Raw genomic sequence first — 576716 nt, 5'->3', positions numbered from 1 at the left:
AGGACATGTGGTCACCCTAGTTGTTTTTATGGATACAGACTAACATGGCTACCCGGATACTTATCCCTACAATTATACGTTTGCCTCCTAGCTGAGATTACAAATGCTGATCTTTTCAAATGCAGATTACAGAGCTGCATTTTAAAGCAGCTCTTAATAGTTGTTTAGGATTTATGGTGCCCCCTTAGATTTATATTTTTGTAAAAGGCTTCTACAGAAATGCATACATATCACACCATTTCCTGCCCGATGCTCATTGTCAAATATGGATTGATTACAGCAGTTTTCTTTTGCAGCGATCTGACACACACTACTAGCTGCCCCTCAGGGGCCAGATTCACACCTGTGGCTTCCCCCAGGTGTGCCCTAGAGGGAGGTTGGGCAGCTTCAGGGAGTGCTGAAGGGGGCTCATCATCTCACCAGACAGTCTGTGGGGCGGGGGGCGGTTCCCGAGCCTAGCAACGGGCTGAAAGGACAACTGTGCCTCAGCCCTGCTTCTGAGGCTGGCTGCTGTGGGGGATGCGCGCTGCTATGCCGCCAGGGGGCTCTGGCAGCAGGGTCTGTGCTGCTGGCAGGGTCCCCGCCGCGCAGGGTCCCCCAGTAGCGCGAGGGCTGCTAAGAGCAAGACAAGCGCGGCGAAACCGGCCCTTAGGGAAAGAGAGCGGCCTCGGACACGTCCTAATGGCGCGAGACTCACGAGCAAACCGCCGTATCCCTAAAGGCTACGCAGGGGCAGCACTGTGGTACCCACAGCCCCGCCCCTAAATGTGACCCTGTCTCCCATTGGCCAATCCACTTTCTCCCTGCGGCCAATCAGCTTAGAGCACTGGCTCCAGCAGCCGGGGTTGGGATTTGAATCGTCTCGGCTAACTGATTAGGACCCTTAGGGGGCGAGCGACCGAGGGGCCTGCCAGGGGCAAATGAGGCGCGCGCCGCGGGAGAGGCAGCTGGCGATGGCTGCGCGCTCTCTCTCTCTCTGGGGAGCAGGCCGGCCAGGAGAAAGGGAGGGTGGCGCTGAGTCGAGCCTCCGTTCTGTGCAGGGTCTGCGCTTTGGGGACGGGAGCTTGGGTGGCCCGACCCCGACCCGCTCCTCAGACACCACGGGGGATGGGGCAGTAGAAGTTCCTCAGCACCAGCAGGCTCTGCGCCCGTCCTGGGGAGGGAAACCAGTGAGGGCCTCCTCCCTCCCTCAGCCTCTCAGAGAGCTGGGTGGCGGGAAGCCGGATACCGGCGAGCCCTTCCCCCCCCTTCCGCTGCGCCTTGGAGAGCCCAGTGGGGGAAGCCGGCGAGCTCCCCTCCCCCCTGCTTCTCCTTGGAGAGCCCAGTGGGGGAAGCTGGTGAACCTCACCCTCAGTTCCTCAGCGAGTCCGGGGGTGGGGAAGGCAGTGAGCCCCCTTCATCAGCTCCTCGGAGAGCCGGGATGGGGGTGAGCCGGCGAGGGCCCCCCCCCGCCTCTTGGAGAGCCCAGTGGGGGAAGCTGGCGAGCCCCCCTTCCCCCTCGCTGCCCCTTGGCGAGACCAGTGGGGGAAGCCGGTGAACTTCACCCTCAGCGAGTCTGGGGGTGGGGAAGGCAGTGAGCCCCCTTCATCAGCTCCTCGGAGAGCCGGGATGGGGGTAAGCCAGCGAGCCCCCCCCCTCGCTGCCCCTTGGAGAGCCGGGAAGGGTGGGAAGCCAGTGAGTGCCCCCCCTTCAGACTCCCTGAAAGCCCAGGGCCCCCTCGGAAGGCCCGGCGGGTGGGCCGGGAAGCCGTTGGGGGCCCACTCTTGGAAAACGGGGCGGGTGGTTATGTGCCCTCTTCAGAAAGCAGGGACGGGTCCAGGGCTTAGACCTTATCCTGGCTTTTGTGGGGGCTGTTTGGACTTGTACATCAGCTGAGGATGGTGTGGTGACCCCAGAGGAACTGTATATAAGCAGGCCACCACAGTGCTGTGAGAAAGTCTCAGCAGCACGAAAAACTGCTCAGAGCAAGGCTAATTGTTTGCCTTGGTTTGGTCCGGTCTGCACTTGCAAGCAAGCCGTTTTCAGCACCATTTCAGCTGCACGTTAACACCTGCTGTCTGCAATATGGGAATTTTCCTAGTTTGGGCCAGGCGCAGGATTGTGTGGAATGAGGATAAAGCTGGATCCATGAAGTGGGACTGTAGAGTAACAGGATTTGTGTGAACCTAAGTATGGGTCAATATGTCAGTCTCCCCCGGCAGGAAGGGTGTTAATGCTGAACGCCAAGGGTCAACATATAAAGATGTGTAACAGAACAGTTGTAAAATAGGACTTAGAGTAACAACAGTTTTCTGTGCCATAGTTGGCAGAAGGATTTATAGTCCTCCTTAGCCTTCCCAGAAGTATCTTCATAATTTACTGCAGATGGAAAAATGGACAGTAAGTTTAGGAATTCCTTAGTATTTATTATTTATTGTACCACTGTTCCAAATTCACCCCCTTTCTCCCCACCCCCCATGCTGGGTTCAGCTAAAAATAATTTGAAGGATCTACCAGTGGTTAGCACCACTAAAAAACTGACCAGGAAAGATAGGGGATTCAGCACATCAACTGCATCTGCTGGCAGGGTTCCTATGAGGCCCCTAAAGACCTCATTGTTTTGTATCATTCCCTTGTACTCTATTTTGTCTCTGTTTTAATCTGTTTTCTCTTGTTTTTTATATTTAGATTGTAAGTTCAGAAGCAGGAATTGTCTTTTTGTTCTGTTTGTGTAGTGCCTAACAAAATGAGGTCCTGGTCTGTGACTCCGGCTCTTAGACTCTATTACAAACAGAAACCCGAAGGGAAATGCTGCTGTTCGCTGTGCCATTTTGGGTGAATGTAGCCCACTTTCACTCTTATCCAAAGAATATGTGAGCCATGAAAGACTTCCCTATCTGGAATACTTTCAATTTGTGTTAATGCTAACAGTATTATTACTGATGACCTTTGAAAACCAAAGACATATTATGAAGAGTGAGGGCCTGGTTCTCATTTACAGTAAGAACCTTATTTTCAAAGGAACACCTAAAGATACAGATAGGCATCTAATAGGATTTCCAAAAGCACTTAATCAGGTTAGGTGATTAGCACCTAACCTGTAGAGGAGTGTTTGAAAATCTCAGTAGGTGCCTATCTGTATCTTATAGGTGCCTGAATACCTTTAAAAATCTGGCCCAAAGGCTGCTTTACATCACTTTACTTACAGGTCCCTTCATGCTGCCAGAACAGTATAAATATTGTATAAATAAGAATTTGGCCCTTGTTTTAATGTTCATAAAATGCTTTAAAAATGAAAAGTGCTAAATGAGTACTTAGTATTATGAAGCTATCTACTATGGGGTTTCTGGCTTAATTTCCATCAGCAAAGCTTGCTGTTTGAAAAGACCTGTAACTGGACTTTGCTAAAATAAGTCCAGGTTCTTTATTTTCCTTTCATGGTTAAAAGCATGTACTGCAATATTGTCTAATGAGGTTTTTCAGGTATATGGATTACCAGAAAGGTGTGAGGTGATTAAAAAAGCAAGGTCAAACTAAAGATTAGTTATGTCGGGCTTGTTTCCATTCATTTAAACAAAAGCAGCTAATATTAGCTTTTAAAGTTTAATTTGTACATCAGTGTCAAGATTTATGCTGCTAGATTATTGATAATTCAAATTACATTGGTATATATGAGAATATTTGGTTTATGCAGTCTGGGAGTTCTAATTACAGTGAACAGCAAGCCTTTGAATTTGTCATGTCAGAAGGGAGGAGGAGGAACTTATTTTGAAGTCTTGCCTTCAGTGGAAAAGGAAACATTGAGAGTATCTGTGTAATCCTGTACTGATGAGCTGGCATCATATTGCTTTGTAAGGATTGGTATTTGAGTCCTCTGCTCTGTGGTCTAAGACAAGTGGTGATGGGCATTGCTGCTAAAGATTCTCTGAAATAAGGAAGGAAAACAAATCCAAAAATGCTGTATGAAAACCCTAGTTACATTTATTGCTATCTGATGCACAACAGGTTTTCTACTCCTTAAAAGTGTATATCAGGTAGGTGCTGAATTAGCTCAAATGTGTGTTTTTTTTTTTTTAATGTTGTAAAAGCTCTGTGATAACCACTAGGTATGTGAACAGTAAAATATCTTTAAATTTTTGTGCTGTGATATCATTTCCTTTTGGGTTTGTTTTAACAGGTTTAATTCCATTACAAGACTATGCTATTAAAAATATCATCAGTTTGTGCAGATAAATGATCCTTTAACGCATTATCTCTTCAGAAATTCTTTGAGGATTTCATGGAACATTTGCAATAGTTTTCTATACATATTCCTTAAGATTTATTTTTTTTAAACAAAATTTTTTTACAATGGCACTACTGCAGTGAAACTAAGGTGAATGTTTTCACACAAATTATGGGAAAACAGACATTTCTGATTTGAGAAACAAATTTCAGTTGGCTTTGGATCAGGCCCTTACTGAATTGTGTGGAAATCAAATTCCAGAAGATGTACTGAACCTTCTTTTCAAGCTTTGTTCCTACAAACCTGTGTTTATATACCTGATTACCTCATACTTCAATATGATTAAGATTTCGCCATCAAATATTGAATTTATTTTTGTAATATAAAGAATTTTGTAGTTTGCAAATATTTCCCAATTAGATAAGAGGGAAATTTTATTTATTAAGGATGCTTTTTAAAATATAAGGAGTTGGTATTGTAATGGGAAATACACTAAAGCTAGGAGAGTATATTATCATAGGGCTATATCAAGCCATCATTCTTAAACAGGGCCTCATTCAAATCAAATAATGGTTCTACCTTTAAAAAAAAAAAAGGGGCAGTGGAATCATCTGGTCTCTCATTCCTAGACACATTTAATAAAATCCCAAGTTTCTGAGGGGGATAAAGCAACTTTATAATAATTTAACTTTGGACTTTTAAAAGTCTTGTAGATACAGTACTGGGGCTTGGGGAAAAAAGTTGCATAAATACTAGACAATAGCCTAAAGAGCACATAGTTGTTCATATTATTAAGGAAAATGTTAAGCATGGTTGTGAATACACTTAGAAGTAAGTTATATTTGAATATGAAATTATACAGAATCAGATCTGGAATTGTTGAGTATGCTTATCATTCTTCTCCTTCTTCAAATCACTGAGGTTGTAACCATATAGTTTCTCAGGAAAAAATGGATAAAGTAGAAGTATGGCATTTTTTACTGGACCAACAAATACATTTCTGAATGTCCAATACACAGATTTCAAACCCACAATATTTAGTCACTGTTTTAGGGGCTTTCACAAAAGTTCCTCTAAACTGCATTTCATCTATATTATTTATATATATTACCTGTGCATGTAACCTCCATCTTTTCTATCCCCTCTCCAATTTGAAGAAAAAATGTAATTTATAGTTACTCTGTCTATGCAAGATTGACATACTTTTTGCTTTAATTTTTAGAATAGGGCATGGATCTGTTCTTGATGACTGTATTGTCAGCATCATTAAACCTCTAATAACATTACTTGTACTTGGACCCTTAAAAACTTCCTTAGAGATCTTCAAAGGAGAAATAAAAAAATTGGTAATCAGTATGGGATTTAAAAATCCCTGACTTTTGTTTACAATTTTGTTATAGAAACAGGTTGGCTTGCCCTGGGCTGGAGAGCCTAGGGGCTAAACTAGACCTGATTACAAGAGGAGCCTCACCTTAGGGGAATTAGGTGATTTAATATAAGACAGCAGGAAGTTGCAGGGATGTGTTCGGTTGAGTAAGAGTAAGTAAGTAGGATGGGAGGGCTGGTGGCTTCAGGTAGAGTTTATGATTGTGGACTTTGTTTGATTATTTTGTGATTAAGGACTCTGACTGCATTTAGTGTTACCTCATCCCCTGAAAAGGGTCCTGTAAGCCCTAACAAAGACTCTGTAATGCTTAAGGGGCCCATAAGACGGGTGGCTAGAGGCAGGGCACTGCAAAAGCACTTCTGGCCACAAGGAGGCATTCAGGTGGCAGCTACTGCTAACAAGCAGTCTCTCTTAACCAGTTCAAGATCAATGTTAATGCTTGAAATTCCAAGCAGTTATGGAAATGGATTTAAAATTGTTGCCATGAGTACCTTAATTCATTTGTTCACCAGTAATTTCATAGTTTTGAAGATGAAAATTGATTTTCAGTTTTCCTGAGGAAATAACTGACGTCTTCAGCAGAGCAGCCCTAAAAATTTTTACTTATCTGGGTGGCATTATTCCCATCTACAAATGTGAGCTTCTGTATGCATTTTAAGTGATAATATTCTTATAATAAGTTAAATATATATTTTCAAATACTATTAAACTATTGAAAAGCAATTTTACGGTGGGTGGTTTAAAAGAAATAATGTTCACCTCTACACCACATAAGTTTAAATTTCAGCTCTGTTTTGTTTTTAACTCTAGCTTTGGAATACTCTTATTCTCTCTTCCCAAGTATGTACAAGTAAGAGGGGCTTACCACAGAGAGGGATGAGGATCCCCGAGCATGCAGAGTTTTTATATTACCTCAGTTTCCCTGTGTTCTTCTTCCATGTTACACATCTGTGTCTGCAGCACGCTTCTGTTACCGGCAGGAAGTGTCCACAGAGAAAAGTCTGCTGATCTGTTCCTACAGAGAGAGAAATCATCAGGCCCAAAAAACAGAAATCCCAAAGTAACTCTTTCGATCATGGTGACAGGTTTCAGAGTGGTAGCCCTGCTAGTCTGTATCAGCAAAAACAACGAGGAGACCTTGTGGCACCTTAGAGACTAACAAATTTATTTGGACATAAGCTTTCGTGGGCTAGAACCCACTTCATCATATGCACAGAGTGGAAAATACAGTAGTAGGGGTGTGTGTGTGTGTGTATGTGTGTATATATATATATACACACACACACACACACACATACACACATTGTACATGAAAAGATGGGAGTTGTATGTGTGTATATATATATATATATATATATATACACATACAACTCCCATCTTTTCATGTACAATGTGTGTGTGTGTGTGTGTATATATATATATACACACACACACACACACACACATTGTACATGAAAAGATGGGAGTTGCCTTACCACGCGGGGGTCAGTCTAACAAGACAATTCAATTAACAGTAGAATACCATACTATTTCCCCCTACTGTTACTCACAACTTCTTGTCAACTGTTTGAAATGAGCCACCCACATTACCCCTATGAAAGTGATTTTTCCTCCCTTGGTATTCTACTGTTCATTGAATTGTCTCATTAGAATTGAATTGGCCCCCCACTTGGTAAGGCAACTCCCATCTTTTCATGTAGTGTGTGTGTGTGTGTGTCTATCTATCTACTGCAGTATTTTCTACTCTATGCATCTGATGAAGTGGGTTCTAGCCCATGACAGCTTATGCCCAAATACATTTGCTAGTCTCTAAGGTGCCACAAGAACTACTTGTTTTTTCTTTAGTTCATGTTGTGTTAAGATTGAACCATTGTTCTAGTCCAGAGATGGGCAAACTGTGGCCCGTGGGAATGTCCTGCCTGGCCCCTGAGCTGGCCCAGGAGGCTAGCCCCCAACCTCTCCCCTGCTATCACCCCTCCCTCGCAGTCTCAGCTCGCCCCAGTGATATGCTCTAGGCTGCGGGGCTGCTAGCTCTTGCCAGACAGCACAGCTGCAGAGCCAGGGCCTGACCCAGTGCTCTGTGCTGCACGGTGGCCTGGCTGGCTCCAGCCGGGCAGTGCAACTGCCTGTCCTGGTGCCCTGGGAGGTGCGACTGTAGTGCCGCCAGCCATCGGTGCTCCAGGCAGCGCGGTAAGGTGGCAGGGAGCGGGGGAGTTGGATAAAAGGTAGGGGAGTTCAGGGTGCTGGTCATGGGGTGGGGGTGGGTATAGGGGGCAGGGTGGTCAGAGGGTGGGGAACGGGCAGGTTGAATGGGGGCAGGGGTCTGTGGGGGCAGTCAGGAAGGAGGAGGGGAGTTGGATGGGGTGGTGGAGGGGCAGTCAAAGGCAGGGGCTGTCAGGGGACAGGGAGAAGGGGAGGTTGGATAGGGCAGGGGGGCCCATGAGGCAGTCAGGAATGAGAGGATGGAGTGGTGGGGAGTCTGGGGGGGTGGGCTGTCAGGGAACGGGGAGATTGGATGTGGCAGTCAAGGAGCAAGAAGCAGGTAGGGTCGGATGGGGCAGGGTCTGGGCCACGCCTGGCTTTTTGGGGAGGCACTCCCTACAATTTCGGAAACCTGATGTGGCCCTCAGGCCAAAAAGTTTGCCCGCTCTTGTTCTAGTCTGTAGTTTAACTTCTTGGCAAATTGGCTAATCTATTAAGTGAAATCCCACTGATCCAGTATCTCCCATACGATCCACGCTGGAGCTCTTTTTGGATTTGGGGCTGCATCGCCACCCGTGCTGATCAGAGTTCCACGCTGGGCAAACAGGAAATGAAATTCAAAAGTTCACGGGGCTTTTCCTGTCAACCTGGCCAGTGCATCTGAGTTCAGATTGCTTTCCAGAGCGGTCACAATGGTGCACTGTGGGATACCGCCCGGAGGCCAATACCGTCGAATTGCAGCCACACTGACCCTAATCTGACATGGCAATACTGATTTCAGCGTTACTCCCCTTGTCGGGGAGGAGTTCAGAAATTGGTTTAAAGAGCCCTTTATATTGATATAAAGGGCTTCGTTTTGTGGACAGGTGCAGGGTTAATTCGGTTTGACGCTGCTAAATTCGGTTTAAATGTGTAGTATAGTCCAGACTTCAATGACACAATTCCCACTGACTTCAATCTGGTCAGGATTTTACCCATTATTTTGTTAGATTTGTTTTCCTGGTAGGGTTTGTTAGTGCTGTAGATTTGTTACAGCACACGGCTTTCCAATAACTGCTTAAAAGTCTACCAAGTTTTTATTCTATCCATTAAATATGGACGATATTAGACACTATATTTAATTTAAAATTATATATGATACTATGTGTTACATATATATAAAACATAGTTGCTTAGTAATTTCTTTGTGTAGTCAAGAGTGAGCAATACTTAGATTTTTCATGTAACTGATTCTGAAAAAGATGATTCAAGGTTTCAAAAATATGTATTAAAATGATAGTTTTTTTGTCTTGTTGAGAACAGTGATGTAAATAAATCAAGATAATTGCAAAATGGATGTATTTTAAGTTACAAGTCTTGTATAGCAAATACCATTACATAGCTTTACTTTAAAAGTAATTTGAGTGAAATTAAAACAAAAAGTTGGCAAAGTTTATTAAGTCTTGAATTTTAGTGCTTGAGTTGTATATATTTTGCTATGAAAGTGTTACAGTATTTGCAGTAGACTAGTACATTGAAATAAATTACATTACATTTGAAATATGAAATAAAACTACACAAATTTTTCCAATTGACATGAAATGTAAATGTTTTATGTTTTTATTATAACACCTTGATATTGTTTGCTTTTTGCAGTTAGGGCTAAAGCAACCCTTTGTATTTTAAAAGCCCCATTTTGCCAACATCTTAGATAAAACCTAAAGTGCGTTGTGTACTTCTAGTATGTAATTTACACACACTGGGTATGCTTCCTTCCAGAAGGACGGAGCACCTTGAAAAGCTTGGCAGTCACATGAAAAGGCGTGAGGTTGGTGCACAGCTTCCAAAAGGTGCAGCAGTATTGCAGAAAGACTGGTAGTGATGCATCAGGGCATCTTGCCTTTAATATTTTTGTCTCGCATAGACAGATGATTTGAACTAGTCTAATATAACAATGTTAAATATATTTTAAGAGGCCAAGGCTCTAGGTTTTAATTGCTTAATAAAATAAGTACAGTAATAAAATTAGTAGAAATGTTTTAAGATTATTCACAGCATAATCTGAAATGGTTTGTTATTTTTATTTGTAGCAGTGAAGACAGACAATAATACAAACCCTTCTCAAAGTGTGTGTGTGTGAGTGTGGGGTTGTGGTTTTTGTTTTGTTTTTTTTAGGAGGAGGGTATTTCCTTGATGGTCTGGAGAGATAAAGAGGTACAGTGCTATTCTTAATTCCCCATCCTGAAACAAGGAAATATAAATCTAGTATAGAAGCCAGTTCATCCTGTAACTAGAGAAGACTGCTACAACTTTAGGATCATAAGGGCATGTTTTAAATTAACTAACTTTTAAAAAATGCCTCAAACAGCTCAGTTAATCTGAGTCTGAATGGTGATAGACATCCAAAGATCTTTAAGGCAGTATCTGGGGGGAAAGATAGAATCTGGACATATTCACACTATTCCAATTTTAAATTGGAAAAATATTCATTTGAAAGGATAAGGCTTTTTTTCCTAAAATTAAAAGAAATTTTATACTAGGATTCCTGGATGAGCATGAAACAGAGGGAAGAGAAGAATGATTCCTGGGTTTAAGGTCAGTATGATCAAAGCCCATGATAAAAAGTTTCTGTATACTCCTGATGTCTAAGAGTGTCCCACGTCTAGTTAGCCATTCGGGGAGCAATTCTGGGCCCATCAAAGTCAATGGAAAATTTCCCATTGACTTCAGTGGGGCTAGAATTTAATCTTAGGACATTTTGGAGCTATTGGGCCAGATCTTGAGCTGCTATAAATTGGCATATCTCTATTGAAGTTAATAGAATTACAGAAACTTAGGTTAGCTGAGAATGAGTCCCGTGGTATCTAACCAGTCAAGTTGTTTATAGGCTGTTAGTCACCAAAGTATGTAGGTTTTCACCTGTGTTTAGGGTCTGGTTCATTGTCCTTTGAAATCAGTGGAGGATCTTTCCATTGGCTTCAATAGGTTTTGAACTAGATCTTAACTCTGCTTGCTGATGGCACCTGGTCAGAAGCAGAGGACAGGGGAGTCTCTCTCTGGTCTTGCCAGGTCGCCCAGGCTCTGGTGGTCTTAAACTTTGAGAGAGGGGACAGCAGAGGCTACAGTGCCATATCTTTTCCCTCCCTGGGATTTTATGTTTTTTCTTCATGTGTTTGAAATATATTTTTCCTCTACAGCACTTTAATAATGTCTGTCTGGTTTGACTAACAACATTGCTAATGTTGGTTTTGTGTGAATACAATTTTGTACACTTGATTTACTAGATAGCTTTGTACATGGGGAATGATTCTCTGTTCCTGATCTGTTTTTTCCTCATGTTACAAATATTGTATTGCTTACAACTATACTAATACTATACAACTTTATATTTTTATATGGCTAAACAAAGAAAATGGATATAATCAACAAAATCCAGCCCCTGTGCCAGTTTGTGGCTACCTACTGCCAGTCTTGCTTCAACTGATCCCAGCCGGGAGTGAAGTTGGTTTTGCTACAACTGTTCATCCACTGGACGTTTACATACTGTTAACAATCTTGTAGAGAGATCTCCCTGAAGTTGCCAGTGCCTCCTGTAACTCCAAGGCCAGACATATTTACATCAAAATGCTTTTATTCCCTTATATCAAATTGCAAACTAGCTTTTCCATTTGGCTAAATATTTTCTTCATTATGGTCCTGACCCTTTCAGATATTAGGGTGCTCAGCCACTTACAGGATTGGATCTGAAATCTGAAAAGGTTATCTTCATTCTTGCTTTTCACTTTCTGAAAAAAAAGATAATCCTTGACAATTAGTTTTGTCATTAGATACCCAAGGAAGAGTAGGTGTAACAAACCAAGAGAATGAGGCATGTAATGTTGCTTCCTTAATGAGTGATATATGTTATAAAACAACCAGTGAGTAGGGGTTCCATTCTATGCATAAAGAGTGACTTTCATAAGAACTGCTGCACTGTCTCAGATCAATGGAGTGCTGGGGAGTGTACACAACAAGACATCCACCCTGTCTTCCCATCCTGGCTTCTGGTAGTCAAAGATTTAGGGTCGCCTTGGCCATGGTGTTGCATCCCTGACCATCTTGGCTAATACCCATTGATGGACCCATCTTTCATAAACTTATCTAGTTCATTTTTAAGCCCAGGTATGCTCTTGGCCTTCACAATATCCCTTGCCAATGAGTTCCACAAGTTAATTGTGCATTATGTGAAAAAGTACTTTGTCTTGTTTGTATTAAACCTGTTTCCTATTCATTTCATCAGGTGACCCAGGGTTTTTGTATTGTGGGAAAGGATAAATCACATTTCTCCCCCCCCCCCAGTCATAATTTTATAAACCTCTATCATATCCCCCATTAGTCTTCTCTTTTCTAAGATGTACAGTCCTAATCTTTGTTGTCTCCTCATGTGGAAGACATTCCATACCCTTGATCATCTTTGTTGCCCTTCTCTGAACCTTTTCCAGTTCCACTATATCCTTTTTGAGATGGGGAGATCAGAACTGGACACAGTATTCAAGGTGTGGCCACACCTTGAGTTTACATAGTGGCATTAAGATATTTGCTGATTTATATTCTATCCCTTTCCAGATAGTTCCGATCATTCTGTTAGCCTTTGTGACCACTGCTGCACAGTGATCTGAAATTTTCAGAGAACTACGCACAGTGACTCCAAGATCTCTCTTATGAGTGGCAATAGCTAAATTAAAACTCATCATTTTATATGTGTAGCTGGGATTATTTTTTCCAATATGCATTACTTTGCATTTGTCAGGGTTGAATTTCATCTACCATTTTGTTGCCCAGTCACTCAGTTTTGTGAGATCCCTTTGTAACTCTTCTCAGTCAGCTTTGAACATAACTATCTTGAGTAATTTTGTATCATCTGCAAACGTCTGTCATTTCACTGTTCACTCCCTTTTCTAGATCATTAATGAATATGTTGAACAGTACAAGTTCAAGATGCGTTATTTACCCATCTCCATTGTGGAAACTGAACATCTATTCCTACCATGTTCTATTCTTGACTCTGATTTCTACCAATTTGCCCATTACTGGGTTAGGCTCACCGGCCTGTAATTGCCAGATCACCTCTGGAGTCCTTTTTAAAAATTAACATTACAGTACTGTCTTCCAGTCATTTGGTACAGAGGCTTGTTTCAGCAATGAGTTACTTTACCACAGTTAGTTCTGCAATTTCATATTTGAGTTCCTTCAGAACTCTTGGATGAATTACTATCTGGTTCTGGTGACTTACTACTGTATAATTATCAATTTGTTCTAAAACCTCTTTTGTTGACAAGTCAATGTGGGAGAATACTTTTAGATTTGTTACCCGAAAAGGATAGGTCTGATGTTCCTCTACTGATGATCACCTTTTCGGAGGATTGTTTATCTTATTATCACTGCATGATACAGCACATTTTAATTCAGCAAAATAATACATGTAGGATTTATTGCGAGATAATTTTTTGAATGGCTTAAGCTGTGTGATAGTGGAATATACATTTACTGAATCAGCAAGCAAAAAAGTGACTATTTTACTATAGTTGGAAGGGAGGTCATCTTAGTCCTATGTGGCTGACAAATTCTTCATTCAAAGTGTCTGACTTCTTAAGAAAATTATGAGCATCTTGTGACTTAACCTTAATGGCTGACACTCCACTGTTTGGTTACAAAGTTGTTGCATATTCTAGGAAAAGTTGTATAGTCATTGTTTCTGTTTCAGGCTCCAGGTAATAAAGAAAACATGTTTTTTCTCTGATAATTCCAAAATTGCAAAAGTTCACTGTTCAAATTAGTTGCCTAGTACAAAACATTTTTAAAAACTCTTGAGACAGGTAATTTGCAATAAGCAGCAATTTTCAGTTGCATGTAGTTTGTTTAGTTAGTTTAATTATTTACTTGTGTACCTATTTGACCATGACATTTGAATCAGTTCTCTGCTTGCTCTGCAGTGTATTGGACAGTGAATATCCAAGATACATACGATTGAAAATATAGAGCTATTTAATTGGTCTCAGTGGATAGAAGCATTCCTTAGCAGTCTCCCAAGCAACAACTCCTGTTTGTTTTTCTATGTGTCTGATACAGTCCAGTACTCTGAATTAGGTATGTCAAGTGATTAAAAAAATTGTATGATTAATCACACTGTTAAACCATAATAGAATACCATTTATTTAAATATTTTTGGATGTTTTCCACACTTTCAAATATTTTTATTTCAGTTATAACACAGAATATGAAGTGTACAGTGCTCACTTTATTTTTGATTACAAATATTTGGACTGTAAAAAACAAAAGAAATGGTATTTTTCAATTAGCTTAATACAAATATTGTAGTGCAATCTCTTTATCATGAAAGTTGAACTTACCAATGTAGAATTATGTACAAAAAATAACTGCATTCAAAAATAAAACAATGAAACACTTAGAGCCTACAAGTCCACTCAGTCCTACTTCTTGTTCAGCCAATTGTTCAGACAAACAAGTTTGTTTACATTTGCAGGAGATAATGCTGCCTGCTTCTTGTTCACAATGTCACCTGAAAGTGAGAGCAGGTGTTTGCATGGCCATGGCACTGTTGTAGCCGGTGTTGCCAGCTGCGCTAAAGATTCATATGCCCCTTGATGCTTCAAACGCCATTCCAGACATGCGTCCATGCTGATGATGATGGATTCTGCTCGATAACAATCCAAAGCAGTGCAGACCAACGCATGTTCATTTTCATCATCTGAGTCAAATGCCACCAGCGTTGATTTTCTTTTTTGGTGGTTCGGGTTCTGTAGTTTCCGCATCGGAGTGTTGCTTTTTTAAGACTTCTGAAAGTATGCTCCAAACCTCGTCCCTCTCAGATTTTGGAAAGCACTTCAGATTCTTAAACCTTGGGTTGAGTGCTGTAGCTATCTTTAGAAATCACATATTGGTACCTTCTTTGCATTTTGTCAAATCTACTGAGAAAGTGTTCTTAAAATGAACAACATGATGAGACTATTAAACATGAAATATATGGCAGAATGTCAGTAAAATAGAGCAGGAGACATACAATTCTCCAAGGATTTCAGTCACAATTTTTTTTTTAACAAGCGTCATCAGCATGGAACCATGTCCTCTGGAATGGTGGCTGAAGCATGAAGGGGCATACAAATATTTAGCCTATCTTGCAATGCTGGCTACCAAAGTCCAGTGCGAATACCTGTTCTCACTTTCTGGTGATATTGTAAATAAGAAATGGGCAGCATTATCTCCTGCAATGTAAACAAACTTGTTTGTCTTAGCAATTGACTGAACAAGAGGTAGCACTTAGTGGACTTGTAGGCTCTAAAGTTTTGCATTGTTCTGCTTTTGAGTGCAGTTATGTAACACAAAAAATCTACATTTTTAAGTTGCATTTTACGATAAAGAGATTGCACTACAGTACTTGTATGAGGTGAATTGAAAAATACTGTTTCTTTTGTTATTTTTACGGTGCAAATATTTGTAATAAAAAATGTGAGCAGTGTGCACTTCGTATTCTGTGTTGTAATTGAAATCAATATATCTGAAAATATAGAAAAACATCCAGAATTATTTAATAAATTCCAATTGGTATTCTATTGTTTAACAGTAGGATTAAAACTGTGATTAATCACAATTTTTTAAAATCATGGTTAATTTTTTTGGGTTAATCGTGTGAGTTAACTGCAACTAATCAACAGCCTTACTGTGAATTTAAATTGGATTTAAACTATCCACATGCAAGTTGAATCTCTGTAGAATTTTTGGGGCTATTTATTAATTTTTATAATCCGTTTCTCTGGAGAGGAAAAAGGTTGGTCAGGAGTTAAGGAATGCGTCTTATGCATCATTAATGTGATTAGTGCTGATATATAAAAAATAAAGTGAGACAGCCATAGTCTCTGCGGAACTATATCAAGACAGAATCAGTTTGTTTTCATTACAACCTGTGAGTGGACCCAGCCACTGGGTCCCATGAGCTTCCAAGTCCAATTGAGTTTGGGCAGAGGATCTCTAGTCCATTAGTTTCTAGTTTTGGAGCCCTATGGTTCGCTCCCATGCTCAGATCTCTGGCCTGACTCTCTCTCCTGTGGGATGTGGGGCTTGGCAGTCCAGCTTCCCTAAACCCTGAAACCCATTCTTCTGACCTCCCAAGTCCCTCCTCCCCCACTCCTTATACACACTCCCGCAGAGTTATACCAAGGCTGTGGGCACTCTGGCTTCTAGTTTAAGCCTTTTGGGGACAATACAGTAGGAAAACAAGGAACACAGGTTTTTATCAACCACAGTAACATTACTCTTTAAAAAAAAAAAAAAAAAGGTTCTTTTAAAATAACAGAAGTCCAGAGATGCAACTACATCTATTCTGAAGGGGTGGGACCAATGTCTGTTAGTGTTCCAGGCTGGGCGGAGTCTCTCCTGCAAGTCCTTCTTACATATGGTGATGGTTGGCTGCCCTGCACAGAGCAGCATCTCATTCTTAAGTAGAGTCTGTGTCTCCTTGCCATGTACTCCACTGGGATGCTTCGGCACTACCCTAGTCATGTCTGTGCCACCTCAGGTAGTTCTGAAAGCCCTGCCGGGGAGGAAGGGGGTGAACAGTAGGGTAGTAGTTGGGAGGCACTCAAAGTTGATGGCAGAGCACATCGAAGTGTTACACTCTAACTGCCTAGTGTGGATGCTACTGGCATGAACCGAAAGGTACCTAGCTCATGTGAATGTAGTCCTGTCTGAAGCAGAACTACATTAATGTGAAATAGGTAGGACAAACTAGGAACAGCTGCGTCTACATGGGCCACAGAGTGCAGCATGTTGGTGCACTCTGCAGTTCACTCTCATTCCGCGCTGCAGTGCAGCATAGTCCTTCAATGAGGTTTCATACAGTTTTCCTGGGTAGGGCTGCAGTACATATGCCTGCCATTGGGCATCTCTATGCTTGTGCAATCACAGAGCTAATTTTCCCCCACACAGTAGAACACAGAGGTCATAATTTGATACAGACCTATCCCCACTCTCTCACAGTCTTAAAATCAGTATTAATTTAGTTTATTTAGTTTATGGCTTCCCAAATTATTTGAGTTGTGGATGCCCTTCCAGACTAAGAGATGCTTTACAGCCCCATCCTTCAAGACCTCTAATCCTGGCTATGAGCAGACAAAATTGTGTAACTGTAACCTTATCAGAAATAACTAATTATGAAGTTTCAAATAAATGAAATTTTAATTCTAAAGCAAGTACAACTTTTTTAATCCACTTCCCATTCAATGTGATACTCATCCATCTTGTTGATGAAAGACAAAGGAGGAATTAGTGAAAACACATTCTTAAGTCATTTTTGAGTGACAGGTAATGGAAAGAAAAATGAAGTATTACAACCACAGATGAGAAATGTGCCTTGTGGAGAGAGAGAGTGAAAATGGGTTTGGAAGTTTCATTGCTTCTGCAGCTAAAGCTGAGTACTTTCCTCTTTCAAAGTCAGCTAAAATCTGCTAAATTTGTGGACAAGGAAAGTCAAGTGCAGGCTCTTGTCATAGGATATGTCTGTTTCTCTTGCGGTGGCCCAAATCAACACCTTGGATGATGTTGCAGGTGATCCATCTCTTTCCCTTTGTGGGTCATCCAAAAAAAAAAAAATCCTGCAGCTGTCTGAAGTTCCCTGAAATGATAAATTATGACTCTTTGATGGTTTCTGCTTGTCTTTCCAGTTTCTTTAATGGAATCGTGAACAACTGCCCTCTCGTGAGGTCCCAGAGCCTGGGCTCCAGCTTGAGCCTGTATGTCTGCACTGCAGTTTTAGAACCCTGCAGCTTGAGCCCCATGAGCCCAAGTCATCTGACAGGGTCCAGGTGTGAGTGTTTTATGGCAGTATAAACATAAGTTCATTAGAATAATTGCTCAGAAGCAGTAGCAAGGTAGACTGTGCGTGACACCCAATTGAACGGTTGAAGGATTTGGCAAGGAAATATTGCTAATCCTTCTAGAAACATGCACTTCTGCTCTTAATTGAGAGTCAATTTAACACTTGAATCACCTCACTTCATTGTAAAAGAATTTGCTGGTGAAGGGAATCCATGTCATCACAGAGCAATGCGAAAAACTGAGTATATACAGGACAAGCTTTAAGGGAGCTCATTAATAGCTTCCTGATATACATGGTATAGATTTTCAGACATTTTCTTAGCATCAAGAGCTTGACAGTGCATTAAATAGTGAAGTCATAGGTCTTTAGGGGCATGTGACAAGGCAGCAGGTCTTACCTGTCTGGCCTTGGTACCGTCCATGCAGATTGTAATACAATGTTCTTACTGGGAGTCACAGCTCACAATTTTGGAAACACTGATCTAGTGGGTCACAGTTTCAGGGTTAACTGCACCTTTGACCACCCCTCCCCCTACCTGGCCTTTCTCAGTGGCACCCACTTAAATTTTCAGGCTTCTTCATTGTCACCTCTCTTGGGTGGAGAGTTGTCTCTCCCCTTCCAGATCAGGAATTTAGGCTTGCAGTCCCTCTGCATCTCACTGTGATTTTCCCAACAGGTCTGATTGAGATCCACCACCTGTGGTTAATCTTTCTTCCCAGGGGCTACAACAGTGTAGACCAATTACCATCCAGCCTTCACAAAGCAAAATACATTTATGCATTACAGATCAAACACTTTTTTTTTTTAAAAATTCTTATGTGCATGCTAAAAGCTTACCAGAGGTCCATCAGTCTTACAGTCCCCTAGTAAGCCAAAGTTTTTCCAACTCTTCCACAAGGCTTGCCATCTCCCTGCCTCTCATTGAAGTCAGCCTTTTAAGACCAAAAGCCCTTTATTTTACTCCTGGGGGAATTCTGTGCCAAAAAAGAAATAATTCTGCACACATGATTTTAAAATTCTGCATATTTTTTGTCAAAATAATGCAATATAATCTAGCTAGATTCTATTATTTTGGTAATTGATTTAAACTACAATAAAATGGATGGAGAATGGGAGTATTGTAGGAAATCACCAAACCCCATCTGTCTAATAGTAATGTAGCTAGCATTTACCCTTTACTTTTAATTATTAGTCAACAAATATATGCAGCCATATGCTCAGTGTTACGTCATAGATAACTGAAGAGCAAGTGAGCACTGGGGACTCAAATCACAGTTTATTCTGGCTACCGACCATCTCCAAAAAGGTCAGTCGCAAACAGTTAATGGAGTACGTTTTGATAGAAATTTTTGTCAGTCCAAAAATTTAGACCGCTTCTAATCACTGAAGCACCATAAGCCTTTATAAGGCCATACTGTCCTTTACAATAAGGCTCCTTTAACCCACTCTGGCAATGTAAAGGAGCCTTAACATTTTTACACCTGTTTTATACTCCTGGGAGAATTTACTAAGAACAATGGGAACAAATCACTAAGCAGGCAGGCTGCTATATTGTCCTCTGCCTGAGGTAACAGAGCCTGCCCTATGCCTACCTCTTCAGAAATACCCCAAAGCCCTGCACCTCCAGGCTGAGCATGCTGCAGTAGTGAGTGAGAGGGACAGAGTCTCTCACACACCCACACACATCCATGCGCGTGACTACCAAGCCCTCACTCCCCCAAGTGATGATTTACGTCTCTACTGACTGCTTTGAGTGCCCAGACTGACCAATCTGCACTGCCAGGGAGTGGGCACAAGACCGCTCTTGCTGCTTCCTTTTGCTTCCCTGTCAGAAGTCATTTTTCTGTGGATCAGCAAAGAGATCTGCTAGGGCCATGTGTTCTGCACACGTGCAGTGACATAGAATTTCCTCAGGAGTTTTCTTTGGTTGTCTCTGAAAACCCAGTTTGAAGTAGTATATGCAAGCCTCTTCAGAAGGGTGGTATCTCCCTAGAGGTATTTATAGTCTGAGGCCATGTCTACATCTAAAATTTTGCAGCGCTGGTTGTTACAGCTGTATTAGTACAGCTGTATAGGGCCAGCGCTGCAGAGTGGCCACACTTACAGCAACCAGCGCTGCAAGTGGTGTTAGATGTGGCCACAATGCAGCGCTGTTGGGTGGCTTCAAGGGGGGTTCGGGGAACGCGAGAGCAAACCGGGAAAGGAGACCAGCTTCTCCGCGGTTTGCTCTCGCGTTCCCGGAGCCACCCAGCAAACCGCAGGGAAGGAGACCTGCTTGCTCGGGGGTTCGGGGAACGAGAGAGCAAACCGGGAAAGGAGACCAGCTTCGCCGCGGTTTGCTCTCGTGTTCCCCAAACCACCCTGCAAACCGCAGGGAAGGAGACCTGCTTGCTCGGCGGTTCGGGGAACGAGAGAGCAAACCGGGAAAGACCAGCTTCGCTGCGGTTTGCTCTCGCATTCCCCGAACCACCCTGCAAACCGCAGGGAAGGAGACCTGCTTGCTCGAGGGTTCGGGGAACGAGAGAGCAAACCGGGAAAGGAGACCAGCTTCGCTGCGGTTTGCTCTCGCGTTCCCCGAACCACCCTGCAAACCGCAGGGAAGGAGACCTGCTTGCTCGGGGGTTCGGGGAACGAGAGAGCAAACCGGGAAAGGAGACCAGCTTCGCTGCGGTTTGCTCTCGCGTTCCCCGAACCACCCTGCAAACCGCAGGGAAGGAGACCTGCTTGCTCGCGGGTTCGGGGAACGAGAGAGCAAACCGGGAAAGGAGACCAGCTTTGCCGCGGTTTGCTCTCGCGTTCCCCGAACCACCCTGCAAACCGCAGGGAAGGAGACCTGCTTGCTCGGGGTTCGGGGAACGCGAGAGCAAGCCGGGGAAGGAGACCAGCTTGATTACCAGAGGCTTCCTCAGGTATGCTGGGATACCTGCTTATTCCACGGAGGTCAAGAAAAGCGCTGGTAAGTGTCTATACTTGATTACCAGCGCTGGATCACCAGCGCTGGATCCTCTACACCCGAGACAAAACGGGAGTACGGCCAGCGCTGCAAACAGGGAGTTGCAGCGCTGGTGGTGCCCTGCAGATGTGTACACCTCCTAAGTTGCAGCGCTGCAACTCCCTCACCAGCGCTGCAACTTTCTGATGTAGACAAGCCCTGAGTGACTTGTCTTAATTACTCCTTACTGTCTTTAATACCTGGAGGATCTATGGTAACCCTTCTCCTCCCATCCCCAGAATTGCATACAATCCCTGGCCCACAATGACATATAAACTTAAAAAATATGGTCCCCAAAGATACTGCATCCAGTTGCAATATGTGTCATATTTTAATGTCTTGGATTGCCAGATATGAGATTTTGTTAAATATTTAAGACTTTACTAATATGTAAGACAGGGATCAGCAACCTTTCAGAAGTGGTGTGCCGAGTCTTCATTTATTCACTCTAATTTAAGGTTTTGCGTGCCAGTAATACATTTTAACTTTTTTAGAAGGTCTCTTTCTATAAGTCTATAATATACCATAACTAAACTATTGTATGTAAAAGAAATAAAGTTTTTAAAATGTTTAAGAAGCTTCATTTAAAAATAAATTAAAATGCAGACCCGCTGGACCGGTGACCAGGACCAGGGCAGTGTGAGTGCCACTGAAAATCAGTTCACATGCTGCCTTTGGCACGCGTGCCATAGGTTGCCTACCCTGAGGTAAAAGTTGGGATGAAGTTCAGGTTTTGGGGTCATATTTTGCATGCCAATACAGGGTAATTCCTCCAGGTCAGGGAAAGAGCTTTAGGAGGGTAGTTTAGTTGTTTTTACTGGACTAAATTGAACTAGGGCTGAATTTGGTTCAATGTGTCTATTGTGGGTAGATAGAGGGATTGTTTCCTGTTGCCAGTCTAGGTCACAGAAAAAAGTCTATTGGGGAAATGGAGGGGAGAAATTCACCAATAACTGTAAAAGCTTGCAGACTTATGGGATTTCTTTTTTTAATTTGAAGCATTTAAATGTTTAAGTAGATTTTCTGAGATCAAAGTTCTGAATAGCACACTTCAGAAACTTGTGTTAAGATTTACACACACAATTTAAACACTTTAGAAAGCAAATTTGAAGCTTAAATGCAATGTGTGAATTATTTTTCACTGTCATTTTTATTTTTAATTTTGACTGCATCTTTACCACTATATAAAAAGCCTCAAGACATGCAGTTATTATTATTATTATTATTATTATTATCTGTATTCTCTTTAGTTTAGAAAATTAAGCAACTTTTAACATTTTTATTTTTCTAGCTTAAATATCTTAGGATGAATATTTGAACAACAGATACTCTGCTTCAGTCTTGCTTCAGAATGTCCGTTTGTGCATCTTCTCACAAGGAGTTTTCTCAGTTACTGCCAATTCAGGATACTGGACGTAGTAAAATAGAAATTAAAAGCTCACCTTCTGGCATCAGCTCTCCTGTTTATAGCTGCAGTCAGTCTCCTCTGACAATGCAACAGAGTCCAATTTATATTCCTTCATCTTATGTGGAAAACAGACACGAATATTCTGCAATGGCTTTCTATAGTCCTGCCATGATGAATTACAACATTCCTAGCAATTTCAGTGATTCAGAAAGTGCATCTGTAAGGCAGACATCAAGCCCAAATGTTTTATGGTCTGCTCCTGGCCATATTTCACCTTTGACATTACATTGCCAGTCATCACTTTTATATGCAGAGCAACCAAAGAGCCCATGGTGTGACGCAAGACCAGCGGACCATGCACTGCCTATGAACAGGTAAATATTTTATTCTTTCAGCATTTTTGCAAGTTATTACTTGAAATTTTATCACTCATTTTAAGATTGTATTTTTTTTACATATGATTTTTATGCACTGGTCCATGAGAAAATGAACTCCATAAGTGCTATTGTGTTTATATCTAAATTTCAGAAGTTTATTACTTTTTAAGATGGCTGTATCTGGAAATATTATCTACAGCTGCTGGGGTGGGTTACTTATTACTATACGCTTCATAAAGCCAGCACTGTGTAAAAACTTGGTGTCTTGAAGAACTTCAGTGCTGTGGCATACTTTAAAAATTCTCTTTGGGTTTTACATTGATGCAATAGGTTAAACTGTGTCCAAGAGAACCATATTATTGTATGGCTCGCTAACAGCACTTTGTGGTTGCTATTCATTAACAGGACTGTCTCACTCTACAAGATAGTGTTAAAAAGCTTCTTTGGAGGCTATAGCCAGTCAAAGATCAGTACAGACAGTTGAGATTTGCACAGCAAATTCTTTGGTCAAAATTTTCAGTCGTGAGCAACTGAGTGTGTCTGTGAAAATATAGCCAACCTTTTTCTACACATACTGCACACTTGAATGCATAGGTGGGAGTCAATGTAAGCATCAATTAGAGGATGCAGTTACTCAGTTTGTGCATAAAATCTATTTACAAATGTGGTCATTGCAAACACAGTTGTTCCTTCAGCAACTAGATGTTCAGTCACAAGGTTCTTCACTTATTACAGGCATTACTGCTTGTATTCAGTATTGTGTAAAGAATCCAGATTTGATCTATTAATGTTAAATATCAGAAAAGTTAGCTTATTTCTCCTATTACCTACATCAGCGGTTCTCAAACTGTTTTAATGGAGTCACCAGGGCTGGCTTCAGCATGAGGCAGTGTGGCTCAGATTACAAGCCTCCTGCCTGAGGCTGAAGCCCTGGTGCTTCAGCTTTGAGCCCCCCACCCAGAGTGGTGGGGGTCAAGCTCTGGCTTTGCCCCCCACACCTGGGGCAGCGGGACTTGGGCAGGCTCAGGCTTTGGTCCCCCCCCCCTCCTGGGGTTGTGTAGTAATTGTTGTGGTCAGAAGGGGGTCACATTGCAATGAAGTTTGAGAACACTTGGCCTACATTATTCCCCTGGCCCCCATCTCAGGCCTTGTATTTGTGTAAGTGCCATACACAGCCTGCAGAGGGCCAAGAGAGAATTCTAGCACAGCTCTGCATTGGGAAGTCATAGCATGGCATGCCAAGAATAGGACTGCAGTGGATACCACCCACTATGGCCATGCTGGCTTATGTTGCAAGCCAGAGGCAGCTGTGTGGAGGCTGTTGTAACTTCGGGTATTAACAAAAAAAATGAGGAGTAATTGTGGCATCTAACAAATTGTGGAGACTAACAAATTTATTTGAGTATAAGCTTTCATGAGCTAAAACCCACTTCATCGGATACAGGACACTGGCGTGTTCTCTGGGACAGTCCTGCCTCCTCTGGGCAGTGCCTTCTGCACTATGCCTCTGGGAGGCACAGTATAGTATCTCAGCCTGTATTTTAGTTCCTTTTTGTATGCATGGTGGTATCTTGTACTTGTTTGCTAAGCATAGCAGTTATAATAGAGTCCACACATATCCAATATTTCTTTTCTACTAGTTGGCTGATTATTTTTTCATACTAATGTGTCATAAGTAGCTGAAATTTGAAGAAGTGGGTAACCATTGTTTTTCATCAGTAGGTAGCTGCTATACTGCTTACTAGTGAGACAGTTGATTTTTTTTAAATGTTATGCTATAGCATATTTTCATCCCATTCATGGGGGGAGCACAGTTCTAAGAATGGTGATTCATTATAAATTTAGACCACAAAGATAAAACAGAAGCAATTTTCCTTATTGTAGATATCTAGACTTGAATAAGAACATTTTCCTACACAGTCCTGCTTCTCCTTTTTGCTTCATCCTGTGGTGAAGTCTTAATACAGTGTTCATTATATTAATTTATTGCCATTTATTGATTATGATGCTGAACACTTACAAATAATAACTGAAATGCAATGAGGAGAAGAGTATGAACTCTGAGGAACCAGCCCCCTGTTCCATTGATCATAAGCAGAAGTTCTAAGTAATTTTTAAAACCCATAATGAAGTAAGGTATTTGTTTAAATATGAGATACAAAACTTTCCTTGAGTTGAAAATGCATAAAATCATAGAGATGTAGGGTTGAAAGGGACCTTGAGAAGTCATCAAATCCAGCCCTCTGTGCTATGGCATGACTAAGTAAACCTAGACCACCCCCAACAGGTGTTTGTCCCACCTGTTTTTAAAAATCTCACATGATGGGGATTCCACAACCTCCTTTGGAAGCCTATTCCATAGCTGAACTAACCTCATAGTTAGAAAGTTTTTCTCTTGCTGCAGATTAAGCCCATTAGTTCTTGTTCTAACTTTATTGGACATGAAGAACAATTGATCACCACCCTCTTTATAATGGCTGTTAACATATTTGAAGATTATCAGGTTACTCCTCCCCGCCCCCAGTCTTCTTTTCCCAAGACTAAACATGCCTACTTCTTTAACCTTTCCTCATATGACAGGTTTTCTAAACCTTTCATCCTTTTTGTTGCTCTTCTCTGGATTCTTTCTCCAATTTGCTCACGTTTCCTAAAGTGTGGCACAGTATTCCAGCTTGAAGTTGCACTAGTGCCAAGTAGAGTGGGACAATTACCTCCCATGTTTTACGTATGACGCTCCTGTTGATGCATCCCAGAATGATATTGGCCTTTTTTTTTTTTTTTTTTTTTTTTTTTTTTTGAAACTGTATCACATTGTTGGCTCATATTCAATTTGTGATCCACATAACCCCCAGATTCTTTTCAGCAGTACTACCAACTAGCCAATTATTCCCCATTTTTTTGATTTTTCCTTCCTAAGAGAAATTATTTGCACTTGTGTTTATTGAATTTCATCAGAATCAGATCCTATGCTCAATAATAGTTCACACAGCCTTAGTCACACGAACCTTATACAGAAAAAAAATGAATTTAGTAACAGAATTCCAATATCTTAAAGTACAAAAAGGAGTACCGGTCAAGATATTCAAAAATAGGAACCTAAAATTGTTCCCTGCTTACTTCCCTCTCCCTTAACTAAAAGTTATTTTTTTAAATTAAAAAGTTGCAGTACTGTGAACAGAGGAATTATGGCATAAAATGAGGATATATTACACACGCGCGTACATACAAATTATGTTAAAAGAACATTATTAAGGTTGGAAAGTGAAAAATTAGAGAGTGCCAAAATTAAGGTTGACTGTGTAACCTCAAATTGGCCCCGTTGAGCGCCTTATGATGATGATACAGTCTTTAATTACATGATCACATATTACTTTTTTCACAAGACCCCTGCTTCATTCATGGCACAAAATGGAGTATACTCTTTTAATGAGCAGCCATTCATTATCTTGTTTTTTGCCTCATTGTTCTATGTGTGGCCTCAGGCCTGCCTTGCTGCACACTATTTATACCCTGTTACAAAGACAGAATTATTAATTCTCATGGGCATTTTTATGATGCTGTTTGAGAGACCCAGGAGTCTCCTTTCACAACCAGTTCTAGTTTTTCCCCCTCCAATAGTTTTTAACAATATATAGTGTTTGCTTTCTGCCTTGTAACATTTTTTAGTTATGCATTATAGTGTGTAATTTTCTTTTTCTTCCAGTTTTAATATTTCTAAAGTTTAATAATAGAGATTTCAATATTCTGAAACATAAGTTTTTACAGTTTATCCATGAATAGAATTAAGGTATTCTTAATTGATCTTAACCCTCATTATAAATCTAAAATTAGGCTAATGAACATTTGTTCTCATTTACAACATAAAAATACAGCTATACTTCTAACGCTAAACCCCAAATGACTTGCTTTCCTACAGAAACAGTGAAATAGATGACAGGAAGGAATATGTCCACCAGTTTTCATTCCTTGAAATAGCAGGAAATTGATCATGTGGGATACACCAACTTGATTCTAATTAATTATCTCCACTCAATCCCCCTCCCACCCCAGCAAGATTGGTCCTTGCCAATTGTCTTGAGAGAGTATAAATTTCCGACTTGGGATTTGGCAATCAGTTAAACCATGTGTGAGCCAGAATCATGCTAGTTAATCATCTAATCTTGTTTATACTCTGCAGTCTATTCATACCCAATAATTATTCATTTTTCTTAAATCCTAGTAAACTGAATTTAGCCAGTAAAGATTTTCAGCTGCCACAGTCCCTTTTCATATTTTTGTGTCAAAATCTATTCAGAATAATCTCTTATATGTGCTAGATAACCACTTCTTCCTCTCTCTAGCTTTTCCAGTTTTTGTAAGCGCCTTTTCTGCTGTAATACTTGCAGTCTCTAAAGTAGGCTAATTATTTTTGTCCCTTTGTCCTTTCTTTAAAACTAGGATAAATCTGCTTTAGTGATAGTTAAAACAATATTGACTATGTTAAAGCATGCTTCTACATTTTCCTTTACAATCAGTGTTCTTATTCATCCTTTCAGTATGACTGGAGTTTATTTAAGTGCTTTTCTAAACTTCCACATAGTGTTTGGTGAACAGGTTTTTCCTGCCCCAGAAATATATGCTACCTCCCTAAGAGCTTAAAACCCTACTGCCTACACTGATTGATATACCTGATCTCCCGTCTATTCTTACTAGAATGTAGCAAGAGTAGAATCAGAGAGTAAGTCTGAAGGCCCTGCCACTTTGCTTATATCTAAGCACATAAATGATTATGTAGTTTCTGGGTTTTTTTGCATACTGTTGTTGCCTACATGCACACAGAACACTATATTCTCTCCAGTTCTAGCTACAAATTCTATTTGCCAAGGACTTAAGATCTGCTACAGTCATCCAAAAGGCAAGATGCTGTGTTTTTTTCTCAGTTTGCTTACAACACACTTTGTTCTCTGCGTATACATTATGAAATAATTCCCTAGCACCACTACCTCCTTTCTAAATCCCTCTAATTTCTTATTGCTTCCTTATAGCATCCAGTGACATGAATCAACTGATTCCGTATTCTTATCACAATTCCCATTTACATTACTCTATCCTTCATCAGATCAATATTTGGAACTGGTTGTTATACCTCAGAAACAAGAAATGTTTTGCTCTTAGTGACCTTGCCCCTCTCTCTTTCCCCTTCCTACTTGTATCCAGGCATCCTTTTGTCCAAGAATCTTGCCATTAGGACATTTCAGCATGGTAACCTCAGTAAAGGACTTATTGATAAGTCTCACTGTCTCCAGTCTACTGAGCTGGCCCTTGAGATTTCAAATTCAGTTGTATCAGTCATTTGAGATTCAGCCAGCTGGAATGAATGAATGAAGCTCCTCATTAGGGAATGAATACATCTGAAGCAAGGTGTGTAGCACAACCTGCATTCTGTTGTCACTAAAATGAAACCAAGACCACTTTCTCACCAGCAATTAAAACACTAGCCAACCCCCCCCAAAACAAACAAACAAACAAAAACGGTGTGATTAAAACTCTGTCTCTTGATATTAGTACTCTCAGACAATTTAGAAATGGGTTCTTTTGGTGAACCTCCGGACGCTCTTATGCTGCTTATGAGACTTATTTTTGGAATAATGAAGGAGGGGAAGTTTTCTGACTTAAAATGGACTCAAAATAGAAATTTACCAGGAAATTGCTCCAGTTAGAATTGTCCATTGCCTGTGACTGCCAGTATGTAGCAGATTAAAATTTATTGGCTATTTTATTTAGTTTTTATACTGCATCAGTCATAGTGGTATCTGAGAGCTCCAGTTCCCATGGCAAGTTTTCTAAATACAACATCCAATCATTTGCTGCTCACTTACTATCCACTAGGTCCTGTGTATTTAAATTTCTGTGAGTTTGTATAATTATCACTTCAACAGTACAATATATTCTCCTGGGTGCTCCAAATCTTTCCAGACCATCTGTATCAACAACATTAGAGTTACAGCATTTGTTTTAATTACATTGTGAGACAAACATTTACCATAGTGTTTCAGATTGCAACATGCTCAGTAATAATGAGCCTTTAAAAAGGCTGAAGTGAAAACAACAAAAAATGAGAATTTGAAATATATCCTAATTTTTTATTCTTTTATAACTGATTGTTTACTTTTTCCTTCAGAGAGACATTAAAAAGAAAATCTAATGGCAGTGATTGTACAAGTCCTGCTGTGAATAGTCCTGGTTCAAAAAGAGATGCACACTTCTGTGCAGTCTGCAGTGATTATGCTTCAGGATATCACTATGGCGTTTGGTCTTGTGAAGGATGTAAAGCATTCTTTAAAAGAAGTATCCAAGGTAGGAAAAGTAGTTTTGGAAGCCTTTGCTTAAAAAGGTGGTGTCTTATATGATCATATACATAAGTTGCAATTAGTGTACAGTAGTATAACATGATTTGAATACTTTATCTTATGGTCCTTTGTTTGTTGGCGTTGGGAAGGGAATAGACACTTGATCTCTTTAGGGAAGGATACAAAATATATTGCCATTTAAAACCCTGGAGCAGACATATCAGAGAAATGGCACCTCAGACTCTTACAGATTACTTTGCCTTCAGAAATGCCAAGTTGGTGTAATAATTGTGGCTGATAAAAGATAGAGATAGTGGGAATAGGGCGGGGAGGATAAAAATAACTAAAAGTTTCACTGATATAAATAATTTAACTCTGAAGAACCTCACTCATACTAGGTAAAATCCATAAGTTATTTTAATGGAGTCACATTGCAGCTCTTCTTAAGTAGGATCAAGATAAACCTCACCTTCTAATCTTTGAAAGCCTTACTGCAAAGTTTTAGTTCTCAAATACTGGAACTCAGTGCAAACCCACTGATGGCTGTAGGTACATAATGTAGTCTCTTCTTGCCTACTGTTACAATCTGTGGGGTGAAATAGTGGCTTCTGCATCCTTTGGTTGGGGCTTTGGCCTACTGGATATCAGTAAGTTTCAATAACCTCTCCCTTGGCCTCCTCCCAGTCTTCTCTGTGCTCTTTTAATTAGATCTAGGCTAGACTCTCACTCTGTAATATCTGAGGTATGAAAAGGCAGGCCTCCGTAGTTTCTCTGCTCATACATCTCTTCCCCTTTTGCAATGGTATTTAGTGATGTCGAAGTACTTGCATGAGTCCTGTGTAACAGGGTAAATTTCACCCACTGAATAGCAGTTTGTACAAAAGTGGTTTGTCTTTTCAAGATAGCATATGTACTGTGCATGCAACATAACAATGACTGTCAAATCTGCATGTAGTGTGAAATCAGTAAAATCAAACCTAAAATAATAAATGAGACTTTTGTGTACATATTCAGTAAATTGGTCTTGTAGTATTATATCCAGGAAAAATGTTAACCTGATTATATGCTTTGCTCACCTATACTTTAGCACTGAAAAGGATACATGTTTTAGTTCATTGAACATTTTAATTCAGCTTGGCAGATAACATTTGGTCTTAATCCAGAGGTTCTATAAATAAAAAAAATGGCCTTCACTACACAAAACATATTTTACACTCTGCATCCAAGCTAGTTCAGGTTGTTGCTTAACTCCCCCACCCCAAAATCCTAAAGTTTCCTTTAGGCTACCTACTTGGCTTTGTGGGAGCTGTATTAAATAATAAGTTATCCCTTTTGACAATCACCATAGTACTTTGCAATAGCCAATGTCAATTAAATTATCTGTAGTACTTTTTTTTAGTATTTAAATGCCTGTACCTACTGCATAAAATACTGTGGGATTACAGTTATTTTCCGAAGTACAGTTACACACTAATTTATTGTAACTACCTCAAACTTGAAGTAAAAGCACTGTATTCAAAAATTAAAACTATGATTTCTTCATGAGAACCTTTTATGATTTGAGTAATTGTCAAGTTTTTACAAAGCAAATAGCGAAAACATAATTTTACTAGACACGGAGAAAGAAGGTGGTTTTGTTACTTACCTGGATACCAATGCTTACTCGAAGAAAAATTTTTATTGGGGTCAATGGGATCTGAACACAGCAAGTTCCTTACAGTTCATTCAATCTGAGGATGGCTTAACGCGCACTGTAGAACTTCCCCCTTAGGGGATTCTAGGGACATCAGCAGTTAGGTAGTGCCAGGCAAGGTGGATTGATTTGAACTCTGCTGCCAGTAAGCCAGAGATGGCAGGCAGAACATGCCTTAGCAGGATGGATCCCCCAGTATTTAGAGGCTTTGAGGAAAAATTTTAACTTGTTACCATGGCAGTTGGTACAAAGTATGAACCCCTCTTATACGAGAGAAGAATCATGGGGAAAACCCTGATCACCACGCTAAGAGTATGTTTAAACTTTGGAGATTTTATGTAGATAGCTATGCTGGCATCGCCCCCTAAAGGAGTTCCTACCCTGTTGGTGTAGGAACACTATCTCCTCAAACAACATTAGCTTTGCCAACAGAAGCACTCTTCCATCACGGTTGCTGCATCTACACTGGGAGGTTTTGTAGGCATAACTATGACAGTCAGGGATGTGGTTTCTTCACACCCTGATTGATGCATATATGATATAGCTGTTCAATGTGGACCAAGCCTGAGTTTTCCTTCCCTCAGATCAGTGGAAGCTGATTTGGCCCTAAGCAATTTGAGAAATCCCTTGCTTGCTATCAGATATTTGTAGTATCTTATGGTCCAGTTCTGCTTCCACTGAAGTCAGTGAGAGTTTTGCCACATAATTTTGTTTTTCTTTGGGAGCATATGTTAGTATTGTGGCTTTGGCTTGAGGCCTTTCACTTTTCTTCATAATATGCCTTCTGTTCCGGTGTTCGCAGATCTTTACAATTGTACAATTTTGTATTGTTAGTTGGCACAGCAGCATGCCAGATAGGAGAATTATGTTCTTTATGGGCAAGTAAACAAAAACAAAACTTCTGGTACTTCCCTGTTGAACTCTGTCTATATGGAGTTTATAGTTGTAATAGATTGGGGTGGATGCCACAAAAGGCAAATCATTTTAAGGTTTTAGCTTGCACAGAAAATGTGGAGGAAGTTTTTTAAAGGTAAATTTCAACATTATTTGGCACCTATGACCCTTAATTAGAAAAGTGGTGCTCAGGAATATCTACAGTTCAGCTAAATATCTCTTTAGCTGATCAGTTTTAGGGCTAAATTCTGTCTGCATTGCAGTCAATGGCAGTTATGTATGCATGCAACTGAGGGTAGAAGTTGTTCCATTAAAGAATATGGGGCCTATGTTTTCCTTCCTTCACAATACAAAGGGGAGAAAAACAGTAGGAATTAAGGCAAAAAATGCTCTAAATCTGCAGAATGGATGGAGTGAATTTATCACAGTGTCAGTAGACTTGCCCCCCATCCCACCCAACCCCCTGACTCCCAAGCCTGCAGATAGTCCTCCATACCTATTCAGTATGTGGGTGATTCATTAAAGATTTTTTTTTTTTAGTGGAGCAGTGATATGAATGGTTAAAACTACAAACTAGTCACTCTTTATGGCATGCTTTCTCCATCCTGATGCAAATTTCTAAATAGAAATACGAGTGGGAATTAATGTTACTAAAAGAAGCCATAACCCCTCTGAGTCCTCTATGTGACTCCTAACACACACTTGCTGTGTGAGCCTCAAGTGGCAGCATGACTCCTGAAGGAGGGAGAGATTTTTTTTTTCCTCTCTAGTTTCAGATTGTTTATTTTGCATTTGAAAGGACTTGGTATGCAATCAATTTCACTGTTTCCTCTGCATAGTCAGATTCATATAAATAACAGGGGAAGCTCTCTATCATACCTTAACAGGAAAAAGGAAATAATTTAAAACAGAAAATGTGATTTGTAAAACCACAAAAATTGAACAGTACAGAAACTACTTTAAAATAATTTTTAAACAGACAATATTTCAGGTTGACTTTATCTCTTTAAATACTACTGGTGAGGTTTATGCCTCTGCTTCAGGCCCTTTGTGCCAGGTAAAGTGGTTCTAAAAGCTCTGATTCTGACCAAGAAAGAATTGTTCTGGTGCAGGCACTGCAGAAGACAGCCATATGCTGTCCATGTACCCCTTTTTCAAGACATTTAGCAAAGCAGGTATGAATAGCATGCTGGGGTAGAGCTGGGGTGTCAGGTGTCCCCTCTCCCCTGTTCTGTGGAGATGTGTGGGGGCAGGAGAAGGGGGACAGCCTGGCTCAGGACTCAGAGCAGGAGAGAGCTGCCTTCCAGATGAATGAGTGAGTGCCTTAAAGAGACAGTGCACAGTCTCTGAGACTTCCCCAGCAGCCAGCTTTCTCTCTCCTCTCCCCTCCCCCTGCCCATGTACCCCATCTCTGCGCGAGGGGGAGCAGGGAGAGGGAGAGATGGGGCTCAGGAGAGCCTTCAGTGAGTGCCTTAAAGAGAGAGTGCGTGGGGTCTCTCAGAAACTTCCCCAGCAGACAGCACACATACTATTTCTATGTCTCACACACATGCTCTCTCACTTTCACACTCACCTCTCAACACATACAAGTATGATTTTTGTTGTTACTTCTTGGTATTTCCTGCTGGAATGCACATATATTTTTTGTAATTTTATTCTTGCAAAGTGCTGTTAGTTTAGTTTTTTTGACTGGTCTATGCATTTCATAATTTTTATTTCTCTTATACACTTAAATTAAATTATTTGAGTAGTGAGTTCGAAAATGCCTAACCTGTCCTGGATGGAGTAATTATCCAGGCAACTTTTAAAAAATATATATCTAGGTTTTTTGTTTCTGTTGATGGTGCATATCTGCACATACCTTGGTGCACATAACAGAATTTATTCCACACATTGATGGAAAAAATTAGAGGGAACATTGCACTGGATCCTGGTGCAGCCTAAAATCAGGAGGCAACAAACGTGGCGTAAAGCCACCTTATACCACCTTATACCAGGTTGAACTGCTTTTTTGTCAGACACACCTGCTACTAAGATATTAGACAAACTGTAACCTGATGGTTTTTTAAGCACTGTAGGCTGAAAAATTCAAGGTTGGAAAATATTTTAATTTTACAAGGAAATGTTCACAGTAGCTCAGTTAAAATAGTTACCCTTGGGAAAAGAACTCCTGAATTGCTTGTTCATGAACCAAGAACATAAAACCTTCTGTTATTTTTTTTGATAGCTCTGTTAATTTTACAGCAATTAAAAATATAATTCCTCCCCCCCCCCAAAAAAAAATGAGAGAAGACTGATAAACTGTAACTGATAGAGAATATTTTGCATCTATGGCTAATTTCTGCAAGGGAAATGCACAGTATTTTATGGGGAGTGACTTGGTTGTGGTTAATTAATAAAATAATAGTCTATTCCAGTACACTAGTGAAGCCTCTTAGGCAAAATTCTCTGCTGCTGAAACTCCACTGAAACGAGTGGCATTGTGCCAGCAGAACATGCACTGATAATGAAAATCTGCTTTATAGAATACCTAGAATCAGAATGTTTGAGGTTTCATACAGCATGGAAATTAGGCACTTCGGGTAAAATTTCCAAAAGCACTTGCATCCAGCTTTCAAAAGTGACTTAGACACTTAGGAGCCTACGTCCCATTGATTTTTCTAAGACTTAAGAGCTGAAGTGACTTAGGCACTTTTGAAAAAATTACTCTTTGGTCCTGATTCAGGTAAGTACTTAATACATTAAGTAGAAACATATGCTTAATTTTCATTGATGTAAAAGCTTAAGTGCTTTCCAGAATCAGTGGCCATATTTATTGCATTCTGCTATTGAATTGAATACCTTTGCTTTGTATATCTTTTGCTCTAACAATAGTATTCAGCATTATATCAGCTACAAAATGTTTTTCAAGTTACCTAGCAGAAGAAATTTAACATATTGCTTGAGATTTAATTTTTTTTTCTTTATATCCTGTTGCAGGACACAATGATTACATCTGTCCAGCTACCAATCAATGTACAATAGATAAAAATAGGCGTAAAAGCTGTCAGGCATGTAGACTACGGAAATGCTGTGAAGTAGGAATGATGAAATGTGGTGAGTTTTTATCCCCTTGTCTTTTCTATACTACTTCTAAGTTATGCTTAAGTCTAAAAAAAGGCATGGCAGGTAACTAAAGTAAGACTTAAATTTACATGTAAGAAGGAAATCTCTGATTTTCAGGAGAAAGTCACTCCAGTTAGTATTCATTTTGAGAAGAAAAATAATAGGAAGCATTAAGGCTCCAGTCGTGCAACATGTAGCATGCAGGAAGACTGCTTTACTTTTGCAGACACAACCTGAAGGCAGTTCACCTGGACGTTACACATTGCAGGATTAGGTCCTAAGGCAATGTCTATGTGACAGGTTGGATCACAGAACCCCCTTTGGGAGCTGCCACCTGATATGCCAAAACTACTTCTGCCCCTGCTTTCCTGCCCTGTCAGCTTAGGTCTTCAGTGCCCTGCCTGGCTTGAGCCAGACTTGCTAGCCTGCTGCAAACGCAGACCCAGGTCTGAATCACATCCCCTAACAGCTGTAGGCTTACCTGAGAGCAGCTTACAGAAGTGTCTTGTCTTTGACAGTCAGATGCCCAACTCCCAGTGGGGTCTATACCCAAATAAATCCGTTTTGCCCTGTATAATGCTTATACAGGGTAAACTCATAAATTGTTCGCCCTCTATAACACTGACAGAGAGATATGCACAGCTGTTTGCCCACCCAGGAATTAACACATACTCTGAGTTTAATAAAATCACTTTTTACTTATTAATTAATACAGAAAGTAGAATTTAAGTGGTTCCCAGTAGTATCAGACGGAACAAAGTGAATTACCAAGTAAAATAAAACAAAATGTGCAAATCTATGTCTAATCAAACTGCATACAGATAATCTCACCCTTAGAGATGCTTCAGGAACTTTTTCCCTCAGACTGGACATCTTCCAGGCCTGGGCGCAATTCTTTCCCCTGGTACCGCTCTTGTTCCAGCTCAGGTAGTAGCTAGGGGATTCTTCATGATGGCTCTCCCTCTTTGTTCTGTTCCATCCCTTTATATATCTTTTGCATAAGGCGGGAATCCTTTGTCCCTCTGGGTTCCACACCTCCTCACTGGAAAAGCACCAGGTTAAAGATGGATTCCAGTTCAGGTGACATGATCACATATTACTGTAAGACCACAAGCCTTCATTCCTCCCAGCCTGACTCACAGGAAGGCTTGCCTGCGAACAGAGCCATCCACAATCAATTGTCCTGGTTGATGGGAGCCATCAAGATTCCAACCCACCATTAATTGCTAACACTTTGCATAATTACAATAGGCCCTCAGAGCTATATTGGTAGTTTTAGGCCATGGCTACACTGGCATTTTACAGCGCTGCAACTTTCGCGCTCAGGGATGTGAAAAAACACCCCCCTGAGCGCTGCAAGATACAGCGCTGTAAAGCCTCAGTGTAATAAGTGCTGCAGCGCTGGGAGCGCGGCGCCCAGCTCTGCAAGCTACACCCGTAAGGGATGTGGTTTACTCTCCCAGCACTGGTGCTCCGACTACACTCACACTTCAAAGCACTGCCGCGGCAGCGCTTTGAAATTTCAAGTGTAGCCATACCCTTAGATAAGAGTGGTACACTTAGAGAAATAGGATGAACACACTTAGTAGATTATAAGCTTTGTAATGAAACCTTACAAGAGACCTTTTGCATGAAGCATATTCCAGTTATATTAGCATATTTTCATAAGATCATATGGAGTGCAATGTTAAAGTCTACACTTAAAAGCTTATAGAGACACAGCTGTGGCAATAGAACTGTGCTGCTGTAAGAGTGCTCATGTAGCCGTGTTATGCCGATGGGAGAGAGCTGTCTCATCAACATAATAAAACCAGCTCAATGAGCGATAGTATCTATGTTGTCAGGAGAGCGTCTCCCTCTGACACAGCGCTGTGCGCACAAGCAGTTATGTCAGCAAAGTAATGCACATTGGAAAAAATAATCTGAGCTATACATACAAAATAATGGGATCTAAATTAGTTACTAGTTAAGAAAGATATTGGAGTCATTGTGGATAGTTCTCTGAAAACGTCTGCTCAGTGTGCAGCGACCGTCAAAAAAGCGAACAATATTAGGAACCATTAGGAAGGGAGAGGTAATAAAACAGGTTCAGAGAAGGGCAATGTAAATGAGTAGGGGGGTATGGAACCGCATGAAGAGAGATTAAAAGACATACTGTTCATCTTAGAAAAGAGATGACTAAGGGAGGGGTATGATAGAGATCTATAAAATCATAAATGGCCTGGAGAAGGTGAATAGTGAAGTGTTGCTGCCTTTTTGAAGGGGTAAATAAGTTTAGAACAAACATAAGGAAATACTTCTTCGCACAGCACATAATCAACCTGTGGAACTAATTGGCCAGGGGATGTTGCAAAGTCCAAAAGTATAACTGGTCTCGGAAAAGAATTAAGTAAGTTTAAGTAGGATATGTTCATCAATGGCTGTTAGCCAAGATGATGCCCCAGGTGTCCCTGACCCTCCAACTGCCAGAAGCAGGGACTGGATGACGGGAGATGGATCGCTCAAAATTACCCTGGTCTGTTTGTTTCCTCTGAATTCCCTCTGAAGGATCTGGCAATGGCCACTGTCAGAGACAGGATACTGGCCTAGATCAACCATTGATCTGGCCAAGTATAGCTGCTCTTACGTTCTTATATGGTTTTGTTGTAAAAAAAGATAGTATTTAAAGGGTCATTGTTAGGTTAAAAATTTAACTGAGAGAATTGTAAATATCTAATTTATTTTTCTATGGAATGGGGATAATGATGCTGACCTTTGTAAAGTGCATTGAGCTCTACTGATGAAAAGTGCTATATAAGAGTTAGGTATATTTTATTACTATTTATTATTATTTATTACTTTCATAGTTAATGCTGATTGTTTAAGCTGAGGGAAATGTAAAAAGTAAATAGTGATAATAGTATAGCTGCTTTAATCTGGTTCTTGTGAAGTAAACCCCCAATCCTGCAAATGTGTGTGCGTCTTAACTTTATGTCCTGGGTAACATTTTCAGATGTCTGCCCCATTTTCAGAATTGATTTAGACGCTTAGGGTGGGATTCATAAAGAGGAGTTAGGTGTCCAGTTGCCAAATGTCAATATTTAGCTGCCACTGACATTCACAAACCCCTGCTCAGTTGCTGCCTAACTCTGTAGGCACTTAAAATCCCTAGGCACCTAAGTTTCTACCATTAAAGTCCCCAGACACCTAAATTTCATCAGCTGGACATGTGCACAGCCACTAAAGTCCTGTCACTGACCAGTGCTTGGCGCTTATGGATGGGTATGTCTGCACTTTGAACTGGGAGTGTGATTCCCAACTCGAGGAGGCGTATGAGCAGTGCAAGTGGCAGGAGGGGCTAACTGCCTCAAGTGTAAGCCCATCAAAGATGCTAAGTACGTACTTGGGGCAGTTAGGCCCTCCCACCACCCACACTGCTGGGCTGCAATCTCCGTTGAGAGTGCTAGCCCAATGACAGCTAGCATTAGTGTGGCTCCTCAAGCTAGCAGTCAAACCCCCAATTTGAAGTGTAGACATACTCTAATTTAAACCTAAGTCCCACTGGGATTCATAAAACTAGACCTTTCCCAGCCTATCTTGCCCTTGGGGGAGGAGGATGAGTGGTGGTCCTTTTTATGAACTTTTGCCCAATGGATAGAGCACTCACTCAGGATATGGGAGACTTGGATTCAGTTCCCACCTTGATGTGGGACTACAACCTTGCATATCCCATTGGATATAGAGTCACTCGCTTGTGGAACCAGTGAATATTTAATTATTTATACAGTACAAGAACTCCAACAGTAACGATGGAGACAGACCTGACCCACAATACCCTGTAGACTGGATACTCTCTTGGGAGGTGGGAGACCCAAGTTCAAATCCTTACTCCACATCTGGTAAAGGGGGGGAATTGACCCCTTGTCTCCCACAACCTGGCTAAGTATTCTAACCGCTAGGCTAAAGAGTCACAAGGTGTCTCCTATTCAGAGGATTAGTCGTGTTAGTCTGTTCAGTTCAGTCAAGGTGGAAGTGGCCTATTCCCAATAGTTGACAAGAAGGAGTGAATATCAATAGAGGGAAAATTTAGTTTTTGTAGTGGCCCAGCCATGCCCAGTCTTTATTCAGGCCTAATTTGATGGTGTCAAGTTGCAAATTAATTCCAGTTCTGCAGTTTCTCGTTGAAGTCTGTTTTTGAAGTTTTTTTGTTGAAGAATGGCTGACTGAAAAGTAATTTTCCCTTTGTCGATAGTCACACCTTCTTGTCAACTGTTGGGAATGGGCGGCATCCACACTGATTGAATTGGCCTTGTTAGCACTGACCCCCCCCACTTGATAAGGCATCTTTTCATTTGCTATAATATATAAACTGCCTACTGTATTTTTCACTCTGTGCATCTGATGAAGTGAGGAAGTGGGTTTTAGCCCACGAAAGCTTATGCCCAATAAAGTTGTTAGTCTCTAACGTGCCACAAGCTCTCTCATGAATCTCACTCTTAGATCCAGATCATTAGGTGACTTAAATAACTTTAAAATTCTGGTCTTTAGGAGCCTAATTCCCGTTGACATTCACTGAGTCTTAGGTGCCTAAATGCCTAATTTCAGTTTGAAAATGGGAATTTAGGATCCTAAGCAGAGCTGAAAGTAAGCCGGTCAGGTCCGGTCTGGGGTACTGACAAGAGCCAGTACACCGTGCTGGACTGCATCGACTTCCATGGCGCGGATTGAAAGGGCTCTGGGCTATCCGCGGCTGCGGGCAGCCCTGAGCCCTTTAAATCCCAGCTATGGCTGAGATTTAAAAAGCTCAGAACTCCCTGCGGCTACGGGCAGCCCAGACCCCTTTGAATCCCAGCTGCGGCTGAGATTTAAAGGGCTCAGAGCTCCCCATGGCTGCGGGCAGCCCAGAGACCTTTAAATCCCGGCCGAGGCTCCGGCGGCAGGGCTGGGGCCAGGATTTAAAGGGCTCAGAGCTCCCCACCGCTGCGGGCAGCCCAGAGCCCTTTGAATCCCGGCCACGGCTGGGATTTAAGGGGCTCAGAGCTCCCCACCGCTGCGGGCAGCCCAGAGCCCTTTAAATCCCAGCCGTGGCTCTGGCGGCTGGGCTGGGGCTGGGATTTAAAGGGCTCCGGGCTTCCCTCAGCGGCAGGAGCTCTGGGCCCTTTAAATCCCTGCCCCAGCCCCGCAAAGCTCAGGGTTCCCCCTGGTGGCCAGAGCCCCAGGCCCTTTAATTTGCCCCTGAGTCCCAGGGGGCTCCCAGCCACCTCTGCAGCTGGGGACCCCTGGTTGATTTAAAGGCTCTGGGTCTCCCAGCCACAGCTGGTTCCCCAGGGCCTTTAAATCTTTCGGATGAGGCCACGCCCCCTCAGAACTCCAGCAGTACCGGTAAGTCCTTTAAGTTATTTTCATCTCTGGTCCTAAGTTACTTAGCCACTTCTGCAGATTTTACTCACTGAGTAGTCAGTGACTTTGATGGGGCTAGTCACAATCCATAAAGTTAAGCAAGTGTAAGTCTTTGCAGGAATGGGACCTAAATGAGCTGTAGTATCTGAGTTTCAAAAATTGCAGGAGAATGGTTTTTAAAAGTGACCAAAAATTGTTCTAATTGTGCTGAAAAAAGAAATCTCTAAAACACTTTTTTACGTTTTCTGGGCAGAGACTGTCTATTTTGTTTTGTGTTTGTACAGTGCCTAGCACAATGGGGTGCTGATACATGACTGGGCATGATAGTAATTACTACTACTGCTGATCTAAAACTTGGATTGACACTGCCCATTTATCTTCCTAAATTTATAGAACTGGAATTTTTACTGTTTTCTCCCAAATATACTTGTGTTCTAATAACATTCAATGTAGACTAAAACTGCTCCTTAAAAATGCTTAAATATGAGAATTTTAAAGACAAATAAATAACATCAGTGTTTTTTTAAATAATTACATTGAAATCAGGTAAGTTTCCTCAAATGAAATTCATGAGAACTCTGTCTAGTTCAGTTTTTTGGAAGATGAAAACAGAAATTACATACCTTGCAATCAAAACTGAATTGTCTCAAAGCATCTCATCAGGTCACTTACAAGACATCTGTGAGAAAAGGTGATGTCTATCAAATTTAGATTTGGGGTTGATGTGAGCAACAGAAGCTTACTTTAGTAATATGGATTGTAGGCTCAATCCCACAGTTCATTAGGTAAAGGTCTCATTGACTTTCATATGCCCATGCATTTAAAACAAACTGACATAATTAAAGATGTATTTTTTCATAGATAATAAAATACTATTTTCCATGTAGCAAAACGATAAATTTTCCACGTTTTTTTTCTCGTTAGAGATTTGTTTTAATAGGACTGTTTACTCTAGGGACTAGGAAGGTTTGTTCCACTTTCTCCTAAATTGAGGTTTCTTCCCCCTCTTCTACTGAATGGTTTGGTTTGGTCCACTTCTGGTTCTGAAACACAGGATGGGAGGGGATACTTGGGTAAGTGGACTTTGGGCAAGCTGGGGCTGGTATGGAGCTCTGCTTCCCAGTAGAGGGACAGCATAGTCCATTAAGCACCAGCCACCACAGCATGGAAAGCTTCCATAAAGCAAAACCCAAACTGAGTTTGCAAAATCTGGCATGAATATAATTTCAGATTTTAAAGACAACCAATCCTCATTGGGGATTTCATCGACAGAAGTTTTCAATAATTTAAGAACATGATTGGTTTGTACATAAACCCTTTGAAACAGTGGAAGACATTAGGAAAACATTGCTGTGCAGTCTCCTGGTCTGATTTTTCTTCTCATCATTTAAGAAGGCAGTAATGTCTAAGAAGTCCAAGCAGCAGACTACAGGTGGTGAAGGTTATTTTTTTAGAACTTTGTATCAAGGTGATAATGGAGATTAATATGGGAAATACCACCACTGCCAAAAGAAAAATGAGAACCTCAGACACTGCATCTGCAAGTTTCTCCTTAGGAATCCTTGTGGCTCACTCTTCAGATTAAGAAGGCTAGTATACTGGTAGATTTCACATCAGAGAAAACACATTGCAATATCAACAACATGAGAAAAAAATTGCAAAATGACCAGCTGTGGAAATGTAACTGTTTAATACCTCACCAGGCACAAGGGGAAACAGAATTCATGCAAAAAAATAAAAAAATAAACCCAGTCCAGCAGGCTCAGGCAAAGTGTATCAGAAAAGTTGGATAATTTGGGGTGATGTGTGTGCATCACCATGCTGATTACCCTTTCTACCTGAACCTGTCCTTCAAGTATGGGTATCTTTGCCCTCAACTTGTCTTACTTTTTCAGTGTGGACTGGGAGCTCCTTTTGCAGCGTTGGAGGAGCTGAGACGATTTGGAGTTCCACTGCCTCAGCTGAATATCTTTTGGAGCTTTCTGATATTGGCCTTGGTGAGCCTGACATGGATTGAGCCATTTATCCAGGGCAATCAAGAAGAGGGGAGGTACTCATCTTTTTGCTATCCTATCCACTCTGGGAGTGGCTAGGTTGGTATATTTTGTTTGTTTGTTACTTGCTGGGACTGGAGTAGACCTCTTCCTTAATGACTGTTCAGGTTTCCTATTGACTGGGTTTATTTTTTGTTTCACTGTTTCTTTTTTTGCATGAATTTTGTATTTCTCCATGTACTGCCAATAAATGGTATTAAAGGAGTGTAGAAAATACAGACCCTGATTTTTCAAATATGTGGGTCATTAATGGAATGTCCAAATCTTGTCTTTCAGTACTTTCATCAGTCAATAGGCTTGTCAGACTTTTTACAAATTCATGTGCCAGTTTGAGTTGCCAAGCACAGGATTTAGATGTCCTTTCCCCTATGGTAGAAAATTGAACTCACTTTTTTAGGTGGAATTTTCAAATATTCCAAATTTACTTATGTTGTTAGAAATGAAAGAAAACAAATTTCACAGCACTGGCTTTCATTGTTGCCATTGTAGAAATTATAGTAATTTAATCCATTCTTCTGCAGTGTCTGGCAGACAGCAACTTCTTTGTGATCAGTATAGCTGAATGAATCTGTGGGTCAAAAATACATATAAAAATTAAGCTCAAATATCAAACAAAAGTGAATTTTGAATTGTATATTCATTTGTAAAATTCACAGTTCATGCTGATTTTGTTAATTGCATAAGCCATCATTTAGGGAGCAAAAGCAATGCTCCTGACTTCTGTAACTATTTAACACAGCAGAAATTGGCAATATTTGCAACTTGCAAATAAAAAGCAAACAAATGATCTGTAAAGCAAAAATAATGTATTGAAGGAATTTTTCATTTTAAATAATGAAAGAATTAGAAAATTTTGTAATTTTTTTTGGTTCACTAATTGACCATGAACAAAAAAAGAATAATTTTAGTACCTTATTTAATATGATGTATCTGTTCTGCTCTGGTGACGAGTTTTTCTGCTATTCCAGGCAATATGTGAAAATAGTGCTCTTATTGTGGAGTCCCATATAAATGACAGGGTACGTTGTTAATTACAGCTTTATTCTGCAAAATGAAAGTATCTGGTAAAATGACTGACTTCTGCATCCTTTACCAAAACACCTTCTCTGGTATTACCTGCATTTTCTAGATTACGTAAATGAAGAATGGCATTTAAGTGACTTGCCAAAGGTTACACAGGAAGTTTGTGGCAGGGAGAGTAACAAACCATGATCTCTGTATGTCAATGTGTTATTTGCTAGACTGCAAGCTTTTCATACAGATTGCTTCAAATTGCTATACTTAGGCCAAATATAATGTTGGGCTAATATGTCTGCACATTTTTTGTCAAGTACTTAAAGAGCTATAGATGAAAAGATAGGATAAAATATTAAGAGTGCACTATGTTTCAAAAGAAATCATGGAAGCTTTATTAATAATTTAAAACAACATTTGATCAACTTAAAAGGTGCTGTATCATGATTTGTTAATTGTTAGCAGATCTAAATGTTATGTTGTTAGTCATGTTTTGCTATAATTCTTTTTTCAAATCCAAACAAAATAAATTTTAATACTGAATTAAACTGCATCCTGTTATTTACTGAAGAACTGCATTCCAGATGTGCTGATATGTAAATCATTGTTTGTCTATTATGACAATTTCAGATTAATTAAACAAAATGCAAATTATAATTCAGTATCCTATTTCTTTTTTTGTTTTGTTTTATTATCACAAAGTATATTTGTGGAGCAAAAGAGGTCTTTTAAGGAAAAATGTCATAACTTTTTTCTATTGAATTTTGATATTGTCGTGCACTGGATACAGATTAGTTTTCATTGAAATTAAACATAAGTTTTACATAAGAACATAAGAATCGCCCTTCTGGGTCAGACCAAAGGTCCATCTAGTCCAGTTTCCTGTCTTCTGATGGTGGCTGGTACCAGGTGCCCCAGAGGGAATGAACTGAACAGGTAGTCATCAAGTGATCCATCCCCTGTCACTCATTCCCAGCTTCTGGCAAACAGAGACTAGAGACACCATTCCTGCCTATCCTGGCTAATAGCCATTGATGGACCAAGTTTTGCTGTTATGTTTGAAATAGAGCACAAATGCTAACATTATTATATTTTTAAAATACAAGAAATGATGAGATGAAATTTAAATTAGTTGAATATTTCATTCTAAAGTAATTTAAAAGATCTTGCCACTTTGTAGGAAAAACTAACAATTGTATACTCTTAATACAGCCTGTGAATATCAATATTTGTGCGACAGTATAGGAGTAAGGTGTAGAATGAAAAAAACACACACACACATGAAAACATACCAAATAGCAACTAACTGAAAAGAAATATTTGGCTTAACCCCAAACTACACTGTTATGTACTTTACATGGAATAAAGACTTAGTAGTGTACCTGGATGAAAGTTCAGTGGTGGATTCTCTGTGGTGACTAATTGTAGAACAGACATAGCAGAGCCTCTCAAATAGTACTTAGTAAAAAGGCAATTTGGAAGCTTACCTCAACTCTAAATTCAGGAAGCCAAATTCTGTTCTCACTCACTGTGACTACATTGGGTCAAAAATTGACCTTGTTTTTTTAAAACAGCACTAACATGTTTTAACATAGGTTATACAATTCTGTAGAGAGTAAGAGGGTTTAGGAGATTAGAGTCATCAGTGTGTTATGCCCCAAAAATGAAGGGACTACAAAATCACTATATCCTGACAAATGGGGAGATGTTATTGGGTGCATAACTGACCCTATTCCACTCTACAGGAACTTTGGCACAGGAGATATAGTTTGTGTGGTGTTACATACAGCTGTTCCTGGCTGGTGTAAATGCTTACAGGAATTATTGCAGCTGGGGAACAAATTAGGGCAATCCCTCTGTCTGCTCTAACTTGTTTTGGGGCACCTGAGTGGCCCACAGAAGCCCCAGCATATGCAAAGTGTGTGTAACTTTAAGTGTGTGAGTAGTCCTGTTGACTTCTGCATGATCAAGTGTTTAACTTGATCAGAATGTTAACTCATGGGAATACAGAGCTGTATATTTAGTTGTATTTCATTGTTCTAACTCTTCAATAAATACAGGCTTTCCAAGACTTGCAAGTCACACCAGAGTAGTTAATCTTTTCCTTTTGCATTTATTATACTTAAATGGTGACCTAGGGTTTATATGGTTGTTAAATCCTGTTGCCAACTCTTTTGACAGTGCTAAAGGTTAATTATTAAAGAAACCACCACTACTACCACCAACAACCCACTACTGCCCCCTAAAAATTATCCTTATAAGCCCAAGATTACATGAAAAATTGAAATTTGCACTGGGTTCTGCAACAGCCTCTTGGAATATAAAAGGAGCTGAGAAAATTGTAACAGAAACATCTGAAGTATTGTCCCACAGTTTTAAACGAATGTATATAGCAGATCTATTTTATTTGTTCATGTTTGTCCAGTGACTGCTCAATTATATTTGTATTGATTCTATGGTCAAGCAATATTTTTACTGTGATTATGTTTCCAGTACTTTGGGAGATTTATTTAGTTGACTCTTTGATGCTTAATTTTATATGTATTTGAAGTGAAGGTCCAGTCAAGGTCCTTGACTTTACTCTAAATTAAACAAAGATCTGTTGATAATGTTAGTTTGCATTTAATGTCCTGTTGAAAGTGGGATCACTAATAGCTATGGGTGGAGAGAGTGAAGTGGGGCAAGAGCTTTCTGTTCCAACTTGTAATTTAAAGGAATCTTATTACTCCTGACAAGGAGAAAAGTGTGGAACACATTAGTATGAAATTTATCTTGTAGTGGTTAGAGAGTCCTGCAGATTTTGAGAGAGGGTATTTGAAGAAAATTCTGCTAGAAAAAACAAAGCTAAACACTGCTGCCATGTGTTGTGATCTTGATAAAGTGTATTGCACAGTTAATTGACCATTAATGGCCCAAAATACATCTGATACTAGCACTGGCTTATTCTTACATATCAGTAGTTTGATAGATACTGAGACTGAGAAAACATTTTGATAGCTCTAAAACAAAAATTTGACTTCTAAACTATTTATTTAGTTATTCGTTTATTTACTTCAGATATACTTATTTTAGGAAAATAAGTGTTATGGTACCAGAGAATTTCAGTTTAAGAACATCTTCTGATAAATTATTTAAATACGCCTCTGATTTTTAAATAGCAAAATCCTAGATTTTACAAATAACCATTTAGCAGTAACTAGAATGACAACAATAACAAAACCTTTTTGTTATATAATATATTCAGCAACAAAGTGGGATGAAAGTTAGGCCAAGGCTGACTGCTTTCAAAAATCCCTTAGCTAAATTGTGGGAGAAGTGAGAGTATCCTCTTTTAAACAGACTTTTTTCTTAGCATTTTTTTAAAGTACAATTAATGATGTTCTCAAGTATAGTAGTATTCACAGCCAGAGCAAATCAGCTTGCTCTGTGACATAGTGAACAATAAACAAACAACTTCTGGCCTTTAATAAGGCCAAGCTTGTATTTCCATGTGAGACATCTATTTTGGATCAATTGACATGCTTTCAGAACTCATTCTTACTATTTATTTCTGTTGTATATGTATATATCCGTTCTGTTTGCAATCAAAGACCTGATCTATCTCTCACTAAAGTCAATGGGAACTTTCCACTGAGTTTAAAACAGATTTTTTATCTGATCCAGCTCACTTTGTTACATTCTTTTGGATTAAAAGAGAGCCTCCACTAAGGTCAATGGAAGCATAGTTAAACCAGTGCTGAGTGCTTTTGAAAATCCTAACTTCAGTGTGGAATGTACTTGTTGTCTTTCCTCATTTTTGGATTCAGGTAAAACAGTGGTAGAAAAAAAATGTAATTATGGAACTTTATTTGTCTCAGGTTCAAGAAGAGAACGTTGTGGGTATCGTATTATACGCCGTCATCGTAATTCAGAAAATCAAGTGCATTGCACTGGCAAAGCTAAAAAGAATAGTGAAAATATAACCCGAGTGAAAGAAATCCTTCTTAGTGCACCCAGTCCTGAGCAGTTTGTTTTAATGTTACTTGAAGCTGAACCTCCTAATGTGTTGCTGGTGAGTCGCCCCAACAAGCCATTTACAGAAGTCTCCATGATGATGTCATTGACAAAACTTGCAGACAAAGAATTGGTTCACATGATTGGTTGGGCCAAGAAAATTCCTGGTAAGAATTTCAAAAACTATTTTTTTCCATAGAAATATTTTAGTAAGTACAAATACCTCTACCATAAATATTAATCCATTGTTTAGATTCTGAGGTAGAAGCAGCATGGCAATAAATGTGTAGGTTCAAGGCCTTAAGATTACACTTTTAAAATGGCAGTGGAAAACTTATAAATTCTGAAACAAAAGAAGTGAATATTCTGTGCACAATATTTTAAAATACTGCAGAATTCTGTATATTTGATTTGTCAAAATCACACAATATAATCACACCAGTTTCAATTATTTTTGGTCATTTATTTCAAAGTACCTGTCAGCAAGTATGTCTGTAACAATACAGACAACAAAAAAGATTCAGGAAATGTTTTTTTGACAAATAGATTCCTTACTAGGCATATTAATACAGAACTCTGAGTAATAATTCATTTAAACTACAGTACAGAACTGTGTTTCCTGCACACTTCAGAAGCAGTGCAAAGGCTTGCGTGAGTCAGGGGTAATGGAGGAGCTGAGGAGGGGAAAGTAATTGCTGGGAAGGAGCCTGGGTGTGAACTTGGAGAGTTGTTGAGTATGTGTAGGAAAAGTATGGAACAGGGTTTTTTTTGGAGGGGGGAGGGGAGGCAGGGAGAGATTGTTAGGGAGCTTCTCCCTTGCAGGCCCTAACTGACCCCTAGCCTCTTGCATTCAGTCAGGCACATCTGCCACTGTCCCTATGTGTCCTTGCATCCCCTGTCCACATGTCCCTTCATCCCCACTCAGCTACCCCCCATCCTTATATGGCCCCACACATTGTCCCCTGTCCCCATGTGGCCCTGCATCTCCCTCCTCTCTGTGTCCCTGCACCTCCATTCCCATTCAGCCCCTGCCCCAGTCTGTCCTACTTGACTAGCCCTTATAACACCCTTTCTGTGACTTCCCAGCAGCCCCATGCTGTCTGTCTCCTGACCTGGCCCACAGGTGCTGTGAAGAAGGTAGCCTATTTCTTCTTCAAGTGCTTGCTCATATCAATTCCAATTAGGTGTGCGAGTGCTGCGTGCACGATCATTGGAAGATTTTACTCTAGCAACACTCGGTGAGTCGGGTGAAGCGCCCCCTGGAGTGATGCCTTTACGGTGCCGGATATATACCCCAGCCAACCCAGCGCCCCCTCAGTTCCTTTTAATGCCCATAACTGTCATTGGAACTGTGGAGCGCAGCTTAGCAGAACTCCACTTCCTTAGCTTCTAGTGGAGCACTCGTTTATAGTTGTAAATAGTTTTAAAAGTAGTTGGTATTAGTTCTCTAGCAGTAGTTAATAGTTATTGTTCTTAGTGTAAATAGTAGTTGGGGGGTAGTTGCGAGTAGTAGCAGCTTCTCCCCTTCCCTCTCTCCCGGTACCCGGGCTCATGCCTAGGTCTCTGGGTTTCAAACCATGCTCGGCTTGCCTTAAGCCAATGCCTACAGGAGACCCCCACGACTCCTGCTTGAAGTGCCTGTGGGAATCTCGTCAATCCGATAAAGGCCGCATTTGTAAGGCATTCAAGCCTCAGACTAAAAAGGAGCGGGACTTTCGCTTGAAGCAGCTCCTTATGGAAGTGGCAGTTAGCCTGATGTCCTCGGCTCTACGCCGACACCCGGCGCCGTCTTCATCGGTTCACAGCACCCCTGCGGCACTGGAAGGGTCAGCACCATGTCCGGTCACCAACAAAGACTCCCGGCAACAGACATCTCTGGCACCTCTACGAGCGCGGAGCCACTCGCTGTCTCCGGGACCAAAGAAGCAGCTCAAACAACCTGCTGTTCCCTTGCAGTTGCCGGCACCGCCTGTGCCTCCCTCGGAGCTGCGTCCTGTGTTGGACCGTTCCGCAAAGGCACCAACCCCAGTACCATTGACTCTAGCGCCACAAGGGGCGTTGAGTCTGGTGCATGTAAGCTCCCTGGTGCTTACCATAGTCGAGCTCCGTCTGCCATCCACTCCAGAGACTTTCTCCACGGCACACAACCTGATTGCGCTCACCGAGCTGAGACTGTCGCAATCTTTGGTACCGCTGGTATGGACTGGTCCCTCAAAAGGAAAGCCCTCCATGCTGCATCCTCTATCGCAGAGACAGGAGGGCACCGATCCTGGTCTCCGTCCTGGTCATGGTCCTGATCCAGATGCTGGTCTTGTTCACGGCACCGCTCGCCGTCTCGGAGCCGGTCACACTCGTGGCGCCGCTCCGCCACACAAAGATTGTCTTCCCGGTACGGTTGGTACCGGTCCAGCTCCCAGCACCGATCCAGACGCCGGTCCGAGCGCCGATCTACTTGGAGTCGCTCCCGGCACTGTTCCTCCCATAGATGTTCATCGAGGTCCAGATCTGCCTTTCGGCACCAGTATGACTGCCGGTCCCGATCAGGATCGCGGTACCGCTCAAGACCACGGCTCTGATCTCCATCTCCGCGGTGCGGTACCACATGACAAGGTGACCCAGCATACACACTTGGCTCCACCTTGGCCGTCCTGTCCCAACTCAAGGTTGTCCCAGGCAGAAAGTGGCTATCACGTCCAGGACCAAGATGCAGACGGTGCTAGCCAATGACACGATGAGGGACAGGATCCTGGTCAGGAACATCCACAATGGTCCTTTTCGACCCCTGGGGCATACCATCAGGCCCAAGGGGTCCCCTCAGGGGCTTCTCGCTCTGCCCACTCAGAGCCCTTGATACCGGAGGCCACTCGCTCTCCCCTGGGTGGTTCGTAGGCGATGGCCCTGCCCTTAGTTCAGGCCCTTGCCCCTAGCCTGGACTTAGGGCAGCTGGACCCTCCCCAGCAAGACCTTCTCCAGGACCCATTAGTCCTAGGAGTATCCTTCTCATCTTCATCCAATGAGGTGGTGGTGGGTACATCTTCCTCTGGCCCCCCATCTATAGAGCTCCATGCCCACCAGGAGTTGCTTCGCAGGAAGGCAAAAACATGAGCCTCCAGGTGGAGGTCGAGGATCCTGTAGTGGACATTCTATCTGCCGACACCCTGACCAGAATAGCCTTGACCTTTATCCAGATTATCCAGGCTAATGCCACTATGATCCGGCAATCTCTGGCCTCTATTCCCCCTCTGCCAAAGAGGTAGAAAGGAAGTATTTGGTCCCCTCCAAGGACTACTAATATATATTGTATATTCATCCCCAGCCATGCTCCCTCGTTGTACAGTCTGTTAATGAGAGGGAAAGATGCGCCTAACAAGCTCCTGCTCCTAAATCTAAGGACGCTAGATGCCTAGATTTATTTGGGTGCAAAATTTACTTTACTGGCAGCTTGCAGCTCAGAGTGACTAACCAGCAGGCCCTCTTGAGCAGCTACAATTATAATACCTGGAACTTAGTGTAAAAGTTCAAAGAGCTTATTCCTCAGGAGTCCAGGGAGGAGTTCGGGGCCCTATTAGAGGAGGGCAAGAAGGTCGCCAGAACATCTTTGCAAGCTTCAATAGAAGCGGCAAAGTCGGCAGCTAGGTCTCTAGCCTCAGGTGTAGCTATGCACCGCATCTCATGGCTACAGGTCTCCGGTCTCCCACCAGAACTCCAGCAGACTATTCAGGACCTACCCTTTGATGGCCATGGTCTCTTTTCAGACAAGATGGACTTCAGAGTCTGAAGGACAACTGGGCCATCATGCGTTCACTGGGCATGCACCCCAGTGACACAGCGTCGGCTCTTCCGACCCCAACCACATCGCACCTACCCTAATCCCTGGCTGAGACAGGACTTCTCTAGAAGTTGCGGCTGGGATGGTAGGTGGAAACAGCCTGGTCCTCAGACAGGCCAGAACCAGGCCCCCCACAAACCATCGGCAGGGTCCAAACAACATTTTTGAAGGGTGTGCCTGAGGGCGGAGCACCAGTCTTCTTCCAGGATCCTTCCTCGCCTTTCAACAACCACCTCTCCTATTTCCTCCCTGTGTGGTCCCATGTAACATCAGACCGCTGGGTCCTACATACGGTGGAAAGGAAATACCGCTTTCAATTTGTTTTCCCTCCCTTCCTGTCCCTCTTCAGGGACCCCTCTCAGGAGCAACTCCTTCTACAGGAGATGCAGACGCTCCTAGCTATTGGAGCTATAGAGGAGATTCCAAGGGAACTGAGGGATAGGGGATTTTACTCACATTATTTCCTAGTTCCCAAGGCAAAGGGCGGGCTATGGCCCATCCTGGACCTGCGTGGACTCAACAAATTCATGGTAAGTTTGAAGTCCTGCATGGTTTCCCTGGGGACCATTATTCCTTCCCTGGATCCTGGAGACTGGTATGCTACCCTCGACATGAAGGACTCATACTTCCACATAGCAATTTACCCGCCGCACAGGCATTTCCTTCGCTTTGTGGTCAACCAACAGCACTTCTAATTTACCGTCCTTCCCTTCAGCCTATCCATGGCACCAATGGTCTTTACAAAGTGTCTCGCTGTCATAGCTGCCTCCCTCCATTGACACTGGATTCAAGTGTTTCCGTGCTTTGATGACTGGCTTATTTGGGGTCACTCCAAGGACCAGGTGCAATCTCCTGTTCTGTTCATCATGAGCTTGTTCAGACAGCTGGGCCTGCTGCTCAATGTCAAAAAGTCCACTTTGGAGCTGACCCAAAGAATAGACTTCATCAGAGCAGTCCTGGATTCAAGGACTCATCTGTGCATGCCTACTGCGCACCCGCTTTCAGTTGATGGCGAGCATTATCCATGGCCTCCAAAGCTTCCCGACCTCGACAGCATGGACATACCTCAGTCTCCTGGGACACATGGCATCTTGTACCTTCATGACCAGACATGCCAGACTGCGCTTCTGTCCACTTCAGGCCTGGCTCTCAACCGTATACTGCCCGTTCTCGGACAACATGGGTATAGTGGTCATAGTACCGCCAGAAGTCTTAATCTCCCTGGTCTAGTGGCTGAACCCCAACTCGGTATGCGAAGGGGTACCATTCCATGCCCCGCAGCCCTTCCTGGTCCTAACCATGGACACATCATCTTTGGATTGGGGTGCTCACCGTGCAGACTTTTGTACACTGGGCCTTTGGTCCACACGAGATTTTCCTGCACATCAATGTACGGGAGCTGAGAGCAGTGCGCCTGGCATGTCAAGTGTTCCGCAAGCACCTTCAGGGCTGTTGTGTTGTCTGTGAAAACTGCAATACAACAGCCATGTTTTATATCAACAAACAAGGGGGAGCGTGATCGTCCCCCCTCTGTCAGGAAGGCATTCACCTGTGGGAATTCTGCATAGCTCACTCGATCGACCTGATGGAGTCGTTTCTCCCAGGAGTCCAGAACACCTTGGTGGACCGCCTCAGCAGATCCTTCCAGGCTCACGAGAGGTCGATTCGCCTGGACATCATCCACTCTGTTTTCCAGAAGTGGGGACCTGATTGCTCAGGAACACGGACGACTCCCGCTTGGTGCAGCAGATACTTCTGGGCAGCAGAAAGCCCTCTACCAGATCCATGTATTTGGCCAAGTGGGAGTGCTTCTCCTGCTGGTGTGCTCTGAGAAATATTGCCCCACTGGAGATGCCAGTACCTACCATCTTAGACCATCTCTTGTCCTTGAAACAGCAGGGTCTAGCAGTTTCATCCATCAGAGTACACCTAGCAGCGATTTCGACCTTCCACCTGGGCGAAAATGGGCACTCGATCTTCTCCAATCCCATGGTCAGGAGGTTCCTCAAGGGATTAGAATGCCTGTAGACGCAAATTCGGCATCTGGCCCCTACGTGAGACGTCAACCTTGTCCGGTCCAGACTCATGAGTGCCCTGTTAGAGCCGATGGCCACCTGCTCGCTCCTGTACCTTTCCTGGAAGACGGCCTTCCCCGTAGCTATCACTTTGGCGAGACGTGTGTCGGAGCTTAGAGCCCTCAGGTTGAACCCACCGTATACGGTGTTTCATAAGGACAAGGTACAGCTGCGACCACACCCTGCCTTCTTTCCTAAGGTGGTGTCTTCCTTCCATATCAACCAAGACATCTTCCTCCTGGTCTTTTATCCAAAGCCGCACACTTCTCAACGAGAACAACAGCTGCACTCCCTAAATGTTGCAGGGCCCTTGCCTTTTACATTGAACGAACAAAAGAAACCTTTTAGAAGGATGACCCAGCTGTTCGTAGTGGTGGCAGACCAGATGAAGGGCCTTCCAGTCTCCACTCAGCGCATCTCGTCCTGGATCACATCATGCATCTGTGTGTGCTATGACTTAGCTGATGTCCCAACTATGCACCTTACTGCCCACTCCACTCGGGCTCAAGCTTCGTCCTCTGCCTTCCTGGCTCATGTACCCATACAGGAGATATGTAGGGCAGCAACTTGGTCATCGGTGCATACCTTTGCTTCCCACTATGCGATCATCCAGCAGTCAAGGGGTGAAGCGGAATTTGGCTCAGCTGTTCTGCACTCTGCAACATCTCACTCTGACCCCATTGCCCAGGTAATGCATCTGACAAAGTGGGTATTCACCCACGAAAGCTCATGCTCCAAAACGTCTGTTAGTCTATAAGATGCCACAAGACTCTTTGCTGCTAGGTAAGGCTTGGGAGTCACCTAACTGGAAGCGATATGAGCAAGCTCTCGAAGAAGAAAAGATGGTTACTCACCTATGTAACTGTTGTTCTTTGAGATGTGTTGCTCATATCCTTTCCAAACCTGCCCTCTTTCCCCTCTGTTGGAGTAGCCGGCAAGAAGGAACTGAGAGGGCTCTGGGCCGGCTGGAGTATATATCTGGTGCCGTAAAGGTGCCACTCCAGGGGGCGCCTCACCCAACCCACCGAGTGTTGCTAGGGTAAAATCTTCCGACGATCGTGCACATGGCACACGCACACCTAATTGGAATGGATATGAGCAACACGTCTCGAAGAACAACAGTTACAAAGGTGAGTAACCTCTTTTCTCTTCCCTAGCTGGCTGGGAGCTGCTGCTCTGTTCTATCACCATAGTGCTCTCTCGTGGGCAAAAGGTGGAATTGCAGCAACTTTCCAGCAGAAGCTTTTTCTGTGGGGAAAAAACTTAAAATATGTGATGATTATTAATTATGCATGTGCACAGTAGCACAGAATTCCCTTAGAAATAAAAGCTCTTTGACCTCCATGATTCACCAAAAATGTTTTGATTTAGAGAGCAACCATATCATTTTAAAATTAATGAACCCTTGTTTATTAGACAAGATCAGCAATCACATGTAATGTTAATTATGTCATTTTTGAGAAGTGGACTAAAGAGCAGTTTTGTTAGGAATCATAAATTAGCATTTTAATATGTCAACAGTGATTAATCGATTGAATAGTGATGAATATATCTTTCTCCACTTAAGTATTTAATTTAATTTAAAATAGCGCTATAATTTTAAAACAGTTAAGACCAAATTCATCCCTGGAATTCTGATGAACAGCTCCCATTATAGTAATTGAAAACAACATGTACTTACTTTGTTGTTGCTATACAAGAGCATCAGCTTGCTAAGTAGTATGTAATACTGTGCTCAGATTGATTACATGTTCTGTTTAGAAGCAAAAATATTTAGGAATATTCAGGGAATTATTTTATTTTTCAGTTATTGGTAATGCAAAGAACAAGTATTAAATCATAACCTTATTTGTTCTGGCCTAGAAAATCTACAGTTTTATGCCAACTCTGTCATTATGACCTACTGCTTTTCTTTCTTTTCTTTTTTTTTTCTTCTTACAAAATCAGAATGTAACTGATCACAAATCTCTGTTCAAGAAGGGACCAGGAGAAAAACAGGAACAGTTTTGCCAGTAAAGCTGTGAAACAACAGATTTTTCACTTCTGAAAAATTGAAGAAAAATTTTTCAAGTTGAACTGAAAACAAAATATTTCAAAACTTCTAGCAAACTGAAAAATCAAAAAATTAATTTCAAGTTGAATTAAACGCTTTGTCTTTTGACACAATCAAAACATTTTGTTTTGGTTCTTACTATTTAAAATTTTTTTGAATTTTTTAAAAAACATTTAATTATTTAGAACTAAAAAATTTGAAACCTTTTGTTTAAAAAATGTTGAAACAGAATTTTTCATTTTTTGGGAATATATTTTAGGTTTTTTGTTTTTTTTTAAACTGAAACAGTTAAGTAGAACTGACACAAATTTATGAAACATTTCAGTGTCACTTCCTGTTGAAAAATAATTTTGGTTGAAAAATTTCAGCCATATCTACTTGTCAGTCTAAGTGGCAGATCATTGACAAAGTTGTAAGAAGAGGCTTGCCTTCTCTTTGGCCACATTATTTAGCATATACGAAGCCAAGGACTGTAGTCCCTCAGTTTTCTGAGAACCAAATTCACCAGCAGAATAGTAGCTAAATAAAAGAAACATTTAAACAATAAAGGAACACTGAGATACAGCATCATAGGACTCAACCAGGCAAACACTTATCTTCAAGCATAGTGCTTACTACTAAGGCCTGGTCTACACTATGCGTTTAAACTGATTTTAGCAGCGTTAAACCGATTTAACGCTGTACCCGTCCACACTACGAGGCCCTTTATATCGATATAAAGGGCTCTTTATATCAGTTTCTGTACTCCTCCCCAACGAGAGGAGTAGCGCTAAAATCGGTATTACCATATCTGATTAGGGTTAGTGTGGCCGCAAATCGACGGTATTGTCCGGGCGGTATCCCACAGTGCACCACTGTGACCACTCTGGACAGCAATCTCAGCTCGGATGCAGTGGCCAGGTAAACAGGAAAAGCCCCGCGAAGTTTTGATTTTCATTTCCTGTTTGCCCAGCGTGGAGCTCTGATCAGCACGGGTGGCAATGCAGTCCCAAATCCAAAAAGAGCTCCAGCATGGACCGTACGGGAGATAGTGAATCTGATGCTGTATGGGGAGTTCTATCAGAGCTCCATTACAGAAGACGAAATGCCAAAGTGTTTGAAAAAAAATCTACAGGCTACACAGTGCTGCGTGACAAGCGTAACGGGAAGCCAGAGACTCAAACTGACGCTCGTGGAGGGAGGGAGGGGGTACTGAGGACTCCAGCTATCCCACAGTCCACAGCAGTCTCTGAAAAGTATTTGCATTCTTGGCTGAGTTCCCAATGCCTGTAGGGTCAAACACATTATCCGGTGTGGTTCAGGGAATAGCTCGTCAATTTACTCCCTCCCCCCCACGTGAAAGAAAAGGGAAAGAAATCGTTTCTTGACTTTTTTCAATGTCACTCCATGTCTACTGAATGCTACTGATAGATGTGATGCTGCAGCAGTGAAGAGCAGTATCCGCTCCTCTCCCCTCCTTGGTGGCAGACAGTACATGCTTGATAATTGCTGAATACCCCTGGCTGGCCTCAGGGGTGCCTGGGTAAAAATAAGAATGATTCCTGGTCATTCCCAGTAGATGGTACAGAATGGCTGGTAACCGTCTTCATCATAGCCACGGGGGGCTGAGCTCCATCAGCCCGCTCCCTTTCTGGTGTAAAGAAAAGATTCTGTACTGCCTGGACTATCATAGCAGCGGGATGCTGGACTCCTCTCCCCCACACCGCTTAATGTCCTGCCAGGACTGTCATAGCATGGGGAGGCTGCCTCCCCCTCATTTTATTTCACTGACAAGTCACTGTTTCTTATTCCTGCATTCTTTATAACGTCATGACACAAATGGGGGGGACACTGCCACGGTAGCCCAGGAAGGTTGGGGGAGGAGGGAAGCAATGGGTGGGGTAGCTGCAGGGGCACCCCCAGTGAATGGCATGTAGCTCATCATTTCTGCGGGATCTGACACAGAGCAGCTGTACTCTCTGATACACTGCTTCTCTAGTACACTTGCCCCAAATTCTAGGCAGGACTGACTATTTTTAGAAACCATAAAGGAGGGATTGACTCAGGGAGTCATTCCCAGTTTTGCTTTTGTGCCCCCGGCCGACCTCAGGCAGAGGCACCCATGATAGCAGCAGACAGCACAGAAGGACAGATAACCGTCATCTCATTGCCAAATTATCCTGGCAGCAGACGGTACAGAACGACTGGTAACCATCTCTGCTATCATGCAAAAGCAAATGAATGCTGCTGTGTAGCGCTGGAGTATCGCCTCTGTCCGTGGCATCCAGTACACATACGGTGACTGTAAAAAAAAAAAAAAAAAAAAAAATGCTGAACGGGCTGCCAGGACAATCCATGGAAAAAGGGCGCGAAATGATTGTCTGCCGTTGCTTTCCTGGAGGAAGGAATGACTGACAACATTTACCCAGAACCACCCGCGACAATGATTTTTGCCCCATCAGCCACTGGGCTCTCAACCCAGAATTCTAAGGAGCAGGGGAGACTGCGGGAACTATGGGATAACTACGGAATAGCTACCCACAGTGCAATGCTCCGGAAATCGACGCTAGCCTCGGACTGTGGACGCACACTGCTGAATTAATGTGCTTAGTGTGGCCACGTGCACTCGACTTTATACAATCTGTTTTATAAAACCGGTTTATGTAAAATCGGAATTATCCCGTAGTGTAGACGTACCCTAAGAGTAGTCCCAGTAAGACTATCGTAGGACTACTAATGATAGTGAGTGTGACATCTGGTGGTAAGTGTTTGCAGGATTGAGTTTTTGCTTGAGAGATGAACTAGATGGTGAGAACTCATGGCAAGCTGAAGAAGGAAGAATCGACTGCGAACTGAGGCTTGTATGTCCTGAAGCTGAATGTCTAAACCAGGGATCAGCAAATTTTGGCACACAGTTCGCCAGGGTAAGCACCCTGGCAGGCCGGGCCGGTTTGTTTACCTGCCATGTCTGCAGGTTTGGCCAATCGCAGCTCCCACTGGCCATAGTTCGCTGTTCCAGGCCAATAGGGGCGGTGGGAAGCGGCGGCCAGAACATCCTTCGGCCTGCACTGCTTCCCACATCCCCCATTGGCCTGGCGAGCCGCGTGCCAAAGGTTGCTGATCCCTAGTCTAAACCATTCACCCTTATTCCTAGTGGTGTAAAATATGTGTAAATTTAAGGAAGAGGACGCTAAACAGTGATTCCTATTGTGCATCAGAATGTTTTGTTACTGTTCAGGTTGATTGGAGAAACTGCAGAACTGTATTCCATTGGAATATGTGGTTCTGTCGAAATTATACATTTTGCAAAATTAGATTAATTTTATTTTGGGGACATGTTCCAATGTGTTCAGAAAGAAATGTATGTTTTGTTTAATGCATTTTCTTTGTAACTATTGTACTTAAAGCATTTAAAATAATCTGAAACAAAAAATAATTTATTTCACAGAGAATTATTAAATTTTCAGTTTTCAATCCAGTTTGAATAGAGCCAAGTTTTAAAATTTCAAGTCCTTCGTGAAACAGAACTTTAATTGCAGCTCTGATTACTATATTTTGTTGCTGAGTTTTTGTTTGGTTTGTTTTTTGCATACTTATAGTGTCTTTATTTTCAGAGTACTGCAAATCTTGGTGATATTCCAACTACCGGAAAAAAGTTAAGGCAATTAGAAATCATCATACAGATCCTAGAAGCATTATAAGAGTATTGTGTGTGTTTATTTTTACTAATTAGCTTGTGTCTTATAGAATAAAAATAGACAATTAGTTTGAGGACAATGCAGAAAATAGAAGTGACATTAAATTGAATGCATTCCCAATTCTGAGTGCCCAACAATACCTCTTGTGATAGCTAACACAGCTTTTACTTGTTGTCTTATTTTATCATTCAAAGCAGAAGTGACAGTAATGGGTAGCTGCATTATATTAGTTACTTTCCTAGATGGCAAGCTATAGCTGCTTTTCATAAGTATTTTTTAAATTAATATTTTCTTTAATTTGAATGCATTTTTCTATTTTTTAGGGTATTATTTTTGGTCATATTGTTCTATTGTGACTTCAATTTGCCACATTGGCTTTTCTCTATTGCAGAATATATTTTTGGTGTTAGTGGGTATGATCAGGCTGAAATATTTTTCTCAGTTTAGCGGCATAGAAATCTTCAAAATGATTTTTGCTTTTAAAGTTTAAATTCTTCTTAGGTTACCTAGTTTAATGTAGTAGTGATCCGGAACTGCACTGTTCACTGTTGTCTACTTTTGCTGTATTCTTTTTCATATAGATTCAAAGGCCAGAAGGTACTATTGCTCATATCTTGAACACTGCGTGCAGATGTGGTCACCCCATCTCAAAAAAGATATTGGACCTGGAAAAGGTTCAGAAAAGGGCAACAAAAATGATTAGGGGTACAGAATTGTTGTGGTATGAGGAGAGATTAATAAGACTGGAACTTTTCAGCTTGGAAAAGAGATGACTAAGGGAGGATATGATAGAGATCTATAAAATCATGACTGGTGTGGTGAAGGTAAATAAGGAAGTGTTATTTACTCCTTCTCAGAACACAAGAACTAGGGGCCACCAAATGAAAGTAATGGGCAGCAGGCTTAAAAGAATCAAAAGGAAGTTTTTTTTTACGCAATGCCCAGTCAACCTGTGGAATTCCTTGCCAGAGAATGTTGTGACGGCCAAGGCTATAACAGGGCTCAAAAAAGAACTAGATAAATTCATGGAGGATAGGTCCATCAGTTAGCCAGGATTGGCAGGGATTGTGTCCGTAGTCTCTGTTTGCCAGAAGCTGGGAATGGGCGACAGGAGATGGATCACTTGATGATTACTTGTTCTGTTCATTCCATTTGGGGCACCTGGCATTGGCCTCTGTCGGATGGCAGGATACTGGGCTAGATGGACTCATAGACTCATAGGTCAGAAGGGACCAATCTGATCATCTAGTCTGACCTCCTGCACAAGGCAGGCCACAGAACCCCACCCATCCAATTTTATAACAACCCCTAACCCAGGACAGAGTTATTGAAATCCTCAAAATTGGTTTGAAGACCTCAAGCTGCAGAGAAACCACCAGCAAGCGACCCGTGCCCCACGCTGCAGGGGAAGGCGAAAAACCTCCAGGGCCCCTGCCAATCCGCACTGGAGGAAAATTCCTTCCCGACCCCAAATATGGCGATCAGCTAAACCCTGAGCATGTGGGCAAGAGTCACCAGCCAGCACCCAAGAAGGAATTCTCTGCAGTAACTCAGTTCCCATTCCATCCAACATCTCCCCGCAGACCATTGAGCAGACCTATCTGGTGGTAATCCAAGATCAATTGCCCAAATTAACAATCCTATCATAACATCCCCTCCATATACTTATCAAGCTTTGTCTTAAAGCCAGGAAAGTCTTTTGCCCCCACTACTTCCCTCGGAAGGCTGTTCCAGAACTTCACTCCCCTAATGGTTAGAAACCTTCGTCTAATTTCAAGTCTAAACTTCCTAATATCCAGTTTATACCCATTCGTCCTCGTGCCTACATTAGTACTAAACTTAAATAATTCCTCTCCCTCCCTAACGTTAACCCCCCTGATATATTTATATAGAGCAAGCATATCCCCCCGCAGCCTTCTTTTGGCCAGGCTAAACAAGCCAAGCTCTTTGAGTCTCCTTTCATAAGGCAGTTTTTCCATTCCTCGGATCATCCTTGTAGCCCGTCTCTGAACCTGTTCCAGTTTGAATTCATCCTTCTTGAACATGGGACACCAGAACTGCACACAGTATTCCAGATGGGGTCTCACCAACGCCTTGTATAACGGTACTAACACTTCCTTATCCTTGCAGGAAATGGACCTTTGATCTGACCCAGTATCTCTGTTCTTATGTTCTTATTGTGATCATCTAATCTGACCTCCTGTATTACACTGGCAATAGAAATAGGGTGACTAGAACTCATTCCCACTATATACCATTGAGTTCCATATCTTAGCAGGACTTTTGAAATAGGGTGATCAGAACCAAAAACAATATTTCAGGTGAGAGTGTACCATTTCATTTATATAGTGGCATTAGAACATTTTAATTTTTATAATGGCATCTTATTTATTATACTGCCAATTTTGTTTTTGTGTATTTGTTTTGTTTGTTTTTTTGTTTTTGGTATGCTTTTTTGACTGCCACTGTACATTGATCAAAAGTTTTCCATTCACCATCTAAAGTGACAGGTCCTATTCCTGCATGGTTACAGTTAATTTACAACTCAGCAAAGTGATGCACATTTGCTTAACTTTGATGTGTGTCCCTATGATTTTTCTTAGCCTTGTCTGGCTTTGACTGACCTAAATCTTCGTTTAGAGAAGACACATACAAGAGGCACATAATAGAGGTATACAAAATACCAAATTATATAGATAAGACTCAGTGCGATAATTGGATCCAGATTCTGTGACACTGGCAGTAATTCTAGTAATTCTGTATCAGCTGAAAATTAAAAATCGATGTTTTTATTAAATTAAATATGAAAAAGAATGATATAATCTATACAGTAGCCAGTGTTGTTTATTTTGATATTAAGTTTGATTTGTGGTTGCCACAACCCAAGTTTTCATTATTTAAAATCTATATTTCTAGACCTCGTGACATAATTGTCTCCCTGAATCTGCAGACTGCATGAAACAATAGCTCTGAAAAGCATGAGCTTCTCCGTGTTAACACTGAAGTCTGCAGATGACAATGTAAATGCTAGCTCTGTCAACTATTTCTCTGCCGATCACTTTAACAAAAACAGACAGCTACTGTGCTTTATGCACAATCCCATACTGCCTCCCATACCAGAACAGATTCCAAAAGCCCCAACTGCCCATTTCATAGCTTACCAAAACCTCCAGCTTCACCCTGACAACTTCTACAAAGCAGGCATTTTCAATTAAAAAATATATCTCACTTATTGAAAACAAATGTTCTAGAGCACAACCTGCAGCAATCCGTGAATTTCCCAGCATATTCCATGGCAGAAGAATCATAGAGAACATGGGACCCTGGGCTTAGAGAAGGTAAATTGGAAGCTCCTATTTTTCCCTTTCTCTTACTATAAGAAGGGGCTATTGAATGAAATATATTTAAAACTTACACAAAGGGAATACTTTTTACAAAATGTATAGGAACATGTGGAACTCATTACTAATATACATCTGTGATGCAGTAGCAACTGTCTGTGTGGGGAGTGGGAGAGCAGGGGAGGACTTTAGGGGATGGACGATGCCAGGGCCTGTAACCTGAGCTATGTAAGGGAGGGGAAAGGTCAACACCTTTGCCCGGGAAGGGGGACAAAGGAAGGGAGTGGCAAGAGGGAAGCAGTTTGAGTTTGGGCTTGGGGCTGGATGGGCGGAATTCCTGGTATCCTAGCTAGGATCCAAGCACCCTGAAAGCCCAGAAGGACTCGGTGGAGGGGTCCTGACTGTGCCTGCAAGCTCTGCTGTAACCTGTGTTCCTGTTGTCCAATAAACCTTCTGTTTTACTGGCTGGCTAAGAGTCACTGTGGGTCCCCGGAAGAGGGGTGCAGGGCCGGACTCCCCCACACTCCGTGACAACTGGTGGCAGCGGCGGGAGATACTGCACCCCGTGGACGGCGCTTCCTGCAGTAAGTGACTGGGGAGCAGTAAAACGAAGGGGTGGTTAACCCCTGGGAGTGTGTGCCCAGTGAGAAGGACTTTGCAGTAACAGGGTCCCCCAGGGGATTGCAGCGAGCGGTCCCAAGGGCAAAGGAGTCTGCAGCTTGACCCTGGCAGAGAGGTGGTGACCTCACGAAGGGCTGGTGCACTAGGGGTCCCCCGGGAAACCGTGGGGAGCGGCGAGCACCCCGACCTGTGAGTGGCCAGCAGGAAGATGTATGCCAAGCGGCGCAAGTGCGACCTGCTGGAGCTGTGCAAGCAGAGGGGGCTGCGCCCGGGGAGACTCACCAATGACCAGCTGATTGCCCAGCTGGAGCAGGGAGACCGCATGAATGAACGGAGCCCTGTCTCTGAGGGAAGCAGCCGGGCAGATGCAGCGCAGGCACCAGTGTCTGTCCCCGCTGGGAGTGGTCAGCCGGCGGACGAGGGCTTCCCGAGACCCCCCCCTTCCTAGGCCTAGGGGAAGGGCGGGGAGGAGCCCAGTGTATACCAAGGGCACCGTGACACACCCGGCCAGCAGGGGATCCTCCCGGCGAAGCTCACCCCCCAGCAGGGGATCCTCCCGGCAACGCTCGGCATCCGTGGAGCAGATGCGGCTGGAATATGAAAGGGAGCTGAAATGGGAGGAGCTCGAGTTAGAGAGGCAAGAGCTGGAGGAGAAGGCGAAACAGCGTAAACATGAGGAGAACCAGCATAAACATGAGGAGAACCAGCACCAGCGTGAGTGGGAGGAGAAGGAGAAACAGCGTAAACATGAGCTGGACCTGGCCCAGCTGAGGAGAAGTGAGGCCCTGGCTGCGGTGAGTGAGGGGGGACCCAAGCCTACAAAGAGTTTTTGATAAGCACTTGCTGCCCCGGCGTAAGGAGGGGGAGGACATAGATACCTTCCTGATGGCCTTTGAGAATGCCTGCGAGCTGCACAGGGTTGACCCTGCAGACAGGATCGCAGTTCTCACCCCCTTACTGGACTCCACGGCCGTGGAGGTGTACAGCCGACTGAAAGGGGCGGAGGCAGGGGACTACGAACTGTTCAAACAGGCCCTGCTCCGCGAGTTTGGGCTGACTCCTGAGATGTACCGGAAAAAGTTCCAGAGCCAGCGTAAAACCCATGAGGTCACATACCTACAACTGGTCAACCGGGCGCAGGGGTATGCCCGCAAGTGGACAGCTGGGTCCCAAACTAAAGAGGACCTGCTTGACATATTCATACTGGAGCAGCACCTGTACAAGCAGTGCCCGTCCGACTTGAGGCTGTGGTTGATGGACCAGAAGCCGGAGAACCCACAGCACGCAGGCCAGCTGGCCGACCAATTTGTGGACAGTCGGGCAGGGGATGGCAGGGAAGAGTCTCGAAGGAGCAGGCCTGCCTCAACGCAGAGAGAGAGTCATCATGGGACCTCCCAAAGGGGGCCTATGGAGAACCCCCCCAAAAGGGGAACATCCAGCGTCAGGTCCCTCCGACCCACTCAAGGGGACCCACGAGACATGGGCTGCTATCGCTGTGGCCAATGAGGTCACATACGGGCCCAGTGCCCCAAGCTCAGGGACAGACCAAGCAGACCCAACCTGCAGAGGGTGGACTGGGTAAAAACCCAATTGGAGGAGGGGCTACATTCCCAGGAAAGGGGGGCTGGCAACATACCACCTGTGGATGCTCCAGGCTCCGGGTTTTTGGTTTACCGGGTGGGCGCGGGGCTGCCCCTCCGGAAAGAGTGCATTGTTTCCCTGGAGGTAGATGGGAGGAAGGTCACTGGGTACTGGGACACAGGCGCAGAGGTGACGCTGGCCTGGCCCGAGGTGGTGGCCTCAGATCGGATGGTGCCCAACACCTACCTGACCTTGATGGGCGTGGGCGGGGCCCCATTCAAGGTGCCCATGGCAAGGGTACTCCTGAAATGGGGGGCCAAGGAGGGCCCCAAGGATGTGGGGGTACACTGATATTTTCCCACTGACCTCTTAATGGGAGGGGACCTCAAGGACTGGCCTAGTAACACCCAGAGTGCCCTGGTCATGACTCGTAGTCAGAGTCGGCAAAGGGCACTGCACCCCGACAACGGGGAAGGTACTCGACCCGAGGTGCAGGACCCTAACCCAGGGAGCGGGGAACGCCCAGGGGCACGGTTCAGAGAGGCTGTGGCCTCAGACCCAGCCAGCAAGAGAGAGCTGGTCCCCATCCCTGTCCCAGCTGCTGAGTTCCAGGCCGAGTTGCAGAAAGATCCCTCCTTGCGGAAGCACAGGGACTGGGCTGACCTTAGTCCGGTACAGACCATGAGGAGTGGTTGCAAGGAGAGGTTCCTGTGGGAGAAGGGGTTCCTGTACCGAGAATGGGCTCCCCCAGGGGAAGTAGAGTCATGGGGGATCAGGAGGCAGCTGGTGGTTCCCCAGAAGTTTCGTCACAAGCTGTTGTACCTGGCCCATGACATCCCTCTCGCAGGGCACCAGGGAATCCGGCGCACCAGGCAGAGGCTGCTACAGAACTTTTACTGGCCTGGGCTCTTTACCCATGTCCGACAGTACTGCCAATCCTGTGACCCCTGCCAGAGGGTGGGGAAGGCCCGGGACAAGGGGAAAGAGGCTTTGAGGCCTTTACCCATCACAGAAGAACCTTTCCAGAAGGTGGCCATGGACATAGTGGGACCTCTCAGCAAGACGACCCGGTCAGGGAAGAAATACATCCTGGTGGTGGTGGATTTTGCCACTCGTTACCCCGAGGCGGTGGCCTTGTCCTCTATCGAAGCAGACACAGTGGCAGATGCGCTGCTGACAATTTTCAGCCGAGTGGGGTTCCCCAAGGAGGTCTTAATGGACCAGGGGTCCAACTTCATGTCGGCCCTGCTCCGGTCCTTATGGCAGAAATGTGGGGTCCAGCACAACTGGGCCTCAGCGTATCACCCCCAGTCCAACGGGCTGGTAGAAAGGTTCAACGGGACGCTGAAGATGATGCTAAAAACATTTATGAACCAGCACCCGCAGGATTGGGACAAGTACTTACCTCACCTGCTGTTCGCGTACAGGGAGGTACCCCAGGAATCTACCGGGTTTTCACCTTTCGAACTGTTGTATGGAAGGCGGGTAAGGGGGCCCCTAGACCTGATGAGGGATGAATGGGAGGGGAAGGCCGCTCCCGAGGGAGAGTCAGTGGTGGAGTATGTCCTGACCTTCCGGGAAAGACTGGCTGAGCTCATGGGCCTGGCCAGGGAGAATCTGGCCCGAGCCCAGAGGAGGCAGAAGGTCTGGTATGACCACACGGCACGGGCCCGTGCCTTCGCCACCGAGGATCAGGTGATGGTTCTCATCCCCGTGAAGAGAAAAAAACTCCAGGCCGCCTGGGAAGGGCCCTTCAAGGTTATCAAGCAACTGAATGAGGTAAACTATATGGTGGAGCTGTCAAACCGGGCACATCACCGTCGGGTGTACCATGTGAACATGATGAAACCATACTGTGACGGGGAATGTGGTGTTGGCCGTGTGTGGACATTGGGAGGGGCAGGGAGATGACCCCTTAGTAGATCTATTCCCTGGGACAAAAGCTGGTTCCCCCCTGGAGGCAATTCCCCTCTCTGATCAACTGACCGCGGGCCAGCACGCTGAGATCAGGGGGGTGCTGCATCTATACCGACAGCTGTTTTCCAACCAGCCTGGACGCACTAATTTGACTGTCCACCGGGTGGAGGCCGGGTCACATCCCCCTATAAGATGCTCCCCTTTTCGGGTCACTGGTAAAACTGCCCAGGATCTTGAAAGAGAGTTCAGGGACATGCTGGCTTTGGGGGTGATCCAGCCGTCTTCCAGCCCTTGGGCCTCGCCAGTGGTGCTGGTCCCCAAGAAGGATGGGTCAATCCGGTTCTGTGTGGACTATCGAAAGCTCAATGCCATCACCGTACCTGATGCCTACCGTATGCCCAGGCCTGACGAGCTCCTAGACAAGCTGGGAGGTGCTCGGTACCTCACCACTATGGATCTTACCAAAGGCTATTGGCAAGTGCCGCTGGACGCAGATGCCAGGCTGAAATCGGCCTTTATCACCCCTCTGGGGCTCTATGAGTTTCTGACCCTGCCCTTCGGCCTCAAGGGAGCACCGGCCGCCTTCCAGCGCCTGGCGGATCAGCTACTGAGGGGGATGGAGAGTTTTGCCGTGGCGTATATTGACTACATCTGCATCTTTAGCCAGACCTGGGAGGACCACATGTCCCAGGTTAAACAAGTCCTGGACCGACTCCGAAAGGCTGGGTTAACAGTAAAGGCTGAGAAGTGCAAGGTGGGGATGGCTGAAGTATCTTACCAGGGCCATTGGGTGGGGAGCGGCTGCCTGAAGCTGGAACCAGCCAAGGTGGAGGTGATCAGAGACTGGCCTGCTCCCCAAACCAAAAAGCAGGTCCAGGCCTTTATTGGGATGGCGGGGTACTATCGAAGGTTCGTGCCCCACTTTAGTGCCATAGCCGGCCCCATCACTGAACTGTGCAAAAAGGGGAAGCCAGACAAGGTGATCTGGACTGAGCAGTGCCAGGAGGCTTTCCGGGCGCTGAAGGAGGCTCTGGTTAGTGGCCCAGTTCTGGCAAACCCAGATTTTGACAAACCCTTTATGGTGTTCACCGATGCCTCAGACACGGGACTGGGGGCGGTGTTAATGCAGGAGGATGAAAAGGGGGAGACACACCCCTTCGTGTACCTGAGTAAGAAGCTGCTACCCCGGGAACAAAGCTATGCGGCCATTGAGAAGGAATGCCTGGCCATGGTGTGGGCTCTTAAGAAGCTAGAGCCATATCTCTTTGGGCGACACTTCACCGTGTACACCGACCACTCTCCCCTGACCTGGCTGCACCAGATGAAAGGAGCCAACGCCAAGATCCTGAGGTGGAGCCTGCTCCTGCAGGACTATGACATGGACGTGGTCCATGTGAAGGGAAGTGCCAACCTGACAGCAGATGCGTTGTCCCGGAGAGGGGGCCCTGAACTTCCCCAGGTCACTGGGCAGAGTGACCCTGCTCAGTTCAGTCTCGAAGGGGGGAGAGATGTGATGCAGTAGGGACTGTCTGTGTGGGGAGTGGGAGAGCAGGGGAGGACTTTAGGGGATGGACGATGCCAGGGCCTGTAACCTGAGCTAGGTAAGGGAGGGGAAAGGTCAACACCTTTGCCCGGGAAGGGGGACAAAGGAAGGGAGTGGCAAGAGGGAAGCAGTTTGAGTTTGGGCTTGGGGCTGGATGGGCGGAATTCATGGTATCCTAGCTAGGATCCAAGCACCCTGAAAGCCCAGAAGGACTCGGTGGAGGGGTCCTGACTGTGCCTGCAAGCTCTGCTGTAACCTGTGTTCCTGTTGTCCAATAAACCTTCTGTTTTACTGGCTGGCTAAGAGTCACTGTGGGTCCCCGGAAGAGGGGTGCAGGGCCGGACTCCCCCACACTCCGTGACAACATCAAGTCCAGTAGTTGAGTGGATTAAAAAAGGGAATTGGGCATTTTTAAGAATAATGAGAACATCCACAGATATATTGGGCAGGATAACAAGAACCTGAGTGGCTATAAAAATCTCACAATATAAAGATCTAATACAACTGATTGAAAAGGGTTAGGAATAAACTGCATCTGTGGTCAGGTTACTTCATGATTTTCCACTATGGGGTTTTAGAGGAATTATAGGTGTTTGTTTGGAAGTCATGCACCTTGTTTAGTTGCCCAACTATAGATACCCAGGTTTGACAAGGCTTAAGCTTGGTTGTGAACACAGGTTCACTGAAATTAGACCACTGGTCTGGCCCCTTGTTCCGTTTGTCCCTCCTTGATTTTTGAGCCTCATTATATTTGACCATCCTTTTGTTTCTTTCATTTTTAATTATCTTTGTGCATTCTCTCTCACTCTGCTTATCTCTGTTGTTCTGTCTCTTAATCATCCTCTGTACCGGAGCGGTGTCCTACTAGGAGCAGCAGCGGAGGATCAGTTCTCCAGTAGGAGCAGTAGAATGGAATGGAATGAGTTACACTCTGCTACTGCTTCTTCTGTTCCTTTGTTGCTGCTAATAGAAATTTACCTTGCGCAGAGAGGTGTGTAAACCTAGAGCTGGCTCTGTGCATACGGAAGAATTTCACCCTATATGCAAAAGCAGTAGCACAGGTATGATTCGTCATGATTTTAAAACTGTTTTGTGGTAAGTTTTCTCCACAACATATAACTTGTGACTATTTTCTTCTAGTATCTGAGATATTTTCTGTGCTTTTTTTTTTATACAAAATAATGAAACAGGTGAACATGTCTGATGTTGTTATTATTTCATTGTTTTAGGCTTCATAGAGCTCAGTCTGTATGACCAAGTGAGGCTCTTGGAGAGTTGTTGGATGGAAGTTTTAATGGTAGGTCTGATGTGGAGGTCGATTGATTATCCTGGCAAGCTAATTTTTGCACCAGATCTTGTATTAGACAGGTAAGGAAAAATATAAATTAGTCTCTTCTGATGTATGTTTAATTTCAGCATATGGTAAAAGGGAGCATATGGCCATTAGGGATACTATTAACATTTCACATTTGAAAGTGAAAGTAAATGATGCTGTAAAAATAATGTCATGAGGTTCCTAATCTCTCCAGTAGATCAAGAACTCTTGACAAAAATAATATTGTCAGGTGGATCAAACTTGTGAGTTCCTTAATTCCTGTCATAAATAACTATGTTCAGCATACCAGTATTTGTTGATTTCTCTAGTGTCTGTCCAGTACTCTAGACACTTACCAAATTTTTAAAAAACACAGTTTAAAAATAGTTTTTGTAGCTACTATATTCCCCCAAGAAAGACTAGACATTTTATCAGAACATATCTCATGAGCCCACCTAAATATATTTCTGTAGCATTTTCTCTATTTGCAGTATCATTATAGCACACTAATTTTTCTAAATATGGCAAAAATAACAGGCTTTGCAATGTTAGTGAAGTAGGAAATAGCTGTGTGTCTGTGTGCTATGTAAATAAAATAAACACTGAAAACTTGTCTTTGGTTGAGTTAATTTCATATGTTACAAGTGACCATATTGCCATTTTCAGGCATCTGCATAACAGTGTGTACCATTTGGGTGGGATGTAATATGAACAATTCTCTGCAAGACCTAATCAGAATTTGAGCAGGTTCCCAAAGGTGAAAAGTCAATGAGATAATCTACTCTCCTACCTGGCCCTAAAATATTGTTTCTTAAGCACTTTGCACCTATGAGGGAAAAAATCAAAAATTCAGATCTGTAACAGTAATATGCCTGAGTGAGATACAAAGCATCATCTTATAGGCCTGGTCTACACTGGCAGGGGGAATCAATCTAAAATACGCAACTTCAGCTATGAGAATAGCGTAGCTGAAGTCGACGTATCTTAGATCGACTTACCTCCCGTCCTCACTATGGGGGATCGACGACTGCGGCTTCCCCGTCAACTCCGCTTCCGCCTCTCTCCCTGGTGGAGTTCCAGAGTCGACGGTAGAGCATTCGGGGATCGATTTATTGTGTCTGGATGAGACACGATAAATCGATCCCCGATAGATCGATCGCTACCTGCCGATCCGGCGGGTAGTGTGGATGTACCCTTAAGCTGCAGATAGTTAAAAGGCAATATTGGTTCTGTAGCAAAGGAAACAAGTTCTGTTTCCAAATGATATGGCATAAATATTGATTTACTTACATAAAAATCATTTCAAGGATATGCTTTGTTCAAGACGATGCTAAAGAAATTACTAAGAAAAATGTGTTATTCACTGGATTTTTATAAAAGCAGGTATGTTCTGAATATGGATTGCCTGTTGTATACATTCCTGCATCTTTGCAAGATAGATCAGTCTGGGTCAGCAGACATTAAGGGTATTCTGTAAATAAAAAAAAAAGTTTTCAAGAAGTTATATTTGGTCTGTGATCCGATTTTTATGGAGATCTTCAGCTACTACAGGGAATGTACCTTCTCAAACAAATAGTTATTTGTAAAGTTCACTTTTCTCTTTTAGATCAATGATAGCTTGTCCTTCAAATCCTTCCTTAACATTTTCCTTTGCCATGATGCCTACAAAAAAAACTTGACCACAGGTAGCTAGTGAGCTGAGATCACTGTCTATCATGCTGACCAATATTGTCTAATTATTTCCTTGTACTCCACTGTCTCTATTTCCATCTGTTGTCTCTTTTCTTATACTTAAATTGTAAGCTCTTTTGTGCAGGGGGATCATCTCTTTGATCTATGTTTATGTAGGGATGAGGGGAAATGTGTAGAAGGAATTCTGGAAATCTTTGACATGCTCCTGGCCACAACATCAAGATTTCGAGAGCTGAAATTACAGCACAAGGAGTATCTGTGTGTCAAGGCTATGATTCTTCTCAATTCCAGTGAGTACAAATTTGCCCTTGAGGTATGTCAAGTCGTGCTGACTATTTAGGGGAAAACTCTGTGTCTAAAATTGGCAAAAATATCAAAGGACACATGAACCATTGAAAAAAAATGAAAGAAAAAACAGAAAGTGCTTTTTGTTGCTAACATTTTCATGGCTTTTTGTTTGGTATATTCAGTCAAGTCCTAGGTCATATTATTATTATTAGATATTTTTGGGCTGCATTCCAGGGTAAAACCTGGTAAAGGGACTCAAAAGTCTGCACACACTCTTCAGGGAGTGGAGTTTATGGCCCACAGAAAGGTCAGGAGCTTGTCCTTTTAAATTGCTGGAGCCTGCTGATCAGTGGGAAATTCTGCTCTTATTCCTCTGGATCAGGGGCATTTGTGATGTGGGTAAGCCCCTCTGGGCTGCTGTCTGCGGCCTCTTTGCTCCCTTTATACCACAGGTTTTTTTATTATTATAATTCACCAGCAGAAATAATTTAAAGCATTCAGCTGATCTGCAGAATGTTTTTGGGAACTACATCCCTAGTTTACATTCTCTTACACCAGTGGTTCATTTTATGTATTGGCCTTGTTCTTGGTAGACTTCGCTGTAATCATTTCATCCCACAGTCCATTGTGTAGTGATGTGACCCAAAACAACATCCGTATAAACAAAATATTAAATTGTTTACATGTACTATTTTCAATATGTAGCCTAAGGATAATTCTGAAGGGGAATCAGAGATACTTATGTCCAGTTGTTGTCTATCCATAAATAAGTAAAGTACCAGTATTTTAACAGAAAACAGAATTTTATCCTTTTACTTAGCAAGTTTGTCAACACATTTTCTTAAGAATCTTGCTCATCTAATAATCTAAATATGTGATCAAAACCATTTCACAAGTACAAAAAAGTCAAGCTTGTTAAAAAAATTATTCAGACAAACAAAAATGTGATGGTTGTAAAACAGCCATGTTGGAAAAAAGCTAGCCATTTAAAGGGCAAAATTAAATGAGATACCATTGAAGAGAACTCAGTTCTGCCTCCTAAATCTCTATGTGGGCTTAAAAACCATAGGTATTCACAAGTGCTCATGTTATTGGTATAAGGCTCCTTCCATTTCATCTGAGGGCAAAACAGAAGGGGGACATAATCTCTTGTCAACATGCATAGGGTGATGGGCTGGCATGATCTTTTTTACACGTGGAAGCATTTAAGATAGAGTTTTTAAAAGCATCTACTTGTTTTAGAAGCACAAGTATATGGTACTTAGATTCCTAAATCACTTATGTGCCTTTGAAAATCCCACCCTTACAGAGAGATCATTTCTCTCTGGAAACTGGGATCTCTGATACCAGCCAGAGTACTTTTTGGGAACAGGGTTGTGGGGCTATTATTTTTCTTTTTTTCTTTTCCTTTCCTTTGGGACTCACTGCCTTAAATAATTTTCTTCTTATAGAGTCCTTACATGGTCAGGGTATTTTAGGTATCTTGTGTAAGCGCCTCAGTTTAAACTCAGTAATCATATCCCATGCCTGTATGAATTTCTTTTCTTTTTTACAAGGCCAGCCTAGATAAGGACAAGAAGAAAGACATAAATACAGTGCTGAGAATTTTGGGAAAGGACGAGTTTAGTAAACCTTGAAATTAGATGTATGTTTAATTTTACAAATGTTGAATGTGTGATAACTATGCTGTGGGTACTCTGTTAATCCTTGAAGGCACCAGCTCTATGGCAGTCTGTTAGACAAATCTCTCATTCAAGTCTGTGGAAGATTTTCCAGCATACAGGCTGCATAACTGGCCTGAAAGTGGTTGCTATCATAATGTTGAAATGCCCATTTAGAAATTGGGATTTTTAAATTTGTTTCAGTGGATTAAGAAAATTATAGTTTAAAAAAAAAAACCAAATCAAAATCCTGCAGTCCTTACTTTTGAGGATGCTCGCATTTAAATTACAGTAGTGAGGACTGCAGGATTTAGCCCATAGTTTGATACTGTGTGCTTCCATATAACTTCTTGGGTGAAATGGTGTACTGGTGTAGCTTTGGGCATTAAAATACTTCATGTCAATGCATGACAAATTGCAGGCAGGAATATGGATGCTGTGGATAGACATGACAGATTTTAAGTTTAGATTTCTTTTCTATGCTCTGAAAGCTTTTTTATTTAAAAATGGCTGGCCATTGTTTTCTGATTTTTATTTATCCAATTGAAAGCATTTGACTTAGGCTACAGTGTCCCTTTATGCTGTAGGACAAAGTATTTTGTAAATTTTTCTGCATATAGTTGGTAAACACTGAATGCTAGATTTAAACTTCTCTAATGATCAGAGAGGACCATATTATAGGTTTAAAGCTTGCAAAACAAGCACAGACACTGAGCTACAAAAGCATCTACTTTTACAAGAGCATCTACACTCTTTGGACCTTATTTGAGGGTCTGGCCCTTTGTCTATGGGCTTGTCTACACTGGCACTTCACAGCGCTGCAACTTTCTTGCTCAGGGGTGTGAAAAAACACCCCCATGAGTGCAGCAAGTTTCAGCACTGTAAAGCGCCAGTATAGACCGTGCACCAGCGCTCTAAAAAAGCTATCTCTACAAGGGGCATAGTGACTACACAAGCCATGTCAAAGCGTTGCCGTGGCAGCACTTTAACGTTGCCAGTGTAGACTAGCCCTATGTCTCCTCTCATATGCTGAAGAATCTATGCTTTTGAGTGAGCAGTGTGATAACAGTACATGAGATAACCTAATAAAAATAACTTGTCCAGATTTTCACAGCAAGTCACCTGTCTGCTCTCTGAAGTACTGAAGACAAAAGCTAAAAGGGTTCTTAGACTTAGGCTTATACAAGGATCTGATATATTTTCTTATTGCAGGGTATGTAAAACACCATGAGCTCTTAAACAACTACTATATTGTTTTATATTCTTCTTCGAGTGCTTGCTCATATCCATTCCAGTTAGGTGCGTGCGCGCCTCGTGCACGTTCGTCGGAAGATTTTTAACCCTAGCAACGCTCAGTGAATCGGCTGGGCGCCCCCTGGAGAGGCGCCGCTATGGTGCCGGATATATACCCCTGCCGACCCAACCGCCCCTCAGTTCCTTCTTACCGCCCATGTCGGTCGTTGGAACAGTGGAGTGCGGTTGTACTAACCTCCACCTCCCTAGCTACTCGCAGTTCTCTAGTTATTTTTTTGTGTATATAGTTCAAAGTTATATAGTTTTAGTTAATTTTTATCGTTCATAGTTAGTGTATAGTTAAGAGGGGTTCGGGGATTAGCCCCTTCCCCGCACCCGGTGCCGGGGCCCATGCCCGGTTCACCGGGTTTCAAACCGTGCTCGGCCTGTCATAAGCCGATGCTGACAGGAGATCCACACGACTCCTGCCTTAAGTGCCTCGGGGAATCTCACCTGACAAATAAGGTTCGCATTTGCAAGGCTTTTAAGCCGAGAACAAAAAAGGAGCGGGACTTTTGGCTAAAGCAGCTCCTCATGGAGGCGGCTCTTACCCCTCAGCCTTCGGCACTGAGCGCTGGTCAATCGGCGGGCAGAAGCGCCTCCTCGGCACTGGACCGCGCCGGTACTGCCAAGGCCTCTTGGCACCGGCCGTTGCCAGCACTGAAGTCAACTTGGCACCGCTCCCTCTCCCCGAGGTCGAGAAAACCTAAGACTCCTGCTGCTTCCGTGTCATCTGCACCGCAGCCAGAGAGCTCGTCTAAGTCAGATTGCCTGGCACTGACACCTGCCGCAGCACCGACGACATCGGCACCGTCGATTCCGATCCCACAAGGGCCGTTGAGTCTGGTGCCTGTCAGCTCCCCGGCGCGAGCCGTGGTTGAGCTTACTATTCCATCCATGCTGGAGACGTTCTCAACAGCGAGGGCTCTGATTGCCATGACAGAGTCGACGCTGCCTCAACCCCCGGCACCGCCGGTGCGGGTAATACAGTCTGTCGGCAAGCCTACCTTGATAAGACCATCCTCTGTCGGCACAGCAGAGCGGCACCGTTCACAATCACAGTCCCGCAGACGTTCCAGGTCCCGTCGGCACTCCCGGTCCCGACACTGCTCACCGTCCTGGTATGGTTCTCCTCCTCGGTACCGGTCGCACTCGCGGCACCGGTCGGTATCCCGTTCGCTGGCCCGCTACTCTTGGCACCGTTCCAGCTCCCGGCACCGCTCCAGGGACTGTGACTCCTGTAGCCGCTCCTAACATGAGCCTCGAGATCTCGGTCGACCTCCCAGCACTGCTCCAGTCGCAGGTCCTGATCTCGTTCCCTGTACCGGTATGCCTCCTGGTACCGGTCCCTGGTGCCAAGTAGAGCAAGGTCTGCTTGAGACAGAGACTCTGCCCAGGGCTTTTCAGCACCTCCATGGCCATCCAGACACGCATCAGTGTCATCCCACGCGGACAGCTCTTATGCTCAGGACTGCGATTCTGATGTGCCCATGAGAGTCTTCCGAGAGACCCAGGCCCAGGACCAAAGACCCCATCAGTGCTCTTTCTGGACACCTTAGGCGTACCACTAGGCCCAAGGCGTACCAATAGTACCGTCCCGCTCTGTCTCATCAGAGCACCGAGTGCCAGAGGCGACGGTTAGCCATCCCCCTCTGACTGCAACGGAGGAAGGCCCAGTTCACCCAGCGGACTCCCAGGTTCCACTGGAGCAGGAGGTCGCCCAAGAGCAAGAGGCCACACAGGACCTGCTTGTCGCCGGCATCTCCTCTTCCTCTTCTCCAGATGAGGCGGTGGCAGGAACATCCTCCTCGGGCCCTCCTCCAATCGACCTGAGGGCCCATCAGGACCTCCAAAGGAGGGTAGCACTCAATATGAACTTCCAAGTGGAGGAGGTTCAGGAGGTAGAGGACCCGGTAGTGGACATTCTATTGGCGGATGCCCCCACTAGAGTGGCCCTACCGTTTATTCGGACCATCCAGGCGAATGCTGATACTATATGGCAGTCCCCAGCCTCTATCCCTCCTGCGGCCAGGGGAGTCGAGCATAAATATATGGTGCCTTCTAAAGGGTACGAGTACTTGTACGTCCATCCTCCTCCCTGCTCACTAGTCATCCAGTCCGTTAATGAGAGGAAATGCCATGGTCAGCAGGCGCCAGCCCCGAAATCGAAGAGGCTAGGTGAATGGACCTACTCGGCTGCAAAGTGTACTCGGCAGGGGCCCTACAGCTCCAGGTGGCAAATCAACAAGCCTTGCTTAGCCGCTATAATTATAACACCTGGGTGGCGGTGGGTTAGTTTACGGAGCTTCTCCTTCAAGACTCCCGCCAAGAGTTCGCTGCCCTCTTGGAGGAAGGGAAGAAGGTGACCAGAACTTCCCTCCAGGCCTTGTTGGATGCAGCAGACTCAGCAGCCAGGACTCTGGCCTCGGGTGTTGCCATGAGGCGCATCTCATGGCTTCAGGTTTCAAGCCTCCCACCGGAGCTGCAGTATACCATTCAGGACTTACCATTTGATGGTAAAGGCCTCTTCTCGGAAAAGACTGACCCCAGGCTGCAAAGCCTGAAGGACAACAGGGTCATAATGCGCTCTCTCGGCATGCATATGCCGGTGACCCGACGCAGGCCTTTCTGTCCCCAGCCTCACCGCCCATGCACTGGGCCTAGACAAAGACAGGAGTTTGGCAGGCGGCATGGCCGAGGTGATCGCAGACGACTGTCAGGACCCCAAGGGGGCCAAAATCAAGGTCCCTCGAAACCACCACTGGGACCAAAGACGAACTTTTGAAGGTGTGCCCGAGGGTGGCATACCAGTTACAGGCCAGGTTCCCTGTCCTCCCTTCTCCAGCCGTCTCTCCTACTTCCTCCTGGCGTTGTCCCAGTTAACTTCAGGTCGCTGGGTCCTATGCACAGTGGAGTATGGGTACCACCTCCAGTTTATTTCAACCCCGCCCTCCCACCCTCCAACCCTGTCCATCTTCAGGGACCCCTCTCATGAGCAATTCCTCTTACAAGAGGTGCGGACGCTCCTTGCCATAGGAGCTATAGAGGAGGTATCGATAGACGAAAGGGACAAGGAGTTTTACTCCCATTATTTCCTAATCCCCAAGTCAAAGGGAGGTCTCAGACCTATCCTAGACCTGCGAGGACTCAACCAGTTTATGATAAAGTTGAAGTTCCACATGGTATCCCTGGGGACCATTATCCTGTCCTTGGATCCTGGAGACTGGTATGCTGCCCTCGATATGAAGGACGCATACTTTCACGTCGCCATCTTTCCTCCACACAGGAGATACCTCCGCTTTGTAGCCAACTGTCAGCACTTCCAGTTTACGGTCCTGCCGTTTGGCCTTTCTACAGCCCCAAGGGTATTTACAAAGTGTATGGCCATAGTCGCAGCAGCCTACCTCTGCCGATGTCGGATACACGTTTTTCCGTATCTGGATGATTGGCTCATCTGAGGGACCTCCGAGACACAAGTCACTCAGCATGTGGGCATCATCAAGGACCTATTCACACGTCTAGGCCTGATGATCAATATAGAAAAATCCATTCTGGTTCCCATGCAGAGGTTAGACTTCATAGGAGCTATCCTGGACTCCAATGTAGCCAGAGCCTGCTTACCACAGCCGCAGTTTCAGGTGATGGCAACAATCATCTGAGGTCTACAGAATTTCCCGATGACCTCGGCTCGCACTTGTCTCGGTCTCCTGGGTCACATGACTGCCTGCATGTTTGTAACCAAACACGCCAGGCTTTGCCTCTGTCCTCTCCAAGTTTGGCTCAACTCGGTATACCGCCCGGGCAGGGACCCAATAGACACGATAGTCACCATTCCACCTAGCACCCTAGGCTCCCTAGAATGGTGGCTAACTCCCTCCCTGGTGTGTGCAGGGATGCCGTTCCATCCGCCCCAACCCTCAATGTCCCTGACGACGGACGCATCATCTCTCGGCTGGGGTGCTCACCACGGTCACCTTCGTACTCAAGGCCTTTGGTCATCTCAGGAGCTGGCATTACGCGTAAATGTCCGAGAACTGAGAGCAGTCCGCCTGGTATGCCAGGCGTTCCAGCAACAGTTGCGAGGCCGTTGTATCTCAGTGTTTACAGACAACACAATGGCCATGTGCTACATAAACAAACAGGGAGGGACACGATCCTCCCCCCTTTGTCAGAAGGCCATCTAACTCTGGGACTTTTGCATAGCCCACTCGATAGATCTGGTAGCGTCCTTTCTCCCAGGTGTTTGGAACACTCTGGCGGATCAACGCAGCAAGTCTTTCCTGTCTCACGAGTGGTCGATCCGCCCAGACATTATTCATTCTGTTTTCCAGAAGTGGGGATTTCCCCACATAGACCTGTTCGCTTCCCGCGAGAACAGGAAATGCCAGATGTTCTGCTCCTTCCAAGGTCTCTCCCCGGGATCGATCTCGGACGCTTTCCTGATGCCCTGGAAGAGCCAGCTCCTTTATACCTTCCCACTGTTCCCGCTGGTTCACAAGGTCCTGCTGAAGCTCTGCAGGGACAAAGCGCGCATCATTGTGATCGCTCCAGCGTGGCCCAGGCAGCACTGGTACACCACATTGCACGACCTGTCGATAGCCAACCCAATTACCCTGCCACTCCACCCAGACCTCATAACTCAGGACCACGGCAGACTTCGCCACCCGGACCTGCAGGCTCTTCACCTCATGGCGTGGCTGCTGCGTGGCTAAACCAGTCAGAGTTACGTTGCTCTGAATCAGTACGACAAGTTCTCCTGGGTGGCAGGAAACCTTCCACTCGGTCAACGTATCTGGCCAAGTGGAAGCGTTTCTCCTGCTGGTGCGAAACGCTTAATCTTACTCCCACTGAGGTCTTGATCCCCGCTATTTTGGACTACCTCTGGTCTCTCAAATGGCAGAGCCTAGCAGTATCATCACTGAGGGTGCACTTGGCAGCCAGCTCTACCTTCCACCCAGGCGAAGGTGGCCGTTCCGTGTTCTCACACCCTATGGTTTCGAGGTTCCTCAAGGGCTTGGAGCGCTTATACCCTCAAGTACACCACCCAGCCCCGACCTGGGACCTCAACCTGGTTTTAACCAGACTTATGTCTTCCCCATTCGAGCCGTTAGCAACCTGCTCGCTACTATACCTGTCTTGGAAGACAGCTTTCCTTGTAGCCATTACATCGGCCAGACGAGTCTCCGAGCTTAGGGCTTTTATGATGGATCCGTCGTACACTGTGTTCCACAAGGGCAAAGTGCAGTTGCGACCACACCCGGCATTCCTCCCTGAGGTGGTTTCAGCCTTTCATGTTAACCAGGACATCTTTCTCCTGGTCTTCTTTCCGAAGCCACACTCAACGCGATGGGAGCAACAGTTGCACTCCCTGGACGTCCGTAGAGCGCTCGCATTTTATATTGAGCGGACAAAACCCTTTCATAAAACACCCCAACTCTTTGTCGCGGTAGCAGACCGAATGAAAGGCCTATCTGTTTCCTCTCAGAGGATCTCATCTTGGGTGACGGCGTGCATCCGCACTTGTTATGATTTGGCTCATATTTCCCCAAGCCACATCACCGCGCATTCTACCAGACCTCAGGCTTCATCTGCCGCCTTCCTGGCTCGTGTACCTATCCAGGAGATATGTCGTGCAGCTACCTGGTCTTCGGTCCACACCTTTGCTTCGCATTATGCTCTGGTTCAACAGTCCAGAGATGATGCAGCCTTTGGCTCAGCAGTTTTGCATTCTGCAACATCTCACTCCGACCCCACCACCTAGGTAAGGCTTGGGAATCACCTAACTGGAATGGATATGAGCAAGCACTCGAAGAAGAAAAGACTGTTACTCACCTTTGTAACTGTTGTTCTTCGAGATGTGTTGCTCATATCCATTCCAAACCGGCCCTCCTTCCCCACTGTCGGAGTAGCCGGCAAGAAGGAACTGAGGGGCAATTGGGTTGGCAGGGGTATATATCCAGCGCCATAATGGCGCCGCTCCAGGGGGCGCCCAGCCGACCCACTGAGTGTTGCTAGGGTAAAAATCTTCCAACGAAAGTGCATGCGGCGCGCGCACATCTAACTGGAATGGATATGAGCAACACATCTCGAAGAACAATGGTTACAAAGGTGAGTAACTGTCTTTTTTTACTATGGTGCCTTTAATTATGGTTCTGAAATTCCTGTTCTTTTTTTCCTTTCTGTGAGTAAGAATGGGATCTTAGTGTTCTATCTATTGATATAGAATCTAACAATCTATTGACTTTCCAGTGTGAATTGTAGTTTACAGAAAGCTCTTTCCTCAGTCTTCTCTAGTTCCCGACAAAGGCAAGTTACCTGCAGCTGTTCTGTAATCTGCAGCAGTACAATATGTAGTACAATATGTGGCGAATCAAGTTGTGTAGAGGCTACATTTTGGTGGTTTCTTCTTCATGGATAATTCAGCATTATTAAATTAAAAGAAGCATAATTAATTAAACATTTTTCAATTGTCACAGTCTTCATATTATTCCCACTGCAGCAACCCAGGACACAACATTGGATAGCTTAAGTTGTTCTGCAAGCACTGTTGTGTTTTCAGTCTTGTCCATTTTAGTATTTGGAGATGGCATCAGGTGCCAATAGTAGAAGGCTTGTAATATTTTGATTATCTCCACAATAAACTTTTTAGGAATATTACAAATGGGAAACTGTCTGTCTGATATGCAATTTTAGGATTTAAGTATGAAGGATTGCTTGTTGTTTCACAGCACTCCCATTGAGAAGTAGGTTTTCTTCATTAAGTGCTTGCTCATATTGATTCCAATTACGTGTGCATGCACCATGGGCACAGTCCTTGTAAAGTTTTTTTCACCTAGCAGCACCTGTCGGGTCAGCTGTGAAGCTCCCTGGAGTGGCGGTGAATATAGGATCCTGCCGACCCAGCACCACCTCAGTTCCTTCTTACTGCCAGTGATGGTCTTTGGAAGTGCGGTTGCTTGCTTGTTCTTGCAAGTGCTCCCCTAGTTCTATTAGCTAGCTGTGTGTACATAGTTTTAATAGTTTGCATAGTGTTTTAAAGTGAGTTAGTGAGCTGAGTTGTGTAGGAGTGGGGGCCCTTCCCCTACCCCAGCTTTCCTTTTCCCCCTTGGGGTTTGGGTCATGCCTCAATCCCAAGGATTTAAACCTTGCAGAACCTGCCACAAGCCCATGGGAACAGGCAACTCCCACAACTCTTTCCTCAAGTGTCTGGGAGAAGCGCACCCAGCAGACCGATGCAGTATCTGCAAGAGGTTTTTCTTTGAGTGCTTGCTCATGTCGGTTCCATTTTAGCAGTGCGCGCACCAACGTGCACAGTTGTTGAAGATTTCTGCCTTAGCAGTGTCTGTAGGGCCGGCAGTGGAGCTCCCATGCGGCGGTATATCAGGCAGTGGCGGCCCTGCACCCTCTCAGTTCCTTTTTACCACCTGTGACGGTTGGTTGGAGCGCCTTGTCTTGCTTTGCAAGAGCAGTAGCGGTTTATCCATTGACTTATTAGTTGTGGTTGTGCATAGTTTCATAGTTAGCTGATAGTCTGTGTTAGTTAAGAGAGTCCCCTGTTGGGACTTTGCTCTGAGGGGGCTATGCCCCGTTCCCCTGGCTTTAAGCCATGTGTGTAGTGCAGCAGGCTGATGCCGATCAGCAATCTGCACAATAGCTGCCTTAAGTGTCTGGGAGAAGGTCATTGCAATGACAGGTGCTACATCTGTATGAACTTTTGCTTGCGGACTCAAAGAGTGGAGTATCCACTTGAGGACATTATTGATGCAGGCTGCTCTTCATCCAGCATCGGAACCTTCTACTGCGGCACTTACACCCAGCACTTTGGCCTCAGTGCACAGCATGGCACTACACTCGGCCCGGCACAGCTCCATCTTGCCAGTGCCGAAGAAGAAGCTGAAGAAATGAAGCCCCTTGGCACCAAAGGACAGAGGAGCATCAGGCAAAGGATCTCTCTCAGGCCATGCGCCCACTACAAGGAGTCATGGGATTACAGGGGAGGTTGGACCTACCAACTCTGCCAACGTACCCCCATCCCAGGTAGTGGCAAGAGTTCCCAGCCTGTGATGGGGCCTGCAGTGCCTGAAGCAGTCTCAGTGGCCCAGAAGCAAGGCTGACCGACTCTGGAGGTGCCATGCCAGGTGACTGATATGGCTCTGTTTGAGGCACCAAAGGGGAAGGCCACTGGGATGCAGCATAGACTGGTGGAACACTCCAGGTCGCTGGATCGCAGACGCAAGTCCACTCGCTGAGACCTTGGGACCCAGTGCCACACCCTAGCTTGCTAGCCAAACAGCTAAGATCTCTGACGAGATCCACTCGTACTAGGCGGGGGACTCTGGACTTGTGATGTCACTCCCTGTACTGCCAGTATCGACTATTGTCTGGCCATAGGTAGCCTAGACACCAAACACTCTCTCCCAGAAGGTCTCCTCGTCGTTGGTCCCCATCCTGGAGGCCTCGCTTGAGGTCTCAACATTAGTCATGCTCACCGCGGTACTGTTCCTCCAGAGGGCGGCGCAACTCCTTGTCGCTGTGCCATTCGCCTACCAGGGTCAGTAGGAGGACTTGGGCCTTGAGTTCAAAGGTTCAGACCGTGACTTATGTCATATGAAAGGAGACTCAAAGAGCTTGGCTTGTTTAGTCTAGCCAAAAGAAGGCTGAGGGGGGATATGCTTGCTCTTTATAAATATACCAGAGGGATTAATATTAGGGAGGGAGAGGAATTATTTAAGCTTAGTACCAATGTAGATACAAGAACGAATGGGTGTAAACTGGACACTAGGAAGTTTAGACTTGAAATTAGATAAAGGTTTCTAACCATTAGAGGAGTGATGTTCTGGAACAGCCTTCCAAGGGGAGTAGTGGGGGCAAAAGACATATCTGGCTTTAAGATTAAGCTTGATAAGTTTATGGAAGGGATGGTATGATGGGAGAGCCTAATTTTGGCAATTGATCTTTGATTATCGCCAGATAAGTATGCCCAGTGGTTGGTGATGGGATGTTGGATGGGATGGGATCTGAGTTACTGCAGAGAATTTTTTCCTGAGTGCTGGCTGGTGAGTCTTGCCCACATGCTCAGGGTTTAGCTGATCACCATATTTGGGGTTGGGAAGTAATTTTCCTCCAGGGCAGATTGGCAGAGGCCCTGGAGGTTTTTCGCCTTCCCCTGCAGTGTGAGGCATGGGTTACTTGCTGGTGGATTCTCTGCAGCTTGAGGTCTTCAGACCACAATTTGAAGACTTCAATAACTCAGGCATAGGTTAGGGGTTTGTTATAGAAGTGGATGGGTAGGGTTCTGTGGCCTGCTTTGTGCAGGGGGTCGGACTAGATGATCACATTGGTCCCTTCTGACCCTAGAATCTATGAATCTATGACTTCAGCCTGTTGCTGAGGCAGGGTGATTCCTCTCTGATGCAGGAGACTGAGGTGGCACCTGCCACGGTGCCAACTCAGCAGGGGCCGTGGCAGTACTGGAATCCGTGTGGGGTGCCGGTAATGCCAGTCCAGTACTCCCAGCCCTACCTGTCCGCATCAGACAAGCTGGCCGAGGTGCTGCCAGTGCTGCAATCGGAGTGCTGCACCAGGGCAGAGGCAGAACCCATGGCCTGTACTCCGGTGCTGAGTGAGCCCTCCCTCAACAAAGAAGTGGGTGACGCCATCCCTCAGACCACTCAGTCGTTGTTGTCCCCAGATGAGATGGTGGCCAGACCCTCCCACACCAGCAGTCCCCCAGACAATTTTAAAGAACATCAGACCCTCCTTAAATGGGTGGCAGAGAATCTAGGCTTCGAAATTGAAGAGGTTGCTGAAGAGATAGACATGCATCCATCGAAGTGTGTATTCACCCACGAAAGCTCATGCTCCAATACATCTGTTAGTCTATAAGGTGCCACAGGACTCTTTGCTGCTTTTGAAGAGATAGAGGACCTCTTCAATGTCATCTCTGCCACACACCTGCAAAAATTGCATTGCCCGTCCACACAGGGATGCTCAAAATATCCAAGTCTGTGTGGCAAATCCCCTCATCTATTCCATCAACATCCAAGAAAGTGAAAAAGAAATACTATGTCCCTGCAAAGGGCTTTGAGTATCTGTATACTCATCCCCCTGTGGCATCACTAGTCGTGTCCGCGGTCAATGAAAGGGACAGACAGGGCCACCCCACTGGAACGCTCAAAAATAGAGGCCAAGAGACTCGGCTTATTTGAGTGAAAAGTTTATTCGACAGCCAGCCTACAATTTAGGGTTTCTAACCAGCAGTTCTTGCTGGGATGTTATAACTTTAACCTGTGGGATTCCCTTAATAAGTTCATGGAGGCTCTCTCACAGGATCATGCCCAAGAGTTCACCACGTTGGTGAACAAAGGCATGGTGGTGGCCGGCAGAGTCCTCCAAATCGCCTGGGAAGTGATGGACTCGGCTGTCAGGGCACTCATGTCGGCGATAGCCATGCGACGCAGCTCCTAGTTGCAGGCTTCTGGGCTGTCTCAAGAGATGCAGACCACAATACAGGATCTGCCATTTGAGGGTTCGGGGCTCTTTTCTGAGCTAACTGACTCTAGGCTCCACGGGCTCAAGGACTCTCGAACCACCCTTCGTTCCCTGGGCCTGCACGCTTCTCAGCAGTCTAGGGGCCCTCCACCTCCTCTGAGGCAATCTAAGTCCTGGGGGGCTCCCCGTTCTGGCTTCTACAGGAGAGAGGACCAGGACAAAGGGTCTAAGAGATGCTACCCGTCCTCTTGCTGTCCGGCTGCTTAACCTGACCATCCCAGAAGTCAGGGAGGCCAGAAGCAGTCATTTTGAGGGTTTGCTCGAGGACGGCTCCCCAGCCAATGTACTGGATCCAACCCTGCCTTTCCTCAACTGCTTCTACCCTTTCTGGTTGGCCTGGTCCCGTGTCACTTCAGACCACTTGGTGCTAGATACAGTTTCTTCAGGCTACACCCGGCAGTTTACAGCTGACCACCCCTCCCACACCCCTTCCTTGTCCCTCTTCAGTGAATTTCTTGATTGCTTCACTTTGTGATAATGGCCTTCTAATAGGAAAATTCTTCACATTTTCAGATTCAAACTATTCTTATGGAGCTTCATTGAGATAATTATTGGATTTTTTAAAAAGCAGGATGCACCATCAAGGTTTGCCTTTTGCTTACAGCAAACTGCAGCTGTTTTTTGTTTTGTTAAGTTCCACATGTGACCAAATCTGCCATTCTTGTGCCCCACATATCCAGGCTGTCTCGAAACTTGTTACTACTTTCTCCATAATATTTCTAAAAGCCAATGTTTTCTTTTCTCATCCATGCAGCTAACTTTCTTCGAAGCCCTCTTCATCTCTCATCTTGATTACTGCAGCCTCCTCTCTGGCAAGGGCTAGAGAGTCTTTGAGGGTGTCTTGCAGGTTGGTTACAAAGTCCAAAATGTTAGTTCCTGGGGAAGATGTAACCCCCTCCCATTGCTGCTTCACCAACTGTAATGGCCCCTTAACTTCGTGGCCAGAAACGAGTTCAAAGGGTGAAAACCCCAAACTGGGATATAATACAGCCTTGTAAATAAAGAGCAACTGCTGCAACACTAGGTCCCAATCATTTGAGTGCTTGTTCACGAATTTACGTTTCATGGCCCCCAAAGTGCCATTAAACCTTTCCAATAGACCATTTGTTTGATGGTGGCAAGGGGTGGCAACCAACTGGTTCACCCCATGAGCTTCCCAAAGATGTTTCATGGCCCCTGCCATGAAGTTAATGCCTGAATTTGTAAGGATGTTGGAGGATCAACCTTCCCTGGCAAAAATGTCTGCCAATGCTTGGCTCACGCTATTAGCCCTGGTATTACTTAGATCTACTGCTTCTGGCCATCGGGTGGCAAAATCCATGAAATTCAGTATGTACAGCTTTCCTCTGGGTGTCTTCTTAGGGAAAGGACCTAGAATATCCGCAGCTATATGCTGAACTGGAACCTCAATGATGGAGAGTGGCTGGAGAGGGGCTTGACCTGGTCTTGGGGCTTTCCCACCCTCTGGCACACCTGACAAGACCGGACATAGATAGAAATGTCATTGCCAATTCCCTCCCAGTGGAATGACTTCCCCAAGAGGTCTTTGGTCCTGTTCACCCCAGTATGGCCACTAGGGTGATCATGGGCTAAGCTCAAGAGCTTTTCCTTATACTTAGTTGGAACTACCAACTGACTCTGAGGATGCCAGTCCTTCTTGTGCCCACCAGAAAGAGTCTCCTTGTATAGCAGTCCTCCTTCAACAACAAACCTAGAACCATTAGAAGAGCTGAGAGGCAGTGGGTCACTCCGTGCCACCGTCCAATGTCCCTTAAGGCTCTCATCTGCTTCCTGCTCTGCCTGGAACTACTCTCTCAGTGCTGGAGACATTAGTTCCTCACTGGGTTGTGCACTTGGGTTTGGTCCCACTGGAAGCGATGCAGGTGATGGGGGTGTCTCCGTTGATTGTGAACTGCTCTCCACTGGTGCACAAGGTTTTATTTCAGGTTCTGGTTGAGCCTCTTGCACAGGTTTAGCTGCTGCTGCAGGCGCAGGCTCTGTGGCGCCCTCAGTTGCTGGCTCCTCTGACTCTGGTGGGGTTGCAAGCATGGGATCTGGTGCTGACTGCTCCACCAGTTCCGATTCTTGGGCTGGTTTTGGCTGGGTCCCAGGAACTGGATCTACAATTGCTGTCGTAGACTTTGGTCTGGGGTCTGGTTCTGGGTCCCTGGGCCTGTGATATCTGGGGACACAGGCTGGGCCCTTGTAGGAGGCTCAGGAATGGAGTTAGATGTGGAGGCCTGTTTAGCTTGGCTGCAGGTGACCATCCCCACCATTTTGGTTAGCCTCACATGATAGGCTAAGACTTCTCCCAGCAGCATGGGAATTGGGTAATCATCATAGACCTCAAAAGTCCATATTCCTGACCAGCCCTCATACTGGACAGGCAACTTGGCTGTAGGCAAGTTAAGAGTTGCACTATCACTTGGGCCTCTGGGTCGATGAATTTGGAGTCCACTAGGGATTGGTGGATAGCTGACACCTGTCTCCAGTGTCTCTCCACGCAGTAATCTTCCTCTGGCCCACATTCACAATTTCCCTTCACTCTGGGGGTACTTGCGAGGCATCTGGGCCTGAAGGCTCTTGGTGGGACCTTGGGGTGATGAGTTGCAGTCGGTTGGTGCTCTTGGGGCAGTTGGTCTTCACATGCCCCAGCTCATTACATTTAAAGCATCGCCTACCTGACTGCTGGCTGTGGTGCAGAGAGTGGTTGGAGAGTAGAGCGGTAGGACGAGAAGGCATCTACGGTTTCCCTGACTGTATTGAGGGCTCCTCCTTGCGAAGTAGGGCCTTGGGCTGACTCTGATGGTGGGCTGTCGTCTCAGGTTGCCCCTTCTAGTATCTGATCCAGCGTAGCCTTTTCCAGCTCCATTTCTAAGCACATCTTCTCCTCCGCTGCTAAGCACTTCTCCTCCCTTCTCTCCTCTGCTGCTATTTCTCAGCGTCTCATCTCTAGGAAGAACTTCCTGTCTTCCACAGTTAAAGCTCAGTCTAGATTAAGGGCCTTCTTCCATCTTGGCACCTGGATCTTGGGTTGGGGAGGGTTGACCATCCCTGCTGGGGAAATCTCTGGTCCCAAAGCCTCTCCGAGCAGTTCTGCCATGGTATTGGATTTCTGGGCCTGATCTTCTCCTAGGCGTACTGCTTTGGGAAGACTGATTGCTCTAGGGTTTTGGTGACCGACTTCAATTTCATGCACTGGGCTGTTTCTTACCCTAATAACTACCTTGTTGCCACAAGAGCTAGGGGAAAAAGATAAACTGCCTGCTTGCTGGACTTTCTGGCTGTGCAGGCTGAACCCTTTGCCTGCCTGTTCTCCCACAGGCATCAGAAGAAAAGAAACAAAAACCTCCCTGGCTTTCAAGTAGCCAAAAGGAAAAATGTGTCCTTTTAAAATTTTGTGTCTGTGCTTCTGATTCAAAATGATCCCATCGCTGTGCCACCATGTCAGGGTATACCTCCCCAAATCTGAACTCTGGGGTACGGATGTGAAGACCCGCATGAAAGACCCCCGAAGCTTATCTTCTACTAGCTTAGGTTAAAACTCTTCCAAGGCACAGTCTTCTGCCTTGGACAGATATTGCTGCCACCACCAAGTGATTTTCACAAATATTCAGCGAAGGGTCACTTGGAATCCCTATCTCCCCAAGCCTCTTCACCCCCTTTCCTGGGGAGGCTTGAGAATAAAATACCAATCAGTTGCCTTAGCAATGTGAGCACAGACCAACACCTTGTCTAAGGAGTTTGGAATCAAAGGATTCTTTAAAAAAAAGGTAAATTTTATTTACAAAGAAAGAAACATCTGAAAACGCAGGTTTTAAGGATTAAACACCAAAAATAACTTTCTTGGGGTTTAGCTTAAAGGTTAAAAGCAAAACAAAAGCACCTGGGGTTAGCACCTAGGAATCCACAAACCAAAACAACCAAAAAGATTCCTAATCGCATCTGTCTTAACTTTTCCTGTGCTGCTTACATATCTGGGGTTCCAAATGAGGAGTTTCTACATATGATGCTAATGATTTCCCATACCTGGCTTAAAGATTACAGCTTGTTGCTGCCTTCCCCTCTCTCCAGCCCAAGTGACAAAGAAAAAACCCACCACACCCAGTAGTTTTTTTTCCAATTTAAAAGGGTACAGCCTCCCTCTTGGTTCGCTGGTCAGGTGCCAACTCAGGTTAAGCTTCTCTTAACCCTTTACAGTTAAGGCAATTAGGGTACAGCTGCTAAGGAGGATTCTATAGCTACTGACTGGCTGTGTGTCCATAAAAGGGAGCTACCTTCCCTCATTTATCACAGCATCCTTTAAGACTATTTTCCTTTGTGAATCCCTCCATTGCTCTTCCACCATATTAAACTCAAGATTCATGTCATAACCTTCAAGGCCCTTCACAACTCTGCCCCTCCCTAATTATCAAGCTCTGTTTTGTCACATTGGTCTCTTCTGCTCCATCAATAATGCTAGTTTCAACTACTTCCTTGCCTGCTCCTCCCACAGTCTTCCCTGATTAATTTTTTATTTCTATCTTTAATGCCTCTTTTAACATTTCACAGTTTATGCTAGTGTTATGACAAATTTCTGACTTGTAAGGAGGTTTGAGCAGGTAGAGCCAAGGAGTTGGCTGTACATCACGCACAGTGCCTTCCTCACTCACTTGATAAGGAATAAAGCCTTGATCCAGTAAAGTGTTTAAGCAAGTTATGTACCATTTTGCTCCTGGCCCCATCCCTATGTAGGAGCAGTTTCAGAGTGAGGCGGGAGCTGTTAGAGAAGCCGTGAAACTGCTCTTACTTAAACAAAGGGCTGGAGTAACCCCTGGGGACATCCAAAATTGGAGAATGCAAAGGTAAGTGAAGCTCAGCCAGACCCAAGAATCTGGCCCTGTATCTTTAGTAGATACTAGAAGTCAATTGTTAATGTAGTTGTAAGATTGGGGGATACTTAAGTAGGCAAATGGCATGACAGAATTGATGAGTAAAAAAGTTTCTATCAGGGATCGAGATCTAACATGAAGAATCATAACATAATTTTAGTAGGACTTGGAATTATTTTATTTGATTCTATTGAAAAATTACATCCAAAGGCAATCCATGATCATGGTTTTTTTTCTGGTAAATTGTAATGCTGTTCTGTCTTCTCTTTGTTTAGATATGTTTCCATTATCAGCTGCTGCAGAAGAATCTGAAAGCAACAGGAAGCTACATCACTTGCTTAATGCAGTAACTGATGCTTTGGTGTGGGTTATTGGAAAAAGTGGAATCCCATCTCAGCAACAGACAACTCGTTTGGCTAACTTGTTGATGTTACTTTCTCATGTCAGGCATGCAAGGTATATTTTACAGAATTATGTAACTCTTTAAGGTTTTAATATTTGTTGTTACAGCAACAAAGCTTGACCAAGCTCTTGAAATCCCCATAGAAAAATCTGGTATCATCATTTTAGGGTATTCATTGAAAGATTATTCTAAATTGACAGGATTAACTAAATAATATACTCAAATCACTTTGTCATACAGCACATTGAATCCACCTTAAAGTGCACACCTTATGTAACCCTTCTGCCAGGTGGAGCCAGCAGAAACCAAGGCTGGGTTCAATATCTAGGGGTTCCTTTCCATCGATACAACACAGAACTGGCTTGAGCCCCCACCCAGTAACCTGAGAAATTTACACACCACCCCTGGGTGCCTCTGAGAGGCAATACTTCCCCACTTGCAAGCAGGGTCTAAGTGCAGAAAAGAAACTTTTAATAGAAGGAGGGAAGTAACTCGACTTTAATTTGGTAAAACACCACAAACAGGGCTCATAAACATAAACCATGAGTAAAAGACCCACCCCCAAGTAAGTTGGACAGCGTCCTTTTCCCCTCAGGTTCTTAAATCCAGCAACCCAAACATCCCTTTCATGTGCCTGACCTGTCTCTGCACCCCACTCACAGTTGCTGTCCTTGGTCAGTGCAGACCTAGAGTTCAGAGGTGCAGCTGCAGATTTTACCTCCCCCCCCCGGGTGGGGTAAAGAGGTACCTTACTTGCTCTGCTGCTCGGGCAGTCTCTTGCTGCCCCTCTCCGCCAGCCACCCTGCTGGCTGTTCACCTACTGCTCCTGCCAGCTGCTTCTGTCAGCCACCTGCTCTCCGTTCTTGCCACACCTCTCCATCAGCTGTCCTGCTGGCTGCTTGTCGTGCCTCTCTGCCATCGCCCTGCTGGCTGCCTGTTCACCACTCTTGCCATGCCTCTCTGCCACACCAGCCACTCGTTTAGCTTAAAGGTTACAAGCAAACAAAAGCATCTAGGGTTAGCACAGAGGTGTCCACGGGACAAGAAGAAATAAAAGAAATAACCCTAATTACGTCTAGTTAAACATTCTGATCTACTTACATGTTCGGAGTACAGATAAGTAGTTCTAGGCATGATCTGATGATTTATGATCACACCTGGCTTAAGCTGCTTATAGCATGGCTGCTTGTCCTTCCAGCCCAGAGAACAACAAACAAAGGCAAAGTTTATTTCCCAATTTTAAAAAGTTCTACCTTCCCATTGACTCTTTTGGTCAGGTGCCCACTTTTTTTTCTTTATCTGGAGGACTTTTTAACCCTTTACAGGTAAAACAAGTAAAGAACAGCTACCAAGATGGATTTTACAGCTAACTGGCTGCTGGGTGTCCATCAAAGCGAGCTATCCCCCCACTTTATTTATCACAAATGTCCTCCCACTCCAACCCTCAGGTTCCTGTAAGGTCTGCTTCTCCTCCTGTAAGGAGAGTATTCCTACTCTTCTTCTGCCTCTGATATTCATGGACGTAGCTCACCTTCCTATTCTCCAAGAGTGCGACTCTATGATCTTTACTTCTGATACTGGGATAGAAATTTCAGGGCTGGAAGTCATAGCAAGCATAGGGAATATAGGGGACCTTCTAGAGAATACTTGGTACACACTCCCTGGCTATTTACATATTGCTCATATGGTCCTTCTCCTTGGTCTTACTGGACACTTTGGAGTGTTCATTAAGCAAGGAGACCTAAGTCTCCCTTGTCACAGAAGTTGGTCAGGACACAACAAAAACAGCCCTCTCAGCTCAACTTCCAGAAGAGGAACAATCTTAGCAGAAGTCCTCTGATGCAATTCTAACTCATATATCATCTTCATTGCCAGAAGAAGCTGTTGTGCAATCTATTTCCTCTCCACCTAATGACTGTAAGGTATTTCAAGGCCTTCTTTGCAGGATGGCAAAAGTGCTGGAGATTCCTGTAGACAGTCCAGTAAAAGGCTCACAAATTATTGGCTATTTTGTCTTTGCATGAAAGACTCAATGCCTATCAGTGAAAGCCTTTTAGAACTTCCCCAGCTACTCTGTCAAAAGCCAGCATCCATACTCATGACCTCAGAAAAGGCAGATAGAAGATACCAAGACCCCTCTGGTATCTCTTCCTCAAACTTCGTGCCTCAGGGCCTTTGTACATAGTTTGCATATAGTAGTGTTTGTTAGTAGTTAGAGTCCCAGCTGGCACTTTGTCCCAGGTGGGGCATGCCCTGGTCTCCCGGTTTAAGCCCTGCTCATACTGCAGCAGGTCTATGCCTGTAAGTGACCCACACAGCAGCTGCCTTAAGTGCTTAGTGGAGTCATACATTAAGAATCGGTGCCAGATCTGTAAACTTTCTGCCCCATCCAAAAGGAGCAGGATATCCGCCTCCAGTCTCTTCTGATGGAGTCCGCCCTCCACCCAGCTTCTGAGCTGACCAGACAGGTCGCACCGAGCGGCTCGGCTTCCATGCACAGTGCACTGCCGGCACCTGGCTCCTCCTGGCACCATTCTCCATCGCCGGTGCCAAAGAAAAAGGCCAAGAAGCGCTCCTCAGCACTGAGCAAAAGGCCCAAGGGTCAGCTACCAAGGAACCCCCCGGGCCTGGCCGCCAGACTATTCTGGCGCCACGCGATCGTGCCTCCGTGGTTGGAATTCTTAGCCCCCTTAAAAGGTCCGCCACCAACTCCCAGGAGCGGTATCAGACTGACACCCTTGCCTGTGCCGTTGTCATCGCAGGCTCCCCAGGTGCAGAGAGAACACAGGTCTCCACCTGCTCCAATGATGACCTCGGTGTCGCAGGACCCGACTAAGGCTCCTCAAGAGGGCAAGTCTGTCATTAAGACCCCTCAGGGACAGAGGAACACCGCTGGTCGCCGGACAGACTATCTTCTCCACTGTGTCGAGGATCCTGGGCAGGTCCGAGATGCATTGTCAATCCCCCAGATACCCTCAGCACTACTCACTGTCATGGGGTCAACAGTCCTCATGCTAATCCTGGCGCTGCTCATCCTCTCACTGGTTGTCCTCCAGGCATTAGTACCGAGTGCTGGCACAGTGGGAACGTTCACTATCTTGGTACTGGTCTCCCCAGTACCATCAGTGATCTGTTACACCTGGTCAATGGATGGCAGTAACCACGACCAGTAAGCAAATGCAGGTGTCAATGGCTCCTCCCTGATTGCTGGAAGGTGGTTCCTTCGGTATGGAGGGCCAGTTCATACCATCACCCAGGTCCTATAGGCAAGATTGGGCACTGGATCTCGCTCCTTCCACTGTGGTGCTACAGTGGCAGCATGGCTAGTGGCCAATACAGTGGCCTTATTGGAGCACGTGGGGCGTACCGTTCATGACAATGCCCGCTTCGCAACACTTGGTGGCCGTGTCACAGCATTGGTTGGTGGCACCAGGCCCGGTACTGGATGCCAGTTCTGAGGTTGGGGTGGAGGAACCTGTGCCCACCCCTAAGCCTCCTTCTCTGGCGGTGGTCGAGACTCCGGCACCTCCCCCAGCAGTCCAGTCTTCCTCGTCATCCATGGACGAGGCAGTTGTGGGACCTTTGAGAGCTAGCCCACGGGATGAATTCAGGAAGCGTCAAGCCCTTCTCCAGCACATGGCCAAGAGCTCGAGGTGCAGGTGATGGCAGAGCAGGAGGACACCCTCTTCAATGTCCTCTCAGCCTCTACACCCACCTGGGTTGTCCTGCCTATGCATGACAGGGTTCTCAAGGTAGCCAAGGCCCTGTTTCATATCCCTCCCACCTCAAAATGGGCCGAGAAAAAGTATTTCATTCCAGCCAAAGGTTTTGAATACCTTTATGCTCACCCAACCTCAGGCTTGCTGGTTGTGTCTGCGGCTGAGGACAAACAGATTCACACCTCTTCGCCTCCCAAAAACAAAGAGGTCCAGAAACTCGATTTCTTTGGGAGGAAAATGTATTCAACCTCCAGCCTGCAATTCCAGGGGGCAAATCATCAGGCCCTGTTTGGCTGGTACAATTTCAATCTCTGGGATAGTCTCAAAAAGTTCCAGGAATCCCTCTCTCAGGGTTCGGCCCAAACATTTGGCACCTTGGTAGAGGAGGGTACTGTGGTGGCCAGATGCTCCCTGCAGATTGTATGGGACACAGTGGACTTGGCAGCAGAGTGTTCACATAGGTGGTGGTTATATGTTCATGATGCAGCTCCTGGCTCCAAACAGCGGGCCTCCAGACCATGATTCAAGACCTCCCCTTTGATAGAGTTGGTCTCTTCTCTGATCAGATGGACACCAGGCTGCATGGGTTGAAGGACACTAGAATTACCCTTCGCTTGTTGAGCATGCACATGCCACAATCAGCCAGAAAGCCCTTCCGACTGCCACTACCGCCAAGGCTTTACTAGGAGACAGGATGCTAGCTTTAGTCACCAATGCCCATCTTCCTCTCACTCACCCACCCAGCCTAGGCCTGCCAAACACTAGGGGGCCAGAAGCAATCATTTTGGGGGTGTGCCTGAGAGTGGCGCCCCAGTCAGCCAATTGGATCTTACCTACCTTTTCCTCAACTGCCTCTCTCTCTACCGCTTGGCCTGGTTGCAGGTTATGTCAAACCACTGGGTCCTGGATTTGGTAGCTTGGGGCTATACTCAGCAATTCTTATCTGCTCCTTCCTCCCACCTACCCCCCACTTCCCCATCCTTCTTCAGGAGAAGCTCCTAGGCTTGGGGGCTGTGGAGGAGGTTCCCCAGGACATGGAAGGAAGAGAATTCTATTCCTGAATCCTTCCTAAACCCAAAGGCCAAAGGGGGCCTCAGGCCCATCCTGGACCTTAACAAGTCTCTCAAGAAGTTGAAGTTCCACATGGTCTCCCTGACCTCCATTATACCTTCCCTGGATCCAGGGAACTGCTATGCCACTCTTGATTTTAAAAAACGCTTACTTTTATGTCTTCATATTCCCAGGACACAGGCGATTCCTGCATTTCATAGTGGCTGGGCACCACTCCCAGTTCACAGAGCTACCCTTTGGCCTATCCTCAGCCCCCAGGGTGTTCACAAAATGCATGTCACTAGTAGCGGCTTACCTGAAACGTTGAGGGGTCCAGATTGTCCCTTTTCTTGATGACTGGCTCATCAAGGGCAAGTCTCTGGTGCAGGTGCAGAGGAGCCTTGATGTGGTGTGGTCCACCTGCAGTGACCTGGGCCTGTTAATAAACACAGAAAAGTCCATGTTAATGCCAGTCCAACGTATAGAGTTTATCAGAGCGGTTCTTGACTTAAACACAGGCCAAGACCTTCCTTCCAGATGCGCGTTTTCAGGCCTTGTTGGACCTGATCTACCACATAAAGAGCCATCCAAGACAATGCCTGCGACTGATGGGCTGCGTGCATGTACGTGGTCAGCCATGCCCGACTTTATCTATGATCTCTGCTGGCGTGGCTGGCCTCAGTCTATGTCCCCAGCGGCACGACTTGGACTGCGTGGTCATGGTGCCAAGCCACATCCACTTGTCCCTGGACTGGTGGCTGGATCCCGAGGCAGTGCTGAAGGAGTTCCTTTTGTGACCCCATCTTGGACATGTCATATCTGGGATGGAGCCCACCTGAGCGGGCTCAATACCCGAGGCTGCTGGCTACAAAATGATTTAGCCCTTTATATCAATGTCAGGGAGCTCAAAGTGGTTCCCATGATGACATGGTTCCCGAAAGATCGGGAGCGCCTTTACCCACATGTCTGGGACCTGGTCTCCTGCCTTGGGACCTGAATTTTGTGCTGTCAAGGCTCATGGGTCCCCCCTTCGAACGCTTGGCTTCCTGCTCACTCCTGCTTCTCTCCTGGAAGGTCTCCTTCCTAGTTGCTATAACTTCAGCCCATAGGATCAGGGCACACACGTTGGAGCCACTGTATACGATCTTCTATAAGGATAAGGTCCAGCTGCATCCTCACCTGTCTTTTCTGCCTAAGGTTGTCTCCCAGTTTCATATTGGTCAAGACATATACTTACTTACCAGTCCTTTGTCCAACGCCTCATGCGCATACCCTGGATGTCAGATGGATGCTGGCCTTCTACATAGGTAGAACAAAGCCATTCCGTAAGTCAGCACAGTTGTTCGTTGCAGTCGCAGACAGGATGAAAGGTTGTCCAGTGTCTGCCCAGAGAATCTCATCTTGGATCACGGCCCACACCTGCTACTGTTATGAGCTGGCAAAGGTACCTCTGCCGGTGATCGTGAAGGCCAGGGCCGTCTCTTGCTTTTTTGCCACCCCAAGCACCGAAGGGCGGGGGAGAGAAAGATAAAGCCGTGATTGGCAGCACTTCGGCCACAGCTCTACCGTGCCGCTTCATTTTTTGGCGGCAATTTGGGGGCCAGTCTTTCTCTGAGCGGGACTGAGGGACTTGCCGTTGAAGACCCAGACGTGCCGCCTTTTTCTGTTGGCTGCCCCAAGTACCTGCTTCCTGTGCTGGTGCCTGGAGCTGGCCCTGGTGAAGGCTCATTCAGTTAGGGCACAGGCATCTCCAGCAGCCTTCCTGGCGCAGGTGCCAATCCAGGAAATCTGTTGGGCTGCCACCTGGTCATCTGTCCACATGTTCGCGTTGCACTCCATGCTGACCAAGCAAGCTTGAGACAACGCTGGCTTGGCAGAGCAGTGCTGCAAGACTGTGAACTCCAAGCCCACTTCGGTGGATACTGCTTGTGAGTCACCTAGAATGGAATCGATATGAGCAAGCACTCGAACAATAAGAAACGGTTACCTACCTTTTGTAACTGTTGTTCGTAGAGATGTTGCTCATGTCCATTACATTACCTGCCCCTCTGTCAGACTTGTTGGCAAGACAGAACTGAGAGGGTATAGAGCTGGCGGCCCGTGATATACTGTGGCATGAGCGCAGCACTCCAGAGTGCACCACAGCGACCTTAGGGTACTGCTAAGGCAAAAATCTCTGACGATTGCGCACGTGGGCAAACACTCTCCTAGAATGGAATGGATGTGAGCAACACATCTCAAAGAACAACAGTCACAAAAGGTAGGTAACCGTTTTTATCATGTTCTCCTTTCAGAATATGATTATCTTAATTGTCACATGGTATCACTTACTGGATAGTTCCAGTAGAGTAAAAAGAGGCAGTGAGATCTTTGATGATAGGTCAACTTGCAGCATGGACCTCTCTGCATACTACTATTGATGCGTCTATTTACACCGCTCACCAGGTTCTCCCAGAGTCACAGCAGTTCAGGAGAGAGCAAGAGGGTTATCAGATCCTGTAGACTAGACTGATGGCATCTTGGATTCTAACTGCCCTCCTCTGGAATTCTCAGAGAAGTCCAGAATACAGTCGAGGAATTCCCCTTCAAAGGGAACGAACTTTGTAGTGCTATACTGATTATACACTTCTCTAAAAGATTCTCGAGTTACATTGAGGTATTTGGGAGTTGAACACTCCTTAGCTTAGAAGAAGAAAACCTCTTGACATCAAATGTATTCCAGATAACCTTCTGCGTTTTCATACTACCAGTCTTATCAAAGACCAGAAAGAGGTAGTAAGAGACCTTCATCCATTATGACTGCAACCACTATAAGGCTGTTTCTGTCTTCCAAATAGTTTGACAGTCACTTTGAGAGCTGTCAGAAACCACTCATGCCTGTTCTCTACCCCATTTGGGAATTCTTGCAGACTTCTTGAAAATAAAATAAACAAAATTACCACAAACCAATGGATTCCATAGATGATATAAAAAGATTACTTCTTCAAGTGCTTGCGCATTCGATTCCAATTAGCTGTGCACGCGCTGTGTGCACGGCCGTTGGAAAGTTTTCCCCTAACAGCATCCATTGGGTTGGCTGTGGAGCCCCCTGGAGTGGTGCCTTCATGGCGCTTAATATACACCCCAGCTGACCTGGTGCCTCCCCAGTTCCTTCTTACCTCCTGTGATGGTCTTTGGAACTGTGCTATCTTGCTCTACTTGATCTCCACGCTTCCCTAGCCTTCTAGATAGTTGTTAGTTTGGTTTATAGCTCTTGTTTTTTGTTTTTAGTTAGTGTTAGCTGGGGTGGGGGGTTTCTCCTCCACCTCGATTCTTCTTCTTGACCCCAAGCCCAAGTCCCTGGGATTCAAGGCCTGCAGGTCCTGCTCTAAGCCATGCCAGTGGGTGATCCCCATGACTCTTGTCTGAAGTGTCTAGGGGAGGCTCATCAAGCCAAAAAGTGCAGGATCTGCAAAGGCTTTTGTCCTCGAACTAAAAAGGAGTAGGACTTTCACTTGAAGCAGCTCCTTATGGAGGCGGCTCTTAGTCCTCAGCCTCCTTCGGTGCAGCAAGACCCAGCACTGATGTTTTGGTGTGCAGCACTCTGGCGGTGGTAGTGGAGGTGGCATTGCGGTTGGACTCGGACCGAGACCCATGGCACCGACACTCCCCGACACCATAACCAGTGACATCGGCTTGGCACGGCTCCCACTCTCTTGGTCAGAAGCGGCACCAGGAGGAGTGGTAGATACGCTAGAGGGTAGGGATAGCATACAAAGGGACCTAGACAATTTAGAGGATTGGGCCAAAAGAAATCTGATGAGGTTCAACAAGGACAAGCGCAGAGTCCTGCACTTAGGATGGAAGAATCCCATGCACTGCTACAGACTAGGGACCAAATGACTAGGCAGCAGTTTTGCAGAAAAGGACTAGGGGTTACAGTGGATGAGAAGCTGGATATGAGTTGACAGTATGGGGTCTTGTTGCCAAGAAGGCTAACAGCATTTTGGGCTGTATAAGTAGGGGCATTGCCAGCGGATCGAGGGACGTGATCATTCCCTTCTATTAGACATTGGTGATGCCTCATCTGGAGTACTGTGTCCAGTTTTGGGCCCCACACTACAAGAAGGATGTGGAAAAATTGGAAAGAGTCCAGCGGAGAGCAACAAAAATGATTAGGGGCTGGAGCACATGACTTATGAGGAGATGCTGAGGGAACTGGGATTGTTTAGTCTGCAAAAGAGAAGAATGAGGGGAGATTTGATAGCTGTTTTCAGCTACCTGAAAGGGGGTTCCTAAGAGGATGAATCTAGACTGTTCTCAGTGGTAGCAGATGACAGAACAAGGAGTAATGGTTTCAAGTTGCAGTGGGGGAGGTTTAGGTCGGATATTAGGAAAAGCTTTCACTCGGAGGGTGGTGAAGCACTGGAATGGGAGGTGGTGGAATCTCTTTCCTTAAAAGGTTTTAAGGTCAGGCTTGACAAAGCCCTGGCTGGGATGATTTTAGTTGGGAATTGGTCCTGCTTTGAGCAGGGGGTTGGACTAGATGACCTCCTGAGGTCCCTTCCAACCCTGATATTCTATGATTCTATGGAAGTCAGAAAAGAGTGCCTCTCCTACTCTGAGACCAGCTTCCCTGGAGCCAGTCACTGGGGTGCGTCCTGGAGGGGAGCACCCAGGAGCAAAGGCCACAGCACCGGCACCGTTGACTCCGGCCCTGAGGGGGATCCATTGAGTCCAGTACCACTGGACTCCCCGACCCGCAGAGTGATGGAAGTCCAGCTATCTTCTACCCTGGACACCTTTGCAGCGGCAAGGGACCTTATTGCCATGACGGCATCGGGGTCTCCTCAGCTCCACGACAAGACCCCAGTGCCTTTGAGGTCGGCACCGTCTCAGGGCAAGCCAGTGTTGATCCACCTATTGGCACCAGAGGTCAAGACGCAGTACCATTCCCACTCCCTGCATCGTTCCCAACACCGCTCGGAGTTCCAGCACCGCTCTCCATCACGGCGCTGGTCTTACTTGTGGCACCGCTCCGGATCGCATCGCTCTTCCAGGTCGTGGCACTGCTCTCCCTTCCAGGCACGGTCATGAAGCAGACCCTGGACCTGGCACTGTTCGTCATCTCGGCCCCACTCCATGTCAAGGTGCTGATCCAGCTTCACGGCACTACTCCACGCCTCCCTGTTGGCGCTCACTGATGCAGATTTGCTCAGCGTCGCCCTGGCCTTCATGCTACGGCTCTCGCTCCTTGGGATCAGAAACGGGTTTGAGGTTTTTGGACTGTCACCAGTCAGACTGTGACCTCCCTGATGTGGGGGAAGGGTCATGGCAGGCACGTGGACAGGGACCCACCCAGTGGCCGTTTTGGACTCAGTGGGTGTACCATCAGGCCCAGGGTGCACCATCTGGAGCATTCTGGTTAGCTGCCTCCAAGCCACAAGTGCCAGAAGCCACTGCCAGTCAGCCTGTTCCTCGGGTTATGGAAGAAGTGGCATGTACTCTTCCTGATTTGGGTCCCTCTCCGACTCCAGTCCCTGAGCCGGATCTTGCAGTTGGTGATGCAGGACATCAGGTCCCCACACCGCAGGGGAGTCAAGACAACCCTCTGTCCCCCGTGGCCCCCTCTTCCTTCTCTCCCAACAAGGCACTGGCAGGCACCTCTATCTCTGGGCCACAACCGATTGACATCCATGCCCACCAGGCCCTCCTGCGCCAGGTTGTGCGCAGTATGAACCTACAAGTCAAGGAGGTGGTGGAATTGGAGAATCCTGTGGTGGACATTTTTGCCCCAGAAGGCCTGTCAAGGGTGGCCCTGCCTCTCATCAGGACCATCCAAACTAATGCCAGAACCATCTAGCAGACCCCGGCCTCCATTCCCCCTATGGCCAAAGGAGTGGAACGCAAGTACTTTGTCCCCTCGAAGGGGTATAACTACTTATTCATTCACCCGCAGCCCTGCTTTCTTGTGGTTGCAGCTGTGAACAAGGAGCAACACGGTCAGCTGGCCCCTGTGCCCAAGTCGAAGGATGCCAAGCGCTTTGACTAGTTTGGACATAAAGTTTACTCTACATGGGGGCTTCAGCTCCGGATCGCCAATCAGCAGGTGCTCTTGAGCCATTACAATTTTAACTCCTGGAACTCCATGCTGAAGTTCAAGGAGCTTGTGCTTTTTGAATCCAGAGAGGAGTTTGGGAACCTGGTTGACGAGGGCAAAACAGTGGCACAGACCTCTTTGCAGGCCTCGCTAGATGCTGCAGACTCGACTGCGCGCACGTTGTCCTTTGAGATTGCCATGAGGTGCACCTGGCTGCAAGCCTCTGTTCAGCAGATGCTGCAGGACCTACCCTTTGATGGGGAGGGTCTGTTCGTGGAACAGACCGACTCTAGGCTGCACAGCCTTAAAGTCTTGAGGGCAACAATTAAGTCACCCCGGCAACCCAGCGGAAACACTTCAAGCCTCAGCAACCACAGCAGCGCTCCTACCCTCCTCGGCCAAGGCAGGATTTTTATGGATGGTGGGGGCATAATGGCAGGAGGAAACCCTCTAATTCCCCATCTGGACAGGCCCAGGGCCCGACCAAGCCATTGTCGGACTCCACGCAGGCCTTTTAAAGGGATGCCCGAGGACGGCATACCAGACTTAACCCCAAATGTTACCCTCCCTTTTTGAATCGTTTATCCCATTTCCACCATGCTTGGTCGCAAATAATCATGGATCGCTCGGTCCTTCGCAAGGTGGAAGTGGGATGCTCTCTCTCATTTTGTTCCTCCCCGCTCTCCCATCCTCCTTCCCTGTCCTTCTTCAGGGACCCTTCTCACAAGCAACTCCTTATTCAGGAGGTTCAGGTGCTCCTCGCGATGGGGGCCATCGAGGAGGTTCCGAGGGAACTAAGGGGCAGGGGGTTTTACTCCTGATATTTCCTAATCCCCAAGGCCAAAGGGAGCCTTCGTCCCAGCCTGGACCTGCGTGGGCTCAACAAATTCATGGTCAAGTTGAAGTTCCGCATATTCTCCCTGGGCACTATTTATACCTTCCCTGGATCCTGGAGACTGGTATGCCACCCTCAACATGGAGGATGCATACTTCCACATAGTGATTCATCTGGTACACAGATGCTTCCTCTACTTTGTGGTCAATCACGAACATTACCAGTTCACAGTCCTTCACAGCCCCCTGTGTGTTCACCAAATGTATGTCGGTCATGGCTGCCTTCCTCCTTCGATGGCAGGTGCAAATATACCCTTACCTCGATGACTGGCTGATCTGGGGCCACACCAGAGAGCAGATGCAGTCCCACCTCCGCCTGGTCAGGGATATGTTTTGTTGGCTGGGTCTCCTCCTCAACGTAGCAAAGTCAACCCTAGAACTGACCCAGAGAATAGAGTTCATCGGAGCGATTCTGGACTCCGTTCAGGTGCAGGCCCTCCTGCTGGACTCTTGTTTCCAAACTATCGTGGGTATCATTTGGGGCCTTTGGAGCTTCCCAACCTCGATGGCAGGATGCTGCCTGGGTCTCCTCAGCCACGTGGCTTTGTGTACATATGTGACCTGGCACACCAGGCTCTGGCTCCAGCCGCTGCAGGCCTGGCTTGCTTTGGTCTATTGCCTGGGGCACGACAGCCTGAACTTGGTGGTCACCATTCTGGAGCAGGTCCTCACTTCACTCCGCTGGTGGCTAGATCCCCGGGTGGTGTGCGAAGGGGTCACCTTTCACAGCCCACAGCCTTCCTTGTCCCTGGTCATGGCTATGTCAGCCCTGGGGTGGGGTGCTCATCTCAGAAACTTTTGGGCTCAGAGTCTGTGGTCCCTGTCTGCCCTCGCCCTGCATATTAACGTCCCGGAGCTGATGGTGGTGCATCTTGCTTGTCAGGCCTTTCGGGAGAACCTGCGAGGTGGTTGTGTGACGGCTCTCACAGATAACACCATGGCCATGTTCTACATCAACAAGCAAGGGGGGGCCCTCTCCTCTCCCCTCTGTCAGGAAGCCATTAGACTGTGGGAGTTCTGTATAGCCCGCTCCATTCACCTGGTGGCATCCTTCCTTCCTGGGATCCGGAACACGCTGGTGGATCACCTCAGCAGGTCCTTCCACTCTCATGAGTGGTCTCTGCGGCTGGATGTCATCCACCCCATTTTCCAAAAGTGGAGGTTTCCCCAGGTGGCTCTGTTTGCCTCCCGCAGCAACTGGAAGTGCCCAGCATTCTGCTCCTTCCAGCGTCACTGCCCGGGCTCCCTCATAAACGCGTTTCTGCTCCCCTGGACGGGTTGCCTGCTTTACGCCTTCTCAAGATCCACAGAGATGGGGCAAGGGTGGCTCTGGCATGGCCCTGGCAGTATTGGTACACCACGCTGTTGGAACTGTCCATGGATGTTCCACTTCCGTTGTCTCTTCTTCCCGACCTGCTCACTCAGGATCATGGTCGCCTCTGTCATCCTGACCTGTGGTCTCTCCACCTCACAGCATGGCTGAACCCTGTGGAGTTTCTGTGTTCGGACTCCATACAACAAGTGCTGCTGGGCAGCAGGAAGCCCTCCACTCAAGCCATGTATCTGGCGAAGTGGTAGCGGTTTTCGTGTTGGTGTGACCAGCACCACACCCTCCCCATGTAGGCGCCAGTGCCCCTCATTTTGGAGTACTTTCTGCACCGGAGACAGCAAGGCCTGGCGACGTCTTTCGTGAAGGTTCACCTCACAGCCATCTCAGCTTTCCACCTGGGCATGTCTGGCTGCTCTATCTTCGCCAACCCAATGGTTGCTCATTTTCTCAAGGGCTTGGACTGCCTCTACCCTCAGATCTGGCAGCCTCTCCCTGCATAGGACCTTAACCTGGTCCTTTCAAGGCTCATGGAGGCCCCATTCGAAATGCTGACCACATACTCTCTCCTGTATCACTCCTGGAAGACAGCTTTCCTTGTCACCATCACATCGGCGAGGTGCATCTCCAAGCTGAAGGCCCTTACCTTAGAACCGTCTTACACGGTCTTCCATAAGGATAAGGTACAGCTCAGACCTCACCTGGCCTTTCTTCCCAAGGTAGTGTCAGCCTTTCATACTAGCCAGGATATTTTCTTGCCTGTTTTTTACCCTAAACCTCACGCTGGTCCCCGGGAGCAGTGGCTGCATTCCCTCGATGTCCACAGGGCCCTTGTCTTCTGCATCGAGTGCACTAAGCTGGTCAGGAAATTGACCCAGCTTTTTGTTGCAGTGGCGGACGGGATGAAGGGTTTCCCAGTCTCCTCTCGGAGGACCCTCCTCATGGATTACATCCTGAATCCACGCTTGCTATGAGCTGGCCAGAGTACCGACCCCAGCTCTCATGGCTCACTCCACTAGGGTCCAGGCCTCAGCGGCAGCATTTCCGGCCCAGGTACTGATCCGAGAAATCTGCAGGGCAGCTACTTGGTCCTCGGTGCATACCTTCGCCTTGCACTACACCATTGTCTGGCACGCCAGGGACGACGTGGCTTTTGGTAGAGTGGTACTGCAGTCTACATTGCTTAACTTCAACCCCACCACCTAGGTAAGGCTTGGGAGTCACCTAATTGGAATCAATATGAGCAAGCACTCAAAGAAGAAAAAACGGTTAGTCACCTTTGTAATTGTTCTTTGAGATGTGTTGCTTATATCCATTCCAAACCCGCCCCCTTCCCCTCTGTCAGAGTAGCCAGCAAGAAGGAACTGGGGAGGCACTGGGTTGGCTGGGGTATATGCTGAGCACCATGAAGGTGCCATGAAGGCACCACTCCAGGGGGCTCCACAGCTGACCCATCGGATGCTGCTAGGGGAAAACTTTCCAACGGCCATGCACGCAGCATGCATGCGCCTAATTGGAATAGATATGAGCAACACATCTCAAAGAACAACATTTACAAAGGTGAGTAACCATTTTTTCATGCAGGAGCTTCCTACCCCACAGCCACCTTCCCTGTCCCTTTTCAGAGACTCCTCCCAAGAGAGACTCTTACATGAAGAGGTGCAGTTCCTTGTATCTCTTCTATTTCTCTGAAACATTCCTCTTCAATTAACGGGAGGAGTTTTTGTTCCTGTTGCTGTCTAATTCCCAAGACTGACATGTCATTCTGGACTTGAGAGATCTGAATACCGTTGTTTGCTCGTTCACACTGAGAGTGGTGACCCTGGCTTCAATAATCCCTAAATTGGATCCTCTAGGCTGGTTTGCCATTCTGTATCTGGAAGATGCATATTTCCATCCATTCAGTGCACAGGAAATACCTGTGGTTCATAGGTGGGAAGACAAATACACTGCCAGTACATATGGTTGCCTTTCAGCTTGTCAACAGCCCCAAGAATATTTATAAAATGTCTGGCTGTAGTAGCAGCACACCTAAGAAGGCAGGGCATTTTAGAATACTTGTACCTTGACAACTAGCTGATTCAGGGAAGTTTTCCTCAGGAAATCACAAACAGCATACATCACATTCTACAGCAGTTCTCTATTTTGGGGCTCGATATCAGCAAAGACAAATCCTCTTTAAATTCCATTTTTTGAGTCAGTTATAGACTCCACCACAATGAGGGCGTATCTGCTATGAAGCAGATTTCACAATATATTTCTTCTCATAAATCAACTACAGACAAGCCCTCAGATACCAGTAAAACGTGTGCAATTGCTAGGGCATATGGCTTTGTGCACATTTATGACTCAATTTGTTGGAATTTGCTTTTGTTGTTTGTTAGGATGGTACTTACCACCCAATAAACATCATCTAGACGTGGTGGTTCAGATTCCTCCAAACACCCTATTTTCCTTAAATGGTAGAAGAACTCAGATCAAGTCTGCAAGGGTGTTCCTTTTTCTCCACTGCTCCATATCAAGGTTCTAGTGATGGATGCTTCCACTTTGGGATGGAAAGGATCATCTGGACACACATGGAGCTCAGGCACGTAGTTGCAAGAAGAGTCTCACTTACACATCAACATATTGGAGCTCAGAGTGATCCAAATAGCATGTGCTACATTTGTTCCTTACATCCAGGCAAAGAGCATCTGATTAATGACTAACAATTCCACAGCTATATTTTAGGTAAACAGGGAGGAGCCAGATCTACTCCTCTGTCATCCTGTGGACTTGGTGCATAAGCAATCAGGTAACGTTTTCAGCCTTTCATCTGCCATGGTGTGATGCTTTGGGGTTCACCTAGGCCAGGAAAGGGGTTCAGTCAACACTTGCCTTGCAACTATGGATGCTTCAGATGCTGTGCTTCTGTGGCTTACAGCCCTGGCACCAACGGCCAGCAGACAAGCATGAAGATCTCATCTTGGCTTCCACCACTGAGTTACTCTTTGCAAGGGGACCTCAACAACCCTTCCAGCCCCGAGTTCTCCACAAAAGCGTTTCTCTGCTGTGCTCAGCCACTCTCACTATAACCCTCACAAAACATTATTAAGTTGGCTGCTCCTTTAAAGAGACAGTACACAGCAGCCTGTTAACTGGGGTTAAAATGATATCTTGTTGTTATGTTAAGAGATCGTGAGGATGAAGATGGTTAAGCCCTTAGCAATTTTGAAACTATGAATAGAAAAGAAGGGTGGTGTTGACTTCTGATCTTATGTCACTGCCTCCCAGCCCTAAAACCCCACTCAAATTAAATGAATTTAAACCACTTCAGAATGTTGACCTATTGTTTTTATTCACAGTAACAAAGGTATGGAGCACCTTCTGAGCATGAAATGTAAAAATGTGGTCCCAGTCTATGACTTGCTGCTGGAAATGCTGAATGCACACACGCTTCGAGGTCAAAAAAAGTCTGCAGTCACAGATTCTGAATTTGGCCCATCAGAACAAACTGATACTAGAGACGATATGCGGAATATGGCAGAACAGTAACTTTATAATTACCTGGAAGATCAGGTTTGTAGGAAAGTGTGAAGCAAAACAACATTATTTAGAGCTGTCGAAAACTTGATATGTCTTATGAATCTTAGACTGCCTTTTTGAGGCCCTATTCTAATCTTTCAGATTTGCACGTTTATCTTGGATAAAGCTGTATATCACCTCCTGTATTGTGCAAAGTACATCATGTCCATGTTTCTGACATAATACTTTGCACTTACACTAATGCTTTCTGTCTGAGACTTATGAACACAATACCCCTGTGAGATTGGAAATTATTACCCCTTTTTAAAAAATGGGTAGACTGAGGCAGAGAGAAGCTAAGTGACTGGCGTAAGAATCCACAGCAAGTCAGTGGAGAGCTGGAAATAGTGTCCTGACTCCCAGTTCTTGCTTTAATCACTGGACTCTGTTTTCTGTCAATATATCAACATATGAAATGTACAGCTGTTACATCATGTGGGAGGGATTTGATTATGTGTATATGATGACGATCACTGGGGAAATGCCTATATTTCAGTTAACAGGGTTAAAGTGCTAAGACACATGCAAAATTTAAATGAGTTTATTCCTTGTATGATTATGCAGTGGATGCAGATGGAACACAGAAACGCTTCCTCAGGCTTCATTTGAGCCACTCAGAATTGTTTCTGGGACCACTTTAAAGACCAGCTCCATAAACATAATAACAAGTTTGTTTTGTGAGCCTACTCTTTGTATTTGAACTGTTTCTTTGTGCATGGTTCTCAACTGCTTAAAGGTTGACTTGACTGCTTAGTCATTTTCATTTAATACTACATTTTAAAATTTATTGTCACTGAGATTGATGTGCTGTTTTGTATATTTATAATGACTTAATGTGTGATAACTGTATGTGTAGGTATGAAGGATCAAGAAATTAATGTTTGTTATGTGCATTGGTAAAAATGGTGTGATACAGTCCATTGAACTATTTTTTTGTAATGGTTTCCTAGGCAATTTCACAATCTTCCCTTCATTTCCATCTTGAGTACAGAGGTGTCTAGCAATATTGGCAGGTTCGTGGGGTTCTGGTAATGCAGTGTACATAACTGTAGGGAGTGGTGGCATGAGTAGAGATGAGGCTCAGCTGGGATTTGCTTTTACTTACATGACTCAGTTTTGCTCTCTTAATTTTAAGAGGAAGCTGCATGTAACTTGCTTTGCTAGGGAAGCTCTACCCTAAGTTATGCTTTTTCAACCCTCCTAAAAGAATGCTAAATGAGAGAGGGGAAAAATGCCTGTGGGATAAATTCATGAAGGATAGGTCCATCAGTGATTATTAGCCAGGATGGGCAGGGATGGTGTCCCTAGCCTCTGTTTGCCAGAAGCTGGGAATGGGTGACAAGGGATGGATCATTTATGAAGTGCACTGCTTCATGTGTGGCAATTCGTTATTGGCATATCACTAAATATGCAGTCATATGAAATGTCTGTCTTGTTGATTTCTGCAGCTGTCCAAGGTGCACTGAGTCTGAGAGGAGATATAATATGGCCCATAACCTCAGCTGGAAAATAAGAAAATACTTTTTCTGTCATTTGCTTATGTAATATTCTGTTTCATGCTGGAATCAAACTCATTAGCCTTTGATAATAACACTGGAGATTAATGGACTTTACTAGATACCATAGTGTTTAGTTGTATATTGTGGTCATTTTAGATATGTGACTAAACTAAATTAGAGATTGATTTGATGTCCATATAAGTCAGTGGGGGAGGCTTTCTGGTGATTTCTATGGAATTTGGATCAGGCCCTTAATAGGGAAATTTTGTTCGTTCAGTGGCATATTGTAAATATTACTCAAGCTTTTGATCTTGACATTTTGAAGCCAAGGACATTGTATTTTACAAGAAAGGTAAACACAAGTGTTTTCAGTGAATCAGGTTCTGATCTGTAGACTTGTTTTGATCTCATACTGTAACAAATGTTGAGGACACTCTTCATACTTGCTAACTTTAAAAAAACCACAAGGATATTGGTGTATTTTAATTTTCTTATATTGCAGCGGTTCTCAAACTGTGGGTCGGGACCCCAAAGTGGATTGTGACCCCCTTTAAATGGGGTCATCAAGGCTGGCATTAGATTTCCGGGGTCCCAGGGCTGAAGCCAGAGCTCCACTGCCTGGGGCTGAAGCCAAAGGCCGAGGGCTTCCACCCTGGGTGGTGGGACTCACGTTGCAGGCCCCCTGCTTGGAGCTGAAGCCCTTGAGATTCAACTTTGGCCCCCCTGCCCGAAGCGATGGCGCTCAGGCTTTGGCCCCCCCACCTGGGGCAGTGAGGCTCAGGCTTCAGTCCCCCTTCTGGGTGTCGTGAAATAATTTTTATTGTCAGAAGGGGGTCGTGGTGCAATGAAGTTTGAGACCCCCAGCACTAGTGTAATAGCTACTGTAACAAATGGACAGAAAAAATATAGATATAATTTTGAATTCACTGGTGCCTGTTTTGATTGAAACTGTACTGAGCAGTCCATATAGTTGTCTAAAACTTGTTAAAAGATGTAGTTACATGTTGGCCAAACCACTTGTCCCATTGGTCTTTTTTCTTTGGAAACTCTATGTAACTCTTTATAATTTTTTTTAAAAAATGTTTACATGATCACTGTGTGTGTGTGTTTAAAAAAAAAGTCCTGCATTCATGTGCAGTCCTACAACAAACACATGCAAAAGAAAATGAAGAAAACTATTTGCTCTAAAAACTATTTTAAAATATCCTTCAAAGTTATTTTTATTTGATTTTTGAGCAGATATCATATTAAGGAAGTGTTCCAGTCGCAACTTTGTCATTTTTAGCTTATTTTTGCTGAACCAATATAGAGAGGTCACTTATTTAATTTTTTTTCTCTTTTTAAGTCTCGCTTTTTTTCACTTGTATACATTCTTCAGTGCAACAGCTGACAGCTAGTCTCACTGTGTTAATGTAGGTACACCTCAACCCCAATATATCGTGACCCGATGTAACACTAATTCGGATATAACATGGTAAAGCAGTGCTCCAGGGGGGTGGGGCTGCGCACTCCGGTGGATCAAAGCAAGTTTGATATAACGCACTTCCACTTACAACGCAGTAAGATTTTTTGGCTCCCAAGGACAGCGTTATATTGGGGTAGAGGTGTATATTCATTCTATGTTCTTTGGTTAGATAATGTACAAAATAAAGGATCAGTTGTTTAAAAACAAAGGCACTGCTGTAAAAACAAGGAGTTGCATAACAAGAAGGTTATTGTATAATCAAGGACATATTTTCTGTCTGAGTGAAGAGCTGAATTTATCATGGCCTATAACCCTCCCTTTTTTCCCTCAGAAGGATAAAAACAGATTCCAGTCTCAGCGTGTCACTGTGTCATCTTCGCTGCTGTGTATTTGAGTTAGAATTTTGCTTTTTCTCTTACTCTCCATTTTTAAAACGTGACTGAATTTATGAAAGTGAAGGACTAATGAGCAAGCAATGAGGCATACAGGAGCTTTGCAGGTTTCCCACACAACACTATCAGTGCATCTCAGTCCTCTCCTACTTCATCCCTTGCTCCTGGTTCTGGGCCTTTCGAGCAGAAACTGTCAACTGTACCTCTTTGTAAAGAATTGTGTGATGGTTTTGTGATCTAGAGTGATGTGAGCAAATTAACTTCCACTTGTGAGCTCATCATGGATTGAGTTCAGGTCTTTATAGGTAAAAGATTAACATATCTGTCCACTGTGCCTTTCCCTAGGTACACCCCTGGAATCAGATAACATTCCTGTAAGTTGTAGCATGAAATAATTCCTTGATTTGAGAGATGAGGCGGGCAGTCTCTCAGCATTTGAGATATGTGCTTTAAATATGATTTTGTTTGCAGTAACATGCACTAGCTATTTTCCATTTAGCCAGCATTTAGTAAGACATTTTTCTTGACTGAAGCCTGCCATGGTACCACTAAGTCCAGTGGTGTCAGACTGCTGTTTCTGCATTATGTTGGTCTGACACCACCAACTCCACTCTGTTCCTTTTGACTGGTACTCTGCCTACAGGTTATAGACGAGGGAGGAAAGAATAGTGGTGGTATTCTTCAACTGCTTGCTGATGTCCATTCCATGCTAGGTGTGCGCACGCCATGAGCACTGTTGCTGGAAATTTTTCCCATAGTGGTGTCTGTTAGGCCTACTCTAGCACCCTCTGCAGCTGTATGCATATGCACTGGTATAAAGGGGTGCCACCAACCCCACACCATCTGTGGCTTCTTGCCACCTGTGACAGTTGCTGGTATAACCCTTTCTTGCTCTGATAAGGTTTCTTCCCAGTGGTTCTGGACTCTTCCTTCATTTATAGTGTTAATAGTTTAGTGTATATAGTTTTTGCAAGTTTTGGTAGTGTATACAGTTCCTGTCCTCAAAGGACTTTTCAGTACCGGGCTTCAACCCTTGTGCCTATTGTGAGTGACCCGCACTTGAGTTGCTTAACATGGTTGGGGCCCTGGTACTAGGGAAAAACCCCAGGGATTCCATACAGTGCTGGGATTTCAAGGACTGGTGGTTTGCCAGGGAGTGAGATGCCAGGAGCAGGTGGGGGTTTGCCCCTGCATGATACCAGGGGAGCTGGTGTCAGGAAGATGCCTGAGGCACCCTGTTCCCTCCTGTGGCCCTACTGGAATCCTTGGGGTTTTCCCCTAGTACTGGGACCTTCTTCCCACTGCCCCTACTTGATGGTCTCCAAGAGACAGGCTGCCGTTCCCTCCAGCTTGGCACTGGATTGATTCCAGTACCTGCTCTGGTATTGAAGTCCAGGAGATGTCCCTAGTGGACATAGTCAAGGCAGAGGAAGGATCTCCTCCTCCAGTGCAAACCTTCTTGTCTTCCCCAGGATGATTTCAGGGCCTATTAGGAGCTTCTGAAGGAGGTTGCTTCAAACCTAGGATTTGGAGATAGAGGAGCTCAAATAGACATCACACAGCCTTATTGATAGCCTGGCTGAAGCAGCTCCTTCCAGAGTGGTCCTGCCCATCAGTAAGGCGGTGATGGGACCAGTCAAGGCCCTATGGCAAACTCCTTCTCTGGCCCCCACTTCAAAGAAGGCAGAGAAAAAGTACTATGTGCCAGCAAGCAGGTTCGATTACCTGTACTCGCACCCTCCCTCAGGATACCTAGTGGTATCTGAAGCTAACTAAAGGGACAGACAGGGTTAGTTAAGTGCTATCCCAAAACAAAAAGATGCTAAGAAACTGGACCTTTTTGGAAGAAAGGTTTATTCCATGGGTAGTTTCCAACTGCATATCGCCAATCAGCAAGCTTTGCTGGGGAGATACAGTTTTAATTTCCCTGAATAAGTTCAGACTCCCTGCCCTCAAGAGTTGACGCTTTGTAGACTCCTTAGAAGAGGGTAAGAATGTGGCCAGGACCTCTCTCCAGGTGGTTCCAGATGCTGCCAACTCGGGGGTCTGTCTGGACACTGGCCTCCATGGACACCATGAGGCGCTGTTCCTGGCTCCAGTCTTTTGGTCTTCCCCATGAGGTTCATCAGTTAATCCAGGACCTCCCATTTGAAGGCTCATAGACTCATAGACTCATAGACTAATAGGTCAGAAGGGACCAATCTGATCATCTAGTCTGACCTCCTGCACAAGGCAGGCCACAGAACCCCACCCATCCAATTTTATAACAACCCCTATCCCAGGATCGAGTTATTGAAATCTTCAAAACTGGTTTGAAGACCTCAAGCTGCAGAGAAACCACCAGCAAGCGACCCGTGCCCCATGCTGCAGGGGAAGGCGAAAAACCTCCAGGGCCCCTGCCAATCCACCCTGGAGGAAAATTCCTTCCCGACCCCAAATATGGCGATCAGCTAAACCCTGAGCATGTGGGCAAGACTCACCAGCCAGCACCCAAGAAGGAATTCTCTGCAGTAACTCAGTTCCCATGTCATCCAACATCTCCCCGCAGATCATTGAGCAGACCTATCTGGTGGTAATCCAAGATCAATTGCCCAAATTGACAATCCTATCATAACATCCCCTCCATATACTTATCGAGCTTTGTCTTAAAGCCAGGAAAGTCTTTTGCCCCGACTACTTCCCTCGGAAGGCTGTTCCAGAACTTCACTCCCCTAATGGTTAGAAACCTTCGTCTAATTTCAAGTCTAAACTTCCTAATATCCAGTTTATACCCATTCGTCCTCGTGCCTACATTAGTACTAAACTTAAATAATTCCTCTCCCTCCCTAACGTTAACCCCCCTGATATATTTATATAGAGCAAGCATATCCCCCCGCAGCCTTCTTTTGGCCAGGCTAAACAAGCCAAGCTCTTTGAGTCTCCTTTCATAAGGCAGTTTTTCCATTCCTCGGATCATCCTTGTAGCCCGTCTCTGAACCTGTTCCAGTTTGAATTCATCCTTCTTGAACATGGGACACCAGAACTGCACACAGTATTCCAGATGGGGTCTCACCAACGCCTTGTATAACGGTACTAACACCTCCTTATCCTTGCAGGAAATACCCCGCTTGATGCATCCCAAAATCGCATTTGCTTTTTTAACAGCCGTATCACATTGGCGACTCATAGTCATCCTGCTATCAACCAGCACCCCAAGGTCCTTCTCCTCCTCCGTCGCTTCCAACTGATGCGCCCCCAACGTATATCCAAAATTCTTATTATTAGTTCCTAAATGCATAACCTTGCACTTTTCACTATTGTATTTCATCCTGTTCCTATTACTCCAGTTAACAAGGTGGTTCAGATCTTCCTGAATAGTATCCCTGTCCTTCTCCGTGTTAGCAATACCCCCCAGCTTCGTGTCATCCGCAAACTTTATTAGCACATTCCCGCTCTTTGTGCCAAGGTCCGTAATAAAAAGGTTAAATAAGATCGGTCCCAAAACCGATCCTTGAGGGACTCCACTAGTGACCTCCTTCCAGCCTGACAATTCACCTTTCAATACGACCCTCTGGAGTCTCCCCTTTAACCAGTTCCTTATCCAACTAACAACTTTCATATTCATTCCCATCTTTTGCAATTTGACTAACAGTTCCCCGTGCGGAACCGTGTCGAACGCCTTACTGAAATCTAGGTAAATTATATCTACCGCATTTCCTTTATCTAAGTAATCCGTCACCTTCTCAAAGAAGGAGATCAGATTGGTTTGGCACGATCTACCTTTAGTAAATCCGTGTTGCAAATCGTCCCAATTACCATTGACCTCTATGTCCTTGACTACTTTCTCCCTTAAAATTTTTTCCAAGACCTTGCATACTACAGACGTCAAGCTAACAGGCCTATAATTACCCGGATCACTTTTATTCCCTTTCTTAAAAATAGGAACTACATTAGCAATCCTCCAATCATACGGCACAACCCCCGAGTTTACCGATTGCTTAAAAATTTTCGCTAACGGGCTCGCAATTTCACGCGCCAGTTCCTTTAATATCCTCGGATGGAGATTGTCCGGGCCCTCCGACTTCGTCCCATCGAGCTGTTCAAGTACGGCCTCTACCTCAGTTGCGGTAATATCCACTTCCATATCCACATTCCCGTTTATCATCCCTCCATCATCCCAAGGTTCACTAGTCTTATTAAAAACTGAAGCAAAGTACTTGTTTAGATGTTGGGCCATGCCTAGGTTATCCTTGATCTCCATTCCATCCTCAGTGTATAGCGGGCCCACTTCTTCTTTCTTTGTTTTCTTCTTATTTATGTGGCTGTAGAACCTTTTACTATTGGTTTTGATTCCCTTTGCAAGGTCCAGTTCAATGCGGCTTTTAGCCTTCCTTACTTTATCCCTACACGTTCTGACCTCGCCAAGGTAGCTTTCCTTGCTGATCCTGCCTTTCTTCCACTCCCTGTAAGCTGTCTGCTTTTGTCTAATCCCCTCTCTGAGTTGTTTGCTCATCCAGTTTGGCCTATGACTCCTGCCCATGGTTTTTTTTCCCCTTTCTCGGGATGCAGGCTTCCGACAGTCTCCGCAGCTGCGACTTAAAGTAATTCCAGGCCTCCTCCGCATTCAAATCCACTAATTCCTCCGTCCAATCCACTTCCCTAACTAATTTCCTTAACTCTTTAAAATTAGCTCTCGAGAAGTCAAAAACCCTAATCTCAGATCTACATTTGTTTATCCTTCCATCTAGTTTGAACTGAATCAGCTCATGATCACTCGAACCAAGGTTGTCCCCTACCACCATTTCTTCTACGAGGTCCTCACTGCTCACCAACACCAAATCTAAAATGGCATCTCCTCTCGTAGGTACTTCAACTACTTGATGAAGAAATCCATCCGCTATCACATCCAGAAAAATCTGACCCCTATTATTCTTGCAAGTACTCGTCCTCCAGTCTATATCCGGGAAGTTGAAGTCCCCCATAATCACACATTTCCCCTTTGTGTTTACTTCATTAAAGACATTAAAGAGGTCTCTATCCATATCCCAATCAGATCCCGGCGGTCTGTAGCACACGCCAAGCACTATCTCAGGGGAAGCTCTAGTTGCTTTTTTACCCAATGTGATTTTCGCCCAGACAGACTCCGTCTTATCCATTCCATCGCTTCTTATTTCGCTACAGTTAATGTCATCATTGATGTACAAGGCTACTCCACCACCTTTGCCTTTCTTTCTGTCTTTCCTAAACAGCACATAGCCTTCAATACCCGTGCTCCAGTCATGAGTACTATTCCACCAGGTTTCAGTTATCCCTATAATATCCGGTTTCACTTCCTGCACCAGTAACTCCAGTTCCTCCATCTTGTTACCTAGACTCCTCGCATTAGTGTACAGGCCTTTTAATTTTTGGCGTTTGGCATCAGTGACATTCTTTCCCCCGTCGTGCTTGGCGTTTGGCATCAGTGACATTCTTTCCCCCGTCGTGCAGAGACCTTTTACCACCAGCATCACCCGCTACTCTGGTTTCTCCACTATTCCTCCTTGGATCAAATCTTGGGACCACAAGGGTGTCCCCTCTCACTTTGTTTACTTTCCTCTCCAGGTTACATTCCGGCGTGGAGATCTCCCGAACATCTCCCAACCATCTCCCCCAACTTCCTAGTTTAAAGCTCTCTTGATGAGGTCGGCGAGCCTCCATCCTAGAATTCTATTTCCCTCCTTGCTTAGATGAAGTCCATCCTGAGCGAACAGTCGTCTATCCATAAACGCTTCCCAGTGACCGTACATTCCAAAGCCCTCCTTATAACACCACTCCCTAAGCCATCTGTTGATCGCCATAATCTTGTCACTCCTTCGTCGCCCCGCTCTAGGAACCGGCAGAATCCCACTGAAGATCACCTGAGCCTCGATGTCTTTGAGTCTCTTCCCCAGTCTGGCATAGTCCTCCTTGATACAGTCCAGCGAGTAACTAGCCGTATCATTCGTTCCCACATGAAGGATAATCAACGGATTCTTTCCCGCTCCCGCTAAGATCGTATTCAGCCTCAGGTCCACATCCTGTATCTTAGCCCCTGGCAGACAGCACACCCTTCTGTTCTCCCGATCAGGTCTAGTTACAGGTCTATCCACTCTTCTCAGTAAAGAGTCTCCAATCACATAAACTTGCCTTTTCCTGGCGACAGTGCGATTCTGCGGTCTATCCCCCACAGCAGGTGGTCGCAATTCCTTATGATTTGTATTCGCCCTTACAGTCCTCCTAGGGCTCCCACTTGGTGTCGCCTCCATCGACTCCTCCCCTCTTTCTGCAGGACTAGCTGCTCGCCTCTTCTTCCTCGCCCTTTGTCCTTCAGCAGCCTGCTGTGCTCCATCTTCATTTCCCAACTCAGCAAACCTGTTCCTGAGTTCTATGTCTCCATCACTGGCCCGTCTTTTCCTCTGCCTGGTTCTCCTAGTCACATGCTGCCACCGTCCACTTTCCTCACCCAGCAGCCCCTCCTCAGAGTCCTTTGGTCTTGCTTCTATCCGCTCGTCTGAGCTTGTCCCCTGCGCCTCATCATGTCTGTGTTCCATCATCTGCTCAAATCCCCTTCTAAACTCAGCCAGAGTTTCCACTTGCATCTCCAGTCCTCTGACCTTTTCCTCCAGCAGCTCTATCAGGCGGCACTTCATGCAGGTGAAACTCCTTTCAGGTGCTCCCTCTAGGACCATGTACATGCCGCAGCTACCGCATCCAGTCATCCTCAGTGTGTCTGCTCCTGCTACCTCTGCCTCCATCGTAGTGCTCCAACTGTGTGCCTGGCAATCCACGCCTCACACCACTCTGCAGGCCACCAACGAGGGTTGGGCTGCTCGCAGACCCCTGCCTCTTCCCTAGTCTGCCTTCCTGGTTCCTCTGCCTTGGTCTCCCCTGTAACCTCCCCCTGGAAACTCCCACTGAAACTCCCCTGTTAGCCGCTCTGTTCGCCGCCTCCTGTGCCGCTGCAGCTGACTGTGCCTGGCTCCTTATATAGGACCCCTAATCAGGTAAGCCCCGCCCCCAACTCAGGGCTCAGCCTCGCTCCCAGCACACAGCCCCTAGCAGCCTGCACACACACTCACTCACACACAAACACCACAAACTACAAAAACCACAAAAACCTGCTCCTCCAACAGCACTTCCACTGAAACTCCCCTGTTAGCCGCTCTGTTCGCCGCCTCCTGTGCCGCTCCTCCCTTTTCTCAGAGCAGACAGACACAAGACTCAAGGTCCACCCTATGATCTATAGGGCTATATATTCCATCTGCCTCTAGAAAACACTACAGGCCCCAGCAGCTCCCTCGGTTCTTGAGAGCTGCAAGACAGGCACCCTACAAAAGAAAAGGCAGAGATTATAAACAGTGCCAATCATTCGCCTCCACCTCAGCCTACCAGTCAAGAGTCTCAGAGTTACTGTGGCAGTCTCAAGCAGGCCTTCTGAAGGTGAGCATGAGAGTGCTGTACAAGTCACCATTTCAGGTCTGCTCCCTCCCCCTCCCATTTCATTTTTGGACCATCTGTTGCTCTTCAGCCCAGCTTGGGCATCCATAACATTGGACCAATGGGTCCTGAGTACAGTGACAGTTGGATATACTCTTCAGTTTTTATCCACCCCTCCCTCCCACCCTCCACTCCCATCCCTCTTCAGGGATCCTTCTCACAAGGAACTCTTTATCCAGGCGATGCAATCCCTTTTACATATGGGGGCGGTAGAGGGAAGTTCCTTAAGACTTGAGAGGGAAGGGGTTTTACTCCTGATATTTCCTAATCCCAAAGGCAAAAGGGGCCTTTCTTGGACCTGTGTCACCTCAACAGAAATCTCTCAAGAAACTGAGCTTCCTCATGGTCTTCCTAGCCTCCATCATTCTCTCCCTGGATTCTGGAGACTGGTATGCCACCCTTAACTTAAAGGACACATACTTTCACATTTCTGTCTTCTGTGACCACAGAAGATTTCTCAGGTTTGTAGTGGGTCATTGCCACTGCCAATTCACCACCCATCTGCCTATCGGCAGCCCTGAAGGTTTTTACAAAGTGTATGGGGTTGTAGCAGCCTTCCTCACGTGTTGAAGCATTCAGGTCTACTTGTTCCTTGATGATTGGCTGATCAAAGGTCAGTCACAGGCTCTAGTGCAAGACAGCATCAGCACAGTCCAAACCATGTTCAGGGTGCTGGGCCTGCTGATAAATGAGCAGAAATCAACTCTTGTTCAGAGAATAGAATGTATTGGTACAGTGCTGAACTCGACCCAAGCCAGGGCCCTCCTGCCAGCAGCTCACTTCTAGACCATGACAAATCTGGTATCTAAGGTCATGGCCCACCCAATCACAACAGCTTGAGTGTAGTGAATCTACTGGGTCACCTGGCGGCTTGTACTTACGTGGTTCAATATGCAAGGCTGCGCCTCAGGCACCTCCAGATGTGGCTAGCGTCAGTATAGTCCCTGAGCAGCCACCACTTGGACTTAGTACTTACAGTCCCTCCCTGGGCTGGTGGAAGGAACCAAGGTGGGTAATGACGGAGGTGCCCTTCGTTGCCCCACTACCATCTGTGTCAGACCTAAGGTGTAGAGCCCATCTCAACAACCTCAGGACTCAGGGCCTCTGGTCCCAGGAAGAGCTCTTCTTGCACATAAATGTCAGGGAACTCAGAGCAGTGTGCCTGGCTTGCCAAATATTCCTTCCCCAGGTCTCAGGCAAGGTGGTTCAAGTCCTGGCAGACAATACAGCAGCCATGTTCTATATCAACAAGCAAGACAGGGCTCTGTCAGAAGGCAGTCGATCTATGGGACTTCTGTGTAAGACACTCCATTCATCTTGAGGTGTCTCACCTCTCACTCCACCTGATTCTGATTTCACAAGACAATGGCTGGTTGCTTCACCCGAACCTCACCTCCCTGAACCTAACTGAATGGATGCTGCATGGGTGAACCCTGAAGAACAGGCCTGCTCAGAACAGGTTCAATGAGTCTTGCTAGGCGGTAGAAAGCCTTCCACTGTTTGGTCAAGTGGAAACATTTCACTTGTTGGGCCACTTGATGGGATCTCTCTCCATCTCAATCTTTTCTTCAGTCTATTTTGGGCTATTTGCTCCACTTAAAGCAGCAGGGTCTGGCACTCTCATCTATTAAAGTTCATTTGACGGCCCTCTCAGCCTTCCATCCCCCAGTGAATGGCAGATCAGTGTTCTCCATCCGAAATGATGGTCTGGTTTCTCAAAGGGTTGGAAAGACTCTATCCTCAGGTTTATGAACTGACCTTTCATCCATTCCCCGATGGGACTTAGCCTCGACAGGACAAGGTTTTACTGGCTCCCATATCGAACCATTAGCATCATGCTCCCTACTACTTATCTCCTGAAAGATTGCCTGCATGGTGGTGATCACCTTGGCCAGAAGGGTCTCTGAGATCAAGGCCCTTATGTCAAGGGCAAGGTCCGACTGCGCCCTCATCTGGCCTTCCTGCCAAAGGTGATATCACAATTCCACAACAACCACCTCATTTTTCTACCTGTCGTCTTCCCAAAATCTCACAAGAATGACGGCTTCATACACTGGATGTTAGGCGGGCCCTCACCTTTTATATTGAGAGAACTAAGCCCTTCCGCAAATCCACGCAACTCTTTGTGGCAATAGTGGAAAGGAAGAGAGGGCTACCTGTGTCAACTCAAAGAATCTCATTCTGGATAACCACTGCTATGAATGGGCAAACATCCCACCTCCAGCCATCATTACTGCTCATTCCACAAGAGCTCAGGCTTCATCAGCAGCATTACGTGCACCAGTACCAATCCAGGACATCTGCAGAGCCCCAACCTGGTTGTCGGTTTATACCTTTGAGTCCCACTATGCCATCATCCAAAACGCCCAATGCCAGTTTCAGGAGAGCAGTGTGGCAGTCAGCACATCCATGAATTCCGAGCCCACCTATTGGGGTACTGCTTGTGAATTACCTAGCATGGAAGGGATATGAGCAAGCACTTGAAGAAGAAAAAACGGTTACTAACCTTTTGTAACTACTGTTCTTTGAGATGTGTTGTTTATGTCCATTCCATGACCCACTCTTCTACCCTCTGTTGGAGTTACCGGCAAGAAGGAACTGAGAGGGTGCAGGGCTGGCAGCACTCCTTATAGCAGCTCATGTGCACATGGCTCCAGAGTGCGCTAGAGCTGGCCCAGCTGATACCGCTGAGGGAAAAATCTCTGGCAACAGTGCATGCAGCGCGCACACACCTAGCATGGAATGGACATGAGCAACACATCTAAAAGAACAATAGTTACAAAAGGTTAGTAACCATTTCTTCACAGAATACAAGCAACATGAAGTGTTCCGATATTGTGAGAAGAAAAGGGAGTCACAAATGGGAAGTATCCTGGAGAGAGCCAGGCAAGGGGAAAACAGTATATAGAAAATGAGGAAGAGAACAGAAGGGGGAAGGGGAGGTAAAATGGTGTCTCACATATCAGGGATAGAGGTTCCGCAGTGTCCCCCATGTTTTAAGAGTCTTGGTCCCACATTGCAGCAGTAATAGGTTAAGATGTGTGGATTTGAATGATTTGTTGACGAATCATTTTCTCTGTACAGGTACTTGTTCCCATGATTTGTATCAGCCATATGGTTATTTTAAAGGTTGAAAGGTAGAAACCTGTGGAAAACATTACATTTTGTTAACTGAAAACTTTCCCAGTGATGGCATGTTAAATATTGATGATGTTATGTTTTTCTGCTAGAATTGTTTGCTATTTTAATATCTTTATTGTGGTTATATTAAAGAGAACTTATTTTGATGGCTGAAGTCCTTCATGATCTCCTAATGTTTTCCTTTATTCCTGGCCTCCTCACTTCACTAAAGCCCCTACCAATGATCTTTGACTTCTGAGGGTATGGCCATTCCTGGAAGTATAGAAAGAGATACACACTATTTAGAGCAGCTTATAGGTGATTCAGCTTAGAATATGAAACTGACAGAAAGAGAGTTGCATATCTAGGGCTGATCCTGCCAGATGCTGAGCCCCTCTCAACTTCCACTCACATCATTGGGATTTGAAGACAACATCCTTCGAAGTCAGGCCCTTTATTTCCAGGGCCTATTTCTGCAAATGTACCTCTATCATCTAATTGTGCACTGCAGTATCCAAAAAGTTTGGCTCTACGCATTATAACATTTTTGAATCTTGAATTATGAATTTTTGAAAGGCATGGCCCAAAATGTATGCTCTGAATCTCTGAGGTTGTCCAAATGATACCATGTAGCCATCTATTGAAGTAGCTGTTTGTAGCAGAGTGGATCTCTGCTCCGGCCCTGAAGGGGTTAAAAACAGCCCAGGGAAAGGGGCTGGGACTGGAGAAAGCAGCCTTTTAGGCTGGGCTGATTGGGGAAGTGGCTGCAGCTGGGGGCCACGCCCCAAACTGAGCGACAGGGCCTAATAAGAAGGCCAGGGAAGCCAAGGGCAGATACTCTTCCTCTGCCTGTAAGGGAGAAGGGCCTGGCTGCTGAGAACCAGAGCAGGTACCTAGGGTAAAGCAGGGCTGGGGAAAGGTAGTGTAGCTGGGGAGCTCCTGCCTGGAAAGGCCCAGGCTGTGGCCTAGAATTGGGCCAGGAGGTACTGGGGTTGTAGGGTGCAACCCAGGGGTAGGCTAAGGCAGCAGGTCCAAACCCCTTTGCTGATGATGAGTGGCTGATACTGCAGTCTGCCCCAGGGCATGGGGCTAGACAATGACTGGCAGTAGCCTACACTGAGGCAAAGTGGGGATAGAAGGTGGGGGGTTCCCAGGGAGGGGAAACCCCTAAGGAAAAGGGATTGCTGCCAGGGGGCAGAACCCCACGTAAAAGGGGCACCGGGGTCCAGGGAGGGACAGGGGGCCTGTAGCAGGAAACAAGGCGGATCACCGGCCTTCAGAGGGTGCTCTGAGATGAAAGAGCTAATTCCTGAGGACGACCAGCAGGAGGCGCCGCCAGTGGTGAGTCCCGGCCTGGTTATGCTGTTCCACACAGAATACACTTTGGCACAGGTGTACTAAAAATGTGGTTGTAATTACAACATGAGATTTTAGTGCCCAATGGTACTGCCAAAATATATATATTTTGTTTGAGGAGCCTACATATGAATGAATGTTTGTTTGTAAATTTCTTTCATACTTTTATGGCCAAGATTTTCAAGTGACTAGTGATTTTTTTGGTGCCTCCACTTTTGAGTAGCTATTTTTAGATACCTTAAAGGGGTATAGTTGGCTTTATCCAAGCCTTTCCTGATGGCCTCAACACTCTCCCTGTAAGAGACCAGCTGATGGGAAGAGAGAAGACATTATCATTTGAGGAGGTGGTGGAGCTGGAGAGTGGGGCGTTCTGCCATTCCTTGGTCGGCAGAATAGTCTGTAGGAGCCTGTTCTAGCTGGTGTACACCTTGTGGCTGCTTTACCTTGTATGGGGAGAGGTTGGCAGGAGGCAAAAAGATATTCTCCTTTACACTCAGCATAGTTTAGGATTGTGTCCTTATTGTAAATAGAGTGGATGCTTGGATTGCTGCATAGGTGAGGGGTTGAGAATAATGAGAACATATCTACTTTTTCTTACTACTTTGAGAAACAGGCATGTTACATTAGTGTGTCTATTTATATCCCACTAAGGTGTTGATTCAGCAAGGCAATTAAGCATGGGCTTGAGGCTGACTCGATGCCTAAAATGATATTTAAGAAATATATATAAGCATATACAAGACAAGTAGATGGATTGTTGACGTGTATACTGAACATTACATATACTGTCTATATAAGACCACAATTCATCTGAGATAAATGATAAATTATAGCGCTGTTGTATATTGTTTCCATTATGATTTAGATAATGTATGTATATTCTTTGAGTAACAAAAAATAGCTAATATTAGAAACTTATCTTTAATGCTTAGATATACTGACAAATCTTGAAAAAAAAAATCTTTTTACTCATTTAACATTTTTAGCCATGTAAATAAAGGTGAATTTGTGGGCAATGTAAAAACGCATTCATTTTTATAGAGTTTTGCTACTAATAAATTGTAGTGATTCAAAAGGGATGCTGTAGTTCATCTCTATGCCTTTACTTCTATCTACGCACCTTAAAAAAAGTTTTGCAATCTTTGTTACCAAGAATTACCTGAATGCCTAGTATGCTGTGGTCAGAATCAGGTCTTGTTTTTCTCAAGACTTTTAAAGACTGCCACTTTAGCAAGATGCTAGGTTTTAGTGGTACTGGTTAAATAATGGATTGATTTTCATATTTTTTGTGGTTTGCTTTCATAAAAAGCAGTTAGCATCTCGATGAATTAATACTGTACAGTGATTGTGTATTGTTCCCATAGTTTTATATTCTAAATCCTGCTTCACATGTGTACCTTCACTGAAAAAGTTAAAGTTAAAACTGAAATGTTTTCAGAATTTGGTGCCTTTTTTCAAATATTTTGTGAATGCCAAATCAAGTGGAAAAAATTACATTATCTCAGCTGCTTTTTACTTCTGTAAACTTGTGGTATTTTTCAAGTAATTTGTATTTCTTTGGATTGTAGGTTTTTGTGGTGGAATAAACAAGTATCATACAAAGCATAATTTATTTATTTTTTGCTAGTAGTAGCTTTTTAATAATTTGCTGGAGGTGACTCATTTTAAGTCACAGACTTGATTTTTCCCTTATATTGTTTGGCAGCAAGGATGAAGGGTGAACTGGAACTTTTGGGTTAAACTGATCCTGATGCAGCCTACCTCCCAACATCTAGAAACTCTTTCTTTCCAATCACTAGTAAAAGTAGACTGAGTGAACTATAGAAAATTATTAGAAATAAGCCATCTGTAACTTGTGATCTACATGAGAAATAGCTAATTTCCTAAGGAGTAAAATAGTTAAATGAGAGTCTACCAACTTCAGGAATGTTTTGCTTTTCCTCATGTATCACATCTATTTGCAAAACTTAATTCTTTATATTAAAAAATTCTTCTTTCAACAGCCCAGCCCAACCCTAGGAAGTAACCCTACAGTGAAAAATCAGAGGCCAGACTTCAATGTCAAGCTACGAAAGGGTTATTGTAATCAACTGAGAGTAAAAATAATTTTGAAGAAGTCTGAAATATAGCTTGGTAAGGTTCTTTTACAACTTCTTTTTTGGGACATTTTGAGATATGGTAAAAGCTCCTTGTATATTCTATATCACATCACCTTGGAAATTTGATAAATTGAACGTAATGAAGGTAAATTGTAGACTATGAAATTTTCCGTTGACCTTTAATTTTCCTCTTACAAAAGTTGCTTAATAGCATACATACTGAATATTGTCTGTCAGCAATTTAAAATCAGTACTTAGCAGAAAGCTTTACATGGGCATTTATGACAAACTGGGAAAGACCTAAAAATACAGAAGCTCTAGACAAGATAAAAGTAATCCGTTTCAAAATGAAATAAGTATAGTATAATGCAGGGAAGGGAGGGATGGGGAAAGAGGTGATAAAATTACTCTTCCCTTCTTTCTTACCCACTGATAAAATATTGCTGAAAAATTGGTTTGAATCATGTAGACTACCCTCAAGCCTGGATTAGCGAAAACGTTAAATGTAAAGAAACACAAAAATGCAACATATATGCAAAAGTCAGAAAAGCTAATTGATTGTTCTCAAAGACACTAGGCTTAGGGCACTGCTTAATGCACTAATGTGCTACATCTTGGGGACTAAGAATTTGGGGTCGCTAATAGGAGACCCCTGTGCCAGGGAGGACTTCCGGTTGGTGAGAAGCAGGACAGCTTGGATTCTGCTTCTTTATACTTGGAATCTCTCCTCCTCATTCTGTTGTTCACTATGGTGGCGCCACTCCCTGCTAGCAGTTCCTGAGAACAAGCTAGAGTGGGGGCTCTAGTGCACACTGGGTGTACAGGCCTGGGGCATAATCTATTTACATTCACTGCAGGGAGACTTTAAAGGACTCTCCTCTTTCCAAAGATGCAAACATACAAGAAGCTGTTTTTACAAAGCTGTCTGAAGGGGGATGGGGAGTGTAGCTGTGGATCTCGTAACTAACTCTCCTGCTACTCATAAGTATGCCAAAGCAAGCAAATGTGGGTGGGGGTAGGAAAGATACAAAGTCTGGTATTTTGTGCATTTTTGTAAAACTGGTTTTAAAATCTCTTCTTCCCCCACCTCCAAAAGGTACATGGTGTTAGACCCCAGCTTTGTTTCTTGTTCATGTGTCCTACAGCGCAGCCAGGAATGAAGATTATTAGCACTGCAGCAAGGGCTCTTTTTGCCACCTAGAGTGAGTTCCCTCGCTGTACACGTTCCCCTTTTCTTTAAGAGTGAGGTATAACGGGGAAGTTCATAGACATTGCTTTGAGGTTGTGAAGGTATTTCAAGACAATGGTCTCGAAAGGGGGGCCACTAAATTGTTGAATTTACTCCTCTTGTAGGGATGAGTGGGGATTGGGGGAAGACTGAGCTATGCAGTTGCAAGTAACCTATTGCTGAGTTTTCTTGCAAGGAAAAAAGTGGACCAGTTATGGAGTGTTCTTATTTGCAAATTGCTGCACCCCATTTAATTGCTAAAGCATTTTGCTTCACATGTTCATTTATAAGCATCAAGTCCAGTAGGTAAAGGATTCAGTCACTGCAACCATCGGCAGAATTTTAATGAGAAAAATGTTTACTGGGCCTCCACCAAATATCATTCTACTAAAACTTTTTCTCACATCACCTGAAGTTTTAGCTTCACTTTAAATATGAAGACTCTTAAAGTTAACTTATAAAAATCTCCTGGCATACTGTACATTATTGAGATTATTAAACCAAAAATCTTTGATTAAAAAGTCAGTTTACATATGTATACATATAGTGTATAATCCACATCATAATTATTTTCATTTAGAAAATATGCACAATATTAACCACTTCCATGCAATATAATCAATTATTATTTAAAACATAGTATAAAAAAGACACATCCAACTACAACACAGCAGTCCTAACTCTTCGCACATAAAATATGTAGCGTTTTCACTGAAAGTGTTGTATGAATAAAGTATAGTATAACAAAAATATCAGATTTAAATCTGTCTGTTTACTACAGTACCCAAAGATGCAAATTGTTGCCATGGTTTAATATGACAATAGCAAGCTTAACATTGCATTACCATAGTGTCTGTAACTAATGTCCCATTATTAGTCTGTCAGCCTGTGTTCTGTGGACCTTCCAAGTTATGAGGACTGTATTTATAAAATGCTTGTATTTAGGGCATCAAAGTATGTTGTTTAGAGTTTAAAAAAAATCTATAGAAAAAGTTCATTTTCTGTACAAACAATTAATGCTGTATTACCCACAAAAAACCCTGAAATTCTGAAAAGATCTTGTGAGGTTTAAAATGTTCCCTTCCTTGCTATGCATTGGAAGGAGGCCATTTAAATAATGCCTCACTTATATTTCAGTGGTAGTACACAAACTCTTGCCGTGGCACCCAGGAAACAGGTGCGTCAGAAAAGCACAGCAGCGAGGGTCAAAATGTGAAACAATATGGAACTTTCTATATTTAAGTACATGAATGTACTGTTTGATAGAAGCAGCATGAAAATAAGCACCCATGAGAGAACTTATTTTGTGATGGGACACTTTCTAGGTTGGTGGAGGTCCATTGATATATCTCAGCATGGGATAGAAAGAGCGGGCAAAATTGTTCACTTGTGTGCAGCTGTAATCTTCCTCTGAGGATGGGATCATGCAGGCCAGAAGCAGAAGCAAAAGGAAGAGGAACTGCAGGGGTAAAGCTGCTCTTAATACACGATAAAAGAAGGATTGGGGGCTGGAAACTGCTTGAGTGGTTTCAGGCTGATTTTCCATTCTGTAAATAAAGGATATCAGATATTTGGTAGGGGGAAATGTTAAAAACAAGGTAATTAGAATGTTGCGCGCACACACACTGTCATGCATGCCTTCTGTTTTTGCACCATTACATTAACCCTCTCCTCCCCCCTTTAAGAAAGGCAGCCTTCACTTAGTGAAACAGAGACTGCTTTAGATGTGAAATGCACTTAAACTTTTTTAAAAAAGAGGGGAAGAATGTCTATTAGGCATTAAAACTAATAACAGAGTCTAATATGTAAAGAAAAGCCTCCCAAAATTTTAATGTAATTATTTAGCCTTTAAGACAGGGGTGGGCAAACTGCAGCCTGCAGCCCACATGCCAGCTGATTTAATCCTGCCCTCAAGCTCCTGCAGGGGAGCAGGGTCTGGGGTTGCTCCATGTCCCCCTCCGGTTTCAACATTTAGGGTCAGCTCCTGTTGGCAGGTAACTGTGGCCTATGGGAGCTGCGGGGGCAACATCTATGGACGGGGCAGCGTGCAGAGCCGTCTGGCTGCAACTCTGACGAGGAGCAACATGTCGCTGCTTCCAGGAGCTGCACGAGGTAAGCCCCAACCGCCTGCCCCTGCCCTGATCCTGCACCCCAAACCCCTCATCCCCAGCTGGAGCCCTCAGCCTCCTGCCACAGCCTAGAGCCCCCTCCCGAACCCTGAACTCCTCATTTCTGGCCCGACCCCAGAGCCCTCACTCCCTCCTGAACCCCAATTTTGTGAGCATTCATGGCCTGCCATACAATTTCTATACCTAAATGTGGCCCTCAGGCCAAAAAGTTTGCCCACCCCTGCTTTAGGAACAAGCTGTTACCTTAACCTATTAAGGTAACAGCTGCATTTTGCATAGGGTCATTGGAGTCAGTTTTTTTTAAATGATATCTTCGTTTTCAAGAGCCTAATGTATCTGCATGGGTTTTCTCTCTGATAGAAGGCTAGGCCTCACATTGTGAAATTTCCTCACTCTGTAATGCATCTTTAACCCATTTACCCTTATCCTACCACCCACACTAGGCTGCAGGGGTGGAGCTGTAATCCCTGTAGGTGGATGGAGTGTGAGAATATGCCATCGCCTCAGGAATAAGAGAAGAAAAATTAAGGCTGCAGCTCCTTGCCTCTGCCAGTTGTAAAGGGGCCAACCTCCAAAAGGGCACACTGGGGAAAAGTACCCATAAAAGTGCAACACTACAATGAAACAGGGTTTGCAGGGGCTAAGCAGACACACTGCGTACCACCACTGTATCCTCACATTGGTATCTGGGGCAAATAGTGAAGTCAGCCATGAATCCAGATACATTGCCTCCATAATGGGTACAGACCCATTAGGAGCAGAAGCTCCCCCCATTTGTTTGCCATTGGGTAGTACAGTACACTGACACCAAGCCATCAGCCTTGCCTAACTCTCTATTTTAAAACATACTCTTACATTTCTACCAAATATAATGTGCTACCTGACACTGTTGCTCTTGCCTTCTGAAGTTCTCCTCACACCAACCTGTTAAGATAAACATTTATTATTACCCAGCTCTAGGACATTAAATATATAAACTGTCTCATAACTAAAATGAGCATGTTTCAAGAGGTTTTAGGCTAAAGAACACATTCAATTCAAGGGGAGGTAGGGTGAAAAGACAGCAAAAATCTTAGAAAAATAGGCATTTAATTAAAAAAAGTTCTTGCCGTTTCCTGTAGGCTGGATTTCACTACTACTGGATGATAATCTCCAGAATCCAAGTCATCTGCTGCTGTCAGAAATGCACTAATGTCCTAAAAAACAAACCACACACCCCTAAATGTGTATACATAAAGCATCAATATAAAAACTGCAAAATGTTGGATAATTTTTTTAAGATGTCCCTATACATGTGTATATATGGATGGCAGCCAGCTTATGAACAACAAACAGTTCCAGTGCTAAGCACCCATGGCTTAGGATACTTGTTTTACCCTGTGCAGTTGTGAGAAACAGCTTTGGAAGGAACAGAAAGCATGAGAGGCAGATATATGCTGATATATTAGCTTGAAAACATGTCAACATGGTCTAATGGAAGCTCCCACTGAGGCATAAGACAGGGTATATCTAATACTGATTGATGAACGTACAACATGTAGGGTTTATGTACACATACATGTATACACACACACGGATGTATTTTTTTATCCCAATAATTGCTCATATTTGATAAGGCAATAGGGAGCTCTAGATACATACAAGTTTTAAATCAACCTGATTTTCTTTTAGAATTTCTACTCTTGACTATTTTATATTTTGGGCTGGTTTTGCAGCCCTGGTTCTTGTATCCTTTATTATCTTAGCACTTGTTAATAATCGAGTTTAAAAATCATACCCCTGACTCACCACATTTCCTTGTGAAGTTTTTAAGTCCTGTGAAACCTGTTCAAGAAGCTGTTTCAGTTTCTTTCCAATTACATGTATTTTCTCATTAGCTTCAATATAATCTTCTCCATCTGATTCTACCAGAAGGTAAGTGGAGATTTCCTGTAGAGCGTTTACTTGAAGCTGTTGTTCCAACAGCTCTTTCTCCAGTTGCTTAAAAAGGAAATTGTTATATTTCAAACTATCAGTATAACTAATTTCTCTAAAAGTATGGGAGGATTATAATTTCATAACAAGCTGAATTAATTTTATTTCTACAACAGTTCCAATGAACAATGCAGCATGACTAATGATCCAAAAGGAACAATTCACAGAGGGTGATGCAGACTAGGCTTTAGGTGTAATTGGAGGGTTTTGTGGGAAAGATTATTCATAACCTGATCATACTTCAACACAAACTGGTGCACATAATCCTGGATCTTAGAGGTACTGTTTGTAAATGGACTATGTACTCAAGAACATATTTAGCTTCAGCTAGATTTATTAGTCAACCAATTCATAAAGCCACAAATCCATTTATGTATAAATGAAATATCCCCAAACTGTACCTGCTTCCTTTCAAACAACCATTTTTTAGAAATAACTATATTACTTTTTATTTTTGTGGAAATAACTTGCATGTTATTCTCATACCTTGACTCAGTAACCAACACATTACATACCATTAATTCTTTTTGGCACTCCAGTATTGCATGGGGGTCAGCATTTTGATCAGTGAATTGTGCATTATGTCTTCGACTTTCAGCACTTGCTAGTCCCAAGAGTAGTTTCTGACTCAGTTCATGGAAATCCTGAAGAAACAAGTAAAGGCTTACAAGAATGTGTCCCTGGAGTATTGTAATAAAATCAACCAACCACTCTTGCTCTGTTATGCACAGTTGACCAAGTATTTTTACTTAGGTTTGTTGTAAATTGCAGGGCTACTCAAAATGATGACTAGTCATCCTGTGCTAAAACTACAGTTAACAGCTCAGACTAGTGATCCCAACTCTATCAGCTCCTTCTGTGGCTTTAAGCAAGTGATTTAACTTCTCTTCTTCAATTGTGCCATGTCATCTATAAAACAAGGGAAATAAGCTAGAGCTACTTCTCAGGCCAGTTGTGTGGATTGCTTGTAAATTGCTTTAAACATGATAAGTCTTCAAATATGTTAAGGGCTGTTATAGGAAGGATGGTGATCAATTGTTCTCCACTGAAGGTAGGACAAGTAACCTGATTAATCTGCTGCAAGGGAGAATTAGGTTAAATATTAAAAAAAACCTGTCTAACTATAAGAACAGTTCAGTTCAGGGATAGGCTTCCAAAGGAGGTTGTGGAATCTCTCTCAGTGACTAAGACTCTAGGTTTACTTGGTTCTGCCTCACTGTGCGGAAGGGTGGAGGAGGAAAGGGAAGAGATTAGATGACCTCTCCAGTCCCTTCCAGCTCTACATTTCTAAGTTTCTATGAAAAACAGTGTAAGTGCTAATTACTATTAGTGTGGCTATGCTGTGCATAAAAAAGGGCACACATTCAAGAAATCTATAATCTGAGAAAAAATTCCAAGGAACTCCTGATATTCCTGCAACTGCCATACTGTATCCTCTGATCTACTTATCATTGATGCTCATTACAAATAAATAAACTCTCATTCGAAGTGTTACAAGACAAATGTTTGCGCTATTTACCTGGCACTGCATTAGGGTTTGTTGTAAACTCCTTCTCCAGTTGTCCATTGAATGAGATACTTTCTCCCAGCGCAAATTCACTTGTCGAACTCTGTTTTGAAGCTCTTTGGATTCAGTGCTATCTGTTTGCTGGAAGTCTTTGCTGCTCTGATTAACAGAGAACACTAAAGCCTTGTAGTTATCGAAGTCTTTAAGCATTTCCTGAAGAAAGAAGCAGATTAGAATCCTCAGTGAATTATCAATACCTTTTATTGTCCATTTAAAATAATCCTCCACAAACTAAGAAATCACAAGTATTCCAGAGAGTGACTCGATCTGAAAAAGCATTTTCCAGATATTTCTAGGGAAGACTTTTAAGGCAGAATTTCCTAATTTCTTGAAGTTGAACACCCATTGGCAATTGCAGGAACAATAAAGTAATTGCATAAGGTAGAATTCTGTAAGGACCTGGATGTTAAAAATTCTACATTCTATTAGAAGCTCAATAGTATTTACAAGTTTTCAGGACCTTGATTTTACAGTTATTAAATGATTGGCACTGCCTGGACAGAACAGAGGTGATGGCAATGCATCCTGTCCCAAGAAGCTTATAGTCTAAATTATATATCCAAAAAAAACCCAAACCCACCTTCAGCGATATAGTGCCCCCTAACAGCAGGCTGAAATCAAGGGTCCAGCACTGCCTTACAGAGAGGAGTGGCAGCTAGAAATTGGAAGAATCTAGTAATTTCTTGCATCTCACCCATCCAAGTACAGACCTGGCTCAGCCCAGTTTAACTTTTAGATTTAAGAGGATCCTCACAAATAGTGTAGCAACCTGCACTTCATGTTCTGGTGAATGCCAATTTTTATTGCATCTCAAATTAAATAATATTCTCTTTCCTAACCTAATATTAACTGAGATAATGAATTTATTCTGCATATTTGATTAATAAATCTTGATGTTCACTGCAACAGAAGTCAATATCTGATAACTGAGGTATGATTCCACCTTTTGAAATAATCCATTAGAAGAACTACACAAAGTGTCCAGTTTCTGGGGCTAGCTGATCCCCTCAGTTTGCTGAGAGATGCATAATACCCAGTGCAATTATCAGAGAAACAAGTCTTTTAAATAGTAATGACATTTTTAAAACCTCACTTCTCAGTGTGATAACTTACTTTCAGTTTCTTTATTCTTTGTTCCATTGTATGCATAGTGGTTGCAGGCTTTGCTTTCTGTAATTCTTCCAGCTCTTCTTCAGTTTTATCCAGCCAAGCAGTAATATCACTGAGATCAGAGTTCAGTTGTTGCCATTGCTGCAAATTCTGTTTCATTCTAAGTTTATTTCTCAGGTCCTGAGCTTGTATGAGCTCCCATCTCTCAATAACACCTACAATGATATACCAAGAAATGTTTTAACACACCAATAATGTGAATATTATTTAAAACAGAACAGAATATTATTTACAAACTATCAAGTTTAGCATTTCTAAAGAACCCATTCTGCAATCAGTTTCTGACCAGATATTCTCTTTCCTTGTGCGATGGGGCATATCAGTCCTGCATTGGGCTGGAGGAGGTTAATCCCATGCTTTGGTCCAAGGAAGCCAAGCCCCCTCACCTATCCTGGGCATGCCCCATAGTATAAGAGGGAGCAGCTCAGCTCAGTCTAGGCTGACCATTTGTTAATTGTGCTTCAGGCTCCTGCTGGGAGAGTGCTGGAATCACTTGATGCCAACCCCAGCCAGGCTGGTGCCTCTACCAAACCCCAGCTGACTGCCAAGGCAACGATTGCTGAGGGATCCCCTGCATTGGAAGAAGGGGTAGGAAATGACCCAGGGAAGGAGCGGTAGTGATAAGTGACTAAGACTGAGCAGCGAGGTATCAGTTCCCTCAGGTCCTGGGTTGGGAACTGCGTGAAGGGTAGGCCCGGGTCCCCTTACTCCATCTGACCTACCATGGACACCGCCGACATGCAGGGAGGTGAATTGGGCCATACAGCCCTGGGAAGAAAGGCGACTACTTAGACTTCAGCCAATAGGCCTTACTGTCCTGAACCCCAGGCCTGCCTTAGTGACTTGGGCTGCGGAGCAATATGTGCCCCATGACACCTTGTATAGAAATACCATAATAGTAAAATTATTATAATGTACTACTTGTACTCTGAAAGGTCAACTTGACAACCAGGTATACAACCTATACAGGTTACATGACAATTATTTGGAAAATACTAACACTACACAGGAATTTTTTCTACAGTAAAGGAGGAATACTTTATCGAGACAAAAATAAAGAAGAAATATAGAGAGTGAATTTGGGAAAAACAACAGGATTAACAACCAAAGTAAATACAAGTGGCCACGTTTTATGTATCATTTGAAAGAGGCATTTCTGGCAGTATAGTGCTACATAAAAACATGTTGGGGTATTGCTTTTGTGCTGACTAAGAAGAAAAAGTGCCAACCCACTCAATCACCAACATCACTTCCCATAGCACGTAGGCCGGCCTGCCTTGGAGATCTACCATCCGCACAGTGACCTGGCTTGATGCTGCTCAGAGTGTGAGAACTGGTGCAGTCGCAGCATAAAATAGTTGGTACAGCTGCAATTTATCACTGTCACTCTATTGGAGGTTTATAATTACGGTACACACCTGATCTTATGAAGGTCTCAGAAAACACCTAAGACCAGAAAACAGGGCCTTGTAAGGTTAAGGGAGCCCACTCAACTGTCTCTGTTCTTAGTATGAACCTGCTCTACAGTGAAAAATGTAGCAAACATTACCAAGCCTTGGTTAATCAAGAGCTTATGTAAATGGCAGCTGTAATATACCATTATTGCCATAATGGTTGGAGTATGTTACTGAGAAAACAAGTTATAACAATCTTGTTTTAGTCAAAATAACATACTTCTTGGCTTCAGTGAAGAATTTTCACAGTCTGATTATTCCCATTCATTTCAGTTTCTAGCGAATTCAAGGGATTTTTGAATTCACTTTTATCAGTAAGGAGACAAAAGTCAAGGACATGATGAGTCTGAAACTCTTGAGTAATAGATAAAATATTAGGGCTGAGAATTCAGCAATAAACACAGGTCAGACAATGTCAAGTGAGAAGAAGGCTTAGCAAAAAGCAAATGTTAGCAAAATCCATCCTTTCAAGGACCAGTGGTTACATCTGTTCTCAATGTAAGTGCATTGTCATGTCTTTGCTTTGTTAACTTGAGAGTCACATAATAAACCATTTCATAATAGCCATTATTCATTTCTTTACTTTGTTTATCTTTACCTGTACCTGATAGCTCCTCTGCAGCTGCAATGCTTACAAGCCCCTGTTCATTTTGGGGCTCTTCATCACTCAATATAGCGGATACTTCTTTCACACTGTCCGTGCTCCCACTGCTTACAGACACTAGCGGTTTAACCTAGAATTATTTCACAGGTTTATTAAACTCACAGGCTGTGTATGCCCGTGAACCTTCAAGTTGCATACACATTCGTATAAAAGGTGGTAGGATGTAGTTTTTTAAAGTTACACTTAATAAAGGTGCAGCAGGCAAACGCCATCTCTATGCAACAGCATTTTATGTATACCAGGTAAATATGCAAACAGTTACTGGTAGAAATACAGTAATGACACTTAATCTGGTGAGAGCTTCAGATCCTCAAAGGTGTTTAGGCTCGTAACTTCCAGTGATTTCAGTGGAAGTTTAGGAGCTTATATACCTTTGAAGATCTGGGCCCTAGTAATTTATTGATAGAAATTAGCTGATTCTGAACCACTGTATAAAATCTAGTATCAATGGCATTTCCATTCACTCCATTAGATACTGAGACTTGGCAAGAGCTACTATAAGAAAGAATATGGAGCTGGACTAACAACAAGCAACTCTAACAATAACCATTTTAGCCTGGCCCCAGTGCTACCTCATTCCCACGAGAACTCGAGTATTGATGGCTATGGCCCAATCCCCCGAGACAGTTTGCTGGCAGACGGGGACAATAAGCAATCCAAAGGGCGATGAAGGTAAAGCTGCTGCTAGTTTCACTACTGCTGGAAACCAACCACTAAGAATGAGCTCTCTTCTGGCTTCCCTACTGCCTTAGGCACAGTCACCCTGGCAATTCCCTCTTTGCCATCAGGGCAGCTCTTTGAATGACCAGAAATGGGAGGAGTAACAGGCTGTGTCTAGGCAGACCCCTTCTCCTCTTCCAGCCTGCATGCTGGGAAAGGATACTTTGAACCTAGAGTTTCTAGGATTCTCCTGGAATCTCCAGGAATTAATTAATCTTTAATTGCTTAGAACTAGTGTTTACAGATCTGGAACTCACATAGCCTGGCTTATATGGGGTACTTGTCTCTGGGCTGCCAGACCGCACATTTCTCACCATCTTTGCCTGGTGGTACTGATGTTTTCTGCAGGCTGGGCTATCCGGGGAATGCCATGTAAGAGCTTCTGAAATGGATTTTCCTGCCACATAAAAAATTAAATTAGAAAACCCTGAATCTGAGCCCCTCAACTCTGTAGTGAAGCATTTACTTTTTAAATAAATTAAGAAGTGTTCCGAAGAAAATGGCACCAAGTGATGGCATCAAAATGACAGTTCTGCAGCTTTCCTTGCAAAGCATGCACATTTGCAAAATGTCAACAGTAATCCAGAAGGTAATGAAATGACAGCCATGCAGTTACGGGACACTTTATTTTCTTCTGAAAATGCTTGGCTGCAGTATGATTTCAAACAAAAGAAAAGTTTGCACCATAGTTTTGGGAAGATCCTATTCCCATGATACTATCATTTTGCTGCAATGCATAACAAGTGAGTTAAGAATAGACCTGTCCTGACTGGAAGAGAATAGTGAATGCTCATTTGAGATTTAACGGATGGCATGCCCAAGGCTCTGTCACACACAATGCAAAATGATAAGCGATAGTTAAAGTGCTGCTTTTACTTGCAAAACTAAACTACTGTCTCAGTAAATAGGTGATTACAATCAACGAAGGAAAAAAATAATACCCAGACCAAACCACCATGAAGAGCTGAAAGATTTTGGATCAATATAATGAAATGCACATTAACCATCTCTGCATCTGACAGGAAAATTCTAAATGACATGTTCTTGACTGTTTTGTAATGTACATGTGTTTCTACTGCAGCGTAAAAACACCATGACACAATGGCACATGGTGTCCACACAAGGCAGGAAATCAGACATTACATATGAAACAGGTTTAGGAGTATAGCGTGCGCCACAGGGAGATTGCCATGTTCAGACACATGCATTAGCAGGTGCCTACCAGAAGATGCTTTCAAAGTTTTTGTGGTCATTTTAAGATATGCCTCAGGATTTTCAGTGATTTCTACATCTGAAAGAGAATAACGTCATTTTCCTCACTGGACAAATATTCAATATTTACTGAATATTAAATAGAAACATCTGAAATATTGACTGACTGAAAGGAAAAACTTCATTACTATTTTCATCAGATATTTTTAGAAAACAAAGAATTGGGGGGGCATTCAAAACTTTGTTTGGTTTAGACAAAACTATCCTTTTTGTCCAGACAATATGATGAAGAGTTAAATAACTCTCACATTTTTGTACCATTACAAATTAAAAGACCCCAGAACAAACAAACAGGTGCCACTTTAGGGGTTCTGGAGGTGGCTATACTGAAACAAAAATGTCTGGAATCATTGGCTCTTACCTGAGAGAGCACTGTAGTATGTTCCTTCTTCTTCATCCTCATGAGAGGAATTGCCCCCTACATCACCTGTGTGATCCCATTCAAGTGGGATGGAGTCAACGCTGACAGGGGTCTCACAGCCTGACCTTTCATGAGCTGGTGCAGGGGACACAAGATGGCAAAGGGACTGCTGAGATGAAGGCACCTCATTTATTGCCTTCTTATGCCAAGGATCATTTTGCATTTCTCTTGAGTCTTCTGCATCTGTCTCATTTTCAGATGTATCTTTGTCATCTTCTATCCCCTAAAAATAATTGTTTTATATAGTGATGAATGAAGATAGACCTAGGTCACTTAACAAATGACACAGTAAGAGGTGGAGAAATACAGAAGGTTATTTTTTGTGGCAGGCAGACATCAGCCTGTGATGGTCTGTCCCCACCGTATGTTCTGAAACTGATGGAAAGCCCAGAGAAGATCCTCACTTCTCTCCCCTTGCTTTTCTTTGGCAGCCACAACTTCTACCCTAGCACAGTACTTAGCCCTCCTCCCCATAGCACCAATGAGATGCCTCCCTTCTGCAAACAAGAATGGGTAGCCAGTTGCAGTGTGGCACCATCAGGTGGGCAATGGGGAGCATTACTCCGCTAATTAAGTTCTTTTTACTACATGGTATTTCTTTTTGAGCCAAAACACACCGAGCATTGGCTAATAGCTCACAGTGACAAGTAAAGACTGGCATTAGTCCCCCAAGTGAAAGTAAAGAACAAACCAGGGACACAAATAAATCTATTGTGATTATCCAAAAGAAAATGTTGATGGAATGTTATGGAAGCTAATAAAGGGAATAAAAACTGGTACAAAAATCTGCATGGAACATTTTCAAGCCGTTTATCATTACTGACTAATTAAGCCCCACAACATCCCTGTGAGTGGTCTTGTCTCTTGGCAAATGGTCGGGGTGCAGGCTCTGGGGTGCTCTTATCTCAAGCACCTCCCAAAAGCAGTGAGATGTCCCCTCCTCCAGCTCCTATGCGGAGGTGCAGCCAGGTGGCTCTGCACGCTGCCCCGTCCACAGGCACCACCCCTGCAGCTCCCATTGGCTGTAGTTCCTGGCCAATGGGAGCTGTGGGGGTGGCACTTTGGGGGGCAGCATGCGGAGCCCTTTGGCTGCCCCTATGCATAGGAGCTGGAAGGGGGACATACTGCTGCTTCTGGGGGCCGCGCAGAGCGAGGCAAGTCCCCAACCCCACTCCCCGGCTGAAGCGGGGCAAACTCCAGAATCTGCTCCCCAGCGGGAGCTCGAGGGCCAGATTAAAACATCTGGAGGGCTGAATATGGCCCCGGGCTGTAGCTTACCCACCCCTGCATTAAGACCATGCTGCTACTCAGCTACTGCTACACGAGTATTTCATTTTCATACCAACACTCTGCTAAAGCATCAAGACCATACTTATCCCTTACAGGATGCTTGGAAGTCAGTCTTTGGTGGAATCGAGAGACTCGCCCAAACACTTCCTGACAGTATCTATGCAGTTCCTCCAACTCATCTTCAATCAGGATAGCATCCAAAGGCTCACTCTTCTGAATCAGCTGCTCTCCAAAAACTATTAGCTGATCGATCTTATTGGTGTTTAGAGTTATTTCCTGTTGGAAACCCTATATTGAACATACATAAGAAATGGTTACTTAAGCAATGTTTCTTTCTTGCCTGTGCTTGAGGCTGTCCTTCTGTTCTAGCATTGTAAGGTGAAAGGAATCCGAACACTGGCATAATCATCTATCTTCTTTTGGCAGATAGCTTTCTATCCACCATCTGTAAAGGTCTGGTTTTTGTTTTTCTAGTAAAAGTTGTGTGAGTGAATTTAATGTGTGAATTTAGGTGCTGATTGAAATTAGCACAAAGTGAAGTGCTCCATCCATACAACAGGAATAGCACAGGCAATAGCAATTCAAACTTGCCCACACTATCCAGTTGATGTACCTCAAACATGTGAAAAGATAGGCTATTCCTCATGCCTATGCAAAGTCTTCCAGTAAGCACCCCAGTACCAATGACTGTATTTCTGATGTAGGGACCGAGCCACTAAAACCTTTGCTATTGAAATAGATGGCAAAAACTTCTGCTCATCGTTAGCTTAAACAAGTGACCTATAGGTAAATTGAACCATCAAGTCCCCCTTACCACTAAGTCACCTTTTGAACTTTGCACAGAATAAAACTGAATCCGTGCGGTGGAACAAGAATGTGTTCTGGGGGAAAGGGCAGAAGAGAACTGCTGAAAGGAATATCAATTTAATTATTCATGTAGCAAAGAATTAATATCTTCCTGAAGGAATGTCACAAAAGCTAGTATACATGTGCATGATTGAAATTTTCAAAGAATACACCTCCCAAATATGCTACGTTATATTAAAAATCCTCATGGGAGATGATAATAATATTACAGAACTGGACCTATCTTCAAGTTGGCTAACATTCTAAATTTTGATTTTAAGTATATTGCTGTTTAGCGATTGCTGTTTATGTTTACCCAGATTTAAGCTATCTTTCATGTTTAATATAACTGTCATTGACACTATGTTGTAAGGGGAATGGAAAGATACAATTGAAGACTCTGAATACTGAACTTACATTTTAGAGCAAGTATTTTTTATGTTGAATTGTACAATTATTTTTTTAAAGTTTACTGATCCTATAACAAATATGATCTGATGGACATAATGTATGTTGTCATGAAATTAACCCATAGATAACTGGCAGGCATTGTCAAGAGACTACAGACTGACATTATCATCTTTGTTCTGTAAAACAACTATTCTGAATGATACATACGTTTAATTGCCGCATTTTGTCATCAAAGTTACTCTCTGAGAAGTGTTCCACATTTGTCAGCTGAAGGTCCATTTCTGTGAGCCACACAAGAATGCTTTCCCTTGTTCCCTCAAACTCATCTCTCTGGTTGGTGAAATACTGAATAAGAAAAGGGCAGCTGTACTTTATTAGTTTAGTTACTGAATAAAGATGGTCATAGGAGCATTTTAAAACTGGCATTTTCTTTCAGAATTGCTGTTCATTTTAAACAGACATGTGTAAGGCCTTGTCTACACACCAGAGATAGTCTAAGCTGGGTATACTTATAGCAGTACGACCCTCGCTAGCATGGAAACTCTTATCCTGATATAAAGGTGTTTATGCCACATAGGAAGGGGAACAAGGTATATGAGTATAAAGCACCTTTATACCAGTATAACTACACCCACACTAGGGGGGGTGTCCTGATATAACTATACTGGGAAGAAAAAAAAAAAAAAAGAAATCCACACCCCTAACCCACATAGTTCTACCACTACAAAAAACGTGTTCAGACCAAGCCTTAGTTGTTTTTGCTGCTCTAACTTTAGCAGCTAGTTTAGATCAAGGAAAAAAGTCCCATCTCTAATTAAAATTAGATCATCAAAATTAGCAAAATGATTAATTAGCTGGACTGTGGAAATACTCTCAAGTGTAATTATCATGCCATTTGGCGTTAAAGCCATTTGTATAAATTTGTTCTACTTCCTGCTGTTTCCCACCCGGGTGGATATCAGAAGAGGAGCTTTCTCCATCACAGCTTGCTAAATAGCTCCCAAACAATAAATATACTGAAAAGAGATTAGGTAAAAGAGTACAAATGACACCTAACTGCAGGTTTGCTCCCTTTGCTTGGTTACAGTCAGGTCTGCTGATTTGGGGGGATTTATTTTTCTTCCTACTGCTTGCTGGGAACTTACTATATCATAAACTGGGCTGTGACTAGCTTTTCCAGGCCACAGCACAGGTATTTGAGCCCTGAAGTCAGTTTAACCAGCCCAGAGGGGATTACCTAAGTATTACAACGAGCCCCTTGGAGTCCTGATACTCTTTTGCTGCTCCCCTCCACTGAGGTCTGGCCGAAGAAAGGGGTGTGGCCAGTATGCCCCTTCACCATACCTTGCACATTTTCAACCCTTTGGGCCTGTCACAAACCAGCATAAATTACAACGGCTTTGTACAACACTACACCAGGATCTAGGGAGAGAACTTTTAGCTTTTGCATCCCAGCCCCACTCTGTGCAATTCAGTTGAACTTCAGGACGTTGCCCTCTAAATTCAGAAAGGCACAGAGTTATATTCAGTCTTGGAACGGATAGGTGCAATTCCAATTAAGTTAGCACTGAAGTAAGTAGGTGCATCTCTCCTGAAATTATCCCAATATTAGGTGTGAGGGAGTTCAAAGCAAAAAGGGATGTGGTTAAGATAGGGAGGTGTATTCTGTGTAAAATGTGCTTATGCTTTAGCCCATGAAAAGTCCTATTTATGATACAGCAGACCCCCAGCAAGCCTATATTTTGTGTAGCAGCCCCCAGAGCCTTGTTTAGCATCAGGATTGCCACTCAGCATAGGTCACCTGAGGACTGGTTCATAGGGCAAATGAAGAAGTCAAAGTAAAGTCTGTCAAACTCTGGCAGAAGTTAAGCAGAGTGCATCATGTACGATGAACACAGCCACAGAAGGGTGCTGGGTCAGAGGAGAGGCAGAACAGGAGCAGTACTACCTGGGGGAGGGGTGAAAGACGTGCTCTCCAAAACATTGCCTATTACTCCCCTAGTCTTCACCTTCCAGCAGCGCTGGTTAATGCCAATCTATTTGTTAAGGACAAATGCCACCAAATGGTCTCCCTATGAGGTGCCCTCATACACTGATTGGTAACTTACACACCTTGCTGCATTCACTGCTGGTTGCACTTTATTGAAACAAACAAAAGGAAGCATTCCTTCAGACAACGCACAGTCAACCTGTGGCACTCTTTGCCAGAGGATGTTGTGAAGGCCAAGACTAGGGTTCAAAAAAGAACTAGATAAGTTCATGGAGGACAGGTCCATCAATGGCTATTAGCCAAGATGGGCAGGGATGGTGTCCCTAGTCTCTCTTTGCCAGAAGCTGGGAATGGGCAACAGGGGATGGATCACTTGATGATTACCTGTTCTGTTCATTCCCTCTGGGGCACCTGGTATTGGTCATTGTCAGAAGACAGAATACTGGGCTAAATGGATCTTGGGTCTGACCCAGTATGGCCATTCTTATGTTCTTATGACTGCAGCATCCCAGTTTGAATTGACAGACTTTCTTGGGATAACTTTATCCACGTCTCCATATTTAGTTCTAGTTAAGAACAAAGGCCAGTTTCTTGTATCTGACTCCTGTGCCAAGCCCTTTCCCCCTGGCCCTGGTTGCAGGAGTGTCAGAAGTGGGGTAGGGTGTGCCAGGAGCACAGCTGTCCCTCGGGAACCTCTGCCACCTTGGGTAGATTAGAACAGCCCCCAGGCTGCCCTAACCCTGTGCTGGAACAAGAACACATCCACCCTGAAAATCAGGGAGCTATAACAGGCTGTCTGATGGCATCCCCTATCTTTGGTTGCACTAAGTGGAAATCCCGCACAGCAGAGAACCTGGGGCAAATGTTCAAACTTAGATTGAGCTGTCTTTGATTTTGCTGGTTTGTGTTCCAGCCTTATTGTTCCTTACATAAACTTTGGGTTTTGCATTTATAAATGCAAAATCTAACTGTGTAGATGATGAGCATTCTCATAACAACTTTGCACTTAGGTAGTGTGATTTCTATATGGGCCTCACAGTGCTTTTACACTAACCCTCACAACACCCTGCAATTACCTTCAGTCGTCTTAGAATGGCAGCAACCCGTTTCTGGAGATTGTCCCAGCGCTGGTTGCCTTCATGTACCATCTGTTTCAGCTTGCTGGCTGAATCTGTACGATTCTCCCGGGCAAGCCGCCTATATTGTTTATTGATTAGCTCCAGCTGAGTGAGTCGCTCATGAATTTGTCGTTGAAATGCCTGTAATGCAAATTTAGTAATCTTATTCCTTTGCGCTTTGTAGAAAGGATCGATAAAATACTGCAATCATGGAACAGAAAAATCAGATCCTCAAAATCAATCAAAACCCTGATGATGTTTTATCACCACAACCTGCCCTCATATGTGTGTTTACAGCTCCCACTGAAGTCACAGGACGTGAGAGGACATAAGCAATTTGTCCTACTTACAGAATTTAGTCTATTACAGTTTCTTGTCCAACTGGAAATAAATGATCACATCCAAAACACATGTAGTATATAATAGCTTGCAATCTCTTAGACTTTTATAAGCAAAACAAACAGCTGAGTTACACGATCAAATAAAATGTAGCTTTTAATAATCTACTATTAAGGACTATTTAGAGAATTACCAACTGCTTGGAGAAAGTGTGTCTAAAAGCAGTTCAAACACTGGCCCCAGGAACTAATACAAGGGCACAGTCTATTTGTTAGAGCCAGAGCCAATGCTAGGCATAAGTAGAGTAAGCAATTGCTTAGAGCCCCAAGCTGCTCAAGGGAGCCCCTATTAATTATTAGCGTGTGTTGGGCCCCCTCAAAATATTCCTGCTTAGGTCCCCCCAATGGGCTAGTACCACTTCTGGCTGGAGCAAATAAGTATCAGGAATGTTGGGTTCTGTTCCCAGCTCTGTCACTGCCTAATGCTGGGGAAGTTATTTAACCTCTCTGTCCCTCCGTTTGCCAATCTGAAAGATGGGTTTAAGCATATTCCCATATCTCAGAAAGGAGCTGTGAAGTCTGTAAAGAGCTTTCAGATGCTCAGATGAAAGGTGCTTTTTATGTGCAAGCCTTAGTATTCTCAATAAGCAGACATGGTGTTTGTGAAACATCAATAGCTGAAATGAAAAGTGTTCACCTCAAACTTCTTCAGCTCCTCTTTGGCATTTGTGTATAAAACTTCGGAAGAGTTGGGATAAGCTGCTGTCCTTTCGGCCGATTTCAACCAGTCTTCAAAGCGAGAATAGTCATCCAAAAATTTCTGCCACAGACGCCAGGTTTCCTCAATTCTGAGTTGGGGAGTGAGAGGGAAGAAAGGCTTTGCTTTATCACAAGCTTGCCAATCATTTCTCAACAATTTTTGCTTTTCTCTTCAAAATTTGGTTCATGTAGAATGCAACAAAATTACCTGAAATATTACACAGTTACATACACATCTTAGAAGTGTCAGAAAAGGACTCACTTCATTCGCCTCTCCATAGACATAGAACAAATGTTTCTCCACCGTCTGTCCAGACTCCTGGTAGTCTGCTGGATGGAGTCACATTCCGTCTCATTAGCGCAAGCATCTGAATCGCTCAGCAACTTTTCACAGATATTAAACACAGATTCTACCCCTTCACTGTGCTGCTCAATGTCGCGTTGCAGATCCTGTGATTAGGAAATAAAAAGAGTTTAATTAACAAGCAATTAAACAAATACATTCCCTTGTAATAGACTGTAACAGACAGAGAAGGGTGATCGCCAGCTCAGTAAATGCAATTTTAGTTTTAATGAAAGGACTTCCAGAATGTGTTGAACAAATGACAAACTGAAAGAAGAGATGAGAGTGTTGTCATGAGAAAGTGCATTCTTCCCCATTTTATTTCTCAATGAAAGTCCAGTATCTTCATTAATAATTTGGACAAGTATAATACACATTCAAAATCTAAACCACAGAGTCTACATTGTAAAAATGTAAAGACAAATGTATTTGTTTTTATAATATCAGCATCTCCTTCTTGGTTTATTCCACTATAAACTATAGCGGTGAATACACAGGATAATTCATAACCTCAGAGAATGCAAAAGTACAATTCATATGACTCTGGTAATATCATAAATTGCAGAAGAGTGGCACACACCAAAGAGTCACATCTGCAATTTTTCAGTTTCTCCCTCTGGGATCATCTACTCCATGGTATCATTTAAAAATGCAAAGCAAAGTTCTCTTGTTCAAGCTGCACTATGTATTTCTTCTCCAGAGTCTGTACTTCCATTGTATATGTGGAACTTATCTCATATGTGCAACTCCTATTGAGACCAATACAATAAATGCAGAATGTGCAATAGAAATCCAAAGTGCAGGGTCAGATAAGAAAACATCATCTGAAATGCTACTAAAAAGCCACCCATGCAACCTCAGGGACTTGGGAAATACCATTTAATATTAATCACGTTTACATTTTTATGACCTCTTTCTGGCTTCACTACTGAAGATTCAATGCCTCTGCTGGAACTTTATTGCCACACAAGCAAACAATGTCAATGGGAAATCTCATTAAATGGTAATGCCAATTCCACCAGCACTCCTGAATGAGAAATCCAGGGCTGGTTTTGTTCTTGATTTTACAGCCCAGGGAGAACCCACAGGAAGAGAGAAGAACACAAGGACTTAAAGGAAGATGCTCTCAGGAATTAATAGAAGACGAGCAGTTTAACGTTAAAATGTTAGCGCAAAAGGACCAAAACCCCACTGGCTGATCTAAGCGAGCGTAGCTTGTGTACCTGAAAGCAGAACTAGGCCATAAATGACCAAAGTTAAAGTATATAGAGTATTTTACATAAAAAGAAATATCCTTGGAGTTAATGAAAAGCTGCTGCTATTGATAATGATTTATGACATCATCCGTACTACTCACAGAGTTTTCTTTCTGAGGCTCCTAGAACACCAACTAATGCCAGAGTTTTGTATGTATCTTGCTAAAATTCAAATCTGTCTAGTTTGTTATCTAACCACATAGAGAAGAATGTCAAATGTGACTTGAACCTCTTGGGCCAGACTCTGCCACCCTTAATTCATACTGCCCGTGAGTTACTCCTTGAGAAGCACCACTGATTTCAATGGGACTATTCACAGAGGGCTAGACTGTGACTTTAGGCAAGGGGGGGGGGGTGATACACAAGCTGGGCTATCCCAGTAGTAGCTTTGTGCTGAATCACCACTTTGAGTAACAATTCTACCCTGGGGGTGTAATAATCTGTTGTTGCCCTATACCAGCAGTTTATTACTATCCTCCCATTCCCCCAGTGGCTCAGCTTCTGTGCATGGAGGGTGGGGAAGTGGAGGCAAGGCTCTGTTCTGTCCCTAATCTCCCATTTCATGCAGGGAGGAAGCAGACAATTAGCTTTACTTACTCCTATCCACCTGGACCAAGAGCAAGGTAGAGGTATAAGGAGTGGTGGCGGGTGTCTTACTCCTCTGTGGGGGTATGCAGTGTGAATCACCATCTAGCCCAGAGTAACATACTGCTCAGCCCGAGTGTCAAAATCTAATCAAGTTTTTCTAATTGACTGCAATGTGTATTGTTACAGATTTCCTGTTCGCAGACAGCTCAGCTGTTCTTTGGTTCTCTGCTACTTTTGCCTGGTAGTTCTGGAGCTTCAGGAAAGCAAGAGCAGTAATCCTTATACAGATGCTGAAAGAAGATCCAGCACAGGATTTTAAATAGGTTACTATGGATTCTAGGCTGTTCTCTCTACTCAAGAAGAGGCTTCTCTTTTGAATCTGCGGCCTGTACAAATGGACAGATTCCACTCTCTGTTACGCTACTGTAAATCTATGACTGACTTGAGTGATGTTACTCTGGACTTACTTACATTGGTGTAACCATGATCAGAATCTTGCCCACAGAGTACAAAAACTATTCTATTAATGCAAAAGTGTCTTGCTGATACTACCAAAGTATTGTTGTTATCCGTTGTGTGTTTTGGTTCATATAATAACTTCAGTCAGAATCCTTGCTGCTGCCTAATGCTGGGGAAGTTATTTAACCTCTCTGTCCCTCTGTTTGCCGATCTGAAAGATCTGACAGACAGATTTGAATTTTAGCAAGATACATACAAAACTCTGGCATTCGTTGGTGTTCTAGGAGCCTCAGAAAGAAACCTCTGTGAGTAGTACGGATGATGTCATAAATCATTATCAATAGCAGTAGCTTTTCATTAACTTCAGGAATATAGTTTTATGTAAAATACTCTATATACTTTAACTTTGGTCATTTATGGCTTAGTTCTGCTTTCAGGCACACATGCTACTCTCACTTAGATCAGCCAGTGGGGTTCGTTTTGCCACCTTAATGAGAGTTAACATCATTTTAATTAAGCAATGGCAAAACAAACAAACTAAAACACACTAAATGATGAGGCAGAAAACATGCATACAGAACAAAAAACTCCTCACTTCACTGCTCAAAGTTTATTAGACTTAATTATTTAACTGGCCCTACAATGCTGGACTCCTCCTGCAATACTGAGTCATCTTTAATTTGTATTTTAAATCTTAAACAGAATGCCTTATGTTGCAATCTTCAACCTGTAGATGAATGAAACATGTTATAAAAGCACCTTCGCCTGCAAACAATTACCCAGAGTTTTAGAATTAACAGTTATTCAAGACAGCATACATAGCACCTTTGTAATCATGGATGTCCAACATAAAAGAATCCATTAAGACATATTCCTCACCATTATCCATCAAAATATTTTTTGAAATAAAATCAAGGAAGATCTTTTCAAACCCCTATGTGAATGCAACAAGCAAAGCTTAGTAAAAGGCTTTCTGCTTTGAGTTCTTTAGAGTGAGCACTACCTTGCCATACCCAGTGTGTTTAAATGTTACAGCAGAAGGGGGCTAGGGGTCTCAGACTTCTTTGTTTAATATGAAATCCAAGCAACCAAACAGTAGCTTATTCTATAGGACTCTGAGGAGTAAATAATGCATCTTTGCAGCTGAAGTCTGAATGGCCATAGTAAAAATAAATTAATTTGGACACAATTCTTTTGTGTCCTAAGTCTCTGTTTTCTGCTCCCAAGAGGAGCTATTTAGGGTGTCAGTTGGGCATAATTTATCACAGCCTATGGAAGCTAAAAGGTTTGAGTGAGGGGGAAAATAATTACTTGTTATTTACAGAACCATTACTATTGCAGATTAAACCATTAAACACTGGGAACCAAAGGCCACCCTTGCCCCTGCCTGCATGTGAAGCTCCTCCCACTGAAGTCAATGGGAGCCGTGCCCACTACCTCTGCGAAGGGTGAGTCTGACCCTGACTGTAACTGCTCCTGAAGTGCTGTGGTGTGCTTTGTGGAAAGGAAGCTCAAATAATTCCAAAGGGAACGGAGCTCTCATATCTGGATTAGTCACTGTCGTTTTTCTCAGATAAAGTGACAGACAATGTGGTGGGGAGGAAGTGCTTAAGCAGCCATGCATGTTGTTTGCAGGCAGACCTGTAAGCCTCCATTTTCAGAAAGTTTAGCCCTAAAAGTTTTAGGGTAAACTATAAATGCCCCTATTATGGCGATGGGCAGAGTTAAGTCATAGGACCTGTTGGCCCCCAGTGGCAGGTATTTTTAATCTGTTTGTGCAGATACTTCAGCCTAGATTATGCCTTTAGGCACAGCCGCAAGCAAGGGGTGATGATGCATAAATTGCACTGCTCCAGCAGTACCTCGGGAGGTGTTGGGACTCAGTGACACTCCTCTGAGCCACAGTCCCCTCCTTGCTTCTCCCATGCAAGAGTGGATAAGTGCAGTAATGCCACACCTGCCCTGACTCCCAAAATTAACTTAGCTGTACTAGCTGCTTTAAGGCCCTGCCTGCTCCTGTGAGGAATTCCTGCCTATCTGCCTTGGGGGAAGCAAGCATGTATGGGTCAGGGTACTCTGTGCAGAGAGGTTCACTCTATCCCTCGCTCCTGTGCGTGGGCATAGTCTAAGGGCTAGTCTCCATTGGCAATGGTAAAAGTGCTGCAGTGCTTTAACATGGCTTGTGTGGTCGCGGCAGCGCGCTGGGAGGGAGCTCTCCCAAGGCTCTAAAAAAACCCACCTCCACAAGGGGCGCAGCTCCCACCACTGGTGCACTGTCTACACTGGCACTGTACAGCGCTGAAACTTGCTGTGCTCAAGGGGGTGTTTTTTCACACCCTTGAGCGAGAAAGTTGCAGTGCTCTAAATTGCCAGGGTAGACAAGCCCTACGTCACTGTCTAGCCCTGAAGCATCTGCTGTCTTTAACCAAACAAAGCTTCATCCAAAGGGGAAGAAGATAAGAGAACAAACAACAAGACAGAGGTGTGCTCACATTGCTTAATGCACTACTGGAAGACGGGAAAGAATTTTATGAGTTTTTTTGTTTGTTTCTACAATATTTAAGTATCAAAAACGTAAGTGTTAAATCCCTATAAAGCGTCTCAAAAACACTTTGTTACATGCAGTGTATTGAGACAGGCTGGTCTCAGGATATTAGAGACACAAAGTGGGTGAGGACCAACTTCTGTTGATGAGAGAGAAAAGCTTTCAAGCCATAAAGGGCTCTTTTTCAGGTCTGAGAAAGGTACTCGCAGTGTCACAGCAAAATGCAAGGTGGAACAAATTGCTTAGCATAAATAGTTGGCACATACTCTAAGAGACCATTAATAACTCTGCAGTCACAGGACAAAAAGAGGGGGTTAGAGAGTTATAGATTGTTGTAATAAGCCATAAATCCAGTGTGTCTGTTCAATCCATGATTTTTAGTGACTAGAAGAGTAATGAATTTAAACTCCCAGGCTGATCTTTTGAAAGTGTTGTCGTTTTCTTTTGAGGATGAGGACTGGTAGGTCAGATATAGAGTGATCACTTTGTGAAAAGTGTTCACCCACAGGTGACAGAGTGCTTTTGACTTTTTCTCAGTAAAATGATAAGACAAAAAAATCACCTGCACAACAATTTCAAAAGATGAGCCTGAGAGCTTAAATTCATTACATGCTAGACACTAAAAATCATGGACTGAATGGACACTGTTCAGACAAGACATAACTTGACTGGTCCCTCACAATATGTGCTATTCATGCTAAACAATTTGTTCCACCTTGCATTTTCCTGTAACACTGGGAATACCATTCCCAGACCTGAAGAAGAGCTCTGCGTGGCTCAAAAGCTTGCCTCTCTCTCACCAATAGAAGATGGTCTAATAAAAGATATTACCTCACCTACCTTGTCTCACTTTGGCAGGAAACACAATGGCTCAAAATGTGAACAACAGAAAAGTCTGTCAAGGAAAGGAAATGGGTGATTTTACAAATAGGACTGATCACAATCAGCATCACTTTAAGCCCATTTATTTCAGATGCTATGATTTCCCCACCTGCTGCTCAGCAAGTCTTTTCTGGATCTCTTGATCATCACAGATGTCATACACAACAGGCTTGGAAAGCTCGGCCTCAATGCGAGCCAACCAGGTGCGAAGGGTACTCATATTTTTGTCTAATGTCTGTGAGACAGCAAAGGTCCCTTCCAATTTCTTCAGCCTGGGGATATTGGAAAGAAAACAGGTTGTTATAAACACATTTAACATGGAAGCAGTACTAGCAGAGCCTCTGGAAATGAAGGAAGTATGACTTACAGAGTATTCTTATCTCCAAACTGACCTGCCTTCTGCAGGTTAAAGTCACATTTTAATTATAACCTACCCAAATTGGCACAAGCGGATGCCTCCACAGCTGCAGAAGGTCCTAAGTGAGTCATTTAAGGAGATGCTGTGAACAGGGAGTGGCCCTCCTAGGCTCATTCAAGAGCTAGTGGGTTCCTTGGTCACTTCCCTGAGGACATGCATACAGAAGACTTGCCCCAGTGTACGTTTTGTGTATTTGAGACAATCTAGACACCCCCATCTTCCCGGGGTGCAGTGAGACTCCACATTGCCCCAAAATGCAGGGCTGTGTATCCCAGGTAGGAGCTGCTCCTTAATCTTTGAGCTGCATGCTCCACTGCTTGCATAAGTGAAGGCATTTACAAAATGGGTCTAAAACACTACTGGGTCAATTCGGATCTCTCCGCTCACTTACACTGGCAGTATTTTACAACTACTTGGTATAAGTATACATGAGGCAAGGCAGTAGAAAAATCATTATTTTCCCTAGTTTTCTAGGATGGACTGTTTCTCAAGCTACTCTCCCATGGGAATTACAGTTCAGTCTGGAAGGACGAGCACCCTGCCAGCAGAATTTGATCCTGCTGGGAATATGTTAAGTGGGTTGTGCAGCCCCACTGAGGGAGACAGTTTGCTACATCAGCTCTATACCTGGGGTATAGGAGTTGTTCTCTAGAGAGAAAGATGGAAGTTGCAGGGCATGGGTTGAGCAGTCTGAAGAGAGGAATCTCAGGACAGCCATGCCTTGGGAAAAGGTTTGAACTGCATATATATATGTTGTTTTAGTGTTAGTTTCTGTGTTAATAAACCCAAACCCCAGGAAAAGGGGTGAGTTTGGACACTGTACTCTGTGTGGACTACACCTCTGCCTCTTCTGTTTTCAGCAGATCTGAGGGTTAGGGCACACATCTCTATGGCTTCCGAAACAGGCCATCTATACTTTTGTCTCCACAGCAATGGGATATTTTGGCCACATGGACTATGTCCATGCTGGTTTATGCAGAAGAGTGCAACAGAGCCCCCTAACATACATGAAGCAGAGAGGTGAAGCTAGAATAATAAATCCAAAATGAGAAATTTAAATAAGCCACTGTGAAAAGAGAGAGAGAGGTTTCAGAAAAGATCCCGCTCTGATTTGCAAGGACAGCAGAGACTGTGGGCCAGATCCATCCTTGGTATACTTCCTCTGTAGTCAATGAAGTTACATCAGGAAGGAACCTGGTTCTGGCTCTCTCTTGTCCAGATGGGTTAACTTTATTTTCCTCCACTCCCATCTTAGCATCTCAAATAGGTCAAAGTCACAGGTAGTATATCCATTCATCTACTCCAGGATGGTGATTTCTGTGTATCTGTTTTGTACAGATAAATTAACAATTCCTGATTGATGATTTCCATGGGAAAGGTAGATTGCTACTCTGCCGTGGCAGCTATTGCCCTGCTTCAACAATGTTTTTGAAATACTTTTTCAGATACGACAAGGGAGCCTGATACTATAGTGCAGCAAATAGCTCTAGTCCAACTGGATATAAAAATGGTCATACTGAGTCATCTAGCCCAGTATCCTGTCTTCTGACAGTGGCCAATGCTAGGTGCTTCAGAGGGAATGAAAAGAACCAGTAATCATAAGTGACCCATCTTGTGTCGTTCACTCCCAGCTTCTGGCAAACAGAGGCTAGAGAGACTCAGAACATGGTGTTGCATCCCTGCTCGTGCTGGCTAATAGCCATTGATGGACCTATCCTCCAGGAACTTGGATCTAGTTCTTTTTTGAACCCTGTAATAGTTTTGGCCTTCACAACATCCTCTGGCAAAGAATTCCACTGGTTGACTCTGTGTTGTGTAAAGATGTGGCTCCTTTTGTTTGTTTTAAACCTGCTGCCTATGCTTTCATTGGGTGACCCATAGTTCTTGTGTTACGTGAAGGAGTGAATAATATTTTCCTATTCACTTTCTCCACACTAGTCAAGATTTTATAGATATCTATCATATCCCCTCTTAGTTGTCTCTTTTCCAAGCTGAAATGCCCCAGTCTTTTTAATCTCTCCTCATATGGAAGCTGTTCCATACCCCTAATCATTTTTGCTGCCCTTTTCTGAACCTTTTCCAATTCCAATATATCTTTTTTGAGATGGGGTGACCAGAGCTGCACTCAGTATTCAAGGTGTGGGCGTACCATGGATTTATATAGAGGCAATATGATATTTTCTGTCTTATTATCAATCCCTTTCCTAATGGTTCCTAACATTCTGTTAGCTTTTTAGACTGCCGCTGTACATTGAGTGGATACAAGTGATCCATCCCCTGTCATCCACTCCCTGCTGGCTATGTTTTCAGGCAACTACCCACAACGACCCCAAGATCTCTTTCTTAAGTGACAGATAATATAGATCCCATCATTTTATATGTACACTTGGGATTATGTTTTCCAATATGCATTACTTTGCATTTATCAACATTGAGTTTCGTCTGCCATTTTGCCTAGTCACCCAGTTTAGGGAAATCCTTTTGCAGTTCTTTGCAGTCTGCTTTGGACTTAACTACCCTGAGTAATTTTGTATCATCTGCAAATTTTGCCACCTCAAAGTTTACCCCTTTTTCCAGCTCATGTGTGAATATGTTGAACAGCATTGGCCCCAGTACAGACCCCTGGAGGGCACCACAATTTTCTACTCTTTGCTTTTCAAATCATGTTGCCTATCTACAAAATCATGGTGTATTGCACATACAGAATACTATAAAGTGCTCAGGTCTTTGCATTTGGACAATATATGAGGGCTGGTTGGTGGTATCCAGGCCTCAGACTGGCACTGTTCATTCACACCACATTCATGCAATCCTGAAAACACTATCTGGGTTAGCGCTTGCTACCATGACTTCGATGGACATCAATATCAGTAGTACACCTAGTATTATTACTATTTGTGTTCCCTTAGCACCAAGGGTCTCCCATCATGGACCACAACCCTATGATGCTAGATGCTGTGTAAACAGAACAAAGATATTCAGTCCCTGCCCCCAAAAGCTCACAATCTAAGTATAACATCAGCAACAACAGGGGAATACATAGACACAGATTGGGGAGCACAAGGAAACAATGCGACAGTAAGTAATAATTAAGGCTGCAACTTTCCGGGACCTCTGCGACTTCCGCAGATGCTGGTGCGACTGCCCCTGAGGCCACCTGCTCAGGCAGTTGCTGGGATGGACCCCGGGACCAGCCACTCGGGCAGCTGCTGGGGTGGTCCCGGGGCCAGCCGCACTGGCCACTGCAGAAGCAGCCCTGGCAGCTGGCTCTGAAGGCCGTCAGAGCAGCAGTCCCCAGGGCCTCAGAGCAGCTGGGGGCAGTCAGCCCCCACTGCCAGCGCAGGGGCTAGCTGTCAAGTGCCCGGGGCATTCCAGAGTGGTGGTGTCTCAGAGCCACCCAGGAGCTGTTAAGTTTTAGTCAGGGGTATTTATAGTAAAAGACATGGACAAGTCACAGGCCATGAATTTTTGATTATTGCCTGTGACCTGTCCATGACTTTTACTAAAAACACCCATGACTAAAGCTTAGCCTTAGTCACAGTAAGTGTTTGCATGGCTGCACCTTTGACAAATAAACAAAGATCAGGAAAAACAGGAAGGAAGAAATTTTACAATGAAATGATTTTTTAAAGGAAAAGATCTTACAATGATGAAAGCAAATACAGGTGTTTGGCTTAGAAACCTCCCTTATTCAGGATATAAATATTGTTCTCAATATGTTTGTTGTAATAGAAAATGTTTGTTAGGATTGCCAGCAACTATAGCACAATGGAAACCACCATTGTGGCACTATTAGCATGTGTTTACTTTATAACACAATTATCATCAGAGACATGCCAATCTAATTAACTAATTTGTTACATATGCCAGCTAGAATATGTCTTTCATCCCAGCCTTAATGCTCTGGGTCACTAATCTTGATCTTGAGAACTACAACCTAAGATAAACGGACAGGTGATAATAAACACCTTTCAGAAATCAGTGCTGGTACATCACCACAATAGGTGAACTAACTACTGCCTTGAATAAACACACAGACAGGTAAATTCTTAGTGAAGTCAACAAACACTGTGCGTGTGGCTCAAGGTTAGTACATTCTAATTCTGTTCTCAATTGGTTTGTATTCCATGCTCGACACCGTAACATGTGAGTGCTTTCCAGTAGCGCATTAAGTGACTAACATCTGTCACGTGTTGTTTGTTCTCTCATTCTCTCCCTAGAGGAAGAAGCATGCACAGTGGAGAGTTTTGTTTTGGAAGGGAGAGATTTTTTTGGGAGGGGTAGAGGAGGGGAGTTAATGTAAATATTGCTATGTGTTTGTTGGAGCAGGCAGGTCAAAGAAACACACCTTGCACTTGGAGGAGATGGTGGTGAGGTTTGTAATGGTCCTTAGTTCCTGGGGGAGTTCATTCCACAGTCTCAGAACCAGCCCCTGAAAAAGTTCCGTCTCCCACATAGACAAGCTGTAACTTGGTTGTAGAGAGTTTCATTGTGACAGAGGAACGAAGTTGCCTGGTAGCCATAAAAAAATCCTGAAAGGTGCTGAAAACCTCCTGAGAAATGCCGGGTGCCCTCAACTCCCACTGATGTCAAAGAGAACTGGAAGCATTCCCTCAGGAATGGACCTGGAAGAATACTGGACCAAAGAATCCAAGACCCTTTGACTGAATAAAAACCACATGTGTGTCTCTCTGCTATCATAGCCTCATATTTGCTTTCTGCAAGTGTTTGCGTGAATTAACTTCTGTTTGCAGAAAATGTCATGACTGCTCCTCAAATATGAACCACAGGAGTATTTTTGCTGCGAGTGTTCGTATCATATGGCTGTCTCGAAAGCTCTTTATGGGTATGAGAGTCATTTAATCAGGGAGCAGAAGCTGTACCATGTGAGCTAGGTGACAAATCACACAGCATGAATAGTGAGTTAAGACAAGCAAATGGTCAAAGTAATAGATGTGGTGAACAATTCTGATCACCCACAGGCCAAAATAGGGTCACATAAACCATTGGTCAAATAACTATGAATAACAAACATATCTGTAACAATCAAAGTGTGTGGGTAGCTCACAAACAGACATAGCTCACTAATTTATTAGATAACAGAATCAGCTGCAAACAATTTGCTCAGATCCACTCAAGAGACTATTGGTTCCTAGCAGCACTGGGTCATAACATTCCCCAGCTGCAACTTGCTTCTCTGGGACTATGAAAAGGAAAAGGCTGAAAAGTCTCCTATACTTTGCAATGAACATGACTTAAATATGGCCCTTATTCATTCAGTAGAGCACTTAAGTGCATGCTTTAAGACATGCTTGGAAAACAATTACTAAATGTTTTCATCTTAAAGCCTAAATTCAAGTAGAGGCAAGGGACTGTATCGTGCAAGTGGGTTATAACTAAGGACCTGATCCTGAGGCACTGAAGTGAATTGAAAGACTCCCATTGATCTGAATGGGCTTTGGATCAGGTCCTAACATTCCACCAGTGGAGCCTGAATTGAAATGCATCAGATGGCCTGAAACAAATCCCTTTTGGATGTTAGTGTCATAAACCCACATGAAAGGATGGCATGTTTGGCAGTCCTTGCTCAGGAGGTGTCCAGGGGTAGAAGGGTTCTTTTGCTGCAGGCCAGGACTAAAGTGTGTTGGCAGGAACATGATGTGATAAAGAATTGCATAGTGCCTGCCTGTACTATGCTGGTTTATAATCAGTGCTGTCAGAAAATGTAGCAGAAAGAACAAACTAAATAAAACTCATTTCTTTAATGGGATGAAGAGATTCCGATGTATATTTTTAAATCTTGTTTATCAATGTAAATATCATTCTGGTCAGGCAGCAGATACTATTCATATTTGCTAAAGAAAATATGGTGAAATTAAATTGCACTGTCAATTGACATTACTGTCTGATAACAGGAAATCTTTGTTCAGTAGATTTTAGTACAAACTGACTATATAAAGCACACAAGCTTAAGAAATGATGCCTTCATTTGGGCCCAACCTTTAAATATGCGCAAGTTCATTTCTCTGTGCAGTTTCTGGCTCTTGGAAATAACCCAGAAACCTTTACATTGGTTGGTACTATTATTTGAATGAAGATAATTAATATCACATAATCACTGAATAAGAAGGGGCAAGCTAAATTTCATATTAAACCTTCCATTTATCCATAATATTGTAGTCCCAAATCTCCACTGACATTGACAGGAGACACCAAAGAGACCAGTACAAATCTTAACTGAGAAGGCCCCTGAATGCTATTTATCCAGTCTAATGAACTGCATCTCCCACACAGCATAATCCATTTTCTCATCCACTTGTCACAGGCAAATTGCACACATGCACATGCTGACATAGCAGTGCCCATCCCCCCAGGCTGCTGAACCACCCAGACAGATATTACTGAATTAGTGATTTCTATTCTTACATGCACTATAACCAAATGCAGAGCTGATTATTGAAACAGCACTTACCGTTTATAACGAAAAATCATTCCTTAGCTTGCAAATCCCAAACTGCAAGGATTCTGTCTGTGTAACCACAGCACTCATGGAAGAGGAAACCCCTCCTCTATGGATGCCCTATTTATTCATTGCTTTAGTATCTCCCCTGGGGCGGGGGGGGGAAAGCCTTTTTCATCCTCCTCCTCCTCTGCAAAGCCCCTAGCTGGGGAGTCACAGCGTGCATGCGCAGGCACACCGGGCCCTGCCCCCACCCACCCCCCCACTGGTTTCCTTCTGTTAACCTGCATTTTTACCTGGCAAATTGCTGAGAACCCAACCACAAACACAAAGTAGCTTTATTTTGACACAACAGAATTAGCTCATGAAGAAAAAGACCCTGAGTGATTGCCTGGGGGTGGTAATGAAAAGATGACGCTCCAGAGGCTTCAGAACCAAAAGATAAAGTCTTCTGAGTACAATCAGATACCTTCAGCCTCAGATTCTGATGATTTATAGAGAGATTTTCCTATTGAAGCAATCCCCAAAATGAAAACACAAACACATGCACAAAATGCTTACTTGGATTATGTTCTCTGTTGCCTTGTTTGCTATCATATTACAGCTTTTTATGTACAAATTAAAGCTTACTCCAATTCAATTTACCCTGTCCTGTGCTCAGCCCTCCAGTGAAGGAGTAGGGCCAATGAAGTGCAAGGAGTTACACTGACGATCAAACTGCCCCCTAATCTTTACTTATTATATCGTTTGTCAAAAAACTGATCATCACAAATTCCTTGTTCTGACATCACTGCCAGAGAAGGGTGAGAAGGGAGAGACACTAGCTTTAACACAGATGTATCTGAAAATCACCAACACAGCACTAAAACTTTGAAAATCACACCAAAAATCCAAGGAATTATTTGGAAGTCTAATGCATTTGACCATTTTCTCTGGCATTACGGGAATATATGTTCCCATCCCAATTTCTACCAGGGTTTACATTTGTATTCCTTTTTTCTGCAGGGAGTGGGTTCAAAATATATGAGTGCACAGTAGTTTATTCAAAACAGAGACACCAGCAATAGCGAGCTGCCCCCCCTTTGTCCTCCCCCTTTGCAGGCTGGCTCACACTGGTGCTGACCCATGGCGACCTTCAAACCAGGCCAATGGGGCCTAGCTGCAGGAGCTAAATTCTGCACCTGCCTTGGTGTTAGTTTGGGTCTCACACAGGGACCTGGGGGGATTTAACCAGGGCCATGGGGTGGCTAATGTGCAGGAGCCCCTAGCTGGGGGGCCTTGAAAGCCACAGCTGGAAACCTCCCAGCCTCTGTGGGCTCGGGGTTAGGAGGGGCGCACCCCATTCCTAGGTGTGGGTTTCCCTATTGACTCAGAGTCAGCCCTGCTTAGTCATATGGTGCCATCAGGCCCCACCCCTGTGCGGCAGCTGGCAGAGTCAAGCCAGTCAAGTGACCTCAAAGGCCGGGCGAGCTGTGAGCTGCACCCCAAAGGGAAAGGCAGGAGCAACAGCTGGATGCTGCAGGGATAGGCTGCTGCTTTCTGGGAGGGGAGACTGAGGGTAAGTGGGGGGAGGCTGGCCTGGGGGAGGTGCTGTGACTTGAGCTGTTCAGGGGGCAACCGAACTTTTAAATTGCACCCTCCTTTCCTCCCCCTCCCCCCACTATCAACAGTTATGTGTTGCCTCTGTATAGGACACAGCAGGCAGATAGATCCATTGGGATATTTTTCTCATTGAGATCCAATCTTGTGAGTAAACAATGCCAGCGTCCCTTCACTCTATCAAAGGCACATCAACTGTCATTCTGCACCTGCTGAGGAGGAGTTGAATCTTTCCTTGCCGCTGTTGAGGTGGTAGGGTAAGGCTTCATGAGCCAGGGAAGCAGAGGGTAGGCCGTGTCCCCCAGGAACACTATTGCCGATGGTAATCTGCCGGTCAGCAGGGAAAAGTCCTTGCTTGTAGCTTTCTGAAAAATCCTGTGTTGTTAAAGATGCGAGCATCATGCATCTTCTCTGACCAGCCCACAATGGCATCAGTGACGTGTCTGTGGTGAGCCACCGATGCTTTCATAACCAGAGAAAAGTAGCCCTTTCTATTGATGTACTCCATGGCAAAGTGCTCCGATGCCAACATAGAGATCTGAGTTCCATCTATTGCTGCATCGCAGCTCGGGAACCGCAGTGCTGCAAATCCACCCACTACGTCAGAGCCCTGTGTAGCAGGAGGCAATAAATGGCCCTTGCAGTGGATTCTGCAACTCCTAACTGATTTTCCATTGACCGGTAGCAATCTGGCTTTGCAAGTTTCCATAGCGTGATCATCATTCTCTTCTCCACAGTCAGTGCAGCTCTCAATGTTGGTGTCCCTGAGCTGGAGGACTGGGGCAAGCTCAACACACAGATCCAGAAATGCAGCCTTGCACATCGAAAAGCTCTGCAGCCACTGCTTGTCATCCCAAGCCTGCATTACAATGCAATCTCAGCAGTCAGTGCTAGTTTCTTGGGTTCAGAAGTTGTACTCCACCATCTGCAGCTGTTCTGTGAATGCCAACCACAACCTTGAATTGGTTCTCATTATGTCCCACAGCAATCTGTCCTCCAAAAGAATCATCAACTGATTCAGTTACTCTTGTGGCTCTGCAAATACTGGAGAATCATGAATCCTGTGCTTGCCACACTTATGACTTATGGGTTCATGAGATTTTTGAAAAAAAGTTGCAAAAATTATGGGATAGAGATGACAATATGGGATGGAGACAGTTGCATGTTGGGAAGTTAACCCCTTGCTCCCACCTCTGCCCAACTCGTTTTGGCCCTACCATGCACTGCCAAAACTTCCCAAAAAATGGTGCACTGGATGGTGGCGCATTGCACACTGGCATATCTACCCATGGTGCGCTGCAAACACTCTTGGTAAGCATGTGCAGCGCTGACGCAAGGAGACAAGTATCTACGTGCATATGTGATATACTAAGTGCGGCGGCTGAATGACGGTGTAACTTGTGTCAACCAAAGTTTGTAGTGTAGACATGGCCAGAGCCTAAGGGTTTGTTTGTACAGCGAGCTACTGTGGCATAATTGAAGGTGTGAATCTACAGCAGACCAGCTTTCTGCAAGATAGCTTGCCATGTGGATACTGTTACCACAGACAATGGGAAATTTACTGCACTGTAGATTCCCACACTGGCTCCTGTGCACCAATCTGCCATGTAGACAAGCCCAGAGCATTCCCTGTAACGACACAGATTGGACCTACTGTATGTAGACTACCTGTTGCAGGCTGCAAAGCTACCTGTGTTATGCAGACGATAAGTGATAACTGTTAAGTGAGGATAAGAAAAGATTGCGGATGATGTTCTGGAATCTTAAGGTACATGTTTCCACAATTAGTAGAATTGCAGAACACTCAGAAAGTGGCCAAAATCTCAAATTAGACTTTAAACTTTTTTTGTCTAGTACCCTGCTTTTTCCTTTCCTGTCAGCCAACAAAGAAAAGCACAGAAGAGCATGGTTGGCTAACAGTCTCTCCAAAGCTGTACACAAATTCATCTGCATAACTAAAAAAAGGAACAGATGTCTGCATGTTATTTTTTCCATGGGAATTATGTTTTCAGATACTTTCTAGTTTACACCAAACCATGCTTCGGCTGTGACACACGACAATGCCTTTGTGAACCGCACAAGCCAAGCAGATACATACAATAAAAGTGCTAAGTCCATTCTGTGTAGCTGCTGCCATATGGCAAATCTGAGCTTCTCACCATGATCTAAGAGAATCACTCCAAGGTCTAAACTGAGAACTCACCTAATTTGCCCATCTGTCCCAGGTTGTTTATTGGTTTAAGGTGAAGTAAGTTGTTTATTGAAAATGTTCTGTATTGATTAGATTGGCTTTTGACTGTGATTTGCTGTCATTTCAATATTGTATAGACATATATATATTATATTACATGCAAAAAACTATGTGAAAAGCATTTAGGTTGCCAAGTCAAGCACTCAAAAGTTAGGAAATGACAGAAATAAGGATCCCTGTGCAACATTAATGTGACCTCTTTGTGCATATATAGTTCACGATATAGTCTTTAATTATAGGATCACATACTATTTTTTCCACAGGATCTGTGTCTCATTCAGGGCACAGGATGAATCTTTTAACAAAGTTTTGTGTGGGTAATTTCCTAAGTTTAAAAAAAATAATGAAAAAACAGAAATTCCACCATTTGACATCATCAGAGTTAGAACCTTCAGATCACTGCACAGACCTCTGCTACTTGAGATAAGTGAGATATTTGGTGACAGCAGGGGAATGATGAGGCTCCCCGGCTCGGGAGGGGAGTGTATTCTAGGGGGCATTCCCCACAAGGGTGACCCATTCGGTTCCCTACAAACTGTCCCTGTGCTGTCTCTTCCCCACCCAACTCTTTGTCCCAGTCCCATTCTCCTCACTTAGCTAGTCCCAGTACTCAATCTTCTCATCCCAGTCCCAGTCCCTTTGCCCAGTAAATCCTAGTCTCACCAGTCCAGACTCCCACACTCTCATTCCTCCCCCAGCTCCTTGGTCTATCTGGTTCAATATCCATAACCCCAATGCAGTGGCCATTGTCCTGATGCTTCAGAGGTAAGTGCAAAAAACCCTGCCACAATGGACAGTTATGCAATAGTATGTGCAAAGGGGAAGTTATTCCTAGCCGCAGCCAGGCAGAGGTTGGTTTATGGCAAAGATTACTTGAGTACTTTGTGGGGTACAGTGTTGTGAAGAAAATAATCTTTCCTTTGCGTTTAATTTCTAATACTTTCTCAAATATTATCAGTAAAAACACACTATGTGTAATTCAGTTTTTAAACTAAAAAATGTATGAAGTGGCACCACGCTGCTTGCAAAGATCAGAGATTTTTTTTAAAAATATGGTAGCTTGTATTTGAAAACATTATTTCACAACAACAGTTAACGTACAAAACTGAAAGCAAGTGTGCAGCATACAACACAACTAAGTGGTCTCAGAAGTAAAAACCCCAGCACCTTACGACAAACCTATAACAGGCAGAGAAAAAGTGCAGTTATAACACTTCTGTTGATGGATCTCCATTGTATTTATGGTACTGGAGTGAACTGCAAGTAGGAAACCTCTTGCATGAAGAACTGGATGCCTTCCTCTTATATAGCACTTTTCATCAGCAGATCCCAAAGCGCTTTACAAAGGAGGTCAGTATCTATCCCCATTTGACAGATGGTGAAACAAGCACAGACTTGCCCAAGATCACCATGAAGGCCAGTGGCGGAGCCAGGAATAGAACCCATGTCCACTGAGTCCCAATCCAGTGACCTATCCATTAAGAGCAGACCGGAGTGGCAGACTCTAAAGAAGGGCTCTTCTGTTGAGTCACCTTAGGCTCAAGTGCTAAAACCCTTCATTACAATTCAGGGTAATTACAGCTGAGCCATGATGATGGTTGGGCCCATTTAGCTCCAACCAGAATATTAAGGGAACGGGAATCTTCTTTAAGGCCCACAGAAAACAAGGACAGGGAGAAACTCTAGAAAGAGTTTATCTTGGGCAGAAGGCTTAGGTTGATGCCAATGTTGTATTCATTTTATTGTTTCTGAGTTACCAATAAACCCAAATCTCAGGAAGGGGGTGAGTCTGGACACTACCTTGGGGTCTGTGTACTATGCTGGGGGTGGGATAAAGACTCAATCTGTTCACAAATTATAATGAAATTGGATTATCTCAATCAGTGCGCAGGGTCACAGTTTTCTTAGATCTTTCAGTAAAATAAAATGTTTAATCCAATCAGAAGAGGTCATAGATGGGGCTATCCAGATTTTGTTGATTTGCCATGGCAAAGTTTTTCCTAATTTATTGGTCTGTGGTGAATGCTGCATTTTAAAAACAATGTGCAGGCCTTACAGATGTGGTCATGTAAGAGCAGCCTACAATATTGGGATTAAATTCCTATTTGTTAGACATTCCAGAAATTTTAAGAGCAGACTGGACCATTTTGACCATCTAGTCTGACCACTTGCATAACACAAGCCATAGGATTTGACCCAATGATGCCCACATATTCCAACAACTTGCACATGGACTAGAGCCTATCTTTTAGAAAGGCATCCACTGTTAATTTAAAGATTCCCAAGTGATGGAGAATCTACCGCATCACTGCACAGCCAATATGGTATTTTTTAAATGAAGTTCAGTACAATGATAGCAAGGTAAAATCACTTTGATTCCACCTTAAATCCTCAGATTTAGAAAGAAAAATCCCCCACCCCTCAATGCTGTGTACATGGAGTAGTGTGGTTTCAAAATAGACCAGAAAACCCTAACAATCAAACTGAATAAGAAAATATAGATTTAATCTTATTTTTAAGCCAATTTTGAAATCCCAATTAATCTACTTTAAAATCAGGTCACTATGTTTCTGAGTTTAGTTGGGAACCCCATGTAGACACTATACAAATTGTCAAAATAAGCATTTTACTTAAAAATTTAAGGCCACTTCCTAGTTTCAATCACTTTCCATCAAATGCAAGTATTGAAATTTAAGTTCCTACCGTCCTCCAAAGACATCAAAGAGATGCTGCCACCGATTGTTAATTTTATTGAGTTTGTCGTCTATTTCTGCGACTTTGCTCTTGTTGCTAGTCTTGATCAGCTGATCACCCATTTGCTTCAGATGAAGTTTATTTTCACCTAACAGGTTTATTTCTTCCATACAGTCCTGAAAAAATACATCCCAAAATTACTCACAACAAATACTGAAAATCAAGTTCTTGTTGAAATAACGTTTCTAGGTTTCTTCATTGTGTGGGGTAGGGATGGGCTTGAACTGGGATGACCAAGACTACTACAGAAACACCGGAGGAGTAGATCTTCAGCTGGTGTAAACTGGCAGAGCTCCACTGGGGAAAATGGAACTACATCAGTTTACACTAGCCGAGGACCCAACCTATTTTTTATCATACAACCAGAAAATAAATAAAATAGAGAAGGGTAGGGAAAACAAACCACAAAGGACTATATTAGATCTGGTGTTTTAATACATTGAAGTACTAAGTTGAAAACTTATTCTTAATGGAATAAAGTACCCATAATTAAGACACTATAAACCAGGGGTCCCCGCCATGTTGCTGCCGAAATTCGGCAGCATTTCACCAGATGCTCAACCGCCGCCACGGTCCTTCGTCTGGCACCCACCAGACGAAAAGGTTGGGGACCACTTCTATAAACAGTAAGTGGCTTAAAAACTTGAAAGCTTTCAGGTACCTAACCCTAAGAATAGCAATTTAAATTTCTAATATTTTCTTGTTTTTTTTTCTTTTAACTTGAATTTTCAATGAGTTACCTTGAAAGAACCTGAATTCAACTTCAAAGGGCTCTTCCTTTATTGGTATTCTTATACTCGGAGATCTGGGATTAGTTACTGAGCCCCTTAAACCATTAGGAAAGGACACTGGCAGTGGACTACTGTCCTGTGTCTTTAAGACAGTGCTTTTTATATATTACTTAATCAAGTCCAGTACCACAGAAGGAAATCAGGTTTGTTTCCCGACCTGATCTGTGGGTTTGGAGGTATTTTTTGGTTGTGGTGACCTCCTATGTACTTAGTACCAAAAATACTGCACACCTCTGTATTCTGGGATCATCCCCCATTTACCTTCCAACTGCCCCTTTCACAACAGCTAGCACGGGTGAGAAGCGGGGGAGCAACGAAGCACTACCAGGGCTCCACAGATTACCTACAAAGGATACTCCAAGATGAGGGGTCTCTAGCTTCACACACTACGAATATCAAGCACCGGACCCATATGTTACATCCTTCCCCAGTGTAAGAAGCAGGAGTCCCAAGTGTAAATGCATATGTTGCTGCAGCGCAATCAGGGGGTGTTCTGTTTTGGTTTTGACTCTGAGATTGATCAGCAGTAGATATAAAGACAAAGGACTTGGTATCAATGGAAGTAAGGCACTAAATACCTTTGTCAGTTAGGGTCTAAATGTTTAAATTTCTAATCTTTAGCCTGTAAATCCTGTTCACATTCCTATTTTAGTGTGGGCTTGTCTACAACAAATTCTTAGAATACATGAAAAGCTGCTTTCCTGTTTACCTTTTTTAATTTGTCTATCGCATCTTCAATGCTAACATCCGCAGTCTGTAACACTTTGCTTTCCATCTCTACCAGCCATGTACATAACTCCTTATTCTTTTCATCGAACACAATCCACGCATTGAGTCTCTCCTCTATCTCCTGCTTATGTAGAGACACCTATGGATAACAATTCATGACAGCTGTCAACATCCCTGAAATCTCTCAGCAGGAAGCCAACGATTACAAATATAATCAAAAGCATGCATGACTAAGATATATATTCATGTTTATTTTTAACATTAGATTAGTGCAGCAGACTTTATTATAAATGCAAAATTCTAAATTAATTAGCGGTTCCAATTTAGAGGACCATTTATTAGAGTTCTCCAGTTTTCCTTTTAAAGATGGTAACCAGAATGTTATAACATGAGGTTGGAACACCAGGAGTAAACACTGTCTAACAAACAGCAGATTCTCTCCTTTAGAAAAGCTACTAAACTAGATGACGGCTTTATAAATTATGACATTTGTAACAATTCATATGTCATGCAGTGGATATCCGACAATGCCAAGCAAACTAGGAAAACAAAATATTCATTTCTACACACTAACATATAGAAAATAGCTATATCTTACAGACACACACATGTACGTACACACAACATGTACTGAGATACATCCCTGTAATAAGTTCCCGTATTTCTGCAATAATGATAAATTATGCAAATACAGATCCCATTTATTGTCCACCTTTGATCATCTCATTGGCATTCTTCTCATTTACCTCTCCTATTATTAGTGCCTGGATTCTACGCCTGATATAATTTTATACACTGGTTGAAATTTGGGAGTAGCAATGAGGGAAAAAAAACATAAAAAGATCATTCAAATCACATGATACATTAGATAACCTCACACTATTCTCCTTTTGCCCTTTCAGTTCTGAGAATTTGGGTTCCCTATGTTTCTCATGCACAACAAATTACAAGGGTAGGGAAATGTATTCCTAAATCTGCGCTGCCTCTTCATTCACATTACATGGACTACATAGAAAGAGGGGGTTAGAAGTGTTATGGAAGGGGCATAGAAGAATGGCCTCCAAAACTCACAAGAACATAAGAATGGCCCTTCTGTGTCAGGCCAAAGGTCCATCTAGCCCAGTTTCCTGTCTTCTGACAGTGGCCAGTACCAGGTGCCCCAGAGGTAATAAACAGGGCAGGTAATTAACAAGTGATCCATCATCTGTCGCTCATTCCCAGCTTCTGGCAAACAGAGGCTAGGGACATCATTCCTGCCCATCCTGGCTAATAGCCATTGATGGACCTATCCTCCATGAATTTATCTAGTTCTTTTTTGAACCCTGTTATAGTCTTGGCCTTCACATCCTCTGCAAGGAGTTCCACAAGTTGACTCTGCGGTGTGTGAAGAAATACTTCCTTTTATTTGTTTTAAACCTGCTGCCTATTAATTTCATTTGGTGACCCCCTAGTCCTTGTGATATGAGAAGTAGTACAAAACACTTCCTTATCTACTTTCTCTACACCAATCATGATTTTATAGACCCCAATGATATCTCCCCTTAGCTGTCTCTTTTCCAAGCTTAAAAACCCAAGTCTTATTAAAGGTTTCAGAGTAGCAGCTGTGTTAGTCTGTATCCGCAAAAAGAACAGGAGTACTTGTGGCACCTTAGAGACTAACAAATTTATTTGAGCATAAGCTTCTGTGGGCTACAGCCCACTTCTTCATATGGAAGCTGTCCCATAATCACTTTTGTTGCCCTTTTCTGAACCTTTTCCAATTCCAATATATCTTTTTTGAGATGGGGCTACCATATCTGCACACAGTATTCAAGATGTGTGTACCATGGATTTATATAGAGGCAGCATGATATTTTCTGTCCTATTATCTATCCCTTTCTTAATTATTCCCAGCATTCTACTCATTTTTTTTGACTGCCACTGCATACTGAGTGGATGTTTTCAGAGAACTATCCACAATGACTCCAAGATCTCTTTCTTGAGTGGTAACAGCTAATTTAGACTCACATTAACTCAAATTAAGAAGAAATCAACCAAAGAATCCAGAGACCCCCCCTCAATCTGCCAGCTCTTCTGCATCCATGATATGGCTTCTCACTCTTCATGAACACCACCAGCAGAATGGGAATCGCATGATGGCACCGACTATCCTCTGCCACCGGCACAGTCTCCCTGCTGATGAGGTAAGTTAACGCCATCCCTGGGGGCAAGGAGGGGACAGCAATGCTGACTGAAGCAGCATTAACTCCTGTAAGTGTTTCTGATTTCAATTCTGCCTGTTTAAGAGGGGAACATTTTGCATAGAATGCTGTTCCCTGTTCTAGCCCCCCCATCAATCACAGAGCTCTTCCCACTAGAACTTCAGGCAGGAACTCTCCTGGGGAGTTTGCACTGAAGGGGGGCCATTATGAACTAGCTGCCTTTCCCTTCTGTGCTTCCATTCTTTTTCCCGGTCTGTGGTTTTGTCCCACTCTTTGCTCTGAGGTGGAACATGCACTATAGATTTAGATATCTGCACACACCATACCTGTGTGTGTTGTAATAGACCAGGACCCTTACTGATATTAATTGTTAAAACCTTGACCTACATATACCTTGCAATGGCAGGATACAAACACTAATCCCCTTGAATGCATCTGCTCATTAACTGTTTGTTTATTTACTTCCCTACTCTTTCCAGCATGAGCATCTGGCTGCCTCACTCTGCGATGTTCATGACAGGTGCAGGGTTTGACTTTTAAAGTCTTTCAAACCTCTCCATTTAAATATCAATTGTTTTCAAACAATACATATCTTTCACTCTCCTGCTTCGACTCCTCTCGCAAAAGACATACAAAATGGAGTATTCTATTAGTATGTTTGAATTTGAATTACAATGGCCAAAAGTTCACAGTTTGGATTAATCATGTAGCTAGGCACATTGGCTTGATTTTCATTTTCAGAGCCACTGGGCACTCACTATCTGAGCTAATGGTGCTCAGCATCACTGCATAATCAAGCCTCTTATTTAGGTGTCTAAATATGAATATACAGAAGGTCCCCAAATCAGGCATCCAACTTTGAAAATATTGTACCTACATGTTTTCAAGTCTCACATTCTCAGTGTTCAGAATCTGCTGTAGTAAGTAAAATAATGAACATTTCATTGGATTAGCCATTCAGGCCTTGTCTACGCTACATTATTAAACTGACCTATGCCAGGTCAATGTACAGCCACCACAATAATTACTGCGGTTTTTCATGTCCACCCTACCTTCCTTCTGCTGGTGGTGTGTCCCCTTACCAGGAGTGCTGGCACCAACGTAAGTGGGGCACTGATTGCCTGGGCTGTTGGCTCCGTGCGGAGCCCTGCTGCTGGGCATCGATACCCTGGGCTGTTGGCTCTGCATAGTGCCTCAGAGCTGTGAGCTCCATGCAGAGCTGACAGGTGATGTAAGTAAAGCAGTGTCTACACAGACACTATGGCGCCCTAACTACACTGACCTAAACGCTACGCCTCTTGTGAAGGTGGAGTTATTAAGCTCGATATACTGGAGGGCTTACATTGGCAGGAACAATGCTGTAGTGTAGACACAGAGTTAGGTCGAAAATGTAGACCTAACTCTGTAGTGTAGCCCTGGCTTCTGTTTAAGGCAAAATATTTCCCCACATCAAAGTTATTATGAAGGGCCTGACTGCAATCCTTATTCCACCAAAATTCCCATTGCACCCAAACTCCCTTTGCCTAGGTAAGGTTTGGGCCCTAAATACTAAGAGAACTTTGTTTCTACAGGTTTCTTTTGTAATCTACAAAAAAGAGCTGTGTAATTCTATGACTATAAAGGGTTCCATTTGTCGCTAGCTTAGAACTATCTGCTAAGCTATCTACTTAAATCAATAATCTTAAAATCTAGCATTTTGTTTCTTTATCTATTACCTTTCCCTATTAATACCCAGGGGTATTTTTTACACACCGATATATACCAATCTATAAATTCAGTGAGCCAAATTCATTCCTGGTGTAACTCCATTGGCTTCTGTGAATGAATCTGGGCCAGTACATTTAAACGCAGTACTAACTAAATGTAATAAAGCAGTAAGCCACAAAAGATGGCAAATGTTGAACAGTAAACTGTGCAAAGTTTTGGAAATACATTATATTAAAGAACGGGCAAGTCCATTTTTAATATGTTTCGGTCCTTTTTACTAAACATACCGAAAAGCTAATTTATTTCTCAATTTCATTTATTAGCTTTCTTGGAGCTGTATTTTACATAAGCCTATGCAACATGCCATCACTTGTGAATTCATAAGCCAAAGTAGGTAGCAGGAACAGCAAAACAATTCCCCCCACTTTTTCCCTCCACCTCAGGCAATTCCTCTGTTTAGCCATAGCACTCTAGTTTGTTAGTTAGAACAAAGCCATCCATTTCACCCAACAGTTGCATTTCTTTCATACACTCCATTGCTAAGAGTTTGCAAAACTGGAGCAGTGTGTGTTATGGAAACAAAGAGAGCAGAGCCCAGACTAACTTTATTCCACTATTGTTCAGCCATGCTGCTATAAAGAAACTGCATCGGCAAAGAATGCAACAAAAGAGACTCCACTAAAGCATGTTTCTTTCTGCTGGTTAGACCCGGCAAGACATTGCACCCTAAACACATCAACAAAGAATAAGGACATGAACAGTATAAGTCAACAGCTAAGTGACTTACTCGCAAGCAGAGTTCTTCCCATTTCCTGTGCAAATGCTCTACTTGCTCCTTCAGCAGCACCACATCTTCTGCAAGGATATAATGAGCCAAGTCTGCCTTCATATTATCAAGTTCTTTCACGTTTTGATTCCAGTCTGCAAGTGACTTCTCCAGTTCCTGCATTTAAACACAAGGGAAACAATCCTTTAGATTAAGCCCCTGTGTTTTTTCAAAACCTGTTGGTTTAATCCTCTGACTGGCCTGTGGGGGAGGGGAAAACAGAAAAAGAGGAGGGGAAATTTACACATAGGCAGCCAAAAGAGTAAAGCTGTGAAAGCCTTTGCTAGGATGCTTTTAGGTCAGCCTCCCTTTCCTTTTCCTTCTATCTCTGCATCCTGTTTGGGGGAGGGTGGGAAGAGAAATGGTTAGCTTAAAAGATTAATCTCTCTTTAGCTTTATTAGAGGGTTCCCTCCATTGTTAGTTATTCTGAGCCTGATCCAGAGCTCATTAAATTCAATGGCATAGCTCTTGTTGATTTCATTAGTGCAGAAACAAGCCTCCTGTTACTCTATAAAATACTAAAATAGTCTTTACTAGATATCCAACACCCAACATCTTCTGATACACTGCTGCAGGATTTGGCAGAGTGGCCAACTTTCTAATCGCACAAAACCGAACACCCTTGCTCACTTTCACTGGGCTGGGGCAGGGGGTTGGGGTGCAAGAGGTGGTATGGGCTCCGGCTAGGGGTGCAGGCTCTGGGGTTGGGTGCGGGAGGAGATGTGGGCTCTGGCTGGAGGTGTGGGCTCAGGAGCGAGAGAACTGGGGTGGAGGAGGGGGCTCAGGGATCGGGCAGGGGGTTGGGATGTGGGAGGGGGTTTTGGGTGTGGGCTCCGACCGGGTGGTGCTGACCTCAGGCAGCTCCTGGTCAGCAGCACAGCGGGGCTAAGGCAGGGTCTCTGTCTGCCCTGACTCTGCGCAGATCCCAGAAGTGGCAGCAGGCCTGGCTACTAGGCATAGGGGGCTCTGTGTGCTGCCCGCAGGCACTGCCCTCACAGCTCCCCCTGGCAGTTCCCGGCCAATGAAATCTGGGGAGCTGGCACTCAGGACAAGGCCAGCGCATGGAGCCTCCCTGGCCAGCTGCCCTTCTGCCTAGGAGCCGGACATGCTGGCAGTTTCTGAGAGCCGTGCGGCGCCAGGGAGACTGCCTTAGCGCCACTGCGCTGCCGACCGGACTTTTTAAAAAATATTAAAATTTAAAAAAACAAAGAAAAAACCCAACAACCTCTAGACCCATTTCTTTAGTTACAAGGAGATAATCTTTCCTGATGGCTTTTAAAAAGTGTTTGTGTTAACGTTGTCACTGAAGTAGAGGAGTAATTGCACAACAAACTGCAGTAGGGAAATATCTGTGTTCTAAACACGAGGGAAAGTCACATTTTACAGTAAAGAAAACTTGTCAAAAAACCTTCCTGGTTCTGCTAACAAGGAAAAATGCTCTGCCTCTAGAGAGGTAAACTGGACCAGAAAAAAAAGCACAAGAGGAGCAGACATCTCCTCCTACCCTCATAGTTCTTCTACATGGGCTGGGGGAGGCTGTCTCCCTGCAAAGAACCTGGTGTGGCCCTGCCCACGCTCCACCCCTAAGCCTCTTCCTGCAGTTCCTTCCCGGGGCCCCTCTCTTCCGTAGCCCAGGCTAGCTAGGGCTATGGGAGGTAGCTGCCGCAATGACTCCGGGTGCTGGGACCGTGCTGCCCAGCGCAGGGGTTGGGGGCCCGTCCACAGCTCTGGTGCTCTACGCTGGGCTGCTGTCGCTCCATGGCTGGGGGCGCTGTGGCCGGACTGCCCGGAGCCAGGGTAGGGAGCTCTGGGGCTGAGGGTGCTCGGGTGGCCCAGGGCTGGGAAGTGGGAGGTTGCTCCGGGCTCCTGCGGGGGGAGGGGGAGCAGAAGAGGAGGGTGAGGGGTAGGGCCTCAGGCAGCAGGGGAGGGGCTGGGGGCTAGCCTCCCCCAACGGCCAGGGGGGGTGAAGGAGCAAGGGCTGGAGAGGGTGGAAAGGGGTGGAGTGGGGGCAGGGCTAGTGGCAGAGCCAGAGGTTGAGCAGTGAGCACCCCCCGGCACATTGGAAAGTTGGCGCCTGTAGCTCCAGTCCCGGAATCGGTGCCGATACAAGGAATCGTGTATTAACTTCTGAAGAGCCGCATGTGGCTCTGGAGCGACAGGTTGGCCACCCCTGTCCTAGCTCTTATATAGCGCTTTTCATCTTTAGATCTCAAAGTGCTTTACAAAGGAGGTCATTATCCCCATTATTATTTTCTGTACAGGTGGATAAACTGAGGCATAGGGAAGGAAGTGATTTGCCCAATCTCACCCAGCAAGCCAGTGGCAGACCCAGGAATGGAACCCAGGTCTCCTGTGTGAGTCCCAGTCCAGTGCTCTATGCACGAAAAGAAAGATCAAATGAAGAAACTGGGGTCTTTATTTGGTCCTTCTATACTTTCCTTTGTACCTAAGGGCTGCTTCTATACTGACACAATTTGGCACTTGTTCTCCATTGCCAAAGCTCCACTGCTGGTATTCTCAGTGGTGGTGGCTGTACGCAGACAGGGTGCAGGCATTTTTAATAAACACTGTGTCAACACACGTGTTTGAAAGCAGACTGTTCCTGCACATGAAAGGAAGCCAGCTATCACAAAGAAGATCTCAGGGAGCTGATAGCGATGCAAAGGCATCCACAAAGAACAAGCAATTCAGTTCATAAACATGGTGATAAAGCAGAATGCCACAAAGCCAAACGCAAAATTACCAGAACGAGTCATGCACTGGAAATACTTTCCGTGCCATTTAACTTTCATGGCAGGACATTGGCAGCAAAGGCTTAAACAGCTGCTGCCCCACTCTGGCGCTCCTTTCCTTTTCTCTATTATTTTCAGCATGCCACAGGTGTGCAAGGGGAATAATAAGGTCCCTGCCTGGAGAATTTTACAGTCTATAATAGACTGATAACACAATGAATAAAGACATCCAACCGCATAGAGAGGAGGAAGGTGAGTGACAGATGGGGAGAAGGGAATTTTAGCTTCTTATTTTAATGGGTGTGAATTTTTATTTATGTATTTATTTATTTGGAGAGGCAGGGGAAGTGATAAACCTCTGTGTCCCATCGAGGACATAAGAAATGTCTTGCCAAATTAAAAAAATTCCAGCACTTGCAGAGATTAGGATGTTACCTCAGACATGGGGGGAGGGGCAGAGGCAATTTACCAGTAGCACAGAAGAACTCAGTTTCACAGAGGAGCAGGCAAGACAGAACTCCAGTCTCCTAGGGGCTCAAGTATTGTACAAGGAATATTTTTCTACAAAATGTGCTTTCAATACCTTAACATGTTCCTTGGTTTTGTAGAGCTCTTCATGTTCCTCTGGAAGTGGATCTTTTACTTTTTCCTCAAGCTCTCGCAACCTGCTTTCCAATTCCTTGATTAGCTTTTCACAGCTGTCCCAGGTCTGTTTTTTACAGAAACAAGGAAGTTATGAATGACAAATACCTCACAATATGAATGTACTGTACTGTATGGATGAATTAAAGAACAGCAATTTATAAATTAATTTGTTTTAGAGGACTGATCATCAGGATCTTCTCTCAGTGCATGCACACTGTCCCTAATAAGAATTTCATTCATGGATTAATGGGAGAATTGAGCCCTCTTGTATTTAATGTTTGCCTTGAAGTGCATTTTAGCTCAAGTGGTTCATATCTCCTCCTATTCAAACTAAGATTCTTTGGAGCATAGTTTCAAATTATAATGGGGATCAATTAAAGCGATATCAAGTTTTTATGCTTTGAAACACAAATTTACTACAGAGAGGAAATGTTCATGAATCTACCTCTTAATTTTCAGAAGGGGTATACATGCTGAGGTGCATATGGCCTCTGGCACAGTCTGCACCTATAATGGCTCTATAAGAGTAAAGAAGCGTGACTAATGCCACTGGCCCCAGTTATCACCCAGTGCTTCATGGCTGAAAAGTGTGAGCAGAGTTCCACAGCCCAGCCAGGCTCCATGCCCACAGACCATTACTGCAGTCCAAAAGAGCGGAAGCCCATTATAGCAGTATCCACCCAGCTACCCAGCCCCTCTCCACAGAGGTACAGTCCGTGACTTCAGCCTTCCCACAACCCCCAGATATAGAGTGATGGAGCTGTTGGGGAATGATCTCAAAGGGAGTCACAGAGCCTCCTCAGAGTCTAGAGTTGGGGAGTTCACACTTGATGCTTTACTGGCAAGGAACTCTGCTGGGGAAGCAAGGGGAATGGGAGACTTTTGACAACTTCAAAATGAAGCTGTTACCTGAGATTAGAGGCCACTGACTGAGACACACCCCTGCAAGGGCAAGTGGGGGACAACAGTGCCACCATGACACCCCACATCCCTAATCAAAGGCACTGGTTTAGGGGCTCTGTGTCCCCAACCTGTAAGCTTGTTTGTGGGTGTTACTGCAGCCCAGTCATGTAGTAGTCTTTGCAGGGCCTGCACATTAGGATCCACAGAAGGGAAAACAAAGAGCTGGGAAGCTGCTACTCTTTCTGGGGCTCCTTGGGCACTTGCTGCAGAGAGCCTCTCCACGCCACTAGCTGGCTTGTCCCTAGGACTGGTCAAGCTGCCCTGGAACTCCTCCACGTGGGAACCGGAATGTGCAGGCATCTCAAGGTGTCCTTCTCCCCAGAGAACACCTGTCGAGTACCTGCACAGTGCCGAGGAGCTGTTTCATGATCATCTCCACTTGAAGCTGGGCATCATTCCAATTCTCCTGTAACTGGATGAGTTCCTCTTGTATTACAGCATTGGTCTCCAGGTCTGAGTCTTTACATAACTTCTCCCCAGTATCAAGAGTGAGGGAGAATGTGGTTTGCCATCTCTGAAGAAGTATTTCCTTGTTCTAAAAAACCAACCACAACATTCTAAATCTCAGCCCCAGGATTAGAGAGCTTTACAAACCTGCGTGGCATTTCACTTTTTAAAAGGGTGAAAAAAATAGGCTTGTTCTTTGTTTTTATTATCTTTTTGTTATGTGTAAAAACAAACAAACAAACAAAACTCCTCAACCCTGCATTTTTTCCTGCTTGCTTTGAGTCTATAAGATGCTATGCTGACTTTATAATGATTTAAATGATTACACCAAGAAAGTGGAGCAATTGAGAGAGATGGGATTTTTAGTCATATAGTTAAAAAGTCAAGTGTTTAATAAAATGTTGCATTTGTTAACAACTCTTTAACTTCAATGACTAAGCAAACATATTGGAGAAAGAATGTCTTTGTTAAAGACTGAACACCTCATTTCAGTAAAGTAAGCTAAAAACATCCCTCCTCTGTGAACCCTAACAATATCTTCATCAAAAATAGGGAAGATGAAAGTTAACATTCCTGTTATTTTTAGGGTAAAGAACTAAGCAGAAAAACATCCATAAAAGCCAGACTTTTTGGCCTTCAGTATGCATCATAAAGAAGCAAAAACAGGTACTAGCATAATTTTTAAAGTCCCCCGAAGGTCACCTTTAACAACAGGAGAAAATAAACATGAAACAAATGAGGCTAGCAACAAAGGAGCAGGGCACTGAAAGTCTTAAAATTTATAATATTCCTAGGTCCTAATGTTAATGGATTGTATCTGTGCAGAAAGAGTATTGTAATAATTAATCAAAGCCAATTTTTTTGATTGCTTTATACACAGGCCAGTTAGGTACTCCTATTCAGATTGTTAAAATATAAAGGAATAATCAATTCAACTGAAAGGCAACACATTTAAAACTAATGAAAGGAAAATTTTTTTTACACATTACATAATCAATCTATGGAACTCATTGCCTCAAAGTATCACTGAGGCCAAAAGTTTAGTGCCACTCAGGAAACCTTTAGATATTTATATTGATAAGAAGATCTACAGTTACACTACATGAGATATATTTTTACTAAGGAATATAAGCTTTCATACTTCAAGTCATAAACCAGAGACTAAATGACAGAAGTTAGGAGGAAACTTCCTCTATCTGATGGTTATTCCATAACTAACTATTGTTGCCTTGTCTACACTGTAGTTTTCTCACCTCTTATTTTTAAAAAGGACAAGTGTAAACCGCAATTCTGTGCAATAATGTGAACAAAGCCATGTTTACACTAGCAAGCGCCCTTACTATTATGGGCTCGTCTCCCATAGTAAAGTACTACTGGACATGAGGAAGGTTGGCAGAATCAGGTTCTAATGAAATAAAAATAGTTCGGCTAATCTAATAGAACATATTATTGTTTAAAATATTCTATCACAGAATATTTCTCTCCAAAGCAAAAAATTATTTAGTACTCTATCAAATATATATCTGGCTTCAAATCAGACATTGTTCAACTTTAAACTCAGATTCCTATTACACTTTAAACTATTAGCTTTAAGAGCTTCTCTATCCAGAAATTCGTGACAGTGTTGCCCTATTAACCAAGCAAGAGATTCTGGTTTTGGTTCATAATTCAACCTAAAGCTACTTTTTTTGAATAGGGTCACATTTAAATTAAAAAACAATCAGCTCTGGTAACTTAAATTGTTAATGTTCAGTTCAACATTCCCATTAACATAAAACCTCCCAATTATAGTAAATACTCACGAACTATTGGGAATTTTGAAATTTACTCGCAGAGGTCACTCAAATGAAGACAAGCAAAAGGAAACAGGGCTGACTTTCTGCAATATTATGGGCAGGCATAATCTATGTGCTTTAGCGAGAGCTTGTTGAGGTTCTTTGAATCTTTTCAATCAGGACAGATTCACTAAAAACTTCATCTGCTCCCAGATCATAATTTTATTTTAGGAGTTTATTGTGGGTTTTCACAATGCATAAATCAAGACAAGTTTTAATGAAACTGTCCCTTTAAGAAAAGAAATCAACAATTTGTCTTGTGCAAAAAGTGAATGCCTTTGAAGTCCTTTCATTTTTCTGGATACATGTCATTTCAATCTGAAAAATCACTGACCACCTATTTGTTTATAAGAAATAAAAATATGACCTTGAAATCATGAATTAGATTCCTAAGATGGTAAAGGCTGTAGCTGTCCTGGCTCCTCACAGCAGCTATTAAGTTATTTGTACAAGTAAGAAAATTTGTGAGATTCTGTTGAGAAACCCTGAAGTGCTGCCACTGCTTCACAAGTCCATCGATATCTTTCTTCCTCTGCTGAACCATCCGGATAACACTCTGCCACTGCTCCTTCAGCAATGTGAGTTTGGAAATAAACTCAGTTCTGAAGAGGACAGAGATTGGAGTGTTAATACAGAATGCCATCTTCCCCTTAAAAGCACATTCAAAGACAAAATAGAGCACCATAAGCACAAGCTGCCTCTGTGCATCAAAACTTCTGTGTGACAGAAAACTATAAAATGATACAAGAACAAACACGAGAGTTTCTCCTGCTATGGCACAACAGCATATGGTACAGCTAGACCCAGAAGCAAGTTGTTCCAAATGCATTCTTGAAGTGGATGGAAGTTAATACTGGCAGCAACTGCACTGCAAAATAGAGCTGTACTTCAGCAATGCTAGAACAGCCTCCTGTCATCATTATACTCTAGTGCAGGTGGAGCATTACAGCCCGTCTGCATTACAAAAAAAATCTGTGTAGTGCTGAATCCCTTCAACCCAGTTTTTGGTTTCTACCATGCGATATAATATGCTTTTGCCTGCTCCACATTAACAAGCTGAAGTGTTTTCAGCCCATGCCAGTAAAAATGGGTTCAGCTAACATACTTTTTGAATAGTTCAGATGATGCCTTAGAGAAAAAAGAGGAAGGGGAAAGGTAAATCACTTGCAATGTTACTGCTGCTATGGAGGATGGGGTGATTCTTAGAGATGTTCCACGAGTTCATATGCTGGCCAATAAACAACTCATCTCTCCATTACCCAAATTAGGTTCATGTTGGGTTTACAAAAATTAGCAAGAAGACCATGTCCTATTGTGAATGGAGAATCAGCAGGCTCCATTGCTAGCTGCCCTTCTTGAGTGCTCTCTCACCCTGTTGTGGCATGAGTACTCATGGAGGAAAAGAGGATTGAGTCCTTTACATATGGCAACCATAGAATCATCATAGAATCATAGACTATGAGGGTTGGAAGAGACCTCAAGAGGTCATCTAGTCCAACCCCCCTGCTCAAAGCAGGACCAATCCCCAACTAAATCAATCATTCTACCTACCACCAGAGGATAGCCACCTCAGCTGTAAACATAGCAACTCTTTAACAGTGCAGAACAGTTAGGGCAGGAAGTGAAGAATATCTTATCCCAGGAGAAACTACAAGAGGATTTTTGGTAGGCAGAATGTAGTTATTACCCAAAGGGGAACTTGGCCAGGACATCAGTGGTCACACCTCTATTTTTGCAAGATGTACCACAGGCTCTAATGAACACACATGGTTTTGACTTGGGTTTTAAAAGCCTCTTTTAAGGGACAGTTGAGGGTGTTCCGGATTGACTCAGAGGGAAGCATGTCACCTCTTGAATCACCAATACTACTCTGTGTAAGACCTAGGAATATATGCAGGAATTTAAATTTGACTGCTTTTGGAGTGGCCCATTAAACACACACATATTATACACATTAAACCATATTAACACATGTACATACATCATAGGTAAGGCTACGTTTAAGTCATGGGTATTTTTAGTAAAAATCATGGACCGGTCACGGGCAGTAAACAAACATTCATGGACCGTGACCTGTTCATGACTTTTACTATATACCCTAACTAAAACTTGGGCGGGGAGCTACGGGTGCTCGGCGGGCGGGCAGTCCAGGGGCGGTGGTGGCCCAGGGCCCTTAGTGGTGCTGGGAGGGGCAGCCAGGTGGCAGCGCATGGCCCAGGACCCCCGCTGGTGCTGGGAGGGGAGGCCAGGAAGCAGCACACAGCCTGGGACACTGCAGGGGATGGTTAGCATGCTCCCTACCTGGCTCCACGTGTCTCTGCATCTCCTAGGAAGAGGGAAGGCCACAGGGGCTCTGCACGTTGCTCCCACCACAAGTGCCGGCTCCACAGCTCCCATTGGCCAGGAACTGCAGCCAATGGGAGCTGTGGGGGCAGCACCTGCAGGCACAGGCACAGGCACAGGCACAACCCCCTTGCCGCTCCACCTAGGAGCTGCAGGGACATGCCAGTGGGAGCCAGGGAGTCCCCCATCCTGAGGTAAGCGCCACCCCGCACCCCAACCCCCTGCCTCTAGCCCTGAGCCCTGTCCCACACACCCAAACTGATGCTGCTGGCCCAGGGACTGCCTGGCTCTGCCAGTCCCTGAGCCAGCACTGGTCGCTGCAGAAGTCATGGAGGTCACAGAATCCATGACATCCGTGATAGACCCGCAGCCTTAATCATAGGCATAGAAATAAATGGCCATACACTCACCATTTCAATGAAAATCTATGCACTGTGAAGCTATCTGAATTAATGTATCCACAAATACTTGGCTGTGGCGGGGTTACAGAGCTCCTGTGGTCCTGGGGCTGGGGCAGGGCTGGAGGAGTTCTGTGCCCTGGCCAACTATTGCCCCTCCCCCACTTGTGCATGCCCCTGGTAAGAACTAAGGGGAAAAAAATCTTTTTTTTTTTTTTTTTTTTTTTTTTTACCTTTTTTCTGCTTCTCCTGTTTCCAGTAAAAGTAATGCTTTGGATATGATAGAATTAAAAATCTGCTGATTTACAGAAATCTCCGCTTGCAGCATCTGCAAAGATTGCAAAAATAAGAACAATATTAATTCAGTAACTGATGGGCATTTAAAAACAAACTTTACACACAGAATTATTCTGGAATAGCTATTTTTGAACAGCTCCATATTTAGTGAATAAGAAACAGAATATGGCCCACATGCCCTGAGGAGTACAAGTTTTACACAAAGCAGTAAATGTTTAGTATAATGTTTGTGGAATTAGATGCACAACTTCTAATTATAAAAAGTTCTGGGTGACATCCTGTCTCTGTGTGTCTAACTTGCAATGCACGGTATTTAGTATTTGCAGATACAGATTTTGTGATTTATTTCAGCTGGGACAAGAAGTATCCTCTCAGCCTTGCCCCAATGTAATGTTCCCAAGGTGTAATGTATTATTGACACTTTGAGTGGATTCCATTTATATATTGCACAGACTGCTGCTGTTCTATAATACTACCCACAGTATCTCTTTGCAAAGATATGGTTTTCAAGATTTTTTTAAAAACCCAGATTAAATCTTCAGCATTATTACCTCATATATTCTCTGTTGTTCCTGAAGCTTTTCAAATCTGCCAGCAATATTCACTTTTAAACCCTCTTTCATCTTTTCTAGAAATTGTATCCAGTTTTCACATTTCTGAAGAAATTTCTTTTCATCCGATTGAATTCCCTCAAATTCACTGTTAAGAGAAATAATACAGGAACCAGTCTATTGTTGTATATTTTCCAGTTATGATTGTTTATGGTCTAACAAAGGGGGCAGATTGGTAGCACCATGGGCCCTAATCAAGATGAGGTCCCACTGTGCTAGTCTCTACACAAAACACATGCTAACACATGTGCCTTTGTGCTCCAAACAACTTAAAAATATTAAAAAACAAAACAAACAAAATCGGTGCAGTGTTTTTAAGTTAGTTTCAAATGGAGGAATTATTTTTGACAAGCCTCTTGGAAATCTGGGAACCAGCTTGTGGAAAATATTTTAATCTGCTTTTAATTGTCCTCATGCACACTGAAACAGTTGGGGGAATTATTGTGCTTTTTTGACCTGCAATGCTCCAGGGCTGTTGCTGTCTTCTGAGCCCACTGTCGATTCAGGTTCTGTAGTTTCTTCACAGTGAAATCACTGAGTGGTAGCCTAAAGCTCACTTCATTCAGATTCTCAATGTCAGGAGACATTGCAGTGAGCTCCAACATGTGGCTCTGCAAATAATGGAACAAAATAACTGATAGAAATACCACCTTTTTCCCATGTCTAGAAAATATAAGTCTTTTCTGTGATGTCTGACAACATAATGTAAACAATGCCTTATGTTCAGGTTAAAAGGGTCATGGATAAAAAAGGTGAATTTCAAGAAGCATAGTTAGTTCATATTGGGCTATGTCATCCCTCCAGTAGAGAGCACTGAAAACAAGAGAGTTTTCACTTTCAGTTTCCTTTGCACTATTCTTGGGGGGAAAAGTCAGACACACCTTCTGAATCCTCATTCATGGAAGCAGTAAAGGGTTTATGCATAGCGTATTTTGTAGTACCCGTAAGTGGCAGGGCTTAAACTTCATACCGAAGTTTGAGGAGGGGGAATTACACCAATCTCAGATCCAGCAGGTTTCCCTTTTCTCTTTTACAATTCTGCCTGCAATCCATGTTTTGATTCCTTTTTAAAAGTAACTCAGTATGTTTTATGTTGCTCTGGGGATTCAGTAATTCTGATGAAATGCTCTTCAGATAAAGTATTCCACTGCATTTCTGATTTCCTTAGAATTTTTTTAATGATGAAGAACCATCTTCTGCTAGCAATTAAAATTACCCAGGCGGCTACTGTACTTTATTCATTTCCAATACTTGTGAAGAGAGATAACATATGATGGGATTTCTGGTTTTTCAGTTTGCTTTTTAAAAAACCTAGGAAATTACACACAAACATACTATGTTAACATTATTAAGAACATTATTAAGGTGGCAAAGTCAAGCACTCAAAAGTTAGGAAATCAAAGAATTGATGTTGCCTGTGCAATCTTAATTTAGCCGCCTTGTGCACGACCAGGAGAGCGCAAGAGAGGAGGACTCCTGCCTCATACTGAGAAAGCAGGAGATCAGGGAGTTATCTTAAGTGCCTATACATAAATACAAGAAGCCTGCGAAACAAGCAGGGAGAACTGGAAGTCCTGGCACAGCCAAGAAATTATGATGTGACTGGAATAACAGAGACTTAGTGGGATAAATCACATGACTGGAGTACGGTCATGGATGGATATAAACTGTTCAGGAAGGACAGGCAGGGCAGAAAAGGTGGAGGAATTGCATTGTATGGAAGAGAGCAGTATGACTACTCAGAGCTCCAGTATGAAACTGCAGAAAAACCTGAGAGTCTCTGGATTAAGTTTGGAAGTGTGAGCCACAAAAGTGATGTCATGGTGGGAGTCTGCTATAGACCACCAGACCAGGGGGATGAGGTGGACAAGGCTTTCTTCCAGCAACTAACAGAAGTTACTAGATCACAGGCCCTGGTTCTCACGGGGGACCTCAGTCACCCCGATATCTGCTGGGAAAGCAATACAGCAGTGCACAGGCAATCCAGGAAATTTTTGGAAAGTGTAGGGGGCAATTTCCTGGTGCAAGTGTTGAAGGAACCAACTAGGGGCAGAGCTCTTCTTGATCTGCTGCTCACAAACAAGGAAGAATTAGTAGGGGAAGCAAAAGTGAATGGGAACCTGGGAGGCAGTGACCATGAGATGGTTGAGTTCAGGATCCTGAAAGGAGAGCAGCAAAATATGGACGCTGGACAGAAAATCAGACTTTGACTCCCTCAGGGAACTGATGGGCAGGATCCCTTGGGAGAATAACATGAGGGGGAAAGAAGTCCAGGACAGCAGGCTGTATTTTAAAGAATCCTTATTGAGGTTGCAGGAACAAACCATCCTGATGTGTAGAAAGAATAGTAAATATGGCAGGTGACAGCTTGGCTTAACAGTGAAATCATTGCTGATCTTAAACACAAAAAAGAAGCTTATAAGAAGTGGAAGATTGGACAAATGACCAGGGAGGAGTATAAAAATATTGCTCGGGCATACAGGAGTGAAATCAGGAAGGCCAATTTCACTTGGAGTTGCAGCTAGCAAGAGATGTTAAGACTAACAAGAAGGGTTTCTTCAGGTATGTTAGCAACAGGAAGAAAGTCAAGGAAAGTGTGGGCCCCTTATTGAATGGGGGAGGCAACCTAGTAACAGAGGATGTGGAAAGAGCTAATGTACTCAACGATTTTTTTGCCTCTGTCTTCATGAACCTCCCAGACTGCTGCACTGGGCATCACAGTATGGGGAGGAGGTGACCAGCTTGCTGTGGAGAAGGAAGTGGTTCAGGACTATTTAAAAAAGCTGGACGAGCACAAGTCCATGGGGCCGGATGCGCTGCATCCAAGGGTGCTAAAGGAGTTAGTGGATGTGATTGCAGAGCCATTGGCCATTATCTTTGAAAACTCAGGGCGATCGGGGGAGAACCTGGATGAATGGAAAATGGCTAATGTAGTGCCCATCTTTAAAAAAGGGAAGTCGGAGGATCCGGGGAACTACAGGCCAGTCAGCCTCACCTTAGTCCCTGGAAAAATCATGGAGTAGGTCCTCAAGGAATCAATTCTGAAGCACTGAGAGGAGAGGAAAGTGATCAGGAACAGTCAGCATGGATTCACCAAGGGCAAGTCATGCCTGTCTAACCTAATTGCCTTCTATGAGGAGATAACTGGCCCTGTGGATGAGAGGAAAGCAGTGGACATGTTATTCCTTGACTTTAGCAAAGATTTTGATATGGTCTCCCACAGTATTCTTGCTGGCAAGTTGAAGTATGGGCTAGATGAATGGACTATAAGGTGTATAGAAAGCTAGCCAGATCGTTGGGCTCAACAGGTAGTGATCAATGGCTCCAAGTCTAGTTGGCAGCCGGTATCAAGCGGAGTGCCCCAAGGGTCGGTCCTGGGGTGGTTTTGTTCAACATCTTCATTAATGATCTGGAGGATGGTGTGGACTGCACCCTCGGCAAATTTGCAGATGACACTAAACTGGGAGGAGTGGTAGATACGGCTTGAGGATAGGGATAGGATACAGAGGGACCTAGACAAATTAGAGAATTGGGCCAAAAGAATCTGATCAGAACTGACTATAGGCACCAGCAAACTGAGAACATGTTTGGGGTGGCAGAATTCTAGGGGTGGCATTCTGGGTTGGGTTTTTTGCTTCAGCAGTTGCGCACTAGGAGGTTTTTTTTCTCGCTTGGGGCAGCAAAAATCCTAGAGCCGGCCCTGAATCTGATGAGGTTCAACAAGGACAAGTGCAGAGTCCTGCACTTAGGATGGAAGAATCCCATTCACTGTTACAGACTAGGGACCGAATGGCTAGGAATCAGTTCTGCAGAAAAGGACCTAAAGGTTACAGTGGATGAGAAGCTGGATGAGAATCAGTGTGCCCTTGTTGCCAAGAAGGCTAACGGCATTTTGGGTTGTATAAGTAGGGGCATTGCCAGCAGATCGAGAGATGTGATCATTCCCCTCTATTCAGCATTGGTGAATGTGAATGGAATCTGTAGTACTGTGTCCAGTTTTGGGCCCCACACTACAAGAAGGATGCGGAAAAACTGGAAAAAGTCCAGCGGAGAGCAGCAAAAATGATTAGGGAGCTGAAGCACATGACTTATGAGGAGAGGCTGAGGGAACTGGGATTGTTTAATCTGCAGAAGAGAAGAATGAGGGGGGATTTGACAGCTGCTTTCAACTACCTGAAAGGAGGTTCCAAAGGGGATGGATCTAGACTGTTCTCAGTGGTACCTGATGACAGAACAAGGAGTAATGGTCTCAAGTTGCAGTGAGGGAGGTTTAGGTTGGATAATAGAAAAAACTTTTTCACTAAGAGGGTGGTGAAGCACTGGAATGGGTTACCTAGGGAGGTGGTGGAATCTCCTTCCTTAGAGATTTTTAAGGTCAGGCTTGATGAAGCCCTGGCTGGGATGATTTAGTTGGGGATTGGTCCTGCTTTGAGCAGGGGGTTGGACTAGATGACTTCCTGAGGTCCCTTCCAACCCTGATATTCTATGATAAAGACTTAAATTACTATTTTTTTCAAGACGACTCCTACCTGATTCCCTGCATAGGATGGACCTGCTCTGGGTATCCATCAGGCTAATTTCGTAAAGGAAATTGTTGTCTGTAGGACCCCTGCTTTTTTGCTGCAGAAATCAGAGGTGTGTAGTGAATAAGGCAGGGGACTGCAGGAAAAGAAAGGAGGGTCTCATTGTTAAGGCAGCTGAATAGACAACTGGATTCTATCCCTGCTTCTGCCACAGAGCTTTCCACTAAATGAGTTAGGGGCCTTGTGGAAAAAAAATAGTATGTGATCAGGAAATTCAAGACTGTATCATAATGGATATGCAGGTCGGGGCCAAATTCAGGTTTCATAGGCATTTCTGGCATTTCCTAACTTTTGAGTGCTTGACTTTGCTACCTTAATAATGTTCTTATAACATCATTTTTGTGCATGTAACATTTATGATAATTAAGCTACAGGAAATACCTATGGTGCTACATGAATAAGAATCCTACAGACTCTCTTACATATGCATAATTTATTTCTTTATGGTTATAAGAGCTGGATGTACCATGAGTAATTCTGAGTCGTCTTCTTTTCTCTGTAGATACAACTTATCCAAAACTTCTATAGGTGTCTTAATTCGAGCTTCCACTGTGCCCAGACAATTACTGAAATCCATCAATTGTAAAAGGTTGAACTAGGATGAGAGATTATTTTTATTATAATCAGCTTTAATACATATATTCAATATGAGCAAGAGAATAATAAACAGCATCCTTGGGAAAACAAACAGCTGCTAGATTAGAGTAACTGGTGTATTTGTAGTTAATATTTATGTCTATATTTAATCCAAGCTTATTTATATTCTTTTTCTAGATTTTATCATTGGAATATGTCCTTGCATTTTTAGAGTAAATATTTAGCCTTGATTTCTTGTTATTGGCTTCATAGTTCTAGAAATTAATGGCTGTTTTTCCACAGCACAATACGTTTTTTTGACTATGAGAAAACAAGGAAAGTAAAATGAAAATGAAGAAAATGCTTCATTACATATAGATGCACCACTGTCTGCTGTCATGGTGAGAAATAACTCACTGGGGAGGAGAGATGGTGTTGTTGTTAAAGCCCTATAGTGACCTTTTTTTTTTTTTTTTTTTTTTTAACTTTGGAAACCTGGGCTTGTTTATCAGCTCTGCATCATACTTATAGAAGCTGGTAAATTCTGCAAGTTTCGACATACAGTTTCCTCCCAATTTTTCAATTGAGGAGAAGTAGGATTTAACCCTGTCATAAACAGATAGTTAAGGGTTAATAGAACAGGAGTACTTCATGTCTCTTTTGCCTGTAAAGGGTTAACAAGTTCAGTGAGCCTGGCTGTCACCAGACCAGAGGACCAATCAGAGGACAGGATACTTTCAAATCTTGAGGGAGGGAAGTTTTTGTGTGTGCTGTTAGTTTTTGGTTGTTGTTCTCTCTGGGTTCTGAGAGTGACCAGACGTGCAACCAGGTTTCTCTCCAATCTCCCTGATAGAGGTTCTTATAGATTCAAAATAGTAAGTACTAGGTGATAAGGCGAGTTAGGCTTATGTTTGTTTTCTTTATTTGCAAATGTGTATTTGGCTGGGAGGAGTTCAAATGTGTATTTGGCTGGAGGAGTTCAAATTTGTATTTTGCTGAAAGGATTTTAATTTGTACTTGTACACTTAGGCTGGGAGGATATTCCCAGTGTCTATAGCTGAAAGACCCTGTAACATATTCCATCTTAAATTTACAAAGATAATTTTTACTGTTTTTTCTTTCTTTTATTAAAAGCTTTTTCTTGTTTAAGAATCTGATTGTTTTTTTATTCTGGTGAGAACCCAGGGGACTGGGTCTGGATCCACCAGGGAATTGGTGGGGAGAAAGGAGGGAAGGGGGAGAGAAAGGTTAATTTTCTCTCTGTGTTAGGATTACTTTCTCTCTCAGGGAGAGTCTGGGAGGGGGAGAGAGAAGGAGGGGGGAAGGTGAATTTTCCTCTCTGTTTTAAGATTCAAGGAGTTGGAATCACAGTGATCTTCCGGGGTAACCCAGGGAGAGGAAGTCTGGGATAGGCAATGGGGGGAAAGGGTTTACTTTCCTTGTGTTAAGAACCAGAGGGTCTGGGTCTTGGGGGTCCCCGGGCAAGGTTTTGGGGGGACCAGAGTGTACCAAGCACTGGAATTCCTGGTTGGTGGCAGCGCTACAAGTACTAAGCTGGTAATTGAGCTTAGAGGAATTCATGCTGGTACCCCATCTTTTGGGGTAAGGTTCAGAGTGGGGGTTTATACCATGACAAACCCAACATACAGACATGTGGCAAGGAGCTGAGCCTCCATATCCTGTGAACTGTGGGAGATCCACATGGATCTAGAATAGGGCAGACATGCTGTGCAGAGACTTGCTACCAAGGACTTGATGATTTAGAATGAAATTATGGAGCCACAGCACAGCTACTCAGATGGCAGAAAATTCATGAAAATGGTTCTGCTCCTTTATCAGCCACATGGAGAGTTTGGTCCCATTTGCTCTTATAGATAGGGCTGTGGGCATTACTTGGGCTCTAGTAGCTCCCAGCTGGCTCCATCTGAGGGGAAGAAATGCAGGACTAGGTCTGGGATCCCAATGTTTTCTCTACCCTCCCCATTTCCAGGGTTGAGGGACCTGTGCCAGGAAGGAGTCTAGTGTCACCCTCTGCCTGAGAGCTCTCAAATATACTTGTGTAAGGAATGAATGACAAGAATGACAAAGGAAATCACTTGTGGTAAGACCACAAAATTACATAAGAGAAAACGACTACACAACTAGAAAGGAAATAAAACTATATTACACTACAGGTAAAGCTTACACATGATATCAAGAATCAGAGACATCATCTCCAGGAAACAACCTGAGTTTCCAAGCATTGGACTGGGATGATGCATGGAGACATTAAGATCCATCCATATTACAAATTAACAGGCCTGCTTACAAGTGTGTGACAGAGCAGGGTGTGTGTGGAAGGGGAAAACAATTGAAACTGAGTGAACACAGCATAGCAAGCCCACGATAAAAGTGCAACCCACCTGTTCTCCCAGGACTTTATTTCTCTTTCATAGCTCAGCTGATGCTATCATTCAGATTTCACCGAGTTCTAATTCAAACTGAACTTCAGTTCAGGAACTACATGATTTCGTTGAAGAATAAAACTGTATTGAGAGCAAATTTACTATATAAGAAGTACCTCAAATTCATCCGATTTCATCTGCAACATCTTTTCCAAATAAGCTATCCTTTTGAGAGGATGCAACTTCTCTGAGAGAACTGCTTGTGTAGCTGCATTAACCTGTTGGGCTATCTGGTCTGTCAACTCAGAAACCTGGAGAAAGCTTCCCTTTATGGTTTGAAGGCCTTGTTGTAGTATCTAAAGTGAAAGATCAAAAAAATAAATCAGATCTGTGTTCCTGTGTCTCTTTTATTGCTATAACTAAGCTTCTTCTGTTGATCTGCATTGGAAGCCAAATTCAGCTATAGACTGAGAGTATCTTTCATTGACTTTAATGGGCGTGTCAAGCACTTACTCCAGGGCGGAATCTGATGATAAGTCTATTAACAGTGACGGGAGGGACAAAACCATAGACGTTACTGAAGGTCTGCCTCCCAGTTACCCAGAGATTTAGGCTGATTTTTTAAAGGTGATGAAGGGAGTTAGGCATCCAGCTCCCGATGAGCTCTCTTCAGCTCCTTTAAAAATTCCCAGCCTTAGTATCTGGATTCAAAGTTCAGTGGGATAACATTGCCCAGTAATAATTTCAGGCACTTGGATACTAATGTTATGAGGGAGACTAGAGAGATAAATTGGAGAGAATATCCATCTTCTCTAGAATGGCTTTATACAGTGATAATAATATCCTGCTAACCGCTATGCTGAACACCTTTGCCAGCATTTTGGAACCATTTTGATTGATTGATTGAGAGCTTTTTCCCCCCTCTAGCAACAATACTATAAATTTCAGTTCTAAATGTTATGAACAACCAAGGGAGCAGCTGGTACTTCTACAATCTACTGCTTGTAGTTCCTTTTATCTGGAAAGAGATTTACAGAATATCCTCTTGGAATGTGTAATCCTCTGCCACGTTCACTTAATTCTAAATGTGAAAATCCCTGGACTTTTATTCCACTGAAAACTATATTTCAGTGAGCAACGAGTAAAGATTAACTATAAAAGGACAGACTTCCCTGAAAGGTAAAATATGCTTTGGGGCGTATTGATCCTTTCTTTGGCATGGATCAGACTGTAAGCACTTCAATTATTTATGAAGGTCAAAATATATAATAAAGGTCAATCATTTTTGGTTCAATGATTGCTACAAAATATCCAGATTCTCAGGTTCCCTATGTTACCTTCACAGAGTATTGCCACTGCAACGGGATGGAAATCTGGCATTAAATGCCAGCCAGGGATTCCTTTTACATTTGGGGATCACTGGAGGGGATTAAGCAAGAGTACCTGGCTCTATGCCAGTTACTCCTGGCACCCCACCTCTGGCATAGGAGACATGTCCAGAGCAAACTGCACCCTAGGGGACCACTGCAGACAATATAGTTTAGAGAAGCCTTGCTGCTGCTCTAACTTATGCTGAGGCTAAACTGGTCCCGGGCTGCCCACAGAAATGGAGAATACAAAAGGTGAAGTCAGGTCACCATCTCCTTCCCTTCTTTGCATCCTGTGCTTGGCCTGACCTGAGGACTGGGCCAATGTAGTTAAAGAAAATGAAAAAAGGACGGATTACAAAAGAGAAGTCAGGCCCTGGTTTCCATTGTCAGGATTTTTAAATAGGTCCAGCCTTGCATAAATAAGGCAGCGAGAGCACTTTTATGTACCTTCACATCCTGTATCTTCTGCTTCAGGGCTTCCACCATGTTGTCTTCAGGTAAGTGAGTTCCCAAGAGCTGATGACACTGATCTTCTTGTTGTTCTAACCTCAGTGCTGCCTCAGTGTATAACCCATCATACGACTCCCAAAGCAATAACAAAGCTTGTGCTGTCTGTAGCTCATCAGTGACTTCTTCATTTGCCAGAGTCCATCTGCAATATACAAGAATATAACACAGGTTATTGATTTAGGTTTTGCCCTTACACTGGGGGATGTGCACGGACCAGCCACTGATCTCTTTTGAAGATTCTCAGTGGAATTTCTCTGGATTTACACTAGGGCATCTGAGATCAGAGTCTTGCCATCTGTAATGTCCATACTGCATTGCATGTTTACTATGTTGCTGCTTTTTCTGTTTGTTTGTTTTTTGGTCTACCACCCAGACCCACAATAAAACAATATGTTAAAGTCAACTGGCCCTAGTTCACCAAGATATTTAAGCACATGCCTGACTTTAAGCGTGTGAGTATTCACAATGAAGTCAACAGAAACATTCACATGCCTAAAGCTACGCACATGCTCAGCACCTTGCAGAATCGAGGGCCTTTATTACTAACATCAATTTTGTGTCTTTTTTCAGGCGTACCTTGTATGTGCCTCCTTGCATTTAAGATCAATAATCTCTGCAAATGAGGAACAACAGTATTTCTTGAGGTTAGCAGCAGAAGCCTGGAGCTTGGCCCAGCTTTCTTCACTCTTCTCTGCTTTGTCTTGAAGAGACTGTGAAAAATGAGTCACAATAGTTAGATGTAGAGATGAATGAGCCACAGTTCATTGAGCTAAAATGTAGTTTTCTTTAGAGACTAGCAGATGTACAGTAGTGATACTGTAGCAACATTTATGACAAAGACAAGTTTTGTGAAAGAAATTAAAAATGTAACAATAATATACTTGCTGCTACAAATTAAAGAACTGAAGAATAAATTGTGGCCAAATCGTGTAATACATAATTTCAGAAGCATCTCTTTACACAGGTATTGGTCCAGTGGGACTCCTCTTTTGAATAGGTGCTATTCAAAGCAAGAAAGTGTTGAAGAATTAGGCCTTTGACTGGCAAATATGGAAAAATAACTGGTTTGAAATTCCAGTTTATCAAATTAAATATCAATAGAAAAATATCAATTGACTTTTTTAAGAAGTTTCACTTATTTCATTCATATTATTTATTCTAAATTGGAATTAATTTTTCCTTTGGTGTTACTTGTTCCCAGTCCAACCAGAGAGCAGATGTACTTTGAAATTCTTATTTTAGATCGGAAATAATAAAGAAATGTGAAATATCAATAACTATAGTCTTCTGAATACTTGAGGCTTGATTCCCTGTTGCTCTGCACCTTGTTTATTCATTGTAAAGAGAGCACAGAGCAAGCACAAATCACTACCATTCTGGTTTGGTCATACTTTGCACTTGGTCTGCACTGGTGTGAACAACAACATGAGATGTAGGGCAATGAAGAATTAGGCCTTGTCTACACACAATCTTGCATGTGTTTAATCTGGTAGATACCTGAAAGTGCCTTATTTCAATTTAGTTTACACCAGTTCCTAACTTCAGATAAATCCAAATAAGCCTGATTTAAACTGAAATAAGAGCATCTACACAGCTTTTGGCATAGGTTTAACTAAACTGGTTTACATTCAGACCTTTAGTTAAACTGGTGCAACTCTGCTAGTAGAGCAGCCCATGGGCCCATTATCTCTGCAAGTAGAAGGAATGCCACCGACTCCCCCGGACTTTGGGTTAGCTCCAAGTTTGCACTAATACATTTACTTTGTTTTTGGTAGATTTACCTGTAGAGTCTTCACCTGGCCTTTCAAAGCTTCCAGCGATATTACAGAAGGTTTGCATTGTTCTAGGCAATACAGAGAGCTTATTATCATCAGGTTAACTTCTTCATAGGCTTCGTCATAAATTATCCATTGCTGTAATACTGACTGCATTGAGGTTTTTAACTGTGCTACCTGCAAACAAACAATCATTGCTGAGAAAAAGGATTGCTCCTTCTTAACATATACCTATGAAATGTATTAATGAAGCTATTTCTTGGGTAATTTTGAAATAAGAACTGACTTCAGTACTTCAGCTCAGCGCATGCTGGATAACAATCCATAACAATTTCACAAATGACGTATCAAGATAAATTTGAAATACAACTTTAATTGGATACCAAGGCAATGCTGGTTTGGCAGCCACCACTCCAGAACTCCAGACTAGGTGAAAATGTGTGGAAACAACGCACGGCTGTTATTCCTTGCTGCCAATATCAGGATATCTGCTAACAGATAAAGTACTGTGGTTCCTGAAGGCCTTAATCTCCTTAGGAAATAGACAATTTGAGATGGAAATTTAATTCCAGTTTAGTCAAAATTGAACAGAAATTGTTTGGGGTAGTTCAAGCTTCTAATAAAATACCTTAGTGTTCTAGAGAGCTACATTCTCTTGTATGTCATTGTGTGATAACAATGCAGATGAAACAGAACCATAGCCTTGTATTCACATTCAACAACTGCTGGAGGAACTTCAGGACTCCCTAGATACATGAGCTGTGCAATGACTGAGGTGGCAGACTTTGGCTCAATCCCATTTTCCACTGGCTAGTGTACTTGGGCAGCAAACCCAGACAGAGAGACGTGTACCTGAGCCAGTGTGCAGAGGTAGGGATAATTTACCGTTGGTACCAGTCAGCAGCAAATTATTGCCACCAGGGAGCAAAGGGGACACATGGGAGGAATTGTGCCTCTGAGCAGTGTTGGAGTCAGAGTCCTACCTGAGACTCTCCCAGCAGTGTTGCAATTAGTGCACCACCCCTTGCTGAGGACCCTGAAGTCACAATCCAGCCCCAAATTAGGCCAGCCTGCTAGAAGGAAAAAAGCAGTACATAAAGTAGAACCTCAGGGCTTGGCTACACTCACACTTTACAGCGCTGCAACTGGGGTGTGAAAAAACACCCCCCTGAGCGCTGCAAGATACAGTGCTGTAAAGCGTCAGTGTAATCAGGGCAGCAGCGCTGGGAGCGCGGCTCCCAGCGCTGCACGCTACACCCGTAAGAGATGTGGTTTACATGCAGCGCTGGGAGAGCTCTCTCCCAGCGCTGCCGCTCTAACTACACTCACACTTCAAAGCACTTCCACGGCAGCGCTTTGAAATTCCAAATGTAGCCATACCCTCAGAGTTATGAACAGCAGAGTTACGAACTGACCGGTCAACCACAAACCTCATTTGGAGCTGAAAGTGCGCAATCAGGCAGCAGCAGAGACCAAAAAAAAAAAAAAAAAAAAAGCAAATACTGTCCAGTACTGTGTTAAATGATGTAAACTACTAAAAAAATAAAGGGAAAGCAGCATTTTTCTTCTGCATAGTAAAGTTTCAAAGCTGTACTAAGTCAATGTTCAGTTGAAAACTTTTGAAAGAACAGCCAGAACGTTTGGTTCAGAGTTACGAACAACTTCCATTCCCTAAGTGTTCATAACTCTGAGGTTCTACTGTCTGTTACATACAAAAAAACACATTAAAAGAACATTAGGGTTGCAAAGTTAAGCAATTAAACGTTACGAAATGTCAAAATGAAGGTTGCCCACAGCAGCAAGGAGTAGCAATTGCACAGAAAGTCCTGCTCAGCCCCTGTAGCTCTTGGCAGGAGCATGTTCAGTACAGATGGAAATGTCAAATAATTTCACTGCTAAACTATAAGAGGTCTCTACTGAGCACATTTGAATGGAGTTTTTCAAATTCTTATAACTAGGTCAAATTAGAGCTTTTACTGGCCCTGTAGGAAAAAAAAAAGGCGCTTCTCTGGCACCGTGGCAACCTCCCATTGCTGACTTTCAAATCCCTGTTCCAAAACATTAGTGTACTAGGGTTTCTCAACAGAACAGCTAGAAGAGTGTTTTTAACATGAACAAAACAATGTATTTTCTCTAATCTCATTCTGAGAAACAGCTGAACCATTTCTGCTGAAGCTTAAAAAAATATTTTAAAAAATCAGCCTGAAGCAGACACCTGATGTGGAAGATTTCAGTCAAAAGGTTAAAATTTGGCAAAGTTACCTACTGGAAAGCATTGGGCAACCTTAATTTTATCTGCATTACTTATAGTATTATATATTATATGATAGATTGTAAACATAAAGCCGTATTTATCATACACATATCATTGACATTGCTGGGGTTAATTGGCCGAAGAATAAGTTATGGATAGCCAATGAGGAGGGAAAGGGAATCCACAGGAGCATGAGTCGAGCAACTGGGAACTACAAAGGATTTGCCTAGAATTAAAAGCAGCAATGGAAGTGGAGGAGGGAGAATCCAGCGCTGTGAACATGAAAAAGGTTTAGCTGAGAATGGAGAGTCTCTATCAGGACTCTACCAGAGAGAAGGAACAAATAGGAATAGTAAGGGACCAAGTGGATCCAGTTAGAAAGTTTGAGGTTTTCAAACAAATCCTTTAAGCTACCAGAAAAATGTAGATACTTTAAAAAAAAATCGCAAAAGGTGGTAAATTTTTCCTTATTTGACTCCAAAGCAGGTTGATCTTTTTTCCAAACTTGGCATACAGGTTCTCCTTTGGCATGAGAATAAGCATGATAGTTTTTTGGCCAAAAGGAGATTTCTTATCAAAGTTATATGGAGCAAAAAGAAGTAGAAAAAACAGTTACTTACCTTTCGTAACTGTTGTTCTTTGAGATGTGCTGCTCATGTCCATTCCGTTTTAGGTGTGTGCACACCCACATGCACAGTCGTCTGAGATTTTTGCCTTAACGGTATCTGTAGGGCCAGCTGTGGCACCCCCTTGAGTGCTGCGCCCATGTGTCGGGATATCAGGTGCCACCGGCCCTATGCCCTCTTGGTTACTTCTTTCCAGCAACTCCGATAGAGGGGTAGGAGCGCAGGTAACGGAATGGACACGAGCAACACATCTCGAAGAACAGTTACAAAAGGTAGGTAACCGTTTTTTCTTCTTCAAGTGCTTGCTCAATTCCATTCTAGGTGACTCACAAGCAGTATCAATGGAGCTGAGCTCAGAGTTCACAGTTTAGCGGCTTGCAGCACTGCTCTATCGAAGCCAGCACCATTCCAGACCAACTGGGTAAGTGCATAATAGGACGTGAACGTGTGGTCGGACAACCAAGTGGCCTCTCTACAATGTCCCAAATAGGCACTTAGGCTAGAAAAGTTGCCAAAGAGCTTGCACCCTGGTTGAGGGGACAGTGACAATTGCCGGAGGTGGCACCTGTGCCTGACTGTAGCAGCAGCAAATGCAGGCAGTGATCCAAGAAGAAATTATTTGAACAGACACTGGACGACCTTTCATTCTGTTAGCCATTGCGATGAACAATTGCGTTGACTTGCGAAATGGCTTAGTCCTTTCGATGTAGAAGGCTAGCACCCTCCTGACGTCTAGGGAATGCAGCCTATGCTCCTCCTCTGACTTATGCAATTTTGGAAAAAAGACAGGTAAGTAAATGTCAGACCACCTTGGGCAGGAAAGCCAGGTGAGGCAGCAGCTGGACTTTGTCTTTGTAAAAAAACATATAAGGCAGTTCCAAGGTAAGCACCCTAATCTCAGAGACCTGGCAGGCAGAACAGGAGAAGGAGAGAGTAGGAAGCCAGAGGCTTGAAGCAGGGCCCTGTGAGCCACAACAGCACCAGATTCAGGTCTCACAGAGGGACGGGTTTCCTGATGTGAGGGTAGAAGCACTCGAGGCCCTTAAGGAACCTGGCAGTCATGTCCTGGGTGAAAACCAACCTACCCTCGAGCGGCGGATGGAAGGGCAAGATAGCAGCCAAGTTGGCCTTGAGAGATGAAAGGGACAGGCCTTGGAGCTTGAGATGCAGAAGGTAGTCCAGGATTGATTGCAGCAAGGCCAGCTCGGGCCAAATGCCTAGGTCCAATAAGCAAATAGTTTCCATTTGGCCACGTAGGTCACTCTGGTGGAGGGTTGTCTGCTGCCCAACAGCACCTGTTGGACACCGGCCGAGCACTCCTGCTCCTCCTCATTTAACCATGCAGCGCTGGCAGGTTCAGATGCAGAAGACTGCCATGGTTTTGGGACAGCAGGTCCGGCCTGAGCAGTAGCCATAACGGAGCAGCCACCAAGAGATTCAGCAGCGTGACAAACCAGTGCTGATGTGGCCAAGCCAGTGCTATGAGGATCACTTTTACCCTGTCCTGTTTGATCTTCATGAGGACCCTGTGAATTAACAGCACTGGGGGGGAAGGCATTCAACAGAACCCCTCAACACGGGAGTATGAAAGCGTCCGACAAGGAGCCTCTGTTAATCCCCCAAATTGGGCAAAAACGTAGCATTTCCTGTTCTGCCTGGATGCGAACAGGTTCACCTGGGGAATCCCCCACCTCTGGAAGATGATGCCAACCACTTTCGGATGGAGGGACCACTCGTGGCAAGATGAGAAGGTCCTGCTGAGGCTATCTGGCAAAGCATTCCTGACCTGGAGAGATGTGTGGCTATGAGATGGATGCTGTTTTGTACACAGAAGTCTCAGAGCCTGAGAGCTTCCTGGCAAAGGGCAGATGATCTGGCTCCACGCCTTGCTTGTTGATATAGAATATAGCCATGGCAGTGTCTGTCAGGACCTGGACAACTCTGCTTTTTAGGTGAAGTAGGAAGGCTTGGCAGGCCAGGCGAACTACTCTGAGCTCCCTGACGTCAATGTGTGGGGAGCGATCATGAGTCGACCAACAACTTTGCATGCTGAGATCGCCCAGGTGGGCTCCCCACCCCAGTCCGAGGCATTGGAGACGAAGGTCACCAACGGGGATGGAGCCGTAAAGAGAACCCCCTTCAACACCGATGCAGGATTCTGCCACCAGATGAGTTATGACAGTACATGGTCCGGGATCCAGACCACATGGTCCATATTGCATCTGTTGGGGATGTAGACCGACGGCAGCCATTCCTGCAGGGGCCTGAGACAGCCACGCATGTCTGACCATGTAAGTACAGGCCGCCATGTGGCCCAACAAATGCAGGCACATGTAAGCAGTGGCAAGAGGACGGGCTTACATGCACAAGATGAGTTCCGCCATTGCTTGGAACCGAGCATTGGGGACGAAGCCTCTGGTCTGAGTAGACTCAAGACCTGCTCCAATGAACTCTATGCACTGGACTTAAGGTCAACTTTTTCTTGTTTATTAACAGCCCCAGGTTGCGACAGGTAGAAGAAACAAGATCGAGATGCTGTCGCACCCGGTCCCGGGACTGACCCTTTATTGGCCAGTTGTTGAGGTGCGGGTAAATTTGAACACATTGGCGCCTCAGATAAACGGCCACTGGTGCTATGCACTTCGTGAACATTCTCGAGGCTGATGAGAGACCAAATGGCAATGCTGTGAATTGGAAATGGTGCTGGCCCAGCGTAAAACGAAGAAAGCGCCTGTGTCCCGGGAAAATGGAAATGTGGAAATATGCATCCTTTAAGAGTGATTTGGCAATCTTAAGGACCCCAGCGTGGACGGGAATCACAACCCAGGCTGAGGTGGAGGAGGATATAATGTTAAAGAAGTTGTCGGACTCCTTCACAACCTCCTCAGTTTTTAAGTTCAAGTTGGTAGCCACCCTGGTGCTCCTTGAAGTCATCAGGGGGCGGGAGGGAGAGAAGCTGCCTGCTTGGGAGGGACGCGCCACTGCTTCGTCCAGAGAAGACGATGAGCGCACCACCGGGGGAGGGGCAGGTTCCCCTTCCTGCTCCAGGGACGACTCCTTAGGTGCTAGAGTCCAATGCACTGACCCCACATCACATTCGGTACTGTTTTCAGACTCCAGTTCTGGGGGCAGCAAGGGAGGACTGGTGGGAATATGGAACTGGCATTACAGGCATGCTCCACGGGTCCCAGTACAGCCATTGAGCAGGCCATTGTCCCAGCTGCCATGCCATTGCTGCAGGCACCGTGCCAGCTTCACAGGTTGCCAGCGAATCACCCCTCCTTGGTGAGGGGCTGAACTCCCAGTCCAAATCTGACCATTGGTCCTCCGGCGACCAGGGCAGAGCCATCGAGGCCTGAGTCTGCCAATTGACCCTAGTCGGGGACTCGTGAGACGAGGGCAAGGATCGATGCCTGCCTGATGAGCAGAACCAGGGGTATGAAGACCACTGCTGTGACCAGGAGCGATCCTACCCCGGTGAGCACTGATGTCCAGGAGACTGTCTTGACGATGGTGACTTGCGCCATGGCTATCTTTGACAGGAAACTTGCTGGTACTGCTGGTATGGAGACTGGTGTCTTGACTCCAGTGTCCCATGTCTTGTAGGGAAGAGCGTGGCATCAGGGAACCTGGGCCTTTTGACCGGAGACCTGAGACGGGGATCTATGCCTGTGGTCTGGGGAACAAGGATGTTCATTGTTCTATGGGGTGGTCCCAGGACTGGCTTGTCCTTAGGCATTGGGGCCTTAGCCGAGGCTGGCGCCTGGCACAGTGTCTGTGGTGCTGGTTGGCCTGCTTGTTCTTCAGCCACCTGGGCTGTTTCGGACAATGAGGCCCCTAGAAGCTGGGGTCCCCTGCCGCTCCCAGGAGTTGGAGGCAGATCCCTGGCCAGGCAAGGGGGTCTGACCTCGGTAGTACTCCCATGAAGTCCTGGGGTGGGCACATGGCCTGACATTGTTCCTTTGCCTGAGGCCCCTTTCCCTTATGGTGTCAGAGGGCTCTTCTTCTTTTGTCGCTTCTTCGGCACTGGTGAGGGGGAACGGTGCTGGTGGTGCGCTCCACACGGAAGCTGAGGTGCTCGGTGTGGGATTCGAGTGGGAGGGCTCCAATGCAGGATGAAATGCAGCCTCCATGAGAAGGGTCCTCAAGCGGATATCCCGCTCCTTCTGGGTTCTAGGGCAAAAGTGCTTACAGATTCTGGACTTGCCCTTTCTGTGGGACTCCCTCCTCCACTTCAGACAACTGTCATGGGGGTCCCTAATAGGCATTGGCCTGTTGCATGAGAAGCATGGTTTAAAGCCAGGAGAGTGGGGCAGGCTACCCCCTGGGCAAAGTCCCAGCCGGGACTCTAACTACCAACTAACCCAACACTTAATTTAAAGGCTAACTGAGTACCTAACTATATACAAAGAAGACAGACAATGGGTTGTTGAAGAACCGCTAATGATCTTATGATTGCGGAAAGAAGGAACTGAGAGGGCATAGGGTGGGTGGTGCCTATATACTAGTGCATGGGCGTGGCACTCAAGGGGCACCACAGCCGACCCCACCGATACCCCTAAGGCAAAAATCTCAGATAACTGTGCACACCTAGAATGGAATTGACATGAGCAAGCACTTGAAGAAGAATGGGACATCTATTGCAGCCTTAACTATGGATATGTCATTGAACAGCTCAGTAACACTGGAAATTCCCAAAGAGGTCAGGAACTGTTGCGAAGGTTAAATCCTAGGGAGAATTGTAAATGCAAAGGTCTCTACCTGACTGATGACACTATTCCTCATTTCATCCAGCTTATCCATTCTGACAGCCATATCTTCTGAGGTTTGTTTTGCACCATCTTCCAAAGCCACATAATTCTGCTTTAGCTGATCAAGAGCTTTGGATTTAATTGCAAGCTGATTTTCTAGTTCCTAAAGGGAAGAAAGATTAAAATTTTTATGTGTGTGACAATACAAAAGTAAAGACAAATTATTCTTCTTTAAAATCAACCCCATGTCATTTTTCTAACCATGGGAACTTACAGCAATTGAGTTCTGGGAGAAATGAGTTTGCCTCAGGAAACTGGAACAATTGTAATTGTCAGGCAGAACACAAGAAACCACATATGGCCGTGACATGGAATGCAACATGCTGATTTGGAACTGAGAGCCAGATCCTCCGCCAGCACTTGGGCTTCCTTGCACCATTCCAGGCAAAGAGGCTAAAAAGTTTTTCAAGCAGAGCAGGTGAAGATTCCCTATGTCAGACTCCAGCCCTCCTACCCCCTCCAGCATACGCATGCGCCAAAGGTAGGAGCACCTTACACATTGAGGATCTCTGACTTCCTAACAGTTACTAGGAAGTCATTTTCAGCTGATATGGGTTAGAGCAGTCCTGAAGCTGCTTTAACTTACACCGAGCCTGACATCAGCCCCGGCTGACCCTAGCATTGAGGAATGCATAGGTAGCTTTAAGTTTTAAGCCACCTTTCCCTTCGCCTTTCAGCATAGCTTGGCTAGACCAATGATCTGGCCTGGAATTTGGAAGCAGTCCCATTGAAGTCATTGGCACTGCTTGTGAGAAGAACTGCTCCCCAATGCAATTAAGGGGATCACAATGTGGTCCTTATGTATTCAGGAAAGCTCAGCTCAAGCCCCGCAGCAGTACCTGTGAATGTTTCAGACACCCAAATGGGCTGATTCCTTTAACTAAAATGTTGCCCTTTAAGTCAGCACATGTTTTCTGTTAATGATTCACTGTCCAATAGCTTTTTGAATTTATTTAAAATTCATTTAGTTTCTAATGAAGTAAATGAATTTTAATGAAGCATTTTACCAGCCTGAAGCATCGAATCTTATCTTGCTGTGATCAGATATGGTACTTTAGAGATACCAAAAGTATCTTATTAACTAGCTGGTACATTCTCACCCCATACACTTCAGAGAAAATGCAGATAGATGAGTAAATCTGCATTAATATAGCACTGCAGGGAATAATAGCAGCATAATTTGGGAGAGATACAAGTAACCATGGTAATAAAATAGCAAACATTTCATAGGAGGAAATAAGAGTAACACTGAACTGAATGGATGCTGAATATTCCTAGAGTAATTGGGGACCAGCTGGCAGATGACTGCCACTTGTCCTGATTTTGATGGAGCTATCCCACTGAAAAATCCCTAAAATATCCTGGGGGCTGGAGCAGTATGACTGCATTTGTGCCAGGTCACGATGTGGTGAGGCTAGCATCACAGCATCAATAATATAATGACATCTTCATGTATCAACAGGTCAACAGGCAAAGAGGACTAAGTGGGAAAGAGACAAAATGGCCCATTTGAGAAACAGAAGAAATATTATGCTAATGCAGAATTATACCAAGTTACTATAGAGTTGCTATTCTTCCTAACCAAAGTATCACCGAAGAATGTTTCACACTAATCAAATAGGTGAGTCTTTCCATCAATGTGCTGAACCAAACAAAAATGAAATATTTTCCATTAGAAGAAATCTAAAATAAGGTAGTGAAAATATTAAGAATTTTGTTAATATTGCAGGAAATTCCAAGGATAAAAGAGTACAAAAAAAAAACACCTGTGAAATTTCACATCTGTGTTGTGCCAGATCTTCGCGTGCTGTAATTTGGTGCATGTCAATTTACAACAGCTGAGGACCTGGCCCCGATCTCTTTCTTAAATTTTGCATTTCATGTTTTCATTAAAGTGACACGCTGTACTAAGCTTTTAGGAATATGGTAGGTTCCTCCAATTTAAAATAAAAATTATGTGCCTTTTGTAGCATGGACCCAGCAAAGTCTTAAGGGTAATGCTTGCAACATAAAGAACTCTTTTTACCTTACAGTCTTCCAGTGTGTTCTGTACTGAGATTAGACTCGCTGGCTTTTCCAAAGATTTCAGCCTCTCGCCTTGTGCTTCCAGCCAGCTGCTCAGAGTTTGTGCTTTGTTTTCATTTTCAGTGACAATTTCCAAAATATGTTCCAAATCTTGTATCTGCAAATTACAGGATTAAAACATTTCATTTCAATTAAATTATATCAGATTGAAAGTGTTTCGCCAATTTAAACTCCCTGTTTTGATTGGAGTCCCTTGTAGGACTCAAGCATGGCAGTCTCTCCTTTCATACCATAGCTGAAGACAGTATACAGATATACACACCACACTAACAGTTGACAATGTCTATTCTAACAATGTCATGCCTGAAGGGGTAGGATTCAGGAATTTCTCTAACTGCTCATTCACAGTAAATAGCTCTTTCCCCATTTGTTTCTATACCTCACATCATAATTTCTCCATACTTGCTATGCTGACATATTCTCTAACAGAACAGTATTATTGAGCTCTTCTATAGAGATTTTCATCAGCAGATCTCAAAGTGCTGTACAAAGGAGGTCAGTATCATTATCCCCATTTTACTAAGGGGGAAACTGAGTCACAGAGAGGGAAGTGATGTGCCCAAGGTCACCCAGCAAGTCTGGTGGTAGAACTGGGAACACAACCCAGGTCCAGTGTTCTATTCACTAGGCCACACTGCCTCCAACTCTGAGCCTGTTCCACAGATTATTTCTAGTTTCACCAGGGTGAAATAACTCTGATGCATTTATTTATATTTAATAGTAAACACATAATAAAATAAATAATAGCAATATGCACCTTGAGAGTGGTTTTCATCCACTGATCTTAAAGTTCTTCTATAAGGAGAACATATTCCATCATTCCCATTTTCCAGAGGGGGCAGAGAGAAGTTAAGTGACCTGCCCCTGATCACACAGCTGGGAACAGAAGCCAGGGCTCCTGATTCCAGGCTGGTGCCTCATCCACTAGACCACAGTTTTTCATAACAAATGAGTGTGGCTGGCGATATGCCAATCTGTCCTTTTAGTGGTTCCAAAATCATTATGTTAAATGGAAATAGGCAGGGGGAGGATATTTTAGTATCCTGCCCCTTTTCAATCATGTTCCATAATGTGCAGAGGGATTGGACTCTTTTTAAACAGTATCATTGTCCCTGTGACTTCCGAGTGGGTCTTGATCATCTACCTGCTGACGCAGGACTGTTTCTTACCATATACTGCCTACTATTTTCAATTTTAAATGTCTCAAGACGGGGGGTCCATACGGCTTTCCTTCAGCTCAACAGATCTCACCATTATGATTCCCCCGCCCCAATATTCATCTAAATTCTCCCTTTCTGAATTTACTAATTATACCTGTTCTTACACAGGTGTGAAAACACCTACCTACTGTACCTTCCAGGAGTGTTATGTGACTCAGCACATGTGAAAGTGCTTTGAGATCCTTGGGGGAAAGGTAGCGTAGAAGCACAAAGGATTATAACACTTGTAATCAACATTGGAAGAAAAAAAGATATAAAACCATGAGATAGGAGCAAACCTTTCTGTTCAGAGACCCTTGCAGCCTGTGCCACTGCAAGTTCATCTCACCAAGATGCTCTGCAAATTCTGTCCTTTCATAGCGCTTGCTTTCTACATCGCAAGTGCTGATCTGCAACAGCGACTGGTTAACAAAATCAACTGTCCACTGTTTAAAGTTCATCTCCATCATGTATTCCTGAAAAATAGTTACGATGGCAATTTTAATTTCATAAACTCCATTAACTGCTGATTTGTAGTATAATTCTGTGGTATTCAGAGAAAACTTCTTATTCTGAGCCACAGTACAGTGCATTTCCTGAGAGATCCATTCTCCATTGTCTAAATCAACGGTGGCCTTAGTCCGCAGCTAACAGACGTACAGCATGGGCTAAGATAGGTCCCTGCTTCTTTGTCCTTACCCACACAGATGGATCTTTTCAGAGATGACGATTCTGCCCAATAGTAAATACTAACTATAGCTAGGAAATGCCATTTATTTTCTTTGAAAGGAGGAAGAGTTGGGCAAATGAAAGCAGATTCTCTCTCTCTAAAATTGTAGTTGTTTATCATGAAGACACAGTCCATTCACCAAACAGTACCATCCCAACTGGGGCCACTGGATGATATGGTAATAACGATACAAATATCTTGGAGCCTATGAGACTATATGTCCCCCTCAGGAAGGAAGCTAGGAATATCCTTAAGTTTATCCTCATGGAAAATTCTGGCGATATCTACAAGACAAGGCAGTGGTCAATTCAGTCATAAAGAGGTCCTAGGATATGAATGCTAGGAACATACTTTTAACTGTTAACCAGAACCAAGAAGCTGACCCCAAAAGTTCAAAGGGCTAAAGAGCACAGGATTAATCTTCAAGAGTACACCAATGTCCTGAGCTGGAAGACTAAGTACTCAGCTGCCCTAAGGAACCAAGAAGTAAATGGATATTCTACTTGATTCTATTCTGGCTCTTAGACTGCATCCATTACTGTGGTACTTGAGCACCCTGGAGACAACTTGTTCTTCTGCTTGCATATTTACCTTATATTTCTGAAGAAGATTTTTGACTTGGGATGTGTTACTTTGCAAATTTACAGTGGCCTCATCATCTTCTTTTTGTTGTTCCACATGGCTCAGCCATGCCATTATTTCTGTGATGGCCTCACGAGACGGAAGCTTTTCCATCTGAAGCTGGAAATCAAATATATAATGATTCTTCTGTACTTAACTTGCTAGCAATATTAAATCAGACCATCAAGGAGGAGGACATCTTTATCCCAAAAAGACCTCACATAATGTAATTATGTAAGTATGAACTTGCAAGTAAACCTTGATACTCAAATGTAGGATATGATTCAAACCTAAAACAAGAAATTTGGACATCTCTGAAATCTGGAATAAGATTATTGTTGCCTGTTGAAACTAACCTTTATATAAAATATGACATTGATGGGCACAGGCAGAGTTAGGTAGAAATACAGTAATAATTAAGCCTCAATACAATACTGAGGATGCTCCAAAAGTGAGTCAGATGGGTAATTGAGCCCTAAAGAAAAAAGTGCTTTCCCTGCATTATGTAGTGCTTGACTGAATCCAATCAGTAACATTTTAAAATAATTCTGCACATAGCTTGGCTCAAATGAAGAAATGACTTGAGATTCCCTTCTTACCTGGTGAAGTTTTTCTTGGATGGTTGGGAACTGAGTGATCAATTCTGCCCATTTTTGCTCAAACTGTGCCAAAGATGATCTAAGCAGTGCAGCATCCATTTGTTTCACATGAAGAAGCTGGTTGCCAGTGCTTATGACAGATGACTTCAAGGATGATTTTTCATCTACTTCCTTAGAAAATAACTGAAATATACAGAGATTTAACAAAACATATATTTTAAAATACACAGACACGGTCTCAATCACAGGAGGGACTGACTGGATGGGTTGCAATTCTGGTTGCACTGAAACCTGGTAAAACTCATCTCATCTGATGGAAACTTGAAACCTGCTGAGGCTCAGTAAACCCCAGAGAAAGTTTGAGCCACACAGGCGTCAGCCAAGACCTTTCTTCTCTATCTTTCTGCAGGACCTTTTAACCCTAATATGCTGCCACTTACAACCCCTTTCACCCAACAGGACCCCTATATTTGGTGCTTTATTCTCAGGTTGGAACTCCAATATCTTGAAAGACCCTCTCCTTTCCTGGCCATTTTTGGGGGGTTGAGGGGAATAAACTGCTGGTCCCCTCTCACCTATCAGGATCTTCAGGATGCCCAGATCTCCTTGTCCCGTGTCTTTGAGGTGCTGGTTGGTTCATATCCACCCATCCAAAGAAATATCTTCAGCAGAGTTAAAGACCCCCAATTTCTCTCACCCACATTTAACAGCAGCAGCAGGACTGTGACATGCTGCCTCCCAGAGGAACCCTGGAGGCAGTGCAGTGCTGCCCCACTTCATACTCAGGGCTGTGCCTTGCTGGCAGATTCTGGTCATATTGCAATGTCATTTGGGTGGGGATTATTATCTGGCATCTAAACACTGCAGATTTTTTTTGACTTACAAACAAGTTGTCTATATTGTTTCTGACAGTATGTAGGTCCTGTGACACATTGAGAGACTGCTCCTTCCAAAAATTCATTCTCTGCTGAGCAGATTCCAACCATTTGTTTAACTTGTCTGAGTCTCTATTGTAGCTATAGAAACAAAACAAAGAAGGTTAACGGACTAGAAATGACTCGATCCCTTAGTAGAGTCTATAACACATTTCTTTTTTCCTCTCAGAATTGTCCTTCTATCCACCTTAAGATGTATGCTGCTACGCCTTACAAGTTTATACAGGATAGGATTCCCACCCTCCACTTCAGATAGCATCTCTGTAGTAGCACAGAACTGATATGACAACTCTGTTCTGCTGAAAGCATGCATATGTTGATTGAAGAAATAATCATCATATTTATGGCCTGTGAGAGACAGCCTCAGAGCTTCTGAGCCTCAAAAGACTCTTTTCCTGTATTGACCACACAATTGCATATGGATCTCAGGGGGCCTGTTGAAGGCTCGGATCATCTGTGAAGAGGCAATGGCTCAGACACCAGCCCCTGGTCTTTGACAGCACAGCTCCAGTGGGTACCCTCCATGTGCAGATCAAGGGAGAGCAAAGTGGGCGTTAGTTAACAATTTTGATGTGCGAGTCAGAAGAGAATCCAGCTCACTCTCCCCTAGAGATGTTGGCCTTGCAGTGCCAACAGGAGTGAAGACATTTTTGTCATAAAGGAGGCAAATATGACTGACAACACACAGGAAGAAGATCTATTCAGTAGGAAGATGAATTTTTTTATTTAAATAGTCACTTTTTTTTTTTTACCATAATTGGACTTTTGTTTTCCACAAACAGATGCACAAATTCTGTAGTTTAATTACATTGATCTCATGATTCAGGAAATATGGATGCTGAAAATTTTGTGAGAAACCCCAAATAGCAGTGGCTAACTCTAATTGCCCCTTGAGTAAAAACTTACCTGACCAAGAGTTTGAGTAATGTTTGAAGTCTGTGCAGCTCATGGCCAACTTTTTTGGTTAAGGACAACCACAGTTCTTCTAGTTTCCCAATTTGGTTTACTAATTCAGGACAGCTCACAACAGTCATCAATTTCTTCCCTTCTTTCACCATCTGGTAAAGTCTGGCATGTTTTTCATCAATGTTTCTTTTGGTTTGCTGGCAAAGTATAAATAGTTTGCACAACAACAGCGTATTTTAAAAGAGAAATATGGCTATTAAAACATGCACTTTATTCTCACAACTGGCATTTACTTTATTTTCTGTTATGAACAGTGGCAAGAATAATGGAGACACAAGTTATTTTTCAAATTACCTTGTGATGTAGCTTGACATGTCATGAAATAGCACGACATGGCTCCACCACATGAAACAGAATTATTGTGGCCCATTTGAGGCATCTCGTAATACAAATTCAAATGATAATCTATGACAACTGTGTTCATCACAGTTAGTTAAGGATTTTGATAAAGCCATTCCTTTTCAGTGCCAAATAATCTCATATCCATTTGTTTACTTTGGATTATGGACTTCTATAAAAGGCACTACACAAATATGCACAGTCAGAAAACATTCCTTGGGTTGGTAAAAGGATTTATTTGCAATTAAATAGTCATGCACAGAATCAAGCCGTAGTGGAAAAAAAACCAAAACAGAATGCAGGCAAACAGGGTAGAAGTTTATAAATTTGACTCACTATGGACATAAGGGTATGGGAGCTCCAATACTGCTAATACAACATGCTCCCTAAGGAGTGCAAAAGCCACATGCTGGCACAAAAAACAATTAACTGCCGCCACTGTTTTAGGTGGAATAATATGCAAATCCATAACGATTGTGTTTTTTCTACATGCTGTGTTCTACCCAAAATCATTCCTTCTCCTAACAGAAATAAGTCCAAGAAACAAACATGCCTCTTCAGTTAAGGTAGGTTAGTCTTCTATACTTTCAGCCTCAGCCCTCAGAAGACAATGGAAAGACTCCTCAGGAATAGGGATCAGCCCTAAGCACATATCACTCAGTCTAAGCCCACGTCCAGACTACTCCGCCATATCGGCGGATTAAAATCGATTGCTCGGGGATCGATATATCGCATCTAGTCTAGACGCGATATATTGATCCCCGAGCGCGCTTACATTGATTCCGGAACTCCATCAACCCGAACGGAGTTCCGGAATCGACACAGAGAGCCGCGGACATCGATCCCGCGCCGTCTGGACGGGTGAGTAATTCGATCTTAGATATTCGATTTCAGCTACGTTATTCACGTAGCTGAAGTTGCGTATCTAAGATCGATTTTCCTCCCCTAGTCTGGACGAGGCCTCAGGAGCATCAGCAGACAATCATATTAACAGGATACATTATGTGTTTTAAACTCATTTATATTAACTCAAGAACTGTATCGTCCTAAGTGAGGGTGCAGTTCTGCCTTCAGATACACTGCACTTCTCTGATGTTTGGAACAAATTTTCAATGTCTATCTGCCTTTCTCCAGAGAATGAACTTTATTTTCCTTGGAAAAGAGGATAATTCAAGGTGATTTAACTGTACTTCCCAGAATTTTGGAAGAGGTCGATAGAATTGATGGACTTCTCACTACAAAGAGCAGCTCAAATATTTGGAAACAGTGGCCTGATTCTCATCTCACATGGGTGAGAGTTGAATAAGGCTCATAATCTCTGTGTATCACTGGAGTATATATTTGAATGCCAGCTTTTAGAGCAGCTGCAGGGACTCTCTCTTCGTAAATGAACTAATTGAAATGTGGCTACAAATACCCCTCTCCCCAGTGCTTTTAAAAGGTATAAAAAGCTTTGTTTTCATATGGAAATGTACATTTGGGCACAGACTATAGTTGCTACCTTGGCTAAGAGGGAGATGGGAAGGACCTTGTTTGGAGGACATTAAGCATGTGCTAAGCAGGTATTTCTAAAACAGTATTTTTGCCATATACAGTGTACCATGATCCTACCAAAAAAAAGTGATTAAACAGAAATAAATAAAAATACCTGGAGAAGTGTAATCCTCTCCATTAATCTTTCTTCAGTCTCTTCTACCAAATTCACAGAAGGCACTGCAGAAGCAAGTGCCTCTAATTCTTTGTTGAAAGGTACAGAGTACTCATCAAATTCTGTCCATTCCTAAAACAAAACCCATATGTTAATGTAGTGTACCTCTTATTCTATGCTTGTGCTAAACATTGAAAATGCTGATGCTTTAACACTTACATATTGTTCTTAGTTCAACCAACAAAACAGAATGTCAAAACAAGAGTATGTAGAGACAACATATATTAAAGAGTAGCTTCTATATCATCTGAAAACTGAGGATTTCAGTTAACACACAAATGATTTCTCACTCAACATTTTTTTTTAACTTGGGTTTTTAAATTTTTTTTTCATTTTAATGTACTATTGGTATTTCTGTGCCACACAGGTCTTTAGTCTCAGTCTGGGTGTTCAGGAAGTACCACAGGCATGTTACAGGAATTCCCATTCATGTTGGAGGGAGGGAAGGCATGTAAATTCCACATTTGAGGAGAAAGAGATGAATTACTAACACTCAGAGCGTGAACAGTTGGTCACTGCCCTCAAACAGACATGGCTAGTAGACAGCTGCTGGCCAGAGTATCTCTAGCATAGAAAGGGTTCTATTTTCCATACCAGGTTTATTCTAATCCATTACCTTTAATAAACTCTCTATGCGTATGCCATATTGGGAAGCCTTTTGTTCCAGCAATCTGACATCTTCCACCAGCTCAGTCCAGAATTTCTCTTTCTTTTGTAATGTAGCAGGAGCCATCTTCTTGGAATACGATTGCATGACATGCACATGAGCGATGAGCTTGTGAAAAAAGCCCTGAAAAACCAACACTTTTACATGTTTCAAGCCTATTTTTCTGTTTTATAGCAAGTGCTCCATCGAAATCACATTCTTTGTATTACTTGAGGACATCTGTTGTGATTTTAATCATAAATAATAATGACCCTTTGCATTCATTATATACTGCTTCATCCAAGGACTTCAAACACACCTGTGAACCAGGTAAATAATATTCATTATACTATAGTGATGTTAGCTGAAGTAAGGGATGGATTGGGGCAGGACCTTATATGGGATTGCAGGGCTGGGGAGCTCAATTAGTTTGTCACAAGTGCAGTTCCTGCATCCAATGAAACAGCAAATGCTCCTTCTCCATGATCCCAGGAGCTCAGCACCCAAATGGGGCAGGGAGGAGCACACAGGAAGGAGACAAAGAAGATCCAGAGAGGGCTGGTCACATTGGCACACAGTCAGAGCTCCCTCCATACCATCACCTGCTCATCCCCGTGGCTAAAAGCCATGGTCTACCCCAGGCACTTGCCCAAGGTCACATAGAAAGTTAACAACCGGGAGTAGAACGCAGGAGCCCCTATGCCCATATCCCTGCTCACTCCACTAGGCTGCACACTCTTCCTTAATTAACTTTACCACAGATTTACAAAATATTGGATATATAATAAAACATCTTCCTGATACTATGATACATTCCGAGGTAGCTCAAACCAGGGATAAATGGATCAGCAAACCCAGACCCCGATCCAAAGAGGTCCCCAAAATTGTGCGTTTCCATCCAGGAATGACCACACTTGCCAGCTGGGGCAGAACATGTATTTTGTGTATCTTGTCTTGCTTCCTCTCTGCCCTAACCATCCCGTCCCCTCCCCCCTCATGTCCCATTCCCCGGAGGTGACCAAACAACAAAACCCTTTGCAACAAACCAATCAGCAGAGTGGGGGAAAAAAGAAAAAGCCCAGCAGCATGAAAACAGCCTCTTTACTTACTGTTTTTGAAAACATCCTATCTATCTCAAAATATTTACTGCGTTTACTTCAAGTACCTCAGACTCTCTCTTATGCTAGGAGAAATAGCTATAACTACTCAGCAATGATATTTGAGAAAAGTCAGTCACAGAAAGTCATACTCTACAATGATTCAAGCCGTGCTGTGTTGCATGTGCTGTACCTTGTGATTTTGCAGGTGAGACTGTAAGGTAGCTCTACTTTTGGCGAGCTGCTTTGGGTCCTGAGCAAGCTTCTCTCGTCCAATGTCTACCAATTCTGCCAGCCCACGAATCAAGCCTTCGTATTGGCTCTCGCTGATAAAAGGAGAGTTTAGTTCCGCATACTTGGCTCTCAGAACCCCCCAGATGTCATTCATAACATCCTAGGAATTAAACAAAATTCAATGCGCTTATTTCTTGCAAGATATAAACCAGCCTAGAGACCTGCATGCACCATTTCTAGAGTATCGTATAGTGCCAGGATGCCAGATGGCCCTAAATCTTTCACTGCTAAAGTGTCTCGTTTTGAAGAGTCAAATCTTGCAGGATAGAATGTTGATTGTTCTGTATTCTTACCTCTAATTTATCAACTTCATGGATCAGAGCAACAGGTAACTGAAATCTCTCCCCATGATCTCTCAGTTTTGCTATTTGGGCCTCATAGTTGTGTAGCTCCAACACATATGTATCAGTTTTCTGAATAAAAGATATAATAAGAATTAAGTGCAGTTTTGTTCCTTCAGGTTTTACACTATTATCATCAGTATTATGATAGCAGTTAAAGATCGGGACTTAATTGTGCTAGGCACTTACAAACACTCAGTGAAAGAGTCCTTATCTCAAAAGCTTACAATCTAAATATACAAGACCTACAGGGGAAACAGAAGGAAAGTGACTTGCCCCAGGTCATACAGTCAGCCAGTAGCAGAGCCAGGAAAATAATCCAGATCTCCCAGTTCAGTGTCCTATGAACTGGGCCATGCACAGTTATTTTTACTAAATCAGTAGTAGTCACAATAAAAACACACCATCACTTCTGAGGGTGCAGAATTTTGTTTTCCAGTTAACACTACAGATCTGGTGCAGGGAGTTCTCTGAAATAAGGGAAGTTTTAGATTTGCATGATTTTCAGATTTAGCGGGGCAGGTGTCGGGACATCTCTGAGGGGTAGGTGGCTGTTGTACGGTCTGGAAAGGGCATGCAATCTGCCCTCAGCTGAACTATCTTGTCATCTTGTCTGTCCTTCCCTAGAGTCTTTTAAGCCCTTAACTAGGAAAGGGTAGGTTAACTGATTCGTGTACCATACTACGAATGCTATGGTGTTTATTGCATTTGTTAACATCCGTTTACTAGGTATTCCTTATGTGAATACTTAAACTGAAATAAATATTAGCGTCCCCTCTCTCATAAGGGGAAGCTCAAGGGACTTTCTAATTAAGGGTGTTACATACAAAGAGCTGTATTTTGTGCTTGTGTGTATTTTGTGTATTTTGTCTTGCTTCCTCTCTGCCCTAACCTGTCTGGTTGGGGTGACTTACACCCCAAAGGAATCAAAGAGTGAGTGAGCCCTGTGTTTCAGCTAGTGCCGGGACTGCAATCCAGCCCAGTTGTTGCATGGGGGCATAGTGTGTGTGCGTATGGGGAGTGGTTCACTGGGCCTTCTCCCCCACATTTGCACACCTGACAGCATGAGCCAGCCCTTAGAAAATATGAAATTATTTATCACATTATTTTTTTCTCATATTATTTCTCAAATTATTTCTCACAAAACCTCAGACACAAACCAGGCAATATTGTCCAGTGCTAGATAATTTTGCCTTAACTTAGTATTTTGAGTTAATTACCTGAAGCTGTTCAGCAACATTATGCCCACGTATTGCATTCAAGGTTTGTTGCAGAGTAGATTTTTTCTCAATTAACTGATCATACAACAGCCTGATTTCATTCTGTGAAGAGATAATAGCAGGAGCAAACTCAGAAGTGTATTCAATAATAAATGGCAGTGATAAATCTCACAGTGAAAAGACACTTAAAAGGTGATTCAGCATGGCACTTTGATCACTCGTTTTTTACATGCTCTGGGCTCAATCCTGGAATCACTGGGTGAAATTCTACAGTCTGTATTCATCACAGAAACATGGGGCTGGAAAGGATTTTCTAAACCTTTTATCATTTGTGTTGCTCTGGACTCTCTCCAGGCTGTCCACATCTTTCTTGAAATGTGGTACCCAGAACTAGACTTGGTACTGCAGCTGAGGCCTCACCACTGCCAAGTAAAGCAAGACAATTACCTCCCATATCTTACATATGACACTCCTGTTAATATACCCTGAAATGATTTTTGTCTTTTTTTTAACCGCATCACATTGCTGACGCATATTCAATTTGTGATCCACTAAAACCCCCAGATCCTTTTCTGCAGTACTACTGCTTGAACAGCTATTCTCCATTTTGTATTAACGTTTAGATTTTTCCTCTCTCAATGAAGTACTTTGCACTTGTCTTTATTCAATTTATCTTGTTGATTTTAGACTAAATTCTACAATTTCTCAAGGTCCTTTTGAATTCTAACCCTGTCATCCAAAGTGCTTGTAACCCTTCCCAGCTCGGGATCATCTGCACATTAAATAAGCATGCGCTTCACTCCATTATCCAAATCATTAATGAAAATATTGAATAGTACCAGACCCAGGGCAGACCTTCATGGGACCCCACTAGATATAGCCTGTCAGTTTGACAGAGAATAATTGATAATTACTGTTTGAGTACAGTCTTTCAACCAGTTTTGCTCTCACCTTACAGTAATTTCATCTAGACCACAATTCCCTAGTTTGCTTATGAGAATGTCCTTTGGGACTGTGTCAAAAGCCTTTCTAAAATCAAGATACATCATGTCTACTGCTTCCCCCAATCCACAGCCCTGTCAGAGGAGGGAATTAAGTTGGTTTGGCGTGATTTGTTCTTCACAAATCCATGATGGGTATCACTAGATCCTTACAAATTGACTGTTTAATAATTTGTTCCAGTATCTTTTCATGTATCAAAGTTAGGCTGTTTGGTCTTTAATTCCCCAAGTCTTCTTAGTTCCCCGTTTTAAAGATAGATCCTGTTTGCCCTTCTTCAGTCCTCATCCATCCTCCACGAGTATGGACCTAAGATCCCCTGTATGCCAACTGGCAAAGGGCACACCCAATACACTGTTAACAGAACATATAGCCATATATATGTTCTCTAAGGTTTCATATAAAAATAGGTGACTCGCTGGTCATTAATAATATTGAATGATTTATGTCCACTTAGTGTGTAAAGAATTATGTATGTATGCTGGAAATATGTTATTAAACTATGTTCAGACCATGCAATTTGAGTAGAGAGGATAAACAAGTTTGTTGTAGCCAAAGGAATGTTGTTTCTTCTTCGAGTGCTTGCTCATATCGATTCCAGTTAGGTGTGCGCGCGCCGCGTGCACGTTCATTGGAAGATTTTTACCCTAGCAACACTCGGTGGGTCGGCTGGGTCGCCCCCTAGAGTGGCGCCGCCATGGTGCCGGATATATACCCCTGCCGACCCAATGGCCTTCCGTTCCTTCTTACCGCCTGTGTCAGTCGTTGGAACAGTGGAGCTCAGCTTAGCTGATCTCCACTTCCCTAGCTACTCGTAGTTCTCTCGTTATTCTTGTGTATATAGCTGAAATTTCTATAGTTGCAGTTAATTCTTATTCGTTTCTATAACATTATTAGTGTATATAGTTAAGAGGGGTTCAGGGATTAGCCCCTTCCCCGCACCCGGTGCCAGGGCCCATGCCCGGTTCACCAGGTTTCAAACCGTGCTCAGCCTGTCACAGATCCTTCCTGTCTCATGAGTGGTCGATTCTGTTTTCCGGAAGTGGGACTTTCCGGTATAGACCTCTTCGCTTCCTGCGAGAACAGGAAATGCCAGATGTTCTGATCCTTCCAAGGCCTCGCCCCGGGCTCGATCTCGGACGCTTCCCTGACGCCATGGAAGAGCCAACTGCTTTATGCCTTTCCACCGTTCCTGCTGGTTCACAGGGTCCTGATAAAGCTCCGCAGGGACAGAGCTCGCTTGATCATGATCGCTCCAGCGTGGCTCAGGCAGCACTGGTACACCATGCTGCTCGACCTGTTGATAGCCAATTCAATCACCCTGCCTCTTCGCCCAGACCTCATAACTCAGGACCACGGCAGACTTCACCACCCAGACCTGCAGCCCCTTCACCTCACAGCATGGCTGCTACATGGTTAAGCCAGTCAGAGTTACATTGCTCTGCATCAGTACAAGTGCTCCTCAGTAGCAGGAAACCTTCCACTCGGTCAACGCATCTGGCCAAGTGGAAGCGTTTCTCATGCTGCTGTGAAATGCATAACGTTACTCCCACCGAGGTCTCGATCCCCACCATCCTGAACTACCTCTGGTTTCTCAAACAACAGGGCCTAGCGGTATCATCATTGAGGGTGCACTTGGCGGCCATCTCTACCTTCCACCCAGGGGAGTGGCCGCTCCGTGTTCTCACACCCTATGGTTTCTAGGTTCCTCAAGGGCTTGGACCACCTATACCCCCAAGTACACTGTCCCGCCCCAACCTGGGACCTCAACCTGGTTCTAACCAGACTTATGTCTGCCCCTTTCGAGCTGTTAGCAACCTGCTCGCTACTATACCTGTCCTGGAAGACAGCTTTCCTCATAGCCATTACGAGTCTCAGAGCTTAGGGCTCTCATGGTGGACTCACCGAATACTGTGTTTCACAAGGACAAGGTGCAGTTGCGACCACACCCTGCTTTCCTCCCTAAAGTGGTATCGGCCTTTCATATCAACCAGGATATCTTCCTTCCGGTCTTCTTCCCGAAGCCACACTCGTCACGACGGGAACAACAACTGCACTCCCTAGACGTCCGTAGAGCGCTCGCATTTTATATCGAGCGGACAAAACTCTTTCGTAAAACGCCCCAACTCTTCATCACGGTGGCAGACCGAATGAAGGGCCTATCTTCTCCTCCCCGAGGATCTCATCTTGGGTGACGGCGTACATCCGTACTTGTTATGACTTGGCTCATGTCCCCTTGAGCCACCTCACCGCACATTCTACCAGGGCTCAGGCTTCATCTGCTGCCTTCCTGGCTCATGTACCCATCCAGGAGATATGTCTTGCAGCTACCTGGTCCTCCATCCACACCTTTGCCTCATATTACGCTCTGGTTCCACAGTCCAGAGATGTGGCAGCCTTTGGCTCAGCAGTTCTGCATTCTGCAACATCTCACTCCGACCCCACCGCCTAGATAAGGCTTGGGAATCACCTATTGGAATCGATATGAGCAAGCACTCGAAGAAGAAAAGACGGTTACTCACCTTTCTAACTGCTCTTCTTCGAGATGTGTTGCTCATATCCATTCCAAGCGTGCCCTCCTTCCCCTCTGTCGGAGTAGCCGGCAAGAAGGAACTGAAGGGCTGCTGGGTTGGCAGGAGTATATATCCGGCGCCATGGCGGCGCCACTCTAGGGGGCGACCCAGCCGACCCATCGATTGTTGCTAGGGTAAAAATCTTCCTACAAATGTGCACGCGGCGCACGCACACCTAATTGGAATGGATATGAGCAACACATCTCAAAGAACAACAGTTACAAAGGTGAGTAACTGTCTTTTCACCAGCTTGCCTTTATCTCCAATGTAAATTGAGCAAAGTGAGGCCAGATACAATGGAAGTACATTTACATCTAAGGGAAACAAAGTAATTAAGCCAATCAGAAAAGCAAATTGACCAGAGGATGAGGAAGACAGCATGGCATCTACACCCTAGCAGGGTCTGGGTTTACTTTGCAAAAATACATTTCAGAGGTTTACTGGACTATAAAAAGTGGAGAGAATCCCTTAGTTATCCATGAAAGGGAACAGCACCCTCTGATGTGGAAGTTGGATCCTCTGGCCTGGAGTGCTGGAAATGCTGGTACGTAACCTGATGTAAGTGAGAAAACTTATTAGGCAAAGAGTGCAACTTCCTAAAATTAAGTTTTAGTCAATAAGAAGCATGTTCTGCTTTGTTTGTAACTATTTCTGTCTGTTTTTCTCTTTTTTGTTCTTTGTTAATAAACTTCTTTTTAGTTTTACTATAAACCATCTCAGTGTCATTATATTGAAGTACAGAGTGAGTTCTCAGCTAACCTAACAGGCTAGTGCATTCACTGTCTCTTTGCAGGCAGAGAACTTAATAATTTCTGTAAGCGTCAAATGAAAGGGACTGGTCACTCCAGATAGATGTCTCTGGGGTACCTGGGAACTAGGGTTCACTGATCGCTACCTGCAAGGCAAGGCTAAGACTGGCAGAGTCTTGAGGAGTTTGCTGGTGAACTGGACAAATTCGTGTGGGAGGGAGCTGACACACAGTCTTTTTAATGAAGACTGAACCAAAATAGACATTAAACATCACATCTTTCTTGGTGTTATCCATTATAAGCTCTCCTTCCTCACTAAGTAGAAGACCTACACTTTCCTTTATCTTTCTCTTGCTCCTAATGTACTTATAGAACCTCTTCTTATAGCCTTTTATGTCCCTTGCTATGTGTAACTCATTTTGTGCTGCAGTCTCTCTCATTGCATCCCCACATGTTCACACTATTCTTTTGTACTCCTCCTTAGCAATTTGTCCATGTCTTCACTTGTTGTAGGATTCCTTTTTGATTTTCAGGTCATTAAAGAGCTCTTGATGAAGAGGTCAGATCAGAGGCTCATAATGGTTCCTCTTGGCCTTAAAATCTATGAAATACATAAGGAGGTACAAAATCTCCTGCTCTGAAGAAAATGAGCCCTGTATGGCAGCCTTGTTGAGATGAATGGTAAGTCTGCCTGAGCATGGACTGCAGGATTGGTGCCCTTTATATTCTGATACAAGATCAAATATTCTCCATAGCAATAGAAATTTAGCACTGAAGTATCTACATTATACTCAAACAGTGGGGGTTCAGGAGCTTTGTTTGAGCATAGTAAGCCAAATCCCGAGGTCCTTCCTTTGCTTTTGTTCACTTCAAAAGGAGTCTGCCTGAGAAAGGACAGATGTGGCCCATATATTTCATAACAAAAATCACAATATTTTTCCTAAGGAAACACAGTCTTTTGGTGTTAACATTCTGTAGGATCTTGGATATTGCCCAGACTAATTGTTTTCGTTTCCTTGTCTTGGGTACTTTCAGAACATTTCACATCACCCTTTCCCCTCTTTCACAGAAGAATAAAGACTGTAATATTATGACACCCAGTACTGTGGCACATGCTAAGTATAGCAAAAAAAAAAAAAACAAAACAAAAAACCACCCCAACAAAATACAGTGAGCATTATGAGCTAAACCTGTTCCCAGTGTGTAGTCCACAGTGCCTGGTGCCAGTGTAGACTGAGCTGTGGAAGGCTAGGGGAGAAGGAATCCTCCCCATAAGCCAACCTGCAGTGGCTAATGCTGCTTTCAGGACTGTAATAACTCCCACTGCTCCTGCACCCTCATCTGGCAGAAGCAAGCCTCCAGCCCCCTCCTATATGCATAGCCTACAGCACGTTAGTGTGCAACAAGCGTCTCTGCAGAGGAGTGACAACCCCCTGCATAGGGTCCCAGGTTGCTTCCCTCCTCGTTCGGCACACATACGTCTATTGTGATCATAGCCCAATGCAACTATCACTGTGGGGAGCAGGGACATGACAGGATTTACTCCTAGATATATCTGAAACCAGCAATAAGCTAGGAAAAGCTTTCTCTGGGTTGTTTTTTCTTTTTTTTTTAATGTCCATTGTATACTCTTCATTTATAATCCAAAATGCATTAACACTAACACGTCTAATAGATGCTGTGAAACAAGACATGCATTCAGCAGTACAGTACCTGATAATTACTACTCTGATCCAGACCAGCTTTCATTGATTTGCTTCTAGAAGCAGCAGCAGTTTGAGTTAGTTCCAGCCGGGCTTGCAAGTTGTTAAAGCACTCAAAGAACACATCAGCGCTCCCATCGGCACAGGTAATAGACTTTAAAAGATCGTCCTTTTTATCTCTGATATCTGTGTGAAGTTTTTGCAGCTCTAGAGACAGAGTCTAAAGGATTGAAAAGTAGAGAAGGCTAGTGAAAATGGTCCTTATTAGAGACGATTCAACTTTTAAAAACACCAGCAGGACTCAGGTTGCTACTTATACTCAAATAAAATGGGCCTGACTCGTCTTCTCCGTGTAAATCCACCAACTTCACGGATTTACTCCTGATTTACACTAGTGTAAGTGAGAGAGGAGACCTATCTATTTCGCTGTTAACAGAAACCCACTGATGCTCATCCATCTATGTTTTGGTGCGCTTACCTCATACAGTCCCTGCTGCACAGCAGCCTCTTCATTGGAGAGCACGCATGTGTTTAACATCTCTTCCATGTTGGACAAACATCGACTGATTGCCAAAAGCAGCTCAAAGAGCTTTTTGTCCAAATTTAAGGAAGCTTCCCCAGCCCCATTCTCCTGGATGAAGACAAATTATAGCATTTTTCATAGCTTCCGACCAAGTCAGAGATGATACTGAGCAAGAAGATTGACTAAAGAAATGTGTATAAAACTGTGAAATATTCAGCCAACTCAAGCTATTAGCAATAAAAAGAGTTAGTAAAATACTGAATGGCTTGATTTGGAAACAGTTCTCACGCCAACCTTCTATTTTGTACCCATGCAATATTGCAGACCTAACTGAAGTCATATACATGACCGATTATCTAGTGTTGCAATTTTGATGTGCAAATGACATCACTTGTGCCAGCAAATGTTTGCATCCAGGCAATAGCTAATGTTGAGGTTGAAAAATGAGAAGGTGCTTCTCTAAATCCAGACTTGATTCTACAGTGCATTAAGAACCTTACCAAAGCCCACCTCTATAATACACTCAGTTTGGGGGAAATGGTTACTGACTAGCTGTGCTTCATAGTGCCAAAGCTATGTCTAGCTTTCTAGAAGTCCTTGTCATTTTGGAAATTATAGAGCATGTGATTTGTACCTGTGTCTGCACAACATTTGCTTCTTGGCTTAGATCTCCAAGCTGCATGGTGTAGGTTCTCAGTTCCTTGACAGTTGGGATTCCAATACCACATACAGCACCTCTGGGCAGAATATTCTGTTTTGTTGTAATCTAACGTTTGGAAAAGCAAATTACAGATAGATTAATGGTTCATATAAAAATGGAATCATACTGCTACATAATATTATTTTTAAAAAAAAAAATTGAAATAACACCATCTGGATCCTATGGGTCACATTTTCACTAACAGCAGGAAGTTCACCTGCAAAAAGGTTTTCACACCTGCTGCATAAACAAAAACCTATTTATGTGCATTCAAAGAGGCCACTTGGGCCTTTGGCTGAAAATGTAGCCCTATGAGTTTCAGTCTTTTGAAATGACAGGCTGCAGTTCTCAGTAAGGCAACCCCTCTGTTTACTTCTGTTTGAGTTCTACCTGAGTGAGGACTGCATGATCCAGTCCTTCACCACTCATGACCCTCCTTGAGTAACTGATATTGTCCCATGTAATGGAATCATTTCCTAGAACACAAAATCTCAGCTTGTTTGTAGTTACTAATTTTTTTTAATATCAACGAACAAAACTGACAACAGTACAAATTATTCATGTTCCCACACAGTAAAAACCTGCAAGGTCATACTAATAATCTTCAATCCCTGCAGCTCAAACTTTGCGTTGACATACACCATATACATCCTCATAGAGGATAACTGAGTCCCGCAATGGTGAATGTCAGGACAGAATTTGTCTCTGCGATCAATGTTTGCATCTGCAAGAACTGGGCTTTAATCTCTCTCCAATCATTTAATTAAGGCTAGAAGTTGGGCACCTAACTCCCTTAGGCTCCTTTGAAAATCCCAGCTGAAATAAAAAAGACAGCATCAGGCCTAACCATTTAATACAAGAATTCTTCTAGAGGCCTTCATGCTACTTATTACGTTCACCACTGCAGTGATACCATCTAACAGAAACTTAAAGAAAAGTACTAATGACTACTCATAACGGCTTTCAAGGATGATAGAGAGAAATAGTAATACTAAAAATGCTGTGTAACGATACCACTGACTACTATAAATCGCGATTTCAACTGGACAGCTATTACACGGTTTTCAATTATTTAATGACATTAAGAGAGAGAATATGATGATATAGAAAGCAAAATGTACTCATTTATGCCTTTGCCGTATCTGAGGAAGGAGCATATATTAGCTGTAACTTTTTCATTTTCAAAGGTAATAATGATTTTGCATTGGAAGGAACATAAACAAACCTGAGGGTCAGCAAGCTGACACAGAGGAGACTTCATCATAGAAGACAGCTCCTGTTGTAAATATTGCCACTTATCACCAGTTTGGTCCTTTAAAAATGGACCAGCAAACTCACTCCTTGGGATAGATATGTCACTGCTGTGTTTGGGCAACATGATCATAAGAACAAGGAAAGATTAGCATATCATTAGATTGTTACAACTGTGTGTACAGAATTATCTCCCTTAGCCTACTCTCCTGTCCCCTATACCCACAGTGAAACCAACAGAACGTGATTTTAGCCTCACCCTTAATCAAATTTTTTTTGCCACTCCCTTTCCTCTCACTTTTGGTTTGCTTGTTATCCACTTAGGCTACAATCCTACGAAGATTTACATACATTCTTAACTTCATGCATTGTGAACAGTTCCATTGCCTACAATGACATTGAATTCAGTGAGATGACTCCAGCATGAAACTTTAAGCTTCTACTCATATGCTTGCACGACACGGGCCTTAAACTGTCAGCTTATTGGGGGTAGGGTCCACATCTCCACATGCCTGTATAGTACTTATCACACAGTTGGCACAACAGAATTAATAACTAATAAGAATAATCTTCCTTCAAGCTTTCCCTTTCATTCAGTACTAGCTTACCACCAAATGTTGTGTTAAAAAGGTGAAATAAAAAGATAGTGTTTTTTTTAAACATTACTATTATGATAGAGAAAAGCCTTCAGTGAATATTTATATTCCATGGCTGTCAGGTGATATATTATTTTTAATTACCATCAGCATAATAATATAGGCAGCACCACAGACATTTAAAAGCATGGGCATGATGTAGCATACAGTATTGGGGCAGAATGCAATGCAGCACAGCAGAAGGCTAAAGTTATTTCTGCGCTTACAGTGGCATGTACAGGACAGGCACTACATGTGTAGCTACAAGCTGCAGTGAAAGGCTCCAGCAGCGGGGAGGGCTCTGGCAGGAGCCTTTCCCCTCTGCCTGACCTTTTGCCTGCTGCCAGGCTTTCACTGCAGCTGGGAAAGGCTCGAGCAGGGGAGGCAGCAGGACGCTACACTGCTAAAAATAACAGGGTAGACATGAAAGGCACTGCTTGGGTGGGCAGAGAGCTGTGTAGGGTAGATACCTAGAGGACAGGCATGTAGAGCACTCTATTCTATTCACTCCAGCCATGCCTCACTCTGTGCTTCTGTTTATACCCATGCTAGCTGTGTGTGCAGTGCCTGTACTGTACACACTGCCTAAATGTAGATGTATCTTAAGGCAACAGGATACATAACTATAGGTGACAACTGCATACATTACAAAACTTTGGCACGTATCTGGAATTAATTCATTTAAAGTATCAATAACATGCCTGTAGGGCAAGTTTCTTCCAGCTCTCCTCAGTTAGAAGTTGGCTTATGCCCTGACATATGAGGGATTATATCACTTCCCAAACTCCCTTTTTAAAGATCCTTACTATGCAAACTCTGGATGACTTCATTATCCATATAAATGTCCAGTCCTTTTTTGAATATTTCTGAGCTCCTGGCCTCAGTGATAACCACAAGCTAATTGTACACTGGGGGGGACAGGGATAGCTCTGTGGTTTGAGCACTGGCCTACTCAACCCAGGATTGTGAGCTCAATCCTTGAGGGGGCCACTTAGGGATCTGGGGCAAAATCAGTACTTGGTCCTGCTAGAGAAGGCCTAGAGTCCCTTCCAGTTCTATGAGATAGGTATATCACAGATTATAAAAAAAGGGTGAAATTCACCTCCCAGCAGTGAACCCACAGAAATATATGCTCTACTTACATACCAATTTTGGGGGAGGGATAGCTCAGTGGTTTGAGCATTAGCCTGCTAAACCCAGGGTTGTGAGTTCAGTCCTTGAGGGGGTCACCTAGGGATCTGGGGCAAAATCAGTACTTGGTCCTGCTAGTGAAGGCAGGGGGCTGGACTTGATGATCTTTCAGGGTCCCTTCCAGTTCTATGAGATAGGTATATATCCATATATTTGGGGGAGGGATAGCTCAATGGTTTGAGCCTTCACCTGCTAAACTCAGGGTTGTGAACTCAATGCTTAAGAAGGCCATTTAGGGAACTGGGGTAAAAATCTGTCTGGGGATTGGTCCTGTTTTGAGCAGGTGGGTTGGACTAGAACCTCCTGAGGTCCCTTTCAACCCTGATATTCTATGAACCCTAAAACTTTTAACCTTCTACTAGTTTTAAATTTGCTGCTTTTTACTATCACTGAATGTCCCCTTGTTTTTGTATTGTGAAATACGGAGAATAGAGGTGCCTGATCTACCTCTGTATATAAGTTTTTGTGGTTATGCCTACCATAGCTTATGACACAATAATAATTATTATTATTTATATTACCATAGCATATAGGAGGCCTAGTCATGTACCAGGACCCTATTGTGGTAGGCACTGTACAAACACACTTGAGTTGTGTACCAGTTTCAGGGGATACTACAGTGTGAATTGGATCTCTACTAAACTGCACAGCTTTTGGCAGATTTTCTCCTTCCATGATTTTTTGTTTTGGTTTTGGTTTTTTTTGGCAACACACCCCTCTGTGAAAACCTTCTGTGTACAGCAATCCTGCAGACAGTATGGTGTTTTGGAAGCCATATAATGCATGCTCAGTGACTAATTTTTCTTTTTTGTACCTTGACTCTAATTTCTGAGTAGTGCTGTCATCAATGCATGGCTGCATTTTTTCTACATAAAATTCGATGAAGTCGACAAGATTATTTTGCTCAGTTGGTTTTAATGGCAGGTCCTGGAAATAAGGAACAACATGAATGATAAAGTAAAGAGTGTAAACCATGTTCTTCTCAAAGGATGGTCTTGGTTGCTCACTTAACAAAAATAAATAAAAAAAATTACAGCTACCAAAACAAAAAGCAACTGATTATATACATGTGAACTACATATAACTTTACCAAATACATAACTTTTCTTAGATGATATAACATTATGAATTGTTCTTAACCAATGTTGAGATCTAAAAGCTCATAATAAAATCATAGAAACATAGGGCAGGAAGACATCTCAAAAGGTCTTCTAGTTCAGCCCCCCATGCTAAAATGGGATTAAGTATATCTAGGCCATCCCCCACAGGTGTTTGTTGAACCTGTTCTTAAAAACCTTCAATAATGGGATTCCACAACCTCTCCAGTTGCCTTAATTGATGGGTATCACAGCAGGGCAGGAGAACAGGAATGCAGAGGCAAGATTAGAAAGGCAAAGGCACAAAATGAACTCAAACTAGCTATGGGAATAAAGGGAAACAAGAAGACTTTTTATCAATACATTAGAAGCAAGAGGAAGACCAAGGACAGGGTAGGCCCACTGCTCAGTAAGGAGGGGGAAACAGTAACGGGAGACTTGGAAATGGCAGAGATGCTTAATGACTTCTTTGTTTCGGTCTTCACTGAGAAGTCTGAAGGAATGTCTAATATAGTGAATGCTTACAGGAAGAGAGTAGGTTTAGAAGAGAAAATAAGGAAAGAGCAAGTAAAAAATCACTTAGAAAAGTTAGATGCCTGCAAGTCACCAGGGCCTGATGAAATGCATCCTAGAATACTCAAGGAGTTAATAGAAGAGGTATCTGAGCCTCTAGCTATTATCTTTGGGAAATCATGGGAGACGGGGGAGATTCCAGAAGACTGGAAGGGGGCAAATATAGTGCCCATCTATAAAAAGGGAAATAAAAACAACCCAGGAAACTACAGACCAGTTAGTTTAACTTCTGTGCCAGGGAAGATAATGGAGCAGGTAATTAAAGAAATCATCTGCAAACACTTGGAAGGTGGTAAGGTGATAGGGAATAGCCAGCATGGATTTGTAAAGAACAAATCGTGTCAAACTAATCTGATAGCGTTCTTTGATAGGATAACAAGCCTTGTGGATAAGGGAGAAGCGGTGGATGTGATATACCTAGACTTTAGTAAGGCATTTGATACGGTCTCGCATGATATTCTTATAGATAAGCTAGGAAAGTACAATTTAGATGGGGCTACTATAAGGTGGGTGCATAACTGGCTGGATAACCGTACTCAGAGAGTAGTTGTTAATGGCTCCCAATCCTGCTGGAAAGGTATAACAAGTAGGGTTCCGCAGGGGTCTGTTTTGGGGCCGGTTCTGTTCAATATCTTCATCAACGATTCAGATGTTGGCATAGAAAGTACGCTTATTAAGTTTGCGGACGATACCAAACTGGGAGGGATTGCAACTGCTTTGGAGGACAGGGTCAAAATTCAAAATGATCTGGACAAATTGGAGAAAGGGTCTGAGGTAAACAGGATGAAGTTCAATAAAGATAAATGCAAAGTGCTCCACTTAGGAAGGAACAATCAGTTTCACACATACAGAATGGGAAGAGACTGTCTAGGAAGGAGTATGGCAGAAAGAGATCTAGGGGTCATAGTGGACCACAAGCTTAATATGAGTCAACAGTGTGATACTGTTGCAAAAAAAGCAAACATGATTCTGGGATGCCTTAACAGGTGTGTTGTAAATAAGACACGAGAAGTCATTCTTCCGCAGGCCTCAGCTGGAGTATTGTGTCCAGTTCTGGGCACCGCATTTCAAGAAAGATGTGGAGAAATTGGAGAGGGTCCAGAGAAGAGCAACAAGAATGATTAAAGGTCTTGAAAACATGACCTATGAAGGAAGGCTGAAGGAATTGGGTTTGTTTAGTTTGGAAAAGAGAAGACTGAGAAGGGACATGATAGCAGTTTTCAGGTATCTAAAAGGGTGTCATCAGGAGGAGGGAGAAAACTTGTTCACCTTAGCCTCCAATGATAGAACAAGAAGCAATGGGCTTAAACTGCAGCAAGGGAGATTTAGGTTGGACATTAGGAAAAAGTTCCTAACTGTCAGGGTAGTTAAACACTGGAATAGATTGCCTAGGGTAGTTGTGGAATCTCCATCTCTGAAGATATTTAAGAGTAGGTTAGATAAATGTCTATTAGGGATGGTCTAGACAATATTTGGTCCTGCCATGAGGGCAGGGGACTGGACTCGATGACCTCTCGAGGTCCCTTCCAGTCCTGGAGTCTATGAGTCTATAACAGAGCACACTGTGAAATAATGGACCATATCTTTCCATTCTTATTCTGGGAAAATTCCCATTGACTTCAATGAGATTTTTGCTTGAGTATGAATCACTAGGTTTAACCATGTGTCTTTAATTAGAAGAGGGAGTTGAATTAGAAATTCAGCAACTCCAGTCTCCAGTGATTCAGTCTGGATTGCTTCTTTGAGTAATCTTCAAAGAGAGAAGGCACAAAAAAGGAAAAGCTGATTTTCAAACAGGAGAATCTACAGTGTTACTTACAGAACAGAGGACATGACCTCATATTTTTAATCTGCTAACAGTAACTTTAAAAGCCACCGTGGGCTAGACTGTGGGTAAAATTTTCAAAAGCACCTCAATAACACTGAAGCCTCAAGTCCCATTTTCAAAAGTGACTTAGGTATTTAGCACCAGATTTTCAAAGATATTTAAGTGCTTAAAGTGCAGAAAGGCGCCTAGCGGGATTTTCAGAAGTTCCTGATTAGGTTTATCACACGTTAAGGTGCTTTAGAAAATCTCACTACATGCCTATATGCATCTTTAGACACCTAAATAACTTTGAAAATCTGGCCCTTAGGAACCCAAGTCCCACTCACATTCAATTAGAGTTAGGCTCCTAAGTGCCCAAGACACTGTTGACAATTTTTTCTTATGCCTCTAGGCACAGCCATGATCAAGCTGTGCAGTGTAAGCTGCCCTGCTCCAGGACTACTCTTGGGAGGTACTGCACCTCAGACACACCCCTCAAGGCTTTGTCCACACACAAAAGCTGCACTGGTTCAGTTAAATCAGGGTTGCTTTGTGTGATGACTCTTTTACATCAATTTAGGCCTGTTAAATAACATTCAGTGTTCCCCCTACCCCCTAGCTCCAGGGGGTAGTAGCTTGCTGCTAGCATTTACCAGGAGCAAACTACATCACCTCCCCATCTCAAGATCAGCTGCAGTGGTCAAGGTGTTGGAGGTGGAGCCAAGACTCTGCTCTGCCTCTGCTCCTCACTCCCCTACTCCAGGCAGTGCTTGCCTACTCCCATGTGCCCAGACCTAGGGCAGGGTAACCCCCACAGAAATGCAGGGAGAGCTCTCCCTCCCTGTGGAGGTGCATAATCCAAGCCACGGTCTAACCCTCAGAGTCAAGCATATCTGAACATAGCAGATAATAGACAACTGCGTTTTGTATTTATGGGATGAGCAGTAAGATTACCCGAGGCTGCTGCAAACGGTTATGCCTGCTGGATGGTGGTGCATCAGCGGTAAGGAGGTTGGATACTTTGGAGCTGCCAGGCTGAAGATGTTCTGAAGGGATCCTTTCACTGTTGTTGAGCTATAAAGTGAGACGGTGTTTTGTGAAAGCTCTCAGAATTGAAAAAGTGGCAAAATATATGTGTGTAGTTTAGGAAAGAGATGGTATCATAAAAGGCTGTGAAAAATACACCGGAGATGAACGAGGGGTGATCTCTCAGAAGGATGGGACAAGGCTATTAATTGAGTCTTGCTGCAAAGATCTTTGTGCTGTTTCACCTGGGGAGAGCTTGAATTTATTCTCATCTCCCAGTAAAGTCCTTTCTTCCATTAGTTCACTTCCCTACACTGTTGGTAGCAGAATTATAGGAAAGCATGGTTTTGGAAGTTTCATTGACACCAACTCTGAACACTTTTGCCTGAATGAACTATAGTGAGGTGCAATTTATGCCTGTCAAACTAGCTTCCAACTTACAAATGGTTCGTATGGTCCAGAAGCTGTGTAGATTTTCTGCCTGGTGATACTTGTAGAGGTATGTTAGTATTCAACAGGAGAATTTAGCACCACCAGTCCCCTTCCCTGGCTACCATAGCTCACCTTTCAGACAGTGCTGTTCCAGGGTAGGTGAGCCTGCAGCTGTCTTTGCCAATGCACCCACCTCTAACAGACTTTCCTGAAGCCATCATAAAAAGAGTGGGTGCGGAACTAGCCCAAAAACTGTAACTGACTGCCAATTAGTGAGTAAATCTCAGCAAAGATATTCAGAGAGATACTCAGATAAGTACTGAATAAGCACAGAGAACAACCTATTATTTCATCACTGCTGGAGATCCTCCAGTGGACGACATAGATGGGGCGGTATTGGAAAGCTTGCATTGTCACTGCCCTTGCTATTCCTGTTCTCTGAAGAGAGGGCTACAGTCTCTAGAATTGTCCACTTGGAACCTTTCACCACCAGGATCTTTATTATACATAACATTTTTTTTTAAAATCTTTAAAAAACTTTTTCATTCTCTCTCATTTGTGGCTCATAAAACCTTGACCTCAGACACTGTGCTCTTTAAGCAAACAAAAATCATTCAGAGAACCACTAAAACCCATTACAAGCAGCAAGCTGAGTATGATAATACAGCACTGTGAACTAAAATGACAGTGACAGACATGCACATTCATTTGCATCCATCCCTTAATTTCACATAGTCTCTTATAACTAGCCCTCTGAAGCCCTCACAATGTCTCTCTCACAGGACTTTGCATAGTATTCAGGCTTTTTACCTGTTCTTCATTGTATTTGTCCTGAAGCATCACCTGGACTTTTTCCAAATTGCACTTCACATCCTTGAGCTTCAAGGAAAGGGCCTCTGCCTCCTTCTCAGGGCCTGCATGATCTTCTGGCTGCCTGTCTCTGCAATCCTCCAATAAAGAAGCGACCTTTTGTTCAATCTCTGATAACATAACCTAGGAAATAAAACAGTTAATTATTCACCTTTACCAGCACAAGGTGCCTAATACTCTAGTCACTGTTCACACTTCAACTGTTTAGAGAAAAATGAGGGAGAAAATCAGAAATAGCTACTAAAAAATCCTCAACCTGGCTACCAAATGATAAATTAAGCTGTATGTATGGCCATGTGTACAAAAGGAAATGCCTTTTCAACCCATAGGCTATGCATTGAGAAACATTAACTCCATTACTCATGCTAATACACAATTATTCATAGGTAAGGCATGAAAATTACAGACTAGAGTCTGAGAGATGCCCCAAAGAGGTCACAGCCCAGGAAGAGAGGGGAACAAAGGTGGCCTCTGATGCTGCCTAGATTTTGACCTGCTGTAAAGGCAATCACAGTACTTAAATGGTATTGATGTGCACAGATTTGAAGGGCAGAAGGTACCACTGTGATCATCTAGTCTGACCTCTTGTATAACATAGGCCAGAGACAGGATTGCCACGTGTCTGGTTTCTGACCAGAACACCTGTCAAAAAGGGACCCTGGAGGCTCTGGTCAGCACCACTGACGGGCTGTTGAAAGTTCCACTGGCAGTGCAGTGAAGCTGAGACATGCTCCTTACCTGCCGTGGCTCCCCGAAGCAGCGGCATGTCTCCCCTCTGGCTCTCAGGCATAGGGGCAGCCGGGGGCTCCACATGTTTCCACCACCCCAAGCACTGGCTCTGAAGCTCCCATTGGCTGGGAACCGCGGCCAATGGGAGCTGCGGGGGTGACACCTGTGGACGGACATCACGCGGAGCCACCTTGCTGCACCTCCGTGTAGGAGCCAGAGGGGGAACATGCCGTTGCTTCCGGGAGCTGCTTGAGGTAAACACTGCCCAGAGCCTGCACTCCTGACCCACTCCCATGCCCCAACCCCCTGCCCCAGCCCTGATCCCCCACCTGTCCTCTGAAACCCTCAGTCCCAGCCGAGAACATCCTCCTGCACCCTAAACCTTTCATCCCCAGACCCATGTCAGAGCCCGCCCTCCCAGCCAAAGACCTCACCACCACCCCCACACCCTAACCCCCTACCCAAAGCCCTGATCTCCTCCCATGCTCTGAACCCCTCAGTCCCAGCCCAACATCAAATTTTGTTTGCCACAAAGATACTGACAGACTAATCAGGTCACCCCTTAACCGTCTCTTTGGCAAACTAAACAGATTGAGCTCCTTGAGTCTCTCTCTATCAGGTATGTTTTTTAATCCTTTAATCATTTTGTGGCTCTTCTCTGAACACTCTAATTTTTCCATCCTCCTCTTCGAATTGTAGACATCAGAACTGGACACAGTGTTCCAGTAGCAGCCATATCAGTGTAAAAATAGAGGTAATATAGCCTCCCTATTCCTATTTGAGATTCCCGTTTATGCATCAAAGGACTTCCACTAGCCTTTTTGGCCATAGCATCGCACTAGGAGTTCATGTTCAGCTGATTATTCACCATGATCTGTGAGTCTTGTAAATGACTTGGCAGTCAGTGAGTAAGGAAAGGAAAATGCTCTGACTATATAATTACAGTACAGCCTTTTTTTTCTCTCTTTTTTTTTTTAACTTTTAATTATATCCATTTGCAAAGCAAGAAATATTCCAGGAGTTCTATTCATGTTATGAAACTAGTACTTAGAAAAATACAAAAATCTGTTTATTAACTAATATATAAAGAGGTTGGTTTTAAAAAGGAAGCCATTTCAAAATGTAGTTTTTAACTATCTACAAAAGCAGAGTAAGATACCATTAGGGCCAAAATTTGGCTCCAGGTTTTATATTGGTAGAAGTCCAAAATGTCGTGGCTAGGTAAGGAACCATACTTGTGGAGATCATGGTCCACAAATCCTCTTCCCCTTTGACCTATAGGTGCAGGCTCTCCATTCCAACTGTGATAGTAAGAGCACAATTACAATGACACAGTCATCAAGCTTGATTTGCTTTGACTGCATATCTGAGCTTGCAGCTGCTTTGTGCTACTCTCCCTTGTGCTACTAGGCCTTGTTGAGACCATGAAAAATGTTGCTTTTTGAGTTTAACCTGTCAAAATTGAGCTAAATAGCTCAGTAGTTTGAGCACTGGCCTGCTAAACTCAGGGTTATGAGTTCAATCCTTGAGGGGGCCACTTAGGGATCTGGGGCAAAAATCTGTTTGGGGATTGGTCCTGCTTTGAGCAGGGGATTGGACTAGATGACCTCCTGAGGTCCCTTCCAACCCTGATATTCTATGATTCTATATTGGTATTAAATGGGGTTTATAGTGGAGTTAAACTAGTTTTCCTAGTTGATAGAAGACCCTGGTATGAACCACGAGTGAATAGGCCTGTAGTCATTTGTAGTGGTGGAATCACTCATGGATTTAAAATGAGCGTCTTTGTATTAGGCCATTGTGTTCCCCAAAGGATCCACACTATCTCTGTGAAAAGGAATGAGCTGTAGCTACAGTAGCATGAACAAATATAAACTTGTCCAGTTGCAGTGTTGAACATCTGCCTCCCATCTAGGAAGACCAGATAGCAGGCGTGAAAAATTGGGACAGGAGGCAGGGGGTAACAGGCACCCATATAAGACAAAGCCCCAAATACTGGGATTGATCCTATAAATCGGGTCATCTGGTCACTCTAGCTCCATCTGATCCTGCAAAGACTTATGCAAGGGAATAACGTTATGTACATTGTCTTCACATGGACTTCAACTGGACTATTCTTATTGCAAGGGCAGAGCTCAGCTTAAGTCTCCAGGATTGGGCCCCAGGGCGCAAAACAAAAATTTACATTTTAGGAAGAAATTTTAGAGCACTTTTACCTGAAAAGCCTACAGTAAAATAAAATGGAAATGTCAAATGGTTAGCAAATTCCCTATTCAGTAAACAACCTTTTATCATGACTGAGGTCACTGTCTCATTAAAAAAAAAAACACCTGCCTTTTATTAGTGAATTTAAACTGGTGAACTTTTTATACACATTATACTATGCAAACCAAAATGATCTCTGCAAATTACAGTAAATCTTTACAAAACACAAATCTGGTATACTGTAAATCCTGTCTAAGATCCCAGATACTAAAATATACACACAAGGAAACTGAATGTGTACAACATAGTTTTAAAAAAGATAATTGGAAAAAAGCAGCTAAAATAAAAACCAAGTGGTTCCTCTTCACTCCAGTGTCAGTCAGAGTACGCAGGAACAGGAGCTGAAGCAGTAACTGTAGCTATTATGCAAACACACCTATTGGGGGAAGGGCGATTGGTTTAGCTGGCAGCAGTGAACTTTGACCACTTAATCTTACCTGGCAATCAGCAAGCTGCTGTTCCACCATCTGCTGCATTTCTGGGGTCTGGGTTTCTGATTCCAGAGACACTTTAGCTTTGTCTAGCCACAGCTCCAGCTCAGCAACCTGTACCTGGCAGACATGGAGGATCTTTTCAGGCTCGGGCCTTTTACTACCCACTGTTTCCTTTGAATCTCCTGGTTTGTTCTGAAAGCACTGGCCAGTATTTGTGTGAGAAGAAGGCGTGTCACCCTGAAGCAAAGGACATTCAAACACACAAAATCTATCAGAGGAAAATGTTTAACTTTGGCACACCGAGAGCTATGAACCTGCGCTGGCTGTCACCTTATTCCCAGGTTAAAACAGAAAGAAAAACCCCAACAACTACGCTGAATGATCCTATGATCGGCTGCAAAAGGTTTCCAAGCAGCCAATTTGCATTTACACAGGTATACCAAAGCACACAGGAAGAACAATGACTCACGGTTCATTAACTAGCTGTCCCAGAGGATAGGTATTTTTCTGTGAGTTCAATTGCAAAGTGCTGTATTCTAAGGCATGCACAGCTTGTAGCTGGGCAATACTTATACACTACTTTTAGGAGTTCAGTGCCAAATAAACTTTAAAAGCATTCTTTATTCAGGATGTAGGCTATGCAGGAAACATTGTAGAATCTTAACTCAAACCCACTCTTGAATAATATTTCCCATTTATTTATCGTCACCCTAGGAGCAGCCTTTAACATTCTACAATAAAACACAATTTTCTTAAGTTTTGGACAAGTAGGCAAATTTTCAAAAATGCATACACAGGTCAGCGTTGTGCATATGCAGGCACACACATGCATATGCAAATCTCTAATTTTCATATGTGAATCGACCATTTAGTGCGCAAGGCAAACGTGTGCAACAATGCCTACATACGTCTGACAATTTGGGCCCTAATGTGGTAGTGGAACAATAACTGTTTGTACAGACACACCAACAGCAATAGTATGGTATTCACTAGCTTTTGAGATGGGACATGGTGGATGACAAGACAGGAAAAGTACATTGTTTTAAATATTACACTGTGTTACTTTATTAAATAAGTAAACATAACTTTTGTTGCTTGTCTTTTAAGTGGTCTGGAACACAGCCATTATGAATTAAACACATAAATGCAAAGAAATCCTAATTTAACACTACACATCCAGGAACTGATTAAATATATACATGGGCAAGTGTGCTTGTGTGTTGTATTAGGAAGTGTCAGCTGAGATTTTCAGCTTTCAGTCTAGATATATTTGTTATTATGAGTTCACTCACTCAAATACACATGTAGAGGTGAAAGCAGATTCATTTATTTTTGGTTTGTAGAGTAGGATTTTTTTTAAATGTATCTTTAATACAGATCTTACAACTGTACTTGTTGGAAAATGGGATTGTTATCCAGTGGGAAACACTGACATTTTGAAATTTGTTTACACTCTGAATCACAACAACATTTAAAATTCAATTATCAAAATCCTGGTCTATCTGACTAAAAGTATTTCTCAAGAGAAAGCAAACTGATTTAGTGTTTACAGAAATACATTTCCTTCTGTCTCCCTCCAGTAAATTTATGATCTTAGAAAGAAATTAGTTTAAATCTCTATGTATGATATAATATGAGTGGGAAACTGGGATGGAATCACAATGCCGGCAAAATGACCATTCAAGACAATTCAAGGAAGGAAGACCTCTCCAATGGAAAATTTGTTACAGGAGCAGTAAGGGGACTTTGGCAGCAGCGGAGGCTCTGGATCCCATAATGCTTCCTCCTCTACCTATAGCAAGTACGGAAGCAACTGCCTATCTGTCACAGGCAACGGTTCTTCTTAGTTTCTGTTCCACTGGCTTTGATAGGGCAAGAAAGGGGCAGCGGAAAATGGTGAAAGCACACAGAGATGCCAGTACAACATATGGGCACATAACATCTCAATAATCATCCTGGGAATATTATGTATGGTTTCCTTTCTAGGACTGATCTTACACTAAGTCTGAAGCTGCATCTCTCTTCCTACAATACCTGGGGGTTTCCCATACAAAGAGAAACTCTTTTTATGTGCAAAGTAAATTTTCTATGGTGCATAAGAAACAGAAAATTGTTGCAGATAATAAGAAAACAGAGAAAATGGACACCTAGGTCGTGTACATGGAATGGTCATAAATATACCATCATCGAATCCCATTTCTCATAGTATCAATAAAAAACAATCCACGAAAAGTACTGTGTGATTGGTTTTTCATTTTTAATATTGTAAATGTTATTAGCTGATGCTTTCTAGCCAGTACAGAGCAAGTAGTGACATGCAGGAAACTCAGTCTAATCAGTCTCTCCTTCAACCTACAGTGACTCAAGCTCCCAGATTACTAATCTTTTCTCCAGACCTACTACTTCTGGGGGAATACTGTGCACATGCAGAATTCGTGTCCCTTGCAGATTTTTTTTTTTCCTCCACAGAATATACATTCTGCTGGAGAGGTGCTGCAATTACACCTTCATCCACCAGGGCTGTTGTGGTGCCAGAACAGAGGGCAGCCATCTCAGCCAGCCCTGGAGAGGGATGGGGAGAGGCTGCATTCCTTACAATGCCCTGCCCACAGGGCCAGGTGAGGAGGCATGGGAAAGGGGGGGAGATAGAGTGGGGCACACAGGGTAGCTGGGGGGTCAGAGACTGGGGTTCAGAAGGGCCAGTGAGTAGAAAAACTGGGGCAGGGGTTGAATGGGAGTGTGGGTGCAAGGTCACAAGGGGATGGAGAGTGGGGGTGGCTGAGTGAGGGTTCAGGGACACATGGGATTGGGGGAGTGGCTGAGTGGGGCTGCAGGTACACATGGGGACAGGGGTTGATGTGCCTGACTGAATGAGAGAGGCTAGAGGTTAGCCAGGGTCTGCATGGGGAGGCTCCCCAACTCTCTAACAATCTCTTCCCTCTCAAAAAACCTGTTCCATATTTCCCACACCAAACAACCCCCCAGGTTCACTCCCAGGCTCCTGCTTAGCAATTACTTCCCTCTCCCTCAGCTCCTCCATTACCCTGATTCCCTCAATCCTTTGCATTGCTTCTGAGGGATGCAGGAAATACATTTGTGTATTATAGTTTAAATGAATTATTACTCAAAGCTACGTATTAATATACATTTCCTGAATCTTTTTTGTTGTCTATATTATTACAGATATACTTGCTGATGGGTATTTTGAAATAAATTACCAAAATAATTAAAACAGGCATGATTATATTGTGTTATTTTGACAAATAAAATATGCACAATTTTGCAAAATTTTAAAATATTGTGTGCAGAATTTTTAATTTTTGGTGCAGAATTCCCCGAGGAGAAACCTACATATATGACAGCACATTTACTTCCTGAAACTATGCACATTGGCGTTCTGGTAAATTGCATTTTCTAAGAGTAAATATATGTATTTGCTCTGATTTAAATAATAAATAACTATAACAATAATTAATGATAATATGAAAGATGCCTATACAAGGATCTAGGTGCCCTCACACATAACCAGTACTACCGCAAGACACCATTCGAATTAAAATAATCATCTGAACAGGAACTCAGCAAACCAACCACCCCCCGAAGAGCTCCATTTTATCCTTTAATGGTTGTGGGAAGAACACCCTCAGCCTGCTCCAAAACCCCTGTCAAACAGATGTCTTTTGCAGCATGCGCAGAAGGTCACCAAATTCAGACCAACATACTTACCACTGCCCAATTACTAAGGTCTGTAGCAGAGTCTTCATCACTTCCAGCTTTCTGTGAAACTTGAAAAGATGTTTCCTTGCCATGTTTATCACATGATTCTATTAACACATCAGCATCCTGTAAAAAGAAAGGCAGTGGTGGAAAGATTTATATTGCCGTTGCCTTGTTGTGCTTTAGAAGCCTCAAAATGCAGCAGTCATTCAACCCATACATCATTCTGGGCCAATAACCAATGCAGGAAACCATATCTGAGGTAAAGGTACAGAAAGACAGATAGTTGCAGCTCTCATAACAGATTGTAGTTGATCAGATTGCTTAGATGCTGCCCACTTCTGCTTCAGAAAACTGAACATCCTCCACAAGTTACTCCACACAGAGAGTAGAGGAAACACTCATTAAAAGTCTCATTTGGTCTCTTATCAAGGGATGTCGGGAGAGGCGTGAACTCTCTATTAAACTGAGTTTGCATTTACATTCTTGTGTTACTGGCAGATAGCATCACCTACAAAAACTTTTTTCATGCTGAGAGGGCAACTTTTAAAGGATGCTCACAAAGGGAGAAATTCAGCCCTGTTTGGAGGAGCCACGCAAGACCTACGTACCCTTAAATCCCACTCAAGTGCTGATCTGAGGACTAAAGCAATGCACAAACCTTGTACCGGCTCTCTGCACACGTTATTGCCCCATGCAGAGATAAACATGAAGAATGTTACCAGGGAAATGCCATCTGACAGGATGCCTGAGGACCAGGAAGCACCGCTGTCTTCTTTAACTCTCTTATCTCCCTTTCCTGAAGGCCAAAAACTTTCAGCTGTTGGTGCTACTGCATTTTCCTTTGAAAACAGCAACAGCCCAGCATTAGCTTGAGGACATGCAGTTCAAAGGCTTCTTCAGAAAATGTTAATCACTAAAATCATTAGCCACTCTATCGTACATTTCTGCCATGCACGGTTCTCTTTCTTTACTCAGTAATCCTAACCCCACAGCAGCCCTTCTACCCCACTTCCAGTCCCCTGTCTCCCAGTGATAGACGCCGACAGCCCTTTCTACTGATCTCAAACATTCTAAATTGCTTGTGTTGTTTATAATACTTTTTCTATCTCAATGAAGTAATATTTCTTTGTCTTTTTTACTTTGATACAAATGAAATTGATCAGCAGCAAAGGTGCTCGATTGGCAGTGCTGGAAACTGAAATTCTCAGCCCACATAAACATGCACAGCATAGGCAATAGCAGTTCACATTTCCTGCATGCTGCCATGCCAATGTGCCTTAGTGTTGACCTGGTGGGAACAACTCCAGATGTGAAAGGCTACTGGAGTTTATGTCCTTTCAATTCTTGGTCTCTCTGCTGTGACGGCCAACAAAGATGCCACTTTGTACCAACTGGGATGATTTTTCAGAAGCTGATACACCTAAAAAATGACTGAGATCACAGTTTATTTCCCATTAGCTACTGAAGACCATCAGATGGTAATAACCCTTGACACTACCAAGAGCTGGGCAGGATATGAACTGTTGTCCTAGAGTGGGGGTGGGCAAACTACGGCATCAGCTTGGCCCCACTCTGGCCGGGGTGCTGGGTCAGGGGCTGCACCAAACAACTCCCAGAAGCTATGGCATGGCCCCGCTCTGGCTCCTATGAGCTCCAATGGCCCCCTCCGGTGCTCCAATGGGAGCTGCAGGGGCAGTGCCTGCAGATGAAGCAGTGTGCAGAGCCACCTGGCCTCGCCTCCGTGTAGGAGCCGGAGAAGGGACATGCCACTGCTTCCGGGAGCTGCTTGAGGTAAGTACCGCTCAGAGCCTGCACTCCTGAGCCTCTCCTCATGCCCAACCCCCTGACCTGATCCCCCTCCCGCTCTTCAGACCCCTCGATCCCAGCCCAGAGCATCCCAGAGCCCACACTCCCCTCCCACACCCCAGCCGCAATTTTGTGAGCACTCATGCCTGCCATACAATTTCTATTCCCGATGTGGCCCTCGGGCCAAAAAGTTTGCCCACCCCTGTCTAGAGGGTATTTAGGTGCTATCTCACTAGCAGTCCTGCAGAGCTGGTTAGGAATCTTCCAGTGAAATTATTTTCTGATGGAAAATTTACTTTCCATGGGAAAATTTCAATTTTACATGGGAAAATTTTTTCTAGCTCCGTGGCTCCCCTGCTCCTCAGCAGTCTAGCAAAGAAACTGGCATGGAGCTGGAGCTCCCAACTCATTGGCAGCCCAGAAACTCTGGGAATGTTAGCTCTCAAGCTCTCTAAGCTGCTCGGCTCCCAAGCCCCGGGCATCTGGGGGAGTCTTTCAAAGAGCGATTCTGGACTTGCCATTTTCTGGGAGATTTTTATTGTTTTTGTTCTTTTTCAAAATTAATTTTTTTTTAATTATGGCATTTCCCAGGGAACAGGAATTCCAACCTCTGGACAGCTCTAACGAATAGTCCCACTGACTTCATAGAGACTACCCACATGATTAGAGTCAATGGGAATATTCATATGCTTAAAGTTGAGCATGTGCATTTGCAGGAGTGAGGCCTTATGCTATAACATCTTCCAACAAAGGCCATGTTTCCTCATTTGTCTGAAGTGTCACATATGTCCGTGATGCTAATAAAAAATAAAACAATGGGGTAAGAGGCTGTATTTAGCTTAATGTAAATCCCTGGTGTTTATTTTCTTGCATTTCATGCATGATAACAATATGGCAATGAACTCTTTGTTGCCTCTTCCCAGAGCATTCTATCCAAGGGAATGGTAGTGGCATCATAGTGTCTCTAGGAAAGGGCCCATTGTACCCTGTGATTGTCAAAAGGTAACCGATAGTGCTGTTCGTACATTTAAACAGGGTTTATTGCTTGACTATTTATGATGGCCTTTGAGCAATGATACTTAGAGTAATTAGTCTATCCACATGTGACTGCTGAAATCATCATCTTTCTCTCAGGCCATGCCAATTATTTCTGTCCCATGTATCCCACTGCTTGAATCACTTCACTGGTGTGGTGCCCTATACATTACAACATCAAACCCCAGGCTCTTTGTCCTCACTTTCAAGGCCTGACATCAGTGACACTCAGACTGAGACTTGCAAGCCACAACTAGCTCTTTAATATGTCTCCTGCATCTTTTTGCAGCACATATTACAACCGTGTGATTCAATTATTAACCAATCTAAGTCATTGGCCAATCAGAATGCTTTTACTATGTTATTTACCAATTGTAGTTGATAAAATAATAATACTTGGTCAGTCATTTTGCTGTGAGAATCATATTTTGTATTTTTATAAATATTTCCTGTCATACTGTTTCACTATGAGTCTATAGTACTATAGTAAATGAAACAATGAATTCACAGTACTATGGCTCTTTTGGGTAATGCTGATTGCTAATTTGGCTCCTCAACCATTGAGGTATGAGTATCACTGCCCTCCGTAACCCAATCCCTGTCTGTATCTCTGCTCTCATTTCCTCCTACTCCCCCCCGGCATTTCATACCCAGACTTAAACCTCTCCTTACTGCCTTCTCCTCCACACCTACGCCTGTGTTGCCCTCTATGTTTGAAAGAGTTCCCCAGTTCATGCCCATTAAGTGCCCTCTCTCTCCTAAAAATCCCCCTCTACTGCCCATTTCTCCCAGGAAGCCTTTCCACCTTATTTTCACCAACAATAATCTTGCCACACTCTTCTTTATTTAATCCTATGCCTTGTATCTTGTCAATGTTTATTTTATTTCTCTTAGATTCTAAGCGCCGTAGGGAAGGGGATGCCCTACGCTGTGTTTTGTAAAAGGCCACAGGCACTGATGCTGCTACATTAGGACCACCTGCACTCCCAGTGAGTAGTCCTACTCTGTAAGCGGTTCAATCAACGACACATTCACAGAATGAAGTACTATGCAAAGTAAGGGTGATAGGATCTGACTCTAATATATGTATCAATGTTTTATTTCTGTCTGTCAAATTTTAAATGAATTTTAAATTATCCCCTACTACGGATGCTGCAATTTATTCTACAAATGTTTACATTTACATATACATTTTTCATAATTTATTCCAAGGGTAGGCAACCTGCGGCATGCAAGCTGATTTTCAGTGGCACTCACAGTGCCCGGGTCCTGGCCACTGGTCCAGGGGGCTCTGCATTTTAATTTAATTTTAAATGAAGCTTTTTAAATATTTTAAAAACCTTGTTTACTTTACATACAACAATAGTTTAGTTATATATTATAGACGTATAGAAAGATACCTTCTAAAAACATTAAAATATATTACTGGCACGCGAAACCTTAAATTAGAGTGAATAAATGAAGACTTGGCACACCACTTCTGAAAGGTTGCCGACCCCTGATTTATTCCATAATAAATCTTATTTCCACTAAGGTTTCCATTATACTTACTTCACTGTGGAATGAACTGTCTTCTGTTTCTTCAACTAAAGATGGTAGGAGCGACAATGATCCTTTCTTTTTCAACTACAATGTACACACAGAGATAGAGTCCAGTTACTCTTAGCTCCACTAATTGCCTCTTTTCTTCTGCCGTTTGCACCCAATTTTAAGAAATGCAAAGCACCTGCAGCTCCATTTAAAATAATCAAAAGCTGCAGGTTCGAAGCAACCTCAAAAATCAAGTTCTTTATTTTTCAGCTTTTAAAGTCATGTCTACAATTGAGATAACTTTCATTTTGTTTCATGCAAACAATGTACTGAAAATCTTTAAACAATTCCTTACAGTGTAAATTATAGATCCAGCATTTTGCATTTGTTTATTTCATGCAATCTCACATTGTTTTTCCACATGTTGAAAAATAACCCAAAAAGGCCCCCATATCATGCATGTAACCATTTCTCGTTAGGGCCATTCAAAGGGATAGCATGGTGTTCTACCTACCTGCCGTTCGGAGGCATCTTTCCCAACCAAGCCAGTTTCCTCGGGTGACAGAGGCACAGAAAGTTCATCCTCTGATTCAGGTTGTTCTTGCTGTAAGTGCTGGTGGAGTTCCAGCATTGAACTCTTCATACTCCTAAGGATGTCTTCTTTTTTCTGGCACAGTTTGATGATCTGCTCTTTTATGTCTTCCATTTCCCCCTGAGGAGCAACAAAGTATGTAACTTACACTTTCGTTGTTGACAAAGTGATGATATAATAAATAATAATGACATCTTACTGTGAGAGGGGATCCCAGTCCTTCGGCCTTCTTTTTTGCACAGGGGCAATTCCCCCAGCGTAACAGCAGGAGATGTTTAGGTAAGCACTAACTCAGAGGCAGCGGGCTCAGAACAAAACACACAGCCTACCAGCTGTATACAGAGCCAGCTGTAGCCTTACAGGGAACGTGAAGGCTTGGTAATTAACACTGATCTGGATTCTCACTGGCAGGGCCATGGGAGCGGAAATCCTGGAGATCCTCCTCCCCAGGATAGAGGGAATGCAGCTGGGTTGCATTTCTCACCTAGTCAGGTCAGCTGATGGTACAGTGAAACCCCGCTATAACACGATGTTTGGGGTCCAAAAAATTCAATCATGATAAATATGGGGTCACGGTGTAGCGGGGTTTCAAGTCGGTCAGTTTCAGTCAGTGGTCCCCAACGCGGTGCATTGATGTGTGCCGCCTAGTGCCAAGCAGAGGAGAGAAGCCACAGCCCCATGCCTGCTGGGGACAGAGAACTCCGAGGCTGCAGGTGCCAGTGCTCTTTGTCCTCGGCAGGCACGGGGCCGCAGTTTCTCTCTGGCTTCAAGAGGAGCCATGGCCCTGCGCCTGCCAGGGACAGAGAACTCCAGGGCTGCGGGCGCCGGTGCTCTCTGTCCCTGGCAGGCGCTGGGCCGCGGTTTCTCTTCTCTGCTGTGCACTAAGCAAGGGCACATCAATGTCCTGGGGGGTGCCATGGCGTTGGGGACCACTGGTATTAGGCTTTAAAGGGGAGCCAACTTATGATCGTGTTATATGCGATTTCGCGTTACGGCGGGACACGTTATTGCGAGGTTTGACTATAGCTCCCACAAACTTCTCTACAAAGTAACTATAAAAGAGGCCTTTTCTATCAGAAATGAGAGGAGAGGGAGACAGAAGTATTTATGAGGGAGAAATCAACTGGTGGGTAGCTCAGGGCTGCATCATCTTTATTAAAAACAGGGAAAAACAGACCCTAGTGTGATGCTGGCAGACTAGGTGCCAGCTCTTGCCACATCTGTAGGCATCAGCTGAGTGCCAACAAACTGACAGCTGGAAACCAAACCAGCTCACCTGTTTGTTAGTTTTGTTCAAAATAGGTATTAGTCTTATACGAATGTATTAATGTTTAGACTCTATGAAGTGCTTGTAAATTGTTGCACTCATTAACCTCACTTATAATGTCTGTAGTCCATGTTTTAAGGAAGTATTGCTTTATAACTTTGAAAATGTTTTCTCTGAACTTGTGAACCCACGCACAGGAATTGTCCCCTCTGCCCATTCAGGAAGCCTATCCAGATTCAATGAGCCATTAAGGAACATCACAATACAAAGGCCTTATCAGATCTTAGAAATGCTACATGCAATGGAGCTTGTTTCATGGACTGGAAGGCTAAATGTAAAAGATAAAACAGAAAATTGTCCATCTCTTTGTTGTCTGAACTCTCACGGGGCCAGACACACTAAACTAAGGCAGAAATCCCCAGGGGTTACCCTTGGGTCCACCCTGAAAGACATTTTGATATGACAGATTACTACATTTCTGTCATCTTTAGGAACCACAGATGGTAACTCATTTGTGTGTGTATGTTTGATTGCTTTAACCTGTAAATAACTCTCTCTTGTTTGTTTTTCCTAGTTAATAAACCTTTAGTTAGTTTATTACAGGACTGGCTACAAGCGTTGTGTTTGGTATGAGATCTGAGATACAAATTGAGCTGAGATATTTGATTGGTCCCTTGGGACTGGAAGTAACCTGACTATTTTGTGATCTTTGGTATAGGTAACCCATTATCACTAAGTCCAGCTTGCCTGGGTGGCAAGATAGACTGGAGAACCCAGGGGGACTGTCTGTGACTCCATGGTAAGACTATTACAGTGCTCTAGGAGTTCACAATTGTTACTGGGTTGGTGATATCTAACTGTAAAATGTAACACCAGTATGGGGTGTCTACCCTGCTTCTGACAGCCTGCGCTAAGGTTAGCACTCTTGGTCGTGAGACACTCCACACAGCGTGACACTTAGGAAGGGATTTTTATCTTCCATGTCTATTTAGTAGAGCTGCCCTGCATCTCCCACATGTGGTGTTAACAGTGGGACTGGCTGTCCCATTGACTCTTGCTTCACACCGGACATTCCCATAATTCTCTAGCTTCCACTCAATACTCTCATTATCTGATGCCCCATCCCTATCCCTCGGGTGTCTAAGCCAGCCAAAGAAGCGCAAGAGACAGGAGCAGGGATGTCCTTGGTGCTCTCTCCTCTTCACTGTTGACAATGTATGCAGCAGCACTGCAAGCTACAAAAAGCTAGTGTTCGCAGAGTTCAGCCAGGGAAAAGCAGCTGCACACCCAGTTCAAGGCCTGCAGATAGCAGTGCAAGCACAACAGCTGGCTTTGATGTAATGGCCTGAAATTCAGCATCAGTCCTGTTTCTAGAGGCTGCTCACCCAGAGCATCAATAAAGCAAAGCAAATAACTAACCCAGGTTAGATGACACATCATGGGCCCTGTCTCCACTAGAGTTTCTGCTGTTAAAAGGACCAGTGGAGCTGCACTGGTGCTGAAAGACATTTACAGATTTTCTGAACATAAGCAAGGCCTTTGCATAGAAGGCCTCAGAAGGCATCTGATAGGATTACAGCCCACCCTCATGTAGGAGACATTACTAAGGGGCAGGAAGAATTTTCTTTGGCTCTGTCGGAGAGGGATAGAGTGCTGCTGACATAAATACACCTTTCCTGACACACTGAAACACATGCAGCAAAACCCTCCACTAACTGCCTCCCCATCAGGGCAGGAGAAAGTCCTTAGCATGAAATACTGCCTGTATTTGGCAATGTGCTGCACTATCTAAGTTGTAGTTAAAAGAACGACATTGCTATATTTTTCCATTGCAAAGGTGGACTTTGCAGCGTAAGCCCGCATGCAACTTCTCTGCTAATATCTATAGCTGGGAAATTGTCTTGAGACAAGCAAGAGTAACATGAAAGTGGTGTGCTCACTCCTCCTCTACTGCAATCACTCTGGTGAGATGTAAACTCACCACTTCCCCACTCCAAAGCCTTCAGTGAGGTATGAAAGTCAAAGGTTACTTCAGCGAATGAAATACTATTACCACTAAGCAGGTGATTTTTTTCTTTTAAAAAAGGACAAGAAAATATCTATATTAAGAGGCAACACTTAGGTTCTTAATTTAACTCACACAGGAGTCAGGAAATGACACACTATCAGGATTAACATTAACTCACCATACATTCAATCTATTGAACATATCTCCAGCTATACATTTAAAAGTTTAACTAGCAATCCTATGTACTATACATGTATAGGGCCCTACCAAATTCACGGCCGTGAAAAATGCAATCACTGACTGTGAAATCTGGTCTCCCACCATAAAATCTGGTCTTGTGTGCTTTTACCCTACACTATACAGATGTCACGGGGGAGGCAAGCGTTTCTCAAATTGGAGTCCTGACCCAAAAGGGAGTTGAAGGGGGGGGGGAGTCACAAGGTTATTTTAGGGGGGGTCATGGAATTGCCACCCTTACTTCTGTGCAGATTTCAGAGCTGGGCAGCTGGAGAGCAGCAGCTGTTGGCTGGTTGTCCAGCTCTGAAGGCAGCACCCCGCCAGCAGAGCGCAGAAGTAAGACTGGCAATACCAGACCATGGCACCCTTATTTCCGCGCTGCTGCCTTCAGAGCTGGGTAGGCGGAGAGTGGCAGCTGCTGACTGAGGGCCCAACTCTGCATGCACCAGTGCAGAAGTCAGGGTGGTAATACCATCCCATGCCATCCTTCCTTCTGCACTGCTGCTGGCAGTGGCTCTGCCTTCAGAGCTGGGCTCCTGGCCAGCAGCCACCGCTCTCCAGCTGCTCAGCTCTGAAGACAATGCAGAAGTAAGGGCAGCTATATCCCAACCCACCCATACAATAACCCTACTACCCTCCAACAACTCCTTTTCGGGTCAAGATCTCTACAATTACAACTGTGTGAAAGTTCAGATTTAAATAGCTGAAATAATGAAATTTATGATTTTTAAAATCCTATGACTGTGAAATTGACCAAAATGGGCTGTGAATTTAGTAGTGGTCTATACATGTACAATGTAGACATCTTAGGCCTGGTCTACACTAGGCGTTTAAACCGAATTTAGCAGTGTTAAACCGATTTAACCCTGCACCCATCCACACAGCGAGGCCCTTTATATTGATATAAAGGGCTCTTAAAACCGGTTTCTGTACTCTCCCCGACGAGAGGAGTAGCACTGAAATTGGTATTGCAATGTCGGATTAGGGTTAGTGTGGACGCAAATCGACGGTATTGGCCTCCGGGCGGTATCCCACAGTGCACCATTATGACCACTCTGGAAAGTCATCTTAACTCGGATGCACTGGCCAGGTAGACAGGAAAAGCCCCGCGAACTTTTGAATTTCATTTCCTGGTTGGCCAGCGTGGAGAGCTCACCAGCACAGGTGACCATGCAGAGCTCATCAGCTCAGGTAACAAAGCAGTCTCCTGAGAATCGAAAAAGAGCTCCAGCGTGGACTGCATGGGAGGTACTGGATCTGATCGCTATATGGGGAGAGGATTCAGTGCTAACAGAACTCCGTTCCAAAAGATGAAATGAAAAAACATTTGAAAAAATTTCCAAGGCCATGATGCAGAGAGGCCACACCAGGGACTCAGTACAGTGCCATGTGAAAGTTAAGGAGCTCAGACAAGCCTACCAGAAAACCAAAGAAGCAAACGGAAGGTCCGGGGCAGGGCTGAAAACATGCCACTTCTACGCTAAGCTGCATGCAATTTTAGGGGGGTCCGCTACCAGTTCCCCACCCCTGTCCGTGGGGGTGATAATCTCAGCCATGACTGAGGATTCTGCGGACGGGGAAGATGAGGAGGAGGAAGAGGAGGATGAGCTTGCAGAGAGCACACAGCACTCCGTTCTCCCCAACAGCTAGGAGCTTTTTCTCCCCCAGACGGAATTATCCTCCCAGCCCTCCCAAGCCACTAGCCCAGACAATGAAGCCATGGAAGGGACCTCTGGTGAGTGCACCTTTGTAAGTATAAAACATGGTTTAAAAGCAAGCGTTTTTCAATGATTAATTTGCCCTGAGGACTTTGCATGCATTCGCAGCCAGGACAGTTGTTGGGAAAGTCTGTTAACATGTCTGGGGATGGAGCGGAAATCCTCCAAGGACATCTCCATAAAGCTCTCCTGGAGGTACTCCAAAAGCCTTTGCAGAAGGTTTCTGGGCAGGGCAGCCTTATTCCGTCCTCCATGGTAGGACACTTGACCACGCCATGCATGTGGCAAGTAATCTGGTATCATTACATGACAAAGCCTAGCTGCGTATGGTCCTGGTGATTGCTGGCATTCAAGCAACATCCGTTCTTTATCTCGCTGCGTTATCCTCAGGAGAGTGATATCCTTCATGGTAACCTAGTTGAAATTCAGGAATTTAATTAAGAGGACAGACATGGCCATTCCTACTGGGCTGTTTGCCTGCTGCTTAAAAGAAATCCTTCTTGCAGGTAGCCAAGCACGGGGTGGGGGGTGGGGATTGGCGCTGAGCTTTTTCGCATTTGGCTAGCAGGGATCTTCCCTGCTACCAGCCATGCGGTGGGTGGGGGCAAGTGGGGTGTTTAGCAGTGATCTTCCATGATACCAGCCACGCGGTGGGAGCAGGGGGCGGTAATGCGATCATCCCAGAAAACTGGATTGGGGGGGGGTGTTTCTGCTGACAGGAAAGAAGCAGCACTGAACGTGATTTGCTTGGTATTTGGGAAAGGAGGGCACTGTGTATATGAAGGCTGCAGAAGCTGAAAGACAATGGCTTACCATGGCCGCATGCAAGCTGAATTCTGCTGCCCAGACCTGCGTCTGTGAGATCTCTAAAACCAGAGCCGCAGGCACTCAATATTAAGATGCAAAATGTAACCTTGTAGTGAAATCACATGTGCTATGTAAGGTGAATAGTGTTGTTCACCGTGAAAGAGTATAACCATTGTTCTGTAAAATGTATCTTTTTAAATACTTCTCTCCGTTTTTTACCTCCCTCATGCAGCTGCAAATTTTTCAAGCCTCCCTACTCCATCCCGAAGGCTATCTCAGATAAGGTGGCGGAAAAAAAAAACGCCAGATGAAATGTTCTCGGAAATCAAGGAAGTGACCTGCAATGAAAGAGCTCATCTGAATGACTGGAAGGATGTGGTATCAAATACAGGAAAGATACCAGTGAACGTGAGGACAGGAGGGACGCTCGAGATGAGAGGTGGTGGCAGGAAGATCCGAGGAGGCATGACGCAACGTTGGGGCTGCTGCGTGATCAAACTGACGTCCTCCGACATCTGGTGGAGCTTCAGGAACAACAGCAGGATCACAGAGTGCTGCTGCAGCACCTGTGTAACCACCTTCACCCCTCACCATGTTCCATATCCTCCTCACCCAGACATGTAAGAACGTGTGGGGGAATGCTTCGTGCACCCGCCCACTCCACCCCCATGGACAGCCCAATCAAAAGGCTGTCATTACTTTGAAATTTTTTTTAGTGGCCTTTTCCTTCTCTCCTAGCCTCCTCCCAAACCACACCTGGGCTACCTTGTCAGTTCTCTCCCTCTTTTTATAATGAATTAATAAAGAATACATGATTTTTAAACGATAGTGACTTTATTTCCTTAGAAAGCAAGCTGGCATCGAAGCGGGAAGGTGGGTTACTTACAAGGAATGAGTCAATCAAAGCGGGGGGTTCATCAAGGGGAAACACACACAGCAATCACACCATACCCTGGCCCGTGATGAAACTCATTTTCAAAGCTTCTCTGATGCGCACCGCTTCCTGGTGTGCTCTTCTAATCGCCCTTGTGTCTGGCTGCGCGTAATCAGCGGCCAGGTGATTTGCCTCAGCCTCTCACCCTGCCATAAAGGTCTCCCCCTTACTCTCACAGAGATTGTGGAGCACACAGCAAGCAGCAATAACAATGGGGACTTTGATTTGGCTGAGGTCAGAGCGAGTCAGTAATGTGCACCAGCACGCCTTTAAACGGCCAAATGCACATTCTACCACCATTCTGCAGTTGCTCAGCCTGTAGTTGAACAACTCCTGACTACTGTCCAGGCTGCGCCTGTGTATGGCTTCATGAGCCATGGCATCAAGGGGTAGGCTGGGTCCCCCAGGATAACGACAGGTATTTCAACATCCTCAACTGTTATTTTCTGATCTGGGAAGTAATTCCCTTGCTGGAGCCGTTTAAACAGAGTAGTGTTCCTGAAGACGTGTCATGAACCTTTCCCGGCCATCCCACATGGATGTTGGTGAAACGTCCCTTGTGATCCACCAGTGCTTGGAGCACCATGGAAAAGTACCCTTGCAGTTTACGTACTGGGTGCCCTGGTGCTCCGGTTCCAAGATAGGGATATGGGTTCCATCTATTGTCCCCCCCCCCACAGTTAGGGAATCCCATTGCAGCAAAGCCATCCACTATGACATGCACATTTCCCAGAGTCACAACCTTTCGTAGCAGCAGCATAATGATTGCTTTGGCTACTTACATCACAGCAGCCCCCACAGTAGATTTTCCCGCTCCAAATTGATTCCCGACTGACCGATAGCTGTCTGGTGTTGCAAGCTTCCAAAGGGCTATCGCCACTTGCTTCTCAACTGTGAGGGCTTCTCTCATCTTGGTATTCTGGCGTTTCAGGGCAGTGGAAAGCAAGTCACAAAGTTCCATGAAAGTGCCCTTACGCATGCGAAAGTTTCCCAGCCACTGGGCATTGTCCCAAACCTGCAAAACTATGCAGTCCCACCAGTCTGTGCTTGTTTCCCGGGCCCAAAATCGGCGTTCAATGGCTAGAACCTGCCCCATCACCATTAGGATCTCCAAAGCGCAGGGGCCCGCAGTTTGAGAGAATTCTGTGTCCATGTCCTCATCACTCTCGTCTCCGCGCTGCCGTAGCTGCCGCCTCCTCGCCTGGTTTTGCAGGTCCTGGTTCAGCATAGATTGCACGAGAATGTGCAAGGGGTTTACAACGTCCACGATTGAGGTCTTGAGCTGAGCAGGGCCATGCTTGCTGTGCTATGGCGTTTGCACAGTTCACTCAGGAAAAAAGGCGCGAAACGGTTGTCTGCTGCTTTCACGGAGGGAGGGTTGAGGCTGCACCCAGAACCATCTGCAACAATGTTTTTTGCCCCATCAGGCACTGGGATCTCAACCCAGAATTCCAAGGGGCGGGGGAGACTGTGGGAACTACGGGATAGATATGGGATAGCTAAGCAAAGGGCAACGCTCAGGAAATCGACACTAGCCTCGGTACATGGACGCACACCACCAAATTAAAGTGCTTAGTGTGGCCACGTGCACGCGACTTTATACAATCTGTTTTACAAAACCGGTTTATGTAAAATCGGAATAATCCCGTAGTGTAGACGTACCCTTAACGTTATCATGACTATATGCAGCAGGCCAAGTACTTCAGAGGCACTTTCTAAATAATTATTATACTTATATGACTCAGTCATTTCCTAAGTTTTGCAGGTTTGTATTTGACACCTTAATGTTGCCTTCATGCTTTAAATAAAATAAAATAAAATAAAATTTGCCCATTATATAATCACTTCATCCACTACAAAAAGCCACCACCGCTGGGGTGTCTAACAGCTTATGAGGCCACAGAACAACAGTTTAGGATAGGAAGTGGAAACTAGAGACTCTAACTGCATGAGCAGAGAGAATTTACTTAAAGTAAAATATAATTAACCAACATGGAATACAGCCATGTGTGATGGGGTGTACAAACCCCACGCAGGCCAGGTAATGGTTACTGAACTGCTTTGCACCCAATCAGGCCTGTCCTGCCACAACTGCAAGGAGATTCATGCTTGAAGGAGAGGAAGAAGCCGGGATCAGCTGGTGGCAGACCTGGAAGGAACAGATTTTCGGTCATCAGCTCCTAGAGAAAGCTCTGCTGAGAGCAGGAACTGCTTGAATCACTGCTGCCTATTGGAGCCCCCCTGAGGTGAAGGTGGGCCTGATGCAGAACAGTTACTTTGGGACTATTACCAGCGACTCGCCTGTCAATGCTGAACAGGACTACAGCCTCTCAGAGGATTCCTGGAGGAAAGGAGGCCAGTTCAGGGCTTGTATTAGTTAATTTGTGCTTCTTTTCCCTTTGGTTCTTTGATAGCCCAGGAAGGGGTGGACTCCTGCATGACTGAGTTTGAGGCTGAGTCTCCCACAGCTGGTGCCATGCTAACGCTGGACCAGAGGTTGGGTGAGTCCAGGAACCAGTCATACCCCAAAGGGGCACTGTGGAGACCAATCCTGTGATATCATGACACTGGGGCAAACACCCCAATACTTGCAGAAAGTGCCACTGCATCGTCAATAAGCACAAGTGATCTGGACTTTGCTTATATGTCTCATCTACAAAACAGAGCCTACATCAGCACACATTGCTTCCTAATAACCATGTTGGGGTATTGGAGCACCACAAACCCAAGACAAGTGCTGCCTACTGACTCACCAACACCACTTCCTCCAGCCCTCTGCATGTCCTTTGGAGGTCTGCCATCCACATACTGACCGTGTTTGATAATGCTTAGCTCATGAGATCTGATAAATATATCTTAAAATACATACCTAACTGACAAACTAAAGGTACAACTGTGTAACACTAGTTGGTACATGTCATCTTATGCATGAATAGTCGTGTATACTGCGTTGAAATCTATCTGCCTACTTATTTTACCCTTCACACATCGGGAAATAATTGGGAGGGGAAAAAAAAAAAGTGTTGCTGTTTACCCCACATTAGCATACAGGAGCAGAACTAGAAGCAAGTCCTGGTCACAGAGATATACACTACAGGTCAAAGAAAAAATGAAAATAATGAAACTCGCCTCTGGACAGGAAGCAGTCTGAGGAAACAATGGTTTTTCATATGACAGTTCACCCAACTGGTTCTTTAAGAACTGCTTCAACTTTTCAATTTCTTGTTCGCATTCATCTGTCTCTTTTATGATTGACTGTAAAAGGATAATTTTCATTAGCCATTTTCAATTGATTAGTAGAATATAGAAAAAAACTAATCAGTATTGCAGTGAATTCAAACCACTGGAAAGTCAAACAACCATGTTCCTATATCTGTACCTAGGTTTAAGTTAAGAATTTGTGAGCTGATTTTATTCAGTGTTCCCGAATTCTATTGTCTTCAAGTTCTTTATTAATTTTCTCATAAACAAAAATAAACTAAAATGACATAAAAATACTGTATCATAGCTGTAACTGGCAGCAGAGTAAGTAGCTTTGGCTATAACTATTTATTACAAAATAAATCTATGCATTCAGCTCCCTCTGGCTGTAAAACGTGAAGTCGGACATATTTAATCATATTCACCAGGACAGTTGTATAAAAAAGAAATTACAGAGAAACTGGATGATTTTGCCTTTTTGTTGGTTTCATGATACCTTATGAGAAAACCTTCCTACTTTTATTTGGCATAGTTCAGTTCATTGTTGCAGGCTAAGCCTGCAACTAGCAAAAATAAATCATGCTGTGCAGCAAAGGTGAGAGGTGCAGGTCAAAGGGTAAATTCTATCTATAATATTTGAGAGACAAGGTGGGTGAGCTCTATGTAAGCTTGAAAGTTTGTCACTCTCACCAACAAAAGTTGTTCCAATAAAATATATTAACTCACCCACCTTGTCTCTCTAATATCTTGGGACCAACTTAGCTACAACAGCACCACTATCTGCAATATTTGACAGTTTGCTGAACATTCATATGCTCCTTCATGCTTCAGTCGCCATTCCAGAGGACATGCTTCCATGTTGATGATGCTCGTTAAAAAAATAATGTGTTAATTACATTTGTGACTGAACTCCTGGGGGCAGAATTGTATGTCTCCTGTTCTGTTTTACCCACATTCTGCCATGTATCAGAGGGGTAGCCGTGTTACTCTGGATCTGTAAAAGCAGCAAAGAGTCCAGTGGCACCTTATAGACTAACAGACATTTTGGTGCATGAGCTTTCATGGGTGAATACCCACTTCGTCAGATGCATGCATTCTGCCATATATTTCTTGTAATAGCAGTCTCAAATGATGAGCCAGCACATGTTTATTTTAAGAACACTTTCAAAGCAGATATGACAAAACGCAGAGAAGGTATCAACATGAGATTTCTAAGGATAGATACAACACTCGACCCAAGGTTTAAGAATCTGAAGTGCCTTCCAAAATCTGAGAGAGATGACGTGTGGAGCATGCTTTCAGATGTCTTAAAAGAGCAACCCTCTGATGCAGAAATTACAGAATCCAAACCACCAAAAAAGAAAATCAACCTTCTGCTGGTGGCATCTGACTCAGATGATTAAAATGAACATGGATTGGTCTGCTCTGCTTTGGATCATTAACGAGCAGAACCCATCATCAGCATGGATGCATGTCTTCTGGAATGGCGGCTGAAGCATGAAAGGACATATGAATCTTTAGCGCATCTGGCACGTAAATATCTTGCAATGCCGGCTACAACAGTGCCATGCGAAAGCCTGTTCTCACTTTCAGGTGACATTGTAAACAAGACGTGGGCAGCATTATCTCCTGCAAAGTCTAACCAAACTTGGTTGTCTGAGCGATTGGCTGAAGTAGGACTGAGTAGACTTGTAGGTTCTGAAGTTTTACATTGTTTTATTTTTGAATGCAGTTTTTTTGTACATAATTCTACATTTGTAAGTTCAACTTTCATTATAAAGAGACTGTACTACAGTACTTGCATTAGGTGAATTGAAATATACTATTTTTTTGTTTTTTTACAGAGCAAATAGTTGTAATAAAAAATAAAGTGAGCACTGTACACTTTGTATTGTGTTGTAATTTAAATCAATATATTTGAAAATGTAGAAAATATCCACAAATATTTAAATAAATAGTATTCTATTATTGTTTAACAATGCGATTAATCATGTGATTAATCACGATTAATTTTTTAAATCGTGATTAATTGTTTTAATTACTTGACAGTCCTAATCTTAAAACATGAGAACAGTGTCTTCCTTATATGGGAAGCCAGGACACTCCACTGTCCTCTTTATACCATCTAACCTGAATGTTATTTATATAACACTGCAGGTACGCATGGCACTCCATGGGCCAAAATACAAAGACAAAGGGTCAAATTAATCCTTGGTGTAAGTTGATTGATGACCTAACCACAAGGAATTTACAAACCAACAGCACCTAATTTCTTTTTGTTTCTGTTATATTTCACTATGCTTTGTTATGCTGGAATTTAATCATGATAAAATTATTAGGATTGTTCTATTACAATATCATGTGATTTATGTAAACTGAGAGTAATATATACATAATAAACATTCATATGCCCCTACACAGTTAAGTATTCAAAATAAATGGCCAAGTGTTTTTTAAAAAAATAAGAGCACATTATTTCCATTCTGGCTGCCTTTACAACAGAGCACTTACTATATTTCTGATGCACAGTTAATAAAATGTTCATGCTTTAATACACTTCTTCCTTTGTAATATCTTTGCCAGACAATAGACTTATATTGTACTACACTTGGTTTCAACCTATACAACAGGACTGGAGAGTCTTTGCTGCACAGTATGACACCCAAGTTGCCAAGAAATGCAATTTTTCCAAACTGTTTTCTAATGAAAAAATCTCATTTAAAGATTGAGTTAGATTTGTAGGAGATAAAGGCAAAGAAGCTGGATATGAGTCAACAGTGTGCCCTTGCCAAGAAGGCTAACTGCATATTGGGCTGCATTAGTAGGAGAAGCATTGCCAGCAGATTGAGGGAAGTGATTATTCCCCTCTATTTGGCACTGGTGGGGCCATATCTGGAGTACTGCATCCAGTTTTGGGGCCCTCAATACAGAAAGGATGTGGACAAATTGGAGAAAGTCCAGTGGAGGGCAACAAAAATTATTAGGGGGCTGGGGCACATGACTTATGAGGAGAGGCTGAGGTAACTGGGCTTATTTAGTCTGTGGAAGAGAAGAGTGGGGGGGGGATTTGATAGCAGCCTTCAACTACCTAAAGGAGGGTTCCAAAGAGGATGGAGCTAGGCTGTTCTAAGTGGTGGCAGATGACAGAACAAGAAGAAATGGTCTCAAATTGCAGTGGGGGAGATCTAGGTTGGATATTAAGAAAAACTATTTCATTTGGAGGATGGTGAAATACTGGAATGGGTTACCTAGGGAGGTGGTGGAAAGTCCATCCTTAGAGGTTTTTAAGGCCTGGCTTGACAAAGCCCAGGCTGGGATGATTTAGTTGGAGTTGGTTCTGCTTTGAGCAGGGGGTTGGACTAGATGACCTCCTGAGGTCTCTTCCAACTCTAATTTCTAGGATTCTATGGAAATGCTGAGCATAAACATTATATAGCTTCCAACAAGCAAAACATATTTCAAAGCGGAAAACTTATACCTAAGGGCCCATCTGAACCAATGGGAACCATGTAATAATAATACTTTGCATTTGAATAGCATCTTGTATCTGAGGATCTCAATGTGCTTTGCAAACTTAGCTTCATAATATACAATTACTTCCCTGTGTTAAACTAAACAGACTGAGCTCCTTGACATATTGTCTAATCCTTTAATCATTCTCATGGCTCTTCTCTGAACTCTCCAATTTTTGAACATCCTTCTTGAATCACGAGCACCCGAACTAGACAGACTATTCCAGAAGTGGTCACACCAGTGCCAAATACGGAGGTAAAATAACCTCTCTGTTCCTACTCGACATTCTCATTTACGCATTCAAGGACTGCATTAGCCCTCTGGGCCACAGCATGGCACTGGGAGCTCACATTCAACTGATTATCCATCAGGACCCCCAAATCTTTTTTAGAGTCACTGCTTCTCAGGATAGCTAACCTCTATTAGAAGTCTAGTTGCAGTACCTAATATGAAGTCAGGTCAGGAGATGTCCAGCTTCAAAATTATAAGCAGTACAAGTTATAGTGGGGGAAACTGGCCCATTGTGCTTTACTGATAAGAAGAGATTACATCCTTTAGAAATAACTCCTTTGGCAACAGATTTTGCACTATTCACATTTTAATAATGATAATGTAATTAAATTACTATTAAATGCTAGCTATATGTAACAAAAATATTGCTGTGTTCTGTATAAAGATGTAGGATCTGAATTTCAGCGGTGCTGAGCACCCACAGCTTGCTTTGACTTGGGTTGTGGGAGCATAGGTATTTAAGTAATTTGACAATTAACGAAGCCACTACTATTGTGCAATACCAAAAACTACCACAAGGCATTATCTATCTGGAAAAAGAAACTGGCACCACTTTTAGCTGAATTCCAAAGTTAAATAAACATCACAACAGTTACAGCAAGCTTTGTCCTTGTATTAAATTACCCAGCAAAAACAGAGATAAGAGGCCTGGCAAGTGTATTATGGTCTTGCCATGACAATCATGTCTTGTCCCCAAAAATATTGCCACCAATTTAAGGAATTTTGTATGAAATTTCAGAATAAATGAATCTGATGTCAGTGCAAGTACTCTACCTCCAGGAGCTCATTTTGTTCCTTGGTAATTTTTTCTAACATTTTCAGTTCTTTCAGAAGTTGGGCTGTTCTTTTGAAGACTGAGAGAGGTTGCATTCTCATTCCTCGTAACTTCAGACCTTCGTAGCCCTGTATCTCAGTAAGGGTCTTCTGCAAGGGACTGATGTGGCCAAGTATAACCTAAAAATATAAGTATAACCAGAATATGCTATGAAGAAGAAACAATGATCACTTTCGTCACGCTGTAAAAAGTTCTCTTATGTAAATTATGCAGGACTGATTTTGGACCTTCTCTCAGTTTACCTTCAGAGAATTTTTACCTCAGAATGTTTTCAAAAAATATATGATGAGACTGTACAAACCGAGAGGAGTGTGTCATGACACTTGCAGGACAGGGGCCATTGGGACTATTTCCGTCTGTCTTGTGGACCTGAGGCTTATGGTGGAAATGCTGCATGTTACTGAAAACGCATATGCAATTAGAATAGAATATTCTACCTGATAAATAAGTGCAGACAGAAAGTCATTCTAATGTACTATAGTTTTACTGAGCGGCTGGTAATTTTAACAATTCAATGATCTCCATCAATTTCAGGTGAAATCTGCATGACTCTGTGTAAAGGTTGCTGGACCTGTTTATTACCTTATCACAGAGTGACACAGACTTCATCAGAAATTGATGGAGCTCATTGAAACATTAAAGTTATCCAACCACTAGACTTGCTTTCACCAGGTTTCACTAAAATGGTGGTGAAAATGGGTCTAACTAGCAGAAGCCTATCTACATTATGGTTCATAAGTGTTCAAATAACTGGGAATGTTTTGTATATTTCTCTAATGTGGATAAAGGCTACAAATCAGGAAGGAAGAATACTGTTTTCAAGGTGAACTATTTCTTCACAATATTACTGACTTCTCCATATACTGTAGCAGCTACAAGTGCCCATTGGGTAACAGAACAGCAAACATATGACCAAACTGTCAGCTCTCCTCTTAAACTGAATCCACAAATTTTGCATGTAGGTGAACTGAAAATGTGGCTTGTAGACACAGGGAAAAAATAAATAGAAAATATCTTTATAACTTTGATTTATTGTACCCAAGGATGGAAAGCAGAACATCCTGGCCAAAATATCCGAGCAACAAAGTCTTGAATTGACAAATAATCATGGAATTATAGAAATGTAAGACTGAAAGGGACTTGGATAATAAGACTTTGCACATATATACACTCTTCCATCCAAAGATCTCCAAGTGCTTTGTAAACAACAAATGAATTTGCCCTTTTGAGGTAATATAATCACCTTCATTTCACAAAATGAGGACAATAAGGTACAGAGAAATTAATATCAACTTTTGCCTCAACTTTTGAGTGTCCAGCCTGAAACCTAGGGCCTGATTTTCCAAAGTGCCAATTGCCTGCAGTTTATGTTGGTATTCTCTAGAGTTTGTGTGGACGTGACCTCTGAAAATCAGGTCATAAAGTTTCCAGAAATGGAGACACCAAAAATTAATGTGCACTTCTGAAAATTTAAGCATAGACAACTTGCACAAGATCACATAGGAAATCTGCTGCAGAGAGAGAACACAGATGTTCCAACTCATAGTCTCACACATTAACCACAAATCCGCTTAATTTAATTGTGAAAAAGTTCCTTCAGCTTTTGGGTTATGGAAATTACAGCCACAATTTCCATAACATACCTACTCAGTATTTTACAGTTATTGTCCTCAAAACCAAGTCATGCATCATAATAATTTGTTTGCTTTAATAAGCCATCTTCATATCTGTGAAATGTGCTGATTTGTTTATTCAATGTAAGAAAGAAAGGTTTAATAAGATACATACACACCTGTCCATGTCTAAGATGCTCCTTAGGAGAAAAATCTAATATATCTTCTGTTGACAAGATCGTCTTAATTTTGGCAACATCCTTCCCTATCACTTTCACTTCAGATTCAATGGCATCCACCTCCTAGATGTTTTGAAATATCCAAAATATTTGTGGACTATGAAATTTCATTTTACAGCCACATGAATTGTTATTGTGTCTATTACTGTTGTTATCTTAATAAATACCAAATAAATTAATGAATTACCAGGTCTAAATTTTATCAAAATTCTAAATACATTGTACTCCAATAATTTAATCGAAGTACATTTTCTTCTAATTCAAATTAGAATCACAAAATGTGTGATTTTCATTTAAATGTTTCATATTAATAACAAATATTTTCAAGATGCCCTTCAAACATAAATAAATAATTAATTAAATAAAACAATTTGTATTATACAGTATGTTTTGACTGGAAACATATCAGAAAGAGGTATTAAACTGAATCTTACTAAAAAATAATTATGTACAATATCAGAGATTGAATGCTGCTGCATTTACAGTACATTCAACAGGTATTGCTGATCCAGAAGCTAGTGGCTATCCATCACATGGTCTTTCGCAGGCTCCTTGTCATAACTCACATAGGGATTTAGGTATTAATGGTCAGCTAGTCAGGATATAGTTTTAATCCCTGAGCAGGGAATCAAAATAACCTTGAAGTCACACATGAACTACTCTTGGGCTTGTATGCATGCGGAAGTTTACCGGCTGAGCTATTCTGATATAATTATACCTGCACAGCACCCTGTGTGGACACTGTTATTCTAGTATAAAATTGTCTTTTTCCAATTTAGCCTATGTTGCTTTGAAACTGTATGAGCTAAATCAGAAAAAGGCACTCTTATATTGGTATAAAACCCCATATGCACAACTATTATTCTGCTGTAACTCAAGCCGAATAATTATATAACAGTATAGTTCTGCTGTCAAATTTCTCTGTGGAAACAAGCCCTTTCAATAAGCTAGTAATAAGCACTGTATTTCTCCTCCACATAGAGACAGAAGGCATACCCCCAAAATTATTTTACTATTTCTCTTGAATTTTACAGCTTAATTATCACATTGGGATTTTTTTTTAATGATGCATTTATCTATATGTTATTGCTATTATTAAAATGAGAATGCTTGCATTCTAATGGCAAATAATGTATGCGATCTAATGAAACACCAATAAAAGGCTATTTTTTCAGACTACCCAGACTTACATCAGCCATGTGCTGGATCTGTGGAAGAATTTCCACTATCTTTTGCTGTAAAGATGTTACTTGACCATTTACTTCATTTATCTGTTGCACTATATTTTCTGTTTCAAAGATTACTGATAACTCATCCAGTTGTGAATAGATGGTATGTAGAAGATGTTGCTTTTGTTCTGAATCTTCTAATGCCATCTAGAAAAAAAAATAAAAACATCACCATGTTTGAGGCACTTAGATTGCCTGATTCACTGATGCACCTCAGCTCAGATACAAACCTCTGTTGCATTCTCAAATGCTTTGGCCTTCCAGCCCAAAACATACTAATATTCCAAGACTTTGTTTAAATGCAATAATGTAATCCTTGGATTAACAGGACTCAGTGAATCTTTCATAGAATTTTGCATTCATATTCCCCCTGTGGCAGATTACACCATCTGTAATATAGAACAACCTACCATGGAAGGCTACAATACCACTAGCAAAATCCCAGGCACAGCAATGACATTCTGATGACTTTTTATACAAAAAGTCATGTCCTGAGAGCAAATGATTCTTCTGGGTTAAATTCATGCCTTCTCATGCCAAAACTCAGTCACTGGAAAAATCACGGAGCAGGTCCTCAAGGAATCAATTTTGAAGCACTTAGAGGAGAGGAAAGTGTCAGGACAGTCAGCATGGATTCACCAAGGGCAAGTCATGCCTGACTAACCTAATTGCCTTCTATGAGGAAATAACTGGCTCTGTAGATAAGGAGAAAGCAGTGGACGTGTTATTCCTTGACTCTAGCAAAGATTTTGATGCGGTCTCCCACAGTATTCTTGCTGGCAAGTTAAAGAAGTATGGGCTGGATGAAAGGACTATAAGGTGGATAGAAAGCTGGACAAATCATCGGGCTCAGCAGGTCATGATCAATGGCTCCATGTCTAGTTGGCAGCTGGTATCAAGTGGAGTGCCCCAAGGGCCGGTCCTGGGGCCGGTTTTGTTCAATATCTTCATTAATGATCTGGAGGATGGTGTGGATTGCACCCTCAGCAAGTTTGCAGATGACACTAAACTGGGAGGAGTGGTAGATATGCTGGAGGGTAAGGATGGGATACAGAGGGACCTAGACAAATTAGAGGATTCGGACAAAAGAAATCAGATGAGGTTCAACAAGGATAAGTGCAGAGTCCTGAACTTAGGATGGAAGAATCCCATGCACTGTTACAGACTAGGTACCAAATGGCTAGGCAGCAGTTCTGCAGAAAAGAACCTAGAGGTTACAGTGGACGAGAAGCTGGATATGAGTCAATTGTGTGCCCTTGTTGCCAAGAAGGCTAATGGCATTTTGGGCTGTATAAGTAGGAGCATTGCCAGCAGATCGAGGGACGTGATCATTCCCCTCTATTCGGCATTGGTGAGGCCTCATCTGGAGTACTGTGTCTAGTTTTGGGCCCCACACTACAAGAAGGATGTGGAAAAATTGAAAAGAATCCAAAAGAGGGCAACAAAAATGATTAGAGGGCAGGAGCACATGATTTATGAGGAGACGCTGAGGGAACTGGGATTGTTTAGTCTGCAGAAAAGAAGAATGAGAGGGGATTTGATAGCTGCTTTCAACTACCTGAAAGGGGGTTCCAAAGAGGAAGGATCTAGACTGTTCTCAGTGGTACCTGATGACAGAACAAGGAGTAATCGTCTCAAGTTGCAGTGGGGGAGGTCTAGGTTGGATATTAGGAAAAACTTTTTCACTAGGAGGGTGGTGAAGCACTGGAATGGGTTACCTAGGGAGGTGGTGGAATGTCCTTCCTTAGAGGTTTTTAAGGTCAGGCTTGAGAAAGCCCTGGCTGGGATGATTTAGTTGGGTATTGGTCCTGCTTTGAGCAGGGGGTTGGACTAGATGACCTCCTGAAGTCCCTTCCAACCCTGATATTCTATGATTCTATGAACTAAGATTTTACATACAGAAACCAGTCTTTCCAACATTTTGCCCATGGCATCAAATTCCCTCTGATAACGTTACAAAAACCTGACACTTGAAATAGCTTAACACAGTCCACTTTAAAGTCCATACGGAAAACTGATTTATGAATCACAATTCATCTCAAAATGCTTTAACAACTGCACAAGAACCAAAAAACTGATCTACTAATTCTAGATCAATGCACTGTTTACTAAAAACAACAGCATGACTTGTAAAATCTGATAAACTGTAAAGCAGTGCAACAAATAGACAAAGGCCAGGACACAAAGTTTATCATTTTCTGAGACACATCTATCCCCTAAGTGTCATATTGTTATATGGCTGCTGACATTTTTTATCACTATGGTCATTTTTCACTGAAGTTCAAATTTTCAGTGGACTTCCTTATTTGTACCTAAAAAATTTGTTGGTGCAAAATCCATACCTACATGACCAGGAGGTACTTAGAATAAGCCACGTAGTTTTTGTAATTTGGGTTCCCTGTACAGAAATTTTGTATATACACTTACTTGAAGGGCATTGGCATGTTTACTCAGGGCTTTTGCAGAGTCATTTTCAGCCTCCACAGTTAACAAACGATTGGTGGTTTCTATCCATAACTGCATGCTCTTCAAGAGTTCCTCATATTCCTCCATCTTACTAGTAGCCTATAAAAAAATACTCATAACTGTATGTTCGATAACACCTGAAGTTAACATCCCTTATAAATGAAAGACTAGTTGTATTTATTAGTAAGTTCTGAATTATGAGGTATTATTCTGCTCAGATCAGGGTTAGCACATTTGACTGAGAAAACAGAAAATCTGAATTCAATCCCCAGCTCTGCCACACTTTGTGTGTGACCTTGGGCAAGTCACTTAATTTACCTCAAGTCTATCTTTAAAATGAGAATAGTACTCTCCTACTTCTTAAGAGTGTTGTGAGAATAATTCCATTAAGAAGTGTGAGGACCATATCGTACTTATACAGAGAGAAATCCCTAACTGTGAGAGATGGAAGGCCTAATTCTCCACTGTCATCCACTGAACTCATAAGGATTTACATCAACAGAGTTTGGCCTGATTAGCTGAATGACTTTTTAGCTATATTCTGAACAGAAACACATTAAGGGGAAAAATTAAAGAACGCTCAATATATTTTTGTGGAGTTTGGTGAAATTAACCTTGCTATGAAATAAAGAAGCAGGATAAAATGATCAAAAACACTTGAGTGATTTAGGAGCTTAATTCCCAGTTTTATAAGTGATTTAGGCACTTAGGCCAAGATCTTCAAAAGTATTTAACTCACATTAAAAGCAGTGGGAGTTAAGCACCTAAATACCTTTGTGAACCTAGAAGCCTAAGTCCCACTGAGACCGCAATGAGACTTAGGCTCCTATGCCATGCAGGCACTTCTGAATTTGAACCATAGTGTCTACTTTAATATCTGATCCTTTATTAAGCCAAACACTTCTAGCTTTGCCTTTACCTTGTTTAAGAGTGTGGTTCTGCGCTCAGCACGTTGTGAGACCTGCTGGTATTGCTGCAAAGGAATCATTAAGCTGTCCATCCATTCCTGTGCGTGACATGGATCCTGTTCTGCTATATCCTGCACTTCTGAGTCCAGTTCATTCAGTTTGTAATGCCAAAGGTCTAGCACATCCCAAATTGTCTGCATATGGGAATATGGTAAAAAAACCATTAAGGTCAGACCTAATTCTGACAAGATACATATCTAATTTATGTTTCCTGTGTGGGGCATGTGAGTTTTGAATTTGCAAAGGTTTACGAACTCATATGGCTAGTACAGAATGTTCTGTATCTACCCTGGGTCACTCATCCCCAAGGCAAATGAGAAAAAAAATCTTTTGCTGTAAGCTGAAAGGTTTTGAAAGTATTCATCAAGTAGATGCTTCTGTGTATGCAGGCAAACACAATGGAAGGTCCCTTGACAGTCTCCTAAATCAGATTCAGTAACTGGACCCATGGTCTTCAGACTCAGAAAGGGGACTTTTGAGACATTACCTTTTGAATTTCCTTGGCATTTGCAATGTTTTCACTCTTGTGTTGTAACATCTTTTCAACAGCTTGCAGGCCATTGTTAATATTCTCTACTTTTTTATTCATCACATAATGAGGAGAGCTCTGCAAGATTTTGGTGCTAACCTGTCATTGTAAAGGGAAAAGTTACGCAGGTAACAAAGATCTGTTTCTTTATTCATAATGTCTCACAAAAAGTTTCAGAACTCTTTGTATTACTTCCTTGACAAGTCACATAAGACTGTAAGGGCACAATTAGATTTGCTGTGAGAAGCAACAGTAATATAGTGTGGAGTTCATGGGTCATTCAACAGTTTCATCCCACTAAAATGACAGGTGGAACACAGCATTAAATACAAATCAATAGAATATAGTACAATATCGGGTCATGTCTGCTGGTTTCTGTTCTGGCCAGTAATGTAAGAGATACAACCTGTACTAGGGAAAGGACACACTCCAGTGCCTCACTCGGAAAAATCAAAACTGAACTATTATCTGCCAGCTGATAGCACTGTTTTGCCAGAGAAATAAATATCAAGGTTTTACACGTTTCCACGATATTAATGCTCAGAGTCACTACAAAAATAAATAACTTTAAGGCCCAAAACCCACCAAGTGCAGAATCTCTCTCAGCAGAACTCCACAGGAACAAGAAATAGGGATATTGAGTACCATGATTTTTGGGTAAGTTGTGGTAAATTTTTCAAAATTGCCTAACTGATTTAGGAACCTAAGCCCAATTTTTTAAAGAGACTTCGGCATTTAGGACTAGTCTGCACACAAAAATTGTACTACATTAATTATAGCACTGTAGTTAAAGCAGTACACTGTCCTTACTGTGGATGCAGTTATACTGGTATAAAGATGCTTATACTAACCAGCACAGTTTACAGGAGTATAACTTATATTGGTATAACAGCATCCTCATTAGGGAGGTATATTGGTATAGCTATTACAGTAAAAAAAATCATGCTTCTATTCCAAAATACCTATACTGATACATATCAGAACCTGGGCTTCCAAATGCTTTAGTCACTTCTGAAAATGGGACTAAGACTCCTTAATCACTGTGGAGCATGAAAGCAGTGTGCACCACAGAGGATACATTTTGTTCTTTTTCACCTCTTTTATTAGAATCAGTAAAAGTGAATAAACAATATAAACAACAATAATTCTATGCTTCTAGGTTAGAATTTTACCCCAAACTTAATGGACCAATCTGATTCTCATTTTCTTCTTGTTTCACACCCTGCGGTCCCTCTTAAAACTTTGACAGCTTTGCTCTAGAAAAATAAATAATATTTCATTTATTCTGTATGTATTATACTTAGGGAATACTGAAAATACCAAGAAAATGTTAGTTATCTACATTAACTGGCAAGTTTTTTAGGGCACCACAGTGCTCCAGGGGTTGCTATAAAGAATTATGGCACTAATAATACCCTGTCATGTCTGCAGCTCTGTTTATAAAAGTATTTGTTGAACTTCTTGATGGCTTTGAAATGCCCACAAAACAAAGACATATGTTTTGAACTTCTCATCTCATCCAGCTGTGTATGATACCATGATGAGGTTTCACATTTCTTGGGAAACAGAGGAAAAAAAACACTATTGGTCAAGTTTAAGAATAAGATTGAAGGGAAAGAGAACAGTGGTGTTCTGGAAGGTATAAAGAATGTATACGCTTCTTAGCCTTACTGAATCTGCCATTTCTTCTTGTAGCTTAACTAAAATAAATTTTATACCCTAATTGGTTGATTGCTATAATATTTTAAAAGGATACAGAGGTAATGCATACAATTTATCTGTCGTTTATACATTTTTACTAAGTGTGGAATACAAGTGAAGTTAGCATTTATAATAACTAACATTTCAATTGACACTTGTGGTTATGGCAATAATACAGTGTAAAAACATTCCAAATAAATAAATATGAATTTCACAAATTATTACCTTCTCTTCTATGTCTTGTAATGTTTTCTTGCAGTCTTCCAACTGTGTTTCAATATCTGCAGGAACTATTGTATACATTTCTGAATACTTGATTCGTAGTTTCTCCATAATATCCTTAATAGTTTGATTCGCTTGGTTAATTATACTCTGAATCTCCTAAAAACATTTCAGAGAGGTTTCAGCACTTTTAATACACCAAAAATTTAAACTCAGTAGGAACTAAGTGAGTCTTCTACCATGATGTTGATTTAAATAAATTGTTTTCACATTACAAAACCTGACTTGACAACCTATGCTAGCAGATTAAACCTGAAATATATTCACTGGTTCAGACAAATGATGCTTTTCAATCTGTATGAATTAATTAAACTTGATACCACTGAATGTCAAACTATTGTTCCAGTAATACTTATTGACAAAAATAATATACGTTTAAAACGTTAAAGTGCTTCTGTAATTTAAGGTTCAGCTTTATGACATTCCTGTTTCAAATACTCGATTTTTACTTTCAAAGAAGTTTTAACAGTTTAACATTATTTTAACAGCTACATTACTATAATAACATCACAAAGACTGCTAAAAGCAACAGCCTCGAAGCTGAAGTGTCTGCTTTCATGTAATTATATAGAACTGCAGAGTACAGCTCCTTTCAAAACAGTAGGTTCCAGTTCCGTGTGAGGAATGTAGGTTTTGTGAGACAAAAGAAACCTGAACAATTGTTTACAGCCTGTGGCCCAGAAACAAAACCTGAACTAAGTCTTCTCACAGAAAGAAGGAAGAAGAAACTTGTTTGTTAGGCTTTCTAAAATTTCAGGTTGCAAAATTTCTTGTTTTTACAGTTACTTTCCCCTACTCTCTGCCATTTTTGTATGGAGTCAAATATTAAAAAAGTTATTGGGAAAAGTGATAAATTCCTACTATGCAGTGAGAAGTTTTTATTTTACTGTTAGACTATGGGGTGATGATTTTTATAAAGTTTAATCATTCCCCGTTAAATCCTAACCTCTATTTGGGAATCCTGTCCCACACCTAAGTACAATGCAGAGAAACACTGTATCAATGGATGAAATTAAAATTTCTTTCCCATTTTGCTGTGACAACTGGGTCCAACTGTAAAGAACATAAAACATCTGTAAACCTAATACACCACAAAGAAGTTTACTATAACAGTGCCACAATTAAAGCTGTGCCAGTATTTGTGGGCTCCCAAATGACCTGAATTTGAAAGGAAACAACTCTCTGACCTGCAGTAAGCAGAAAATATCCCTTTGTAAAATGGACTTCCGTATCAGTATATAAATACAAACATGCAGTTAATACTTTTTAGCTGCAAAATTGTGGTACATAAAAGCTTTTCAATTTTGTCCTAAAGAACTAGATAATAATGATGATTATTATTGTATTTCTCTAGCACCTAAGAGCACTAGTCATGGACCAGGGCTCCACAGTGTTAGTTGCTGTACAAACAGAAGAAAAAGATGGTCCCTACCCCAAGGGGCTACATAACATTACCTCACTATCTGCAGCTTTATCCTACATGGGTGCTACTTTAAAACATGGCCAACTGCCTTAGACAGATAAATAAACACTGCAGTTCATTTTTGTCGGTATTTCATAGAATAGAATCATAGAAATGTAGGTCTTGAAGTTCTTCCCCCTGCACTGAAGCAGGATTAAGAAACCTAACTGCGATAACCAATGTGTTTCTTATATTAAATATAGGAAAGAGAATATTGCACATATTATTCTTATATATATTTATTTTAAGTGAAATTGGAGGATTTTTCAGTACTCTCAGTAGAAGGAACACTGCAAATACTGAGGTTATGTTATTTAGTCAACTAAGAAAACTGACTTTTTTTTTTTTTTTTTAAAAAGGGCTATTGCTGATTCTTCTGCCAATTCCTGGCAGTGGTATTGGGAGTACTGACTACACTGCTTCATTTTGCCAGAGGCATCCCTCCCAGTCAGTTTTCCACCTCTCATTGAGCTACAGCAAGCACAATGTAAGGAATACAGCATGAATTTAGAGGCTGAAATGGTAGTCTTTTGCCCTTGGATACTATAAAAACCTCACTGAAATAACAGCATTGACCTGCAAGTACTTACAGAGTGAAAAACAATTCTTACAGACAAGTTTGAAGGACTTCACCACAGTAGAGATGTATTTGCATATTCCACATTGTGTTAACTCCCAAAGAAATCCCCAAGCACCATTATCACCGTTCTCCTATGTTCGTAGGTTATTCCCTGCCCTCAACCTTTCGTCATCTTGTCTCTTCCAGACTGTAAATTCTATGGGGCAGGGATTGTCACTCTGTGTTTGTACTGCACCCAGCACAACTGAGCCCCAGGGTTCACTGGGGCCTTCAGGGTCTACCGTAAATAAACGTATATTATAATATTAATCATCAATAACAATAATTAATCCACATAAGGGAATTTGTTAAAGAAAACTACAGTTTAAATAAGCCACTGATGCAAGGTTCACAACAAATACATTTAAATGATATAAAGGTTTTAGAAAATGTGTTAAAACCCAGGTGTAAATCTAAGGGCCTGCCATGCACTAACTCTGTATAGACAAGCTGGGGTGTAAATCTACAGCGCGGTAGCTTGCTGCACACAAAGTCACCAAGTGGACCCTGCTGCTGTGCACTAAAAGCTTTGCCATGCATTTTGATCTACTGCTGTTTTAAGTGGATTACGTTTGAAACAACAAGAGGTCAAAGTGCACTGCAGAACTTTTAGTGCACAACAGCAAGGTTCATATAGCCAGTTAATGTGTGTCACACTACAGCACTGTAGATTTGCACCCCAGCTTGCCATGCACGATCTCTCTCTGTATAGACATGCCCTAAAACTGAAGGAGGTTGTGGTCATGATAACGATCTCACTTACAAACATTTTACACCAGTAAAATTTGACATGCATCTGACGAAGTGGGTATTCATCCACGAAAGCTCATGCTCCAAAACGTCTGTTAGTCTATAAGGTGCCACAGGATTCTTTGCTGCTTTTACAGATCCAGACTAACACGGCTGCCCCTCTGATATTTTATACCAGTGTAATCCACTGACTTCAGTGGAGCTACTGCCAATATACACTGCAAGAGATCAGAATCGGCCCCTCCGAAGATATCCTTGGGCAGGATGGAAGGAATGAGAAGATGCATATAAGCTGAACAGCCATTTCTAAGTGAGACAGGATTGGCTGAGTCCCTCCTTAGGATTAGAACAGGCCTCTGTAGCTGTGGCACATGATCAGGTTACGAAGTTCTAGCTGGCTCCAAACCACATACTTTGCAGATCCAAGGATTTGGTCCACATCCCACTGTGCTTATATTTTTTGCCACTGATTTCAATGGGAGCAGGCTACAGCCCCTGGTGTGAAATTTAGTATCTAAAAGCAGAGACCTGCTACATACAATATGACAGTCTTCTACTCACCTCCAACTGTGCTGCCTTTTCAGTAGACTCTTGTGACTCTCCATCACGCAACAAATATGAGGCCTTTTGTAATGAACTCCTCACAGCATTTATCTCTTCATTAATCTTGTCTCTTTCCTGAATCTCAGCCTGCACAGATTTTTTATGTTTTTGAGCCTTTTGCGATAGCCTTAAAAAAAATTGCATTGGGAAAACATTAATTATTAGTCTCAATATTAATTAGAAAGTGAAATATTCCAAAGAGTATTCTGTAAAATTAAATGCCGATATTTAAAAATATACATTTAGAACCAAATCTGTGCCTTAAACTGCATGTCTATATTTTGGTGTGCTTACTTTCTGGTACTTAAGTCACTTTGGACTTCAGCGCTCTAAGTTTCTTTACACATGAATCTTCAGATAAAAGTAAATATAGTATGTTTAGTCAAGCAAATTGAGTAGGTCAGCCATCTAACTGTCCAATGTTGACTTGACATAGAGCTTTCACACTTACAGCTGAGGTGTCAAGACAAAGGCATTGAAAAGTAAGTGCACAAAGATTAAGACACCAAAGAGCAAGCATGAAGAAACACAAAAGTGTACAATTTTGCTCACAAATTTGGTAACCGGGTTGAGACCCCTTTGAAAATCTGGTACACGAGGGAGTAATGACGTGATAAAGATAAAAATTTGTACACAAATACACAGACGGAGGCTGATTTTCAGAGGTGCTGGCACCTGCAACATCCCTTACAGTCAATGGGAGCTGCAGGTCCTCAATACCTCTAAAATTCAAGATTTTACATCTTTCACATAATTTTAGCCCATATTTGAAGTCCATTACACTTTTTGAAACATTCTCTTAGCACGAGGAAAATGCAAGTGAGTCAAGTAAAACATTCTGCTATTAAGTAGTTCTGCATAAGATGTTTTAGCAGTGTAGTTTCTTGCACGTACATTTTACATCGCTCTTGCATTGCATGTATCTCGTATCGAATGGGAACGTCTGCTTTTCTCTCAGTGCTTTCAGGCACATTCAGGATGCTTCTTATACGATGAAGTAGTAAAAGCAATAACAATTGCTCTCTGTCCATGTTTTCCTCGTAACAGTCCACATATTCTAGCAACTCTAAAAGTGCATCTGTGGAGGCCTTCTCTTTCTCTTTAGGACTTTCCGGTAGTTCTTCCTGAAGATTATCTAGAATTATTGCTTGCCGTTCCACCTAAATAAATAATACAAGTACGAGATAAAGTGCACTTTCTTCAGCATTTCACATTATATTATGTCCTTGACATGCATATCAAACTCGCACTAACAGCAATGGGAGCTCAGTGTGTGGACTGAGAGCTCAGGGCTTGATCCTGCAGGGTACTGAGCACTTTAGTTCTGATCCAACAAAGCACATAAGCACATGCACAGTTCAAACCCAGTGAGTAGCCCAACTGAATTCAGCAGTTCAGTCTACAAATATCTCCAGTGTTTACATTAAGAAAAGGTTATAGATAATGGGACAGTCAGCTGGTGTAAACTGACATATCTCCACTGACTTCAGGGGAACTATACTGATTTTCACCAGCCAAAGATTTGGCCCTGTAATATTCTTTAAGCATCCTGTTTTGCTATGGTTGTTCCCAAAATATTCTACAATCTGTTAAGCCACTCACTTCTTCATTGACAAATTTCCATTCCTGTTTTAGCTCCTCACAGTTAATCTCCCATTCTTTTGCAGCCTCGAGCAAACCAAGCCACTTTCCCCACAGTGCTGACACAATCCTGAGAAGCGTGCAGTCACTTCCTTTGCACATCATGCTCAGGTCTCTCAAGTCCCGTCTCAACGCCATTAGATCCTCTTCAGCCGAAAGAAGGTTAGAGACCAAAACCTTGATACAAATAATAAGCAGAACAATATTGCATATCAGGATATCTAATAAAAAAATTCCTTTCATGATTAGTCTTCTGGGTTAAATATCAGATACTTTGTTGTCTGATGCCTAGATACTATACCGATGAGCCAATTTTATATCGGAAAATGTAAGAGAGACCAGGGTAAACTAGACAGACAGAGAGAATCTGGGCAAGAGTTTGGAATATATAACAATGGAAATCGTATTTGCTTATACAGTATCTGCTATAGAGCACTTGCCTGAGCACCTTTTACTTTACTCTCATAGTGGCTTGATTGGTAATAGCCACCTAGCTAAGGTTCAACATCTCTAACTTCCCCAAAAAGAAACCAATCCACCTGAGATTTCATATGCCACATCTCATTTTGAGTAAAGTTTATCTGGAAGTTTTAAAAAAGCTCAAAAAGAGAATGTTAACATTATTGGGGGAAATCTTGGCTCCATTTAAGACAATGGCAAAACTTCCACTGATCTTCCTGGGGCTAGGATTTCACCCCTGCATTTAAGAAGGTTCCTTATGTTTGACTTTTTGAACATTCTCCTTTTTTGGGATCTTTGTTTTGTTGGTCCTGCAGAGAAATGCCTTTTACCAAGGATGAAGGCTGGGTGGTTGTTTTTGTTTTCTGGGGGATTTTTTGACAGGAGGAGTAATTATTGGGGAATTACAGATATAAAATATAAAAAGCCTGCAATGGAGTGTACAATACAACAGTAGGCCAGAAAAGGAATAAACTAGGGATTCTTTAACACAGAGATGTGAACAGGAGGCAGGGGAAGGGCCTTAGGGAGGTAGGAGGGAAGAAGCAGTCATCTCTCTCCTCCTTCTGGGTCCAGACCCCAATCAAGACACATGGAGGAACTTGTGCTAAAAATAACACATTTGCATGGATACAAAAGTATCTGAAACACTACGATATACACATCATATATGGCCCGTTTAAACCTAACCTCAGGAAAACACAGGCCTACCACCTCTACTTCTACTCTTTGTGTTTCAAGACCTAATGAGTCTGTTTGGATCGTTGTTTTGTACAGGGGTTTTGTAGCTACTTCAGAGTCACACTTACCTTGCTTTGTTCCAAGTGCTCCAGAGCTTCCTTGTAAGACTTTGGAATTTGGGACAAAGATTGTCCAAGAATCTTTTCCAGTTCATTAAGATTAGCACATACCTTCTCTTTGATTTTTGTGTAGCTTTTGTATTTTTCAAAGCGCCTATGAAACACAATTAGCAAACTATTCAGACTTTACCATAGTTCCTCCTTGCCGCAGTTTTAATGCACAGTGTAACAATAAATGTAGCAAACGGATCTGAACAAATATATCTTTTAAAGCAATACTTGTAGAATATTTTAGGTTTGTTCCCAGAGTTGCTTTTCACATTATTATTGACATAATCAAAGACATTAGATCACAAGCAAAGAATTAAACAAACAAAAAAAAGCAAAAAGATAAAATGAGCTTTTGGTACATGTATCTGAGGGCCGGGAGCACAAGACACTGTGATCTGCATGTTGATTTTGCCTTGCCTATCTCCAGTTACTAGAATGGCCTGTGAAAGGGGCATGTTAAGCTAACTGCTGTACCAGAGGCGAAGCCTCGGATTATGGAGATGCTCTGTCTCCCTGTTTGATCCCTGCACCAGACCCAGTGCTGGCTGATATACTTATTTGAATATATTCAAACCAAATGCTTTATACATTAATTTAAATATGCCTAGTAATTTTCACACATTAGAATATCATCTGGGAACCGCAGATATTTGCACAGAGCCCTTTTTATTAAACTATAAGGATCCATCACAGTAAAAACAAGATTCCACTTTTACTGTCAATCATCTTCCTTGTATCATTGCCTACATAGATCACTTAAACCTACCTCTGCAGATCAGTTCTCTTTCTTTGCGCCTTCTCCCTCAGTACTGAATTCTTAGTGACTAGCTCACTTAAAGTATTTTTCAGTTGTGGTTTGGCTCTTGGTTTAATTACGTTTTCCAGTTTGGAGGTCAGATCTTCTATGTCGGCCTTTGCAGATTCAAATTCTTCTGGTTTCCAATGTAGAATTTGGCAGGACTCTTCTAGGCTACCAAGGTCAACTTTTGCTGAGAGAATTCTGGCTTCATATTCAGCGAGGAGATCCACAGCCCTTTGGACGGCTTTGGTATAAAGCTTAACATTCTCATGAGCTTCATCTATGGCATTCTGAAAGCATTTAAGAGAAAAAAAGATCAATCAAGAAAAACTGCAGGACACAATGGATTGCAAAACGGCCATTTCAGAGAAATGACATAAGTCGGCCTGGCAGGTGATGCTCTCAGAGGCCACTGGGGGTATGTCTACGTGGGGTTGGAAAACCCATAGCTGACCTGGGTCAGCTGCCTTGGACTCACAGGGTTCAGACGCCAGGACTGAAAAAATGCTGTGTAGACGTTCAGGCTTGGGATGGAGCCCAAGCTCTGGGACTCTGCGAGGATGGAGGGCCTTAGAGCTCATGCTCTAGCCTGAGCCCAAACATCCACACAGCAATTTTTAGCCCCATGAGCCCTAGTCAGCTGACCCGGATGAGCCGGGGATATGCTGCAGGGCTTTTATCTCAGTGTAGACGTACCATGGGACAGAGTCAAGAAGCATGGTAAGTACACTACACTTTCGCACCAGGAAGTCATAGCAGAGTGTTGCAATCTTAGAATGACTGATCACACTCACAGTTGCAAGGTGAGTGCTGAAATTTCAGCTATTGCCAAAGTACTGTGGGTTGGGGGTGGTAGGGAGCAGGGCTATGTTAATAGAAACTGCATTCCTGACTAAGGAGTGGATGAAAGCCCTAGAACCCTCATACAGACTTGGGCAGGTGAGGATACCTGTGCATATTACCCTTAGTAATGTCCGTAAAGCAAAGGAAAGCCCACATGTGTATACTCAGGGCTGCTCTCATCTACCCAAAGGGGCTATAATCCATTGCCAGACCTCACTTTTCTGTGACCTCTCCCAATCCCCTCCACACACTCAAATATATGTGGCTGGGGATTCCCCCAAGCCAGGGAAATGACAAGCAGGGTGGATATGGCAGCTTTCTGCTCCCTGTGTGCCACTGGAATGGTGCAAAAGAGGTGCAGCAGGCCAGCGAATCTGGCACTGTTTGATTATAATAAGTTTAACACAAATAATTTCTTTGTTCATTGGCATCATGATCTAAAAAGTAACCAGTAATCCAACCACTCCTAAGATGGCAGTGAAGGCTTCAATCTAATTCAGTTACTTGACTTAACAGAGTATCTACAAATCATGAAACTATTAACACTGTAGTAAGGAGGATACTCCTGGACAGCTAATCAAGACTTACAAAAGGATGTACAATCTTATTTACTCTTCCTAAAGATACTTACTACACGGGAAGCAATATCTGTCCTCAGCTGTATTTCAAGATCTTCCAGTTCATCTAATTTCACTTCTGTACCAGCAATAAAATAAGATTTTTCTTCTTGCTTTTCTTTCTCTTTACCCATTAGATCTTTCAGGGCACAAAATTCTGCTTGCACCCTGTCTTGCATTGCTTCACAATGCATCTTTTCATACTGAATTTTTTTCATTTCCAAGTCCACCAGAAGAGGCTGCTGAAACTCAGATTTAATCTGCTTTATGGTATGTAATGTGTGTTCCAATTTGCTCTGGAAATCTTGTTTATTTACACACTCTGCCTGAAGATCCACTATCATGTTTTGGAAAAATTGATGCAACCCATCAATATCTTCCTCCAGTCTCTTTATCTGCTGTGTCTTAGCCTCTTTGAGTGATACATCAAAGACTTCATTTATATTTAATTGATCTACTGCCTCCTGGATTAAGTGCCTGATTTGTTGAACTCTGTGGCACAAAATTTGTGCTGATATAATATTGGTTTCTATGGAAGAGCCAGGGCTATTTGTTAGTATGTCAGCTTCATTCTTTATACTGGATGTCATGGCCTGGATTTCATTTAGCAATGTTTGATGCCTGTCATATTCTATAACAAAGTTGTCAAAGCATTTAATCTTCCCTTCAAGTTTATTTTTAATTTCAAGAAATAGAGTTTGCAATTCATCATGGCGTGAAGTGTCCCAATTTAGCCTTATAAAGTCAAATATTTCCTTGTACTTTGTTATTTGTAACAAACTAGATTGAACAGCTAAGGTTCTCTCTTTAAGCACATTGAGTTTATCCTTAACTTCCTCTTTTACACTTAATACTTCCTCTCTCTCCAGTTTCAATACATCACACCATAGATCATTAAGCTCCTGATGCAATGAAGTTATTCTTTCAGAGAAATCTGTGTAGACAGCTATCTTTTTTCCCACGGTTTGGCATTTATTCTGGATTAATTTCTGTATTTTCCTAGCTCTATTCTTAAGGCATTTTAATTGGTCAGTTACAAATAATTGTTCGAATATGTTTAGCTCCCCATGCGAGTGCTCACTCTCTTGGAGATGTGATGAGATGAGACCTTCCATCTCCTGTATTTCCTTTGAAAGCTCCTTTAAAATGACATGTAAATTGCCTAGCTCAGAGCATGTGATTGTTTGATTTATGTCAGGAATGGTCAGTGTCTCAGCACTTTGAAGCTGTCTGTGAACCCTTTCTATGTCTGCAATAAGCCTCTGCCTTTTTTCCAGTTGGAACTCTAGCTGTTGTAATCTTTGAGCTGATTTTAAAACAAGTGCTTGGTATGAATTCTGTAATTCTTGTAAAAGGGCACTCAGGTCAGTAACTTCCTCTGGATTCAAATCAGGACTGATACACTTGGTCTCATCAGCCAGTGACACAATAGTAGACTCTTTGTCTACAGCTGCACTGTTCACAGCCTTGCAATTTCTGATCTGTATTTTAATATCATCTGGGAAAAGTGCTGCCTTCTCATCGAGAGAAAACAATGAATCTTTGACCCATGATATATTCTCTTTCATCCTTCTTGTGATTTCATATTTCTTGGGATCAGAACTAAGGATCTGAACATCCTCCTGAGGAGTTTGGTGCTCCAGTACTTCCAACTGATTCTGCAAATCATTTATTGAATTTTCCAAAGTTTTCTTTTCTTCCTCACTCCAAATCCTTTTCATCTGCAGCTCAGTTCTTCTTTTTAACAAAGAAACATTGTGTTTAATGGCTTGTAGCTCTGAGGTCCAAAATACTGGACAACCGGTTTTTTGTCCATCTGGGGAACTCAAGCCAGCTTGTAAATGCTGCTGGTGCTCTATCAATTTTTGAATGTCCTGTGCTTTGTTCATGAGAAAGTTAAATTCGTCAATTTCTGACACAAGTTGATAATGTTTCTTTTGCACTGATTGCTCTATGTGTTCCCACCATCGATCAAGTTGTTTCACTTGGCTTTCTGTTAATTCCTTATCTATGCATGTCAGATACCTAGATAATTTATCTTGTTCAGTTTTCAGCTTGTTTAAAATGTCTCTCTCCTTCTGTACTGAATCCATACATTTTTTAATTTTCTCCAGAACTGTGTTGCTCATAGCGCCCCTGTCAATAAAATTATCAAGATTTAAAACAATCTTCCAGAATTAGAATTATTAGACACATTTTCATATGATAATTCTGTTGTATACCCACCAACCAGAAAATTATTCACTCACAAAAGTAATCAATATACGTTTTCATTTTTTAAAATTTTCTTATCCTGATAACTCTATACTGTAAAAAGTATAAACTTATTTCCCACATAATCTCAGGAAGAGTTGACTATCGTTTCCAATTACTACAACAACAGTAACTTTCAGTGTATGAACTGCACAAGAATAATATTCACTAACATAATGTGTGCAGTTCTTTAGAAGAGTTATCTTGTAGCCCACTTTTAAAACTAAACAAAAAGTAAACTTCAATAACAACATTAAATCAGTTGTGGGTAAATTAACACTGTTGTATAGTAACTTCCAATGTAAAAATGAATGTAAAAGTTTGGAATCAATTATAAGATTCCCATTTATTGAGATTGAATCAATCTATTTGATTAAATCAATAAGACTTTTGCTCCTAAGACTGCTTTTGAAAATCCTACCTTAAATCCATTTAATAGTTTATATTTTAGTTCAATTCTGTGCAACCACTTAAATATAAACAAATAATTCCATAAGTAATTTTTAAAGTGTTTTCAAATAAACTGGCTCATTATTATGATTTATAGGTTAGTTCCATGAAGGCTAATTTGAAAAACATACTAAATATGAAAGTGTACTGGTTATCTTTAGCTTAGTACTGGCAGAGTTCATTCTGACTACAGAATATAACACTTTCCCTATCAATGAAAGTTAATTTGCAAAATATGAAAATATTTCAGTAAACAGCAAATGGGTACCTGATCTCTTAATGTGTCAGATTTTTTAAAGTAATACCTTTTGCCTCCTATTTTTGTCATTTGTTAACAAAGAAAGATGGCTATCTATTCTGTATCTACCATGAGGAGTGAAGTTCTGGAACAGCCTTCCAAGGGGAGTAGTGGGAGCAAAAGTCATATCTGGCTTTAAGATTAAGCTTGATAAGTTTATGGAAGGGATGGTATGATGGGATAGCTTAATTTTGGCAATTGATCTTTGATTACCAGCAGATAAGTATGCCCAGTGGTCGGTGATGGGATGGGATCTGAGTTACTGCAGAGAATTCTTTCCTGAGTGCTGGCTGGTGAGTCTTGCCCACATGCTCAGGGTTTAGCTGATCGCCATATTTGGGGTTGGGAAGGAATTTTCCTCCAGGGCAGATTGGCAGAGGCCCTGGAAGTTTTTCGCCTTCCTCTGCAGCGTGGGGCATGGGTCACTTGCTGGTGGATTCTCTGCAGCTTGAGGTCTTCAAACCACAATTTGAAGACTTCAATAACTCGGACATAGGTTAGGGGTTTGTTATAGAAGTGGATGGGTAGTGTTCTGTGGCCTGCTTTGTGCAGGAGGTCAAACTAGATGATCACATTGGTCCCTTCAGACCCTAAAGTCTAAAAAGTCTATGACTTTGGAAAAAAATATTGTAATAATACAGCACTTAGATTTTAAGTTTGGCAGGGTAGGACCATCTGTTTGTTATGTGTCTGTAAAGCACGTAACTCAATGAGGCTGGGATCTCTAGATGCTAGCATAGCAAAAAGTAATAAATAATAATAATAGTTTTCATCGCCATTGTTACTGAAGTGCTTTAGATGCAATGTAATGTTATTACCAATATACTAATGTACTTGGACTACACCAATTTTTGCTCTGTCCTTATATAACTTCAGTTAAATCGATACAGTGCCATATTCAGATTTCAGTTATACCAGTGCATACCTAGAGTAACTCCATTTGGATCTCTGTTACATCAGTGTAACTGATGTAAATCAACCTAAGTAAGTGTGGTCCCCATAAAGTAAACTAAAAAAGTTCCTTGTACTTACGTTTTTATGTTTTCTTTTTCTGTTGATAAACTTTTCATTGAAGACTGAACAGCAGACAGATTTTCCTGGTAATCATTAACTAGATGATAATGGTGTTGCTTAACCTTCTTAATGGCTTCCAATTCTTGAAGCAACCTGTCCCAGCAAAAAACCATATATTCTGTACTTTGCAGGTTTGATGTGTTTATTTCTGTTGTGTTGGGTGACAACTCTTGCCTCAGAGACAAAGCTGTGGCTCTCTGTTTTTCCAGTTCAGCATATAAATTCTACAAACACATCCACAAACAGTGAAAAAAGAAAGATAATTAAAGAGAATTTTCACCATTTTTACTTCCTACTGTCTTTACAAAATATGGTTAATATTGCAGATTTGTGTACACATGAACACACATGCATGCTCAGTTAAATGTGACCATACACACACATAGGCACATGCATGTACATACATACGTAATCACACATATATGTACAGTTGCACATCAGCAGACAAGCATAAAACAGGTATATTTGTATGCAAAGACAAACATTTACAGACACAGTTTATGAAGATGGGTTTACACAAACCATGTTTTCACATGGCTGATCACAGAAATATAGGGGTAGAAGGGACCTTGAGAGGTGATCAAATCCAGCCCATTGCGCTGAGGCGAGACCAAGTAGACCGAGACCATCTCTGAGAGATGTTTGTCCAATAGTTTATTAAAAACCTCCAATGGAGATTCCACAATTTCCATTGGAAGCTCATGCCAGAACTTAACTACCCTTACAGTTAGAAAATTTTTCCTAATATCTAGTTTAAATTGCCCTTGCTGCAAATTAAGCCCAATATTTTTTGTGGATATGGAGAACAATTAATCACCGTAGTCTATAAAATAGCTCTTAATATAGATGAAGACTGTTATCAGGGCTTTTCTCAAGACTCAATGTGCCCACTTTTTTCAACCTTTCCTCTTAGGTCAGGTTTTCTAAACCTTTCATCATTTTTGTTGCTCTCCACTGGACTCTCCCCCATTTGTCCACATCCTAACTAAATTGTGGTACCCAGACCTGGACACAGCACTGCAATTCAGGCCTTGCCAAGTGCCGAATAGAGCCGGACAATTACTTCCCGTGTCTTACACACGACACTCTTATTAATACACCCCAGAATTATATTACCCTTTTTCGCAACTCCATCAGGTTGTTGGCTTATAGTCAATTTGTGATCCACTACAAAACCCCAGGTCCTTTTCAGCGGTATTACTGCCTAGCAAGTTAGTCCTCATTTTGTAGTTGTGCATTTGATTTTTCCTTCCTAAGTGAAGTACTTTGAACTTGCCTTTACTGAATTGTATCTTGCTGACATCAGACCAATTCTCTAATTTGTCCAGGTTGTTTTGAATTCTAATCCTGTCCTCCAAAATGCTAGCAACACATCCCAGCTTGGTGTCACCTGCAAATTTTATAAGTATACTCTCCACTCTGTTATCTAAGTTATTAATGAAAATATTGAATAGTTCTGGACCCTTGACTGACCCCTGCGAAACCCCATTAGAGACACATGCTCAGTTTGACAGCAAACCATTGATAACTACTCTTTGAGTACAGTCTTTCACCCAGTTCTGCACTCACTTTATAGTGATTTCATCTAGATCACATTTCCCTAGTTTGCTTAAAGGATGTCATGTGGGACTGTGTCATCAGTCCAATGTAAAATGAGACTATATGCAACAGTTTAATAGTTCTGTGATTAGCTATATTATACCACATTGAATAAACTCAGCTATGTAATTAGTGAGGGAATGAGTTTTGCTGGTTCCATACCTCTATCTCTTTTAGTTGCTCATTTAGTAACACAACATCCAATTCTGCAGTTTGATTTTTCAGCTCAGCGACCTTTTGTTCCTCACCAATATATTCAGCATTTGCTTGGGCTTCAGGAAGAATCTGTTTCTGGAAAACCATTTCCACATTTGAATCCTGGAATGTAAAACAGGATTTTTCATTCTGCAATATACATAACAATGTAACATCTCTACTTTTATTTTTTCTATTTAGCCGCATGTGTTATGGATATGCCCAAATCCTGCCACTCTTCCTCCACAGCATCTCTACAACCCATTCTTTTCTTTCTGTCCCTGCTGCTAAAATTCTCATACAGACTCTTGTCCTCTCCTGCCTGGATTATCTCAGCCTGCTCTTCTATGGTCTCCCGGGGCATTCACTAATACAGTTCATACAAGTGCTAAGATGTTGCCCATCATTCTGATCATGTCATCAACACTTTGAATTCCTCCCCAGCTTACCCTCCTCCAACGCATCTTCTTCTGGCTGTTTATCACTGTCTTCAAAGTCCTGCTTAACTCTCTCCTACCCTACTCATCTGCTTGTTTCACTTTGCTCCCAAGCCCCCTTTGTTTAGCAGTGATGCCAGTCTCAGCACATCATTTGTTTCCTTTGTCATAACCATCTCCATGCTCCCTATACATGGAATGCTCTATCTTGACCATTTGCAAGGTCACTATTCTCTCCATGAGCTGACTGATAATGACAAGTATTTGTGAATAGTCTATATATTGCGATTGATAGGGAGAATGGCCTTGTTATTAAGGCACTGGACAGGGAAAGGGGTTTAATTCATGGTGCTGCCACCAACTCCTTGTATGACCTTGGGCAAACCACTTAAATCTCTCTATGCCTCAATTCCCTATCTGTAAAATGGAAATAATACTACTTCCCTTCCCCAACCCTTTATTTAGATTGTAAGCTCTTCAGGGCAGGGACTGTCTCTGACTACGAGTATGTACAGAACCTAGCACAATGAGGCCTGGTATCAATGGGAGGTTCCAGGTGGCGCCTTAATATAAATAATAATACAAATATCTTTTGTCAGCACAACACTGTATTACTAAAAGGTGTCCAAGTATCAGCGTGGCCATCTGATTTATCTGTTGTACCACCACCCACAACCCTCTGTCTGTCTCTGCTTATACTGTGAGCTCCTCAGGGGAGGGACCATGCCATCTGTTCAGTTTGGAAAGTGCCTTGCATGTAAGTTGCTATCGGAAATAAATAATAACAACAATAATTAACACTCTTCTTGTTACCTTTTTACTGTGAACCAAATATATCCAGTCAGGAAAATCAAATAACCAGGGAACTTTTCCATTTACCCTAACTACACAGCTACAGCAACTGTATCTACTAGACAAACACCAGGTTTCATCTTAAGAGGCCCTGAAGGACCATGAAATTGAAGGAAATGAAAAAAGTCAGCTGGCTGTCAGAGAGGAAGTGGGAAGACAGCATCATCAGACGGAACGTAAGTCACAAACATGAAGAAACAAGTGAAATGAAAGTGGGGAAAATGCAGAGTGGTATTATATGGTGTACATTTCTCTTCATATGTATATGGGGTTTCAGGCGCTACACATGCTGAGGCCCAGCTTAACACAGACAGACAAGGGAGTAATTCCTCTCCCTCAAATCTCCCCTGCATAGCAGAGTTAGTGCTCCCAACATTGCTGTGTTAGGAAAAGGAAAGAAACAAGTAATCAAAAAGCCTTAATCAGACAAGCTGACTAATAATTACAGTATTTCAAATGACAAGGTGGTGAACCCTACAATTACAAGTAAATGAGGCAAACGCAACTATGACTCATAAAAGATTACACCGGGCAAGGTTATGGTAAGGAAGATGATTTACATGAAGAAGCAGAACTGTAATTTTGTCATAACAAATGTTTTGAAAAATTGCAGTTAGTGATGGATTAGCTCTCTTCTTCTGACTTATGCATTTTACATTGCTTCATATGTGGGATGCACTAGCTTCCTGTCGAAGTGCTGGTTTTGAGCTATAAAGCCCTACCTGGTCTGCTTCTTGGATACATATGGTAAAAGACTACACTTCTCTTCCTATGTACCAGTCTAATGCTTGAGATTGACTGATGCCCTTCTGCACCTCGCTGAGTACAATCCTGTGGGACACACGGCAAAGTATTCTCAGAGAATGGTCCCCAGCCCTGGAATTTGCCTTGTTTTGGTCCAACAAGCCTCTGTATATAGTGAGGCATTTTCTGGAAGTGGATTCAACAGGGAGTTCTGCTCAGTTTTATTTCTGTTTGAATGAAACTTGAGCTAGATAGTGAGCTTATGACCTGGAGTAAGAAGCAGTGCATTTTTGCACAGCCTCAGGAGCAGCCAAGAGAGAAAGTCACAATCTCTCTCCCAGCTCCCCAGCTGCTCCAAGGAAGGAACAAAACTGCACTGGTCCATACACCTGCCACACATCTGTTGCAGCAAATATATTGCCTCAAGGGCAGTGGGGGGTGAGGTCAGAACCAGGACTTCACACAATCCTGCCCCATTCCATTCCCCTGCATGGTAGGAGAACGTGTAGGCTCTGCTTCCACTTCAATGCTGCTACCCAGGATACAGATAGCCAGCACAAGGGAGTATGGGGCGACTTACATACCCTTATTCCTTTGCTCCAGCACAAAGCACAAGCCACAATCTGGCCCTTGGTCATTACAGGTTTTTGTAATCATACTCTGGTTATTGTACAGTTACAGTAGTAGATATTAATTACATCTGGCCAGACACCACACAAAGAGCAAATGTTTTTATAAACAGAAACACAGATATACATATTAGCGGGGTAAAATGCTAAAAGAACATCACAGGTGTAGACTTATTTCCAGCGTCAAGTGGCTTGCAACACAGCGTTGTCAGCAAATCACTTCAAGGCCACCCACACGGATGAAATAAATCAATCCACATGTATTTCGAGTGTATAGGATAAATTCTCATTTTCATTATCATGGAGTTAGAGACGTAAATCCCCACACACCGAGGCGAGAATACGTCAGTGTAACTGAATGGGATGTTTATTGCTATCATTCCCTCTGTAACTAAATTTTAAACATGTATTTTTTATGATTCCGCTGACCCTTAGTACCTTGAGTACAATTACCTCCTCTTTTTGATTGATTGCCTTTGTCATTTCATTATCATCACACAGAGTAGTAGGAAACATTTTCAGCTGTACTCCACTTCCTCGCATGCCACCCTGTTCAGTCACCACCAGTATCCCTATATTGTGCTTCCCCTGGTTTGTTTGTTTTAAAAGTTTACTATTAGTAAAGAGCTACATGCTGACACCAATACTCACACAGAGTAGTGTCCTACTCCACTGTGGTCCCACTAAAGTCAGTGGAACTGCTTGTGGAGGAAGGTCCTTGCTCTTAACCCACAGTCAAAGCGTCAAAATTTGCTCTTAAATGATTATTTAGAGTCAAGATGTATCGTATTTATTAAACTGAGCTTTAGCCTATAATGACATGCAGCAGAGCTGCCCAAATGGGAGGGGAGCTAGTGGGACACCCAGATGATGTGAACTCAGTGTCTGCAGCAGCACCTGCCAGTCACCAGGCAGCAAAGGAGCACAGCTGTGCCATGGCAGAGACACTGGATTGGCTAAGGCAGTCAGGTGGCATGCCCTTAAACCCAACAGCTACAGAGGATCAGCAGCTGTTCACTGCACATGCCTCTGGATTTTCTACCTCGGTGTACGTGCCCAATTGCAAGTCCTGCTCCGGCCTTGCTGTAGCCTAGACCCTGCCCTGAACCCAGCCTTCCTCCAGTTCGGTCCCAGCCCTGCTCCTGTCTTCCTTGACTCCATTTAATCCGGTTCTGACCTTCAGCTTGGATTCCTGGCTCTGACTCTGTACCAACCCTTGGCTTTGGCATTCAGACTCTGACTATAGTTCTAATCTTGGTCCCTGGCTCCCGAGCCTGACTCCTGCTCTGACAGCCAGCGATTGTGGAAAATCAATAAAAAGGCCTAAAACTATGTGTAGGACAATCTAATGGTGAAAGGGGCAAGAGCTACCTATTCATAAATCAAGTTGTGCCCTGAAAGCATTTTAAACAATCTAGACACCTAGTTCTAGAAAAGTAACTCAGACCTCGATTCTGTAAGCGGATCCCACAGGCATGAGCGTCCACCCATGCAGAGCTGCTTGTCGAATCAGGACCTTAATTTCCACCAAAAAAATTACGTCATTATTCCCACAACTTCTAGTATTTGTACCACAACTTCTCCTTAAAGGTACCTGATAATCCTACAGCCATAGTTGTGATTCTTCTTCCTTCTTCTAGAGGTATCTGTATTTCTGGTTTCCACAACACTTTGATGGTCTTTTCTCTGTCTCAGTTTTACCCATGGGCTGGGAGACAGTCTTAATGGTGGTTCTTTGAGTGGTCTCTTCACATTCCACCTTTGGAGTCAAGGCACCTGTGCCTTGAGCCAACCGGCACCACTGGCACATTGTGTGCAGGTGAACAAGCAGAGGTCACATCAAAAAACTCCGGCTACAGACAGGTAACCTTTATTTCCCCAAACAATAGTGCATGTCCCACTGAGATCCACACACATTACTGTTCCTTTTTTTATTCTTGACATCATGACATTTAAAGCTATACACACCCACACTTTACCCTTTAATTAGAACTTATTTCTCTGTTACCTGAGCTCTTTGCTCTTGCGTGTTCTTGCTTTGATGTGAATCTTTTAGAGGACAGTCTGCCAATAATCTGCTTTCTTCAGAATGTAGATTATTTTGTTGTTCTTTCTCTGCTACATTTCCATTTAAACGTTGACCCTAACAGAACAAGTAAAAAAACAATATTTAAAATGAAAAATATTAACCTGTGAAACATAATCTACAGAAAGAGGTAAAAAATATCCTTGTACTGTGAGGTTGGCACAAAGGAAGTAGAAACCTGTTGGCTTTAAAAGCTGTCTCTTATTTTGTTATAAAACTACTACAAAAGAAGCTCTTTAGGATTTACTGTCAAACAACGGTCACAGCATGTTTTTTCTTTTACCACTTCCTCTCCTCACTCTCCTTGAAACTCCTGACCCAAATATTCAATCTGATTATATAAAAGACAGAAACTGAAGCAGGAATTGACGATTGATGTTGTGACGTTGCACTCTATATGATTTTATGAAAATATGCTAATGTGAATATAATGTAACTGGAATATGCTTCATGCAAAAGGTCTCTTGTAAGGTATCATTACAAAGCTTATAATCTATTGTGTGGTCATCCTATTTGTATAAATGTATCACTCTTGTATCTAAAACTAGAAATATGAAATATAACTCTGAGGTACTATTGTAGTTATGCAAAGTGTGAGCCATTAATGGTGGTTTGGAATCTTGATGGCTCCCATCAGCCAGGACAACTGACTATGGATGGCTCTTTTTGCAGGCAAGCCTTCCTGTGAGTCAGGCTGGGAGGAATCAAGGCTTGGAGTCTTACAGTGACATGTGATCATGTCACCTGAACTGGAATCCATCTTTATCCTGGTGCTTTTCCATTTAGAAGGATGGGTGGGAACCCACAGAGGGACAAAGGATTCCCGCCTTGTGAAAAAGATATATAAGAGGGTGGAACAGAACAAAGGGGGCTGCAATCATGAGAAATCCCGTAGCTACCATCTGAGCTGGAACAAGAGCTGTACCAGGGGAAAGGATTGTGCCCGGACTAGGAAGGTGTCCAGTCTGTGATAGAAGCTTATTGAAACATCTCTGAGGATGAGATTTTATCTGCATTCAGCTTTCGTACTGCATTAGGCTTAGACTTGCATGTTTTATTTCATTTTGCTTAGTAATTCACTTTGGATTGTCTTATTATTTGGAACCACTTATATCTTACTTTCTGTATTTAATAAAATCACTTTTTACTTATTAATTAACCCAGAGAATATATCGGGGGTGGGGGACAGCTGTGCATACCTCTCTATCAGAGTTATAGAGGGTGAACAATTTATGATTTTACCCTGTATAAGGTTTATACAGGGTAAAACGGATTTATTTGAGGTTTGATCCCATTGGGAGTTGGGTACCTGAGTGTTGGAGACAGGAGCACTTCTTAAGCTGTTTTCAGTGAAGCCTGCAGCGTTTGGGGGAAGTGGTTTAGACCTGGGTCTGGGTTTGTAGCAGAGCCGGCTCTAACCGTTTCGCTGCCCCAAGCACGGCGGCACGCTGCGGGGGGCGCTCTGCCGCTCGCCAGTCCCGCAGCTCCAGTGGACCTCCCGCAGGCGTCCCTGCGGATGCTCCATCAGAGCCGCGGGACCTGCGGATCCTCTGCAGGCACACCTGCGGGAGGTCCACCGGAACCGCCTGCTGCCCTCCCAGAAACCAGCAGAGCGCCCCCCGCGGCATGCCGCCCCAAGCACGCACTTGCCGCGCTGGGGCCTGGAGCCGGCCTTGGTTTGTATCAGACTAGCATGTCTGCCTCAAACCAAGCAGGGCACTGAAGTCCCAAGCTGCCAGGGAAAATGGGCTCAGAGGTGGTCTCAGCACATCATTTGGCAATTCCCAAAGGGGGTTTCTGTGATCCAACCCGTCACAGATGTTTTAAATAGAGAGTGTGTATCATGCTATTGTAATGTGCTGAACAGGTTTGGAGAATTTTTTTACATGCGTTGGTTTATAATTGGGCAATTAATGGAAAGTTTTATTAGGAAACTGAAAAGGTGCAATTAATTACATGCTTTTGAGAGACTGATGCCTCTTCGCCCAGAATTTCTCATTCTAGTTGTCATAAACACACATACTTACGTTATTTAGTTTCCAGCATTCTTCCAGCTCTTCTGTTCTGCTGTTCTCTTCAACAGCAGTGGGAATATCAGAAACGACCTGCTTCTCTCTCTTTATCATTGTATCTGCCTTATCCTGCATCTTTATTTCATCAGCAAACGCATACTTTGACTCAGGGGTGTTACTCAGAACATTCTCACCCTCTTGCTTGATATTTTTAAGTCTGTCCTTCAAATTCCTGTGTTTACACTGAAATGTTTCCATTTCATCCTTAGTAATCTTCTGTTCTGCTGAAGAGGTGTTCTGTTCAACAGATTCTGCTAAAGCCAAAATCTTCTTTAATGTGTCTTCACATTGACTAAGAGGTGCCTGTTCCTTTAAATGAGATGAAAACATTTTTTATTGAAAAGTGTCTTCATTCAATTTACCCAATGTTAAGAAGACATTTGTAATAAATAATAATAATAATAATAATAGCTGTATACAGTGAATTACTAAAATCATTAACTTCTGTCATGAAAGGCAACTTATGCTGCAAGACTCATGAAATATTCATGTAAGCCTGCCTACCTGACAGCTTCAGAAAGTCAAATACTGCAACTGTATTTTTAAAGACAGCTGGATGTTTTTGTGATCAGGAACAACATCTGCAACTATATAAATTAGTGGAACAATCACATTTTATGCCTCAGGGCATATGCTGAACTTGGCAAGGTTTAAGGAGGAAGTCTCCTTCCTCCCCACACCTCTATTATGTACTGCATTTAACAACCTCTTAGAGGGACAATGAGGGAGTTAACTTTCTTCTGAAGAAACAGGAATTCCCCGGTTTAGGAGTCAGGGTGCCTCACTTGACAGACCAATGGTCTGAGCTGGTATGTCATCCTTCAATATCTTTCTATACTCAATGACAACACTGATATTCCTTTGAAGTATATTTTCACAGAATCAAAATACCAGGTTTTTAATAACGATTTAATACTCAGACTGGCTCATGCAATTGTCCAGTCTGTCTCAAACCGAGCTACTCTATCCAGACAGTCTGCATTCAGAACACTGGCTAATTTAGACACAGCAGCCATATGTTTGAGAATTACTCTCTTCCTTGTGCCCACTGAACAGAAGTTGAGTTTTGGAAACTGTCATAACTATAAAGGGAAGGGAATAGCCTTCCTGTGTACAATACTATAAAATCCCTCATGGCCAGAGACACCAAAATCCTTTTACCTGTAAAGGGTTAAGAAGCTCAGGTTGAAGGATTTTGGTGTCTCTGGACACCTGAGCTTCTTAACCCTTTACAGGTAAAAGGATTTTGGTGTCTCTGGCCAGGAAGGATTTTATAGTATTGTTCACAGGAGGGCTGTTCCCTTCCCTTTATAGTTATGACAGAAATCTAAATGATCTAGGGCCCAAGTCTGCTTCCAGTAACGCCAACAGAAAAAGTCCCTTGATTTCATTGGGAGCAGGGTCATAAATGCAGTTACCTCAGAAAAGGTACATCACCAGAGGTGAAAGTAAGCAGGTACGGGCCGGTACGGAGGACCGGTAAGAAAAGGTGCAGTAGTATACCCGCAAGAAAATGGAGCGTTCTCTCCCTCTCGGACTCCTCCTCCTGGCTCCAGCAATATTGAAGGTCCGGGGGCCCGGCTCCACAAATGTTCAGGGCCGGGTCTCCCTCCTGGCCCCACCGGTTGCCTCCCCTGAGTGTGCCCCGGCCCCCCTCTGCTGCCCCCATACACCTCCCTGGGTCCCAGACCGTGTCTCTCTCCTGAAGATCCATGCTGCCTGCATGCATTAAGTGCTGCCGCAGGGTCCTAGTGCCCCCCCTCCACTACTGCTAGGGCAGGCTGCCCTTCCCCCTCAGATCCTTTCATTTTCCGGTGGGACCCTCCACCAGTACAGCCACCCCCCCGCCAGCAGTCACTGCTCTTGTCCCGTGCTGGGCAAGGGGAAGCCCCATCCCCCACCCCCAATGAGGCTACAGTGAGGGGCAGCAGCAGGAGAGGAGGCGCACATGTGATGGCAGCCCCCCCCCACCTGACATGGCACCTACCACAGGGGTGGTGAGGGGGATTCCTGTACCTGAGAGGGGCCCTAGGAGCACGTGCAGTAACAGTGGGGGGATGAGTGTGCTGCTGGGGGGGAGAAGGGGGTCCTTACCCCAGAACTCGCTGCTGCCGGCAGGGAGAGGGCTGGGGAGAGTCCTCCTCTCTGGCTCCAGTCCCAGGGCAGCCTGCCTGCACCCCAAAGTCATCCCCATTCCTGTCCCACCCCAGAGTCCACACCCCCAGCCACAGCCTTCATCCTCCCGCACCCCAACCCTCTGTCCTAGCCCTAAGCCTCTCCAACACCCCAAACCCCTCATCTCCAGCCCCAGCCCAAGCCCTCATCCCCATGCACTCTAACCCTCTGCCTCAGCCCTGAGTCCCCTCCCACACCCCAAACCCCTCATCCCCAGCCACACCCCAAATCCACGCCCAGCTTCACCCCACAGCCCTCACCCCTGCACCCCATCCCTCCGCACCCCTTCACATCCCCAAACTCCCTCCCAGAGCCTGCACCCTGCACCCCTCCTGCACCCCAGTCCCCTGCCCTGCCCTGGCCCACAGCCTGCACCCCAGACCTCCTCCCCCACCCAAACTCCCTCCCAGAGCCTCGGGCAGGTGGGGGTGGAGTTTGGAGGGGGCAGAGTTTGGGCAGGGGCAGGTTCTGGGTGTTAGGGGGCTTATTCCTTCACCCTCTCACCAGGGCCGGCTTTAGGAAGTGCGGGGCCCAATTCAAACATTTTCGGCAGGGCCCTGGCAGGGATGACTTAAAAAAAAAAGTGGGAAAAAAAGCCTATTATTTACTTTCCATAACTATATAAATAATAAAAAACATTGCATCATATATGCTGTTGATTGGTTATTAATGACTGCTGTTTCACATGTGTGGGTCCCAGCTGTTCCCTGCCCACCTCATTGAAGCAGGTGTGCAGGGTTACTGTCCTGGAACTGCAGGGCAGCAGTGGACATGGGGCTGGCTGGAGGCAGGGCAAGGGGTGCGGGGTTGGTTGGAGATAGGGGGTATGTGGGGCTGACTGGCTTCAGGCAGGGCCGCGGGGGGATGCAGCAGAGGTTGGCAGGGCTGGAGACAGAGGCAGAGACTGGCTGGCTTCAGGCAGGGGGGTGCAGCAGGGGTTGGCTGGAGACAGGGCAGGGTGTGCAGGGCTGGTGCGGGCAGCAGTGTGTGTGGGGCTGGCTGGCTTTGGACAGGGCCACGGGTGTGTGGCAGGGGTTGACTGGAGACACGGCAGGGGGTTTGACAGGGACTGGCTGTGGGCACGGGGTGCAGAGCTGGCTGCAGGCGGGGGAGCGGGGCTGGTGTGGGCAAGGCAGAGGGTGCAGCAGAGGCAGCTGGAGCCCCAGCCCTTTAAATAGCCTCCAAGCTCCCTGCTATCCCAGGGCTTTGGGGGCTATTCAAAGGGCCCGGGGCTCCCCAGCTTCTGCCCTGCCCTGGACCTTTTAAATAGCCGCGGGAGCCCTGGAGAATGCATGGTGGTGGTGGGGCTCTGGCGGCTATTTAAAGGACCGAGGTGGCAGAGGCAGGCAGCTGGAGCCCTGACCCTTTAAATAGCGCCCAGAGCCCCTCACTACCCCAGGGCTCTGAAGGATATTTAAAGGCCCAGAGCTCCAGCCGGGAGACCAGGGCCTCAGGGCTTGCCGCGCTCTGGCTGGAGCTCCAGCCAGGAGAGCGGGGCCTCGGGGCTTGCCGCGCTCCGGCCAGAGCTCCAGCCGGGAGAGCGGGGCTTGCCGTGCTCCGGCCAGGGCTCCAGCCGGGAGAGCGGGGCTTGCCGCGCTCCCGCCTGCGCTTCGCTCAAGGGAGTGGGACCACGGAAGACCCCTGAGCAGATCGCAGCCAGGGACCCGGGGTAAGTTTAAAAAAAAGAGATGTCTAAGGCGCGGGGCCCAATTCCTGAGAATCGGGCGAATCGGCCTAAAGCCGGCCCTGCCTCTCTCTTGCATGAACAGAGAGCAACAATACCCAAAGTCCAAAGGCGCAAACAATTCGATGTTTATCAGGGTGAACTTTCAGCAAGCATGATTCCAGTTTCCTTCCTAAGTGTCCCCCTTCCCAGCTCTGACACCACAGAGCCTTGCCTGTGTCCCTGTTCCTGTTCCCATCCCGTTCCCATTTCCCCCTTTAGCAAAACATGAACCCAATTCCCCCAGTCCCTGTTCCCATTCCCCCCACCCCTTTCTGATTGACTGCAGACTATATAGTAAAACCTGTGTTTTGCTTAGCTATTCCTTAACCAATTATTTTGCTGAAATTTAACTAACCAATCCTAACATACTGTAACATGGTTATTTAACCAATTATATTTTACCACCTTCATTGGTTTACACCCCAAAAAAATTAATTTTACAGCATACAGAAACAGTAATTTTAATTCTAATTCTTTCTTTTATACCTTTATAACTAGCTAAGCAATAAGAATACACCTAAATTCTTAAAGTATAGGCCTTTGCAAACATGCCTGAATATCTATATCCTAACACTGGGCACCACCAAAATTTCTACAAACCTGCCACCCCTGCCGGCAAGAGCTGGTGCACCATACCGGGGTGGACCAGCTTCCTGAGGCAGCAATTTAAAGGACTGGAGACCAGAGTCCTTTAAATTGCTGCCAGAGCCCTGCTGCCAGAGCCCTGGGGTAGCGGCAGTGGGGCTTGGGTGGCAATTTAAAGGGTCCAGGGCTTCTGCCGCCGCTACCGCCCCAGGCCCTTTAAATCGCCGCTGGAGCCCCATTGCCGCTACTCCAGCGCTCTGCGGACAATTTAAAGGGCCTGGGATGGCAGAGGCAGTGGGAGCCCTGGGCCCTTTAAATAGCCACCGGAGCCCTGCTGCCACTACTCCAGGGCTCTGGAGATGATTTAAAGGGCCCTGGAGGGTAGCAGCAGCCAGAGCCCCAGGGCTCCATTGGCAATTTAATGGGCCCGGGGCGCCGCTGCAGTACAGCAGCTAGAGCCCCGGGCCCTTTAAATCGCTCCCGAACCTCAGGGCTCACAGCCACCTCTGCAGCTGGGAGCTCAGGAGGTGATTTAAAGGATTGGGGCTCCCAGCTGCTGCTACCACAGCCTGAGCCCCGGGCCCTTTAGATCCTGATGTAAAGGGCCTGGAGATTTAAAGGCCTTGCCTCTTCCGGTGGAGGCCACACCCCTCCTCAGGACTCTGGAGTACTGGCAAGTCCTTTAAGTTAACTTTCACCCCTGTACATCACCCACACTTTACATTTTGAGGGGATGGGGTGGTCTAGTCAACTGGATTAATATAATTAACTCTCTTCCCTTATAAACACAGTACTGTCTTGAAGCTCTGTGATCCTGCGGCAGGGATCCATTAACAATAGTATCCAAAAACTGCATCATACCTGCAATTTCAACTGCTGCTGTTTCTCAGCTGCTGGCTTTTCCATTGAGGTATCAGTACAATGACAAAGCTCCGCTGATAGTCTCTTCAGTGTGCTACTCAAGGCTGCCAATGTATCCTGGAACCCATGGCGTTCTTGACCATGACCTTCCAGTGCCTGCACGGAGTTCTAGAAGCCAAGCAGTTTCTACAGTTAGTGCAGTGCTACCTCATTCAAAACACAGTACATATGGGTGGATGCTTACAGAAGGGTTTAAATAGCATGCTAGGGAATTAAACTGTTTAGAAATTAAAAAGGTTGCCAGTTATTTGCATCTAAAACTAATGGCAACTATACTTCACCATGATCAAACAAACAGGCAGATCCATTCCCTGGACAGTTGTATCCCTCCCATCACTGCATTGTAAAAAAACACAGTCTTAAATGTAGTTGTACGAAAATCCCTGTTTGTTATTCTCCTTCCCATAATCACTAGTCTATCTTTAGAATGTAAGCTCCTCTGGTCAGGGGTTGTCCCTTCTTGAATGTCTGGAAAGTATCTAGCCCATTGTGGGCACCACCATAAACAAACAATAAACAGGATGTGGAGAACATGCTCAGGGAGACCACACTGCACAGCTATGCTCCTCAGAGGAGCCATCTTCTGTCCGAACATGAAGGATGTTGGGGGAGAGAACATCAGGGTAGGTGCAGAGGCAAAGCCAGCAGATCAACACCTATGTGGAACCAACAGCTAACCCTCATCCTCCTGCATGAGGGAGGAGGACACAACGGCAGTGAAGGCTACAGTAACTCTGCAGGAACAGATTCGTAAAAGGCCTCTTTCTCCTCCTCTTTGCACTTTGTAACCATTTACCCCTGTACCAATATGCTAATTACCAAAATGCTAATGTTCTGATTTGTTGTTTGTCAGTATTTCACACTCACCAGCCCCCACTTTGGGTAATCGTTTACTCCTGGGCAAAGGGCAAAGCAGTAGAGGATCAAAATCTTAAGTGGTTCCCCCTTCCACTCTGTGGCCTGGGGAAGGATTCTGTACCTACCAATATGCAGAGGAACTCACCACTAACAACTATTTCAGCTTTGCCTAGTGGAGAAGATTTGGCTTTAATTATTTCACTACAGGAAACTAGTAAAGAAATTCACTTCAGAGTGTCCTCACTTTGTACCACAACATTCTGATCTGATAGCTTAATGAGATAACAAGCAAATAATGAGAACTTTAAATAATTTGGTATACTAAAACTAATAATATGATAAGGAAATATGGCATGATTCCAACCTGCAACTGGCTGAGCAGACTTTCATGCAGATATTTTAGTTCTATCCGTGATTCTTCCATGAAGCAGGAATCCTCAATGCAATCCCATAGATAATCTCCTTGGCTTTTTAATTCATTTAATAGGAACATTAAACCTTCTGCTTTCTGCAGGAGTTTTATATAACTTGTTAACTGAGTTTGTTTCTCCTGCAAACCAGCCTGAACATCAAAACCTAATTCCTGCTGCAGCTTCTTCAGTTCAGTCAGCACTAATCTCAAATCTTCTTTGCTTTGCATGTATTGTTTGCTTTGAAGTTGAATCTGTTCTTGGTGGCTTGAAGAAGGGGGGGAAATACAGTAATAGAATTCAAGGATTTTGTATTATTTGTTTAGAAATATTAAACTGCAGACATTAAATCATTAGATCCAATTATAATCATGAGGTTTATTCTTTGAGTTGTAAATTACCCATAAATAGTAAGGCAGGAATTTTCAAAGGGGCATAAGGGAGTATAGCATCCAAATATCATTACATTTCAGTGGTGATTGAGTGCTTAAATCCCTTAGGCTCCTTTTAAATCTCAGCCTATGAAAACATAGTTGTTAAAATCTGAGACCTGCTGCTCATGCTGTATATTCTTTGCTTCTCATTCCAATTCAAGTTTTATTTTTAACTGCTAAGTTAAACCTACTGTCTTTATGACCCTTTTGTTGAAGGGTTCTTAAAAAATGTAATATACTGTAGAAAATACACGTATTACCTTTTCATGATCATGAAAAGGATTTAAATACTGTGAAAAACAGGCAACTGTAATTACTCATACAAAAGGCGAGCAGCACACTCACATTTTCCTGTATGTTCATACCTTCAGTGGGTACGTAAATATATTTTGCAGATAGAACTTATGTGCCAATAATTGAAAATATGACCTATTATGAACAGATCAAAATAAATAGATGTAGCTAAATCCAGAGTAACATTATTAATTTAATGTAAAACAGTGACTAGAACCCAGAAAAGAATTCTTGAAATGTGCCCACTGCAACTTTTATGTGAGTGGGTCTGTGTCTGGCTAGGTGGAAGAAGTAGTGCATTGCCCCTTTAAGGACTCTTTGCAACAGGGGAGAGAGAAAGAAAAAAGCTTACAGGGAAGGGCACAATGCACTTGGGGTGAGGTCAAGGTCACTGCATTGCCCTTCCCGCTCACTGGAAGAGTGGAAGGGCTATTTACACCCCATAGAGCCACGGAGATGCCCTCTTTACCAGGATTGGGCTGGAAGAATCCCTTCTGGGAGCTGAGTAAGAGGGGTTGAGGGCTCCTCCATCTCATCAGCGGGGAGATGACCCCCTTTCCTTTTCCTGACCTCCTTTAAGGGAGCTGGGGTGGGGTGCTGGGGCTCCTACGTTTGGATCAGCAGGGACATGACCCCTTCCTCCCTGCACTGTACAACTTGCTGCCTGGTACTCCCAGATATTATAAGTGAATAAAGATGTAACCTAATTAAATCACATCCATGGCCTTCTGTCTTCCAGCATGGACACATACTGCACGTTTCAATTCATGTGATATAAACAAGAAGAATCTCTCGCAGAGCTAGAGCAAACTGGTTTCTAACAGGGTGACTTGCCCCATGGGTCAAAGAATCTGGGGCTAAGCTAACCCTGATTACAGGATGAGCCCCACCTGAGTGGAATCAGATAATTCCCTATAAAGGGCAGCAGGTGGCTGTAGGGGAGATGCTCAGAGAGTACAGAGACTGCTAGGGGTTTGCTGGCTTGAGCAAGGCCTGGGATTTGAGAATAAGACTTCAGGCAGAAAGGGCTGTGAGTGTCCTGCTACGGCAGGTGACCCTGGGCAAGCAAGGAAAGGGTACAAAATCTCTCTAGACAAGGAAGCCTCAGAATAGGAAAAGAAATGTTTGGCTGGGGGACGTAATTATAACTAATTGAGTTATTTTCTGTGAATAAACCCACTTTCCAAGAAGGGGTATTTTTGACCTCAGAAAAATGTGTAGAGTCTGTCTAAGGAGCTATTTGAGGGAGAAATTATTAGCCATGCACTGCAGAGGCACTCCTAGCCATGGAGGGGCCCTCAGTAAGCAGTCACATCACTACATGGTCTTTAAAAACTCTGTGCTGCTAGTGACACACAGATTTCCTTAAAAAGAACAGGAGTACTTGTGGCACCTTAGAGACTAAAATTTATTTGAGCATAAGCTTTTGGGGGCTTCAGCCCACTTCACAATGACGCCCACGAAAGCTTATGCTCAAATAAATTTGTTAGTTTCTAAGGTGCCACAAGTACTCCTGTTCTTTTTGTGGATACAGACTAACACGGCTGCTACTCTGAAACAGATTTTCTTAAATCCTAAGATTGATTCTGACAGCGTAAATCTGTTATAAGGCCAGATCATGGCTGGCCCTGGATCGGTTGCAAAGGGCACATGGAACAGTTACCATCTCAATGGGAACAAAGAAGGCACTAGGTTAGTGCTGCCAATAGCTATTCCAAAACTGGGGTTGGATGAACAACTCCTCTCTGTATTGCCAACTCCATCCAGAGCTCCCAGAGGAATTCTGGCTGAGCTGGCCAAAACCTTTCTACTAGGAGTTTCTGCTGTTCCTCCTCACACCCTATACTCATGGCCACAATATGTCCCATCATGAATAGTGCAGAAATTCAAACATTTTTCTAGTTGTTATTTTCATGTCCTGCCAAAACAAAGAGCATAGAAACTATATACTGTGCAAAGCAGGAAGAGGAATTGATAGCCATAGTAGGTCAAGCTACAGTACTGGTCACTTTGTAAGCTCCATGGTACCTTAGAGATTCGGTGGTTAAATGAACAGTGTACTCCCATTGATTCTGGAGATCAGAAATAGTCTGTTGAATGGCGGGGTCCTTCACTCCTTCAGTACTTAAGATTTTGCCCAGCGCTCTGATGTTTTGCATTTTAGCATCTCCCTTATCTTTGAGAAAAACTATTTCCTGCATTAAACAAAAGAGCAGAAGCAGAACATGTAACATACTTTATTCATTTACTTGTAGTTATTCTAACAAAGGGTATCACCTGCAAAAGGTTTTATTCTTTGTCTACTGTTGTTGAACAAAAACAATTATCACTTCTACGTCCTACATAATTGATATTAATAATTGGATGGATAATCCAGTTTAAATGTTAGCATTCCAAAATGTACCTAAGATTTTTTAACACACACATTCCCTAATACTGCTATAGACCAGTGGTTTTCAACCAACGGTTCGCATACCCCTCAGGATACGCAGAGGTCTTCCAAGGGTACATCAACTCAGGTAGATATTTGTGTAGTTTTTCAACAGGCTACATAAAAAGCATCAGCAACGTCAGTACAAATTAAAATTTTATACAGACAATTACTTGCTGATGCTGCTCTATACACTATACACTAAAATGTAAGTACAATATTTATATTCCAATTGATTTATTTTATAATTGTCTGGCAAAAATGAGAAAGTAAGCAATTTTTCAGTAATAGTGTGCTGTGACACCTTTGTATTTTGATGTCTGATTTTGTAAGCAAGTAGTTGTTAAGTGAGGTGTAACTTGGGGGATCACAAGACAAATCAGACTCCTGAAAGGCATACAGTAGTCTGGAAAGGTTGAGAACCGCTGCTATAGAAGAACAAAACATCAATATCATTCTGATAAAATAAAGCAAAAATTTGCTTCAGATACTATGAGTGAAAGCCTAAAACCCACTGCAGCCCCTTTAAGCTGTGTATAAAGGCCAAAGCACCATAAAGACCCATTTCTAGCTGGAGGAGGATTCTCCCACCCCGGGCACTGCAGAAGATAACGGTAAGGCTTACCCTATGAGGACAGAAATCTCAGCATAGGACGTTGGTGGATAGGTAGGGGGGATCAGAGGTGAGCCAACAGAACACAGTACTGCCAATATTCCAGTCAGCACTGAAGCCTACAAGGCAACCGTGGGGAGGTTGCTATAACTTACACAGGCCCTGGGCTGTCTAATTTATACTGGGGATCTTTCCAGCATCTGGAACAGTCAGGACTGGGAGGGCACAAAGCCACTGTAGCCCTCCCTTCCCCCTAGGCTGAGAGTTCTGTGCTGCCCAACTGCATTTAATTAACCACACAACCACATGCTTAGTTGTACACTGTAATCCATCAATGACATATGGTAGGTCTAATGAGATTATTACACACCATACATTTCCCATATATGACACTCAACTGGCAAAATCAGAGTAATAAGTGTGCTGCAGTACCTTTATCTGATGTATCCTTTCTTCCAGTGGCAACTCGCCTTGCCGTGAACTCAAGCCAATAACTGATTCTTTAAGTCTTTTTATCCAAGAAGACATGTTCTGTGCAAGCGCTTCAAAATTCTGCCCTTCCATGGACCGTGTCTGACTAATTCCTAGTGCTTCACTTATCTGTGTCTGTAGTTCCTGATACCGACTAATGAGATGACTGGATTCGGACACTGTTTCATCTCTTGTAAACCCAGATTCCCTCAAAGAATTTGCCAGCTGAGATAAGGAGTCAAATGATTCTCTGAAAAATACAACAAATGAATCACAGTGTATCTGCTGTAACAAAGAGGAGTCAAGAAAGATACAAACTACCCCCCTTCCCCAAGACAAGGCTACCTCTGCTTTATTAGCATTTGGTAAAAGTTTTCTAATTTTATCTTCTCATTTTTGGTCTCTGGCAATTTTTCTTCCTGAACGGTGAGCCATTCCTTCAAGCCACTGCTGTCTTCTTGAAGTCTAAAGAAACAACATACACAAAAATGTATACGTTGGTAAGTAAAAAGTATTATATCTGTAATTACTAAAAATCATTGACAATAACATTTCACTGTAACAGATATGAAATCATCTGGGCTGTGATTTAGCAAGGTATTATGCACATCTGTAACTAAGCATGTGAGTAGCCCCACTGATTTCAAATGAACCATTGACAAAAGTTTTAAGCATATGCTCAAATATGTTGCTGAATTGGGGTCCTCATGATCTCTTTATTGTTAAGAAAACTGAAGAAGTGAGACAAAACAGAAGAAAACAGCAGATTCCTCAGTAACACATGATTTACAATGAAAATCAGAGTTATTTATTCTTCATTATGATTGTTTAAGAATGGTATCACTTTATATCATCTATAAGTAAGCCGCTGGGAATAAATTTTAGCTTCCTACCTAATGAGTTGCTGCAGAGAAGCACGAAGTTTCTTTTCTTGTTTTTGACATTTGGAGGTTATGCTTTGTAATTCTGCTTCTTGATCTCTCACCCAGTTACTAAGCTGGTTAACACTTGCTTCAGGCAAATAACTCTTCACCTTACTCAAGAGAGATTTTACCTCTTGGATGTCACTCTCTTTGCCTTCAAAAGTTAGGAAACTCTTAATAAAAGCACAAACATGACAAATCAGAAATGCATTTAGCAAGTTTGCTGCTATATAATAGGTATTTATATTCTATACAAAACTTCTTAGTTTGTGTTATCACTATACGCTTTTTTAAAAAATCATTAGTGTCTCTTACAAGGTATATTTATAGTGTTCTGTTCATTTAAAACCCACCTCACCTAAGTGCAAATGGAAAAGCTTCCTTGAAATATTAGGGGAAAGTAAAGAAGAAGAGAGGACAGAGATTCTCTTCTGGAGTAAAGTACACAAAGCAGAAGAATGAACCAAGCATCCACAACTTTCATATTCAAATCTCTCATTAAGACTCACTTCTTCCATCAAGCCTTCAACTGTCGATAAACTATGATTGTCTGCTTCAGCCTGCAATTTGCATTGTATCAGTCTGACGGAAGAAAGAGCAGGAAGGAAAAGGTTGAGGGCAAACAAGAATATCAACACTGATGGACTGGAAATCATGGAGAGCCTAAGTAACAAAGAATGGGCATGTGATGGGCAATGCTGAAGGAGACCAGATGATGGTCAGAGAGGGGGAACGGAGCAACAGAGAGATCAGAGAGAGACCAGTGTGTGGTGAAGATCAAGTCAAGTGAACAGCCCGTTTGGTGAAAGGGAGAGTTGAACCAAAGCTGCAGGATGAAGGAAGACATGAAGGTGAGGAAACATACAGCGAAGGAGTCAGATGGGTCATCAGTGAGGAAGATGACATCATCGAGGATGACTGTGGGAGATTGTGAGGAGAGGAAGACAGGGAGCCAGGAATAAATCAGAGAGGAAAGGCTGATGGGAATGAGGATGCCTAGGGCTCCTAGGTGGCTACAGTAATATACAGATTAATAATAATACTAATAATAAGGGTGACATACTAGTTCCACTGAAGTCCATAGGGTTTTGCTATTGACTTCAATAGGGTCAGGATCACCTTAGTCTCTAAGGCCCTGATTCAGCATAATGCTTAAGCACTTTCTTAAGTCCCAATGACTTCAATTTAGTACGTTCTAGCATCTGAACTTTCCTAACTATAGGTTAGAAATTTATCTCAAATGTACACTTCTTAACACAATTTTATTACCCCTTCCACTGACTGCCACACTGCTTTGTGAATCTACTCCAAAGTACAGAGTCCCTTGCTAACATGGGAGGGTGCAGCCTCCTTCCAAAATATTTTGTATTTTAAAATATTCTAATATCTTACCATGAGCTTCTGCAATTTTTCTTCCAATGTCTGTTTTGTTTCTGATGGGTCAAAACAATCCTTTAAAGACAGCTGAGCGCTGCTGAACCAGTCATTAAAATCCTTACACTGATCTGCGGAAAGATAGAGTCTGACTTTTTTTTTTTTCTTATCCAGTAACAGAAAATCTCTACTCAACATGAAGATTTCAGTTAATCTCCTGATAATTATATGTATCAATGCTGTCCCTGGATACTGCCTCTGAGTACATGCAAAATGACAGAAAATGCTGCAGTCCTTACTCCTTTCTTTTGGAATTCATCCTTGTATTGACAGTGAACATGACATACTGGAGCACCCAGCTCAGAGGCCTGTTTATGACATTTTCAGAAAACGACGCCTGAGATAATCTATCATCAAACATTCTGATTTACTGTTGCTGCTCTGGCCTCTATCACAAATAAAGACTATTCAGCAATTACTATTCCCAGTGACTGTAGGCTGATATTCTCTTTGGTTGAAATTCTCTATGGGCATAACTCCAATGGAGTTACACCCGTAGGTTAAAGATACCCATCGTCCTGTGTTTGGCAACTAGAATATGTCACCTAGAACTGAAAATACACACTTATGAATAGGCCACATCAAGAAGCTACGCCCAGTTCGCATATGCATTGCGGCAGCAAAGTTCTGGTAACCTTTCCTATTGCCAAATCTCAAATGCTGATCTGAAAGGATGGAATCTTGAAGGAGTTCCTCAGACACTATGGAACACAAAGACCTGCCATGATTCTCTACACAGGGCCCAATCTACAGCCTTTATTCTAACAGAACTTCCATTTAATTCAATAGGAATTTTGTGCAAGTAAAGACTGCGGGACAGGGCCCACAGCTCAGAAAGAATGTGGAGACTGAGGGTCAGATCCTGAGCTGGTGTAAGGAGACATGGTTCCACTGCAGCAAATGGAACTATTCCATTTTATGCCAGTTAAGGATCTAGCTCTCAACTTTTGACTTGCAAGTTACAACTTTCAAGCACTTCCTCGACACAGACACGTATGTCAGTCTTTAAAAGTGAAACCCATTTTTGCTTACAGTTCAAAAGACTGATAAAATGATCCTGGAAAACGTGTTTCTTTGTATTAAATAAATCAGTGATACACTGAAGCTGCTTCTTTAATTCAGCCACTTCTGGAGTCAGACAACCTGTCTTTTTTTGGAGTAATTTCACATGGTATTTCTGTTGGAGAATTTTCTGATGTAGCTCCTAATTTAAAAAAATAAACAAATTAAAAAGGAAGAAAGTTAGTGATATATTAAAAGGCATCTAAGGTTAAGGAGAAGGTTTCGGCATGCACTGTACAAAGCTGTTTTGTGACAAATTAAATTGTTTTAAGAAGGGGTCATTTCAAAATATGTCAAAATATATTAACATTATTTATGCAACAAATGAACAGGGATAAATACTAAGCGGTGAGCAGGCGTTATTACACTTACACACACACACACACACACACACTTCTGCATCACACACAACAGACAGGTGGAGGTTATAGCAATGTCACAAACTGTAGGGCCATAAATAAATAGCATTTATTATGCACCTTTGTATCACCTGCATTATGCACACTTAACCCTCTCACAGGAACTTATTCTAATATTTCAAACCACTTAGCAGCCACAGGGTTGTTGGTTTTTTAAAATAAACATTCTTCTGCCAAATATATTTTCACTTCTCTCCTAAACATGGAATTTGTTATCTCTAGACCCTGCAAGGCTAGATGCAGGAGGCCAGATTCTTAGTCCTGCTCTGTCCCTTCTGGAGGTGCAAATGTGGTGGAAAGTTGGCTTAAAAAGCCAAGTGGGGATTCCCTTGCATAGAGGAATGCCCTCGTGGCATAAAGTCAGCATAGTTGGCTCTGCATCACCAGCTCCTGGCAAACAATACAGCTCTACAATATAGCACAACATCACGATGTGACCCAGCCCAATATATGCACTGGGAATTTAATACCTTTTGGGGTGGTGCATGATTACTAAGCCCAACACAAACTACTATTTCAGGTAGCTAAAATGTCTGATTAGCTAGCTATATAATACTCAGAGAAAGCAGGCCTTTCCTTCTTGTTTGTGGGTAACTTTGGGAAATACTGGGAGTCAAGTTAAATTCTTTACTTCATTGTTCTACTAGCTTCAGTCGTTTTAAAATACATGACAGAAACACATATGAAGAGCGGCCGGTGAAAGAAAAGGTTATCAAAATTGCAGGAGATGCATAATTAGATATACAGTACCTCTAATTTCGTAAAGATCTCTAAAGTGTCAGAGGGAAATAAAGCTTTTAAAAGTGATTCTGTCATCCCAATCTGTGTCTTGGCAAGGTCAAGGTCCCCTTTTAGCTCTGCTGAATTGCCATTGAGTTCACTGGGTCTCATCTTATTCGGTAAGTGCTTTCTTATTAGCTCCATTTTGTTCTCAACAGATGATTTGATGACCTTAAAATTGGAAAGGCACAAGCAGCATAAGTAGTTTTACTGGACTAGTTTCCTACAAAATGGGGCTCAAGAGAGTTTAATCCTTTTTATACCTAACCTTTCTACATTAATTGCATTTTCCTCCATTCTAAACTACTGTACTTTCTTTTTTTCTTATCTCTGATATTTAAGAAAAGAATCTAATCCTACACTGAGAGTGTTACTGCTGCTTTAAATGAGTAAAGTTTATTCTTCTGACTACATGAATACTCTCAGCTGAACATGGGCACTAGTCTCCTCTCCACTTCTGGGAACAACAAGGAGCCAGACATCTCTGATCCATACATTGACATTCTGCCCTGTCCCAGGCATCCTGCAGAAGCATTGCCACCAGAGTGCCACATGGCTCCACTGCAGGCTTCCAAAGACACACCAAGGAGGGGATGGAGACAGAAGGGAGCAGAACAAGTCCCCATCAGCTTACAAGGCAACAGGATCACTCCATGGCCTTCATAGCTGTTCTAGGCGCACAGAAATTGCACCCCAAGTTGGTTACAATGGTCATGTCCTCACCCCAGAACACCATCCTTGAGAGCTTAGGCACACAAGAAGTTGAAACTGAATTGCACAGGGGTTGTAAACCCCCTACATAAACTCGCCACACTGATTCTGCTCATTTTTGGAAATATGTGCCCATATGGGGGAAAGGCTTTGTCCTCAACCTAGGGAATTAATGCACCAGTGCAAAAACATTTATACTGACTTACTACAGAACCTACAAGAAAAGAACACAGTAAATACAACAGACATGTTAAAAACACATCGTAAAGTAGCTCGGTGTCTGACTGGAGTTCCCCTTGGTGCAAAGTGGCTCTTCAATGCCCTCTACTTGGAGCAGCGGCTAAGGTCTGGTCCTACTCCCCTGGAAATCAATAGGCATCCATCCATTAGCTATAAAAGAAGTTGGATCAGGCCTTAAATCAGGGGAGGTCAAAATTTTTGGTCCAAGAACCACATCTGGGTGGGGAAATTGTATGCAGGGCCATGAATGTAGGGCTGGGGCAGAGGGCTGGAGTGTGGGAGAGGGTACAGTGTGCAGGAAGGGGCTCAGGGCAAGGGGTTGAGGTGCAGGAGGGGTGCGGGGTGCAGGAGGGGCACAGGGCGCAGGAGGGGCCTCAGGGCAGAGGGTTGGGGTGCAGGAGGGGTTTGGGATGCGGACTCCGTCCCAGCGCCACTTACCTCAAGCAGCACCGGGGTGGCAGCAGCGCGTTAGTGCGACTAAGGCAGGCTCCCTGCCTGCCCTGGCCCTGCGCCGCTCCCGAAAGTGGCCAGCATGTCCAGTGGCTCCAGGGGGTGGAGTGGTGCAAACAGCTCCACTGTGTAATGCCCCTGAAGCTCCCATTGGCTGCGGTTCCCCATTCCCAGCCAAAGGGAGGTGCGGGGGCGGTGCCTCCAAGCAAGGGCAATGCACGAAGCCCTCTGCCCCACCCCCACCCCCAGGGCCACAGGGACATGGTGCTGCGGGGCCAGGGCAGGCAGGGAGCCTGCCTTAGCCCCACTGCGCCATGGGACTGGCAATCCCACGGGCTGGATTGAAAGCCCTGACAGGCCAGATCTGATCTGCGGGCTGTAGTTTGCCCTCCCCTGCCCTAAATGCCACAGTTTGATCCCAGGACAGCAGAGGACAGACTGAGCCCTTAACGTTTAAAAATACTGGTTTGGTTCAGACAATTTACTTTTAAAAAGGGGCAAATTAAATGTTAATCTTAATATCCAACAGAAATATCTCCCTTGCCCCACGGTCAAGGCAAACCAAAGTAATGATTGTGGTGAACAGGGCACTAATGGCTAGATTACAATTACCAATGCTATCATGTTAACCATATGTCACCCCTTACCTGTAATTCCAAGGGAGGCTCACTGTTATGAAGAAGATGCTCTATCTCAGCCACTTTTCGGTCAAATTCCTCTAAGCTTTGCTCTTGGACCTGTAAAGAAGACTAAAGAGAGGGGGAGGGGAGACACCAATATACCTGTAACTACATAATTTTCTGTCGAATTTAATTTCTATTTTCCTGCTAGAGTACAGTGATGATATTACTAATTTATTGAGCCTGTGTGCTAAATTCCCTTTCAAATTTCCATGGGAGTTGTGTGTGAAATGAGTTCAGGACTAAATCCTGAATATATTTTAAGGGTAATACTTTAGGGTGATTTGATGATATTTCATACTGCTGTCTGCATCTCTGCGGATTTCCAGGTATATAATAGCCCAATCCAACACCTACTGAAGTCTTGGGCATTGGATCAATCTAACAAAATTTGATTGTCCAAGTTAAAATACCCTGGGTGAGCTTCAACTTCTGAAACAGGAGCTATCAGAAACATTCTACATGTCACATTCATGAATCTATGTGCCTCGTTCACTCAGGGCAAAATATTCCTTTTTCTCCTTCTCTACCTACTCAGCAAGTGACTCATTTCTGTCCACTCACCCATTCCAGTTCACACAAAGAGGAGTTTCCAGTTTCATGCCAACAACATAAAGAACACAAGAAAATTGTGCAACTTCTTTCACATAATTTATATGGAAACCATCTTTTAGAAGGCTGTAAAATATTTCACAATCTAGCTCCTGTCATGCTAAACTTTTTGGAAACATATAGACTTAAAATGGGCTGTATTTAACTGCATTGCTATAATGGAGCTGTGATTAAGGATGATGGTTAATATTACACACTAAATATGTTGCAACAATTTTATTGCACAAACATTCACATAGATCTTTCATGGTAAAGGAAAAAATGGATAACTGTCCGAGATTTCCTGGGAACTTATACAAGTCTTACATTTAATATAACTATGCTGGATATGATTTACTGAATATGATTATCCAATCCACATGCCTGTATCATTTCTGTATCTGATGTTAGCAATATTGACTATGTATCAGTATTTCAACTATATTACTTTGGGTGACGACCACTGCCAACACTTCAGGTACAACAATGGAAAAGCCAGACAGGGCTCATGGCCCATCAGCGAGGACAATGGACTGTGAAAAGTTTGGCCTTCCTGTGGATGCTCCATACTGCCACTGACTCATGGATGCTGTAATACTACAGAGTCAGGTGGTCTTGTCACCTGATACTAAACCCTACCTGGGACTTCTTGTAATTTTCCACTGGAAGGGGAGGGGAGGGGTCAAGTCTGGCAAACAAAGGATTCCCGCCTTATGTAAATCCTATTTAAGGGTGGGGAAGAAGGTAAATGGGGCTCCTCCTCTCCATGGCAGTCTGCCCAAAGAGAAAGACTGCAATAGCTACCTGAAGGGAAAGCAAGTGGGGAGTCCAGACTGAGACAGAGGTCCAGTCTGAAAAGGAATATAACTGAAACTCTAAACCACAGAAACTCTGCAACCTGCCTGCAACAATATCTAGGTTGAAAAATACTATTTGTAATTAATTTCTTTAGTGAAACGAGCTTAGTTTGCATGTTTAATTTCATTTGGTCAATAATTTGCTTTGTTCTGTTTGTTACCCCTTTTACTACTTAAAATCTGACTTTTACAGTTAATAAAGTTTGTTTTGTTTAATATTAAACCTCTTTCTGTAATTTCTAACTGGGGGTGTGTGGGGAGGGAAGTTTTGCATACCTTCCTCCACACTGGAGGTGGATTTCATAATATATCTTTGGGTCTGCACTCCAAGGGAGGTGGACACCTGAGTACTAGAGCAAGTCCCTTAAGCTGAGCCTTCCCAGAACTGATCTCAGTGTCTGTTTCATTCTGGAGCTGGGGGTAGTGCAGCCTGTGTGTTGGAACAGGCTTGACAGACTGACTCAGCAAGACAGGTAAAAAGAGTGCCCAAACTGGCATAAAAGGCGGGCTCAGTTGGTATCTCAGCACATGAGACTGCATTTCAAGGGGTCCATCCCATCTCACATAGATTTAAACATGGCCACACACACACACACACACTCTTATCCCTGTTTCTCTGACAGGTTCTATGTTTGGAGCACATTGTGGGTGCTCTTACACTATACATACTCATGCACTCAAGGCTTGTCTACAAAAACATTTAGTTCTTGGCAAGCTGGGTTGTCTATCTACCCTGTACTAACCTGCTGCAAACTAACTGTCCCTGTGAACCCTGCTGACTTCCATTATTTGATCTAGTCCCATTTCAAAGAAGACTAAATCAAAGTGAATTAATGAATCATTAAGTTTCCAAGATCTGCATTCTAGTCAGGTACACAATTAATTCAGTGAACTTGCTCTGAAATTGTAGAGAAAATTACAAATTTCGAGACTTTCTCTGTGTATCACTGATATTTATAACCAACATGTACCTTTATATCCTACAAATCCTTAAAATGTTGGAATGAGTTTATTGTATTTAATTGACTATTATCATCTCAGTCAAATTACCTTCAACTGTGTCACCTCCTCTTCAGTCAGCTCATGTTCTTCTATGCTCCTAAGCTGTGTATTTGCCCATGTGTCAGTCTTGCTGAATAAATTAAGAAGTTTGTCCCACAAAGCCAGAGCTCTTCCCAAATTATTACAATAGTTTTCAGTTTTTTCATTGATCTACCACAAGATTTATAATAAAAAACAAATTTTAGAAAATAAAGTAAGATTCTTAGCAGAAAGGCAATATGATAAAGACTAGATGAGATGGAACCACACAAACCACAAGGGGAGTAGCTGCAAAAAAATCTCATATGTCTTCATTGTGCACTGGTCACAGAGAAGACACTGCAATCTCTTACTAAATATGGCTTTCAGCAATACCATATCAAACACAATGGCTTGTCTCCAGTTTAAAAACAGGTTTAGCAGCATGACTTGCTAATCAAATGTTATCTACTCTCAATAAGTACCATTTTATCTCAGCATCAATGCACTACTTAGACTGACACTTTCGAACATTACAATCTCTTACCAATTGCACAGGCACAGTAATCTTCCATATTGTTTCCAAAGTCTAAATCAACAGAAGTTGCCATAAAAGCTTAAAAATCCAACCAGCAAAAGCAAATATTGCCTTTTTGTATGCCCCAGAATTGTCCATTGCAGGAGTGCGCCCATGACATATATAGCCTTATATATCACAAACAATGAGGTTGAAGACATAGTCTAAGCTTTGCTTTGATAAACACTTGACTTTATCTCTTGAGAGTCTTTGACATTCTGCATTTAATTTATTCTAAATATTACGCACATGTCAGAATCAATTACTATAATGCATAACAGATAAGACCTCGCTGATAATTTACTTTTTACATACATCCAGCCATCTGTCCACAATAATGTCAGCCTCATTCTGAAAGGGAGGCTCCTCGAAGCTTCTCATTTTATTGATCTGGAAGTGGAGGTTTTTGCAGATCTGATTTATTTTGTCTACATCTTCAGAGTGATCGTTAAATTCTTCTTTAACTGCTTCAATCTGTGAAAAAGAAAGAATGTATATTTGAAAGCATGTGTCCTGCATTTGGTCAAAACTCTTGTTTATCCACCAAATCTTTTTTTTTTTGTTTAACTATCATGCTGTTCTTTTCAATTTAGAAACACAGCAGCATGATCCAAAATAATCCATTTTATCTAATACAGTGAGACTAAGAATCCATCCTCTGTCATTATATCCCAGTGTCTGTACTACTGATCTGAACATTCCACCTTTCACTCTTACTACATCATATACAGACTGTAAATTGCTAAATGAGGAATAGGAATAGTGGTTTATAAATAAATTTCTGGCTTATGCGACCCAAACATTTTGCCTCAAACAAATTAATATCCCAGACATCAAAAGTGAATTATATCCATATACTGTTTCAGATACTGAATGAAACAATATCTGTATAACAATAATCTGATTCACACCAAGCTCTGAGAAATATAATTTGTGATTCTGATTCTCAGTTTTATCACTGCATGTTCCTAAAAACAGGAACTGCCAAAATAAACTCACATTAGTTTAAACAGCATACTGCCATTCATTTTAATTTTTATTTAAATCCTAAAACAGTTTCTTAGTATACGAATATAATATCAGTGCATATTTATAAACAACATTTAAAAATGAAGAAAATGAAATACTGACCTCTAGTGTTTGGCAATTTGACATTAATGGATCTATCTTTTTTCTCCAGACAATGTTCTCTTAGGGTACGTCTACACTGCAATGTAATCCCACGGTTTGAATTCAGGCTCAAACCTAACCCCCCTTCCATTTACATACAAATTGCACTAACCCAAAGCTCGGACCCAGGACCCCATGAGATGGAGGTTCCAAGCCTTAGTCAAACTAGATCCCAGAGTTCAAGCCCTACTGCTCTGCAATGTAGGCGCAGTCTCGTGCTCTGGGAGTCTGCCAAAAGAATCCCATAGGCCAACTTTCTTTGTCCTCTGGATAGTTTAATTTGGGGGACAGTCCAGTTTTCCAACACTGCACCAGAAACAAAGAGCTAGAGTGGCCAAATTTGGGTGGATGCTAGGAAGTCTGTGATATGGGTGGTTGGACTCAGGTCCACATAATGCAGTGTACACAAGAGTCCCAGGGTTCAACAATTCCTAACCTGAGGTTACAATGAGTACAGACACTCAAGCCCTAGGCTAACAAACTCAGGATCCAACAACTCGAGTTCTACTAACCCTGGGCTTACATTGCAGTGTAGACATATTATAGATGCAGCCAGCCACTGAGAAAGAGGTGGAGGGAAGGTCTTGCGGCCCAGAATGAGAACAGACTTTCTGTCCTACTATTTGATGGGAAAGTGGTACTTGAGTGCATACACATGTCCTGATGCATCTGTTACAGGCTCCAGCCCTTTAAACCTGGAAGTTGTAGTCATAAGGCATATGATTATGAACAAGCATGTGACCTAGAGAAAACCAGATAGAAGGCTCGCCACCTAGGCCTGGTGGATGGTCTGGGAGACACTGGGAATCAGGAAAATCCCAGTGTGGGGCTGCTATGTAGTAGCAAGCCAGAGGGCTGAAAGATTATAGACCCCAGAGAGGTCTCCAAGAGGAGAGAAAGGACTAATCCCCAAGGGATACAGAGGATGGAGTGCCTGCTGCCCATGGGGAGGAACTGCTTATACTTATTGAGTGTAATATATCAGACCCCCCAAGCAAGGGGATGTTACCTGAACTACATAGGTTTGTATGCCTAACAGGGGAAACTAAAGCACTGGACATGTGACTCAGAAAAGAAAGATAATGTCCCCTTAATCCTTTATCCAGTTATGAAGTGCCTGTAGGCAAGAAGTGTGGTCCTATAGAACAAGCACTAGGCAGGGATTCAGGAGTCCTGGATTCTATTCCCAGCTCTACTACTGGCCTGCTGGGTGACTTTGAGCAAGTCACTTCACTGCACTGTGCCTCAGTTTCCCCCTTTCTAAAATGGGGATAATGATACTGACCTCCTTTGTAAAGCACTTAGAGATCTACTGGTGAAAAGTGCTGTATACGAGTTAGGCATGATTATTGCTCTATGCATGCAGTGAACATTAATGGTGCTAAAAGGCATACACTTGTACTCAAAAAATATATTTTCAGAGTCTGTTGAACACCACAAGGACCACTTGAAAGTGACCACTTACTCCCTCTAAATCAGTCATAACCTTTGCAATGGTATCAGCTGATGCATACATTACTGTGAACACTTAACAGTTAGCAGACATCATATCTAATAGATGGTGGCTCCTGAGACTGAAGTTCTCATAGATGGGGTTTATCCTCCATACTGCATGTGAGCCAGGAGGAGAAAGGGGAGAAATATGAAATCCTGGATTCTGTTAGTGCAAATGCCCTCCTCACCCCCACAATCAAATCTGGAGATGGCTGCAAGGACACCTTCCTCAGCTCCTGCCTCAGCAGCAACTTCAAAGTGCTGTCCACACAGCTATTTTTAGAGCACTAACCCAAGCTGGGAGGCTTGCTCCCGCAAGCTGTGTAGACACACCCTTAGAGGTACAGCCCAAAAACTCACCCAAAGTGTTTCAGGTATTCCTCTGAGCAAGGAAGGAAAGTGATTATCTGAGTGATATGCAACGATTGTAATTTTGATCTTCTGTTAGAGTACGGAGTCACATCAGAAACTTCTCTGAAGCAAGAAGCCTAAAATTATTACATTTAATATTATGTTAATTGTATGTTGCCTACTGTGCTAAAAAGGGTTTGTCTTTATATATCTCAGCTATTTAAAATGGCCTCATAGTAAATAACTAGACTTGCTTTGCTTGTGTATTTAAAAATTGTGCAATAAAAGCCTCTAATATGTAAAAATGGTGGAAAGTTGGGAGGATATTTTAAAATAGCTTGGCTGAAATACCACAGATGTCACTGGGAGTTTTGTCTTCAATGTGGTCAGTATTTCACCCTCTCTCTTTATTACATTTTTATTTTAAAAAAAAATCTCACAAGTTGAAAGTGAGCTTAGTTTACTGTATAAAGTTAGAGATGAGCCTAACACAAAAATCTGGTTCTGAACATACTCCAAAATATCTTGGAGCTGAAACCAGAGCCAAGTCTCAACTTTGCAGCTCAATCCTACATCTACAATGGGATGAACAACAGCCCACATCAGAACTCCCTCAAATTTTGGGAGGATCAGATCTGGATTTAAACTTTCCAGCTACATCCTTTACCTCTACAGAACTCACCTTTGCTATCATCCTCTGCAGATTGTCTTTCCCCATGTAAGAAGTCTGCTGTGAGAGGACACTCTCTTGTTTCTGGATCATGTTCGTCAGACTATTTTTGCAGCTTTGATACTGCTTCAGGAGCTCCACCACCCTCACACACTGCTCCTGGCTATTCAAAAAAAGAATTATTTACTATACATGTGTAAAGGAACAGCTTCAACCCCTCTCTTCCACATGTAAAAGTGACATAATATTAATAACTCACATTTATATTGCACCTTTCATTCTGAAGGATCATTTCACCCAACACTGGGATGAAACCCAACTGCTATTCAACCATATACAGCAAAATTTCACCACAGTTTAGGGCAAGAAATTAAAAATATTATCTCCAACAGAAACTGCAGGAGGAGCTCAGTACACAAAATGTAATTCTGCAAACTGAAATTTGAGCAGGCCATTGGGATTAATTTATAGTAACTGCCACAGGACCTTTAAGGTGGTATTTTCAAAGCTGCCTAAGGTAGTGGTCCCCAACGCTGGACCCTGGGAAAGCACCAACCAAAATGCCGCCGAATTTCTGCGGCATTTCAGCGTCGCTCTCGAATTTCCGCGGGGACACCTCTCGATGACATCGCTTGTCGACGGCAAGCGGCATCATCGAGAAGCATCGCCACCGAAATGCCGCCGAATTTCAGCAGGTGCTCCACCACCACAGTGGTCCTTTGTCTGGCGCCTGCATCTAAATGTGGCATCTAAATCCTGTAGGCAGCTTTGAAAATACCATCCTTACTGTTTAGGATCTCAGTCTGTTATCTCATCTAAATGTTCAGATCTTCTGTGGCACAATGCCCCTTTCCTCATACTGGAGCACTAGTTAAGTATAGACTTAGAGGGAAGAGAAAGTTACTCACCTTGCAGTAACTGAGGTTCTTCAAGATGTGCATCCCTGTGGGTGCTCCACTCTAGGTGACGGTGCGTCCCAGCGCCGTTGATTGGAGATTTTCAGTAGCAGTGCCTGGTCGGAATGCATGCACTCAGTTGGTATCTCCCGTCTCATTGGAATCTTCCTGAGTGCGTGCACCCCACACCCTCCTCAGTTCCTTCTCTACCGTGGAGAATCATACCAGTACTCCAAAGGAGAGGGGAGGAGGGCGGGGAGTGGAGCACCCACAGAGACACACATCTCGAAGAACCTCAGTTACTGCAAGGTGAGTAACTTTCTCTTCTTCTTCAAGTGCTATCCCTGTGGGTGCTCCACTCTAGATGAATGTGTAGCAGTACCCACTATGGTTGGAGATGTAGCAGTACCCACTATGGTTGGAGACTTTGGAGATGTAGCAGTTAGTACTGTAGATAGTACTGTATGACCTACTATGGTGTCTGCTGTGGTGTCTTGCGTGAGAGCACAGTGTTTTGTAAACTTGTGTTCAGATGACCACATAGCCACTTTGCAGATGTCAGGAATGGGAACGTTGGATGGCAACGGATGTCGACATGGCTAGAGTGGAATGAGTTCTAATGCAGTTGAAGATTTTGCGCACGGTAATAGGATCTGATGCAGTTAGAGATCCACTTGGATAGACATTGTTTAGAGATAGCCGTACCTTTCGATCTTTCGATAATGGAAACAGAGTCATGAGGACTTACGAAATGGTTTAGTCCTGCCTAAATAAAAGGTGACTGCTCGCCTGACATTGAGAGTATGCAGGGTTGCCTCTTGCGGAGTTTTGTGAGGTTTGGGATAGAAAGTAGGTAAGTATATAGGTTAGTTGAGGTGGAAGGTTGATACCACCTTAGGAAGAAATTCAGGATGTGGTCTCAAAGTGACTTTGTCTTTGGAGAAGATTGTGTAAGGAGGGTGGGCCATCAGGGTGCTCATTTCACCAACTCTCTCTGCTGATGTTACGGCAACTAAGAAAGCCACCTTCATGGATATAAGGAGATGAGAGGAGGTAGCCAAGGTCTCAAATGGAGGTTTCATGAGAGCATGAAGAACGAGGTTAAGATTCCATGCAGCCGCTGTTGGGTAAATTTCAGGGTAGAGATTTTGCAGGCTCGTGAGAAAGCGTTTTATGGTAGGGTGGGTAAAGAATGAATAACCGTCTAATAGTTCATGGAAGGTGGTAAGCGCCGCCAGGTGCATTTTGATGGAGCTGAGCGAAAGTCCATCCTGTTTTAGTTTCAGGAGGTAGTCTAGAATGTTAGGAAGGGTCACGTTATTGGGCACTAAGTGATTACGTGAGCACCAGAGGGCGAAACGCTTCCACTTCTGCAGGTAGGTTTTACGAGTGGAGTCTTTCCTACTGTGCAAGATGAAATATTGGACTTGCTCTGAACAGGCTAGTTCATGGGTTTGGAACCATGAAGGAACCAGGCTGTGAGGTGGAGCTTTTGGAGCTGGGGGTGAAGAACCCGTCCGTTGTCCTGGGAAAGGAGATCTGGCCTGTTGGGGAGAGCCTGTGGGTGACCAGAAAACCTGCAGAGTAGGTAGGGATACCACATCTGTCTTGGCCAAGCCAGGGCAATAAGGATGACCCGAGCCTTCTCATTCGCAATCTTCCGAAGAACCCTGTGTAACAGAGGGATTGGCGGAAGGCGTACAGGAGGGAGTTGTTCCATGGGACGAGGAGTGCATCTCCTAGGGATGCAGTCCTGAGTCCCCCTCTGGAGCAAAACAGGGGACATTTTCGATTCTAGGTCGTGGCAAAGAGATCTATTGACGGGGTGCCCCAGAGAGAAAAGAGCTGTTGGAGTACTGCGGGGTGCAGTTCCCATTCATGTTCTGTCGAGAAGTGCTTGCTGAGTGCATCAGCAGTAGTGCTGTGGCAGCCTAGTAGGTAGGAAGCAATAATTTGTATTCGATGTTGTATACACCAGTTCCATAGTTGGATGACTTCCATGCAAAGGGAATATGAGCGTGCTCCTCCTTGTCTGTTGATGTAGTACATACATGCTATGTTGTCTGTTAAGACCCAAATAGATTTGTTCTTTCTGAGGGGAAGAAAGTGAAGGCATGCCCGCCTCACTGCTCTGAGCTCTAAGAGATTTATGTGTAGGTGCGTCTCTGATGCGGGCCACCGGCCTTGTGCCCTGTGCTGCCCTAGGTGCACTTCCCAACCGATTAGGGAAGCGTCCGTGGTGATCATGAGCGTTGGGGAACATTGCTGGAAGGAAACCCCTGTGCAGAGGTTTTCTGGACTTGTTTACCAATGCTGGGAAGCTATAACATTGGGAGGACGAGTTAGCAGCATCCCTAAGGTGTGTCTTTTGGGTTTGAATTTGGAACTGAGCCAGTCCAGGAGACATCTCATGTGTAGCCTGGCGTAGTGAACCACGAAGGTGGTGGCTGCCATGTGACCAAGGAGCTGTAGGCAGAGTCTTGCCTGTGTCCTGGGACGAATAGAGTGTGTGCGTTTGAGCTGCATGATAGCGAGGATCTGTGATATGGGAGCGAGGCTCTGCTCTGGATTGAGTCGAGATGAGCTCCGATGAACTTGATCTGTTGTGTAGGTGTCAGGGTGAATTTTTGGATGTTTATTTGGAGGCCTAGGCTGTGAAAGAGGGAGATGGTGAAACGGGTAGCATGAAGTGTCTCGCCATAGGAGTTGCCCTTGATGAGGCAATCGTCCAGACAGGGGAACAGCGTAAGCCCATGTTTGCAGAGGTGAGCCACGACTACGGCTAGAGTCTTGGAAAAAACTCTCGGCGCTGCGGAGAGTCCAAAAGGAAGAATTCTGTATTGAAAATGGTCGTGACCGATTGTGAAGCGTAGGAAGCGTGTGTGAGCCGGATGAATTGATATATGAAAGTAAGCATCCTGTAGGTCGAGGGCTGTGAACCAGTCCCCTTGGTCCAGTGCAGGTATTATTGTGCCCAGTATGACCATCTTGAATCTTTGTATCCTCACGAATTTGTTCAGTCGGCGTAGATCTAGTATAGGCCTCCATCCTCTGGTCTTTTTCTGAGTTAGAAAGTAATGGGAGTAGAAACCTGTCCCTTGATGTTGTGTTGGCACAGGTTCCACTGCACCTAGTTGTAGAAGATGCGCCATTTCTCTGAGAAGTAAGTGGTCGTGAGAAGGGTCCCTGAAGAGGGACGGGGAAGGGTAGGAGGGGAGATCCTCCACTTTGGTCTGCAGTTCTTTGGGGATGCCAGATGCAGACAGCCATGAGGATCTGCGCATAACCACAGTTGCAGTGGTACGGGCTGTTCTGCCCACCATGTCTAGAGATGCCTGCAGGGTCGTTCTGGAAATCAGTTGGCCCTCAGTCAGGACTGATTTGAAGTCTGCTTTCCTATCCTCTGGAATGTAGGAGGCAAATTCAAAAAGTTTATTGTAATTATCAAAGTCGTAACTGGAGAGGGGAGCAGAATAGTTTGCAATTCTGAATTGTAGTGTGGAGAACGTATAAATCTTGTGGCCCAAGATGTCAAGGCGTCTAAGGTCCTTGTCTTGCGGGATGGGTCGATATTGTGACTGTTTCGTCCTCTGTGCAGCTGCATCCATGAAAAGAGTGGTAGATGAGAAAATAGGAAGTCAGCATCCTTAGCAGGGACATAGTATTTACGTTCAGCCTTTTTGCAAGTTGGTGCTAAAGAAGCTGGGGTTTGCCAGAGAGTGTCAGCTGGCTCCAGGAGTGCTTTGTTTATAGGGCGCGCTATTTTTGAGGGTGCAGACGGTTGAAGGATTCTGAGGAATCTGTGTTGCGTCTCCTGAACCTCTTCAAAGGGGATATCTTGACTGAGTGCCACCCTCCTGAAAAGTTCTTGAAATTGTTTACAGTCATCCACAGCCCGTGGAGGCAGAGGGAGGAGGGCTCCATCCAGGGATAATGGAGAGTTAGGGGTCGGTGAGTCAGGATATGGTGCGTAACTTGCATACTCAGGAGGGGGCTCAGGCACCTTAGAAGTGGACGGATTAGGAGATTGAGGCACAGGAGGATGATTGGTAGGAGGATGTTGCCGTGGGTACCACTGAGGCCAAGGCATCGGGTAGGAGAACCCAGGTGTCGCCCCTGGAGGGGGCAAAGTAGGGAAACTGAGGCTGGTGGCCTTGAGCCATGACCTGAGGTGGCAGAGGTGCCTGTGGAGGAGAAGCAGGAGGGGAGAACTCCACTTGCTGCTGTAAATCAAGTTCACCGTCAGTGGAAAGCCAGTTCAGGTGGAGAGAGCGGCGGTTCAAAAAATGAGCCCTGTGTACCTAGGAGCGGAGAGTGAGGCTCAGGTGGCACTGAAAGGTCATATTGAGTGAGAAACTGTTGCTCCTGCTCCCTGGGCTGAGCTGAGACTGCTCTCTGCTCTAGCTCATTAGCAGAAGAAAGTGAAAGTGACAGTAGTGCTGCAGACTGCGTAGAGGTGCCCTGCAGGGGGTCTGCTGCTGGTGCCCGGGTGGAAGATAAGCTCAGTGCCAACGTTCTTCTCGGTGCTGAGGAGGGGCGTACTGCCAGCACCGCGGCATTTGTGGTGCCGAGGAGCACGCTGCCGGCACTGCGGCTGTTTGCAGTGCCGAGGAGAAGTGCGCTGTCGGCACCATGGCCGTTTGCGGTGCCAAGGTGAAGCGCACTGTCGGCACCATGGCCGTTTGTGGTGCCGAGGAGGAGCATGCTGTCGGCACCGCAGCTGTTTGCGGTGCCAAGGAGGAGCGCGGTGTCAGCACCGCGGTCGTTTGCTGTGCCGGGGAGGAGCGCGCTGTCGGGACCGCAAACGGGGGAGTGCAATGTTGGCACCATGGCCATTTGCAGTGCCATGGGGACCGGAGCCACAAGGACCTTCCTGGCGCAGGAGGTCGGGTCCCTGCCTCTGCACTCTGTCAGAGCCGGAGCTGAGGCATTAGAAAAAGCTGAGGCACCTGCCTTTGGCGCTGTCAGCAAAGAGGGTAGGGGTCTCGTGGGAGACCCCCTACCCTGGTTAAAGTCTCTCCTGTGAGACTGTTCTGCTTCTTGCCTCCGCTCCAGGGAGGGTGAAGCAATGCTCCCCACTGGTTCAGATCTGGCTGGGGAGCATGTGGGAGCGGGTTTAACTTTTTCCATCTCTGAAAGCGGCTGTAAGAATTTTTCCATCATCAGTATTTTGAGCCGCAGGTCCCTGTCGCTAGGAGCTCTTGACTTGAGGCTCACGCAATGTAGGCACTTCGCAGGGATGTGAGTGTCCCCGAGGCACTTCACACAATGTGAGTGCCCATCTGTCCCTGGTATGGAGTGCTGACAGGAAATGCACCTTTTGAATCTTGAAGCTCCTGGCATTATGAATTAGAAATGGCCGGGGAGAGTGTCTCAACGGGAGACAAGCCTGAGGGATTTTTTTTTTCAACTATGTAACTATACTAAAGGAAGGAAAACAACTGAGATGTAACTAATAATTATTTCTATGTTCTTTGTTACTGTTTCCTATAGAGACCAGGGAAGAAAAGGAAGCACTGCCCCGAGTTCCGTCTTCGGCCGAGGATGGTTGAGAAGGAACTGAGGAAGGTGGGGAGTGCACGCACTCAAGAAGATTCCAACGAGATGGGAGATACCAACTGAGTGCGTGCATCCCAACCAGGCACTGCTACTGAAAACCTCTGATCAACGTGCCAGGATGCACCGTCACCTAAAGTGGAGCACCCACAGGGACAGCACTCGAAGAAGAAGTGTCATCTCTTGACTCACCATCACTTCCATCAGGAGCTAGGTGTTTTAAGTCTTAAGAGTTCCCTCATCCAAGTACTCACCATGTTCCATACTTAGCTTGATATATGATAGGGTTACAGGATTGCAATAATAATACAATATGTTTTTAAATGTGAATTTTTGCCTAGTTCTAGTACTACGACAGCAACGTTTTCTTTTTTTCTAAGTATATTATTTACTTTCAAGTGTCTCTGTTTAAGGTCCTTTTTCCGTTTTCTTTTATGAGAGATATTATTACTCATATGACCTGCTTAAAATTTTCATTCTTTCTCCTTACCATTCAGCAAGTGACAGTTTTGTATCCTCCCACAACCTTTCTGTAACTGTGCACTGTTCATCTGCTTCTTCTCCTTTTGTCTCTTCAATCTGTAGAAACTTGTTAGCAATTTCTCGTATGGATTTCATTTCTATAGCATAGCAACTCAATTCCTGTTCCAATTCAGTTAATGATTTTATCCTTTATTAGAAAAGAAATAAAATATAGCCCTATATTAAAACAGATCATAGATTTTTTTTCCAAATGTAAGTATGAGGTTTCTTTGAAAGTTTATCATGAATGGCACACATTGACTGACCTAACATTAAATGGGAAAGACCTTATTAATGCAGAGTTAAGGCTGCCCAGTGATAGCTCCTGCCCTTCCAGAATGTCAAGTTCAGCATTAACTCAAATTTCTGAAAAGCAGGAAATACACAGTTAAGATACCTATGCAACCTTAACTCTGGAGCTGGCAATAGCCACTGGGGATTATCTGCATGCTCTCTAGTTCCCTCTGTTAGGTGTAGTTGTATTGGAGGGTGTAAGAATAAGTTGGAGCAGGTTGGAGAAGCTGTGATTTGATTTGAGAACTGAGTCTGAGTCCCCCCATATTTGTTATCAAAGGAAAAAGGTGCATGTGGACCTTGATGTGCCATTCTACATCATTTCAATACAGAATCACATAGGTTGTCTCAGTAGCATGACACTGGGGCTTCTTGCTGTGGGTAATGTCAGTAGTGAGGTGGAATATGAAAGCCGTCTGTGGATTTAACCTCGGGTAAGGGAAAGTATAGGTTTAGGTATATTCTGTGTGCAAGTTTGGAGGGTTTGTAAAAGGGTATGAAGTGACTGTTAAAGTTTGTAAGTCTGTCGAGGGTGGGTATAGGCGCAGTGTTTGAGCCCAACTGATTCAATTGATCCTCATTTATCTCTACCCACCTGACGTTGCTCCAACCTCCTACTGCCCCTATTTCCCCCACCCTTCCACCCCTAAAATGCCCCTCCCCTGGCAGCAAGCATTTGCATATCTAAATTTTTTAAAAAGTTACTGGACTTCTGGGCATACAGCAGTGACAGATTCACTTTCAGCAACAGCCTCCCAACCTTTTCCATATTTCAGCCCAAGGTGGGACTCCAACTGATGCTAACTAGGCAGGTCAAGTTCAAAGGACTACTGCTCATCTCCTTGAGGTCTGCAGCTATAGTGAAACTTTGCAGGCTCTGCATTCCTCTGTCCCCGCATGCTCAATATCATCAATTTGACACGAGAATTAGTGCAGGATGCTTGTGACAAGCCAAACTGGAGAAGCAAAATCTTTTTTGAAATAACCTTTTAATTTGATTTCCCCCCAAAGGGCGGGTGGGTGGAATGCCCTCTGTTGGGGTGACCCTTGAGCACTGGACACCCTTGTGTGATGATCAGAGACCTTGTTTGAACTCTATCCGTGACCCAAAACAGCTTTGCAAGAATCTCTCAATTTTAAAAAAAGATGTTTTTTTCCAGGAGCTGTATCTCAGGACCTGCTTGGTGAAATGGCCCCAAATTTGGGTCACTAGCAGAACCTTGTGAAGTACTGGTGCTGGTCCACTCGAGACCCTAAACAGGAATATTTTGCCCTTCCCCACAACACATACTAATAATAGGGGGTCCCTTTGATCCATTCGGGGGCCTAAGTAATTGCTTTCATGTACCTTGTTGCAGTGGTACAGCTGTACTGATACAGCTGCACCACTGAAGCGCATCTGGTGAAGACACTCTATGGCGATGGAAGAGAGCTCTCCCAACTGCATTAAAAAAACCACCTCTGCAAGTGGCATAACTTATGTCGGTGTAACATATGTCACTCAGGGGAGTGGAATATTCACATCCCTGAGCGACGTAAGTTTTCCCAATGTAGGCTGTAGTGGAGACATAGACCCAGCCCTGGTCTACACTAAGGGGGGGGGGGGGGGCAACCTAAGATACGCAACTTCGCGTAGACGAAGTCGGCATATCTTAAGTTGACTTACCTGGCCGTGAGGACAGTGGTGAGTCGATTGCTGCTGCTCCCCTGTTGACTCCGCTTCCACCTTTCACGAGCTGGAGTTCCGGAGTCGACGGGGAGCGCGTTCAGAGATCGATTTATCCGCGTCTAGATGAGACGCTACAAATCAGTCCCTGATAGATCGATCTCTACCCGCCGATCCGGTGGGTAGTGAAGACCTGCCCTCAGTCTGCTTATGCCTAGCACTCCAAATTTCAAGGCAATCCAAGTAACCTTGTAGATTTCAGAACATTTAGAAAAGTCGAGCTCTAAAGAGAAAGCTGGCCTTAACTTTAATTGTAGAAGGGTCAGATCCTCAGCTGGTGTAATCTGGCACAGTTCTTCAGTGGAACTGTAACAATTTACACCATCTGAGAATCTAATCCAGGGGTCGGCAACCTTTCAGAAGCGCTGTGCCGAGTCTTCATTTATTCAACCTAATGTAAGGTTTCGCGTGCCAGTAATACATTTTAACATTTTTAGATCTCTTTCTAGAAGTCTATAATATATAACTAAACTATTGTTGTATGTAAAGTAAATAAGGTTTTTAAAATGTTTAAGAAGTTTCATTTGAAATTAAATTAAAATGCAGAGCCCCCTGGATCGGTGCAGTGTGAGTGTCACTGAAAATCAGCTCGCCTGCTGCCTACCCCTGATCTAATCCAAAATTTCACAGGCCAATTGGTTCTATATTAATGTAGCTAATTACAGTGCCTTCAACTACTGAGTATCACTCTGGCCAATTTAAAATCTCACTTAAGGTGCCCTATTCTTTGAAAAGTGTGGCAATGTATGGATTTCATGAATAAAGCAATGGATATAAATTAGTATTGATCAAAATGTATCAAATACCCGTGTGATACATGGTGAATGAATTTTCCTGAAGGGGAGCAGAGACCTCAAACATATAAATGCCGTAAGTTAACAGGAGGAGATGCGGATCATTTTAGAAAAATTCTCAGTTTGCCGTATGTGATATGCACTGACTTTTGACACACAAAGTTTCTACAATATATGTATCAGCACTTAGCAATATATTGTATAACTCTACTTGGCAGCATTTGTAAATTGCAACCTCACTGCTATCAGAGGTGGTCATTATAGCTAATGACTCAACCCTCCCAACTCCCTCAAGCAAACAAAGTGTAGCAGCATGGGGTTAAAGCAGCAATATCATAGAGAAGACTTTTTAAACAATGCGTCCCTGATCCAACATGACAATCAGTTGACTTCAATGGGACTATGCTGTAAAGTTAAACACAAGTTTATGTGCTTTGATGGATTGGAGCCATAGAGACTGGACCAACAGAGCTTCTTGAAATTATTAGGTGAGGATCTAAAAAAGCTCCAATAAACATACTCACCTTTGTTGAACAGCAGGAATTGTTGGGTCCTTCAAGCCTATTTTATTAATCTTATCGTGTAAATCTTGAATATTTTTTAAGAGTTCATTATTCCTTGTGGAAAAAATCTCCTGTAACTCATTTTCTTGGATGAGCTCCTGCTTACTGAGATGGGCAAAAGCCTTGTTTGCCTTTTCTGATAAAGCCGCAATGAGTTTTTCACAGCAAGTCTTTCCCCCACATTCAGCATCTTCCAAGTAGATATCAACCATCTGCAAGCGCTCATCCAAACATTTAGCCTTTTCCTTCATCAGAGAAACTTCTCGCTGAACAGCTGCTTTTGATGTGTTTCCTTGCACCGCAGGTTTGTCAGACATTGAAGAGTCCGTTGCATGCTCAATAGAAAGTTTAACTGTTCTCAATGAGGCCAAAAAAGCTTCTAGTTCTTTGAGGACCATTTCCCTGGCCTGCATTTTATGATTCATTTCTTCAAACTGCCTTTTATATTTAAGCATAATCTCGCGTGCTGCTTGCAAATCTATTAGGTTAAATTCATCTCCTGTTGAGCTGTGTAGGTTTTCGAGTTGTTTGCATAATTCAATCTGATCTACTATACAGCTCTGGACCTTCTGAAATTGAGAAAACCACAGCAGGTTTAGCAAAGAGAAAGAGAAATTGTATCTCATATTCCAAGAAAAACATAAAGCTGGAAAAAAAATGAGCCCCAGGCCCAGCCAATCAGCTAAATAGAAGCTGTAATGGCGATTGGCTCTCCGTTGCATTGCGTGCTCTGCAGGTGAGTCCCTCCCAACCCACACAGGGAGTGGGGGAGAGGGAAAGAGCAGCGATTGACAGGGGGAAGGGGAAAGAGGAGTGAACGGGGGTAGGCCCTCAGGAGGAAGGGGTGGGGTAGGGTAAGGACCTCGGGGAAAGAGGCAGGGCAGGAGTGGGGTCTCAAGGAACAAGGTGGGGCAGGGGTAGGGCCTCAGGGGAAATGGGCAGGGGAGGTTCTGGCACTCCTGCTGGAGTGTCCAGTTTTTATATATTACAAAGTTCGCAGCCCTACGTGAGGAGTCTTCCACTTTCTCTAAAAGTAAAATGCAGGTGTGCTGAAAAATTCCGCTGCAGAGTCTGTGACTTGGTTACAGTATCATGCACTCCCTGAAGAACAAAACAGTAAAACCGAGAGTCCACAGCTTTGGTGGCATGCAGCAGCCACCTTGAGAGCTTGAGACAACTGGAGTCAGTTTCAGAGCCCGGCAATTGGACTGTATGGTCCCCACTGCCAAGAAGGAGGTCAGACATAGGGTCTGCACCCAGAAGTCCAGTGCCAGAGAAGCAGTATCTAAACTCTGCTCATCCTTAGCAAGCAGAGGCCATGTGGGATCCAAGATACTGCAGCCTGGTGAATGTCCAGCAGGGGGAACTTCTCAGGGTTGTAATAATAGTCTACTGAAATATTCTGCAATCTGAATTACACCACATAGTAGGTTGACTCTAAGAATCTTTGGGGAGCTGGTTTTGGATGGTAAGATCCACAGAAAAGGCTACTGATCATGCTTGCAGCAGCAGGAGCTTCCTCAACTCAGAAAGCCTGATACTAAACAGCTAGATTGGGACCAATGCCATTTTGGATGAAAAAAAAGACAATTATGAGCAAGGACTATTTGTGACTCCATTTTGAATGGGTACCATTGGTGTACACTTGGGTATGACTGTTGTATAGCAATGTTATTCAGAAAGAAAAGGGCAGCATGTTGTTAAAGGTCAGAAGGGTCAAAAAAACCCTCAGGCTACTGGAAGCTATTCCCAAATCCCTGAGTGACAAGTCCCATGCAGTTATCCAGCTCTTGCATGTACAAATGCCTATTTTTGCAGAGTATCACCTTGTACTCACATTTGAAAATTGAGATATGGCCTCTGTGTTTTTCCTTACCTTCAGTTCTCCATAAATGAGATCAATATTTGTCAGAGTAAATTGCTGAATGTCCTTTCTGTGGAGTTGCTCGTTTGAGTCACATAGAAGAATGAATTCATTTTCTATCGGCGAAACAACTTCCAAAGCAATCTTTAAAGACTTCATTCTACAAGAAAGGTAAATAAACATGAACAGGAGAAGCTGGCAAGAAAAGATCCTGCACATATTTCAAGGCAAAAAGCACAGTTTTACTGTAAACCAAAAATTAACTATTAGACTTTGGGAGCAATTCACTGATGTCAACAGAAGTTTTACCACAGACTTAAATAGGAGCAGGCCCAATTCCAAACATTTTAACTCAACGGTTGAAAAAAATTGTACTAGAAAACCTGGGGATACTATAAAGTGGTCTTATAAAGTGGAAGTACTTTTTCACACAACGCACACTCAGCCTGGGAAGCTCCTTGCCAGAGGACGTTGTGAAGGCCAAGACTATAACAGGGTTCAAGAAAGAACTAGATAAGTTCATGGAGGACAGGTCCATCAGTGGCTATTAGCCAGGATGGACAGGGATGGTGTCCCTAGCCTCTGTTTGCCAGAACCTGGGAATGGGTGACAGGGAATGGATCACTTGATGATTACCTGTTCTGTTTATTCCCTCTGGGGCGCCTGGTACTGGCCACTGTCAGAAGACAGGATACTGGGCTAGATGGACCTTTGGTCTGACCCAGAATGGCCAGTCTTATGTTCTTATAAAATGGAGATTTGTTTACTAGGGTTCTTAGTGTAAGTATCTCTAATTGCCTACGGTATATTAGATGAAGCATATACAGCAGGGGTTCTCAAACTTCATTGCACTGCAACCCCCCTTCTGACAATAAAGTTACTACATGATCCTTGGGAGTGAGGATCGGAGCCTGAGCCCTGCCACCCTAGGTGAGGGAAAGGGAGCCGCAGATCAAGCCCTGCTGCTCCGGGTGGAGGGAGAGGGGTCTGCAGCCCGAGCTCCACTGCCCAAGGTGGAGGTGGAGCTTAGGCTTCAGCCCTGGGTCCCAGTAAGTCTAATGCTGGTCCTAGCGACCCCATTAAAATGGGGTTATGACCTATTTTGGGGTCCCGACCCACAGTTTGAGAACCGCTAATATATAGCATAAGATACTCCATAAAAATACATTAAGATCACGTTAAGTTTGTGTGTTTAAATTGAAAAATGCCAGGGTTCAAGCAGAACATACAATTCTAACTATGCCTTACAATGCAAAATATATACTACACAATACACTCTTTAATTGTATCATGACATACTATTTCTCAAATAACACAAAGTACAATGATATTTTATACCTGGCATTTAGAATAATCTGATGTTCACTCCACTCTCTGTTAAGTCTGTTTTGTGTTTCAGAGATAACAGGCTTCCCTGTGTCATCCATAAGATTTTCTAGTTTAGATGCAATAATTTCAAACTGTGTCCAACAAGAATTAGCTTTACTCTCTATGATCTAAAAGAAAATACATATATTTAATTAATTCAAAAGGCATCATATTGTGCAAACAGAGTGGTCAATTTTGAAAATTACCTTTAGAAGAGTTATTACAGGAATTGTGAATTTTCCATGTCAGGTGCCTCAGGCTTTTTTGTTGTTTGTTTGTTTTTTAAGTTTCAGCCATTTTTCAGAACAAGATTAGGGAAAAAATTACATAGTTCAACCTATGTTAACAAAAAATCTTACACCAATTTCACTGAGAAGCTCCAGTGCCTCCATGCTTTGTAGCAAGGATTTGAAATTTTACAGGAGGGTCAGATGTGTCTTCTACCATCCTTTTGAAAAGTCACCCAAATTTGACCAATTTATAATCCTTTGAACTAGCTTGGTTTTCACACACTCAGTAGAGACTTGAGAGTTCAGCACCTAAATTCTCCAAAGATTTTGTCTGCAGTAAGTATGCTTCACACCCTCACCGCTCCTAGATGTGATTGGACTGTGCATGTGCCGTGCTCATAGAGTGACTGAAAATGCTCCAGCCCAGGGTGCAGGGGCTGAATACGATTTTCCCTGCAACTGTTCCTCCTGGTTGCCAGGGGCAAGTGTGGCGCCAAGTGGAATTGAGAGCAAGGAAACTCTCCTGTGCTCTTAGTGCCCAGGCATCAGAGAGGAAGAGTAATATTACTCCTGGGGGAATTCTGTGCTACTGCGTGCGCACATAATTAATGAGCCATGCATATTTTTAATTTTTTTGCACAGAAAAAAGCTTCTGCTCAAATACTGCTGCAGTTCTGCCTTTTTCCCTCCAGAAGGCACTGTAGTGCTAGCACAGAGCAGCAGCTCCCAGCCAGCTAGGGAAAAGAAAGAGCCTGCCTTCTTTGCAGAGCCTGTCAGGCAAGGTCAGGAGACGGGCTATAGCGAGACAGACAGCGTGGGCTGTTGAGGAGGAGGGTCAGAGAGGGGCTCATTAGGGCTAGTGGGTGAGAACAGACTCGGGCAGGGGCTGAATGGGAGTGGAGGCACAGGGCCACAGGGGAAGGGAGGTGCAGGGCCACATGGTGATGGGGGAGAGCGTGCAGAGCTACATAGGGACAGGGGGTGGATGAATGAGAGCACAGACACACATGGGGAAAGGGGGCAGGGGTACAGGGACAGAGGAGGGGTGCAGGGCCACATGATGGCGGGGAGTGGATGTCTGAGTGGGGGTTGAAGGACACGTGGGGACAGGAGCAGATGTGCCTGACTGAATGGGAAAGGTTAGGGGTCAGCCAGGGTCTGCATGGGGGAAGCTCCCTAACAATCGCTCCCTGCCCTCCCCCCAAAAAAAAACCTGTTCCATACTTTCCATACTTTCCCCACCCATACCCAACAACCCTCAAAGTTCACACCCAAGCTCCTTCCTAGCAATTTATTTCCCTCTCCCTCAGCTCCTCCATTACCCCTGACTCCCCCAAGCCTTTGCACTGCTTCTGAGAACACAGGAAATACGGTTCTGTATTGTAGTTTAAATTAATTATTACCCAGAGTTCTGTATTAATATGCCTAGTAAAGAATCTATTTGTCAAAAAACATTTCCTGAATCTTTTTTGTTGTCTGTATTGTTACAGACATACTTTCTGATATATATTTTGAAATAAATGACCAAAAATAATTGAAGCTGATGTGATTATATTGTGTTATTTTAACAGAATTTTGCAGAGTTCTAAAATACTGTGCACAGAATTTTTAGTTTTTTGTTGCAAAGTTCCCCCAGGAGTAAAATACGGAAGAGCAATTGACTTTGCAACTTCAATGTTCTTTTAACATAGTTTTTTGTGTGTAGCAAATTTAGAGCATGACAAAATAATGTTTATAATAATTGTTTACAAACAATTCAGATCCTCTGAAACTACAATACCGCTGGAGTAATTTTGCACACAATGGTCCAAACTCTCCTCTCAGCTGCACCGGCAGAACTCCACTGCCATGTAAGGCCTCAATCTCACAAAGAGCTGAGCGTTCCTATGACTGTTGAATGTCTTCAACTCCCACTGAAGCCAGGAGCAGTTGGGGACGCGGATTACTCTTCAGCAGTATGCTCGGTACCTTGAAAAAGGGGGCCTCAACAGAGAGTAATTTAACCCCCTTTTCCTAACATATTATATAAATTGTAGACAAGAAACATATTCTTCAAAATGATTGATATTTACCTGTAGATCTAGCAGCTTATTCTGAAGGCATGAGGTGTCTTTTATTTCATCAGTAAAAGGAGACTCTACTTCATCTTTGATTCTTTGTAAATGAAGTTCGAGATTACTCCTCTGTGTATCAAAGCTAGGAAAAGATGCAATAGTTCTTAGATAGTATCAAATTTACTTTAATAGAAGATAGGAAAGGAAAAATAATTGGGGTTGTGACTTGTTGAACAATTACTTTAATTGCAATTAAAGTAAATTCAGCAATTTGCTCATGTAATTGGGTTTTTTACCTAAATTCCAAATGTTACATGAATAAGCATTTGTGTTTAAAATGGAGTAATTGCTCACCTAGTTACCTGATTTGTGTGTGCAAATTCTAATTTCAGGCTCAAACACGGGTTTTCTGTGTGTAAAAACCACTAATTTCTGGAAATTTGGCCCAGAATGTCTGGCTTCATCATATTCAGGCACATACACACACCCCAAAGCAAAGCTTCCTCTAACTAAGGAAGAGCGAAAAGCAGAAAAATCACTAAATCTGGTAGTTTCCTTGTTATAGAGATCTAATTTACATTTAGAGACTACTGTGAGTGACTGTATAGTAAGATAAATAGATAGTTAAACAAAATTTAGAAGAACAAGTAGAGAACAGAATTCAGCATAGCAAAAATAGTCCAGATATATGAAATTCCCAATTTACTTGTAACTGTTTAATATAGTATTATCTCTCAATGTACGTATTTTGCCATTTAAAAATTACCTCTCTAATAAAGTCTCTAAAGGCAAATCACTGTCTTTGTCAAACTTCTTTGGACAGCTTTCACCATTCTGTTGTTTCACGTCTGATTCCAAAATTACATCTGAAGCTGGTCCTGATGCCTAATCAAATATAAAAATCAGTTATGTTGATAACTGCATTACCTTATATCTATGCATTCAACCAAGATCAGAAGACATACATACACTGCAGAAAGAAACAATCACTTTTTCATGCGAAATACATCCAATTTCTGAAAGAAGTAGCTGTTTAGGAACATAAGATTCACTTAAACTACATTATTAAGTAAAATTATAAAATACACCTCTTTCCATGGACTATAAACATGACACTTGAACCATCAGCAAAGCAGCAGATTCCATCACTATACAATGGACAGTATTTGTAGCACAGCGTGAGAGCGCTCCCTCATCGCAGTAGTGCATACTGCAACCTCAGCTACCTTAACAGACGTTTCCTCCATATCCTCAGCCATTGGTGCTAATACAATGGAGACACAAGCTGAACTCTGTGCAGGTCACCAGCATGTTTTTGGATGTCTTGCTGATGAATACTGTGCTGCCTATGTACATCTCAAGTCACATGAATTGTAGTCCTCTTGGATCACACTCTAAACAAGACCTCTTCCTCTATGGCATTCCACTCCCGGTAAACAGTTGTACCCTTCTACATTAGCAATTGTTTAATAAAGCTATACATATTCTTTTAATATTTCCTTAGAAGTGAACCCTCCAGCATTTTTCATCTCTATATCCCTTCCTATTTTTGTTCACATCTTTTGGCTACTGAGGGCCCCAAAACTGAATGTAGTATTCTAAGTGTGTTTCCTCCAGTGCTAGAGGCTGAAATTCACCCCATCAAGAAGGGCAATACAAGGACTTGAGTGCTATTTTGAGAACTTAAGTGGGGCTTGAGCTGGCCCTTTGCACAGGAATGACTTCCACTGAGAGAGAGGAACTAGACTGTAAGTTCTCTGGGGCAGAGACTGTCTTTTCAATAAGAATTTGTACATGGTGAGCAAAATGAGGTCCTGAGCTTTGACTGGAGTGCCTGAGTCCCACTGGGATATAGACAGACATAATAATTGTTCTTCGTTTGACAGGGATCCACTCTAGATAAACTAGTATTTGCTAATGGTATGTCTTCAGTCATCTGTCTTGGATGGGTTAGACACAACAAATCCTGCATCTTTGCAGGGGGCACAGTAGATGACCCTTGCAGTCCCTTCTAACCCAATGAGTCTATGATCTGAATTCCATACCTCCTGAGTTGAAAGTATATCAACTGATTGGGAAGATGTTTCCTTTTCTCCATTCTCAGGAGCAAATATAGAGCCCCTAAGGTTTAAAAGAAATTTCAGCTTAATAATAATAGCAGCAAAAACTACTGAATACAAAGAAAAAACATTGCAATCATGCAGTATATATCAAAAGACAAAAACAAAACACTGCAACTCTGCCAAAGATTAATCTAACGTGACATAGACTAGTTCATTAAAATATTTTAAAAGAACAATTACACGAGAAAATATACTCCAGGTTACAATCCTGCAACAGCAGGAGGATGATCTAGATGTCTTAGTTTTATGAAGCTATGATACATTGTCCTGCAAAATATTCACCCTTGTTTAGATGCCTGGCCACCTCCAACGTGGGACAGCAGAGTTACGTAAACATCTGCAGCACATTTTTGAAGTTCTTCTTGCTTTTGTTCACACTCTGCAACCAGTGTCTTAGTTTCTGGGTGAGTTTCTTCTGCAGTCAATCTTTCGCACATTGCTTTAAGAACTTGTAGGCAGTTGTTTAGTTCCCTCAGGCTGCCTTCAGAAGAAAAAAAAGCCTAAATGAAGAAACAAACACATAATAAATTATAACAATGTGGTTATTTTCATATTTATTTTCATTGTTATATTTAGTGTTCTTTTGTCATGTAAATGCACTTTCAACTGAGGTTCTCAAACCACTTTGAAAACATAAATTAACTCTCACAAAATCCCTTTGATGCAGGCAAGTGTTGGCCTCAATTTTACACCTGAGTAAAGGCACAAAAGGGTTAAAGACCAGATTTTTAAAGGTATTCAGGCACTTAACTCCCACTCAAATTAATAAAAGTTAGGTGCCTAAATATTTTTTTAATTCTGGGCCTAACTGATTACCTGATCATATTCTAACCAGAGCCAAGAACAGAAATCAGGAGTCCTGACTTGCAGACCCCAGCTCTAATCAACAGACCAATACTTCCTCACTTAAGATCTTTGCAATGTGAAATTTTCCCTGTCTTACAGGGGTCTTTTCTTCTTTATTCCAATATTAGCTACCAATTCTGCTCCCACTGAAGTCAATAGCAAATGCCCCACTGACTTCAGGGACAGCTGGACTGAGACATTTTCCCATAATATTCTCCATCACTCTCTCCCAGCTGTAAGAAGCACCTACAATGAAAGAAATGACACTCTACTCTCTTGGCCAATATGAGAGGAATAGAATGCATCTGGTATACATGCTTGTTTCTCTTTATGCTTTTATATACAATGTGTGCTGTTTTTCTTCACATAAAAACATCTTGGGTGAAATCCTGACCTAGTTACGGTTAATGGCAAAACTCATATTGACTTTATTGAGGCCAGGAGTTCACACCTAGAATGCCTGTAAGAAATAAATATAGGTGGATCTTGGGGAATACAGTGACAGCCAGGTTCACCTAAGGTGAAAAGAAAATTCAAGAAGAGATGACCGAGAAAGAGACATGAGTAAAAATGTTAAATGTAAACCAAAGTTTATTACACACTGTGTGAAATTTACCCCTGGGCAGAGGACTAGCACGGGCCTATGAACCAGTAAAGCACCACTTAAGGTTACATGACTAGTTTGTGTGCAACACAAACAAGGAGTTAAACTGGCGCTTCTGTACAACCATTATGGGTAGAGTCAGCTCTATGGCTAGGACCTTAGCCATGCAACCACTGCATTGCATGGGAGCTACAGTGCACGTCAAGTTTGTTTTTTCAATTATTACATTTTGAGTAATTAAGGATTAAAAATAAAACCACCTGTAAGAGATGATTATAAAGCAAGGTATAAACTGAAAAAACTTAGCATCCTACTGGCAAGGAGGTGACTCTTTGAAAGCCTGCTTCTTGCAGTGATGGAACAGTCTGAAGTTAGAAAGAAAATTAAATGACAAATGCAGAAGGATTTACAATACAGTCACCAAGCAGAGAAGTTGAGGATAGCGTTTTTATACAGTACCTCGTGTTCTTTTATAAGTCCCTTGGTTTTACCCACGCTAAGGAGTTTCTTCTCTTTAATTATTTGCTTAGTGAGTTTTGAAAAAGTTGCATTAAATTTCCCTATTTCAATTTCCATTATGAACTGAATACATGACATGATTTCACGATGAACTGCCTGCAAAGTACAGAAAGCACTGTCTCAGTGTGATGGTGACAATGGGCTACAAAGCCAATTAAAACCTCTGTTCTGTAACAAAAATTTGTTTTTCAAGAGACCAGGTCTGATAAGAAACAGCAACTCATTCTCTTATGTATACTTTCTCACCTCCCATCTTTCACGAACATCTTTGCATCTTTCCTCCACTGCTAACTTTTCATGAGCTGGTGAAATATTTTTCAACTGTTCAGCTGCTTTCAAAAAATGTTCAAGAATTCTGGTGTCCAAAATGCTAAAAGCTTCCTGAAAAAAACAGAATTGATCTTCGCTTATGTATATCATAAAACAATTTCATTATCATATCAAAACTATACAATAACAAATGACAAGGTACTTATTATTGGGCTGCAATGGCAAAAGGCCAGATTGTCCCAGGCCCTTGTGTGGATGCATAGGCAGGCCAGAGCACAATTGCACTTCTGCACTTTCTGTGCCTGAAAAATGGTATAGGACAACTGCAACCCCTGCACTTGGGAAAGTGCAGGTACAGCTCCCACAACACTTCTCGCGGGAACATTTTGTATTAAGGGGGAGTGGACAAAGTGGATCAGTGGCTATTCTCCCTCCCTATGCCCAGAAAATGGGGCATATTTCCTATATGTTATAGGAAGCATGGAAGGGGTCTGTGTCTCTGTGAGTGCACTGGCCCTGAGGGGGTTAAAATCAGCCTAGGGAGGCTGAGCAACAGGCAGTCAAAAGAAGGGCTGCAGGGGAAACAGCCAATTAGGGTGGGGGCTGCAGACAATTAGGGTGACAGATGGACTAGCCATATAAAAGGAAGCTGCAGACCAGAGGGAGTTAGTCTTCCGCAGGGAGCCCTACGGAGAAGACTGGCTTCCTAGAGGGTTACAGCAGGACCAGCACCTGGGGAAGGGCAGGTGCTAGCAGGGTCCAGGGAGTGAAGGGGGTTGGATAGGCATGGGAGTGCCAAGCGGCCTGTCAGGGAGTGGGGGTGTGGATAGAGGTGAGGGTAGTCAGAGGACAAAGAGCACGATGGGTTGGATAGGCATAGGAGTCCCGGGTGGCCTGTCGGGGTGGGGATAGGGGTCAGGGTAGTCAGGGGACAGTGAGCAGGGGGGGGTTGGATAGGTGTGGAAGTCCTGAGGGGCCTGTCAGGGGGTGGGGATATGGATAGGGGGCGGGGGGGGCAGTCAGGGGACAGAGGGGTTGGATAGGGGGTGGGGTCCCGGGGGTCCCGGAAGTGGGCAATCAGGGAACAAGGAGCAGGGGAGGTTGGATAGGTTGGGGGTTCTGAGAGGGGCAGTCAGAGGGCAGGAAGTGGGAGGGGGCGGATAGGGGCAAGGGTACAGCCTTCCCTACCCACCCCTCTGTACAGTTTCACAACTCCGATGTGGCCCTCGGGCCAAAAAGTTAGCCCATCTCTGTAATAAAGGATGAGACCAAAGTCTTTTAACTAGCCAAGAAACACGACTGTGGTTCACAGCTGTACATTCTTGAGTGCTTATAGTTGCCTGGGTATGGGAGTGTTGGAGCCATATAAGAAGACAGATAGTATACAGAATAGCTTATATAAACAAGGAGGTTGAATTACAGTAGCTTTGAGAACTTTCAATTTCCTTTTATATAAATCTCCATGGTAAAACCCCCATATGATTATAAACATAATCTAAACTAGGTTTTACTTCCCTTTAAATCATGTCAAAAAGTTACTTGTGTGTCTGATGGCCACTTAGTTAGTCAGCTTTCAAAGTTTTGATAACGCACTTACAACTAATAGCCAGATGTTTAATAGGGCATTGTTGGAAAAGGAGAGACCTCCTAGCATTAGTAACATGAAGAAACAAAGTTTAGGATATCCTTTCAATGGAAAACATGACAGACAGCCTTATTTTAAGATCAAGATTTTATAATGTGTAGTTACCATTTTGGGGGTTTAAACAAAATACACCCAGATAATGATAACAAAAAAATCCAGGTTGTGAGTAAGATTTCTTAATATTTCCACAGAAAGTTCAGGTATGTTAGTAAAGATAAAATAAAAAGTTTTAAACAAAAGTTGTAAGAACTGCCAAGAAATATGTGCTCTTTTCCACATCAGTGTAAAACAGAGGTCCCCAGACTGTGGAGTGCATCCACCTATGGGGGCACAGAGGAATGTTTGGGGGGGTATGCTGGGGGCAAGGAGGGAGTGCCATCCAGCCCCACTGCACTTCCAGCTCCGGTCTGGCCCCACCTCCAGCCCTGGCGCCAGCTCCTGGTCTCATGCCCAGCCCCATCACCAGTCCCCGACGGTGGCTCCACACCTGGCCCCAGCCTCTGGCTGCAGCTCTATTCCCAGCCCCATCCCTGCCCCCAGCTGCGGCCCCTGGCTCAGCCCCCTTACCCATGTCTGTGTTTTCCCACCCCAGGAACTGCAGCCACACTCCCAGCCTCAGCTTGGAGTGGGAGGGGAGGCACACGGGAAAGGGGGGGGGGATGACCCTGAAAAATTTGGGGCCCACTTGTGTAAGATGATTTTTTTAGTCACAAAATCTCACTATGAAATAATGTGCTCTGACAGTCAAAAGCTTCATATGACACAGGCAGGAAGTAAATATTTGAACCTACCTCGTTTTTTGAAATGTGCTCATCAGGGCTCACTTTTTGGCTAATAAGTTGCATAGCTTTTAAAATAGATGTTTCAAGCTCCTTCTGGGATTTTTCAAAATGGATCATGACCTCCTTTTTTGACAGAGTCTCTTCAGATTTGGGTGAGACAAGGTCTAGGTTATTCATGGCAGCCTAGGAAGAAAGACAATTTTGAGAGTGTGCATGAGTATCGTTAAAACAATTAAAATATTATTTTTTAACATGACTCAAGCTTCTCAGCTTTGGATATTAATTTTGAAATCTTTTCTCCTTTTGCGCCTGACAAGAGAAGAGTAGCTCAAATATTTTAAAAATATATATATTTTACATGGACCCTAAAAGACATTTTTCTAACCATTTAATACTACAGATAAGGATATCTATGTACTGAATATGATAGTGATAGGGAACAGAGACCTGGAGTCTCTCTCTGACTTCTTTAATTCGTGTCTGTAGCCCAGCTGTCTCAAAATCCGGGAGGGACACCTGGGTTGAAACATTACGTGTCAAAACTTGCAAGATTTCTTCTGCTGCAGCAACTTGTTCTTGGCACAAGGTCCTTCTGGCAATTAGGATCTGTGCAGATGAAACACAACAGAAGTCTTCAATATTAAATATTATTATTTATATCATTTAACTTTAGGAACTGAACTGAAAGGAAAGGATTGACTGAAAAAAAGTAGGCAATATCTGGTTACATATGGACCATGCTTTGCAATTACAGGTAATTATCTTGTAGTCCAAAGTATCAACCTCTGGGTGGGGAAGAGTTTGGCACCAACCAAAAAAGAAAGCAGAGAAAACAAGTTGTCAAGCCATCTAATTCCATTGTGATGGGGTGTCCACCTCACACAAGACCTGAAGAGGTTAAGGTGGTTAGGTAGGGCAATTAACTTCCAGGCTGCACGTGAAAGAAGAGCAGGGATTAATTAGAGGAGGCTCAGGCGGATGGGAACAGGAGGCAACTGTGTAAAGCCCGGGAGCTGAGAGCAGCTGGAGGCTCAGGGAAGTAGTCTGTAGTCATTCCCTAGGGGAAGAGAGTTGTGCGGCTGGCAACCCCAGAGTGTGGGGAAAGCCAGAAAGACAGCGAAGGCTCAGGGAAAAAGCAGCAAGGCAGACCTTGGCTGCTGAAGAGAGGGCCCGTGAGCTGAAGCCTGGGGTAGAGGTCAGGTCAGGGTTCCCCTACCAACCACTGGGGAAGTGGAGATCAGACTGCCTGGGATAGTTCGTGCTGAAACACTTCGATACCGCAGAAGGTGAGGACCATAGTGACTTGCCTGGAGGGCCAAGTCACGAAGAGGAAGCTGCAGCTCCTGGAGCAAGAGGATCCACAGGGTGGAGAGAACACCAGAGGAGGGCACAGCACCCGGAAGGAACTAATCCCTAAAGTGGCCAGGAGGAGATGCCCTAGCAGTGAGTGGATCCTGTGACATCCGTAGGCATATTTGACTTGTACTTAACTTCTGTGATTGTACTTGCTAGCACTACGTTGTATGTTACTTTAAAATAGAAGGCTGGGGAAATAAATCTATCTTTAAAATATGCTTGTACACATACAACCTAGTAACTGAATATACAAAGCACAAATTTGCACATGCATTGTCTGATCATGAAAATGTGTACACACAGCTGTAACTGTATCATGTGAATAGTCCCACTGAAGTAAATACAGTTACTCGTGTGTATATTTGCTTGCAGAACAGAGCCCCAAATGTGCACTCCACTGTTTAGAAAATATGCTTGGATATTTTGAAAGCACAGTTTACACCGCTGGGTTTGGATATTTATCACTGTGTGTCTTTATGAGAGCTCTTCTAATCTATGAATATTCACCTAATTTCAAACTATCCATTATCATTCCTCTGATCTATGCTTTATTAAAAATTTCTCTCTTTTATGTACTGCAAGTGAAGAAAGGACTTGATCTTGTATACTCATGGGGGACATTATGTTACAATCTTATTGAAACACAACTCACAGAAATTTAAGAGCATTTTTTGTCACTTTCACATTTTTAAATCACATTAATTGAGAATGGGATTTAGTTTCTGCACATGCACACACATTCTGAAAATGCACGTACATTCTTTTAACATGCCCATACCTCCTAATACTGTAGACTTTACCCAGAGCAGGAGTGCACAATCTCTAAGTAAAATAATCCTGAGACTAAAAACAAAGATCTTTGAAACTACACTGAGGACTCCTTCCCTCTTTACAGAATGGATGTTTGAATCAATTTCCCACAGGGTCAGATGCACAAAGTACACAACAGGCAGCTGATTCACACTCCTGCCAGAGCTCTACAGGTCCCCTTTCCAGCCAAGGAGGACTGATGGGAAGGAGGGCTGTGATTGTAATCTGGGAGCGACGATGTTGGGGGGGAAAGCAGTTACCATAATGGGATACTCAGGACTCTGACAGGAGCCATCCTTAAAAATAATGTTAGACAACTAACCTAGTCCTAATAACACTGCAGCACCTCCTCCCCTTACTTAGCCATTTAATAATACAAAATCAATCTTCATTCCTGCTTCATTTAACACAAGCCATTGAATTCATAACTCAGGTCTAAGAATCTGATGAATGGGTAGATATTTTAAACTTAAGATTTGCATTTCTACCTGTAAAGATTGTTCTGTTGAGCTTCGCACGCATCCTTCATGTTTGATCGTCTCAAAAAGGCATTCTGTTTCTGTGGCCCAGTTTTCTACTCCTTTGAGAAGCTCTTCAATTTTCTCCACTCTGGGCAGAAGCTCAGTGGCCTGTTCAGTTACATCTGCATTCTTTTCTCTAAGCTGAGAACATGGAACACTTAGACTCTTAGCAAAGTTAGTATTTGTAAAATGCTCAAAATTTCTTCCCCCCCTCTACATTTCCGGCATTTACCCAGCTTATGGGGCACTTTCTGGCTTTCGCTATATGACTCAAGAACTTCTTAATACCAACTGACAAGGGAGTGCAATGGGGTTACAGGGCTCTCCTGATTCCGGCATATACATTCTGATTCACCAAAGAATGACATGTGAGGTCTCAAATGAAAGGTGGTGTCACTCTGGTCCTCAATATCACTGTGAAATGTATGTACAAGTGTTGTGTAAAAACTGAAAACATGTTCTTAAGGTCTGTTATCAAGGTACTAGTCACCAGAAAAGGTGAAAAACAGTTTTTCTGTCAGACAAGCTACCTGTTTACATGTAAATTGAGTATTTTCTTGTTCAGAGTGGATCCCCTCACCAGTCTGAACTGAATGCAAATACAGGATTGTAAGAAAGAACTTCAGAAAGAATCTAAAAGGGAAAAAAACAGAGCGTGAGAAGAGAATCTTATCTTGAGTGTGGGAAAGCACATTTGTTTCATGAAAGAGGGGTTTCAACCAGGCTTGGCTGAGAATTCTGGAGAGAAATTTGGTTCAGATACTCTCTTGTCTAAAGAAGAGTAACCTGTCAGCTAAGTATAGACTCTAGAAAGAATGTTATGATTTTGTTTAATATGTACCCATTTGTTTCCAGTAGTCTTACTCACTATTACTTGAAACTCTATTCTGTGATAAACTTATTCTTGTTTTCACTATAATTATACCTAAGTGCTGTGGTGATAAGCAAAGTGCTGGTCCTGACTTGAATCTTACAGGCCGGTGAGTTCTGTTCCTGTGGGACTAGCAGGCCTGTAATTCTGTAAGTCTTCTGGGGAACAGAGGTTGAACACTGCAGAGAAGTCTGAGTACTAAGAGGTTACTGTGTGCCTATCGCTACCCTGTACAGAGAGAGCGAGGCCTTTGGACACCTGGAAGGCCATGCTTCTACTGCCACATACCGTTTCAGAGAGCTGATTTATAGCAGGCAGAGACAAGACTAATTCTCACTAAGAGGAGGTAGTGGTGAGGTGCCTCACCACCCTGGGTACCCCTGGGACCATCACATACACCCAGAGGACCATAGGCGGAAGCTGAGACTGAAGTGGCGATGCAGTGCCCATAAAAGTGGAGCTGTATATTTAATAGATGAAACTACCCAAATTTAAGTGCTGATATTTGGATTAGAATATAGGAGAACTCTTTACCTCTGCATTCTGAATGTGTTTCTTACTAGCCTCCGTTGATATATCTGCTGTAACACTGAGTGCATTTGGCACTGCCTCAGCAGGACTCTGAGAATTTCCATTACTGTCAACAACTGACTTCTTTTGCTCTTCTTGCATTCTCAGTAATCTCATCTCCTGTGAAAATGTTGCATAGCATTTTATACTATAATTTATTGGCACAACAGTATCATTAATAAATACACTTTTTCTGGGCTCATCCAGAAAACTGAAACAAGGGGCGCTCATATAGTCTCAGCCATATACACCACTGCATTCAGTGCTAACAGAGTTCTAAAGGACTTTTACCCAAAGAGGCAGTGAGAGTTACAGCTGGGAACCTGTGTGTATTGCCTGCTTTACCTGCTCCAAAATGGAGAACAATTGTATGAAAGATTATTGATCTGTAAATAACAATTGATAATTATACTGTTAAAAATACAGCTGTGCTTTTGACATCTACATAACAAAATGATCACATGAAAGGAAAACGGAGCTGTGGTTACTTACAAACTGTGTTCTCTTTATAAATTTAGCCCATCTTGTGTTCAGTTTTTTCAGTTCTTTAGAAATATCTGATCCCACTTGCTCATTGCTGACTTCAATTAAGAAGTTTCCAGCTTCATTTAAGGAACCATGGACTGAGTTCCAGTCTGCCAGAATCTCAGTGGGGACCTATAGAGATGCATTGAAAGGATTAAAGACCACACCATGCAGTTCTTTAATATATTTCCCAAAACAATAATAATAATTTGCACTTATAGTGCTTTTCATCCCATAGACTTCAAAGTGCTTTAAGAAGGTGAGCAAGTATATTCATGCTTAATCACAAAGAGACAGTCAATCAAATACCTTTTTAGGATGTCCTTTTCGTGTTTCGTCCAACCATGTTTTCAGTAAATGAATGTTCTCCATGTAAGTAGCCCAAGAACATAGAACTTTTTGCAGGACAGTGTTTACATTGTAAATATATTCTCTGCACATAGAAATCTTAGAGTCTACCATCTTAAACAGTTTACAAGTGTCCGGAGGATCACCAACTAGAATATTAAATATATGATAAAACAAATGTTAGAAACAGACACTGATTCACATTAATAATTTCAAAATAATATTAAGCATATTTCTCAATTGCTTGGAAACTGCCAAAATAGAGAAGTGAATCCTTCCTCCTTTGGCTGCCGAAGGGGAATATCATTAACTGTTTGGAAAAAACATAAACCAACTAAACAAAACCGATATTCTGCAGAAAATAAAAGAGGGGCAGCCATGTTAGTCTGTATCCACAAAAACAAGGAGGAGTCTGGTGGCACCTTAAAGACTAACCGATTTATTTGGGCCTAAGCTTTCGTGGGTAAAAAACCCACTTCTTCAGATGCATGGAGGGTTTTTTATCCATGAAAGCTTAGGCCTAAATAAATCTTTACAGGTGCCACTGGACTCCTCATTGTTTTTTTTAGAAAATAAAAGCATCAGGAATTTAAAACATTAATAATGACCAGCTTAAAGCGCAACTCTTATTAAAGTATTATGTTATTTGCATGCACTTACCTAAGACATTCGTGCTTATGTTCTTGTTTTTCATGTCTTCACATATTTGAAAAGCAGTTTCTAGTTGAGCTGTGACTCCTCTTTCTTCAATAAAATCCTGCCCAAAGTTAAAGGGAATTGAGATGGGTAATACTGACTGACATAAAAAAATATAGAAAATTCAGTTTGTGATCAATTAGAAAGTGAACCGAGAAGATACAGGCCAAATGTAAACAGAGCAAATCAAGTTACTTCCACTGCATTCCATCCCGCACCCTTTGTATGAATTCTGCCTATTATAGGCCTGATCTTGCAAATTGTTACTTCTGTGAGGAATCCTACACAAAAGTGTTTGTGTCTACACAAACACTTAAGGTATGTCTACACTAGAAGCGCTGCTGTAGTGTAGACAGTTACTACAGTGATGGAGGGGGTTCTTCCATCACTGCAGTAAATCTGAGAGGCAGGAGTTAGGTCAATGGAAGAATTCTTTAATTGACCTAGCACTGTCTACACTGGGACTTAGGTTGGCTTAACTAAATATCATACGGTGTGAATTTTTCACACCCCTGAGTGATATAGCTAGGTTGACCTAACTGTCTACTGTAGGCATAGGCCAGCCCTTAATTCACAGCAAGCTGGGGCATGAATCTACCACACACCCACCTGTCATGGAATAACTGTTTGTGTGGACCCTAAAGAAGCAAATTAATAGTTCATTGATAAGCGCTGATCAAGTCCCATTTCAAAGAAGATTAGATCAAAGCGCATTAATAAACAGTTCATGCATGTCACCAGAGTCCACACAGTTAGTCCACAGCAGGCTAGTGCAGGGTATGTTCACATCCCAGTTTACTGTGAACAATTGTTCACGTAGACAGACCCTGAGGCCATTGATTCAAAGAGACCACAGTAATTGCCTGAGTCAGGATTAGTCATTTCAGAATTAAGTTCTTAGATCATAAACTCCTTGGGGAAGGAGTTTGTTTCCGATAAGCCTGTAAAGTGCCATGGGCACCTACGGCACTACAGAATTAATACACAGGACTTCTGGTTTGGGGGATTTATTAAGTTCATTTTTTAAGATTTACTTTTTGCAATTTTTGAATCGGATGTAGTTGTCCAAAAATCAAGGGGTTTCACAACTTTGTTACTATATACGATATGTTCCCTAGTGCACTTTTAACATAGGACTGTTTCAAACAGCACTACATTTATGCACACTAGGGAACCTTTAGTGTGTACCAGCAGGGTCAACATGGTCCAATTAATAAGCAACACTTAGAGTACTTTAGAAATCACACCCCCACAGTCTGCATTAATGCTCTGAATAGACAATCTCTTAAATACAAGTAACCATTTCCAGTGTTTTTCTGGTGTTCATTGGATAAACATGATTTTTTTTAATATCAGGTATGCTTTATTGCTGTTTATCAGTTAAAACCAAAAATCAAAAGCCCAATAATACATTATAATAACAAATCTGTTTTAACAATACACCAAGGGGCCAGATGAAACTGACAAAATCCAACGAATTCAGAGTAAAGGCTAAATTTCAATTTTCAATCCATGTTATGGGTTATTGTTGCTGATGTCCTCAAGAACAGTGTGATTTTACACAAGATGTTGCCCCATCCTGCAGTTCTAATGCAGGCAAAACTCTCCCTGATTCTAATTGGAGAATTGCCTGTCTAAGGACTGTAATGTTGAGCCCCATATGTGCTGTCATAACCAGTTACAAAATGGGAGGTAAGCACAAAATGTAATCAGACAGGTCAACTCATCCACAGCGAGGGCCATAAGAATATGTGCACATTGGAGAGGAGGAGAAAGAAGGGCTGCTGAGTATTACGCTCTAGGAGTAGCAGGTGGTGGCAGATGGTTTCTATATTTAGAGTCCTGCTGCTGCAGAATTGTGACAGGAGGCGCAGCAAACCACCTGCTGTCCTGCGTGAAATATTTGTGAATTTGAGGCAGGGAGTGGGCTGATATTGCTGGCCCTCGTATACTACAGGAGGAAAGGAGACTAGTCAACTGTCCCTGAAGACAATGACAGAAGAGAGGAGGTCACAGACAATCACATCATCAGAAGAGAGAGAGAAATGGGGGAGAAGGGGGAGTATTCAGGGCCTGTCATGGAGAAGATATCTTGGCTCATGGCTTTTGCTCAAAATCCTGCAAAAAAACTCATCACTTTCATAGGATTTGGACTCACAATCAAATGAAACTCAGTGGTTTGGGCTGAGTTTTGGAGTTCTTGGGTTCAAATGAAAATGAAACTTAAGAGTGAAATCACTCTCGCTGAATCCAACAAAAACAAAAAAAAAAGCCTCACTGAATCCAGGGCAGAGCCAAACCAGAGTGTTTTATGAAACTCTGGGAAACTGTAACCAGAAAAGCAGCAAAGAATCCTGTGGCATCTTATGGACTAACAGACGTTTTGGAGCATGAGCTTTCATGGGTGAATACCCACTTCGTCGGATGCATCGACGAAGTGGGTATTCACCCATGAAAGCTCATGCTCCAAAACATCTGTTAGTCTATAAGGTGCCACAAGATTCTTTGCTGCTTTTACAGATCCAGACTAACACGGCTACCCCTCTGATACCTGTAACCAGAAAAGAGATACTGAAAGAGAAATGGAGGGAGGAAAGAAATGCAGCATACAACGTATTATTGTAAACATTATCCATACTGGCAGGGTCCATTTTAGTGTAAGATGATGATCACAATCACATGATGTAAGATGACGTGTAAGATGATGATCACATGGTCACATTTAGCACAGTGTGCATGTGCTCATTTATTTTAATGAGCAAAATTAACCAGTTTCAGAAAGGGAGTTAGTCCTTCATCACTCTATATGTTTCTCCTTGCTGTACAGTGACAAACTGCTGGGTGGTCATAAATAACATTTTCATTCCATAGTTGATTGTAGTGTTGTTATAGCATATTGGTTCCAGATATGAGAGAGGCAAGAAAGGCAAGGTGATGGCTTTTATTGGACCAACTTCAGTTAGTGGAAGAAGGCACAAGCTTTAGAGCTACACAGAGCTCTGTACCTTTCCACCAGTAGAGGTTGGTTCAATAAAAGATATTACCTCACCTACCTTGTCTCACCTTTATTCCAGTCTGAAGTGTATTTTAGCTATATGAGGCATACACATATCTACAGCAAAATGAGAAGATGAACATGGTGATAGCAAGGCCTGTAATAAAGATACAGATTCAACCTGAAGCCCAACCTTCTTTGCATAAATCTCAAACTGCCTCCAGCTACGAGAGTCCATGCTGGATGGAGTTAGATCTAAGGCTGTATCCAAGAAGGCAACTACCACCAGTTTAAATTGGAGATCAGCTGCCAAAAATATAAACTATTTTTAAGCTTACATGCCAATCTCTCAGCAGTAACTCCACAGATTCCTTAGTCCCATATTTGATATCCCTGATATTTAACTTTAATGTCACTTCATCCAAGATAGCTGAGCACAGGCAGCAGTGGTATTCTAGAAGTATGCTGAAGTTTGTAGACTGGATATTGCCGAATCTGGAAAACAGTAGAGTTTTGGAATTAAACTGGACATAATGAGCCATTCATTTACAGAGAGAAACCTCTAACCTAAAAATTACCTGAATTCTAGATATATGCAAACACAGTCCCTACTGTTGAAGAGGAAATAAATTCTAAAATATTTAGAGTTAATTATTTAAGTGAATAATGATTTTGGCACCTTAATTTTTGGATGTCGAATTTAAGAAACCTTAAAAAGGGCTGATTTTCAGAAAGTGTGGCGCATTCACTGTCTGAAAATCAGGCCCTTGAAAGGTGTCTCTAGTTCAGCACACAAAATCACTGACCACTTTAAAAAATGTAGGCTTTAAGCTGCATGATGATACCCTGATCAGCATAACTGAGATGGGACAAAAACAAATTAAAAGTGTTTCAGAATTTACACAAGTTAAATATAATGGTTAATTTTTAATGAGAAGATTAAAACTAATATTCCCCTACTAACTCATATTCCGTTTTACTTGGAACAGTCGCACAAGCCTCATACACCAAACCACCTCTTCCTTCCTCCAAAACCGACATCAGAACACATTTTTTTCACAAAGGTTTTCAAAACTGACCTCTGCAAAATCCTTACTCCAGTTGAAAGTCATAGCAATCCCCATCTTACTACTAGCACGTGGCTGACCTGCTTTGCCTGTGTTTGTACTAGACAGTAACAAACCCCTTGAGGTAGGACCATGTTTCTGTATATGTTTGTAGAACACAAAGCACATTGATGGTGCTCAACAAATAATAAAACCAGAGATGGCAGAATGATGCAGTCCAGTTTTGAGCTAAGAGCTGACTTTGTCAACTGAGCCTTAAATTTCAGAATTCTTTAGCAGATTCAAAATTTTAATTATTTAACGATACTTCGTACTTATAGTGTTTTCATCCGTAGATCTGCACATGATTTTAAAAGATGGGTAAGTATCATTATCCTTATTTTACAGATGGGGAAATAGGCATAGAGAAGTGATAGAACAAGATCATGCAGCAAGTCAGTTGCAGAATTGGGAACAGACCATCTATGCTTGTGCCATCTAAGTGCACAACAACTGAACACAGAAAACAAGTAATTGGAGTCTTTTTCCATAATGGTGCTAAGCTTGCTAAAAATAATAATTTAACTTAATATGAATGTAGTCAACTCAGGTGCCCAACAGGGTAAATCTGAGAATTGCAACCTTCTTTTCATGTCATCTAGCTTCTCAGTTGGTACCAGTGGCATATCCTTCTCATCTTTATTCTCAAAGGATTGAAGGCTGACCAAGTGACAGTCAAAATAATCCATCAAGCCCTGGAAAAAATATTATAATTAAGATATTTCACTGCTACGTATTGTATTTGGGAATATGCAATCCACTTCCATATTACAGTGGGAGCTATTAAGAAAACACATTTACCACAGGATCTCACTTCAGTTTTTATTCAGTACAGTATAAATGCATTTACATTACCCTCAAATGTGAGTATTTACCACAGCATAGTAAAAACCTCACCATTCTCTCTATATATAATATTGCATTAAGTCAATACTATCAGTGTTTGTTTACTTTTAAAGACACCCTCGCCACATACTGTAGTTCAATATTACATCTTTTCAAAGTATGAGGCTCTTCCTTTGCCACATCTTAGCTTGACAGTAAGACCTTGTAAATAAATATCTTCAGTTAATTGTCTGATACTGTAAAATCACTATTTAAAAAAACATTTATCACATTGACAATATATTAACCTTTTGATGGCAAAGTTGGAATTTTTGCTGCAAATCTAATGGGAACATATCACAGGTGCCAGTTGTCAAAAGCAACAAATTGAACATACAAAGTACCCACATAGAAAACCTCAGAGTACTGCACAACATTCCCATATGAATATTAGTGATCACAATATGGAATGCAGCATTCCTGTAAACTACTATTAAATACTGATACTACCTGGGAATTGCAGGTGATAAAAAGTGTGTGTCACAGATGAAGGGCACAGTCATAATCACAATATGTTATTATTAATCATGTAATTAAAGACGATTATAATGTATATGTACAATGGGGACAAATTAAGGTTGCCTCAAGCGGATCCCGAAAGCAGCGGCATGTCCCTTCTCCAGCTCCTATGTGAAGGTACGGCCAGGCAGCTCTGAATGCTGCCCCATGTGCAGGCACCATCCCTGCAGCTCCCATTAGCCGCAGTTCCCAGCTAATGGGAGCTGTGGGTGTGGTACTTGGGCGGAAGAACCGTGCAGAGTGGAGCCCCCTGGCTGCCCCTATGCATAGGAGCCAGAGGCGAACCATGCCACTGCTTCTGGGAGCCATGTGGAACGGCCCCCGACCCTGCTCTCTGTCTGGACAGTTTGAGGGCTGGATTAAAATGGCTGGCAGGCCAGCTGTGGCTCGCAGGCTGTGGTTTGCCCACCCCTGTGTTAATATGATCAAAATACATTAATTTACTCCCTCTACCAAGGCTCTCTTACATCTCACCCCAGGAAGTCATAAAACTTTCCTACAAAACTCTGTATTTAACTGGTTACCCTCTCATTGTTCAAAATCAACAGCTGCTACCAAAGGCATCTTTAAAAGTACATATATCCCCCAGAAGAAAATCAATCAATCCAGTAACCACATTCCCTCCCAAAAACTAACATCACTTCCATAGCAAGTGCTTTAGTGGGTCAGATTTAACCAGTCTTTTTTTATTTAACAAACCTTAAATAAGATAATTTTTTCTTTGAAGAGGCCCATTGCTTTACAGTGGTCCTGCAAATCGGGTAAACCTTCTGCCAGCAGATGTTCTACCTCTTGGAGCCAGACCTCGATGCTGTCTAGAGGTGGAGGTAGTGCACGGTCCAGCTTTGTTTTCCATTCATTAATCTAAAAGACAAATACATGTCAACAGTAAAATGTCCCTCTGTTTCTCACCCTATTCTCAGAGGATTAGCAAGATTATTATATATAATACTTGTTAATCTAACATTCTAATTACCTCACAGACAAATTTTGCACTCAGTAACAAGCAGGCAGTTCCCACAACGGTCAAATGGGAGTCATTTGGGTGCATCCAAGGTCAGAATTAGCTCCCCTGCTTGCAATCTTCTTGATGGTACAAGGAATTGAGCATTTTTTGTCGCTATACGATGACTAACAAAATTTTGTCACAGGGAAATTTACTCAATGTTAGTGGCACCTTGACAGATGACTTCTATCATGAGTAACGTGCTCTGACTGTCCATCAGTGTGGATCAAAAATGTCTGATCCACACTGGCCACTTATCAAACAGAGAGATACTTGATAGTATCAACCCTAGCCATTCCAAGCCTTAGTTCAGGGACGGTTGACATGAGCAAGCTCGTTACAAAGCACTGTTCAATGGGATTAACAGTACTGCTATGGCAGAGTTGCATAGTGCAGGAAGGCCACCCAAGCCACACAAAAAAATATCTAGTCAGCTGCTGACTCTATTGCTCACTCTTTTCTCTGCTGCCTCATTATTTTAGCCCTAATTATGTCAAACCGAACATTTTAAGCAGAGATTGGCCCAAAACTGCATCTGAATGCTGCCAAGCTCAGAGGACAATCAGATCGAGATCATACTTTGCATGCCGCTAGCAGCCCTAGGATCAGATAGGCATAAAGAGAGCCACGTTTGCCATCATCCTCCTCCACCCACAAACCCCCAATTTCTCCCCCACACCTTTGGAGCACGACACACCAGGCCCAGCTCAATTGGACCTCAGGGTCACGGTCAATATCTAAGTATAGTGATTCCTCCCCCTTCCCAAAAAAGGAGAAACATAATTATACTACAGTATAAATTCCTGGGGTGAGCTTTATCCTCTTCATTGAATGTGTTCACATTAACAACATAAACAGCAGCTAGAAATATTCTGTAACCTGGGAGGTTAGGTTATTCCATGCTGCTTTCATCTGTTTCTGCTCTTCATTTAGCTCAGGCACACTTCTTTTTGAAGACAACACTGGCAGAAAGGGTCTTTTCTCTTCATTAAACAATTCCATGAATGCCAGCATTTCCTAGGGTTAAAATGGAAAGGAAACCTATAGTGGAAAACTACCACATGTAATAATTCCTAGAACCAGATATTGTTGTTGGAGGTGAATATCTGGCTCCCATTTACTTCAGTGGGTGTTCCAGATAAGGAATGATGGAATAATAAACCGCTGAGGTCAATGGGAATCAGGCATAATCATCTAACGGCAGTACCTGCGCCTTACAATATAACACTATAGCTGAATCTTTATTTAATATCATGTTAATAAATTATTCCCAAGCAAATGCACAGTAACATCTCTAACTTTTTCTAGGGCTATAACTATTCAACTGTACTGAGAAAAATATCTTGTCTGAGACTAGGCGTAGTCAACATGGGGAACTCGAAGGAGAGAAGGATATTACATGTTAGATACAAAGCCTAAGTGTGTCACACAGATGTAGCAAAACGGGGGAGGGGGGGACATTTCAAAATCAGTTTCTTTTGCATTTTGGCTGTCAATGCATAGACTGTCAAGAAGGAAGTCAGACCAGCCGCAGAACATAAGAGTAAATCCAGCCTGTCTGACTCTGCATGGAAGTTAAATAAGAGGAAGAGAAGAAAACACTCCTCCCTTCTATTATATTCAATCACTTGTTTTCAGTCAGACTTTGTATGGGTTCATGTTCTCTCAGGCAAATTGTGACTATCACCCCACTATTAGTGGGGCCCTGGACTCAGCAGAACCACTAGCAAGGGAAAGCACTGCATAGGGACTGCAAGTCCCATACTCTTTCAGAAGTACAGCTCCATGCAGTCTCCCTGATGGATGATGGGTTTGGGGGCAGGCTAGGGCCAGTGCGGTATGTGGATCCACCTGCCATTCTTCCCCGGCTCCTAAAAAGGGCAGAGTGCAACACCCAGCAGAGGTTGCTGCAGCACTGGGGTTGCTGCAGCACTGGGGTTGCTGCAGCACTCACTGTGTGGGGAAGGGGATAATTACTTCTCTAATGGCCCCATAAATCTCCCTTCTACATACCCGGTTACCTGGGCTGTACAAACGGAGGAAGCCATTCCCCATGAACAGCAGCCAACAATTCCAGCACCCCTTCAGTGACAACAAACTGGCGCAAGACCTACAATATTATCACCATAGTAACTGAGAAGTATATATGTGCATTCCTTCTGGAGAGGGAATTTTATCTTAACCCTTCCTCGGTGACTTTGCTTTATTTACCAAATCCAGTGACAGATTTGTGATTTTTAATTTTTTTTGTTACATTTAAATCCTCAGATTGGACAATAACATGAAAAGCTACTTTTGGGGGGCTTATTTTAATATTTCTCTTTGCAAAAATGTCATTTAAATGCTACTTACTTGAAATTTTCTAGAGTATGTTTCATTTTCTGTATCAACCAACAACTTTGTTAACTTCTTCTCTTGTGCAGTCAGCCAGCTCAAGGCCTCTTTTACTTTCCCCTGGTAATTGGAGCAGAAAATCCCATTTTTGCACTCTGCAAGTCTTATTTTTAGTTTGCACTGTGCCACAAAACAACACACTAGTGAAGCCTTCCCACTCACTAAAGGCCTGTTCCAAAGCCCATTGAAATCAATGAAAAGACTCCCAGTGATTTAATGAGTTTTGGATCAGACCCTACAAATAGATGAAAGCCAAAATCTTCAAACCTGGTGCCAGAAGTTAGTTTCCTGAATACAGTAAGGCAGCTTGAAACAAGTAGCCAAACTTCAGGGTGTTACAGGAACATTCTATCATATGTAAATAGTTGGTTAATAGATAAAGGTGCCAGTAGATGGCATTCAAGAACATACAGCAATTATCCTGGGTTTTGTAGACCCAATAGAATTCGTGCTGTGCCCTCCAAATGGTTTTCTCTGGCTGCTCTTTATATCAGCTTCTAACAAGAAAGATCTGAGGATTGGTCCACACTACGGGGGGGAAATCGATCTTAGATACGCAACTTCAGCTATGTGAATAACGTAGCTGAAGTCGAATATCTAAGATCGGATTACTCACCCATCCACACCGCGCGGGATCGATGTTCACGGCTCTCCCTGTCGATTCCGGAACTCCGTTGGGGTTGATGGAGTTCCGGAATCGATATAAGCGCGCTCGGGGATCGATATATTGCGTCTAGATTAGACGCGATATATCGATCCCCAAGCAATCGATTTTAACGCGCCGATACGGCGTGTAGTCTGGACGTAGCCTGAGATTGATCAGCACTTCTGAAAATCAGTCTACTTCTATCTAGGTACCTCGCTATAAATTTGGGAGCTTGCATTCAGGCAACCAGGTCTGCAAATGTTGTCTGGAATACTTATGGACATCTTAACTAACAAAAAAGTGAACTTTGCGACAAAGTTTTTGTCTACACTATTTAAAAAATCTACCATGTTGGGGCTTTTGGTTACAATAAGATAGGGGCACACAAGGTTAGAATAAGCTCAGTTGTGCCACTGTAGACAAGATCACACCATGTTTTGTAACTATGTTACTGAATCATGCTACAGGCTTTGCAAAGGGGGTGTTGAAATTCTCAGAATTATGAAAAGCAAAAAGTACACTCATTTGGCTTGGTTCAATGATAAAAGATATGACATACCTGCATGTCTTCTTCAGCCACTGGTAAACTTCTGGAATACTGCAGAAACTGAGCCACATAAGTCATGATAGATTTTTCATCTGGATTGATAACATCGACATCTGTGAGAAGTAGCACACTATTAGATCATTCTTGCATATTTCACAGTTTGATTGTACAATTATATTCTACAAAGCAATCATGAAAATTTACCAAATACAAATACATTTATTTTCAGCATTTCAGTTAAAATTTCACCGAGAAAAACAGTATTAAACTGATTTTTTCCTCAGGAATATTGTAATAGAAAACAGCAAATTAGAAAAGAAGCGGGCAATTGTTAATATCATCATAATGCAGCTTTATATTCTTTCTTCTAAAGGATGTTCCTGTAATTGTTGCCAAGTCAAAACTCCTATTAGTTCAGGTTCCCTATGAACTATTCAGCAAAGAACCTCAGGTTAGAGCATTCTTACTTTTGTCATAAAGATCAGTATTTCATTTTACACCCCAATCATCACAGTGATTAAATATTTAAAATTGTATTTAGGTACATGTACATTGCAAAAGAAACACCCAACAGCAAGTCTCAGACTCCAGCTCAGATGACTTGGGCTTGTGCTACAGGGCTAAAAATAGCAGTTCACTTAGGCTGGAGCCCTGGATCTGAGACACACTCCCATCACAGGGCTTTAGCCTGAGTGGGAATGTCTATACTGCTAGTTTTAGCCCATAGCGTGAGCCCTGAGCCCAAGTCAGTTGACCCAAGCTTTGGAACTCGCTGCCACAGGTTTTTTTCACAGTTTAGACGTATCCTTTGTTATAAACGGACCTTAGTTTGACAGTATCAGCATCAGACCTTATATCAAGTGTATGAAAAACAGATCATTTACCTTCAGGTTCAAGAAGTCTTGGAATATTTAATTCATGTTCTGCAATTTTAAAAGCCTCCTTCAAATTTTCTTTGTTGGCTCTACCCTTTGCTCTGTCCATGTCAACTAAATCTGGTCTTAAGGCATGGATGATAGCTAAAAAAGCCAGTCCATTCCTCCAGCTTGATTTGAAATCTGCCACTTTGATAGATCCATGCCTGCCCCAAAATCATAAAGAATAAAATGTCATGTTCTGTTTTCTCAAAATATTTAATATTCAGTTATCAATACAATGTAAACCATGTCAGACTAGGCCTAATCCAAATCCCACTGGAGTTACTGGGAATCTTTCCAATGAATTCTGTGGAAGCTGAGTCAGCCCCATTATGAGCGGTTAAAAACTAAAATATTTGTATCATGCTTAGTATTCTGCTTAGTATCAAGCTTTTACTTCTTGCTATGTGCTGCAAGGGAACTTTGATGACCAAATTTTCTTTTTATATTTATTATGTTTAAGGCATCTATCAATGCCTTTTACAGCACAAAAAACAACAAATAAACACTAAGCTCAGCCAAGTGCAACCAAGATATTTTTCTACAAGCCAATAGGGGTCAGGCATCTTGCTACCTGAGGCCATTTTGAAAATCCCAGCCTTAAATTTATTACATTACTTTTGGAAATATTTTTTTTTCCAAAAATGTTCAACTGAATTAGGACTAGAGAAATGAAAAAAAAAATATTTAAAGAGGGATCCCACAATTTCTACAATGCATCTGGTGTCTAGATGATAACTGGTGTGCACAGAAGATGCATGAGTCAATGAGTATTGAGAAAAAATTCTCAAAAAACAGTTTCTGTATGTGGATATGATGGTATCTGAACAGGGGTTAACGCAGGGTGTCAGTAATCTTTGATGATTAAAACGTGAGGGTCCATTGATTTAAAAACCAACGTTGGTCTTATATATATATATATATATATATATATATATATATATATATGTTATAGCAATCACTGATATGTTAAACCCACTCTAATCACAATCAAATCGATTATACCTTTGCTGGATAAAGGCGAGCAAAAGAAAAATGATGATTAGAAAAGAGAGAGCTTGCATTTACACCCAAAGCCCATAGCCTTAATAAAACAAATGAAAAATACAGAAAATGTAAGATTCAACTCCTGACAAGTGCTGTATATACATCCAGCAGAAAGCACCTGCTGTGCTGACAAACACTCTAACTAGGGTGACCAGATGTCCCGATTTTGTAGTGACAGTCCTGATTTTGGGGTCTTTTTCTTATATAGGCTCCAAGTACCTCCCACCCCCGTCCTGATTTTTCACATTTGCTGTCTGGTCCTCCTAACTCTAACTTTCCACTAATATGAATGGATCATTAGTGGGGTGACACCTGAAAAGGTAACCTGGAGAGCTAGAAAGAAAGGGATGAGGTTCTGGTAATATTTTTTAAAATGTATTTGTGCCAGGCAGTGGTTTTTCAAGGATATTCAGATGTAAAGCCCTGATCTTGCAAAACCAAATGCATATGATTAGCACTCTCATTTAAGTCAATGGAATGACTTGCAGCACGTCAAGTTAAGCAGGTGTATAAATCTCTGCTGGAGCAGACCCTGAGCCTCCTTAACTCTATAAAAAGTCCCTAGCTCATCAGACACCTTCTTTTGACTTGTGCAGTGCTCTGGGGGGGAAATGCATGAACCAGGATGCTGATTCTTTCCTAGGCATTCTGCTTTTTTTGTTCAACAAATTCTTGGACGATTAGTGTAACTTTGTTACTAAGAGAACCAGTAAATGCTAATCCAACAGGATTAAAACTGGCAAAGCATGCAAGCATTGCAGTAGGCACATTACACAGAGAATGGAGACAGCTGATAAAAAAGAAAGGCAAACAAGCCAATTTATTTATCAGTGTTTTATTTGTACAGTTAGCTCCAACTTTTTATATTTAAAGGAACCAGCTCCAACTTTTTATATTTAAAGGACCCATGTCAACATATTTAGGCCCCAAATTGAAATCCAAGCTTTGTTAGAATTGTTGTGAAATGTCAACTAGATTCTAATGTGCTACTTTTTTGTTATATCTAGTAATCAGTCACTAAGAAATTAAACAGACAAAATATAGCACCTTTATAGGGTAACACAGTGAAAATAAGCATGAGATACAGTTTATAAGCCTTTCATGATACTTACACAGAACATTGCTCCTTCACCCACAACAGGAGGGCCTTTTTTGCAGACATCTTCCACCGTTTCTTAACTTTACCTCTTTTTCTTGCCTGTGGGCTTACAGATGAGTCAACAACGCTCGAACAATCAAGAGATGGCTGATTATAACTATTACCAAGGGTCCACGCAAGTTCTTCAATCTACCAGAGACAGAGGGAAAGTTTAACAATGCTTCACTCTGAAGAATAATCACAGAGATCAGATGCAGAGAACCATTAAGAATAAGAAATTCAGTATGATTTTATTATAGCTGAAGCTGGTAGCCGAATACTTCCTCTTTTAAAGACTGTTTTCAGTAGCTCTGTCAACTTTAACTGTTGGGCTGATAAACTCCATGCTGAATATCTACCTCAACCTGAATTTGTCTGGAACATTTTAGCCAAAACAGCTGAGCGATTTCCAAAAACAAAACTACAGAAAAATACATTGTTTTGCCCATTCTGGTGACTCTTTCTTTCAAAAGCTGTGGCATACTGATACTTTGGAGCAGAGGTTTGAAATTAGGTAGACCTTTGTGTCCAGGAGGTGTCTTGTTCCATCCCTGTTAAAAGCTATTCACCCAAACTTAATTCCCCAAAGATTCTGTCTGCACTGAGCATGCTCCAGCACGGGTTGAGAAGAACCTTCCCTGTTGCAGCTCTGGGTTGTTACAGGCTGGGCTGGGCCCAGGCACCAGACCAGAGAACAGGTAGCTGTCTCTCCTGTGCACATACCTGCAGGCAGAATCTGGACCATGGTTTTAAACCAGTTATAACAAAAATTAACATGCACATCACACTGCTGTCAATCATATCCTGTTCAGCTAACAGGGACTCTAGTACCCATTTCAGAGAAGCAGCTACAATGTACAATTCGAACATATTAGATGTTTCGTCTCTGAGCCAAGAATTCAGGCATACAGCATAAGAAGCATTTTGGCTTGTGCTTATGCATAATTCATCTCATTTTATGACCATTTCATTCCACAATTTTGTTCTTTTTTTCCTCTATTAAAAATACTTTCCCACATCACTGCAATACTTACATGAAAATGTAATATAATTGTCCAAATTAGGCCAAGCACAATGGAAGGTTTTCCTTCAATAATGTCAGCAACATGAATATTTATGAGCTTGATCTGGAAAAAGAGGATCATTGTTAAAGAAAGAACATGTTCCACAAACTAAACTGGTGTGAAGAGTGAATTTTAAAGTTAACTTTAATACTCACTGATTTGTTCTTTACAAATTTCAAGGCATTTTCTATATTGCTTCTGCACTGGAAGGTGTTACATCCTTTCTCCCGTGGCTAAAAAGTAAAAAGAAAAAACATTGCACAGTCAACACTGCGCAGCTTTTAGATTGTTCACTGTCAAGGTTCCTTCCCCACTCTGAACTTTAGGGTACAGATGTGGGGACCTGCATGGACACTCCTAAACTTAAATTATTAGCTTAGATCTGGTACACTGCCACCATCCAGAATTCCAGTGTCTGGAGCACTCTCTGTCCCCCCAAAACTTTCCCCTCCCTGGGTTGCCTTGAGGGACTTCACCAATTCCCTGGTGAACACAGATCCAAATCCCTTGGATCATAAAACAAGGAGAAATTAACCATCCCCCCTCTTTTCCCCCCACCAATCCTGGTGAGTCCAGATCCAATCCCCTTGGATCTTAAAACACGGAAAAATCAATCAGGTTCTTAAAAAGAAAGCTTTTAATTAAAGAAAGAAAAGTAAAAATTTCATTTCTGTAAAATCAGGATGGAAAATACTTTACAGGGTAATCAGATTCATATAGCCCAGAGGAACCCCTCTAGCCTTAGGTTCAAAGTTACAGCAAACAGAGGTAAAATGCTCTCAGCAAAAAAGGAACATTTACAAGTTGAGAAAACAAAAATAAGACTAACACGCCTTGCCTGGCTATTACTTACAAGTTTGAAACATGAGAGACTGATTCAGAAAGATTTGGAGAGCCTGGATTGACGTCTGGTCCCTCTTAGTCCCAAGAGCGAACAACCCCCAAAACAAAGAGCACAAACAAAAGACTTCCCCCCCTCACCAAGATTTGAAAGTATCTTGTCCCCCTATTGGTCCTCTGGTCAGGTGTCAGCCAGGTTTACTGAGCTTCTTAACCCTTTACAGGTAAAAGAGACGTTAACCCTTAACTATCTGTTCACGACATTCACCAATAAAGGTCCAAATCCTGCAAAGACTGATGTCTGATATTGCATCCACTAACACCAGTAGCAAAGCTTCCATTGACTTAAACAATGCTGCATCAAGACCCTTGTGAATAGTCCTTATCTGCAGGAAGCCTGCTCCTTAGCACAGTACAGCTCAAGCGCAGGGCCAGTAAGTTCTTGCTGCGTGAGCCCTAGCGGCAGGGACAGCTGATTCTGAATGAGAGAGCCTGCAAGCCATGGGACAGTTGTTCCTGGCAGTGGAGGGTGTGACAGGATACTCTAGTGGGACTGCTAACATGCTTACAGTCAAGCACATGCATAAATCTTTACAGGATTTAGGCCAAAGTTAGGATTTAGTTCCTTTATTTTATCTTACCAGTTGTTGACCAGAAAGTACTTCCAGCAGGTCCAAGAGCACACGACCTTCTTTGACGTCTGTATATAGATCTGAGATAACGGAAGGAGGAGTATGCTGCAAAAGTAATACATTTAGGTGCAAGTTATATACTGAATTCTGAAATCATCATCAAGCAAAATATCACTGATTGTTTTGCTTCTCTTTTTTAAAAAAGGTTTCATTTCTTTGCTCTTTTTTTTTGGTTCCACTTACCATTTTTCTGCTTATTTCAATAGTACAACACAGAAAATGGATTTACTTTAACGCTGAGGGCCCAGTTCAAGAAAGCATCATTGTTCAGGAAAGCCCGTAAGTATGTGCTTAACTTTAAGTAATTAAAGCCAATTAACTTTAAGCACATGCTTAAATGCTTTCCTGAATAAGGGTGGACTTAAGCACTCGCTAAAGCGCTTTCCTGTATTGGGGCCAAAATGATCATGTTTCTAGCTATCCCTTTAAGGAGGCTAAGAAGAAGAGGGTAACTCAGTTTTAATGCAAAATTTCCAGTAATTGACTTTGAAAAATATGAAGGTCAGAAAGAGCAGTTGATTAACATTGTTGCTTTTCACCAATGAAGCCTAAGGTTTGAATATTGACTCCAGAGATAAGTGATAATGACCTTAATGTTGCTTGCTATTTGCAGACTTTGCAAAACCACGTTGTGGCTGCCCGTCTCTGCTCAAGAAGGGATCAGCACTGGAACAGCTGGCACGCCACAGGTCAGGACCAAAGTGCATTGACAGAGCAGATTTGTGAAAGCTTACAAGTACCTGCCTCCTCTGCAGCTATTTCTGTTAATCCTTGACATTCACTGAACTAAAACAATGTTTTAAATGCATTCCAGTGTAGCACAAATATACAACAATAAAACTACCAGCCTATGCCTACATAACACCACCACCAAAAAACCCCAACCAAACAAACACAAACACCACACAAATATATAACCACACACACCTGTCTCTGCCATGTGCATGTTATTCAACAGTTAAAATATATCTTTCCAGGCTAATTTTCCCTGTTGAACCATGAATATTTAAATTTGTTTGGTTTATTCATTCTTTTACATTTTGCTCTCCAAAGAACATTTCTAAATTTATTCACAAACAACAGCAACGACAACAAAAACAACAAGAATTTGTTTAATATTAGTTAAGGTTGCTCTCCTCAGTAAACAAATCATAAAAAATTAGGAAATGCAAAGCAAAGGATTAGAAGTTTGTGAAGTCAAGCATTCTTGAGTTAGGAAATGCCAGAATGAACATTGCTCATGCAATCTTAATTCAGTCCCCTTGTGCATATGCATTATGATACAGTCATTAATTACATGATCTCATATTATTATACCTCTACCCTGTTATAACGCCACCCGATATAACACGAATTCGGATATAACGCAGTAAAGCAGTGCTCGGGGGAGGAGGAGCTGCACGCTCCGGTGGCTCAAATCAAGTTCAATATAATGTGGTTTCACTTATAATGCAGTAAGATTTTTTGGCTCTTGAGGACAGCGTTATATCAAGGTAGAGGTGTATTATTTTACAAAAACCCTGGTTCGTTCAGTGCACAGGCTGGATCTGCTCTGGGGATGAATTAGGATTGTGTAGTTAAGGAGCCTGTTGTCTGTAGGACCCATGCCACATTTGCTGCAGAAGCTGGTAGATCTGTAGTGAATGAGCCAGAGGCCGGCAGGAAAACAAAGCATGGTCTTGTGGTCAGAACAGTTCAATGCCGCCCTGAAAACTAGGATTCTGTCCCCGCCTCTGCAACAGAGTTCCTACGTGATGCTTGGCAAGTCATTTATTCCAAACTGTTCACACAGTCACTTCTGCACGTAATTAAAGACTGTATAATAATCATACTCACAGGGGCACTGAATTAAGGTTCTTTGGGAGACCTTCATTCTGGCATTTCCTAATTTGATAGTGCCTTGACTTTGCAATTTTTTAATCCTTTTATATCCTTAACTTTGTACTTCTTACTTTTTATGGTTTATTTACTGAGGAAGGCAATCTTAAAGATTGTTAAACAAAAACTTTTTTGTTATTGAATTTCCTTGTTTAACAGAAAGAAAATATTTTATATACGTGCTATTTAAATAATAGAGCACTTCTATCTTTGTTGTTTTCAATGTATATTTTATTATCATTGTTACCTTTGTGAAGCCTCACATTTCACCACACAGTGTCGTGTTGACAAATATGTTCAAAGTAATTAAATTAATTTGTATTCACATAAAACACTTGGAAAACCATAAGAAGCACAGAAAACGGGCTGTCATTTTGTAGCTTTCTATTCATGTAACCCTTTTTGAGGAAAGTAACAATTAATCTTGAAATAAGACAGTACAACCCAAACAGCACAGCAGTAACTTATCCCAACACAGTATGCTTTCATTACAATTATTCCTGTGAACTATCCTAGTCTGAGGTAAATCAGTTATCAAAGGCAGCCATTGCCATGACAAGAGGGTGCAGTGTTGCAGCCGTGTTGGTCCCAAGCTATTAGAGAGACAAGGTGGGTGAAGTAACAGCTTTTATTGGGCCGACTTCAGTGAGAAACCTTTTTACCAACAGAAGTTGGTCCAATTAAAGCTATTACCTTACCCATCTTGTCTCTCTAACAAGCAGGGCTGGTGCAAGGAAGTTTTGTGCCCTAGGCAAAACTTCCACCTTGAGCCTCCCCAGCCCTGCAGCAGCTCCCCATCCCCCCTCCGCCCTGAGGCGCCTCCTCCCCTGCCCTGAGGTGCCTCCCCACACCAGCTCTCCTCCCCCTGGCCCGGGGAGCCATGTGGTACCTCCCCACCCCAGCTCACCTCTGCTCCACGTCCTCCCCGAGCACGCTGTCCCTGCTCTAATTCTCCTCCCAGGCTTGTGGCGCCAAACAACTGATTGGCGCCGCAAATCTGGGAGGCGGGAGAAGGGAAGCGGCAACTGCGCGGTGGAATCCCAGGGCTGCCGGCGGCGTGCTGACCCAAGGGAATCTCTGGGCTGCCGGTGGGGGCTCAGATTACCTCTCCCTCCCAGCGCAGCGGCAGCTGAAACAGCTTTACAAAATTTTGGGGGGGCACCGCTTTTTGGCACCCCCAAATCTTGGCGCCCTAGGCAACCACCTAGTTCACCTTAATGGTAGCACTGGCCCTGCTAACAAGGGTAACATTGACTTTCCCCAAGCGTGCAAACAAACTGAGGGAGGGTGAGTGATGAGCGGTAATCGCTGATGTCACAATGTTACAGCTCATGTGACAGCAGAGGGCATCAAATGTACAGGGGTAGGGGGAAGCAGGGGAATCTAGCTTTTTCACTGTTCCTGTTTTTCAAAATTTCCTAAATAAACAACAATATAGCAATATAAAATACACACTGGAGATCACTCCTCACATATATTAATTAGTGAGTGAAATTTGCTTCAAATTTCCCATGGCATGTTTACCAAAAAAGGGTTTTGAGATACAGAACCTGAAAAGCATTTTGGATGCAACCTTAACTATTATTGCAAGACATTAAAACAAAACTGCCTTCCAGAAACCATATTCTTACCTTTGCCAACTGTAAATTTATCCAGCTAGTGAAGGTTTTCTTCTGGATATATTCCTGCTCCACTGTGAAAAAAGAAAAATCACTTAATTAAACAATTTGACTATTTTCATTTCACTTTTTCAAAGAGAAACATGGAATCCATCTCAAATCTAAGTTCTGTCCTCAGTTATCTCAGTGGGTTTTTTATATAGATTTTAATATTATTTTCTGGAATCTAACTGGTATTATCCTCCATTCAGAAATGAAAGCATCTCCAAGGAGCTCCACAACTGGAAAATGCACTTTTAGTGGATTTGATGGGGCTTGATCTGAGGAAAACGTCCATCCACGCAGAGAATCTTAATGTTCTTTAAGATTTTTTGTAAAAGCTCAACTAATGCAAATAGTAAAATGAACAAATGAGTCTACAAAGCAATATGTCTGAAACAGCTTGGGCCTCAATTTATTTCTAAATGTGCCTCAAATGCGTTAGGCCTTTTGTCAGCATAAAGCGACTGTTGCAATTCTAAAAGTTCAGACTAGGGTAAAATTGTCAAAAGTGTCAAAAATCACTTAGGGTTTGTCTACACAGGGATAAAAAACCTGCGCAGGCCCGGGTCAGCTGACTTGGGCCCACAGGGCTCAGGCTCCAAGGCTGAAAAATCAATGTGTAGATGTCTGGGCTCGGTCCTGAGCCCCAGCTCTGGGATCTTGTGTGGGTGAAGGGTCCCAGAACTCAAGACTCCACTCCAAACCCAAATGTCTACACAGCAATTTTTTAGCCCCACAGCCTGAGCCCCCGAGTTGAGGCTGTGCTACAGGGCTTTTGTCCTTGTGAATACATACCCCGAGGGGTCTAAGTACCATTGATTCTGCAAGAAAACCAAAAAACTCTCTTTCTTTCCCTCCTCTCCCTTTTATTTAAGGCTCCCCCCAAAGATCTAATTGTGCTTAATTCTTCATTTTTATACAGTATAGCTAATAGGAATATTATGTGAATTGGCATACGACTACAATTATTATCAAACGCTCTCACGTGACTCACATTAAAGGCAGTGGGAGCTGCATGAACAAATCTAAAGGCATAATCTGGGCCACAGTAATTTTATTTATTTTGATTTCTCTGATGTCCCTCCCAGGCTTTAGGCTTATATTTCATTCAACTTAGATTGCTACCAACCTTCCTCTCCCCTGACAGCTTCCTACTACCTGAATCCCACCTCATTAAAGCCATGAAATCTGAGGTGCAAGGTAACAGGAGACCTATGGTATCCAACTAGAAAGATGATTAAACCAACCAATTAACTTGGCCACTTAATTATAACAACTTCTGATATGTGTACAGTGCTTATCCCTCTCTCTTGGTTCCAACTTGTATGCACACTCATGGGGCATTTTGAAAATAGTGCTCTTATTAGCTAAGTTGTGTAATGATGATTCTAGAACACTGGTTAAAACAGACTGAAAAGTGTAGGGGAGATCTCACTGCACCAGCCCAGCAGAGGGAATGAACTTCATCTGCAAAGCGTGATTTTCATCCAGATGGGGAGAGCCTGTAGTATTCCCTCCACATCATTGACACAATGCAGGATGCAAGGAGAGGGTGCAGGCAGAGTGATCATGCACAGAGCCCTCTGCAGCCCCAGTGCACCAGAAAGGGAGTGTCTGCTTGAGAAGTGAGCAGAGGAGGGGCTTGGGGATCTGTACTTACATAGATCTCAAGGCCCAGAACTCCTACATATAGGGTACAGAGGAGCAATGGCTATACCACCCAGAGGCTGGTATTGAGGTTTCAGAAAGGCTGTCTGTGACCTACCCCTCAGGCTGGTAACTGGTGAATTCCAAAGCCCCCCCACCTCACAATTCCCAAACATCATTCCCCAAACAGTCAGGCTTTCTGAGAGGAGGGATGCCAGCCCAATACCTGCCTGGGAAGGGATAGGGAGGACTGTGTCTTGATGGCCCTCCCCTCCCTCATGTGTGAGGGGAAAGAAGACCAAAGATGGCTTGACAGAATTGTCCAGATCCATTCTGCAGTCACTGCAGTGCCCTGTGCTCTGCTCCAATCTTGTGCCTGCTCCTACAGCCTTCAACCAGAACTCCCACTATGAGGTAGAAGGTGACTGCATCTGAGAGCGATGGGCTGCTGCTCTGTGGGCACCCAAAGCCTAGCAACCATCTAGGGGACGGAGCTGAATTAATATGCAAATTAGATACAATTAACTCAGGCCTAAACAGAGACTGGGAATGGTTAGGTCATTACACTAATTGAATCTATTTCCCTATGTTAAGTTCTCCTCACACCTTCTATGGGTCATCTTAATTATCACTTCAAAAGTTTTTCTTCTCCTGCTGATGATAGCTCATTTCAATTGATTAGACTCTTCCTGTTGGTATGCATACTTCCACCTTTTCATGGTCTCTGTAGGTATAAACATCTCCTGTCTGTGTGTTCCATTCTATGCATCCGAAGAAGTGAGCTGTAGCTCACGAAAGCTCATGCTGAAATCAATGTGTTAGTCTCTAAGGTGCCACAAGTACTCCTGTTCTTTTTGTGGATACAGACAATCACAGCTGCTACTCTGAAACCATTTCACACAGTGCGGCAAGTACTTCATTATGCTCATAGAATATACAGTGGTTCTCAAACTTTTGTACTGGTGACCTCTTTCACATAGCAAGCCTCTGAGTGCAACCCCCCCTTATAAATTAAAAACACTTTTTTATATATATTTAACACCACTATAAATGCTGGAGGCAAAGCGGAGTTTGGGGTGGAGGCTGACACCTCACAACCCCCCACGTATTAACCTCGTGACCCCCTGAAGGGTCCCAACCCCCAGTTTGAGAACCCCTGAGCTAACACAAATTCCCATTCTAAAGCCCAGTCTTGCATCAGACTTTACTTGCATCAAACTCTGCACCCATACAGAGCTCCATTACGTGAGCCTCTGTACGGACAATGGGGCAGAGCTCAATGCAGGATCTACACCTAAAGAAGTAGATAGCTAATTCTGGTTCATATTTCTAGATCATCTACCAAAGCCTTAATACTAAATCTGCCCAGAATTAAATATTCGTATTCTGCACATCAATAATACTTTGCATGATACATCTAAACAATCTTTCTCTGGTTCTCCATAACCCATCATGCTTTGTATCTATTATCTGTAATAGTACCACCCTGACTCCACCACAGCAAAGTATGTAGCACTCTATTTTCTCTTGTGATTATATTATTGTTCATTTTTTTAAAATGAACATTACAACAAAATTAAAAAGGAGAGGAGACTGTGTGCATGCAGAAATATAATATTAAAACACAGTTTGTTTTGAAAAAGGAGATAACCTTAAAAACATCTAACACAGAAATACAGCGTTAGAGGCAAATCATAATCCCTACTGCTCTAGAAATGAGGTAAACAACACCAAGATATCAGATTCAAGTTAGCACATAAGCAAACCACACCCCCTTGCTATGTTTCAAGCTGCGGAAATATCATGAAGCCTTTGCCAATTATGTAACTGAAATTCGAGTGGGTGGTGGCTACCGGCTGTAGCAAGCAAGCACAGCTGGTATTTCTACAGTTTGAAAAGGAGTGTATACCCAAGACTCAATATTTCACTGAAGCCAGTGGTTCCATCTCCTTTCTTGTCCCACCTGTAGCTCACACACAGTGTGCTGTTGCTGAGCCAAAGAACTAGCTTTTGGCCCTGATTCTGAGAGACAGTGAGGAGCACCAGGCCCTTTCACGTGTCATTTGCCCCTATCAGGCCAGTTGCTTCTGACATTCATGTTCAAAAGTGTTACACAATATGGGCCTGATCCTGCAAACATTTTCTCATGGGAATAGTCCTTACTTAGGCAACTAGTCTCACATGTTGAACTGGGGGGCAGGTAATTTACTAACCCATTTAAGGGTGTCAGATATTTTCCCCCCTATGCAGGGTGCATTGGCTCCCTCTACTCCCCTTCCCTCCCTGCTCACTCTCCTGCAGTTGCTCCTACGGGAAAAACCTATGGTGCAGCCTCTGCAGCCTACAGCTGCCACTGGGCCCAGACATCATGAAAGCAATGCAAAGGTGTGGGTAAGGAGTTCTTTCTCCTTCCCACACACTGCGGGGCTACGTAAGGATTGAGCACACATCTAGCCTACAGCTTGGTTTACTTTCCTGACCCATAAAAAGAACATAAAAAGCACTTCCTTCACCCCTAGCAAAATCAGCATCCAAACTCACCATGCCAGAAAATGGAGATGATGAGACAAACATGCATCTGACAATATGAGAACACTTGAAAACCCTCAGATTTTCTCTTGCTTTTTGAAGTCAGTTTTTAAAGAATTAATTATTATTGTCCCCCAAAAAAGTTATCTGTTACATACAGTAATTGATGATAAAGAGAAACTGTTTGATGCTTATTAGTATGTCTTGAAATGGACAATCACAGCCACTACTTAATAGGCTAATCAGTAAAGACTAGGTCATCGGCATGTGATCTAGCACATAGTATGGGGCAGTGCACCGCTGAACTGTTGCAAGAGCATCCCAAAGGAAAAAGTGAGAATCAGGGAGTTGCAATCTCCCAGCTGGTCTCCCCACTGCTCCAGGAAAGGAATACTCTGTGATACATATAGATTTGTCACAGCACACACGCTCAGGTATGTCTATACTGCATTGTAAGACCAGGGTTCGAATTCAGGCTCAAATCTAACCCCCCTTCCATTAACATACAGATCTCACACACCCTGGGCTCAGACCCAGGATACCAGGACCCCACAGGGGCGGAAGGTCCAAACCTGAGTCAAGCTGGGACCCAGGGCTCAAGACTTATTGTTTTGCAATGTAGACACAGCCTCATTGGGCTCATGCTCTAAGAGTCCATCAAAACTATCCCACAATTCTAAGGACTGATTTTCTTTGTCCTCTGGACAGTCTAGTTTGGCAGACAGTCAGGTTTTCCCATGCTGCACCATAAACAAAGGGCTGGAGTGATAACATTTTGGGTGCTAGGAAGTCTGCGGTATGGGTGGTTGGACTCAGGGCACACATAATGCACTGTAGACTCTGAAGCCCCAGATTATGACCCATGGTTCAACAATTCCTAATCTAGGGTTACAATGAGTGTAGACACTCAAGCCCTAGGTTAACAAACCCAGGGCTTGCTAAATTGATTCTACTAACCCTGGGATTACATTGCAGTGCAGTTATGCCTCTTCCCACCTCCTCCCATCCTTTCCTGCACAGCTGCATGAAGGTGGGTCATAGCAGCACTGAAGAGCCTGCTTATCCCTGCACGCAGGAAGTAGTGGTACAGTGCACCAGCACAAGATGGCCACAATTTGGCCCTGAGTGCTTGTCAAAACATTCTGATACAGGTTACTCATTAGCAGGATCTCTGGGATATCACAGCCAATGAAGTATTTGGTACTGCACAATTTTTTTTAGAGATATGGATTTTAAACCGCAGCAAATTTAAAACAGATTTTAAACAGCAATTACATTATTTTAAAATAATTGAACCAATCCTGCAACTTCATTTATTTCTATCTTATTACCATTTTCATTTGAACAGGAAAATTACCTCTAGCATAGCCTTGCCCATCCCCTCCTTTTCACAATTCCAGTTAGCTGCAAATGCTGGGCAAGTCCTTGCACTTTTAGAAAAATAATTACACATTTGCCGTATGGGCAGAAATTCAAAACAAAGCTTTCTATTTATTCCGTTCCCCTCCACCAATGAATGTAGTTTCATTCACTCGTAATAGGAAGGCAGAAAAAGAAGTCTCCAGAGCTGATGCTAATGTCCAGCCATACAGTGTTATGTTATCAATCAGTAATAAAGATACTTTCATCCAGTTTTATGAGACTGTCCAAAGCCAAATGAAGTCAACAAGAGTCTTTCCATCGACGTTAATGGGCTTTGGATCAGGCCCTATGTGTTCAAAGTGCTGCACAGATATTAATCAATTAATCACATCACCCCTCTGTGCAGGAGGTAAATGTGAGCCCCTGACCCCAAACCACCTACTTATGACTTCCCATTCCTAGAAACTGAAAGCAAATTCACCAGCCCACAGACACCTTCATCAACTCATGAAGTCTCATTTTACTGAGCTTTGTGATCATTAGGTTTCTATCTATCTAGATATCTAAGGTACTTCTATGTCCCCCATTATTGTGGTATCTGAACCCCTCCATCTTTATTTATCCTCACAGCATCCCTATGAGGTAAGACAGTGCTATTGTCGCTACTGAACTGAGGCACAGAGAGACTAAGTAACTTACTCAAGGTCACATAGGACCTCTCTTCTGGAGCAGGAAATCTCCTGCATTCCAGAGTAGCACCCTAACCACTGAACCATCCTTCCTCTTCACTGGGGTTAGGGGTGTTTATTTCACTCATTTTCAGTGTTGGGTTTTGACTCTTATTTTACCAGGTAACTGCTTAGACCAATTGTTTTTATAGGTTTAGTTGAAAACTGAAAGAAAAATACCCATAAAAACTTTTTAGCACATCTCATTTACTGTTTGCATCCTAAGACCACATACCAAAAAGCCGCATGCCACGCACTTGCTATGTGCAATCAAGAAGTCAGCTGCAGACAGGATGTTGGTATTTACAGCAGACAATGTAAACGGGATGTAAATTTCATTATAAGTCCCCTGATAGGAACTTTTCCATTTTTAAAAATGACTCCTGAAAAACCAGAGCCAGTGTTTTTAATGGACTCTTTCCTGTTCTAGCTAAAACCCAGAAACCCTAGTTGTAGTAAAACAGCTATCTGGATAGACCAGTGATTAGGTTAGACCACAGAGGATTACCATCTAGGAATTCCCAGTTTGTGTAATCTCTGGAATACCAAGTGCGCCTGACAGGTACATACTCATGCAAGAAAAAATAGAGGCGATTCAGTTAAACAGAAGACAATTTTGGAAAGACGCATGTAATCTAATATAAAATGCAAAAAAACCTATCCACTTATCACTATTTGTGAGGTTTCAAATAAACAGAAAACACAGTTATTCTTTCTTCTTAATCATTCAAGGACTATTCAACACATTTAAATTAAATTAAATCATTGCAATATGTTAAATTATTAAACACACCTGAAATAGTTTCTGCTCTCATCCTCTTATGTTATCATCCCTTTGGGTGCCATCAAATATTAATATATACACATCAATAAATAAAGACAACAACTGAGCACCTACACTGCTAATGAACTGTTGCTTGCATTTGTATTTAGCTCCAAAATCTAACAAGCTGAAAACCTGCTTTTTTTTAATCCTCCCATCCTCCCTAAACTACTTGTGTAGTGGAATTTTGAAGTCACACTGATGCTATGACACCTAACATGATGCAATCTAATAAAAATAATATATTACTCCAATTTATGCAACTTTGCCACCACCAGTCAACTCTGCAAATAAAAAAATAAATTGGAACTTATACACTCCACTGGCCGTACACCATCATTTTAATCCTTGTCTACACTCCATGAAAAAGACAGCGTATAATTGGATAACTCAATAGTATATTTCATATTCTGAGATACCCTGTTTTTACTTCTATCATCAGCACTGAATCACAGGGTTAAGTGGCCCTAAACCGGTTAAGAAGGGGAATTACGCTCCAGTGCTGGTGTTCAAATTGGCTCAGCAAGCACGGAAAGTAAATTCTGTATCCTGCCTAGGCTTGTTCAGCAGGAGCTCACACCTACCACCCGTGCATCCAGGCTTGCCTGCCAGAAAAGAAGTAAGGGAAAAGGTTAGCTGAAGAAAGGACCAGGTGTTGTCCTTTGGGACCCTTACCAACCCATCTTAGCCTGCAACAAAGAAATGAACAAAATCTCCTGCTGCAAATAGAAAAAAGCCTCTAATTGGCTCCAGATACCAGTCCAGCTGCCATATCTCACTGTTAAAACCTCCACCACCCATACACCCCTGTCCTCACACCCTTTCCTCATTTCAAGGTAATTTCTGTATTATGCCAGACCTGCTTTGTCCAGTAGCTCCCAAACCTTTTACCATTGGGCCCTGCTTGTATCAAAGGAAATGAGCCCAGGCCACCCTTCCCCATGTACTAGAGCAGGGGTCCCCAACGCGGCACCCATGGGCGCCATGGTACCCGCCGGGGCGTCTAAGTGTGCCTGTGTACTGGCCGGGGGACGAGTATCCGCCGACAAGCAGCAGCATCCAGAGGCGTCACCGCCGAAATGCCACCAAATATAGGCAGCACTTTGGCGGTGACGCCTCTGGATGACGCTGTTTGTCGGCAGTATTTCAGTGGCAACGCCTGTTGACGTTGCCGCTTGTCAATGGCATTTTGGCAGATGCTCGTCTGCCACCACGGTCTTCCGTTGCTCGTCGTCTGGCGCCCACGAGACGAAAAAGGTTGGGGACCACTGTACTAGAGACAACATTTGCATATAATTGTATACCAGCCTTTTGTGTCATACATGGTTACTAAAGGGTAATGAGCTACATGGCCTTGCCAAAGCTCAGAGAGAGGGTTTCTATGCCCACAGCATAGAGAAGAAAAAAAGTGACCCAAACTGAAACCGGAGAGCAGCCTGTAAGTTTCTCCATGGGACCAGGACTCCAACAGAACCACTACTGGAAAGGGGGCAGGCAGCAGGGCTCCCAGACTGCCCCTTGCACCACCCAGCCAACAAAGCACGAGTTTTAGGTCCCACAGAAACACTGCGCAGGAGGCCAGGCCCCACAGTTTGCGACTGTCTGATTTAGGCACCATGTATAAATACAATAATATCCCTTTAACTAATGCATCATGTATTGGGAATGATCTCCAATATACTGCCCAGGCAGAAGCTGCCCCTCCTTTATTAAACACTTCCCACATGAATGATAAATATTGCAAACATACACCCAATCAATACAATGGGTCCACTGCCAGACTTGGCTGCAGCCCCTTTAGGTGGCTATGCAGAGCCATCACATATTAGAGCAGTCTCGAAGGCTGCTCTAAGTTATGCTGCATGCCACATCAGACCCTGATTTTATTAAGAGAGTCTCAAGAGTTGGGGTCTTAAAACCCCAGTTGCTGGAGTCATGTGATTACATACAAATCTCAGCTTTCATTTAAAAATAATAAAAAGTTTTTAGCCCTCCAATGATCTGAAAACAAGACACTCTAAAGACTCAAAAAAACAGAGGAAAATATATGATTTACGAGATTTTTTTAAATCTCATGATTTTGGGGCCTGATTTGTGATTTTTGAATGCTTGGGATTGGCAATACTGGGTGTAAGGTCACCTGTGCACTCTCCTCCCCACTCTCCTCACCTCCTGCGTTGTACCTAGAATCTGACCCAATATTTTCAAGTTTTATTAAACTTAATTTATATCTTCTTAAACCATCTAACTACAAAGAGTGACTCACTATGAACCAAGTTACATTTCTTCCTTTTACCTACAGTTTTTTTTTTACCACGTCTTTTCTTCTGTAGTCAAGTATGACAATTTTAGGAGAAGCTGCCACACCTCGAACAATTTTCCTTTCTACAAGTTCAGTAGCTAATGCAGCAAATGCAGAATACTGACATTAATTAAACAGATTTAACAATGACATTAATTTAACAAACTAACATCATAATCTTGATGGCCATGGGGTGTGACTACCTGTAATTTTAATATTTCATAATCTTTTTGTAGCTCTGCATGTTGTATATCACAGAGTTCTCATTAGACATATATAAATTTTCACTCAGTGGAGCTACACTGATTTATGCCAGCTGATTATTATGTATGTGTATTGTGGTAATACCTAGGAGTCCCAGTCATGGACCAGAACCCTATTACACTAAGCACTGCACAAACACGGAATAAAAAGATGGTCACTGTCCCATTAAGTTTACACCATCTAAAATGAATTGCTCATCTAAACTAAACTGAGAATTTGGCCCTTGTAGTAAATAAAGGCCCTGATAAAGGCCCGGTTTGAGGCCTGAGGCCTGAACTAAGGTAATGGTCAAAACTTTGCTAACATAAAGCAAAATTAAACTGTGAGCCATAGGCAGGCCCTGCTCACAGAAGCTGGCAAGGAAAGGGCTGATGTTGCATAAACATATATCCACCTAGTGTGTTGAAGTATAAACACGGTACCAGAACACCTTATACTGGAACATACCACAGATAACAAGGAACAGGCTGACCCATCCCAATGACAAGGCCAAAAGGGTAATATGATGGATAGAGTTGTTTTGTTCGAACCAACATGTACAAGGTGAGAAGCGTAACCTTACTGCGTAGAGGGGTTGTACCTTGCTGCGTAGAAGGGTTGCACTTCAATACATCAGAAGTGATGTGTAACTTGTTTGTATCTGTGTATAAGAATGCATCCCTGGGGCGGTGTCTTTGTCCAGCCGAGGGGGCAGTGGAAAGTCCCACCACTGACTGAGCTGAGTCCATTGCCAAGGGGCACATATTAGTAGTACACCTTTTACTGGAGTAACAATCTAGGGGAACTATCATTGTGTCCATACGGCAATAAACCTGGCCGACGTGCCTTCATACCTTACTAGACTCTGTGGTCATTGGGGGTTCCTTTCGGGTCTGCTGTGTCACAGACAGAACACAGAGGGAACACATGCACGCAGCCGAGTGATATCAACACTGAACAGAGCAGAGCACCACACCGGTAGCATCTGACAACAGCCCTTCCATATATTAGTAGAATGGTTAAATATTCCTTCGACACTATTAGAACTATTGCTTGGCTGTGACCAAGACTGACTGAAAAAATTATAGACTATGCCCTATAGCAATCAGATTAGATCAATGTTGTGATGTCCTTGGATGCCTTCCAGGTAAAGTAATGTACTGACTTCTGAATGTATTATCAAGACTAGTCACCCAGACTACACGCCTGCTCAGTTTTTCTTTTTTCCAATACTAAAAGATATGTACTAGTTTCTTTTAACCTGTGCATTATACAAAACTGAACATAAATCATACAGTTAAGAATTATAAATAATGATAATAATAGGAGATATACCAATTTCCTAGAACTGGAAGGGACCTTGAAGGGTCATTGAGTCCAGCCCCCTGCCTTCACTAGCAGGACCAATTTTTGCCCCAGATCCCTAAGTGGCCCCCCTCAAGGATTGAACTCACAACCCTGGGTTTAGCAGGTCAATGCTCAAACCACTGAGCTATCCCTCCATCCCTCCCTGCCATTAAGAGTTTCAAAAATAACATCCTAATGATAGACTTCTCAGTCCATATTTAAGCACCTACATAAGTGATCTGATTTTCAGAAAGTACTGAGCAGTCACTCTCTGAAAATGAGCCCTCTCTAAGGTGTCTCAAGCTGAGCACCCAAAAACTGACAAACACAAAATCTCCAGACACTTCGAAAATCTTGCCTCTAGAAGCTTAACTTTAGGCTTCTATTTCTGAAAACTCTTAGCTTCAGTGTTTGCTCTTGAAGTTCCCTGTTATTCCCACTTCCCATCTATTACTGAGGATCTACTGATTTCAAGGATAGTGGTTTCTGTCTACTACCTTAAGAAATATGTCTTTACTTCTTCTAAGTATATAATTCCAGTTCTGTAATTCTGCCCCAAATGTTCTACCAGGGTCTCATTTCTTAGTTTGTTTTTGTATTTATATTTTTAATTATTTTTTGTAAAGCATCTTAAGATGTCTTAGGCTTGGTCTACACTACAGAGTTATGCTAGCATAACTACTTCGGCTAGGAGCATGAAAAATTCACATCCCCTAGGTTGCATAGTTATGTTGGCAGAACTCCCACAATACATGCAACTAAGCTGATGGAAGAGTGTTTCTGCTGGCATAACTAATATGGTTTAGGGAGATGCTGTTATTATGTCAGCAGAACTCCTTCTGTTGGCACACAAAGCATCTACACTAGGGGTCTATTCTGGGACACCTATGCCAACACAGACTCTGTAGTGCAGACACGGCCTCATGTGAGAGCCAACCACATGAAGCGTATGCCAACAGAAGGAATTCTGACAAAAACAATTAGGCCCAAGTGTGTTGCCATTTCAACAGAGCTGAAGAACTCAAATTTCTTCAGCACGAAGATAATGTATAATCTCTTGACATTTTAATAAATGGGGCTCTTACAGTATGTCTACACTACACTGCAATTACACTGCAGGCTGATTCAGGTGCATGGGTCTCTTTAACTGCAGTGCAGATGTCCGGACTTGGGCTGGAGCCTGGACTCTAGGACCTTGTGAAGTGAAAGGGTCCCAGTGCTCGGGTTCCAGCCTGAGCTGGAATGTATACATTGCAATTAAACACCCCTCAGCTCAAGCCCCGTGAGCTCGAGTCAGCTGGCACGAGACAGTCAGAGATGTCTAGCCGCAGTGTAAGCATACTCTTAATCTCTGGGCTACTGAACCTTGAATTATCCATTCCTTCAGTATGGCGGCCAGTTAACTTAAAAATTCAGTTTCAATTTGTTCAGAAATAACATGATTATTTCAGAGCAAAATCCCCATCTATGATTAGGGTCCTACCAAATTCACGGTCCATTTCACGGTCACAGGATTTTTTAAATCGTACATTTCATGATTTCAGATATTTAAATCTGAAATTTCATGGTGTTGTAATTGTAGGGTCCTGACCCAAAAAGGAATTGAGAGGTTGTGGTACTGCTGCCCTTACTTCTACGCTGCTGCTGGTGGCAACGCTGCCTTCAGAACTGGGCAACCAGAGAGCAGTACCTGCTGGCCAGGAGCCCAGCACTGAAGACAGAGCTGCTGCCATTAGCAGCACAAAAGGAAGGATGGCATGGTATGGTATTGCCACTCTGACTTCTGTGCTGCTGCCTGCACAGCTGGGTCCTCAGTCAGCAGCCACCACTCTCCAGCCACCCAGCTCTGAAGGCAGTAGCACAGAAGTAAGGTTGGCATGGTATGGTATTTCCACCCTTACTTCTGCGCTGCTGCTGACGGGGTGCTGCCTTCAGAGCTGGGCGCCTGGCCAACAGCCACCACACTCTGGCCGCTCAGCTGTAAAGGCAGCAGCACAGAAGTAAGGGTGGCAATACCTTGACTCCCCCCCCCGAAATAAACTTGTGACACTCCCCCGCCACCCACTTTGGGTCAGGACCCCAGTTTGAGAAACGCTGCTCTCCCCATGAAATCTGTATAGTATAGGTTAAAAGCACACAAAAGACCAAATTTCATGGGGGAGACCAGATTTCATGGTCCGTGATGTTTTTTCATGGCCGTGAATTCTATCTATGATCCTTTGTAAGAATAACACTATCTCCTGACTCAAAGCTAGAACTTACTTTTCTGATTCTACTTCATGCTAAACACACACCTAAGTGTTTACCTGAGGCAAAATTCTCTCTTTAGATGCTCATGAGCATTTCCCACTGACTTTGATGGGTGCTGCAAAAGTGCATCTGACAGCAAAATGGGGCTATACTTTGTGTGCCTTTTTAGAGCAGGGGCGGGCAAACTTTTTGGCCTGAGGACCACATTGGGTTTTGTAAATTGTATGGAGGGTCGGTTAGGGGAGGCAGTCATGCCCCCCCGGGACTCCTGCCCCATCCAACCCCTCCTCTCCTTCCTGACGACACCTTTGGAACTCCTACTCCCTGTTCCCTGGCACCCCTGCCCCTGCTGCCCCATCCAACCCCCACTCCTTCCTGACTGCCCCCTGGGACCGCTGCCCCCATTCAACTCCCTCTTTCCTCCCCATCCACATCCCCACCCTCTGACCACCACCCCAAACTCCTCTGCCCTCTATCCAACCTCCCCTACTCCCTGCCCCCTTACCATGCTGCCTGGAGCACGAGTGGCTGGCAGCGCTACAGCCGCACCGCCCAGCTGGAGCCAGCCACGCTGCTGCCACCACCACGCAGCTCAGGGAACCGGATCAGGCCCAGGAGCTCACAGCCCTGACACCCAGAACATTGCACTGGCAGTGGAGTGAGTGAGCTGAGGCTGTGGGTGCGGATGAGTCTCCCAGACCAGGAGCTTGGGGGCCAGGCAGGACAGTCTCGCAGGCCAGATGTGGCCCGCGGGCCGTTATTTGCCCACCCCTGTTTTAGAGTAACCTTTGGCCATTGGAAGTTTTCTGCTTGCCGGTCTGACTGTAATGAAGTCAAGTGCAAAAGGAAAAGATATGAGTTAGAAATAAGTTTAGCTTTAGATCAGCGGTCCCAACCTCTTTGTCTGGCGGGCGCCAGACGAAGGACTGTGGAGGCGGTCGAGTATTCGCCGAAATGCCGCTGAATTTTGGGAGCATTTCAGCGGCGATGCCTCTCGATGACATCGCTTGTCGACCACCGGCCAGGACGCAGGCACACTTAGATGCCACCGCGGGCGCCACCGTGTTGGGGACTTCTGCTTTAGATCATTGTAAATACTAATAAAACATAATTCATAGCTCAAGAAACATTTGTGTAGATAAGGATGACAGAAGACACCTTGCAGATTTGTTTTCTGCACCAGCTTCATCTGTCTTCAATGTTTTCCTTCAAATAAATCAGAGAGTAACTTCACCATAGGTAAGCCATTGGGAAATCCTTTTATAGAGGGTGATGCAGCCCATCTTCCCATAGAGCAGACAAAAAACTGAAAAATCAGCTTTGTAATGGATTTGATTCTGAAATCAAGATCAGTTTTTGCATGCAGAAAGACTGTATGATTGGCTATCAAAGAAACCAAACAAGGAAACATAGCATACTGTAAACATTTAAACAAAACTCCCTATTAATGTGAAACACAAGTACTGCTATTTCAAAAACACATTCCAAAACTTATCCAAAGAGACACAAGTTTAGGGAAAAATATATTCTTCTCAGCCCTGCACACTCCAACAAATGGTTGAGGAACCTTTAGCTTTATTATTTTTAGAGCCCAATTCTGCCTCCCTTGCTCAGATTGACCAGCACCTTATTACTCAAGTAGCCCCATTGAAATAAAGGGGACTGCTTGCTCTGTAGAATGTGACTCAGTGTGAGTGAGGGGCGCAGAATCTGGTCTTTAATGAGCTTGTGTGGAAGCCAGAGAGATTTTATGCTCATTCAGGCCCTGAAATATATATCCACAGGGGACAGAGACAAGAAATAAGAAGAAAATGCAACAAGACTATTATCTAAGGCAAAGACTATTTAGTGCTTTCCACTAATAGCACATAAAAATTAGGCAAGCAAAGGCATGTTTTAATTTGCAGAGATACCTAATAAATTATAGGACTTGTGTAACTCTTTAATAGTTCCCTTGACAACTGTTTATAGTAACATGTTCAGCTACAGAAAACAAACTGTGAGCAAATCTGTTCCAAAACAGGCAATGACTCGGTAAATACCATGAAGAAAAACTCAGTACTGAGTTTCACTTTACAGTTGAAAAGCCTCTGGTGAGATATTTACAGAAGTCTGTTTACAGCATAGAAATAAATGGACTATATCTGACACTATTTTTATGTTTTAATGGATTTCACAGATTTTCATTCAACTTGCACACAGCCACAGACATTTGCCAAAAACTTACATGAAAAGTTACATGAAACTTGCATAACTTACCTTGCAGTGAAATATGAAGATCATCTATTTCGGTGGAAGATTGCTCCTCAGCTAATGGAGATGATTTCTTACATGCCATATTAAACTTCAGGACGATTATATCATTTCCACATTATTTCAGCTGACAAACTGAAATGAGAAAGAAAAAGAAAAGTTAAGAGATCAGCACCTCTGTGTTCTCATTAAGAACTGGTGCTCTTAAATGCTAGTCTGATAGGAGACATGCTTTATTTTTTTTTCCTGCTAAGGTGTTTCCTTAGCTTATGTAGAAAAAAGTGACTACGCCTACTTTTTGAATCATAAAGTTATTGTCCGTTGGCTCTATTCAGGTTATTTCTAACAGCTGGCTGAACTCCAGAATTCAAATAATGGCTTCAAATGTGTCTTGTCATGAAAAGGAACGCAATGCAATTAGAAAGATTCAAAACACGGTAGGCTTTTTGTAGGAAGTCAGGTTGACAAAGGCTCGTGTACATTTGTTACTGACTAACTCAAAAGTTTTTCTTTAAATCTTTATATTTTACAGACTTCTTTTCCTGCTTGGTAATTGTTAGAGCAGACTGGAAACAATAGCAGCTGAGCCTGCAAAGATTACACAATTAAAGTGTAACAAAAAAGGTGATGGTTGACATAACAGAACAATCATTCCTGCTGTTCCTATCTGTATCTTAGCTACTCCTCTTCTCCCACAAAGTCTATTTCTCACAAAGGAGTTTTATTTTCTAGCCCCTCATTTTTTCCCTTCTGTGGATGCCACCGTAGAGAACAATATGCAGTAACCTTTTTTTTAAAAAATAGTCTTATGTATTTGACTGTGGTAACTACATTGTTTAACTTTACAGTGGGAGAAAAACTGGACTTTCAAAAACAGACTCATGTTTTTTTCAAAAAGTTAAAAAATTAAATGAAGTCAAACAGATCTGACTTTAAACAAACTCTGTTCGCAAACAACAGAACATTTTCAGCACCAAGTATAACAAGTGGCATGCCCAACTCTTATTATTTATTAATATTTAGTGTTGTGTATCTAAACTCCTGATCACCTCATAAATTTTGGGCTAGATTGCAACCTTCTTATTCACATGAAGTAGCATCTGACTCCGAAAGTAGTACCTTTGACTTCAGTGGGACTTCACTCAAAGAAAGATACTATTCAGTGCGAGTAACTGTATTATATCGAGCCTTTAATAAATCTACTGCACCCACTAGGTTAATAAGATACATGCTATTGCTTTCATGTTCCTATTAAATATTTCCTATTTTATTTTACATTTACACTGATTTTTTTATTGGATAACTATCCGACACAATTATGTGTAGCTAAGCCAGTTCCTTATAACAGACTGTATTAATGGGTAATTATGAAAAAACAATGTTTTAAAAAAATTAAAAGCTTTTGAATGGCAGTGTGCCATTTCAGTATGGATAGAAACCTCAGCTGAAGAAATTACCTTTGCCTATTCATCTCTCTTGTAAGTTCAGGAAAGCATTTAAGCTTAGGTAAACATTACCAGACCCAGGCGCTCAAAAAATCATGAGTCAAACCCAGAAAAATCATGAGACTAACTTCAAAGTCATGAGAGGCAGCAACACTGTTTTAAGTCCCATGTCCCCAATGAGATTTAAGTTCACGCTTAACTTCAAGAGAGATGACCAAATAACGATGCTTTCCTGAATAGTCTTTATGACATTCTGGACTCCAAAGAAAGGAGAGTCGAAGACAGATTTAGAGGCTTCACCAGTGGAGATTTCAGAGCTGTAAGTGTATAATTTGGATCACTGCATTTTGTGAATGTATTTTTATTTACTCCAGTCATGATATTTAATTTTATGGGGAAAAAATGAAGTTACCAATTGTAGAATCCATATGATTTATAGTGGAAATGATGCTATTCTCAGCAATATCTGTGTAATTATCGCGTTATAATTACAAATTAACTTTGTTTAATAATGTGGGTGTGCGCAGTAATTACATAGGCTACATGCGTGAACATTGTGCACATCAACTGAGTCCTCCTAGTCCTCCTATGGGACCCAATCCTGAAAAATCCTGAGCTCACACAGGTGAGCTCAGAGGTGCACCCTTCAAAACCAAAAGTGAAATAAGGACCACAAACCCATGCAGCCAAGCTACAACCTCCAGGGTCTGAGTGTGGAGTGGATGACAAGCCCTCCGAGCCACAGCTGAATTGGTTCTCTCCTTTGTGAATCCATGTCCCCAACCTGCCCCCTTCCCCCTACCCTGCAGGGCCAAGATCTACAGCAGAGTTCTTCCCACGTGGAAGTGACCGTGATACCATCCAGCACACAGGGTTTCTACTGTGTTTGGTCCTAATGTGCATGTTTTGACCTCAGGATTAGCACCATGGTTATTAAATAAATGGAGAACAATCCTGCTTCAAGTGAGCCTGTGAACTTTCTGTTGGTGCTATTATAATTTGGAAATATTGCTTGAACCTGATATCTCTATACCCAGTAGGTGTGTGTTTCACTTTGTCATACGCTACATGCATATTTCCAAATCTGGGACTGATGTGGATTTAAAATCATTGGGATAATAGAAGTAAATGACCCAGCTCCTAAAAACTTAGGCCTTATCTACACAGGGAAATTTACCAGCATAACTGTACCAATATAATTACATTGCCAGTAAATTTCCCCATCTAGACAAGTTCTAATTAGATTAGAACTCATACGCAGAAGATTATATTGCAAAGTTGTAGGCAACAGTCTTACTCTCTGCTTGTTTATTTATAAGCAACTATTTCTAGGGTGCTATCCAACTAATACGTGGCGGCTGATAAACCAGTTTGGCTCCACAAGTGATGTTGCAATGGGAATGACAGTCATTCCTACTGTGGATCCTCATATTGCTTGTTCTTTTTTTCTCTTCTCTTCAGTGCCACTGATTATTTATGACCCACTCAGGAATTCTGAAAGTATTTCCCTCTGCAGAGGCCTCTACATATTAACTAAAGCCTGATCCTAGCAACAGATTATTAACCATGAGTCCAGTTGGAGCAGATGTCATGGATAGAAACAGCTGATTTTTGTCTTCAGTGTTTTTTTAATTGTAGTGTTCTATTTACTTCCTAATAATTAACAGAGATCTTGTATATTTTATTTTTTGCATACATTAGAAGAGAATCAGTAGTATCTGTGCCTATGAAGAGTTTTGAGCTTTTCTAGTTGCTAGTAAAGTTGTTTTTAGACTATTTTTTTAGCATTCTATCATCTTCTCAGTGGGAAATGGTCAAGGTCATGGTCATGCCATTATATATGACTGAGAGAATTCCACAGACATCAAAACAGTTAAGGTTCTATAGGTATTTACATTTTCATCCAAGTTCTGATGGGTTGATACCTCTTTTGTTTTAAAGTAATTTACAGCATGCTGAGATATGACATGCAAGTTTCTGCCTCAACATTATATTTACCATTTTTAAATAGGTTTACTTACATGAAAAATCATCAGGGGGTTAGGTATTTTTACATGCACTTCTCTGAGACCCTTGCAACAAAATACCTTCAGCAGGGTGGACTCCTGCTCTAAACGGAATGTAAAGGTACTTCATTTCCAGAGAAAAATGCTTGGAATGTACCCATGGGCTTCTGGGGGGATATTGTCTAGACAAATCTTTCCAGTTCTACAGCACCCAGCTGAAACATCTTCATCATAAATCCACAACTCCCTTTCCCCAAATGATACTGAGCCAGTTCCTCAGCTGGTGCAAATCAGCTAGTTCCACTGATTTACTCCAGCTGATGCTCTGACCCATTATCTCCTTGACTGGCTTCATTTTCCATGAAAAATAAAACATGTCACATACTTTCATCATTGAACAAGCAAGAATTCAACTTGTTCCAGGAAAGTTAAGGTATGATTTAAATCCATTAAAAGCAAGTTAGTTCTGAGTAACATAGTCCCCATGTTTTCCCAAGAGAAGTAACTGGTTCCCATCAGAACTCTAGTCACCCCAAAGTCGGTAGTGAGGAAGGTCATGACCGTGTCCCTACTCTGCACAAGTCCCTGCTGCAGAAGACAGCGTATCAAGCTCTCCACTAGAGTGTGCTCCACATGTGAGCTGGGAAGCTCTGAACCATCAGGAACAACTTTACATCTTCCCTAAGAGAAGTGAACATGGAAAAGTTTAGACATCCTAAATAGCTCTGCTCAGGCACAGTAGAGAACCAGTTGGGCTCTAACTATAGATCTAATCCTGTACCCCATACTCATATGAGTAATTATTTATGAGAACAGTCCCACTGAAGGTTAGCTGTATGTGTAAAACTACTAACAGGAGTCCGGGTTATAAGACTGTCCCTTCTATGATTATTTTATATATGACGGTACATTTTTTCTTGCCCAGAGGCTTCCCAACAATCTATTTATAATCCTGGCAAAATTCCAAGCAAAACATACGGCTATACAAAGGCTATGTCCCTTTTTAAGGCCAACAAATGTTACTTCTTTGTTTTGGTTTATATACAAATAGTGCTTCCTGTTAAACCAGCACAATTGATCTTCTCATTAAATTTATCAGATAACAATGTGTACTTTTTTTTTTTAAATATCTTTCCTGATAGTCCTTTTTGTTAAACATATTATCACCAATTTTAACAGGAGAATTACATACTTCAAATTGCACTATTGCTGCACTTTTAAAGCATATTCCTGTTTTCATTAAAAACACTTAACTTTCACATAGCATCTCTCTCTTACTTAAATGACTGTAATCGTTCCGGTTATCACTAGCTGCCGAGACTTTCAGTCGTAATTTTTTAGAGAGATTGTGAAATTTAATTATTTGAGGTCAATGCACTAGACCAAATTTTGTCCTAAAAATGCATGAACACAACTCCTAAATAAATCACTCTGAATTCTGTACATGTATCCAAGGCCAGAATGCGGCGCCAGAGAAATGTGTGTTCTATTTGGCTGTGTTCTATTTTTAGAGCTAGAGTTTACCTCAGATTTATTTCCTCATAACTAGAAATCCAGAAATGGAGTCTATATAGTAGTTTGATAAACCTGAATTTTCAAAACCGGCAGTTACCCTCATTCAGTTAGTTATCTCTTCTCATTAGGAAAGACCAGAGTGACTGTAACTGTCTACGCAGTAACTCAAAAAAGAGACTGATGCCGTGAGCAGTAGAGTGCAGGAAGTCTAGGAAACTGGGGCATATTCGTGGCCCCACCAAAGTCAGTTGGGATTTTGGATGGGATTTCACCTCTGGAAACTACCATTCATAGCTACAGACCCTATGCATTGTGCTGAAGCCTCTGGATACGCGAAAAATTTCCTTGCCTGACTCATTGCTGCCCTCCAGAGCAGCACATTCAAGACCAGAATGGAGATACTTTCTCTAGCGCATAGAAAGTCCAAAGGCTCCCTTGTATAGCTGCTGTGCCGGTGACCCTTTCCCACCGCATGGCATAATGCAGCCACAATGCAGGCCATCCCATTAAATAAAACATTCATAAAGGGCTGAGGGGAATAGACATCATTAAAAAAAACAAAAAACATGGACTGACATAAAATCAGTATTGGTCAGCTGAGAAAAAATGGGAAGCTCCAGGATACCTGATTTACTCTGACTCCTTATATCATGTTCCTACCATAACAACAGAAGTGTCCTCGATGTACAGCCACATGAGCAACTCTTTATACCATTCTCCCCGGTGTCCTAACCCTGCCTCATTTGTCAACATTCAGAAGGGAAGAGGCAGGAGACCTCTAGGACCCTTATGGTGACATTAACTCTCACTTGGCAGCTTGACAAACCAAGATAAACAGGAAAATCTAGCCTATTTTGATTGAGTGTATTTCAATAAATTGTTTTTTATTTAGAAACATTTCTATTCTGCCTTTGGGATTACCATTCAGATTGCTTGTTCATTGTCTTAACAGAGACCCAGGCCTGAGTCTCATTTACACAAGGCCATTTGATACCACTGATGGTGTAAAGGGCATTTAAAGTGGAAGAAAATTATAATTACTTCCACAGTACATTATCAGAGTGCTGTATCACAGTGCATTATCAGAGAATCAGGCACACAATCAAGGCGACCTTGAAAATGGTACAGATTTTTCCTTTTCACAGTGTTCCTATTTCCTGGGTTTTTTTACGATAAAGGAAGTAGTCTAATGGTTCAAATGCAGGTTATTCTGCTGGCGTGAACCAACACTAGCCAGGGCACTGGGTTTCCCTCTGAGATAACAGGTCTGTTCTTGGAAAGAAAGATCCTTCTGAATGTCAATAACCTGTTAGCAAAATCAAAAGAAACAAGCAGTGTGAGGTGGTGCTGGAGAAACTGGTGTGGATTCATAAACCAACTCCTGGGATTGTCTCTGGGACCCTGGGCCTGTTCTTGTAGAGAGCAAGATTCTTGTATACTGCAGCACACTGTTGTCTCCCAAGAACAGAGCAGACAAAGCAATCAAGGGTGACAAGGAAAGGGATGCACAATGTCATGCTCACACACAACCCAAAACAAAGCAGAGAGGTCTCATGTTAGGCCTATCTGCCTTGACAGTATTCCTTTAAAGATCAAGGATTGTTTAGATTGCTATCTAGAACAGAAAAGAGGCATCACCCTGCAAGTGGTTCTTAACAAAAAACTCTCTTTAGTCACGTTCGCTGCTCAGTATTAGCCAGAGAGCGAGAAATCGATCACAGGAGAGAGAGATTGGGAAAGTAAAACTCAAACCAAACTTCCTGAAACTTGATAGGAAAATTAAACTTTAACTGTAGTAGCAGGTGCAGAATTGACAGCCCTGGATTCATCCCTTATGGACAGACCTTGTCCAGTTTAGGCTACAGCAATGTAAACTTCCACCCACCATACCACCAACATACATGAACTCTGACCCGGAAGGATTACCCATAGGAGTAAGAAATCACTTAGTCTTCACTAGAATGCAATTCTTTCTGGTGAGAATTACACCAAGAGTGACAGTTAGTGCCTCATTTTCAAAAGGCTTCTGCTCTGTGAACATATAGTTTGCATACAGACCATCGCTTTCAGGCATATAATCTGCATGACCAAATGTCTGCACACAAAATAAGAGTCCCTTTGACAAAGATGACCTTAGTGTTTATGATGTGAGAAAAATCTGTGTTTCTACAACTTATCTAGGTAGATTTTCTCCACCAAATCCTTCAGCACTGTGAAACAAAACACTTTTGTTTAGATAACTGATTAAGACAAAGTAAAACAATGTATCTGTTACTGCTTTCAAGGAACTTGTTGCTTTTTAATTTTTTAAAACTTTAATTCACAGAATGGTTTCAAGCCAACACAATAACTTTTTTAGTACAACGAAAGCCTAGCGAGCCACTTTTGGTAACAATATTAAGACAACTAAGAGGTGACTAGTCAGCCCAACTGCCTACAAAAAAGGAACTTTATGCTGTACTAGAGCTGTTATGACAAGTTATTATTATACACAAAACACTCCTTTAAAAGAACAATAAGGTTACAAAGACAAACACTGAAAATGTAGGAAATGCCATATTTAAGATTCCCTGTGCAATCTTAATTTGCCCCCCTTCTGTATTTGCATTCTGATAGTCTTTAATTACATAATCACACGCTATCAGCCTTAACTCTGATATTTCCTAACTTTTGAATGTTTGACTTTGCAACCTTAATGTTCTTTTACTGTAGGTTTTTGCATGTCATTTCCTAGGTTTTTAAAAAAGCAAACTGAAAAAAGCAAAAGTCTACCACATGCAACCATACTGACCACCACACGGGTCTTCAGAAAGTTTGGAACCTTTAGATCCACAGCACTGACCTCTGCCACTTGAGCTAATGGAGTAACTGACAGCAGTATTAGATTGTCATCCTCTATACAGACCAGCCATTAGAGGAGAATGAGACACACTGATTGACAGTGGGTTTCACAGCTTTTTGCTACCAGCAGAGAACTGCTGAGGCTCAGGAATTCTGGATTCATTTCCAGGTTCTGGAGGGGAGTGTTCTTTCGTGGGCACAGACCCCTTCTGCTCCTATTCCCAGTCTTTACTTGTCCCAGTCTCTTTGCTTATACAGTCCTAGCCTCAACCCCCTGGGGCTCCTCATTCCATTTCCAGCGTCTTTGCCCAGCCCGTACCAGGCTACTCATCCAAGTCCCAGTCTCCCTCCCCTGGGCTCCACATCCCAGTCTCCCTGTAGGCTCCTTGCCCATCCTGTCCTTGTCTCCTCCATCCCAACTCCCAGTCTTCTGTCCTTGCTCCTTATCCCAATCTACTCCCTCTTTCTCTGCTCTCCCCTGTCCAACTCTGTCCCCACTGCATTTCAGTCACGCTGCTTCCTCCTCCTTCTCCACACTGCCTATTCACCAGCAGGGGTAGCGTTGAGAGTACAAGAGAGACAGATTCCCTCCTCTCATTTCCTGTATCTGATCCTGCTGCCACTGGGAGCAGCAATAGCTGGAAAAATACTGTGCTCAGCCCACTGCAGGCCTGGGCTCAAGCATAGCCAGTGCAGACAGATTTCCTGGAAAATTTCAATGTCAAAATCTAAGAAGTCTCTATGGAACAACTGTGAATGGAGATTTTTCAAAGGCTGATAACTTGGCCAAATTTGGACTTTTCATGGACTGATCAAAAGGCACGTGGCTGACACCAGCTAAATTTCAAATCCCTTCTCCAAAGCACAGAGGTGCAAGAACTTCTCCATTAGTTACCAGAACTTTTTTAAAATGGCAAAACAAGATATTTCCCCCTCCTTCCAATCTCATTCTGCAAGGTCTTTGAACCATTCTTGCTGAAATGTTCCAGGAAAAAAACATCTACTTGAGGCAGTCATCTGGTATGGAAAATTTCTGCCCAACAACTTCAATTTGGCTAAGCTGTAAGCAATTGAAAACAGGACAATCTTAATTACAGGTAATGCTACTAGCACTACCTATAATTAGGTAGTACAGTAGGGCCTGGACACCCCAAACGGGATCAGAGCCATAGGCACTGACTCCGTGGGTGCTCCGAGGCTGGAGCACCCATGGGGAAATATTAGTGGGCACTCTGCACACACTGGCAGCCAAAGCTCTCTTCACCCACACACCCTACCTCCTCCTCCACCTCCTCCCCTGAGCACATCACGTCCCTGCTCCTCCACCTACCTCCCAGCGCTTTCTGCCCAGCTGCAGCCAAACAGCTGTTTGGCGGCTGTTTGGCTCCGGGAGGGGAGTGGGAGGAGCAGGAACATGGTGCATTCAGGGGAGGAGATGGGGAAAAGGCAGGGCCGGGGCAGGGATTTGCGGAAGGAGTTGGAATAGGGGCAGGGAGGGAGCAGAGTTGGGGTGGGGATTTTGGGGAAGGAGTTGGAATAGGGGCAGGGTGGGGTGGGAAGAGGCAGGGGTGGGGCAGTGTCTCATGAAAGGAGTGGAGTGGGGGCACAGCTGGGGGGTCGAACACCCATGGGAAAGCGGGAAAATCAGCATCTATGATCAGAGCCCCACTGAACTAAGCAACATACACACAAAGACTTAGGGACAGTTCTGTCCTGAAGGGAGTAAAATCTATATTAACAAGACAATTATTGTTCCCGTTTTACAGATGGAACACTGAAGCATGGAGTGATTAAATGGCTTGCTCAATATCACATAGGAAGTCTGCAGCTGAGCCTGAAACTGAATCCACATCTTCTAAGTCTCAGGTCAGTGCCTTAATCACAGATCCAGCCTTCCTTTCTGCAAGTTGCTTTATTCCTAGAGCCAGTTCAGGATTTCTTCTGATGTTGCCAAAACAGGAAAATATCTACAGATCTTGTGTGTCTCTCTCACCAAAGCAGACTTTCAAGTGGTAATGTTATAAAGCATTAAGTTATTTGTCAACAAGTTCAGTCAAGCAATACAAAAAGTGTGCTGTAGAAACAGAGCTACTGTTCCATTCTTCACTGATACTGTTTGAAAGAATGATTCTAAGACTCAGAAGGCTGAGTGAACCATGACTGAGGGCTTGTCTACATCAGAAAGTTGCAGCGCTGGTGAGGGAGTTACAGCGCTGCAACTTTGAAGGTGTACACATCTGCAGGGCACCACCAGCGCTGCAACTCCCTGTTTGCAGCGCTGGCCGTACTCCCGTTTTGTCTCGGGTGTAGAGGATCCAGCGCTGGTGATCCAGCGCTGGTAATCCAATGTAGACAGTTACCAGCGCTTTTCTTGACCTCCGTGGAAGGAGGAATCCTCTGGTAATCAAGCTGGTTTCCTTTCCCGGTTTGCTCTCTCGGTCCCGGAGCCACCCAGCAAACCGCAGGGAAGGAGACCTGCTTGCTCGGGGTTCCGGGACCGAGAGAGCAAACCGGGAACGCCGCGGTTTGCTCTCTCGGTCCCGGAGCCACCCAGCAAACCGCAGGGAAGGAGACCTGCTTGCTCGGGGTTCCGGGACCGAGAGAGCAAACCGCGGCGAAGCTGGTTTCCTTTCCCGGTTTGCTCTCTCGTTCCCGGAGCCCTGAGCAAGCAGGTCTCCTTCCCTGCGGTTTGCTGGGTGGCTCCGGGACCGAGAGAGCAAACCGCGGCGTTCCCGGTGTGCTCTCTCGGTCCCGGAACCCCGAGCAAGCAGGTCTCCTTCCCTGCGGTTTGCTGGGTGGCTCCGGGACCAAGAGAGCAAACCGCGGCGAAGCTGGTTTCCTTTCCCGGTTTGCTCGGTCCCGGAACCCCCCTTGAAGCCGCCCAACAGCGCTGCAGTGTGGCCACATCTAACACCACTTGCAGCGCTGGTTGCTGTAAGTGTGGCCACTCTGCAGCGCTGGCCCTATACAGCTGTACTAATACAGCTGTAACAACCAGCGCTGCAAAATTTTAGATGTAGACATGGCCTGACTGTGGTACTGTAGGTGGACTCCAGTGTGGGAATTTTCAAAAGTATAATGTACATTTCTGCATGTTTCCAACTCATTTGTTTTGGGAAAGCTGGGCAGAACAAAGCTCTGGCAGCAATTTATCATGACAGTGCAGTAATCTGGCATGTGAACACAGTCTCACAAATCTTTAGTAATAGGATATGCCTCCAAACTTATTTGAAATCGTGCATTGCTTTCCCATTGAATAGACATATGGACTATCTTTACTGAGAAATATTTGAAAGGAGGAACATAGAGATGAAAGTGAGGGAATTGGGAGTCAGCTAATGTCATACATTTGAAATATGAATTTTAACAACTATATGAAATGGTAGCATCAAACCACAGGTGAGTTCTGTAAAGACATTCAAAGTCAACACAAGAGATAAGAGATGTAATTGCTCCTCAAGGAACAGCACTCTCCATGCACCAGCATTCACCAGAGACATCTGTGCTGCAAAAGTTTCTGGTTTCTCCAACTCAGAAGTGCTATTCAGTGTGTATTCTGGGAAGAAAATTCAGATTTCCCACAACTTCAAAATAGGGCCAGCTGTGCTGCCTTTTCCCACTGTTAGCCACTACATCTGGACCATAGAGGCTATTTGTTTCCATTGTCTTTTCCAACAGGAAACAGAATATCCCCTGTGACTGGTGTATTTCACCCCTAACACTCCCACTCGAATTTATGCAACAAATGGTACAAGTGACCTAGCCTACATTTCTTTAAAAAAATAAATAAAACGAATAGCCACCCCAAAACCTACCAGTCTGCTGACTTCTTTGGCACTGTGAGCTCTGTCTCAAGGGGTTGATTAAAATGAAAAACAATGTCTGGAAATAACTAGGATTGAACCTTTCTAGTTTTCATGGTTAGCTTTGTAGAGTGGCTTTCTTCCAGTTCTTTCTTTAATAGTTCATTCATTTTTATTTAATCCATTCATTTAAGGACTTGACTTCAACTCGTCATTCATTTTGCCTCTTGGTGAATAACCACTGACCCTCGGCACAAAGAAACTTTAGATCAAATCTTGACTCAGACAGTATTTTCCTTCTCCTTTTTACTTTCTATTACTTCTGTCAAGTTCTCGATCCTTCCCCAGAATGAGGTGGGAGAATGCACTTGTACTTGTCTGGAATTAGAACTGAACAGGATCTATTTAATACACAGTCTTATCTCAATAATATATCCTGAGGTATTGGCAATGTGTTCTGGGATAGAGGAGAGTGAAGGGAGAAAAGACAATGAATCACTGGCGTAGATAATTTAAAAACAGAGGTTTTTCTGAGATGGAAACAAGCACTGACATTAGGTTGTCCTCCAGCAAGCATTATTTTGATAGACAGTGTCTGTTTTATGAGGGCAGTAGTAGATAGCAGTGTTGTCTAGTGGTGGGGGCACTGGCCAGGGAGTTAGGAGACGTGAGTGCTATTTCTGGCTCTACCACTAATCTGCTGCGTGACCTTGAAAAAGTCACTTTGCCTTTGTTTACCTTCCCTATCCTTTGCCTCTCATTTAAAATGTCAGATCTTCAGGACAGGGATTGTCTCACACTAGCATCTAATCCAAAGCCTGTTAAAGTCAGTGGAAAGAGTCACATTGCATTCAGTGGGCTTTGAATCAGGCACTACATGCTTGCACAGTGCCTTGCACAGGGGTCCCTGTTCTCAGTTTGTGCCTTTTAGGCACTACCATACAACATAATAAACAATATATGATTAGTGAGATGGTCATAACTTGATTGTGTTACACAAGTTGGATTGCTGACCTATAGCACAAACAATAATGTGTATGTGAGAACCCGAGAACAGATCATTTTAGAAATTGGTTCAGATTGTTTATACATAGTACTAATTTGTTTGGATATTTTATTGTTGTATTTGTTATTTTTGTTAATAGCTATATAAATTATGTAATGAGAAACATGGGAGCGGCCCCTCTAGAAACAGGATGGGGACACTTGGGAGTGGGCCCTTGAAGGGGCCATGAGTAGTGCATGCTTCTGTGGTGGGGAGCTATAACAACAATAATACCTGGCTCTGATCTAGCGCTTTTCTGGACTTAGGCTCGAGGAAGCTCCCAAGGTAGGTTAGAATTCAAAGAATAAATAACGTTCTTCAAAAACTGAGTCTTGTCATTGAAGGTGTACCGTATATGCTAGCTGCTCTGTGCACTGGGCAGGTGGAAGTAATTTCTTCTCACACCTACATCATACATTGAGCCACCAAACTGGGAGGTGCACAGCGTCCTCTCTCACAAAGCATACTTCATACTTCTGTGCTGGGCTGTCTGCCGTAACGTTACGCCCAGACCAACAAGATTAGACACATCTGAAAGTACATTCCTCTTTTTTGTCTTTCCACTTTGTTACTGGTCATCCTCCTGTCCCTGTTCTGACAGCCAGTGTGCTTTAGGAAAAAAGCCTTTTCTCATATAAAACTTTTATCTGTCCCTCGCACACCTCCATAACAATAATTGTAAGGGTCCCATCCCCCCCTTTTTAAATAGTCTTTCCTTAAATAGACTTTACAACTGGTTTTAGAGCTTCTGAGAACTGATTTTGCTCTTACCCTACCCCACTCCACAAAGCGGATGAAATTGCCCTGACCACTACAGCTAGATTGTGGAGGTATTGCAAACCTCCATGTAAGGGGCAGTGTGTATTATGCTGCCCCAGAGCACACTAGGGATCAAAGTGTGACACAGAGAATCAAAACTCTATCGTTGGTTCCCTTTTGCTGTAGGGGTGAGATGTGATCTGTATCTGCCTTTTTTCCATCACAGCTTACTTGCCCCTCCATACAGACTTAGTTGAGTTTGCCTGCACCTGGGGGCAGAAGGGAAGACAAAACTTCACCCACTCTTGACCCCTGCCCTATGGCAGCACCAGAGAGGCTATTCTCCCTCATGCTGTGAGATCCACAATGCAGATGGTCCACACAGTGGATTTAGAGGTTGTCCTCCTTACACACCAACATGGATGCATACCCTGGGTCACAGTTTAGCCCATAACACAGTAAAACTCATCCCAATTTCAAGGACAACAATCACAGTCTGTACTAATGGGTCTTCACGTGGCTCCACAGACCCATTCAGGAAGAACAACATTTACCACACTGACCACAGAGCCATCTGCCTGATTGTGTTGATTGTTTCCATACCCGGTACTGTGCTTCCAATAGCACAACACGGTTCTTCTCAAAGTCATGGACACCCACGTTTTTGGGGTGGTGCCACGCAATGTGATCAGTTGCCAGTTGTCAAAGAACAAGTCATAGATATTTGTCTTGTGCAGATGTTGTTTCAGAGTATCTTTGAAACATTTCATATGCCCTCCACCCTTATGGTTACCAGAGCTCAATTTGGAATACAGAATTTGTTTTGATAGACAGGTCTTAGGCATATGAATTATATGACCAAGCCCTACAATTACCACCTACATTTCTAATGTTTCTAAAAGTTCATAGTTAAAGATGACACTTTTTCTCCACATCAAAAAGCCCCATAAGTAGGGACAGCATCATTTGCTTTGGGGCAAGTTGGGCAGTCACCTCCCAACCCCAGACCTTGGTTTATCCTCTCCACCCAGATTTTTCATAGGTCTGTATGCTCCATTATGTCTTCCACTCTCCAGCCCACCCCCCAACTTTGCAGGATAGAATTGCATATAATGTTCAGATGCTGAAACAACTTTGCTCCACCTAGGATTTTTCTGAAATGATACCCCTGCCCTTAAGAAAGCCCGTAAAGAAGGCAAGCAAGGAAAGCAAGTTGGCAAGACTAACTTTCACCCCATTCTTTAAACAAAAAAATTACACACTCAGTTACAGCCTGATACATATTATCCAAAATTATTGGGAATCTGTTCAGTTATTGTAATCAATACTGTACACAGACAGGCATTCCACATGCACAAGCAGGCACTTCTGCATCTATACTTTTTAAAAACAATACCTGTTGTACTGCAGAGAGAAAAAGAAATTGATTTAGCCTGCTCAGAAGACACAGTCAGGATCTTCAGCAGGAAGAGGTGTCATCGCTTTATATCTTTCTAAACAAAAACAATAACTGAGAATCCAGATCTAAAACAGAGCCACAGTTGCTAAGAAAACACCATCACAAACAGATGCAATAAGACGACTCATGGAGTAAGGCCATATCTCCCCACTTCAGAAATAAATCATGAGAAAAATGACTACTGTTCTTTATGCCTGATCTTTCAAACCATGTTTCTTGGCTGTTTCTTTATTTAGATTGGGGGCTAGGTTGGAAACAGTACTTAGAACTTGTCTATACATGGAGTTATTCCGGAACAGTTATTCCAGAAAAAGTCCACATGTAGACACCCTTATTCTGGAATAAAGATCCCCTGTTCCTGTTTAACTTAACATACTTGGAAAATGAGCTAACTGCTGAGCTAAACTCTGTTTATGGAATTCATTATCAGTAAAGGGGTTTTATCATTCTTACAGTGAACTCAATGCAAAGACTAAACAAGGGCCCATTTTTCTTTGAAACAAGGGCTTCTCAACAAAAGAGAGAACTTGACCTAGAAATCATATCAAGTCTGTAAAGTTTAAAACTGTAGCGTGTGAAATATTAGTATTTTTCTTTTGTTGCTATCAATTAAAACACAAAACTGAAACCATTGTCACAGAGAGAAAGCATTTTAATCCTATTAGATCATTATCCAGCAATGTTTGCTGCTTCTTGAATTGGTTCATTGTGTCTATTCTTAAAACTTTGCTTCACAAATGAAAAAAAAATCTAGATCCCTATGGGCCTGATCTAGTTCCCACCAAAGCCAACTGAAAGACTTCTATTGATTTCAGTGGACTTTGGATCATACCCTATGGGTGGGGGGGCAAGAGGGAGGAAAAATCCTTCTTTTATTTATTTTTTCATGTTCAGTTCTTAACCAGGTATGAAGGGTATAGCACTTTTTAACACCTTGTTCCTAAAGGTGACCTGTAAATGCTTTTTTTTTTAAATCCAGGAATTGAAGTAAGATGTTCTAAGTGCCCTAAATCAGTAGCTCTCAACCCTTCCAGACTACTGCACCCCTTTCAGGAGCCTGATTTGTCTTGCATACCCCAAGTTTCACCTCACTTAAAAACTACTTGCTTACAAAATCAGACATAAAAATACAAAACTGTCACAGCACACTATTACTGAAAAACTGCTTACTTTCTCATTTTTACCATATAATTCTAAAATAAATCAATTGGAGTATAAATACTGTACTTACATTTCAGTGTACTATATAGAGAAGTATAAACAAGTCACTGTATGAGATTTTAGTTTGCACCGACTTCACCAGTGCTTTTTATGTAGCCTGTTGTAAAACTAGACAACTATCTAGATGAGTTGATGTATCCTCTGGAAGACCTCTGCGTACCCCCAGCGGTACGTGTACCCTGGGTTGAGAACCACTTCCCTAAATAACTATGGTAAGAGGCTCATCCACAACTCTACTAATGCAGGGACTGATGCTGCAAATTGTTCCACACAGGCAAACCTCTGCACCCACGCAGAGCCCCAGGGAAGGTCTTAGGGCCTAACCTTACAAGGTCATCAGCATCTCTGCCAATGTGTTACACAATCTCAACTCCTGTTGATTTCAGTGGAAAATGAGGTCACTCAGCACCCAGCAGGAGGTGCTCAGCATCTTGAAGGACTAAGCCCTTACTATTTAGCAAAGTATTTATTACTATGAGAAGCTCTATTCAATGGGACTACTCATAGTGGTAAGCACTATGCTGGGTAGTAACTGTTTGCAGGATTGGGTCTTTATAAATTATCTTTTCTCACAGCTAATTAGATCTTGATATCATATCTCACTAGCTTCCATTCAGGGGCGGCTCCAGGCACCAGCACACCAAGCGCGTGCCTGGGGCGGCAAGCCACCAGGGGGACTCTGCCAGTCGTCCGCGAGGGCAGCAGGCAGGCTGCCTTTGGCGGCATGCCTGCGGAGGGTCCCTGGTCTCGCGGCTTCAGCGGACCTCCCGCAGGCGTGCTGCTGAATCCGCAGGACCGGGGACTTCCCACAGGGAAGCCGCCGAAGGCAGCCTGCCTGCCGTGCTTGGGGCGGCAAAATACCTAGAGCCACCCCTGCTTCCATTCCATGTGATTGAAACCCCAGAATGCATTTATCAGGTGTTGTCAGACTGCTACAGAAAGAGCCAGCCTAGAGGGCTTGGGTAAATGATTTTATTTTTAACATAATGCACTGTTTTTCCTAGGGCTTTAAGAAATCTAATGTTACCACCTACTGTATATGTTAGTTTAAAAAACTAAGGGAGCTCATGTACAAATAACAAAAACAAATGTCCTTGTTCCCCAGAGGTCAGCTCCAGTTCCTTGCAAGGTTCACTGCTAGGCCTCACTCCAGCATGCGCTGTGCTGGCAATATATCCCACATATAGCAAGAACCAGCTACAGTAGAGACATGGAACCTTTCACACTGAAATCCACAGTAAGTCTCAACTCCTCCGACATAAAGCGTCAGTGCAAACCAGACCTCTCACATGTCCTCCTTTCAAGGGATATCACTCATGTTAGTCTCAAAGTTATTGCCTTTCCACACAAATTTGGTCTCCCCTCAATTTTATAGTTAAAAATTATTTACATCAGAAATAAAGATACATGAAGATGAAGTTATAGAGTCATTTACGCTAAATGAATTACTTCCACAGCATTTTAAGGTTCCTGCACAGACAACACCTGCATACCCATGACCACAATCTTTGTCACACTGTGTCTGATAGTAAGGCGTTGGCACGTTAAGATGTATGATGCAAACATACATCTCTGGAAAGACTGGGATCAACCTAGAGCTCCCCTTGCTCCATGTCACAGGCTGGCTGCTGGCCCTTTAAGGCATCCAGGCTCAGCCTTGCCTGTGGTCTACCAGCTAGCCCCCAGTTGATGATTAGTGACCCCAGCTGCAAGGAATCAGAAAGGACTACTGAAACTGAGCAGGGAAGTCAGTGTAGGAGAGATGCAGAGGAGGCAGGACTTATCTGCAAGTGGAAGCCTAGCAGTCTGGGGCTGGCTGTGACTAAAAAGCTGAGCCGTAAGAGTAGAGCTAACTCCTGTGATAAGCCCTTGGAGCAAGGGGCCAGCTGTCCAGGGAGACAGTCCTTGGGCTGATGTTCTGGAATGGAAACAGGGAATAGAAGAGACCCACAGAGAGCAGTACGTTCCTGTGGGAGAGCTCTTACATAGGGCCTACCTGGAAGCAGGGAGACCAGTAAATGGAGCTGCCAGTGTCCCCGGAGAAAGGAGGCAGTGGGGGAATCCTGTAAGAGGAATTAGAGAAGCTCCTCAGGGGCCAGGAGAAGGGGCCAAGAAGCAGAGGACTTCAGAGCAGCCCCAGAAGAACAGTAAGCTTGGGCATCTGTTTTGGACTTTTTGTTACCCCAGAAAGGGAGTGAACTTTTACGTGACATGGCCAGACAGCCATGATGCCAAAGACCGGGGGGAGGAGCTGTTGCAGAGCTGAGGAAGTGACCATCGGGAGTCCAGAAATAAGGTCCTTTGCCAACAGTGCACCAATCCACAAAGCCTGAGTCAGGTGCCTGGGCTGCTATACGAGGAGGAGAGATAGGCACCTAAGACTGCAATCCACAAAAGCCAGCATGCTAGGCGGCTCCCTGCCTAAGCTAACCAATGTGCGATGCTGACAACAGGGATGTGTGCTAAGCTCTGCCCCTCTCACTGGGGTAGGGACCTAAGTCTTATTGAAGGAATGAGTTAGGTGCCTGCTTTGCGCCACACAAAACAGGGGTGGAGGCGATTCCCACCTTCAACTTTTAATCCAGTGGTTAGAGAACTCAGCTAGGATGTGAGAGACTCAAGTTCAATCCCCTCCTCTCTGCCAGAAGGGGAGATAGGATTTGAACAGCAGTTTCCCACCTTTCAGGAGTGTTCTAAACACTGGGCTATGGGATATACTCATGTGGGGAACCCTCATTCTCTCCTGTTGAAGCTGATCCATTGTGAATAAATAATGAAAGAGTTATCTGAAGGAGGGGGACTGGATCCAGGGTCTCCCACCTACTAGGCAGGTGTCCTAACACTGGACTGAATCATTGTCACCTGCTTCCCCTGCCTTGAGGCTGTATTGCAGGGTTGTCAGGAGTGGGCTCTGTCCAGGAAAGGGCTAGTACTCACAGGGTGCACCCTTCTACTCCCTGAGGGCCTGCTGCTGCAGTGGTTGGGTGGTCTTGGATGACAGGACTCAGCTCCCTGCCCATCTCGCTTTTCCATGGCACAGAGGAAGTGGACAGGGCTGCGCTGAATTCTGGCAGGAACTGTGCAAAGGGGGAGCAAAGTTCAGAAAAGCTAAAATCTGGGTGGAAAGCGATAAAAACCATTATTGGCTTTTTTGAAACCTGGATATTTTTTAGAGACAATGGATAAACACCAAAAATGAAGGGCCCTATCTAGAGACGATTATGGAAATTGTTGAAACTGATGAGTTTGCTAACCAGATGCATGCGGCTTTGTGCATCCCCCATTTCCTGTTTCTGGTTTTCTGATTTTAACCAAAATCTGTAGGGTTTTTCTCACTGATATCTAGAACATTACCTGAATTTTTACAATTGATCAGTTGGGGCATTTCAAAAGTTTTCACATTACAGACAGAGAAATGCCACTGAATTGAGTGTAAGGCCTCATATGTTTAACCAATAATCATAATACCTGGCTGGGCGAAGCAAAGTCTTACACTCAACTCAATGACAGTCTCTGTTTGGCTTATAATGAGCCCTAGTGTTGAAGGAAAGAGAGGGGGCACAGAGGGGGGGAGAAGAATGAGGGGGAGAACATGGGGCACAGAGGGGGGGAGAAGAATGAGGGGGAGAATGGAATAGGGGGAGAACATGGTCACACAGAGTCTCTGCCATATGGACAGAGGGAGGACGGGGGGGCACACAGAGCCCCTGCTGTGTGGTGAGGAATGGGGAGTACAAAAAGCTGCCGCCACGAGGGTGGGGAGAATGGAGGAAAATGGAGGACAATGATATGGGGGGAGGAGGAGAGACAGAACCCCTGGCATAGGGGAAAGGGTATCTGAAGGGCTGCAGCAGGTTGTGCCTTTTTTTTTTTTTTTAAATACTCCCCCTGTTCCCTCCACCTGGCTATGCCACTGACACAGAGCCCCTAGCATGTAGTGGAGGGAGAATGGGGAACAGAGTCCTTGGCATGCAGGGAAGAGGGGAATATGGGGTATATAAAGCTGTGGCATGTGAGGAGGAATAGAGGACCCTAGTATTCTGGAGGGAGAAATAGAGGGCACAGAGCCCTTGGCACTTGCAGGAGTTCGGGGAGTCACAGGGAGTCCCTGAAATAGAGGGGGACAGGAAAGTAGCCCACAGGGAGCTTGTGGGGTGAAATGGAGGGATGCAAGGAGCCCTGACACGTGCAATGAGCTTGGCCTACAGAAGCTACAGTGTGCAACCTCTGCTATGTAGCATTTTGTCCATCATGGCTGTATAAGCACACACTGGTAATAAAGTTAACACCTCGAATAACTCCTATAGTCCTTATTCAGCCAAGACGCGCATGCGCTTCAGTGGAATTTTGCCTTAATAAGGATTCAGGCTCAGAATCCAAGTACCTAACCGACTATGTAACAATCTTAAAAGATAACATATGTTACATAAGCAAGAGAGCATCAAGTTAGGAAGAAATATTAGTCTTTTGGTTTGTGGACTCTTCCACCTATAAGTTTACATGTTCTCCAGCATCGTGGTGTCTCCAAAAACACATCACTCAGACTAATACTCAAGAAACTAATATTTCAAAGCTGGAAAACATGGATTTCAAAAGGGTGTTAGTTTGGCTCAATGACAGAGAAGGTGATTTCACACAAAAAAAGTGGCCTATGTTTCTTGAACTATCTTATTAGAGGGTTTGTACCTTAAGTCTCACTAGTTTTTCCCTACTCCTTCCCCCTTCCTGCAATTTGATTTATCTCACAAAGATCCTGTAAGTGGTTACGCCTGTGCACAACCGGTAGTTTTTTTCTGTCAGGAAAATGAAATAAATGGTAAACTGAAGCCATTTGAAATATATGTTAAAAATACCAACACCCGCGAACTGCATTGCTTGATTAAATAAGGCGCCTGATTATTCCTTTAAAGCGTCTGGTTACAAGTCACAGGGGGCCAGGGAAGGTGAAGCTGACACCTAAGGAACAAAGGCAGCTTCAGCCAACAAAGGCTGCCAGGTACGGTAACCAAAGCCTAGACAATGAAGGCGCAGGGGGGCTCTCCAGCATCCCACCCAGCGAGGGGCGCAGGGTCAGGGGGCTGGCCTGGCAGGCGGCCCCCGGGGGCTGCGGGAAGAAGGGGTCGCTGCGGTGCTGTCGGCAGGGGCAGGCGCTTGGTACTTTCCAGGCGTCTTGTCACCCACACAAAGGGCTTCTCTCGGCAGCGCTCGGCTCCCTTCCCGCCCGGGCGTGCGGCTCGCTCGCTGACATCCCCGCTAGCGCGCAGCCTGCCTCCCCCAGCCGGGGCGGCAGCGCCGCTAGGAGCCCCCAGGCGGCGGCGGCGGCAGCAGCAGCAGCCCCTGCCCCGCCTGGCCGCAGGGGCCACACGCCGGCCAGTCAACCCCGCAGCGCCGCCAACTCTCCTGCGCGCTCCCCCAGCAGACGCTCCGCGGGCGGCGGGCTGAGCCCCCAGGACCGCCGCACCGCGCTGCCCCTGCTGCCCGGCCGGACGCGGACACCCGCGGCTCCAGGGGGCGCTGGGAGATACTCACTTTCCGCGCGGTCCGGGGGCGGCAGGGGGCACCCGCCTGCGCTGGGGGATGGGGAGCCGGGACCCTGGCGTTGCCTCGGGAGGGGACTGGGCGCAGTGGCGCGGCCCCTTGCTCCGCTCCTCGGCTGCAAACCACGCCCCAGGCCGGTGCAAGCCCGGACTCTCCCGACTCCCGCCGCCGCTCGCGGCCCCTAGTGCAGGAAGTCGGAGCGCCCTTGACCCACACGCCCCTGAGAGGAGCCCAGCCTAGCGCCCACCTTCCAAACAAACAGCACGTGGCTGACGGCCACAGGTCGGGCGGTCCTAGCCACAGGAGGAGGAAATGCGCCTGCAACACCTGGGTTTGTCTAAGGCGGCTGGTAGCTGGAGCAGGCAATGGTAGCCTGGAGTACTGGGTCCTATTCTCACCCTGCCACTGACCAGCTCTGTGACCTTGGGCAAATCGCTCCCACTACTAGTAGGAGTATTCTCACTTAGAACCCATTCAGCCTGCTATATCCCTTCACTGCACTGGGGCCTATGGAGTAATGAGAGCAGAGAGCCAGGGCCCCTACACAGGAGTTCTCCTCCCCTCTGCCATTCTCTGGCTATGTGGTAGTGAGGAAGGGACAATCTTTGCAAGTTATTTTACCCATTCCTAAAAATGGGAGGATCGATGCCTACCTTCAGGAGTTCTTGTAACACTGAGTTATACTGAGTTAAACTTCTGATCCTTGGATGAAAGGAGCTCCGGAAGTGCTAAATATTTTTAAACCTCACAGTATCTGTCAAAAATGTAGCAATTTCCCACTCTAGCCGTGCAAAAAGCTCTTCTAATTCAGCTGGGTTGCAGTCACCAGCAGTATGGCCACCCTTAATACAGCATATATCACACTGAAGAGTAGTAGTTAATCCAATTTAATTTCTTTTGGGCAGAGCATGGTTAAACAATATTAACTCAATCTGCACATAAGGTAACTGTCTAATCTAAGAGATACATAATAGTAATCAATAGTTTTAGAGCTATGTATTACAAAGTAGTACAGTAAAATATCAGAATGGGAGATGGTTTTAACAGTCTGTGCTGGTAGTGATCACTTGGCTATACGGATTAAAAAAAAAATTCCAAAAGCCAGTTCCTATCCATGCTGATAAAGTAGGTTTATCCTTCATTTATTCTGCTAGATGGGTATTTGGTGTTAAGGATCAAAGGCCCAATCCTGGTTCCTTTAGAGCAGGGGTAGGCAACCTATGGCACGCGTGCCAAAGGCGGCACGCGAGCTGATTTTCAGTGGCACTCACACTGCAAAGGCCCTGGCCACCACTCCAGGGGGCTCTGCATTTTAATTTTAAATGAAGCTTCTTAAACATTTTAAAAGCCTTATTTACTTTACATACAACAATAGTTTAGTTATAATATATACACTTATAAAGAGACCTTCTAAAAATGTTAAAATCTGTTACTGGTATGTGAAACCTTAAATTAGAGTGAATAAATGAAGACCCGGTGCACCACTTCTGAAAGGTTGCCAACGTCTGCTTTAGAGTAACTGGTAAAAACAAATCAAGCCCTGATTGATTTAAATAAATGGAAGTAGAACAAGGCCCCATATTTGAAGCCATTTCTCAAGGCCAAATCTAGCAGCCTTTACTTCTTATTACCACTTCAAAAGTTATTTTTCCTCCCTGAGCCCACGTCCAGACTAACCCACGGCATCGGCGGGTTAAAATCGATTGCTCGGGGATCGATATATCGATATATCTAGTCTGGACGCGATGTATCGATCCCCGAGCGCACTTACATCGATTCCGGAACTCCATCAACCCGAACGGAGTTCCGGAATCGACATGGAGAGCTGCGGACATCGATGCCGCGCCGTCTGGACGGGTGAGTACCTTGATTTTAGAAATTCGACTTCAGCTACGTTATTCACGTAGCTGAAGTTGCGTATCTAAAATCGATTTTAATACCCTAGTCTGGACATGGCCTGAGTATCCTGCTGTTAATATCCTGCTGGGAAGGCAACCCCTGTCCTTTCATGTATTTATATCTGTATTTTCCACTCCGTGCATATGATGAAGTGGGTTCTAGCTCACGAAAGATTATGCCCAAATAAATGTTAGTCTCTAAAGTGCTACAGGGACTCATTGTTTTTGCTGATACAGACTAACACGGCTACCACTCTGAAACTTCTTACTCAAGGTAACCGTCATAGGTTTCCATAGTTTATCTGAGTAAGTACTGCTAGATTTAGTCTCTTGTATTTTAAGACAAGTGAATTCCAGACCTTTTTTGAGTGCCACTTTAGCTAAAGAATGTTCCAGCTTCTGGGAGTGCCAGCTACAGCCAGTTGTAACTAGACAGCCCTGCCTTTGGTAAACACAATATAATTCACTTTGCTCTTGTAACATTATCTCTATCTATGGATAACTATTTATTTATTTGTACAGTGGCACTGCTGTACTCGACATTTTTAGAGTCAGAGATGAAGACCAGGTCCCTGCCCCAAAGAGCTTTACAGTCTAAACTGATCACTCACTACATCCAGATCTTTTGACTAGGAAGATTAATATAGTGTTTGCCCAAACCAATCCTTTGTTAAAAGCTGGGTGAAATCGTGTTACGGGTTGAATTAAAACACCATTGAGATTTATAGGTATGAACTCACCCTTCAGTTAATATAACTGTAAGCCTAAACCCCCACCTAAGACAAAAAGTATGCATGCATCTGCCTGGGAAACTTTGGCTGAGTATTGTTTTGGGTTGGTGGGTGGGTGAGGGAACAGAAATCTCCCAAGCTGAGAAGAGAGTGGGAGAGGCAAGAAAGCCAAGCAGGAGCCTGCATACAATGGAAATTAGAAGCCAGTACCTTTGGGGATCTGGGCTGGTATGACCCTGGAAAAAGCCAGAGAAAGCTTTTGGGTCTGGTATTGGCTAACGAGGCTTGGAGCTGTAAGTTAAGAAACTGCTGCCCCTTATGTTCTTGGTTCCTTCTGCATGCAAAGAAATACAGGACTGTATGTATGTTCCTTGCAAATACACAAAATTGCATCAAAGAAAATAATTTCAACTTCAAACTGGAACATCTATAGTCCTGAACTTTGACTAGCCACTTAGGTGTTGCCCCTTTTTAACCCTAGAGAAGGGGTAGTCAATAAGTGGACTGGGCCCAAATCCTGACCACCAGATGCTTTTGAATGGACCCTGAAATCTTTTTATTTACTTATTTAGTATCACCATAATTGTTGTTGGGCTTTCTGAATTAATATTTTTCACTGGAGTTTGGCCCTTGACTATACCTTGACCAAGAAATTTGGACATTGACAAAAAATAATCAATTACCCTGCTTTAGAGCAATCTTGGGGTGGTGCTATGTGTCTCTCTTTCTCTCGCTCTCACACACACACACACATTCTTCAACTAGCTGCTTTTAATCATATTATTCTAGGAATCAAAATGGCATCTCCAAATATATCTAAATGGTCATTTAGCTGATTAGTAATGTTTTCTTAAAGCATTTAGGTCACTGTCTTTGCAATAAACAGAGTACTGTCCCAAACATGTTATACCAAGCTTGATCTTTCTTGTGTGGAGAGTACCAAACTGCATTACAGCCATCCTAAGGAACAACATCTATCCCAGAGTTAAACCTTGCTCCCTTAACTTGGCTATAACATGATTTGGACTGCTCTAAACCAGCAGTACCAAACTGTGTTATATGGCCTTGTCTAAACTTGTAAATGTTATATCCATAACTCATCAGTAGGACTCATCAGAGCTCAGTGAAGCTCCATCACTGGTAACCCACATCTCGAATACTGCATACAGATGTGGTCTCCTCACCTCAAAAAAAGATATACTGGCACTAGAAAAGGTTCAGAAAAGGGCAACTAAAATGATTAGGGGTTTGGAGAGGGTCCCATATGAGGAAAGATTAAAGAGGCTAGGACTCTTCAGCTTGGAAAAGAGGAGACTAAGGGGGGATATGATAGAGGTATATAAAATCATGAGTGATGTGGAGAAAGTGGATAAGGAAAAGTTATTTACTTATTCCCATAATACAAGAACTAGGGGTCACCAAATGAAATTAATAGGCAGCAGGTTTAAAACAAATAAAAGGAAGTTCTTCATGCAGCACACTGTCATCTTGTGGAACTCCTTACCTGAGGAGGTTGTGAAGGCTAGGACTATAACAGCGTTTAAAAGAGAACCACCATGAATTTATCCAGTTAAGTGCACAAATGGCTGTTAGCCAGGGGATGGGTAAGGAATGGTGTCCCTAGCCTCTGTTTGTCAGAGGATGGAGATGGATGGCAGGAGAGAGATCACTTGATCATTGCCCGTTAGCTTCACTCCCTCTGGGGCACCTGGCATTGGCCACTGTCGGTAGACAGATACTGGGCTAGATGGACCTTTGGTCTGACTTGGTACGGCTGTTCTTATGTTCTTAGTAGGAGCAGTAGTGTACACAGAGCTCAAGCATTTTTACCACTTTGCTGTCCAGCCCTTAGAGCCATCAGCTTCTTGTCTACACTAGAACTCCCACTGTTGATACCAAAATGGCAGTCCACTGACTCTACTGGCCCCAATTACTTATCTAAAATATAATTATTTCAGGCACTCTCTTACTTGCTTTGGGTCTGATCCAACTCACCCTGAAGTCAATAGGACTTTTTCCATTGACTTCTATGGGAGTGGGATCAGGTCTTTCATTATTATAAATCATACAGTTCCATAAGTATACACGGCACTTTGTAAAGCACAAAGACAGGTCCCTGCCCAGGATGTTTACAATCTAAATTAGTTAACGCACTTAATTAGTTTCTACAGTACTTAGAAGATATAAAATGCTAGGTATTATTAGACAGACACAATGCAAACAATTAAAGATGAGACATGATGGTGAAACAAATAACCACAGATAATCAGCTTTGTATCCACAGCTATGGCCATCAGCTGAATTCTAGGTATTTAATATGTCATGGACTTTCTCTTAATAGGCGGGTATCTTTCTTTCCTTATGCAGCCCTTGAGCTACAAGTACTATACTATACTAGTTAGGAGTATTTAAGATCCATGTAATCCTGGGAAGTGCTGCTTTGACAACTGCATAGCTACTGCCAAATAGGCTAACAACAAGCCATTCTCATAGGGCAATCTTCTGCAGTCTGAAAGGCGAACTATAGCTGTAAGTGGCAACTCAGTACACAGCCCAATCATGTCCAAGAAGTGTGCTGAGGGTTTCACAGGGAATGGGGAAAGAATCTTCACATGTGGACCCCAGGCTGTAAACCAGCAATGGTCCAACTCTACCACTGCTTCTGTAGCTCTGGGCCCACCTACAGGTCCTGCACAGCAGAACAGCACAAGTTTCTCTAGACACACACCCTTCCATGCCTGTGCAATTTGAGATGGTGAGATTAGAACCAGGCAGGGGTGAAAGTGAGCCAGTACGGGCCAGTACTCCGTACCAGTAAGAACCCACACTGGCCCATACCCAGCCCACATTAAAGTGTTGCCATGGCAGCGCTTTAATGTCCCCGCCCCTTTTGCCTCCCCTGTTGGGGGCCCTGCTGGTAGGCTCCGTACCAGCAGGGCTGCCGCCGAAGGTGGGGAGAGGGGCAGGGATATTAAAGTGCTGCCGTGGCAGCGGTTTAAGGATGATCCTTTGCCACGGCAGCGCTTTAATGTTGCAGCGCCCCCCATGTTGGTGGGGCTGCCAACCGGGGCAGCGGGGGCGCGCAGCAATGTTAAAGTGCTGCTGCAGCAAAGGACCCTGCAGCGCTTTAACGTCCTGCCCCTTTTGCGCCCCCCCCCAAGCTGCTGACAGGTGGGGGGGACAAAAGGAGCAGCTGCCCTGGGGCTGGTGATTTAAAAGGGCCCGGGGCTCCGTACCCTTTAAATCAACACGGGAGCCCTGGGTGGTGTGGGCCAAGGGCTGGCTGAGGGATGCTGACCCCCAGCTCCACCCCTTCTGCTGAGGCCCCAGCCCTTCCGGGGCCAGAGCCACCCCCTGTACCGATAAGTGTCCTCAGTTACTTTCACCCTTGGACCCAGGATAGTGTGGAATTGCCCCAGTCTACTCTGAAGGCTGTTGATAGCAATGTAAATGTGCAATGAGTGGTGGAGGACTTCAGTGCTGTCCTTTAATCTCAGTGGTTGGGTCTGTTCTCTAATGCAGAGGTTCTCAACTTTTTTCTTAGGCCCCTCCCCCAACATACTATAAAAACTCCATTGCCCACCTGTGCCACAACAATTGGTTTTCTGCATCTAAAAGTAGGGTGACCAGACATCCCGTAAAATTGGGACCATCCTGATATTTAGGTGTTTGTCCCATGTCCTGACCGATCTTTGTCTCAATATTTTGCTCTGCCGGCAGCAGTCGGCTTTTTTTTTTTTCTCTTTTTTGCTCCCTCCCCCCTCCCCCGCATGTCTCGATATTTTCTTCCTCTCATCTGGTCACCCTACATAAAAGCCAGAGCTGGCGTTAGGGGGTAGCAAGCAGGGCAATGTTTAATGTTGCTGCGGGCCTCCCCACACACACACCAAGGCACAGGGGCCCCCGTGAAGCTAAATTCAGCTTCAGCCTCAGGTGGGGCTTAGGACCCCAGACTTCAGCCCTATGTGATAGGGCTTCAGCTTTCTGCCCTGGGTCCCAGTGAGTCTAACACTGGCCCTGTTTGGCAAACCCCCTGAGACCTGCTTGCAATCCCCTAGGGGGCCCTGGACCCTTGATTCTCTGTCCAGGAGGAAGGATGTGGAAGGGAGGAGGAATAGGTGAGAAATTATCCACCTTTGGGCTTCTCTACCCACTCTCTGGGTGTGCAGGAACACACAGGGAATGAGGAGCATTAGAGATGACTGCTGGGGGGGGCGGGGAATTAAGTCCACTTATTTTTTTTAAAGAAAATGTCTCTTTCACCCCCAACCTCTCCTCCCAAAAATGTGTGGGCTTTTCCAACCAGCTATGTCCTCCTGTGAAATGCTGTCTTCTGGCCTTTAGAATGAGCAGCAGATGATCCACATGCCATCCCTCACCCCTTTCACTACCTCCCAACTCAGCATAGCACAGAGCCAAAGAGGAGCAAGGGAGAGGCAGAAAAAGATATGCAGACTGAGATCCCAGAGTCTTGACTATGCTCTGGGCACTGAGGTAAGGGTGGGAACTTGGGGAAGTGTTTGGGAAAGAAACCAAGAGGGCAGAAAATCAGGAAGTGCTGGGAAGTGAAAAAGATGGCTCTGCCCCTGGATTCTTCTCCTCCTCTTGTGTTTAAACAGTAGTTGGCTTCTGGAGTTAACCAAACCTTGAATAATGGAGGCATTGATGGTCCACCCTTCCCCTATACCTCCTGTATTCCAGCTGTGACACCCTGGACAATCTTCTCCATTCAGCAAGTCACCTCCAGTCATTTATTTAGACTCAATGAACATTGGTTTTAAACAAAAAAATGAGGGGTCAGATACTGTACGAAAGTGCTGCTGCTCCCTTCCTCTCAAAGAAAGGCTGTGTTAAAACAGCAGAATATGTGGTAATTTCTTAAATCTTGGGACCCTCAACTGGAAAGGAAATTGCAACATTCATGAATGTGTGATGAAAAGATTTGTATTAATCTCTCTGCAGATGATAACTCCTTTCAAAATGATTTGCATTTAGCTGTGAAATAGAATCCTATAAAACAGGTCTTTGTATCAAAAGCCAATTAAAACAGTGGTCATGAACCTGCAGGCTGATCTACATTTGTTCCAATGCACATCTCCATTCCCCACTGACTTCAGTATAACGGAGAATATAAATGTCTGTCTGTGTGGATTAGTTTGCAGGATGGGGACCTAAATCACTACAATGTCAATGGAGTCAACAGCTCTCCATATATCTAGAGGTAATAGTTCTTCTTGTTCTCAGCTCTGGATGCTGGGGGAAGCATGGTTCTGAAATTCTGGAATGCTATAACATTAAAGGAAAATGGAAATGTTCTATGACATCTAACTCTCCTGAGTCATACATGACAAATTGCTGTTATTAGGAGACGCTATTAAAAGAATGTTAGGTCAATGTAAATAAAGTCCGTTCCCCTTTTCATCATTTCTGAGGCCAGTCCCCAACTTAATGCAATCTCCCTTATCCAGAAGATTTTCTGTCGATAAATCTTGCACAACAGCCCACAATATTACAGGATAAAAGACAGCAGGTTCAGGGACTTATTCCAGAAACACTCTTTTAGGTCTCAGTCCATGAGGTCAATGAGAGTCTTTCCATTGACTTTAGCGGGCTTTGCCATAAGCCTTTATACACCAATGGACAGCCTGTTTACCAAAGTTAGGGAGCCCAAATGTAGAGAGAGAGAATTTTAATCCATATAGGTGTGTACATAATTTTACAGATTTTTTTTTTCTTCAACCATGCATGTGAGAGAGCTTGAAGCTAGTCATTTTAACAACAATCCCTTGTCCCACCACATTTAGTGGAACCATTTGTATGATTTTTAATAGGGTCTTCAGAATACAAGACATTGATCCAGCAAAACATTTTGCATAGGTGTACCTTTAAACACCCGAGTAGTCCCATTGAAGTCAGTGGAACTAATCACATGCTTGCACACATGCTGTGCTTTGCTGTATCAGGGTGTAACTGCAGAATTCTCATGCACTGCTCCAGAGGAAAAAATAAGTCAATGCCTTCATCTCTGACAGATATTCCAAAGCTCTGATTGAACAGGTTCATAAGTAGTAGCTCCAAACTCCCTAAAGTTTTTATCTTAAACTTCAATTCCTACTCTCCCCACCAAATTGAAGTCTATTGTATTCTGCAGGGTCTGATTTGTGGTTAATCTCATTAATGCTAACATATTATAGTTCAAGGCAAGGGAAAAAGGCCTAGATCCATAAAGATATTTAGCTCCTAACTTCCCACTGATATTGCGCTGTCTACACAGAGAGGTAGGTCAGTATAACTACATCACTCAAGGTATGTACACACTGCTCACCGGATCGGTGGGTAGCGATCGATCTATCGGGGATTGATTTATCACATCTTGTCTAGACGTGATAAATCAATCTGCGAACGTGCTCCCCATCGACTCCGGAACTCCACCAGGGCGAGAGACAGGGGAGCCACGGCCATCGATCCCACGCTGTGAGGACGGGAGGTAAGTCAAAATAAGATATGTTGACTTCAGCTATGCTATTCTCGCAGCTGAAGTTGCATAGCTTACATCGACAACCCCACCACCAAGTGCAGACCAGGCCTCAGAAGTGTGGCTTGCCACACCTCTGAGCAATGTAATTATACCAGTATAGATCTGTAGTGTAGACCAGACCTAAGTCACCATTGGAAATGGGACTTAGCCATCTTGGGGCAGGTCTACATTACAGAATTACTTCAGCATAACTTCATTGCTCAGAGGTGTGAAAAATCCACACCCCTGAAAGACAGTTATACTGACCTAGTGCTGTTTACACCAGCACTATGTCGGTGGGAGAGCTTCTCTCGCTGACACAGCTACCGCCTCTCGTGGAGATGGATTAATTATGCTGAGGGGTGAGCGCTCTCCCATTTGCATAGAGCGGCTTCATCAAAACAGTACAGCGGCGCAGCTGCATTGGTGAAGCTGTGCCAATGAAGCATTTTAAGTGCAGACCTGTCCTGAGTCACTTAGGTCTGACAATGCTGAGCAGAACACACCTAAATATCCATATTTTTAAAGGTCCTTGTGCCTGACTCTATCCTCATTTACATCATCATCTCCACTGAAATGAATGGAGTCACACAAATGTAAACCTGGCGTCAGAACAGAATCAGGCCCCTTATCTTTATATTGTCCGTACCGTGCCTAGCACAATGTTGGTTCTATACAACGGTAAATAGCAGAGACAAAGAAATCAAGCTGATATTGCCTCTGCTTCCTCAACTTTTTTTAAGCTGTATAAATCATAAAATATCAGGGTTGGAAGGGACCTCAGGAGGTCATCTAGTCCAACCCCCTGCTCAAAGCAGGACCAATCTCCAGACAGATTTTTGCCCCAGATCCCTAAATGGCCTGCTCAAGGATTGAACTCACAATCCTGGGTTTAGCAGGCCAATGCTCAAACCATTGACAAACTCAGAAACTACTAAGATATATGCATACAATGCACATATACAATTCATTTTTTAATCTAGAAACTCAAGTCATCCATCTTGTTAGATGTGAGTTGAAGTATATTCATTTTCTTCTGCAAAGTAAGATTAGCAACTTGTCATAGCTTCAGTTTTGAAACTTTATCCACAAAGGGATTCAAACTTAGGCAAAAGGGATATACATAGTAGTACAGAATCTAGGCATGTTGCTCCTTATGTACAAAGAAAAGTTTGGCATCAGTGAACTGTAAACTGAGATGTAAGTTGACCTAGGCGTGATGTTGCACTCCATATGTTTTATGAAAATATGCTTATAAATGTGAATATGATGTAACTAGAATATGCTTTATGCAAAAGGTCTCTTGTAAGGTATCATTACAAAGCTTATAATCTACTGAGTGTGGTCATCCTACTTGTTTGCATTTATTATATCTATATCTAGAGTTAGGAGAAGAAGATATAAACTTGTATTACTGATGTAAACATATTAAGTGGAAGCCATTAAGGGTGCTTCAGAATCAATGAACTGTAAATGACTCTGTTTACTTGCAAACCTTCCTGTGTACATGTGGGCCAGCCCAGGAAGAATAGAGGCGGGGGTCTCACAGGACATGTGACCAAGTCACCTGATGGTAAAATCCATCTTAAATCTGGTACTTTTTCCATTTAGAAGGTGAGGTGACCAGAGAGACAAAAAATTTCCACCTTGTGCCAAAGCTATAAAAGGGGGTGGAGGAGGACAAAGAGAGGCTAGTCGTGAGAAAACCCTTAGTTACCACCTGAGATGGCTGCTAACAAGGACTGTACTAGGGGAAAGGATTGGGCCCAGACTAAGAAAGAATGTAATCTATGGAAGAAGTTTATTGGAACATCTGAGGGTAAAATATTACCTGTAATCAGTTTTTTAATGTATTAGGCTTAGACTTGTGTGTTTTTGCTTTATTTTACTTGGTGACTTACTTTTGTTCTGTCTGTTATTACTTGAAACCACTTAAATCCTACTTTTTATACTTAATCAAATCACTACTGTTTATTAATAAATCCAGGGTAAGTGATTAATACCTGGGGGAGCAAACAGCCGTGCATATCTCTCTATCAGAGTTATAGAGGATGGACAATTTATGAGTTTATTCTGTATAAGCTTTATACAGAGTAAAAAGGATTTATTTGGGTTTGGATCCCATTGGGAATTGGGTGTCTGGGTGCTGGAGTCAGGTAACCTGGAGAGCTGTTTTCCCTTAAAGTCTGCAGCTTTGGGGGCATGGCCCAGACACTGGATCTGTGTTGCAGCAGGCTAGCATGTCTGGCTCAACAAGGCAGGGTTCTGGAGTCCCAAGCTGGCAGGTAAAATGGGATCATAGGTAATCTAAGCATATCAGGTAGCAGTCCCAAGGGGGTCTCTGTGATCGAACCCGTCACACTAGGAATAAAAATTTGCATGAATAAACATTCAATGTTTACAGTACATTAATTATTTTCCAGATGTTTATTTTGTTTGTTTGAAGTTTTCAAAGCTGACTAAGGGAATTATGTACGCAGCTCCCATGGAATTTCAATGGGATTTGGACAACTGACTTCTTTGAAAATCTCATCCCAAAGCTCCATATTAAATACATATCACTTCTCTTGTACTTGGATTGTAATCTTTTGTTCTGTGTTTGTAGAGTTCCTAGCACAATGGGTTCCTGGTATATGACTGAAGTGCTTAAGTGCTAGCACAATATAAATAAATACTGCTGCTACTACTTTATTATAATTATTATTATTAACACAAAGCCTCAAAGAAGAATCAGTGGGAAAATAGCTGAACTAAGCATATGTTTCAATTAGAAATGTTGGATTATGAGGATTTACATAAAAATTTGAAAAGAGGATATTTAAAATGTGCTTCTGGACAGTCAGGTATAATTAACATTTCACTAGAATTCTACTTTTCCAATTAATCATTTTCATTCAGTCCTTACTTATGCAAAATTGTCACTGTCTTTAATGTAACAATTTCAGGATTAGTCTGTGTTCCTATATAGTAATCACAGTAATTTTCATAAATGAAGTGAAGTTGGGAATGTTATGTGATTTTATTGGGAAAATGATGTGATATCTTATTGTCAAACTGAGATGTATTAAATGATATAATATCAGTAATATGAAAAAACATGACTATGGTTGACATTCAAATATGCTCTACTACTTTGCTTCATTCTTCAGGCCTTTACATTCAAAATTTCTTGTAGGCAAGAAAAGTAAGATTGGCACTCAGAAGACAGCCTGCTGGGACCTCTTGTTCTGGCATTTAGGCTGTTGTTTGTATTGGCATCATGGATATATTTAGAAAATAGTCATCTGTTATATTTTGCATAGGAACAGCTCTGATATTTTAAGAAACATCTGATGTTCTGCATCATACGGTCTCATATTTACTCATTCAAATTCTCATCATGTTACATGGCTTCCTATTTCAATAGCTATTTAGGGCCAGATTCTGCCACCCTTAATCACGTTGGGGCAGATTCTCAACTGGCATTGATTTCAATGGTATATGGTCATTTATACCAGCTGAGGATCTGCCTCATTGACCAGTATGACTCTGTGAACGACACAGTTGATTTCAGTGGAACTTTCTGCAGAGTACAGTACTATTAAACATGACTGAAGCTAACAGAATCTGGCCCTGAAGAATATAGTGCTGTACTTTAGGGAATATTATACTCTGTATAGGTTCTTCTATGGCACTTATCACTGTAGTATTTGCACCTTCCACTAGTTCATTAAGTGATATGACTAATGTGTCACACGTTTGTTTTCTCATCCTCTCCTCAGCAGGAGCAGCACGGGCAATGGAGTGTTTTGTTTTGGAATTTTTTTTAATTAGTATTATACACATGCACACACAGGTTGCTATGTTTATATTAGAGAAGGCAAGGTCATGGAAATACAGCTTGCACTTACAGCAGAAGGTGGTGAAGTTTGTTACAGTCCTTAGCTCCTGGGGGAGTTCATTCCACAGTCTTGGGGTCTGGGCCCAAAGAAAACTTTGTCCTGCACAGCTGAGTTTTATCCATAGCAAGTTTCATTACTGCCATGGACTGAAATAAAATGCAAATATATCAAAGTCAAAGTATTATCACATACTAGTTCACTACAAATAAAGTTCACCACATAGTTTGGCACTGTGCTTCTGTATTTACTCAGGTGCAGTCCAGAAATGAAATCAGAATGCTGTAGCAGGTCAGAGTTAAGATGTGTAAGAAAGCTGTGGGAAACCTAAGCATATTACATCCAGCTTCTACCAGTGCTGTTAGTCCTTCATTTTCATGAAAATGAAGAAGATCCCTTACAGTTGTGACTTAAAGCAAACACTGAACCCAGATCTACAGAAGCACACTGCACTTTGCCATTGACCCCTATGTGGACAGGAGAAGAATTTTTATTTAGCTTAGACTGTTTATTTGGCTTTAGACAGAGTTTTGTGGGTTTTTAGGCTCTCTGAAGGATGATGCAGCATTTGGATATCATAGGGAATCTATCATAGGGGCTGGGTGGATGCACAAAAGCATTGTGATGTTGTGCAGTCTATATGGTTTTATAAAAATTTAATAAGTGAATATAATGTAACTGAGATAAGCTTCATGCAAAAGGTCTCTTGTAAGGTATCATTATAAAGCTTATAATCTACTGAGTGTAATCATCCTATTTGTATAAATGTATCACTCTTGTATCTGAAACTAGAATTATGAAATATAACTCTGAGGGCCTATTGTAATTATGCAAAATGTGGGCCATTAATGGTGGTTTGGAATCTTGATGACTCCCATTAACTAGGACCATTGTCTGCAAATGGCTGTGTTTTACCTGTAAGTCTTCCTGTATAAGTGTGTGCTGCCAAGTGGGTAATGAAGTCTTGCAGTGACATGTGATCATGTCAGTCACCTGAACTGGAATCCATCTTTAACCTGGTGTCTTTCCATGGGCGGGGGGAAGGGAAAGAGACTCAGAGAGGGACAAAAGGATTCCTGCCTTATGCAAAAGATATATAAAAGGGTGGAACAGAAGAAAGAGGGGAGGAACCATCATGAAGAATCCCGTAGCTACCACCTAAGCTGAGACAAGAGCGGTACCAGGGGAAAGAATTGTGCCCAGGTCTGGAAGGTGTCTAGTCTGAGAAAAAAACTTACTGAAGCATCTGTGAGGGTAAGATTATTTGTATTCAGTTTGATTAGACATAAATTTGCTCATTTGATTTTATTTTGTTTGGTGACTTACTTTGTTCTGTCTGTTACTGCTTGGAACCACTTAAATCCTACTTTCTGTATTTAATAAAAATCACTTTTTACTTATCAATTAACTCTGAATATGTATTAATACCTGGGGGAGCAAACAAATGTGCATATCTCTCTATCAGTGTTATAGAAGGCGAACAATTTATGAGTTTACCCTGCATAAGCTTTATACAGGGTAAAACGGATTTATTTGGGTTTAGACCCCATTGGGAGTTGGGCATCTGAGTGCTAAAGACAAGCACACTTCTGTGAACTTTTTCAGGTTAACCTGCAGCTTTGGGGCAAGTAATTTAGACCCTGGATCTTTGTTGGAGCAGACAGGAGTGTCTGGCTCAGCAAGACAGAGTGCTGGAGTCCTGAGCTGGCAGAGAAAACAGGAACAGAGATAGTCTTGGCACATCAGGAGACAGCTCATAGGGTTTCTGTGATCCAACCCATCACAGACTTTACAAATCTTTGTGAAATTGAAGATTGGAAGTAGGAAAACATTTGGAACAAATGTAATGTTAAAAGTATTTTCCAGAGGGTACTGGTGGGAGGAGGTTCTCACACTCTTACTACTTTAAGGCCTATCTAATAATTGGATTGTAGCTTCATTTTTCTCAAGCTCTGCAAATGCTGTAAGCAATATTGACATCTAGTGGGAAAATGTATTATTCAAGCTCTTCAGGACATTTATAAAACTTACAAGTTTCCAAATCAACTCACAGCATTTCCTGGCAGTGAATGAGCTCCTGGGAGGAGTTATGCTTAGTAGGAAATGCCATGTGACAACATTGTAACTGTTGTTGTAAAGGGAACATAGTAAAGAACACTCTCAGAACATTTTGTCTCTTTGTGAATTTGTGTGCAACATGGATTAGCATGAGTTTCTTTGCATAGTAAGCCAGGTACTTCTAAAGTATTTCAGGGCTGGCTCCAGGGTTTTGCCGCCCCAAGCAGCAAAAAGGGGTGAGGGGAAAAGCTGTGATCGCGATCAGCTCTACGGCTGCCGCTTCAGTCTTTGGCGGCAATTCAGCGGCAGGTCCTCCGCTCCAAGAGGGAGTGAGGGACCCGCCGCCGAATTGCTGCTGAAAAGCTGGACCTGCTGCCCCTCTCTGTTGACCGCCCCAAGCACCTGCTTGCTGGGCTGGTGCCTAGAGCCAGCCCTGAATATTTACATCTGGTATATTGACCAGTCAGATTACTGGAATAGTTCTATCGGTTGTTATTGTATTTTAGACACAGGAGTCCAACTTCACGGTTGCAATATTCAAATTGAAATGCTAAACCTAAAAAGACAAGAAGATTGTCGTTTGGCTTCACTCTGTGCATTGATAGCTATGTACTATGATGGTTCTTTTATTATGTTATAGTATGTCACATTTCCTAATGTGGCATACACTATGAAACATATCCTCAGTAATTATATCTGAAAAAGTTGTATTTTTTTAGTCTTGAAATTTAATAGTTTTGCAATGATTTGTTTCAAATGGAAACATTTACCAATCATTTACCTAGGAGTAATGTAGATGAAGGTTGACTGGCATCAGAAGCTTTAATTTGCTTAATTTCTTTTCTGCCTAATCAAAGACTTTTTAAAAAATATATCAGTCAATTCCTTTTAAGAGTTTACAAAACCTAACCTACTGGAATCCGTTCAGTTTTTAACAAAGCAATAATTTACCTCCATTTATCACTTTTCTTTTTACAGAGATGAAAACAGAGATTGTTGTATTTTATTGATTCATTGGATGACAAAATCAGTTACTTTCAAGTCCAAGTTTATGAATGTATCCTTTTGGATTTACTGACTAATTCCTGATCCTAATTCAATACCAAATGATTGTTCAGGACTAACAACTATGCAAGATATAGATATAGATGTATGAGAGAAATATACACACTGTGATGTTACAGTCTATATGACTTTATAAAAATCTGCTAATGAGTGAATATAATGTAACTGGAATATGCTTCATGCAAAAGGTCTCTTGTAAGGTATCATTACAAAGTTTATAATCTACTGAGTGTGATGATCCTATTTGTATAAAGGTAACACTCTTGTATCTGAAACTAGAAATATGAAATATAACTCTGAGGGCCTATTAATGGTAGTTTGGAATCTTGATGACTCCCATTAACTAGGGCAATTGACTGGATGGCTCTGTTTGCAGGCAGGCCTTCCTTTGAGTCAGGCTGGGAGGATTGAAGGTTTGAAGTCTTGGTATGATCATGTCAGCTGAACTGGAATCCATCTTTAACCTGGTGTCTTTCCATTGAGAAGGAGGAGGTGGGAACCCAGAGAGGGACAAAAGGATTCCTGCCTTATGCAAAAGATATATATATATATATATATATATATATATAAGGGATGGAACAGAACAAAGCGAGGAGAGGAGCCATATAGACTGTAACGTCACACACGCACATGACTCATGTTTTCTAGGCTGGCAGGGACTGAGTGTTCCAACTAGGTAATACAGCCTTTACCTGTGTGAAGGAGTCTTGTATTTCGCAATGTTCTTTTCAGCTGATGAAGCAAAAGTATGGACTCTGAAAAGATTCCTAGCCAACCCTCCTCAGTTGAAAAGGCTGTGACTGTATTGCTGGGAATGAATGTGATCAACATATAGAGAGAAAGGGGAGACGTGAAGAGGATCCACAGAAATGCATAAAGCAGATTTCCACCAGGATGTCTTCTTTCAGGAGCAAATTATTTGATTATATTCATCAGCAGTTCCCCAACTGTCACAGGTTCTTGCACTGGGTACAGGAGTGATATAGTGATTTTGCTAATTATATTTTTGTCTTATTTTCACCTTCCTGTATTTGTAGACTGATATAGCTCTATCTAGACAAATAACTCGAATCACACTGCAGAAAAGCAAGGGTCGGGTGGTAGAAAAGGACAAGGAAAGACCTTTTAGAGGAACTAGTGCTATTTCCTTGTTGTGCAGTACAGAGGCAGCGCTAATAAGGGGGCAAACCTGAATGGTGTTGAAAGTAATGCCACTCTGCAGACACACCCCACCTGAGTGGTATGCATTTTCATGCCTTGTTATGTGCTCCTTTAGCTCCCTACATATCAGGTTGTCATGGATCCTCAGGATCGGTGCTATGGCCCCAGCTTTGGAATGGTCTTTAGAAGGAACTCTTACAGTGTGCCAGACCCAAAGGGTCTTGCTCTTCCTCCAGGGTAAGCCATGTAGACCTCTGGGCTTGCAGGCATCCTGCTAACAGTGCAGCATATTGAGGAAACTGAGGCACACATCAGCCTCACATAAATATTACAAAAAATTGGCACTTTGTCACACAGCTGTATCTCGCTGAAATGACATTCACTGAACTGCCTCCTTTAGGAAGGGATGCTTTGCAATAGAAATCAGCTAGTGAAATGAATAATGGGAACTCAGAAGAGTTTGCCAACTGGCTATAGGCAGTGAAGGTGATCCCAGCTGTGACACAGAACAATAGAAGATCTGACATTCCAGACACACTGTCTGCTCATCCATTCATTCCCTGTTTTCAAATAAGCTTCAATAGGCATGCTGGGACTTGTCTTACTGTTAATGTACAGCAACAAATCTATTTATAATGATATTGTACTCTTATTCACATGAAAACAAAGCTGTAAGATGCTGCCACATAATTTTTGTGTGTGCAGACCATGTCTTCATGCTCAGGGAAGCCTGCAGGCAGATAATCCACAGAAATACTGATTTTAAAAGTCTCTTTCTCTAATCTAGTCTCTCTCCTCTTTTCCAGTAATGTCATGGCTCAGTTGACATACTCAGGCATTCCCCTTGCTTCCCACATACTGTGACCTGCATACACAGATAACAGAATGCATTACTGAGATTAAAAAAATATGTCCAATTCCATATTCTGGGGTCATGTTATAGTTGCTTTCCAACACTATATTATGCGTGCCTGCTTAGGGTGGCTTCCAAGCACAGATCTCAATGAATATAATAACATGAATCACAATAAATATAATATCCAGCAAAATCTAAACTGTTAATTTGAGTGCCAGTAGTGTGCTCACTGCTATACAGATCATCATTGTACAGAACAGAGAGGGCGATCTGAGGCTTGTCTGGAGGAGCTTCCAACATAAAGGCCAGATTATGCATGCCACCTTTATTCATGACTTGTAGTAATTTACTATGAGTCAGACTCTGATACCCTTATGTTGGCTTAGTAGCATGTTACTCCATAAGTAAATGAATTGATTTTAGACAACTTGCTTTTGACTTTTTAAAAACATATACTGTACCGTAGTCCAACCAGAAATTATGGGCCCGATGCAGTGATTACTGAGTGAAATTATATGGCCTGTGTTTAGGGTTGCCAATTTTGGTTGGACATATTCCTGTAGGTTTAATCACATGACAATCTTTAATTAAAGATTAATCTTTAATTCCTGGAGACTCCAGGACAATCCTGGAGGCAGGGCCAGCTCCAGCCAACAGCTTATCAAGCAGGTGCTTGGGGTGGCAACTCTGGAGCAGGGTGGCACTTTCAGGTATTCTCGGCAATTCTGTGGAGGGTCCCTCACTCAGGCTCGGAGCGAAGGACCTCCCACTGAATTGCCGCAGATCGCGATCGTGGCTTTTTTTTTTTTTTTTTTTTTTGGCTGCTTGGGCGGCAAAACCCCCGGAGCTGGCCCTGCCAGGCGGCAATCGGGGAGTAAGCAGAGCTTAGCCCAGGAACAGGAAGGCAGGAGTAGATTTAAAAACCTGCACACCCAGCCACAAATCAGCCACTGGCCCACAGGGGACATGTGTGGGAGGTGAGGGGCAACGCGTCTGTTTGGTTCCATTCGGTTCCTCTGTGGGCAGCACCAGCAGCTTACGGGACCCCTGTAACCATCTCTTCTAGGCGATCAGCCAGTTCAACCCACTGCGTGAGCAAAGCGCCTTTACCCCCCTGGGCCTGTGGAGATGTGGCAGCCTCTGCGAAATTTGCAATGTTTTATACAAATCAAATATTATATTGGTGAATAACATTTGTTTCTTGCCATCTCAGCTCACAAGGAGGGAGCAGGCAGGGAGCGTGGGCATGTGCATGATGAGCATCCCTGTGAGCGCCCATGTTAAGTCCAGTGGGCTGGGCGCTTCAGTGTAGGTAGGAAGGTTGGCTGGGGTTTTAGATGGCTGCAGGCTGCAGCCTCTATGGAAGGGATGAGTTTCTCACTTACGGGAGGGAGGTTTGGGGAGCTGGGTTGGGTTGTTTTAATGCTATTGGGGGTCGGTGAACTATGGGCTCTGTAACTTTCCATAATGTTACTGCAGATGGCTGCAAGACAATTTTCGACTGAATAAACTCCCTCTGCAAGAAGGAAAATGCTACCATGGAGATGCACTTACATACAAAAGAAAGATGATTAATTCATTGGTCTCTGAACTATTTCCTTTTTCTTGCATGAGATTAAGTTTTTGTTAATGTTTTGTTGAGAGCATCCATTCGCACTGTGCTCCATGTCTCCTGCTCAGATTTAGCCATCAATAGTGTTTAACCATATGTACCAGCTCTGTTTCATTCTACAGAAAGCTCACGGCAAACTTTTAGTTTAAGTACAATCTGGCAGGGGCATCATTTTCTCAGTTCTGGTTAATAACGTGCCAGGTTTGGAGAAAGAAGCAGTAATGACAATAGAAATTAAATACGCACAGGAAATGATCAGTCAGGGTGCGCTAATGACAAGCTATGAAATCATACAGCTAAAACCAAAATAACCTAATGTTTTTAGTAGGATTCATCAGTACTAAGACCTGAACAAATCGCAGTTCTAAGAATAAGGGAGTCTGTTTCCCTCTTCCTCCAAACCAGAATTTAATTAAGATGGATTTTGAAATTATTGGAATGAAGCCCCTCAGAGCCATGTTTTATAATAATATTTCCTGTTAATTTCATTCCTTTGAAGCTGTATTTTGATTGATAGGTTCCCAGCAAAAAGCTTGTGCCTAGAGGTCTTAAACTTTGCTCTTTAATATGTTGTGTGCGATGCACTAAAGCAGCGGAGGTGATTATTATTAATGATTTCGCTTGTGTTATAGCATTTGTTAATAGGACGGGGTTGGGAGCAGGGCTGGCTCCAGGCCCCAGCACACCAAGCGCGTGCTTGGAGCAGCATGCCGCGGGGGGCGCTCTGCCGGTTGCCAGGAGGGTGGCAGGTGGCTCTGGTGGACCTCCCGCAGGCGTGCCTGCAGAGGGTCCGCTGGTCCCGTGGCTCTGATAGACCTCCCGCAGGTGTCCCTGCAGAGGGTCTGCTGGTCCTGCAGCTGCGGTGGAGCATCCGCAGGCACGCCTGTGGGAGGTCCACCGGAGCCATGGGACCAGCGGACCCTCCTCAGCCACATCTGCAGGAGGTCCACCGGAGTCGCAGGACTGGCGAGCAGCAGAGTGCCCCCCGCAGCGTGCCACCATGCTTGAGGCGGCAAAATGGCTAGAGCCGGCCCTGCCTGGAGGCTTGGCAACCCAGGGCCGCCCGGGGGGGCAAGTGGGGCAATTTGCCCCAGGCCCCGGGCCCTGCAGGGGCCCCCACAAGAATAAAGTATTCTATAGTATTGCAACTTTTTTTTTTATGGAAGGAGCCCCCAAAATTGCTTTGCCCCAGGCCCCCTGAATCTTCTGGGTGGCAACCCTACGCAGGAAATCAATTTAGATTAACATAATAGTCCCATGTGGCCTTAACATCTTAACATCTATTACTTCAATATGAGTATTTGTGGAATGAGGTACTACTCAGCATGAGTGAGTATATCAGAATCTTGCCCGGTATTAAACAATGAAAAGTAGACCAAATGCACAGGGTGACCAAAGAATGGATTTAACAGAGTAGTATAGGGTTTTCTGCCTTAAATAAATAGGAATATGGAAAATCTTTTCTGGGTGAATAAAAGGGAATATTTGTGGAAAAAGTGTGTTATAAGGAGGAATCTGAAAGAGGAGGATGCTTAGTGCACCATGGGAGGGGGAAAATTCAGGCATAGAGGGCTTCCTTAGACTTGTGCTGACCAAGGTTGGACATTCTATAAGAATGTTTTCTTGTGAGATTTCCAGTATGTCAGTTTACAGTCACAGAGGAAAAGAAGGAATGCAAAGCAGTGTAAAGTCATCTGAGCACTGCAAAGGTTTTGTATTCACATCTGGATTTGGCTGAAGGGTCAGGGGGCTGCTCTTATTTTCTAAACTATTTTACCCATTCCTTCTGTACAGCATAGGGCTTTGACAGATGTAAACAGGGTCTAAATGAATGCTTCCCTGACAGCTAGCTGGGAGGGGAAGAGACTATGGGTGTGTTTAAGTAAATACAGTTTGTTCCTGCTCTGTTTACATATTCATCATTTACAGCTGTGTCAAAGGATCAACTTTGGCTGGTGTTGGGTACAAATGACCTTAGTACTGAATGCAGGGGTAGTGAAATATGGTTACCAATGTTATAATTATTGTAGCAATACAAGAAAGCAGGACTGTGCGTAACCTGTTCCAAACGAGGGGGAGGGCACCCTCAGTTGCAAGAAAGTCATTAAGCAGGGGCTTAAATGTCAGCGGCCTATGAAAGGGAAGGGGGCAAGATTTGATTCCTGTTCAGGAGAATAATTACCCCCCCCCCTGTTTTCCAGGTGTTTAAAGAATAGAGCTAAATAGGCTTTACTAAGGACCTCTTTTGTTAATTTAATTGCTTAATACAGGCCTGCACAGCATGCAGCCTGTGGGGGCTCACTGTGTGGCCCGTAGGGGGTGAGTAGGTGGGCTCACTGTGTGGCCTGTGGGAGGTGAGTAGGCAAGTGGCAGGAGAGGGAGTGGGGCTGAAGGGGCAGGTGGGCAGTGGCAGGGGCTGAGGAGGTGAGCTGGGGTGTGGTGTGGTATGGGGTGGGGACTGAGGAGGTGAGTGAGGAGTCAGTGGCTGACCTGTTCTACTGATCTGGTCTGGCTCCCATCTCCTTTCCAAGGGTTGCAGGGGTGCTTGGGCAGGGAGTATTTCAGGGGGGCTGAGCGGTGCTGGGGGGAGGTGTTGTGTTTCCGGGGGGCTGCGCGGCGCTGGAGGGGTATTTGGTGGGGCTGGGGGGGTTTCAGCCCTCAGCTGTTTTCTTTGGAGTAATGTGGCTCTCGCCACTTTACAAGTTGTGCAGGCCTGGATTAATGGGAGCTGAAACCAGTTGTGGTAGGATTGTATTTCTACCCTGCCTGCTAAAAGCTAAGAACACCAAGAGACTGATGTGCATAAGTCACAGCAGAGGCAGAAGATGATGAGCAGCCAGCAGGGAGGTATGATGAATGGCCAGTAGGGTGGCTGGTGGAGGGGCACAGTGAGAGCAGTAAGTAGGTGGCTGGTGAGTGGTCAGAGGTGAACTCTGCAGATGCACCTCTGAACTCTGGGTCTGCACTGGCCAAGGACAGCAACTGTGAGTGGGGTGCAGAGAAGGGTCGGGCATGTGAAAGGGACTTTTGGTTGTTGGACTTAAGAACCTGAGAGGAAAAGGGAACTGCCCAACTTACATGGAGGTGGGTCTTTTACTCATGGGTTGTTTATGAATCCTGTTTGTGGTGTTTTCCCAAATTAACTCCGAGTTACTTCCCTCCTTTTATTAAGTTTCGTTTCTACACTCGGACTCTGTGCTTGGGAGTGAGGAAGTATTGCCCGGGGTAGTGTGTAATTTCCACAGGTTACTGTGTGGGAGCTCAAACTGGTTCTGAGTTGTATCAATGGGAAGGAATCCCCTAGATATTGAACCTGGCCCTGGTTGCTGCTGGCTCCGCCTGGCAGAAAGGTTACACATGCATTCCCCTACCCCCAAACGTGCCTCTCAAAAACTCCAATAAACATGGAGTGCCAAATAATGCCTGCTCCATGTGGGTGCACTAGGGGAGACCTGTGTATGCCTCTTCCCACCCACCGAATGGGGAGAGGTGTATAATTTGCATTCAACAGTGGGTTCCATAGGGGAAGAAGGAGTGCTAAAGCGGTTGCTGACAGCATTAGAGGGTCATGGCCATGCTTATATGTGGTTATATGATGGTCCCTACCACCTACCATGATGTAGTACCAGGGTTCTCAATCTTTTTCTTTCTGAAGCCCCACAAAGATGCTATAAAAACTGCATGGCTCACCTGTGCCACAATAACTGGTTTTCTGCATATAAAAGCCAGGGCCAGTGTTAAGGGGTAGCAAGCAAGGAAATTGCCCAGTGCCCCAAGCCACAAAGGGCACCGTGAAGCTAAGTTGTTTAGGCTTTTGTTTAAGCCTCAAGTGGCAGGGCTCAGGGCCCTAGGCTTCAACCCTATGCAGTGGGACTTAGATTTGCTGGGGCCCAGGGCAGAAAGCCAAACACTGGTCCTGCTTAGTGGACCCCCTGAAACCTGCTCATGGCCCTTGAGGGAGCCCCGGAACCCTGGTTGAGAACGACTGATGTAGTATACCTCCTCCTCCCCCCTAGCATGCCTCAGCTTCCCAAGAGGCATAATTAAGCCTTAGGGCTCACAATAAAATGTTCAAAAGCACATAACTGACTTAGAAGCCTAAGTCCTATTTTTAAAAGTGATGTAGGGAGTGGTGTAGTTGCATTGGTCCCAGTATATAGCACAGACTAGGTGGGTGAGATAGTATCTTTTATTGGACAATTTCAGTTGGTGGAAGGTAGATGCTTTCAAGCTTCACAGAGCTCTCCACAGGTGCATCAGAGCAGGTAAAAGGCAGGTCACTCTCATCTGCCAGGTGCCTATGAAGGATGGCACTCAGTCTGTGCTAAACAAGAGAATGCAAAGAAAGCGGCAGGTCCCCTGCTCCCCCTCTATGGCACATTGAGGCCAGCACATAAATGGAGTGATGGCTAGGGAGAGTCATGACAATTGGGTCGGGGTGGGCATTGCAGGAGTTACAAAAGTGCCTACAGCCCTGTTTATGGATCAGAGCAGAAGAGGTACCAGTCCAAGCTGGCTGGCTTGCCCGGGGCCTCCAGGATCCCAGGACACTGGGAAGGGGAGCAATAAACTCACCTGGAAGAAGCAGAGCACTCAGGGGTGCAACTCAGGATGGAGCTGGCCCCAGTTCCTAGCTGCCCAAAGGAGAAACCAGGCCACAGTGACCTGCCTCTCCAGCCCCACCCAATGACTGTGACTCTCTCCCCAGGCATCAACCCTTTTATGTGCTGTTCTGCTGCAGCATTTTAAATGTAAACAAACTCTTAGGCCCTTAAGTCTCTTAGGCACTTCTGAAACTGTCACTCCTACATGCTACAACTCTAGCGCTGTACCATCCCTCCATGAGCCCCCCAAACCTGCAGTTCTGAAATGCCAATTCTGAAATGTCAATTCTAACAAAACAAGTAAAAATCAGACTCTTGCACTTTCAACTAAATATCCTGGCGCATCCCTGTCATGATTTATGCACAGGGATGGGTAAGCTGCAGGTTGTGAGGAACTGTTGCTATCTCTAAACTGCTCAGTCACTGTTCTCAACATTAGCTTAAGAGGAACCAAAGTAACAGACCAGTGGTTTACAACTTATTTTCATTTGCAGGCCCCTAAAAAAATTCAAATAGAGGTTTGGACCCTTTTGGAAATTCAGCCTGTGTTCTGTGGACACCCTACCATGGAAATCTTAGACTGAAAACTGTCTGAACAGTATTCAACTATAAATGTTGCACATGCTCCGCATGGCATTTGATGCAGCATGAGAAATGGTGCTAAACTGTGGGCTTCTATGGTAACAATAACACTTCCAGGTTTTGACCTCTAGGTGGGGGTATTCACGTACTTTTGATTGATCAGAAAAATGGAATACCTTTTCTGGGATCTGAAACTATTTTCACAGTCACCTTCTGCGGACCCCTTAAACATAGTCTGCAGACCCTCAAGGGTCTGCGGAGCACAGGTTGAAAACCACTGTAATAGACAACAGAAGAAATTAATGAACTCACTGTTTCCAATAATGAATGGCCTCTTCTTTTTTTTTCACTCCTTTTCTGAAGGCCTTTGCATTAAGAGTAAAAATGGTTAAACAAAGAAATGTCTTATCTCAGAGCACATAGACTGGGGAAAGAGCTCCGCACAATCCTGTGTACAACCTTCAACTGCTGCACAATTCTGGAATCTTCTTCCCAAGTCCCTATGACATCTGTGCCAGACTTCTCACAGCCCATTCTGAGCTTCTCCTAGTAGACAATGGTGATTGTGTATCTGTCTTCTTAGGTGTTTATAAGCACCTATTACCATGGTAGCTAAGTGCTGCACAACAATGAAAAATAGCAATGAGCCCAAAGGGCAACAGTCTCGCAGCTTCCCTTTGATCACAGTGTGCATGGGCAGGGTGGTTTTTTGGGGTTGGGTTTGGTTTGGGTGGGGGCAGGTTGTTTAGCTGTTTGTTCTTTTCTTCTTGCTTTCTATTCCCTCACCCTGACTGCCAAAACTCCCCACTTCTGTGTTGGCCCTGGGGTGATGCCACTACTTCTCAAAGACGTGGATCTTGTACAGTATTCAGATGTGAATACAGCAAGTTTACTTTTACCTTCTCTGGCAAAGTTCCATAATGGAGTAGTTACACAGGTGTAAATGAAGGCAGAAATCTGGCCCAAGATTCCCATTACTTGATTTTTGCTGCAATTTAGCTGTGCCTTAGATTCACAAGGTTGTCATAAATATTTATCAGCTCAGGCATAGAGTGTGCTCACCAGCTTTGTAACACGATAATAAATTATGATGATGCAGAAACAAATAATTTACTCTCCAGTCAAAAATATGACTCACCTTAAGCACACAGGATTTTGAAAGCCTTTGGGTATACGTGCATTGTCACATCCTACTCCAGTCCCGTTCACACAATGGACCCCAATCTGTTGTGACTGGATCCAAGCACTGAATCCACCTTCCTGCCAAGCTCTTGGGTTGGGTAGCGGCTGATCATTGTACCTAGTTCTGAGTTTCTCTCATGCACTCCCCAAGTACTGTGCAGTCCCCATGTCTGCACCCTTCTTGAGCACTGGAACCCCAAGTCTGGATGCCTCCATCTTCCAGAGCCCCCCAGGTTCTTAGACACATTCTTCCTAAAGATCACCCTGCTCTGGGAGCTCTGGTTTCTATTTAATCCCTTCAGGGACAATGTGGTGGTAAAGCAAAGAAACACAGGCTTAGCAAAGGGATTTCTTACACACACACTCTACTCTTATAAAAACACAAGGGAATTACAGATCTAGGGGAAATAAACTCCTGAAGAAACCCCCCTCACTCTGCTCTCGCTCTTGGGGTTCGCCTGTGTCTTTAGATAAGGCAAAGTCCCTTCTACATCCACTACTCCCCCTGGGTCCTGTGCCAGTGATGGAATGGTCTCTGTCTGGGGGTTAGGAAGCACTACCTTTTAAAACAGACTCTATCCCTCTTTGGCCAGGGGAGAAACTGCAGCTGGCTCAGCCATGTGCTTAACCTGGGGAAGGAGGGGAATTCTAGCCACCTCCTTTCTCCCCAGACAGGTTACTGAGTACAGAATCTGTTCAAAGTCAATAGCCCTGCTGGTGGTTAACCCCATTGTTTCACCAGGGGAAAGCGATTCAGTGCAGTTGGCTCTTGGTGGCTGTATCACAGCTTTCCAGACTATGTGTCAGGTTCCTGCTACAAAACAGATGAATTAATCCATAGTGATGGTTACAATTAGAAATAGTGTTCACAAACCCAAATGAAATTCATACCTGTACACAGACATAACCTCAAACTGTCACATCTCTCCCCCATCGAAGATGAACTGATCCACTCCCCCCATACCAGGGTCCCCCAATCTCCTACCCACTGGGGGTCTTGTTTGCCCCCATTACCCTCTTGCCATTCTTTCCCCCAAGCCAGGGGTTCTCAGTGCAGCCCCTTCCCATCATGCCATGGTCTCTGTCAGCCTCTCTTCTCCTCATTTCCCCCCTCACTGAGAGTGACTAGATGTTCTAGTTTTATAGGGGCAGTCCCAATATTTGAGGCTTTTTCTTATATAGATGTCTATTTACCCCACACCCTCTGTCCTGAGTTTTCACACTTCCTCTCTGGTCCCCCTACCCTCACCCCTATGCTAGGGGCTCTGTGTAAACCCTTTCCCAGTTCCGGGATATCCCATTTCCACCCTTCCATGCCAGGGGCTATGTGTACCTCTATTTCCTCCTTTCCCCCATATTTCCCCTTCTCTCCCAAATACTATATTTTGTCTAGGAGATAAGCCATTCAGAGTGCCAATATTATACCTGCTCATCTTCTGATTGAGTTTATTGTCATGCTGCAAGATGTTAACCTATGTCATCAACCAGTAATTTGATCTGTAGACAATTGCAGAGATTCATGAATCTGTGACTGTGCTAAACAGATGCAAGGGGCTCTGTGTCTCCTTCATTTTCCCTCTTTTGGGTTTTCAATTTCTCCCTAATCAATAGGATTCTGGCCACTGTTACCTAGAACATTCCTTGAAATTTTGGAATTAATCAGATGCAACATTCAAAAATTATCATGTTTATATAGAAACTGACAGAGAAATACAATATTTGTATAGAGACTGACCACTCAATACAAGAAAAATACACCTACTTTACAGAACTGCAGACTGGGAACTTTCTACTTTATTTAACTACATCACAACAGAGTAGGGTAGAAACTCCCTTTAACTAAAACAGAAAATAAGAGAGGGGTGGAGCATACTCTGAATAACCCTATCATTACCACTTTACTACAGACATCAAATGAGTGGATGGCTTTGCAAAGGGACAATAAGTAGACAAGAAAAGCATACTCCAGATGCTCTTCAAGCATTGCCAAGTGTCAGGTACCAAAAAACAGGACTGTCCCTTTAAAAACAGGCTATCTAGTCATTCTACTAATGACTCATCTCTGTTGTGATGCCTTTCAGGAGAGACTTGAAAGCGAAGAGGGAAAGGGCCTTAAAGGGAAGCTCAGGGATTTCTGCTGATTTTCTGAATTCCATCTCTCACTTTCTTGATTTCATTTTTGCACACTTTACCCTTTCTTTTTTTTTTTCTGTTATAAAGTCAGCACATTTTCACTAGATTGAACAAGTGGAGTGCTCTCCTTTCATGCACATTTAGGGGAGCAGAGAAATTACAAATTCAATTCTTACTCCTGAAAAGCAGAATGCAGTGATATGTAGGATTTTAATTTAGGCCCCAATCCTGCAGACACTTATCATGCACCTACCTTCATGCATGTTAAGCAAGGCTTCAGATGAAGGGGAAGGTCAGTCAGCTGTGAGAAGATTGGAAGATTCCAACCCTGGCAAATAGTGAAGAGAATGTTAGCTGGTCTTGATCAGCTGTTTAATGGCTATGTATTTAAAGAGTGTACTCTCTCAGAGCCAGATCCTCAGATGATATAAATTAGCATAGTTCTATTGGACCCCAATGGACCTACGCAGATTTACACCAACTAAAGACCTGAACTTGAGTCTCTATCCTTGAGAATGTCAGTCAGCTTTTCTCGCTGGCTCATTTTTAATGGGCCAGTCTCTCAGAGTTCGTGGGATATCAGCTGAATCCAGTGTTTGTGTGTAGGTATTGTAAAATTGTGCTGTACTAACTATATTATAATAAATAGCAAAGCAATCAGTAATGGTTAAGTCATCTTAAAACCAGACTAGCTTTCTTTTACTTAAACAAGTATCTTTCAGTTTACACAAGTATCCTCCAGTTTACACACCCCAGAAAAGCTGTTCCTACTGTTATCATCATTTTAGCCAACTTTTATTGTATTTGTTGTTCTTGATTCATTTTCCAAGAGTTTAGGTCTAAACTTCCACTGAGATGCTCCTGACATAGTTATTTACATCTGCCAAACAAGTGTTAACATGCTACCACTCCATGCTAGTGGTGTTTAACACCTACTTTGCATTTCAGTAGTTCACTGCACAAGGTGCAAGGCAATGGACAATCAAGACAGTCCAGAGCAACCTCTGATCTTTTGGCTGTTACTCAAACTATACTATCTTCACAAACATGCACTTCCCTTAATCTCTGGATAATCCTCACCTAAGAGTAATTAAAAACATGTTCCATGCCATTTCATTGGTATCATTTAGCTAAACATTTTCTAATCTGCCTTCTCATTCCACTCTCAAGGTCTGTAAATCTTTTGCGTGTTGATTTCTTTTTAAATCAACCTTTGTACTTTTCTTTTGACTCTGCACATTATGTGGAATGTTTTCTTTTTCAGACAGACTACCACCTTTCTCTCCCTCTCCATCACCCTCAGCCTTAGGCCATGTCTACACTAGCGTGTTTACAGTGAAACAGCTGTCCCGATGCAGCTATGCCACTGTAAGATCACTTGTGTAGCTGCTCTATGCCGACAGAAGAGAGTTCTCCCGTTGATATAATAAAACAACCTAAATGAGCAGCAGTAGCTATGTCAGCGGGAGAAGCTCTCTCACCGACATAGCGCTGTGCACACTACCACTTATACCGGTAAAACTTATGTCTGTCAAGAGGGTGTTTTTTCACAGCCCTGAGTGACACAAGTTTTGCCAGCTTAAGTGGTACTATAGAGATAGCCTTACTCACCTGCCCACAATGCCCTATTGAAAGCAACTCTGCCCACATCTACACTACAGACCTATATAGGTATAACTACATCACTGAGGGTATATCTTCACTACTGGCCGGATTGGTGGGCAGCGATCGATCCAGCGGGGACCGATTTATCGCATCTAGTCTAGACACGATAAATCAATCCCCGAGCGCTCTCCCGTTGACTTCTGTACTCCAGTGCTGCGAGAGGCTCAAGCAGAGTTGACGGGGAAGCAGCAGCAGTCGACTCCCTGCGGTAAAGACGCCATGGTAAGTCAATCATAGTACGTTGACTTCAGCTACGTTATTCATGTTGCTGAAGTTGTGTAATTTAGATTGATTTCCTGCCCCCCCCCCAGTGTAGACCAGGCCTTAGGGATGTGGAAAATTCACCCCCTCGCGTGATGTAGTTATATTGACCTAACCCCTCCATGCAGACAGTGCTACATCAATGGGAAGACTTCTCCCTTTGACATGGTTACTGTTTCTCGGGGAGGTGGATTAACTACACTGATGGGAAAAGCTCTCCCGCCAGTGTAGGTGTTTCTGCACTAAAGGACTCTAGTGAAGCAGGCTGATGCAGTATTTTAAGTGTAAACCTGCTCTCTGCTAGGTGTTTTAATATCTCAGTAATTTTCTTCAGTGAGACGATAGTTATCTCCCTCCCTTCCTTATTATACCCTACAGCAGTGGTGCACAAACAGAGGAATTTCAGGGGGACAGGTGGAGACACCAAGCGGCTTGTGCCAGCCCCACATGGCGGGGTCTGGGCCAGACTCTCTAGAGGGCAGGGAGAGAATGCCACCCACTCTCTGACTTACCTCAGTGGGCCACCCAGCCCATAGGCCAGTGTGCCACGTCAATTTCTGCTCCTGGCAGCCTCTGTGCCCAGCGCTGGCACCACCCCCAGAGACCATCGCATGCACCTTCCCCCACCCTGAGATCCTCAGAGGGGAGGGCAGAGGGACAGGTCTGGGCCCTGCCCTAGCAGTGCAGCCTGGCTGCCAGGTAGAAGCAGCCCACCACTGAGGAAGCCTTGGCTGTGCAGTAATGTAGGGAGGTGCAGGCAGATTCCCTTAATGGAAAGAGGTGAGGAGGCATGGTTGGAAAAGTTTGTGCACCACTGTCCTACAGTGTTTCTGTTTTAACACTATTTTTTTTTTTAGAAACAGTCTTATATGAATCTCCTGTGATGATCCTCTTCTTTATTTGTATGCCTTTGTGAAATAATCACATGATAAACAGAATATATAAATACTCTGGTATTAATGACTTTTACTGTACTAACATGGCTAACAAGGCAAGCATTTGAGTTTGATGTAGCATTTCTCATTACAGACAACAAATGTTTCTGTAGTTGTGTTGTTCATCGACCATTTCTTTTGAACTTTATTAGTTTGTGGCAGTGAGGGAGATTCAAAGCTGCTGTTACTAAATTCAAACAATTAGACATGAAGGGGCCTGCAGCAGGTAAATTTCAACATCTCAGAAATTTTAACGTAATATTGTTTTTACAGCGAGCAAAGGTTTTCATGCTTGAATTACTACATAATAATTATTCAAATGGGGAGTTTATTAGGATTTATCCCTGCTAGTACTAAAACACAATGGGTTTCAAAAATGCTGAATGATCATAACTCCTGTTGGCTTCATTTGGAACTGTGAGTGTGTGACAGATCTGAAAACTTGGAAGCCTGGAAACTTCAAAAATACTTTTATATTGAAATGTACTAAATGCTGACAGCATGAGGATTAGTCATAAGCTTTTGTATTTAAAAGTGTCATATATATTTTTTGAGCTAGAAATTACATGTTAACTCCATGGGGGAGTTACTGAGCTTCCTCCAAGAACTAAAATCATTGGGGGTGGAGAGGGATAAACTACTGCCGATCTTAGGACAGGTAAAGAACTCCAGAGAAGTATGCAGGGGAGGGGGGGGAGGGGCGGGAGAATTGCATCTACTGGTTCTAAAACTGACATGAGATTGTAACCAAGATAGCAATATCCTACTGGAAGGGAAACTTACTAGGGTCTCCATGTGGAAGATGGGTGACACTTTGTATGCTACCTTGCATGTAGACTGTTTATTGTTTTGTTTTCTCTGTAATGCTTTTGTCCTAAAATAAATGTAGTGTGCTCTATGAAAGCTGTCTGGTCACTGGTAACCCTGGCATTGTCCCAGCGAGAGAGCAAACTGCAGGTGCGCATCTAGACTGAGCTCAGACCTACTGGGATAATCACAGTGAATTGCCGGGGGACTAGAAGCCTAAATACCTGGTCTAGGGAGAGAGGGATGCAGGTCCCCAGCCTCCCAGGTGTTTCCATTAAAATCCATCCTTGAAGCAACACAGTTAGCTACAGCTAAAATGTGTTTTCCTTGCTCCCTCTGCCATTCTGTTTGACTTGATATAGATATATTAGAAGGTATTGTAAACCCTAATACCTACTGGCTGAGAGCTCCCCATTTAGGGGAGAAGGTGAAAAGCCAGCTTTGGCTAGCTTCATTTACATAAAATTATAATATTGCTTACCCATAGTTCCATCTAGGGAGTTTTGTTGCTTAAGTTGGAATTTGTTGAGTTATTTTGATTGTACAAATTTAAAATATGTTTTTGTACTCATGAAAGGGCAAAAAATTGTGAAGAGCATCCCCTGAAGCAATTGGGTCATCCTGATTTAGTGAGCAGTAGACTTGGGTTTTGTAAAAAATCCAAGCCAAGTACAGGAAAGGGAAAAAGAGCTCTGTCCTAGGTATCAGGAGCTCAGTATTCTAAAAAGCAAGGAGCGTATTAAAGAGCAGTGTTTTGGATTCCTCATCTGGAAATTCTATGCATGTGGAATAAGTTTGTGGGACCAGAATCTGAGTGGAACAGCAATAGTGCAGAACTGACTTTACAGCTCTGCTACTAAGCAGAATGGCACAAAGTTGACTTTGTAGCAACCTAACAGATGGTGACAGCATTGAATTGACTTCAGAATGCCCTGTTAGGTACGGTATTGCAGAGCTGACTTTGTATCCCTGGCCACCAGAAGCAGACCTGATATTGCAAAACTGGACCAAGTAGCAGCATGCAGAGTGGGAAGGATGGGGCAGGTTTGTTAGTCTCTAAGGTGCCACCAGTACTCCCGTTCTTCTTACAAAATTATGTCAACCTAACTTACATCAGCATACAGCCACCATAGTTATTAAATTGCTCGTGTGGGCGCACATTTGGCTCCTTGTGTTGGCGGTGTGTGTCCTCACCAGGAGCACTTGTACCAATTGTATTGTCACTGTGGGGCATTGTGGGACAGCTTCTGAAAGCTGGTAACAGTCAACGCAAGCAATGCAGTGCCTACTTTGATGCTGTATCTACCTAATCACATCAGCCATGACTATATGCCGTTCAGGGAGGTGATGCTACTAAATCGGTGTAGAGAGGCCTGTTCATCGGTAGGAACCACATTTAAGTGAAGACACTGTGATGATGTATCCCATAATGCTTTATGGGAATATGACATAGCTGGAATATGTTTTATGCTACATGTGCCATGTAACATATCTCTGTAAAGGTTATAATCTACTGAATCTATTCTTCCTATTTGTACACATATCTTTTGTGTACTTGAAGTTATGAATATTGGCTGTACACTTACTTGATTTCTAAGTAAGCTTTGTAAGGCATTTAGTCAGCTTCTTTAAAAAGGAATTTGCAAAGTTAATTGCCCACGCAAGAAGCACTTAAGGAACAATGGATCTTGGAATGCTCCAATCCAAATAAGAAGTCAACTTGAGAACGTTCAAGTTAGCATGTGAACAATGGCTTCTGCCTGTAAAAACTGTGAGTCATGCATGGACATGTGACTTGCCCAGGTTACTCCAGAACTCCATCTTGGAGCTGGACTTTGCATAGGAAAGAGGAGGGGGTCTCCACCCACAACATAAAGTCTATTTAAGCCCAGGGGAGACCCCTCCATTTTGTCTTCAGCTGGCTAAAGAGAAAGCCTCTCCACCCTCAAGGATACCTGAAAGGAACTGGGACGAAAGACAGTAACTACAAAAGGAGACTAATCTGTAAAAGGAAGCTTACTGGTGAGGTTTTTATCTGTACTCAGTTATATTACTGTATTAGATTTAGATTTGCGTGTTTTATTTTATTTTACTTGGTAATTCACTTTGTTCTGTCTGTTACTGCTTGAAACCACTTTAATGTGCTAGCTATAAAGCCTAAGAGGAAGAACCCATCTAATACTGTCTGTGCACTTGGATTCATTTTCCATAGACCATGGGGTGGAGGAGACAAAGCGAACAAAATAAGATAAGTAGAAAGAAGAAATATATTACAAAGAGTTACAAGAGGTCAGCAGTTAGACAAAACCACATCAGACAGAACAAGCTCCTTCAGCCTACATGGAAACAAGTGTGAAAAGAATGACGGTAGCCAGGAAAATGGAACTTAAGATGGATTTCTTCCCACAGCTCCAACTCGTCTATAAGATTGTACTGTCTTTTTTGTTGTTGAATGTAGTTGGTTTAAAAAGTCCCTTCAGCAGTGGCAGTTAACTGCTAAAATGAAATCAAGCACTAACAGGTTGAACCCTTTAATAGCCATAAGGTTCTTATGTATACTGAGCCTCAAATCTACCTCAGATATGAATGGGCCCGACATGAAAATTGCAATGCTAGTTGATGCAAGCATGTAGAAGAATAGGACAATCAAGATTTGTGGTAATGCATTTGTGTACCAAGGAGAACAATCAGGACCTTACCTTATAACCAACTTTCTCTAGAACATTACAATCCTTGCTATACACCTAAGAGACTTCCAAAAATTTAATATGACTGTTCCTTCAATAGACACTTTTTAAACAAGGTCCTCTACTATATTCTAATAATCATTTACTATTTGTATTTCATTAGCCTCGAGTGGCCTCATTGTGCTAGGTGCTGTATGAACACAACATAAGGGAGATTCCCTGCCCCAGAGATCTTACAATCTAAGAACTAAGCATATTTGTTTAATAGTGAGAGCAGGGAGCTGTGAATCAGAAATCCTGAGTCATAGTCCTGGCTCTGCTACTTACACAAAGTGATCCCTGAATGGAAGCCCGTGCTTACTTTTAGTACATGAGTAGTCTGATTGAAGTCAATAGGACTATTCATATACTTCAACACCTACTTAAGTACTTGGATGAATTGAGGCCTACGTACCCTGCGGCAAGTTATTTAATTGTGTGCCTCAATTTGCCCATCCCTAAACTCTTTATAATAACCAGCTACCTCACAGTGGTGCTTTCAGGCTTAATTCATGTTTGTAAAGAGATTTTAAGATGTGAATGTTATCAATTTGAAAGTAGCACTTTTTATGGTAAACGTCATGTTCTGGTTACACTTTTCCAATAAGTTTTATCATTGTAACACTGAAATCACATATTTTGTTGGCACATTTTCTATCCATAGTCTTAAAATGTTAACACAAGCTTTAGAAAAGTGTTTCTCAAACATACCTCAATATGAATGTCTTTTTAACTGAAGACTCCCCATAAGTCTTCCATTCCCAATTAAGAATGTGTATTTTGAAGAAGTTGTACATATATCTTTCTTTCTCTAGATCTTGCTTTTTGTTTTTCTGAGTACCTCATATGGTAAAACAAAGATATCCAGCATGCTGATCAGAAACATCAATTGTGATTGTCCACAAATCATTAAAACTCACTCTACTTTTGTGCTGCAATAATATAATAATAAAACTTTCAGCAGAGGAATAGGATGCAAAATAATTTTACACAAGATACTTATTATACTGGGAGCTGGGAATCACATCCCTAGCTTCAAGTGTAGTCATCATAGCAGACATAACCTTAGGTCTGGTCTACGCTAAAAAGTTAGGTCAGTCCAGCTACATTGCTCAGGAGTGTGAAAAATCCGTCCCCTGAGCAACATAGGTAAGCTGTCATAAGCCTTGATGTAGACAATGTTAGGTCAACAGAAGACTTCTTCCCTCAACCTAGCTACCACCTCTTGAGGAGGTGGACTACCTATGCCAGTGGGAGAATCCCTCCCATCAGCATAGGTAGTGTCTATATTTGAAACGCTACTGCAGCTGTGCACTCTAGCGTTTCAAGTGTAGAGAAGCCTTTAATTTCAAGGATCAGAGTTAAGGATGTCTGTGCACTTCTCAAGATCCATCATGGGAGAGGGAGCAATAGCTTGACCACCACCCTGAACAAAGAAGAGCAGGGCAACTCCAGAAGACTCAAGGGAGAAGGCCACCAGCTATTTAAAAATATTTTTAGAAAATTCCCAAAATTTAGTTGATTCTTCTCCCCTCTCTCCAAAACTTGTATATTTGGACTCATTGAACTAAAACAGCATAGGCTTACAGGAGGAGGGATTAAAAAAACAACACTACACACACACACGATCAACTATCTAAAACACTAGAGAACTGTTGATCCTGGGAAAAAGAAAAGGAAAAAAAAGGAATGTGTGTGGGGTGCAATCAAGATTTTATCAGCATGTGAGTAGGTCACTGTCCCCTCATGGAGAGAAATAGCACTGCAGGAACTCTGCCTCAGTTTCCCCAACCATATTTCTAGCCTTTCCAGTGGACCTACATGACTCAACCCTCCAGCCAGAGCACTATACAAGTTAAATCACCTTCCAGGGTAACAGAGACCAAAATCATAGTCTAAAACAAACACCAGATAAAGGAGTCTTTGCCCCAGCTAGACTTAATTCACAGTCTCTGTGGCACTATTCATCCGTCTTCCCTCTGGGTTTAGTGCTTAGTGCTTCTGTCTCTTCAGGTAGGATACCTTCTGCTTTGGCTTGGTTTAAGCCCATCAGCAGGTCCCACGTACACTTAGGCCTGGTCTACACTACGCGTTTAAATAGATTTTAGCAGCGTTAAACCGATTTTACGCTGCCCTCGTCCACACAACGAGGACCTTTGTATCAATATAAAGGGCTCTTTAAACCGGTTTCTGTACTGCTCCCCGACGAGAGGAGTAGTGCTGAAATCGGGATTACCGTATCGGATTAGGGTTAGTGTGGCCTCAAATTGACGGTATTGGCCTCCGGGCGGTATCCCACAGTGCACCATTGTGGCCGCTCTGGACAGCAATCCGAACTCGGATGCACTGGCCAGGTAAACAGGAAAAGCCCCGTGAACTTTTGAATTTCATTTCCTGTTTGCCCAGCATGGAGCTCTGATCAGCACGGGTTGCAATGCAGTCCCAAATCCAAAAAGAGCTCCAGCATGGACCATATGGGAAATACTGGATCTGATCGCTGTGTGGGGAGACAAATCTGTTCTATCACAGCTCCGTTACAGAAGACGAAATGAGAAAGCATTTGAAAAAATCTCCAGGCTATGATTCAGAGTCCACAGCACAGTGCTGTGTGACAAGCGTAATGGAAAGCCAAAGAATCAAATGGACGCTCATGGAGGAAGGGAGGGGGTACTGAGGACTCCAGCTATCCCACAGTCCCTGCAATCTCCAAAAAGCATTTGCATTCTTGGCTGAGCTCCCAATGCCTGTAGGGTCAAACACATTGTCCGGGGTGTTTCAGGGTATATGTCATCAATTTACCACCTCTTCCTCCCTGTGAAAGAAAAGGGAAAAAAATCGTTTATTGACTTTTTTATATGTCACCCTATGTCTATTGCATGCTGCTGGTAGACGCGGTGCTGCGTCAATGAATAGCAGCATCTTCTCCCCTCCTCTCCCCTCCCCGGTGGCAGATGGTACCGTACAAAAGGACTGATAGCTGTCCTTATCATCCTGTGAGTGCTCCTGGCTGGCCTCAGGTGAAGTCAGCTAGGGGTGCCTGGGTAAAAATAGGAGTGACTCCCGGTCATTCCCGGTAGATGGTACAGAACGGCTGGTAACCATCCTCATCATAGCAACTAGGGGCTGAGTTCCATCAGCCCCTCTCCTTTCATGTCTAAAGAAAAGATTCTGTACTGCCTGGACTATCATAGCAGCAGGATGCTGGGCTCCTCTCCCCCCCACCATTTAATGTCCTGCCTGGACTATCATAGCAGCTGGAGGCTGCCTCCCCCTCATTTTATCTCACTAAAAACTCAGTATTTCTTATTCCTGCATTCTTTATTACTTCATCACACAAATGGGGGGACACTGCCACGGTAGCCCAGGAAGGTTGAGGGAGGAGGGAAGCAACAGGTGGGGTTGTTGCAGGGGCACCTCCTAGAATGGCATGCAGCTCATCACTTCTGCGGGATCTGACACGGAGCAGCTGTGCTCTCTGGTTCTCTGATACACTGGTTCTCTAGTACACTTGCCCCATAGTCTAGGCAGGACCGACTATTTTTAGATAAACCATAAAGGAGGGATTGACTCAGGGAGTCATTCCCATTTTTGTCTTTGCGCCCCCGTCCGACCTCAGCTAAGGCCAGCCAGGAGCACCCATGACAGCAGCAGACAGTACAGAATGACTGATAAGCATCATCTCATCGCCAATTTACAATTGCACAGCAGACAGTATAGAACAACTGCTAACCATCTCTGCTACCTTGCAGTGGTAAATGAATGCTGCTGTGTAGCACTGCAGTGCCGCCTCCATCAGCGGCATCCAGTACACATACGGTGACAGTGACAAAAGGCAAAACGGTCTCCATGGTTGCCATGCTATGGCGTCTGCCAGGGCAATCCAGGGAAAAAGGGCGCAAAATGATTGTCTGCCGTTGCTTTCACGGAGGAAGGAATGAATGACGACATTTACCCAGAAGCACCCACGACACTGTTTTTGCACCATCATGCATTGGGATCTCAACCCAGAATTCCAGTGGGGCAGGAGACTGCAGGAACTATGGGATAGCTACTCACAGTGCAATGCTCTGGAAATCGACGCTAGCCTCGGTACGTGGACGCACACTGCTGAATTAATGTGCTTAGTGTGGCCGCGTGCACTCAATTTTATACAATCTGTTTTACAAAACCGGTTTATGTACAATCGGAATAATCCCGTAGTGTAGACATACCCATAGATGTCTATCAGGAAGCTATCTGGCTCCACTCTGGACTCCCACTCAGCTTCTTTCTCAACAGGAGGGCTATTGCTCTATCTGCACTCCTTCCCAGCTAACTAGCCCCTTAACTAAGTGGCCTCTTCACTTTTTAGCTCTGCCCTTCTGGCCTACCACCCATTACAGGTCTGGCACATGGCACTGATTAAGCTCATAGCAAAACAAGGAAGGTGAGGTAATATCTTTTATTGGATCAACTGCTGTTGGTAGGTCCAAGCTTTTGAACTACATAGAATTCTTCAGATCTGTGGAAAGAAATCAGAAACAGGAAAAACATACCAACACTCCAATAAGCTCATGTCACTCCCTTAACCCTTTCCAGGTCAGTCTGGGTTTTGCAAACCCCATCACACAGTACCTGTTTGGGCAGAGCTGCAGAACATACCTGTGACTTTGCTGCTTGTAAGTTAAACTTCTGTCAATAACACCTTTTTTACTCTAGCATGAGTGTATATTAAACTAATGCATGTACCCAAAATAATTAACTCAGAATGTCCCAGTTTTAATTGAGATTGGCATGGTGTCCGCACCTTTTGATAAAAAGCACTGGAGTTCCAATGTAGCAGTTAGGCAAACAGTGTTTATGAATGAATATGCCCCTGAAGGTATTGTGAGAGAGGCTGATCCAGCACACACTGCAGTCAATGGAGGGACTCCCTTTGTCTTCAGTGGGTGCTGGAGCAGGCTTCAGGCACAGTTGTTTCCCTGTCCCTCCCCCCATTCTCAGTGGGAAATAATTTGCTATAGCTCTTTGCCAGGTACACGTTATTTCCCTTTTCACTGGCTCAGCTCTGTTTGCTGACCCACTGCAGAGTAGGAGTGAAGGCTTCCCCCAGTCCCCTCTCCCCACTCTCTACCCCATCTCTGGCCATTTATTCATGGCTGTGGGTAGCTGCAGTTTTATAGCGCTCCCTTTTCCACAACATACCTAGAGCAGAGATCCTGGGTGTGGGTCTTAATCCCTTGCCTGGCTGTGCAAGGTATCACAACCTGGTCCAGTCCAGCTCTCTCTCAATGGCCACCAGTCTATTGTGATGAGATCCAACCACTGACTCCCATGTGCTGCTAAAAAGCTCCCTGGGTCATGGTGGAGAAGCGAGTGGCGACCACCGTGCGGAAGCTGGCAGCTCCAGGCTGCTACTGATCAGTCGTGAATCAGTTTGGAGTTGGGAAGTCCACCTGGGGGTTGCAGTGATGTAAGTGTGCAGGGCCATTAATCATGTCCTGCTACGAAGGACTGTGAGTCTGGGCAATGCGAGGGGAAATGGTGGTTGGCTTTATGTCAATGAGATTCCCAAACTGTGGCAGAGCAATAGATGACACACGTAACCCCATTTTGGCTCCAGGTACATCAACAGAAAGGCCTCCTTCTCTATGGTATTGCAGGGGTTGTTTCACTGACATTAATGGGGGATGGTCAGGGAAAGTGTATGGTGCACGAATCTGCAGGAAAACTGACTTGTATAGAAAGTTGCAAACTATGACTTTCTTTCCAGACCAGAAGATTCCAACTGGGGATATGGAAATGGCAGTTGTGATCCTGGGAGACCCAGTTTCCCCTTGATCCCCTGGCTCACAAAGCCTTACCCTGGAAACCTTGACTGCAGCAAGAAGTGCTTCAACAACAGGTTCAGCAGGTGCGGAACCACCACTGAATGTGCCTTTGGCAGATTAAAGGGTCACTGCCACTGCCTTTTTGGCAGGTTAGACCTCAATGAGGAAAATATTCCCATGGCCTTAGCAGCCTGCCATGCTCTGCATAACATTTGTGAAGCTAAGGTGGGAAAAGTTTCTGCAAGGGTGGGGCATTAAGGTGGATCAACAGGCAGCTGCTTTTGAGCAGCCAGATATCAGATCTGTTATAGAGGCTCAACAGGGGGCTAGGAATCAGGGAGACTTTGAACAACATTTTGACAATAAGCCCCAGTAATGTGTCTTTCTGTAATCCATTGCGCCAAGCATTGTTTTCTAGCACCGTTGAATGACCCTTGTAATATGATTGCTGTGTGCGCATTAATTGTAGTCTGCAAATGTATTGATTGCCACTGTGTATGAATTTCAGCAGCAACCATGATGTCTAGGACACAAAGATTCTTTTTTCCCTATAAGTAAATTTTTATTAAAACAGGCTTATAAACATTACTATTTCCTACAAGAGACATATCCATGAATAGCACTTTTTGAAATGAGACTCTCGCAACTAGATGTATGTCCAGCTGTCATTGGGAAACATGTCCCGAGGGGTTGAGTGCATGAGGTATTGTGACAGCCTGGGAACACGTGAGGAATGTGTGTGCGGAGTTTGGGAAGGGAATGAAAGGTAGTTCTGTGTGGGCTGCAGGGGGAGGCAAGCATAGATGTGTTCTACCTGCAGCACAATCAGGGACTTCAGCATGTCAGTTTGGTCCTCAAGCAACTGTATCATACACTCCTGCCCCCTTTTCCCCTCCTGGCTATCCATTTTCAGTTTTTCATTGAATATCTCCCTCCATGCTCTCTGCCCACAATCAACGTCATCAGATGATTGCAGCACCTCTGTGCCATTCTATACCTTGGGGGAGCATATTGTAACCCCCATATTCCTCATTTTCATGTAATCGTGATCTTACATATAAAGCGTGCCTTGTAAGGTATCACAGGAAAAGTTATGACCTGCTGAAAGTCGTTTCTCTACCCATGTATGTGTATCATTAATGCATATGAAGTCATGAGAATTGTGTTGTATGGTGGTCACTAAAGCATGCTGTAAGTTCGGGAATCAGCCAGATATTAGCTCCCCAGAGGCAACAGCGAGGAAAGTAACCAACACCTGGGTGGGGTGTCAAACAACCCATCAACAGCCATTGTCTGGCAAGGGAGCTACAATGCAATGACTCACCTGCATGAGGCCACACCAGGGGAATTCCTCAGCCTTGCTTGGAGAGACTTCCAGGCATGCCTTGTACTTGTACGCACATGGACTGAAAGTATAAGACAGAGTGAACACATCTTAGGCCCTTCTCCTGCCCCCACCTATGCTGCAAGCAACCAAAATGCTGAGCAGAAGACAAGACTCCAACACAGAAGATTGGCCCAGATTTAAAGAACAAACCTGTATATTAAGGACTGCAATATCCAGTGGGGTGAGAAAAACTGCTTAATCTAATTGCTGCCCAGTCTAATAGGGTTGAAATTTAAACTGCGTGTTTATATTTTCTTTTGATAACCACTCTGACTTGTTATGCCTTGACTTATAATCACTTAATATCTATCTTTATATTTTAAATCTGTTTATTTATTCTGCCTGAAGCAATGCATTTGGTTTGAAGCATGTCAGAGATCCCCTTTGGGATCACAGGCCTCATACATATCAATTTCTTTGTTAAATTGATGAACTCATATAAGCTTGCAGTGTCCAGCGGGCATAACTGGACACTGCAAGATGGAGGTTCCTAGGGTTGTGTCTGAGCCCAGAGATATTGGCTAGTGTCATTTGGTTGCACAATCCAAGGAGCAGCTTACATGCCAGAGGCTGTGTGTGGACAGCCCAGGAGCTGCGGTTCTCACAGCACAGCAGGGTAAGGCTGGCTCCCAGAGTCAAGGATTGGAGTGACCTAGCAGATCATTGGTCCAGATAACACCAGAGGGGAACATCACAACCTCCCTAAACAGGTCTTTCTTACTCCTCCTGGTTCATCTCCTTATCAGACGGAGCCAGTGTGCAGGAGGAGACCCTCAAGGGCACATCTGCAGAAGCTAGAGAAACAATAGAGAGAGTGCACTCACAGCCTTGATTCATAGATATTATGCACATCACTTTCTCCTTTTCCCTTTGCAGACACACAGCATGATGAGAGTCCTAAGCATGGTGAGTTTCACCAGGGGAGAAGGGACAAGATGGGACAAATGGTGGGGTGGTTTCCAAGGAGGATCACTACAAATGCCTAGAGACACTATTCTGAATACTGGGACTGTTTTCCACAGGCAGCAGTGATAGAAGCTGATACCTTGCACCTGAGGGTAAGCGAGGATGCAAGGGTGCAGCTCCTGCATGATGATTTTGGTGAAGCTTTTGATACTGTCTCGCATGACCTTTTCATAAACAAACTAGGGAAATGCAACCTAGATGGAGCAACTATAAGGTGGGTGCAAAACTGGTGGGAAAATCGTTCCCACAGAGTAGTTATCAGTGGTTCACAGTCAAGCTGGAAAGGCATAACAAGTGGAGTCCCGCAGGGATCAGTTCTGGGACCAGTTGTGTTCAACATCTTCATCAAGTATTTAGATAATGACATAGAGAGGATACTTATGAAGTTTGTGGACAATACCAAGGTGGGAGGGGTTGCAAGTGCTTTGGAGGACAGGATTAAAAGCCAAAATGATCTGGACAAACTGGAGAAATGGTCTGAAGTAAATAGGATGAAATTCAATAAGAACAAATGCAAAGTACTTCATTTAGGAAAGAACAAATTAGTTGTACACATACAAAATGAGAAATGACTGCCTAGGAAGGAGAACTGGGGGTCATAGCGGATCACAAGTTAGTATGAGTCAGCAGTGTAACATTGTTGCAAAAAAAGCAATCATCATCCTGGGATGTATTAGCAGGAGTGTTGTAAACAAGACATGAGAAGTAATTCTTCTGCTATACTCCGCACTGATTAGGCCTCAACTGGAGTATTGTGACCAGTTCTGGGTGCCATATTTCAGGAAGGATGTGGACAAATTGGAGAAAGTCCAGAGAAGAGCAACAAATATGATTAAAGGTCTAGAAAACATGACCTATGAGGGAAGATTGAAAAAACTAGGGTGGCTTATTCTGAAAAAGAGAAGACTGAGAGGGCACGTGATAACAGTTTTCAAGTACATAAAAGTTTGTTATAAGGAGGAGGGATAGGAGGATAGGTCAAGAAGCAATGGGCTTAAATTGCAGAAAAGGAGGTTTAGGTTGAACATTAGGAAAAACTTCCTAACTGCCAGGGTGATTTAAGTACTGAAATAAATTGCCTAGGGAGATTCTTAAAAATCTCCAATGATGGAGATTTCACAGAAGGTAAGAAACACCTGTCAGGAACGGTCCAGATAATACTTAGTCCTGGCATGAGTGTAGGGGACTGGACTAGATGACCTCTGGAGGTCCCTTTCAGTCCTATGGTTCTATGTGGCTTCAGACTGGGTCCATATGCTGTTTGCCAGAAGTAATTGCTGATTGGCACAGCAAAGTTTCCTACCATGGGAAGAAACAATGCATGATCTCTCAAGGAACTTGTGGCAGAGGATTGCAGAATACCGTCAGGAAAATTCCCCAGAGATCTCTATGGAGGAGTCCCAGGACATTAACAAACTTTTCTGCTGCACCCCTTCTGCCTAGTTGCACAGGGGAACGAGAAGCAGATGGAAATAGTGCTAGTGTTGGTTATTTTTATCCCTCTGCTACCCTTTTTTTTCCTCTCTTTCCTTTTTTTTTAAATAAAGAAAAAGCAGTATCATGTTCTCCTGCAGTATCAAAGCACAATGAGTACTCCCCCTCTCCTGCATCAAGAGCACCCGAGCTGGAGTGCTTGGACTGTTTAGACCCGCTCTGGAGTTGAAAAGAGGTGTTGGCTCGCCACACCACCAGATGACCCTCATCCTCCTCAAAGTCCATTTTCTTGTCCACCACTTTGTCCTCGGTGTTCACGCTGCTGAAGTATCCATGGAGGTGTTGGTGGTGGAGGTGGGGTCACCGCCAAGGATGGTGTACAGCGCCTTGTAGAAGTGGCATGTCTTTGGCACCACACCAGAGCAACAGTTGGCCTCCCTTGCTTTCTGGTGTGCTTGCCTCAGCTCCCTGATCTTAGCACGGCACTGCTGCATGTCCCTTTTGTGCCCCTTCTCCTCCATGCCATGAGCAATCTACCCTTAGGTATTAAAGTTCCTATGGCTGGAGCAGAGCTGTGCCTATACAGCCTCCTCTCCCCACAGACCCAACAATTTCAGTGTACTCCAGGTGGGAGTGTGTTTGCTGCAGGAAGCCAGCATGGTCAGCTGGGAAGATGCAATGTGAGCTGTCCATGCTGAGCAAACAGGAAGAGGAATTTCAAAAATTCCTGGGGCTTTAAAGAGGGAGGGGTGTATGCCTGTGTACATGGCTGCAGGGCATCAGCGTGGTCATGGTGAGTATTGTGGGATATCTCCTGGAGACCACTTAGTGCACCATAAGCAACGCTCTGTCTACACAGTGCATCGCTCCAACTTGGTCCTCAAAAGCTCTATACCTGGTCAAGGTGGTTTTATTATGTCAGCATAGCAGAAGGGTTAAATCAGCGGGAGGAGCATTGCAGTGCATACACCTCTGTTTGTCTTGTCAACAAAAGCTGCTTTTTGTTGATAAAACTGTGTAGTGTAGACATGACCTTAGAAAACACTACCTTTTAAAACAGACTCTGTCCCTCTTTGGGCAGGGGAGAAACTTCAGCTTGCTCAGCCATGTGCTTAGCCTGGGGAAGGTGAGGAATTCCAACCATCTCCCTTATCCCCAGACAGGTTTCTGAGTACAGAGTCCATTCAAAGTCAATGGCCCTGCTGGTGGAAACCCCATTGTTTCACCAGGAGAAAGCCATTCAGTGCAGATGGCTGGGTCACAGTTTTCCAGACACAGCTTCTGACACCACGTCAACATTCTTGCTATAAAACAGATGAATTAATCCACAGTGATGGTTACAATTATAACTAGTGTTCATAAACCCAAATGGAATTCATACCTGGACACAGACATGAACCCAAACTGTCACATCTTTCCCCCATCGAAGATGAGCTGAGCCAGGGTGGTCTACAAGTAGCCTAAAGATGTGAGACTTCTCATGAGAGAACACCAGCTACCACACTGACATGCCCTTTTACATGAATCACCTCCCTATCATAATCCTGGCATGTCAAACTGCTAAAATGGAGTCTGTCATCAGACTCTCTCTCTACCCAAGAAACATGCTTTTCCAGGTCTTCCTGAATATCCATTTATTACATCCATACATGTCAAGGCAAATTTCATCATCCCAGATATTCATACAATTAAATACCCTGTGGTGTTGGGTAGCATCTCTCTAAGTTGTTTAGCTTGTCAGACAGAAAGTCTGGGGGAGGGGTGCTGCAGAAGCCCATGTTTTGTTATAAAGAGGTATGTGAGGAACTGCATAACTACACTACATGGTACCAGGGGTAAATACAAATTTAAGAAAACAATCTGAGCGGAAGAATGGAGAAGTTAAAAGCTCCACCAGACCTGAAACTCTGGAAATATGGAAGACAAATGGAAGATATTTAAACTGCACTTTACTTTCTTTTTGCTGGCACCCAGTGCTTGCAGATAGAAAGACAATCAGGAAGTAGCCTTAATTTTGACAACAGCAGGTTCTGATGCACTTGATGCATTTAACAGCTTTCAGTTAACTCAGGAATAGGAAGCTACCTATGAAACTCTACCGGATTAACTTTAGGATTGTGATGATTTGGGGGTTCTCTCTCTACCACTTCTGAATTGTTGATTTAATGAAATTATATAATGAAATTACTGTGTAAGGGAGAGTCTGTATGTATGTAGATCACGCCATGAGTTAGCAGGATTGTCAGAGACAATGGTGAGCGATCTAGTCAAAGTAAAACACTTTGGACAATTGGACAACAGGTTTGCTCTAGGTGGGAGAGGATGCTTCCTCTGCTTGTCTGAAGGGAGTGGAGAGTTGCGAGTAATGGAAAGTTACCAGGAGGTGAACAAAAGAGACCAGGAAGGGTTTACAATACAGGAACACACAGGAACAGGGGGTCAGAAAGAAGATGCATGGGGGAGGAAGAAGCAAGGTCACAGAAACAGGGACGAGACTTCATGACGGAGAGAACCCAACTAGCATGCGACATACAGCCTGCATGAGGTGAGAACAGCTTGCTTGCTTGCCTGCCTTCCTGGACCCAGATGGTTCCCCAAGGACTCAGAAGAAAAGGGGGAGACAGAAAGTGAGGGACAATGCAGTTTCAGATGTTTGTTTTGTGTGGTCGCTACTCTCCTGTGCATAACATGATTAAGTATAAAAGAGCATAAAGGTATTAGACTGGGCAAAGTGTGTGTCCCTGAAAGAGTTAAACTGTAAATCTTTGGAGTGGAGTTTGGGGGATGGGTTTGTTTTAGGAGCATGACAAGTCCCTGCTGTACCCAGAGGCATTAGGCAGTTGGACAGCAGGTTCCAACACTCACAGACTGACATCAGATAGGTCTGCACCCTGAAAGTGTGGTAGGGAACCTGAGATTGGGACAGTGGCTGGACTTTGTTCAGGATCCAGGAACTTGAAACACCCTGGAGAACTAGAGCACCGAGGCTTGCATTACCCTAACAGCAGTTCTAGCGGAAGACCAGGAGAAGTCCTCATAGGGTCTCTGATAGGAGTACAAAGGGAAAGTAAAACAATAAAAGAATTTGTGACTGATTTAATACTGAAGAGCCAATCTTACCACTTTGGGAGAACTAATTGAGCCCCTAATAAAAGATCAGATTGTGACTGGAATCTAGACCACCATCACTCAGCTAGAGACTACAGAAGACCCAGAATTAACCCTTGACAAAGCAATTAGAATTGCCACGCAAGAGAACTCAGCTAGTCCAGAATGAAGCTCATGGACGGTGTACAGTGCTCTGGTGCTGTAAACATGATAGAGAATCCAAAATACAACAATAAAAACCAGAAGCAGAAAGGAATGGATCTGAAAGCCAGATTTAATCAAGGAGCTAAAAAACAGATTTAATTAAGAACAGCTCATGGAGCTGCATATGCTGTGACAATCAGCACAAGTCAGGATAGTGCCTGGTTTATGGGAAGAAATGTAATGGATTACCTGACTTTACAAGAGACTGCAAGCTCCAGCAGAGTATGCAGTGTGTACAAAAAGCATGACAGCAGCACTAGCTCATGTGAATTTTTCATAGGGGCAATGGACACTATTAGAAGCAGATGAATGGACTGTCAACCTGAAAATAAATGGAACATTTATTAATTTGAATTTGGACTGTAGTGCAAAAGCTCATGTGTTGTCAGAAACTAAAAGAAAAGCCACAGGTAGTGAATGGTAAATAGGTAAAACCCAGGGCTTCCAGAGGTGAGCTTATCCCACTGAAGGATTAGAGCTGAAAAAGCCCAACCACCACACAATTCATGCCTCTATGAAAGTTCTGCTCACCCAAAAGAAGAGACTAAAAGTGGAGCTGGAAGGCTCATTGCTCTGTGAACCACAGAGAGAGCAGAAGAACCTATAGTTGGGACAGTTGGTCATTATAGAAATAAAAACTGAACCCTTCACTTGCATATAGAGTCAAAAGAATAAAATATATATATAAAAAAGGAAACATTTCCCACTACCTACAAGAGGGGACATTTTGGGGGATATGGCTGATGCCAAGTATTTTTCTACACTGAGGCCTTGTTTACACTAGACAGTTTTGTCAACAAAAATCAGCTTTGGTTGATAAAACAGTGGAGATGGACACACTGCAGTGCTCCTCTCACCAATGTAACTGCCCTGCTGTGCCAACATAATAAAATGACAAGCACCATAGAGTTTTTAGCGACACAGTTAGAGCAACAGAGTTAATGTAGACACCTTCTTTTGGTTATGTCCACGAGGTGTCCCACAATGCCCATCATGACTGCTGTAGTCACCAGACTGAACTCTGCAGCCCTGAAGGTACCTAGGCAGGGCTGGCTATAGGTTTTTTGCTGCCCCCAGCAAAAAATAAACCAACCTCTGAGAGCGTAACTGCTGAAGGGAAACAGAAAACACAACAACCCGGAGTGCTGCCCCTGGAATTGTGCCACCACAACCACCTGGAATGCTACCCCTGGAATTCTGCAATCCCAAGCATGTGCTTGGTTTGCTGGTGTCTAGAGCCAGCCCTGTACACAGGAATGCACCCCTGTGGCACTCTGTACCTCAAAGCAGCCCTGGAATCCCCATATTCACCACTGTCATATAATTAGGATCTGTTTTGTACAAAGTATGCCTTGCAAGGAATCATTTTGAAAGTCTTGATCTGTTTAACATTAATATTCTGTGGGCTTGGGTAGTGAGTTGAGACTCACTGATGCACTACTACCTGCTGGTCATCTTGGGAATTGGCTCAACTCCAGCTTCAGAGGGCCCTCTGCTGGCCAGTGGTTCACCTACCTCAGGCCCCTGTATCCCCCCAGCCCCTGGTGCCCTTTATCTCAGGATTCTGCCCCAGCAGTATCCCCACATTCTGGGTCTCCCCTCCCAGGGGAACCCCCAACCCTCTAAACCTACTTTGCTTCAGTAGCCACTGCCCATCATTATCTAGCCCCCACTTACTGAGGCAGACTGCAGTGGCCCTCATCATTGATAAGGAGTTAGGACCAGCTACCTCTGCCTGTTCCCAGGCTGTATCTCTGCAGCCCCAGTATCTCTGTAGGCCTTCAACAAAATCTGCAGCCTGGGGTTTTACCAGGCTGGAACTCCCCAGCTCCCTTGCCCTATTTCCTAGCACTGCTCTACTTCAAGTACCTTACTCCCAGACAACTAGCCCTCCCCTCTCCAGGACTAGAGTGAGACTCCTGGCCCCTAATCCTCTTATAAGGGCCAGCTGGGCCCTGATTGAGCTGGCCACAGCTGTGGCTGCTTCCCCAATCAGTCTAGTTTGGCTGCTTTCAACCCATTCTCCAGGAGTGGGGCAGTTGCTCCATTCAGGAAAATCCACTATCCCAGGAACTGTATACAATGGAGACTTTTCAGGGAGAGCATGTATACATGGAGGCTGCTTGACCAATAGGGGTAGACCCCATGTCACAGGCAAAGAGCTTTCCAGCAAGCTGGAAGAAACTATAAAAGAGGGAAGTGACATCATCACTTGTTCTCATTTCCCCCATAACCCAATACCTGGATGCACATCTAGTGGACAAAGACTGAACTGAGGAGGGTAGCCCTGGGCTGGAGGAGAGTTCCAGCCTGTGTACTGAAGATCTGTGAGTTGTTTGTACCATCTATCTGGGTGAGACAGTGCTTCAGTCAAATCCTGTTTAGTTTATAGAACTCAGATTGTGAATTTACTTTTATTTCTTAGAAGCAGCAAAGAATCCTGTGGCACCTTATAGACTAACAGACTTTTTGGAGCATGAGCTTTCGTGGGTGAATACCCACTTCTTCAGATGCATGTGGTGGAAATTTCCAGGGGCAGGTATATATATGCTAGCAAGCAAGCTAGAGATAATGAGGTCAGTTCAATCAGGGAGGATGAGGCCCTGTTCTAGCAGTTGAGGTGTGAAAACCAAGAGAGGAGAAACTGGTTCTGTAGTTGGCAAGCCATTCACAGTCTTTGTTCAATTCTGAGCTGATGGTGTCAAATTTGCAGATGAACTGAAGCTCAGCAGTTTCTCTTTGAACTCTGGTCCTGAAGTTTTTTTGCCGCAGGATGGCCACCTTAAGGTCTGCAATAGTGTGGCCAGGGAGGTTGAAGTGCTCTCCTACAGGTTTTTGTATATTGCCATTCCTAATGTCTGATTTGTGTCCATTTATCCTTTTCTGTAGAGACTGTCCAGTTTGGCCGATGTACATAGTAGAGGGGCATTGCTGGCATATGATGGTATAACCAACTTTGAGCTCTATGCTCACTACTTATAATCACTTAAAATCTATCTTTCTGTAGTTAATAAATCTGTTTTATATTTTACCTAAAACTGTGTGTTTTGGTTGAAGTTTTTCAAAAATCTCAGTTCAGGTTACAAAGGCTTAGTGTGTGAGCTTTCCACTTTGAGGGAGAGACAGACTTGGTAATAACCTTACACTGGTCAGGCTTCTGACCAGGGCAAGATGCTATATTCCAGGGGTGCAAGGCTGGGGAGCTGGAGGGAATTGGCTGGAGCCTCTCTGCTGTTGGTTTGTGAGTGGCTGGCAACCCTTGTCCAAGAATACAGAGATTTTTTTTTTAGTAATGAACATATGATTTGCAAATCAAATACAAACCTGGGTGAGATTTGGTGGTTGCAAACTGTCCTGCATCCACAGAGTGTGCTTTGCCTCTGACCATTATGCAGTCTCTGAGAGCATACCCCTTTAGAGACTGGTCATATGCAATGTTCCCTCTAAGTTTTTCCACCCTTGTGCGAAATAAATTTTGTTATGTGAACCAAAGTATGTGTGGATGTGCGCCACCAGTAGAAACCAAAAACCTAGATATAATAAATGTTACCAATAGGAATAATTACTCCAGCCAGGACAGGTTAGGCATTTTAGAACTCACTACTCAAAGAATTAAATTTAAGTGTAAGAGAGAAATAAAAATTATGGAATACATTGACCAGTCAAAAAACGAAAATAACACACTTTGAAATAATAAAATTACAGAGAATATATGTGCGTTGCGGGAAGCACCAAGAAGTAACAACAACAGTGTTGGGAGGTATGTGACACAGAGACTGTGTGTGTGTGTGTGTGTGTGTGTGTGTGTGTGTGTGTGTGTGTGTGTGTGTGTGTGTGTGTGTGAGAGAGAGAGAGAGACCCAAACACACATGCACACAGAGACTGCGTTGTGTATGACACACAGAGACTGTGTGTGTGTGAGACACAGAGACTCTGGGTGTGCTGGCTCGCTGGGGAAGTTTCTGAGGGATGCCCATCTGCTGTCTCTTTAAGGCACTCACTGTAAGCTGTCCTCCTCTTGAACCATGTCCCCCCTCCCCTGCTCTGCAGAGCTGCGGTACGTGGGCAAAGGGGAGGGGAAGAGACAGATTGTGTGAGAGAGAGAGACAGACAGAGAGAGATTGTATGTGCTGGCTGCTGCCTGCTGAGGAAGTCTCTGAGAGACCGTACACTGTCTGTTTAAGGCACTCACTCACCTGAAGGCTTGTTCAGACCTCGGAGCTGCTGTCAGTTCTAAGCCCTGTCCCCTCTACCCTGCTCTGTGGAGATGGGGTACAGGTGCTGGGCTGGGGGACTGAAAGGGGGACACCCTGACATCAGCATCCTCTTTCCCCCCACCCCCTGTTCTGCATAGCCAGCAGGAAGATCCCAGGAGCAACCTGGCTGCAAAACAGCGGGGTAGAGGAGGGGCACCTGAACACATGCTGCTGGCTGGATGTGTGTGGCTCTGTTAATCAACTGCATGGCACTTGAATCTCTCCTGGGCAGCCGCCCAACCGTGCAGCTTACAGGGAACACGGGCCCTATGCCTCTACTTTTTGCCAGGGAGAATCCCACGGCTTCATAACTCTGAGACTGAGACTTTGGCTTCAGCATCTCTGTTCTCACAGTGGTGCCTCCAAATGAATTCAGACCTGTGTTGGAGACTTACCTTCTTGGGAGCCACATGACCAGCAGATGTTTGCAGTGACCCAGGACAGCCTTTTTAAAACAATCCAGCATTTATTAGTCAGCCGGAATATAGTACATAAGGGTCCCTACATGAGAATGGAAAAACAAAGTTTGTATACATGTCCATGTTGGCAGCATTATCTGCCTCTGTCATCCTAAGAGTCCAGGATTCCATCTACCCCTGCACTGGGCTGCAGTCTACTGAATCCCGGCTGCTCTTTGTTTCACATTGCTGTTTTCACATATTTTATCTCCCTTTGCTGGCAGTCTTTAAAATTAATGAGACAAGGTGGGTGAGGTAATATCTTTTATTGGACCAACTTCTGTTGGTGTGACTGAGAAGCATATATTGACCTCTTCTTATATTGATCTCTTCTTCAGGTCTAGGAAACTTACTCAGAGTATCACAGCTAAATGCAAGATGGAACAGCATTTCTCAGATGTGGCCACCATGGCCACAAGTGGCCACAGGGGGCTTTTCTTGTGGCCACAGCCTCCTGGGCAGTGATGGGGGGGCACGGGGCAAAGCAGCAGCCCCTCCCCTGGGACCATCAGCAGGGGCTGGTCCATGTTCCCTTCAGGAGCCACAAACACTGTAGGAGTCTGCAGCCAGCATGAGTTCCCTACCTTCCTGGGGGCAATGGGGCTTGGGCTTCAGGCTTCAGCCCTGGGGTGGTGGGCAGCAGGCTCTGGCCGTGTGACAGCAGGGTCCATCCCCCAGCCGCAGGGCTTTAGATCCAGCTCTGGGCTCACCCCCAACATGTTGCCCCTGGCCCCAGCTGCCTCTTCCAGTCCCCAGCCATGCAGCACTCCCCATCCAGGGCTTAATTTGGTCTCCAACTTGCCCGGGCTGAGTAAGTCTGCTGTGAAAAGTGATATTGTTAATATCATTCACGGCCTCCCAGCAACTAGCAAGTCTGTTGTGAAAATTGATATGAACAAATATACAAATGTCACTTTTCACAGTAGCAGATTTACTAGCTAGCAAGTCTAAAAAAAAAAAAAAAAGCAATTCAAAAAGCAAAACATGCAAATCACCTTATTTGTGTTTCTATTCTGTTTAGAGCCAGTAAAGAAGAGAAACAACTGTAAATTATTTTTAATTATTGAGTCTGCAAAAAAAAAAAAAGCAAGCAACCTACATAAATAAATTACAATGATTTGGACATGTATATGTGCATTTCCCCCCCTAAAGTTAATTAAGTATTTTAAGGAGAATTGTTAGAGTGGCCACCAGCAAGAGGTGGTGGCCTCAATCTGAGACAACCCAAAAATTTGTTGTGAGAACCTCTAGCATAAGTAGTTAACACATCTCAAGAAACCATTAGCTGTGACACTCTGAGTAAGTTTCCCAGACCTGAAGAACAGGTTGAAGCTTGAAAACTTGTCTCTCTCATCAACAGAAGTTGGTCCAATAAAAATTATTACCTCACCCACTTTGTCTCTCTAATTTTCTCGGACCCACATGACAACACCAACATTGCATACATCTTTAAAACTTAATGTTCAGTCATTTATCTTCCATTCTATCTCCAAGTATCTATACACATATGTTGGCAGTTCTTGATAATCTATTCATGCCAAATGATATGCCCACTGCCTATCTGACTCCTACCAAGTCCCCTGCCTCAGGAAAGAAATTAACTCCTTCAATCCCAAGAGCTAACAACTCCAAAGTGAGCAGGGAAACTGTGTTATGTATATTTTTTATACAAATAATGCAGAAATTTCTCACATCCTCCACACAGACACACTTTCTAGAGCATTTGACAAACATGCAGTGGAGCAAAGTCCAAAGCTATACATTGTACACGCCAATTTGATTTAAAAAACCCTTTGCAGTCTCAGACAAAATGTAGACTTGTGATTTCCAGAGCAACAGCTCAGGATGAGAACTTCCAGTAAGTGCTTAAGGATATTAGCACAGGGAGGTCCAGACAGCATGTTCCCAGTCCCTAATACAAATTTAGAGGGGCGCTCTCAGTCCTATATAGGGTTTTGTTTAAAGATACCTGAATAGTGATGCATAAGGTGTTACAGGAAAATATGTTTAAAAGGATACATGAAGGTCATTTAGAAACTGAAAAATCTGAGAGACAGGCAAGACACTGTTAATTTGAAAGAGTCACCTTGAAGAAGCTGTCATTGCTTGCTGCATAGGCCAAAAATACAGGCCAAGTCAAGCAAAGAGCCTATGTTGGTGGCACACAAAAAATTTGCTTCCTGGAGCAAAGTAGGCGTAGATTGTTTACATTGGCTGGAAAAACCTATGTACTTGTCCTACACTAGTATTCTCATTTCCCTGAGAAAGCTTTACTAGATAGCTTTATGTCAAATCTAGCTTTGCTAGACATGGCATACCTGACATAGTGTTGGGTCTAAACTTTTGGTGAACTTTGGGGAGCCAAAACACACCCAGACTGGCTGTCTCTGCATAATCCTTCCTGAACCCTTTTGAACAAAACACTGACCTGCAAACTACTCATGACACCCCCTTTCTCAAGTAGTCATTAGCCTTTATCTCTATGCATTTACTTGTTAACTTGCTTTTCCTGTAAAATCTTGATTGATTATGCATGACCATTATCTTTTGTTAATCACTTTGTTTACTTCTGTGTATAAATATTGATGTTCACCCCTAATAAAGGGGCCACACTTAATCTAAAGCTTTTAGAGCTAAGGATAGTGTAAGCCCGTTAATCAACGCATTGGTGTCTGGTCTCTGACAGAATTGTGTGCCCCATACCAACTCCGCACGAACTCGGGTGCTGGAGAGGTGAGTGAGGACTTGCTTTATTTACCTAATAATAGTAATGTCTAACAATGGGCCACAGTGTAGAGGCATGAGTTTAAGCAATTCACAGTAAAGTTAGGGTTTAGAGATTTAATTGCTGGTCCCCACGATCCCTAATCCAATGGGTTGAGTGAATGCTCTAACCAATGGTCTGTAGGATATATGGGGAGAACCCCTCTGCCCCACCTATTTTACTTGTGGGGCCTAATCCAGTAGGCATGCTCAGAGCACATCTACCTGACCAGGCCCTGCAGGCAAGATAGGTGGAGGACTATCTAGTTTGAGAAGCTCACTAAGCCCTCGTCCAGACTACCCCGCCGTATCGGCGGGTTAAAATCGATTGCTCGGGGATCGATATATCGTGTCTAATTTAGACGCGATATATCGATCCCCGAGCGCGCTTATATCGATTCCGGAACTCCATCAACCCCAACGGAGTTCCGGAATCGACACGGAGAGCCGTGGACATTGATCCCGCGCCGTCTGGACGGGTGAGTAATTCGATCTTAGATATTTGACTTCAGCTGCGTATCTAATATCGATTTCCCCCCCCCTAGTCTGGACGAGCCCTAAGCGTTAGCTGTGAGCTAGAGATCAAGTAGTTCCTTGGCATGAGGATTTAAGTCGTTTAATGCATGCCCACTGGAAGAAATATAGGCACCAGGATGGGGAAGCAAGATTACTGATATGACAGAGAGAACTTCTCCAATATCGGCCTATTCATTATTCGTCTTCATTTCTTTTGTGTTTGTTATACCGACAATAACAATTTGTGCCTCACATCTGTATGTAAATGGCTGGTCATTAAAGTTCTTTGCATTCCCAAACCAGGTGCATGTGAAAACTTCTGAAAAATAAGAGGAGGCCTTGACAATGATCTTCTGATTCTGAAGTAAAGTATTCATTGTTTTAACAAGTTTTGTGCTTTTGGTTTTGCTGCTACTTAGAGCTCATCAAATTCATGTTATTTGGAACATCAGTTTTTGGCCTATCTGGTTTAGCCAGCAAAGTCAGATTTTTTACATAGCCAGTGAACTTATCATACTACAGCATTTTAATAGTGTGCAAACAGTGATGCCTTGACTAAAAAGTTTTGCAATTCTGTAGCACACCAATCATTTAGGAAAAATTTAATAAAAGCAAACACTGTGTGAAAGACAAATGTGAAACTGTAAATAGAGTTGTGCAAATAACTAATTTTTTGGTTCGTTGGCAGCAGTGAAAAATTGAAAAAAACAGTTTCAGGTCAACCTGAAATGAAATATTTTTGGTGAACTGAAAAGTAAAACAAAAATTTGTTTGGGGCTGAAATAAATGTTTCATTTGACCCAAAATAAAACATTTTGTTTCTATTTTGAACTTAAAACGTTTTTACAAATAAAATGGAAGGAATGTTTGAAATAAAAAGTCATTTTGAAAATGTCAAAACAAAACATTTCTATTTTGTCAGAATTTTCTTTTTGTTTGGCTTTCTTTTTTTCCAGCTGAAACAATTTGGCAAATTCAGCAGAAATTAGTGAAATATTAATCTGCATTTTTCACCAAAAAAAAGTTTCCATAGAAACTTGTGTTTCAAGAATAATTGCATCATTCAGGCCACAGTCAGTATCTGGGGATTTTAGCAGTTAGTGTCATCCCTCTTTATTGCAGTGTGTAAAGTTCACAGCATAGTGATAAGGAGATGGACAAAACTGCCTATTCTTTTTTCTCATTTGCATTCTCTTCTCATTCTTTCAAAACTGCCTATTCTCTTTACTTCCTGCAGAGTAAGATAATAGTTGGACCTTATCTAAATAAAGTGCTACATTGGTTCATTATGTATTTTGCTAAAGATAGTTGGATTCCTATAAGTTTCGAATGCAGAAGTAATCACTGGAATTCATGAGTGATGACTTTCTTGTAGAGAGATGGTTAATTTTAATACTTCAGATTGCTTACTAAGAAAGTAATGTACAAGGTTCAGTACTGGAGAGCAATGGACAGCCAGGGCAGATCCCAGAGCACCCAGAATTATATGGTCCTAGCAAGATACCCTGCTCAAGAAAGCAGATGCTGTATTCTGCACAAGCTTCAGTCTCCAAATAGTTTTAAGGCATAGCCCCATGTAGCATACATTGCAGTAGTCTAATCTTAACACTACAAAAGATGAACAACAGTGGAAAGATCTACTCCTGAAAGAAAAGGTTGCAACCTTTTAAACCTATTTAAATAAAGTAGCAATAATTTAACTCAATCTTATATCAGCTCTTCTGTTGTTTTGCCCAGGATTGATGTCAGAGTAATTGTCCTATAGATACTTATAGTGATAGGGTAGCTGGCCCCTTAAATGAGACTGAACTCAGTTCTCCTGTTCCAGTCCAGGTTTGTCCTAATTTGGTGTACTGAGGAGGGCAGAGCTGCCCCTGGGAGTTGTAAATGAGAGTTCAGACAGCTGAGAGAGGAGTCCAAAACTGGAGCTCTGAAGCAGAGCTAGGCTGTGACCTTCAGAGAGGTAATCTCTCTGAAGTGGGGAGCAGTTAGAATTCCCTAGAGAGCAATGGAGTCAGAGCAAGTGAAAGCTGAAGGCAGGAAGGTCACCTACAAATTTCTCCAGGCCAGAGAGAGGGCTGGGGAGGGCTGAAGGATGGGAGTAGCAGAGGTAGATACTTGGTCACTCTTTGAGCTGGAGGGCCAGAGAGGACTGAAGGCTGGGGAAAAATGAAGGGGTGAGCTTAGTGGTGTATCTGGGCAAGAACTGGAACCATATCTGGGAAGGAAATAGGGCAGAGAAGCACCCTAGGTAGAAGGGCTGGGATGAGGCATAGTGAAAGACCCCAGAGCCACACTTGAGAGCTGGGTTATGCATGGTGAGACACCCCAGAGCCATAGTTGGTGTTGGACTGTTGAGACTAATATACTGTTTGCACTGCACTGGGAGAATTCTGCTTTATGGTAGTGGGACTTTTGGTAATAAATTAACTCCACAAAAGGGCTTTTTAGGTACTCCAAATGCTGTACAGTACTGAGTTTATCTGATGAACCAAGAGGGAAACTGATGCAAGGGGGCATTTACAGGGCTGTCCTGAGGCCACCAGGGGACACATGGGAGACAGCCTCAGGTTTACAGGTCATCACACTTGCCCTTTTTGAACATTGGCACACTAGCATTGTTGTTATTATCTTTATTACCATAGGCCCACACTCAGCTGTGTTGGCTCATTTTAAGATTCTCTTTGATTTAAACCCATCTGCAGTTACTCCTATTGGTCTTTTTAGAAACTTGCCTTTATTTAATTAGTTGTTCTTTGAACCAGACATCCTTCCCCCTACTTCATTCCTTCTGGCCTTATAAGTCATTACTTTCAAGGCTCTTCTGCATGCTCCGTGGCGGTGTGTGTATCGGAGGGCTCATCTTACCCCCAGTCCCTCTCCTCCCTACTGGGTGACGGAGGTGGGGAGGGGGGTTGTGTGGAGGAGGAGGAGGAGGAGGAGGAGGAGGGCGAGGGCAGCTTCCCCCCCGCCCCCGCCACATACTGGGTGATAGATATGGGTGGGCAGCTCTTCCCCTCCCGCCCCCCGCCTCTATACGGGGTGATGGAGGCGGTGTGGAGGGGCAGCTCTTTTCTCCCTATTCCTGCTGGGTGATGGAGATTGGGGGTGAACCCCTCCCCCCAGCACACCTCCTCCCTCCTGAGAAGCTAAAGTTCCTCTGCCCAGTCCACCCCCTACCCTTGAGCTTCTGTGGGCATCTCCACGTGACACTCGCGCGAGGTTGAAGCAGGCAAAGTTCATTGGCCGCTCCCGCGCTCAGAACAAAGTTGTGATTGGTCGCACTTTCTCCTAGAAGCGGGGCACAGCCAATCAGGAGCGCCTCGCACCGTCAGTGCTCTTGCGTTGCCAGCAGAACTTTGCGCAGGCGCCGTGGTGGGACCGCGCGCACCCGGAGGAGGAGGGCGCGGGGGTGCGCGCGACGGCGGTGCAGCCGGGCTCGGCTGAGTCAGGACGGCCACAGGCGGGTAACCGACGGGCCGGAGCTGCAGCGGCGTAGCGGGAAGGCGCAACGGCCGGCTGGGCGGGTTTCTAGGGTCGAGTAGAGCCTAAGCCCCCTCCCCGCTGGAGGCCGCCCCCGTCGGCATAGTCCCCCCTCCCCTCCGGAGAGATCCCCCGCCCGGGAGAGACTCCCCGCGCCACCCGGCTCCTCGCATGGCTCTGCTCCAGCGCCTGGCCCGGCTCGCCGCCGACCTGCAGGACCCGCAGAAAGTGGCCGACTTCCAGCGGCTCTGCGGGGTGGAGGGGCCTCCGGGCTTGGTGGCCTCCCCTCCCCTGGCTGAGGAGAGCGGGGAGCCGGAGCCGTTAGCCAACGGCAGCTGCCTCGCCGTGACCGGCGGAGGGGAAGGAGATGGGTGGCCCCGACTCCGAGCCGCCGCTGGCGGGGAGAAGCGGCACCCGAAGGGGCTGGGGAACGGGGCGGTCCCCGGGGGAGCCGGCGGGCAGGGACCCCCGCAGCAGACCTGGGGGAGGAGGCAGCCGCGCCGCAACTCCCTGACCGGGGAAGCCGCCTGCCAGGAGATCGCCATCCGCAACCCCTTCCTCTATTATCTGTTCAACCTGGGCACGGAGCTGGGCAACGAGCTCTTCTACATCCTCTTCTTCCCCTTCTGCATCTGGAACCTGGACGCCTGGATAGGCAGGAGGCTCATCATCGTCTGGGTCTGGGTTATGTACCTGGGCCAGTGCACCAAGGATGTGATCCGCTGGCCACGGCCTGCCTCCCCTCCCGTGGTGAAGCTGGAAGTCTTCTACAACTCCGAGTACAGCATGCCCTCCACCCACGCCATGTCGGGCACTGCCATCCCTCTGGCGCTCGTCCTGCTCAGCTACGGCAGGTGGCAGGTAATGCCCTCCCTTTTTCATAGCGAGATATACACTCCACTGCCTTAATGGGAGGATGAACTGGTTTGGATAAAATACAATACCTGTTCTCCTCCCCAACCCCCCAAGTCATCTATTCTTAAAAATGAATGTGAACTGAACTTTTTTTTGATTATCCAGGAAAGTGTTTAGATATCAGGAGAGAGACTTCTAGTATTTCCAGCTTTTATTTGAATAGTGAGAATGTGCACAGTGTGCTCTGAATCTCTGTCTGCACCCTGTTCTTGTGAGACTTTTGTAGCCTCAAGTGGTTTGGGTAAACTTTTGTACAAGCATCTGATCTTTTGGCAGGCTGATTGGTTTAATTGACTGGCTGACAGAGCACTAGGAATTTTAGAGTTCAGTGATAATCTTACTTTTGCTTCTGATTTACTACTTTGTCCTTGGCATCTCCTTGAACTCTGTTTTAGTTTAATAATTGGATGTTGAAGGTATAAATAATCCTCAAAGTGCTGCACAACTATAGAAGTACTAATTTTTATCAGGAACTGATTTCTGAACCTTTTCAGGTTTGCCCTTCTCTCATCTAAATTTTAATCTCCGGTATATTGCATCTTAAATCAACAAGGTCAATTTAAATGATAAATTGTACTCTATGGATAATTAGATCATGTTATGCTTTCAGTTGCAGTAGGTATTGCTGAAATTTTTGCTCTTGAACATATTGCTAGAAAATTCTCTACAAATACATGATCCTGGAGTTTTCTTGCACCACTTGCAGGGGCAGGTGAGCAACAAGAGTTTTTGGTAGTTTTTTTTGGTCATTCCTTGATAGCAAGTGTTATAGACACTTAACATGCAGTGCATTGAAACTTCTAACAGCTATGTATTTGGAGGATACAGATCTCCTATATCCAGTTTATGTAAAAGGGATTGATTTCTACTTGCAACATGTTTAGCATTTTCAGACGGTCTGCCATCTGTACTGCTTTTCATATAGCTGTATAACTTTTAAGAAGTGCAGCAAATTGCTGAGATACTTTCAGCTTAGTGACTAAAGAACCCTTATCTTTTCAGTCAGTGCTGTTAATGATCACTGGCTGTTTACTGTCATAGCACAACACTTGTGTTTTTATCTCCATCTGTGAAATGGGTATTCTGAAAGGAGAGAGCTGTTTGAAGGTTCAGAAATGTGCAAGTAATGCGGTTTAAACAAAGACTGAGATTCAAAGTGCAGTAACTAATCTTGGTAAAAGTCAGTCCACTCCCAAAAAGTGTAGGTATCCAAAATAACTACACTTTTTTTTTTTTTAGTCAAAGGCCAAGTGCCTTCCACTACACACCAAGTTCCCACCCACTTGATGTGCACAGGCATGTGATAGATCAAGGTGTTAAGATTTACTTTATGAAATATATATTTTCACTTATTAGTAACTGTTTATAGGTTCATTATAAAGAGTGAATCATTAAAAATGGACCTTATTCAACAACATGTACATTCAGTCACAATTGCTTATTTAGTGACAGAAAAATATTTTTTATTGCCTTTTACCCCATTAGCACTGGAGAGCTGACAGTCTGAGAATGATCTGAGTTATATTGCTTTCTATATATCCTTAACAGAATAACTTATTAATGCCAGAGAGAGACAATGTGGGTGAGGTAATATATTTTATTGGACCAATGTCTGTTGGTGAGAGAGAGAAATTTTTGAGCCACATGGAGTTTTTTCAGGTCTGAGAAAGGTACTCCGAGTATCACAGCTAAATGCAAGGTGGGACTGACAAGACTACAATTACACCGGGTATGTTACTAATGCTAGTCAGTTATATCGGTGTAAACCCTATGAAGGCAATGCTGGTAGTGATGTGTGGGAAGCAGAGCTGAGCTTTATTGCCAGAGTGACTTTGCAGCACTGGCAAGCAGAGAAATAATATTTTTACTGGTAAACTAACTACATTTGTTATAAAAACTCAAGTGATGACAAACATGGGACCCATGCTTTGGTTTGGTTTGTTGTCACTATTCAGAGTAGAACCACGCTTAACCTTTTCAGTAAACCAGCATCTTTTAAATGGATTGCTCTGCCATCTCTTGATTCTATGAAAAACTTAATTTCATATGAAATTATTTGCTTGAATAGTAGAGCACACTGAAACTAAAGTTTATTCAGGATAGTATCTGTCATCTGAAGAAGTCTGAACAATCGGACTAGGATGCTTCAGAAACTATATAGAAAATGGATGCTGGGAGTAAATGTGCTGGACTTCACATAAAAGTTTGGCCAGTAACATTTAAGTAGTTTCATTGACACTTCTTAATATTTTTTATTCTTGTTGGGGAGAGGAGTTTGATTTATGTGGATCTCTGTTTTTGGGTCTAGATATTGAGAATCTTCAGAACCTCAGCTCTGACTCTTTGTGCTTATTGTCTTATACTAGGCCTTTTATTGCAGATTGATATCTAATCAAGGAAGGCGGCAGTGTTTTTTCCTTCTGAAGCCTATTTGTGCTGCTCATGAGTGCTAGCTATAAGGATTTGCTATGAAGCAGTTTAGAGGTTCTCTCTATACTGTACAATTGGGTGTACTGCATTCATCATAATTCCAGACTTTTGCTAAAAGTTTGAACTCATGTCTCTTATATAGTAATGAAGTGCTCTGTTGATGGATTTCGTTGCATCATGTATTATGAACTAAACATTTTTAATAAAATGAATTTTTAGCACTAACTTCCCGAGCTAATATTGCCAAAGGAATATTTTAAAATTAGATTAATAATTTCATGTCACTAAACTTAAGTCTCTCCTGAAAACATATATTGTTTGCAGTGATGATGTTCCCAGGATTTCAGAGGCACAAGATGAGTGAGGTAATATAAGGTGGTCCAATAAAAGATATTATCTCACCCATCTTGCCTTTGAGAAACCATACTTGTTTTAAAAAACCTGGCAGAATCTTCTTGCTAAGGGTCACATCCTGCTTCTATCAAGGACCATGACAAAATTCCTTTTCACTTCAGTTATGCTGGATTGGGCAAAATGAGTGTATATTGTAGGGAACAACTCTGCAGAGATGCCTTTTATTCTTCAGCAGAAGAAAGTTAATAGTATTTAAAAGTAGCAAAGAGTCCTGTGGCACCTTATGGACTAACAGAAGTTTTGGAGCATGAGCTTTCGTGGGTGAATACTCACTTCATCGATGAAAGCTCATGCTCCAATATGTCTGTTAGTCTATAAGGTACTACAGGACTCTTTGCTGCTTTTACAGATCCAAACTAACATGGCTACTCCTCTGATACTTAATAGTATTTAAAATATTTTTAAAGTACTTTTTTTTTTTAAGGTATTTTTCATCCCAGTACATAAAACTACTACTCCTAGCTGCTGCCTTCTACCAGGTGCAGTTCTTTTGCTTTCATAGAATGCTGTTCTTAATGGAATTTTGTTCATTACTTTTCTCTTTAACAAATAAGTAGAGCAGGGGTAGGCAACCTATGGCACATGTGCTGAAGGCAGCACAGGAGCTGATTTTCAGTGGCACTCACACTGCCCAGGTCCTGGCCTCCGGTCCAGGGGGCTCTGCATTTTAATTTAATTTTAAATGAAGCTTCTTAAACATTTTAAAATCTTATTTACTTTACATACAACAATAGTTTAGTTATATATTATAGACTTATAGAAAGAGACCTTCTAAAAAAGTTAAAACGTATTACTGGCATGCGAAATCTTAAATTAGAGTGAATAAATGAAGACTCGGCACACCACTTCTGAAAGGTTGCTGACCCTTGAAGTAGAGCTTGGTAAAACTTCTGTGAATAAAAGAGCCTTAGCCATTAACTTCTACAGAGTTGAAGCTTGAATTTAAAAAGAAAATTCCTGTTATCATAATAGCCATAAGAAACATTCTAAATGTGAATCAAATATAAACTGTTGCACTATTTTCTGTCCTTGGATTCAGGAAGGCAACTCTAATACTTCTGCTACTCCACATAGTTTACCCGTAAAGTAAAAGTGGGATGTAAATAAAACACTGGGGGCTTGTCTACATCAGAAAGTTGCAGCGCTGGTGAGGGAGTTACAGCGCTGCAACTTAGGAGGTGTACACATCTGCAGGGCACCACCAGCGCTGCAACTCCCTGTTTGCAGCGCTGGCCGTACTCCCGTTTTGTCTCGGGTGTAGAGGATCGTAATCAAGTATAGACACTTACCAGCGCTTTTCTTGACCTCCGTGGAATAAGCAGGTATCCCATAATACCTGAGGAAGCCTCTGGTAATCAAACTGGTCTCCTTCCCCAGCTTGCTCTCGCGTTCCCCGAACCCCGAGCAAGCAGGTCTCCTTCCCTGAGGTTTGCTGGGTGGTTCCGGGAACGCGAGAGCAAACCGCGGCGAAGCTGGTCTCCTTTCCCGGTTTGCTCTCTCGTTCCCCGAACCCCGAGCAAGCAGGTCTCCTTCCCTGCGGTTTGCAGGGTGGTTCGGGGAACGCGAGAGCAAACCGCGGCGAAGCTGGTCTCCTTCCCCGGTTTGCTCTCTCGTTCCCCGAACCCCGAGCAAGCAGGTCTCCTTCCCTGCGGTTTGCAGGGTGGTTCGGGGAACGCAAGAGCAAACCGCGGCGAAGCTGGTCTCCTTCCCCGGTTTGCTCTCTCGTTCCCCGAGCAAGCAGGTCTCCTTCCCGGCGGTTTGCAGGGGGGTTCGGGGAACGCGAGAGCAAACCGCGGCGAAGCTGGTCTCCTTTCCCGGTTTGCTCTCGCGTTCCCCGAACCCCCCTTGAAGCCGCCCAACAGCACTGCAGTGTGGCCACATCTAACACCACTTGCAGCGCTGGTTGCTGTAAGTGTGGCCACTCTGCAGCGCTGGCCCTATACAGCTGTACTAATACAGCTGTAACAACCAGCGCTGCAAAATTTTAGATGTAGACATGGCCTGGTTCTCTTTACTACTCTGGAAATAGTGGATTGACAGGAATCAGGCAGTTTAATTCAGTTACCGCTTGGGAGAGCTTTGAACAACAGGGGACCTCATTAGTAGTAATCCCCATCTTTTGTGTATGATAGCTGAAAGGTGTAGGGCTCAAAGATCTCTACCTAGAGTGTGACACATGGAGCCCTAACCTATGGTCTGCAAATATCCCACATTTTACCGTATTGCTTGAATTCTTTTGCACAACCAGAGAGACCTTAAAGGATTCTTGTTTCCAAAAGAACAGTATTGATCTTTTAGCAGCAAGAAAAAAAATTGTTTTGGTAATACTTCATCATAGTTAACTGTTCTGTCCTCTTGTAATATATGCCTTTTTAATTGTTACTTACTTTGACACTATGTAGGAACTTGACTAATGAGCTCTCTATTTCAGCTATACAGGATTATGTTGAAAAATCCCTTCATTTTATTATTAAATTGTGGGTTTTTCCACTTTAGTAAACAAACTTTATAATTGGTGACTTTGAAATACAAAGCAGATAAAATCTATCCATGGAAATTTAGAAACACTGTTGTGGATATTAATACAGTAGATGATGAAAATTGTAAAGAAAACTGATCAACTGGAAATAAGGGTGCCATAGATGATATTTTAAAAAAAAAAGTGTATTTGCTAGTCTATATCAAAATCTGCATTCACACACCTTTTTTTAAAATATGATTTTACCACAGTAATGAAAATACAGGCACTCTCTAATCTTCAACCAGTCTTCAATACTTTAAATATTATAAAGTGCCATGGGGGTAAGAGGTAATATAAAACCACTGTATGATGTAAACAGTTAACTGACATTTGATGAATATTTTCATGAACTTTGGAGAGTACTTGAAAACAAGTACTCGTTAACCTGATTTTAGAAAATATTTTATATTAGAATGAGTTTGATCTGTACAAAAACAAACTTTCAAAACTTGGTATTTTCATGTGTCACATTTCAGATTATCAGACTCTGCACAGCTCAAGAGGGCTGCTGCAAAGATGATTTTTTTTGGTACCTTAGTGCCAGATTGGGGAAGCACAAGTACAGTTCATACTGCAAACTAGAGCAGCCTGTGGATTTGCTAAATTATGCTGGTGGCCAATAGTCGTAAAGGGTTGTTTCAGGAAAGAGTAATTGTGGTGTTTGTGGAAGACTGGGTCATTCCCTCTGCTCTAGTAGTCATGAGTGGGTGGTGTAAGAGATTTTGTAGCTTCTCTAGACCACCTCAGAACAACTCTGCATATGGAGATGGAATCTTCCAGTGGCTGGGTAAGGCCAAAGCTGCTCTACAGTAATGACAGGATCTAGCCATGAAGAGCTTTAGTTATTACTCACTTGGATTTGAGTCACTGTAATGACTCACTTAAAAATATGTGATGTCTTATCTATTTACTTAGTATTGAGAGGAACAATTCACTTAACATAAAGAAAATATAATTGTGTGAATATTAAATTGATTAGTTCTCAGTTAATTTTTTTCAGGCTATTTGCATAATATACCATCTTTCCTAACACGTGTAAACATTAGGCAGGTTTGAATTAGTGTAAATTGACTCCTGACTCCCTTATACATATGGCTACATAACAAGCCCTTCAGCTGTTTAATATAAAAATGTAAACTACATGACGCTAAGGTTGTTCATTTCTGAAAGCTGTTCTAGTTTTGTTTTTTGGCTGTTCAGTGAGATTTTGGAATGACGCAAATAGATTTGGATTGTAAAAATATATGATGGCTGAACATTCACATCTGTTTAATAATTCTGTGTTGCCTTTTCCTTGCCTGGAAAACCAACATTTATTATCATCTTTATTTGTTATGCTGAAGACCTTTAATGTAAGCTAATTATGGTGGCTGGGTTTTTTGTTAGTGTTTTTCCATGGACTCTAATGAGAATCAAATTGTCGCATTTTAGCTTCCTGTCCAGTGAGAAATGTGAGGCGGGAGAACAAGATTTACAACAATAAGATAATATGGATGTCTTGGTTAGTGCATATGCACTGATGACTTAATAAAAGCTTAATTTTTTAATACATATATTATTAGCCAGAAAAGGTCAGGAAGAAAGTTCCAGGTGTAAAAGTCTGCATAGAATTTGCATGAAGATGAGGAGGAAAAGGAAATAGGAGTGTGCTTAAACATGTAGATGGCATATATACCATACCTGAGTTATCTTGAGATATAGGTATTCATGCATGTAACTCCCTGTGCTTTCATTTTGAATTCAAACCCCCCCCCCAACAGTGCTGTTAGCAAATATTGTGGTACGTTGCTTATAAATTGTGTACATGTTTTTGTGTACAACTGCTCTTTGGATAGAGTGTGTAGCAGCTAGTGTGAAAATTTAAATTGTACAGTAACAGACTGGCGGATGGCAATTGACTTATTTAGTTTCTGCTGATTAGCAAATAAAGAAACAAAACTATGCTTATCTTACTCATCAAGGTTATTGGCTTAACTTTTTGTTCTTGCTCTTATACAGCCTGTGTTTAAAAGACATAGATTAATAAAATGGACAATTGGGAATCTTTGGTAAGCTTAAAACAAATTTTAATTGCTTTTTCCAAAGCTAGCAGTACCCTTGCTTTTCTGCAAAACATAATAATATGTAATAACCTATGGGATGTTTTCATCCCAGTTGAATCAAGGCACATTACTGGGATTAATTTTTCTATATCTGTCTGTCTGAAGAAGAGCTAAACTAAAACTTTAATCGTGACAGCCTCTGCATCTACAGTACATTTTGAAATATGGTTGATTCTCCATCTATCTGTAGGAAACTTTGGCCAGGGCTTATTTGGTAAAATTAAGTTTAGCATTAATAAGGAATACTGAAATCAGAGCTGCTTTAGGTGAAAGGGCTCTGAAGTAGGCCAGGCACTCACCTTGTGCTAGGTCCCATTTTTTGAGTCTCATTTTTTTCCCCTTGTCATGCTTACTAACAGTCACAACAAATGAATGGAAATTAGTAAAAGGGTGGTGGACTACGCACTACTAATTATATTTAGCAAAGTGAGAATGGGCCATATTCTGTTAGAAGTCTGTTGCCAGCTCCTTCTCATATGTTCTGCTTCTGGTCACCATGGATGTTGGAAGAAAATGTCCACCTCAGATTGAGATACCGAATTACTACCACGTTGAGCTATAGCCAACATGCTGAAACCCTAATTGTAGAAAGGTGGTCCCCAAGGTAGAGCAAGAGGGCACAGAATCCTACAAGACTAGCCATGCAGAAGGAAAGTAGGGGGACTCTCTCTTGCATCAACAACAACGCCCGAAGTTGTGTCCTGCTTTCTTTCCTGGACTTGTCATCCAGAGAAGAAATTTTAAAGACTAGTCATCAGCTGAGCCAAGCCTGAAGTCACAACTGAGAGAGAGAAGAGCCCAACCATCACCCTGCATGCAAAAGAAGCTCAAAATTTTTGCAACATCAGAACTAGTTCTCACCTAAGACGATCATATTAATTAGAGACTCTAAGAAAAAGACATGTGCATTTGTATAGAATTCAGAGATGTCTGAATTCTCTTGACATTCTATTTGTGTGTGTGTCTAACCTTTTCCCTAGGAAGACACTAAAAATCCTCAAATCTGTTATCTAATTAGTAAGAAATTATATTGATTAAAAGTGTTATTCCAAAGCTGTTAAGTGCTTGATTTTAAGAATAATTTCTGCATCTGTATAAAAGTGTCAGGAAGATGCAGACAGTGTATTTAATGTGGGAAGGTGACTAAGCTAAGTAAATAAAATCTAACGTGGATCGTATGGTCTCAGAAACTTAAGGTGGAACAGCTCAGTGGGAAGATATAAAGAAATAATTTTACATATTATACTCCCTTAAAACAAAAGCAAGAGTCAGCTTCTGTCTTTAGCAGACTCTTAGCCAGATTGCCTTTCTTTTAATTTAATCATTCTTCCATAACTTTCCTGTAAAGTATTGAAGTGTAATTCTTGTGAATTTTGATAAATGATTTAATTACCAATCGTAGTAATTGGTGAGCCAGATAAGTTGAACCACTGATATGTTGATTGAGTTTTCAATTGTAACCTTGTTTTAAACATTGCATTGTTTTGTATTTGATTAGTTTTAAGGAAACTACAAATAAAATGAATGACATATTTACTTCATATTTGATTGCCTATCTTTTACTAAATCTATAAAAGCGCATTAGATTTGTTTCTCTCTTGAAATTTCAGTGCAGGAAAACAACCCAGTTAAGAGTTAAAGGTAAATACATTGAATAACCCTGTATTTTAATTAACTAAAATCCTATCACCACTACATAACCTAGAAGTTATATACTACATACTCTTCACTTTGCTATTAGTGCTTTGCCACACAATTTGACTGAGTTCTCAGTAATGGGAAAATTTCTCCCCAGCAGGATCATATTATTTATACTGTAATGTCAGATGAAATAACTGACACAGTTGTGAAGTTCTCAGGATCATATTTAATTTATAAATTCACAGGTAAATACTCAAACTTCAATGAAGATTGACCATATACTGTACATGCAAATAAACTCCTTACATTCTCTTTCTTGAAAGTTTTATGAAATATGCTTAATAATGTGTATTCAAATGTGTGTGTTAGTCTACTAATAGTGGAACAGCCAGTAAAACTACAAATCATAGGAGTTTGTATCTATAAGTTGACACCAATTGTAACTTATTTACTTGGTAAAGTATCCATAGCCTCATTATGTATAACAAAGCAAACATTGTTTTAAATTCAAATTGTCAGTCAGATCACATATGACCAATCCTTGTTTAAAAAAAAAAAAAAAAAGTCTACATACACATCTTGTCATATTCTCATGACTTAATGTGGTTGGCACAAATATGTAGTAAATATTTTCAGGGCTTGTCTACCAAAAACTGTAGTGACAGTAAGGGTGCAGTATTTTGCCATATTATTTGCAGCTAGCAGAACTAGAGATTTTGACAAACTGTATGATTTCTTTAGGGTCTTGAGAAATGTGTTGTATTAATGATTATAGATGCCCTTCATAAGGTTTGCACCTCATAATCTTGTAATGATAGTGTAACAGTTCTTCCTTGTTATCACTAATCATCTTCTTATAGCTTTCATTATCTGAATTATTTTCTGGAGTCTTGTCTTGAGCCTGATCCCCAGAGATGCTGAGCGTCCATAGGCACTTGGCACCCAGCAAGTTCTCAAATTTACCCTTATTTTATAAATACCTTGAATCAGTTAGTGTCTAACTCTGGAAAGCATGGAGTAAATTTTTTTTAATATAAGTGAATTATTAGTTATTTGGTCCACAGATCCATGACTCAGTTATGTGCAGCATTGGAGGTGGACCAAACTTGGCAGTAAGGGAGGTGTGTCTCCTCCACAAAGAAACCAGCAGATTTCATCTTCCTCTTTAGGGTATGTCTACACTGCAGTTAAAAACTTATAGTTGGCCTGTGCTAGCTAACTTGGGCTCATAGGACTTGGACTACGGGGCTGTTTAACTGATGTGTAGATGTTTGGGCTCAGGCTTGCACCCTGGGCTCTAGACCCCGTGAGGGGCGGAGGGTCCCAGAGCTTGGGTTCTGAGCCTGAACATCTGCATCACAATTAAGCAGCTCCTTAGTCCAAGACCAAATCTGCTGGCATGGTCCAGCCCCAGCGTTTTAATTGCAGTGTAGATATACCCTTAAACTGCAGGCAGACAGACCTGCTACAGAACATATATAAAGAAGTGGGGGTGAGGGAAAACAAGGCTGAAATTCTTGAGGTTCTGCTTTTATCAGCAGAGGCAATCGCCTTTTCTATTCCTCCCTTCCTTGCTTATCCGTGTGGAATGCATCATGGGTAAGAAGTGAAAGAAAGCTGGACACTATCTCATGCACCTCCCTCTGCTGATTGAGTGCCTGCATGGACTTCTGTGGTGACCCAGGCCCTTCTCAAGGGCTCTAGGCTGAGACAGCATTTCCTGCAGCCTTCCTCCTTGAGCAGGACAGCTTCCAGGAAACATTGGCAGCACCTCATGGTGAAATTACCCAGACAGAGGCTCCAGGACTGTCATAAGTGGCAGCTCCCTACCACATGAGGGGTGTGTAAGATGAGGCACAATAGCAGAAGGCCAGGTGAGCCTCCCGCCTAGTTGCTGGAGCCCATGCTTATAGTCCTGAATGTTGTCCTGGAGCCCTGCCCAGCCTCTTCCTGACAGCTGCTGCGGCAGCAGGGATATCTCCAGTTTGTCTGCTTCTCATAATTTCTGTGAGCAGCAGGAAAGTGTAAATGACCTGATTCTTAGTTCTCATAGTTGCCTATTAGTGAAAACTGACATGATTCTGGTCAACTTTCACTCTGTGATAGCAAAGCTTAGTACAGCAGGCCAAGGCATTGGCTGTTTCTGTCTAGATTTAAGAAAATAATTAAACTTTCAGATGTGAAGGGAAGGTTATCTCTGCAATCATAAGCTCTGTAAAAGTTACCTGAGAGTTTAGCTAGCAGAAGCTTCTGATCTTGCCATTTCTGAGGGAGGAGAATACTTTTTCCTTCAACTACTTTGGCTGCTATAGCCTACATTTAGAGGATAGGGGCAAAATGTGAATTTTAATGTGATTACATGGATTAAAATCAGTTTTTTTTAGTTCTCAAACATAGAATTACTGTACTACACACAACAAAACAACATTTGGAACCCTGTTCTCATGCTGGAACCTTACTATTAGAAAGAAGGTTGAAAAAGGCCTGGCTTTTTTAAGTGAGAAGGAAGGGAAAACACTTTTTTATTTTAAAGCAGAATTTCCTTTCCACCTATACAGAAAACTGGAGTCTGAACTAAAAGAAATGGCTATCTAGAGTCCTCTTTGGTATTCTCCTCCACTAAGGAAGGGGAACTTTCTGACCCTGGGTCATATTCTTCCAAGACAGATTGTCTGTCTCCTTATTCATGTTTTCAAACAATGATTAAGTGATTAAAAACCTTGGCATTCAGTCAGAAGGGGGAGAAGTTCAAGTTAGGGCACTTCAAGGGCAATATTTTCTGTGTGGATCCAATCAGAAGCTTGCTAACCTACTTTAAGGGATGCAATTAAAGCAGAATGGGAATTTCCCAATAAAAACAGGAGGTATAATATATGAGAGATGAACATCTAGGGATTTGAAAAGGAAAAATCAGATCTGTAAAGTACATATTGTCATGCCTTCATTACTTATGGAAACAATGATACTTTGCAGCATTTGTTTCTGAGGTCAAATGAATAAGTCTCTGGAGAAATTGCCAGCAGTGGCCAGACATTAGTTTACACTTTTTTGCCAGCTCTGTTATGACATTCTCATTATACCTAAAAGACAGCATACCTAGCAAATTTAAAGTTGTCATAATAGACTTCCTCAGCTTCTTTTTTATATTGGATATATTCGTGGATACCCTGAAGTTTTTAACTGGAACTATAATACCTGTAGGCAGAAATCAGACTTCATCTTTGCTTGAGATCATGGAAGACTGATATCCAGGTGAAACAGTTGCTATCTTTGAAAAAATTCTTACGAGAAAAGGCGGGGAGGCTTTTTGGAGCGAGTTCTTGTCGGTGGTGGCTGGATTAGTAGAAAATTGGTTACCATCGTCCAGACTTTAAGAAAGATTTCAAGACTTATTTAATTCAGTTCATTCAGAAATCCTAATAAAAGAATCTGGATATAAGAAGGAAACAGTAAATAAACACTAGTCTGGTCCATCTGTGGTCTTAAATAGATTTATTTATTTATTTATTTTTCATGGATAACACTAGAAACTAAATAGCTATGAGTTTGAACAAATGGAATTCAAAGATGAGTGAAATAGGAAAATTACTACACCAGTAGCCTTTCCATGGCAGAAAATTTCTTATTTGTTAACTTTCTTTTCTCCTACTTAGCACGTCATCTAATGTCATTCATTAATATAATTCCTACACAAAAAAAAATGTTAGCTAAGGTTTCTTAAAGGAAATGGCCACTCACAAACCCTTAAAACCAAAGAAATGTCAATTATGATAATTCTTTTTTAGCCTACCATAACCCCTATTCATCACACTCACCACTTTCACTAACAGACGCCTCCTCTCTCAATACGTCTTCCAACGTGTTCAGTAACAGTACAAACACCTCATTCCTCAGAATCTCACTGTACTGTGAAACCTTAATACTGACATCAATAGACATTTACATGTTGCAGAACATCAGTGCATTGCTGAAATGTATGATGTGGTGTTTTATCATAGAGAAGTTTGTGACTGGAATTAAAGTTTTGAGGTTTTTTTATTTTAGCATAAGATTAGTTTTTAAAACAGTGGCCACCTCTGAAAATATTGGTTTAAATGACTTGCTTAGCATCATATAAGAAATTTTTTGGTAGAGCTGGGTATAGAATACAGTTCTCTAAGGTCCTAGATCAGTGGTTCTCAATTGGCTGCCCACAGGCTGCTTGCAGCCCAATCAGCACAGAGCTGCACCCCATGTGGCATCCTCAGGGCCATTCAGGTAGTATTGGATGTGGCCCACAATGGAGAAGCACTGTCCTAGACCCGTGTCTTGACAACACCACTCCAAAGGGGCAAAGAGGAAAGCATGGAATCATGTAATTAAAGATTATCATTCACTGTATGTCTCGCATTGTCTTAGAGGTGGAGATGCAGGAGTAGCCCATTTTAATGAAAGTATAGCCAAGTATGAAGACTTGGTCTAATCTTTCTGAGAGACAGCATGGCCAAATGCATGAAATTTGGTTTCTGTTCCCAGCTGTGCCAGAAGTGATCTTGAGAACCTTTCAGATCTTCACACGTTTTCCTCTGTGAAAATATTCTGAATGACATTTGTGTACCTCCTGAGGTCTTGCTTAATAAGAAGAGCAGTGAAGCACACCCCTAGTATGTGGATTAAATAAGATTTGAACTTATCTCCTGGATGCCAGTGCACGTTTCCATAGGGAAATTTCTCATATGCTGTTGCAGCTCTGCTGATCTGGCACTTTCTTACTTAAGAAACCACATATTGAAATTACTGTAATTTTGTGGCTTTACTTTGGCATTTTCTTTCTACTTAAGTAGAAGTTGCTAGCACTATGGAAAAGATCCAAGTATCAATCTGTGCCATTATTGGAAAGCTGAGGTGTCTGGGATTCCTGTTTAGCTAAAATCCTAAGCATGTTCCCCAAAGACAACTGGAGTACATAAGAGTTCTGATACATTTTACAAGTCTTAGATTTTGTATAACTCCTAGCACCTGCAGTACTCCTGTGCAAACAGCTACTGTGGTCTGTACTGGACACAGTTCTTTAAATTTATCAGACTGATATTATTTTTGCTATATAGGAAACTAAACTAATCTTGGAAGTATGCCGTGTGTCTTGCGACTGCTTTCCTTTTATGGCTTTGTAAAACTAATGATTCTTAAACAATAAAAGGAACTGCACTCTATTTTGCGCAATACAGTGTTTTGCAAATATGTAGTTTAAGAAAAATGTCTTCCCCTTTGAGTTGTGAAACAGTATACCATCTTAATCTGAGGACTTCAAAACTTCTATTAAAAAGTTTGAAATTTTGTTTATTTCTGGACTCTCAGTACATACCAGTTAAAATGAAACATGTTCTTCCTTCCCAATAATGTAATGTACAGAATCTTGAAAGATTTTTTTCCATGCGGTGTGTTCAAGAAAAGTATTGACATTCATGCTTTAACAAAAACCTTAAAGAATTAAAGTTTTCTTTATGTGGTTTGTAGAAGACAATATCATAATTTTACAGGCTTCCTTATGTAAAGGTCAAGGTGAATGGAGTATGTTCAGACTGTTTCAGGTTTCTCCCTAACTTTGATAAATGCCTGCATATCTCATTTATTTTTATTTTGAATTGAGCCTCCAATGCTCCTTGGATCAGTGGATAATGTTTGTGGTGACTTGGTGTTGTCTCATCTTCTGTGTTCCTAAGGGTTAGCAACAAGAGCAGATGAATTTTTAAGGATCCTAGATTAATGCAGATACCTTTTAATAAGCAAACAAACTGGGAGAAACAGAAACTCAGCAGAGTTCTTTCTATAAATCAGTAATATTCAGTTTCCTTCCAGGCAGCTATCTTAAACAATTTATATTTGATTATAAATTCAGTATTGCTAACCACAAGTGATGAAAAAATCATGTCAGTTTCTCCAAAATCATGAGATTATTTTAAATCATGAGATTTTTAAAATGTATTTTTTTGTCTTCTGGGCTTTGAACCTTTAAGGTTTGTGTTTTCAAGTGTCTCCCCACCCTCAACCCCACCCCCTGAGAATCTTGAGAATAGAAACATTCTCCCCTCCTCCTCTTCACACCTTCCAGTTGGAAGCTGAACTGCTTATGCAATTTCATTACTCCAGAAGCTGAGGCTTATAGCATGAGACAGTTGCAGGTGTTGCTAAAATTGGAATTAATGCATTTCATGAGCTATACTCTTACGTTTAAAAAGTCAAGTATTTGAATCAACTCTGCCACTAAAGGGAAGAGTTAAGGGTTACTGCTTTCCCAGCTGCCTTGTACCACTACGCCTGTAGCCTCAGGGGCAGCTGTGGGGTGAGCTGGCAGTTATATAGTGGGTGCTGTCCCTTCCTGTTGCAGCAGCTCCCCACTGGCCACACACTATGTCACAGGGGAGGGAGGAGAGTTAACACCAGCTGCTCTCCCACACATTTCCTGCCATACTATGGGACACCCTGGGAGAGCAGCACAGGAACTTGAATGGCTCTGTCTGAAGCTAGGAGAGTACCTAGTGAAGGATGGCTCCCCTTCCCCAGAGAGCCATGCAGATCATAAAAAGGTAGTGGGGAGAGAGCAGAAACTGAAAACGCACAATCAGTTATGTTCTCTGATTCTCTGCCACAGAGCAGGTTAGACCAGCTTGGGGTCTATGAAGTTTAGAGTTGTTGGAACTTGTTTTAGATATTGTCTGGAAAGGATATTAAATTTAATTTCAGTCTCTGCCACCCTATCGCCTTTCAGGGACACCCTATCACAACAGCCTGCTGTGTATGGATAAACTCTTTTTCAGTAGGGTGCCTTCAGAGTTCTGCTTCAAGGGGTTCTATTTCCCCCTACTTCTTCATTCCAAAAAAGAAAGAAGGTTGACGTCTAATATTTATATCTGACATCTCAACAAATTCATCTGCTGCTTCAAATTTCAGATGGCTACCCTTTCTTCAATAATCCTTTCTAATAAGCCTGTGAATTGGTTTGTGACACTTGACTTACAGAAGCTTATTTCCATGTGGCAGTTCATTTGGCTCATAGGAAGTATCTATTTCATGGTCAATGGACTCCATTACCAATTGAGAAGCCTACTTTTCAGTCTTTCAGCAGCTTCAAACATGGTTAGCAAATGCCTCTCTGAGGTGATAGCATATCTGAGGGGACACAGCCTTCAGGTGTTCCCCTTTCCTGATAACTGGTTGATTCAATGGGCATACTTCCCAACAGAGAGAGTCACATAGTTCTTCAGCTGTTTTCCCATATAGGTCTCACAATCAACTGCAACAAATTTATTCCCACCCCCTACTCAGAGGAGCAAGGTTGGACTAAGTGTTATCTAAAGTGTACTTTCCTTGAGGTTTTGTACAATAAAACATTTCATTTCAAACCTCTGTCAGCCAAAAACATGCGTGACAATCTGCCTCACCTTACTAGATCACATGGCAGCATGTCCTCAGGACTCCATATTCAAGACTCCACCTCCATCCTATTCAGGGGGCTGATATTAGTTTTATCAACCAATCAGGCACAGCATGGACTACTGGTAGAAGTACCAAAAGTGCTGCCATCTCCGTGTTGGTGGACAGACCTTCAGATCTGTCAAGGTGTTCTATTCCACCCACCTGCCCCCTTAGATTCATTGTAACAGATGTGTTCAAGCAGGACTGAGGTGCACAGTAGGACAACCTCCAAATACAGGAGGTTTTTGGGGCTTTGGATGCAGTCTCAGTGATACAAATAAATTAGAAGTCCAGAACTGTTTGTCTAGTTTGCAAGACTTTCCTACCCTTGCTTTGGTGCACCACTGTTCAGGTCCTAACAGACAATCCAACTGTAATGCACTATATAAACAGCAAGAAGGGGAAGCATCTGCCCCACTATGATGGAAAGTGGTTCTTTTGTTGGCATGATGTATTTTTTTCCATTGAGTCAGTCTGATATCCCTTCATTTGCTGGCTGCTCAAAACAATTTGGCAGATTATCTCAGCAGGAGGGTTTAGTCACCCACGAGTGGGATTTGAAAGACTTGGTTCTGCAGCAAATATTTCTGAAATAGTGGGTCTCCTCAATAGACTTATTTGGCTGTAAAAATATTTTTAAGGATCTTGTAAAATGTGCGAAAGTGCATCTGAGTTATTTATGTATCATTAAAAGGATGCTAGCAAAGGTTTAATTAGTGTTTCTAGATTGCTTTTAATGCAGTCTTGCTGTAGTAGATGAGGAATCCTGTGGCACCTTATAGACTAACAGACGTTTTGGAGCATGAGCTTTCGTGGGTGAATACCCACTTCCTCAGATGCATGTAATGGAAATATTCAGGGGCAGGTATATATATGTGTGCTAGCAAGCAAGCTAGAGATAACGAGGTCAGTTCAATCAGGGAGGATGAGGCCCTGTTCTAGCAGTTGAGGTGTGAAAACCAAGAGAGGAGAAACTGGTTCTGTAATTGGCAAGCCATTCACAGTCTTTGTTCAATCCTGAGCTGATGGTGTCAAATTTGCAGATGAACTGGAGCTCAGCAGTTTCTCTTTGAAGTCTGGTCCTGAAGTTTTTTTGCTGCAGGATGGCCACCTTAAGGTCTGCTATAGTGTGGCCAGGGAGGTTGAAGTGCTCTCCTACAGGTTTTTGTATATTGCCATTCCTAATGTCTGATTTGTGTCCATTTATCCTTTTCCGTAGAGACTGTCCAGTTTGGCCGATGTACATAGCAGAGGGGCATTGCTGGCATATGATGGCGTATATTACATTGGTGGATGTGCAGGTGAATGAACCAGTGATGGTGTGGCTGATCTGGTTAGGTCCTGTGATGGTGTCGCTGGTGTAGATATGTGGGCAGAGTTGGCATCGAGGTTTGTTGCATGGATTGGTTCCTGAGCTAGAGTTATTATGGTATGGTGTGCAGTTACTGGTGAGAATATGTTTCAGGTTGGCAGGTTGTCTGTGGGCAAGGATTGGCCTGCCACCCAAGGCCTGTGAAAGTGTGGGATCATTGTCCAGGATGGGTTGTAGATCCTTGATGATGCGTTGGAGGGGTTTTAGCTGGGGGCTGTATGTGATGGCCAGTGGAGTCCTGTTGGTTTCTCTCTTGGGTTTGTCTTGCAGTAGGAGGCTTCTGGGTACACGTCTGGCTCTGTTGATCTGTTTCCTTATTTCCTCATGCGGGTATTGTAGTTTTGAGAATGCTTGGTGGAGATTTTGTAGGTGTTGGTCTCTGTCTGAGGGGTTAGAGCAGATGCGGTTGTACCTCAGTGCTTGGCTGTAGACAATGGATCGTGTGATGTGCCCGGGATGGAAGCTGGAGGCATGAAGGTAGGCATAGCGGTCGGTGGGTTTTCGATATAAAGTGGTGTTAATGTGACCATCACTTATTTGCACCGTGGTGTCAAGAAAGTGGACCTCCCGTGTAGATTGGTCCAGGCTGAGGTTGATGGTGGGGTGGAAGCTGTTGAAATCATGGTGGAATTTTTCCAGAGTCTCCTTCCCATGGGTCCAGATGATGAAGATGTCATCAATGTAGCGTAGATAGAGAAGGGGTGTGAGTGGACCACCATGATTTCAACAGCTTCCACCCCACCATCAACCTCAGCCTGGACCAATCTACACGGGAGGTCCACTTTCTTGACACCACGGTGCAAATAAGTGATGGTCACATTAACACCACTTTATATCGAAAACCCACCGACCGCTATGCCTACCTTCATGCCTCCAGCTTCCATCCCGGGCACATCACACGATCCATTGTCTACAGCCAAGCACTGAGGTACAACCGCATCTGCTCTAACCCCTCAGACAGAGACCAACACCTACAAAATCTCCACCAAGCATTCTCAAAACTACAATACCCGCATGAGGAAATAAGGAAACAGATCAACAGAGCCAGACGTGTACCCAGAAGCCTCCTACTGCAAGACAAACCCAAGAGAGAAACCAACAGGACTCCACTGGCCATCACATACAGCCCCCAGCTAAAACCCCTCCAACGCATCATCAAGGATCTACAACCCATCCTGGACAATGATCCCACACTTTCACAGGCCTTGGTGGCAGGCCAATCCTTGCCCACAGACAACCTGCCAACCTGAAACATATTCTCACCAGTAACTGCACACCATACCATAATAACTCTAGCTCAGGAACCAATCCATGCAACAAACCTCGATGCCAACTCTGCCCACATATCTACACCAGCGACACCATCACAGGACCTAACCAGATCAGCCACACCATCACTGGTTCATTCACCTGCACATCCACCAATGTAATATACGCCATCATATGCCAGCAATGCCCCTCTGCTATGTACATCGGCCAAACTGGACAGTCTCTACGGAAAAGGATAAATGGACACAAATCAGACATTAGGAATGGCAATATACAAAAACCTGTAGGAGAGCACTTCGTGACTCATGGAATAGATGGTTATAAAACATTTAAAGTGTTCTGGGATAACTGCAATTCTAAACACTCCTTTGAATAAATATAACTTCTGTTTTCCTGCACTACCACCATTTTTTGAAAAATATGCAGACAATTAATTGTTTAACAAAGCTTGTAAAATCTTCAGACAGTAAACTATGTCCTCTTTTCGACAAAAGATTGCAAGGTACTGTACAAATATTGTGATACGTTATTTTTCCCACTTCACAGATGGGTAAACTCAATATTGTGTAAAACACTTTCTGATCACAATCTGAAAACTCTTTGGATCTACAAACACATTTCATGAAGTTTGAGTATGAATAAACCCATATAGCCATCTTAATTAAAGTGGTGTCTTTTGAAGGGTTAGTGCAACTACTGTTTAAATACTTGGCGGCAGCAGCATCATGTTTTATAGATTGCAGCATGCGTTTTGAATGGAAATGGAGAATGTGCTATGTTGTATTTTTGACTCGAAGGATGTTGCACCTACTGGGTGTCCTCTGTCAACCTTAGCTTTTTCTTAAAATGTCAGATGGTACATTGTTAGCAAGTTATTCTCATAAAATAGGTTAGCACTAGTCTCTCTCCTGTCATTGCTACTTTGAAATCAGTAAAACTGATGTGGAGTACCTCTTTGGAGTGCTTAATCACAACAGTAATTTATCAGTGTTGTACCTTGTCACAGGATATTGTATTATAAATAATTTTACTAGATCATAGGAGACCTCCAATGCCACTAAGGATTTGTCATCTTGGATGCATCTTGTTTACCAGTTCCTTGATACCTATTGAATATTAAATACTATTTTTGATTTTAGGAACTCTTAACTTCAGATGAATGATTTACTTGTATTGAATTGTGGAACATTTCTCATACAGGTATAAATTTTCCAGAACTATGAACTGAACAAGCAGAGGTCCAGTTATGGGCATAATTTTTGCAGGGTCCAAACTTAAATTTTGAAATGTTCTAAAATCATATTCCATTTCATATATTCAATTAGTTTAAATTGAGTTTGCTTATTTACGGTATACAGTAGAACTTTAGCGTTATGAACACCTTGGGAATGGAGGTTGTTCATAACTCTGAACCAAATGTTACGGTGATTTCTTTCAAAAGTTTGCAACTGAACATTGACTTAATACAGCTTTGCAGAGCTATGCAGAAAGAAATACTGCTTTCCCTTTATTTTTCAGTAGTTTTCTTTTAACACAGTACTGTACTGTATTTGCTCTTTCTTTCTTCCCTCCCTCCCTCCCCATCTCTTCTGCTGTCCGATTGCATACTTCTGGTTCCAAATGAGATATATGGCTGACTGATCAGTTCATACTGAGGCTGTACTGTAGCTTTTTAAAAGCAGTGGTGCCTTCTCTAAAATACCTCTATTTTTAATTACCCCCCCCCCCCAATGAAGCACTGTCTTAAACTCAAGGATCTGGTGTACAGTCAGCCTAATCTGCTGACTTTGCTGATTAAAATAAATGTTTTTACTGGTAAACTGAGCAGAGTTGATCTGGAACTGTCAGATATTGAACCACACTTTTTTTTTTAAATCACTTTTCAGAGAAGCAGCATGCTTTTTTCATAGTCAGTTATTTTATGCCTCTGCCTTGCTTAGTTAGTTGTTGGGGAGGAAAAAAAGTTTAATTCAACTTCAGGTACAAATGTTGGTCTGTTGTAACAAAATAAGCAGTGAGCGTTGGTACTGTAGCTGATATAACTTTGTCATTTTGCAGATAGATTTTGGAAGATGAGTGATTTTCTGTACCTCCTAGAAGAGAGCCAGTAATTAAAAATACAGTCTAAACTTTTAGTCTGTGCATGACCACTATAGGCATGTTCTGGTTCTTTAGAAAATAAGGCTTTTCTTCTTTCTATTACTTTCCACAGACAAACAAAAAGTACTGTATGATCGGGTGAAAGATTCTAGCAAGGATTACTTGTAAAAATCTAGGTAGCATTACTCTCCAGGAACAGCTACTCCTCTCCTGTAATAATGTTAGGAAGTAATGACGGTAATAATAATTTCAACATTATGATGGCAAACCAGCTCAGGGTCCCATTGTGCTAGGCACAGTATGAACACGCAGAAAATGATGATAAGCTTGCGATCTAACAGATAAGAGAATAAGGCCTTGTCTACACAACAGAGTTTTTTGTTGGCAAAAGCTGCCTTTTGCTGACAAAACGGGAGGTGTACACAGTACAAAGCTACTTTTGGTGGCAAAACAAAACCACCTCGATGAAAAGCATAAAGCTTTTTATAGCTTTTAGATAGGTCGGTCAGCCTGCTGTCTTCCTCCACTCAGACACACCACTACCCTTTCCCTCCCCCTCACCCCTTTCAGTTGAAAAGCTGACAATCTGCTAGGATGCCCCTGGAATGATGAGATTGAGAAACCTGCATCATGTGATGCTGTACCTGCCCCATGAGGCATTGCAAACCCTTCTCAAAGCACCCTGCGGCCAGTTGCACAGTGGGACAGCTACTCCAGCACGCTGCTCTCTATGTCAATGCAAGAGCTGTTCGTGTGGATGCACTTTACCGACACAATGAGCTAGTGAGGGAGATGCAACAGCGGTTTTAATTAAAGCGACATAAATTTTACCGACAAAACTTTGTAGTATAGACAGGGCCCAAGTGGACAGACAAAGGAAAAAAATGACCAACTGCCTAGCCTGATCATGAGAGAGACCAAAAGCAAAAAGTATTTAGACTTGAATATTAAAATCTGATGCAAACTTCCAAAACAGAGTTGGTTGGGTATGATGATGATAATATGTGAATAGTGCCCAAAATGTTTTAAACTCTGTCTCTACTCTCAAGAACCTACATCCTTACTCAGAACTGTCCCTTGGGTAGGGCAAATCGGGGCAACTGCTCTGAGCCCCGTGCTTTGGGGTGCCCTGCCTGCTGGTGTGATTGGCCGGTGTGGTCAGTCCTGGACGAGACGAATCGGTGCTCCAGGCCTTGCACCCCTCCTAGGGATGGTGTTACAGTATTATAATTATGTTACATACCTTCATAATGTTCTAACTTTGTATGATGCTTAATTGATTTAAAAAAATATGGTGCTGCCCAGCAGTGCCTGTACTGTAAATAGAATAGAAAAGCAGACATAGGGAAGGGGGTAGGAAAGAGAGACAAGAGTTAAAATAAATGAATACATATAGTGAGGAAATGATGTAAGCTCTGACACTTAAGTAAAAACAGAGCCTTGAGCAAGAGGAGAAATAGTAAACAGCACTAGGGTATAAAGCACTTAAGCATGTGTGCAACTTCAGAACTACTTAGGTGCTTAAAGTTAAGCATGTGATTTAGTCCTATTGACTTTAATAAAGTTGCATAAATGCTTAAGTGCTTTGCTGGGTCAGGACCTAACTTGATAGTGGAAAGTAGAAGTAGTTTTTGAAGTGGGCTTTAAAAGAAGAGTTGAGAGCATTGGAGACCTGATTCAAAACTCACTGAAATCAGTGGAAGCAAGTTTCTTGGGATTTGGGGAGTGGGGAATTATCACTGGAGTGAGAGATATGAGAGTCAGTCAACAAGAGTTGAGTTGAAGGAGAGGAAGAACAGACTCACTCCAGATGCTTGGAGAGAAAAGGAATGAGGAAGAGATTGTATTGGTAAGGAAACAAACAAGTGAGGCTTTCTTTAGGATAGGGAAAATAGTATGCAATGATTTTGTAGCACCAACATGCAGGAACTCCTTTTTGTGGAGATTTAATACATCATGGAAGCAACTAATATTTCCGTAAATCAGAGAAATGTTCCACTCCCCTCAGTCCGGGCTGTAGGCTATAGCTAACTTTATTAGAACTGTTCTGTGTAGTTTAAAATGGTATTTGAAATATGAGATCTGAGTGTGGTGTAGTTATTCATTGCTAAATCATTTTCATGGAGTATATACTTATTGCTTATGATTCTAATACAATCTCTTTTTTGTTTTTTTTCCAGTATCCTCTTATGTATGGTCTGATTCTTGTGATCTGTTGGTGTTCTCTGGTTTGTTTTAGTCGAATTTACATGGGAATGCACTCAATTTTGGTAAGAGAAACACCACACACAAATCTGTTACTTTACGTAATGACGACAACATATACCTGCTTTCATATCCCTCTGTAATATTCAGATATTTAAACTACACTAAGGTATCTTGTGCACTGGTAATCTGAGGGGCTTTTTTCAGCATATGTTACTATATGTGGATCCAGTACTCTATTGTTAAATTTAAATGAAATAAATTGTTTATAATTATATAATTTATTAGCAAATAGAAAAACTGTGCAGTCAACAAAGATTTTACCTAGTAACTTTATAAGTGTGCAGAAAAGGCAGCTGTCTAGAACCCTAGATGCTTTTGACATAATTTTTTAAAATAATTACTTAACTAAAACTAGCAAAATGTGTGCCCTTATTAAGAGGTAATAGTTTATTGCTGATTGGGTTTGTAACTAAAAACATTTTCACCACACATACTTAAAAACAAAATAAATTGTATAGAGCATTTTTCACATAGTAAGACTGGTTGAAGGACCAATATTATGGTTAAAAATTCCATATCAATCTTGTTAACTTATATAGATTATTTACACAATTAAAATTAATTGGCACTTTTGTTTGCAGTTTCAGAGCAGAAGTCAAGGACTAACAGGCAAAGGGACAAAATTGCCCCCTCCCTCTTTGATAGCTCATCCAGAGAAGGGTTGAAATACTTTGTTAGGGCATGAGGAAAGCTTTTCATGCTCATTCAGCTTTCACTTGTTGCCTTGGCACTTTGCAAAAGCATCAAGTTAAATCTTATTTAAGGGAAGAAGACTTTCATGCTACTGCACACTGGGAAGAGAATGTACTTGGTCAGTAGTTTTGTGTTGCCTTGATATTCTGGAAGACATCTGCATAGGGAGAAGCCCTTTGACTCCCATTTCCACTGCTGCTTTTCTTCTTAGGCCTCGTCCAGACTAGGGGAGGAAAATCGATCTTAGATACGCAACTTCAACTACGTGAATAACGTAGCTGAAGTCGAATATCTAAGATCTAATTACTCACCCGTCCAGACGGCGCGGGATCGATGTCCGCGGCTCTCTGTGTCGATTCCGGAACTCTGTTTGGGTTAATGGAGTTCCGGAATCGATGTAAGCGCGCTCGGGGATCGATATATCGCGTCTAGTCTAGACGCGATATATCGATCCCCGAGCAATCGATTTTAACCCGCCGATACGGCGGGGTAGTCTGGACGTGGGCTTAGCCATAATCCTATTTTTGTGACATACCTTTGTATGGATTAGACTAATACTATGCTGCTTCTGCCTTTGTATTAACAGTCAGTAATGCAGCATGATGATGGCTTTATAGCACCAAAAAAGATACACATTGACGGAGTAACCCTTTTTCAAACACACAACTTTGGTAATTCACAAACGTGGTAACCAAATTATGAAATACATCTGGCAGGTCAACTTGTTTCTTAGTCATGATATATCAAAAATTACCCAAGTAGGGCAGTCCCCTTTTTATAAAAAAAAAAAAAAAAGACAATGCTTAATAAATAAAGCATATTCAGTACAAGTACACCTTTACCCCGATATAACATGGTCCTTGGGAGACCAAAAAAAGTCTCATCGCATTATAGGCGAGACCACGTTATATCCTCTGTTCCTTGTTCCCTGACCGCCCCCTTGAGAGACCCCCATCCCTAATCACCCTTAGGACCCCACCCCCTACTCAACCCACCTGTCCCCTGACTGTTCCAATCCCTATCTGCCTCCCCACCCCCTAACAGGCACTCATCGGCAGCGGAGGAAAGCGGAGCAGCCGAGCCCAGCCCACTCCACTCCTCCACCTCCCAGGTGTGGTGCTCCGCTTCCTGCTGCAGCCAAGTGTGGGGAGGTTGGGGAAAGGACGCCCCCCCATACTCACCTGCAGCGGGAAGCAGAGCACTGTGGCTGGGAGCTGGCGGAGTGGAGCGGGCTGGTGCCGGGCTGCTCTGTTTCTGCTGCTGCTGGTGAGTGTGGGGGGGGAGCTGAGCGACACGGATGGGGCCGGGGCAAGGAAAGCACAGTGGGCTGCTCCCAGTACCCCGCTAATCCCCCGGGCCACTCCGGGACTGCGGGCCTCCAAAAGTGCCCTCCCACAGCTCCTGCCCCCTATGCCCTGGGGGGGAGCCCCTGACCGCTCCTGAGACCCTCTACCCCTTATCGAACCCCCCAGCCTGGCCCAGCACCCTTAATATGCTGCTCAGAGCAGCATGTCAGAGGTTTGCCGTCTTGTATGTGAGTCGCGTTATATCAGGGTAGAAGTGTATAACAATAAGTCTGTGACACAGCAGAATCATTTGAATAACAAACTAGTATTCAAATAAATGGATTCTTCCTAACGTATTACAGCTGGGTATTTCTACATACTGTAAATAGTAGAGATATCAGTACTTTGTTGTTGCAATCCCAGAGTGTACTTGCTAAGGAATTCTGTTGTAGGCCTAGTGACTATTAGTAATATCTAACTGTGACACTATCTGCTAGTTTGTTTTTTTTTAAAGTTACCAAACTTTGTTGCTGTTTATTCCATTCCTACTTGGCAATCTTTCACAGTGGGTTTTACCTTTGTCTCATTCTTAGGAGTGCAGATACCAGAACTTGGCAGCTTCAGATGGGGCTTAGGACCACTTCTTTGAAAACCAGTCCCAGAAACCATCTCTGCTGAATCTTAGGCTCTTTGTACATTGCATTAGAAAAGGAGCAAGTACAATTCCTTCCCCTACTATTAGAACAAAACTAGATACATTGTGAAGGGTTAAATGTAAGAAAAAGGAGATTTCAAACATGTGGAAGGATCTCTACCTACAAAGCAACTAAACTATTCTCCATGCTAATGTAAATTACAATCTTAAATGAATTATTGAAATAGTTATTTCCAAGTTGGATATGAAAGAAATCCTAAAAATAAAGTATATCATACTAAATGATTGTATCTTATCTCCTCTCAACAGGATGTTATTGCTGGATTTCTGTATGCTATTCTCATCTTGGTTGTCTTCCATCCAGCTGTGGACCTGATTGATAACTTCAATTTAACTTACAAGTATGCACCACTAATTATCATCAGTCTTCATTTAGCCTTGGGGGTTTTCTCTTTCACTCTTGACACCTGGAGCACATCACGAGGAGATACAGCTCAGATTCTGGGTTGTGGTGCTGGAGTTGCTTGTGGATCTCATTTTAATTACATGTTGGGTCTAATGCAAGATCCTTCCCCAGATACATTGCCTTTAATTCCTCCCTCCATCACTGTGACTTTATTTGGAAAAGCCATATTGCGGTTATTGATTGGAGTAGTACTGCTATTGTTAACAAGAATAGTGATGAAGAAAATCACCATCCCACTGGCCTGTAAAATGTTCTCTATACCATGTGGTGATATACGACAAGCACGGCAGCGCATGGAGGTTGAACTACCCTATCGCTATATTACATATGGAATGGTTGGGTTTTCTCTCATGTTTTTGGTTCCTTGCCTGTTTCTTTTTATTGGTCTTTCTTGATGTAGACTTATTCACTTGACAAGGGAAGAAGGGAGGTAGTTGCTTAATGTAAAAAAATGTGCACCTGTTCGCTATTGGCAGACTTGTGAACTTTGCTTTAGCAGGGACTTTAACAGCAATATAGGACAGGCACTGCATTTAAAGGAAATTGCACATCTTAGGTATGGTGTCAGGCCAAAAGCCAAAAATTACTCTCCTGAGAAGTGCTATACTCTGTAAATGCCATGTCTATTCTTATTGCTCTAATGAGGTGTGTGTGTGTGTGTATATATACATGCAGTACATATATACGTGTGTGAAACATACATTATACTGTACTTGTATACTTTGGCATATTGCAAAGGTGTCTGACAGCTGATCAGAAAGTTCCATTTGTGTTTGATTTAAGTCACTTCATAATAACTTACCACTTATTGAACAACAAACAGCTAATGGAACAGCTTATGTGTTTTCCTCCATTCTTCCCCAAACTCAGTTGTTTATATAGATGGCATTTCTAATGGACCAAACTTGCAGTGAGATGAGTTGTAAAAACTGAAGTTATTTCCTTCAATCCCTTCCACAAAATAAAATGTCTAGGTTGACATTGGTTTTAGGTATAAATAAAACTATTCGATTCAGGTACTGTATTTTATGGCTTAATAATTGTGCCTTTCTGTTGCTAAATTAAGAAATGCTATATACTGTGATGTAAAAATATGACAGCTAATTTTATTTTAAGTCATACATAATTAGGCAGATATTTTTAAATGTAGATGTCCACATATTAGAATGGTTAATTTTAACTATACTGATCACAATTTAGCTTATTTAAAATTATATAGATGGAATGAGCTAAACAGTGAATCACTAAGCTCAACAGGTTGTGAATGGACAATAATTCCCTTTTGTAAGTATTTTTTATGTGCATTGTCAGTTACTGGTAGAGGATATATTTTTCTGCAAATTGTCTTAATAGTTTATATACTAGACAGGTATGTCCAATAGTAAGAAATTATAAACAATAACAATGCACACCCTAGCAATAAATGGCCTCATTTGTTTTGTTATTCCAAACTGATTTTAAAAGGGCCACTATTTTTAGAGGTGTACGTAAGAAGAGATCCTCTTATCTTGGCTTTAAAAAAATTATATAAATTTTATGCACAAATTGCATATATTGTAGTTCAAGAAGTCTTACCACTTTTATCCATACCTAGACAAAATATATAAAGGTCAAAGCAAATTTCATTGTGATCATTCTATAATAAATTAAACCAAGTGTTTGAAGCAAAGACAACAGCATTGTGAATGCATAAACTATTTGTGCACATCGGGGTTGTTTTGAATGGCTTATAACAGTAATGCACTTTTCAGTTTTATAGTGCCCTCTTTTCTGCTGATAGTCTGAGGATTGCATCTTACTTATCTAATTTTACATGAACCTGGGATTTGAATTTCATTTTGTCCATATGATTGTTTAGGTTCACGTGTTGCCTAAGCGATATGTCAGGAGTTGTTGCAATGTTGTAGTATTCTGACAAGACATAGCTTGTGTTGTGTATGCATATTATATGTTCAGGAAAAACCTTAACTTGATTAAAAGCTTTCTGTTCTAGCTTAGCTATTCACTTTAAGGTATAGTTTTGTCGAGGATTACTTGGAATTGAAACTTTTTAATTTGGAGATATGAACTCCACACTCTATTAATAATATGTATATTAACAAAACTTAGTAAAGGCACTGACTGACTTCCTATATCTTTCTTATTAGATCAGTCAGTAGATCTTCTTATGGTATCCTGACATCTGAACTTTTCAGATGTGCATTTAGAATGCACTGTTGTTTATGAATGTATTCCACCATGTTCAGTGGGTTAAACCACTAACTCTTTTTAATAGGTGAAGAGATTTTTAGCTTGCAAAAAAAACCAACTTGGTTAGCTTGTTTCAGTACTTGTGTATTTATGATTTTCTATCTATTCCTTTATTACAGTTTTGTGCTTAATGTGCAGTAGAAGTTAAATCCCATTTCCAAGGTGTTGAGAGAGGAGATTTTTTTTTGTACTGGTATGGGTTTGGATTTATACTTGCATGTTCTGAGCAAATAACTAGGGAGAATATATAAAAAGGCTTTCTTCCTTTAAAGCCCCGAACAGATAATTTGTAGCTCATGTAATATTAAATTGGCCCTGCTAGAGGTAGAAATAATATTTTTAGAATGGTTTCCTTTTCTTTTAAATAGCCTGGCTTTACTGTTCTAGTGAAGAATGTTTAAATAGTAATACAAAAGGGCAGTTGTACAAGAACTAATTGTTCCAAGTAAAAAAAATGCACTCATGGTTTATAGGAACTTGAAATTCAAAGCATGGGATTGCTCTTAAGGCCGAGTTTATAGTTGTGCTGCACTGTTATACCATGAATGCAAAAGAAATCTCAGTTGCTGAGAAAGCTCAGTGTGTAGTAGCTATAAAATCACATGCAGTCATGGTTTCCAGAGTAGGAAAAATGGCACTGTAGTTTGTTCTACTGTTACTCTGTATATGTTTATATTTTGTACATTGCATTTGGTAGTTTTAAAATGTCATTTCTCATGCACAGAGTAGTTTATTCTACAGGAAAAATGTACATCCAAATGTCAATTTATATAGCACTTTTACAATCCTGTCCTTAGATTATTGCTGCTTATTCGAGTTTACATGAAAATGGAATATTAAAACCTTTCTTTCGCGTTTTATAAGGGGGTTGGATCTTGTGGGTAGTGTAACAGAAGATGCCATGCAATTACAGAAAGCAGTATGAGGCAGGGAAAAGAGGCAGAAATGCAAACTTTTAGCAAAGTTGAACTTTAAAGAAAGTTCATATGAACATTTGATCGAAAGTCTAATTTTGTTTTGTGGTTATATTTTCCAAAATGATTCCTCCAAATCTGTAATTAACACTTGGCAGTTGATATAACGTGAATGTTTTAATTGGCCTAAACAGACGTTCTATCCCTTTATCGTGGGAGATTAACATAAAAAACAAAGGCTTGTAGTTGGAATATCAGCTTGTACCAAAATTAAAAAAAAAATGCTTTAAAATGATGGTGGTTAGCAGTCTCTTCAGAGTGGGAATACACTTGAAAGAACTTGTGGAACTTTTATGAGGTAGTATGAGAACTTAATTATTCAGATATAACTGCTAGAAAACGTTTCTCAATTTGGGATACTATTTAAACTTTTAGGAATATGCTGTTTCTCTAAAGAAGTAGAGCTACATCCATTACTAAAAGATATTAGACTATTATATTTTGAGTTGGGTTTTTTAGGTTACTATATGCAATTTAAATACGACTGAAAATAATGTTAATATAGGGCCTAATTTGGAAAAGAATTTTCCACAAAGCCAAAGAGGCTCCAAAATATTGACTTGTATGTCAGCCTTAAGAATGGAAAGCAAGATGAATTTATTTCTGACCTGGCGCTTAAATAAGACTAAGATATGTATTACACTGTCTTTAAAAAAATGTAACTTTTTCATGTTTACAGTATAACTACCACTTTTGCTTCCTAAACTAATGTTGAGCTGGTTTGTTTTTATGCAGTCATGTACAAGGCTCTTAAGCGTTTGATCATATTTGCCTTATTACTTAATTTGCTAATAGCATTTTTTAAAAAAAGAGGTATTTTAAAGGTAAATTGGCAAACCAAAAGTAACTTTTGCTTTGTTTTAAGTTTACTTGGACTTTTCCTTTTAGGTATAGCTTTTTTCTGAAAGCTAGAAAGATATATTTTAAAAATCGCATCTCTAATGTACTTTTTTAACCACAACAGTGTTAATTGTCCAGATTTTAAAAGTTGTCATTTTTTCTTTTTTGCTGTTATATTTTAAATTTGCTTCTGTGTTTTTGTTACTTATTTCCTGGTTTTATGTCCCAGAGAGGGTCCTATACTATTTGTAAGCAAATACAAACATTCTATTACCTATGTAAAGATTTTGTCATTTTGAACTTGTAAATATTTAAGGGCTGTTAGTGGCTCAAGTTCATGAGAACAAGCCATGCATGCTGTAAGTAAATCCATATATTGTGCTAAAAGTGGTTTTATCTCCGTATTTGCTTTCTAAATATGAAAGACAGGCAAGATTTTTAATTCAAATATTTTAAGGTATTAGTAATCAACACATGGGAGGACATAGATGCCCAGCTCCCATTAATTTAGCTGGGAGTTTTTAAATCCAAGTCCATGCATACTGAGTGGAAAATTAACCTTTAAAGGCTTGACCCTGCTGTAGTATGCAGACGTATGTCACTGTGCATGTGGAGTAGCTAACCGTATAAGATACAACTATAACATACTCATTTTTGAGAACTGAGTGATTACTTTTTATAAAATAACATATAGGACTCAGTCCAATTTCACAACTGTCTTCTTTTTTCATTTTATTTGTTTTCTTTATCTGGAACTAGTACTATATTTGCAAAAGTGGATTCCCTTTTGTGTTATAATTATGATGATGAAGGACAAGATCTCAGAATAATACATAAAGCAGAAGAATTAATATACTGGGAAACTTCAACATGTTGAGGCCAATGAACTCTATTCAGTTCTTTTAATGGCAGAGAGTTTTGCCTTGTGAAATTCACTGACATTTTAGAAGTGACTTTGAAGCAATTGAAAGAAAATTGGTCTTTCTTACCGCCTTGCATTCCTGTCAGGAAGGCTCCTTGAATGATTTGCATCACTTCTTTATTCAGAAACAGCTGACAAAAGCTTAATTGGTCACTGCATTTTTGGCATAAATAGCTGATCCTGTTCAGAATTTACTCTGGATGTAGTTATTATATAATTTCAGATAATTTGCATTGGTTACCTTTATACAGTACTTCCTTCTGAATCAAAAGGAAGAAAAACACCTTAACTTGGAAAATAAAATCAGATTAGGCAAAGTAGCACTTAGTACTAGTGAAATATTGTCTTTAAATTGCAAATATGATGTGCTAGAGCCAATTCCAAGTTGGAAACTATTTTTGAAATTATTTGCAGTTACTGACCAATGAAGACAGGTTTTATAAAACCTATCATTCAGTAATAATGGTTCCAAAATATAAATTTGGCTCTTTAAGTAGCCATTGTAAAATTTTCATAGGTGTACTGGTGAGCCACCAATAACACAGAAGATTTAAAAACACACACATTGGCATTTTTAAAACTTTTCTTTGGTACATTCAGTTTTGATCTGGAAATAAACTAGATGTGGATGGGATAACTCACCAGAAGAAATAAATAACAAATTTGTGTTTACAATGTATAGGCAGCCTAGTTAATAGTTATTTCTTGCAAGGTCCAGGAAGAACAGAACATATTTAAAATTTAAATAGGAAAATTTACTTTAAAGCTATTTATTTTTCATTGCAAATAAGGGCTTTATTAAGTTAGAGGGTTTTAGTAGTACTTGATCTTTGTTATTTAATTTTATAGTTACTTTTCTTTTGGTTTTGAAAGTCTAATGAATGTCAAGGTTGTTATTACTGAAATAGCCACCAGGTTTCATGACTTCATTCAGATCACCCCAAAACAGCATAACTGAAATTAGGTACATTCAGGAACTGGTAACTTTAAAAAACAAAGAAGCCCAAACCAAAACAAAAAACCCACCACACCATATAAACAAAAAAAACAACCGAACAAAAAATCTCTAAAGAATAAAAACTCATAGGCAGATTTTGGACCAGATTTTGGTGTCTATAAATGTGATGTCAGAATTTGGCCTATACTTGAGTTTACAGGATCCTGTAGTATACTGCAGTTGAAATAGGAATTTCACAGAATTAGATACATATGGGAGTGTAATCATTTGTTGTTTTCTCCCATTAATGTTGTTGTGTTCATTAATGAAAGCAAATATTCAATATAAAATATATTTTATAGACTTCCTTCATTTTGTGAGGCTGCCAGCAAACTCTTTCAGTAAACAATAATATATTTTTTAAACTGTTGCCAGCCTCTCAACACTTAGAGAACAAAAAAACCCTAAACTTGCTAGCATAAGTCCTGACTTATTTGCAAGATCACATAGCGGTTACTGTATGATAGTGTACAACCTGACATTTAAAGATTAAAAAAAAACTGTTCCAGTATTTCTTAAATTATGGTTAATGCTTTTGCACTCATTGTACACTCTTCACAGTTGTCAGAATTAATATTTAATCTTTAACTGGTAACAGAAACAATATTTGTAACTCCATCTGCAATAACTGGATAATAAACTACTGTTGGAATCAAATGTTTGGTCATTTCTGTGTCCCATGTTAGAAGAGAGATGTTAGAAGGGATGTCTAATGTAAGGGTAAATTGTTGGCTTGAGGACCTATATATTTAGCTCTTCATATAGTAAAAATCATTAGGATGACAATGTATGATATTTTCACATTTAACTTTTGAATCCTTCTGAAAACACATTGACAAGATTTTTACTGTCTGATAGTTATATGGCATATTTGTCAGTGTCTCACACCCTAAATGGGAAGCCAAATCATTGATCAAATTATATAAAATATTTAATTGCTGAGAACTTTAGGTCCTACCTTCTTTACCACCTTTCCCATTCCTCACCCTTTCTTGTTCACAGAAGCATGCTCCTGCTCCACAGCATCTGATAGAAATTTTCTTTCTAGAAAATGAATCAAAGCAGGCACACAAAGAAGCAAAATGTCTGATACAACCCATTGATTTGATGTGTATATGTTTATTATTTTATACTAATGTAGCACCTAGGAGCCTTAGTCATGGACCAGGACCCCACAGTGCAAGATGCTGTACGAATACGGAGATGGTCCCTGTCCCAATTATAAGACAAAACAATAGATGGATACAGACAGACGGGAGAGTACGCAAAAACAATTTGCCAGTGTTGGTCAGCATGATAGATGTTAGTACTCATAGGCTTCCAAAATGTCAAGTGAGGAAGTTTAAGCAATCAGTGCATTATGGTATGTTCTACCTTAAGAAGTGCATCAGAGTTCGGAAACCTCTGAAAGAGGCAGGAAACAGATTCCTCCTCCCCTACCATTTCTATTCTGATTATAGGGGATTTGATATCAGTCCTCCATGCTTTGCTAATTGCAAATGCTTACATGGTAGCTGGGACATAAAATCTTCTTTCTGTCCTAGTGTAAAATAAGTAAGGTCCTACTAAATTCACAGTCCATTATGGTCATAAGATTTTAAAAATAATAAATTTCACAGTTTCAGATATTTAAATCTGAAATTTCATGGTGGTGTGACCGTGGGGGTCTCAACCTAAAAGCGAGTTGGATGGGGGGCTGCAAGACTATTGTGTGGGGGGGGTCATGGTATTGCCACTGGTGCTTCTGCACTGCTACTTTCAGAGCTGGGTGGCCAGATGGCAGCTGCTGGCTGGGCACCCAGCTCTAAAGGCAGCACCACTGCCAGCTACAGCGCAGAAATGAAGGTTGCATGGTATGGGAGGACTTCCCTTTTTGGGGACAGGGCTGGGCTTATGGGTGGGCCATGTGGGTGACCACCCAGGGCCCTGTGGTCAGGGAGTGCCATGGTCCCCCTCATCCTGCCCCCCACAGCCAGTCCAAGGCCCCTTTAACTCCTGAGTGCTAGGTCCGGAGCCAAAGAGGGGCAAGGCTGGGGGTGCCCCAGCTAGGGGCTCCTACCATGCTCCAGACTCCAGTTACTGGCTGGGCTGCTGCTGGTGGAAGCGCTGCCTTCAGAGCTGGGTTCTCAGCCAGTAGCCGTGGAGCTTCCTGCAGCCAGGGTAGGTTCCCAGTGGCGGGTCTGACCCAGCCTTGGGAGTGGCCTGTGCAGGGTAAGAGGAAGTCCCATCCCTTCTCTGCCAAGTCCTGACTAGAAGTTGGAGCCTGGTGCATGGTAGGAACATGTGATTCCAGGCCCAGGACTGTCTGTGTATGTGTGGGGAAGGGACAACAGCGCCCCCCCCCGACCACGGGACCCTGTCCCCCACAAAAGTGACTACTCCCCCATACCCTGTGACCCTCATTTCTGCACAGTAGCTGGCAGCTGTGCTGCCTTCAAAGTTGGGTACCCAGCCAGCAGCCACCGCTCTCCAGCTGCCCAGATCCGAAGGCACAACCACCACCAGAAGCAGTGCAGAAGTAAGGGTGGTAATACCATACCATGCCTCCTTCTCTTATTCTGTGCTGCTGCTGGCAGCGGTGTTGCTTCAGAGCTGTCATCTCCACCCCCACCCCCAGCAGCTGTGGAACTTCCTGCAGCTGTGGGAGGTTCCTGGAGGTGGATCTGACCCAGTCCCAAGAGCAGTCCATGCAGGGGAAGAGGAAGTCCCATTCCTCCGCAGCCTGGCCAAAACTAGCATCTGGAGCCTGGTGCATGGTAGGAGCCTCTAGCTGTTTTATATAGATTTTTTTTTCGCTACTGCTTTTTTGATAGGTATTTTTAAGTAGTTAATGTTTGCTTTGACTTGTTTCCTTTTCCCCCACGTAGTTCCACATATCCTCAGTTATCCAGACTTGAGGTTTGCTTAGAAAAAGCCCTATGACATGTCCATGATGGCTTCTTGTGGTGGATGTAAGTCTTGTAGCACCTGAAATTGATTCTTTAGTTCAAATCTGCTGCTGTATCCATTAGCCTTTTGCTGTAAAATTTCTTGGTACTTTTGGGAGATTTCTTGTTTTTCTTGAGTTTATCTTCAGTCTTGCTGTACGCGAATTGTGGTCACTTCCAACATCAGTTCCTCTGTATACTCTAATATCCTGGAGAGTTGATCTAAATTTCTTTCTAATATGTAGATTGTCAATTTAATTACTGGTGGCTCCATCTGGGGAATTCCAAGTTACTTTATGTATATCTTTTTGTGGGAATAGTGTTCCACCAATGATGACCGCAGATACCAAGTATATAGGGTGACCAGATGTCCCAATTTTATAGTGACAGCCCCGATATTTGAGGCTTTGTCTTATATAGGCACCTATTACCCCCCTGTCCCCATTTTTCACACTTGCTGTCTGGTCACCCTACAAGTACAGTTCTTCTAGTCTTTCACAGTTCTGATTTTGGGAACCAAATATGTGATTGCCCATTGATTTCTTCACTCTTCTTGTTGTTGTCAACCATGGCATTGAAGTCCTCCATTTCTAAGCAGATGAATGTCATGCTTGAAATATTGTCAGAGTTTGTAGGCAGCTCTATATCTGTTCTTTGAGTTCATCATCATCATAGTGGTCGGTCTGTGCATAACATTGTATAATTGTCGTTTTCATGTACTGTGTTTAAAGCCTGACTCAGAGCAATTGAGTATTGGTTCCCAATCTAAGTGATTTTCTCTTTTGGAAGTCACAATTGGTGTTACTTCCTGAGTATCTTATGATTTTATTTTCATTTTTAATTGCTTTTTATCAGTTCCTGGCCATCAACATTGCTTACTCCAAGGATTTGAGATTATATTCATCCATTTCTTTCATCACCTGCACAACTTTTGGTGTTGCAGTTATCATTCAAATGTTTCAGAAACCTATTTTCATAGTTGTATTTTTACCTTTTAGTAAAGAACTTTTCAAACACTTGGCTTCCTGATGGCTTTCACCAAGACTCGTTATTTCTGCAAGACATGCTGTTTGCCGTAGAGGCTATCTTTTTGTATGTCTATAACTTGGCCTATCGCTCAACCCCCAGATCTGGAGGGCCAGTGAACTGCTTGTTATCAGGCTCCTACCCTTTGACCTGTCTTGGTTGGGTGACCCAACCAGGAGTTATAACTACCTCTGGCATAGCTCTGAGGATCATTATAGCACACAAGCCTTCCCACCACATCAAGGTGCAGTCCTCCGGGAAATGATCTTACTCACTTAGAGTGGGATTTTCAGGACTGCTCAGCATTGACCAAACTGCTCCCATTATCGTCAATGAGAATTTGACGAGTGATATCAAAAGGAGCAGTTAGGCCAATGTTGAGTGCTTTTGAAAATTCTACTCTGAAGCTGCAGTCTCCTGGTTAGAGAATCATTGCAGGTGGGGCCTTTAGTTAGGACCCATGCTGTAATTACTAGTCTCTTTTCCAGGGTTGTATCAAGAGCATAAAGTCTGGCTATTTATTTATCCAGTGACTGAGAAACACAAGTTTCTTTAAAAGTACCATCATTACAGGGTTCTACTTGGGTTTCAAGCCTCCAGAGCAGGGGTCGGTCACTTTTCAGAAGTGGTATGCTGAGTCTTCATTTATTCACACTAACTTATGGTTTTGCGTGCCAGTAATACATTTTCATGTTTTTAGAAGGTCTCTTTCTATAAGTCTGTAATATATAACTAAACGTTTGTATGTAAACTAAATAAAGTTTTTTAAAATGTTTAAGATGCTTCATTTAAAATTAAATTTAAGATGCAGAGCCCTCTGGACCATTGGCCAGGACCCAGGCAGGGTGAGTGCCACTGAAAATCAGCTCGTGTGTCGCCTCTGGCACGCATGCCATAGGTTGCCTACCCCTGCTCCAGAGATAAACAGGCAGAAAGCTTCAGAAGCTGAAGATATTTTTTTTTCAGGGTTGCTGTCTCTCACACATCAGCTGCCATCATGTTCCGCTTCTGCAGCGGAAATGGAGCAGCCCACTGGTACCTCCAAATGCCAATTCCTTTTTTACCACTCATGAATGAGAAGCTCCCTGTGGCAGCCAAATCTACTTGGCTTTTGGCTAATTTTCTTCTTTATTTCTGGTTTTTTCCCCAAGGATTTAACTGACCATCAGTTTGCTGTCAGTTTTAACAATTAAAACATTTAGAGAGGCTCTTGCCATCTCTTTGGCATTGGATTAGATTTCTTGCCAGTTAGGCCTGTTTCTCTTTTTTTTTTCCTCTCTTTCCTAGGGTAACTTTGGTTCCTAGGGAGATGATGCATGCTACTGCAAATCTCATGAAGGGTATGTGTAGTACTTTCTTCTTGTAGACTTTGCGAAGCAAGTACAATGTTCATGTTTCTTTCCCTGCACACTACTGCCTGGCTCCTGTGTTAAGACTGTGGATTCCAGACCCACAGTAGTGTGGCTAACTCCCAACTGGGAGTCTATTCTGGGTACCTAATCTATTCTGGGTACCTTCCCACCATAAAACAAATGCAAATATAGCTACAGCAAATCTACATTGATATCAATATACACGCTGTTCTAGCTGGAAATCTGCGTTTAATTAAGCGTAAAATTGGCACACACCAACAAATGCAGAAAATGCAAACTTGAGGACAGAACTTCTGTGTTGAAATTTCTTTAGTGATTTAGAATATTTTTTATGGCAGCAGCAACATATCAACTGTTACATTATAAACATCTTGAAAACACAGGCGATCTGAAATATAGAAAATCAAACCTGCCAGTAACAAGAACCCTTTATCATTTTTCAGAGCACAGTCTGTTGTAGACTTCTCCTTGTTCCATGACTGCTTTACACACACATCTACAAAAATCCGACTTTACCAAAAAATGTTTAAAGCCCTGCTCTAAACTAAATTGAAAAGAAAAATCTCAAACTTCTATTAGAGTTGACTTCAGTGTTGTGGAGCACGTGTATACAACAGGAGCTATTACAATTTCAGATTTTCAATATGGGTGCAAGTTGGGGGTCATGTTTGAGGCTAGTGCATGTGTGCCCCTTTTGGCCTCTGAGGACACACAGCTCAGCCTTAGGCCTCTTCCCCTTACCTCTCTCAGGATGGAGTCTTGCAGTTTCTTCCATTATTAGACTGGTACATTGATCAGGTTATCCTATGCATATCTACTGCTTGCCACCCTGGAGGTCAGACTGGGTTTTCGGTATCTGAATTTCTTCCTTTGGGAACCTGTGACATATGACACTGACCAACAGTCTTCTTAGAGCAAAATATTTTTATTTAGACATTGGAACAAAGCATTATAGAAAAAGGGATTTTAAAATAAGAAACAACCTACATGTATGTTTATTATAGCAACAGTACTACCACCCCATACTGGTGACCTAGGCAGGCCTTACTTTTTCAGATACACCTATGCTTTTCTGTGCCGAGTATCTTTCAACCTACTTCCTGTGGGACCCAGAAAGAGTATCTTTTTAAACAGTGCGAAGTTCTTTGTTTTCATTGTTGCTGGGTTTTTGTCCCTCCTGATCAAACCAGTTTCAAAGGCTAGCGTAGGGTATCAAGCCAGGCTAGTTAGAGCTGAGAGTCCAATAATCAGGTCAATGTACACTATTGAGAAATTGTTATATACCACTCCATTATTGTGTCACTGGAGTTTGTGGACCACCAGTAGTAATAGAATGCTTCGATGGTTTGCTGAGAGCTGGCTATCATGTTGGTGATGATTCTCCCTGCTAAAAGAAATAGCAGGGGGAAGGGGAATGAAATAAAGTGCAAAAGAGAAGGCAGTGTGAGAGCTCTTGCAAAATCAAAACCACAACCCTGTATCACACTGATGAAGCTAAAATACTTTTCCATGTAAACAATTGTAGTTCAGTGGCCATTTGTTTATCAACTTTTAACTGTATATTTACGTGATCAGCAGAGTTAGTTTAACTCCTATATATGCATTTAGGGCCTGATCCGACTCCTGTTGAATTCAATAGTAAAACTTCCACTGACTTTAGTGGTGCAGGCTCAAATTACTAGCCATCACATTTGATGATCCAAAGGCCATAGTTTGATCATTGCTAGTGTAGATACATCATTCTTGATGTTCATTCAGCCCTTTTCCTCTCTGCTACAACTGCCAAAAATAAGTGCCAATTGTAAAAGATTACTTCTGCACTGCATTGAACAATGGACTGAAATCACCTGCTTACTGCAGATCACTGAATGACTGTCGGAGCACAGTGACTTTGGTCACTATTAACTGGGGATGGATTTGAATCAATAACCTGGAGCTTGAAAGTCTCTGCTATTGGGGCTTTCTGTGTAATTGATGGGTACATTTCATTTATATTACTCGAATTCTGCGCCACTGTACAATGCAGAATTTCACAGAATTCCCTCTTTCCCCTGCAGAATTGGGGCTGTAGGGCTGTTGGCCATCACTAGGGGGCTGCTGGACTTTACAGAGCCTGGCTGGGCTGAAGGCTGCACGCTCTGCTTGATCCTCATTCTACCAGGGAAAGGAAAGGGCCCGAGAGGCCCAGCTATGGCAAAGGGCAAGTAAGGCCAGGGCTGCAGCATACCACATCCTCCAGCAGGACAGTAACGAAGCTGGGGGGAGTAAAGGGTCTGGGGTGCTGGTGTCTGGGCAGGGCGTGCCCTGTGGCTAGGCTTTGGTGGGCCCTACACAGCCCCCTCCAGCATCCTTCAACTGGAACTGGGTTGCCATAGGGGTTTCTTTAACTCTCTACTCCTGAGGGAATCTTCTTTGCTGTTATCTGTATTGCTGACATATTGTTGACAGGTATTTTTGAAATAAATTACCAAAATAATTGAAACTAGAGTGTTTATATTGTGGTGTTTTGACAAATAAAATGTGCAGAAATTTGCAGAATTTTAAAATATTGTGCACAGAATTTTTAATGTTTTGGTGCAGAATTCCCCCAGGAGTTAAATAAAATATTTAAGTCTGCTGATCGTGCATGCGCGTGTGTGTATGTGTATATAGCTGTCAAGCTATTAAATAATTGTGTGATTAATTGCTCTGTTAATAATAGAATACCATTTATTTAAATATTTTTGGGTGTTTTTTACATTTTCAAATATATTGATTTCAGTTAGAACACAGAATACAAAGTATACAGTGCTCACTTTATATTTTTTTCATACAAATATTTGCACTGGAAAAAAGAGTATTTTTCAATTCACCTAATATGAGTACTGTAGTGCAATCTCTTTATCATGAAGGTTGAACTTATAAATGTAGAATTATGTACAAAAAATAACTGCACTCAAAAATAAAACAATGTAAAACTGTAGAGCCTACAAGTCCACCCAGTCTGTCTTCTTGTTCAGCCAATCGCTATGAGAAACAAGTTTGTTTACATTTATGGGAGATACTGCTGCCCACTTCTCATTTACAGTGTCACCTGAAAATGAAAACAGGTCTTTCCCATGGTACTGTTGTAGCAGGTATTGCTAGGTATTTACGTGCCAGATATGCAAAACATTCGTATGCCCCTTCATGCTTCAGCCACCATTCCAGAGGACATGTTTCCATGCTGATGGTGCTCATTTAAAAAAATTATGCATTAATTAAATTTGTGGCTGAACTCCTTAGGAGAGAATTATGTCTCTTGCTCTGTTTTACCTGCATTCTGCCATATATTTCGTGTTATGGCAATCTCAGATGACAGCCTAGCACTTATTCTTCATTTTAAGAACACTTTTTCGCTGCAAATATGACAAAATGCAAAGAAGGTACCAATGAGAGATTTCTCAAAGTAGCTACAGCACTTGACCCAAGGCTTAAGAATCTGAAGTGTTGTCCAAAATCTGAGACACACAAAGTGTGGAGCATGTTTTCAAAAGTCTTAAAAGAGCAACAGTCTGATGTGGAAACTACGCAACCCGAACAACCAAAAAAGAAAATCAACCTTTTGGTGACATCTGACTCAAATGATGAAAATAAACATGTGTCAGTCTGCGTTGCTTTTGATCGTTATCAAGGAGAACCATCATCAGCATGGAAGCATGTCCTCTGGAATGGTGGGTGAAGCATGAAGGAACATATGAATGTATAGCATACCTGGCACATAAATATCTTGTGTCATCGGCTACAACAGGCTCGTGCAAATGCCTGTTCTCACTTTCAGGTGACATTGTAAATAAGAAGTGGGCAGCATTATCTCCCGTAAATGTAAACAAACTTGTTTGTCTTCATGACTGGCTGAACAAGAAGTAGGACTGAGTAGACTTTTTTTGTTTCTGAGTACAGTTTTGTAACAAACAAAAATCTACTTTTGTAAATTGCACTTTCACAATAAAGAGATTGCATTACAGTACTTGTATTAGTGGGGGAGCCTCAGGACTGGTACATACTGGGCAGTCTCTTGCAATAGAAACACTAGAAAAACAAGATTCTCAATTTAATCTAAATTAGTTCTTTTATTATGCTGTGGAGAGAGAAACAGTCAAATGATGTCTAAGACTCTTAAACAGGGCCTACACCACCAGGTACAAGTACCTACCTATCTACCACCCCTCTCCTCCAATTGGGCTTTGGAAATCACGTCTCCTACTTAGCAAGTACCATTCAGTTGAGGGTGAGTCCCTCTATCAGGGTTTGCCAGGTACAGTTCTGCTGCCCTTGGTTCACACAACAAAGATAACAACCCTTTATTACTCCTACTCCATTAACAAGGAGACTGGGGATCCAAAGCCAGCCACAAGAGATCATTTGGGCAATAAATCCCATGATGCTGAGCACCTAGGCAAAGCGGGTGTGCCCATTCAAACAAGAACAGCTCCTGAAGTCTTTTTCCATAGCTCACCACTAGATGTCAGGGGAGAGCTTATTCAGACTCTGCTTAAATCCATCTATCTATCAATCAAGTAGCCTCATGTTTTAGAAAATAAACCACCAACAACTGATTAATTATGGACCAATGATTTACTAAGGATTTTCATCACTGATTTAAACTAAACTGACTTAGTTATGACTGTAAAAACTACAACTTTTTTTTTTTTAGTTTGTATAACTGAAATTGTCACTGACTTTGTTTTAAGAACTAAAAATATTTATTTAGGACTGAGGCTGTGATATGCCAAAATTCAGTCTGTTAAATGGTTTAAGAGTTGAAAATGCAACTGCTGCCAATATCTTTGGTATAATGGTAAGAGCACAAACAGTACCAATTTAGTATGCAGACTTGCGGGTGCCATCCCACTTACGTTATAGCAACAGCTGCTGCTGAGTTGGCCTCATTACTGTATCAGTATCGTGTCTAGACTTCAAGCTGACTAACCTCATTAATACAGAGTTGAAGGAAAAATATAAAATTATTATAGTTAGGTTTGGCTCTTTGATTCAATTCTTTCCATTGATGGGCATGTCTGGACACGGCTCCCACCCCTTGCTAGTCAATGCAAATGCTTATTAGTGGATGCATTGTTTATAATAATGGTAATATAGCAATTCTGAGATTGTAACTGGTCCAAATATACAATGCTTTTCTCCTATTAATTTGAAATTGTGAAGCCCAATCATATTCTCAATGTCTGTTGATTTCAAGGGGATCAGGCCCCAGGTCAATAAATAAAAATAACCTCCCCAACCAAAATGCAATTCAAAACTGGGTCGACTTAATAACTGATAATTCCATAAGAGAGGAAGAATAATTTCTCAGCAGATAAGATGGTGTGTGTGTGTGTGTGTGTGTGAATAAATTAGAGCTGCTGTGTCTTCTTTGTAGTGTGCCTCAAGTGGCATGTGACCAAGATTCATCACCAAATTTGGACCACTGGTTGGATCATTAGCTTCCCTGGCCTGGGCCGGGTACTGCCGGGGATACAACATGAATGCTGATCCAGCTGCGCTGTAATAATTTGTGAATAATGTATAACCTAGTTATTGGGAATATTTATTATATGAACATGTTGGTTTTGTAATGGGGGGGTTTGTCAGGACAAACAAGCAGGAAGGAAAACAACAGCTCAAGACAAGCCCCTCCTCAGTCAACACGAATGGGTTATTAAGAAAACGCTGGATAGGAAAAGACCCAGCAACAAAAGATGATCAGAAGGACTAGTGCAGTTTAAAAAGGGACTCTTGGGAGAGAGGACGGTAGTTGCTGGGATAGGTGCGCTGAGAAACCAAACTGACACACAAACACCCTGCCTGTTTTATCATCAGATGGGAAGCCTTCAATAAGAAAGATGTGTGTAGACTATTTGTTTTGAAAATCCTTTTTCTCTTAGGCTTTGTTCCTATTGTTGGAATAAACAATACTTTAGTTTTAAGAAAGCTGGCTGGCAACTGTATGTAACACTGGTCACATATTGATGAAGGGAAGAACTGTAGATGCCAAACCCAGTTGGACCTGCTGGATAGGCATGATTGATATATAAGGTACTGTAGCTGCCAGATTCCAGTCAAAGAATGGCAGAACTGTGGAATTCCATCCCTGAGGAGGTAAATGCACAAGACCTAACCTCTGAGGGGGGTGCACTCAGAGACACCAGAATGGGGGCAGAGGTGCAGTAGCCCTATCACTATGACAATGTGTTATTCTATACAAAGCACATGGGATCTTTTATAAGGGAGAAGGCAAAAATGCCACATTTATTGAGAATACAGCAGTTAATACATGCTTTCCAGTGTTATATATACACACACACACACACACACACTCTCACTCTCCTGCCAGTTGATGTTTATAGTTACCAGTCCAGAGTCTGGATCAACCTAGTGGTCAGCCACATTGGTCGCAGAGGGGAGCTGGGCTCTGACACTTGCTGTCCAATGCTTCTGGAGTGGGGAAAGACGAACCCAAAGTGCTATGGCAAAGCACCTTGTTCTTATAGTCCTTTTTTCTCTGTAGAAGTCTATGGATTTTGGTGTGTCAGTTTCTGAGTGGTTACTTGTGTTATCTTTTGATGTAAACATTCCAGTACACCTCTGAGAGGGTCATCCTGTCCTGGTTTCAATTTAATTAATTGTTTTGTCCTTAGGGGTGCCACCCTGCACCTCAGGGTCATCAATCTGCCCTTCCTTCATTATGGGTGCGCGTTGATGGTTCTCTGGTGTTGTTAAGTCTCTTCACTCCTTCTTCCTTGACCATCTGGCTATAACAGTGCCCTTCACTCCTTTTCTTTTTCTGATGCATACATTCCTCTTTCACACAACCAATCTTTTACAGAGATCTTCAAAGGTATACAGCAGTTTTTATGTTGAGCAAGAAAAAGTATTGTAAATTAAGCCTTCCTCTAATCTCCCTAACACAGATACAATACAACAGGGGACCCCAACGTGTGCCCATGGGCGCCAGGCGCCCGCGGGGGCACCTAAATGCGCTCACGTCCTAGCCAGCGGTGGAGCATCTGCTGAAATGCTGCTGAATTTCTGTGGCATTTTGGTGGCGACGCCTCTCGATGACACCTGTGTCATCGAGAGGCGTCGTCACCAAAATGTCGCAGAAATTCGGTGGCATTTTGGCGGATGCTCCACCGCTGCCATGGTCCTTTGTCTGGCACTCGCCAGACGAAAAGGTTGAGGACCACTGCAATACAAGATTCTCTCACATGCTTACTAAAACCTTAAAACAAAGAAATGTATATTTAACTAGAGTGCCTAATTTATAATACATATAGGAAACTATAGTTATAACTTATCCTAAAACAAAAGAGTGACCATAATCAGTCATAAAGATTGTTCTGGTCTGTCCCTGCCTTAACATCAGTACAGACACTGTGTCAAGTATCAGAGGGTAGCCGTGTTAGTCTGGATCTGTAAAAGCAGCAAAGAATCCTGTGGCACCTTATAGACTAACAGACGTTTTGGAGCATGAGCTTTCGTGGGTGAATACCCACTTCCTCAGATGCATGTAATGGAAATATCCAGGGGCAGGTATATATATGTGTGCTAGCAAGCAAGCTAGAGATAACGAGGTCAGTTCAATCAGGGAGGATGAGGCCCTGTTCTAGCAGTTGAGGTGTGAAAACCAAGAGAGGAGAAACTGGTTCTGTAATTGGCAAGCCATTCACAGTCTTTGTTCAATCCTGAGCTGATGGTGTCAAATTTGCAGATGAACTGAAGCTCAGCAGTTTCTCTTTGAAGTCTGGTCCTGAAGTTTTTTTGCTGCAGGATGGCCACCTTAAGGTCTGCTATAGTGTGGCCAGGGAGGTTGAAGTGCTCTCCTATAGGTTTTTGTATATTGCCATTCCTAATGTCTGATTTGTGTCCATTTATCCTTTTCCGTAGAGACTGTCCAGTTTGGCCGATGTACATAGCAGAGGGGCATTGCTGGCATATGATGGCGTATATTACATTGGTGGATGTGCAGGTGAATGAACCAGTGATGGTGTGGCTGATCTGGTTAGGTCCTGTGATGGTGTCGCTGGCGTAGATATGTGGGCAGAGTTGGCATCGAGGTTTGTTGCATGGATTGGTTCCTGAGCAAGAGTTATTATGGTGTGGTGTGCAGTTACTGGTGAGAATATGTTGCAGGTTGTTACAACCGCATCTGCTCTAACCCCTCAGACAGAGACCAACACCTACAAAATCTCCACCAAGCATTCTCAAAACTACAATACCCGCACGAGGAAATAAGGAAACAGATCAACAGAGCCAGACGTGTACCCAGAAGCCTCCTACTGCAAGACAAACCCAAGAGAGAAACCAACAGGACTCCACTGGCCATCACATACAGCCCCCAGCTAAAACCCCTCCAACGCATCATCAAGGATCTACAACCCATCCTGGACAATGATCCCACACTTTCACAGGCCTTGGGTGGCAGGCCAATCCTTGCCCACAGACAACCTGCCAACCTGAAACATATTCTCACCAGTAACTGCACACCACACCATAATAACTCTTGCTCAGGAACCAATCCATGCAACAAACCTCGATGCCAACTCTGCCCACATATCTACACCAGCGACACCATCACAGGACCTAACCAGATCAGCCACACCATCACTGGTTCATTCACCTGCACATCCACCAATGTAATATATGCCAGCAATGCCCCTCTGCTATGTACATCGGCCAAACTGGACAGTCTCTACGGAAAAGGATAAATGGACACAAATCAGACATTAGGAATGGCAATATACAAAAACCTGTAGGAGAGCACTCAACCTCCCTGGCCACACTATAGCAGACCTTAAGGTGGCCATCCTGCAGCAAAAAAACTTCAGGACCAGACTTCAAAGAGAAACTGCTGAGCTTCAGTTCATCTGCAAATTTGACACCATCAGCTCAGGATTGAACAAAGACTGTGAATGGCTTGCCAATTACAGAACCAGTTTCTCCTCTCTTGGTTTTCACACCTCAACTGCTAGAACAGGGCCTCATCCTCCCTGATTGAACTGACCTCGTTATCTCTAGCTTGCTTGCTAGCACACATATATATACCTGCCCCTGGATATTTCCATTACATGCATCTGAGGAAGTGGGTATTCACCCACGAAAGCTCATGCTCCAAAACGTCTGTTAGTCTATAAGGTGCCACAGGATTCTTTGCTGCTAGTACAGACACTGGCAGTCTGTCAGATGCATTTCTACCAATGTTCCAGAGGGTCATTCCTTTCTGCTATTCAAAAAGGGTGGCTGGCAGGATGAAATCAAATCATACATTAATTCCCATAGTACAACTATAAAATCCTGCTCCTACGTATGTGCACAATTTACAAATGCATTCTGTTAGCAGTATTTATTTTTATTATTGTAGTGCCTAGAGGCCCCACCAGGAGAGGTTCCCATTGTGCTAGGTACTGTGTAGATATATAGTAAAAGACACACTGCCTTAAAGACCTTTTTCTTAGAGGTTACAACAGGTAAGTGAAATAATCCGGGAGAGAGGTAGGATGTTGGTTTACAAGATGGGCTTGCCATTATTAGGTGGTAGTGTTCTGTAGGCCTCATGGCAAAGGTGAACTCTAAGGACTGATCTGATGGAGTATATGGCTTTGTAGATTTTTGGGGGGAGCTTTTCCCCATGCGTAAGATATAGCATGGGAGAAAGTACAACGGTGCTTGTAGGAAAAGTGGGCAAATGGCTGATGATTAGTGCTATGGTTGGTAGAGCAAAGGTAAGGAATAATTGCCTGATAAGATCAGAAAATTTGAAAGGTAGGGTGGCGATGGGACAGTCCTTGAAGATAAAGACAAGAATCTTGTGTTTTGAGGCAGTGGTTGAGTGGAGGGACTCATGCCGATTTCTTTCATTATAACATCCAATTATTTAATTACTATCACAGTATGGCCCATGGTCTCTAGTATTGAGGTACATATAGTCATATATAAGAAATCAGAAATTCAAATATCAAATTGCTTAAGGAAGTCAAAGGAAAGCAAGCAATCCTGTTTACACAACTATTTTTGAAGTCCAAATAAAATTCAGTTAACACTTTCTTCAGTAATGGACAAGGACTGCAATGGAGACGAATTGTTCAGTGCTATAGATGTAGAATGTACTTTACCAAATGTTGAATATTTGGTTCTTCCCCAGAATTTATTACATCTATTCATGTTGGTAATAATACTTTGCATTTCTACGGTGCCATGTATTCAAAGATTTCAAGTGTTTTAACATTGATTAACTAAGCCTCTGACAACTCTGGTGCAGCAGGTATTCTATTTATATTTTATAATACTTACTCAAAGATAATTCTTGGACACTTAATAATTCTGTCAATAAATGTTCTCAGCCACTTTGAATGGCAGTGAACAATATAAAAATTTAGCATCTTAAGTAGTTCACCTATTGATTAAACATGTTGCTGTCTTCTTCACCATCATAAGAAACTCACGTGTGTCTGATTTATTTTTAGTTTCCATGCTTATTCAGTGTCTGCTGGCTGACATATTGAAAGGACACCATGCTTCTTGGATTGAAGAGCCACCCTACTCTAGTATGCTGGTTGGTAGCTTTTGGCCATCTTCAGGACGACTTGTATATTTTCCTTTTTAGTGCTAATTTTGTAAAGAATCTGGTATGTATTCTTGATGATACATCTCAGGAATCAGTGATACAAATTCGGAGCAGTAGAGACTTTCAACAGGTACATATTGCTTTTTAAATAATAGGTTATGCGGGGAATGGGGAAGACTGTATTTAAAGTTAGGTTTTATTTCTCTTTTTAAGTACCCAATTCTCTCTGTTTTTGTAGTGGGAAAAAATCTTTTTGTTGTAAGTCATTTGAGATTTCCACTTTCACATGATGGACAGCTTGGCAGATGACAATATAAAATGAAGCAAATTTGGAGTGCATGGCGTTCATCAAGCCTCCAGGCATAATATAGACATTTAAATACTTATTTTTTAATAATTTTCACTTGAAGTGCTCAGAAAGCACTTGAGAAACTGCAACCAAGAATTGAGTAAATCATGTACTTTTGCTAATTATGTACAAAAAACGATGATAAAAGGACATTTTATTGCAAAGTCAAACACTAGAATGGAGATACCAACTATTTTCTCAGCAGGTCAACTCAAAGCTCCCAGCCTCCTGTATTGGATAATATTTGCTAACTTTCTCCATCCTGCAATAAAAATGCTTCCACAGGAGTTCTCATTTGAATACTTACATAGTTACTCATGAGCTCCTCAGGAAGCCAATGTAAGATTAAATAACCCTGTTGTATAAAACAAAACTGGGCAGACTGTTCCCAACAACCCAAGCCCCATCCACCATATGAAGATCTTAGTATCTCCACAGTACTGTCTGTCACCTTCTTCATGGGCACTTTGGTGGCCTCTCTACTTTTTGCTTATACAGTTCAGGATCCATATAAGCAAAAAGGACTGGAAACAGGAGGGGATGCTGGGGAAAGTAAGATGGTAGGGAGTGACTATCTTCTCTCGTCTAAGACCACAGAGTTTACTTGGAAAAGGCGATCAGCTTGAAGATTCCACAAAAGGACTACATAAATACAAAAACAGTGAGAACATTCCTGACTACATTAGAATAATAACAATGACAAAAGTTATAAGGGATGAAAACTTCTCCTGCTTCAGAGGACATGCCAACCACTAACTGTGATGGATAAGAAAGAATATCACCTATAGCCAGGTTATTCCATAAGTGTACACTATGGGGTTTGGGTTTGCATCTTTCTCTGAAGCATCTGCTCCTGGACTACTGTCAGATGAGATACTGGACAAGATAGACCACTGGTCTGATTTTGTACGTCAGTTCATATGTTCCTAACTTGAACAATGTATTTTTTTAAAAAAGTAAATCTAACTAGCAATAAAAATGAAATTGACTATTGTTCTAGATTGACTCTGCAGCAGAGGTATGACATTCAGAAAATGGTATATTTTAATACAATACTTTTCAGAATGGGATGGGAGTACTAATTATCACCTTCACAACTGTAGGAGGATATAATTGATTTTGTAGCAGCTTTTACAATGGGAACAATGAGAAGAGGAATTGGTTAAGCATATAGCCAAAAGCATTGCTAAACATCCCAGCAAGTTTGTTGATGGTTGTTAATCTAAAAATATTTCTCAGTTCAAAACTGTCAATTTATAGTGCAACCCAAGTAACATTTATAATAGAAACTGCATCAAATTCATTGCTGTTACACAAAATATATGTAGCATGTTTTAAAGTCTTCAAAATTATGTCGTCCAGCAATCTATACATAGACTTTAGAGTATTTTGCCAGTTTTGCCGCTGATTTTAATGCAGCCAGGATTTTACTCAGTCTTCTAGTTGCTGCAAAATTAATTACTTAGGCCCTGATCCTACAGAGTCAGGTGGGCAGACTCTTGCACTTGTGCAGCATCCTGTTGACTTCAATGGGAGTCCACCCACCTAGATTGGATTGCAGGCCCTTAGACAGTGTGTGTCTGTTTCCAGAGCATTTTTATATTAGTCTGCAAAAATTCCTCTTACCCACTCACCTGAAATTAGTAAAACATCATTAGTATTTCATGATCAATCATAGTCAAAAGCAGCAGAGTACATTTTGTGTTTTGAGCTTATATATTTTCCTAGCAATTTTGAAAGGTTGTTATATCGCTACAGCACTAAGCATGTGATTTAAGGTCTTTATCATGGCTGTACTGTGTTTATACATTGTATACTGTTAGATTTTAAATGCACACCTTAGAAAAAAATCTGACCCATGAAACAATTGTTGCAAGAAAAAAAACACCCTGTCTTGTGTGTCACTACTAATAGCGATGTCTGCATGGATAGCAGGCTTCTGACTCAAGTAAGCTATTTGTCTGTAACTTGTCATGAATGTAGAAAGCTATACCAAATACAGTACACTAATAAGAAACCATTTAGAAATTAATGTATCTCTACTGAAATCTTGGGTCACAGAATATCAACATTGTTGTGAATTACAAAGAAAGTTTACTGTTTCTCACAATATTTCACAGGATGTTTCTAAATAAGAATGCATTCTAGTAGTCATAAAAACAAATTATAATGCTGCCAGAATAACTAAATAACAAAGTAACTGCACTGTAATGTGAAATGAGTAGATTAATGGTCGTACTGCAGCATGAATAGAAGTTTACATTTATTAACATTAAGTATCTCCACCTCTAGCTGCTCAAGGGTACACAAAAATTAAGCTTTGCTTTTCACTGACAGATAACACTGCTCTACAGCCAAAATGCTTCTGAAATAAATGTAGTCCAACTTTACTAATTCTAGGTCACTGAGAACGAAAATGATGCTTAAAATTGTTGATTGGCTCTAGTTTTCAAGATATGCTATTGGGTCAGTATATATGACCCTTGACTTGGGAATGGCGGAGGATAAGTGAATTATAAAGGGAAGGGATCTCAATTAAACCAGAAATGACTAAAATACATCTTTGACTGGATCTATGAATAAATCTATGACTGGGTTTGGACAGTACTTGCTTTTTAGGCAAAACAATGAATGTTGCAGTCTGAATCTGGTATTGTGTCATACATTATATGAATTGCATCATGTTATTCCTAGAAGTCATGGATGATGCAATCATAACGAAGCTTACATCACTCTGCTGAACGAATTGCCCTATATCAGCTCTAGAAATCATAGTGTCTTGCTCTCTTATTTGTCAGTGTTTGATTTTGCAAAGGGACACATTTCTGTTTAGCCAAAGTGAGCAGATATGCCTCGTACTTGTGTGAACAGTGCAGATAGCTTCTGCTATGTTTGTGGTGAAGTGACTTTTGCATCACACAAGCGCAGTATAACCACTATGGTTAAGAGAGCCTATCACCTTTCTTTTGGCTGCAAAATTGGAGATCAGGACAAGTGGTGGGCCCCACACATATGCTGCAACACTTGTGCAACAAATCTTTGCCAGTGATTGAACAGGAAAAGGAAATCTATTCCTTTTGCAGTGCCAATGATTTGGAGAGAGCCAACAGATCATACCAGCAATTGTTACTTCTGCATGGTGCCTCCAGTTGGGAAAGGTGTGTCAAAGAAGAAAAAGTGGACTGTGCATTATCCAAACATTCCGTCAGCTATACGCCCAGTATTCCATGGAGAAGGACTGCCAGTTCCTGATGCACCAGAATCATTCTCACTTGAGTCAGACGAGGAAGAGGATGAAACTTCTGGTCCTGAACCATCAATGTCACAGGACCCACATTTTCTCCCATCCTCCTCCTGTGAACCACATCTCATAACACAAGGTGAACTGAATGACCTTGTCAGGGATTTGGAACTACCCAAGAGTAAAGCAGAGCTGTTGGGCTCCAGACTACAGCAGTGGAATCTCCTGGCAGGCTATCAGGGCAAATGGAGCCCATCAATGCTTGCAGACTGTTGCTGGACAGTGACAAGAGATGCTCCATTTAATGAATACAAGAGACAAGCCAAAAAGCGCCGAGTAGACACTGAATAGGACTAAACTATGTACATAATGGTTTTTTGCCTTTTGTTTCATAATCAGTTTGATTTATATAACCCTTCTGCTGATTTTTAAAGTGTTACATAAACAGGACAGATGAAATATTATCATGTAAAGCAACCATAAACACATTAAAAGACCTAGGTTTACAATTTATGGTTAAAACTCTACTATCTACACAATATACATAGACATAAAATGTAAAAACTTAAATATCTTAAACAGTAGCCAATCAGTTGTTTTAATTGTCATATTTGAATTCAGCACATCAAAATACATAATAAATATCACATTTTATCTCTGAAGCAGATGAATTCTCAAAAATTGTAGACCAGTGTAATTGAATAGTCAGTACTCTCGCCTTCTGATATCAACTTCTGCTTACCCTATGTGACCAGGGTTTTTTTTTTTTTTTAAACAACTTATCAAGAGTGAAGAACAAGTCATGTGTTTACTATGCATGGTTCTACAGTTATTACCCGTGTGACTTGACCACATTATTGGCTTTAGCTAAAGTCCTTGTTTTACATGTCAGAAAAACATTAAAATGTACAGAATCCGCTCAAATGTGACTCAAAAGGTTTGGGTGTGTGCATGTGTTGGCAGTGGCAACTAAACTAATGGAAATATTTTTATACTGTTTTTTAAAAAGTCATGCTGCAAATACATTTATTTTAAAAACAAATTTTCACTTGCAATATTTGTAACCCATATTTAACACCATTCAGTTATTGCAAAAGAACATGAAACTGACTACAAATAAGTTATGAAATCAGAGGTTAGTCATTTCCACTAATCTGTGTTGGGGGAAAAAATGTAAATTAAAAACTTGAATGCTAAAAGGTAAATTTGATTTTAAAAATTCTTTCAATTTCTATAAGCTTAGGTATTGGTAAAATAAATAAGGAGAATTACTTAATTGTACTAATATAATTTGTATGTGGAAGGCTGTTTTTTTTGTTCTGGCTTTTCTGAGTTTAAAAGTGGTTTATCTTTTCTATTTTTTTTTTATTACTGGAATGTTTATATTTAACCCCACCCCCATTTGGAAAAATGTAATAACAAAAAGTTATAGGAAATACTGACCTATAGCTTTTTTTTTTTTTTTTCCTTCAGAGAGGGTTGTTAATATTTTCTTAGCCTATCCTTAAGCTTAGAGTGACTCTCATCTCTATCTGCCATGTACTCTCCTTTTGCTTCTGCTCCTACCTTCCTATTTGGATTTCCTAAGTAATATCCCTGTGATTTCTCAAGCCTGCACTGTTCTGTGTGTCACACATGTTGATAGATCCTGATCCTATAAAATCTTCTACATCTCTGGATCCTGAAGTCTATAATCCCACTGATTTTAGGTTTCCATGCTCACTACTGGCAATTATGATTTTTGTTGACACTGTTTGTTGCCTCAATCCCATACATCTATAAAGGAAAACTTAGTCCCCACTTAAAATCTAGATCAGATACAAATGAAGAGTGCAAATTCAAATATACCACTATTCTAAAAATTCTTAAGTTAATGCACAGAGATTCTGTTCCCTACTCTGTAAATGTTGCTGTATTATCAACTACAAATAGTGGAAAAATCAGCAGGCCTCCTTACTTCCACTCTCCCAAAAATAATGGGACTGGCTTAGAAATGCGTTTTTTTAAAATATATATTTTGGATTATTTTGATTTGTCTTCTGGTATTAGAGCATTTAGAGTTTGTGTTTTTAAGCTTTTCACTGCAATGTTGCAGAATCTTCTTTTAGCTCAAGTAGCAGGAGCCTGGGCTTTTGGAGTTGGAAAAATGACTTGTGTCCCTGCTGTAGTTGTGCGGATCTGAGGGACGCCAGTGTAGTTGTAGTGCTGTTGGTCCCAGGATATTAGAGACACAAGGTGGGTGAGGTAATATCTTATTGGACCAACTTCTATTGGAGAGAGAAGTTCTCAAGCTTTACAAAGCTTAGGAGCTGAAGAAAAGCTCAGTGTAACCTTGAAAGTTTGCCTCTTACCAATAGAAGCTGGTCTAGTAAAATATATTACTTCACTCCCCTACCCCCTTCTGTCTGGCATGTACTGCACAGCAACAGCCAGAGAGCCCTCCATGGCAGCAGATGTAGTTACATATGGGCATGAAAAAGGCTGAGGGTGTTTCCAGGGTGGGGTCAGCCCGCGGAGCCCCTTGGCTACCTGATCTAGGAGTCTTATCTGCTGGCTCCTTCAGGGGCGCAGCGCGGTGCCAGGAGCGGCAGGAAACCTGCTTTCGCCCTGCAGCGCTGCCAAGCGGCCTTTTAACAGCCCGGGGGGGCAGTGCTGTCCGGGGCCGCCTGCGTCCCTTGGTGCCCAGGTTTCCCATCCAAAAACCGGACGCCTGGTCTCCCTAAAGGCGGCTCTCGGCGTAGGTATGGCCTGTCACAGCACTGCACCCTGGTCAGCACATGGGGGCTTTGGCCCCCTGGCACCGCCCAGCTGGGCCTGTCTGCGGTGTCCCGGGACTGACCCACATACCCGGGCTGTAGGCGGGCCAGCGGCCTGGGACTGCTCATAGCACCGCTCCATGGCCCGGCTTCTCCCGGCCACCCTCTCAGCAGCTTTATCCGCGCCAAGTCCCCCGGGGGAGGGGTGACCCCTACGTGCCAAGCCGCCCCGCCCACAGCCCCGTGAGGCTCCCCCCACCTCCTTCCGGACCAATCCCACTGCCCGCGGTCCCTAGCTGATACCCAATCGTGAGAGCCGAGCTGGCCCGAGCCCCGCGCAGTTGCAGCCAATGGCCGGCTGGGCGGGGCGGGACTGAGGGCAGCAGCCGGGTAGGGTGAGCGGCGGATGGGGACGGGGTTGGGGTGAGGCGTGCAGCGTGCGCGTGTCTATCTGGAGCTAGGGAGCGAGGTAGGCGGCTCAATGTGACGTCATTCCCCTGTCCCGGGCCCGGCGCGCCCGTGTGGGTGGGTGCGAGCGGGCCGGAAGGGGGGTGGGGGACAGGAGGAAGAGGCGGTCGCAGGGCGTTGAACTGGTGTGTGAGAGGAGCCGGGAGCTAGTTCGGGGGCAGGAGGCCCGTTGCGGGGAGTCAAAGGGCGTAGGGGTAGGGGTTGGGGTTGGGGTTGTGTGTAGGGGTGGGTTGGGTTCTGGGGCAGGGTCCAGGGAGAAGTGGGGTGGTTGTACAGTGTATTTCATGACCCTAGCAGTAAAAGACTCTGCTGATTGCCTGCACGCTGGATGGTGCCCAGCTTGTGCTGACATCTTGGCTTAAGTTAAATAGTCCTTGGTGGTTCCAATCTCTCATCAGATGTAAATTATTGATATTACACATCTCTATGTACAGCATACCCTTTCTGATGTTGCCTAGAATGTCCCATGAGAAAAATATCTTGATTGCAACAGGTACAAATTGGAGCTGAAGATTTTCTCACATATGTATAAACACTGGCCAGCCTCTTGGCCTTCCATATCCTGTTTGGTAAAGAATATGATAGCAGTTTTATGAGATTTTATTCCTGGCCGGTATTGAGAAATACATTTAGTCTCAGAGCAGTCTTGCTGAGGCTGCTCCTTGGAACAAGAGAGACAGTCCTGATCACCAACATATTCACCTCTCGTCTTTCAGCCAAACTAAGTTGAAATAGTTCTAATTTCTTTAGTTATGATAGCATCCATGTTGTTGAGAACACACCAGTAAAAATATGCTTACTTTATTCTCTCATATCTTCACGATCCCTGTATACTGAAGTGGGAGAAAACCATGATTTAACTCTACAGTACCACCAGTATCAGAACTTTCTTGTACAGTATTCTGTTCCAAATTTTACAAATGGCACAAAATAGAAACACCTTGAGCACTGTTGAACTTTTAGTTTCCAAATGAATGTGCAAGGAGTAGCCCCTACTGCTGTTAATGGGGTTTTGAGAATATTTTTAAATTCTGATTATGGTTTGACATACTATAGCTGTACATTCATATGTATCATACTGCTTTGACAAAGTCAATATGACAGAAGCAAAGGCAGAATTGGCCTTAAATATGCTGTCCTATATATGAATGTAGGCTTTGGTGTATTTTATTCCCCTTGGCCCATTACTTCTCAAATTTCTTCCTCTAAGAGCCTATCCCTGTTTTTTTTACAGTTATATGTAGTGGGTTTCTTTAGCAATGCAAATAATATTTCACGAATATTTCTCATACATTTATTCTGAGTGTAGCAGTGCATCTAAGGAGATGGCACAAAGGTTTCTGGGTTATCAGTTTCTAGATGGTAAACTCTTCAGGGAAAGAACTGTCTTTTTGTTTGTTTAAGTATACTAGTTGCATAAGGCACTATAGAAATAATATTAAACCTACAATGCCATGAGAAGGACATGTTCTACTAGATCTGTACTTGAGATGTGAGACTTGCAGTTGAATTCAGATGCATGCTACTCAGTCCAACTTTTCATCAGTTCATGCTATACTTTATACCTAGTAGTCTACATCTAGACCAGTAAAGGTCCTGAAGTCCTCTTGGTATTTGCTGCTACAACTCTGTTATCTTTACACCGTATTTTAAACATTTTAATAACTTGGTTGAAATTTCAAGAGGCAGGGGAGGGCAGAGACTGTACACTCCAGCTGAAGAATATTCCAACCATGTCAATAATGCCTATCTAGAAAGAATAGGGCTCCTTCAGCAGAATTGATTAGTTAAAATTCCCCATAAGTAGTTATGAATTACAGCAGAGTGAACTCTCATTCTGCATCAAACCATTTGATGAGAACACTTGAGCTATTTTCTGTTACAAATGGGCAACAATTGTGAGAGAAATGTTAGATGGTGATACATCTGTGAAGACACCTACATAATAAAGCATGCTGTTTGTTCTTTATAATTGTTTGACTGTTAGATAAAATCACACGCAGTAGCATACCATGCTACACACTGCACAAATCCTTTGGCAGCACATACTTCCCTAAAATATGAAACTAAGTGATCTATAACTCTACCACTAGACTTGGATATGTGATTTTAAACAAAAAATCCATATCAGCTTCTCATCTCTGACCAGTATGTAATATTTTTCCACAGAACCCCTAATGTAGTTGAAGTCGATGTACTTAGATCTACTTACTGCGGTGTCTTCACTGTGGTAAGTCGACTGCTGGTGCTCCCCCATCGATTCCGCCTGCATCTCTCGCTCTGGTGGAGTACCGGAGTCGACGGGAAAGCGCTTGGTGGTCGATTTATTGCACCTTCACTAGATGCGATAAATTGGCTCCTGCTGGATCGGTTGCTCCAGAGGTAAGCGTAGACATGGCCTAAGAGAGCAATTATTCAATATTTTTTTTGATCCTACTCAGAAGTGTATAATCTCATGCCTTATTTACTGCAACATTCAAACTCTGCATTGGATATGGAATTATTAATTTTCTTACGTTTTTTTTCTCTGGTACTCATCACTAGTATCTGATAATGCTTCACAAACATGAATTAATTTCTTCACAATATCCATTGAAGTAAGGTGATATGTATTTATTATCCCCATTTTACACATGGGGAGTGAAGTCCAAAATTGTCAAGGATGATAAAAGTTTTTTAGGTCTTGATATGATCAGGCCACAAGTCCTACTGAGTTGCAGCTGAGAATACTAAGCACTTCTGCAAATCAATCCCCAGGTATCTCATATTGGGTACACAGAAAATTCCTGTACACCTGTGGAAAATTTTGGTTTATGTGACTTGCCCAGAATCTCTCAGCTAGCATGATAGAGGCAAGGATAGAATCCAGTTATCCAGAGTGGTGGTGAAGGCAGCTGAAACAACACTTTCATTTTTCTTCTTTGAATCCCGTGCCTCATTTGCTGCATAACTTCCTACTTCTGTAATAGATGAGGTAGGGGTCCTACAGATAAGTCTCCTTCATTATACAATCCTGGTTCATTCCCTGAGTACTGTCCATCCTGTGCATTGAATGAGATAGGGTCTGTCACACCACTTCAGTTATCCTTCACCAGCATTGTGTTTTATTGTGGTGGTCAAGCTATAGCTCTACTTACTTAATTGGTATCAATACACACATACTGGTGGGGAGTTGAGTCTCAGGCTGTCAGCTCCTGACTCAGTACATACTTTCCAAAGGACCTTGTAATAGTATGATCATGTAATTAAAGACTGTCATAATGCCTAAGCAAAAGGGGGCCAAATTAACTTTGTGCAGGCAACCTTAATTCTGGTATTTCCTCACTTTTGACTGTTCAATTTTGCAACCTTAACATTCTTTTTAAACAAATTTCCTAAGTTTTAAAGAAAGCAAACTGAAAAAAACAGAAGCTATATTGACCATTACATGGGTCATGAGTAGAATTGGAATCTTTAGACCCACCCAGCACAGACCTCTTGCCACGTGAGCTGACTAACCGTAGCAGTAGTAGGCTGTTGTCCTCTGTGACCTAGCCAGTAGAGGTTGATGAAAGACATACTTCCTTGGTCTGTTTCACAGCTATTTGCTACACATAAAGAGGAATGATGATTCTCAGGAATTCAGAGTTCAATTCAAAGTTCAGGAAGAGAGTGTTTTCTGATGGTTATTGATCATTTTATATCCTGTGTTCCCAGTGTCAAAAACTGAGGTGAGGTTGAATTAAGCTACTCATTTACTGTTTCCATGTGTCAGATGTAGAGAAAGTAACACTAATGAATCATCCGAGTAAGAGGGGGTTAGGTTTTAAAATGACAAGATGAAGCTTATCAGCAATTTATCTTTAAGAATTTAGTTTTAATCTTAGATTTTTATTTTGTCATTTGTCTTCCAGCGTATAGCACTTGCAGTTAATTTTTGGGGCCCATATTCAAGAAACATTCCTATCCACAAAATCACTTAAGCACCTGTTTAATTTGAACTCAATAGAGCTCAGACACAAGTGCTTTCATGAACTGAGTCCTATAACTGGATATATACATTATATTGCAACAGAGATATCATGGAAGCTAGTTAAGTGACATGGCGTTGTAATGCATTAGCCTTTAATTTTTTTAGACATTAGTTTGATCACCAGGAAAACCAATTCTTCAGGGACAGTTTTCCATATCGCTAAACATAACTTGAAGTCTTCTCAAAAGATGAATACTGGAATGGCTTGGATGCACTGTGGTGCTGTCAAAACAACATGACCCAGATCCTCAAAGGTATTTGAGGATCTCGGCCCATGTAAAATTTTGTCCAGGAACTGCATGTGCTTTTTGGTTCTAGCCAATGCTGTCAGTATCTCTTTCAGTGACACTAAAATGCACTAAACTAAATCATATGCAATGTCTGGTTATTACTATGCTGTCATTGTTTGAATGACTGTAGGCATAGTTTAGAGTTTGGGGTTCAGTTACTACTTGGAATAAACTCTTATTTGTAAATATTTGGGGGAGATCTATATTTTATTTTTGTTTTGCTTAGATTGTATTTTACTGTAATCTGCTGTTGCTTCTGCTTGGTTCTGTAGTGAAGTACTATAGGATCTCAGCTACCCGAACACTAGAATCATTCATATAATTGGGAGTCAATATAAAGAAAAATATGTAACAAAATGTTCAATAAAGGCTCCTCTTCTTCATCATTTGCTGAAACCATTCATGGTTTATTTTTTATTTGGCCTCAGCAGCACTTTCCATTGACATGCAAAGTCTTAAAGTTTTCTTTTATACTTCTGTAGTGTCTGTAATTGTGAACACCCATCTCCTTCCCTCATACAGCCAGAACTATCACACACTTCTTGTTTCCAGATCTGTCCATTATTGCCAAAATCTCCTGCACAGCTTTTCAACAAGAATTAATAAATACAAAGGAATAAGTGCCTTATAATTGGTAAGCAATTAACAAATTGGCAAAGTGACCTCATAAAGTCATAGATTCTAAGGCCCGAAAGGAACATTACTGTTGTCTGCTCTGACCTTCTGTATAACACAGGCCAAAGAGCTTCCCAAAAATAATCCTTAGTGTATATTTTTTAGAAAAACATCCACTCTTGATTTAAAAATTGGCAGTGATGGAGAATCTGCCACGATCCTTTGGAAACTGTTCTGATGGTTAATTACTCTTACCCTTAAACATTTGCATCTTATTTCCAGTCTGAATTTGTCTAGCTTCAACTTCCAGCCACTGGATTGTGTTATAACTTTCTCTATTAGATTGAAGAGCCCATTATTAAATATTTTTTCTTTATGTAAATATTTGTAGATTGTAATCAAGTTACCCCCTCAATGTTTTCTTTGTTAGACTCAAGGAGATCAATCTATTTAGCTCTATAAGGTTTGTTTTCTAATCTATTAATCATTCTTGTGGCTCTTCCCTGAATGCTCTCCAATTTATAAACATCCTTTTTGAATTGTATGTTCTAGACTGGACACTGTTTTACAGCAGTGGTCTCACCAGTGCCAACTACAGAGCTAAAATAACCTCTCTACTTCTTCTCAGAATTCCCCAGTTTATGCATCCTGGGATTGGATTAGCACTTTTGGCCATAGTGTCACACTTGGAGCTGATGTTCAGCTGATTATCCATCACAACCCCCAAATCGTTTTCAGAGTCAGTGCTTCCTAGAATAGAGTCCCCCATCCTGTAAGTATGGCCTACACTCTTTGTTCCTAGATGTACACATTTATATTTACCCTATTAAAACACATGTAGTTTGCTTGTGCCTGGTTTACCAAGCAATCCGGATCACTCTATCAGTCACCTGTCCTCTTCATTATTTATCACTCCCACTAATAAACTAAAATTGGCAAATTGTTTGCTAGACAGGGCGATATGGTGGCTGTTCCTCAGATCGGCAGGTTCAGAAACTGGTGATTTTGGATAATCGGAGAACCTAATCTAATAAGCATATGATTATGTCTGTTGCTATGGAAGTGACGGAGATAGTGGAAATTAGCATTGTGATTTTCTTCCAGGATCTGAAAGGACGAACAGATGGGTTATGAAAGCACTAATACGTCTTCAATAAACACATGTCTGTTACTAGCAAACCTGATAAAAATTCTGCAAAACTTGTATTAGGTAAGTGGATTTGTTTTAGTTTATGCAGTTTCCACAGTTAGTGTATTGTATGCACCAACTCCAGAGGGAGAATAATGGATTTAAGACAAAATTAGTTGAGCAGCTGAACAGGTAGGGTGCATATTACATAATTGCATTATGTTTTGGGAACTTGGCCCAAAATGCTAGTACGATATTAATTTGGGAAGGGGTGGTATCTCAGCATGACATCTGTTATAGAGTCTGGTGTGGACTTTGACACTTGCTGGATGTTTGAAGTGCAAACACAGGTGTGTGTTGTGTGACAAAGGACTTCTGTGCTTAGAGACAGCAACACCTGTTCTCAATTTGGAATCATTGTCTTGATACTCTCAACCCTAAATGTTCACAAATCTGATTCAGGCCCTCCAAAAAGCATGAGATTAGCTTAAAAATCATGAAATTTAAAAAAAAAATGTTGGGCTGTTTATTTGCATTCCAGTTTCCTAACTTGATATAATGAGCTCATGTTTTCAAGCTTTGTGTCCCAACAGTGAGGGCCAGAAACTTACTTGTTTAATAAAAGCTGAGATTCTCATGTAATCACTTGATTCCAAGAATTGAGTCTCTAACAAAAACAATAAATATGTTGAGATTCGTGATGAAATAGTGAGAGATGGCAGCGCTGTTGTCAGAAATGTTTAAGACTTCTTTTAAGTCTTCACTGTAATCGCAAAAACAGAAGATAATTTTTCATTTACCAAATAGTAATGTGTGCTAGTAAGATAGTGAGAGGAATTAGAATTGCATGATTGTCCACAGGTAGTTGTTCACATTTTCTTGTAATGATTAGATAATTCTTCATTACTTCTATCAAATTACTTCTTTAAAAGCTTTGATTCTCTAGTTCAGGGGTTGGCAACCTTTCAGAAGTGGCGTGCTGAGTCTTCATTTATTCACTCTAAGGTTTCACGTGCCAGTAATACATTTTAACGTTTTTAGAAGGTCTCTTTCTATAAGTCTATAATATATAACTAAACTATTGTTATATGTAAAGTAAATAATTTTTTTTAAATGTTTAAGAAGCTTCATTTGAAAATAAATTAAAATGCAGTGGCCCCAGGACCCGGGCAGTGTGAGTGCCACTGAAAATCAGCTCGCGTGCCGCCTTCGGCACACGTGCCATAGGTTGCCTACCCCTGCTCTAGTTTCATGAAGATAGTGTTTCAAATATTCATTGACTGATGGTCAGTTAGTGACACCAAGTGGATTTATTAGGAAACAACATGTTCCATTGATGAGACATTCTGAGACATCTGTTCGCACATGTAATGAAGGCATCGGTAGGAACTCCAGTTAAAGTTGAATTGAGATGTACACTTAGTTCAGGACTAAAATCCTTCTGTTTCACACTTCAGTGAGTAAAATAGTCTCCAAATTTGGAAGAGGACAGTTGAATTTTCTATGTAATATTTTTAAGAAAACTTTGCAGAAAAGACATTTAATAATGCTCTCTTTTTCAAATTTTGCCCTGACAATTTTGAAGGCTTTTGGGGGTGGGAGAGGCAGGGGAAAGGCGCCATTTCGGGAGGGCAGGAGGGGCACCTACCCCCCCCGGCCATGTTTCATACCACATTGTAATTTTACGAACAGTACACATATCTAAAATGTGACGTTTGTGCAGTCACATTCTTTTTGCTAATTTTCTGAGCCTGTTCCTACATATCCCATAATCCACAGCCACCACCTCTTGGCGCTCTTCACTTCAGCGGGAAGTTTATTAGCTCACGGTGCCAATTCTGTTGAAACAGTCCTGTGTCTACACACACACTGGTGGAGGTTGGAAGAATTCTGCTTTTTTAGACATTGTGTTCCGTCCTCTCTGGTAAGTAGGGTTTGTTGGTTGTTTTTTTAAATGATGGGCCATTATTTGGTCTCTTATTTTACTTCAATTTTTAAAAAAGTCCATTTAAGTTGCTTACATCATATTCACTTGATTCTGTAGTCTATCACTTCAGTATTCACTGAAGTTCACAGGCAGGCTTCAGGCAGAGTCTGCTTCATTTTATAACGCAATACCTTGTTTATTTGAATTACATAAAAGAGTAAAAGTAAGTTTAAACTCTCTGAACTCATAATGTTTCTATGTTCTAACTCAAGTTCTTACAAAGTAAACACTTGTTGCCCTGACAGCCTGAAAACACACACAATAAAAGGCCAGGGATTGAAAAAAAATTATTATTATAGTTTTTAACTAGTTTAGGGGATTTTGTTGTTGTCACTTCTTGGTACTTCCTGTCAAAATGTGCAATGCAGATATATTCTCTGTAATTTTATTCTTTCAAAGTTTAAGGATTACAGTACTGTTTTTAGTTTGTTTTTTTTACTGGTCTCTATATTTGAGAGAGAAAATTATGCTTAAATTTAATTCTTTGAGCAGTGAGTTCTAAAATGTCTAACCTTCCCTGGCTGGAATAATTATCATTATTACTTTTATTACCATCTTCTGCTTTGTCATTCATTATTTAAAGTGGTACAATCAAATAGTAGTAGCCTTCTAGAATGTAAACTTAGCTTGTACTCACCTTAGCAGTGCCAATTTCAAGAAAAAAATAAATAAAGCAACTATTTAATATCGATGAGTGTCATTGACATTAGCAAAATATCTAAGTTTAGACACTGTGCAGATGAAGGTTGCTTATTTTCAGATTGTATTTTTAATTATATCTATAAAATAACTTAACATTTGAAAGAAATAAATACGGTTCCAAGTCTGATACAAATAGTAACAATGGAGTCAGGTGTTAGTGAGTCATATTCATGATTGTGACTGGTAAATGTAAATGCCAAAATAAAAAGAAAAATAAATCCCTGTTCTTAATAAAAGAGAAAATAATACTTAATTGTGTATGTTAAAATTAAGTAAAGACATTTTTAGTGGAGTGAAAAACAATTGACTAAAATAGAGTAGATCAGAGGTTCTCAGACTGTGAATTGGGACCCCAAAGTGGGTCGCAACTCCATTTTAATGGGGTCCAGGGCCGAAGCCTGAGCCCCACCACTCAGGGCCGAAGCCAAAGCCTGAGAGCTTTAGCCCTGGGCAGCGGGGCTCAGGTTATAGGCCCCCTGCCTGGAGTTGAAGCCCTTAGGCTTCAGCGCTCCCCCCCGCCCCCAACCGCACAGGATGGTGGGGCTCGAGCTTTGGGCCCCTGCCTCCTGGGTAGTGGAGCTCAGGTGGGCTCAGGCTTTGGTCCCCCTTCCAGGGGTTGTGTAGTAATTGTTGTTGTCAGTAATGGGTTGCAGTGCAATGAAGTTTGAGAACCATTGGAGTAGATAAAGGCAATAACACAGAGTGTGTCTGTTAGGCTATGTCCAGACTACCCGCAGTATCGGCGGGTTAAAATCGATTGCTCGGGGATCGATATATCGCGTCTCATCTAGACACGATATATCGATCCCCGAGCGCACTTATATTGATTCCGGAACTCCATCAACCCCAACGGAGTTCCGGAATCGACAGGGAGAGCCATGAACATCGATCCCCCGCGGTGAGGACGGGTGAGTAATCCGATCTTAGATATTCGACTTCAGCTACGTTATTCACGTAGCTGAAGTTGCGTATCTAAGATCGATTTCCCCCCGTAGTGTGGACCAGCCCTTACAGAGAGAGAGCCAGAGTTATTGCTTCAGTGTGCGATAGCCTATTACCTGATGCATACCTCCATGTAGAGTTCCTTGTTGAATTCTGTGCATATAGGCAGATGTCTCCTTTAATTTTATATTTTGATCGGGGTATCTAGTGGTGTTAAGCAGACAGCTATCCTGCTTATACAGCTTCTGATTTGACTGACCCTTTTTTCCTTTGGTTTCTTTGGTTTCATTTTGCAGAATGATTTCTCTTCACCACTAATACACTCCCTAACGTCTGATTTACTTGTGCTCCCATAAACCAAATCAGAGTAGGAAGTAGCAATAATTTCCAAGCCTTCCATGTAATAGTAAAAAAAAAAAAAAAAACAACTTTTATTTTTGTTTCATATGTTTTTGTTTCATTAGTTGCACAAGTATTCACTGCCTCATTGAAAAGCATTGCTGTGTTGCCTTTAAATAATATTTAATTTAATACAAATATAGTAATAAAATAAAATCTACACTATTCTTATTATATTTGATTTTTATGTTTAAAAGTTTTTTTTTTTTTAAATTCCCGTGTACAATGGCATCTGTACCAGCACAGCAGAGGAATATTTTATCATTTTTTTTAAAGAAAGGCCCCTGACCATGAAAACTGTGACAATAAAGAACTATCCTTGAAAATGAACTGTGCAAATGCTTCCTCAAGTAACATTGTCCTCCAGACAACACAGAAAAAACAAACAGGATAATGGTCCTTGTGGCAGTATATCAATGGCCAGCAACTACACATCTAAGGATTTCCCGAATGCTCTGACATTACCATCGGGGACAGAAAGTTTTATTAAACAAAGTTTACCTGTTCATGACAGGAAAAACATCATCTCCACAGCTTATTTAATTGCACAAAGAGGAACTAAGGTGGATTCATGTCCTACAAATGGTGGACGTTTCAACTGTAGTTGGTTTTCTTCGTACCCCTTTATCGAATACTCAGTTGTAGACGATTCTGTTTTTTGCTTTCCATGCCATCACTTTGCTACTCAAAGCACAATTGGACCAGGAGAACAGTTCAACAACAGAACATTCGTTGAGCATAGCTTTAACTAATGGGAAGATTTTCATAGTTTTTTTAAACAATATGCATTCCGTTCCAGGCATACGGCAGTTTTCATTTCATGGCAAAACTAGTTAAAACTTAGGATCAGTGGTTTGAAAAGTGTTGCAGATCAACTTGTTTCCAGTTGTCAGGCTGCCATAGCTGAAAACTGCCAGCATGTTGAAACACTCTTAAAGGTATCCATGCACTTCATGGTAAAGCTTTTCCAGGGCATGATGAAATACATAACTCTAGCAATCATGGCAATTTCATGGAAATTCTTGATCTGTTTGCTTCCACTCAGCCCAGCCTTTTGAATAGACTAAGAAGCAAGTATTGACACTATGATCCAGTGTGCCTGGGGCAGGCCTTACTAGAAATGCCAAGGTCAGGGCAGGCTGCAAAAGGGAGAGCAGATAATCCCAAGACTGGTGGGTAACCCTGAAGTTAAACTCCCCAGCCAGTCACAAATTGATCCCCTACACTGGTTATTGAGAAGCTGAAAAAGGAAATACAGAGCCCCCTTTATTGCATTCCAGTTCTCTCGCTCTCAGTCAGCACACAGGTCCAGTACAGTGAGAAACTATTTAAACTCTGCTCACATATACAAAACGTTCTTCTGACCCCAAATGGTCAGCCGTGTTACCAGGTCAGTATAGGTTTGGATCTTACTCAAAATACCACACTGCCAGCTAATCCTTTAATATCTAAAACTAAAGATTTATTATAAAGAAAAAAGAACAAGAAGAAAGATGTTAAATGGTAAAGCAGTCACATATATGAACTTTGAATCTTTGTATGTATCAGGCTCCTAGGAGTATTGATGAGTTTACTGGCTTGAAAGTCCCTCTGGACCACATTCACAGCTTGGATGGGTCATTCAGTCCTTTGTTCAGAGCTTTGTTTGAACAAAGGTTACTCCAGAGGTAAGAAGCAGGACTGAAGACAAAATGGAGAAGATGCAGCTGCCTTTTGTAGTCTTTTAATAGAATATCAAGGTTGGAAGGAACCTCAGGAGGTCTAGTCCAACCCCCTGCTCAAGGTCCCCAGACAGATTTTTATCCCAGTTCCCTAAATGGCCCCCTCAAGGATTAAACTCACAACCCTGGATTTAGCAGGCCAATGCTCAAACCACTGTGCTATCCCTCCCCCCCGTGTGGCTTGTGCGTCCTTTGCTCCAAACACAAGCTGCCCAGCACATGGCCTGGAAGCCTTAGAGTTCTATCCATAGGCAGGCCCCTGCATGCCTTGCTGAGTCATAAGCTGTAGCCCTTGACCCTTTCAATGGGTTAATTGTACAGTTGATGTTTCTTGATGAGCCATCAAGCAGGCTAGGCAGTGCTGATGCCAGACTGTCTAGGGGTGTCACCCAGAAGCATAGCACAAGTTTGAAATACAGACATATGTACATATCTATAACTTGTAATACAAAGGTGATACAAACACATAAACAAGATTATTATACATTTTTGCAGATATCTTACATGGCATATCTGGCACAGCTCATTGCAATTTTACAATATTGGTATTCATAATATCCTAAAATGTCCTCCAAATTCCATATAGTGTCACAGACACTGTACCTCTCACCAGTACCAGAATGATTTAATACATTCTGCAGCAGAAGCCCTGAGAGAGCATCATTGAAGAGGTTGGACAAGTCAAATATTTTTCTGTCCTTGTTGATGAAACTAACGATGCATCAAAAAAAAAAAGAACTCTCTCTCCTTTTATGCTACTATCGAAAAGGAATCATTCAGGAATGAGTTCTGGGCTGCTTCCACATGGAAAATCTAAATGCTGAATATGTTTAAAAATGATTATTGAAGAACTACGGCATTTGAAGCTTGATATTAATTATATTGTTGTTCAGTGCTATGATGGAGCTTCTATCTGGGTGAGCATTTAACAGGAGTACAAGCTCAAATTCAGGAAAGGATTATGCCTGCCATTTATGTGCACTGCCATGCTCGCAGGCTTAATCTTGTCATTGTAGATACATATTCCAGCATCACCCAGTATCAGGAAGTCTTTGCATTTGCCAAGGAACTGTACATCTTCTTTAGCAGTAGTTACAAGCACCATGAACTGTTTAAGGCACAGCAGGAGCTAGGCCAGAAGGTACTTGAGCTAGGTACAGTACGTGAGAATCACTGGTCATAGCAGTGTGATTCCCTCTGAAAAATGCATGCAAGTTATGGCACTGTAGTGGAAACACTGGAAGCAATTTCAGTTCAGAGAGCTGATGGACCATCAGTTAGCTCTGCGAAGGGCTTGATGGTAAAGCTAAGGAGCTATCCCTTTCTGTTAAATCTCTTGGTTTTGGAAAGAATATTCAAAATTTTGAATAGTGCTTTAGAAGAATTGCAGAATAAAAAATTGTATTTATCAAGTGCCATGGAATTAGTAGCAAGCAATGTTGCTATTCTTCAAGAAATAAGAACATCTGAAAGCAAATGGAAAGAACTATGTGATGAAGCTGAGATCATTGCCAAGGAACTTGAAATTGCTAGTCTGGGTCAGGCAGTTGGAACTGATCAGCACAGCAATACAAAAAAATGGCAAGAAGATCTAACAAAGTATCCTCCAATCTGGCCTTGTTGTTTGTTTCTAGTACACTGAGTCAGTCATTGACACATGATGTTCCCAAGAGCACTCACAATCTATAAAATCTGATTTCTACTATCCTGTTCTGGACAGAATTGTTGCTGAGCTTGATAGAGGATTCACCTTCAACTCCAGTTTACTTTCTGCACTAACGGCTTGTGACCCAAAAAGTGAAAATGTTCTTGATTATGAGAAATTGAAAATAATTGCAGATCAGTATGGATCAACAGGCACCAATTTTTGTGATCTGGATGCAGAAGTTGAAGTTGCCAAGAAGCACATTGCACCAATAAAATTGACTTCAATTTCTGAATTCTGGAATATTCTCAGTGACATACCAATGGGTTACCAGTCTTTTCTGTCTAGTGTAGATATTGTGTTGAGCCTTCCAGTCTCTACAGTATCATGTGAAGGGTTCTTCTCAGTGCTCAAGAAAGTAAAGGACTATTTAAGATCCACAATGGGAGATGAATGCTTAAGTGACTTGGTAATTTTAGTCTGTGAATGTGAAGCTTCAGAAAACCTGGATATCAACAAGGCCATTAACAATTTTTCCAAGATGAGGCCATGCCATTATCCATTATATTAGCTCATATCTGGAGTGGTATTGATTGTTTTTAATAATTTATTTACCTTTAAACATTCCTGGAATAAATTATGTCTCATTCTCCTATTCATAATTTGAACATAAGACATTAAAAAAAATTGCAGGGGCAAGCAGATTTTATTTATTTTTATTTATCTCCACTAAAGATAGAATACAAAGTGTCAAACTTGTGTTTCTGAGATCTGTGTTAAGGCTCCAAAACTGATACCTCAAGGCTTGGGATTGGGAACATTTGCTAAACTTACTTAAAATATGGTTTTAATTGTTGTTTATGTATAGTTGGTGTTTATGTATATATATTTTTCTTTCTTTATATAGGAATTAGATAATTTCTAAATTATCTGCAAAAAAGCTAGTTTTCGGGTGCCTAAGTAACCCCTGAAATCATGGTTAAATTCACACCCCACCCCCCAAATCTGAAGTGGCATCCCAGGAGGCAAGGGATCCTCTAGCTAATTAACGTGTGTGTGTGTGTGTGTGTGTGTGTGTGTGTGTGTGTGTGTGTGTGTGTGTGTGTGTGTGTGTGTGTGTGTATACACACACATACATACACACACACACCCCTACCTTAGACACATACTGCCTTTGAAATCATAATTTAGTCAGTTATTCTCCCCATTCATCATAAACAATTTGATCTCTGCCAAAAAGAGACAATAGAATTGTTCAGATCTGTCAGCTGTTTCCCAACTTGACAGCCTCCTTCATAGCTAGATTTGTTGGCCCAAATTGCTGTAACCACCTCTTCTCCTGGACACACTTATTATTAGAGACTGAAGTAGTGGGAGGGGGCTAGTGAAAAGGAGGGGTTTCAGCTAAACTGTGCTGACAAAACAAGGTTGCACCTTCATTAAAAAAAAAAGAGGGCACGGTCTGGATTTGACAAGCCTTTTGTGGTTTTCCATTGCCAGAAATCTGCTGCACTCATCTGTAGATGAATCACAATGGAACTCATGTTGCCAAACATTGTGTAGCTCAGCAGTTTTGGGAACAAGGAGGAAGTTTAATGCATCTTTTGCAGGAGATGGGGAAAGAGTTGGAATGTGGGGGAGCATGGAGGTGTGTAGCACTTGTTACGACTTGCAAGGGAGAAGAGTCTCTGTGTTGCTAATCATAGTAGTCTGTTGGGCAGAGAAGGCAGGAAAAGCATTAATCCTTATCTGCCCTTTTGCTTCTCCTGTACGAAGCCCCACTCACCGCATTACCTTTATTCTGCCTATGGCTAAGGATGGCCCTATACCTGAGCTCCTCAAACTCCCATATCACCTTATACCCTGCTCCTGCTTACATACTTACAACTTGAAATCACTGCTACCCTGGGACATTGCCACACAACCTCACTGCTGCCTTCCCCATTCCCAAGCCGCTACTTTCTCTTTCGCCACTAAGATTACTACCTATGCTGTGTTGTGTGCTACCTCCCCGTCCTCCCCACGCACACTTAAAGAAAACTAAAAGGGAATTCACAACACACAACTCTTACTAACTTAGTCAATCTAATAAATAATAGTAATAACTAATGAATTTCCAGTCAACACAATCAGTAAAATAAACCCAGACTCTTTAACTGTGTGACAAATTTCCTTTCACTTGTAATACAAATCCACTTGCATTCAGCTGGTCAAAATATACTCAGATTCTGTCCTCGGAGATTATTATTTTATTGAAAGATACAATGTCAGTTTGAAAGTGTGTAATGTGTTATTAGGACCTTAAAAAATTTTGAGGTCATAATTATGATTCATACATTTTAAAGCCAGAAGGGGATTCCTGTGATCTTCTAATCTGATCTCCTTCATAACACAGACCATAGAATGTCACCAATAATTCCTGGATCAAGCCCATAATTTCTGGCTAAGTTGCAGGATATGTTATGCAGGACATCCAATCTTGATGTAAAGACTTCAAAGGATGGATAATCCATGACATCCCAAGAAAAGCTGTTCCAATGATTAATTATCCTTATGTTAAAATTTTTAACCTTATTTCTAGTCTGAATTTGTCTAGCTTCAGCTTCCAGAGATTAGATTTTTGTTATGCTTTTGTCCACTAAAAAATCTTCTACTGTTAGAAATTTTGTCCATGTAGGTATTTACAGACTTCGATGACATCATCTCTTAACCGTCTATAGGATAAACCAAGTAAACTCCTTAAATCTCTCACTATAAGACAGGTTTTCCAGATATCAAATAATTGAACGTGCATGTTTGAGTGAGATTTTTGTGTGTGTATAATGCATATAATATGTCATATGTTCCAGATAAAGGAATGGGGATACCTGTTAACGTCATCTATTCATTCTAAATTGCCAACTGAAATTATTTTAGTAGATTAAGAGCTGTAATAGGTTGCTCTTACTGCTGTAGTACTTCCCTGGCATCAGGGCACTATATTGCAGGGGACTTTGCCTCTTGTATCTCTGTCCCACCCCCCTCTCCCCCATGTGACCACTTTCTTGGCCCCACAGTGGCCTGTCTGTGTCTTTTCCCAACAGTCTTTATCTGGGTGTTTTGTGGCCTAGCCCTCCGGCCAAGTGACATAAAAGTTCACTCCTCTTCCAGAGGTAATAAGAGTCCAACTATGAGTCCAGCTAATAATTCTTCTGTCCCTCTTAGGCCTCTCTGAATTATCTTCTGCTTTTGCCTATACTGCTAGATCCTGCAGAATTTCTCCTAAGCTGTTTTTTCTCCAGCACGTTTTCCCCCAGGGACTTTGGCAGTTTACCTCAGGGATTTCTCTGTTCTTTGCAGGCCTGTCTTGCTCCCTTTGATTCTTTTCCAGCCTAATTTTCCCAGGCCTTTCTCAAAGAGGGAACTCTCCTTGTTCCTGTCTCCTGGGTCTTCTCCCTGACTGAATTCAGCTGTTTAAATAATCCTCTCTCTGATTCTCCACAGCTGGGGTCGGTCATTCTAACTAAACTCCATCACACCCAGCCAGGATTACTAATTACCACTACATTTCTAGATCACCAGTGAGACTGAGAGATACCGGTGACAGGGCCCAAATTTGCAAGCTCTCCATGTGCAGAACTCCCACTTAATGTCTGAAGAGTTTGAAGGTTAAGGCTTCATGTGATTCTGTGTCATGTAATATGATTTTGTGAACTGAGCATTTACCGCTATAGAGAATGTTAAATATATCCTTCCACAAGACCCCACAGGATTTAGATAGTTCTGGGGACTTTTTGACCTAATCCTCACCCTTCAAGTAGCTATTCAACCATACTTCATGCAGTACCTCATTTGAGGAGATCTATTGCAGCACTTTAGCTTCACATAGAAGGGCTAGATGCCACTGATGTTTAAGCTTCTTGTTTTGTGCCGTTTTCTTCTTGTCGTCCGGATCAGGCTGTCAGAAAACCGAGGAGATTTGTGTGGACAGTTAGGAGGAATAGCTGTCATTTGGGATTCAGAACTTCAGTGGCTATGTGTAGAGGAGAATGGCTCACCAGAGCCTTAATTATTTGACCTGTAGGTGGAGTGCTGCTGACTTTTACCATGTTTTGGAATTTGATGGGCTCCCTGGGAATTTGTGTGCAGACTAGGATCATGAGTTGTTTGGTTACTAGAAAATTCTCACCATTGCCTTAGTGAGGTAATAGTGTATCCAAAGCAGTGGCTGCATTGTGGTCTCTTCTGTATCGATATGTAATCCAGGCTCTAGGTTCAAGGTGTGACCAGCTGTGTAGGTTGATCAGAGGTGCCCTATGAAAGTCCTGGGAAAACAGCTGAGGAAATTTTTGTTTCCTTATTAATAGGGATAAGTAAGTGTTTACTCTTAAAAAATGGTATTGTGACTAAGGCACTGACACTGGTGTAGTGTTACAAAAATGGTAGCTTGAATAAAAATATATTTTTCAGAATACGAAGTTGGAGTAGTAATACCACATCTGCAGAGGAGGAGGAGGATAATTCAGATTAATTTCTCATCAGTTTTCTCAATGGAAGCTGTAAACAGTAGGAACAAATTTTAAGCTTATGGTTGCATGAAAAGCAAATCATCCAGAAAAAGCTGTAACCATGGGTTTAAAAGAATGAGCTTTGGTACCACAAAGCATATGTACGCTAAATTATTGGTGTAGTATTTAGCGTATGTATTGCTAAATTAAGCATATGTATGCTAAATTATTGGTGTGAAGACCCGCTAAGTCAATGGCAAAGCACTGTCCTGTTGACTCTGGTACTGCAGCTTCCTGAGAAGAGTAAGGTAAGTTGGCAGGAGAGCATCTCCCATCGGCACAGAGTGTTGTAGACACTGTGGTAAATTGACGTAAGCTACGTCAACTTCAGTTACGTTATTCACATAACTGAAGTAGCGGAACTTAGGTTGACTTAGTGCGGTAGTATAGACAAGGCCTATGATTTGAGCATCTCATTTCCTGGAGGTCTAACTGTTCCTCCTACTGGCTGCTCCAGCTAGCAAGGCTGTCTCCACAACTCTTTAAGTAAAGAGAGGCAGAGCTCCTTCCTGGTCAGTCAGCCCTGAACTGAGCCAGGCTGTCTCCTTTTGTTCCTCCAGGCTTGGCAGTGGCCATAGCCTTGCCCAGCTATACCTAGCTGAGCTAAAAGGTTCTCCTTAACTCCTCCTTTATTGGTATGGAGCTCCTCTGACCCATCACAGGAAGTGACTCACATTTGCCATGTGGCTTACATAATGAACGGTGCTCTATTCCCAGCTTTGCCACTGACTGGACTTACTAATACTTCCTACATAAGGAACAGTGTGAAATAAGCAAATATCATTATTCTCATTTAAAAATGAGGATTATAATCCAATTTGAAAACAGCAGCTGCCTAAAGTTATACAGTAAGTCATATGAAAACCAGGATTAGCAAATAGATTTTCAAGATCATGGCCCATGGCAAATCCACACTGCCACCCAGTCGAATAACTTAATCTCTCTGTTTTGCACATCTATAAAATGGCAATGTTTCTCGAATCACAGAAATGTGGGATTGGAAGAGACTTTGATAGGTCATCAAGTTCAGTTACCTGCACTGAGGCAGGACTAAGTATTATCTAGACCAGTGGTCCCCAACCTTTTTGTGTGGCGGGTGCCGGATGACCAGCCACCAAGGAGCATGGTTGCCGGACAAACAGCCATTGAAATGCCGCCGAGAAGTGGCATCATCAAGAGGCATTGCCGCTGATTTGTTCACATCTTTCCAAAGTGTGGTACCAGAACTGGACATAGTACTCAAGTTGAATCCTTATCAGTGCTGAGTAGAGTGGACGATTTACTTCATATTTTGCTTGTAACCCTCCTGCTAATATATCCCAGAATGATGTTGCAAAACAAGTGAACAGTATTACAGTGTTGACTCATTTAGTTTTGATCCACTGTAATCCCCCAGATCATTCTTCTGCATTACTCCTTCCTAGGTAGTCATTTCCAGGTTTGTAGTTGTGCAGTTGATTGTTCCTTCCTAAGTCTAGTACTTTGCATTTGTCCTTATTAAATTTCACCCTGTTTTATTCAGACCATTTCTCCAGTTTGTCCAGATCATTTGAATTTTAATCCTATCCTCCTAAGCACTTGCAACCCCTCACAGCTTGGTATCCTCTGAAAACTTTAAATGTACTCTCTTTGCTATTATCCAAATCATTTATGAAGATGTTGAATAGAACCAGATACAGGACAGATCCTTGTGGGACCCTACTCAATATGCCCCTCCAGCTTGATTGTGAACCACTGATTACTTTCTGAGTACGCTTTTCCAACCAGTTGTGCAACCACCTTATAGGAGGTTCATCTAAGCTATATTTCCCTAGTTTGCTTAAGAGGTCATGTGAAATAGTGTCAAAAGTCTTACTAAAGTCAAGATATATTACATATACTACTTCCCCTCTACCCACAAGGCTTGTTACCCTGTCAAAAAAGGATATTAGGTTGGGTTGACACATGTTCTGGGCTGTTGACTGTTATTTATTACCTTATTTTCATCTAGGTACTTACAGATTGTTTGTTTGATTATTTACTCCTTTATCTTCTCAGGTACCAAAGTTAAGCTGACTTGTCTGTGATTCCATCAGTTGTCCTTATTCACCTTTTTCTTGATAGGTACTATAGTTGCCCTTTTCCAGTCCTCTTCGATCTCTTCTGTTCTCCACATGTTCTCAAAGATAATCAATCGCTAGTGGCTCATAGATTTCTTCTGCCGGTTCCTTAAGTATTCTAGGATGCAGTTCATCAGGCCCAGTTGATATGAAGACATCTAACTTGTCTAAGTAATTCTTAACTTGTTCTTTTTCTATTTTAGCTTCAAATCCTATCCCATTTAGACTGATGTTCACTATGTTTAGTTGTCCAATCGCTGCTAATTTTTTGGGTGTAAACTAAAGCAAAAAGGCATTTAACACTTTGGCCATTGTTGCATTTAGAATTTTCTGTTGCATAGCCCTCCGGAGCCAAATGCACAGCTGGCACTCTACTTAATGGCAATATCATTCTTAAATATTTAAAATTTTCTGAATTAAAACTTCCTTTGGTTATTTAAGCAGTATTGCAATCACTTAATATTTATTGCAGTCACTTAATATGGATCTGGCCTAATAGTCTGAATTTTGTTCTATGTGTGTGTCTCATGTAGTCTTATCAGGGAGAGTAATCCTTTCCTGTGCTGCTTTGTGATCCCATTTGCTGCTATTAACTGTCCTTTTCTAGTTCATGTTTTTATATCAGTAGGTCTCCAACTTGTGCTTCACCTCCTGTCCAATTTCCCTTCCCTGTACTTCTTCTCTGTTAATTTTCCTGCTCAGTTATAATGTAAATAGAGATGGCCAGAATTAGAATGGTGAATTTGGGCCAGGCTATATATTTGAATTTTCTTCATCCATGCCTATATGTACAATTTTTGTTTCACATCAAATCCAAAATTAGAATGGAATATGTACCCCAGTCTGGATGCAGCCAAAATTCAAATGAACAACTGACTTTCTAAAACTTCCATCTTTCTTTGGAGCAAAGTTGCTCTAGAACAAGTTGGTGCTGACTAACCCAAAACTTTATCTAAATTTAATTCAGATGCAAACATCATTTTCTTGGTCCATCTCTGTGAATCCTGTATAGTGATGAAGAAAAAACATCATATTCTCTATTGATGGGAATGTTTCTAAGCAACAAGATTAGGGTACAAAACTGTTTTCGTTCCCTTCTTGTGTAGAATAATAGACTTTAAGGCCAGATGGGATCATCTTGTCTGACCTCTTGCACCTTGCAGGTCACAGAACCTCACTCCTGTAACAGAGCTATAACCCACTCCTGTAACAGAGCTATAACCTCTGGCTGAGTTACTGAAGTCCTCAGTATGATTTGAAGACTTCAGGTCAACAGAGAATCCACCATTTACAATAGTTTAAACCTGCAAGTGCGCCCTGCTGCAGAGGTAGTCTTCTTTCCCGCTAGTTCTCATTGAGCCTCTAGTTCAGGGTTTTTCACCCAGTGGGTCGGGACCCAAAATTGGGTCACTAGAATGTTTCAAAGGGTTGTGTGTCAGCTCCTGTGGCTCCTATCTCATGCTCCAGGCGCTGCAACCTTTGGGGTCCCAGTGCCGCCACTCAGGTTTGCCCCAGCCATTATTAGAATCATAGAATATCAAGGTTGGAAGGGACCTCAGGAGGTCATCTAGTCCAACCCCTTGCTCAAAGCAGGACTAATCCCCTGTCAGATTTTTACCCCAGTTCCCTAAATGGACCCCTCAAGGATTGAACTCACAACCCTGGGTTTAGCAGGCCAATGATGACAGGAGTCCAGGTAGACCAGATTTGAGTGTCACTGCAACCCCATGAACCAGGTCATGATGTCACTCAACAGATTTGGTCCAGTCAGTGGGCTGGGGCCATACCTGAGTGGCACTACACCACTAGAGGTTGCAATGCCTGGAGCAGAGAGCCAAGTGTAGCCAGCCCCACAGCACAGGACCTGCCACTGTGGGATGAGTGCCAGGCAAGACCCAAGGTCCCCAGCGGGCAAGATCCAACCAAAACTACCCCAGAGCCTCTACCTCCAGACTATTTTCTGGATCATGACAGGCCATAAACATTTACAAATGGATCCTGAATCCAAAAAGGTTGAGAACCACTGCCTGTACTAAGCCTTTGTGACTTTCTCCTTGATGCTCTTCTGGTTGTCTGATTTACATTTTTCCTTTTCCTGCCCCTGGTACCTAAGCCTACTTCCCTGCTCCTTTTGCCTATCCCTTAGCCTTTACTGTTGTTCTTGGGCCGGATCATACTCCTAAGACACATGTTGTGAGGAAGTAGAGATGGGATTGGACTTGCTGAATGACAAAGGTTTATATTTTCTTCTCCACTCCCACATTATTTGTCTGTCTCTCCCTTCTGCCAATTAGGAGTAATAATTTTCTCTCATGTACAGTTAAAAAATCTCCCTAGATTCATTTTTACTGCCATTGACATGCCACTTGGAACTTAGACCTAGCTGATTTGTTTGGAAGGAAAAAACAAATGTCTGGGCTGGATTCATCATTGTGATTACCTGTTTGCTGCACAAGCCATACAATTAATTGCCTCTTGCATGTTCTCTCTGTCTCATCTTTGCACTTTCCACACAGCCCCTTATGCCTGAAATTCCCTCTCTGCCTGATATGCCATGCCTCTACCCTCTTCACCTCAAGTCTCTCCTTAAAACATATTTCCAGTAAGCCTGTGTCTCTGTAGTTCTTACCTCAGTAAGATTAACAAAATCAATTGCAGTATTTACAAATAGCACAAACTCTCAAAGCACATACTTATGTTTACCTCTGTTCTTTGTTTTTTGTTGCATCTTACCCCCATCCTAAATCTTATCTGTTTAATTTGTAAGTTTGGAGCTGGAACCCTTTCTTCAGTTGTTTGTAAAGCACGTTGGCACCCCTTTGTGTACAAGGAATTGTAATATACTGAGTAATAGTCTACTTGTCCTTCCTTTTACTGATTAGTAGACTTGGCTGATTTACCTTGTTTTCCTCACTGGCGCTGATGATATGGGAGGTTCCAGAAAGCATTATGCTGTGAGTAAAAATGGAGCATATTGTGCAAATGCTAATGTGTTCTCCTAAACCAATGCTGTGCTTGGTGTTTGCACTGTAAAATGCAAACCACACATTTGTTGCGGCTGTGTGGACTGCTTTACATTGGCCAGTGATTGCTTGTTCATTTTCATTTTTTTTCTTTAATGTCTAATAATTGTGAAAGGGAGTGAGTGAGGATTTATTTTCATTGCTGAGAGTGGGAAAGAACTGAGCATGATTCCACATGCAGTTGTTTAAACCACTTGCCATGTTTGGTTTTTGACCTGCAGTGAGCAGGCTGCCAAATCTGTAGGTTTTCATTTTTAATAAATGCTTCTATTCGCCTATTGATAAGTTACTCTTACATACTGATTAAACCTTTCTAAGACAAACAGCTCATTTTTCCCACTTTCCACTGTGTATTTCAGAGAGGTGATTTAATTTGTATACATTGTTGCACTGACGTTCCTTTTTGGGAACAAGGGAAGAACTGCAGAATCTTACAATTCCCATGAGCCATTCTAAAAAGAGACAGAATCTACTTTATGAATCACCGGGTTATTTTTTGAAAACCTTGTTGGATTAAAATGACTCATCGATCTGTCTTCTTTAGCTGGGGAAATGCTGTTTATAACTATCATGCCAACCATAGAACATTACAATATATGTTCTGATAACACTACGTATTAGCCCTGCAAAATTGACAGATATTTTTTGTTTCTTTAGAATTCTGATTTACCTAACCCAGACACTTGGCTCCCTTGAGTCTTTAAAAATGTAAGGGAAAATCAGAAGCAAACTCCACCATAAATCAGAAATAAACAGCTATCCTATACATCAAAAAGATATCACCCTCTCCTCCTCCCTTCCAGTATTCCCCTTCAGGGGACCATTCCATCCTCTCTCTACTCTCCCCTGCCCCCAAAAGCTTTGCATCGTACCCCCAAGGGCCACAGATTTAGGCTGTTTCAGATTGGTAGATGTAAAAGCTTGAAAGTTGGCATGTTTTCACAGAAAGTGCCCTGCAAAAAACTGCTTCTCTCTCAATCAAGGAAGCTGCAGCTTGGATGCCTCTGCTGATCTCAGTTGTTGCAGTATGGCATAGGGGTGTGGGTCTCTCAGGTGAGCAGACCCCAGGCCATTTAATAGGGCTTTATAGGTCAAAATTAATACCTTAAAGTGTTCCCAGAAACCCAGAGCCAGCCTGTGAAGATAATGAAGCACTGGTGAAATGTACTTAAAGTGAGATACTCTGCTTAAAAAGTATCAGAGGGGTAGCCGTGTTAGTCTGGATCTGTAAAAGCAGCAAAGAATCCTGTGGCACCTGATGCATCTGAGGAAGTGGGTATTCACCCACGAAAGCTCATGCTCCAAAACGTCTGTTAGTCTATAAGGTGCCACAGGATTCTTTGCTGCTTCTGCTTAAAAAGTAGGCTGCTGAATTCTGTACTCGCTTCAGCTTCTGAATGGATGTAAGAGTTAACTTCAAGTAGGGAACACTTTGTAGCAGTCTGATAGTGAGTTGACAAAGCCATAGATAAGTGGCCAAGTCCACATCCAAAATACAAGGTCACAACTTCTTGGTTAGCCAAAAATAAAACTGCTGTAACTCGATCACTTCAACAATAACTGGGAATTCAATCAGATTCTGAGGTAGGAAATACAAGTTACAAATGGTGGCCAAATCCCTTCAGTCAGATCTTCCATTTGCTCTCCTCAGTTAATCAACGTTGCCTGTGTCTTTACTAAACGTTGGTGTTCCATCTCACCCAGTCACTGGAAAAGGCATTCATCCACACCGCCTGAGTTGGAAGAGAGAGAAGCATAAAGCTGGGTTTCATCCTGCAGGCAGGACAACCAGTGCTTCCTTGTTCTACTTCTAATGGCCTGGTATTCAATCCAGAACCCTGCATGAGAGTATACCGGGTGAAGAGGGGTAATTGCCCAAGACTACATCTAGGATTTCCCTGGAGAGAGGAACAAAGCTGTAGAAGCACAGCCCTGTCTGCTCCCTGCACGGTTTGCACTTTGTAATCAACTGTGTCAAAGACAGTTCACTTTATAATACTGGCATGGACACTTGTTTCTCATTGATCACCACAGATAGTCATTATGCATACCCATATTCACAACGGTCAAGGATCTCTGACGTAACTGGATACTGTGAGGGCTGTTATAACACAACTTTTCAATAATCCTACCTACAAAGGGAAGATTAGATACAGAGCAGTGATTAGCCATATTGTCACGGTCAAAACATGGCGTCCTGAACATAGCCCATACTCGTGCTTTCTAAAGAGAAGCTGGCAGCTGCCATCTTTATGGGAAGCACTGTTGTATTAATTTAGATGGCCAGAGATGTTAACATAACCCAGTCACTGTCCAACTTTAAACAGTGCTAAATATGGTTCATGGTTTGGTATACAGAGACCTCAGACTGCTTAGCACCATGGCAAACACCATTTAAAATCCTTTACCCTTGTATTAAGAGAGACTGAAAAGAAGTAAAAACAGTTAAAGCATTTGAAATGTAAAATATTAAGTAAGGCTTTCATTTTTACAACATCCCCTGTTCCTGTTTGCTGGAGAGAGTTTTTTGAAGGAACCCCTCCTCCCCAACCCCGTTGTTTGACAGTCTCTTAGATGGTGTCAAAGATGGTAATAACTGTCCTGTTGGGGAAAAGAGAAGAACTTAGCGGAGATGGCCTGGAGCTGTTGTTGCTGCTGCTGCTGATGGTAAAGTCTGATCTTGTTTTGTCTCAGGTGGTGGTTTGGGTTCAGAGAATTAGTGGCACAGCTTAGCCTCCAAATCCATACACAGTATGACCCTGGCGCTTCAATGCATAAAGAGCGTCCATAGCAGTAACAGTCTTCCGCTTCGCATGCTCGGTGTAAGTAACGGCATCTCGGATCACGTTCTCCAGAAACACTTTCAGCACCCCGCGAGTCTCCTCGTAAATGAGCCCTGAAATACGCTTCACTCCCCCACGACGAGCCAAACGGCAAATAGCGGGTTTCGTAATGCCCTGGATATTATCCCTGAACACCTTCCTATGACGCTTAACGCCTTCTTTCTCGAGACCCTTGCCTCCCTTACCACGACCAGACATATTTGCTAGTTACAAACAAAGCTGTGTGTTTGGATTCAGTGGAGCCGGTAGAAGTGGTGATGTTATCTGGGTACCTGTCTCTGGCCCAGTCTGATCAGGACATCACTTAACATTAGCATGAAGAAGATCTGGTGTCCCAGGTGTCCCAAAGTCTTTCTTCAAGTATCCAAAAAGGGAGTGATGGGAAGAACAGCTCACCCCCTCATTATTTTATCCATCAGTTAGGCCTAATATCCAACACACCAATTTTGGTCAATTAATTTCTGATTCCACATCTCTCCCCCTGCACCCTCTTTTTTTATTTTTTTTTAATTTTTTTTTAAACCAAGCATGATTTCAACACAGTCCTTGAATTATATCAGTGTTTCCTATTATGTTTGGACTAATTTAGTCTCTTTGTCTGGTTCTCATGCACCTGTTTGCTTTCAGTAAAGAATGTTATAATTTTTACAACTGAGCTTACTATTACGGTAAATTTGTTGGCCCGGTTATTATAATGGCACTTACAATCACTCTTAGTACTGGGCCCTGTACTTCCCTACTAACTTCCACCTGCAAGACGGACATGGATCTAATGCATTGGTTGTATCATGAGGTTTTGCTAGTCCCTCCTGGAGCTCTACTGGTTAAAATTCAAGTAGTGATGATATAGCATTTGTTTTCCCCAAGATATTGGCCTGCTTCCACAGAAATGAAAAATTTGGTCCAAATCGACAATGTATAGGGAATATTTTTTTCTACTTGGTGTTCTCAGTACAAGATGAGGCTTTTATATATACAAATTCTAGAGATAGATGATGAAGGTGTAAATCAGGAATTAATAAATTAGTCTTTCCCCTTTACTTAATTGGAGAGGCTTTCAGCATTATAAATAAAAATGAAACCACCTGTGCCATATTTCTTTGTAATGGTTGTGAGCTCTGTTTACGAGCCTTGTAGGTTTGGGGAGTGAGCAACCAGATTAAACAATAAGACTGATCCACCCAGTATGTTGCTGTGTGCGTTCGTGGTGTTGGTCAACCAGCTGCATATTTTGAAAACCATAAGGGTGCCAGTAAAGATGTAAACAAACGACAAACTGGAGAGAGTCCAGAGAAGAAGGACAAAAATGATAAAAGGCTTAGAAAATGTGACCTGTGAGGAAAGGCTGAAAGAATTGGGCATGTTTAGTCTAGAGAAGAGAAGGTTGAGGGGGGACATCATGGCCTTGAAATATATAAAAGCCTATTGTAAAGAGGACTGTGATCATTTGTTCTCCAAGTCCACCAAGGGTGTGGCAAGAATTAATCATCTTAGTTTGCAGCAAGGGAGAGTAGGTTAGATATTAGGAAAAATGTGCTAACCATAAGAATAGTTAAGCATTGGAACAGGTTACCAAGGAAAGTTGTGGAATCCCTGTCATTGGAGGTTTTTAAGAACAGGTTGGAAAAACACCTGTCAGAGGGCTTGTCTACATCAGAAAGTTGCAGCGCTGGTGAGGGAGTTACAGCGCTGCAACTTTGAAGGTGTACACATCTGCAGGGCACCACCAGCGCTGCAACTCCCTGTTTGCAGCGCTGGCCGTACTCCCGTTTTGTCTCGGGTGTAGAGGATCCAGCGCTGGTGATCCAGCGCTGGTAATCCAATGTAGACAGTTACCAGCGCTTTTCTTGACCTCCGTGGAAGGAGGAAGCCTCTGGTAATCAAGCTGGTTTCCTTTCCCGGTTTGCTCTCTCGGTCCCGGAGCCAGCCAGCAAACCGCAGGGAAGGAGACCTTTAAGGTTTCGCGTGCTAGTGATACACTTCAATGTTTTTAGAAGGTCTCTTTCTATAAGTCTATAATATATAACTAAACTGTTGTTGTATGTAAAGTAAGTAAGGTTTTAAAAATGTTTAAGAAGCTTCATTTAAAATTAAATTAAAATGCAGAGCCCCCTGACCGGTGGCCAGGACCCAGGCAGTGTGAGCGCCACTGAAAATCAGCTTGCATGCCGCCTTCGGCACACGTGCCGTAGGTTGCCTACCCCTAGTCTAGGATTAGTTAGAATCATAGAATATCAGGGTTGGAAGGGACCTAGCCCAACCCCCTGCTCAAAGCAGGACCAATCCCCAACTAAATAATCCCAGCCAGGGCTTTGTCAAGCCTGAACTTAAAAACCTCTAAGGAAGGAGATTCCAGCAGTCCCATAGGTAACCCATTCCAGTGCTTCACCACCCTCCTAGTGAAAAAGTTTTTCCTAATATCTAACCTAAACCTACCCCACTGCAACTTGAGACCATTACTCCTTGTTCTGTCATCTGGTACCGCTGAGAGCAGTCTAGATCCATCCTCTTTGGAACCCCCTTTCAGGTAGTTGAAAGCAGCTATCAAATCCCCCCTCATTCTTCTCTTCTGCAGACTAAACAATCCCAGTTCCCTCAGCCTCTTCTCATAAGTGATGTGCCCCAGCCCCCTAATCATTTTTGTTGCCCTCCGCTGGACTCTTTCCAATTTTTCCACATCCTTCTTGTAGTGTGGGGTCCAAAACTTGACACAGTACTCTAGATGAGGCCTCACCAATGCCAAATCGAGGGGAACAATCATGTCCCTCGATCTGCTGGCAGTGCTCCTACTTATACAGCCCAAAATGCCATTAGCCTTCTTGGCAACAAGGGCACACAATTGACTCATAGCCAGCTTCTTGTCCACTGTAACCCCTAGGTCTTTTTCTGCAGAACTGCTGCCTAGCCATTTGGTCCCTAGTCTGTAACAGTGAATGGGATTCTTCCGTCCTAAGTGCAGGACTCTGCACTTGTCCTTGTTGAACTTTATCAGGTTTCTTTTGGCCCAATCCTCTAATTTGTCTAGGTCCCTCTGTATCCTGTCCCTACCTTCCAGTGTATCTACCACGCCTCCCAGTTTAGTGTCGTCTGCAAACCTGCTGAGAGTACAGTCCACGCCATCCTCCAGATCATTAATGAAGATATTGAACAAAGTCGGCCCCAGGACTGACTCTTGGGGCACACCGCATGACACCAGCTGCCAACTAGATATGGAGCCATTGATCACTACCCATTGGGCTCGACGATTTAGCAAGCTTTCTATTCACCTTATAGTCCTTTCATCCAGACTATACTTCTTTAACTTGCTGGCAAGAATACTGTGGGAGACCATATCAAGAGCTTTGCTAAAGTCAAGGAATAACATGTCCACTGCTTTCCCCTCATCCTCAGAGCCAGTTATCTCACCATAGAAGGCAGTTAGGTTAGTCAGGCATAACTTGCCCTTGGTGAACCATGCTGACTGTTCCTGATCACTTTCCTCTCCTCTAAGTGCTTCAAAATTGATTCCTTGAGGACCTGCTCCATGATTTTTCCAGGGACTGAGGTAACGCTGACTGACCTGTAGTTCCCCAGATCCTCCTCCTTCGCTTTTTTAAAGATGGGCACTACATTAGCCTTTTTCCAGTCATCCGGGACCTCCCCCAATCCTCACGCATTTTCATAAATAACGTCCATTGGCTCTACAATCACATCCACTAACTCCTTTAGCACCCTCGGATGCAGTTCATCCGGCCCCATGGACTTGTGCTTGTCCAGCTTTTTTAAATAGTCCTGAACCACTTCTTTCTCCACAGAGGGCTGGTCACCTCCTCCCCATACTGTGCTGCCCAGTGGAGCAGTCTGGAAGCTGACCTTGTTCATGAAGACAGAGGCAAAAAAAGCATTGAGTAAATTACCTTTTTCCACGTCTTCCATCACCAGGTTGCCTTCCCCATTCAGTAAATGGCCCACACTTTCCCTGACCACCTTCTTGTTGCTAACATATCTTCATCCTGCCTCCGTGCAGGGGAATGGAATAGATGACTTCTTGAGGTCCCTTCCATCCCCACATTTTTACAATTCAAATAAAAAACACTTTATAAAAAAAATTACAAATTACAACAGTTGGAAATTTCCTTTCATGTTAATTTTAAACCTCATTTACAAACTGTGCACCCTCTTTTCCAAGGATAGCACCTGGTTGCTAATCTCATAGGTGCTTTACTGTATCTAAGATCAAAACATTAGTAAACCTGTTGAAACAGTAGCAAAGTTGTGGCAGGCTTGGCAGATGGAGGGTGTGGTAACACTGCATCACAGACTATATTCTTGAGTACATAGCATCATTTGCCTTATATAGTCTTGTAAATGGCATCATTCCAACAGTTAGTTATCTTCTGTTTTGCTTGGAAGATCATTATTTCCTGTTTATCTCATAAATTTAACACACATCCTATTCCTCCTATTTAAACTCTCCCACCAAAATACAACAGTGACTTCCCTTTCTGAAAAGGAAGGGCTGGCAGCTACAGCCTGAAGTTAGCATGAATTGTTTATGTAACGTTCAATCAGGAATTCATAATAGACTAAAGTATTTTTCACCAGAGCAGAGATTTTGTTGCATATTAGTATAACAGGTTTTGGTGACATGCTAGCTGTCAAGTGCAGCATAAACCCCTTTCAGCCATTTCATTGAAAATAGAATTGAAAGACCATACCCCCTCACCTTCCAGTACATATAAATTACATCTCTCTGGAAAACATGAAAACATTTCCCCCCAGTATTTCAGAGCAACTGCAACTGTAAAATTTGGAGTAAACAACAAGAAGAGCCCCCAGGCCATTCTGTTAATTTGAGAACCCCAATATGTTAAGTTGAAGTAGGAACTTGCAGACTGTGCACACTGTAGGCTATAATTTGACATTTCCCTGTGTTAGTAAAATTTTTGACACACAAGATGAGTGTTGCAGAAATTGAACATGGAATAATATATTTTATCAAAGTCAGTAATATTAAACAATCACAGGTTACTTTCCAAATGGCTGATATTTGTCAGGAGAATGTCTGTCTGAGTTTACTTGACCTTTCTGGTCTAAAAAGGTTTGATTATTTTGAGGTCGAAATTTAAGTCAGCATGGAAAATTACCTCTTTCTTACAAACAGAATCTGGCTGGAACCCACTATATACATGTTCTGCAATCATTACAGTTCAGAGATTACCCCAGGTTCTGCAGACCCCTTCCCTCCTGTGTCCACAGGCAGGCACAAATTTGGAAATACTCCTTTAAAACATAAGCTTCTGTTGTAATTCTTCAGTGATCTTGATTAAATATGCCATGATCCATTTCTACTTTCTGATACTAATAAAATTATTCATGTTTTTTCCTTAATTTAAAAAAAAGCAGATCACAGATTTATCTGAGCATTGTTAAATAATTAAGCCACTTTTTTTCCCTCTCAAAACTATAGTTTGTGTCTTTTGTCTTTTTTTTAGTCTATTGCCTCATCTTTGAAGTACTGTTATAAAACTATCTGGTGAGTATTTTTCACCCTATTAGTATGTCAAGGAAAAGGAAGGACATAATTATTTTTGAAAAAGCACTATCTAGGTAGGTATAGCTTAACAAACCCAGAGTAAGTTGCAGTCCCTGCTCTGAAGAACTTACAGTCTACTGAACAGTGCTTATGAGCTGACTGGTGTTTATGTAATTGCATTGCTGAACAATTGCCTAATCTGGAAGACCTATCCAGAAAGGTTTGGAAGAAGTAAACTGTGATGATTAAGCTTGTGCACACCGTTGTGCCAGACAGAATATTGTACTTTCTCTGGGGAGAAAGAGAGTTTCCACAGGATGTCTGCATTTCGTAGCAAAAAATGCACTTGCAGATGTATTCTGTAGGGTTGTTTTGATGTAGAATATTAACCTGGGGACCTTATTGTCACAGGATATTACAGAAGCAAATAGTTTTGTGAGATTATTTGTCATTTGGGAATTAAGCTTTTGTGAGTGTAAGTGTGTACTTAAACTGATGTTTGATGTGAATTTGGTCCTGATTGTTTCACCATAAGATGAATATTTTACACATTATGAACACCTCCCTACCCCCAAACTATCTGTTTCCAAGCACTACAGACAAACCCGTAACAATGTAAACTCCAGATATATTATAGAACATTCTATGGTAACCCATGTTAGCTAATAATTTTTTTTTCATGGAATTTTTAAAAGGTTTAACTAAAACAAGTAATATAGCCCTCCCTTACTCTCCCTTGTAATCCATGCAGACACTTCCCTCCTGACAGTCATTCCCTTTCCTCTGCACAAATCCCCCGCCCATGCAAAATGGTCAGTTAACACAAGTAGTTGCTGTCTTTTGGGTCTTCCAAAGCTGCGAGTGAAGTCTGTAGGAGTTATTGTAATAATGTTTTACACTCAATTTACAGTGGCATAAATATCTATACAAGATGAAGGGCACTGGAGGGAGAATTGGGCACATAGAACTTGGTATATGTTTTTTCAATTAGATAATTATTGAAATTATTGCTGATTTCTATTTAAAAAGAAAAGCTCAGTCCATCCTGTAAACTTTGCCAGTCACATGGTCTGACTTCTGTTAAGTTTCCGTAACCAAAGGAAATTTCAGAAACTTTTGTTCCTTTATAGTGGCCAAAGTCTGTAAAAGGACAGAAACTTAGAAATGGGGCATTATGGCACATTATCTCAAGTTAAAGGCTGTGTTAAGTTTTCTGATTCAGAATTGGCATCAACCCTCTACTGCAGTTGCACAATTTCTTACTACTTTATAGTGTAGAAAACAGGATATGCTTGGTAAAAAGAGATCTCCTGTAGGGCACCTCATATATTTTAGAATAGGATTTTTTTCATGTTAGGAAATTATTTTTTTATGTGTAATCTGCACATTTTAGGACCTGTACACTTTACTGAAATATCTTAGATTTACAGGACAGTTCAATAATGTCACAGAAAAAGTTGCATCTGAATGTAAGGTTTTTATCCACAGTGTATTAAGTGCTTTGTACAATCTATTTTAAAAATGGTTTGATATAGGTCATTCACCATTGATCTTCAGTGACATTTCCACAATCTAAAAGCTGTTCTCTGTTGCTCAGTTTCATCCCATGACTCCTAATTTATCCTACCTTGGATTACTTTAAACAAAAATGTACTGTAGTGTTCATTGTATTTCAATTCTTTATTTTACCCTTTGCACTAAGGGTCAGATGTACAAATATATTTAGGTGTATAAAAATGCAGATAGAGCCTCATGGGATTTAGGAAAGCACCGAAGCAAGTTAAGTGCCTAATTCCCATTAACTAGGTACCAATGGGAGTTAGGCATCTACCCTGTTTAAGCTTTTCTGTTAACCCCACAGGGCATGTATATTGCCATCCTTAGGCAAATCTGACCCCAGCTGACAATCATACTGCAAAGTAGCATTTCAGGTAATATTACATATAGCTCAGCAGGTTAGGGTGTTGACTCGAGTGTCTTTTCACTTGTCAAGAACATTGCTTTCCTACTTAGGAGTATTATTAAGCAAATTTGGCTAGAACAACTTGCAAATGATTCACAAAGAGAACAATTAAGATTTTATAGGCTTAGTTTAAATACTTATCTTAAAACACTTTTTACCAAAATGGTTTCCTGATGGAGCAGGCTGCTGTATTCATACTTACTTCTGTTTTATCCTCTTGTGTATGTATCAAATGCCAGTAGTTGTGGTGTAAGAATAATTTAAACACACTTTTATGAGTGAGATCTGTTGTGAAAGATTCTGTTTCGGAGATTTGTAAGAGCTTGAATTTCTGCATAACTGAAACTTGTTTAATTCAAATAATATATTTGGGATTTGATGTATTGCAGATTCCTACCAGCTTTGGGTACAGTCTTTCTGACAACCACAATGGAGAAGATTGAAGAACAGTTTGCTAATCTGTGCGTAGCAAAACGTTGTGCACTAACTGAAGACTCCACTTACTTACTGGATATAGATGTTTCAAAATCTATTCTAGCAGAAAGCAACCACTTAGTTGCTGTTTCATGTTCCAATAAATCAATTAAAGTATATAATAGAGAAACATTACACTTGCTAAGGGAGTATAGTGGCCATCCTGGGTTACTTAATGGAGTCAGATTTGCTCATACAAGTGAGAATATGTTGTTTTCAGCATGCAGTGATGGTACAATAAAATGTTGGGATACTCGCTTAGCTACTCAGAAAACTATACAATTATTCAGTGGTTATCCTTCAAATGTTTTCATCAGCTTTGACATTAATTGCAGTGATCTTATAGTTTGTGCTGGGACAGAAAAAGTTGAAGAGGACACATTCATGGTGTTTTGGGATGCAAGAAGTAATACAAACTATGCATGCACTGCTAAAGAGCCCTTAGGAGCCTATTCAGAAACTCACGATGATGATATCACTAAAATATGTTTCCATCCTAACAAACCCAATTTAGTAGTGTCTGGATCAACTGATGGATTGGTTAATGTGTTTGATATTAACAAGGAAAATGAAGATGATGCTTTGATTGCAACTTGTAATTCAAATTCATCAGTAAGTTTTATTGGTTGGTCTGGGAAAGATTATAAACAGGTATATTGCATGACTCATACGGAAGGATTTTGTTGGTGGGATCTTACTCAAATAGATAGTGAGGAACCAATGACATTGTTGCAGATTCCAGATGTCAGAGAAGTAGTCTTCACTGAAAATAGCAACTTAAACTATCTGATAGGTGGCATGTACCATGAAAGGACAGACAAATTGTTTGTTGTCGGTGGAACAGCTATGGGAAACATTCACCTAATAAACTGTGGCATTGATGGACTGAGCCTTGTGGGCACCCTTCATGGAGGGCATTCTGCTACAGTTCGCTCATTCTACTGGAACATGACAGATGAATCTTTGTTGACTGGTGGAGAGGATGCACAGCTGTTGCTATGGAAACCTGGAGCTGTGGAACGGTCCCTTGTAAAGAAGGCATCTATGAAAATTGCTTCCTCTGTTCAGCAGCGAGTGAGAGTTCACAGAAACTCTCTCAAAAGCAAGAAAAAGTAAAATTATGAAAAGGAGACTCTTAAATTTGTAGAGTTTTTCACTGTTCTGAGCAATATATTTGAGGTGATGATTTATTTGCACTATGTGGCAAATATAATTTAGTATGTAAATTTTACCTAGAAATGACCCTCACTTTATCATGTGAATAACTTTTTAAAAAAAGCAACTGATACTTATTAAAAGGGTAAACATTTACTTTGTATTCATTGAACAAAGTATGTCTTAAAATATTGTATATTTTTATATCAAATTGATTATATCAAATAAAAAATATTGGCACAGAGATCTTGGATTAGAATAAAAGCCTGCAACTTATATACTTTATATTATTGCCCACAGTGAAATGTTCTGGACATATTTTAAAAGATTTCAGATTTGTAGCCATCTTTTTCTTACAGATAATTTAATGAATGAAATTGCTAAATATATTAAAGACTTAGTTCTACTTACTAATTCTTAGAGGAAGTACTTATTGATGAAATAGAGAAAAGGTGTTGTTTTGCATGATTATCTCACTATTTAATGACAAGTATATAAACAGTAGTTCACAAAACACACTATAGCAGGTGTGTGTGTTTGTCCTAGAAAACAGTAATACTTACTATATCTGAAGTACCTGTAGCCTTTTTTAGGCTTATGAAAAGTGTTTATAATTGACAATATTTGGGTGTTTTGATTAGAAAAAAATATCTCCAATCTAATGAAAATTGCAAGCTACCCCATGCTATCCTGGCAATATATCTTAATACTGACCTGGAAGACTTATAAAGACTGAGGAGGTATGTCAGTCTCAGTGGGTCATAGAAATTGATGCACATGATCTCCCCAATGCTCCATCTAGTCCACTACCTATTTTTGACATGCCATCCCACATGCCTCATAGGAAGATTCAGAAAAACTTTCAGAATATAGTTATGGAATAACCTGCATATAGAGAGTTTCTTTTTAACCCCCTTTAGCTTCTGCCCTGCAATATATGCACAGTAAGTAACTAGGCTCTCTACAGCACAATTACTACTCTCTGTGGACACCTCTCTAGAGCAATGAGATTTTAGAAATCTCACCAAACAGCTGTTGGGTGGTGGAAAAATTACCTTGTACCTCCTAAGTTGTTTGTCTCATTCTGCTCCACTGGCACTTTTTAACCTCTGTGCCTCTGACTCTGAAAGTTGCCTTTATCATATTCTGCCCTCCCTAAGGTTGTAGTAACATTCATATCAAATGTATCAGTCAGTAATTACTCTAGATTTAACAGATAAGGACTATGCTTCAGTGAAGCATAAACAAATGTAAGAATTGGTATTTTACAGGATAGAGAGAGCATGGAAATCAAAATGATTGTAAATTTAATACATAAATACTTTGACAATATTTACAGACTGCATCTAAACTTGAAAATACCCTGTAGTTTGAAGTAAAAATGGTGTTTAATTCACTGTGCATCATGGGTAATTTATTTTCAGCTGTACCACAATGTGTGGTTACTAGACATTACAAACATACCTGGATTAATTTCCTGTGGAAATGAGTCCTCTCCAAATACACGTGCATCAGGTTTCCTTCTCAGGGGATATTTAGCTTTATGCTCATTTCCTATCTGTCCTTTGGTCATGATGAAGGTGTGATTACATTGCATTTATTAGCACTAAATGTTCATTTGAAGGATACTTTCAACATCAATATCATGCTTCTTTCTGCTAGTAGTTTCCCCCACCATTTACCCATCCTGGATGGCTTGTTAGCCAAGGGCTCAGCTTTTTATTTGGACACTTACTATGCAGACAGTTGCCTGAGTTGGCATTTGTTGTTAATATCTTTCTATGAGTTTTACACAGCTTTGGAATGACTCATCTGGTGGCAAGCGGGAGGAGGAGGCACAGCCAGAACACGCTGTGTCACAGCTTTGAACCGCCTCTGAACACTGCAGAATGGAGGGGAGCAGTCCAGACATAACAGAATTGTGGTAGTTGCTGCTGCCAAAATGGAAAAGTTCTTACCTGATCATTTCAGGTAATGAAATGTAGGTTTCTATATGCCTAAATGTAGGTTCCTACCAGAATGCCTGTTTTCCCATTTAACGGTCACTGTTCCATTCCAGTGGCTCCTTACTAACATACACTTTTTGAAACTAATTTATCATTAGTATCAGTTTCTTAATGTATCCACTGGTTTTTAGAAATACATTTTATACTTCATTTAAATGGCTTTCTTCTGACACATTCCTTAATATCAGAGGGGTAGCCGTGTTAGTCTGGATCTGTAAAAGCAGCAGAGTCCTGTGGCCTTATAGACTAACAGACGTATTGGAGCATGAGCTTTTGTGGGTGAATACCCACTTCGTCGAAAAGCTCATGCTCCAATACGTCTGTTAGTTAATAAGGTGCCACAGGACTCTTCGCTATTCCTTAATATGAATTTTAGTGGTAATTCTTACAAGATACCAAAAATTAAAATTTCAGAAGAAGTCAAAATTTTATACTTTAAAAAGGGATACGAATACTTTCAAAATTGTTCTTGAAATGGGGTTAATGTTAATGCAACTAACCTGTGCTCTATTTATTAGCTAGTCTGATCTGTAAGAGCAGAGTAAAATATTTGAGTCATTTTCCCACCCCGCATTGCTTAAGAACAATAGTTAACTTGAGAATATTTTCAGAGTCTAGAAAATATTCCTCATCAGAATTGGAATTCTTTTAAAGCAAGTCAAATGTTAAGGCTGGATCACTTGACATTGTTTGTTTTAGTTTATGCAGAAGCCCTAGCATTAGTCTAGCTTCTTATTTTGATTATTTTTCTGGTTCCAAAAAAAGACAGTATAAGCAATGGTTTACTCCACTGTAATCATAAACACTTGAGAGAGAACTGTGGCAGTGACAAAATTATGCAAGTAAAAGCCGCAATGGAAGTGAATATATTTCACTTTAGCTCTGTGCTACACACTACAGTCCTGCTTTTTTTTTAAAAAAAAAAAAGTCTGTCTACTGTATGATATAAATCTCAAAAAATAATTCTGTTTTCAAAATTCCACTGAAATATTTTTATTTTCTTACAGTTATCAGTTACTGAGAAAATACGCTTTTTCTGGAGTTAAAACTCCCCACTGGATGAAGCTAAATTAAATATTGCTAATGTTTTCAAGATAATAAGGATTTTTGAACAAATGGTACTTGAGCCTCATTTTGTGTTGTCTGACTGAACAGGATGTGATTTCCCTCTGGGTGGCTCTGAAATTGGAGAGTTCAGTACTGGTATTGGTCTGTGCTGTTAAGTAAACCTCAGAAGCTTGTAGTGGTATGGACATATGTGAATATGGAGATATGCCTCTGCCAGATTCACTAAAGTTAGGAGATTCCCATTGGGATAGGGATGATACCGTCAAAGCTAGGATCTCCATCTGGAATTTTGTCGTCTTCCTCCGCTTCATCAGGTTGAGGATGGCTCTGACTCCCCCTGGTGCACTTCTGAACAAATAGGTGGAGTAGAATCCTGAAAACCTTTTTTTTAAGGGAACTCCTTCCATTGTTCCTATGTCCATGAGCTGGGAGATCTCATTCCAGATCAGTTTGTGCTGGGCAGAATCACTATATAAAGGAGTCTGGATGAAGAAGGGATGGAATGAAGCCTGTGGTTTGCAGGAGTTATTCCCAATTCACATGCTCGCTTGTAACCCACGGGGCTAGCCTGCTATATTATATTTGTTTTTCTCTATTGGCTTGATCGATTATATTATTTTGGCTTATATTTTTGTATTGAGTAATTTCAGCAAACATTATTTCATTATATATGGCTGTAATGCAGAAAACCTATAGGCTTGTATCCTGTAAGATTAGCTAGAGCAAGTTATTGTAAGTGGATGTAACCTTTGGCATAGATAAATGGCCTACAGGTTACCCTTTTTGATTTTGGGGAATGGAATGTGTTTACTAAAATTCTGGGATACCAGTAACCACAAGGTACATCACAAGAACATGGAAGTAACGGTTCAGGCAAAGGTGATAGTTTCAAGAATGAGATAATTGGCATTAATATGTATAGCTGTTATTAATATGTAAGAATATACTAGCCTATAGAGTAAGTGTACCCTAAGGTTTATGCGGGTGAGGAAATAAGATTTGGACATGGAAGATGGGCACTGACATGAATAATCAGGATAGTGCCAAGACCCTATTAGAGGGTAAACCAACATATGGAGCTACCTTCTTTTAGCTTCAAGTTCTCTTTTGTTTAGCTGTTAGCTCAGTTTTTGCAATATAGCTGAGTTACTCAGCACTTGACCCTGATCTTGAGACTGAGGAACCTGGACCATCGGTCTCAGTTGGCACGTCATAGACGAGGCTGGTCCTTTGTCTCCCACTACCAGGTCCCCAAAGAAGGGTGTGAATATGCTAATCTAAGTAGCTTTTGTAAGGGATGGTACCAGAAGTCCCTATAGAACCGTATTACTTCTTTTTGATTGTGGTTTGAAGCTTTGAAAACTTTTTCCTTTATTTTAATAAATCTTTCTAAAGCTTGGCTTTGTCCTCAGTGTGAATGTCCTTGCACACCCTGAGGGTCTGTATGAAGTATTGAACTCTCTACATTCTCTAATTCTGTAGCCTGATTTTGGGATAAGAAGCTAATTATCTTCTGGTCAAATCATCGGCAAGCCTATAATAAGCCAGCCCTCTAAAATTCAAGTTAACACTTACCCACCTGTCTGTGGTCCACATGGACCATTCCTCCGAAAAGTGGAAAATTCTGTCATCTACAGTCAGGTCTGGGCAGAGGTCCATTTGCTTGTTGTCACAGAATCATAGAAGTGTAAGACTGGAAGGGATCTCAAGCAGCCATCTAGTCCAATCTCTTGCACTCAAGGCAAGACTATGTAACAACTAGACCATTCCTGACAGGTGTTTGTCTAACCTATTCTTAAAAACCTCCAATGATGGAGATTCCACAACCTCCCTAGGCAATTTATTTCAGTGCTTAACTACCCTGACAATTATGATGTTTTTCCTAATGCCCAACCTAAATCTCCTTTGCTACAATTTCAGCCCATTGCTTCTTGACCTATCCTCAGAGGTTAACAAGAACAATTGTTCACTCTTCTTCTTGTAACAACCTTTTATGTATCTGAAGACTGTTAAGATGCGCCCTCCCCCCCAGTCTTCTCTTCTTCAGACTAAACAAACCCAACTTTTTCAATCTTTCTAAATAGGTCGTGTTTTCTAGACCTTTAATTACTTTTGTTGCTCTCCTCTGGATTTCTGCCAATTGTCCACATCTTTCCTGAAATGTGGCACCGCGAACTGGACACAATACTCCATTTGAGACCTTATCAGCATGGAGAAGAGCGGATGAATCACTTCTCATGTCTTTCTTTCAACACTCCTGCTAATACATCCCAGAATATTTGCCTTTTTTTTTTTTTGGCAACAGTGTTACCCTGTTGACTCACATTTAGCTTGTCATCCATTATAACCTCCAGATCCCACTTCTGCAGTACTCCTTCCTAGGCAGTCATTTCCCAGTTTTGTATGTGTGCAGTTGATTGTTCCTTCCTAATTGGTGTACATTGCATTTGTCCTTAATGAATTTCATTCCATTTACTTCAGACCATTTTTTCAGTTTGTCCAGATCATTTTGAATTTTAATCCTGTCCTCCAAAGCACTTGCAACCCCTCCCCGCTTGGTATCATCTGCAGACTTCATAAGTGTACTGACTATGCCAGCGTTTCTGAAATTGGGGTCCAGGGACCCTATTGACCAACTTCTCCCTCCCTCAACTCCTTCCCTTCCCTCTCAGTGCATCCTGCACGCCAGGGAGCTGCTATTAAAAGGTGTGCAGGAGGCGCTGGGAGGGAGGGGGAAGAGTGGGGACATGGCACGCTCAAAGGAGGGATCATGTCTGGGGCTGCTGGTCCCACTGATCAACTTCTCCTGTTCCCTCCCAGTGCTCCAGCTGTTTCCTGGTGTATAGGAGGCACTGGGAGGGTGGGGTAGGGGGAGGAGCAGGAATGGGGCACACTGGGAGGGGGATGGGAAGAAGAGGGGCAGGGGTGGGGGAAGGGACGGGGTAGGAGCGGAATCTAGGAGTGGGGAAGGCTTGGGGGTCCATGAAAAAATTTAAATCAAAATCGGGGTCCTCGGGTTGTTAAAGTTTGAGAACCGCTGCTCGATGCCATTATCTAAATCACTGATAAAGATATTGAACAGAACCGGACCCAGGACCGATCCCTGCAGGACTCTGCTCGCTGTGCCCTTCCAGCTTGACTGTGAACCACTGATTACTCTCTGGGAACAGTTTTCCAACCAGTTATGCCCCACCTCACAGTAGCTCCGTCTAGGTTGTATTTCCTTAGTTTGTTTATGAGAAGGCCGTGTGAGATGGTACCAAAAGCCTTATTAAAGTCAAGATATACCACATCTGCTGTTTCCCCACTATCCACAAGGCTTGTTCCACTGTCAAGAAAGGCTATTAGGTTGGTTTGACATGATTTGTTCTTGACAAATACATGCTGACTATTACTTATCACTAAGGCTAAGATTTTGTCATGGATATTTTTAGTCAAAGTCACAGACAGGTCACGGGCAAAACAGAAAAATTCACAGAAGCCGTGACCTGTCCCTAACTTTTACTAAAACTATCCCTGACAAAATGGGGATCTGCGGATTGCCACACTACTTCAAGTGGGGCAGCTGTAGGGACAGGGGGCTGCCTGTAGCAGCTGGAGGCTGCAGCATACCCCTACTGCCTGCAGCTCCGGATGTCCCCTGCTGCTTGTGGGAGCTGAGTGCTCTGGGGTTCCCCACCACCCACAGAAGCCAGGAGCTTGGGTTCCTCTGCAGCAGCCCAGAGCTGCCCACCACCCCCAGCGACCACAGTGGCCAGGAGCTCGAGGTTTCCCAGCCATCCCTGGTGGCCTGGAACTCGGGTTCCCCTGCCACCACCTGCTGGGAGTTTGGGGTTCCCCTGCAGTGCTGTCCCTAGTGGCAGGGAGCTTGGGGTTCTCTGCCACAACCCTCCAAGACCAAGGGGGGTCCCCTGCTGTGGCTGCAGGAAGCTGGGGGAAGTACCCAGCAGTTCCTGACCAGGTTTAAGTCACAGAGGCCACTGGAAGTCACAGATTCGGTGACTTCTACGACCTCTGTGACTAAATTGCAGCCTTACCTTATCTTCTAGATGTTTGCAAATTGATTGCTTGATTATTTGCCCCTTATCTTTCCCCTACTGAAGTTAAGCTGATTAGTCTGTAATTCCCTGGGTTGTCTTTATTTCTCTTTTTCTAGATTAACAAAATATATTTGCCCTTTTGCAGTCTTCTGGCATCTTTCCCCTCTTCCATGAGTTTTGAAGATAATCGCTAATGGCTCAGATATCTCCTCAGTCAGCTCCTTGAGTATTCTAGGATGTTTTTGATCAGGCCCTGGCGCAGGGGTTGGCAACCTTTCAGAAGTGGTGTGCCGAGTCTTCATGTATTCACTCTAATTTAAGGTTTCGCATGCCAGTAATACATTTTAATATTTTTAGAAGATCTTTCTATGTCTATAATATATAACTGAACTATTGTATGTAAAGTAAATAAGGTTTTTAAAATGTTTAAGAAACTTCATTTAAAATTAAATTAAAATGCAGAGCCCCCCAGACTGGTGGCCAGGACCCGGGCAGTGTGAGTGCCACTGAAAATCAGCTCGCATGCTGCCTTTGGCATGCGTGCCATAGGTTGCCTACTCCTGCCCTGCAACTTGAAGACATATAAGAACACATGAACATAAGAATGGCCATACTGGGTCAGACCAAAGGTCCATCCAGCCTAGTATCCTGTCTACCAACAGTGACCAATGCCAGGTGTCCCAGAGGGAGTGAACCTAACAGTAATGATCAAGTGATGACTCTCCTGCCATCCATTTCCATCCTCTGACAAACAGAGGCTAAGGACACCATTCCTTACCCATTATGGCTAATAGTCATTAATGGACTTAACCTCCATGAATGTATCTAGTTCTCTTTTAAACCCTGTTATAATCCCAGCCTTCAAAACCTCCTCAGGCAAGGAGTTCCACAGGTTGACTGTGCGCTGTGTGAAGAAGAACTTCCTTTTATTTCTTTTAAACCTGCTGCCTATTAATTTCATTTGGTGGCCCCTAGTTCTTATATTATGGGAACAAGTAAATAACTTTTCCTTATTCACTTTCTCCACACCATTCATGATTTTATATACCTCTATCATATCCCCCCTTAGTCTTCTCTTTTCCAAGCTGAAAAGTCCTAACCTCTTTAATCTCTCTTCATGTGGGACCGTTCCAAACTTTAATCATTTTAGTTGCCCTTCTCTGAAACTTTTCTAATGCCAGCATATCTTTTTGGAGATGAGGGACCACATCTGTATGCAGTATTCAAGATGTGGGCGTACCATGGATTTATATAAGGGCAATAAGATATTTTCTGTCTTATTCGCTATCCTTTTTTTTAATGATTCCCAACATCCTATTTGCTTTTTTATCTGCCACTGCACACTGCATGGACATCTTCAGAGAACTATCCACGATGAATCCAAGATCTTTTTCCTGATTAGTTGTAGCTAAATTAGCCCCCATCATATTGTATGTATAGTTGGGGTTATTTTTTCCAATATGCATTACTTTACATTTATCCACATCAAATTTCATTTTGTTGACCAATCACTTAATTTTGTGAGATCTTTTTGAAGTTCTTCACAGTCTGCTTTGGTCTTAACTATCCTGAGCAGTTTAGTATCATCTGCAAACTTTGCCACCTCACTGTTTACCCCTTCCTCCAGACCATTTATGAATAAGTTGAATAGGACTGGTCCTAGGACTGACCCTTGGGGAACACCACTAGTTACCCGTCTCCATTCTGAAAATTTATCATTTATTCCTACCCTTTGTTCCCTGTCTTTTAACCGGTTTTCAATCCATGAAAGGATCTTCCCTCTTATTCCATGACAACTTAATTTACGTAAGAGCCTTTGGTGAGGGACCTTGTCAAAGGCTTTCTTGAAATCTAAGTACACTATGTCCACTGAATCCCCCTTGTCCACATGTTTTTTGCCCCTTCAAAGAACACTAATAGATTAGTAAGACACAATTTCCCTTTACAGAAACCATGTTGACTTTTGCCCAACAATTTATGTTTTTCTATGTGTCTGACAATTTTATTCTTTACTATTGTTTCAACTAATTTGCCCGGTACTGATGTTAGACTTACTGGTCTGTAATTGCTGGCTTCACCTCTAGAGCCCTTTTTAAATATTGGCATTTAATTAGCTATCTTCCAGTCATGGGGTACAGAAGCCGATTTAAAGGACAGGTTACATACTATAGTTAATAGTTCTGCAATTTCACATTTGAGTTCTTTCAGAACTCTTGGGTGAATGCCATCTGGTCCCGGTGATTTGTTACTGTTAAGTTTATCAATTAATTCCAAAACCTCCTCTAGTGACACTTCAATCTGTGACAGTTCCTCAGATTTGTCACCTACAAAGGACGGCTCAGGTTTGGGAATTTCCCTAACATCCTCAGCTGTGAAGACTGAAGCAAAGAATTAATTTAGTTTCTCTGCAATGACTTCATTGTCTTTAAGCGCTCCTTTTGTATCTCGATCATCAAGGGGCCCCACTGGTTGTTTAGCAGTCTTCCTGCTTCTGATATACTTAAAAAACATTTTGTTATTAGCTTTTGAGTTTTTGGCTAGCTGTTCTTCAAACTCTTTTTTGGCTTTTCTTATTACAGTTTTACACTTAATTTGGCAGTGTTTATGCTCCTTTCCATTTACCTCACTAGGATTTGACTTCCACTTTTTAAAACTTGTCTTAAGTAATTTGTAACTTGTTCTTTCCCTATTTTAGCCTGAGATCCTACCTCATTTTCACTGGCATTCACTATATTAGACTTCCAATCACTACTAAACTTTTTGGTGAAAACTGAAACAAAATAGTTGTTTAGGATTTCTGCCATTTCCACAATTTCCGTTATTGTCTTTCTCCCTTCCCTATCCTGTCCTTGGTCTTCCTCTTGCTTTTCATGTACTTGTATAATATTTTCTTGTTACCCTCAATATCTCTAGCTAGTTTAATTTTGTCTTTACACACTTGTGGTGTTTGTTAATATTCATCATTTGTAATTTGACTAGTTTCCACTTTTTGTAGGACTCTATTTTGAGTTTCAGAGCACTGAAGATCTCCTGGTTAAGCTAGAGTGGCCTCTTACCATACTTCCCATCTTTCTTATGTAGTGGGGTAGTTTGCTGGGCTCTTGAGAGCTGTGGGACCAGCTCTGGGCTTTCTGCTCAAGCCTCAGTTCCAAGATTTGCCCTTGGTGTATCTAGTATCTTTTCTCTGGTACTTCTGTGAAGAGGATGGGTGAAAGGAGAGTGGCTGCCAGAAAGTGGGCTTATGCTCCCTTCTTGGAGAGACAGGAGGGTCTGCTTTAATTTTGCAGAGTTTTCTGCCACTATCTTATATAACTTTTCTCCAAAGAGGAAAGATCCTGTGAATTAGAGGAACACAGACTTGCTTGGAATGAGTGTCTATCTTCTGGGGGCAAAGTCATATATCATATATGCCTCCTGGCTGCTGAGCTGCATGCCATAGCCCCAGGTAAGGATCTTATTGTGTCCACTACAGCGTCAGCCACGAATGCTGTTGCCAGGGAAATTTTCTTAAGTGTGCAGCTGATGTGTGGGTGATCTCTGTCCTTATTTGTTTCTTGCATCTATGGTCGTGCTTGTTAATACGTTTATCTCTTATCAGGTTTTCCCAGTTCCTCTCTGATCACATCCTCAAAGGAGTGCTGAAGAATTGCTGCCTTTGGGGAGGATTTTGAGGAAAGGTGTTTGTTTGGGGCCTCATCTGCAAGAGCCTGCTCAGGTTGGATCTGGATGGTGACCACAATCTTTTTGCAGATGACCTCAAACTTCTCGAGGGGGATATAATATTGTTGCATTTTTTTCAAGTCCTGCTCAGATTTGGATCCTGAAAGTTCTCCTTTCTCAATAGAGGAGGTGGAGTTTGAGTCAGAGGACAAGTACCTTTGGGATTGTTTTGCACTTTTTCTTTTCTTTCTTTTTTTTTTTTTTTTACTTTTTGGCATGCTTTGCAGTTGTTACTATCTGGATGTGGCCAGAGCACAGTTTTCTGTGGCTTGCCTTGTGCAGAGCTTGGAACCCTCTAGAAACTTCTTTCTGAGTCCTCCCCTTCAAGGTCCCACTCCTCTTGAGTGGGAATGGAGTCTCATTATCAGAGGCCTGGTCTACACTACGTGTTTAAACCGATTTTAGCAGCGTTAAACCGATTTAACGCCGCACCTGTCCACACTACGAGGCCCTTTATATCAATATAAAGGGCTCTTTACATCGGTTTCTGTACTCCTCCCCGATGAGAGGAGTAGCGCTAAAATCGGTATTACCATATCCGATTAGGGTTAGTGTGACCGCAAATTGACGGTATTGGCCTCCGGGCGGTATCCCACAGTGCACCACTGTGACTGCTCTGGACAGCAATCTGAACTCGGATGCACTGGCCAGGTAGACAGGAAAAGCCCTGCGAACTTTTGAATTTCATTTCCTGGTTGGCCAGCGTGGAGCTCTGATCAGCACAGGTGACCACACAGAGCTCATCAGCACAGGTAACAATGCAGTCTCCTGAGAATAGAAAAAGAGCTCCAGCAAGGACCGCACGGGAGGTACTGGATCTGATCGCTATATGGGGAGAGGATTCAGTGCTAACAGAACTCCGTTCCGAAAGACAAAATGAAAAAATATTTGAAAAAATTTCCAAGGCCATGATGGAAAAAGGCCACACCAGGGACTCAGTGCAGTGCAGAGTGAAAGTTAAGGAGCTCAGACAAGCCCAGCAGAAAATCAAAGCAGCAAACGGAAGGTCAGGGTCAGGGCCGAAAATATGCCACCTCTAAGCTGAGCTGCATGCAATTTTAGGGGGCTGTGCCACCACTACCCCACCCCGTCCGTGGATTCCGAGGTGGGGGTTGTAATCTCAACCATGGCTGAGGATTCTGCGGAGGGGGAAGATGAGGAGGAGGAGGAGGAGGAAGACGAGGACGACCTTGCAGCGAGCACACAGCACTCCGTTAACCCCAACAGCCAGGAGCTTTTTGTGACCCAGACGGAATTACCCTCCCAGCCCTCCCAAGCCACTAGCCCAGGCAGTGAAGCCATGGAAGCGACCTCTGGTGAGTGTACCTTTGTAAATATAAAACATGGTTTAAAAGCAAGCATTTTTTAATGATTGATTTGCCATGAGGGCTTGGGATGCATTCGCGGCCAATAAAGTTACTGGAAAAGTTTGTTAACATGTCTGGGGATGGAGCGGAAATCCTCAAAGGACATCTCCATGAAGCGCTCCTAGAGGTACTCCAAAAGCCTTTGCAGAAGGTTTCTGGGCAAGGCAGTCTTGTTCCGTCCACCATGGTAGGACACTTTACCACGCCATGCGTGTAGCAAATAATCGGGTATCATTGCATGACAAAGCATAGCTGCGTATGGTCCCGGTGATTGCTGGCATTCAAGCAACATCCGTTCTTTATCTCGCTGCGTTATCCTCAGCAGAGTGATATCGTTCATGGTAACCTGGTTGAAATTCAGGAATTTAATTAAGGGGACAGAGATGGCCATTTTCCTACTGGGCTGTTGCTTAAAAGAAATCCTTCCTTGCACATAGCCAAGCGGGCGGGGGGGGGCATGGGGGGAGGGGAGGAAGGCTAGCGCTGAGCTTTTTTGCATTTGGCTAGCAGGAATCTTCCCAGCTACCAGCCACGCAGTGGGGGGGAAACGGGGGTGATTAGCAGTGATCTTCCATGATACCAGCCATGCAGTGGGGGGAGGGGTAAAGCAATCATCCTAGAGAATTGGATGGGGGGGTTTGGCTTCTGCTGCTGCATGTTAACAGAAAAGAAGCATCAGAGGGCACTGTGTATATGAAGGCTGGAGAAGCCGAAAGACAATGGCTTACCATGGCCGCATGCAAGCTGAATTCTGATGCCCGGACCTGCGTCTGTGAGATCTGTAACACCAGAGCCGCAGGCACTCAATATTAAGATGCAAAATGCGACCCTGTAGTGAAATCACATGTGCTATGTACGGTGAATAGTGTTGTTCACTGTGAAAGAGTATAACCATTGTTCTGTAAAATGTATCTTTTTTAAATACTTCTCTCCCTTTTTTCCCTCCCTCATGCAGCTGCACATTTTTCAAGTCTCCCTACTCCATCCTAAAGGCTATCTCAGATAAGGTGGAGGAAAAAGAAGACGTGAGACGAAATGTTCTCGGAAATCATGGAAGTAACCCGCAATGAAAGAGCTTATCTGAATGAGTGGAAGGACTTGGTAGCAAAGTACAGGAAAGATGCCAGTGAACGTGAGGACAGGAGGGACCAATGTGTGGATAGGAGGGACAACGTGAGGATAGGAGAGACGCTCGAGATGAGAGGTGGCGGCAGGAAGATCAGAGGGGTAGGCAGGAAGATCAGCGGTGGCGGGATGCAATGCTGGAGCTGCTGCATGATTGAACTGATATCCTCCGACGTCTGGTGGATCTTCAGGAAGAGCAGCGGGGTCACAGAGTGCTGCTGCAGCCCCTGTGTAACCACCCTCACCACTCACCATGTTTCATATCTTCCTCACCCAGATGTGTAAGAACGCGTGGGGGAAGGCTTTGTGCACCCGGCCACTCCACCCCTGTGGACAATCCAACCAAAAGGCTGTCATTACGTTGAAATGATTTTAGTGGCCTTTTCCTTCCCTCCTGTCCTCCTCCCAAACCGCACCTGGGATATCTTGTCAGTTCTCTCCCTCTTTTTATAATGACTTTTTAATAATGAATACATGATTTTTAAACGATAGTGACTTTATTTCCTTAAGCAAGCTGTAATCGAAGGGGGAGGGTGGGTTGCTTACAGGGAAGGAGTCAATAAAGGGGGGGGGTTCCTGAAGGGGAAACAAACACAGCAGTCACACCGTACCCTGGCCCGTGATGAAACTTGTTTTCAAAGCTTCTCTGATGCGCACCGCTTCCTGGTGTGCTCTTCTAATCGCCCTGGAGTCTGGCTGCACGTAATCAGCGGCCAGGTGATTTGCCTCAGCCTCCCACCCCGCCATAAAGGTCTCCCCCTTACTCTAACAGAGACTGTGGAGCACACAGCAAGCAGCAATAACAAAGGGGACATTGGTTTGGCTGAGGTCTGATCGAGTCAGTAATGTGCACCAGTGTGCCTTTAAACGGCCAAATGCACATTCTACCACCATTCTGCACTTGCTCAGCCTGTAGTTGAACAGCTCCTGACTACTGTCCAGGCTGCCTGTGTATGGTTTCATGAGCCATGGCATCAAGGAATAGGCTGGGTCCCCCAGGATAACTGTAGGCATTTCAACATCTCCAACTGTTATTTTCTGGTCTGGGAAGTAATTCTCTTGCTGCAGCAGTTTAAACAGAGCAGTGCTTCTGAAGATGCAAGCATCATGAACCCTTCCTGGCCATCCCACGTGGATGTTGGTGAAACGTCCCTTGTGATCCACCAGTGCTTGCAGCACCATTGAAAAGTACCCCTTGCGGTTTATGTACTGGGTGCCCTGGTGCTCCGGTGCCAAGATAGGGATATGGGATCCATCTATTGCCCCCCCACAGTTAGGGAATCCCATTGCAGCAAAGCCATCCACTATGACCTGCACGTTTCCCAGAGTCACAACCTTTCATAGCAGCAGCTTAATGATTGCTTTGGCTACTTGCATCACAGCAGCCCCCACAGTAGATTTTCTCACTCCAAATTGATTCCCAACTGACCGGTAGCTGTCTGGCGTTGCAAGCTTCCAGAGGGCTATAGCCACTTGCTTCTCCACTGTGAGGGCTGCTCTCATCTTGGTATTATGGCGTTTCAAGGCAGGGGAAAGCAAGTCACAAAGTTCCATGAAAGCGCCCTTACGCATGCGAAAGTTTTGCAGCCACTGGGAATCGCCCAAACCCGCAAAACTATGCGGTCCCACCAGTCTGTGCTTGTTTCCCGGGCCAAAAATCGGCGTTCAATGGCTAGAACCTGCCCCATTACCAGCAGGATCTCCAAAGCGCAAGGGCTCACGGTTTGAGATAATTCTATGTCCATGGCCTCATCACTCTCGTTGCCGTGCTGCCGTAGCCACCGCCTCCTCCTCGCCTGGCTCTGCAACTCCCGGTTCAGCATAGACTGCACGAGAATGCGCGAGGTGTTTACAAGGTCCACGACTGCGGTATTGATCTGAGCAGGGTCCATGCTTGCTGTGCTATGGCATTTGCACAGTTCACCCAGGAAAAAAGGCACAAAATGGTTGTCTGCTGCTTTCACGAAGGGAGGGGTGAGGCTGTACCCAGAACCACGCACGACAATGATTTTTGCCCCATCAGGCACTGGGATCTCAACCCAGAATTCCAAGGGGGAGGGGAGACTGCGGGAACTATGGGATAGCTACAGGATAGCTACCCACAGTGCAACGCTCCAGAAATCGATGCTAGCCTTGGACCATGGATGCACACCATCGAATTAATGTGGTTAGTGTGGCCGCGTGCACTCGACTTTATACAATCTGTTTTACAAAACCAGTTTATGTAAAATCGGAATAATCCCGTAGTGTAGACGTACCCAGAGTTCCCTGACTTTAATTGGGATGGAGGGGAGCTGGATATGAGCCCTGGAGAGGAAAGCTTCTAGAATTCATTGGAAAGATGACTCTTGTGGAAGGACTCAACAAGGTCAGACTGAGGGATGAAGGTCTCATGAATTCTCCAGAGAATGAGGAGTGAGATAGTCCCTTGCTATAAAGTACACTATTTCCCCCAATACTTTTACTTCTGGACATGTGTTTTTGCCATGCAGAGCGTGATAAGTACACTTATACAAACACACTCGCATCTGTTGTGCCTGCAAATATTGTACTACCACATGCAAATCTGATCAATTATGTGAGCAAATGAGCCCAAATGAGGTCTGAAGCAGTTACATGTGGATGACTCTTATGAAAATCAGAGACTTAAAATACTCACCAGGTGTTTTTAAAACGTATGGGTGGGGAGAGAGCCTTGTCTTCAGTTCTTTGATTCTTGGATGATGACAGATTGAAGTGCTCACCTGCACTAAATTCCAGAGAATTGAGGATTGATGCATGGTACTCTTGAGAATGCAGTGACCTGAGGGGATCAAACTATGTAACCCTTATTGGTACAATGAATTTTTCCACATCAGAAACCGTGAAACCTTAGATAGTCAGTAAGTTGGTTGCAAATGGCCAGTTGCTATGGACCATACTGTGTGTTTGTTGCAAATTATGTTTTAGAATCTCTAGGAAACACTCTGCCCAACAGGACATAGAAAATAAAATTACTCTACAGTCAGACAGTCTGAGATTTGATTTGTTTAAGTTTAACAGAGATCTCTACTTCAAAACAGGGCCTGAGCTAAATCTGATGTCATGTTAAATTGCTGCTTTTATTAATTAGCTGAAAGAACAATAAATCCTATGGCAGTGAAAGGTCCATAAAGTCATTTTGAAATAAGATTATTCAGTGATATAAACAGGCTATTAGCAATTATAAGGCCAGATCTCACAAACCTTATGGGAATATTCATTGGTCATTAAAACAGTCCTATTGAAGTCAAAGGTACATTGACTTAATTGGGACTACCTGTGAGACTAAGGATTGCTCATGTAAATGCTGCTGATCAGGCCCTTGATATCTGCAGTGTTGAATGCTATAGCTAAAGATGGGAAGAGATTTCCATTCTAAATCTCTTCAATTGCTCATGAGCCTCAGGGCAGGACTACACTACGGGGTTAAGTTGACCTAAGTTACACAACTTCAGCTATGTGAACAACATAGCTGGAGCTGATGTACCTTAGGGTGACTTATTGCGGTGTCTACACTGCATTGGGTCGACGGAAGAAACTCTCCCATTGACTTATCTTATGCTTCTCGTTCTGGTGGAATACCAGAGTCGACAGGAGAGTGATCGGTGGTTGATTTAGCGGGTCTTCACTAGACCCACTAAATTGACCCCCAGTGGATTGATCGTGGCAGTGTCGATCCATCAGTAAATGGAGACAAGCCCTTAGTAACTAAAATCTGGTCGGGCCTAATTGACCAACTACCAGACTGTTTATTGATCAGAAATGCCAGTGGAAAATACTTGCTTGAATTCAACTTTCTTTTGTCAGAAGATCACAGAATGGTCCTTATGAGGGAATACTTTTTGACAGTACACCAATAACGAGGAAGTACCGAATCTCTTAAGATTGTCAGTCTGCCTGCATGTATATTGAATTAAACTGATTGTTGTGTTATAATTTGAATTCTTACAGTTAATGTGTTCAAAATGAATTTGGCCTAATTGCTGAAGGGCGTACAAAGAGTATTATGGCAATAAAGGAACGGTGGTGGTCTTCCTGTAATTAAAATCTTTTTGAAAGCTCAGGCCATTATGTATTATTTTGTTTAGCACTTATTTAGCCAGAGTGCCTGCATGCTGATACCAAGCCATAACTCTGTGGTCATTCATCAGCTATGCCAATCCTTGCACTCTGGTGTGTGTGATGATAGTGTGGCTATTCTTCATTGACCTCCTTTCTGATACCTCAATTTGGGACAGTTCCTCAGATTTACCACCTAAAAAGAATGGCGAAGGTGTGGGAATCGACCTCATATCCTCAGCTGTAAAGACGGATGCAAATAATTAATTTAGCTTTTCCATAATGGCTGCCTGCCTTGAATGCTCCTTTAGCAACTCAATCATCCAGTGGCCTTACCGATGGTTTGGTAGGCTTCCTGCTTCTGATTTATTTTTATTTTTTTTTGCTGTTTTTGTGTCTTTTGCTAGTTGCTCTTTATATTCTTTTTTGACCTGCCTAATTATACTTTTACACTTGACTTGTCAGAGTTTATTCTACTATTTTCCTCAGTAGGATCTGACTTCCAATTTTTAAAGGATGTCTGTTTGCCCTCTGTTGTGGTTGTTCTGGTTCAGGAGACAATGCAGACCAGTGAGGGGTTTTCACCGCTTGCCCTGCAACTCTGGGTGCCTTAAAATACCTTGCTTCTGTAGCTCCCAGCCTGGGATGTTCTCAGTCTGTAAGAAGCAAGCAAGTCACACCCTGAGTGTCTGTATTCTTGACAGCCCTTGTTTAGCAGCTCTGATCCGAGGAGTAGGGTTGCCAACCCTCCTGGTTTCATCATGAGTCTCCTGGAATCATGCTCTATCTCCCGGAGGCTACTTCAGCCAAACCGGAAAATTTTGGGTGCTAAGAGTCTGATGCGGTAGTGGGACTAAGGCAGGCTTCCTGCCTGCTATAGCCCTGCTCCCAGAAGTGGCTGGCACTGTCCCTGCCCCTGGAGGAAAGGCCGGGGGTCTCCGTGTCACTACCCCTGCCCTGAGCACTGACTCCGCAGCTCCTATTGGCTGGGAACTGCGCCTAAATGGGAGATGTGGGGCAGTGCCTGTGGGCAGCAGTGCGCAGAGACCCCTTGGTCCTCCTGCTTAGGAGCTGCAGCCACAGGGATGTGCTGGTCGCTTTCAGGAGCCACCCAAGGTAAGTGCCAACCCCCTCTTGCAACCCAACCCCCTTCCCCAACCTAGAGCCTGCACCCCACACCCAAACTCCCTCCCAGAGCCCACCCCCTGCACCCAAATTCCCTCCTAGAGCCTGCACTTTGCAACACCTCCTGCACCCAACCCCCTGTCCCAGCCGAGCCTGCACCCAAATACCCTCCAAGCCCAGCCTAACACCCCTTCCTACACCCTAACTCCCTCCCAGAGCCCACACCTGGCACCCCTTTCAGTACTCCAACCCTCTGCCCCAGCCCAGAGCCTGCACCCAAACTCTCTCCCAGAGCCCACACCCCCTCTCGCATCCCAGCCCCCTGCCCCAGCCTGGTGAAATTGAGGGAGGGAGAGGGAGAGTGAGTGATGGAGGGAGGAGGGATGGATGGAGTGAGCAGGGGTGGGGCCTTGGAGCAGGGTGGCATGGGATGGGACTTGGAGAAGGGGTGAGCTGGGGGCAGGGCAAGGGTCTTTGGATCTGCACAATTAGACAGCAGCCTGTCTACAGCCCCACTCTGGCCTTGGTTACAAGCAGCCAGATGACCCAAACACAATTCCAGTCCTGAATTTCCTCAAAACCATGTTCCTTGAAAAGTCCAGACCTCACCTGGACAGTTCAGTGAAATAAGAAGATTCGTTGCTCCTGTAAAGAGACAAAACCACATCACAACTTTTTAACTTAACTGAGGTAAATGCAGTCTTCCATTTAAACACAACAATGAGTTGGTTTCTAGTAATAATAAAATCAATTTATTAACAATAGGATATAGGTTAAGTGATGCCAAGTAAAACAAAAGTGAAAAAGTCTAAAACTTAATCTAGCAAGGTGCAGGCTTTTCTCCAGATGGTTTTTCTCACTAGTCATTCTTCCTCCCAGCCATAGCTGATTTTCCCTCAGTCAGAACCTTCCATGAAAGTATAAAGAGCTGGCTTCCCTTGTCTTCTTAGGAGAACAATCTTTATCTAGACAGATTTCACATCTATATTCAGTTTGAGAAACTTCAACCTCCCTTGGTTGAAGGACCCATCTTCCTCAGTGTGCAAGAGCTCTGTTCCCTTGTGTCTGTCTAGTGATGGATGCCAAAGATGGCTTCTGTCTTTGCTCTGATGACTTTAAGAGCAGGGTGATTTCTTGCTGTTCTTCCATTCCTGTGGGTTTCCCATCCCCCTGTATGATTTCTATGTAAATGGGGCTTCCATGGTTTCTGATTCCACCATGCTTAAATCACACAGGAGACAGGTAGATAGCTGTGACTTCCCTTCTGTCTGGGCAGACTGTATCAATGAGTATCCATAATTCTTTACTCAGTATTATACATACATTTTACAGTGATATTAACCACCAGTTTGTCATTAACTTTCAGAAAAGAGCTGACAATACACTCTTCTAATACAGTAATGTTGTATACAATCAGTTGATTCAATTGCTTATCACTTGAGGTTTAGACTCCCCCCACCTTTGAAATGGATTCTTTTGAGGGTTACCCCTCAAAGTAACGTTTATTCAAGCTGTGAGGAAGGCAACATGGAGTCTGGCAGTGAAGGAAACTCCTTGGTCTTTAATCCCCCACTTGTGTTTGCTGAAATGAAAATCATTCTGTTTTCTGCCATCTCCTCCCCCGGCTGTGTCTTGATGGTCCTGTTTATGCTTATATGTCAATAGCGATCTTCACTGTCTTTTCCTGAATAATGAGCTAATCAGAGAATCAAATACACATTCCTTTGTCTAAGACAGACCTATTTAACAACTCCGCTTGACATACCTGTAAAAGCAGCAAAGAGTCCTGTGGCACCTTATAGACTAACAGACGTTTTGGAGCATGAGCTTTCGTGGGTGAATACCCACTTTGTCAGATGCATGTAGTAGAAATTTCCAGGGGCAGGTATATATATGCAAGCAAGCTAGAGATAACGAGGTCAGTTCAATCAGGGAGGATGAGGCCCTGTTCTAGCAGTTGAGGTGTGAAAACCAAGGGAGGAGAAACTGGTTTTGTAGTTGGCAAGCCATTCACAGTCTTTGTTTAATCCTGAGCTGATGGTGTCAAATTTGCAGATGAACTGAAGCTCAGCAGTTTCTCTTTGAAGTCTGGTCCTGACTTTTTTTTGCTGCAGGATGGCCACCTTAAGGTCTGCTATAGTGTGGCCAGGGAGGCTGAAGTGTTCTCCTACAGGTTTTTGTATATTTAAGGTGGTCATGTTGTCATCATGAACAGGTCTGACTACCAAAAGGAGGCTGCCAGGCAACTCTCCAATACCAAATTCTACAGGCCACTTCCCTCAGATCCCACTGAGGAATACACTAAGAAACTGCACCATCTACTCAGGACACTCCCTACACTAACACCGGAACAAATCAACATACCCTTAGAGCCCCGAGCAGGGTTATTCTATCTGCTACCCAAGATCCACAAACCCGGAAATCCTGGACGCCCCATCATCTTGGGCATTGGCACTCTCCCTGAAGGACTGTCTGGATATGTGGACTTTCTACTCAGACCCTATGCCACCAGCACTCCCAGCTATGTCCGTGACACCACTGATTTCCTGAGGAAACTACAATGCATTGGTGACCTTCCAGAAAACACCATCCTAGCCACCATGGATGTAGAGGCTCTCTACACAAACATCCCACACACAGATGGATTACAAGCTGTCAGGAACAGTATCCCTGATGATGCCACAGCACAACTGGCTGCTGAGCTCTGTGCCTTTATCCTCATACACAACTATTTCAAATTTGATGACAATATATATCTCCAGATCAGTGGCACCGCTATGGGCACCCACATGGCCCCACAATATGCCAATATTTTTATGGCCGACCTGGAACAACACTTCCTCAGCTCTTGTCCACTCACGCCCCTTCTCTACCTAGGCTACATTGATGACATCTTCATCATCTGGACCCATGGGAAGGAGATTCTGGAAAAATTCCACCATGATTTCAACAGCTTCCACGCCACCATCAACCTCAGCCTGGACCAATCTACACGGGAGGTCCACTTCCTAGACACCACGGTGCAAATAAGTGATGGTCACATTAACACCACTCTATACCGAAAACCTACCAACCGCTATGCCTGCCTTCATGCCTCCAGCTTCCATCCTGGGCACATCACACGATCCATTGTCTACAGCCAAGCACTGAGGTACAACCGCATCTGCTCTAACCCCTCAGACAGAGACCAACACCTACAAAATCTCCACCAAGCATTCTCAAAACTACAATACCCACACGAGAAAATAAGGAAACTAATCTACAGAGCCACACGTGTACCCAGAAGCCTTCTACTGCAAGACAAACCCAAGAAAGAAACCAACAGGACTCCACTGGCCATCACATACAGTCCCCAGCTAAAACCCCTCCACCGCATCCTCAGGGATCTACAACTCATCCTGGACAATGATCCCACACTTTCACAGGCCTTGGGTGGCAGGCCAGTCCTTGCCCACAGACAACCTGCCAACCTGAAACATATTCTCACCAGTAACTGCACACCACACCATAGTAACTCTAGCTCAGGAACCAATCCATGCAACAAACCTCGATGCCAACTCTGCCCACATATCTGCACCAGCGACACCATCACAGGACCTAACCAGATCAGCCACACCATCACTGGTTCATTCACCTGCACGTCCACCAATGTAATATACACCATCATATGCCAGCAATGCCCCTCTGCTATGTACATCGGCCAAACTGGACAGTCTCTACGGAAAAGGATAAATGGACACAAATCAGATATTAGGAATGGCAATATACAAAAACCTGTAGGAGAACACTTCAACCTCCCTGGCCACACTATAGCAGACCTTAAAGTGGCCATTCTGCAGCAAAAAAACATTAGGACCAGACTTCAAAGAGAAACTGCTGAGCTTCAGTTCATCTGCAAATTTGACACCATCAGCTCAGGATTAAACAAAGACTGTGAATGGCTTGCCAGCTACAGAACCAGTTTCTCCTCCCTTGGTTTTCACACCTCAACTGCTAGAACAGGGCCTCATCCTCCCTGATTGAACTAACCTCATTATCTCTAGCTTGCTTGCATATATATACTTCCCCCTGGAAATTTCCACTACATGCATCTGACAAAGTGGGTATTCACCCACGAAAGCTCATGCTCCAAAACGTCTGTTAGTCTATAAGGTGCCACAGGATTCTTTGCTGCTTTTACAGATCCAGACTAACATGGCTACCCGTCTGATACTTGACATTCCTGGTTTACACACACATCATAATTCCAGTATATATTCATAATCCTTAATACACATTGTGTACATACATCATGCAAGAGTATTAATGGTCAGTGAGTTGTTAGTTTTCAAATGATACCTCACAAGGCATATTTCATACAAAGATTATTACAATAGTGTGTGGGGTGTGAATATAGAGGTGCTTAGCTTCATAGCCTTTAATTGCCTTTTTTACTCTGTTTAGGCATGGAGGAATTTTTTGGTCCTCTTACTGTTTTTTTTTATGTAGGCTATACATTTAATTTGAGCGTCTATTATGGTATTTATAAATAGTTTCTCTGCAGCTTGCAGGCATTTCAATCTTGTGACTGTTCCTTTTAATTTCTATTTAAGCGGTTTCCTAATTTTTGTAAAGTTATCCTTTTTAAGTTAAATGCTACTGTGGTGTGTTTCTTTGGCATTTCCCCTCCCTACAAGGATATTAAATTTAATTACATTATGGTCGTTATTACTGAGCAGTTCAGCTGTATTTGCCTCTTGGACCAGATCCTGTGTACCACTTAGAATGAAATCAAGAATTGCCTCTCCGCTTGCGGGTTCTAGGACTAGCTTATCCAAGAAGCTGTCATTAATGTTGTCTAGAAATTCTATCTCTGTGTCCCATCCTGCACAGTCAATATGGGGATAGCTGAAATACACCATTATTATTCGTTTTTCTGTTTTCTGTAGCCTCTCTAACCTCCCGAAGAATTTCACAATCACTGTCACCACCCTGGTCATGTGGTCTGTTGTATATTCCTACTGCTATATTCTTATTGTTCAGGCCTGGAATCCATATAGATTCTATGGTACAGTTGGATTCATTTAAGATTTTTACTATATTTGACTCTATCCTTTCACATACAGTGCCACTCCCTCACCAGCATGACCTACTCTGTCATTCCTATATATGTTGTACCCTAGTATTACCATGTATCAGAGGGTAGCCGTGTTAGTCTGGATCTGTAAAAGCAGCAAAGAATCCTGTGGCACCTTATAGACTAACAGACGTTTTGGAGCATGAGCTTTCGTGGGTGAATACCCACTCCAGCTACAGAACCAGTTTCTCCTCTCTTGGTTTTCACACCTCAACTGCTAGAACAGGGCCTCATCCTCCCTGATTGAACTGACCTCGTTATCTCTAGCTTGCTTGCTAGCACACATATATATACCTGCCCCTGGATATTTCCATTACATGCATCTGAGGAAGTGGGTATTCACCCACGAAAGCTCATGCTCCAAAACGTCTGTTAGTCTATAAGGTGCCACAGGATTCTTTGCTCCTAGTATTACCATGTGCCTTTGATTATTATTGTTCCACCAAGTTTCTGTGATGCCTATTATATCAATATCCTCACATAATACCATACAAATTTACCCATTTTAGTATTCAGACATCCAGCATTTGTATACAAGCACTTATAAAATTTGTCAGTATTTAGTAGTCTGCCTTCATGGGATGTAATTGGATGAGACTCCTTTTCGTTTGACTGTTTCTCTTCAGTCCCTACTTGTTCTTTCTTTGGTTTAAGTGTATCTGCTTCTGGCTGCTTCTCTGCACCCTGAACTGTGTTTTTTAGCAGAAAAGAATTCCAAATAAAAGATGTCTTTTTTCTTGTTTAATTTGTAATGTCTGTGTCTCTTTCCATGGTACGAGTTAGGCCAAAGAAGTGGAGAACTACGGGCTCAACATATACAGGTCTGCCCCAATGGCCGATGGTCTGGATTAGCTCCTGAAGATGATACATACTCGGAATGCTCTTCTTCCACTGGTCAAAGCCATCTGTCTTTTACATTATTTTTCTTTGTATTTTGTTGCCCTGTCTTTATATTGATAATTTTTCAATTGCATTCAGTTTTACAGCAAAACCACAAGATACACTGTGTTGAACTAGTAAAAACTTGGAAGCAGAGACATTTTACCATTCTCCACTTCTCATTAAACCAGGCATTGTGACAACTTTCCCTCACCAAATGAACCTTCTGCTTGAATTCCCTGCCAACATCTGCTCCAAACAGTCAACATTTCTCTCTCTCTGGGTCATCTCCCTATGCATTGGGATAACTCATTACAATTAACTAAACCAAGCAATGCCCATACCATAATATTTTAACTTTGATTTGCTTTATGGATGTTTTTAATCTTAGAATTGATAACACTTTTCCCATCTTCACAAATTTTGGCAAGAGAGAAACAGAAACTCAGGGCCAGTTACTCAGTATAAGAAAATGGCATGGGATTCTGTGATGGGATGTTTAGCCCAGTCCAGCCTTGAAGGGTTACGGTGGCACAGAAAGTTGGTGCAGAGTGGAAACCAGCAATCACCCTCTCAGCTTAGAGAGGGAAAAGGAGGAAACCCAGGAAGAGAAAGAGAAGCCTTGGGATTCTGCCCCTTGGAGAATGATTTACCCAGAAGAGTGGAGAAGGCCTGTGGGAGGCCGAGCAGGAAACAGCCCAGGTAAAGAGCAGCAAGGGGGGAAAACTACACAGTAACCTAGCCAGAGGGCTGAGTCGCAAAAAGAGAGAGAGCGGCTGTAGGTTGAGCAAACAATGGAAGGGGACACCAGACCAGATGAGAACTGATTCCCCAGATGCAGCCACAAGGAGGGATGTCAGCTGTGAGTGAACCCCATTAAAAGTTAAAATATTAAAAATGTAGTTTGTCATATTTTTATGCAGCCAGTGTATCTTTCTAGTGCTATATGGATGTACCCAGTATCAGGAGACATTGGAGAAATCATGAAGGATGGCATAAAAGTCCTTTCTGATTATTTCACAAATATTGCTAAAGGGTTTAAATAGATACATTGACTGATTGTCCTCCCAATAAACTTATTTGGAGTTTCTTTGTGTTTAAATCTGAAGCAAAAATTGTGTAGTTGGGAATGAGCAACATAGCTGCTCCCTTTGGAATTGAAGAGGAAAAGGGAAGTTATTTACCCTATTGTAACTAGTTTTTTGAGATGTGGTCCCTATCTGTATTCCACTGTGGATACACACGCACCCTGGGGTATTCTTGCAAGCAGTGTCTGCACTGAGGGTATGAGGGATCGGGCAGACTGTGTACCTCTCCAGTTTCTCCTCTACCATGAATCTTGCCAAGATACAAAGTAGAGAAGGAGAGCAGGTAGCAGAATGCAGCAAGGGACCACATACCATGAAGAACTCCAGTTACAATAGAACAAGTAACCTCCCTTTCTTCTTTGAGTGCTTTGTATGCGTATTCTACTATGAGTGACTGACAAGCAGTACCCAGAGGAGGAGACAGAGGGTGCGAGGATGCAGCTGGTATAGCTGCTTGTAGAATCGCTGTCTCAAAGGATTGATCAGTGGAGGAATCTTGGATCAAGGTATAATGTCTTGTGGGTGTGTGGATGAAACTCCATGTAGCTTCCCTGCAATTGTCAAGCAGGGGCATTTCTTACAGTGATGCTATTGAGGCTGCTTGTGCCCCTGTAGAATGAGCCTTTGCCCAGTGTGAGGGAGCTGAGCCTACTGCTAACAGTGTAAGATACAGCCAGAGATCCTCTGAAAAGGGAAAACTTGACTTCATACTCATTCTTTTATGACAACAAACAGTTGAGATGACTTTCTGATCAGATTAATCCTCTGCAGATAAAAGCCAATGCTTATCACATGTCGAGGGGATGAAGGCTCCTGTCTTAGCTAGAGGAATTGAGCCTAGGGAAAAAACACAGGTTAGTGAATTGATTGGTTTATGTGAAATTCTGCAACTATCTTAGGAGTGAATTTCAGGTGCAGTTATAGTGAGCTCTTGTTCTTATGGAATATTGTGTAAGGTGAATCAGCCATTAGAGTCCCAGGTTCACCTACCCTTCTGATTGACGTGAAGGCAGCTAGGAAGGCACCTCATTGACAGGTGAGACACGGAACACGCAGCTACTGGTTCTTTACTGGCGGAAAGGTTCTGATCAGAATCTTCAAGAATCTAGATGTTACTGGGTGAGTAAAGATTGAGTAACCATCTGGTGCTGGGTGACAAGCTGTGACTGCCACCAGATGAACCCATAGTGAACTAAGGGAAAGGCACATCATCTTGAGAATAAGAAAATAGCCCAAAATAGTAGGAATATCTGCTGTCCCTGGAAATATATGGTTTTGCTGGGCCCACGTAGAGAAATGTTTCCACTTAGCTAGTTAACATTTTCTGGTGGAGTCATAGAAGTCCAGTTTCCTGCATTCATGGCAGGACTAAGTATTATCTAGACCCTCCCTGACAAGTGTTTGTCTAACCTACTCTTAAAAATCTCCAATGGAGATTCCACAACCTCCCTAGACAATTTATTCCAGTGCTTAACCACCCTGACAGTTAGGAAGTTTTTCCTAAAGTCCAACCTAAACCATTCTTGCTGCAATTTAAGCCCATTGCTTCTTGTCCTATCCTCAGAGGTTAAGGAGAATAATTTTTCTCCCTCTTCCTTCTAACCCCCTTTTATGTACTTGAAAACTGTTATCATGTCCCCCTTCAGTCTTCTCTTCAGATGAAACAAACCCATTTTTTCCAATCTTCCCTCACAGATCATGTTTTCTAGACCTTTAATCATTTTTCTTGCTCTCCTCTGGACTTTTTCCAATTAGTCCACATCTTTCCTGAAATGTGGTGCCAAGAACTGGACACAATAGTCCAGTTGAGGTCTAATCAGCATGGAGTAGAGTGAAAGAATTACTTCTCGTGTCTCGCTTACAACACTCCTGCTAATACATCCCAGAATGATGTTTGCTTTCTGCTATTATTAAAAAAGGTTTGCAAAGCTTCAGAGCAGGAATGTGATAGGCTCAATCTCCATCCAAATACTAAACCGTGAGACCAAGCACATCCAGGTTGCGATGCCTGCGGCCTGGGCTACACTAGCTGGGGGGTTCGAACTAAGATACACAACTTCAGCTACGCTATTCATGTAGCTGAAGTCAAAGTATCTTAGTTCAACTTACCTGGTTGTCCTCACTATGGCGAGTCGACTGCTGTGGCGCCCCTGTCGACTGCGCTTACTCCTCCTGTGGAGGTGGAGTGTGGGTGTTGATTAGCGGATCGCTTTATCGCGTCCAGACGAGAGAAATCAATCCCTGATACATCGAATACTACCTGCTGATCTGGTGGGTAGTATAGACATACCCTTAGTCTGCCACTCTCCCGGGTCAAGAGATCTGGGAAAGACTGAATACTGACAGGTAGATGGGTAGACATTTGTAGTAGACTTGGAAGCTAGAATTGCCTTGGCCATTTGATGGTGACAACAAGGATGACTTGTGCCCTGTCCAGTCTGATCTTCCTTAGAATCTGAAGTAGTAGTGGAATGGGAGGGAAGACATAGCTTAAGTGATCTGTCCAAGGCAGTAGGAGAGCATCGCCACTGAAGTACTGTCCTTGAGCTACCCTGGAGCAGTATATGTTGCACTTCCTGTTTTCCTCTGAGGCAAACAGGTCTCAAGCAGGGTTCCCCACTCACTGAAAATGCTGGTCACCACTGAACTGACCATTGAGAAAGAGGCACTAGCTGTGAAGTAGCTAGTGGAGGCCTTGTGTTATTAGTTACTGGGGAACCCCTTCCAGCTAATTACAGAGCACATGCCCCGCCACTGGCTCAATAACATGAAAGAATCAAGGCCTGGACCATGTGTTGGTACCTCTTCCTACAGTTGTATGGTTTCCGTGTCTTTCACCGACTGGGTTTAAGCACACGCCAATGCAGATTTCGAGGTGGGGTAGGGAGGAGGAGAAGGAAGGACACTAACAGGTGGCCTCTTGAGGGGGAGGGTATGTGATGGGGTGTACTTGCCCCGCACTGGAGTGGAAGGGGCTAAGGCTGCACTCTTAGCAGTGGAAGCCATGCTCCCTCAACCCTGCTGGGCACGCTCCAACTGCTGCTGCAGTATAAAAGGGAGCAGCCTTGCTCAGTCTGGACTGACTGCCGAGGAGGAAGGACGTACCTTGCCAGCTCCAGCCAAGGAGCAGCTGGGATTCTGGATCATGGGAGCAGGAGACACCGAGGCCCAGGCAGGCACCCAGGTGTCTGTGGATGCCCCTGGGAGATTGCTGTCATCGCTCGAGAAGCCCAGAGACTCTGAAGACACCCTGACTTCAACTACAGGAGTCATGGTAGGAAGTAGCCCAGGAAAGGACTAGTGAGTGTCCCTGCAGCAGTCGGCGTGTTGCAGGCAGATTCCCTGTCAACGTAGTGGCGACAGGGCCCTAGGCTGGGACCCAGTGAAGCAGGGAGGGCATGGGCTTCCTACCTCAGCTGCCTGCTTTGGGAGGTAGCCCATCAATCCCTCTCCTATTGACTCTGGCCATTGGGCAGTGCTCTAGCCTCAACTTCCAGCCACTGGATTGTGTTATACCTTTCTCAGCTAAACTGAAGAGCCCATTATTAAATATTTATTCCCCATGTAGATACTTACAGACTGTAATCAAGTCACCCCTTAACCTTGTCTTTGCTAAGTTAAGCTTTGGGAAGAGATGAGGTCCACCTGACCAAGAAGGGGAAGAGCACCTTTGCGCATGCTAATAATGAGGAGGGCCTTAACCTAGGTTCAAATGGGGCAGGGGACAAAAGCCCACAGATAAGCATAAAAAAAAGGTGACCTTAACAGAATGCTGGATGTTGTGGGGGTAGACATAGAAATTTACAATAGGGTCAAAGGAGCCACAAAAGGGAAATAAATGGGGGAATCTGCTCAGCATCTTAGATGTCGACACATAAATGCAATGACTATAGGGAATAAACAGTAAGAACTATAAGTATTAGTCCATAAGTGAAATTATAACTTAACTGGCATCACAGACACTTGGTGGGATATGGCTCATAAATGGAATACTGGTGTAGAGGGAAATGGCTTGCTCAGGAACGACAGGCAGGGTAAATCAAGAATATATGCAATTGTTCTGAGGTCCAGCAGGAGGTGGGAGGCAGATTAGTTGAAAGTCTCTGAATAAAGATAAGAGGGCTAAAAAAATAGGGTGATTTCCTGATAGGGTCTACCATATAAACCATCAAATCAGGAAGGGGAGGTAGATGAGGCATTTCTAGAACAAAACAGAAATATCCAAAACAGAAGACTTGGTAGTAATGGGAGACTTTAACCACCCGGACTTCTGCTGGAAAAATAACACAGCAAAACACCAAATTTCCAATAAGTTCTTGGCATGTATTTTTGTTCCAAAAAGTGGAGGAAGCAACCCGGGGGACAGGCATTTTAGAGTTGATTCTGACCAACAGGGAGCAACTGGTAGCAAATCTAAAGCTGGAAGGCAATTTAGATGAAAGTGATCATGAAATGACAGATTTCATGATTCTAAGAAAAGAGGAAAATGAGAGCAACAGAATAAGTATAACGGACTTCAAAAAAGCAGACTTTAACCAACTCAGAGAACTGGTAGTTAAGGTTCCATGGGGAAGAAAACCACTGTTCAGGAAAGCTGGCAGTTTCTCAAGTAGACATTATTAAAGAAACAACTGCAAACTATCCTGATGATGCAAAGGAAAGACAGAACAGATAGTAAGATTCCAACATGGCTCCATCAGGCGCTCTTTAATGACCTGAAAATAAAAAGGAATCCTACAAAAAGTGAAAACATGGACAAATTACTAAGTAGGAGTACAAAAAAAAAGCACAAAAATGTAGTTACAAAATCAGAAAAGCTAAGGCACAAAATGAGCTACACCCAGCAAGGGACATAAAATGCAGGAAAATATCTATCTTTAAAAAGGGGAACAAAGAGGATCTGGGGAATTGTAGACTAGTTTTATACAGACTTCTGGAGACCAGAATTATAGACATTTATTTTTTTTAAAGTTAAAAAACCTTCAGAAACTTCATAATATTTTGGAAATGAAAGTTCCACACTTGCAGCATGTAGTTCATAATCATAAAAGCTATACAGATAAAATTAACTTTTAGGATTGAGGAATATGCAAAACTTACTTCTGTGATTCTACTGAAATGATCCATGTCTCTTATAAATTTTAGCATTAGGCACAATCTATGATATACCAAAAGTATAGAGAGTTAACAGAAGTAAAAACTTTTCACCCTTCTTGCTAGCAAAGCATAAGAATGCTCAAATCCTTACAACTGTGTTCACAGCTCAGACACTAAAACTACTATGGAAGATTATTCTTCCATCTCACAGCTTTCTGGATGGACAGACGCACACACACACACACATATACATGCCTCTTCCAAATCTCTCTCCAGTATTGCCATAGGTAGCTTTTGAAGTTCAGTTTATCCAACTCATGTATAAAATATGGCACATGAATTTTTCGCCTGTCCAGACTCAGCAGCATAGCATAGGAAACAGGTTTGCATAGATGACCTCTGAAGAGCATGGAACCATGTGTTTGGGAAAGGAAGATATGGAAAAAGCATGTCCCTCCCCCTCCACTTTTTTTTTGACCTGCAACTTCTAGTGTGTTCAGCATCTTGCAGGATTAGGTCCTATTCAGCAAATGAGGCTTCCCAGTGGGAAATGGCAGTAAAATAAGTGTTCCTTGAGGGAGACTAGGACCATCCTGCTTCAGAGTGGTTGCACGTGTGTGTGTTAGATGATCTTTTGAGGTTCCTTGCAGCTCCTACAGTTCTCTGATTTTGTGTAGAAATTAAAACGATTGGCTTTTTTAGAAAAGTTTTAAAAATTCTGTTTATGCACTTGTACTTATTTAGTGGTCTACCAACCACTTTAGTGTGACGTTAAGCATTTTCTTCAGTAAAAAAATGTCTCCACAGTAAATTGACATATCCTTTTATTCATTGAGTGTTTTGATTATCGAGGAAAGAAATTACTCCTGGCCCTTTTGGCAGACACATTCCCTGTAGCGTGGCTGCTACAAACCTAATAACTCTGTATAGATTCATGAAATATTTTAACATTTCTAAATATGTTAATACAAGTCACACTTGGAGTAAGTGAGTGAGAAAATGCAGATGAAGGTACACAGAAGCAAGACTGTGCTTGTTGCTATTGTAAGCTATGTACAAAGAAGCAGAAGTAAGAAGACAGGTTCATGTTTCATTTTATTGAAGCTTGACAAAACCATGGAAGCTCTCCACCACCAGGTCAGTTTGGGTCAATAGGAGTTTAACTATGTTTTATTTCACATGTTAAAGCCAATGACAACCCTTGAAAAATAGTCCTCTTAGAAACAATGGATTAGTACTGAAAGGCTGTGATGGCCTATGACACCCATTAAAGGCAGTCTGGAGAGAGATTCTGCAGTAGATATTAGTGGCAGTGAGGAAAACCTAAAGTTCCTACATATGAAAACATATGTAGGTTCTCTATTTTTTAAAAACTTAACTCCTGAAACAAGCAAAACATTGAGTACTTCTGCTACTTCCAAAAACCGATAAACAAATGCCTCAGTCCTGAAAAGTTACAAGGGTGATATCAGCAAAGAAAATACTTATTTTGGGGGACAGTTGTGGGAGAATATCTGTAGATAATCAGAGACCTCAATGTGTAGGACTCTGACATAGTTTGGGGAACTACTGCGCTTACAATTTCCTGTACGCTTGCTGCTGTGTAAAACTGTCCCTGAATTTTGTTCTCAAATAAAATATTTCTGGTGATTTTTGTGGTGGGTGCACCAGCCTTTGAAAGGTTGTCATGGGTAAAATCTGTGAGCTTCACCCACTAGCACACCACCATTACACCCCACCCACCTGGACAGCTGTGCCCAAGGGGCATTCATCTATCGGGATGGGTGGTGGTGTTCCTCAGCACTCTGTAGAATTCTCTCTTCCACTACCACACACCAGCTTTGAACCTTGCTTATGTTCAGTGCCTGGTGAAATAGATTTTTTCAGTCCTATCCTAGTAGCAAAGGGGCCTTCTTAGAAGTAAAAAGAGTTGGGGAAGATTGGCATAAAGACTGAAGACCCCACAATGACACACAAACACCCTTTATTCACCTGAGATATTGAAACAATTACAAGTTATTCTACAGCAAATTTGGAACATTATAATATTCTAATTTAGTAAATACTTTTATTGAACCTAAGTGACATATCTAATTAGTGGACCTTTCCTTTAAACTGTTGACTGAAAAGAAAAAAAACCTCCCCAAAACCAACTATAACTAGATTTGGGGTTTACCCATAATTGACAATTACACAACTTATTTTTTTCTTCTTATAGCTTTCTGTAGGTTTGTGCTGTAGACTAGGACACAGCACCAGAAGACGGAATCTATGAGTATATTT

At 42.8% G+C, this 576716-nt stretch overlaps 5 protein-coding genes across 17 annotated transcripts; 3 read left to right on the top strand and 2 right to left on the bottom strand.

Annotated features, from left to right (window-relative positions):
* The first annotated feature begins 21974 nt into the window (after window positions 1-21974).
* Window positions 21975-106436, top strand: ESR2 (estrogen receptor 2). Its single transcript, XM_030558567.1, has 8 exons — window positions 21975-22417; window positions 28581-28756; window positions 34316-34432; window positions 46746-47048; window positions 68748-68886; window positions 70682-70815; window positions 89465-89645; window positions 106006-106436. The coding sequence occupies exons 1-8, from the start codon at window positions 21987-21989 to the stop codon at window positions 106193-106195; spliced, it is 1671 nt and encodes a 556-aa protein (XP_030414427.1). The 5' UTR covers window positions 21975-21986; the 3' UTR covers window positions 106196-106436.
* An 18756-nt stretch (window positions 106437-125192) lies between these two features.
* SYNE2 (spectrin repeat containing nuclear envelope protein 2) lies at window positions 125193-393427 on the bottom strand. Of its 7 annotated transcripts, XM_030558561.1 has the most exons (117): window positions 393305-393413; window positions 390713-390852; window positions 371688-371816; window positions 356168-356229; window positions 352608-352703; window positions 351282-351359; window positions 351097-351189; window positions 350037-350212; window positions 347845-348041; window positions 346973-347073; window positions 345726-345827; window positions 344253-344390; window positions 343067-343231; window positions 341546-341658; window positions 340196-340352; window positions 336827-336923; window positions 336128-336315; window positions 335786-335950; window positions 335258-335413; window positions 333820-333993; window positions 331613-331771; window positions 331175-331348; window positions 328715-328849; window positions 328409-328564; window positions 326782-326999; window positions 326422-326497; window positions 325143-325261; window positions 324395-324518; window positions 322063-322220; window positions 320737-320884; window positions 318822-319429; window positions 315452-315631; window positions 308522-308672; window positions 305140-305298; window positions 304278-304439; window positions 301747-301848; window positions 299669-299869; window positions 298470-298641; window positions 297396-297508; window positions 295974-296176; window positions 295426-295545; window positions 295042-295330; window positions 293594-293760; window positions 290792-291104; window positions 289510-289677; window positions 284118-284471; window positions 282013-282147; window positions 277310-277465; window positions 275507-275772; window positions 271488-273609; window positions 269981-270303; window positions 269173-269317; window positions 267866-268081; window positions 267158-267423; window positions 266222-266390; window positions 262773-262928; window positions 260805-260945; window positions 260269-260451; window positions 259311-259448; window positions 256845-257030; window positions 255595-255717; window positions 253742-253921; window positions 249092-249217; window positions 238914-239111; window positions 238421-238495; window positions 234035-234151; window positions 230312-230545; window positions 226821-227003; window positions 225507-225626; window positions 221890-222002; window positions 219224-219359; window positions 217933-218064; window positions 217254-217406; window positions 216786-216995; window positions 210752-210853; window positions 209484-209603; window positions 209090-209290; window positions 207770-207943; window positions 207094-207225; window positions 205047-205243; window positions 204089-204221; window positions 203206-203388; window positions 202577-202726; window positions 201555-201731; window positions 199998-200153; window positions 197922-198074; window positions 190287-190457; window positions 189082-189215; window positions 188443-188647; window positions 186802-186981; window positions 184132-184260; window positions 179539-179693; window positions 179023-179170; window positions 178408-178502; window positions 175801-176035; window positions 173492-173686; window positions 172127-172252; window positions 168772-168927; window positions 164057-164215; window positions 162506-162672; window positions 149184-149346; window positions 143264-143451; window positions 142940-143090; window positions 141863-142045; window positions 139004-139141; window positions 137633-137827; window positions 136190-136472; window positions 135779-135847; window positions 134814-134953; window positions 133771-133906; window positions 131662-131873; window positions 130501-130701; window positions 129497-129625; window positions 128796-128987; window positions 128117-128203; window positions 127888-127931; window positions 125193-126425 (listed from the first exon to the last, which is right to left on the bottom strand). In XM_030558561.1, exons 3-117 carry the CDS (start codon window positions 371764-371766, stop codon window positions 126200-126202), a joined length of 20838 nt encoding a protein of 6945 aa, XP_030414421.1. In that variant the 5' UTR covers window positions 371767-371816; window positions 390713-390852; window positions 393305-393413; the 3' UTR covers window positions 125193-126199. The 7 variants fall into 7 exon arrangements, with proteins under 7 accessions (XP_030414421.1, XP_030414419.1, XP_030414422.1 ...); XM_030558559.1 differs by lacking the exon at window positions 390713-390852; XM_030558562.1 differs by lacking the exon at window positions 390713-390852 and having other exon boundaries at window positions 133777-133906.
* A 58874-nt stretch (window positions 393428-452301) lies between these two features.
* SGPP1 (sphingosine-1-phosphate phosphatase 1) lies at window positions 452302-483983 on the top strand. The gene is made up of 3 exons (XM_030558550.1): window positions 452302-453230; window positions 476769-476858; window positions 479800-483983. Exons 1-3 carry the CDS (start codon window positions 452541-452543, stop codon window positions 480349-480351), a joined length of 1332 nt encoding a protein of 443 aa, XP_030414410.1. The 5' UTR covers window positions 452302-452540; the 3' UTR covers window positions 480352-483983.
* WDR89 (WD repeat domain 89) lies at window positions 453169-545118 on the top strand. 7 transcript variants are annotated; one of them, XM_030558554.1, is made up of 6 exons: window positions 508690-508786; window positions 510831-511043; window positions 514683-514788; window positions 516487-516631; window positions 540090-540130; window positions 542483-545118. In XM_030558554.1, exon 6 carries the CDS (start codon window positions 542523-542525, stop codon window positions 543681-543683), a length of 1161 nt encoding a protein of 386 aa, XP_030414414.1. In that variant the 5' UTR covers window positions 508690-508786; window positions 510831-511043; window positions 514683-514788; window positions 516487-516631; window positions 540090-540130; window positions 542483-542522; the 3' UTR covers window positions 543684-545118. The 7 variants fall into 7 exon arrangements, 5 of the variants coding, with proteins under 5 accessions (XP_030414417.1, XP_030414414.1, XP_030414413.1 ...); XR_003999893.1 differs by lacking the exons at window positions 540090-540130; window positions 542483-545118 and adding an exon at window positions 518635-519063 and having other exon boundaries at window positions 508688-508786; XM_030558553.1 differs by lacking the exon at window positions 540090-540130.
* Window positions 534467-534855, bottom strand: LOC115649711 (histone H4-like). Its single transcript, XM_030558558.1, has one exon. The coding sequence runs from the start codon at window positions 534811-534813 to the stop codon at window positions 534502-534504; it is 312 nt and encodes a 103-aa protein (XP_030414418.1). The 5' UTR covers window positions 534814-534855; the 3' UTR covers window positions 534467-534501.
* Window positions 545119-576716: the final 31598 nt, after the last annotated feature.

This window comes from Gopherus evgoodei, chromosome 4 (genome assembly GCF_007399415.2).
Source record: "Gopherus evgoodei ecotype Sinaloan lineage chromosome 4, rGopEvg1_v1.p, whole genome shotgun sequence".
Lineage (NCBI taxonomy): Eukaryota > Metazoa > Chordata > Testudines > Testudinidae > Gopherus > Gopherus evgoodei.
This window is presented reverse-complemented; position numbering and strand designations above follow the sequence as displayed.

Excerpts from the sequence above, each read along its gene's own strand:
- ESR2 (XM_030558567.1), top strand. The coding sequence starts at position 21,987 with ATGTCCGTTTGTGCATCTTCTCACAAGGAGTTTTCTCAGTTACTGCCA. Across the intron at positions 28,757-34,315 it reads CTTTAAAAGAAGTATCCAAG|GACACAATGATTACATCTGT; the intron begins GTAGGAAAAGTA and ends ATCCTGTTGCAG. Across the intron at positions 68,887-70,681 it reads CCAGATCTTGTATTAGACAG|GGATGAGGGGAAATGTGTAG; the intron begins GTAAGGAAAAAT and ends ATGTTTATGTAG.
- SYNE2 (XM_030558561.1), bottom strand. The coding sequence starts at position 371,766 with ATGGCATGTAAGAAATCATCTCCATTAGCTGAGGAGCAATCTTCCACC. Across the intron at positions 351,360-352,607 it reads TACTTTCTGGTCAACAACTG|CCACGGGAGAAAGGATGTAA; the intron begins GTAAGATAAAAT and ends TTTACTTTTTAG. Across the intron at positions 130,702-131,661 it reads AAAGAATAAAGAAACTGAAA|GAAATGCTTAAAGACTTCGA; the intron begins GTAAGTTATCAC and ends TTCTTTCTTCAG.
- SGPP1 (XM_030558550.1), top strand. The coding sequence starts at position 452,541 with ATGGCTCTGCTCCAGCGCCTGGCCCGGCTCGCCGCCGACCTGCAGGAC. Across the intron at positions 453,231-476,768 it reads TCAGCTACGGCAGGTGGCAG|TATCCTCTTATGTATGGTCT; the intron begins GTAATGCCCTCC and ends TTTTTTTTCCAG. Across the intron at positions 476,859-479,799 it reads TGGGAATGCACTCAATTTTG|GATGTTATTGCTGGATTTCT; the intron begins GTAAGAGAAACA and ends TCCTCTCAACAG.
- LOC115649711 (XM_030558558.1), bottom strand. The coding sequence starts at position 534,813 with ATGTCTGGTCGTGGTAAGGGAGGCAAGGGTCTCGAGAAAGAAGGCGTT.
- WDR89 (XM_030558557.1), top strand. The coding sequence starts at position 542,523 with ATGGAGAAGATTGAAGAACAGTTTGCTAATCTGTGCGTAGCAAAACGT.